Genomic DNA, 576716 nt, shown 5'->3' on the forward strand with positions numbered 1-576716 from the left:
TTGAGCCTTTATTCACTGGAGATAGAGGAGAGGCAATCTTATTGAAACCAGTAGGATTCTGAGGGGTCTTCATAAGAAGCAGGCTGAAAGATGTTTTCTCTTGTGGAGGAATCAAGACCTGGGCATAGGTCAGAAATAAGAGGTTGTTCATTTAAAATGTGAATGAAGAAGAATTTCTTCTCTCAAAGGGTCAAGAATCTAAGAATTATCTACCCTATACAGCTATGGAGACTGAATCATTGAATATGTTCAAGGTCAAGATAAACTTTGACTCCCCTGAAATTCAAATATCTATCTCAATGACTCTGTCTCCACAAGGTCAAGCTAGATTTTTGGACAATTTGAAAGTCAAAATTTATGTGCAACAGCCAAGAAAGTGGAATTGAGGCCAATATCAGATCAGCCATAATCTTACTGAGCAACAGACCAAGCTTCAGGGCTACTCCTGCTCCTATTCTGCATGCACAGATATTCCCCAAGTGCTACTGATCCATACTCTCACTTCTGTGCTTGATCAGTTCATCAGTAATAGGATAGCACATACCTCAGTTCTATAGCAGTAGTCCTGGCACTCCTGGTTTAAAAAGCAAATGGTAATCCAATGATCAATGATGGAAAATGCATGTGTTGAGAAGATGTCAATTTATGACCCTCTGACAGTGTCTGGAATTTCTTAATGGACACTTGATCTCAGTTTCATTCCTTCAAGAGAGGAATGAAGAGGGAAGCAGAGGTAAAGCAATGTTACAAAAAGAAATGCACCCTTTAACAGTTAGAAATACTTCAATTCCATTATTACTCATGTAGATTTTTTTCTGAAAATGACCTGCTTGAAAGAATAACTTCATAGGTTCAGCAAGACACTGAGAGAGCAAGGCCGTCCTTTACCTTTGGCACAAGAAGTCAGGAAGTCAAAAATCTAACAAAATTGAAGGCATGAAGTACTTCTATATTTTTCCCCAAAATTTAAAACTTTAATGTTCTATTTTTAATAAAGGTTCCATTCACTGGCAGAAAATTTATTTTGCTAAAATGTTTGGTCAAGTTTTCTTTGTTATTTCTTAATCTTTCTACAATCAAATGCACATTTTACAGGGTATTGATATAAAATGTACAAAAATATTAAAATTGGTTTAAACCATTAATTTGTGACATCTAGCATTCACTTAGGAAACTACAGACCATAAGAAACACAAAATTATTGCATCTACAGCAAATACACAATTAACAACAAATATACAAAAATAAAAACAAATTAAAGTTCCTGGGAATAATACACAAAGATTCTGCTTCTTTGACATTTAATAACACCTTTTTACATCCCAATTTTAAAGTTCTAATCAGCATTTTAAACAATTATAAAGGATTATTAAAAGACATCTCTGTTCATCATCTCTGCCACCTCCCTCAGATAGTCTGCCAACTTTTCCCAATGAATTGGATGTGTTCTTTGGCTTTCATTCTTAGGGAAGCTATACTGGAGTTTCTCTGTTCTGCTTCTTCCAGAGGAAATTTGTCCACATAAGGGGTCCCACATTGAAAGGTTGAGGGAGTGATGCCACCCATTGGTTGCAGGGTGTGGCTTAAGGCTGGGGAATTTAGGAAAGGTGGAGGAGTATAGCTGCTCTGCAAGCCCTGTGTTGTGGTGGTCATGAAACCTGGCAGGTTCTGTAATGCAGTTGTGCTGGATATTGGTGAAGTGAGCCATGGATCCATTGATAAGTTACTGTTCAGAGTGCCCATGGCTGAAGACTGTGATGTTCTATTGAAGGAAAGCATGGGTGAATCCTGCAATTTCATCGCACTAGTTTCCAACTTTTCTTGCCGCCTCCATTTGGCTCTTCTATTTTGAAACCACACCTGAAATAAAAGAGCATATTAGTTTGACATTTATGTAAAATTCATACTGATCATTCCATCAATTTTTTATTTGACATGGAACAGTTGACTGTTGAAGAGTGTGCTTCCCAGCTGATAATTCCACTTTTTTTCCAGGCTCAATCTTTTGTTTAATTGCTGTCTATGATCAATTAATTCAGTATAGGCTTTTGGGAGAAATGGAATTTGAATAAAAGTAATTCCCATGGTTACAGCAGAGTGACGTGTACAGCTAAGCATATTTTCAGCAAACAATTCTACGAGATGGAGTTGAAATCAGATACATAATAGCAAGAACTCAACACACTGACTCCCAGACTAGAATGTGTGACAGACCAATAATGAATTGTTTCTATTGTTCCTGATTTCTCATTTACTCATTGTTTCTTGCTCCCATTTCCTCCATGGCTAATGAACAAAATTCAAAAATGAAACAGTGAAGGTGATGCACAGCTGAATGGTGAATTAAATTATGTATTTCAAATAATATGTGGATAGAAAAGGTTTAAAGGGATATGGGCCAAACACAGGCAAATAGAACTAGCTTGGATGGGAATCTGTGTGGACCAGTTGGCCCGAGGGGTCTGTTTCCATGCTGTATGACTCTGACTCTATTTCAAAAATGGAATAAGCAAGAGTGGAGTCAAATTCAAGAATTTTGCAGAATGGTTGTACCATAACCCCTTTGTATATATCAAGACTTTTTAATTTTAAAAAGGAGCAACATTTGAGCAGAGAAATATTCCAAAGTCTCCCCTGGAACCACATACAAATAGTCCCTGCAATATAGTCCCAGGTGTACAATGTGTGTGTACATTAGGAACACATCCTTAAACTGCATTTAATTTTATTTTTAATTATATTTCAATCCTTTTTAAAAACCCTCTTCTCTTAGTTTGACAAAGAATAAAGCAAATTTTTCTGAAGCATGTGCTTGGTCTGAGTTCTTAACCATTTCAGCTTTTCCTTGTCCTTCCTGTAGCCATGCAGAAGTGACATACTAGATATGACTTGTGTTGATGCAGATGGAGAGAATTTCTATGCAATTGAACAACTGAGAAGGTTCCATCCTGGTAGTACTGCATGACTTTGCTTCAAATTATTTCAATTGGTGGGGAACTGCGACCGAACTTGTTCAAATAGACATCCAGGAAAGTTTTGAAGTTATCAGTGGTGCAGTTAGCATTCTCAAATGGTTTAAATAATCTCTGGGCAGATTTAGAAATTTTCCAGGAGGTTTCACCTGAACTTATTTTGTGAGCTAGCTTTGACGTTAGTGGTAAACTAAAAACGATGTGCAACTGCAGCCCACACCCCCTCACGTGGTCTCACACTGCTCCCTTGTTGACTCAGGCCAGGGGCCAGGAGCTGACATTTGACTGGTTTGAATTTCTGTTAAGTGAACAAGCATTGTAATAATGCATTTAAGTACACATGCGCTGCTGTGTTATATTTTATTTATTAAAATCTTTTTTTGCATAAATTTAACTTGGAACAGTACAAATCCATCAACCTCTGTTCAAAAATGGAACCAGGAGCTAACTGGTATTAGGAGGCAGCGGCAACAACAATTTGAAAGGGAAAATCTTGCCTGAGGAGCCTCATTTAGGTCTTGAGGTGAGAAACTGATACATAGGGACACTCAAGTTAAACAAAGCAGCCCAAACAATAGAGTCAGAGTAATACAGCATGGATACAGGCCCTTCAGCCCAACAAGTCCATGCCAACCATGGTGCCCACTCATCTAGTCCCAATTTCCTGCATTCTGCTCATATCCCACTAAGCCCCACCCCAGCTTGTACCTATCCAAGTGCTTCTTAAATGGTACTATTGTACCTGCCTCATCCACTTCCTCTGGCAGCTTGTTCCATCTGCAAATAGACAATGCAGCTGAAATTGAAATTCCATATGGACAAGTATTCATTGCTGCATTTGGAAAAAAAATGGATACCATAACCAATCCTTCGATTGTATAGAAATAGATAAAGACAACGTTTAAGGAGATTAGTAACTGTTTTATTTATTTCTGAAATATGGAAGTCACCAACAATGGTAGTACTTACTGTCCCTCCCCAATTACCACCAGATTGAGTGACAATTGGAAGGTGATTAAGTCAACCACATTCATTGCTCTGGTGTCATGTACAAGTTGGTCAAGGTAAGGAGGACAGAAAACCTTCCCTGAAGAATCTTAGCAAGCCAGGTGGATTTGTGTAAGTTTCATATTTCCCCATTGCTGATGTTCAATTTATGAAATTTAACAATTCATATTTAATTTCTCCATCTGCTGGGATCACATTTAAACATGCTTCCTGTCTGTCTGCTAGCCTAGTTCTTTAACTATTATGTTACCAGACCCGTTAATTCATTGGCTACAAATGAAGTATAAAGTATAAAGTAGTGGAAGTATAAACTGCTTACACTAATTTTTCTTGCATCTTTTAGATGCAAGAGTATTGATGAACTTGATACTTCATCAACCAAATTATTGCCACAGTAATAAATACAGAATGCTTAATTATCCTTAGTAACAATAGATTGACTATTGCTATTTTAGTCTGACATCTTCTCAGTATACAGTAAATCAGCAGGTACCCTGACTACACTGGCCTCAAATGTTCAGACAAAAAGGTATAATATAAACACTTAAGTCATAGAATATATGCAGAGAAACACTAATAGGTTTATTAAGGGATTATTAAGGGAGGGTCACTCCAGTGGGGCTGTCCCTCCGGCCCTCCAGCCACTGGTGGCACTGTGGGGTCCTCCGGCATTGCGTGGGTGCAGGTTTTCTGCGCAGGTGTAGTGACACTACCACCCATTTTTTTTGGGTGGCACGGTAGCGTAGTGGTTAGCGTGACGCTATTACAGCGCTAGCAATCGGGGTTCATTTCCCATCGCTGTAATGAGTTTGTACGTTCTCCTGTGTCTGCATGGGTTTCCTCCCACATTCCAAAGACATACGGGTAGTTTAATTTGGGTTTAAAATGGGCGGCGCGGACTCGTTGGGCCAGAAGGGCCTGTTACCATGCGGTAAATAAAATTTAAAAACACCATATTTAAATATAACCACTTTTAAAATCATAAATTAAGTACACAATGAATATAATTTACTATTGATATGGTTAATCCAGGGCATCACTTCAAGGCATTCCAGAACACAATTGCTGGGGGATATATGGATCAAATATGAGGAAGAACTGAAAGGAGAATGGACACAGAATAGTATGATAGTAGAGGCCAAGTTCTTTGGCTCATGAGGTAATTTTACCATATAGTTTAAAACCTATTCTTATTGTAAATGGCTGAGATAAGATAATTAAATGATTTTCCTTATCTTCATTCTGGTCTTCTATTGGCATGGTATAATTGTACATAACACCTTTGTGACTTCTTTTCATTTATTCAAGGATAGTTTTATGAGAGAACGCATGAGAGAGACAATCAGCCACAGACAGGAGCATTTCAAAGACCTCCTCAGTGAAGGTTGTGCCCTTGATGGGAATGTCCTTGACTTCATCCCACTATCCAGTCTAATCTCACTGTCACCTCAGAAGTTGAAAAGGCCATGTGTCAACTGAAAAACAACAAAGCCTCTGGAGTCGATGACATCACTGCTAAGTTTTAAAATGGTGGAGAGGAATTTCAAACAAATTCACAGCTCCTTCTCTGACATCTCAGAAGAGGAGGGTATGCTAAAAGACTCCAGAAACATTGTAATCACGACCAAGAGAGAAATCTCATTGTAGTAACTTAGAGGTTTCACCACAGGCTGACAAAGGGAAAGTCATTGCCAGGATCCACTGCAACTGCGTCCTCCCATTGGCTGAAGTAACTGCTTCCCAATTTACAATGTGGATTCCATCCACCTTGAGACTATTATTATGATCTACACCACAAAAAGTTCAGGGAGCAGCATCAGTCACCATAAAAAGACACTTTTGACCTTATAAATGACACTTTTACTTTGTTCACTGAGATGAACCATGCAGAATCATTCTCAGATTTGGCTTCCTCAGAAATTGGCCTCCATTCCACATCTGCTTCAGGGTGCCATGTAACGTGACTTTAACCAATCCCAGTGCAGACTGGAGTCAAGCAAGGCCACATTACTCAACCTTTTTCCCTCAGAATACTTCATTTCCAACAGGCTACCAGTGGGAATGACATGTGGGAGACTATTCCTTGCTGAGGTTCTAGAAACAAAGTCATTCCAACTTCAGCCTTCAAGCAGATGCAGATAATGTTTGCATTTGTGCACATTCAATATTTGAGCTTCAAGTCATCATCGAATTGTTCACTGGGCCTTACCCTGAAATTGAAAGATCCTTACTTATCTGCTCCACTGTATAACACAACCCTCTGGCAAATACATGTCTAAGACCCTGGGAAATAAAAACCCCTTTCCACCTCTCAAAGGTGCTAGATGCAGGTGATGAAATTCAGTGTGCCTTCAAAACCTTTGCCATCTGAGGAACAAAGAAGTCAAAGATCAAGACCTCAACCCCACACAAAGCTCATGATCTATCAAGCAGCAGTGTTGCATGCCCTTTTGTGTGCTTCAGAGACATATTACCGACAGCAGAACCTCAAAAGCACCAATGCTCTCTGCAAAATCCTCCAGATTTATTGGTGGAATGGACAAACCAATATCAATGCCCTCTCCCAGTCCAATATCTCCAGTATTAAAGCTTTAACTACCTTCAGCAAGCTCCAAATGGCAGCCACATCACTTGTATGCCTAACACTAGCAAAGGCACTCCAATGCAAGCTCTATCACAGAAAGATTTCCAGGAGGAAAGAACACAAGAAAATGGGAGCAGGAGTAGGCCACTCAACCCCTCAAGCCTGCCCTGCCATTCAATATGATCATAGCTGACTTATGCTGGCCTCAGCTCCTCTTCTATGCCAGTTCCCCATAACCCTTAATTCCTTGATCTTTCAGATATTTATATCTCCACTTTAAGTACACCTAATTATTTGGCCTCCACCACCCTTGGGGGCTGAGAATTCCAGAAATTCACGACTCTGAGAGAAGTTTCTATACATTGAATTCTCCCACTTTAAGTAATCGCCACCCCCTTCCCCACAAGACTCCCCCCCCCCCCAGCCATGCTTCTTCCCTTTCTTAGCCTTTTTATTCCCCTCCCTTACCTTTGACCCATTCCCCGGTGGATCTGCTCTCCCCTCCTCTCCCACACCTGCCTATCACTATCTCTTACCTGCATCTACCTATCACCACCCTGTGCCCACCCCACCTCCCCTCTTTTGTTCACCTATCACTGCTCTGCTTTTCCCTCCTATATACTGGGCTTCCCCTTTTCTTATCTTCGGTCCTGAAGAAGAGTCCAGACCCAAAATATTGACTGCCTGCTTTCCTCCATGGATGCTGCCTGGCCTGCTGAGTTCCTCCAGCATCGTGTTTTTCATCTACATTCCAGCATCTGTAGTCCTTTGTTTCTCTTTTTCTATACACCTTGGTGATAAGTGACCAGCCCCCTATTTTGTAGATGCATGTTCCCTTCTTTGTGTCTCTCCCACTAGTGGAAACATCAACATCTAGCTGGTCAAGCCCCCCTTAGGTTTTTATATGTTTGACTAGCAGGTTTCAAGGTGGTTCTGAAACCTCCTTAAGAAAATTTAACATTCTCAGCAACTCCAAAGAATCCTGGTCATGTGATCACTCAAATTAGAGAAGGAGCATCCAGGATGGCACCGAGTACCTAAAGCCTCTTTGTTGCCAGCATGTAGAAGCCCAGCAAAAACCACAGAAGGAACAACTTCCAAACTACTTGCCCACATTGTTAAGCACCTCCTGATCCACCTACAGCAGAGTCTGTGGATCACACATTGACCCCATCAACCTCCTCAGAACCCAAGAAGCAAATCACCCTCAACCCCAAGGGACTACCCAAAAAATACCTTACTGGCTTGACACCTTAATACCTAATGGGTACAAAAAGGTTTGCTGACCTTTAGGTGTGGAATTGAAACTTGGGCACAAATTAGTGAGGGAGATAATTAATTTGTGCATTTATTTTATAATGTGTGCTTCATTAGAATCACTGTTTGCCAAGAAAGTTTTATTATTCAGTTAATTAAGACCTCACAATGACAACTTTTTGTAATAGGGATTAGTGTTAAATTTCTCAAATTTTTCAAAGAGTGTAGAATTATCACCATGAAAATGGTCCAGAATTTTCTGGAATGGAACTTCTCGTGGCATTATCTGCTTGTAATGTTTGCTTTGCTCTTCAAATAAAAAACCTTGTCTGGAAATTTGCTGGAATTCCAGGTGATAACTGAAGATCTGGGACCTTAATAACAAGACTTTGCGTCCAGATAGAATGCTTGCTATGATGCATCACAGCTTGGTATGGCAACTGCTCTGCCCCAGACCACACGAAACTGCAGAGAGTTGTGGACACAGCTCAGCACATCATGGAAACCAGCCTCCCTTCCAGAGACTCTGTCTACACTTCTTGCTGCCTCAGAAAAGCAGCCAACATAATCAAACACCCCACCCAACCCAGACATTTACTCTTTTCCCTCCTTCCATCGGGCAGAAGGTACAAAAGCCTGAAAGCACATACCACCAGGCTCAAGGACAGCTTCTATCCCACTGTTATAACACTATTGAATGGTCCCCTTGTATGAAAAGATGGAATCTTGACCTCACAATCAACCTTGTCATGGCCTTGCACCTTATTGTCTGCCTGCACTGCACTCTGTAACTGTAACTTTATTCTGCATTGTTATTGTTTTCCCTTGTACTACCACAATATACTGTGGTGATGAAATGATCTGTATGGATGCCATGCAAATCAAGTTTTTCACTGCATCTCTATACATGTGACAATAATAAACAGATTTAGAATTTAGAAATCTAGAAATCATCTTTTTAAGGATGGACAAAGAAATAGAGAAATGGCAGATGAGAAAGTGGGGTAAATTAGTGCCAGATCAGATGCAAAGCAACTGAAGGAGCTAAAGAATGGATTATTAGGGGAAAAAAGGGCAAGCAAAAAAATTTGCATCAAGAACATTTGGTTCTTGAACTAACTGGCACAACCCTCATCACTGCAGTGGAACAACACTATGACCACTTTGATCACTTTGCACTAAAATGGATGTTGTTTTTGTTTTATTCTATTAGTGTTCTTGTAAAAATAATGGTAAATAACTTATGGTTAATTTATTTTTTCTTGTGAATACAGCTAATACGATAGTGTGTGCCTGTGATCCAGTGGAAAATTAGTCTTCATTTGCATCTGTGGATACATGTACTTGTGCATGTGACAAACTCAACTTTCACTTTAAAATTTGAATTTTCTGTAGCAAATTTTAAATCGTTTAACAACAGATGCAGCAGCTGCTTGAAGCTCAGAGAGGCTGAGCGCAAGCTGCCAAAAAAATGAAAACAAATCAAATTGCACTACAATGTGTCAAATACTAGAGGACATATCTTTACAGTGAGAGGGGGTAAGTTTAAATGGGATGTATTGGGTAATTTTTTCAAGATGCTTTTAGATAGGCACATGAATATGCAGGGAATGGAGGAAAATGGATCATGTGCAGGCAGAAAGGATTAGTTTAATTTGGCATCATGCTTGGAACAGATATTGTGGGTCAAAGGGCCTGTTCCTGTGCTATGATCTAATCCAAAACTCAGGAATCTTCTCTCTGCTGGGTTATTTTCACATTAATTATGTATCTTAATCTCATCTTTACTTCGTCAACGAACTTTGTCCTATTTAAACTCACTTTACATCCACAGACTGTAAATATTTAAATAAAAATGGTGCTAATTTCAACAAAATAATGAATGGTCACCAAACTTTAACTCTGTTCCTTGACATGTTATTTCTATTTTTTTTCCCTGAAAAAAGTGTCTTCTCCAATCGACACTCACCTCTCCATCTCCAACCACCACACACTCATATGGATGACTTTGGCACATTCTGATTAGTGAACCTGCATTGAATTTCAGCCAAAATTGGCATATTGCTAGAAAGACATTTACTATTTTTGAAACCATTCCATATAGCAGTTTATTTAAATTACAGAGAACATGTCCAGTATAATTAGCATTGCTCAATCTGCATTTACACAATCTGCCTTTAATCTGTTTGTAATGTCTGGTAAAGTTAATGAGCAAGATTTTGGATATCAAGGGAATCAAGAAATATGGGTTTAGTGCAGGAAAGTGATGCTAAAGTAAAAGATCAGCCATGATCTTAGAGAATGGCTGAGCAGGAGTGAGAGGCCAAATGACTCACTCCTGCTTTCATTTGTGTTCTTATGACGTGCCTTAAGCTTGTTCAATGTTTGTGCATTTCTTTGAAAATATAAACTAAGTACAGCAGATGGTGACAAAGACAAAATGCTTTTGTTGCCCTTTTACTCATTTTGATCCCAGCAAACAAAGCAAAAATTGAATAATGGAATTTGCATTTGTTTTGTACAACTCCAAATGGTTATGACAGAAACAAATAAAAAGTGAGATGTCGGAGCTACAAAGCTCAGATTTAACAATTGGAGGACTTTTTGTTTCATCATCATTTTAGTTTTATTGGCAGGTGAAAGTTCTCCCTTGCCTTCTAGTTCAAATTCTCTCCCCTTTGCTTTCTTGCCAAAGTTTACTTTGTAAAATATAGTTCTAGGCTAAGAGTTTATGTGGAAAAGACTTCATTTTAAATTGTTAAAATGCCTTTTCTCGAATTAAAGTCAGATATGACACACTTCAAGCTATTCGATGTGGGGGAGCAAAAATTGCCAATTGCTGCAATTATTTATTTCCTCTACAGGTGTTATTAGTTTGCCATGAAAGGGCATTGAAAAAAAAAGTACTGCAGGAAAATAAGGGACATATTAAATCGTGCGTTTTTAGGTGAAGAACGAGCCCTATTAAATAAAATAGAAACGTCCCCCCTCCAAGATTGTCAAGGCATTGTCCCCCAAATCCAAATTTCATTCCTGGATTTAAAGCAGTATAATTGTACTAATTTGTTCAATTTCGAATCCTCAAATGTCCAGGATCAAGTGGCTCTAATGATAGATAGTTTGAAAATACCTTATAAAATCAATCGTTGAATGAAAACTTAAAACGATTTTATTAAATTGTTTATGGACATGCCAATTAGTTTAATTCTGTGAAACGCTCTTTGCTAGGTACTGAATTTTCAGTGTGGAAATGTAAACCATTGATTACTTCTCGCGTTATTGGTTACAAGTAGGTTACTGACTGTAATTAGCAAAACATTCCACCCCTTATATAGGATTAAACCCCGTAATTATTTTCTACATTCTAGAATCATTGACTTTGAAGCTTAGCATATTCCATAATGACTAACAAATGTTTCAACCACACGCGATTTTAAATTTACCAATTTGTACACATTTTCCTTTACCAACTCAACATATTAAATAGGATTTTTGTTGAAGAAATTGCGTTTTAGGGGCTCTTAATGTGTGTTTCCCCCGCATTAGAGGGAATGTTATTAAGTGTTTCGTGGGAACACTTCTGGGCCGAACATAAAGCGAAAATATGAAACAAAAGCTATAGAATTGGATATAAACTGATCCAACGTGAACTTCCAATATTCTAGTCAATTTCACTGATATTCTTAAATTATAACGTCACTGTATAGGGTTCACTGATCGTTATGGGTGGGATACGTTTCATTATGATCACGAGTAATATTTAGGGTCAAACTTATACACATGGGAAACGGACTCTTCGGCCCACAGCCTTCGCGCCAGCCATCAAACGCCCACCTTTTACAAAAATAAAGGAGCATTCTTCTGCTTTGGTAAATCGTGTTTTCAATCAATGACGACCTGACGCAGCCCTCTGATTTCGGAATGTAATTAGTAAGTAAACCGCGTGCTCGATGGCAAAGATCGGTTCGTCCTTCATACCAGCGAAATTTCCTAGCAAGCCTAACGCATCCGTTGAATGCGTTGCTAATTTGTTTGGAGAGTTTACAATAAGAAGCTCGTTGACAACTTGAAAGTGTGGGCGATAGAATGAAAATGAATATTGAAAATTGAAAAGATCCAATTAAAAGAATCCTTACTATGAAAATAACAAATATATCAGTGCTTTAAAGTTCATTTTGAATTCTTACCTCACGATCTTCAAAAGGTTATAACACTAAATTTTGAAAAAGGGATCATGATATTGTCATTACAGGTACACGACGATTTAATATTGAACCCTTACTGGACAGAGGTCATGAGGTAAACTATTGATAAAATAAAAACCCTTGGTGAAGGGCCGAGGATCACAATGTGGAACGTGATCAGAACACAGAGCAAAAGAAAGTAGCAGAATCTCACCTGCACCCTAACCTCAGGTAGGTTGACCTTCATGGCCAGCTCCTCTCTGCTGTACACATCTGGGTAATGCGATTTCTCAAAGGCTCTCTCCAGCTCGTGGAGTTGGTACGTGGTGAATGTTGTTCTGTTTCTCCTGTGTTTTTTCTTGGGCTGGTCCTCATCCAATAAGTTATTCTCATGTTGCTTGGCTTTCACGATGTCTGGCCGGAGACCTTCTCCATTGCTATTCGTGCAGAAGTGCTCTGATCCGAACAGAGAGAAAAATCAATTATAGGGTTATTTATTTACTAATAACACATTTACAACCGTGACGTTGTAATAATGCATTTTATAAATACAGCAGAGATTGAAGATAAAGGAATCATTAACCGCCTCTTGTTTCACAGCATTAATTGCAGTTTTAAAAAGTAAACAAAAAAGTGAACTTTTGCTCCCAAATAAAATTTTCATTGCTTCGAAGTAATCATACCATTCGACGAGTTTTACCCAAATATGAATTTAATTGTTATACTGTATTTATATTAACATAACGTGTTGGGGCCAATGCCGTTGGTAAATTGAGCCTAATTTAATTTGAATAAAAGAGCTACGATGGGAGCAAAACACTTGTTACCGTCAAAACGTTCTGAGTTCTCTTGTTCATGCTTTAAGTTTGACGCTCTGTTGCAACAATCCCGACCAGCAGCTTTCACTTCTTCTTCTACGCTCCTGGAGTTTCTACTGGAAGGGAAAGGTAAATGCGGAACTGGGTCTTCTTTAGTAAATCCCAAAATCGCGTCTATACTGTGGACCCTGGAAGACGCGGCCCCCGCACTCCTTCCCAAGCTCCCAAATGGTGACAAACCTTCGTCCATCACGTTGCAGGCGGAGCAGAGGAAGCGCATGGATTATTGTCTGAGATAAATCGTAACTAACAGTCCTTCAGGAAATAAAAACTGGGCTTTTTATCTTCAAAATATCATTGATTCTTGCTTAATATTCCGCCACCTTTCTGCGAAGGCAATTATTGCCACTCTGTTAGTTGACTCCTTTAGCCGAGAATCTTCTAACTAGTTTATTTCTATGCGAAAATAATGGCTTAAGTACCCAAGTAACACAAGGGAAGTTAGTGAAGATCTAGGAACTGTGGTTACAGAAAGTCACTTTTGAGGATGAATCGTTGACTCTGTCACGGTTCTAGCGCGCACAGCCTTAAGAGTTTAAGTAATAACTGGCTGACATCCATTCACCAGTTCACTCCTCAAAGACCCAAGAGCTTCCTGCGAGCTGTGCACGGATTTCCAAACGGCAGAGACCGTTTTACTAAAGACTTCGAGCTCCTCGGTTGCCCGGCGTGGCGAATTCGAACTTCTTTCTTGCACTTCTGGGAAAGCCTCTGGCGAAACTGTTCCTTATAAATGTTGGACCAATCTTTGTGTATCCCCAGCTGTCGCTGGATGAAAGAATGAGGGGGTGGAGCGGCCGGGGATTAGAACAGAGTTTGTTCAAACAGAACAAGATCGGACAATTGCACATCCTCCATAAATACACAGATTATCGATGTATGGTTTATTTAAAACATAAATTATAGCTCAATCCTTTAATAAACTTAGTGGTTTTTCATTGTACAATGAAAGATGCTATGTTGTTGCATATTTACAAGGCAACTCTAAATACATGTGTTGTTGTGGCCTAGATTATTTAAGGAAGCCACAGTGAGACATCTAAAGAGTGTTAATGTGAAAGTGACTTTGTAATTATAATCAGCAGGTAACAATATGGAATTGTGAAGATTAAAAACAATAAGTCCTTCTTACACGTCCTTATTCGTCTTGTGCATTAAGGAGGTAAAATAGCTTCGGTGGGTTATGGATCCCTCTAAATTACAACAGAAATGCTAATGTATTCATGTTCAATAGTGCTATCATTAAAATTCAATGATGGGATGGTTCGCATAATTGTCAATTATCCAATAAGAGTTATGCGCGTCATAATTGTTTAGTTATTTCGTTTTTGTGTGCGTGCTTGTTCCTCCTTTTGTCTTTTCAGTCTTAACATCGAAAACTTCTGTCAGACGCAGTACAGTGGAGGGAATGGTGCCATCCAGTAATTACTCCAAATACGCATCAGCGCCTGTTGCTCGTTATAATGGCGAATTCTGTTAAGGGACCGTTGGGGAACGCATTGTAAAATGAAGAGGTGCCCTTGTGAAGCAATTACTGGGAACCGGGTCTCAAGGAGACGTTGCCAGTAATCTTCTTCAAGTGTGACATGTGTGCCAACGAGGGCTTGTTAGGTCATTTATTTGAGTCTATTGAAATGTCGAGATATTAATTAATGATTTAATGGGATTTATCGTTAATTAGTTTATCCATAAGAAGAAAACCTGGCGTCAAGATGCATTTTCCAATTAGTTTGCGCGTCCATATCCTTCCCTCGCTCTTCCTGCAAGTTCCTTTGCTGGAAAGGTTTCTCGTTTGGAGACAAATCAACGGATGGATCGATGGATTTCTTGATATGATTGTACTTCACACTAACGACGTATCCCTTCCCCACAAAATGGTGTCAGTTTATTTTCAGAATGCGAATAACAATTTATTAATTAATGTCTGTGAGAATATCACAGGACACATCCTCTGCCCTGAGTTTTAGATTTCTTGTGAAGTCGACGCTCCTGGCGAAGGAACTGAGGCTGAGCTTCAGTGGCCTATTTCACAATATGACTTTTTTTCTTTACTTAATTTGGGCGAATTTCGTGGAATATTTACCGGGACTGAAAAGAATTAATGAGTGCAACATCGTGTGTGATGTTTTATTTCACGTAAATGAAGTCAAGGAACCGATCTCCACTTGTTTGTTAATTGTTAACTATTTGCACCTCTCTGCATTTATGACAACACTTAAATTGTCTTAATATTTAAGTTACGGTATACACTGGTATCTGTCCCACTTTGTAAATAAAGCAAACAAAGGTTAAAGTGATCACTGCAATTAGAGCTAAACAGAGTGGCTGCGCCTTAAATCCAATGCCCACACGCTGCTAAGAGGCTTAAGGCATTTTCCAATTTAAGCCAGTTTAGAACGGCTGAGCGTTTCTAATGACGAGGCGGTGTTATCTTTTATTTACAATTATTCCAGAACTCGGGTTTCTCTGCACACAATTTACTGACAGTCAATGACATGTTGTCACGGTAACAGAGTGAAGTCAGGCATAAAAGGTCCAGAGATGGCTATTGTGAACAATTAAAAAGTAAGTCAATAGTGTTGGGTGAGTTGACGGTGCGCCCTCCCAGCACTCGGCTGAGTTGTATTGTCGAACCTCAATCGACATGTATATTTTGCTTGCTATCTACTTGTGCTGCTTAATGATCTTTGCGGTGTTTCGATACTCCCCATTTAGACCTGTTTGTAACTTGAGTTGAACTAGTGCAAAAACTTGGGGTAATCTTTTGCTTGGCTTAACCTATCTTTCCAATAAACACAATGGCCCCTTCCTGCATAATTTTCAATACGAAGAATAGAGCTTAATATTTAGCTTTACGGGATCACGGGCGCATTTCCTGATGGATTCAAGGTAAGGGAGCTGATAGAGGAAGGTTTGTTCCCAAAATCTCAACCAGATCTAATATGTGCCTGCCGATTAGTTGCTTTTGAGTATGAAGGGCAAATAAAAAGTTAATATCTTTCCATTTTTGTAGTCTATTGAAATGTTCGTATGTAACCCACTGAATAAATATTTCTAGAAGAATGGACTTTATTGTTTAGAGATTTTCTTACATGAACACACTACCAATTAAGGCTAATTGCGTGTCAACTTCTCTGTGTCTTTAGCTGAATGAATCGTTCGGATAAACCCGAATCAGTTCGTTCACAATCAGGGTGGTCATATGGATTTTATTGGATTTTCTTTTGTTTAGGATCCGGAGGCAGAAAAGAAAGGTGAAAAGGCAATTTTATTTACGCGCTCGATTTGTCTTAATTTGTGTTGAAAGCAGTGTTGAACTGATGGGATATTGAGATTCGGTTGCCTAACGAAAATGAAATCTATAATTCTCTGGGAGGAAAATGTTTGTATATATTTTCACTATCCCAGGCTAGTAATCTTTTTAATTTTAAATAAGAACATAGCGTGACGAGTTGATAATTCAATAACACTTCCAACTTGCATAATATTGGTTCCTGTACAATTCCCAATTTGTAATAACTTGTTGAATTCCCCCTTCAAGTGACAAGAACCGTTTGTTGCGGCGCGCTTTTCCCTTCGATCTGGGATCTGTATTCACATCCAGCCCCAACCAATAAAATGTAAAGCTCTTCCAGTGAGAGCATCGGGCATTTGGTTAAAAAGGAGCGACTTTATAAATCGCCCGGGTTAGAATACATTATTGGGGCGGAATGAAAAGAACTGTGGCGACTTGTTATTTTCTTTTGTTGAGTGTTGAAGACTGAAATGGGAATCAACGTTGTCATCCTTCAAGTTTCGAAAATATCATTCACTGCAAGTACATTACTGTAAAGTGTAACAAAATATCATTATTTGAGAAAAAAAACTACCAGTATAAAAGATTGACACTTCAAAAAGGACATTAGCAAGTTTCGTTTATTTCACATCAGTGGTTGATCTGCAATGGTGATGTTGAATCTTTAAGTGAACCATTGCAGCCCCTGAGGTAATGTGGTCTGAGGTAACACCATCTGAGGAGTAGTGAGGAAACAACCACCCATCCAAGTTGGTGATATTTGACTTGCAGAAAGTCTTGAAGGTGCCCATAGTGGTTTTCATTCAACCTTGTTGCTCTTGCTTTCCTTTCTGATTATTAGCTTAGAAGAAAATTGCTGTCAAAGTTGTCTTAGGTCCTGTGCACCTTGTAGATGGTTTATACTGCAGCAACAATGCATCAGTAGTTTAGAGGATGGATATTGATTTGGGTTCTGAATCCATTCTGGAGGACTGCAAACTTCTGGAGTGCTGCTGCAGTGCACCCATCCATGTGAGTGGTTGGCATTCTATCACACTCATGGCAAGCCTTGGAGATGGTGAATCAGCTTTTGGAAGGCTCTAGAGGTGAGTCAAATTCTCCAGCTTTAGATTTTATAGCCATTGCATTTATATGGTGTACCCATCATGTTTCACGATAGGTGAATCCATATAAATAAAACTTGATGATGAAAAATAAAATGAACCACAGTTGCTGGAAAACTTAAAAATAAAAACAGTAAATAAAGGGAATACTCAGCAGGTCAGACACCATCTGTAGAAATAGTAACAGCTAACACTTCAGACTGAAGAGTATTTGATTAATCTGAACTGTGTTTCTCTTTCTTCAGCACTTGCACTGCTTTCAGTTTTTATTACAGACTAGTAGCGAATACAATTCTTGAGATGCTAATGATGAGGGACTGAATGATCAGTAATGCCATCAATGATCAGAAGTGATAGCTGGCCCAGTTTAACATGATAGGTATGAAGTGCATCTGTTATCTGTCACCTGACCAATGTTACCTAGGTCTGTCTATTGAATGGCATAGGCTGCTTCATTATGGGAGGAAATGCGACTGCAACTATATATGGCTTGATATTTTAAAATAATTCAGTTTCATTTCTGTGAAGAATAGAGTAAAATTATTTGATAACCCTTGCATCTGAAAGTTGGATTACCTCATCTTGTAAAAGAATATTAATGTTATCCCTTATACAACTTTCTATTTAACCCATTGCATATAGATTGTCTAAGGTTATATGACAGATGTTTAGCAATTTGATTAACCTGCAATTTTAAACTTGCATCTAGTTTCAATTTCTTAAATAATATTTCACCCTGTTGAAAATTCATAGAAGGATTAAGCAGTTAAATACTGCATATATAACATGACAAACAGCAATGCCCAAATCTATACTTTGGCTGATGATTCTATGCTTTTCCAGCCACCACCTTTGATCAACCCAAACTGTTTACACCACTGACATCCCATGGTGTATGCAATGGTGTAAAATGGAGTCCAAGGTGAAATTCCAGCCCCATGTCCTCTCCTCTGTTTTTGTGAGATACAAGTTTAAAGTTGCAGCAGGTGAATCAAATTTGTTGTTTTTTTTCAATCATTTTTGTTTGTCCTTTTGATGTATTTTCTTGTTTGCTTTCTCTCACCATTTTAATGTTTTGTCTTTTCCTTTTATGTTGTAATCACTATCAGTTTCTTGTTAGTAGATAGCACAGCTAAAAAGTGGCCATTATCCTTAGATACAAAGTCCGATCTATTATATTATCTTGTATTAATAAACCAAGGCCAGAGAAAGAACATCCCCATGAATACCCCAGCCATATCTTCTTTTGACTAGACAAGACATCTCTATTAGTCACATGTACATTGAAACGCACAGTGAAATGCATCTTTTGTGTAGAGTGTTCTGGGGCAGCCTGCAAGTGTCGCCAAGCTTCTGGCGCCAACATAGCATGCCCACAACTTCTTAACCTGTATGTTTTGGGAATGTGGGAGGAAACCAGAGCACCCGGAGGAAACCCACGCAGTCACAGGGAGAAAGTACAAACTCCTTACAGACGGTGGTGGAATCGAACCTGGGTTGCTGACACTGTAATAGCATTATGCTAACCGCTACACTACCGTGCCTGCCCTTAGGAATAGTAAAGGGAAAAAAATAACTACTGGGTATTGTCTATAGGCCACTAAATAATAACATTACAGTGGCACAGGCAATAAACCAAGAAATAGATGTAGCAGAGGATGTAGAGAGATATGGATAGGATAGCATGAATTGCTGCAGTCTGTGCGGTGACGTGAATCTCTCAGGAGTGTTGAAAACCAACAATGATGATGGAACTCTGAGATATTTCCAAAATGGAAATTTACCCATTGTTGTTGGGATTCTATGAAAACCCATTCACCTGGATGGGTATTTCTGTTTAACATTCAACAATCTCACACTAGAAATGACGTACATTGTTTAGAAATTTTCAAAGATGCTTGTTGGTCATCAGTACTACGCATATTTATCTTCAGATTGAAACAGATGTGAGAGGGTTCAAACTTGTGAAAGTGACAAAGGCAGAGATGAACTGAGAGAGGGTTGGAAGTGGGTTACCTTGTAGAGATGGGAATATGTGAATTTTGTAACGGAGAGGACATGGGGCTGTAATTTCAGTTTGGGGTTACACGGGATGTCAAGGTTGTAAACAGTTCAAATTGATCAAAGGTGTTGGCTGAAAAAGGATAGAATCATCAGCCAAAGTATAGATTTGGGCATTGCTGTTTGTCATGTTATATGTGCAGCACTTAACTGCTGAATCATTCTATGAATTTTCAACAGGGTGAGATATTATTTTAGAAATTGAAAAAATTGGATAGCTTCCATTTGTTTTTATTCTGATTGTATAAATCAAAGATACCCTTTTGTGTTATGGCTAAGGAGATTGATGTAACATTACAACATGAGGCAGATGGAGTTTAACCGGGCCAAATGTGAAGTGTTGCACTTTGGGAGCTCAAATGTAAAGAGACAGTACACTGTTAATGGCAAGACGCTTAACAGTGTTGATGAGCAGAGGGATCTTGGGGTCCAAGTCCATAGCTCCCTGAAAGTGGCCACAGAGGTTGATAGGGTGATAAAAAAGGCGTGTGGCATGCTTGTCTTTACTAGTCGAGGCATTGATTTCAGGAGTCAGGAAGTTGTGCTGCAGCTTTATAAAACTCTCGTTAGGCTGCATGTGAAGTATTACATTCAGTCCCATCATAGGAAGGATGTCGAGGCTTTGGAGAGGGTGCAGAAGAAGTCTACCAGGATGCTGTCTGGATTAGAGGGCATGTGCTATAAGGAGAGGTTGGACAAACTTGGGTTGTTTCCTCTGGAGTGGCAGTGGCTGATGGGAGACCTGATCGAGGTTTATAAGATTATGAGAGGCATAGATAGTCAGCCAGTATCTTCCCAGGATTGAAATGTCTAATACCAGAGGGCATGCCTTTAAGGTGAGAGGAGGTAAGTTCAAAGCAGATATGCGGGGCAAGTTTTTTCTTACACAGAGTGGTGGGTGCCTGGAATGCGCTACCTGGAGTGGTGATGGAGCCAAATATGATAGGGGTGATAGGATAATGGCTGATCTTTCCCAGCTGTCCAAAAATCTGTCTGTGTTAACTTTAAATATATTTAATGATTCAGCCTCCACAGAACTCTGGAGAATTTCAATTGTTCAGAATCCTCTGAGAAAAGTCCCTCCTCATTTGAGCTTTATCCAGAAGGGCAATTTTAAGCCCTAGTGCTTTTTAGGTGGTTAGAGGGCAATATACTTGCTGGTCCAGATGAAACCCAGAGTTGTTTCACCCCTGATCTAGTCTGCATGATGCCCATCAGCTGTTTGCCCAGAAAGCAACTGCTGACCATTTGTCAGGAACAGAGATGTTCAGTGTCCAAAGGCCACACAGACTGAGAGAAAAGACCATCTTGCCACAAGTAGGCAAGCCATGAGGAGAAATTTTTGGGAGGCTCTTATGAAAGAAAAGGTAAGAGTCCATGCCATCATTATTCTAGACTTGACTGTTCTAAAACCCCACTGGACATCCTTCCACACTCACCCCTCTACAAATTTTAGATTCCCTAAAACTCTGCTGCTTATACCTCAACTTGCACAAAACTGCATTCTTAAGGTTCTATATTTGAATCTGGCAATGTTCACTTTTAAAGTTCTCAGCCTTGTTTCCAAATCATTTCATGGTCTCACTCCACCTGTCTATAACCACTTCAGCACTGCGACTCTCTAGGATTTCTGTTCTCTACTGCTGGTCTCAAGCACACAACATTTTCTTTGCTCTATCCTTGGTATCTACACCATCAATTGCATTGGTCCAAAGCTCTGAAATTCTATCCTTGGACCAACTTTAAGACACTCCTTAAAACCCATCTCTTTGACAAAGATCTTTATTAGTGTTTCAACATGTAGCTCAGTGTTAAATTTTGCCTGAGGACAGTTCTGTGAACCATCTTTTGGATAATTTGCTATGATGAAGGCCCTATGAAATTAAGCAAACTGAACCTTCAGTGATTGGAAAGTTGTTGTCTTGTGTATGTCTTAAATTGGTCTGGAGACCCAGGAGTAATTATTAACATCCAAACATACAATATTGAATTATAAAGCAATGTGACCACCATTATCTAGGTCTCTTTGTTTCGAACAGTGATAGAATACCATTGCAGACCAATGTGTTGTTAATTATTAACGATCAGGGTTTTTTTTAGCCTTCTACGGAAGTAGCTGACATGGCAAACTATTGAATCACAATTATTTAAAATCAATAAAATTGGGAGTAGTTTAGTAAGGCTTAAATTATTTTAAATTTTATCTTGTGTACAGTGAGCAGAGGAGCTATTTGCATAAAACAGTCCCTCATTGATCTTCATGGTTCAATGTTGCATGTGACTGGTGCCAACTTCTAGTTCACTCAAGGGTGAGAATTTGTTCAAGAACTGAGTAGCATGCTTGGGATTTAGGTTTCAATGGCAAAGAGCCAGATTTCAACACAAACCTCAAAGAAAGCTTCCCACAAAGATCTAACCATGCAAACTCCTACCCCCCTCCCACCCCCCCCCCCCCCACCACCCCTTACTGCCATGGGTTCCTGCCAGGCATCAGTCCAAAAGATCCCTGGTGTCCAGCACTGTGATGTCATTCAGCAGGTCAGGCAGCATCTATGGAGGGAAATAAACAGTTGATGTTTCAGGTTGAGACCCTTCATCAGGACTGAAATTGCTGTTTATCATCAGACTGCAGACCTGATGAAGGGTCTTGACCCGAAACATCAACTGTTTATTTCCCTCCTAGATGCTACCTGACCTGCTGAGTTCCTCCAGCATTTTGTGTGTGTTGCTCCAGATTTCAGCATCTGCAGAATCTCTTGTGTCATTGATTTGATTGAGCAGCCAACTACATTGAAAAGTTCTTGGAAGACAAACCAAGAAATAAAAATACAAATTTTTAACTAATCTTTTAAATATTTTATTGTGTAAAATAAATATTGTAACATACATACAGATAAGATTAAAATGCATGCTGAAGTATCATCAGCTTACTAAAAAGTGAACAATTATTAAAATCAATTATTTTGAAATATACTTGTTATTAAAATCTGCATACGTAAAATTAATTGTTTTAATGCAAGAGCATTTGCTAAGTACTATTTATGGCTTAAAATTCAGCAATCATGCAACAAAACATAACATTTTTCAGTGAACTGTGCAACAAAACTAGCTTGTAAATACCAAAAATATTTGCAATTCTGATACTGGAGATTGCAATGAAAATCCTTGCTAATAGCACACACTGTGTAGAGATGTGCTAAATGACAGAGAGCACTTTCTGGATTTGCACATTTAACTGTTCTGACTCCAGAAGTTTTCAGTCTGAGCATCACACCTACAAAATTCAGGCCTTTGAAGCAATCACCTAAAATGTAGAATTCTCCAGATTCAGAATTTTTATTCATCGACGACTGAACAATGTTCTGAACTATGGCACAGGATACGATGCATCTGCTCTAATCTGACAAAAATATATAATTTAGGCTTTAAATAGTCTCTTTGCTGTAGGCAATCAGAAAATAAATAGTTAAGTTTAAAGCGCAAAATACAGTAATCTACTTGGGTAGCTCCCACCATAAAGTTTATCTTATTACAGTTCAGGTTTTCACCCACCAACTTTGGCTCAAGATGAATGACCATAGACAGCAACTAATTGTACAAGTTTCTCCTCTGAGGATTTTACTCATTCACTGAAGTTGTATTGTCTGATAATCCACTTTCACAAGTTATTCATTATTTAATCTGTCAAGTGTGTTGCTTTTTTTTATCGCTTCTTATTTGATCCTATGGATCATTCTGTACATATTTTGGATAAGTTCAATGCTACAATATTTGGAACAAATAAGTGTTTCATATTCACCTACATTAACTAACTTGCTCTATAGAGTCAAACAGACTGAAAACAGGCGTTTTAGCAAACCAAGTCCATGCTGACTGTCAGGCACCCACTTACACTAATCCTCTTTTATCCTCTCTACCATTGTTAACTCCCTCAGATTCTGCCACTCAGTTACTGGCTTTTTGATAGATTTTGTTAGATCAATTATTAAGTTTACTTATTGAATTTAAGTTCCTCTGGGCATGATGGGACACAAACTCATATCTCTGGATCATTGACCCAAAATGCTAATCTAGTAACTTGACCATCACACCACCAGATCACAAAAACAAGAAATCAAAAATGATGTGTCAATAAGCATGATTTGTCCTAAACTGATGACTGTAATCTTATGCAAAGCTTTCAAATGCAACTTTTATAGCATGCTTTTCCCTATAGAGTAAAATAAAAGTTGCAATGAGGATATTTTTCTTCCTTATTGTGGGTATCAAGGTAAAGAACAACAACGCAAAGAACCACTCAAGCTAATGGGCTCCAAATCACTGATGCAAAAGCAAAATAATGCAAATTCTGGAAATCTGAAATAAAATGGATGGAGAATCAGCAACTGTAGAGAGAGAAGCAGAATCAGCATTTCAAAGACACTCTGAATTCTGACAAAGGATCAGAAGTTCTTTGACCTGAAATGTTAATTCTGTTTCTCTTTCCACGGATGCTGCTGAACCTGCTGAGTATTTCCAGTATCTTGTTTTTATTTCAGATTATTGTTATTTTCAGTTCTTTTTGGTTTTCAATATTAACTAAATAGTTGTTTGTATTAAGGAATGTCTGTAAAAGGAAGTTTAAAGAGAAATAGAGTTTAGCAATTGGAGGTGGACCAGTCATTTTCTTGAACAGAATGTATCAACCCAATATTGTATTAATGCTAATTCCTACCACATAAATTCATACATTGCATTTTTACAGAAGAAGATGTGTATATTTGTTTTATATCAATAATTCATGGGAAAAATCAAGTTACTCTTTATAAAACTGTTCATGTGACGAATGCATACTGGACTGCAGCATGCTGTGTGAATTGCATGATTACAAGGGTTTATCGCAGTTATCACCAGAACTGGAAGCTGAGAAAGCAACACTGGCTCACATTATAGAGCATTTTTGTTCAGCAGCCTGCTTTATTTCAGTAATTGTTGCCTGGGCCTTTTCTTTTATTTGGTCTACATCCATATTCTGGAGGTTTTGAATCTGTCCAATAAAAGACTCCTTGACTTCCTCCTCCTCCTGATCTTCATTTACCATCTTCTTCAGCTCTTCGGGCAGCTCAATGTCATCTCCGGCCATTAGTATTTGATTTTCATCCTGTTCACTCTGTACAAGCACAAGTCTGTCAATATACTTAAATCAAATTTGAAAGTATTAATATATAATTTCTATTTTTTAAAAAAGAGTGCATTGAACTTTTGATTTTTTGCTTATTTTTAATCAAATCATTATGACCCTGTGCATTCAGTTTTTTTTCCCCAAATGTTGACATTTTAGCACTAACATACAAAAGTGTAAAATATTGCAAAATTAAACTCAAGAAAGAAGCATGGGTGAAATTATCATCATTTTGAAGACGGCATTGCAAAATCAAATGTCCTTGCAAAGGGTTAGGAGAGCAGAAGGATGCCGTGGCTGTGTTATTCTTGGCTTTTTTCATTGAACCCATGGGAGCTGAAGTATAACAGCAGCATTTTTATTATTTAAAAGACCATCAGTGCAACTACTTTTATTCTTTGCAAGGTTAAAGATACACATACACTGTAAGAACAGTAGCTTTTTAAGCTGTCTTTGTGTTTACTTGTAACATTCTTTTTGGAATTGAAATTTACTACATGAAAATGTCTGCAAAAGTTGATTACAGGAGCAAAACTAAATTCCACAATAACTGACAGATATATCTGCCCAACGAAAAACCCTCAGCACTTTTTGTGGAGAAGAGAAAACTGAATATGCAGTAATAATATCCAGAAGTGATGGGCTGATGTATTTTACAAAATCCACAAATCAATTTAATCATATTTTCCATGGTGATTGCCTCTTTAATTGTGATGTTACAAGAATAGTGGAAATTCAATCAACTGTTCCAGATGCTTTAACAGAAAATGTTTCTCCAATTCTTAAGGTACAAATATAGCAAGATGTCATCCCTTTGGTGTAATTATTTGTAACAAGGAGTTATTTCTAATTCAAATTCCTATTTTTATTTAGTTATTTTGGAATATGAATTTGGAATCTGGTTTTCATCTAAAGCTCTTCAAGCATCATGGACGATTTCATCATTACCTAGGTGCTAATGAGTTCAGGAAGCTACTGACAGTAATCAGTTGACAGATTTCTTTCCTGTTTAATCTTTGCAACTAATTTTTCTCAGTCAGACTTCCATTTTTTTCTTAAAGTGGCTCAGACTTAAAAATGGTCTGTATTATAAAGAAACATGGTGAATAATAAATGGCAAAAAGTTTTTTTTGAAAAGAAAGCACCAACTAAAAAGTGAGAGGAAAACTGGAGACCCAGAGGGCAGAATTAATGTTCTCTTTAGTTAAAATTGTTTTCTGGGATGGGATGCTCTAAGGGGCTGTCACAGTAATTATGGTAATCTTTGTGATGGAATAATTTTACTTAATGTAACACAGGAGGCCATTTGACCTATAGGATCCATGCTAGCTTCTAGTAGAGCAATCCCACCAGTCCTTGCTAATCTCTCCTTATTGCAAGTTATTCTCCCTCACGTGCCCTTTAATTCTTCTGCCAATTCCTTACAAAAAGGTGTGATTTTACAGTAAACAGTTAATCCGTCAGAAGGTCTTTGTGATGTAGGGGAAAACCGAAGCACTCAGTGGAAACTCATGTGGTGGCACTCCACAGACAACACCTGAGGGCAGGATTGAACTTGGGTCCCTGAAGGCAGCAGCACTAACAGCTGCACCACTAACCACCACAGCTCTGCTGTGCTGCCCTCCAGCTTTCCTATTGCTGTATTGGTGTGTAAGGGCAGCTCAAGGAATCAACAGTTTCCCATAAGCAGCTGGTAGACTCATGGTTTCTTAGTTCTTGGAACTATTATCAATAATCAATTAATAGTTCTCTTCCTCGAATATATTCTTTGTTAGGTCTGGCCTAATATTCAGATTTAAGGATATAAAAATGTAAGAAATAGGAGTTGGAGTAGGACACTTGCCATTTGTCCCTTGGACCTGTTGCATCATCCAATAAAATAATTGTCAATCTTCTACCTCAGCCATTTTCCTGTCCTATCCTAAAAGCCTTAACTCCTCAAATATCCAAAAATATATAAATCTCTATTTTGAATGCACTCAGTGACTGGGCCTCCACATCTCCCTAGAGTACAGAATTCCAAAGAATCACTATCCTCTGACTGCAAAAAATTCTCCTTGTTTCAGTCCTAAACGTTGAACTCCTTATGTTGAGATTGTATCCCCTGGTTCTAGGCTTCTCAACCAGGGACAATTAGCTACCCTGTTGAGCCCTCTAAGAATTCTGTAGCTTTCAATGACATTGCTCCTCAATGTACTAAAGAACATAACCTAGCCTATTCAATATCTCCACATGTGTCAGATCTTCCTCATCAACCCAATGTACTCTAGTAAATTAGGCAGACACAATATCCCTTCTGTAAATCGGTATAAATCTGTCAGATCACATCAGTATTTTTGGTATTATATCCTTTAGAGGTTCGCCAGGATGTTGCCTGGATTGGAGAATATTACCTATAAGAAGTTGGACAAACTTATATGATTTTCTCTGGAGTGTCAGAGTCTGAGGGGTGAACTGATGGACGGGCTTTTGGGCAGGCATTTAGACAGGCACATGAAAAGACAGGGAATTGAGGGATATAGACCATGTGCAGGGAGATGGAATTAGTTTGTTAGGGCACCATGTTCAGCACAGACAATGTGGGCTGAATAGCCTGCTTCTGTGCTGTCTGTTCTATGTTCTTATTCCAGCATTTTCCCAACTACCGATGTTAGACTTGTTGCCTTTGGTCTTCACCGACAAGACTTAATCTTGACTGGTTGCACAGGACTGAATGAGCTGAATCTCCCCAACTCAATTCCCCAACACCTCCAGACCCACCTACACTCAAAGTTCCTGTGAAGCAGAATAAACTCCCATGGGTAAGTAGACCACAGTTAGCGTATTGTGAAGCCCTGCCTATGAATGCCTTAATGGATTCTGACAACTCTGTACTGTCAAAGGCTTTTTAATTTCTAATTATCTTTCATAGCCAATCTAAAAATATTCTAATAATTAAAGATAATTTTAAAAATGTTGTTTGAAAGAATACTAGAAGTGGAAGTAAAATCACAGCAGGGCAGCTTGCAGAGCTAGTGCCTCTCAGGTTCAGCAACCTGAGTTCGATCCCAAATCTCCAGTGCTATCTGTGTGACTTTGTGTTTCCTTGGGTTGCTTTGCTTTCCTTCCACATCCCAAAGACATGGAGTTGGTAGGTTAATTGGCCACTGTAAATTGCCCCTTGTGGTAGAATCTGGGGTGAGTTGATGGGAATGTGGGAAAAAATGAATTGAGAGCTCTGTAAGATATGTGTAAATGCATGCTTGATAGTTGACGTGGACCCAGCTTTTCTCTGCTGTATGAGTCTATTAAAGCACTAACAAGTAATTAAGAAAATTAAAGTAAATAACTGTGACAGTTACTGCACTTACCTTTGAATTGATAGAGTTGCCAGTTCTAGGCCAGCTGTTCCTGGTATAAAGTTGAGGGCCAGAAAGAAGTCCATCTTAAATCCTTTCCTGAGTCTCTGCTCTGGCATTGGACTCAATGGAATGTATAGTCATTTGGCTAGATATGACCTTCAGAATGTGTTGGACTTGGGTGTTTGACGGTGCATGCATTGAAGTCTAAGACATTCCGAGTGCCAGTTAGCCCCTGGTTCCCTATAGGTATTACCTTTGATTGCCATTTAAACTTCAAACCCATTAATTTTGCTTCATTTCTGACTTTGAAGCAATTCAGCATCTATTCCAAATTCTACTGCAAGACTTTTTTTTTAAACAGAGCAATTCATCATATTTTAGAATACATCTTTAGCCATTTATGGTTTTTTGGGGGCTCCATGGTCTTTCGCAAAAGAAGTTATCAGCTGTAGGTATTGTTGTTTTGGAGGGTTCAGAAAATGTAAATTGGTAATCTGGTGATTTGTTTTATTATTGTCTCATGTACCAAGGTACAGTGAAAAAATTTGTCTTGCATACAGTTCATACAGATTAATTCATTAAAATAGTGCATTGAGGTAGTACAAGGTAAAACAATAAAAGAATGCAGAATAAAGTGTTACAGTTACAGAGAAAGTGCAGTGCAGGTAACAATAAGGTGCAAGGTCATAGCAAGTTGGATTGTGAGGGCCAGAGTCCGTCTTAACATACTAGGGAACCATTCAATAGTCTTGTAACAGTGGGATAGAAGCTGTCCTTGAGCCTGGTGGTACATGCTTTCAGGCTTTGTATTTTCTGCCTGATGGGAGAGGGGAGAAGAGAGAATGTCAGGGATGGGTGGGGTCTTTGATTATGCTGGCTGCTTTACCAAGGCAGCGAGTAGAACTGAGGCACTTTCACAATTAAGGAGCTGTGCCATTTCCCAGCTCTGACAATTCCTAATCTTTCGTGTACTTGTTCCTTCTATAAATTCAGAAGATTTGTCTTCGTTGCTTTTCATGCAAACTGCATTGGTTGAAACCTAAAATGCAATTGACCCTAATAACTGCTTTAGTCTCTTCAGTATTTTTTATGTAAGATTGGAATGGCTTCAGTCAGGGACTCCTCAGCCTGAGGAAATACCATCTCAAGCCCTCTAAGAACATTGTATATTTCAGTAAAATAATTTCTTACCTTCTAAACTCTAGAGAATACAAGCTTGGTCTACTCTATCTCTTCTCATAAGGCCAACCTGCTATCTCCAGAACAAGTCGTGAATCTTTGTTGGACTCCCTCTATGGCAGGTACATCTTTTTATTGTGTAAGGGGATCATAACTTACCTGGTACTCCAGATGCATTCTCACCATAACTACAATACTCAAATTCTCTCATAATAAAGGCCAGCAGATTATTTCCCTTCGGAATCATTTACTGCACCTGTTTTCTGATGTGTACAAGAGGACACAGGTTCCTTTGAGCATCAACATTGCCCTACATATCACCATTTAAAAGATACTCTACTTTTCTGTTTTCTGCACCAAAAAGGATAATCCTACATTTTTCCCTCATTACATTCCATTTGCCATGATCTTGTCTACTTACTCAGCTTGTATAGATCCCTGTGAATCCCCTTTACTCTCTTCCCCCTACTCATAGTTCTGCCTAATTTAGAAACTTAAGCAAACTTAAAAATTTGGAACCCTCAGCCAAATCATTGACATAGATTGTTAATAGTTGTGGGCCAAGCATTGATATTTGTGGTGCTCCACTAGTCACAGCCTGGCAACCTGAGAAAGATCCATTTATTCCCACTTTCTTTGATCTCTGTCCAATCACCAATTCTCAATCTACGAGAGTATATTATCCCCAACTCCATTTGCACTAACCTCGCTGACAAACCTCTTATGCGGGATCTTATTGAAAGCCTTCTGAAAGTCAAACATACCACATTCACTGGGCAGGCATGGTAATGTAGCAGTTAGGGTAACGCTATTACAGCGCCAGTGATCTGGGTTCAATTCCGGCTGCTGTCTGTAAGAAGTTTGTATGTTCTCCCTGTGTCTGCGTGGGTTTCCTTCAGGTGCTCTGGTTTCCTCCCACATTCCAAAGACGTACGGGTTAGGAAGTTGTGGGCATGCTATGCTGGTGCCGGAAGTGTGACGACACTTGCAGGCTGCCCCCAGAACACTCCATAGAAAAGATGAATTTCACTGTGTGTTTCGATGTACATGTGACTAATAAAGATATCTTATTTTGCTGGTCACATCCTCAAAGAACTCCAACAGGTTTGTCAAATATTGTTTTCCTTTCATAAATCTATGTTGACTCTACTCAATCCTAATATTTTTTTCCTTTTAGTTTGTCCTAATCAACTGTTTATTTCTTCACACATGAGATATTTCTGACTAGTCAACTGTTTATTGTCAATCCAAGGTTGCCCCAGAACTGAGTAACTTGCTTGACCACTTCAGAGATCAGTGAAGAGTCAACAACACTGATGGGGTGGGAGTCACATACAAGCCAGACTGTACTTCCCTGAAAGACACTGGAGAACTGAATGGATTTTCATGGTCACCATTACAGATACCAACATTTTATTTCAGATTTGTTTTTGTTAACTGAATATAAATTGCCATGGTGAATGTAAACTCTCATATTTGATTCATGATACTAATCCAGTAACTTAATCACTATGCCACAGGACCCTGTAATCAACAGTAGGGACTTGAGCAGAAAACTGGCAGAAACCTCAGACAAGTACATAAATGGGATTTCCACTGATCACCTCCAAAGGAGAGGTCCAGGTAAACTCCTGCTGATGGTGATTCCACGTCAGATTTCCTGGTGCAAGGTCCCACATATTAAAATGGATCCTGTGACATCAACCTTGATACATGGCAACATGAACATTGCAGCTGATTGCTAAATGGTCGACATACTTAGGAAAAAAAAAATTTAAATAAGTGCAACACTGTTTTATCACTGCTTTTCAGCGTCGATATCAATAAAATAGGTCTGTTTCACCTTTGGAAGCCTGTACTTTTCTCTTAAGTGGACCCTGAGAGTTGCTCTTTCTGCTTTCTTCTGTGCAAAAATACTATCTCGTTCCATTCTGAAATCAAGAAGAAACATATCATTTCAATAGCAAATAAGATTCTCTTAAACAACACTTTGATCGCTAACCACATTGAGCTGACCTTGATGATCAGAGTTTTTGTTGGTTTTGGTTGTAGAGCTCTCCAGCAGGAGAACCATGTTTGGAAATATTGGTAAGTCAAATACTGATTTACTAATCTTTCCAAAGCAATTAGACTCCTAACTTTTGAGTCTGAGAATTCAGCTAGGGAATCAGAAATTCCTGATGAGAAATCATCAGTGCTAGTGACGATAAAATCTGGTTTTAGTGATGTGGTATTGCTAATCTGAGGGAGATCAATAATGGTATGAAACAGGTACATCAGAATGAAGGAAGCCAGACTGCTAGTCTTCAGGGAGCCTGGAGTAGACAACAGACAACACTGCTAACAGTGCCATGACTCCAAAGAACTGTCAGCAGCTCTGAAAGAAAACACACACAAACAGTATAAAGCCGAGGCATAAATTAAACCTAAAGTCAGATTTAAGAATAGAGGATTGTGGCTCCCAATTAAGAGGAGGCACTCTTAATTGGAAGCAAAAAACAAACTGCTGGATGGATTCAATGGGTTGAGCAGCATCTGTGGGTGAAAAGGAATTTTCGACATTTCTGGTCAGGACTCTACATCAGAACTGAAGGTGGTGAGATAAGATAGCCAGTATAAAAAGGCGAGGGGGTGAAGGTGGAGACAGAGGCTGGAGAGTGATAAGTGGGGACACAAAGGCAACAAGTGCTGGAATCAATAAGTAAGGAAGGTGATAAGTAAGGGAACCATTTAAGGGCAGATAGAACCAATTGGGGGAATGGATGCAGTGGGTGAAGTGTGTGGGTAGTAGGTGGACGGAACCAGGAAGGGCAGGGAGACAAAAATGGGTGATTTGAGGGTATGGGAAAGGGAACAGAAGTGGAAGGACCAGAGGTGAATTGGAAGGAGTGAATGAGGGAGACACTCTTCTGGGTTACCTCAGGCTGGAGAATTCAAAGTTCATACCATTGGGTTGTAGACTACCCCAGTCGAATATGAGGTGTTATTCTTCAAGTTTGCTTTGGTCCTCACCCTGACAGTGGAGAGGGCTGAGGGCGGACAGGTCTGTTTGTGAATGGGAAGGGGAGTTGGAATGCAATGCAACTGGGAGGCTGGGATGGCCATTGTGAACAGAGAACAGGTGATCTGCAAACCTGCTGTCTAGTCTGCACTTGGTATCCCCAGTGTAGAGGAGGCCACATCAAGAGCAACAAATGGAATGGATGAGATTCTTGGAGGTGCACCTGATTCTTTGCCTCACCTGAAAGGGCTGTTTAGGTGCCTGGATGATGGTCAGGGAGGAGGTGTGGGAACAAGCGTAGCCCCTCTTATGGTTGCAGGGGAAAGTACTAGGGGATAGGGAGGGGTAGGTGGGGAGGGATAAATGGACCAGGGAGTCATGGAGAGAGTGGTCCCTGTGGAAGGTGGAAAGGTGGTGGAGAGGAAGATGTGGATAGTGGTGGGATCCTGCTACAGCTGGCGGAATTGACGAAGGATGTCGTGCTGGATATGGAGGCTAGTAGGATGAAATGTGAGGACTAAAAGAACTCTATCTTTGTTCTTTTGACAATTCCTTTCCCCCCACAGATGCTGCTCGGCCCTCTGAGTTCCTCCAGCAGATTGTTTGTTGCTCCAGATTCCAGCATCTGCAACACATGAGGCTGCGAAATGAAATATAAGCCCATGGTATTACAGAAAAATTACCAGCATGGATAGAAGATTGGCTGACTGGCAGAAGGCAAAGAGTGGGAATAAAGGGGACCTTTTCTGGTTGGCTGCTGGTGACTAGTGGTTTTCCTCATGGGTTGGTGTTGGGTCCTCTACTTTTCACGTTATATGTTAATGATCTGGATGATGGAATTGATAGCTTTGTAGCCAAGTGTGCAGATGATACAAAGATAGGTGGAGGGGCAGGTAATGTTGAGGAAGCAGGGAGTCTGCAGAAGGACTTGGACAGGTTGGGAGAATGGGCTAAGAAGTGGCAGATGGATAGAGCATAGGGAAGTGTATGGTCATGCATTTTGGTAGAAGGAATAAAGGCATAGACTATTTTCTAAATGGGGAGAGAATTCAGAAATCGAAGATACTTGGGAGTCTTAGTGCAGGATTTCCTAAAGGTTAACTTGCAGGTTGAACTGGTAGTAAAGAAGGCAAATGCAATGTTAGCATTCATTTTGAGAGGACTAGAATATAAAAGCAAGGATATATTGCTGAGGTTTTAAAATGCATTAGTCAGACCACATTTGGAGTATTGTGAACAGTTTTGGGCCCCATATCTAAGGAAGGATGTGCTGGCATAGGAGATGGCCCAGAGGAAGTTTACAAGAAAGATCATGGGAATGAAAGGGTTGATGTTTGAGGAATGCTTGATGGTTCTGGGCCTGCACTCACTGGAGTTTAGAAGGATGAGGCGGGATCTCATTGAAACCTTCCGAATATTGAAAGGCCTGGATAGAGTGGATGTGGAGAGGATGTTTCCAGTAGTGGGAGAGTCTCAGAATAGAAGGCCATCCCTTTAGAACGGAGATGAGGAGGAATGTAAGATGGTAGTAAATCTGTGGAATTCATTACCACAGACAGCTATGGAAGCCAAGTCATTGGGTATACTTAAAGCGGAGGTTGATAGGTTCTTGATTAGTAAGGATGTCAAAGGTTACGGGGGGGGGCAGGAGAATGGAGTTGAGAGGGAAAAATAAATCAGCCATGATCGAATAACAGCGCAGACTCAATGGGCTGCATAGCCTAATTCTGCTCCTGTGTCTTATGGTCTCTGTATGTCTCTATCTCTGTTCTGTTTGGAGTGAGAGGGGTTTGCTGAGAGCAGAGGTCTGGGTAATGGAGGAACTGTGAGAAAGGGTTCCATCAACCATGGTAGAAGTGAAGCCATGTTACCTGACAAAGGAGGACAGTTCAGATGTCCTGGAACAGAAAGCCTCATCTTGAGAGCAGATGCAGTGGTGACTGAGAAACTGGGAGAAAGGGGAGAAATTCCTGGCAGGAGACAGGGTGGGAAGAGGTGTAGTCACTCTTAATTGGGAATTGTGTGGAAGGGGTGAAAAGCACCCTTACATGGGGATCAGAGGCAGAAGGATTGGTATCATTCTTTAGAAATCAGGGGACAAATTCGTTTTGAGAGATCATGGTGGTGAATACAGATCAACGGGTTTAGGAGGCAGGTTAGAAATCAGAGTAATTTGCTGTGAAGTTAGTTGAGATATGAACATTGTCCAAGAGAGTTGGAGAATTCCCCATGTTTTACAAATAATGCTGCTGGATCTTTTATATTCACCTGAGAGGGCAGACAGAGTATCAGCTTCATACCTCATTCAATAGTTGGCTCCAACCACCTTGTTCTGTTGAGTGAACTCAGAGTAACATATCCACGTGAACCTAGAAATTTTAACTTGGAGACTTCTACCTAAAATCATTGCATAGATGACATTGATCTTGCATGCACATAAGAGAAGACTGCAGTTGTAAGGATATGTGCAAAAAATATTCTGCTGCTGAAGAAAAAATATTAGAATGGATGCAGAATGTACAATTTTAGGATGCAAATGTTAGAGCTATTTAAATAATGGAGAGTGAGTGTGGTGCAGGAAAGAATGATTGTGGGCCCAATCACCTCAGAGAGAAGTTTAAGTCTCAATGCAATGAAATTGCAACAAGACAGATAGCGCTTAGTTTTCACTGCAGAGATCAGAGATTTATTTTGCCCATGTTGCTCTTTAAACACAGCTGGTCTAGTTGTTAAAAGACAAAATTGGCACATAGAAGCTTTGGTGGATTTGTTTGAGTAAAAGTATTTGGAAAGCATTCAGCTCTAGTTGTAAGTTCCATATTAATAGATTGTCTTTGATATGCACATTAAACACATTGAAACAAAAACTGCAACAAAAATAATTCCAGGCCTGTCAGGCCAGGAGGGCTTTATATTGTATTTACTTCCAAAATTATTATGTACAAAATTAGGCTCACAATGTCACATCCCCAGTTTGTCATATCCAAATTCTGATTCACAGCCAAATAATGAGGCCACATCATCAGCATACAGGACTAATTGTGCACAACATACTCATAATTTCCATTAAGTGCTTTTCCTTTTTCAGTTCTAAATAGATCTTAATGTTTCAAAGATGTTCAACTTCTATTTCAATTTTTTTCTTAATTGAGTTTAAGATATCACTTAATTACTTGACTGAAGCTTCTGCATCTTTTCAATCCTTTTGAGACTTATTAAACATTTTCACCCTATCAGTTTTGAAAACAAACTATTGATCTGTGAATTAATTTAATTCATTCCGAGGATGTGGGCATTGCTGGCAAAGCTAGCACTTATTTCTCAATCCTGCCCTTGAGCCAAGTGTTCTTTTTCAGAGGGTCAAAAGTCTGAGGTTATATATTGTCCAGATTTCCTTACCTAAGGGAAAGTTATTCAAAATATACTTCAATTATTTAGATGCAGACCCCTCAAAGACCAAAATGGACATCTTTATGTGGAGCCGCAGGAGATGGGCAAGGTCTTCAATGAATATTTCTCCTCTGCTTTTACTATGGAGAAAGACCTGAAGACCTGGGACTAGGGATAGTTCACATTACAGTAGAGAAGATGCTGGACATCTTAAAATGTATGAAGGCAGACCAATCTCCAGAGCCTGACCAGGTATTTCCAAGAACACCGTGGGAGGCTAGAGAAGAAATTGCGGGAGCCCTGGCTGAAATATTTGCTGAAGAATGGCAGAAGGAATTTAATTCAGACAAGTGCGAGGTGTGTCACTTTGGTAAATTAAACCAGGGCAGGACTTTCACAGTAAATGGTAGGTCCCTTGAGAGTGTTGTAGAACAGAGGGACCTTGGAGTTCAGGGACATGGTTCCCTGAAAGAGGGGTCACAGGTAGACAGGGTGGTGAAGATGGCTTTTGGCATGTTGGCCTTCATCATTCAGGGCACAGACCATAGAAGTTAGGAAGTTATGTTGCAGTTCTGCAAGACGCTGGTGAGGCCACACTTGGAGTATTGCATTCAGTTTTGGTCATCCTGCTATAGGAAAGATGTTACTAACTGGAAAGATTGCAGAAGAGACTTACAAGGATGTTGCCAGGACTCAAGGACTGAGTTATAGAGAGAAGTTGAACAGGCTATTACTTTTTTCCTTGAAGTGCAGGAGAATGATGGGTGATCATATAGAGGTGTATAAAATCATGAGGGGCATAGATAGGGTGAATGCACTCAGCCTTTTTCCCAAGGTTGGGGAATATAGAACTAGAGGGCATAGTTTAAGATGAGAGAGGAAAGATTTAATAGGAACTTGAGGGGCAACTTTTTTTTTACATAGATCATGGTACATATTTGGAGTGAGCTGCCAGAAGAAGTAGTTGAGGCAGGTACAGTAACAACTTTTAAAAGACAGTTGGTCAGGTACATAGATAGGAAAGGTTTAGAAGGGTATGGGCCATATGTGGGCAAATGGGATTAGCTCAGATGGTCATTTTGGTTGACATGGATCAGATGGGCCAAACAGCCTGTTTCCATGCTGTATGACTCTATGAAAAACCGAATGTAATATTTCTAAATTTGTCAGCAACACAAAATTGGGTGGGTTTGTGAGTTGGTAGACTTAGTATAACGTGAATAAGTAAGAACTAATCCACTTCGGTAGGACAAAACACAAAGGCAGAGAACTATTCAAATGGTGATTGATTGGGAAATGGTAACTTAAAAAGGAATCTGAGTGTCCTTGTACACCAGTCACTGAAAACAAGCATGCAGATACAACAAGCAGTTAGAAAGGCAGATCATATGTTGGTCTTCATTGCAAAAGTTTTTGAGCATAGAAGCAAAGATGGCTGATTACAATTACACTGAGCATTGATGACACCATACCTGGAGTATTGTGTGTGGTTTCGGTCTTTGTACTTAAGAAAGGATGGACGTCATAACAAAGGTTCACTGGTCTGACTCCTTGGATGCTGGGACACTAGCAGGAGAAGATGTTAAGCTGACTTGTGTTGTATTCACTAGTTTAGATGGATGAAAGGAGATTTTATTAAAATGTATGTAATTCTGAGAGGGCTTGACATGCTGAATGCAGGGAGGATATTTTGTCTTGTTGGCGGGTCGGGAGAGGGGTGGGATTTGTACCGGGGTCACAGTCTCAGGATATGGGGTTAGATATTCAAGATTGAGTTGAAGGGAAACTTCTTCACTCAGAGGATTGTGAACCTATGGTAATCACTATCACAAAAGATGGTGCATGCCAAGTCTCTGAATATGTACAGGAAGAAAGTAGAGAGATTTCAAGACACAAAAGGCATCAAGGGTTATGGAAGGGAGCAGTATATGATATCGTGAAATAGGAGCAGCTGTGAGGTTATTGAATGGTGGAGCAGGCTCAAAGGGTCAGTTGAACTACTGGAGTCATAGATACATCATGGAAACAGCCCTCTGGCCCATTGAGTCTATGCCAACCATCAACCAACCATTTACATTAATCCTACCTTAATCCCATTTTTTATTCTCCCCATATTCTCAACAATCCCTACCACTCACCTACACACTAGTGGCATTTTACGGTGGCTAATTAACCTATCAGCCTACGTGTCTTTGGGATGTGGGAGGAGACCGGGGGAAAGTCAAATCCATGCAAACAACACAGAGGTCAGGATTGAACCCAAGTCTCTGGAGCAGTGAAGCAGCCATTCTACTAGCTGTGCTGCTGTGCTGCTGTGCTGCTCAATGTTGTTCTTATTTTTTTGTGCTTCTATTGTCACCTTGTCGACTTGTATGTGAAAGGCTTTTTTGAACTTAGCTGAATTGAACTGACATAGGACTCTTTCAGCACAAATACCAAACACTGCAACTGGAAAGGATGGAGAGACCTGCACTGGTTTCCAAGTAACAGCCCAATATAGTAGCCACACAGTGATATGGCAGTCCATGACAAGCAAATTGTAAAAGAAGAATATATGAAATGCAATTCTTCCCTTCAAAGCAGTCCAAGGCAACCATTCAATTGATAGAAATAAGCATTTGCAATACATCATTAATGCTAAAAGCTTCAAAATTCAAGGCTATTTCTTGTTCCTCAAAGGAACAATTCAATATTTCATTAGGTTAAGGACTCAATATGAATCACCTTTCATCCAGCAACAAAGTACGACTTGACTGAATATAAATTAAATAGACCAATCTGTTATGGGTATGGTTCAAAATTGTCATATAATGACATGTGAATTTATATAGACACAATGTCTGAAGGACTGAAGCCAGAGAAATGAAACAACACAGCAAAATATATTAGTTCTGAAATAATCTTGCGGCTTTTAAATGACTCATCTATTTTTTGATACCTCCAAATCTTGCTGTTCTGTGAATTAACTCACAATTGTCAGGTTAGTCAGAGAATGGTAGTACAATTTGTAAAGAATATGTACTGATTGGTAGTGATACCATCTGACCATCAGAACAAAACAGTGAGGAGAGTTTATGAGCAATCATACTTTCAAAAAATGTTATAATCCCAAATTTATCATTTAGAAAAGTTGCATGCTCAGCTCAAGATGTTTGTTGTATCCAAAGGAATATATTGTACTGATGAAGGGTTGTGATAATGTGTGGCATACTTGCCTTCATTGGTCGGGGTGTTGAGTATAAAACCCAGGAAGTCATGTTGCAGCTGTATAAAATGTTGGTTAGGCCACATTTGGAGTATTGTGTTCTGATCAGCGCATTACAGGGAAGATGTGGAGGCTTTGGAGAGGTACAGAAGAAGTTCACCAGGATGATGCCTGGATTAGAGAATATTAGCTATAAAGAGAGATTGGATAAACTGTGGATTGTTTCTCTGAAGCAGCAGAGGCTGAGTGGTGACCTGATAGAAGTATGTAAAATTATAAGAGGCATAAGTAGGATACATAGAGTCTTTTCCCCTATTACAAGGGGTCATAGCTTTAAGGTGAAAGTGGGAAAGTTTAAAGGAGACTTATGAGGCAAGTTTTTTTACACAGAGTGGTAGGTGCCTGGAACTCACTGCCGGAGGAGGTGGTGGAAGTAGATATGATAGCAAATTTAAGCGGCATTTCGACAGGCACATGAACGGACAACGAATGAATAGATATAGACCATGTGCAGGCAGATATGCAGTTTTAATTGGCATCATGGTCAGCAGAGCCATTGTGGGCCGAAGGGCCCGTTCATGTGCTGTACTGTTCTATGTTATAGAACAGTTAGTAATAGACTGGATAGCATGACCACAGTAATTATCAAAGAGGAGTTTAACCAAACAATTCTTTACTCAAGGTTGGTCAAAAGGTATAATTCTCTGCATCCACTATTGTTGAAAAGGAATTGATTACTTGTTTGAAAAGAGAACTAAAGGATAAAAAATCAGGAGCATGGAATTAGACTTGATAGCTCATCTGGTGAATTACTGGAACTGATCCGATGGACTGGAAGACCCTGAGGACTGGAAGATGTCTTGTATTCTCCCTGGTCAACACTGCACAGAAAGTATTTGGATAAAGAGTTAACTTTACAGTTGCATTTGTTCAAAAGTTTAGAAGTTCTCTTCAGGTCTCCCAACTTAATTCCACCCAGAGACCAGGAGAAACCCCATGGAATTTCATTGCATTGAAATGCATTGCAAGGAAAAACTCTGAAACAATAAAAGATACTAGTAAGTTGGATGTTTTCACTCAATGAACTTCAGAGAATGACTGTTTTACCAGCACTACCCAATAATGAATGAATGCCTCATACCAGTGGTGTGTCTGGAATTTCACATTGCTGACGATTAATGACACTTGAGTTCCTTTCCTTACCTTTATGGGGTGAACCTGTTTAATTCTGATAATTAGAGTCAAAGAGTCATAGAGCAATACAGCATGGATGCAGGCCCTTTGGCCCAACGAGTCCATGCCAGCCACAGTGCCCACCCAGTTAGTCCCAATTTCCTCCATTCTGCCCATCTATCTCTAAGCTCCGCCCCTCCATGAACCTATCCAAGGACTTCTTAAATGATACTACTGCACCTGCCTCATCCACTTCCTCTGGAAGCTTGTTCCATACACTTACCACCCTCTGGGTGAAAAAGTTGCCCCTCAGGTCCATTTTAAATCTTTCCTCTCTCACTCTAAATCTATAACCCCTAGTTTAGGACTCCCCTACCCTGTGGAAAAGACCGTTACCATCCACCTTATCTATCCCCTTCATAATTTTAAACACTTCTATAAGCTCGCCCCTTATTCTCCTGTGTTCCAAGGAATAAAAACCTAGCTTGGCCAACCCCTCCCTATAACTCAGGCCCTCAAGTCCTGGCAACATCCTCGTAAATCTTCTCTGCATTCTTTCCAGTTTAACCATGTCTTTCCTATAACAGGGTGACCAAAACTATACACAGTACTCCATGTGTGGCCTCACCAACGACTTATACAACTGCAACGTAATGTCCCAGCTCCTATATTCAGTGCCCTGACTGATGAAGGCCAGCGTGCTAAATGCCTTTTTCATCACCCTGTCTACCTGTGATGCTGCTTTCAATGAACTATGCACTTGTACTTTTAGGTCCCTCTGTTCCATTACACTCCCTAGTGCTCTACCATTCATAGTGTAAGGCCAACACTGGTTTGACTTTCCAAAATGCATCATCTCACACTTATCTGTATTGAAATCCATTTGCTGCTACTTGGTCCACTTCCCTAACTGATCAGGATCCCCTTGTAATATATGATAGCCTTCTTCACTACCAACAACACCTCCAAATTTGTGTCATCTGCAAACTAAATCATTTATATAAATAACGAATAACAAGGGTTCCAACACTGACCCCTGTAGCACACCACTAGTCACCAGTCTCCATTTTGAGAAACAACCTTCAACCACCACCCTCTGCTTCCTACCTCTGAGCCAATTTTGAATTCACTTAACTAGCTCTCCTTGGATTCCATGGGACCTAACTAGCTCTCCTTGGATTCCATGGGACCAAACCTAACATGCGGGACCTTGTCGAAGGCCTTGCTAAAGTTCAAATAGCCAACATTCACTGCCCTACCCTCATCTACCTTTTTGATTACCTCTTCAAAAAAACTCTCAAAGGTTCGTCAAGCATGACTTTCCATGCACAAAGCCATGCTGACTCCTCCTATTTAGAATCTGTCTTTCCAAATGTTGGTAGATCCTGTCCCTGAGAATTCTCTCCAGTAATTTCCCCACTACTGATGTCAGGCTGACTGGCCTGTAGTTCCCTTGCTTGTCCTTGCTACCCTTCTTAAACAACAGAACAGCATGAGCCACCTTCCAGTCTTCGGTAGTCAGTGGCTACTAACTCCACTCTACTCCACTCATCTCTCCATTCCCATCACTCCCCTACACATGGCTCTTGCCCATTGTGTTAATGAGTTACTTAGTGCTTACTAGAGTGGCAGACCTTGGCCTTATTAAACGGTGGAGCAGGAACAAGAGGCCAAATTCCTACTCTTATGTCTTACTTTTCCAGCCATGAACAACAAGAGGCTGAAACCATATTGGTGGATGAGTTTAACTTCTCTGGGATCCTCTAAGCAAACGATTGGGGGAGCCGCTTGAAGAGAACGACCATCTTATTTATATGTTTAAATCATCTATAGAACCCCTAATACCAATTGTGTGGAGTGTGCTCTGTGCATGCTCTGTTTGGTATCAGCTGCTGGCCGGGTCCCAGAAAAGTCCAAAGGCAAAAACTCATCTGTTACCTTGGGGCATGGTGTTATGACTTCTACCAATGGAGTGCCTTCCCATTGATGCCCAATAACTTTAGTTTTACCAGCATTCTTTGATGCTACATTCGGTAAAATGATGCCTTGATGTCAAGCTGTTACTTTCACTTCCTCTATGGAATTCAGCTCTTTCGCCATGTTTGGACTAATAATGTGATGAGGCCTTGAGCCAACTGGTCCTGGTGAAATCCAAGAGAGTGTAGGTTATTGGTGAGCAAATGCTACTTGATAGCTTTGTCCGTGACAGTTAATATTACTTTGCTGGTGATTGAGAGTAAACTGATTGAACAGCAATTACTCTGATTGGATTTGTTCTGTTTTTTGTAAAAAGGATATGCCTGGGGAATTTTCTACATTGTCAGCAGAGTTGTAACTATACTGGAGCTGCCTGGGTAGAGTTGCAGCTAGTTTTGAAACACAAGTGGGTGATATGCTGGTGCTGTGGTTAGTGCTGTGCCACACAGCTCCGGTGATCCAGGTTCAATTCTGACCTCGGATGTTAAATTTGTGGAGTTTGAATGTTCTCTCCATTAATGTGTGGGTTCCCTTTGGGTGCTCCAGTTCCCTCCCACATCCCAGGGATGTGCTGTAGGTTATTAATCCACTGTACATTACCCTTTAGTGTAGGTTACTGGCAAACACAAATCAAAGTAGAGATGACAGGCATGTGCGAGGGACAGTGAGTTTCAGTGCTGCAGGGAAACTTACACCTCTGGAAGCCAGAATGAACCCAATGGACCAGATGGTCTTCTTCTGTGTCATTATAAATACAAAATAAAAAACCTAAAGCACTCTAGCTGAGATGATGTCCGATCCTATCAACTTAGGTGTTAATGTTAACATAGAAAACAGAATTGTACAGCACAGGAACAGGCCTTTTGGCCCACAATATTGTGTCGAATGAATTAAGCTAATGATACCAAATTAAACTAATCCCTTCTGCCTGCACGTAGTCCATATCCATCCATTCTCTGCATGTTCATGTGCCTATCTAAGAGCCTCTTAAATGCCTCCATCATATCTGTCTCCACCAACACACCTGGCAATGCATTCCAGGAACCTACCACTCTGTGTAAAAAAAAACTTTCCCTGCATATCTCCTTTGAACTTTCCCCCTCTCACCTTAAGTGCATGCTTTCCAGTATTAGACATTTTGACCCTGGGAAAAAGATATTGGCTGTCTACTCTGTTTATGCCTCTCATAGTTTTATAAGCTTCTATCAGGTCTCCCCTCAGCCTCCACCGCTCCAGAGAAAACAACACAAGTTTCTCCAATCTCTCCTTATAGCACCTGCCATCTAATCCAGACAGCATCCTGGTAAACCTCTTCTGCACTGTCTCCAAAGCCTCCCCATCCTTCCTATAATGGGGCGATCAGAACTGAATGCAATACTCCAGATGCAGCATAACCAAAGTTTTATAAAATTGCAACATAACTTCCTGACTCTTGAATTCAATGCCTCGACTAATGAAGACAAGTATGCCATATGCCACCTTTACCCTATCACCTTGTGCAGCCACTTTCAGGGAGCTATGGACGGACTCCAAGATCCCTCTGTACATCAATGCTGTTAAGGGTCCTGCCATTAACTGTGTACTGTCCCTTTACATTTGATCTCCCAAAGTGCAACACTTCACACTTGCCTGGATTAAGCTGTGTTCTCAGCCATTGCCGGCTGTGGAGGACAAGCCATTGGGTATATTTAAAGCGGAGGTTAATAGGTTCTTGATTAGTAAGGGCAACAAAGGTTATGGGGAGAAGGCAGGAGAATGGGGTTGAGAGAGAAAAATAAGTCAACCATGATATAATGGTGGAGCAGACTTGATGGGCCGAATTCTGCTCCTATGTCTTATGGTTTTATGGTCATTTCTTGGTATCACATGGGGTGATTCAAATTGACTGAGGACCGAGTTCTGTGATGATGGAGATCTCAGGAGAAAGCCAAGGTGCATTATCGAGGAGGTGTATCTTGCTGAACATGGTTACAACTGCTTCAGCCTTGTCTTTGGCACTCAGGTACTAGATCCCGAAGCAGCACGATGTGCCTTAATTTCTGCCAAGTGCCCTGGCACCAATATTAACTTTAACAAGGGCTTTTATTCCTTTAGATTTTAATGATTGTTGGAGACTTACAAAATATATTGTTTTAATGCATTCTGCCTTTCAATCCTGTCTCTTACATTTCCTGATTCAGTTTCCACCTTATTCCTTAATAATTCTTCAATCTCTTAGTTTGAGGAATTAGCCAGTTGCTTACCCAAGTCTCCCATATCCCCTGTAGAGGGTGCCATAGTTGACAGGAACTTTCAGTGTAAGGGCTCATAAGGTTTCTGAGGGAAAGTACAAGTACAGCAAACTGCCACTCATTAACCCCACAAAGTATGGCCCAAATATCACAACTAGAACAATGCACACTACTCCATATGTAGTTTCAGACAAGTTTAATACATCATTCTTGGATATAATTTTATTTGTCTTTTTAACACTTCTTCAGTACAGCAAACTTTGCTTACTTCCAGATGATCAAACAATATATGCTGAATTTCTGTGTGGATTATTTTGATTGCATACAACAACTTAATTTAATTGATGTTTTAACTCAATGAACTTTGGTTTTACCAGCATTATCTAATAATGAATGAATGCTTCATGCCAGTAGTCTGCCTGGAATTTCACTTTACTGACCATTGATGAAACATGTGTGCCTTTCCTTATATTATAGGGTGAACGTGCTTAATTCTGATTATTCCTTGGGACAGGAGAATGTTTGCCCTCCTCATCTCTCCATACCCATCACCCTCCTGCCCCTGGCTCTCACCCATTGTGTTAACAAGTCACTTAGTGTTCACCAGAGTGGCAGGCCTTGGCCTTATTAGATGGTAGAGTGGGAACAAGAGGCCAAATTCCTCCTCTTACTGTTATGCCATATGTCTTCCTTTTCCAGCCATGAGCAACAAGAGGCTGAAACCATATTTGGTGGAAGTGCTTAATATCTATTTCTATAGGATCCTCTAAGTAAATGGCCAGGGAACCTCTTGAAGAGGATAAACAGCTCATTTAACAACTTTTTCAAAAATTGCATAGAAACCCTCAAGGAATGTTGGAAGGTTGCTCATGCCATATCACTGAGGTTTGGAAATGTATTTCCAACGTGTCTGAGGGTGTGGAATATTATCACTTACTTGCATTCTAAGAAAGAAAAAAATAATTCATAGATTTGTTTATCACTGCTTTGGGTCAGAAAGATTGCCATTTTCCCTTTTATTTACCGTATTTTGCAGAGTCGTGATAATATAGTTTCTAAATCCCATTTCCATTTTCCTTAATGGATCCCTAATCCTTCCTGTAAACTGCTTAAAGTTATTTTGTTTCTGCTTAGCCTAGTCCATGTCAGTCTTTGATTCCCTAAAATATTAACTAGACTCTATATTTACACTGTAGTCCATCCCACTGGCTACTAATTTTAATGTTTACTCCAATTTGTAATGACACAATTAATCAATTTTCTGCTTTGGGAGTTGTAATCTCGCTAATATTATAACTTTTGACTTGAAATATCTCATCTTCATTGCATTTCTTAAATAAATCGCAGTTCACTTATTTTACCTCAAGACAGTCTGCTTCCTCAGTATACTCTTTTCCAATTATAATTTGGTTATTCTTCATCTATTGCTTATTAGTAAATTACTATACTGTCAACTTTAAAGCATCTTCTTATTCTTGTGGTCATTCAAAAATCTATCCACTGCCAAATTTACTGTTATAGAGTCATACAGCACAGAAACAGGCCCTCCAGCCCAACTCGTCCATGCTTAGAAGGTGCCCATCTAAGCTCATCCCATTTGCCCACATTTGGCCCATATTCCTCTAAACCTTTCCTATCCATGTATCTGTCCAAGTGTCTTTTAAATGTTATTGTACCTGCCTCAACCAGTTCCTCTGGCAGCTCATTCCATTTACACACCACTCTCTGCATGAAGAAATTGGCCCTCAGGTCCCTTCTAAATCTTTCCTCTCTCACTTTAAACCTATGCCCTCTGGTTTTTGATTCCCTTTTCCTTTTCTCCTCAGGCTTCATCGATAAAACTAAAGAATAATACAATGGCATAGCTAGTAAAACTGCTGCCTCACTGTTCCAGTGACCTGGGTTCAAGCCTGGTCTCCACTGCTGTCCGTGTGGTGTTTGCACGCCCTTTCTGTGACCATATGGATATCCTCTGGGTGCTTCTGTTTCCTCCCACATCCAAAAGACATGTGGGTTGGTGGTTCATGAGCCAGTGTAAATTGCCCCTAATGAGTAGATGAGTGGTGGAATCTTTGGGGGAGGGAAGTTATTGGCAATGTAGTCAGAAGAGGTTGCAGGGAAAAATACCAATTGGAGAATGAGATTGCTCCTTGAGGCAGCATAGACTTGATAAGCCAAAATGGCTTCCTTCAATGCCATAAGAGATATGACAAAACAACAGTGTAATAATGATCAGGTAATCTGTTTTAGTGATATCAATTGAGATACAGGCTTTGGTCAGGATACCAGCGATAACTTGCCTTCACAATGCACACATTACCTTACACATTTCTTTCCTAAAACATGAGCCAACAGGGTAAGAGTGACACATCAGTATGAATAAAGAGTAGGAATCAATGTGCCTTTTTCAAAATGGCAGGATGTTACTCATGAAGTGCAACAAGAATCGATTAGTTCTGGGTCCTCAGCCGTTCACAACTGGCGTGAAATCGGGATGATGTTTGGTGTATTTCCTCGCCTCATTTGTGTGCCCAAAATGCATTACCTCACATTTGTCTGGATTAAACTCCATCTGCCATTTTTCAGCCCATTTCACCAACATATTGATATCTCTCTGCAGCTTAAGACTACCTTCCACATCATCAACAACTCCACCAATCTTCATGTCATCTGCAAACTTGCTGATCGTGCCTTCCATATTCAAGTTATTCACATATATTACAAACAGCAAGGATCCCAGCACCGATCTTGTGGGACAACTCTAGTCACAGACATCCAATCACAAAAACAAACCTCTACCAACCCCCTCTGTCTCCTGTTGTCAAGCCAATTTTGGATCCAGTGGGACCTTGTCAGAGGCTTAACTAAATTTTATGTAAATCACATCTACTGTACTGCCCTCAATGATACACGTTGTTACTTCTTCAAAGTAATCAATCAGATTGGTCAGACAGGATCTGCCCTTGACAAAGACATGTTGGCTGCTTCTGATTAGTCCCTGCCTTTCCAAGTGATCATTAATCCTAACCCTCAGAATTTTTTACAGTCTCTTCTCTACCACTGATGTAAGGCTTAGAGGTCTAAGCTTTTCCCTGTTGCCTTTCTTGAAAAGGGAGACCATTTCTGTTGCCCTCCACTCATCTGGTACCTCACTTGTGTCCAGCAAGGATTTAAAAATCTCCACCAGAACCCCAGAAATCTCTTACCTTGCCTTCAGTAGTAGCCTGGTATAAATCCCATCTAACCCTGGGTATTTATCTACCTTTAAGCCCACTAAGGCATTGGGTACCTGTTAGTTTCCTTCTTACACTTTTTATGCTCAAGACAGGCCTCCCCGGCCATTAGTTCCCTATCACTGTCATGTGCTCCCTTTATTCTCTTTATTCCACCCTCAATATCCCTTGACATCCAGGGTTCCCTACATTTGTTACCACGGCTTTTACCCTTACAGGAACATGTTGGCCTTGAACTCTTGTTATTTCTCCTTTGAATGCTCTCCAACTGTGCAGCTGTAGACTTACCTGCAAGTAGATACTCCCAATCAGCATTTTCCAGGTCCTCCCTTAAGTTAACGAAGTTGGCCTTACCCAAATTTAAGATCTTTATTACTGGTGCATCTCTATCCTTCTCTATAACCACTTGAAAATATACAGGGTTATGGTCACTATCTCCAAACTGATCCCCCACTGACACTCCCTCCACTTGACCACCTACATTCCTCAAGGTCCAGTAATGCTCCTTTCCTCATTGATCTGTCTACATACTGCATCAAATAGCTCTCCTGCACACACCTCAAAAATTCTGCCTTCTCTGAGCCTTTAACGCTAAGGCAATCCCAGTTGATATTTGGGGAAATTAAATCCTATTTTTAGCAGCTGAGGAGTTCCGAACAGATAAGTTTTTTCTTCTAACAGTTCAGGGATAGTGGGGAGTAACTGCGCAGGCGCGTGACGTCAGTTGGTAGCGCGTGAACAGTTTAAAAAGAAGACTGCCGTAACCATCAGGCAGCTGAGTGAGTGGGAGCAGAGTGCTTTGGGCTTTGGCTCAAGGGCTTCGGTGTAAAGGGGCAAGGCAGGAGAGTAGCTGGTAGGTAAAGGTAAGGTTTACCTGTTATCTGTTATAAATTTTTAAGTAGGATAAAACTAGGTAGGGAAAGAATTAGTTCAGATGGAGGACATGGTGGTGTGCTGCAGCTGCTTGATGTGGGAGCTAATGGACCCTGCTGTGGTGCACGATGACCACGTCTGCGGTAAGTGCTTGAGGCTGGAGGAACTTCGACTCAGAATTGATGACCTGGAGTTGCAGCTTCAAACACGGCGAAGCATCAGGGAGAGAGAGATATGTAGATGCCGTGCATCGGGAGACGGTCACCTCCCCCTTAGAGCAGGTACTTCTGGGGTCCAGAAGACAGAGAAATGGGTGACCGTCAGGGGAGAGAAGAAGAAAGGGAACAGGCAGACAGTGCAGAGGACCCTGAAGGCTGTTCCCCTCAATAACAGGTTTGGAAGCTATTGAGGGGGATGACCTGCAGGGATCAAGCAGCAGTATCAGGTCTCTGGCACTGGGACCGGCCCTGCTGCTCAGAAGGGAAGGGAGGAGAAGAGGAAGGCAGTAGTGATAGGGAACTCAATAGTCAGAGAAACTGATAGGAGGTTCTGTGGCAGTGAGCATGAATCCTGGATGGTATGTTGCCTCCCAGGTGCCAGGGTCTGGGGTGTCTCTGATCGGGTCCACAGGATTCTTGAGTGGGAGGGAGAATAGCCATAAGTCATGGTTCATGTTGGTACCAATGACATAGGTAGGAAGAGGGATGAGGTCCTGAAAAGTGAGGTTAGGGAGCTAGGCAAAATGCTGAAGAACAGGACCTCAAGGGTAGTAATCTTGGGATTGCTCCCAGTGCCACGTGATAGTGAAGTTAGGAATAGGAAGAGATGGCAAATGAATGTGTGGCAGAGAAGTTGGTGCAGGAGGGAAGGTTTTAGATTTTTGGATCATTGGAATCTCTTCTGGGGAAGGTGGGACCTGTACAGAGAGGACGGGTTACACCTGAACCAGAGGGGGACCAATATCCTTTCAGGCAGGTTTGCTAGGGTGGTTCGGAAGGGTTTAAACTAGTTTGCGAGGGGGATGGGAACCAGAGGGGTAGGTCAGTGGAAGAAAGGAATGGAGAAAAGTCAGATCTAACAGGCAAAGAGGCTTTGAGGAAGGAGAAGCAGAGTACAGGGTGTAAAAGTAGAAAGGTGGATGGGCTAAAGTGCATTTACTTAAATGCAAGAAGTATCAGGAATAAGGGTGATGAACTGAGAGCTTGGATAAGTACATGGGACTATGATATTGTGGCCCTTGCAGAGACTTGGTTGTCACCAGGGCAGGAATGGATATTGAATATTCCTGGTTTTCAGTGTTTTAAAAGGGATAGGGAGGTGGGGAGAAGAGGAGGAGGGGTGGCAATACTGGTCAGGGATACTAGTATAGCTGCAGAAAGGGTGGATAATGTAGAAGGATCCTCTCTAGAGTCAGTATGGGTGGAAGTTAGGAACAAGAAAGAAGCAGTTACTCTACTGGGAGTTTTCTATAGGCCCCCCGGTAGCAGTAGGGATACTGAGGCAGATTTTGGAAAGGTGCAAAAATAACAGGGTTGTTACCATGGGAGACTTCAACTTCCCAAATATTGATTGGCACCTGCTTAGTGCCAAGGGGTTAGATGGGGTGGAGTTTGTTAAGTGTGTCCAGGATGGATTCCTGTCACTGTATGTTGACAGACTGACTAGAGGGAATGCCATATTAGATCTAGTTTTAGGTAATGAACCTGGTCAGGTGACAGATCTCTCAGTGGGTGAGCATTTGGGGGACAGTGACCACTGCTCCATAACCTTTAGTATTGTCATGGACAATGTCATAGGAGCAAAGAGGACGGGAAGATATTTAATTGGGGAAAGGCAAATTATGAGGCTATAGCTAGAACTCGAGAGTGTAAATTGGGATGACATTTTTGAAGGGAAATGTACTTTGGAGATGTGGTCGATGTTCAGGGATCTCTTGCAGGATGTTAGGGATAAATTTGTCCCGGTGAGGCAGAGAAAGAATGGCAGGGTGAAGGAACCATGGGTGACAAGAGAGGTGGAACAACTAGTTAGGAAGAAGAAAGCAGCATACATAAGGTGTAAGCAGCAAGGATCAGATAGGTCTTGTGAGGAATATAGAGTAGCAAGGAAGGAACTTAAGAAGGGGCTGAGGAGAGCAAGAAGGGGACATGAAAAGGCTTTGGCGAGTAGGGTTAAGGAGAATCCCAAGGCTTTTTTCTCATACGTGAAGAGCAGAAGGATGACGAGAGTAAAGGTAGGTCCGATTAAAGACAGAGGTGGGAAGATGTGCCTGTAAGCTGTGGAAGTGGGTGAGGTTCTCAATGAATACTTCTGTTCAGTATTCACCAAGGAGAGGGTCTTGATGACGCTGAGGACAGTGTCGGTAAGGTTAATGTTCTAGAGCATGTAGCTATCAAGAGAGAGAATGTGTTGGAGCTGTTAGAAAATATTAGGACAGATAAGTCCCCGGGGCCTGACGGAATATTTCCCAGGCTGCTTCACGAGGCAAGGGAGGAGATTGCTGAACCGTTGGTTAGGATCTTTGAGTCCTCGTTGTCCATGGGGGTGGTACCAGAGGATTGGAGGGTGGCAAATGTTGTCGCCTTATTCAAAAAAGGTAGTAGGGATAGTCCAGGGAATTAGAGACCAGTGAGCCTTACGTCTGTGGTGGGCAAGCTGTTAGAAAGGATTCTAAGAGATAGAATCTATGAGCATTTAGAGAATCATGGACTAATTAGGGACAGCCAGCATGGCTTTGTGAAGGGAATATCTTGCCTCACAAGCCTGATAGGTTTCTTTGAGGAGGTGACCAGGAAGATTGAGAGGGTAGTGCAGTAGATGTGGTCTATATGGATTTTAGTAAGGCATTTGACAAGGTTCCACATGGTAGGCTTCTTCAGAAGGTCAGAGGCCAAGGGATCCAGGGAGGCTTGGCTGTGTGGATTCAGAATTGGCTTGCCTGTAGAAAGCAGAGGGTTGTGGTGGAGGGAGTGCATTCAGATTGGACAGCTGTGACTAGTGGTGTCCCACAGGGATCGGTTCTGGGACCTCTACTTTTCTTGATATTTATTAATGACTTGGATGAGGGGGTGGAAGGGTGGGTTAGCAAGTTTGCAGATGACACAAAGATCGGTGGTGTTGTGGATAGTATGGAGGGCCGTCTAAGCTTACAGAGGGATATTGATAGGATGCAGAGCTGGGCTGACAAGTGGCAGATGGAGTTCAATCCGGAGAAGTGCGAGGTGGTACACTTTGGAAGGACAAACTCCAAGGTGGAGTATAAGGTTAATGGCAGGATTCTGGGGAGTGTGGAGGAGCAGAGGGATCTGGGGGTTCATATCCACAGTTCACTGAAAGTTGCCTCACAGGTGGATAGGGTAGTTAAGAAAGCTTATGGGATGTTAGCTTTCATAAGTCGTGGGATCGAGTTTAAGAGCCGCAAAGTAATGATGCAGCTCTATGAAACTCTGGTTAGACCACACTTAGAGTACTGTGTCCAGTTCTGGTCACCTCATTATAGGAAGGATGTGGAGGCATTGGAAAGGGTGCAGAGGAGATTTACCGGGATGCTGCCTGGATTAGAGAGTATGGATTATGAGGAGAGGCTTAAGGAGCTAGGGCTTTACTCATTGGAGAGAAGGAGGATGAGGGAGACATGATAGAGGTATACAAAATATTAAGAGGAATAGATAGAGTGGACAGCCAGCGCCTCTTTCCCAGGGCACCAATGCTCAATACAAGAGGGCATGGCTTTAAAGTAATGGGTGGGAAGTTCAAGGGAGATGTCAGAGGGAGGTTTTTCACCCGGAGAGTGGTTGGTGCATGGAATGTGCTGCCTGGGGTGGTGGTGGAGGCTGATACATTGGTCAAGTTCAAGAGATTGTTAGATAAGCATATGGAGGAATTTAAAATAGAGGGTTATGTGGGAGGAAGGGGTTAGATAGTCTTAGGCATGGTTTAAAGGTCGGCACAACATGGTGGGCCAAAGGGCCTGTATTGTGCTGTCTTGTTCTATGGTTCTAGGATTCTATTTATTGCATCTCTCTGATATCTCCCTACATACCTGTTCCTCTTTTTGCTGTTGACTGTTGGGAGGTCTGTAATACACCCCCACCCAGCAAAGTGACAACAACTTTTTATTTCTAATCTCTACCCATATGGTCTTTTTTGAGGAGCCCTTCAGGATATCCTTCCTCAACATTGAAGCAATGCAATCTCTGACATTCAGTCAGTGCATAAGCATAAGAGCTTAAGAAACAGGAGCAGGAACAGGCCATCTGACCTGTCGAGCCTGCTTCGCCATTCAATAAGATCATGGCTGATCTGGCCGTGGACTCAGCTCCACCTGCCTGCCTTTTCCCCATATACCCTAAATTCCTCTACTATGCAAAAATCTAACGATGTCTTAAATATATTTAATGAGGCAGCCTCAACTACTTCTCTGGGCAGAGAATTCCACAGAATTACTAGCCTCTGGGAAAAGTAGTTCCTCCCCGTGTCCATCCTAAATCTATTCCCCCTAATCTTGAGACTATGTCCCCTAGTTCTAGTATCATAAAGATCCAAAGTGGACTGAGGGTCATTCTGAGTATGCTCAAAGGTAGGCACAGATATTGGCATACTGAAGATCATTAATGGATGCGTTTGAGGGTCCAGATTTTACGCAGAGACAACAAAGGTTAAAGAACAATCCATCTCTTTTGTATTGGATGTCAATCCCAATGGGGAGATGATCCTTAATGAGGAGGAAAGATGACAGCTTGGAGGATGGAGTACAGGGTTGGGTAGCAACACAACCTTACTTAACCCCAATTTAGGTGATGAATGGCCTGTTTCTTGCCAATACAGAGAACGGTGGCAGTGATCTGATCATGAAGAAATTTTAGGACCTTTACCAATATTACAAAAGAGGAGGTGTTGGTGGTCTTGAGGCACATGAAGGTGGATAAATCCCTTGGGCCTAACCAAGTGTAGGACATTGTGGAAGGAGTGCAAGAAATTGCTGGGAGCCTGACAGAGATTTTTGTACTTTCCTTAGCCGTAGGTGAGGTACTGGAAGACTGTAGGGTGATTAATGTTGTGCCTTTATTTAAGAAGGGCTGCAAAGACAAGCCAGGGAACTACAGGCTGGTAAGCCTAACATCAGTGGTGGGTAAGTTACTGTAGGGGATTCTGAGAGACAGGACCTGTCAGCATTTTGGAAGGGCAAGGTCTGATTAGTGATAGTCAACATAGCTTTGTGCATGGGAACTCATTGAAAAGGTGACTAAGATGACTGATGAGGGCAGGGCAGTAGACGTCGTCTACATGTACTTTAGCAAGGCTTTTGACAAGGTCCTGCATGGTAGATTGGTCCAGAAGATGAGATCACATGGGATCCAGGGTAAGATAGGCAATTCGATAAAAAAAATTGCTTGGTGGAAGGAGTTAAAGGGTGGTAGTGGAGGGTTGCTTTTCAGATTGGAGACCTGTGACCAGTGATGTCTGCAGGGATTGGTGCTGGTCCCCTATTGTTTGTCATATATGTTAAAGATTTGGATGACAACGTAGGTAGTATGATTACAGTTGCAGATGACATCAAAATTGGTGATGTGGTGGACAGGGAAGAAGGTTGTCTAAGGTTACAATATGTTTTAGATCAACTGGGGAAATGGACAAAGGAATGGCTGTTGGAATGTAACTCAGACAAGTGCAATGTGATGCATTTTGGAAAGTTAAACCAGGGAGGACCTGCACAGTAAATGATAGGGCCCTGGGGTTTGTTGTAGAACAGAGCGACCTTGGGGTACAGGCACATAATTCCCTGAAAGTGGCCACACAGGTAGACAGGGTGGTGAAGAAAGTATATGGCACACTTGCCTTCATCAGATGGGGCACTGTGTACAAAAGTTGGGGCATCATGTTACCTCTGAATAGGACATTGACAAAACCACGCTTGGAATATTGTGTGCAGTTCTGATCGCCATACTTTAGGAAAGATGTGATTAAGCTGGAGAGGGAACAGAAATGATTCACAAGGATGTTGCCCAGACTGGAAGGCTTGCGTAATAAGAAGAGACTGGATAGGCTGGGATTGTTTACTCTGGAGAGAAGGAGTCTGAACTTATAGAGGTTTATAAAATCATGAGATAAGGTGGATGATCACAGTCATTTTCCCAAGGTAGGGGGGTCTAAAACTTAAGGGCATAAATTTAAGGTGAGAAGGAAAAGATTTAAAGGGGACCTGAGGGGGCAGGTTTTTCACCTAGAGGGTGATGAGTATATGGAACAAGCTGCCAGAACAAGTAGTAGTTACAAAGTTTCAAAGATATTTGGACATGTTCATGGATAGGAAAGGTTTAGAGGGATATGGACCAAATATAGGCAAATGGGACTAGCTCAGGAAGGCACGTTGGTCAGCATAGACGAGTTGGGCCAAAGGGCCTATTTCCATGCTGCATAACACCATGACACTATAATTCTTGGAAGGTAGCCAAATCTGGTCAGCACCTTCCACAGGGCTTCATGATTGATGAAGTCAAAGATCATTGTCAAGTCAGTGAAGGCTACGTGCAAGTCCTGCTTTTGGTCCCAACAGCTTTCCTGGTTTTGGTGCGCAATGTTGTCTAACAGTTTGGTTTCAAATCACATTGAGATCCCAGCAGGAGTTCCTTGCCCAGAGTAACTCGTCAGTTTAAGAGGAGACAGGTGGGGCTTTTTACCTGCTGTTATTTTCCACATTCCAACTTGCCTGTTTCTTAAAGCCTGCCATATATCAGCATTGTTTATCCTCTGAAATATTTCCATTACACCAAATTCGAGGAAAGAGTCATGGAGTTTCAGTCACAATTCCATATCTCTGTCTTTGTAGATGCATGCCATTTGGCCAAGTGGTCTTGCAGTTCTTGGCTGCATGATGCTGCATCTTGCTTCCCTGAGGACAGGGAGGTCAACTAATCATTCTTTTCCAGAGGATTGTAGGATGGGTTTGATTGTGGCATCTGTCACAGTTAACACATGGTTCAGGAGAATCTCAAATTGCTCCCTCCGTCTGGCATTGATGACTTCATATTCCTAAAGGAACGTCAACTCACTTTTGGTTTGGAATTGAGTGGGGTCATAGACATTGGTCTATAAATGGACTTTGTGGCCTGGAAGAAGCTCCTTATGAAGAGATTTTTTTTCACACCAAGTACATTCATATGATTCAATAACCTAAAGCTTAAAATAGGGCTTAATGACAACAGAGTTCGACAATAAGAGCTGCATTCTTGGATTATTACAAATTAATTTATGCTCATTATTGATCTTTTTAACTAATATTATGTATTGTCCATATATGACTCAAGATCTTTTGTTTTGGTGAATGTATATCTGTGTGATGTACTGCTGAAGTGTCTTTGAATTCACTTTTCCAATCTAGATATTGAATTCATGAACATAATGCTCACAGTGAGGAAAGATTACAGCCCCAATTCCTCTCGATGAGAAGTGCCATCAGAAATCAACTACTATATTCTTAAAAAATAATAAAAGGCTGATTTTTTTCATGCATCATTTCTAGAAAGATTAATTTATCAAATAGCTTTAACAGAATGGATTGCAGATCAAAGCAAAAGGAACAGATGATACAAATATACTTAGTTTGACCAGACTAGACGGGAATCAAGCCACATTGAGCTACACTGCTACAACAATTTTAAAAGAAATCATTTTCAATGTTTAAAATTTAATAGATAAAAGAAAATGTTGCCTGCCATTTGGGGATTCAAATCGTATTGAACCAGACATGTGAGCACATATTGAAACTTTAGAGAACTGACCTTACAAATAGGACATTGAACAAAAGCCTATCCTCTTGATATCTATCCTCCTGAGTAGATATAAAACATTTGAAGGAATGGTTTAGAAGAGAAGGATAGCTTTTCCCAACATTTTGACTGGTATTTTTCTCCTGATACAACAGCACAACCACAAATTATGGGGTGTCAGCCTGATGCTTCTGGAAGTTTGCTGGGCATAGCTTGGCTATTGCAAATCCTACATTACAACAATGACTACACCACAAAAGCATTTAATTTGCTCAAAACACTCAGCAGATCAGGCAGCATCTGTGGAAGGAGAAACAGAGTTCAAGTTTCAGATTGAAGGGCTGTTTTTCTTTCCACAGATATTATCTGACCTGCTGAACATCTCTAGCATTTTCTGTTTTTATTTCAGATTTCCAACATCAGCAGTGTTATGGATTTTCATATAAATTCTATCTTTCTTTTAAGGGATATCCTTCGAGCAAGCTAAAGGCACAGACATAATAAAGAAAGAGGTGTCACAGTAACCAGAAAACAATGAAATAAATTACTTTATTAGAAACCAGAGGGTTGGATTCCTGAAATCCAGATAATCTAGACGTTTTCACTTGCTACTTTATTGTACATCTGAGTAAAACACCTTCATTTATTGAATTACTAACTTACACCCACCAGAATTGGGGGCCATGTTACTGAAATGAGTGCCTTGTTACTGAAGGAAGGTGATAAATGGAGACAACGAAGGGCTGCAGATTCTGGAGTCTGATAAGTCAAAGTCAGTCAATTTTATTGTGATAAGTGGAACCAGATAAGGGAGGCACCAGAGACTGCAGATGCTGGAATCTGAAGCAAAAAATAAACTGCTGGAGGAACTCAGTGGGTCAAGCAGCATCTGTGGAGGCAAAGGGATGGTGCTGCATTCTTTAGTCCTGATGCAGTGTCTCCACCCGAAATGTCAACTATCCCTGTGCCTGCACAGCTGCTACTTGACCTGCTGAGTTCCTACAGCAGTTTGTTTTTTTTTTGCTCCAGATAACGAAGGCCTTTTGTTGTCTCCACTTATCATCTCCCAGTCTTTGACTCTACCTCCACCCTCCCCTCCCCCTATCTGGCTCCATCTGCCCATCATCTCCCTCCTCACCTGGTTCCATCTGTTGCCTGCCAGCTCCTGCCTCACCCCTCCCCTTCACCTCTTTATACTGGCTATCATCCCTCCACACTTAATGCAGGATCTCAACCCGAAACATTGACTATCCCTCAGTCTCCACATATACTGCCTAACTTGCTGAGTTCCTCCAGGACTTTATCTTTTGTCCCAGATTCCAGCATGTGCAGTCTCTTGTGTCAAGCCAAGTCAAGTCAGTTTATTGTCATGTGCACAAGTACAGTGAGGTACAGGTCTTCTGTGACCCTTAGTTTTTGACCCTTCTACCAATGTGAAAAGTTTCTTGCTCTTTACTCAGTCTGTATGTTTCATGATTTTTAATACCTCTATCATACTTCCTTGCAACCTTCTCTGTTCTAAGGAGAAAAACACCAGCCTTTCCAATTAGTCATTAGTTTTGTTGATATAAAATATGTTCACTAATTATTGTGAACAATGACTATATAAATGAAGAAATTTGTTACAGTTAATAGGAAAGCAATACTTCTGAGGCAATTATGCTACATTGAAAAATCACAATCTAGTTAAGGAATTTATAGTATGAATTTGAAATATTTAACACATTTTGGATTATGGCAGTTTAAGTAAAAAGACATATAACAGAACATGCTGGAAAATCTCTGCAAGTGAGGCTGCTGATGTGAAAGAAGAAATAGAGTTAACATTTCAGGCTGGAGACCGTTTGTCTTATTTTAGATTTCTAGCACTTGCATTTTTTTATTTTAACTAAACAGATATCTTAGGCCACTGATAAAAGGTCTTTGACCTGAAACATTGATTCTGTTTCTCTTCACAGATGTGGCCTGACCTGTTGAGTATTTCCAGCATTTTCTGTTTTTGTTTTAGACTTCTAGCATTTGCAGTTTGTTTTGTTTTCATATATCTCAGGCCAACCATTTGATTGAATCTTCAAAAAATAATCAACGCTCTTTCTCCCGAAAGAGAAGGTTAGAAGTTTAAATAAAATTTAAGGTTAATGAAACGGAGTTGACCAACAAGAGTACTTCTATACATTCCTAACATGTATTGTTTCCAGTTAATTGATGGGATGGGGATTCTTTTAATGTAAAATCATTAGGGCAATTTTGTGACAACTTTATCTTGATTAGGTTGGCACAACATCGTGGGCTGAAGGGCCTGTTCCTGTGCTGTACTGTTCTATGTTCTATAGTTAGTCTTCTGAATAATTTGCTACTTTGTGTAAGGCTTATTGCATGGATTAATACCTCAATGTGAGAGTCTGTAGGGGTTGCTATAATGGGTCATCTATCTACTTACATAAGATGGAGTGACTAATGAGCCAGAAACATTTCTATTTGACAATTCTACTATTTAAAGAAAATGAAAAAAATCCTTGGCTGTGAGTATCCTTCACAAATTCTAGTCATTAAAGATGCAGAAGATAACTAATTTAAATCGTCTATGGCTTTCCATTCTATATGGACATAACACATCTAGAAATAGAAATACAACTAAATATTATACTAGATTAGTTTAAAAATGATGATTATGTGAAGTAATAAAGGAATAATAGACTATAGCATTCAATGGATGTAATATATTCAATGTAAGGAGTAGGCTGTTTAGGTGTGAGATAGGGAGAAATTTCTTCATGTAGATGGAGGTGAATCTTTCCATTTCTCCATGTAGATGGAGGTGAATCTTTCCATTTCTCTACCTTCAAGATTTGTGGAGGCTCATTCAAATCATAAATCGATAGATTTCTGGATATTAAAGGAATCAAAAGATATGGGGATAGTGCACGGAAATGGTTTTAATCCTGAAGAACATCTATGACCTTGATTAATGACAGAGAAGGCTTGAAGGCCAAGTGGCCCACTTCTGCTGGTATTTCATATGTATTTATGTTCTTGTATATAGATTTTCATGATAAGGAACAGTTTAAAAGAGTCATGAGAAAATACAATGTGTGTAGAATTGAGGCAGGTAATGGAATGGTCTAAACAAATGGGACAAAGGCAACAAACAGAGGGAATCCTTCCTTTAAGTGGGAGCATTTGTGAATTGTTGTTTTTCTGAGATCACTGGTGTTCATATATTCAGCTATTGGGGATGTGGTTTTTACAGGCTATACTAAGCTAAGTGATATAGCTGTTAGTGTGGAAATACAGGAAGACATAAACAGGATTACAGAATGGATGGATTAATTGCGAGCTAAATTTAATAGAGCAAAGTGTAAGGTGGTTCATTTTAGTAGAAGGAAAAATTGCGAGCTAAATTTAATAGAGCAAAGTGTAAGGTGGTTCATTTTAGTAGAAGGAAAAATTGTGAGCTAAATTTAATAAAGCAAAGTGTAAGGTGGTTCATTTTAGTAGAAGGAAAACAATGTCATTTATTGTTAGGAAGATAAGAAATTAAGTAGGGCATTTGGCCTGCTTGTTATGTAGATTTAATGTAATCTATGTAATTTAATGTACGTACCAAACTAAAAGTAATGTACCATTAATAAACATGTTCACACAGTAAGAGAACTATTAAATTTAAAAATTTAATAGCATTATACATAAGGGTGGAGTTTGATAACTTCATAAATAATTGTTCTTTTTATTTACTCTGTTTAAGTGGGATCTGAACCAAACATTATCTAAAAACAAAGGAGAGCAGCTCTTTTATGCTTAGTTATAGCAGGCATTTTACAGCAGTCAGCTAGTAATACAGACATGTTGTTTTCCTTTTCTCCCAACATTAAACTATTTTGGTGAACTTTCAAAACTGTAAAATAAAGAAAGCAGTGCCAACTCCTCTTCTCTTACTGAATATACTTGAGTATTAATATATGTCATGACTTCAAAAACCTTAAAAATGTGCTGCTTGACACATACAAACACAGTTCAAATGCAGAATATATTTGGGGATAGTGCAACTTGACTACAAACTCAAAGCCTTTTCTGTTAGATACAAGACTGTTTCTGAGATTTTACAGATTTGTTTTCTTGGTTGTTTAAGATTTTACCTGAGGTTAAGCAGTTGTCGCTTAAGATATAATTGTCACTATAATAACTGTTCAATTTAATCTATAAATGATGCATAGAAAGAGCTTATTAAATGTTTTTTTATATCAGATCCACATATTGATAGCAACAAGGCTCAATAAATAAATAATTGAGCATTTAGATTTCCATTAAAAATAGCAAACAGAAATATTAAAAATCATCTTCAGAAGTGCACTATTAACAATATTTTATGCTGCAAATTCTGTGTAATTATTTTGTGCAGATTGATGCTATTCTTGGAAATGGACATGTTTAAAATGAAAGTCATTCAAATCAGTCTTATAGTCTTTGTCAAACTTACTTTTCTTCCACCACCTGCTTTTGGTATTCTTCATATTCTTCTCTGGTCATGCCTGCTGCTGCTGCAGGATCTGAGGAACTTCCTTCTTCTTTACTTTCTTCATTTCCACCTCCAAGTCCTAAATTCTTCACCTGCCCACTCACCATTGATTTCAACAAGAAAGACATCTTTTATTAAGAAAGTAATTAATTAGATTTTAAGACACAAATAGAAGGTATATGTGAGGGAAATGAAGAGAGAACCAGTCAGTCTTCCTGGCTTTTACATTAAAGTGCCTTTGAGAAAATGCTTTGCGTTTAGTAATCTGGATTAAACCATTGAACTCTTGAATCTTCCAGAGGCAGATGGTTCAGATCACGCTGCACATTCATTATTCCTCACCATCTATTTCTGTTAACATTTAAGCTAATGTTTGCAAAAGGCTTATTTCTGTAGAATCTTGTTTACGTGTTGGTTAAAAAGAAATCAAATAAAAATAAATTGTCATAATTTGAAATTTTGATTAGATAAATGCAATTAAGTATCTCTTTTTAATCAGGTTGACCAGGGAGATGCTGTTGAAAAGCCATGCAGGTCAAAGAGATGTTTGTATAAAAATATATACAGTTTTTAGAATGTTACTAGCTGTATTCAGATGATCATCAAAGGTGGATATTTAAAGGAATGTGAGTGTCTTGGCACAATGTGACAGGGCACTTAGGCATTAGTGCTATTCTCTGTAGAGTTACTGACTCAAATTAATTAGTGACATTCATTTGGTACTGTAAAATCCCAAATGCATGGTGAATGGATTATCAATTTGGTATGATGAATGTGATGCGTTATTAAAAAAAGATCATGTAAACTAAAATAAATATGACTGATCACATGTGTCTTCAATTACTTCATGTATTTTTAAGTTTTTGTGTGCAAATTCAAAACATTACATTATGATTGAGAATAATTTTGATAAAAACATTTATGGTAACATTTCATAAAGCATGTTTCCAGTTAATCATGAAAATGAACAGCAATTTGTCAATGCAAACTGTTAAGGTATTTACTCTCCATTTTATTTCGGCAATGGTTTCATATATTTTTTTTATTTTCAGTACAGAACCAGTTCAATTTTCAAACCCATGGAATTCAAATCACTGATAAGTGCAGCAGATTACATTTTCATTATGGAAGAATTATATTCTCAATGTGGTATTATTTGATGAAATGCTATTGCATAGGATTTAACAGCACAAAGTTTTTATTCATAAGGATATCAAGAGTTCTGGGAGAAGTCAAATAGTTTCAACAGTGCTATTTAAAGCCATTTATATGTGTGAAAATATGGACACAAATTTAATTCCTAATTGTTAGTATTAAAATTTTGTCTGATAGTGCAATTAATTGCAAAAGAGGTTCATTATTCTTGATTGAAGTTTTATTCATATAAAGGCCAGTTATGTAACATATTTGGGGGAATGTGAAGTAGATTTGACTTTGCTTCAATACAGACTATTTAATGTAATTTAGGCTGAAAACCTTTCGTACTAAAAATAGACAAATAACATGAGATTATTTCTAGGAATCAACTTCACTCTACTCCACATTTGCACCAGCTGCAACCTTGGAGAATGATGTTTATAATGTCCTCGTGTCTTCCAATGGTTTGATGTTGTATGCCTTAAACTTTACTTTTAATCTTTTAATACTCACTGTCTTGTTGACTCTTTCCCAACAGAGACACAAGAGAGTATAAATGCTGGAATCTGGAGCAAAAAACAAATTGCTGGAGGAAATCAGCAGGTCAAGCAGCATCTGTGGGGGGAGAGGAATTGTCAATGTTCCAGGTCGAAACACTGCAATAGGACAGATGCAGGGTCTTGACCCAAAACATTGACAATTCCTCTCCCCCAGAGATGCTGCTCGACCTGCTGAGTTCCTCCAGCATTTCGTTTTTTGCATTAAACTTATCCCCATTCAAGTGCTAGAAGGTTGTATTCTGTTCATGAAATGAATCAAAGATAGACACATTTAAAACGCAACTACAATGCTCCACGGAAAAGCTGGACCTATTTCTTTCTGGAACAGAGGTCACTTCTCACAAAAGGATAGATACAGCAGAGAATATCAAGGTGAGAGAGATTTGCTGGACAGGTTTGCAGCGTCTTTGAGGGTTGGAAAGCCATTTCCCAGAGTCTCTAGACACAAAGATGTATGAAGAGAGAGTGGGAAATGGAATTGAGATTGATGGTCAGCAATGATTTTGTTAAATAGTGGAGCATGTTCAAAGGCTGAATGGCCTACTCCAGCTCATTTTCTATGCTTCTCCATTTCTACCCCACATCCACCCCTCCTGAATTAGATTGGCTTTTAATTTGGATTTTCATCTCCCCAGGAAGACCACATAGGCTTAAGTGAGCAGAGGGTGTACATATTCAATCGGACAGGTTGGATGGATCAGAGAGCCTTATCCGGTCCATCACTGTTAGAGTTATGTTTATAATTTGCATTTACATAATGAGTTATCCTTCTTGGCATCTCAAGAACTTTTACAACCAATCGATAACCTTCGAAGCACAATCACTGAAGATTTGAACAGAAACATTGGGTAGCCAGTTTCCACCAAGGACCATCCGTAAGCAGCAAATTAGGAACTACTGGATGAAACTTTTGGTCATATTGAATAGAAGAGAAATAGTCAAGAGAATTGTATGATCTTATTTGACTAGAACTATCAGGTTTTTTTATTATTGAAAGTCCATCAAACTACAATTTTAACTCATTCCAAATATGACCTTTGTTCAAATTTTTATTTCGGTTTTCCAGTTCCCACAACTTTGATATGGAATCATTTTCCATTCATGTAGATAAGCAAAAGCTAAAATGTGACGTCTTTAATAACGAGAATTTCTTCAGTAATGCACTTAACTATACCTTAAGTAATATTTTAAGGTCCATGCTAAAAATTGTTCTTCATGTATGACAACTGAGGGTACTACTGAGTTAGCATGATACCACTTCTTTACAGAATCTTTGTGGGGACAAGGAAATCAACAATATACATCCTCAGTCAGTGTTTTCTAACCATACAGACAACTAGCGGTTATGCATTGCCCTTAATTTCCAAACTTCAGTTCTGTTAAATCAATTACAGCAAATTTAGTAAGTGGAACACTGTTTGCATTTACTAGTATGATGGACATTTAGCACTGATAAACAAGGATGAATTCCTTCGCAGATGCTTTTAAAAGCAAGTAAAAGAGCAGTAATATTACTACTGGAAAAATTAATTACCAAATATTGATCGTGAAAAGAGCATGTAAATAAAATTAAGAATTATTCCTATTATCAACTTGTCAAATAACCAAGGAGGACAGATGCTTTTGTGCATCTAATCACTAATTAATGATTCAGGATTAGGATAGACAATCTAGGATGTCAGGATCAATATAACATTGGGAGTCAATGGCTGATTTAGGTATGCAAAGATTTTTTTGAGTTTAAAGCAGCAGGTTTCAAAGAAATGCAAATTAAGTTACTGCATTCCAAAATATATTAATGGGTAAACATCTACAAAAACCAACTGCCAACATAATTGAAATTCATTCTGATCAAATCAAAAAAAAGTAAGAAAAGGCAAAGCCTATGAGGCAAAATAAGAATGAGACTAATTCAGCAAGTACTACTGAGGCTGCTGCTTAAGGTTCAGGGTACAAAATTATGCAATATTTACAGCACAGAAATAAATCATATGGCCTAAAAGATCTATGCTGGTCTTATCGTTCCATGTAAATCTTCTTCAGGCCAGAGCGCAGAACACGTCAGGAAGCTCATTTAAGTAAGTTCTCTCTGCTCCTTTCAGGACTGCAGAAGCACATTGGGGAATGAAGTGAAAATGTGAAATGCTTTGTATGGGTGCCAACAGCAAATTACTGGAAACAGATAATTCCATTCAAAATCTGTAAAGCAATTATACTATTTTTTCCTTCTTCTGAAGCAGTCCCTTGGGATAAAGATGATTTGATTCCACTCCATTTCAGAGTTGACTGATGAGGCCAATACGGGAACTGTGGACTCTTCCACAGATGGAGCAGAAAGTATATGATAGAGCGGGCAGGTGGATAGTTTGTGAGATAGTTTGTTACATGAGATTTCTATATGTTCACAGTGCATGGACTTCAGGTTCTCAATCCCATACTGAATGCTCCTTCTTCACTTTGATGGGTCAGTGATTCCAAGGAGTTAGTTGGGATGTTGCAATTTTTCAAGGAAATTTTGACCACATCAATGAATCCATTCTTCTGTCAACTTGATAACCTCTTCCCATTAAGAGTGCAGAATAGAGTATCTGTTTCAGGAGTCTGGTATCAGGCAGGTGAATGATGTGTCATACTCAATGGCACTGACTGAGTATAACTTTAGGTCTCAATGCTGGGAGAGGATGCTGATGTTGGTTCACTTATCCTTCCCATAAATTTGGAGGATTTTGCGGGGGGCAAAGTTAGTGGTACCTTTCCAGTGGCTCAAGGCACTTGCTGAAGGTTTTCCGGATCTTAGATGCATATAGGTTGGGGATCACTGCTCCTCAATAGACTATGTTTTGGGCTAAAATTAAAGAAGTGATAATAAACAATTTATTCTCTAATTTATAAAGCCTTGAAGATTATTTTTGAGGAGGCATATTTTTTTAACACCACTTGAGAAAGCTTGGAGGAATTTAATGTGGAATTTGGTTTTGCTGGGTCTCCAAATAATTGAGCTTCAATTTCAAATGTTCCAGCCATTGTAGTCAGGAGCAAAGATTTTTTATTCTTGGTATCTTTTGCCATTCTCAAATCCTATGATTTCTGTCAGACTTTCACTCAAGTGTTGAAAAGAATGGCCATGAATAGAAGCTTCAAAATAGGATTAACTTAACTTCTAAATTTTAGGCCATGTTAAGCAGATGTTGGCTTGTAAACAGTAATTTTCTAGCATTTGGTGACCTGGTGGCTTTATCTGCACCTGGAGCAGAAGGAGCATATTATTGATACACAGGAAAGAATGTAGATGCTGGAAATCTGGTGCAACATACAAAATGCTGGAGGAACTCAGCAGGTCAGACAGCATCTATGGAGGGAAATGGACAGTCGACGTTGCAGGTCAAGACCCTTCATCAGACCTGGAAAGAAAGAGGGGAGATAGCCGGTATAAAAAGGATGGGGGGGGGGGGCGGGGGTGGATCAAGAGCTGGCAGGTGATAGGTGGATACAGGTGAGAGAGGGATGATAGGCAGGTGAGAGAGGGGGAGAGTGGGAATGATGTAGGAAGCTGGGTGTTGATAGATGGAAGTGACAATGGGCTGAAGAAGACAGAATCTGATAACAGAGGACAATGCCTCATGAAATAAAGGGAAGGAGGTAAGCAGGGGAACCGGAGGGAATAATGCGTGAGTGATGGGCAGATCGAGAGGGCGAGGGAGGGAAAGGGATGATGGGGCTTGTGGGCTGAGGAAAAACAAAGGGGGGGGGGGAAGAGACAGAGTGGAGTGGTTACCAGAAGTTAGAGAAATCGATGTTCATGCCTATTATTGATGGCAACATTGAAATAGCATTATCATTGGAGGTCACCTTGCCATTATTTATCTAGAATAATGAAAGGCCCTAGTCCTTTGTCCATTAGAAAGGTAGAAAGATGAACACATGCTTGAAGCATTACAAAAGCTACAGAGATCAGTCAGACTAGTTCAGGCATTTGTACTACTTTGTCATGGGTGACACGGTAGCGTAGCAGTTAGCGTAATGCTATTACAGCACCAGTAAAGGGGTTCATTTCCTGCCACTGTAGTTTGTATGTTTTTCCTGTGACTGCATGGGTTTCCTCTGGTTTTTTCCCACATTCCAAAGACATACAGCTTAGTAGATTAACATGGGTGTAATTGGGGGGCGCGGGCTCATTGGGTCTGTCACCGTGTTGTATAAATAAAGTTTTTAAAAAAAGTCTTTTTTCCCTCCAGTGTGAAGAAGGAGCTTAGTTCACTTTCCTCCCCACAACTACATAGTTCAGCAGGGCTCTGCAGCTCATCAGCTTTGGGGTACAGAAATTGAGGGGAATGAAACGTTACTGGACAGTTATCTGTGTCTTTAAAAATCTTACCCTCCAGGTCCATTGCTTCTTGGAACAGCTAAACGTTGGAGCATGGCACCTGAAAGATTCTTAAATGGGCCTTCCTGGCCAGAATCATCCCGACCCCTCCTCTTGTGGCATTCTCTGCAAACCTTTGGCCTCTCACCCTCTACTCCCCTATTCATGGCCATGGTACAGTTTCAGTGGGACTGTGACTAATACAAACATGTGCTGGGTAACAAACAGATAGCACAAATTTTCAGAACAGAATAATTTTCCCTTCACTGACGCTGTCTGAATATTTCCAACATTCTAGACTGGTCTTTGTTGTTCAAAGAACATGAAACAAAATGGATTAGAACGTGAAGTACTTTAATATATGACAAAACTTTCAGAACTCTACTTGCTATAATGTAGTGTCAACATCAGAATGATAAATAAAATCCCCAAGGATTTCACTTGGCAATGATGTTAAATCATTAATACTTGAGATTAAATATGCTCTTAAACTTAATCCTGAAATTCATTGATGGTTAAAAAAAATAAGCTTTGATTGATACTTAATGTTTGGCCTGGACATGATGGGCTGAAGGGCCTGTTTCTGTGCTCTATGACTCGGACTTTAAAATATTCAAAATCAAACATGTTTTAAGTTGCAGAGAAGGGGATGAGACAACAAATGGAATGTGTGTGATTGGATGGAAACAAAGAGACTGAATAACACAAGCAGTAGTTGAGTTCACAGCAGATGATTTATCTGCAGATGCAATAGAAAATTAATGAAAACAAGAGAAAAAAAACAAGAAACATAAAATGAGGAAGCAAAACATTGCAGATGCTGGAAATACAAAATAAACAAAATGTTGCAAATATTCATGTAGTGTCAGGAGAGAGGAAAACAGAGTTAATGTTTCAAGTTGATGATCAATCATCAGAACAAGTCAGTTCCAATACAAACCAAAGCTAGTTATCTGAAATTGTTAAATTTAACATTAAAATCTGGGGGTTGCAATGCACCGATTGAGTTGCTGTTATTTCTGCTTTTGTTGGGTTCATTGGAACAAGGTAAGATAGCCTAGTAGGAGTGGGGCAGAGAATTGATGTTATAGACAACTGGTAGTGGACCGAATGGAAATGTTCTGGAAAGCAGACACTGAATTAATGTTTGGTTTCCCAATAGAGGACCACATCCTCAACATTATTTGCTGTACACAGGCACAGTAGTGTAGCAGTTAGCGTAATACTATTACAGCGCCAGAGACCTGGGTCCAATTCCGGCTGCTGTCTGTAAGGAGTTTGTATGTTCTTCCTGTGTCTGTGTGGGTTTCCTCCCACATTCCAAAAGACATACAGGTTAGGAAGTTGTGGGCATGCAATATTGGCACCGGAAGCGTGGCAACACTTGTGGGCTGCCCCCAGAACACTCTACGCAAAAAATACGCATTTCACTGTTTTGATCTACATGTGACAAATAAAGAAATCTTAATCTTAAAAGGAGTACTTCGGTGAAATAGCAATTCTCCTGCAATTTAAGACTATTGCATTTAGTGCACAAAACATGGTCCCATCTACACTGGAAAAACCAAACACAGATTCTGTGACCACTTTGCAGAACACCTCAATTCAGTGTGTAATGATAATCCTGAATTTCCAATTGCTTGTGTAGCGGTTGCTACCGTGGAATAAAAGAAGACTCTACTCGGAGGATTGCCAAACAGAACTGGTTTATTTTCCCGCCTTGTGCGGGCCCTTTAAGGGAGAAAAACTCCCGCCCAAAAAACCGGCAATGACGTAAGTCCTACGTCATCAGGACTTTCCCGCGCGCGGGTTCTCCCCATCGCTCGGAAAGATGAGGCCCGCCGCCATCTTGGGCCTCGTCGCTCCGACGCCGCGCGACCCGACTGCCGAGCCGGTTCGCCCGACTAGACGGTGAGTCGCCACACTTGCTACTTTAATTCTCTGTCTCACTCTAACTCTTACCTTGTCCTCTTGCACTGTTCCAACAAGGCCCAACATAAACTCAGGGAAACACCATCTGACTCAGCACATTAGAACACTGAGGGTTTAAGTGGATGATTCAATAATCTCAAATGTGGCCTTTCCAGTTTGCATTAGAATCAGCCAATTCTGATGAAAGATCATCAATCTGGAACATTACTTTCATTTTCACTCACCACAAATGCTGTCTTAGCAACCAAGTATTTCTAGCATCTGCAGCATTTTGTTCCTCAGTTCCAGCATTGTTTCTTTCATCTTCTATTGACATTTGTCCTCAGATCATCTGCAACTAATAATCCTCCACCACAACTTGCATCTTTCAATATCAGTCTCTACTGACATAGTTTTCTCGACCCCTCCTGCTCTTCTGATACTTAAAATGCATTTGATTTCTTCCTTTTCTCAGTTCTGCACTAATATCTTGTTTTGCAGTGTCTCTTCACTATCTTGTAGAATTTATGTTTTGTGTTGTCTGAATCTATGTGCCTGTGATGCTGCTGCAAGTTTTTCATTGTACCTGTACCTCATCATACTTGGACGTATGACAAACTTGACTTCTAATGAAAGATCATTGACCTGAAATGTTTTCCCTCTCCGTACATGTTGCCCAATATGTTAAGCATTTCCAGCATTCTAGTTTGAGTGTAATGAAGGAGAATGTTAATGTTTAGAAACAACCAACAACTATAAAAATTAATGATGGTGGGAGCTCACCGAGTTGAGGGAAGTTAGTATTTAAAATTAAATCCTACGATTTCTCCAGTTGAGTACTAAATTGTTCCTCAAGTCTGTAGATGCAAGCTTTTGTTTTGAAAAGAAAGCAAACAGGATACTGCAGATAGACAAAGACAAGTGATGGATAGTCCACTGATTCACTTCAAGACATGTTAATTGAGGATAAGAGGTGCTTGGCACTGTAGATAGCAGCAGCTCTTTTCTTTACAGATCACAAGAGATGATCATGTTTTACATATGTACTGTTCTCCAATCTTCCTTGCACTACAAATTCACTGGAGAACCTTTAATTGGAAGACACCAACAAGATTTTATTTTAAATGACAGGATGACTCAGGTTACCGTGTAAAATGAGTTAATAATGAAAGCCTTCGATAAACTTCATTTCAAATAACTTTAATAATGTTCAACCATTTTGTCATTTACTATAACAAGATATTTTCATTAAAACATTTCATAGCTGGATGGTTAAAGTTTGTCAACACCCAAATACAAATTGTTTTCTTTGAAATGGTAGAAAACAATAAAAAACATGATTTTTTTTAAAAAGGAACCTTCACAGATGACCCTCAACTGTCTTATCGTATACAACTCCCTTCTGCATTATAAACAACCAACAATCCACACTACCCACTGGTGCACGGATGGCCCATAATGCTTCTTACATTGTACGTCAAGACACTTCAGAAGCAAGACTTTTCTGGTCCTCTGCAGTTGGGAGTGCATCCCCAATTCTTTTGAGCCTTCACCTTGACTGACCTCAACACTGATCTGGATATTCAAATACATATTTGACTTTCAGATCAGGTATTTCTTTCATACATCTGATTAAAACACACACACACTTTAGGCCTTACACTATATAGTATGTAGTAGAATGAGTCTCCAAGCAAGTTAGACAAATATGAAGTTTAAACAAAATTGTGGAATCTTTTGGATTAACGTTTTCAAAAAATTGGTTGTATACATCGTCACGCACTCCAAAATGTTGGAGACCCAAGTGGCTTTAGGAATGAAAGTGGTAATCAATTGTTTTATAATGAATGTACATGGATGCTATCTTCAAGTTTCAGACCAATGACTTTCATTGTGATATTTACCATTCTGAACGAACAAACAAAAAAAAACTGGCTGTTTAGGAGGCTGAGTTTTAAAGACAAATTATAAGTCAACAGACAGGCAATAAATTCATTTCTGAAGGAACAGATAGAAAGAGTTAAGAGCATTAATCTGGACTTCAAAACATTTGAGGATTATAGGGAAGAGAAAGTATGAATTTGAAAGGAAATAAAAGTTCAAAAACAAGATTAAGCACACCAATTAAAAAAGGCCAAGATACAGAGATGACTGAGACTACAGACAAGGACAATTTTGTTTTTTTCTTAAATATATATAAAATTCTAACACATCTTTTGGGCAGTTTTTTCTTGCATCCCATTCAGAAGGGAGAGAAAATGTGCCAGAAGTTCCTTCTAGGTACAAGAGCAATAATCAATTCCAGACTACTTGGGCTTTACAAAGAATTGAATATTTGACAAAAAGAGAAAACCAAGATTCTTAGAGAGCCACTAATATCAAAGATACAGGGGTACCATTTCAGATGGAAGTTAGATCTGACAAAACAGTCATTTGGGACTAAATTATAAAATGCAAGATTGAAGCCAATTTAATCTGAATTTGCAAACTTTAAATAGAATAGGCAAGAAAAGATTCATGAAAAAATGCATTAACAGTCAAAACAGAGTTACATGAAATAAAGCCAAGATGAACAAGGTTAGAGAAGGGTGTAATCTGAACTATGAAACTTTTAAAAAGGCACAAAGGAAGCAATGTATGGTTGTAAAATCAAACAATGGTTATGAGCACCCAAGAATTTTTATCTAGTTCTCATTAACGCATTTAGCAAACATCTCCAAAGAACATAAACTGGCATTCTTAGTTATTGCTTTACTTATCATGTAAACATCTGTCATTCTTCTGTAACATTGTAACTCCATAATGCAGAATTCAACAAAATTAACTGCCCACAGCTTCATCTTTAGCTGTAGAAAAATAATTTGTATGCACAAAATAACTTTTGTAATTCAAGGAAATAACATCCCACAATAACTTAGTTTGTTGAAAAATATTTTTTAAAAAAATTTCATTTACAGTTTTCCTTTGTTTCATCCTAGGACACTAACAAAGTGAAAACTAAGAACAATAACATCAAAAGAACTTCTTTGCGGCTGCTTCTTGCTGGCTCCTGCGAGAGAAAGGAATAATCATTAGTGCATGAAAAAAAATGATTATACAACTTAAAGAACTGACTGATGCAGGAAAAGGCAACATAGTATTCACTGTAGCTTTTTGGGAGGGGGTACTTAATTAAATACAGAGGAATTGTTGTATTTTTGACTTTATAAATTAGTTAATTTTGATTTAAGTTTTCGAACACCCAAAAGAATAGATGTCCAGCAGGAGCTCATTTTGAGGAACTAGAACTTCAACAGTTTTTGTTGCCCAAGTTCTTTCGATGCAAAAAACCAAACCATTAACTGATGTGTGAAGATTTTCCTCATTATTTGCATTAAAATGATTAATGATTTAAAGTTTAAAAAATGCAAATTTAAAAACAAAACACCAGGGAAAAAAAACTCAGATTAGATAACATCTGTGGAACAAGAAACAGGTAATGTTTCATGCCTGGGATCTTTTATAAGAATGGAGAAAGAGTTAATCTCAGTAGCAGAGAAGGTAGGGAAGGGTGATGGTGAAATAAAGGGAACATCTCTGATAGGGTGAGATAATGGGGCTTTTAAGAATAAGCTTCTTTGTCCAAGGATGCATTACTAATGGATTGGAAGTGCAAATGAATTGTTACTTCACCTGGAAATACTATTTGGTCTGAGCGATCCCTTTGAGAAACTGAAAGCGGAAAGTGTGCCTTGTGGTTTAAAGTTGTTGGAGGTGGCAGAAATGCCAAACAATGATTCACTGAATGCAGAAGCTGGTGGGATGGACAGGTTTGGGCCAGAGGAATTTTATTTTAGTTCTGTTCAGGGGAAGGGGCAAGATCAGTGGTGCAGGAAATAGATGTGGTCAAGGCTATGGAAGAGGCAAAACCAAGGTTAAAGGAGGAAGACATCTGAGAGGCAACTGTGTGGAATATCGCACCAGCAGAACCAATACAACGGAAATGAAGGCACTGAGAATGGAATGACTTTGAAGTCTTCCCGCACAGGTGCTTCCGAAATGTCTTCTTTCTTCCTTAACCACGGCTTCTCCCCTACCAAATAGTGGGCCCTTGAGCTCATTTGATGAAGGGTCCAAGACCTGAAACATTAACTGCTTTTCGTTCCACATATGCTATCCAACTTGCTGAATTTTTCCAGCATTTTCTGCAAATAATATTAGAAATTTCTCATGATAATTAGTGGAAACTAAATCAGTACACGCTAGTACCCATGTAAAAAAAGATATACTGGCACCTAATTTTAATATTTAACATTATTGGTAATAAAATGCATTTTCCACTAATATTCTATCACCTCTCTAATGATCTCATTTAAAATGTTTCATTTCCCCCAAATAACCTATTTTAGTATTCTTAATTCAAATCCTTAGTCAACGAGGTCACTGTCATGCACAAATCCTGCACCTGCGCAAATTTATGAATCAAATAGCTTAAAGGATAAAATGAAACTAAAAATCTTGACATTCAGCTAAAAAGAGTTCATCAATGGAAAAATGATAAAATCACAGAGGGCAGAAAAAGGGATATAAAGCATAACTTTATTCACAGCAGAAGGAAGATCAAAGAACAGGATAAACTGTAAAATTACTACAGATGAAATAGGATATTACATATAGCAAATTGATTTATCTTTTCACATACCAATTCCAGTCATAACAGAATATCCACAACATAGAAAAACAGTTTAGTGAATAAAAAGGATTAAATATCCCAAGACATCAAGACCACTTGGGATGCAGCATACAACTGTCAAGCAATAAGAAAATAGTGATGCTTGGCTCAAAGTTTTAGAGCTCCAATAAGAACATAGAACATTACAGCACAGGCCCTTCGGCCCATGATGTTGTGCCAATATTTTATCCTACTCTATTATCTACCTAACCCTTCCCTCCCACTTAGCCCTCCATTTTTCTATCATTCATGTGGCTACCTAAGAGTCTCTTAAATGTCCCTAATGTATCTGCCCCCACAACTTCTGCCGGCAGTGAGTTCCACACACCCACCACTCTGTGTAAAAACTTACATCTGACATCCCTCTCATACCTTCTTTCAATCACCTTAAAATTATGCCCCCTCATGTTAGCCATTTTTGCAAGAAATACAGAAGAGTTAACAGAAGTATGGAGAATAAACAAATGCAGATGGAGATGTAAATCTTGGCAGTTTATAGGTCAACTAGTCATAGTAGGGGAAAAGCTTGATGTTATCCCCAAAATTCTTTTGAAAGAAATTCAAATCTCTTTCCACATCCATTTTTTATTTTTATTGCAGATTATTGAAGTGTTTTGCTTATGTTTTACATTACGTTGATCAAGGCCATTTCCTAAGCATGCTGGATACAGTTTCACTAGCAGTTCTTCCAAAAATACAGATTAGAAATAAATCAAAACAATGGGCAATGCGATTAGACCTTGCAAAGGCAGGCTCAAGCAATTAAACATTTTCATTTCAGAGAAGGCATGGTACAAATCATTGAACCAAAAAGATAGAAAAGGCTTATGAAACCAAGTATTGTCAATGAGAAGGCAACTGGAATTTACAGCCTTTGAGTATGGTTAAAGATTTGATGTTCTTCTAAAAGTTTACTGCCTAAGTTCTCAGGGTAGGTATCAAATTTAGGGCAAGTTTGGAACATTTAACAAATTAAGAAGGGATGGATGGTTGTAGTACGAGGACACATGGCAGTCACATGACCGTAACAACACTGACCCCACTGGTCGGAGGACAGCATTGCTCTTTGGATTGCAAGTGACACCACTATCAATCAAGGTGTGGCTCCACCCCACCCATCAGGTGTGGGCACAGGGATTGGCTTTGGAGAGGCACTTTTGTCCCTGAACCTGTCTGACCATTGGCCATGGCAGGCACCTTTGTCCAAACCATTGGCCTGTCTAAATCACCTGGCTAGGCTCCACCCAACCTCCTAGCACTACAAATAATGTTGCAATCCCCTGGTCTCTCTCTCACAACTGCCCCAGAAGTAGTGAGACAATGATGCAGAGACCACTGGCAAGAGTGGGCATTACCACATGGTTTGGGAGCATCTTAGTCAGATTCCAGGGAGTGTCAGGGCCAATGCTTGGGTCAAGGTATTCAGGCATTGAAGTGTTTATCCCTTAATAAGCTGTACCTTGTGTTTGTGTGTGTTGCTCATCTTCATTGCGATCCCCCTCATGTCCATGGTCTCCTGCGTGTGTGTGTGTGTGCATCTGTTCCTATTCATTCTGTCCCTGCGTTTGCCTTTGTGATTAAACTACTTTTTAAGTTACAAACTGTGTCCAGAGTTCCTCTACCTTTAAGATTCCAAAAGAACCGTTTCACACAACAATGGTTCAGAGGGAATGTCAGAGAGGGAAGGAGACAAAGAGATGATGGGAAATGACCAGCGACTTCAGGAAAGAAAGTATTCTGCAAGAACAAACCAATGGCTGTAAAGAAAGTCCGCAGTATGATCTTCAATGGTTTTTGGATGATGCAAACTTGACCTTTTCATGTTTTGGACATTATGTTTATGACTGGATTTCCCCACAAACATTTAAATTCCCAACCAGCTCAGTCAAAGCACTGAGTTATGTGGTTTGCCAATGCTACTTGGCATGACCATGAAGTATTAGGTAATTAAATATTGGACATTTTTGGTGATTTTGACCAGTAGACCACATGTGCCATTAGGAAAAGTACAACAGATATCTATACAGGATTAATCCAGTATATTCAACTTTAATAATAGCAATAATACTAAGCTGATTTTGAACAACGATACTGATCTTGACAGCATTTAACCAAAACAAAATTAGTGCTAGTGAATGTTATATATTCCACATTAATTTCCTTATAATAAGTAAAATTTACCATTTACATTCTTATAAGCATTACAAGCCAAAAATAAAACCTACTTCATCAATATAAATTATACTTACCTATACATTATATAACCAATGAACAATACCGTTTGAAAGGCCACAAACATGAAGAAATGAGTTGTAGATAAACATGATGGAAATGGGGGTAATTCCGGGCATTTAGGCTTCTCAATATTTACCTGTTTAAAAAACAATCATGAATTAAGACCTATATTAGCAAATATCAGTAGAATCCTCAAGCAGCATGGCTTTGAAATGTTAATTGATCCAGTCAAGTGTACATGTCAATACAGAGCAGCTGGCTCCAGTTACCCAAATTCAATTCTGACATCTGTTGCCATCTGTGTGGAGTTCGCATGTTTTCCCTGTGATTGCGTGGGTTTCCTCCAGATGATCTGGTTACCTTCCACACTCAACAGGTGAGCTGATTGTTAGGTAAAATGGCTACTGTAAATATCACTAGTGTATGTGGCTGGTGAGAAAATCAGGGGGTTTTAACTGGCATGTACGAGATACTACGTTAAAGGGAAATAAGTGGGTGACTGGGATTTCTCCAAGAGCCAGCAAAGACTGTGGGTAAAATGTCCATATCCTATGTTGCAAGGAAAAATGGACCTAACAAAATTGAGAGATGCTAAGTTAGTCTCAGTCCCAGTATTCTGTGTCACAGAAAGCCTGAACAAAATGGCTGTTCAGGAAACTATTGAAAATCTTTCAAGTGAATTTATCCACGTAGATCAGTGTGCTCATTTGGACAAGATGGGTTAAAGGGCAACAGCCAGGATAACACCATCTACTTTTGTATGAAGGTTATGTATAGGATTTTCTACAGGAGATCAGACCAGATCACGTCTTGTTGTTGATGGCAGTTCCATACATCATTGCCACACAGGTCCCATCCATTGTTTAGTGCATCTTTAACTTCTGCATCTCTGCACCATTGTACAGAAGCAAGATGGATTTTGGATGTCGATACACTTGATTTCCTGCTCTACCACTCGACTCAGCATAGTCGAGGGGCAGAGATCAGTCGTACTGAGCTGAGAGTCCGATAAATTTAGCTTTAAGTTTAAATCCATTTCAAATACTTTTAAATGTCTGATTATCTGAGACAATCAGAAACCACTGAAAAGGTCTTGACAGCAAGAGCTGTCAAAAGGTGCCCTCAATTCCTATATGAGGCCTGGTTGCTGCTTCTACACTTTGCTTTGTGGTACAGCTATAGCAGCAAGACTCAATTTTGATTAAACCCTGGGGGTAATGAAAAGATTCAGTGCAGCTGCAGTGATCACAAAGTACAGGCTGAGTCAAGCACAATGCATCCATTAACCCTTTCACTCTTGGCAGATGGTGTTTAACTGTTTTCTTCCAACAATTTCTCTTTTCACTTTAGGATTTCCAGAACAGTATTCCGGATTTTGATAAAGTCACACAAAACTGCAGTGGTATATGAATGTAGGGTTACTTAGCCTTTCCTTTTTGATTTGGGGATTTAAAGTCCTATGCTTAAATGTCTACTTCTCTAGAACTTCAGAAACATGCTTGTCAAGAGTCCCAAACTATTTGACAAGGTTCCAAACTACACAGAGGGGATGTAAAGTGAAATGTTAAATTGCTCCATCTCACAAATCATTAATTTATTTACCTATTAAAGAAGGAAGTTGTTCATATGACACTTAACTACACAATATGCATTTTGTTTCTGTATTATAATTTGCAACAGGGGAAAAGATTTCAAAAGCAGTTTTGCAGCTTCAGCTAACCTTCATAAGCAGATCAAATAATGAACAGTAAAACTATGTCAGTAAGTGAGCAATGCTAATGCAGAGCAAAATTATAATTTCCTGTTACCTCCATCTCACCGATAACAGCACTATGAACTTTTATGTTATGCAAAATCATTACATCTAAGGACCTTTGGATGTCTGAAAAGCTAAAAGTATTGCACAATAAAAAGTTTAGTTTGTTCTAAATTATAAAACTTCAGACTTAAAGGACTTACATTTCTTTGTACCAATGCACCAAGATCTCTTTTCACTATATGAAGGTGTTCTTTGATGTCACTGAAGTGTTGAGCCATTTCATAGCCTCCAGTTGCACCACCTGGAAGCTGAGCTGCTTGACTCAGAGCATTAGTTACCGAATTCCTAAACAGATACACAAATGTCAGTGTGAATGGTTAAAGACAGGTGGCCACATTTAAAACTTTCAAAATAATACTACAAAGATAGACAATCTCTAATTTACATATCAGCTTTCATAAGAGCAAGACTTCCCAAAGCAATTCTGATGGGAGAAGGTATTTGAATTGCAATCACTGATGCAATATAAACTGCAACAACCAATTTGCACACAAAGTTCCAACAGCAGCAATAAAACAAAGCGACCCAATAATGTTTCTGGTTTACAACAGAAAATGTTTCTCTTTCCATGGACACTGCCTGAGCTACTGAGTATTTCCAGTAAATGCAGAATTTGGCTTTTATACATGTTTCAATGTATTGATTGAGGGTGAACATTGACTATGAAACTGCCCTGCTTCTCTTCAAGGGATATTTGGCACTCATCACTGGAACATCTAATCAAAAAGACAAGACCACAGAGGCTATAGTGTTTGAACATTGAATGCCTTCTTAAATGTTGTGCTCAATGGGACTTGAACCAGCAAATGACTCAGGCAACAATGGTGCCAAGGAGACAAGAGACTGCAGATGCCAAAATCGGGAACAAAATATGAGGTGCTGGAGGAACTCAGTAGGTCAGGCAACATCTGTAGAGGAAAATGGACAGTCAACATTTCTGGTCCAGACCCTTTATGCAAGCAGGCCAACTCCACTTATTTTTGCAATTTTGGAGACCTCTACTACTAAATCTACCATAGTTAACCTTTAACAAATGGCCATCTACCATAGTTGACCTTTAACAAATTGCCCACTGAAAAATTGCTATAGATTTCATCAATATAATTCTTATGCTGAACCTTTTTGGACTGTTTTCTCTGGAGCTTGAGGCTGAGGAGCAACTAGATAGAAGTATACAAAATTATGAGTGGCACAGACAGGGTATATAGTCAGAGTCTTTTTCCCCAGGTGGAAATGTCAAGTACTCAAACGCATAGTTTAATATTTTTAAAAAAATTATTTATTAGTCACATGTATATCAAAACAGTGAAGTGCATCTTTTTGTGTAGAATGTGCTGGGTGCAGCTTGCAAGCATCACCATGCTTCCGGCGCCAACATAGCATGCCCACAACTTCCTAAGCCGTATGTCTTTGGAATGCGGGAGGAAACTGGAGCACCCGGAGGAAATCCATGCAGTCACAGGGAGAATGTACAAACTCCTTACAGACAGTGACGGAATTGAAGCCGGGTCACTGGTGCTGTAAAACTGTTACACTAGAGGAGGGGAAAACTTTAAAGTGGCAAGTTTTTTTGCTTACAGTGTGGTAGGTGCTTGGAATACACTATCAGGGGAAGCAGATACGATAGCAAAGATCAAGAGGCATTTAGAGAGACACATGGGCAGGCAGGGAACTGAGGATACAGACCAGATACATGTGGCACAGACATTGTGGTCTGACAGGCCTGTTGCTGTGCTGTATCATACTGTTCTATGTTTTTCAAGGGACATAATTAAGCAGCAAGGGGGCCATTCCCAGCAAAGTCCTTGTGGCTGGGAAACATTCTCATCTAGTCTAGGTGAGATTCTAGTCAAATCTTCCAATCAAAAATTTAACAAGAACATAATTCTTCAAAACTACTTCTCCCAGGTTCACTTTTTCTTTAGTAGTTTAATGAAATGAATGTCTTAAGTTAGATGTAATAAAATTTACAATTTACAGTAAAGTTACTCAGTTTTTCTGGTTATTGATAGCCTTCGTCTTAAAAGTTGGATGGGTTAAGAAATTCATCTGTTCTAATTGAAACAAAATAATGAACCCTTAGTGCAAGATTATTCCTTTAATGAAGGATTAAAGTTCACAAGGTACACTTGAAATCACACTGATTTTTGTTAGGAAATTACCTTAGATGCGTTGTGAAAAAGGAAGAGCAGTCGCCAATTATTTTAAAATGGTCCTTAAATTCTTATCTATTTATGAACAGGGAGCTTAAAAATGTTTATTCTTTTATAGCAATCAACAGCTCAATCCTTTACAAAATTATTTTACATTTTGAGATGTGTGATTTTAACAAATACCAGACATTGTAGGGTTGTGCAATGGCTCTGTGCTTTTCTGAAGTAAATTAGAGCGAGTGCTAGAGGCAATTTTATTGGGCCTTTTAATCCCTGTCTGTTAGCATAATACACAATCATGAATTTGATCTTTGAACCATTCCTCAGTTAATCTGTCTGAAACCATAAATTTAATTCAAATTGGTTCCTCATAAATCTCTACACACTTTGTCAAACAGCAATGTTCAAGCAAATGAGGAGAAAGAAATCTCCTATGGCAGTGAATAACAATTGTCTTGGTACAGGCATATACTTCACAGTAAAGTTTTAAAAGAATTTTATTTTAAAAATAGTGCTTAAAAGAAAGTTAAGAGATTTGAACATAAAACCAAAAGCAGCATTCTTTCATAGAGAGCAGTATAACCTAGTATCATGTTTGGCACCAAGAAACCAGTCTTAAACCTTTGCTTAAATCTGTAAGCAGTTTAAAAAGTGAGCATGTCTTTCCCTTTGTATTCTATATTTGTTCATTAGAATCAACTTCTAAATAGCACAGCTGAGGGACCCATGTTACCTTGAGAAACAATTTCTTCATTATACTTTTCAAATTCAAAGTAATTAAGGGGTTAGAGATCGAATCCTTACAGATTTTCTATAGACTTTCTCATTGGAACCATAAATTGTTCTGATTTTGTTTGCAAATGCCAGTAGTTATGAATGGAACTTCTAGCAATTACCCATTAAAATGGAAGTCTGACACTTGTGAATTAGCAGTCAAAATGTGGAAGTCAACATATAAAATTTGGCAAATTTCGGCATTCACCGAAAACAGTTCTCGACTTTTCACTTAGCAGCACTGCGACACAACTAGAGTTAATGGTAGCTTAAAAATAACAAATACAGCAAAGCACATAAGATGGTCAAGAGGTATCCCATGCTACTCAAGACAAGTTTTAGGTTTTGCACCACTATCTTGATTACAAGGTCAATTGAAAAAGTACTAAAAATCCTGTAAACCCAAGGATTGGGAAAATTTCAGAATTCAGCAAATAAGAACTAGGATATCAATAAGGAAATCAAGGTAGAATACAATAGTCTAGCAAGAAACTAAATCAGATCTTAAAAGCTTTAATAAATATGCAAAAAGGAAATGATTAAAATTATTTCATATTCCTTACAGATGAAGATGGAACAAATTATATTGAGAGAAAAGCAAAATAGCAGAGAAATTAAAAATGGTATTCATGGGAGACGAAACCTCCCAGAAACTCGAGAACTACATATGTAGAGTGAGCAATTGTAAACATTTAGTAGTGGAGGAACTAATGGGACTTAAAAAGACAATAAATCCTCTGCATCTTGGGCTTTTGAAGGTGTTCGCTATGGAGATGGGGGATACACTGGTTGCCATTTTCAAAAATTCCAGATTCTACAAATGTTACAACAAACTGGAAGATAGCAAATGTGCCACTACTACTGACAGAAATGCAAGTGAGAGAGAAAAAAAGAACATAGACCAATTAATCTGTAAGCAATGTTAAGTAAAATGCTGGAATTTATTAAGGAAGTTGAAGAGGACTCATGAAAATATTAAGACTGGGCAGAGTTAATATGGTTTAGAAAAAGGAAAAATGTTTGACAAAATTTTTTTTAAAAAAGTTTTGAGGTTGTAGCTAGCAGAACAGATAAGGACAAACACAAAGACTTTCAGAAGGCAAGCAAGTTGTAGGGCAGCAATACTTTGACTTCTACAGCAAGAGGACTTAAGTAGAGATGTCTTGTTCCAATTACATAAGGTCCTGGGGAGACTGCATCTGGAATATTGTATGCAGGTCCCGTCTTCCTACTCAAGGATATACTTGTTACAGAGATAGTGCAGTGAAGGTTGAGCAAATTATTTCTGAGAGAGGGAAGATTAAGTAGACTGCACTGATGCACAAGTTTAGAAAAATAACAGGTGACCTCATTGAAGCATACACAATTCCTACAGGGCTCAACAGGGTAGTTGGAGTTGGGTTCCACCATCCAGGATATCTAGAACAAGGCAGTCAAATCGCGGCTGAAGTTTTAACTGGCCCTACTTTCTTGCACTAATCCCGTATCACTTGATTTTCTTAAATATCTAAAAGTCTATTGATCTCAATCAAGAATATACTGAGCGACCAAGCCTCCTACAGCCTTCTTGGATAGCGAAGTCCATAGATTCACTGAAGTCCACCCAAATTCTGACCATCATCACAAACACGACAAGTTAACTCCGAGCCCCACATTACAGGTGCTTATAGATTTCACAAATCACTACACAAATATTTGAGATATAGAATAAAATTAGCTCTCATGGAATTTGTATGAAATAAATAAATATTTCCCTCCCAACTTGCATTTCTTGTTGCATGCACAGATGATGCAGCTCCGTATTACGGAAAATTGCGATGTGGACCGTTTTCTATTGAACGCAACCCTCCCATTATGCAGGTTCACCTGTAAAATTGTATATAATTTTAGTTCCTAATTCCAGTTAAGATTCACAAACCACCTATTTTGTTTTCTCTTTTCCTCAGTACTGCTAAATAACTACATTGTAACTCACCAGCAGCCGATGGCCTGACAAGGATTTTTTTAAATTATGTCATCAGTTGTCAGATATGATGGAACATGCTACTTTGAGATGAATGTTAACAATGGAAAAAATTGTTTCCAAGTTACTCAAATAATACCCAACAGCTATTTTTCTATACACTATCTTGATTAAGCAGCTTAAAGTGGCCAAAGAGGAAAAAAGGCAAATATCTTAATTTCAATAGATTTAAAAAGTAGATAACATACATCTTTAGATTGTTTCAGGAGATGTCACTCTCCAGTTTATGACTCCAACTCTTTACTATTAGTAAAATTTTAATCAAATAATCTTTCAACCATGAACAGAAATGTTCTGACAGGATGTTAGTTACAGAAAGTATGATTTTACGTTATGTCCTTCTAAGAGGATATTGCAGATTAATAAATGGGCATTGACATGTACACAGCATCTTACAAAAAAAATCTATTAGGAATGATATGTAGAAATTAAATCGTTAGAGATTGAATGTACAAAGAAATAAAAGGATGTTTAAGAAATTAAGCTGCAAACCTATTGGACAATGGAGTTATAATTTAGGAGTATTACCGATAACAATTTTCCTAATCCTTCTGATAGAGATCTTTACTTAATAAAGAGATGTTGACTTCAAAATTACAACTTGTTCTATATATTTTTGCTCTTCTGGTTAAACTGATTTATAATTCTGAGACATTCAACAAGCAAATCCATTTGAAACGAAGAAGTTGCTCTCTTAAGATTTAGGCTGGGATTGTTGCTCATGTTATATTTTTATCAGACATTGCTTTAATCCAGTAAATTTTGTGATCAGACAAGCCATCTCTGTAATGCACTCTAAAGTACAACAAAAAGATGGAATGAGACAAGGCAGTAATTGCAAGGAAACCTAATCTGTTTTCTTCAAATGAAGTCAAGATTATTAAAATCAAAGTCTGATGAATGAAGTAATAAGGTTGCCGATTTGCTTAATCTATAATTTTGCAAGAGATGATCATCTCTGCTCAGCTGTTCTGGTAACTCAATAACATTTAATACACTGTTAAAAACATGGAATTCTGTGACATGATAAATAAACTATAAATTGGTTGCAAATACCATATAACTGTTCATAAATTTAAATAAAAGTAATGACAATATTTTAGGAATAAAACTTTGAATATCTAATTCTGAAAAGCAGCATTTTATAACTTAGAAAGAAAGAAATTTCCCAACAATGAATTATACAAATATGATCTTGAATGCTGTCTGCATGGAGTTCGTAAAGGTGACTATGGATTTGCACCACGTGCTTCAGTTTCTCTTTGAATCTCAAGAGGTTTTGTTAACTGGCTATTTTAAATCTACACCAAGAGGTAATAAGTGGCAAGAGAAATTGATGGGGAGTGAAAAATGGATGTGTGAGAGAGACTGTTTTGATGAGTACAGGGAAACAAGGGGAACGTGAATGACAGAATTGCTCTGCTGGGCGTTGGCATGGACGTGATGGGCCAAATGTCCTCTTCCTGTGCCATAGTAAGTGAAAGGAACGAATGAGAGTATAGAAATTGAAGTTTTATGCCAGAACATCGTTCCATTACAAAAATCTACTTGGCATACCCATGGTTACTAGATAGGTATGACTGGGAAACACTATTGAGATCCACTCCTCCATCTGAAACATTTGGCGTATTTATTATTTGGTTTAACAACAATATAATATCAATCTTAAACCTGCCTTTCACTAGTTTGAAGCAGAAATGCTACACAACCTCATAAAAATTAGAGAAGATTAAAAGATGGCACCAGCAAAAACGGTGACTATAAAGTCACGAAAATCCAATTAGTTGAAAAAAATATCTTCCAGGAAAGTAAACCTGCCACCCTTAAATAAACTGTTCAAACAGCAATGCGTTCCATGATCCTTAATTGCCCTCTGAAGTGGATCAAAAAGTTTACTGTCAATAAATCCAGGCTTTGCCCACAATATGCATGCCATGACAATTGGTTTCTTAATAAATCAGAATAATTGTGGTTCTAAAGATGGAAGGTTAGAACGTGTGAATGAGTAAAGAGGGAGATAAATTGATGAAAAAGATATCACATTTACCCTCAAGAAAAACAGTGAAGCCATCTGTATAGATATATCTTTTAGCATCAATTTATCTAGATAATCTTGTCCACACAAGGATTCTACTGTGTGAATAAAAAATAATTTAATAGAGCTAGTTCATAAAATACAGCAATATCTGATTACCTTGTGATCATGAGAAAGCTACAAAATAAAATTCAGTACCTTTTGTACCCTAGATTTTATCTAATCCACTTGGCCATCTAAAGTACCCAATTTTGGATAGAATCTAGGTCTAACTGTAATTTATGTTAATCCACCCATTGAGTTTTTTTGGATTAGAATAGATTCCTTGAATACACATCATGCAAATATTCACCTGAACCTCTCATTGCTGCTTGGAATGAGTCAACAGAAGTCATGGTGTGAACAAGAAAGAGCTCATGCTTTTCTATAATGGCAGAACCAAGTAAAACATGAACTTATGCATGCCTTTAATAAAATAAATTATCCCAAAGCACTTTACAAAAGCATTAAAAAAATTTAGGTCCAAAGCAGCTGGAAATACAGCGAGAAATAAATTAGTGCCGAGATCTTAGGACTGGAGAAGGATACAGATTTGAAGAAATCTGAAAATGTAAAGAATGTTTAAAATGACATTGAACAACTAGGAGCCAATGCAGGTCAATGACTATAGAGATAAGAGGTGAACAGGACCAAGTGAAAGTTAGAACATAGAAGAATTCAAGATGTGCTCAGGTCCATGATGGATGCAAAGTAAAAAGCCAGCATTAATGAGTGTTTCAGCAAATGAATAGAGACAAGGACGGATACAGGAATCATCAGAAAGATGCAAATAGGCCATCTTGAACCCTGACAATATACACGTTCCAAGCTCAAAGTAAAGTTGGCTAAAACCCAAAAACCAATTCTTTGGAAAATTTTACGTGCAGCGCTTTTCAATGAAGGGATCAGGATTTACAAACAGGTCCCAGGATGCTCTGTTGCAGCTGGTCAAATACAAAATCCCATAACTTTTAGGCTGGCAACTATAGTACCTCATCTCTTTAAATGAAATAATTCAGCGAACTGAAAATATTCAAGATTTCTCATACTAGTCATATTTACTGTCTCTAGAAAACACTGCTGCTTTATACATAACTAAAACAAGTGAACATATAATTGTTACGGACTCAGTGAAAGTCCCTTTAAGATAGAGAGTGTGTGTGTATGTGTGTGTGGGGCGTGCTTACGTCAATAGAAGATAAAGGACGTAATGACGTTGTTGAAGAAGTTAGGAGGGAGAGAGAGAGAGAGAGGGAGAGAGAGAGAGAGAGAGGGAGAGGGAGAGAGGGGAGAGAGGGAGAGAGGGGGAGAGAGAGAGGGAGAGAGGGGGAGAGGGGGAGAGGGGGGGGAGGGGGAGAGAGGGGGAGAGGGGGAGGGGGGGAGGGGGGGAGGGGGGGGAGGGGGGGAGGGGGGGGAGGGGGGGAGGGGGGGAGGGGGGGGAGAGGGGGGAGGGGGAGGGGGAGGGGGAGGGGGAGGGGGAGGGGGGAGGGGGAGGGGGAGGGGGGAGGGGGAGGGAGAGGGAGAGGGAGAGGGAGAGGGAGAGGGAGAGGGAGAGGGAGAGAGAGAGAGAGAGAGAGAGAGAGAGAGAGAGAGCAGCCTGCTTGTTTTCTCTATCGATGGATGAGAAACAATAACTGTGTTTGCTACTGAAATCCATGTATGGAAGTTGGAAGTAATCCAGTGGAGTTCACTTTGTTGCTGACCTGTAGAAGGAAACAGGTATTTGTGTGTGGACGATCACGATTCAGATGCTTTTCGGGGTGAGGAAGTCACTACTGAGTAAACACTGAAGTGTCGTTTGGGTTCCATCATGGAACATTTGGATTTCGTATTTACTCTCTCTATGTTTCTCTACGTCTACGTCTTATCTTCAGACAACGGTGGTTGTTGAAGAAGCCCTTGCTCATGTTTCACCTTATGGCTTGCGGAACTGAACTTTAAGAACCATTCCGGAACTGGGAGTTTTGGACTTTGTCACACACATACACACACAAAGAGTTTAGTTTTGGGGTTAACGTTCGAGGTTTAACATTTTTGAATTCTAACATACTAACATTTTTACTTTTATTTTACGTATTATCATAAGTAGTGATTAATAAAATAGTTTTTAACACTGAATCATGCTCAGTGTGTTTCTTTTGTTGCTGGTTCGTGACATAATGTTAAGCAGTTCTTTTTACATGAAATTTCATTTCATGAAGATTGAATCTCCCCCCTACCAAACAAGTGTCTCATTTTCTTTTTGATAATACCTCAGCTTTTACTGTTTCTTTCATTGAATCACAACACCTTAAGCTTGTTGGTTGTTATTTTAGGACTATTCAAAATTTGATGCACTGGTTTAGTGGTTGCCCTAATTTTTCTTTTTAAAAACTTTGCAAGAATAATTTCTTGCTGGATGGAAAAAACATTCAAAACAAGTCAAGCAGATTACCTTTTCGTAAGAACATCTTCATTTTTGGGGTGGAGTGGCTGGATGAAGAGAAGGGGTTTAACTCTACACCAGATGAAAAACATCATTTTCACCATACAACATTTTAAAAGTTACAGACACAAAAGAGACTGCAATGCTGGAAATCTGGAGCAACACACAAAATGCTGGAGGAACTCGCGGGTCAAACAGCATCTATAGAGGGAAATGGACAGTAGACGTTGCAAGTCAAGACCCTTCATCAGGACTGAAAAGAAATTGGGGTGATAGCCAGTATAAAAAGGTGGAGCAAGAGCTGGCATGTGATAGGTGGATCGAGGTGAGAAGGGTATGATAGGCAGGTGAGGGAGGGGGAGAGTAGGAATGATGCAAGAAGCTGGTAGGTGATAGGTGGAAGTGACAAAGGGCTGAAGAAGAGGTAATCTGATAGGAGAGGACAATGGACCATGGAATAAAGAAAAGGAAGTGAGGAGGGGAACCAAAGGGAGGAATATGTGGGTGATGGGCAGATTGGGAGGGTGGGGGAGGGGGAAAGAGAAGGGATGATGGGGCTGGTGGGATAAAACGAGAAAAAGGGGGACAGGATGGGGGTGGGGGGGGGGCGTAGAACAGGGGGGCTAGGTAGTGGTTACCAGAAGGTAGAGAAATCGATGTTAATGCTGTCAGGCAGAATATGAGCTGCTGTTCTTCTAATCTGTGTCTGGCCTCAACTTGGCAGTTGAGGCAGCTATGGACAGACATGTTAGTGTGGGAAAGGGAAGTGGAATTAAAATGGCTGGCCACCCGATCCTGGCCTGTCATGGTGGATGGAGTGAAGATGGTCGATGAAGAAATCCCCCAATCTACATTGGGTCTCACTGATGTAGTGGAAGCCATACTGGATACAATAAATAATAAATGTTACAACTTTCTTAAAATGCATCTTCCACTCAATATACTCTTACATTCAAAAAAAAAACTTACAGATCAGAATTATTAGTCACTCACTTCAATTCACCAACATATTTAAGCACCTCTTGCTGGTATCTCACAATACTGTCCAGTTCTGCTTGAGGTAGCTAAACAGAACGGAAGATAAGTTTGCTGTTAACTTAGGTCACAAATACTACAATCAACTTAAAAACTGTTTCTAGTATTCATCAATATACAAATCTTAACAAAAAGTTATACTTGTAGATAAAATGCCTTGACACTGGATTAATAAAATGTTTCTTGCAGAAATGCTAATACAGGTATTGTTAACTAGGAGTTGACAATGTATTCAGGTACAAAAATAATTATTAATTACATCAACACACAAAACTGAACATGCAACACTGTAGCATCACTGGAAATAGACTAATGTGCAAAGTTTACTTACATAGATGGTTCCATTGTAAATTCTTATTTAATTTTACAATGAAATTTTTAAAAAAGTACCTAGAATGGATCATTTCAAAAGTCAAGGCCCTACACTATGGTCTGATTATTCCCCACCCTCTGATCCTAATTCTCCAGGCATATCCACCCACCTCCATCCCAATGATAGGATGCTTGAAAAAAAAACTTTAATCTTCGCTGATTCAATGGATTAAGTTGCATTTCACTTTTGTCTACAAATTAAAGCTTGAGATGATCATCAAGTCCCTCCAACTGGGGATTGGGTTACATTACCAAAAGTATAAAACTCCCTAAAAATAACTGTATAAATTGGAAACCTGGATAAAGATGCAAAACATATCTTGCCTACAAAAGCAAATGCCTCATTGATGAGACCAAGGCTGTTCAAGTAGGAAGTTAGGGCAAGAACAAGGAATAGTTTTGCACGTAGAACTTGCTGGATTCAGCGCAAGGCTAACCTTAGAATCGAACAATATATAATTCTCAAAAATAGAATTAGATCAGGGTTTAAAATCCCTTAAATAGCACTTTTTCTTTTCTAATAATATTAAACATATACCAAAACATTTCCTGAAACATAATGCAGTTCTGTAAAGTCTGATGTCTAATTTTCCTGAACGTCAAAATAATTTCCAATCACAATTTTGAGTTCAAATAGAGTGATTTTAACTCAATAGAGCATCTAGACTATAAAGATCAGATGCACAGTGAAGGTTTTGGTACTTCTGTACCAGAATTATCCCTCAACTCAGATAAGTAAAATCCACCAAAGGAGTGCGAAGTTTATCATTTTCAGAACTAGACCGTTTCAAAGGCTGATTAGACTTGTCAAGTCATATCATTTGGAGGACACAAGATTAGAAAGCAAAAATACTACTATATCATCCATATCCTGGGAACAAATAAATTAAGAGTTGAAAATGATGATGAGTAAAACAATAACAAAACCAGAGTGCAACCATTAAGTTATTGTTGACACTTATACATCTCATGCTGAATAAAACGATAAGAAATTGAAGCACTATTTTTAGTCCAAGAATCTACCAGATGCTGTACTCACCTGTCCTGTCTGTGGTGCAACATTAGTTCCCTTCTTTGACAGCTCCTCGCTTACGAGAGAGACATATCTTCTCTGCTCATCCAAAATCATGTTGAGTTGCCTGTTCAACTGCTTGATTTCAAGGTGGATTCGGTTCTGGCCTTCAAAGATCTGTCTTAACTCCCGCTCGTTCACACTTTCAAACAAGTCATCTACTGAATTGCAAGTAAACCAGTTGGACTTTAGATCACTTCTGATATTTGAATATTTGCCAGCTACATGTGTTTTACATGCTCAGTATAAAACAGAATTTATTAAAAATTTGAGAAATACAAGTACAAAGATCAAATTTGGATGCAAGCTGCAAAATTCTACCTTAATTTTAAGTGACCAGAAAATCCACTTTCAGGCTAATAAATCTCAAGCTAATAATTTATTCGTTTGTTTTAACTTTATCTACACATGGTCTTCCTCCTTACTAGATCAAGGTTACTCATTAATTAATAGGGTGACATTGGCTAATTGACAATCTTGAGAACTGGATTCCGATTAACTTTCCCTTCAGTGGACTCTTTCAATGATAGTGAATTATTTTGATGAGAAATCCAGATAAGACAGAGGAAGCAACTTCCAAGTTCATTCCATGGATTGTGCAGTCTCAACTGATTTTACCTTGTATCATAAAGGATATTCTAATTCTAAAAAAATTCATTTTCAGGATCAGGGCATTGCTACAAGGTCAGCATTTATTGCCCATCCTTAACTGCCCTTGAGAATATGGTAGCAAGCTGCCTTCTTGAACCACTGCAGTCCTTTTGATAAAGATAGTCTACTAGTGCTTTTGGGCATGGACGTCAAAAGATTTAGACCCAGACAATGAAGAGTGAGTGATATATTTACAAGTCACAATGCACGTCTTGGACCAGAAACTGCTGGTAGTGGTACTCCTACAAACTTACTGCCCTTGTTCTTCTCAGTGGTAGAGGCAGCAGGTTTGGGAGGTGCTGTCAGAGTAGCCATACCAAATAACTGCAATGAAATTTTGTAAATATTACTCACTGCAGCCATTGCGCACTGGTGGTGGAGGGAATGAATGTTTAGAGTAGCTGACAGAGTGTCAGTCAAGTAGACTGTTTTGTCCTGGATGGTGCTGGGCTTCTTGAAAGTTGTTGATGCTGCAACTCATTCAAACAAATGGAGACAGCATTACATTTTTCTCAAGTGGCAAGTCATCACCACGGGATCCCCAGCCTCTGATCCTGCTCTATAAAGCCATGGTATTCATGCAACTAATCTACTCAAGTTTCCAAGATATTTATAGTAGGAGAGTTGGCAATAATAATGCCAATGAACAACAAGGGTAGGTGGTTATATTATCTCTTGGAGATGATCGCTGCCTAATGCTTTAGTGGTGAAAACGATACTTGGCACTTATCAGCTCAGGCTGCAGCAGGGCATGGACTATTTCATTTGCTGACGAGTTGTGAATGGAAATGAATGTTGTGCAATCAGTGAACATCCTCACTTCTGCCCTGATGATGGAAGGAAACTCATTGATGAAACAACTGAAGGTGGCTAGGCTTGGTACATTGCCCTAAGAATTCCTGCAGTGATGTTCTGGCTGGCACGGTTGATCTCTGAAACCATTATCTTCTTCTGTGTGGTATGACACCAGCCACTGCAATGTTTTCCCATTTTATTTCAGCTTTACTAAGACACCTTGATGCCCTGATCACTAGTGTGATGGAAACCAAGGCAAACAAATCAAATTTTGTTCAGTGCTCCTGATCATTATTAGTTTCAAAAGTTGGGCAAAGTGCATCTGTTTTGATGCGAGAAGAATCAGGCAAGGATCTGATATAGTCCCATGCTCAAAAAGCTCATCAATACCTACATACTACCTAAATTTTATTAAATATGATGTACTGTCAGTTTGTTGTGATTTGCCTGAGCTTGGATAATATAACAAATAAACAAAGGCAAATTAGAACAAAATCTAAATCCTAGATATGAATGCCGAATCCAATTAAACCTTCTAGTCTGAAGATAAATGGTACTGACTCTAGAAAATCCAAAAGTTAATACTGCAGTATTGTTTTCAGTCTGAAATCCAAGTTCACTCCACCCCTCCATTACAAAAATTCCTATAGAGCTTCTAGGGAGCCAGAACCCTATTTGCTTCGTACTTTTCATTTCTAGCTCATTGATCAGAGGTTTTTGTTTATGGTTATTAAAAAAATACTGAAGTATACCAACTTTCAATGTGCAACAAAATAACAATAAGTGCACGGGGCCACATTAAATGCTAAATTCACAATCAAGATCACAACCATCATGTTGCTGACTGCAGCTGGAACTGTTCATTTATCAAGATCCACATTTACAAAGCTCCATGTAGTACTTAAAGTAAAATGGATGAAAATGTAAATTTCATATGGCCACCACAATTTTATCAGTGAAAAAATATAACCACACATTTTTCCAACAAAGCCATATAATGTAATGAAAAGAAACCAAAATTGTTTAAATTTTTTCCCCCAACCTTGCTCTCCTTGTATATCAGGATGATCTTTTTGGAATTCCTCTTTCTTTTTATCAAGGGCTTGTTGGAAATTTTCATACTCCTCTTTGTATTTCTCCTTTTCTTCTTGAGGAATTGTTGAATCAGCAGGCTCCTATATCAAATATCAAAGTTTAAATTATGTTTAAACCAAACTATGAAAGTTACTACAAAATAGAGTAAGCAGGCCCAGTTAATTATTAGGAAAATATCTAGAAAGTAACCAGTAGAAAAGCTCCAATAGTTCCATGTGATGGAGTGCTGAGTTTGGAACAATGCACGAGTTCAAGAAGGGCCCTGGGTTCTTTCTATGATCTGTGATGAGCCAGATGGTCTTAACCATGTGAACGATGTTGGTACATTTACAGAAATTTAGTCACATAGGAATCAGGTATGTATGTTCATGCAAGGTGAAGGATGCCCTACTTTCCAGCTCTCTGTTCTGTCCACTTTCCTGAATTCTCTTCTAATTGTATTAGTTATCTTAAATCTGTGTCTCCTTCTACTGCCTTATTTCCTGATTCAGAGTTATACAACACAGAAAAGGGCCCTTCAGCCTACCAGCCAAGATACTTATTTACACTAATCCCATTTGCCTGCGATTGGCACATATCCTCTTAAACCGTTCCATGTACCTGCCCAAATGTCTCTTAAAATGTTCTAACTGTACCTGCCTCCATCACATCCTCTGACATGGCAATAGAATTCTTCCCATACACCTTAATCCTTCAAGTTTTACACAGCACGACTAAAAATCTTCCTTCAAATTTAATCTGCTCTTCACATTCCCAAATAAGCTAATTGTTCCTCCTAATTAAACTTCTCCACTGCTGGATGCATTCTTTTAAAATCTCCATCTTCACTAATCTGGTGCCAGGAATCTACACTGTAGCCTAGCTGTGGCCCAAAAAGTGTTTTCTACAGTTTCAGCAGGGCCCCCATGTCATTATATTCTTTGCCTTGACCAAAAAAATGCTTTGTCCATCCTTTAACCACCTTTCTGTCACCTTCAGAGATTTGTGAACATGCACTTCTAACGTCTCCAGTTTCCTCTGGGCTTCGGTAAGTCCCCAGACATTACATATCCCTCTGCCTTGTTCAACCGCCCCAAATCAAATACCTTATACTTTCCTGATTGAATTCCATCTGCCTTTTTTGGTCTACTTGACCAATAGTGACTACTTGCTGAAATTTACTATTTTCTTTGCAAACAACCATGTTATGGGCTGAGTTTTCTTGGCCTTGAACTGGAAAAGCTTATGTCAGATTTACATGAGGTAGGTATATTTGATGGATTACTAGCATCTGTGGAATAACCCCAGAATAATTTCCTTTCCCTGTAAAAGCCAGCAGGTGGTTTTTCCAAACTGATTTTTAACTAATTATCTCATGTTGGTACAAAATTGAAGTAAAACAGAAAACTGGAGTAGATCATTCACCCTTTTGAGTCTGCTCCATTATTCAATATGATCATGGCTGATCATCCAAACTTAAGCTCTCTCCCCTCATCTCTTGATTATTCCAGCTCCTTCTTGAATATTTTTTATTGATTTGACTTTAACCTCTTTGGTAGGGAGTTGCACAGGTTCACCACTCTCTGGTGGAAGAAAATTCCCCTCATCTCAGTCCTAAATAGCTTACCCTTGCCCACGATTGTAACCCCCCTGGTTCTGGATGCACCCTCTTCCCTCCTTCCTGCATCTAATCCAATCTTATTTGAATATTGTAAGTTTCTCCGAGTTCCTCTCCCAATCTTCTAAACTCTAGTGAATACAAGCCTAATTGACCCAGACTTTTTCACATGTCAATCCTGCTACCCAGAATTTGGTGAACTTTCACTGAACTCCCTCCATAGCAAGAACATCCTTCCCATGCTGTGGATAAGGAGATCGGAACTCAAGGCGTGGTCTCACCAAGGCTCAGTAATAACATCCGTGCTCCTATATTTGAATTTTTTCTCTACAAAAGCCAGCATATGATTTGACTTCTTAACTGGACTGCTGCATTTGCATGCTTACTTTCAGTGAGCAGTGCACAAGGACATCCAAGTCACATTACGCCTCCTCCTTTTCTAAAGTACTGCCTTTCAGATAATAAACTGCCTGCCTGTTATTGCCAAAGTATATGACCTTGCATTTAGTTGCATTATACTGCCTGCCATATATTTGCCCACTACCCTCCACCTATTTAAACCAATCTGATGCTTCTCTGCATCCTCAAGGCACATACTCCCACCAGCTTTGTGTCACCTGCAAACTTGGAGATATTACATTCAGTTCCCTCTTGCAAATCATTACTACAGATCACAAACATGAGGTCCCAGCACTAACCCCTATGGTTATGCACTAGTTGCTGCCTGCCATTCAAAAAAGCACCTGTTTATTCCTATCAGCCACCTGCTCTCCATCCACATCAGCAGCTTATGGCCAAATCCCATGTGTCTCTATTTTGCACAATACTCCCTTCTATGGGACCTTATTAAAAGCATTCTGAAAAATCGAAATATACCATATCCACTGAAATGGAAATACAACTGTAGAATTGATTAACTTTTTCTTCTTTGCCCATGGATCATTGCATCTTGTTTCATAGGTAAATATTAATTTCTACTAAATATTAATTTCTTTGTTTACATCTTACAGAGTACATTATAAACATCAGAAAAGTTATAGAAAAGTTGCATTCAAAGGGATTATTAAAATCTATATTATACACAAAATGCATAATCGCCATCATCTGGTTGCATCCTCAAAAACTCCAGCAGATCTGTCAAGTATGATTTTCCTCTTACTAGTCCATGTCAACTCTGTCTGATTCCATCACTTTGTCCCAAGTGCTATTACATTTTTTCTAAAACTGAAGCTAGTATTATCCCCAATACTGATGTCAAGCTAACTAGTCTATAATTTTCTCTACCCCTATTGTAAAAAAAAATATTGGGGTTACATTAGCTCTCTTCCAATCCACTGGAACTGTTCCAGAATCTAAAGAGCATTGGAAAATAAACGTCAATGCATCCACCATTTCTAGGTCAACTTGAGTACTCTGTGATACAGATTTCTCAGGCATTGGAAACTTATGGGTCCTTAATCCCTTCAGCTTCCTCAACACCACTTCCCTACTAGTTCTTTCTTCTCACTAGACCATGTGTTCCCCAACATTCCTGGGAGAGGTTGTGAAGACAGAACTGAAGTGGAAATACAATAACTTTAGAATTGATGAACTTTTTCTTCTTGCCCATGGATCATTGCATTTTGTTTCATAGGTGTTGCTACCATATATTAACTTCTTTACTGCAGAGTAAGTCATCAATATCAGAAAAGTTATAGTGGTATATAAGGGGATTATTAAAATCCATATTATACACCAAATACATAATATCCCAGTGATAGTCTGAAAGGAGCCATACCACAACCCATCAGAAAAGCTCAGTAAAGAATATGTACGGCGTAAATGGTTTGAGCAATGCCACCATAAATTTGAAAAAAAAATTGACTACTTTGCCAATTTTATTTGACATCCATTTGATGCACTCACTCCATTTTTCCCCACGTCATTTGCAGGAGCCAACAATCAAATGTTTTGTCCACTGGCACAGATTTAAGACTTTTAAGCCTTGAACGTTTTGAAGGTCATGTCATTTTATTGGTGTTGATTCTATCTTTTAATCAAATCTTTTGGAACAATGAGAACTAGAAGTTATGAAAATGTACAGCTGCTTAGTAAAGCTTATTAACAGTCCTTTATTTACATTTTCAACTCTGAAGCTGATCACTGCTTTAGAGAAACCATCAACCAAGATTGTCAGATATTACTTAAAGTGAAACTACCGGCATTCTTCATTAAGATTCAATAAAACCGACAGCAACTTGAGATCTCTTAGTTTGTGCCGTTTAATACACAAATCCTGGTTGTTGCCAGTGATTTATTGTTCCTCCAGTGTTTGCAGCATTTTCTAATACAGTCAAGGGAAAACGCTGTATTCCTCTCACAAACTAGTCCTGCTGTTGAGATACCCTAAATACTTGGTGCAAATTTTGAAAGTTTATAATAGCATAATCCTTGCACAGCAAACTATTTGGCCCTCAAAAATTTAATTAAATTTAAAAACTAAATTTATGACCACTGCAGTTCTTTCTTGACTATTTCAAAACAACAGAAATCAATGATAGGTTACTTATTTTGCACAAGGTTTGAGGGATATTTCAATCTTCATTACTCTTAAAATGTTAATTAAAACTTTGCTTTCTCATTCCTAGTTATCGGAATGTAATTGGATGTATCATGGAGGATGCTGCCAATCCACCAACTGCAGGAGGAGGATAATATGCAAGGAGCAGTAGTGTTGTGACTATGGTTATTCAGCAATAGTGATACAGCACATCAGATGACATGTTTCTTGTTCTTTTGCCACCAATCTAAAGGACATGTGCCAGCACACTGCTGATTTAAGATACTGGCTATCCAACCTAAACAATTTTTAGTAGTTTCTGCAAACCATACAAAGGAGATGATGATTGGCTATTCAAATGTTTGCTGACAACAATACCAGGACTCAAGGGATTTACTCTGCTCCTTAGGCAAGTTAATTTATTAAAAACTGTCTGTATTTTGTTGTGGACAATTCATGACATTTAACTTCTAGCAAACTAACTTTCACTGAAGTTCTACTTTAACTACAAATAAGCTTTTAAAAAACGGCATGGCATTATTGTAAATTACCTATTCAATAACTCACACCGAGAGAAAAAGGGATCCCATCTCCTATTATGCATCTTTAAATCTGCAGTTATTCAGCACCAAAAATTTACTCTGGCTTTTTAAAAGTCAACATTCTCTTAAACAATGTGTTTTGGTTTGTCTTCCAATTTCCTTCATTAACTAAAAAACCTCACCACTGGTTTGGCCAGGCTCAAAAAGTCTGAATGTCAGAAAAGACAAGACATCATGGTCATCTGTTAAGAAACAGAAAAATGCAGTATTTTTAAATCAACTTGTTCATTTGTTAAATCCATACTAAGCTATGTGCAACTTAAAAAAACAACTACCTTAAACACCACCAAACTTTACCTGCAAGGGCCCCAGTTGCTGCAGAGATTCCAAAATAACCCTCAAATGGAAGTGCCAAATTTTCTATTCTGGCACAAAGTTCATAATCATCATTATTTGGAGTAAAGCCATTATGTATCATTACCTACAACAGAAACAGTCAAATTTGAGAGTCTCACTATGTACCACCAAGAATCTACCCAAATAAAAACCACTTAAGAGCAACCTCTTTTGGCAGTTGACAGTACATTGCCAGGAGAATTTGTTGGCAAGGAATTGGAGAAAGTCTTCAGAATACAGTTCAACAGTTTAAAAAGTATATTTTAATTATATCAAAGACATTGCAGAACTTGTGTACCAATGACTAGAGCACGATTAACCAGGTACTTTAACTTCTCTGCGCACTCCCACCCACTAACCACACAAAAAAAACTACCCAGGGTATGAATATTAAAACCATTCTTTATTTAAAACCTAGGTCTCAAACTTTTGAAAGAAAACTCAATGGTGTTCAAAATGTTGGTGATTTCATAAATAAATGGGTTCTGCACCAATGGTTCACTAAGAAGCTGCCAATTCAATGCAATTTTTTGTTTTATTTCTGCTTTCATTTCTTTACAAATAAAGATGGTCAATTTAAACCCATGAGATGGCACTATAAAATTATTTAAATAAAGTCAACAATCTGGAAAATCTTAAGCGTTTTATACCGAACAGCTAAAGTATGACTTTAGGATATCACTGGACTAGTGTATCAAAAAAAAAAATCCAGGAGAGATGATGATGCTCCTTTTGAGATGTATTTATTCACACTGGCTACTGAAAATCACTCTGAGTGCACACAACTGGAAAACCTAGGGGTTAAATGAAGAGCTTGCAAGAGAGGAAAGGTAACAGGGAAGTAAGGGAATGAGACTGATGAAAATACTCTGTAGGTCTGAATGGCCTTTTTCTATATCTTAAGAAAAATGAGGGTTAATGGAGCAATTAGAACTGCTTAAGATCTCTATACATTAAAGAAGGATCAAGTTCTTTAAAAATGAGGAACTAAAGCAAATATTTGCATCTAGGGAAGGAAGGAAATATAGAGGTATATAATGTTTGGGCAATCAAATTAAGTCCCCAATTTTAAAATGAAAACAAAACAAAAGGAAAATAGCCTGGATAAATCTTAGTAATAGTGGAATGGATCACTAGATGACAAGGAAAGTGCTGAAACATGCTAAAACTCTCAAATGCAACAGCAAACAGGTTAAAAAAAGTGAAAATTATACAAGACCAGGTTTGAAAAGCAGATGAAAATGTTATTTCTCCTCCAATTATTCAACATGTAGAAAACTTTTAAATAAGACATATGAATTTACTTTTGTTTTTAAATCCATTTTTTAATAATTATGCCCAAGATTCAAGTTTGTTATTCCCAGTTTAACTGTTCAGACCAGATTTGTTTTATTAAATGAAGAAATCTCACAAGGCTGCAATTTATTTTGAATATGTCAAAGCACAGGAGACTTACAGTCAATGTTTTTCTGTAGTAGATTATTCTAGCTCTTACAGGGTAAGGCTTGTTTCTAAAATCCCTTAAACACGAACCCAACGCTTGTGTTGCGCCATCACTGCAAAAAATAAATGAATTTGGTATTAAAACATATAGCACAAGGTCATGAACATATAGCAATGAACATAAGATTGGATTTAGCTTCATATACTTTAATTCTGAATTTTTTTAAAAAAAAAATCAACATTCATGTCTGTTCTCTTGGTTTTTTTGCTATTTGTTGGCCAAGTACTGGAATTCTGAGTGCAGGATCTAAAACTGTGTGCAACTTTTGTGTGGGCTGAATGCATACCAGTTTAATTCATCAATAAAGAATAATTGAATCAAGAGAAATAAGCACATTTCACACAATTTATATTCGAGTCAGAATCATACAGCATGGAAACAGAGACCAACAACCAGCCATTTACACTAATCCTACGTTAATCCCTTTTTTATTCTCCTCACATTCTACCAGTCACTTACACAAGAGGGGCAATTTACAGTGACCAATTAACCTACCAACATACAGGTCTTCAGGATGCAGGAAAAAAACAGCACCCAGTGGAAAACTTATGCAGTCACAGGGACAATGTGCAAACCAAGATCAAGACTGAACCTTGGTCTCTGCTGCTGTGAGGCAACAGCTCTACTAGCCAGCCACTGTGAACTGAGTTGACAAATGAATTATATTTGAGTGTTTACTAATGTTCTAACTATTTTAAATTTACTTCCCATTTAAAAAAAAGTCAGTGATCTAGACTCAACTATTTACAATCTATATTGATTACTTGGATGAAAGGACTGAGGTTATGGTAGCTAATTTTCTGACAATAGGCTAGACTCTAGATGGGCTAAATCTAAAATGATTGGCCAACAAGTTGTGAGGGACAAAAAGAACCTGCAAAAGGGAATTAAATCAATTAAGTGAGTGGGCAAATGTGTAGATAAAACAAGTCATTATCTAAACAGCAAGATTACAAACTGTTGCAGTACACAGGTAGCCTAGTAAATGAGAAAAACATCTTTCAGGTACAACAAATAATTAGTAAGGCTAATGAAATGTAGGTCTTTATTGTAAGGGATGTGCAGTATAATAGTAGGTAAGCTTTGATGCAACTTCACAGGATACTGTGAAACTGAACCTGAAGTTTTGGTCTCAGCACTTAATAAAGGATGTGCTTGAATTGAAGATTGCTAGGATAAAGGGGATGACTACAAAGAAAGAGTGAGCAAGCTGGACTTATGCTCATTGGGGTATAGAAGACACGAGGCAATCATTGAAATGTGCAACATTGAGGGGTTTGACAAGGATATTTCCTGTTGTGTGGTCATCGAGAGGCAACTGGCATTGTTTCAGAAAAAGGGAGATGAGGGTCTTGACTCTTTTAGAATTCTCTACCCCAAAAAGCTGTAGAAGCAGAGGGATTCAATGTAATTCAAGGTGGGAGAAGGACAGGTCATTTAAAGTGCAAGCTAAAGGATATGGGGGGAGATGGGAAAGTGGCATTGAGGCCAAGAAGGGATCAGCATGGTAGTCTTAATTCAGGGTTGAGGTGCTGACTTTGCCTACTCTGCTTCCATCACTTAGTTGAGTTTAAAAAAAAAATCATATGATTAATTATATTTTGGATTTTTTTTTGGAATGCTTATGAAAGTAAGCTTACAGACACACAAATAGTTCTTGCAGCTAGTTCTGCCAAGATGTATGATTTTAAAACCTGTTAGAACAGGTTAGAGTATCATGTACATCACTGTCAAGTAACAGCAACCACGCTAGATCCTCACCCAACTAAAGGTACGTCATTGCACACTGAAAGGGGTTGGTGAGAACAGCGTCCCAGGCCTGAACTGGATCTGTAGACTGTATGTAATGCAGTATAAGAATAATACATAATCTGGTCATTTTCTTATTAATATTTGTAGGATATTACAACAAAAGGATTTCTTCACGATAAGGAATCATTAACACTCATTGAATCCAATGAAGCAGATAGAGTGTGGGTTTCATACTTCACTCAGAATGACAGCATTTGTGACAATGATCCAACCATGAGCTCAGCTTACTGTGAGAATTTAGATAAACACCTTTTAGGCATTTGTCAACTATGCCAAGTTATCTGTTGGAACGATCTACGCACTCAATAGATTGAACAACAGTGTTAACTAGATGACTTCTGACGGGTATGAATCGATTCCAAGTTCCTCCCTCTTTCCTTGCTAAATTTAAAAGGCCTAATAAATGTTAGAAGTCAAGGCAAAATAAAGAGGAAAACAAGATTATAAAATGACCAATACTTTTATCCAAAATGAAATCTTTTACTTAAGAGGAGATCTACCCACATTTGGAAAATGGAGCACTTGGCATTATAGCCACTGAGTTCAGCATCAATTACTACCAGATCAGATGTAACCCATCAGCACAACCATGCCATGTACCTCAGTCCAAAAATGGCTCACATTACTTATGAAAATTGTGAAAATTAAGCTTAAAAAGAAAACTTACTTCTGATGATCATAAAGTTGATTTCCATTATTTCCAACAACAAGTATTACTGGGTTATTTTTCTGCAAGTTACAAAACAAAAATTTTTTTAAACATTTCCAAAATAATTACTCTGCAACATTATGAGTGAATCTTGCTTTGAAAATTAACAATGCACAATAGCTTCTTTACCAAGTTCAATATACTAATTCAATTAATTAGCATTTTAAATAACTGATGTTCAAAAGAAATATTTACTTAACCCAAACAAATCTCCTTGGCATCAGTTAAAACATTCAAAGCTACGGGGCAGACAAGAGGGATTAAAACAGCTATATTTAAAAACCCAAAGGTTTGACCCACAAAGTAACTTTACACAACTATAAAATTCAGGAGCAACAACATTACTGGAGGAACTCAGAGACATAAGACCAAAGTGATTGGTGGACTGAAAAGGGGTGAAAGGATGATGGCGGGCTGTGTGCTGGGTAGGGAAGGGGTGAGTTGGTGGAGTTCGGAGATAAAGGCTGCAGGAGGCTGGTGGGGACAGACAAAGAGGCAGATGGAGCAAATTGTAAGGGGGGGGGGGGTGCAGGGGAGTGCCTCCACCTGCAGAATTCATTACGTTGCATTAAAATAATAGCATCTACTGGCATTGAAATTAATGGTACGCTTTAAAAAGGCATATTCTAATCAGTTGTACTGGGTAGGAATGTGATACAAACCTCAAAAGAGTTATTCTTCTTTTCTTTTAAGTCAAGTTCAGCTGCTAAACAAATGCCAAGACATGAGGTATCAAGATAATCGTCACCTCTTAAGAACAAGTGTGTGGAGGACAGTGTACCAAAGAAGACAATACGGGTATTCCCAAACAGGAAACCATGGATGAACCGGGAGATCCACTCCCTACTGAAGGAGAGGACTGCTGCACACAAATCTGGTGATCCTGATCTGTACAAGAAATTGACGTATGACCTTTGAAAAGCTATCAAGGATGCAAGAGACAATACCAACTCAAAATAGAGTCCCTGACCAGCTGCCGTTATGGCAGGGCTTACATGCCATAAAAGGCTACAAGACAAAGTCAGCTGCATAGCTAACAACAGCGCATCCCTTCCTGATGAACTTAACATATTCTATGCGTTTTGAACAAAAGGGAAGTGGTTTGTCACCACCCACCCCGACAGCCACCCAACGCAGCTGAACCTATGATCACAATGGAGGATGTAAGATCAGTCTTCCGGAGAGTGAACACGAGGAAGGCACCTGGCCCAGATGGTGTCCCGGGCTGCGTGCTCAGATCTTGTGCTGATCAGCTGGCAGAAGTATTTGCAGACATATTCAACCTCTCCCTGCTTCAATCTCAGGTTCCCTCCTGTTTTAAGGAGACCACTATCATCCCGGTACCAAAAAAAAAAGCAAAAGCAACATGCCTCGATGACTACTGACCAGTGGCTCTGACATCCACCATCATGAAGTGCTTTGAGAGGTTGGTCATGGCACGCATCAACTCCAGCCTACCAGATAACCTCAACCCACTGCGATTTGCCTACCGCTGTAACAGGTTTACAGTGGGTGCCATCTCCCTGGCCCTACACTCATCTCTGGAGCATCTGGACAGTAAAGACACCTACGTTAGACTATTGTTTATTGACTACAGCTCTGCCTTCAATACAATGATTCCAAGCAAGCTTGTCACCAAACTCCGAGACCTAGGACTCAACACCTCCCTCTGTAACTGGATCCTTGACTTTCTAACAGACAGACCGCAATCAGTGAGGGATAGGCAAGCAATACCTCCGGCACGATTATTCTCAACACTGGTGCCCCACAAGGCTGCGTCCTCAGCCCTCTACTCTACTCCCTATACACTCACGATTGTGTGGCCAGATTCTGCTCTAACTCCACCTACAAGTTTGCAGATGATACCACCGTTGTAGGTTCGTATCTCAAACAGCGATGAGTCGGAGTACAGAAAGGAGATAGAGAGCTTAGTGGAATGGTGTCATGACAACAACCTTTCCCTCAATGTCAACAAAACTAAAGAGCTCGTCATTGACTTCAGGAAAGGGGGCAGTGTACATGCATCTGTCTACATCAATGGTGCTCGAGGTCGAGAGGGTTGAGAGCTTCAAGTTCCTGGGAGTGAATATCAACAGTCATTTGACTGTCCTGGTCAAATCACGTAGATGCCATGGCCAAGAAAGCTCACCAGTGCCTCTACTTCCTCAGGAGGCTAAAGAAATTTGGTTTGTCCCTTTTGACTCTCACCAACTTTTACCGATGCACCATAGAAAGCATCCTATCTGGATGTATCACAGCTTGGTACGGCAACTACTCTGCCCAAAGACCTCAAGAAGCTGCAGAGAGTTGTGGACACAGCCCAGCGCATCACAGACACCAGTCTGCCCTCCATGGACTCTGTCTTTACCTCTCGTTGTCTTGGTGTAGCAGCCAGCATAATCAAAGACACCACCCACCCAGGACATTCTCTCTTCTCTCCTCTTTCATCGGGTAGAAGATACAGGAGCCTGAGGGCACGTACCACCAGACTTAGGGACAGCTTCCACCCCACTGTGATAAGACGATTGAATGGTTCCCTTATACAATGAGATGGACTATGACCTCACTATCTACCTTGTTGTGACCTTGCACCTTATTGCACTGCACTTTCTCTGTAGCTGTGACACTTTACTCTGTACTGTTATTGTTTTTACCTGTACTACATCAATGCACTCTGTACTGACTCATATAACTGCACTGTGTAATGAATTGACCTGTACAATCAGTTTGTAAGACAAGCTTTTCACTGTAGCCTCGGTACAAGTGACAATAATAAACCAATACCAAAAAGTGGCTTCACTTTGTAAGTTTAGCTCCATCAAATGAGAAAAAATCTAATTTATGCTTGGGCATAAGTAATGGAATTGTGCACTGAATGAATGTGGTACTAGATTCCCCCTTTAATCTATACTTTACCATTGCATAAGTATATCAAAGTCCTTCTCATTCAGAAGTGCTCTCAAACTTGGGTAATTTCAAATACCTTGATGCAACAATTCACTTCTGTACAGCATGTATTACCATGTATTTGAGAGATCTAAAAAATAGTGAAAATCGGAGAGGATTGCAGAAATCTTGTGAAAAGCTGGAGAATTGAAAACAGCCGGTGCCAATTACAGGTGAAAACAAACATCCAATATTGCATTCATTCTCGAGGAAATGTGAATGACATTTTTGGACATTGAGGGAACCAACAGATATAAAGATAGGGTGGGAAAAATACATCTGTGATATTGCACAGACTTGATCCAAATAATCAAGTCCAACTCTGGTTTTGTTTTATAAAGGTCCTGTTGAAATGGTACACTCCAAGCTGTCTAGATCAGAGGAAGAAAAAAAATGCACCAATTGCATTTCCAAGATTTTACTCTAACAGGTCAAATTAACTTTTAACTTCTTTGAACCTTAACTATTTATACATACCTTTCCATCATTATCGAAGGAGTCAAAAAATATGCCAAGTCCATTCCATGAGTCAGCTGCTCCAAAAACTGGACCATCTAAGCCTTGACCTGCTGTGTACCAGACTGCCTGATATGAAAGGAAGCAAATTAAGTTTGTAAATACCAGAACAATTTTTAAAAATACAAAATAATATTTTCACGTGTCATTACCAGTCCATCAGCTCCAACCCTTCCTCTTCCTGTCACACGAAAAGTAACTTCAATTTCCCAATTTTCAAAGCTAAGTTTGTTTTTTGTCCAAACAGATCCTTTTTGACTTTTCAATGATGGGGTTATCCTGACTTGGTCTGCACTAGGTATTGCATCTAAAATAAAACAAAGAAAAATACATAGAATGATGAAACCAATAAGCAACGTTTCCAGAAAGTTAAAACACTGAAAATTTACTGAAACAAAAACTATTTAAAGTTAACAGCATGATATTAAACAAATCTCTTGAAATTCAATTTTGATCAGGTGTTTTCCACCAGATGACTCTGGAAATCATAGAACCTTGATGATTAATAGTAGAACACATACAAGCAAACATTTCAAAATATACAGTATTTATATGAAGTCACCAGATCTAAGCATGCATCAACACTGTTAAGGTTCCTGCCATTAACTGTGATATTCTCCTTTTGCATTTGATCTTCCAAAGTTCAACGCCTCACACTTGCACAGATTAAACTGTCATTTCTCCGCCCATATCTGCAACTGATCTATATCCCACTGTATCCTTTGGCAATCTTCTACACCATCCACAATGACACCAATCTTAGTATCATCTGCAAATTTACTAACACACCAATCCACGTCATCATGAGGTCCCAATACAGATCCCTGAGTAACACCACTAGTCACAGACCTCCAACCGGAATAAGATCCATCAACCACTACTTCTGTCTTCTATGGGCAAGCCAATTCTGAAATCCAAATGGCCAAGTCACTGTAGATCGCATGCATCTTCATGTTCTGGATCAGCCCATTATGAGGGGCCTTGTTGAATGCCTTACTAAAATCTATTTCCAATTTCAAATACCTGCAGCTTTTAGATTTTCAAGAGTATTTCCTTTCCTATACTGGACATTAATCAGCTGGATTTTTACAATTCTTTATGGTCATTTTATGGTTGCCAGCTCATTTCAGAACTTTTAAATGCTCAAGCTGGAAATCTAAAAGTTGTACATATTGGAAATCTGAACGAAAAACACAAAATACTAGGTATACTTAGCAGGTTACGGCAGCATCTATGGAGAGAGGACAGAGTTAACATTTCAAGTGACGACCTTTCATCAGAACTGAAGGAGATGTTTTTACTTGTGTGGCCAGTACTGTAATCTGCATCTCCCCGTTGCCAGTCACTTCGACTTCCCCTCCCACACTCTCACAGATACGTCAGTCTTCAACCTCCTCCACTGCCAGGAGAATTCTAAGCACAAACTGCAGGAACAGCAGCTCATTTCTGTCACGAACCTTGCAGCCTAACAGCATGAATATTGAATTCTCCCACTTTAAGTAATCCCCACACATGCTTCTTTTCTTCCCTTTCCTAGCCTCTCTTTTTTTTTCTACCTCCCTTTATCCCCCTCTCCCCCAGTGGATCTGCTCTCCCCTCCTCCCCACACACTACCTATCCCTATCTCTTACCTGCAACTGGTGCTGGTAGAGGCAGAAACATTAGGGATACATTTAAGAAGACTCTTAGATTGGCACGTGGATGATAGAAAAATAGAGGGGTATGTGGGAGGGAATGGTTAGATTGATCTTACAGTAGATTAAAAGATTGGCACAACATCGTGGGCCAAAGGGCCTGTGCTGTGCTGTGCTGTAATGTTCTATATTCAACGACCATTTAGATAAAGCCAACTAATCTTGTTTTGCTGGAGACAACTGCCAGTATTTGAGTTTTCATACAATTACAACAGCTGCAGAAAACACAATTGCTCAGATCAGATATACCAACTAGCAAATGGTCTATTCCCAACTTCCATTTGTTTCAAGGTTTAATGATAAGTTACTTTCTCTGCTTTAACATGAACACATTATAATCGCTGTGGTATCAAATTTTCCATGTTGAAATTCTGATTCACCATTTCCTTACAATTGTACTCTGAAGTTTACACAAAGATATAAACTTAAGGTCATCACCATCAGGAGCATAAGTGCACAAACATGAAGAAAGTGAATTTAAATTATAATATCAATGCTAGTCAATTTCATCAACTTTGCCTCCTACTTCCACCCTGCCATCAAATTTACTTGGTCCATCTCCAACACCTCTCTCCCCTTTCGTGATCTGTCTCCATCTCTGGAGACGGATTATCCCCAACATCTTTTACAAACCCGACTCCCACATTTACTTTGACTACATCTCTTCCTACCCTGTCACTTGCAAGGATGCTATTCCCTTCTCAGTTTCTCTGCATCTGCTCCCATGATGAGGCTTTCCATTCCAGGAAATCTGAGATGTCCTTTTTTCCCCCCCAGTAAACAGGGTTTCCCTAACACCACTATCAATGCAGCCCTCATCCACATCATCTCCATCCCCACACATCTACCCTCACCCTATTTTCTTCCCCCCCCCCAACATAACAGGAATAGGATTCCCCTTGTCCTCAACTACCATCACACGTGCCTACACATCCAACACATCATTCTCCACAATTCCGCCATCTCCAATGGGATCCCATCACCAGGTACATCTTCCCTCTCTCATCCAGTGCCCCCCACCCCCAAACAGGAATTGCTCTCTCCGCGACTCCTTTGTCCACTCATCCCTCCCCACTGATCACCCTCCTGGCACTTACCCCTGCAACTGTGCAAAGTGTTACACCTGCCCCTACACCACCTCCCTCACCACCTTTCAGGGCCCTAGACAGTCCTTCTGGTGCTTCACCTACAAATCGGAGGATGTCATTTATTGCATCTGGTGCGGTCTCCTCTACATCAGTAACACCCCGACACAGATTGGGTGACCACTATGTTGAGCATCTTTGCTCTGACTGCCACAACAGATCACCTCGTGGCCAGCCACTTCAATTCCACTTCTCATACTAACATGTCTATCCACAGCCTCCACTACTGCCACTGAGGCTAGACGCAGGTCGGCAGAGCAACACCTCTTATTGTGTCTTGGCAGTCCCCAACCTGATGGCATCAACATCGATTTCTAACTGCCAGTAACCACATCCCCCCGTTTTCCTGTTTCTCCCTCCCCCCACCCCATTGTTTGCCATCATTCCTCAGGTCCCTCACCCCTTCTTTCCCCTCCCCCCAGCCTCATGATTTGCCCATCACCTCCCTTTTATTCCCCACCTCCTTCCTTTATTCCAGTGGTCTACTGTCCCTCTCCCATCAGATTCCTCCTCCTTCAGTCCTTTGCCTCTTCCACCATCACTTTCCCAGTTTCTCACATCATTCCCTTTCATCCTCCCTCCCCACCCACCTAGACTCACCTATCAGCTTGTGGTCCTCACCTCCTCCCTTTGTATCTGGCTTCTGCCCTCTTCCTTTCCAGTCCTGATGAAGGGTCTTGACCCATAATATCGACTGTTTATTTCCCTCCATAGATGCTGGCCTGACCTGCTGACTTCCACCAGCATTTTGTGTGTTGCTCCAGATTCCAGCATCTGCAGAATCTTGTGTGATATAGAAGTAGAGAGTACGAAAACAAGGAGGACATGATGAATATTATCAAAGCTTGGGTTCAGCCACAACTGCAGAATGGTGTCCAGTTCGGTGTTCCACACTCTAAGATGTGAAGGCTTTGGAGATGGTGCAGAAGAGATTTACAAAATGATTACAAGAATGAGGGACTCGGGCAGTCCATGCTGCCCATCTTAAACCCATGTTAACCTACCCTTACATCTTTAGAATGTAGGAGAAAACTGGAGCACTCGGAGGAAACCAATGCAGAGACAGGGAGAATGTACAAACTCCTTACAGACAGTGATGGGAATCAAACCCTGATCGCTGGCACTGTTAATAGCTTCGTGCTAACTGCTACGCTACCGTGGCACCCTGGGTTACGTGCATGTACTGGAGGAACTGGGTCTGTTTGCTTTAAATAGAAGGTTGTGAGATATTTAAGAATTATGTAATACCTATCCATGACATTGATACATATAGATATCCCTCTTTATTAGTCATACGTACATTGAAACACAGTGAAATACATCCTTTGCGTTACTGAGAATATGCTGGGGTCAGCCCACAAGTGTCGCCATGCTTCCGGCACCAACATAACATGCCCACAACTTCCTAACCGGTACATTTTGGAATGTGGAGGAAACTGGAGCACCCAGAGGAAACCCACACAGACATGGGGAGAACGTAGAAACTCCTTAACAGACAGTGGCCAGAACTGAAACTGGGTTGCTAGCACTGTAATAGCATTACACTAACCGAGACACTACCATGCCTACCAGTACATATGCATAAAACTGCACTGTTCCCAATATTTCACTTATGGGGGGGGGGGGGGTGGTGGGAGGAGGTGGGGGGTAGAAAAGAAGATCCAAAGTTAATTCACATTAAATTGATTAATATCACTTTGTAAGTTTAGGCTACCATCCAGATTGCTTATAGCATCACACTTCAGCAGACTTGAATACATACCTTTCTGTCCAATTGTGCAAGACGTGAATGGAGAAGGACTGCAGCAATTCAAGGTAGCTAATCAACATGCTCAAAAACACTTGCAAAAGGGCAAATAAAGTGGACCTTGCCAGCAATGCCTATATGCCAGCAACCCATGAATGAGTTGATACCTCAAAACATTGTTGAGGGACACTGACAGCCTGCCAATTTGAATACTGTTAACTGTGTATACATTCCCATTGCCCAGACTCCTAGCAAGAAGTAGCTAAGAACTTATTGTCTTCAATTCCATGAGTTTCAACATTTATGTCAGACTGTAATCAAATGCTTTCTGGAAGCACATAAGTAACGTCCATAGACATTTCTATTTTCACTGCTTTAGTCACCTTCAAAATATTCTTCAAACAAAACCTGCCCTCCATAAATCAGTCCTAATGCAGTGTTTCAAAGTCGAGTTTATTGTCATATGCACAAGTGCAATGAAAAACCTACTTGCAGCAGCTTCACATGCACATAGCATTACAGAACATTCACAAGAACAAATTATATAAGAAAGAACACAATTAGAACAAAAGGTCCATTGTAGTGCGAAGTGATCAAGTAGTCATAGTGTTGCTATACTGAGGTAGCCATTCAGGTTGTGCAGTTTGGTTCAAGAACTGAATGGTTGAAGGGAAGTAGCTGTTCTTGAACCTGGTGGTATGGACTTCAGGTTTCTGTACTACTTGCCCGACGGTAGCTGCAAGAAGGCAAGGCCTGGGTGGTGGGGACCTTTGATGATAGATGTTGCCTTCTTGAAATAGCGTCTCATGCAGATACTTCTGATGGTAGAGAGGGATGTGCCAGTAATGTATTGAGTTGAGTCCACTACTTTCTGCAGCTTCTTATACTCCTATGCACTGACATTGCTGTACTAGCCCATGATGCAACCAGTCAGCATACTTTCAACAGCACATCTGCAGAAGTTGTTAGAGTGTTTAGTGACATGCCAAACCTCCTTAACCTTCTAAGAAATAAAGACGCTGGCACGCTTCCCTATCATTGCATCTACATGCTGGGCCCAGGACAGGTCATCCACCTGCACCATCAGCAATTCCTCCCACCCCCACTCCTTCACCACCCCCCCCCCCCCCCCACACACACACAGATGCTGCTCAACCCATTGAGTTCCTCCAGATTGTCTTTTTGTCCAGATTCCAGCATATGCAGTCTCGAGTCCCCACTTCACAAATTATTGCAGGCTCTTCAGTGATCAACTTAAATTTTAAGGGCAGAGATTACAGTAAAGGAAAATGTCTTGCAAAAGTCTAATGATGAGTTCAACAGGATCTCTAGTATCCAACAGTTTTAATGGTATCAGACTAGACAGTTCCCTCGTAAATTAAATCAAAATAAACTGCAGATGCTGGAAATCCAAATAAAAACTGAAAATGTTGGAAAAAAACACTCAGATCAGGTAGCATCTGTGAGAAGAGAAACAGTTAATGTTTCAGGTCGAAGACCCTTCATCTAAACTGATATAGTGATACAATGCTAATGTTTGTTTGTTAATGTACAACTCCAGTCTGTTATGTTCTGTAGTTGACCCTTAATTATACAGGCAACTTCCATGTTACAGTTCAGGTAACAAAACCTTCACCTTTACAGAATTCACAAATCACTAACAAGAACTCTGGAGGTATGGAATAAAAATTCACTCTCAAAATTTGTGAGAAAAGCAAATATATAAACAATTTCTTTTCAATTCTCATTTTTGACACATGCAGATAACACAGTTTCACACAAAAGGGAATAAAAATATCACAATATGGACCGTTTCCTAGGAATGCGACCACCTCATAACATGGGGTCACCTGTATAGTTTAACTTTGAAAATGGTGATTAAGTTTGTGTACTACTTCCTGTTTCTCTCTCTCGATTATTGAGGCAGAGATTCACATAGTAATTGTGGACACTTTAGCAAAATGCTAGAGGAATTCCCCACCTGAAGTAGCACTGCCAAAATAAACAGCAAAAACACAATTAGAACAGGGTTTTATTTGATGGGGGTTACCCCAGAGTAAGAATTGGACCAAGGCACACATTTTACTGCTTAGTTGATGCAAAACATGATGAGGGCTTTCAGAATAAAGCACAGATTTATTCACCCTCAGTTGAATGGGAGAGTGGAAAGGATTAATAGGATCCTAAAAGGGATGATCAGGAAAATGGACGAACATAACACTACCACCTGGAGTGTTTGTATTGCCATTTTCTTGAGTGATACTTAGGAATATGGCCTCCAGTTCCACTGGGGTCACCCCCACACGTTAATGAGGAAGATGCTTAAGAGGTATTGAACCACTGCTAAGGCTAGACATGTCAGAACCTGAAGTAACAGCACTAGCAACGGAAGAGGTGGCGAGTGATCTGATGCATAAACATGCAGATGGCTAGTATGGTAGCTGCTGCAAAAAGGGAAAAGGAAGAACTGAAGTAAGCTTATTTCAACAGTGAGGTGGTCCAAGGAACAAGTAGGAAATAGTGAAGCTAGCCCTTCAGTCTACAAAATAATGTGAGTCAATAGTAAAACAGGGCGGTATCATGTTAATCAAATGAAAGAATTTGGGAAGATCCAGGAGCATAGATTCCATGTGATATTAGATGGGGGGGGGGGGGGGGGGGGGGGGGGGGCGCGGTGGGGGTGGAAATCAAGCAGAATCCCTCAGTCAGCTAATAACCCTGCCATCCTCACCCCGAAGATCAGTGCACATCGGTCCAACTAAGAAACAAAAACAAGAAAGGAAAATTGATGCAAACTGTACATAAGAGTCAAAATCAAGTTTGTCATTTGCACAAGTACATGTATGCACAGGTGCAATGAAAAATTTAGTTGCAGCAGCATCACAGCATAGGACCTTTCTCAAGAAAAAACAAATTTACAATTTTTGTAAGTGCAGAAATTACTTGTATTATAGATCTTGAACAATGGGAACTTGGAAGATTGCGTGGGGACTGGGAATCTTAAGAATATTGGGTTTTACAGTAGCATTGCCATGATTCTATAGTAGTAGTGGTCGAGGAATGAAGAGTAGACCATTGTCATTGCACACAGGGTGACTTTACCCGTATTGCTAGAAAAGTGTGCAGGATTATGAATATATCTTATACATGTTATGGACGTATCCAATGGGAGGGATGTAGGAACCGTACAATGGAGAGTCAGAAGTCCTATTAGAAGTGAATTGGGAAAATGACAGACTATTAGTAAACTGCAGTAAAAGGGACTGGGGATATGTATTGCAACATAATGAGTTGAAGAAATAGCAAGGGAGGGGTGTCCAAATGCTACCGGAAGTTCAGAATGGAATAATTTTACACTGAAAGCCAAACTGAAGGAATAGTGGATGTGTGAATGAATCAGAAATAAATAGGGGAGATGCTGTAGGCCCAGATGGTAAGGAGCATTTAGACAGAGGCATGAATAGCCAGGGAATAGAGGATATAGACCTCGTGCAGGCAGATGGGATTAATTAGATTGGCATCATGGTTAGCATGGACATGGTGGGCTGAAGGGCTTGATTCTGTGCTGAACTGATGTTCTGAGAATGACCACCTTGAGGACACCCTCCATGTATCATTTCTGTCAAGAACCAAGAATTTTACAGGTTTCTATACTACTTCCATACATCAGTGACCTAATCTCTCCTTGTATGTCAATCATGCCATCCCGGAATTATTCTAGTAAATCTATGTTCTTGCCCATGGAAAGAATATCCTTCTTTTCCTCAAACAAGGAGAACAATTTGCATACATAGCTTCTAACTGACTTTCACCAAGGCCCTGTACAGATCCTTACAAGGTCATTGCTCCTGTATTCAAATCATCTTGCAGCAAAAGCCAACATACTAATTGCTTTCAGCAAATATACAAAGACACAAAAGTCTCATTGGGAGGGGGAGGATGGTAGATGCCATCTATCACCATTCAGAAAAATAATCTGGTTTTAGAACCAAAGTGGATAACTTCACGTGTATCCATATTAAACTACATCTACTACATTTGCCCATTCACCCAACTTTTCTAGGTTTCACTGCATAAGTACCAGACAATGACAATTTGCCAATAAAGTCTAACCATTGCCAATTGATATTCAAAGGCATTACCATCAAGCCTGCTACCATCATCTCAGATCAAGCAGAAACCAACATTGACTAGCCACATAAAGGTTGTGGCCATGAAAGCAGATCAAAAGCTGGTATTGTGGCAAATGACTCATCTCCTGACTCCCTGAGGCCCATAATGAACGTACCTGGAAGGAATGCAGTCACAATAACACAAGACACTTTCCACTTGAATTACACCATCAACAATGATTAAGGTTCACTGCTCCAACTTGTCAAGGCACCTTTGGGACCACCTCCAAAATCCACAATCTCTACAAACTAAAAGGACAAGAATATGAAGAGCCCAGTAACAGCAAGATTTCCCAAAAGAATCCTTACAATGATCAAGGTATAAAAAAGCTTACTGAAAACATTAGGTCAGAATCCTAGAACTCATCAAACAGTAACAGTCAGTTTCAGCAGTAACTTTAGCAGTGTCAAAGATATTCATATCCTCAAAGTAAATCAACTTTTTGCCTTCTGAAACAGTGCAGTAAGCTACTCATTTGCATGGTGCAAGGCAGCTTAGACAATGACAACTCAGCTACCTGGCAATTAACTTTATACCGGTAATCACTGTACCTCTGTACAAGTGACAATAATAAACCAATACCAATCACTATATAAAATATGGTTATAATTAGCATCAATATACATTAATTCCACACTAGAGTCAGCACATACTCTGCATATGAAGTGTATTAATGCATGAACACACCCAGAATACCAAAACAAAAACCAAGAAGAATATTACGTCAAATCACACGATTTAAACCATAGCCTGCACTCAGTCACCATGCTAATCCCACAATGCCTCTTCCCTGCCACAACATCCATAGGCTGGGCTGTGCTGGAAGTTTTCTTGCACCACCATAACAGCCTTTGATATCTCACAGCTGTCAAAGGCATTTTCACACTTTTAAAACAAAATTAATGTGAACATACCATTTCAATCCAGGTTGGTGACCAATGTTGCCACTTCTACACCAACCTTGGGACAGTCAGTAGATCCAGTAATTAGTCTAGCTGCAGAGCAGAGTTCAGATATAATGACAAGAAACGTCCAGCACGCTTAAAAGTTTCAAACTGTAGTGAGCAGACATGAAATTAAAAACTCCCCAAACATCAATATACAGTGGTGCTATTACTTAGTAGAGCATATCAATATTCAAATCAAGGTAATATTTAGTTTTATTAAACAAGATAACAAGCGCTTGATGTGTTTGCACAGCTAAACTGTAAGCCATACACCATGGTACGTTTTAACCACTGACTGAGAAACAGAACAATACTAATGAGAATAAAAAGTAAAATAGACTCATTAAGTACTTTCATTTGGAAATGGCATACAACTCTATTAAATGTGAATTATGCTGATGTGTGGCACAATGACATTTGTGGCTGTTGATGTGGGTCAGTGCCTCTCTCTCTCTCGCTGACTTCAGCTATTTTGGTAAACAATATAGCAATTTTTATTACAAAGTCATCCACACAAATTTCACCAGCACCTGATTGACCCAAATGTTCAAAGTCATAGAGGATTCAAGAACATCAGAAATAGAAGTAGGCAGTATGGTCCTTCAAGCCTCCCCTGCCATTCATCAAGATATTCCACGTCAATGGCATTTCCTGGACAATCCCCATCTCTCTCAATTTTCTTAACATTCAGAAATTTATCTATCTGTTTTAAAAAAAACTGAAGGACCAAACCTCCACAGCTCTCCAGGGTAGAGAATTTCAAAGACTCTTCACCACCTGTTTGAAGGAATTTCTCACTTCTATCCTAAATGGCCCATCCCATATTCTGACACTGGAATCCCTGGTTCTGGACTCCCCAACCAGGGAAAACATCCATAGATTACAATTATACAGCATGGAAACAGGCCATTCGGCCCAACTCATCTATGCCAGTCAAAATGCCAATTTACGCTAATCCATTTTGCCTGCATTTAGTCCATATCCCTCTAAAACTTTCCTATCCATGTACCTGTCCAAATGTCTTTTAAATGATGTAACTGTACCCACCTCCACCACTTGGCAGTTTGTGCCATATAGCAACCACCTTCTGTGTGGAATAACTTGCCCTTCAGGTCCCCTTTAAATCTTTTCTCCTCTCATCTTAGAACTTTTCCCTTCTAGTCTTAGACTTCACTACCCTGGGAAAAGGCCTGTAACTATCTACCCTATCTATGCTCCTAACAGAGCCTGTTAGTCCCTGCAAGAGTTGAAGATTCAGTGAGATGATCTCCCATTCTTCCAGGCTCTGGAAAATACAGACCTACTCTACTCAATCTCATATAGCAAATTTGCCATGCCAGAAACCAGTCTTTGCTGCACTCCTTCAATAGCCAGATACAACACACCAAGGCCTCAGATCTTTATTCCAGTATGCAAATCCTCATAATAAAGACCTTGCACATTGCTTGCTGTACATGCTGGTTTTCAGTGACTTGTGTACAAGGACAATTTGACCCCTTTGAACAGAACTACCACCTAATCCCTTGCTATTTAAAGAAAATCTGTTTTTCTGTTTTGTGCACCGAAGTCCACATTATATTCCATCTAGAAGGTTCTCACCCACTCATCAGTGGAAAAGTCTACACTTTTTTCACACATTGACTTATCAGTCACCTCAGAACCAATAAAACTTTAGTGGCAGCAAGCCATCATTAATCCTGAAGAGCTGCCTGAAAAAGGATAGGAATCTGGTTATGTTATGGCAGCAAAGCAGCAACAGCCTCTGGGAAATTTCTGCCAATTGCTTTTAGATTTAACCAAAGCTGGACTGCAGTTATCAGCAATAAATCTACGTGTAAACTGTGGCACACCCTTATAACGGGAACCACAGATTTCAAATGTCTGTTAGATGTTGGGAACACCTTCCATAACGGGAACTGGTTTCATTCAGCAATTAGGGAAACCTCCCGCCGCAACTCCTGGTTAGCAGCCAGTGTGGGGAGCGTGCAACGGCTGGGATAGAGTGAAGCCGGCGAGTTATGTGGAGCAGACGTCGGACTGTTCAGGCCGAGACCTCTCTGTCGGCGGGCTTGGTCCATCCTCAAGGACCAGACCAGCTCCACTCCACATAGCAACCGCCTCCCTTCCTTCCCTCTTCTCCTCCTCCTCCTCCCTCCCTTCCCTCTTCTTCTCCTCCTCCTCCTCCCTCCCTTCCCTCTTCTTCTCCTCCTCCTCCTCCCTCCCTTCCCTCTTCTTCTCCTCCTCCTCCTCCCTCCCTTCCCTCTTCTTCTTCTCCTCCTCCCTCCCCTCTTCTTCTTCTCCTCCTCCCTCCCTCCCTTCCCTCTTCTTCTTCTCCTCCTCCTCCTCCCTTCCCTCCCTCCTTTCCCTTCCTCCCCCTTCTCCCTTCCCTCCCTCGTCCCCCCTCCTCCACAAAACCCCCGGCGGCCCCCACTCCCACTTACTGCCAGCGTGCGCCCAGAAGGGGATGGTGCCGTCGCTGTGCACCAGGTGGGGTCCCTTGAAGCTGTACTTGTACTCGAAGCGGCGGGCCGGCACATCGGAGGCCGCGCAGCCGACGACGAGGAGCTGAAGCTGCAGCAACAGCAGACAACCTCCCAACACCGCCATCTTTGCCGCTGCTGACGCGCCGCCCGGGGCCAGCCGGGAGAGCTGCTAGAGCCAACACGGCGCTTTCCCATTGGACGGCGGCACCATCAAAGGGCAGGCTGCGGCGGGGAGCGCGGCTCGTCCCTGCGGGAGCGGCTGCTCATGCTGCTGTATTCGGGCAAGGTGCCTTCATAATGGAAATTGCAATGGTGTCTCTGTCCAGGGCTAGCTTCATAACGGAAAATGCAATGCTAGAAATCGCCAGGCTGTAACTGCACCCATCCGCTGTGAACATAAATCACAGAAATAATCAGTAGGACAGTTCAAGTTTATTGTCATAAGCATACAGACACCAGGTATAAATGCTAATGAAGACAGCAGCACAGTACATTACAAACGTATATCAACGTAAACTTAAATTTACATACATTATACATAACTTACACATGCACAAAAATAAACACAACGACACTCTGGGTGCTCTGGTTTCCCCCCATATTCCAAGGACGTACGGGTTAGGAAGCTGTGGGCATGCTATGTTGACGCCAGAAGCGTGGCGACACTTGCGGGCTGCCCCCAAAACATGCTAGGCAAAAGATACATTTCACTGTGTGTTTCGATGCACACGTGACTAATAAAGCTATCTTGTGCAAGTTGACAGAGAAAGAAATATAGTCCAAGGAAGTGTTAGGGTTATTTTTAGGTCAGTTCAAGAATCTGATGGCAGTGGGGAAGAAGCTGTTGTTGAACCTTGAGAGGTGGGTCTCCAGTCTCCTGTATCTCCGGCCTAATGGCAGCAATGAGAGGAGGGCATGGCCTAGACGGTGGATGCCACCATCCTGAGACATCGCTTCTTGTTCTTGATGGTGGGGAGAGCCATACCTATGATAGAACTGGCTGAGTCCACTAGTTTCTGTAGCCTCGTGCATTTCTGTGCTTTGGAATTTCCTTACTAGGCTGTGATGCAACCAGTCAGAATGCTTTCCATTTTTGTAGAAGTTTGATAGACTCTTCAATGACATGCCAAATCTCCTTAAACATCTAAGAAAGTGGAGATATTGGTGCGCCGCCTTCTTGGTTGCATGTATGTGCTGGGCCCAGGATAGGTCTTCCAAGATGTTGACAACCAGGAATTTGAAGCTGCTCACCCTTTCCACTGCAGACCCTTAGGATGCAAGGTTCCAAGATGAAAAATGAGGTGCTGTTCCTCCAGTTTGCACTTGGACTTCTCCTGGCAGTGGAGGAGGCCAAGGACTGACATATCTGTGATGGAGTGGGAGGGGGTGTTGAAGTGACTGGCAACGGGGAGATGCAGATTGGCCTGCTGAACTCCTCCAGCATCGTAGTGTTGATGCCTAATGGCATGAACATTGAATTCTCCCACTTTAAGTAATTCCCACAACCACCCACGCCTCTTCTTCTCTTTCCAGCCTCTCTCTCTTTTTTCTAATGCCCCCTTTTTTCCTCTTTGCCTTTGACCCATCCCCCGGTGGATCTGGTCTTCCCTCCTCCCTGCACCTGCCTATCACCATCTCATACCTGCTTCTACCTATCACCACCTTGTGCCCGTCTCCCCTCCCCTCTTTTGTCCACCTATCACTGCCTTGCTTTTCCATCCTATATATTGGGCTTCCCTTTTTCGTATCTTCAGTCCTGAAGAAGGGTGCTCACCCAAAATGTTGACTGCCTGCTTTTCTCCACGGATGCTGCCTGGCCTGCTGAGTTCCTCCAGCATCACCGTTTTTTTCATCTCGATTCCAGCATCTGCAGTCCTTTGTTTCTCACCTTTCAGGTTGATGACCTTTCATCAAAACTGCAAAAAGTTAGAGATATTTGGGGAGAGCAGAGGAATGAAAACAAGGGAAAGCATGTTAGAGAGCACAAATGAGGGGATTGCAAGGTCAAAGGGATGCTGGAAGGACAAAAGATGGGTCTAAATAGATCAAATAGGAATAACAAAATCACTATGCACTGTGGAGAATGTAAACCATAGAACCATACAGCACAAAACAGGCCCTTCGGCCCACCATGTTGTGCCGTCCATCAAACCACCCTCACACTATCTAACCCTTTCCTCCCCCATATCCCTCTACCTCACATTCCTCCATATGCCTATCCAACAAACTCTTGAACCTGTTCAACGTATCTGCCTCCACCACCACCCCAGGCAGTGCATTCTATGCACCAACTGCTCTCTGGGTGAAAAACCTCCCCCTAACATCTCCCCTGAACCTCCCACCCATAACCTTAAAGCCATGCCCTCTTGTCTTGAGCATTGGTGCCCTGGGAAGGAGGCGCTGTCTACTCTATCTATTCCTCTCAATATTTTATATACCTCTATCATGTCTCCTCTCATCCTCCTCCTTTCCAGTGAATAAAGCCCTAGCACCTTAAGCCTCTTCTCATATTTCATATGCTCTAATCCAGGCAGCATCCTGGTAAATCTCCTCTGCACCCTCTCCAACGCCTCCACATCCTTCCTATAATGTGGCGACCAGAACTGAACACAGGACTCTAAGTGTGGTCTAACTAGCGTTTTGTAAAGCTGCATCATCACTTTGTGGCTCTTAAACTCAATCCCACGACTTTTGAAAGCTAACATCCCATAGGCCTTCTTAACTGCTCTTTCCACCTGTGAGGCAACTTTCAGTGAACTGTGTATATGAACCCCCAGATCCCTCTGCTCCTCCACACTGCCAAGTACCTTGCCATTTACCTTGTACTCTGCCCTGGAGTTTGTCCTTCCAAAGTGTACCACCTCACACTTCTCCGGATTGAACTCCATCTGCCACTTGTCAGCCCAGCTCTGCATCCTATCAATATCCCTCTGTAAGCTCTGACAGCCCTCCACACTATCCACAACACCACCGATCTTAGTGTCGTCTGCAAACTTACTAACCCAGCCTTCCACCCCCTCATTTAAGTCATCTATAAATATCACAAAAAGTAGAGGTCCCAGAACCGACCCCTGCAGGACACCACTAGTCACTGCCCTCCAATCCGAGGGCACTCCCTCCACCACAACCCTCTGGTTTCTACAGGCAAGCCAATTCCTAATCCACACAGCCAAGCTTCCCTGGATCCCTTGGCCTCTGACCTTCTGAAGAAGCCTACCATGAGGAACCTTGTCAAACGCCTTACTAAAATCCATATAGACCACATCCACTGCACTACCCTCATCAATCTTCCTCGTCACCTCCTCAAAGAACTCTAGCAGGCTTGTGAGGCAAGGTCTTCCCTTCACAAAGCCATGCTGGCTGTCCCTAATCAGTCCATGATTCTCTAGGTGTTCATACATCCTATCGCTTAGAATCCTTTCTAACAGCTTACCCACCACAGACGTGAGACTCACTGGTCTGTAATTCCCCGGACTATCCTACTACCTTTTTTGAACAAGGGGACATAAACAAACTGGAGTATCAAGAACCAAGGGTCATACTTTTAAAATAAGGAGTGCAGGATAGATAGAGATGAGAAGAAATTCCTTCAACCAGAGGGTAGTGAGTCTTTGGAATTCTCTGCCCATGAAGGTTGTCTTCACACCATGGATACCTTTCATCATGTCTGTGGGACAGTAAACTGCTAAATGGGATGGATTCAGCAAAACTGGGCATCCATGAGGCAGGAAGCTCAAAACTAGGTATCCATGAGCAGGAGAAAGGAATAGTTCCACAACCTCTATACTTATGGCCTATCATGTCCCTCACTCTACCATTACTATCAGGCCAGGGAATCATATCTGGTTCAACAAGGAGTGCAGAAGGGCATTCCAGGAGCAGCGCCAGGCATACTGTACCAAAAAATGATGAAGTACCAGACAAATGAAGCTGCAATACATGATCACTTGAATGCTAAACTGTAAAAACACCATACAATATTCAAAGCTAAGTAATATCACAACCAATAGATCAGACCAAAGCTTCAAAGTCCTAAAGTTGCAGTCAGTGATTTGGTGTACCTTTACAGCTTTTTCAACTTTCTGCACAACCACCAAGTAAATCAGATGTGAATATAACCTAATTACTAATGAGCTTCAAGAGAGATTTGATTAAATTCTGACATATGAAAAGTTCAATTCCGTGATCTGTGAAGTAAAAGGTTCCTTGCAACTTCCTGGTAGGAGGCTGGGAAACTGAATGTATGAACAATTCCTAGTTTGCAAATTGACAGGCATTGACTCATTGTCCCACAACAATCTTTTGAGGTTTCAAATAGTGCCATATGGGTACTGCAGGCAAGGCCAGTAATAATTGCCCATTTGTAGGTTGTGAGTGGTGATTGACAATTCTTCTTAAGTTATCCTCCATAATACAGGAAGACTTACTTCTCCTATTAAACTTACTTCTGCTATGGTTTTGTGGGTTGTGAGGTGACTGACTAGACCAGTGTGGGAACTGCAGAATCTTTCATAGATGGAACAGATTGCATTTCGTGGAGTGGGCAGGGTGGGTAGTTTATGAGGCGATGCACTACTTCTGCTGCTTACACTGAGCCTCTTTGCGCTCCCAATGTATGGCTTCAAGGTTCTCAACATCATCCTGAATATCCCTTCTCCATCTGAAGTGGTCATGTGCCAAAGATTCCCAGGAGTCAATGGGGGTGTTGTATTTCTTCAAGGGGTTTTGAGCACATTCTTGAATATTTTTTTCCATCCACCCGGTACTCTCTTCCCATGCAGAATATAGATTGGGAGCCTACTATTGGTTGTGTGAATGACATGGCCAAATGACTGAGTGGAAAAATAAATGAACATGGCTGGAATTGCAGACTCCAAGAACATCCCTATGCTTATGACACTGCTGAAACAAAAGGCTTAACCAATCTCAACTATGTTCAGCTAGAAGTGCTGAATAAATAATCTATCTCAGAAGCTAGTCTCCGGCCAAATTGATTCACTCCATGTGATATCAAGATCTGGCTGGATTATGCGGCCAGACAACATACAGGTGTGGTACTGAAGACCTATGCTTCAGAACTAGCAGTGTCTCAAACCAAGCTGTTCCGATACAACTAATAGATTGATATCCACTCAACAACATGGAAAATTGCCAAAGTAGGTCCTGTTCACAAAAAGGCAGGACAAATCCAATCCAGCTAATTATCATCCAATCAGTGTACACTTAATCATCAGAAAGTTGCTCATAAATAGCTTACACACTGATACCCAGTCTGAGATTCACCAAGACGACTTGGCTCCAGCTCTCGTCACAGCCTTGGTCCAAACACAGATGAAAGAATTCCAGATATGAGTGGAGAGTGACTGCCCCTGACATCAAGGCAGCATTTGGCTAAGTGTGACAGCAAGGTGTCCTGTCCTGGTCAAATCACATAGACGCCACGACAAAGAAAGCTCACCAGTGCCTCTACTTCCTCAGGAGGCTAAAGAAATTCAGTATGTCCCCTTTGACACTCACCAACTTTTATCGATGCACCATAGAAAGCATCCTATCTGGATGCATCCTGGCTTGGTATGGCAACTGCACTGCCTGGGACCGCAAGAAACTGAAGAGAGTTGTGGACACAGCCCAGTGTGTCATGGAAACCAGCCTCTCCTCTATGGACTCTGTCTATACCTCTCGCTGCCTTGATGAAGCAGCCAGCATAATCAAAGACCACACCCACCCAGGTCATACTCTCTTCTCTCCTCTCCCATCAGGCAGAAAATACAGGAGCCTGAGGACACATACCACCAGGCTCAAGGACAGCTTCTATCCCACTGTGATAAGACTTATTGAACGGTTCCCTTTTAGGATGAGATGGACTCTTGACCTCACAATCTACCTTGTTGTGACCTTGCACCTTATTGTCTACCTGCACTGCACTTCCTCTGTAGCTGTGACACTGTTACTATTTTTACCTGTACTACCTCAATCCACTCTGTACTAACTCAATGTAACTGCACTGTGTAATGAATTGATCTATACAATCGGTATGCAAGACAAGTTTTTCACTGTACCTCAGTACAAGTGACAATAATAAACCAATACCAAATAGTAAAACTGAAGTCAATGGGCATCAAAGGAAAAATACTTCAGTATCTGGATTCATACCTTTCATAACTCACATATAGGAAGATGGTAGCTGCTGTCAGAGGTCATCATCCCTGCTCCAAGACACCTCTGCACAAGGTTATCAGGCCTGTTCCCAGGCCTGACCATCTTCAACTATCTCACTGATGACCTTCCTTCCATTATAAGGGTAGGAGGAGGAATGTTCACTGATGATTCATAATGTTCAATTCCACTCATAACTTCCCACCAAAAGAAGCAGCCCATGTCTGCATGCAGCAAGACCAAGACAACATTCAAGCATGATCTGATGGGTGACAGGTAGTATCCACACCACAAAGACAACAGACAATGGCCACCTCCAACGAGAAAGTTCAACCAACCCCTGACACCCAATGGCATTTCCATGGCTAAGTCCCCAACCAATATCCTTGGTGACACCATTGACCATAAATAGCATGATGACAAGAGCAGATCAGAGGCTGTGTGATTCATCTCCTGACACCCCAAGGCCATTCCACCATCTTCACTTTTACACATTTTCACAATCCAGGCATTGTTGACAAGATCAGCATTTATTGCCCATCCATAATTGCTTTTGAGATGGTGGTGAGCTTCCCCTTGTACTGCTGCAAACCTTTTGGTGATGAGATGATAGGTGTGATCACTGGAACAGTGATCACATTGTTATGAAGTTATACAGCACAGGAGCAGGCCCTTTGGCCCATCTCATCCATGGCAACCAAGTCGCCTACCTGAGCTAGTTCCAGTTGTCTCCATTTGTCCCATTTCACTCCAAACCATTCCTATCCATGTACTTGTCCAAATGGCTTTTAAATGTTGTAATTGTACCTGGCTCTACCACTTCCTCTGGAAACTCATTCCACATACCCACCACCCTCAGAGAAAAAGTTGCCCGTCAGATCCCCTTTAAATCATTCCCCTCTCAGCTTAAACCCATGCCCTCTAGTTGTAGACTCCCCTATCCTGGGAAAAAGACTGTGACCATTCACCTTACCTATGCCCCTCGTGATTTGATATACCTCTTTAAGGTCACCCCTCAGTCATCTGCGCTCCATGGAAAAAAGTCCCAGCCTGTCCAGTCTCTCCTTTTAACTCAATCTCTCCAGTCTCTCCCTAAGCCTATCCAGTAGCATTTTATAAAAGATTGAAAGTAATTTAATTCTAATTCCACCTTGCTAAATCTAAATAAATCAAATTACAAAGGCATGAGGAATAAATAATGTAGTTAATTGGGAAACGACATTAAAAGCATGGGTAACATTGAAAGAATTAATAGTTAGTTTACAAGTAATATTGATCTCTTTGAGGCAAAATAACCCAACAGGAAATGTGGTTCAGCTTTGGACGTCAAGAGAAGTTAAAGATAGTTTTGGTGAAACAACATATAGAAATAGAAAGGCAGACTATTTTTAAATAGTGAGAGAAGCACCTGGCCATCCTTGCATGTGAAAGGTTGGAGATTAACACATAGGTAATTAGAAAGACAAATAGTATGTTGATATTTAATGCACAAGGATTTAAGTGCAAGAGCAGAAACATCTTTCTCCAGTTATGTAGAGCTGAGTGAGACTGCATCTGGAATGAACTGTAGGGGTCTGGTCTCCCTATCTATTGATAAGATAAGATATCTTCATTAGTTACATGTACATCAAAACACAGTGAAATACATCTTTTGCATAGAGTGTTCTGCAGGCAGCCCACAAGTGTCACCACTCTTCTGGCGCTGACATAGCATGCCCACAGCTCCTAACCTGTACGTCTTTGGATTGTGGGAGGAAACCGGAGCACCTGGAGGAAATCCACGCAGACATGGGGAGAATGTACAAACTCCTTATAGACAGCAGCAGGAATTGAACCCGGGTCGCTGGCGCTGTAATAGCATTACGCTAACCGTTACGCTACCGTGCGTGCCTAATAGACTTGTGATGGAAAGAGTGTAACAAAGGTTCACCAGCTTGATTCCTGGGATGATATGTTTGTTATTTGGGGAAACAGTAGCCAAACTCACTAGTTTCTCATTCTTCAAAACTATCTCATTGAACTGTGGAGCTTGACAGGAAAGATAGAGATTCGGTGCTTCTCCAGCTGGAGAGTGGAGAACCATATGTCACAATGAGGGATTGGCCATTCATGATTCCTTCACCCAAAGGGAGGTGAATCTTTGGAATTCTTATCCAAATGGGCTGTGAAGGCTCAGTTGCTGAGTTAAGACAGAAACTGATAGATTTTTAGATAGTGAGGAAATCAGGGTTATGGATTAATGCAAAAAAGTAGCAGTGAGGTAAAAGATCCGCCATCATCTTACTCAATGGTGGAGGCGGCGAGAGGGACCAAATTTCCTCCTCCTGCTTCTATTTCTTATGTCATATATTCTGATTTTAGTCCCTTCATTGGCAGGTTCAGGTCATTACTTCCTGTGCTTGAAAATATTTTCCCCATATTCTCTGTTTCTTTTTTGCCAATCATCTCAAATCTATTTAGAACATAGAACATAGAAAAACTACAGCACAATTCAGGCCCTTCGGCCCACAAAGCTGTGCCAAACATGTCCCTACCCTAGAAATTACTAGGCTTACCCATAGCACTCTATTTTACTCAGCTCCATGGACCTATCTAACAGTCTCTTGAAAGACCTTATCTTATCAGCCTCCACCACCATTTCCGGCAGCCCATTCCATGCACTCACCATTCTCTGAGTAAAAAACTTACCCCTGACATCTCCTCTATATCTACTCCCCGGCACCTTAAACCTATGTCCTCTTGTGGCCACCAATTCAGCCCTGGGGAAAAGCCTCTGACTATCTACCCTATCAATACCTCTCATCATCTTATACACCTCTATCAGGTGCCCCCTCATCCTCCGTCTCTCCAAGGAGAAAAGGCCAAGTTCCCTCAACCTGCTTTCATAAGGCATGCTCCGCATTCCAGGCAGCATCCTTGTAAATCTCCTCTGCACCCTCTCTATGGCTTCCACATCTTTCCTGTAGTGAGGCGACCAGAACTGAGAAAAATACTCCAAGTGGGGTCTGACCAGGGACCTATATAGCTGCAACAATACCTCTCAGCTCCTAAGTTCAATTCCCCAATTGATGAAGGACAATACACCATATGCCTTCTTAACCACAGAGGCAACCTGCACAGCCGCTTTGAGCATCCTATGGACTTGGACCCCAAGATCCCTCTGATCCTCCACACTGCCAAGAGTCCTACCATTAGTACTATATTCCACCAACATATTTGACCTACCAAAATGAACCACTTCACACTTATCTGGGTTGAAGTGCATCTGCCACTTCTCAGCCCAACCCTGCATCCTATCTATGTCCCTCTGTAACCTCTGACAGCCCTCCAAACTATCCACAACATCCCCAACCTTCATGTCATCCGCAAACTTACTAATCCACCCCTCCACTTCCTCATTCAGGTCGTTTATAAAAATCACAAAGAGTAAGGGTCCCAGTACAGATCCCTGAGGTACACCACTGATCACGGACCTCCACTCAGAATACGACCCTTCAACAACCACTCTTTGCCTTCTGTGGGCCAGCCAGTTCTGGATCCACACTGCAATGTCCCCTTGGATCCCATGTCTCCTCATCTTCCCCATAAGCCTTACATGGGGTACCTTGTCAAACGCCTTGCTGAAATCCATATACACTACATCTACTGCTCTCCCTTCATTGATGTGTTTAGTCACATCCTCCAAAAATTCAATCAGGCTCGTAAGACACAACCTGCCCTTGACAAAGCCATGCTGACTATTCCTAATCTTATTATACCTCTCCAAATGTTCATAAATCCTGCCTCTCAGGATCTTCTCCATCAGCTTACCAACCACTGAGGTAAGACTCACTGGTCTATAATTCCCTGGACTATATTTACTCCCCTTCTTGAATAAGGGAACAACATCCACAACCCTCCAATCTTCCGGAACCTCTCCCGTCTCCATGGACGACGCAAAGATCATCGTCAGAGTCTCCGCAATCTCCTCCCTTGCCTCCCACAGCAACCTGGGGTACATCTCATCCGGTCCCGGCGACTTATCTAACTTGATGCTTTCCAAAAGTTTCAGCACCACCTCTTTTCTAATATCTACATGCTCAAGCTTTTCAGGCTGCTGCAAGTCCCCACTACAATCCCCCAGATCTTTTTCCGTGGTGAATACTGACGTAAAGTATTCATTAAGTACCTCTGCTATTTCTTCCGGATCCATACACACCTTCCCACTGCTGCACTTGATAGGCCCTATCCTTTCGCGTCTCATCCTCTTACTCTTCACATACTTGAAGAACGCCTTGGGGTTTTCCTTAATCCTGCCCGCCAAGGCCTTCTCATGTCCCCTTCTGGCTCTCCTAATCTCTTAAGTTCTTTCCTTTTAGCCTTGTCATCTAAGTCTTGACATTTCCAATGAAAAAATGTTTCTCATCAGTTACTTCGCCTAGACCCTTCATGATTATGAACACTTCTGTCAACCTTCCCATCTCTAAGAATAATGCAGGTATGTGATGTGGGAGATGGAGATCAATAAGTTTCAGGGGCTGAGAGGGGTGAAGGCAGCAGATTTAAAGAGGAAGGATTAGATCTGAGGAGGGAGCTGTATTAACATTTGGAAGGGAAGTGGAGAATTTGGAAAGAAAATGGAAAAGTTGCACAAGAAGGGAGAGGCAAGGAAAACGTCAGGGAAAAATAAAGACAAGGGGAAAATGAAAGACAAGGATGCACCATTGAGGGTGGTAAGATTAGAACTGAGGGAACAGGATGTAGCTCTGTCTGGGGAGACATCTCATCTCCCCCCTAATGCTTTTGAAAGGTTAAGTCAACATAGAATAAAGGAATAAATATATTTTCATTTGCCAATTTTTTAAATATTACTGACAATGAATAGTTAGGTTATGAAATTAGTGCCTCCTTTACTAGCTTTAGGATGAGTAGATATATATTTTAAAGATCATGAGGAGTTATGGTAGTGTAATTTTTAAGTCTCAGCCGAAGGAATTAAAATAGAGATTTGAGAATACTGCTATATTGCTGACCACAGAACACAGCCAAGCAGGGCAAAAGGCAAGAAGGAAAAGAAAGCATTTTATTGGAGGTGGAGGTACCTTTTGTTCATCCCTGTAGCCAACAGAAATCCAGAATTTCCATACATGGTCCCTAAAAAAAAACTTCAGAGCATGAGAAGTTGATGCAATTGTGTATGACGAAACACCATGAATAGGTTCAATTAACTTCCAGGAATCAGTGTAGACAAAGGTTTAGTTCATTAACTTCATCTCAGAATAGAAAATGACATCACAGCAGATGAGGTGGTTTAACATTTTGGATGAGAATCTCAGTCACTTAATGATTATTAAATTTATATCGTCATATCCCTGCAACTTGATGTTTCAGATTTCCAGCATCTGCCAGTCTTCCTTTTAAATCATACGTAAATGGCCAATTTAGGTAGTACTTATTTATTATTGTTCCACAGGCAAAAATTGCTATTCAAAGTAGTTGTATTTCTGAAACAAGATGATATTAGTCAGGTGATAATCTTAACAATATATATCGTAAAGTGACATATGTTTTGATTATATTGGGTGCTAGTTATTCTATCACATTCTGGCACGTGTGAAAAAGAACATGCTGAATGGAACTAATCTGTGGCCTTTGCCAAGGTCCAGTTCAAAGTGGATTAGATTGTTTCAGTTGTCGTAATTTCTGTTTTTGACAGCATTAGTATCAACAAAATATAAAAGCTTGTAATTGATTTTCTAATGCTTTAGACATGGGAGACCTAGGCCCAGACAAAATCTTTAGTCCATTTATCTAATTAGACTAAAATAGCAAATTGTACTTCTAATCCTGTAAGAGGGCTAAATACATCACTGAACAAGAGCTTTAAACCCCTACTGTTGACTGCAGCTATGTTAAACTCTCTTGCTATTATGGAAGTAAGAAATTAGATTGCTGTAAAAAGACTCCTAATTAGCTGATTTCAAAACACTTAAAGGATTACATTGTAAATTATAAGATTAGTGAGACAATACTGCTCCAGTTTCATTCTTTATTTGCTTTTATATATTTCTGTGGACTATTCATGTATTAAATGATCTTTTATGTTAAATGATCAATTAACCATACTCATCATAATATTAATTATACTGCATGAGAATGGAGCAAAATTTAACTCAAATATGTACTACTGCTCCTGTGAAACACAGAGCTACAACTTTATGGGAACTCTCCTGCCTTTTTATTTTAAATTGAACAAACAAACAAGTTAGAATCAAAGAATAATAGAACTTTATGGCAGGGAAAGAGGGCTTTCATTCCATTACACCAATGCCAATTTCATCTAGAAAGATAAACATACACAAGTACAAAATAAGCAAGAAAAACTGAGAGAGGCTTAGAATTGTCCAAGTCATTTTCATTTACAGGGTAGCTATTAATCTTATAATTATTGAAATTTATTGTGCAGGAACAAGCTAATTGGTCAATTGTCTATGCCAGCCAAATATTGAATGTCATTAATTCCACTTTCTAGCTCCTGGTCCAAAGCTTTGTGGGTTACAGCACTTTGAGTGCTCATCCAAGTACTTTTTTAAGTGTAATGAAGGTTGCTGCCTCCACTAGCCTTTCAGATACTGAAATTCTGTCCTCTGACACCTTTTGGGCGAAAAATAAACTTCCAATCGCCTCTCATCCTTCTATCAATTACTTTAAATCTACACTCTCTAGATTTGACTTTTATGCTAAATATGTCTTTCCTGCCAAGCCTCCTCATAACATATCCTCACACATCTCAATTCAACATCTCCTCAGCCAGCTTTGTTCCAAAGGAAACAAACCCAATTCTTCTTCAAGACTCTAACTGTCCACTCCTGGCAACATCCTCATGAATCTCCTCCATACCTTATGTATTGCTTTCTCTAATATGGTGGCCAGACAGTTCACAAGGTGGCCAAACTGGAGTTTTACGTGGCTCCACAATGAGTGTTCCGCTCTTCTATTCAACATGTAATAGCCAATAAAGGTAAATATCCTGTTTGCCTTTATAACTACATTACTACGTTCTGCTGCCTTCAGGAACTTAGACATGTACTCCAAGATCACTTTGTTCCTCTACATGCTTTACTATTCTACTATTTATTGTGTATTCCCTTGCCATGTTGTTTCTTTCCTAAATATTATTATTTCAAGTTAGTTCCATTTGTTACTTCTGTGTTCACCAGGCCAGTCCATCGGTTCTTCCGGCAGCCTCTATCGTTACAATTTTTCTCACAATCAACAACATAGTTTTATCATCAACTCCAAACTTCTTAATTGTAGCCCCTAGGCTTAAGTGCAAGTCAATGAATGTACCACAAGAAGCAAGTACTCTAGCGCTGCCTCCTGGAAAAATCCCACTTCTTACTGCCAAACTGCCCATTGAGAATTACCCTTCGCTTTCTAAAAGCAATCCATTTTGGATGCAACGTGATGCATTTGTTTTGAATGGGCTTTTACTTTTCTGATCAGTCAATAATTTGGTTCTTAACTGGGTTCTACATACATGTGAAATTTTTTCAGTCATCTAACATCTAATAGTTTTATTAGTTTATCCTACATTTATTTCCTAACTTCTTCTATCTAACCTTGTAAATGCTTTCATTCAACAGTTTGAGCTACCAATCAACCTACACTCAATGAAGTGGTTGAATAGACTGGGATGAAGCAGTCTATGATGGTACCACCCACATTAGAACAGGATATTAATTTAGATGGCTCGACCCATGTAATTGCCCAGCTGGAAATCTGAATATCTTAGGTCCATCATTAAGGGAAAGGCAGTATTTTGGCTCTAAACTCATGACCAGTGTTAACTATCTAATATAATCAAACTTTTATATATGTAGATATACAAGTATATAAGTCAGCTTGGTTCCATCTAACTGATACAAACACAAATTAGGAAAAATCCCCCGACAAGTGCTGTAAAAGTAGAGTGAGAATGATGGAAGTGCATTGGATTTTTATCAGAGTGATTAGAATATGAAACTCTCTACCATAAAGATTAGTTAGCATGGATGGTTTGCATGTTTTGTATTATTTACTTGTTCACAAAATGTGAACATTATCTATTCTCCAAATTAGAATGGAATGCTTTTTTTTTGCTTGGCTAAATCAACTCCAGCAAATCTGAGGAAGCTCAACACCATCAAGCAGCCCATTGATTGGTATTACACCTACCACCCTAAATATTTATTCCTTCCATCACCAGCACGTTGTGGATGCCGTGTGTACCTTCTACAAAATGCACTGCAATTAGTCATCCAGGTTTCTTCAATTGCACCACCTGAACCTGCAACCATTATCACCAAGAACAACAAAGGCTTTGGGCAGATGGGAACATTACTACCTGCAGGATCCCCTCCAAGTCACACTCCACCCTGACTTGGAAATATAATGAATTCACTTCTGGAAATCATTTCTGGGTCCAAATCCTGGAATTTCATCCCCATTAACAATGTTGGAGGATCTTCACTAGAAGAACTGCAGCTCACCACCACCTTCTTGAAAGCAATCAAGGATGAGCATAAAATGCTGGCTTTGCCAATGATGCTACATCTGCGGCACGGTAGTGTAGCGGTTAGCGTAACGCTATTACAGCACCAGCGACGTGGGTTCAATTCCCTCCGCTGTCTGTAAGGAGTTTGTATGTTCTCCCCATGTGTCTGCGAGGGTTTCCTCCCACATTCCTAAAGACGTACAGGTTAGGAGTTGTGGGCATGCTACATTGGCGCCAGAAGAGTGGCCACACATGCGGGCTGCCCCCAGCACATTCGACACAAAAAGACGCATTTCACTGTGTGTTTTGATGTACCTGTGACTATTGGTATTGGTTTATTATTGTCACTTGTACTGAGGTACAGTGAAAAACTTGTCTTGCATACCGATCGTACAGGTCAATTCATTACAAAAATATTAACAAAAATATCTTTGCGTACTTGACATTTCCACCTAGGGAAAAAGACTCTGACTATATACCACGTCTATGCCACTCATAATTTTATATACTTCTATCAAGTCACCCCTCAGCCTGCAAAGCTCCAGAGAAAACAATCCAAGAAGGTTAGGAGCTGTGGGCATGCTATGTTGGTGCCAGAAGAGTGGCGACACTTGCGGGCTGCCCCCAGCACATTCTCAGTAATGTAAAAAAATGCATTTCACTGTGTTTCGATGTACATGTCACTAATAAATAAATATATCTTATCTTATATGAGCAAGTAAAAGAAAATCATCTGATGAAAACTCCAGTGAAGAGAAGGTAGGCAAAATCAATGTGCCATTGCTATTCTGCAGCTGATCATGGAAGCAGGGATAGCCTAATAGTTTGAAAATTTAATTTGTTGCTCACACTGTACCCAAATGTCTGTCCATACTTTGCAGATCCATCAAATTGTCCCAGTTAATTCATGCCCGCACATTCTTCACCAAGCATGTAAAAAAGCAAGTTGATACTTCATAGGCAACAGTTATCAAGATGAGAAGTTAGAGCAAGATAATATATTTTATGAGAGTTCACTATAAAAGGAATCTTCTTAACATTTGCATATATTTCCTTAAGACATAGAAGGAAGCCACTCAGCCCATCAAGTTTATGCCAGCCTGAGCAAGCCTGTCAGTCTCACTCCCCCAATTATTTCTTTGTAACCTATTCTCCCTCCCACATCCATTAACTACTACTTGATTCTGCTAATACCTACTTACACTAGGTATAATTTACAATGGCCAATCTACCTTTAGGATTGAGGAAAAAACCATAGCATCTGGGGAAAACTCACATGGTCACAGGGAGAATATGCAAACTCCACATAGACAGCCTCATGGTCAAGATTGAACCCAGGTCACTGGAGCTGAGACAGTAACACTAGCTGCTGTGCAAGTCTACAGCAGATAGTGAAGTAAAACTTTTCTTTTACCTACTATTCCTGTGGTTTATTCTGACTTATGACGCACCCTTTGCATCTGATCTCCAGAAGTCCATGTGAGGCTTCCTGTCTGTTCTGGGAAGCTTGGTCATCAGGAGCCGAGGCAACTTATTGGGTACTGGCTGGGTATTGAAAGTTATGGAATGGAAGCAATGGTTGAGATCTGGAGCAGCTTTGAATGCATTTCCCACTTGCAATAATATTATTATGAGCTTTAATACTTTACTTATACAGCACAGTAACAGGCCCTTCCGACTGAACGAACCTGCGCCGCCCAATTACACCCATATTAACCTACTAACCCGCATGTCTTTGGGATGTGGGAGGAAACCGGAGCACCTGGAGGAAACACACACAGTCACAGGGAGAAAGTACAAACTCCTTACAGACAGCAGTGGGAATTGAACACGGTTCGCTGACGCTGTAAGAGCGTTACGCTAATCAGCACACTACCGTACCATTTAATAGCAGAAATTCTCACACTGCTTTACTGCAATGATATCAAACAAAATTTGATACTAAGCTACATTAGGAGATAAAAATAAAAAAAACAGATGCGGGAAATCTGAAAACACTCAGCAGGTAAGACAGAAACAGAGTTAATGTCTCCGAATAATACCCTTTCTCAACCTTTTGACAGAACTGGGAAAGAGAGAAAACAAGTTAGTCTGTTTCCAAGTTTTGCTGAAGTTTCTTTGACCTGAAACATTAGCTCTGTTTCTCTTTCAACAGATGCTACCTGATCTGCCCCATGAATATTTTCTGTTTTGATTCCATTTGAGGAGATGTTAGAGCAGATGACTGAAAGCAGTGAATGCAATTAAATTCAGGGACAATCAAGAGATCAGAACTGAAAGAGCACAGATATATCAGCAAGCTGACAGGGTGGTGGAAAGTATGGAGAAAAGAGCAGTGAGGCCAAGAGTGAGAGGTTTTAAAACATGGAAAAAATGTAATTTCTAAAAGTGCTTAACTTGAGCAATGCAAGCCCGCAAGCAGGGGGTGATAAGTGAATGGGACATGGTGTGAGTTAGGATATGGATTGCGAGTTCTGGGTGACCTTTAAAACTTAAAGTGAGCAAAACAAGAAAGGTCAGCCTGCAGTACATTGGATCAGGTCCAGTGATAACAAAGGTGTGAATGATTGTTTTTGTAGCACATGAGGTGAAATGGGAACAGAGATGAGGGATGTTATAGAGCTGTATAAAGGCAAATTTCCAACTCCATATCATCACTTGAAATATTTCAGATGCATCACAATCGCATGCATGTATTGAATATGTGAAGTTTAAAAGTGAAATTGGAATCTTTCCCATTCTCCATTCACTGAGAACCCTTCCATCTAGTTTATTATAAAGCCTAATACCCGAGATGAGAAGATGATTTACTCATTTACAAATAATAATGAAACCTAATACTTCTCAAATGTGCTGTTATAAACGTACCACAGTGTCACATCTGCTAGATAAAAATAATTTCAATTTTCAGATGGTGCCACTTAATTAAAATAGTATAAAGTCATATAAATTGAAATTGACAGTATGTGACATATGATTTCTGTGGTGAAGTGCTCCATGCAGACTACTTTATGGCTGAAGAAATAGAGATAGAAAAGTGACTGACACAAGTATTGTCACTTTATGGTGCTACCCACTGGGAGACATTCGCTTCTGTTTGAAAGAGATGCCTTTGGGAATCATGTGATCAGAATCACCTTGAGTGTTGTGTCATCTTAGCTTGACCAGATCTGCAAGGACATATTAACCTCCTCTTGTGATTTCAAAAAAACATTCTAATTTAACAAGTAATTAAGGGTCACATGTAGGATAAAGAGCAGGATAATCTGGGATTATGTACAGGAAGCTTTGTTTCCACGGCAACCTAAACGACGGGGGTGTTAATGCCGAGGTCACTCAGTTAATGAACAGGGAACAGTTGTCAGTTCCAAAACATTGAGGCTTGGCAATTGGAAATGGATTGGATAAGTAGCGCTCTTTGAAATGTTGCTTACTTGTTCAGAATTGTAAATAGACACAGTGCCCTACACCTAACTCTCAGCTCTGCATCCCTCCTGTTGAAATAGGAAATCATTTTTCTACCTCTTATGTTAACTTAAAGAGACCAAAACTATTGGAATTATTTACCATTGAGGGCTATGGATGCTCAATTGTTGAGTACATTCAAAATTGAGAGTGACGGATATTTGGCCTCTACAGGAATCAAGAGATGGGGAGGGAAAGTAGAGTTGAGGTCAAAGATTGATTGTGATCTAGGTGAGTGATGGAGCAAACTCAAGTGTCCTATGGCCTTTTCCTGTTTCTACTTCTTATGTTCTTATACACAGCATTGTTTCTATATTCTCTTGGTTTTCACCTCCAGGAAGAACCTGCATTTAAAACCAGTTATGAAAACAAAAATGCTGGAAACATTCATCAGGTCAGGTAGTAATTATAGAAAGTGAAACAAAGTTAACATTTCAGGTCAATGGCCCTTTAAAACCAAGACCTGGCATCATCTAACCACTATTTCTCAGTTTACTTCATATTCTTTTCAGAGTTGGCTATGTCCTGATAAGTGGTACTTGGTTCTTCATATATGATATTCAAAGAGCTAAAGTGTGGTAATTCATAGTTCAGTCAACACAACCAAATACAACATAACATTATTATTTATTCAGTTGAATGAATAATTACCAGTGATTTATGGGTGGTGTACTAAGTTTGTTTATTCATAACCATGAATTTGCAGTAATTTTATTTAAACAGTTACTTAATAGAAGATTAAAAAGTATTTTATCTTGTTATAAATTTTTGGACATTACCTGTTACATCCTGAGACAGTGAAAGTGAAAACAGGATGCTGCCCTTTAAATTTGTGCATCCTGCAGAAAATTCAGCCAAGCTCAGTATGTAATAGGTTCAAATCCTGCTGGAGCTTTGTTCTATGGTGTTATGGACACTGGCCCAGAATCTGAAACTCAAGGCTAACAATCTAATTTAATTGTGCAATGCAGTTATCTTGGTGAGCATTATAGAAATTCCAGCCTTCGCTATTTAGTTCCTGCATAAAGAATAGTCAATGTACTGCATCAATAGTTCACCTCAGGAGATGCAAAGGAATTGAAAATAGAGGAATAATATCTGATACCGATAGCCCCTTGATGTCAGTGGAAATAATAATTTGGTAGCTTTGGCATCTAGTTAATAGCAGGAGGTAGATGGAGCACAAAATAAAGTCGACCATTATCTTATAAATGAAGGCCAATTCATTGTGCCTTGACATAGGTGGTTAGGACTCCTGCTGAAAATTGGGGTCTCATTAATATATTAAATTTGGTAACTAAATCTTGGTTAACTCCATGTTTAGAATTCCACTGGATGACTTACTGTCTGTGTTACTCTGCTTGGATCAACTGAATGTTCAGTGGTGTTCCTGGCTCCACTTCTGGCCCTCCTCCCAACTCCATCCCCCTGGTATCTTTGCAACCTGCACCCTTCCCCCAACACCTAGGCCAGATTTTGCCCTTTATCGTAAATAAGATCTTGCCAGGTTAACACCTTGGAGGAGTTTTTAGATTTCGCACACCCCACCAACTTCCAGTAAGTGAGCTACCTCCCAGCGCTCATTTTCAGTTGGCAGTTCACTGACTTATTAGCAATAAAGTTTGACTAGAAAAGTGATTCAGGCTTCTTTTGGGAAGTTTATGTGATTTCTCCACTGACCAACTATTTGATGAATGCTGGAAATGAAATGCAGCCTGTTCATTTTTGACTGTTTCCACTTAAGCCCATGAATTGTTACGTACAGAATGTGATTGCTCTTACTTTAGGTATGTATTTAAAATAATATAAAACATGAAGATTAAAATCAAGGCATTCAATAAAAGTAAGTATTTTTACGCTAATATACCATGGCCTAATTTGAAACCAAAAAGTATTTCAACTCTTTTTCCAGTGCAGACACATTTCTCACATTTTCCAAACCATAGAATCCTGCTTTATTTTCAGAGTAACATAAAGCTGAAGCATATTTATTTCTCAGAATCTAAAAAAAAATCTCAGCAGCTTTCAAATGGTTATGGGTCAACAATCTGTCAGCTCAGTTCAATTAACCTTGTCAGTCGACATTCTGATGAGCTGCTGCTGTGAACTAGAAATGCTGGAGTTTGGTTCAGTAAAAGGTTAAAAAAAATAAAAATCAAGGGACATTCCATTAGTTACAAATGTAATAACTTTAATACTGCATAATCTGACAGCTCTCCTGTAATGATAAGGGGATTTAATAAATTGTGGCAAGAACGTTTAAATGAGATTTTAATTTAATTAAAGCATCAGGTGAAGTTACCAATTGAGCCCTTTCACATTCATTAAAAAAATTCTCTTTCTTGGTTTATATAAAAAATTGAACAAATAATTTCCAACATTGATCAATATCTTCACCTTTGAACCAAGCTGTCATTTTGGCATTTTTTTGTTATTTTGTTCCTCTGTGCAACTTAAGGTGATACCTACTGCTAAGCGACTTTGGGTTTCACCCATCCTTTAATTCCTTTATTGTGTGCTAGTGATTCTGGACAGTGAATATTAGTAATACTTCAAGACATCGATCACAGCTAAACACAATCCTGCCCTCATCTGATATTTTATTTGAGATTTCTTGGTTTGTGATACAAAGCAGGCTTCCATACTCAAATTTTACATGCTATCCAGTTATTGAAGCACTTATTGGCATGCAGCACAACTTGGACACCTAAATCGCATTCTCTCTAGGTTCCAGTGTTCAGTGCTCTACCAATCAATGCATCAACTCACATAAATTCCATTCCCCCAGCACACAGTCCACTAAAATAACAGTTGATTTTATTTCACAATTTTGTAATAGCACCTTTAGGAAGTCATAGCTTTACTCATTGCATGTTTGTGGTGCTTGAATGTGGTAACTATGGGGTTATTTCCTCATAAATGTGAGTCTTTGTATCTTTTTCCCTGAATGGTCAGATAAGTGTCATCAATTATTTTGCAAGCAGTAAACTTATGAAACTTGCTTAATAATCTATCCCCACACCACTCCCTGCCCAAAATGTTGTGAAAGACTCGATTTCCTCAGGATGTGCACTTAGTTACTTTTGTTTCACCTGTAACATTCCATTGCTTTGTGGGAAAAAGAAATTCGCATGATGTATGCACGTAACTATTTTATAATGCTCTTAATATTGATCCTTAAAACTTACTGGAGCAGCTAACAGTCAAGCAGCATCTGTGTGGGTGGGTGTGGAGGGAGGGAGGAATTGTTGATATTTTGGGTCAAAACCCTGCACCTGGACCTGTCAGTGTCCTGCGTTTCAACCCAAAATAACAACAGTTATTTCCCCTCACTGATGCTGCTCGACCTGCTGAGTTCCTCCAGCAGATTGTTTGTTTGTCCAGATTCCTGCATTTGCAGTCTCTTGTATCTCCCTTAAAACATACTGATTTTCTCAGTGTTTTATAATGGATCTCTTAAAAGTAAAATAATATATTGAGAGTGCTACATAAAACAAATTCACTTACCTGCTTGTTTTTGTGATGTTATGGAGCATTGGTACACAATCACAACAATGTATGTATGGGAAAGAAATGCTAGCAATGGGAAATATTTTGACTTTTGGCAAACTGTGTGGTCACACAGCTGGAAAGAAGCCTATCATTCACATCACAAAGGATGACAAATTGTGTGCATGTATAGAAACAAAAGAATCCTTAGATTTTCCAACTCCTATAGTTGCCACAGTTGGTTGTAGTAATCATTTGGCCAAGCTCATGTTACCCAAAGCTAAAGCTCAAGTTTGAGCTGATCTTCATCTGGAATACAAGTTGCAAAAGAGAATGAAGAAGAATTTAAAAAGCCACTTCCCTTCACAGTTTGGTCTACCTCTAGAGCTTTCTTTTTGCATAATAGAAGTGCAACAATAGTTGCAAACAGATGTTTAAATGAAAACAGAAAATGCTGGAAAGAGAAGCTATTAAACTTTCAGGTCTGGAACCTTTCATCAGAGCTGTTTAAATGGTTTATATTTTTATGTGTCCAAAGTTTCAAAAATATTGTGGGCCTTGCAACTTGTAATTATCACTATTAATGTTTCAGTTGCTTTGGTGATAAGATAGTCCAGAATTTGATGGCCAGATCAGAAAGCTTCAAGTCCAAGTTCCTAAGTACATTGATAGGATGGTTTCATTTTTGGTATTGGGTTGGAGCACCACAGAGATAACACATCCCAGAAAATACATTTCAGCATATTTTTTCTGTCAATACATTTTACATTTGTAACATGCAATAAATGTGGGCTACCATCAAAAAACTAAGATAGATTCAAATTTTAGCATAATTAGTTGTGTTATGATTGGATTGAAGACAATATTGATACATTGGCAAATGTGAAGCAAATACTTTTCCTCAAGGACCTGTTTTCCCTTGCAGGGGCTTGTTCAGTGAATAGAGAACATTATGTGTAGCCAAAAGTCCCAGGGTGGCCTTTTTGGCCCCTTCTCCTTGGGAGAACATCCAAGATCAGTACTGTATAAAAGCCTCAGATCAGTCTTATTGCTTTAAAAAATCCACTCCAAGTGATTACATTTCTTGTTTATTGGCAGTAGCCAAGCTTTACAGTATTAGTTATCAGTTGTACTCACCTCCTGAGCTTGGTTCTGTTGATTTCAAGACAGAAGAAGTTGAATATTAAGCTTCACACGTGGGAAACTGTGAGCAAATTTCTTAGAACATAAGAACAGAAGTAAGAGAAGCAGGAGTAGACCATTCATCCCTCTGTGCCTGCTCCTTCTTTCACAATACTATATCTGATCCTTAATCTGGATAATATCTAAAAATCTGTTGATTTCCATTTTGAATTTAATCAGTCACTATGAAGGCTCAGTGACTGAGTCTTCACAGTCCTCTTGAGTAGAGAAGGATCATCTTCCCTCCGGGTGGAGAAATTTCCATCTCAGTACTGAATGGCCAACTCCTTATTTTGACGCTATGAGCCCTGGTTCTAGACGTACCATCAGGGAAAGCATCAATTCCTCAACTGCCCTGTCAAACCCCTTAGGACTTCTATACGGTTCAATTCAATTGCCTCTCATTCTTAGAAATTCTAGAGAGTGTGGGCCTAGCCTGCTTGATCTCTCTTCATAGGGCAATCACCCCATCCCAGGAATCGATCTGATGAACCTTCACTTCATTTCCTTTATCAAAAGTTTATCCTTTAGTTAGGGAAAACAATTCTGTTCACAACATTACCATCTCACCAGACCCTATATAATTGCAATAAAATGTTTTCACTTTTGTATTCATATCTTTATGCAATAAAGTCCAAGATAATATTTTCTATCCTTATTACTTAGTGCACCTGTATGCAGTGAACTATGTACAAGGATACACAGGTCCCTTTGGGCATTAACACTTTCCAATATCTCACCATTTACAGAATACTCTGCTTCTCTACTTTTTCTACCAGTGGATGAGATCGCATTTTTTCCATGTTCTATTCCATCAGCCATGGCTGTCTATATCCTGTTGATGCCTTTCTGATTCCTCCTCACAATTCACATTTGTTAAGCTGCTTTAATGTTGCTTTCACTCACATGAGTGCACTGACTTCCATTGCACAGGTGGAAACCATCAAAAAAACCAAGATCATCAACCTGAATTAATGACTCTTTTTCTCTCTCCTATAGATGTTGCCTAATCCCCTGAATATTCCTGGGAATAACTGTTCTGTTATTTCCAGCTTCCACAAGATTTTGCATTTGTGCCAGTTTGCAATTTTCTTAGACTGATCATTGGAAAGACTTACTAAAACGTCTTTATAGATGCCATGTCAGGCACCATAGATGCTGCCTGACCCAGAGTTCCTCTTTTTTTTAACTAAAAAAGCAAGTCTGAAATATTTTAAAAGCATAATTGGTTATTTAAATAAATGCTGGAAACACTCAGCAGATCAAACAGCATTTGGGATCAGGTCCAAGACCTTTCATCAGAACTGAAAAAATATTCTCTGGGCCATTGGCCTTAGTGTCTTTGAGTTTACTTTACCCTTATGACTGTTAAAGAAGATCCAATACTGAGAGTGGGTGACACCAGCCCAGAATTAAACAATGCAGAAGTAATTCCAAACCCTGCTTTCAGTTGTTGGCACAATCTCTGTTGTACCGGTTCCTCAGCTCTGCTGCTTGATCTAATAATAATCCATCAGATTTAATGATGAGCAAATTATGGTCATACCCTTTGCAACAAAACATATCCAAATCAAATGAACCTAGCAGTAACCCAAAATGTTTTCACAAACAGGCCTTGCTTCTGAAAGGGCCTCTTTTGTTAGCAAATCTCTCATTAACTCCACTCATGCTGCCTAACTGCTTAAGTAGCATGTTTTTTTAAAAAGGGACCCAATTAGGGCCTCATCAGCACCAATTAAGAGAGACAAAGACAGTGTAAAGATAACTCAATGAGAGAGAGCAGCACAACATCATTTAAGTAGTTAAGACACATTGAACGACTCATGCTGCTGACTGTGCCAGGGCCATTCACGTTTTTTTCCCTTTCGGATGCACTTAAGCCCTAATACTGATTTGCTGGGAAGCAGCTCCTCCTGGGAGTCTCAGAGATCCCATTCAGAAGCTACCTGCCCTGAGCTCCGAAAGCAGAAGGACCCAGACAATTGCATATTGTGAGTTGAATGCTTACTTAAAGCATTGCAAAAATTCATCAACAAAGCAGTGTTTTCAGTGACTAGACAGAATAAGTTAAAGGCCAGCTTTACATCATTAAATGCCTCATTTGTACGATCTCATAATGACATGGGAGGGCAACAATGTATTTCTCTTCCAATAAAATAAAACCCCAGCTTCAGCCAGTTAATTTGGTGCTTGTAATAAATGACCAAGCATTAATTAGAGCACAGGGAAACCCTAATTTCCTCTGCAGCTTTCCTCTTCATTTACTGCCCTTTTACACAAGCTTGGATGAGCTGCTCTAATGAAATTACCTCATTAATGTCTTTGTTCAAACACAGTAACTCTTTCAGTCTGCTTCATTTAGTGCTAATTTGATGCTGTCAAAAGCAGGAGGGTGCATTCATGTCTCCGATTAGAGAATTTTTTATATGTGTAGTGGATAGTTTTAAATAATGAGGACTGCAAGCAGTGAGATATAATTGGGAGCAAGCAGCACTTCAGCAAATATTTGAAATCTTTTTTGAACGCAGCCCCATGTACGCCGTCTATTAATTAACTGAAAATGTTTTCAAATGAGACAAGAAGTTTTTGTGTCAACAGACCTGCCTTCAACTGTTAAGAAGAAAATCCGAACATAAGTGCCCTTTCTGTGGATGAACTCATACCAAAGCTATAAGACATCTCTTTGGAAACAAAAAGCGTAGAATTTTATTGAATTCTGAAAGCATTCATGCCGTATAAATGTGAACAAATTGTAGCTCTAAAAGAATTTGTGGAGTGCTTTATGAACACTGATGGGATTCATTAATACAAGCTACATTTTTAGAGTTTTTTTTAAGGATAAATCCTGTTTTACAACATATATATATGCAATTGTTTTCTCTTAAAGAAAAAATAGGGAAGCAAGAAATATTAACTGAAAAAGCTTAGGTTTATTGAAGGGCACACATATGTTGAATATAATAGAGAATGCATTTTAAACTAAATAGAGGCTGCCCCATGCCAAGCTGTGGTGTAAAAGCTTGCAGATTATTGTTATGGTAGGACGATGGTACCCCCTTTCTTTGAGAACAAGGGTTGGCCATTTGGCTCATTGAGCATGCTTCATCACTTAGTTTGGCCTGATGGTTTTATCTTTTTACCGTGAAAAACAGCTTTTTTTTGTCAACCCCTTAGTGTCGCATCTTCTACAATTTTACTTATGAGAAACAGTAAAGAAAATGGAGGAAGGAAAGAACTTACATCAATGACCCGAGAGAGGGAACGAAATGTAAGGTTTCTGGGTTTACTGATGATACAAGAATAGGTGGAAAGGCATGTTGTGATGAGGACAAAGTGATTCTGCAAATGGGATATAGATAGACTGTGTGATTGAGTGAAAACCAGGCAAATGGAGTTTAATGCGGGGAAGTATGAGGTCATGCACTTTGTTAAGACGAATCAAAAGACAGATTATTATCCAAATGGAAAGAGGCAACAAATGAGTGAATTTCAGAGGTATCTAGGTTTTCAAGTACATGAGTCACAAAAAATCAGCAGGCAGGTCCAACAAGTAGTTAAGAAAGCAAACAGCATATTGGCATTTATTGTGAAAGGGTTGGAAAATCAGAATAGGGAGGTTTTATTACAGTTGTATAGGACGTTGCTGAGGACACACCTGGAATACTGTGCACAGTTTTGGTCCCCTTACCTAAAATGAATATAGTAGCATTAGAGGCAGTTCAAAGCAGATTTACTGGGCTAATTCCTGGGATGAGAGGATTGTCCTATCAAGTAAGGTTAGACAGTTTGCGTCTACATTCCTTAGCGTTAAGAAGAATGAGGGGTGACCTTATTCAAATATATAAGATCTTAAGGGAGCTTGACAAGGTGGATGTTGAGATGTTTTCGCTAGTGGGAGAGTCATAAACAAGGGGACAAAGCTACAAGATAAGGGGTTGGTCATTTAAAATTGAGATGCATAGAAATTTCTTCTCTCAGAGGGTAGTGAATCTCTGGAATTCTCTGCTCCCAAGGTTGGTGGCGGCCAGATCATTAGATATACTTAAGGAAGAGATAGATAATTATTTGAAAGATTGAGGAATTGAGGGTTATGGGGACCTGGCACAGAAGAGGACTTGAGGCCGGCATAGATCAGCCACAAGTATATTGAATGGCGGGGCAGGCTTGAGGAGCCTAGTGGTCTACTCCTGCTCCTGTTTTCTTGCATTCTTGCGAAGGGAAGATTGAGACCACTCTAACTCTATCCACCCAAGCTTTTATGTTTCCTCTACCAATGAACTGAATGAGAATGTAATTATCTCATTGTTAACTACCTTTAAGATTTCCATATTTCTGTTCTTGGTGAACAAAATATTAACATATCTTATAATATGCCTTCTTATCCTTCATATAGCATCATTTTTAGATCTAGTGTGGTACATGGGCTTCTAACTGTACTTTTTAAGATGGAGTGTTGGATCTCCCAGAGGCTCTCTGGGAGGCATTAGTACTGATTTTGAATGTCTAATTGCTTCTTATTAAGACATGAAATTAGATTAGACACCTTTTTTAAGGACAAAATTCATTTTTCATAAATAATTCTTATGTACACAATGTATTTTTCTATAACGATACTTGCATATTGGTAGGCATCAAAGATTAAATTATATAAAATAGTTTTAAAAGTATTTTATCTACAGATATGATGAAAGTGTGAGCTGAAAATGTCACAGCATCAGTATAATTACTTGAGACCTAGGGGAGAAATAGGACATTTTAAACCTTCAACAAATGAGATAAGACAAATTGAAAAAAAAATTATAGGAAGAACTGAAAAGGAAGCTAAACCATAGATTGGATGAATTCAGTCTCAGGTCAAGTACAGAAAGATAAACGAAGGAAGAAAGATAGGATTGAGAAAAACAATAAAACACAAAAAAAGCATTTATATAACCTGCTAAAATAATTTGCAACCTGCCAGAAGTAGAATGGACACTTTTAATTATTCTCTTTGAAGGGCTGAGATATTGATTGAAAACTATTAACAATAATCACATTATTAAAAGTACTTAATCTGTTAATTAATAGATTTAGCTTTTTCTGGCAACTATAATATCAAAGTCTAACAATATCATGAGAATGGTGAGGGGTATTAGCATGAGATGTCATTTTGCAAAGTGAATGATGAGATGTAGCAGATTGGCCAGCAATGTTTGGTAATGACTGGTTTGCACATTTGTAATGCTTGTGATTTTTTTTAACAAAACCTGGGGTTAAGCTTATCTAGGAGATATATAATTGTATTTGATGATACTACAATTTTCCACGTGACAGTGATCAAATAAACATTAGGTACTCAAGTCAATTATAGAGTGAGTTAGATGAAAAATACATCATTTGTGTGGTCCTCCAAAATGTACCTTTATACTTTAAAATAAGTCCCACCTTCTACAGCAGCAACGGAGGGCTTCCCCTTACTCCACACCAGTTGTAGCTTCAGAATCAATTTTACTATTGCAAAATTTACTATTTACTATTAACTTTTATACAGCAGAAATGTGCCAAGTAGAAACCTAATTAGGTCTGTTTCAGCTTCATGTATTTATTGTTAAGAGTCTTGGAATTGCCTGTCTTACCCTGATAGGGTTGGTACATTAGTAACACCTCATATCAAATAGTCATGGGCAGATTTATGGAAATATGAAATAATATTGACTTGTACTTACTGGCATCCTATCTGTATGTATCACGGCTTGGTATGGCAACTGCTCTGCCCAAGACCGCAAGAAGCTGCAGAGAGTTGTGGACACAGCCCAGCGCATCACAGACACTAGCCTCCCCTCCTTGGACTCTGTTTTTACCTCTCATTGTCTTGGTGTAGCAGCCAGCATAATCAAAGACCCCACTCACCCGGGACATTCTCTCTTCTCTCCTCTGCCATCGGGTAGAAGATACAGGAGCCTGAGGGCACGTACCACCAGACTTAAGGACAGCTTCTACCACACTGATAAGACCATTGAACGGTTCCCTTATACAATGAGATGGACTATGACCTCACGATTTACCTTGTTGTGACCTTGCACCTTATTGCACTGCACTTTCTCTGTAGCTGTGACACTTTACTCTGTACTGTTATTGTTTTTACCTGTACTACATCAATGCACTCTGTACTAACCCAATGCAACTGCACTGTGTAATGAATTGACCTGTACGATCAGTTTGCAAGACAAGCTTTTCGCTGTACCTCGGTACAAATGACAATAATAAACTAATACCAATACATATGAATCATTAAAAGGTATTACACATACGTAAAGTTTAATTTAATAGGAAATAAAAAGTAATAATTTTAGAAAAATTATATTTCAAAAAACCTCCAGGCCAGACAACTTACTACAGGCCATCCATGAATGTATGACTTATGGACACTCCTACATATGAACATAATGTTATTAAATTCAAAACTCCTACATACACATTAATTCCTATGAACAGCAGAACTAATTTCCTCTCTTTCTCCACTTCCAGTCATTGATTTTTCTTATCAGTCTAATGTGCTTTTGATGCCATTCATTAGAATACTGTGGAGGTATGGTTACCATATTGAGTGATTTTTGTGTATTTTCTGACTTACGAACAAAATCAACTTATGGACTTTTGTAAAAATGGAACCCATTCTTTACCCAGGCTTGGCCTGTGTTGGTATATTTAAGCATCTCAAAACATTAGCGAAGTGCCATCAGTGCTACATCTGCAGAATCCTCCCAATCTACTGGGAGTACAGGCAAACCCACATCAGCACTTCACCCAGGCCAACGTCCATAGCACACTCAACCAGCCACATTGTTGCACGTTTAACACCAGACTCCCAAAGAAACCATGCGATGTTGGACATTTGGGAAGACACTGTGGACTTTGAGTCCAGCTGATGGGAGAACAAAAAGTGAATGGAACATACAAGAACCCAATCACTCAACTCATCCACCCTGCCAAGCTCCCTGTTGTAGAACTGCAAGTCATCCTTGACCCAGAGGGGTTGGCCAAGATGAGGTGAGAATTATCCCAATATGCTGACAATTTTTATTTCATTCAATTCTAGCTACAGAATGATATTGATCAGCTGGTAAGTAGGGAAGGGCAATGGCAAATGGAATTTAATCATGATAAGTGTCATGTGATGCCCAATAAAGGTAGGATATATACTATGAACAGTAGGGCCCTCGGGAGTATTGGATAACAAAGGAACTTTGGCATACAAATCCAAGGATCCCTGACGGAGGCAGTACAGGTAGATAAGGTGATGAAGAAGGCATACGGGATGCTTGCCTTCATTAGTTGGGGCATTGAGTGGAAGAGCAGAGAGGTCTTTGTAAAAGTTTATAAAATATTCTTTAGCCCGCGGCTGAAATATTGCGTACAGGCCTGGTTGCCACACGATAGAATGGACCTAATTGCACTGAAGATGGTGCAGAGGACTTTCACCAGGATGTTACCTGGGGTGTAATGTTTCAATTATGAGGAGGCTGGGTTTGTTTTCCCTGGAGGAGGTTGAGGGGGTACCTGATTGAGGTATACAAAATTATGAGAGGCATAGGTAAGGTAGAGAGTAAGAAACTTTTGACCGTGGCAGAGATGTCAAAGACCAAAAGGCATAGGTTGAAGGTGAAGAATGAGGTTTAGAATGGATCTGAGGAAAGAATTTTTCACCAAAATATGATTACTATTTAGTATGCACTGCCTGCGAAGGTGGTAGAGGCAGGTACTCTTACAACATTTAAGCAAAATTTGGACGAGCACTTGAATTACCAAGGTGTAGTAAGTTATGGGCCAAGGGCTGGTCAATGGAATTAATATAGATGGGTACTTGATGGTCAGCATGGACATAGTGGGCCAAAGGGCCTGCTTCTGGATGACTCCATGATTCCATGTCTTTGTGAAGATCCTGTACAGACCAAATTGATGAAACAAATGTGGTATATTAAATTCGAAAGAGTACCAAAAAAAGTCTCAACTGAAAAGATTGTTTGGGGCCTTGGATAGAGGGAATGTTTGATCAATTAAATAAACTGCAGAAAATAGCATTCTTTTCGGCTAAACTTACGATTACTTATATTGAAATGTAAGTTGGAGTTTGTACATTCTCCCCGTGTCTGTGTGGGTTTCCTCCGGGTGCTCTGGTTTCCTCCCACATTCCAAAGACATACAGGTTAGGAAGTTGTGGGCATGCTATGTTGGCACCGGAAGCATGGTGACACTTGCGGGCTGTCCCCAGAACACTACGCAAAAGATGCATTTCACTGTGTGTTTTGATGTACATGTGACTAATAAAGATCTCTTATCTTCTTTGAAAAAAAATACAGCAATATCATTTGAGACTGTAAAGATATTCACAGATAGCATTCAGATGCTACCTAACCTGCTCTGTATTTCCAAACACTTTGCTTTACTTATTTCCGATTTTCAGCGCTTCACAAATTCAATTCTATAGCAGCTGACATCCAGTATCAAGACCATTCACTTAGGTCTATTTGTTGCTTTTCACTTGATTCATTTGTTGATGAAGAAAAGAGAGGAGCGATTCTGTCACAGCAATCCATTCATAGAATTATAGAAGATAGAATATTGGCGAGAGGCCAATCTACTAATTGTGCTTGTGCTGTTTCGTTGGAAGAATTATTCCATTGATCCTCTTCCCCTGCATTTCCCATAGACCAGCATTTTTTATTTTTCTAGCCATTTCCCTTTTTAAAGTTATTATCAGATCTGACACTTTTTCACCCCATATATGCGTAAACCTTTCTCTCACACTGTCACTGATCCTCTTATTAATTTCCTTATATCTCTTATTGGTGACCCCTCATCAATGAGAAGATATTTCTCTCTATTTCCTCTGTTCAAAATTTTAAAACTATCTATCAAATCTCTCTTTAATCTTTTTGCATTGGCAAGAACCATTATACATTTCTACATTACAAATACATTTCATTTGTATTGTCATTTTCTTTGAATCTTCAGCCTACTAAAGCCTTAATATACTTTCTAAATTGCTGTGACTTGAATGAGCTTCAGCTAAGGCCTAATTATTCTATGAATGTTTAACATAAGTTCTTGGTTTTCATGCACTTAGCCTCAGTTTCTGAAGCCAACAAATCCTTATGTTGTTGTTACATATTGATGGGTCCTGCTAACCTCAATAACTTAAGAAAGTATTTATGTACCCTCTCCAGGTCCCTCTGTTTCAGCACCCCTCTTGAAAATGTAGCATTTAATTACCTACCCTCATTTCATTTTTTATATTGCAAATAACTACATCACACTTCCCTTAAATTTCATCTGCCATGGGTCTATTATTACACTCCTTAAGACTTACTACATTTCTGGAGTTTTGTGTCATCAGCAAACTTTAATTTTATGTCCTTTATACCCAATTCCAAGCCACTAATCAAAAGGAGTTTTGGTCCCAAGGCAACACTTAGAAAATGTGACTGCATACTTCCCTCCATTCTGAAAAGCAATAAAGATAAGATAAGGCAAGATTTCTTTATTAGTCACATGTACATCGAAACACACAGTGAAATGCATCTATGCGTAGAATGTTCTGGGGGCAGCCCGCAAGTGTCGCCATGCTTCCGGCGCCAACATAGCATGCCCACAGCTCCTAACCAGTACGTCTTTGGAATGTGGGAGGAAACCAGAGCACCCAGAGGAAACCCACGCAGACACGGGGGGAATGTACAAATTCCTTACAGACAGCGGCCGGAACTGAACACAGGTCACTGGCGCTGTAATAATGTTATGCTAACCGCTACACTACCGTGCCTGCAATCATGCACAGTGCTGCTCTCTGTACTTTAGCTAATTCTGTATCAACAAAACCACTGCCTATTTCATCTCACAGGCTTTAATTCTGCTATCAAGTTTATTATGTGGTATCTTATCCAAAGCCTTTTGAAAGACCATATACACAACATCAGCACAACATCTACGTACTTAATTAAGTCATTGAAACATGACTTACCTTTAAACTGTCTGAGTTGGATTCCATTTATTTAGCCATGTATTTCTAAATGCCAATTAATTTTATTGTCTTCAAGAATTTCATTTTAAGGTCAATACTAAAAGTATGAGATTGAGATAAATAAAGTAATATTATGATGCTAAAACAACTTTCAAATTTAAACATTGAAAGCTGGTGATTTGAAATAGGAAAGTAGAGGTCCTGGGAATTTCCTGGGTTCATGACATAGCTCAATTTTTTTAGCAGATCTGCCCACTTCCCTGCAATTTCAAATACAAGTGATGTTGAAAAACCATAGAAAATCTGTAGTACATGATTCCAACTTTTATCAGATACGACGATGTCCTCCTGAAACTCCCACTTATTTGTCTTTGAGATCCCTGTTAACCTGATGTGAATTTTCAAAAAAAGATTTCTAAAGCATTGAATCATGCCACAAGAAATGTCACAATTTAAATTTGCTACAAGGTACATTATAGTCATTAGCTCCCCTTTGAAACATTACATCCATGATGTCTCAATTCTGAATTGGATTTCTTAATGTTTAGGAACAGATGGTTATTCTTTAATCAATTGAATATTAAGCTATGACTGAAGGATAAAATGCCTGACATTTTGTGAAGAGATTTCCTTTGATAAGCAAAAGCAATGATCATTGGCATACATTTCATTTGGCTGAACACAGATGGCAAGTTATTAATCTAGATAAGGATAAACCAAGCAAGAGACACCAGCACTAAATTGTTTAATGTAGACTTTTATTCAATTTTTGCAAGAAAGAAAATGTTCTAGGAATCTTAGAATTTTTGCAAGGAGCACTGAAAGGAGAAAATGTATTAGATGGAAGTTTATTTAACCTTACATTTGTGGGATTGTTCTCCACTCCCTTTCCATGTGGGAGCAATGCCTACGTTTATAAGGTCAGCAAACATCACCCTCTAATGCATGCAATTAAGACATAATTCTGATTTTTTCAGTGTTTCTTATGATTATGGCTTGGCCCCTTGCTTCGTTTATCTTCTATAATAAACTGTCAGCTTGTATTGAATGAACTGGACTGAGCACAGCAAGGATTGTCTACCGCAATCACTATCAGGTTGGAGTGCAGTCTCCATTGTTTTGGGAAATGGACTACTAAGCCTTGAAAATCTGGTGTATAATTCAACACCTGTAATCAAATGGGCAAAGATAAGCCTTATCCACTTGTGGATAGGGCACTGGGGTAATATTCCGAGACTGTGTGTTTTTCTTTCACATGTCCAAGGTGAATTTCCTGTAAATTCATACATAACCCATGAGTTACCTTGAACTAAGTAATTATGTATAAGCACGTTATTGGTTAAAGACTTTGTGTATTGATATAGAGCAGGGTTTGATAAAGAAAAATTGAGATGCTATTCTTAAAGTTAACCAAATAGAGCAAAAAATCTGTAGCAGAAGTACTAAAATGTTATATCTTCCTCACCATTTTTTCCAATCTTTCTGAAGCCGCTCTGAGCAACTAGTGTTGTAAGCGTACAGTCTAGGTTGTCACTTCAGTGTAGTAGTAAAGGAATGCTTCATTGTCAGGTTGGGAAATGGTTCCACTGAGATGTTAAATTAAAATCTCTTCTGTGGACTTAGATGGATGTGTAAATGACAGGATACTACTTGAGGAAAAGTGGAGACATAAAATGCTGGAAACACTAAGCAGGTCAGGCAGTACCTGTAGAAAGAAAATCAACATTAACATTTCAGCTTGAAGGTGAAGGGTCTTCGGGACAAAATGTTGATTCTGTTTCTCTGTTTCTTCCATAGACGCTGACTGTCCAGCTGAGCTTTTCCAGCATTTTATGTTTTTGTTACTGAAGAAACTGGCAGTGATCTCATTAGAGCACAGAAGATCTAATGGAATTGCTCAAAAATGAGGGTTTTTTTGGCATTGACAAAGAGAAATAGATTCCAGTAGTAGAAAGGTAAATGAGCAAGTGATACAGATTTAAGATAATCAGTAAAAAAGCAAAGGGAAGATGAGAGCTTTTTCTCTGAACAACAAGGAGAAGAAATCCAGAAATCCTGATGAATATGCCTTGGAATCACGCCAAGCAGGTAACTCATGACCTGTTACAGAACTCACTGAAATTTGTGCTGCATATCACAATAATCATTGCAGTTTCCAGCCAGCACCAAGTGAAAGTCTAACACATTGAAGTAAATTTAGTGTCCAACATGGAAGTTACTAACACCAGCCAAAGCTAACTGATGCTGATTCGTGTCTTCAGGGGAGATGTTTATTGCCTCCAAAAACTGTTGGAAGTCATTGGGAATGTTAGGGGAACACAAGACAAAGGAATGATGAGAGTGAGAACCCCTCATTATGGCAATGTATGGATATCTCAGTGGGAAAGGAGAAGAGGAGGAGAGAAATGCCCAGTGGTCAAGAAAGACCACAAGATCAATTATGAGATTGTACTGACAGGAGGTACCTCATGAGCCCAACAACAAGAACGTAGAGACCAGGATGCAGAAACAGAGACTGAAAAACCTTAATGACCTCACTCATGTGGTCAATCAGTGAGCATATACTTACGTCCCAAAGTCAGATACATTGCTGTTCTGTCAGGTGGACGTTCAACCTCGGCCCCCTCATTTGTGGAGAGAAGGCCGTTCTGGTTACTGGTTTCCTCCTTTTCTTCCTTTGATCTCTTCTGGGAGAGTGTTCTTCTATTATTCTTTTTTATTGGTTCTGGGCACCTCTGGCAAGGACACCGTGTATCTTGACCATCCCTAAAGCCCCGGAGAAGATGGTGAGCTGCCTTACTGGACTGTTGCAGTTCATTGGTGAAGGTACTCCTGCAAATCTGTTGGAAGGAAGTTCAGGGACTTAGACCAGTGACAATAAAGGATTGATGATATATTTCCAAGTCAGGATGGTGTGTGTTTGGAAGAAAACAAGCAGGTTCCCATGTACCTGAATCTCTTGTCCTTCTTGGTGGCAGGTGTCATGGGTTTGAAGTCCTCAGTCATCTTCCCCAAGTGAGCCACTTGTGCCTTCTACTCTTCCCAGCATGCCAGAAACTCCAACCTCTAATATCATAGGCTGAATATATAATTATATGAATTAGCAGCAGGAGGTCCCTCATACCTGCTCTGCTGTTCAATATGATGATGGCTAATCTGAATGTAACCTCAGCTCCACGTTTCTGTATACCTCAGTTACCATTCACCCCCTTGCTTATCAAGATTCTATCAACATAGAACATAGAACATTATAGCACAGTAAAGCCCTTCAACCCATGATGTTGTGCCGACATTTTATCCTGCTCTAAGATCTACTTAACCCTTTCCTTCCACATAGCCCTCCATTTTTCTATCATTCATGTGGCTATCTAAAAGTCTCTTAGATGTCCCTAATGTATCTGCCTCCACCACCCCTGCCGCCAGTGCGTTCCACGCACCCACTAGTCTCTGTGTAAAAAACTTACCCCTGACATCCCCCTTATATCTTCCTCCAATCACCTTAAAATTATGCCCCCTTGTGTTAGCCATTTTTGTCCTGCAAAAAAGTCTCTGACTGTCCACTCAATCTATGCCTCTTATCTTGTACACCTCATCATCCTTCTCTCCAAAGAGAAAAGCCCTATCTCACTCAACCTAGCCTCAAGACATGCTCTCCAATCCAGGCAGCATCCTGGTAAATCTCCTCTGCACCCTCTCTAAAGCTTCCACATCCTTCCTATAATGAGGTGACCAGAACTGAACACAATACTCCAAGTGTGATATAACCAGAGTTTTCTAGAGCTGCAACATTACCCTGCAGCTCTTGAACTCAATACCCCGACTAATGAAGGCCAACACAACATACACCCTCTTAACAACCCCATCAACCTGTGCGGCAACCTTGAGGAATCCATGGACATGGACCCCAAGATCCCTCTGTTCCTCCACACTGCTAAGAGTCCTGCCACCAACCTTGAATTCTACCTTCAGATTTGATCTTCCAAACTGTATCGCTTCACACTTTTCCAGGTTGAACTCCATCTGCCACTTCTCAGCCCAGCTCTGCATTCTATCAATGTCCCGTTATAATCTACAGCAACCTTCTACACTATCCACAACACCACCGACTTTTGTGTCATCTGCAGACTTACTAACCCACCCTTCCACATCCACATCCAAGTCATTTACAAAAATTACAAAGAGCAGGGGTCCCAGAACAGATCCCTGTGGAACCCCACCGGCCATCGACCTCCAGGCAGAATATGTTCCATCTACCACCATCCTCTGTCTTCTATGGGCAAGCCAATTCTGAATCCACACGAGCCAAGTTTCACCTGGATCCCATGCCTCCTGACTTCTGAATGAGCCTTTCACGAGGAACCTTATCAAGCACCTTAATAAAATCCAGGTAAACCACATCCACCGCTCTAACTTCCATCAGTGGTGCTTTGTCACATCCTCAAAGAATTCAATCAGCTCTTGTGAGGCACAACCTTGCCCCTCACAAGCACTAGCTGACTGTCCCTAATCAGCCTCTGCTTCTCTAAATGCCCATAATTCCTGTCTCTAAGAATATTCTCCAGTAATGTTGCCCACCACTGAAGTAAGACTTACTGGCCTGTAATTCCCAGGGTATATCCCTACTCCCTTTCTTAAACAAAGAACAACATTTAGCGACCCTCCAGTCACTCTGGCACTACACTGTGGCCAGTGAGGACACAAAGATCAATGCCAAGGGTGCAGCAAATCTCTTCCCTCATTTCCCATAATAACCTTGGATATATCCCGTCCGGCCCTGGACTTATGTATACTAATGTTTTACAAAAGTTTCAGCACATCCTCTTTCCTCACGTCGACATGCCCTAGCATATCAGCCTATTGTACACCATCCTCACAAGCATCAATGTCTCTCTCACTGGTGAATACTGAAGCAAAGTATTCATTAAGGACATTCCCTACCTCTTCTGACTCCAGGCACATGTTTTCTCCTTTATCCCTGATTGGTCCTACCCTCACTCTAGTCATCCCCCTATTCTTCACATTCATGTAGAATGCCTTAGGCTTTTCCTTAATCCTATTTGCCAAAGCCTTCTCATGCCCCCTTCGAACTCTCCTAAGTCCATTCTTAAGCTCCCTCCTGGTTATCTTTTAACTCTCCGATAGCCTGTCTGATCCATGCTTTCTAAACCTTAGGTAAGCTTCTTGTCTTCCTCTTGACAAGATATTCTACGTCTCTTGTCAACCACGGGTTCCTTCACTCTACCATCCTTAACCCTGCTTCAATGGGACAAACCTATCCAGAACACCATGCAAGTACTCCCTAAAATTCCACATTTCCGTTGTGCACTTCCCCAAGAATATCTGTTCCCAATTTACGCTCCCAAGTTCCTGCCTAATAGCATCATAATTTCCCCTTCCCCAATTAAATACTTTCCCATATTGTCTGCTCCTATCCCTCTCCAAGGCTATGGTAAAGATCAAGGAGTTATGGTCACTGTCTCCAAAATGCTCTCCCACCGAGAGATCTGAAACCTGATCAGGCTCATTGCCTCGGTCCAGGTCCAGTATGGCCTCTCCTCTAGTTGGCTTGTCCACATACTGTGTCAGGAATCTTTCCTGGACACAGCTAATAAACTCTGCCCCACCTATCCCCTTTACACTAAGGAGGTGTAATTTTCGCACCTCTGTTATTTTCGCACCTCTCCAAAATCCTCTTCCCAATCTGCTCCTCAGTGTCTTTGCTGCTGTTGAATAATCCCAATAGAGTGATTGCTCCCTTCCTGTTTCTGACTTCCACCCACACTCACTCAGTAGACGATCCCTCCAGGACGTCCTCCCTTTCTACAGCTGCGATGCTGTCCCTGATCAGCAAAACCACTCCCCCACCTCTTTTACCTCCGCCCCTGTCCCTTTTGAAACATTTAAACCCCAGAATATCCAGCAACCATTCCTGCTCTTGCAACAGCCAAGTTTCTGTAATGGCCACAACACCATAATTCCATCTACTTACCCATGCTCTAAGTTCGCCACCCTTGTTCCTGATACCTCTCACATTAAAGTAGACACACTTCAGCCCATCCAACTGACTGCAATTTTGCCCTTTCAACTGCCTATCTTTCCTCACAGTCTTTCTACACACTGCATCTACTTGTACACTAAATGAACCAAGCTCTGACCCATCACTCTGGTTCCTATTCCCTTCTGAAACTAGTTTAAACCCTCCCCAACAGCTCTAGCAAACCTGCCCACAAGAATATCGGTCCCCCTCCAGTTCAGGTGTAAACCGTCCCTTTTGTACAGGTCGTACCTTCCCCAGAAGAGATCCCAATGATCAACAAATGGGAAACCTTGCCCCCTGCACCAACTCCTCAGCCACGCATTCATCTGCCAAATCAACCTATTCTTACTCTCACTGGCATGTAGCACAGGCAGCAATCCAGAGATTACTACCCCTGAGGTCCTGCTTTTCAGTTTCCTACCTACCTCTCACTATTCCCTCTTCAGGACCTCATCCCTTTTCCTACTTATGTCATTGGTACCAATATGTACCACGACCTCTGGCTGAAACTATTCAAAGATTCTGTTTCCACTACCCTATGAGGAAGAGATTTCCAAAACCTCTCAATTCTCTGAGGGAATAAAATATATTGCCTTGTGTTTGTTTTAAATAGGTGACCCATTATTTTTAGGTAGTGATTCCCGGTTCTCGATTTTCCCACAAGATAAAAACATACTGAAATCTTATACTCCTTGAAAAAATATAACACATCACTGACCAAATAAATGTCTTGATCTCTGACTTACTGCCAAACAAACTTGCAAGGAATTGATGGTATCTTTAAACAGCAGATTCTATGGGGGAAGAGGGTGGGATCCGGAATGGGAAGGTGGGGGTCTACCTGCTAAGATCAAATCATCAGTTTTATAAAGTGCATACTTACAGCATCCATCTTCATTGAATACAGAACTATAATTATCAATTTGTCAAAAGGTGTTGGCATACTCTAATTGTATAATGGCAAATTAACTTTCAGATTTTTGGCTAATTTGATAAATAGGACCGGAAAAAAACATAGTGCTACAATATCTAGACTAATAAAAAAGAAAGAGAATCACAAATCCCAATGTTAATCAAGTAAGGAAAAGTCTTCAGAGCAACTATTTGTCTCTTAACAGGAAAAGACCACATGCCATAACCAGTAAAGAGATCCTGCTTCTCCATTTCCTCTGACAGCTACAGGAGATGGTGGGGACACAGGAAGGAACTCTAGCAAGAAATATTTGACCCATCATGTCAAATAGTGTGCATGCAATGATAAGATTAGGCAGAAAACAGCTGGGTCCAATTAATATTTCAACCATAATGAAATAATGAATGAAGAGAGAAACAATCTGAATTATTAAATTTACTTCTTTGAAACTTAGTGCAAAAAATATTACAATCAAATTTATTTTCAAGATGTATTGATTGCAAGTTTTTTTTGTAAATTTAAAGCTATTTACTTTAATAATTGTCTTGTTGCTAAATTGAATACTGTTATACCTTTACATAATTTGTCCACCAGCTATCATAAGCACAATGTTAAAGCAAAATATACTGAATTATTAAATTATCCATTGGTTCATTTAACTTCATTCTGGAATGATCCTTCTTCATTACATTTTGCATAGTCATTAGTGCATAAATTGATTGCTATGAGTCCAGTGTAGTATTTAGTCTAGTAAAACTTGTGAAATTTTGTGTATTCAATCCAAGAGTGTGGCAAGTTGCCACAGTGAATTCTCTTCTGATCCCCCTGAGATCACCTTAATGGCCCTATACCCACCAACTCAATGGAAGCAAACCTTGAAGCAAAATACAATGTACAGATGTTATTTTGTTGCTCATTTCGTAACACACCCCTTCTAAAATATTTTATTCTCTGGTCTCCAACTGTCTTTCTCCATCATTCCCATTCCCAATGGGCAGGCACGGTAGTGTAATGGGCAGGCATGGTTGTGTATGGGCAGGCACAGTAACGTAGCTGTTCACACAAAGCTATAACAGCGCCAGCGACCTGGGTTCAATTCCGGCCACTGTCTGTAAGGAGTTTGTACGTTCTCCCCATGACTGCATGGGTTTCCTCCGGGTGCTCCGGTTTCCTCCCACATTCCAAAGATGTACAGGTTAGGAAGTTGTGGGCATGCTATGTTGGCACTGGAAGCGTGGCGACACTTGCGGGCTGCCGCCAGAACATTCTATGCAAAAGATGCATTCACTGTACGTTTCGATGTACATGTGACTGATAAAGAAATCTAAAAACTTCCTTTAATTTTTACTGGGGCCCATTGAGGCAACTCACATAATTCAGAATCAGGTCTATCAGAATCACGTTTATTATCACTGACTTATATGTTGTGAACCTTGTTGTTTTGTGGCAGCAGTATAGTGCAAAGACATAAAATTGCTATAAACTACAAAAAAAATAAATTGTACATAAAGAGGAATAATGAAGTAGTGTTCATGGACCGTTCAAAAATCTGATGGCAGAGGGGAAGAAGCTGTTCCTAAATCATTGAGTGTGGGTCTTCAGGCTCCTGTACCTCTTCCCCGATGGTAGTAATGAGAAGAGGGCATGTCCTGGATAGTGTGGGTTCTTAGTAATGGATGCCGCCTTCTTCAGGCACTGCCTCTAGAAGATGTCCTCGATGGTGAGGAGGGTTGTGCCTGTGATGGAGCTGGCTGAGTCTACAACCCGTGCAATCTCTTGTGATCCTGTGCATTGGAGCCTCCATACCAGGCAGTGTTGCAACTAATCAGAATACTCTCCACTGTACATCTATAGAAATTTGCAAAAGTCTTTGGTGACATACCAAATCTCCTTAAACTCCTAATGAAGTTGAGCTGCTGGCGTGCCTTCTTCATGATTGCATCAATATGTTGGGCCCAAGATAGATCCTCTGAGGTGTTGATGCCCAGGAACCTGAAGTTGCTCACCCTTTCCACCACTGACCCCTCAATGAGGGATGGTGTGTGTTCTCCTGACTTCCCCTTCCTGAAGTCCACAATCAATTCCTTGGTCTTGCTGACATCGAGTGCGAGGTTGTTGTTGCGACACCACTCAACCAGCCAATCTGTCACAATCCTGTACGCCTCCTCATAGCCATCTGAGATTCTACCAAAAACAGTGGTGTCATGGGTGAATTTATAGATGGCGTTTGAGCTGTGCCTAGCCACACAATCACAAGTGTAGAGTAGAGCAGTGGGCTAAGCATGCATCCTTGAGGTGCGCCTGTGTTGATCGTCAGTGAGGAGGAGATATTACTATTGATCTGCACTGACTGTAGTCTCCTGATCCAGTTACAGGAAGTGTACAGGGGCCCAGGATTTGAAGCTTGTTGATTAATACTGAAGGGATGATAGTGTTTAACGCTGAGCTGTAATCGATAAACAGCAGCCTGACGTGTGTTTTGCTGTTGTCTTGGTGCTCCAAAGCAGAGTGGAGAGCCAGTGAGATTGCATCTGTTGTAGACCTGCTGTGGCAGTAGGCAAATTGCAGTTGGTCTAGGTCCTTGCTCAGGCAGGATTTAGTTCTAGCCATGACCAACCTCTCAAAGCACTTCATCACAGTAGATGTGAGTGCTACCGGGTGATAGTTGTTGAGGCAGCTCACCCTGCTCTTCTTGGGCACCGGTATGATTGCTGCCCTTTTGAAGCAGGTGGGAACCTCAGACTGCAGCAGTGAGAGGCTGAAGATGTCCTTGAACACTTCAGCCAGTAGGTGGGCACGGGTTTTCAGTGCCCTGCCAAGTACACTGTGGGGGCCTGATGCCTTGCAAGGGTTCACCCTCTTGAAGGATGTTCTGATGTCAACCTCCAAGACAGACATCACAGGGTTGCCGGATACTGTGGGGATTTGCACAGGTGTAGTGCTATTCTCTCTTTCAGAGCGTGCATAGAAGGCATTGAGCTCATCAGGGGGTGAAGCATTGCTGTCATTTATGCTGTTAGGTTTTGCCTTGTATGAAGTAATGGGATGCAAACACCGCCATAGCTGTCTTGCATCCGATTGTGTCTCTAACTTCACATGGAATTGCCTTTTCACTCTCACGATGGCCTTCCGTAGGTCGTATCTAGACTTGTAGGATTCTGGAGCGCTGGTCTTGAATGGCACAGATCTAGTCCTCAGAAGACTGCTTTACTTGCATTCCTTTTAAATTGAAATCCAAACTTTGGAGCTGCTTATCGGCCTCAGTAGTCAAGCTAATGGGGATGATTTTTTGCCAAGGTCCACATGGATCTGCCAGCAGATGGGTGTAGCGGTTAGCATAACGCTTTACAGTGCCAGTGACCCGGGTTCAATTCCCGCCACTGTCTGTAAGGAGTTTGTACGTTCTCCCCGTGTCTCTGTGGGTTTCTTCCGGGTCTCCAGTTTCCTCCCACATTCCAAAGACGTACGGGTTAGGAAGCTGTGGGCATGCTACGTTGGCACCGGAGGCATGGCAACACTTGCGGGCTGCCCGCAGAACACTCTGTGCAAAAGATACATTTCACTGTGTGTTTCGATGAACATGTGACTAATAAAGATAAAGATATCTGATCTAATGTCCCTGTAATTGAGATATTCCCAAGCAGAGGTTGCAATGCAGCCTTCCACACAGCAGATGTTGAACACCTTGAAATACATCTTGGAGTGGTAGTGCTAAATATGCAATGTAGCAGGGAATGAAGTTTCTACACGTGACAGGTTGGTTTTCAACAGAAATATGGAAGTGATTGCAGTACTTGCACGTCCATTTGATTCTGGAATTTAGCGAATTACCACAGTGAATTCTGCTCCCCTGAGATGAAAGACTCAATGGACAAAGTGTTCCATGAGAGTGATGTACTGAGCAGAAAACTGTGCTATATCCTTTGCTCAGGAACAGCCCAATTTTGGATAAATCTCCGGTTAATCCTTGTGGAACTCAATAGGAGATTGTCACTATTAGTTTGGCTGTTAAACTGATAAGCAGCTCCAAACTTTTGATTTCAACATAATAGGAATGCAAGGAGGGGAGATAATTCTGTTGGTTACCTTTAAGGGTCCCTGTAAGAATTCAAGGAGATTCAGGGAAGCAATAATTGCAAAAACACTAAAATCCTCATGGAGTCGAACAGGGTAGAGTGAACTTGCTCAGATTTCCCAACTCTTAAATTTGGAAGTCTGCCTGCTGAACAGGTTAAACTTGAAGTAAGTGCAGCCAGCAGAACGAGTGGAAGAAATCGGCTGCCGGGGAAATATACATAAAGCTTTTTTTCAGTTGATCAAATGTTTCAATTGTTTTCAAATACTGTATGTGTGTCTGTTTTTAGTCTTTTAAAATTTCTGTTATTTTATATTTTATCATTATTTCTGCCTTTGAAAAGGGTAATTTTGAATGTGTGTCTATGTCAAAAGACATTCACAACGTCCAAGTCAGTTTGTGTTTTGCCAGCTGGTGATTCTAGGGATGGGGCCTTACTGGCTGTCATAGCTGTTCTGTCAGTGCAGTGGTAACTTTATTGGGAGAGGGTCAGCATTGCTCTCGTTCATGCTGAAGAACTGGGTGCTGACCTTCCAACAGGAAACTGTGACCTGGACCATGTTGCAATTTACAGTGTGATCCAAGGTGCAGAGACTGGAGATCTCAGGGCAGAAGATGAACAAGTTGCATTAAAAATCTAATTTCAGTGTGATCTAACCACTGCATTGTTTTGTAAATTTGAGGTTGTAGGTGTATCACACTGGTATCCTTCAATCGAGTGGAAATGGTATAAAACACAGAGCCATCATTATGATCAAGAACCATGTGCTAGCCTTGGGAAGCAGACATCTTTCATAACAGGTTTACAAGCTATATACCGGGTTCCACTGCCCTAAATTTATCACATCTCTTTTTGCTTAACTTAGATGAAAACATGCATAAAATAATGCATAATGATGCATACAGTCAATAAAATTACAATGTTGACAAAAAAACAGTAAAACTAATATTCCACTATTCACAAATCCAGTCTCTTGGTTGTTTTCTCATTGGTGAAAATGATCCAAGTGAATTTGTGCTGGAACATGAAGAGCAAATGGTGAGTTGTGTCCTCCTCCACTACGTTGGGTTCAGTAGAAGGTCAGGGAGCATTCAGTTCTGGCACATCTTATCTACTTTAAAGTGGTGATCATGAACTCTGACCCTAGGTTCTGGTGCCAGATTCCTTTTGTTCACTGCTTAAAACCTTCTATAGCACTTCACAAAATCCAGATACGTTCTGCCCATGAGCAACTCTGCCTGCATCCATGCTATGTGGTGTATTCTGGTAGAAATGAGAAACATTCAACTTTTATCTTGTCACCTTCTGCAGTTTGAATTGTTCTTTCTACTGAACCACTTGAGGTAGGGTGGTGTGGAGCTGAGTTCACATGTTTAACTCCATTCCATCTGAGGAATTCAGCAAATTCAGCAATAGTCCATCATGTGTAGCCCTTCAAGACTATGTGTAGTGAAGATCATCCTCAACTTTGAAAGTTTCACTTGAGATTTAGAAGTAACAAAAGGGAACTGCTTCTATACACTTTAAGTGTGCATCTACTATGAATTGGTTATTTTCCCAAAACTGCAAAATACACATGGGCCCTCCTTTATGGTTTGTTTGGGCAGAACCATCGGGTGAAAGAAGCGGCTGGTAGATTCTTGCAATAACTTTGTTATTGTGTACATTCCTTCACAATATCCTCCAGCTGCATGTCTATTGCAGCCTACCAGGCAAAACTTCTGGGAACTTACTTGAGATGACTGATACCTGGATGTGTTTCACACATCTGCTTCAGAATAGCTGCTCATCCTTGTGATGGAATAATTCTTGATCCCCAAAGAGCCACACTAGTCTGACTAAGTAGCTTGCACCTTTTTCTGTAATATAGTTACAATATTTCATCTTAATGCTGCATATACCCATGAGGTGACGCGATCAGGCTTCATAATGGTAGCATTGGATTGTGACTAATACCTTCCATGTGTTTCCATAATCACACAGTCTCACCCAGTACCCCTCGAACTACGGGTCACTGTTTAAAATTATGGGTTCACCCATTTAAGAGAGAGATGAGTTTAAATTTTTTTCTCTCGGTGGGACATGACTCTTTAGAACTCTTCTTCAAAGGACAATGGAAGCAGAGTCTGAATATTTTTGAGGCAGCTGTAGATAGATTCCTTGTAAGCTAGAGGTGAAAGGTTACAGGGGAGAGGAAGGTTACTGAGTTGAGGTTACAATCAGGTCAGCTATGATCTAAATAAATGGTGCAAGCATGAGCGGCAGAGTGGCCTACTTTTATGATGTCTCACATGGAATTATATCAACTGTCAGCTGACTCAGATTGTATGTGTTCTGATTGTACTGTCCATCTATGAACTTCAGAAAGTAGTCATGTGCTAATCTTAATTTCAAATGAGACTGTCATAGATATCCCCTTAGATTTACTATAAATACTCTCCAGTGGCTTGTGGTGTGTGCAAATTGTACAGTCGCAGCACATATGGAACTTCGTAAATGATAGCGAAACTTCATTTGTTTAGTTGTAAGTAACATTGCTCTTCTTTGGAAAGAGACCGTGATGCAAAACCAATCAGCCGTTTGTCTCTATTCTCCAACTGGTGTGACAAAACTGCAGAAGTACTGCATGGTGATCATTCGCAGGTTAACAGATACAGCTTTGGTGCATCATAACAAACAAGAACCTATCAATAAAGCAGCAACTGCTGTGACTCTTACAATCAGCATTTTACTTTCTTTTTCATTCCCACATTGCCTTATGATTTAATGATTTGATTTAGAGATCCTTCCACAGTGCCTCAATATTTCACGTACTGCCTATTGTACTGAAGATTATTCGTCAGGCACATGTAGGATGCCAGAATAAAAAAAAAATCAGGATCTGCTCAGTAAGTTTCACAATTTTCATTAATATTCTATTTCTATATAAATTTAGGTTACATGATGCACAAAATAGGTAATACAACTGAATTTTCAACAGGCCAGATCATGCTTGATCTGGCCCATTGCCCACACTCAACTTGTGTTTTTCCTGCAGCCGCAGTAATTTTTTACAGCTCTGTGGATCTGACCTCTGAGTTCAGCACAGCATTCGGCTAAAAGTAACCAAAAGACCAAAGGGAAAATTCCACAGGCAGTGAAACAAATGATAGGCAATAGCTCCATCTTGTGGTTGAAGTGATTGAGGATACTTAAATGGATTTCTGAATTATCCTGAAGTCCCAGTTCTTATATTACACACTTTTGTGTCACTTTGTCCTTGTATATGATCATTTAATATTTAAATACATACTCAATGCTTTTAGCGCAACACCACAGTCAACATTCTTATACAAATGGATAACCACATTTCAGGTCAACTCAGTAGATCAGCTGTGGCTTTTTCTGCTGTATGTTCACACACCCAGTCTCCATCATAAGAGCCTGTATTCAAAGAATAAGTACAATGGATAGCCAGGATCTCTCTGGTGATAGGATTCCAGGTGTCTCTGATAGTTAAAGAACTGTACAATTTAATTAGAAATAAAGATATATGCTAATGGAAAGAAGCCCTATAGCCGACCTTCATTGAGTCAGGAGCTTATGAAGTCTGGCTGGGGCAGGTACCTTCCACATTACCGTGTTGGACAGGGCATTTTACAGGGATCAATATCAATGTTGGCATGTCAATAAACAGCAGGAGAGTTGTAAGAAGGAACAATTCTTGTGAAACCTGAAAGATAACAAACTTGACTGATTGGCCACGGAAAATTGAAAATGGCACATAAAATTTGAAAATGAGGGAATTAGGTGATGGATCCTTTGAAATTGATCCTGCTTAGAATATAAATTGTTCTTGACTTTGATTCTATTTTCTTGTACATATATTTACTGGGGTTCTTCTCATCTACTGGTTTCCTCACATAAATGACAGTCCACCTAGTGGTAGGAAGCAGAGGGTGGTAGTGGAGCATTGTTTTTCAAATTGGAGGCCCGTGACCAGTGGTGTGCTGGAGGGATCAGTGGTGTGCTGAGTCCTTTAATAGATATTAGATATTTATTTATTAGTCACATGCACATCGAAACACACAGTGAAATGCATCTTTTTGTGTTACTGAGAATGTGCTGGGGACAGCCCGCAAATGTTGCCACTCTTCTGGCGCCAACATAGCATGTCCATAGCTCCTAACCTTTGGAACGTGGGAGGAAACCGGAGCACCCGGAGGAAAGCCACACAGACACACGAGGAGAACATACAAACTCATTACAGACAGCAGTGGGAATTGAACCCGGGTCTCTGGCACTGTAATAGCATTATGCTAACCACTATATATTCGTCATACATATTAATGATTTGGATGAGAATGTAGGTGGCATGATTAGTAAATATGCAGGTGACACCAAAACTGGAGGTAGAGTGAACAAGTGAAGAGATTGTCTAAGATTACCACAAGATATAGATCAACTAGGAAAGTGGGCAAGGGAATGGTAAGATGGAATTCAACTTGGACAAGTAGGAATTGATGCATTTTGGGAAGTTAAACCAGGACAGGACATACTGTACACAGTGAATGGCAGGGCCTTGGGCAGTGTTGTTGAAAAGAGAGACACAGATCCTTGAAAGTGGCAACACAGGAAGACAGGGTGGTGAGGAAGGCATACAGCATGCTTGTCTTCATTGGCCAAGTATAGGTGCTGGGACATCATGTTTGTGTGCAGTTCAAGTCACCACATTATAGAAAGGATGTGATTAAGCCAGAGAGGGTGCATAGAACATAGAACACTACAACACAGTACAGGCCCTCCGGCCCACAATGTTGCGCCGACATTTTATCCTGCTCTAAGATCTATCCAGCCCTTCCCTCCCACATCACCCTCCATTTTTCTATCATTCATGTGTCTATCTAAGAGTCTCTTAAATGTCCCTAATGTATCTGCCCCCACAATCTCTGCAGGCAGTGCATTCCACGCACCCACCACTCTCTGTGTAAAAAAAAACTTACCCCTGACATCCCCTTTATACCTTCCTCCAATCACCTTAAAATAATATCCCCTCATGTTAGCCATTGTCGCCCTGGGAAAAAGTCTCTGACTGTCCACTCGATCTTTTTCTTATCATCTCATACACCTCTATCAAGTCACCTCTCATCCCCCTTCTCTCCAAAGAGAAAAGCCCTAGCTCGCTCAACCTATTCTCATAAGACATGCTCTTCAATCCAGGCAACATCCTGGTAAATCTCCTCTGCACCCTCTCTAAAGCTTTTACATCCTTTCTATAATGAGGCAACCAGAACTGAACGCAATACTCCAAGTGTGGTCTAACCAGAGTTCTATAGAGCTGCAACTTTACCTCGTGGCTCTTGAACTCAGTACCCTGACTAATGAAGGCCAATACTCCGTACACCTTCTTAACAACCCTATCGACCTGCGTGGCAACCTTGAGGGATCTATGGACGTGGACCCCAAGATCCCTCTGTTCCTCCGCACTGCTAAGAGTCCTGCCATTAACCTTGTATTCTGCCTTCGAATTCGATCTCCCAAAGTGTATCACTTCACACTTATCTGGGTTGAACTCCATCTGCCACTTCTCAGCCCAGGTCTGCATTCTATCAATATCCTGCTGTAATCTACAGCAGCCTTCTACACTATCCACAACACCACCAACCTTTGTATCATCAGCAAACTTACTAACCCACCCTTCCACATCCTCATCCAAGTCATTTATAAAAATCACAAAGAGCCAGGGTCCCAGAACAGATCCCTGTGGAACACCATTGGTCATCGACCTCCAGGCAGAATACGCTCCATCTACCACCACCCTCTGTCTTCTATGGGCGAGCCAATTCTGAATCCACACAGCCAAGTTTCCCTGGATCCCATGCCCCCTGACTTTCTGAATGAACCTTTCATAAGGAAGGAACCTTATTAAATGCCTTACTAAAATCCATGTACACCACATCCACTGCTCTACCTTCATTAATGTGCTTTGTCACATCCTCAAAGAATTCAATCAGGCTCATGAGGCACGATCTGCCCCTCACAAAGCCATGCTGACTGTCCCTAATCAGCCTATGCTTCTCTAAATGCCCATAAATCCTGTCTCTAAGAATCTTCTCCAGTAATTTGCCCACCACTGAAGTAAGACTCACTGGTCTGTGATTCCCATGGTTATCCCTACTTCCTTTCTTAAACAAAGGAACAACATTTGCCACCCTCCAATCATCTGGCACTACTCCTGTGGCCAGTGAGGACACAAAGATCGTTGCCAAAGGTGCAGCAACCTCTTCCCTAGTTTCCCGTAATAACCTTGGATATATTCCGTCCTGCCCCGGTGACTTATCTATCCAGAAAAGATTCACATGCATGTTGCCTGGGCTTGAGTTATAAGGAGAGATTGGATAAACTAGGTCTGTTTTCCCTGGTGCAAAGGAAGCTGGATTGTGACATGATAGAGCTATATAAATTTATGGGTGGCGTAGACAGGATAAATAGCCAGTGTCTGTTTCCCACGGTAGGGGTGTCTCAAACTGGAGGGCATAAGTTTAACGTGAGAGGGAGGAGATTTAAAGGGGATCTGAGGGGTAAATTTTTCACACATAGTAGTTAGTATCTGCAATAAGTTGCCAGAGGAAATGGTGGAGGGAGGAACAGTAATAACATTTAAGGGGTGTTTGGACAGGTACTTGAATGAGCAAGGCATAGAGGGATATGAAATTAATGCAGGCCAGGTGGGATTAGTACAGATAGGCATGATGTTGGCATAGATGTAATGGGCTAAAGGGCCTGTTTCTATGTTGCACAACTCTATGGTCGACTCTGTGATGCCAATGTAAAATATAGAAATATAAAAATTATTGAGAGACACTTCAGGAACAATTCTTCCTGCTTATGTTCAAGCAACTGTCACGGTGGGGTAAATAACAGTAGAACTGACTTTGCATGTGTGCTTAAGCTTGCTGATAATAATGCTTAGCCTTGATTACACTTATTCAGTGGCTCTCAGGCTGGATCTGGAGACCTGTATCACTTAGGCAATCAAGTCATTGGCCTAGAAACACTTCTGTGTAGTTCCAAAAAATAAGAACGGGCAGTTGAAAATTGGCTTAAAAATTGCTTGAGAAATTCTGTGTGCACTTCTAAGTGTCAGGGAAGTTCAAATTCTGACCTTTCAGTGAGATTCTCTTTTGTCTGAACATCAATTTTCTGGTGTTAAACTTCCCTAAATGATATCACAAGAGATTAACATGTAAAATTCATCTGCAATGTAATTTTGAATCTCACTTGTCTGGAAGGGGCTGAGTGTACCAGTGCACTTGCAAATAAAGATAAAATGCAAGAAACTGCAGAGAGCTGTGGACACAGCCCAGCGTGTCACGGAAGCCAGCCTCCCCTCCTTGGACTCCGACTTTACCTCTCACTGCCTTGGCGAAGCAGCCAGCATAATCAAAGACCCCACCCACCCGGGTCATTCTCTCCTCTCTCCTCTGCCATCAGATAGAAGATACAGGAGCCTGAGGGCACGTACCACCAGGCTTAAGGACAGCTTCTACCCCACTGTGATAAGACTATTGAACGGTTCCCTCATACAATGAGATGGACTCTGACTTCATCATCTACCTTGTTGTGACCTTGCACCTTATTGCACTGCACTTTCTCTGTAGCTGTGACACTTTACTCTGTACTGTTATTGTTTTTACCCTGGACTACCTCAATGCACTCTGTATTAACTCAATGAATTGACTTGTACAATCTGTTTGTAAGACAAGCTTTTCAGTGTCCCTCGGTACAAGTAACAATAATAAACCAATACCAATACCAGTAAAATTAAAAACTCTGAAATCACCCAACATTTGAAACAAGATAGGTGAGATTATGGCACAAATAGAAATGAATGGGTATGATTTGACAGCCATTTACTGACACATGATTACAAGATGGTCAAGGCCAAGAAGCAAACTTTTGGGGGTATTTGCCATTTTGAAAAGATAGGCAGAAAGGAAAAGGATATGGAGCAGCCCTGTTAAGAAAGGATGAGATCATGTTGGTCCCTTTGATGGTGAGACCATGCAATTAATAATGGGAAATAGAAAAATGGCAGAAGTTCTAAATAATTATTCTGGAACATTATTCATGGCAGAAGACTCTAAGCCACCCCAATAGATTGGTAAATTAGTTTATCATTGTCACAAGTACTGAGGTAAAGTGAAAACTTTGCTTTGCATGCCATCCATACAGATCATTTCATCACACTAGTACATTGAAGTAGTACAAGGGAAAAGCATAACAGAATGCAGAATATAGTGTTACAGTTACAGAGAAAGTGCAGTGCAGGCAGACAATAAGGTACAAGGCCAGAACAAGCTCGATTGTGAGGCCAAGAGTCCATCTTTTCATACTAGGGGACCGTTCAATAGTCTTATAACAGTGGGATAGAAGCTGTCCTTGAGCCTGGTGGTACGTTCTTTCAGGCTTTTGTATCTTCTGCCTGATGGGACGGGGGAGAAGAGAGAATGTCTGGGGTGGGTGGGGTCTTTAATTATGTTGGCTGCTTTACAAAAGCAGCGAGAAGTGTAGACAAAAGTCCATGGAGGGAAGGGGGTCTGTTTTCCGTGTTGTGCTGAGCTGTGTCCTTAACCCTCTGCAGTTTCTTGTGGTCCTGGGCAGAGCAGTTGCCATACCAAGCTGTGATGCATCCAGATAAGATGCTTTCTATAATGCATCTATAAAAATTGGTGAGGGTCAAAGGGGACATGCCAAATTTCTTTAGCCTCCTGAGGAAGTAGAGGTGCTGGTGAGCTTTCTTGGCTGTGGTGTCTACGTGGTTGGACCAGAACATGTTCACTCCCAAGGATTTGAACCTCTCAACCCTCGCCCCATTATAGGAAGAAAATGGAGATTGTGGAAGAGGTTTACTTGGATGCTGCCTAGATTAGAGGGTATGAGTTATTAGGACAGGTTGGTAAACTTGGGTTGTTCTCCTTAAAGCATCGGAGGCTGAAGGGAGACCTGATTATGTGAGGCATAGATAGGGTAGACAGTCAGAATCTGTTCCCCAGCATAGAAATGTCAAATGCTATTAAGGATGGGGGCAAGGGGGGGAGTTTAAAGGCGATGTGAGGGGCAAGTATTTTATGCAGAGTGGTGGGTGCCTGGAATGGGTTACCAGGGGTAGTAATGGAATAAGGTAGCTTAGTGGAGTTCAAGAGGCTTTTAGATAGACACATGAATATGAAAGGAATGGAGAGGAATAGGGATAATAAACAGGAGGGGGATATTTAGCATAAATTGGCATCAAGATCGGCACAACATCATGGGCTAACAGGCCTGTCTAGTGATGTGTTCTCTCAACCTCAGCACCAATGACGTAAACAGGAGGTTTTACACCGCCCCCCTTCCTAAAGTCAATCCCCAGCTGACATTGAGGGACAACAACCAATCAATAATAACTGATAAACAAGGAGCTATAGGGATGAAGGAACTTTAAAATCTTTATCACTAGAGAAAAATAGACAAACCTTTGGGACCATAGGCTGACGAGCCACCTAGACCTGATCATTTGCATTATAAAGTCTTAACGGAAGTGGTTGTAAAGATCGTGAATACATTGGTTCTAAGCTATCAAAATTCCCTGGGCTCTGGAGAGGTAGCAGAGAATGGGAAAATCAAAAATGTAGTATTACTATTCAAGAAAGGAGGGAGGCAGAAAACAGAAAACTATAGGCAGGTTAGCCTGATGTCATTCATCGTGAAGATGCTGGAATCCATTATTAAGGATGTAATGGTATTGGTATTGGTTTATTATTGTCACTTGTACCAAGGTACAGTGAAAAACCTGTCTTACATACCGATCGTACAGGTCAATTCATTACACAGTGCAGTTGCATTGGGTTAGTACAGAGTGCATTGATGTAGTACAGGTAAAAACAATAACAGTACAGAGTAAAGTGTCACAGCTACAGAGAAAGTGCAGTGGAATAAGGTGCAAGGTCACAACAAGGTAGATCGTGAGGTCAGAGTCCATCTTATTGTATTATTGTGGGGTAGAAGCTGTTCTTAAGTCTGGAGGTATGTGCCTTCAGGATCCTGTCATGTAGAACATCATCTTTTACAGCAGTCCCTGCACAGTACAATCTCAGAATGCAGGCTTTGCTGAATGAGAGCAATGTGTATAATACATCATTTTAAGTTTATCCTAAGTTTATCAATTAACGCTGGTGACTATAACAGTGATATCCTTGTAGGCTTAAAGCTTTTAGCTGGAACTTGCTATCTCACGTGAGGAGGTAAACAAGGTACTTTAGAGGAGATTCCTTTGTAATTGTTATCCTAATATTTTCAATTGACATCAAGTAATTTTGACTGGACTAGTAGTGTTCGGATGTATAAAAAGGGAAGCAGAGAAACCAGAGCATGGCTTTCATTCACAGTGGATCTTGCGGTCTAGCAGTCTCAGAGTGTAAGCTTTGGTGAATGAAAGGTTTTGACGAGGACAGTCTGTAGAAACTTCTTAACAAGGGCCTTTGGTTGGGAAATGTGATATTGGTCCCAGTCAGGGAGGTGGTTGGTGAGCATTTAAGATATCTTTATTAGTCACATGTACATCGAAACACACAGTGAAATGCATCTTTTGCGTAGAGTGTTCTGGGAGCAGCCTGCAAGTGTCGCCACGCTTCCAGCACCAACATGGCATGCCCACAACTTCCCAACCCATTAGTCTTTGGAATGTGGAAGGAAACCGGAGCACTCAGAGGAAACCCACGCAGACACAGGGAGAACATATAAACTCCTTACTGATAGTTCATAGTTCATATACAGCATGGGAACAGAGATTGGATGGTACCTTAAGGAGCACTTACTAAATGAAAAATATGGTGGAGAGTTCAGGCTTGTATGTTGTACAGCTTGCAGTATGTGGGAAATCTGAAATGCTGCTTGTGGTCTGGATGACCACAATTGCGGGAGGTGCATCCAGTATGAGCACTGGGTTTCAGAGCATGAGAGCTGGCTGGAGACACTATGGTGCATCCCTGAGGATGACAGTTATGTGGATAGCACATTTTTAGAGGTGATCACCTTGCAGTCCTTAACTCCACTAAGCAGCCTAGTGATATTACATCTGCAGATTTATAATCCTCTAGAATCTGTGGCATTTTGGTAGATTACAATCAACGCAGGTCTGTGACTAGTGGTGTGCTGCAGGGATTGATGCTGAGTCCATTGTTGTTTATTATCTGTATTAATGAATTAGATGATGATGTGGTAAACTAGATAAGCAAATTTGGGGATGATACCAAGACTGGGGGTGTAGTGGACAGCGAGGAAGGCTATCAAAGCTTGCAGTGTGATCTTATTGAATGGCAGAGTAGATCTGAGAGGCTGATGGGCTTACTCCTGCTCCTGTTTCTTATATATCTATGTGCTTATGTTCTATTTTAAATAAATCATTGCTGTTTTCCTTTCTATTAAAGTTATATCCTCCATCAATGTGTTTCTCTTTAATGCTTTAAGGAAAAGACCAACATTGCCAAGGGAAGACTCCTAAAAGGAATGGCAAGGAATTAGACCTAAGCTGAGAAAATCCAATGGTATTTGATGATTAAGTTATCCAGTTCTGTTGCTTAAGATCTATCATTTTTACTGTTTTAGTTGTTAGAGTTCATGTTTTTTTTTTCCTTTGAAACTTTATGAGTTAAAATAAAGTAGTTTTAAACAACCGTCCTCACAGGAAACATAAAGCTGAGCTGTGGAAATCTGTGACACAATGCAGTGATCCAGCCTTGTTAAGACTTCCAACACAATGAAATTATTAACCCTGAACCTTCATTTCCATGCTGCAAATTTAATGGCTCCATAAGATAATTTTGCTTTAAACAAAAGTTGAATTTTAAGAGATTTCAACAAAGTATTAATTTCATTAGACCCTTACATCGTATTCTTGAATAATTTTTAAAAATTGAACACTTAAGTATAACCCATCAGGAATGTCAGTGTGCCATGTCCATGAGTTGGGCTTTTGTAATCAGGGGACAACCTGTATCAATTTATCTCTTTTTTCATTTTCCTCTGAATATGTATGACCTATATGATCCAGAATGACTGATTTTCCTTAGATTACCTCACCTAGGTGGCTATAAGGTACGTGTCTTGTTAATGATGAAGGTTTGACTCTGGAGGGCAGGCATGGTAGTGTAGCAGTTAGTGTAACGCTTTACAGCGCCAGCGACCCTGGTTCAATTCTGGCCACTGTCTGTAAGGGGTTTGTACATTCTCCACGTGTCTGCGTGGGTTTCCTCTGGGTGCTCTAGTTTCCTCCCACAGTCCAAAGGTGTACAGGTTAGGAAGTTGTGGGCATGCTATGTTGGCACCGGAAACGTGGCGACACTTGAGGGCTGCCCCCAGAACACTCTACGCAAAATATGCATTCCACTATGTTTCGATATACGTGTGACTAATAAAGATATCTCATCTCATTAGAATAGATGATCAAAAATTTGTTCACTCGCTGCCTCAGTGCCTCCTAGTGGTCAGTAACAGGCACTTAGACAAATTTGCCCTTCTTCATGCATGGAGAGGAGACCAAAGTGGAGCCCCAAACAGTGGCAGAATGAGGGTGCAGGGTTTACATGACACTGATCCAGATGTGGGCAGCTCTGTTATCCACTGAGTCATGATGATTCGAGCTACACTTATTAAGTGAAGCTCTGGAGTGGAAGTTGAACAATGCTTAAATCCTGTTTTAACATTAAAGGCAAGACTACATGGAATTTTCACCTCTGAGGGGAATCGAGAACAAGGCGACATAGTTTCAGAATAAGGAATCACCCATTTAAGACAAAAGTGAGGTGGGATTTCTTTGGAATTCTCCTCCCTGGATCTATGGACCATTGTGGAATTAAGGATTATGGCGAACAGGCAGAGAAGTGCTGAGGCCATGACCAAATCTATCATGATATTGCTGAATGACAGAGCAGACTACATCACCTACTCCAGTTCTTATTTCTGATGTTCCTATGTTTTTATGAATCTGTTGACCAAACATGTGTTATTCAACACCTGTTATTTCAGGTTATGGATTCCTGAAAAATAGAAGACAGGGCTGAGGTGAAGGAGGAGGGTGGTGGGGAGGCAATTTCAGGGGAGATAAACAATGATTGGTATCAGTCCACAGATTCAGTGCTGATCTGGGAGAACCAGGAATGAACTTGTTGGTTCCACCACAAATACAAGAAATACAATCTTACCTGCCTGGAAGCAGTGTGTATCCCTGCAACATATTCTCTTTCACCTTCATCAACATTCATTCATCCTTTCATTCTTCTGCCACTTACCTACACTAAGGGGTAAATAAGAGCAGCCAATTAACCCACCAACAGTGTTTGGGATGTGGAAAAAAAAGAGAGCACCTGAAGGAAACTCATGCAGTCATGGATTGAATGTATAAAATCCACATAGACAGCACACAGCCCAGCACGTCACGGAAACCAGCCTCCCCTCCTTGGACTCCGTCTTTACCTCTCGCTGCCTTGGTGAAGCAGCCAGCATAATCAAAGACCCCACCCACCTGGGTCATTCTCTCTTCTCTCCTCTTCCATCAGGCAGAAGATACAGGAGCCTGAGGGCATGTACCACCAGGCTTAAGGACAGCTTCTACCCCACTGTGACAAGACTGTTGAACAGTTCCCTTATATGATGAGATGGACTATGACCTCATGATCTACCTTGTTGTGACCTTGTACCTTATTGCACTGCACTTTCTCTGTAGGTGTGACACTCTACTCTGTACTGTTATTGTTTTTACCTGTACTACCTCAATGAAATCTGTACTAACTCAATGTAACTGCACTGTGTAATGAACTGACCTGTACGATCAATATATCACCTGTATGCAAGACAAGTTTTTCACTGTACCTCGGTACAAGTGACAATAATAAACCAATACCAATACCAATACCCAAGGTCAGGATCAAAAGCAGGTCCCTGAAGCTGTGAAGCAGAGCACTAATGGCTGTGGCACTGTGCTGGACTATGATCATAACTTCCTCATTTGCTCAGTAATTTGAATCTTCTAATATTTTAATAATAAAAATTACAATATTTCAAGAACATTCATGTTGAACTTTTATGAGTTCTCTGTAATCCAAGATTGAACAAGACAGGAATAATTCAAAACATAGGAACAAAAGTTGTCCATTCACCCCATCAGGTCTGTTCTTTGTTTACTTTGTGTCTGATCTGCATCATAATCTTTTATCCACATTGGTTTTATATAATAATTATTTTAGCCTACAAAATATATATTAATCTTACTTTTTAAATTTTCAGATAACCTAATCTGTATCCCATTTTAGAAGGGGTTTCAGATTTCCATCATACACTGTGCTCCTCAATGACAACACCAATGACTGGCTAGCTCCTACTTGCTCTGTGAGTCCTACCAGAAAACACAACTTCTCTGTATCTACTCAGTCAAATTCTTTAATAATTTTAATCATCTTAATTAGATCACCATTTAATCTTCTGTACTCAAGGAATTACCATCCAAAAATTACTGGCTATGGCAGCACTAAATCAGTAGAAATCAACATTTGAAATGGAAGGATGGTGTAACTCATGTTTGCTGGTTCCCAAATGTGAGGTTGAGTTTTGTTTTTTGTGAATATGCGGCTTTAATATGTTTACAGGCATGATCCACATCAAAGTACAACAGTATAATTGAAGGTGTACTGGGGAAGAGCAAAACTACATTACTTTCATCTATGTGCTTCAGTCCTATTGCCCATCAGATCTCAACACAGCTGAGTCTATGTTCCAGCTATGGCAATTAGCCTGGACGCTGCAGCTTTTGGATATTTCTACATATGTGCATTTGGATCTGCAGTTACACCATTCAGAAATTAGAAGAACCCCTCAGAAATGGTACAATTGGCAAAAAAAAAATGTTTTTTCAGAACTTTTATTGCATTCCTCATAGAAATGTGGGAAGAGATCAGGAGAATACTTTGAAATCTCAAGTCTCAAAGTTCACTGCAATGGGAACCGTATTCAACATTCCTCAGCACTTGACTTGGCTGACAGGAGGAGGAAAGAGCCAAGGAGGAGGATTGTTGGAAGGACGTACTGTCCAACTATACTGTTTGAGCTGTCATATTGGATGGCGGGCGATATCAAGTTGACTGTTGTTTTACTGAAAGGGAAATGTATCTCTAAACTGCGCCAAATTCAGATGATTCAAACTTCATCTGAAGACTTAACTTAGATTTGTATGTGTGGCTTTGTGTTCATTCCTAAGATCTACTTAAGGTAGATCAAAATGTTTGCCCTTCCGTATATGATTTGAAGTTCCTTTTACTGACATCCTTGAAAAAAATCCCTCAACTGTACAGACAGCTGAAATGCCAATTTTGGAAAAAAAGAACTAATATCAGTAAATCAACTATAGGGGGCTTTATAGCAATAATGACCAGGAAATGGTTGACCTTAAAAAAATACAAAAAATACAAATAGTGATTCCAAATAATAATCTGCCTAGCATGTATTCCAATAGGTAAGTTAGCCAAAGGTCTGCTAACAGAGACAAATCTCCAGAGATATTTATCAACGGAATCTTTGATTTACTGAAATGACTGAGACAAGACATAGCTGGAACAAATCCATCTTATTTCTGTGTCTTAATTCTCAGACAAATCCCTCAACAACATGCATTTGTTCATCTATGAGGTCTTGCGGATTACACCATGCTCGAAGAACAATAATGTTTACTTATCTATTTGACCTTCTGTTAACAAAAGAAATCCAGATAAACTGAGAAAGCTGACTTTCCTAATTCATTTTCTCACTCAAGCATGGGAAAAGAGGGATCTTACTGTAGACGTTTACAGAGAGATTGGTACACTATAACAGCTTATGAAGCAGGCTACACTGTGCACAAATTTTGTGCTGATTCTGAATAAATCATGGGGAACTACTTCATGAAGTGCAAGCTCTCATAATCCCAATACAATAATTTGCATATTCACGCTTAAAGACAAGGCAATAGGTCCTTAATAAATTTGTATTCCATGGTCTGCATCCAATGTGCATAAATTATTTCCAGAACAGCAAGTCCAATTCTTTGAGTGAAGCTGCAGCTAGTAAGAGAAAAAAAGAGAATGAACTTGATGTGAACTTAATGAACTATTTAAACTGAGTCATTTCTATTAAGAAAGAGGAAATATGAATTTAAGATTAGATGAATTCAGCAGTACTGCTTGCTGTGGAAGAAGCGATCAGTTAATCAAGTCTTAAACTCATCTTTGCCTGTAAAGACAGTGTTCCAAAATCACATTTTCTTAACTGTAAATAAATAAGCAGAAAACGCTGGAAGCACTCGGCAACTCAGGCAGCATCTGTAGAGAGAGAAAATCAGAGTCAAGGACCCTTCTTCCAAACTGGAAAAGTAAGAAAACAAGCATATTTTATGGAGAAAACAGAAGGAACATATGTGATAAGATGCTAACCAAAATTATCAAGGTAACAATTTAACATTGGAATATTATAGACATATATGATAACAATTGACCACAAAGATCAATGGGACTTGAATGTTGAGAGTGAGAAATGCTTGGCAACTTAATGCTTTAGGTGCTTTGATATCAGCTATCACTGAAAAAAGTACAGAACGTTGTTCCCCTAAAAAAGCCACTAACTTGCACAGCCTGCTTCTAGAAAGACATATGAAAAAGAAAATTTGAAAACACATTCCAGATGTTTGTACTTCCTTATGCTATGAACTCGTTATGAAAAAAAATACTTTCTATAAACTTCTTCTTCCTTACTTATTTATTTGTAAATTGCAGTCAGATGTTCCAGCTGATAAGACATAGATCAGAATTTATTTGTCCTTTTCATGTGATCTGATGTATGTGTTAGATCAATACAAGTAAAATATAATCATGCTTGAGAGAAAGCACAGTTTGGTTTAGAAATTTGTGTTCTATTTGCTGTGATCAGGCAGAAAAATAGATTACAAAAATGGTGAAAGCAGAAGAGTTCTTAGAAATATAGAAGTCACTTTTATCAATTCTACTGGCTAATAATAAAAGTGGCAGATATGGCTTTGCTTTGGATGATGGTGTTGCAAAGAATGTTACTAGTAAGGGTGACTGAAATTTGGCAGTCATGATGTTCCTGCAGTCATTCTCTGTTCTTTGCCATTTATTATTCAATCCTACTTGAGGTAATATATTATACAGATTTTTAGAATGGGCTTGGGTCCATTCACTGTAAAGTAGTAGCTCTGGGAAGACAATAAAACTTAAAAACACTTTAATGGATATGACAAACTTCAGTCATTCAGCTATTCATCATATCTTCTGTTAACATGTATTTATAAATACCGTAGCAAGTCTTTCTGTTAATTAGCCAGTTGTTACTTCAATTAGTTTCTTGACATTTTATTTCAAGTTTGACACTATTTTCTATAATGTTGCATTTTTCTTATTATCAGTTTAATCTTTACCTGTGTGCCCATTATTTCGACGCCAATGGTTAGGTTTGTCCAACACATAACTAAAACAGCCTCTATTTACCTCTTCAGAGTCACCCGACACTGCTCCCATTTCTCCCATTCTGCTACCAGTCTCATTTCATTATTGTTAAGGCTTGACTTCTTCTGTGATCTCTCAGCTAATACCTTTGTAAGAAAAGACGTTACAATGCAGCCAATGTGTACCAGGTCCTTCCAATTTTATCAACCTGCACCTTCCCAAGGTGTCGTGGCTCTAAATGCATACCCCAACCACTGTATTAATTTCAAAATTCTCATTAGAGCCAAACCTGACCTCGTTAATCTCTTACTGTTGACTGATAACTTATTCCAATGTACTCCTACTGCAGTATATGCTGTATGTTTTTAATAAGGCTGGTGAAAGGACCATGTGAAATTGATTTGTTAGCCTTACTGTATATATTTACTACAAATGAACCATTGTCACCTGTCACAACACCAATGGCAGCTCATCTGTCCTAGAATAAATGAGGATTACCTGACGCAGGTGCTGCTGAGGAAGTAAACAGAGTCTGGGAGAAGTAATCGGGAGGGGGCACAATGGTGACAGCAAACTGCCTGGAGATTTAATGTGGTGTCAGGAGGAGCTATCCATCTGTATGTTCGGGTGGAGCATTCCAACCTCTGAGTAATAAAAGTTTAGACTAAGAGTATTAAAATGTGCAGTATAAAAGGGACCACCAAATATTTAGAGAAAGAAGCAATGGAATTAGTAGAGCATTTAACTCATGAAACATGGGAAAGTTGGTGAAAATGTCAATGGTCCAAATGCAGATAACAGATGTGAAAATTTCTGTCAGCCAGAGCTCTGGTTAGTCAAACATTCAATTAAGTCTAGACTATAAGAAAAATTGCAGATATTAGTAGTGTCAGTCTATATTTGCCAGATACAGGTAATCTGTGTGGTCTTTATTTATTTTTCATCCAACAGTGTGGGAATTGCTGGAAAAGCCAACATTTTTAGGGGTGGGGATGTGGGTGGGGAATGCAGTGTTGTTGAGCCACATGAGTACTCTGGTCGCCTGCCGTCAGAGCTTGCTCTTTCTAGTTGTGGGTCTCTGGGTACAGCCTTCTTTTGGGCAGCTAGCTCTCAGCTGATTGGAGAGACCCAAAGTAACACAGGGCCTCTCTGTGTCAAAGTGACAGCTGTGCCGACTGGTCTGTCTCATTAGTTGAAAGACTCTGCCCCATTGACTGTCAAAAGCACCGTCTTCAAAAATAAAATCACTCTGAAAAATGCAAAATCAATTATTTTTTAAAAATAATCAAAATATTAAAACATGAACTCAATTACAGCAATTAAACATATGGAGATCAATTGAGTTTATAGTTAATTTACTTATGCAGACCATTCTCTCTGCAAGTGGTTCAATGGGTTGGCTGGACTTGGCTGTGCCAAGTTATCCTGGCACAGGCTTAATAAGCAGATTTCCCAGTCAAAGTGCTGGACAACCTTAAGAAGTCTGTGCCCTGCACGAGACTCCATGAGGAGTCCAACATCAAGATGAGACTTGAACTAGGAGACATAGCCTCAAGATTCGGGGGAATAGATTTAGGATGGAGATGAGGAGAAACTTCTTTTCCCAGAGATTAGTGAATCTGTGGAATTCTCTGCCCAGGGAAGCAGTAGAGGCTACCTCATTAAATATATTTAAGTCACAGTTAGATAGGTTTTTCCATAGTAGGAGAACTAAGGGTTATGGGGAAAAGGCAGGTAGGTGGATTTGAGTCCACGATCAGATCAGCCATGATCTTATTGAATGGCAGAGCAGGCTCGACGGGACAGATGGCCTACTCCTGCTCCCATTTCTTATGTTCTTATGTAACAATTCATTGCTGGTCTTGAGAGAGCAGAAGACTGGACTACAGCATATGCTTGGGAGCCCTGAGCTTCCATTTAATTAACTTAGTATCACCCAACAGATCCATTTGGACCGCCTGGCTTTTAAACAAAGATCATCCATTGTTTTTCCCTAGTTGCTAAAGAAGTCCTCTTCCTGTCGTTCTAATATTGTTTTCCTCATTCACACCAGAGGACAGTTAAGCATTAAGCAGGTTGAAGTCACAGGTAGGCAAAATTGATTAAAGACATTTTTTTCTTCCATTGGCATTAATGCCCCTATTGTCAATTTCCACCCTGCTCTCACCTTTATATAGACTACTTCTAATTGTTCCTTTCCTTTTCTGGATCTCTGTCTCAATCTCAGGGGACAGAGTGGGCATCCACTACAAACCCACAGACTCCCAGAGCTACCTTAATCATACTTCTTCCCATCCTGCTTCCTGTAAGGACTCCATTCCTTTCTCTCAGTTCCTCTCAGACACATTTGATCCAGTGATAAGATATTTTGCACGTGCCTCTGAAATGTCTTCCTTCTTCCTGAACCACGGTTTCCCCTCTACCATAGCAGACAGAGCCCTTAACCTCATCTCATCTATCTCCTGCAGCTCTGCTCTCACCCCTTCTCCTTCTGGACAGAAGAATAGAGTTCTCTGGTCCTCACCTTACCAGCCTTCACATTCAAAGGACCATCCAGTTCAAACAATATTCCACCACCAAACACACATTCCCCTCCCCATCAGCATTTCAAAAGAATCTCCCTTCACAATCCCTTGTTCTGTTCTTCTGTTCTGCCTACCACTCCTTGTTGTATGGCACTTTCCCGCGCAATCACAAGAGGTGCAATTTCTGTCTTTTCACTTCTTCCCTTCTCATCATGCAAGGACACAAGTGGAGTAAGGCAGAGATTCACTTGCACTTCTTCCAGTCTCATGTACTGCATCTGGTGCTCACAATGCGGTCTCCCTGCACTGGAGAAACTGAACACAGGTTGGGTGATGGCTCTGCAGAGCACCTGCTCTCAGTTTGCAGAAGTGATCCTGAGCTTTTGTTTGTCTGCCATCCCACCATTCCACTCCCACTCTAACTTCTTCTATCTGTGGCTTCCTGCACTATTACAACAAGGCCTAATGCAAGCTTGACAAGCAACACATCACCTTCTGTCTGGGCATATTTTAGCCTGCTGCACTTAATATCGAATTCTTCAACTTTGTATAATTCACTATTGCTTTCTACTTGTTTGAGAACCAATTATATTTGCCTGCTATCATTTTCGCTCAGCTTTTCTCTTTTTTGAGCATTTCCCACAGCCTCTGCATTCACAGCACATTACACACACAAAGCAGCTTACACTGATCTTCATTGACACGTTAGGTCATTCTATTTCAACCTGTCAGAGAAATTCCCTTTGTTCCAACCATCCCCCTCCTCCACCTTCTCTGTTACTTAGAGTTTCTCTCTTTCCCAATTCTGATGCAAGGGTCCTAGATCTGAAACGTCAACTTTTTCTCTTTCCACAGATGCTGCCTGATCTGCTGAGTGTTTCCAGCATTTTCTCTTTTTATTTCAGATTTCCAGCAGTTGCAGGTTTTTAAAAAAATATACCTTTTTTTATGACAATGGGACAGATTGATGGCCCCTTTCACTTAAATCATATTTTCACATTGACATTGCAGTATTTGAATGCATGTTCCTTGTTTTCCTGGTCCAGGCTTCTGGATTACTCAACCTGTAACATAACCAACACACCACTGAACATCAGTGCAAGTTCACTTACAGTGCCTTGTGAGGGGAAGATTGGGATGGTGTGAAAATAATACAAGGTCACCGAATTTCCTCAGATCATAATCTTCTTTGCCTGTGACCTCATTCACTCCCTGAGAAAGAAGTCTGATATACAAAACAGTAAAGTAAATTCTTTTGGGAGGCTTTGCAATCTCTCTTGTGGAGGTCAGTGCATATTTGTCTAATTCAGTATCCTGTCCTTTCTAAAATATTCATTCCCATTGTAGGCAAAGCAGCACTTCCAGCCAGTGCATTCACAATGGTTGCCCGTGTTTGGCCCATATATTATGAATAAAGTGTATTTTTGGAAACTAAGGTGTGAAACAGCAGGGTAACCATCCACCACCTTGAACGTTCAGTCTTTACACTGCTTGGGCATTGTGACTGCAGTGTGTATCTTGCACAATATTACGCTGCAGTTGCTCACCTAGATTGCCGTGACAACCCTTCCCAGACCTGTGAGCTCTTCCACGTCCATTTGATTTGTTTTTTAATGTCTCTGATTGGTTAACAGTTAAAAAGACTTTTGACTGTGACAAACTGTCTAAAGATCTCCATGTTAAGATAAATCCATGAAGCAATGACTCCCTTTGGAGCATAAAGATTGGGAATTCTTGAAATAGGGAGCCTCTGCATTCTGGCTGTCAAAAGAAGTGTGGAGTAAAATAAATAAAATAGAATATTATTGGAATGGAATATTTTATCCAAAATTGTGAGTCAGATTTATTTACAAGGTAGGTACAAGGAATCAAAAGAATATCATAATACAATATTTCATTTAACTTATATGGTTAAAAATAAAAGTATTGAAAATTACAAATTTTGACCATCTGAAGCCCTCAGTAAAAGCACTGTTGCTGTTTGAGACACGATAGAAGAGTATGTTTATCCCTTTCCGATATTTGTACATACTAAATGCTTTGTAATTTGTGTAATACCTTGGTCCCATTTTTGTCTCTAGCACTGATCGTTCCAGTCTGAGTAGTGAACATAAAATAATGGATGTTCTAAACTGTCAATGGTATTGCACTGCCTTTTTTTAAACTGGAAAACAGATCATTGAATTAGCATTATTTTGTTGTAAATTTATGTTGTGGCCCCTCCATGATGTATCCTACTGGAAGCTCGGGTCTTTGAACTAAACGTTCCAGCTCTCAAATACAACTCTTATTTTCAACTTCATTTTTCACCCATGAGGAACAGACTCTCTTCCTCACTCAAGATTTTATTTTGTGTTTAAAACTTATTGCATCCTCTCCTAAAAGTATTTATCCTTGGTTATTGAAATGCTGGTAAAATGTTTCCTTCACATAATGCAACTAAAAATAAGATCTTTAGGATTTTAATTCTTTGATCCAAAACTGAACAAGAGAAATGCACAAAATGCCAGGATCTTTTAGCTTCTTTTTACAAGGTATTTAGAACATATTTTGTTTCCAATATCACTCATTTTTATATATAACTAAGGATTTCCCTATACAGTGGTTGCTAGGGCCTTGACCTTGCCTGTTCCCTTTCTGCTCCTGCTTTGTCTTTTTTCTGCTAGACTGAATGATTCCTTTGACTTTACCTTCCACACCACATTCAATATATCATCCTTGGCCACTTGTGTCTCCTTCAGTGTGAGAACATCGCCAAGTACATCTTTCCCTCTCTGCCACTGGGAACACTGTCTACCTGGACCACTCTTCAGTCAGCTCCAATACTCCATCCTCTTCCCATAATGGCATTCCCTATTGGCACAGGAGATGCAAACCCTCCCTAATGACCTCTTCCCACCATCTTGGGCCCCCTGCAGAGGATGCAACAGTTTAATTGTTCCTCTTTCTAATTCATCTGCTGCATTTACTGCTAGTAATGCAAACTTCAATACACTGGGAGGATCAGTTGTCAATTGAGTGATTGCTTTGAAGAACACCTGTCTTCAGACTTTAACTGTGACCCAAAGCTCCTGGTTGGTTATTATTTACATGCCTTGTCATACTCTCACACTAATCCCTCTGATCTCAGTCTCTTACATAGCAGATATAGAACACCAACGCATCTTTCAATTTAGAACAAAAGTTCTAATGAAAGCTTTAACTGCTATTCTCATGTACAATAATCATGGATCCATATTTGTTTCTTCATGCATCATTACCATTTTGTTTCACCTTGTCCCATTATCCCTTCCGTTATTTAATCTCTCCTGCCTTCCACCCACCACAGAGCTTCCCTGTTATTCCTCACTTTCCCCGCACTCCTATTCCCTTTCCCCTGACCCAGCACTGCTCAAAAGCTCAGAGGTTTTGCTGAAAAGATTCCCAGCCTACAATGTTAATTTTTGCTTGTCTCACGCTCCACACAGCACAGCCATGAACTGCAACAGTGCCTGACCTGCTGAGTATTTCCAACACTTTCTGTTCCTCTTTCTCATTACAAGCATTTGCAGTAGGTTTCTTTAGCTTCACTCAAAATAAATGCCTGGTGTTCTCATTTTAAGCAATTGCAGTAAATACATGGGTTAAATTTAAAATGAAAGATAATTATATGTAAAGACTTATAATGTGAAGAGTTATCATTTTCCATAATTGATAGGACAAGTGTTGGAATGTTTCTGTGCTTTCATAGGCAATTGTAAAGTCACAGAGTCTGACAGCATGAAACAAGTCCTTTGGCCCACTGAGCCCTTGCTAGCTATCAAGCACCCATTTACAGTAATCCTATTTTATTCTCCCTAAATCCCTATCAATTCCTCCCAAGATTCTACCATTCAATTACATACTCGGAACAATTTAGAGCGGTTAATTAACCTACCAACACTTGTGTCCAGATAAGAGGAAATCGTGCACCTGGGGAAACTCCTACCATCACAGGGAAAATGTGCAAACTCCTTACAGACAACATCAGACATTAGTATTGAACACAGGTCACTGGAACTGTGAGGCAGCAGTTATCTTGAACTCTGATAAATAGTTGTCTTTAAATTCTAACAGTACCCAATTTCTAATTTCTTTGCAATCTATGTAATTACTCCAAAATTAAAAAAACACATTGTTTTCTGTTTAAAGCTTAAATAAATTACCGCAGAATGCTGGATACATGAAATTTAAAAAAAAGAACAGATGATTGGGAATAATACCGCCTGCAATTTCCCCTTCAAGTCATACACCATCCAGAGTTGAAAATAAATCACTGTTCTTTCATCATTGTTGGGTCCATGTCCCTGAATTCTACCCAAACACACCTTCACAAGAAAAACTGCAGAGATTCAAGAAGACAGATCACCAGCAAACTCTAAGGCAATCTGGGATGAGTAATAAATGTTGTTCTTTCCATAAAGTGAAGAAAAAATGCTCCTAGAATTCTGAGTTCTGCTTCAGGTTATTATAGATGATTCTATACAAAGTAACTTGTTTTATGATTATCCTAAAATTGTGTTTTCCTTCGTTTTATAGTCAACCAGTGGGTATCAAGTTATCACTGTATAACTCTCCAGAAAGTAATGTCGAAGAACTTTACAGAGTCACTCTTACACAGTCTTAGTACCTACAGAAGAGTCAAGCTGAAATGGTAGAAGCAGCCAGTCCAGGAATTAAGCAGAGACTAAGCATTGGCAGTACAATACAATGCTGAACGATGCTGCTAAAGTACTGCACAGTCAGCGTTTCTATCATTTAGATGAGGTGCCCCATCTGTGAAATGTAAAACTGGTTGAAGGACTTTTCACTGAAGAATATTATAAATTTTAAAACAAACTATCTGCAGATATGAAAGCTGAGCTCTGTTTATGTGTTCAAATTGGCTTATACTGACCAAGTTTCCAGCAACCAATTTGCAGAAAAATAAACTAAATTTGAGTCACTTTAATCAAAAGACCTAAGTGTCAGGGTTATAAAACATCTTGATGTCTGATGTTGTCTGTAAGAAGGTTGCACAAAATTTTAAAGGATCCAAAAAGGACTCTATGTGCGTGTGCGTGTGCGTGTGCGTGTGTGCGTGTGTGTGTGTGTGTGTGTGTGTGCGTGTGTGCGTGTGTGTGTGTGTGTGTGTGTGTGTGTGTGTGTGTGCGCGCGCGCGTGCATGCACACGCATGCATATTTACTGGTATACTTCAAAGACTGATAACAGCACAAGAGACACTTTGGCTCTTTGAGTCTCTACTCATTGGATGCAAGAGCAATGCAAATGTTCACAACAGTGCCTCTACTTCCTCAGGAGGCTAAAGAAATTTGGCATGTCCCCGTTGACCCTTACCAATTTTTATCAATGCATCATAGAAATCATGCTATTTGGATGCATCATGGCTTGGTATGGCAACTGTTCTGCCCGTGACCACAAGAAACTGTAGAGAGTTGTGGATGCAGCTCAGCACATCACGGAAACCAGCCTCCCCTCCATGGACTCTGTCTATACTTCTCACTGCCTCAGTAAAGCAGCCAGCATAATCAAAGACCCCACCCATCCCAGATATTCTCTCTTCTCCCCTCTCCCATCAGGCAGAAGATACAAAAGCCTGAAAGCACGTACCACCAGGCTCAGGGACAGCTTCTATCCTGCTGTTAAAAGACTATTGAATGGTTCTCTAGTATGATAAGATGGACTCTTGACCTCACAATCCACCTCGTTATGACCTTGTACCTTATTGTCCGCCTGCACTGCACTTTCCCTGTAGCTGTTACACTTTATTCTGCATTCTGTTATTGTTTTCCCCTGTACTACCTCGATGCGCTGTATAATGAATTGATCTGTATGAACAGCATGCAAGACAAGCTTTTCACTGTACCTTGGTACAAGTGACAATAATAAACCAATTCCAATTCCATGTTTAGGGACACAGTTTTAAGGTTGCAGCAAAAAATACAAGGATAAAGTGAGGAAGAACATTTTTACATTGTGAATGGTGATGATCTGGAGCTCTTTGCCTCTGAGGCTTGTTGAAGTGGAGATGATCAATGATTTCAAAAGGCTTTTGAGGGAAATAAACTTGCAGGATTATGGGGATAAAGTGGGGAAATGGGATTGACTGGATTTTTCAATAGGGTGTTGGTATGGAGTCAATGGGTCATATGGGCACCGTCTATCCCATGATGGCTTAAGACAATTATTCAATCTGTCCTGCTGACTTCAAAGAATTCCACAAATGCATCCAGGTGTCTTTGTTCCTGCATCACCTTTAGAGTTAATAGCCTTCATACTATAATGCCTCTACTCATAATTCCACCAAAAGCATCACTTCCCATTTGCTGTATTAACAATGTCCCTTGCTGTCTAATACTGTTCTCCTGTCTGTTTAATATGCTCTCAAGTTTTATGTGATCTGTATATCTTGAAATCATTACCTGCACTCTCAAATCCAAGTCATTAATATTATTTGTGAAAAGCAGTGGTCACAGCAATAACATCACTAATCACCTTGTATTTTAATGGTCAAGTTGGTTTAGATGTCAGAGAATATTAGGCAGTGGTCAGGACAGCAGTCATTATCTCCTGTCATGGTGCAGATGATGTGGACAAAGACATTGTCTAATAGATAGAAATAGGTGTCTTGTCCTGAGATCTTGTACCTGCCTCTCTGACAAAACAAGGTATTGATTATGACAAGACCATATTTCCAACCATTTTAAGAAGTGTGTGCATCCACATGTCAATTTTGTTCTGTATTTTACTCTCAATATGTTTTGTGTTGGAATACATATTGATGTGGGTGTGTACTAGTGTGCATGATGGGGTGCTCCTGCATTTTGATGTCAGATAGAGTATTTAATATCTAATCATGTTATTATTATGCCTGAATGAATAATCAATTTGACATGGTAATAACCAACTCCTCTTTTATTTCTGGACCTCATTGAAAATTCTCATAACAGAAGCAGTTAATGTGTAACCTTCAGCTTGCTTCTGACATTGCCATCTAGTGTTCAGTTAACAATATGCAAGTAGCATACATATCAAATATATTGGACAACTTAGAAGATTGCCAACCAAGGGAGAGAGCATAAGAAATAGGAATATGAGGATATTTAGGTACTTATGTCTGTTACCCTAGTCACCAGGATCATAATTGATCCATTACCTAATTCTATAGGCATGTTTTAATCCCATCCCTTCACACCATTGATTAACAAGAATCTCTCTTAGATTCAAAGTAAACCATTGCTTGTTTATGTAGAGAGTTTTCAATTTCTAACAGTTGTTACATTGAAACAACAGTTTTGCACATAAAGTTGTTTTCTATCTTCTGAAAGAGATGGCTGTAATATTTAGAAGATGTCCTTTGGCCTCAGCATGCCAGACAGCATAAATAGTTTCTCTCCTATTTCACCTGCTCCCCTAAAACTTCAAAAGTATAACCCCACTTTGTAATTTAAGCCCTGTGGTCCAAACATCATTTTGGAAAGATTGCATGTGAGAAAACATCAGATTTTAAAATAGTATGGTTCCTTGTACCATAAAGCATAATTGCAAGGCAGAAAAAAGCACAAGTGTATAATGGAATAACCTAACACAGAAATCTCTTAATTTCAGATGGCCAATCTCATATAAAGGACAGTTTCACAGAATGCAGGTCCACATGACAGATGATAGGCTATTCAACTGGACTGATGCATGGATGAAAGTTTGAATACAAAGTATGTGGTGCTTTTGGGTGCTAGAGCGGGAAGCCGTTGTTAGTATACCAGAGAGGAATATTTTAGGAAATATACTATAAATGCTCTAACCTACTGGATGACACAATGGTCAGTAATGTTTACCAATGTATAATAGCCCAAGGGAATTATGGAGAAGATGAGGTCAATGCCAAAAGAGGGGGTGGACAGAGTTCTCTTCTAGAAAGTGTAAAGGCTTGAGGTGGAGAAACAATGATTAGCCCACTCAGGCCAAGCTGCAGTAGAAGATGTAGTGCAGCTCCATCTGTCCTTATCTGAAAATTCCTTCAAAGATTCACAATATTTCAGCAACGGAGTTAAAGAAGCTCAAGACAGGTCAGAAGCAAAGGTCATGGCATTGTTTGCTTAAAAATGATGATTGAGATGTGGAAACTGGAATTGAAGAAATTGCTTGGTGGACAGCAGGATTATTATTCTGGAAGAATTTAAATTTACAGAAGGACTTTATTCAACTTAACCTACCTTGTAATTTCTGGTCTGGTGAACAATCTAGTATAACCTATTTATAAAAGTGCCAGCAATTCCTAAATACAGAAATCATGTACAAAACTAAAAATGTTAGTTACGTTTTGCTAGAGAAGCAAGATACTGCAATTGCTTGTATTAGGGAAAATGTACACAATTCCTTCTCCCACAGTTCTGAACTGTTAAATGCAACAGAATATTTGCTCAGAATTTGTCAATCTGATCTGTTATATAATGGAACTATGTTAAAACTCTAGACGTTATCTCAATTATAACCCTTAATAAAAGTAGTTCTTTGATACTGATAACGAAATAAAATTCTACAACAGCAAAGCAAAATTTATTACATCCTCACTGGTTCAATCCCTTCAGTCTGGTCCCAATAGAAAAGAATTACGAAGCAGTTTTGAAAGTCATTTCACTTCCATGCTGTTGGTCTCTTTGGGAATTCCTGTGATGGACCTCTGTGTCTGTGGTCTTCACCTGATCCCCAGTCAGAAATCTCATGACTCTGTGGCTCCTCCACAGTTGCATGATTTCCACGGCCGAAAGCCTTCAATTGGAGCTCTGCAATGTCATTTCTAATGTCTGCCAACATCAGAAGCAAAAAATCAAAGGACCCTGGTGGACCCTGCAATCAATAATTTCTAAGTATTAGTTTTGAATATGCAACCTAATTGCTTCTAAGTATCAATGAGTGTACAGTTTTGCAAATACTTTTAGGATTGTTGGAACAATTTTGCTTAATTAGGATTATCCATAATTATACTAAATGGTGGAACAGGCTTGAGGAGTTGTAAGGCTGTTTATTTCCACTTGTAATATGTTCAAGTACTCTTCAGCTTCAATGCCTCTTATGGAGAGAAGGAACACCATCTTTTTAAGTCTAGTTAAGGGCCAGCAATAAATATTGGTTTTGATAGTAGCTGGCTCACTTCTTCTTGTCCCGCTGATGTTTTTTTGCACATTGAATAGCTATGTGGTCAATACTGACACTTACAATACAGGCCCGACTCATCTCCTTCCATCAATCCGCTGCCATCTTCTTGAGGTCTTATACAAAAGATATACCTGATCTCATCTGGAGGTGAGCCTGATTATTCACAAGGAGCAGATTCCAATAACCTTGGCAGAGTTGATACTTCTGCCCTTGAGAGCAGGAATCACATTGCCTTACAATGCTGATGATGATTTCAAGGTAAGCCCAAGTTGGTGAATTTACTGATCTTCCTTTGCCTGAACATTGTGCTGCAGTAGAGTTAATAAACATCCCAAGTATTTCTCTTCAAATACAAAGGAAGATTTGAAAGTGTGCTCTCTATTAACAGATGGTAACTTTATTATATGCTGGCTCTTAAAACTTCAAAATGAAACTTTGAATCCTTCTGGTGGCATTGATAGTCATGTAGGGTCATTAAATGTTTTAAGTGTATGTACTTTCATGCTTTTAGCAAATAACCATTCTTGAATGGGTTTAGACCAGCAATCAGGGATGCATGGGTGTATCCTAAGCAGAGCTTCCCCTTTGGAAGATAGGAACTTGCTCGCTAGTACACTTGTTGCATTTTAATAGTTAATTATATTAATAAAGCAATATAGGAGGTCCTTCTCCTTTAATTACATGTTCGTGTATTACTAAAGTATTGTGCATTTATAATATTTTTAAAACTGTAACTTTTTTGTTAAATTCTACAGATTAGTATAAATTGAAAATGTTTCACTTACAGGGGATCCCCTCGGTCCCGGTGCACCTCTTTCACCCTGCAATGGGACAGGACAATTATTATTACTGTCTTTGATTTTCCAGCTTCTATACAATTTGTGCTATTAAATACAAATGATAGGTTGCATCAGATAAGACTGGAGATTTTCTTTCAGTTATTTGTCCTGCCACTCCTTCATGCATGTAGATAAACAGTGCAGCAGATGGAAATGGGAGTGGGTGTAGATGCAGTTTGGCCAGGAATGGGGATATGGAAAAATTGGCTGCCAGTAGAGGGTTAGGGAGGGTTACATGATTAAGAACTGTGAAACAACAAGTCTCCAACCTGCTGCAAACTTAACTCTACGGAGGTGGATCCAGAACTTTCTTCTTTAGATGAGCTTCAAGTCTTCGGATTTTGGAATCCATTTTATCTATGAGCTGTAGACTTGGTTTTCTGTAGCTCTTAGGAAACCAGAGGCTAACAGAGGCACCAGCTGCAAGGCATAGCAGGCTAGGTCTTTCCCACCACCAGCATGGGCCAGGGTCAGTGGGAGTTCTTCCTCCAGCCCCTCAAACAAAAAGTTCTGCCACCATCACTTCCTCCCTGAAGTGGTATATTACTGTGTAACTTACGCTGTATATTACTGTGGCTCATCTCCCTCTAAATCTTTCCTATCCATGTAAATGTCTAAATGTCTTTTATATGTTGTAATTGTACCTGCCTCTACAGCTTCCTCTGGCAGCTCGTTCCACATAACCATCACCCTCTGTGTGAAAAAGTTGCCCCTCAAATCCCCTTTAAAGTTTTCCCCTCTAACCTTAAATCTCTGCCCTCTATAGTTTTATGCTAGTTTTATGTTGGTGCCGGAAGCGTGGCGACACTTGCAGGCTGCCCCCAGAACACTATGCAAAAGATGCATTTCACTGTGTGTTTCGATGTACATGTGACTAATAAAGATCTTATCTTATCTTATGCTTCCCTACCTTGGGGAAATGACTGTGACCATTCACCCTATCTATGCCCCACATGATTTAATATACCTCTATATGGTCACCCCACAGCCTCCTATGCTCCAGGGAAAAAAAGCCCCAGCCTATCTACTCTCTAACTCAAACCTTCAATCCTGGTAACATCCTCGTGAATCACATGTGAAAGCTTTGTAATGCTGTCATTGCACATGAAACATAAGCACACATGCTGGTTATTGTTGGTCTGTAACAAAGAGTATAGCCATGTTTGGAACTTCTTGGTGTTTCATAAAGATGACAAAAGTAGTATGACAAGAATGATTTACAGGCCACCCTCATATATACCACTCCTGTCTTTGGAGCGCAACCCTAACTCATGGCTGAAGTCTTCTATCAATCTGACAGCTATTGGGTGGGAAATTGAAGAAAAAAAGTACTCAAATAAAACAGAAAGTGCTGGAAATTCTGATCAGGTCAGGCAGATTCCATGCAGAAAGACACAGTGATAAAATTTGAAGCAGATAACCTTTGGTTAGAACTGTTTCTCTTTCTGCAGATGCTGCCTGGGCTGCTGAGGACTTCCAGCACTTGTTGTTTTATTTCAGATTTCCAGCATCTGCAGTTTTTTTTTTGTTTTTGGACCAAAGAGGTCCTGCCATGTCTAGACTTCCAAAGTTCCTGGTCTCAAACAGTTGACTCCACTCATTCTCTGCCTTTCGATAAATAGTGGGCTTAATGTCATTTGGCCAAATCGCAGCAATGGACATCAAAACAATTTTCTGATCCTCTACTCGCTTGATATATCCTCTCTTGATCACGTGTACTTTTTAGCAGCGGTCAAAGAATAGAACAAAGAAGGGGAACCTAATTTGTACTTCTCAGCTCTGAAACAGGATTTAATATGTAGTGTCTCCACAGATGCTTGTGGAAATGCAGAATGTGTCCAGAGTTCTGATTTTGTTTCAAATTTCTGGTAAAGAAGGTATATGGCATGCTTGCCTTTATTTGGTAAAGAAAGTGTATGTCTTGCTTGCCTTTATTAGTCAAGGCACTGAGTTCAAAAGTCAGTTATGTTGCAACTTTATAAAACTCTGGTTAGGCCACATCTGGAGTACTGCATTCAATTCTGGTTTCCCCATTGGAGGAAGGATGTTGAGGCTTTAGACAGGGTCCAGAACAGGTTTACCATGATGCTGCCTGGATTAGAGGGCATGTGCTATAAGGAGAGGTAGGACAAACTTGTGTCGTTTTCTCTAGAGCGGCAGAGGCTGAGGGGAGACCTGATAGAAGTTTATAAAATGTTTATGAGAGACCTAGAAAGAGAGTGATAGATAGAGGCATAGATAGATAGAGAGACAGTATCTTTTTCCTAGGGTCAAAATGTCTAATCCTAGAGGGCATGCATTTCAGGTGAGAGGAGGAAAGTTCAAAGGAGATGTGCGATAGAGAAGTTCAAAGGAGAAGTTAGATAGAGAGCGGTGGGTGCCTGGAATGCACTGCCAAAGGTGGTGGTGGAGGGAGATATGATAAAGGCATTTAAGGGGCTTTTAGTGAATATGCAGAGAATGGAGGGATATGGACCACGTGCAGGCAGAAAGGATTAGGTGTCATTAGCTTAATTAGTTTGGCACAACATCGCGGGCCGAAGGGTCTGTTCCTGTGCTGTACTGTTCTATGTTCTATGTTCCAGCAACAGTAGTGTTTTTCTTTTTGCTGATTAATAGCCTGCTCTGAGGAAAGGCTGCATTTCCAGGCTGTGATGTGTGTGCCAAGGATTTAGTCTGGGACTTTCTTACTCTGCCCTGTCTCTTTCAATATAATATTCATTCAACAAGCCATCAGGACAAACAGATTTTTAATATTTTTCTCCCCTGTATTTTCATGATTCCTTCCATTCCTCTGACTGCACGTTTGCACGAGTATAAAAGAGGGTGCATTTGGGTCATTTCCTGTTGTTTTTTTGAAAAGAAGAATCTTTTTTTATCCATATTCATTCTTGTCTCTGGACAGGAAAATTTCACATCTGTTCAATGCCACTTTAAAAGCATTTAATTGAATGAGGAATGTACCAGGATTGCTCTGAGGGATGAGAGGAGTCACAATGGGACGACAATCTGTGGACCTGACTCTCTTGCCACAATTCCAGCAGCATAATTAGATTCATTAGATTGAGTCTCTTTGGGAGTGACAGATAAAAGAAAGATCAATCATGACAATATTAGACAATGACATCATTGTGTCTTAGTATGTGCTGGAAGTGCTGTTAGAAGCTTCTCACTTATGAAAATAACATTAGTGTTTGGAATAAGTGAAAGCTGCATAAAAAGAATGTACTTTTACCATTGGGGCAGACCCTTAATGAAGCTCCTTTCCAGTGTCTGTGATATGTGGAATCAATTTAACATTTTGCTACCAATGCAGAACCTTGACTGCCAGCAATATCTGTTTAGGAATGTGTTCCCTGAAGTTCTCTGCCATAAGATGCTAAGTATCTCGGATATGTGAAGAGAGATTTGGATCAATTAGTCTTATATTCACTATAGTATGGAAGATTGAGAAGGGATCTCATAGAAACCTACAAATTTCCAATGGGACTGGATAGACTAGATGCAGGAAGGATATTCCCAATGCCGGGGTAATCCAGGTCCAGGGAACACAGTCTAAGGATAAGGGATAAACCATTTAAGACTGAGGAGAGGAGAAGTTTCTTCTCCTAGAGAGTGGTTAACCGATGGAAATCTCTACCACAGAAATCAGTTGAAGCCAATAATTCTCTGTATGCAAGAAAGAATTAGATGTTGTTCTTAAGGCTAGTGAGATTAAGGGATATGCGGAGAAAACTTGAACAGAGTACTGAATTTGGATGATCAGCCATAATCACATTGAATAGTGTAGTGGGCTTGAAGAACCAAATGGGCTGCACTTGCTCATTTTTTCTATGTTTCTATGCTTGTTCCTTTGAGGCATTAAAGTAAAGGGAAAGATACTGTAACTCTCACGTCCTCAGGATAGCCTAAAGCATTTTGCAACCTAGGAGTATTTTTAATGTGGAGCTGTGTTGTAATATACAAAACAGAGCGATCTTCAGGCTGTGACGAGATAAAACAGCATTTTCAAATGAATGTATTGAAATCTATGATGATGTTAATAAAAGGACATTTTAGTTCATTAAAGTAATGATGTGTTGATTGATGATAATCCATCCTACCATTAAAAAACAGGTGGGCTGCTTTTCCTACCTTGGCACCATCTCTTCCAGACGCTCCTGGTGGACCCTAATGTAAATGGAGCAAGCAATAGAATCTCATTGTCATCCTAAAACAAAAGACTATAAAAATAAAGTAATAACATCGGTGAATTATCATCAATGTAGTTCACTATTGTAGAATAGCGGCTGTCAGACCAGCAGCCAGGTTTCTGGACCATTGATCCAATGATGTACATAAGTTCAAATCCCGTATTGGGGATTTTAAATTCAAGTAATTAAATAAGATTAAATATTTAAAGCAAAGCTAGTCTCAGTTGTGGAAAGCACAAAACTATTGTATTTTTTGTTCTGAAAATGGCCTTCAGGGAAAGAAATGTGCTATCCTTAACTGATTTGACCAGATATGACTCTAGTCACACCAATGTGGTTGACTCTTAACTGCCTGGTCAGTTCAGGAGCAATAAGGGATGGGCAATAAATGCTAGTGCTGCCCGCAATGTCCACATCCCATAAACAAACAAATAAAGATTCCTTGATGTCTATATGTAAAAGGGGAAACTAATTGAAATGAATTGATACTTCATTTGCGAAATGCTGAGTAAGAACAATTTTATGTACATACATTTTTGATTAATTAAATAACCACAAAGGATATTCAACAGGACGGGCAATAATAAAAGGTAAGCAGACAAAATATTAATTAAATAAAAACAAGAAGTGCTGAAAATACTCAGGTCAACTGAAGCTTTGACTCTTTCTCTCTCCACTGATGCTGCCTGACCTGTTGGGTATTTCCATCACTTTATGTTTTTATTTTGGATATCCAGCATCTGCAGCTTTTTGTTTTCTGACTTTGGGAGATTATTAAAGTTCTGTTGGTCATCACTCGGAAGGTAATAAATGCACAAGGAAATTCTGATTTTGACAGCTCACAAGAAATTGTTCAGGTCAGGTAAAAAGTCTTGGAAGCTCTAGCACCAAGTACTTTAGGGCAAACAATCCAATCCATGTATTAGTATAAAGAACCAAGCTGAGCTTAACTATATTTACTGATGCATTAATAATAAAGCCAATTATATCACAATGAAAGCAAATGCAATAGTTATATTCTATCTTCGAAAAGTGTTGGAGGAAAGAAGAGAGGAGGAAAACTTCTTCAGGGTAGGCATCCCTGGAAGAGCCTTCACAGTGGAGCAGCAAAAAATTCTATTTCTTCCAGCACTTTTTGTGTATTGCTCCAGATACATCCAGCATCTGCAAAATTTCTTGTGTCTTTATATGCTATCTTATTGCATTTTGCTGAGTTTTACTGGAAGCTCTGCATTTAGCAGAGGCCATTGGTGAACCAATAGTTATTGCATTTATAGAATTCTTTTAACCCCTTGTCACAACTGGACTTTTCAATCAAGTGGTATGACCCCAGCCCACTGTAATGCTGGTAGTATCGTCATTTCTATTTCTGTTCAGACAAAAACTAGTAAATGAAAATAGGGCACACAATTTTGGCAATCTAATGGTAAATAACATATGCAGCCTTTCACAATATTTGAAACACATCACAGAAGTTTTGCTGATGAGGACATGTCAAGGATTCTCTCCAATTTCAGCATGTAAAATTAACTGGTGGGAGTTGATCAGCACAAGTTTATATTCTCAACTATTCCCTTTGATCAATGCAAGTGAGTTTTACTTCTGTCATGGTGAAAGTTTACCCAATGGTATTTGAAATGCTTTGATGTTTATTAAGTAATTAAGTTCAGCATTTCAGGAAAAGAATAGTTTTTTCTGAAAACAGATACTGACCACTGGACCTCTTCTTCCCTGTTTAATATGAGATATGTCAGGAGATGGGCCCATAGGTCCCATGAGTCCTCTGGGTCCTGGTGGTCCTGGGGGTCCTGCTTGTCCCTTTGGACCAGTGCTTCCTTTGGGACCAGGGAGACCTGTATAGTATCAGGTAAAACAAGATTGTATAAAAGTGGATTAACATTTCAAGAATGTGCCATTATTATGTTAGATGAGTAGAGATTCATTTAAGAGCAATAAGATGGCAAGTTTTATTTTTCCATGGGGTGCCTCATGCAGAGATGTGCATAGCTCTGTCTGCTTAATGATAGAAAGGATATTGGTGTCCTACAGCGGAAGGAGCGAAAGAAAAGGCAACAATGAGTATTGGGTAATTATCATTGCCAAGTTATCACTGATGGAAAATTAAATAATGGAGGTGAAGAAAAGCGGTGTTTTAATGATGCAGCTGAAACAACAATAGCACATGTAACAGTTCCCCATGGACCAGATGTGTTAAAATACATATTTTATTAAAAATATTAAAAATCTTCCAGGTTTCAATGATCCCAAAATATCTTATTAGCTACTGACCTAATGGTTCATAAACATTCACCTATTACCAATCATAATCTGATCAAGTTTGATGCAGTGTTCAAAAAGAAGAAGTGCAAAACAGCTGTTAGGATCCTAGGGATGAATAAGGCTGACTTCCAGGAGATGGCAAAAAAGACTGCCCAAATAAACTAGAAAATCAGTTAATGGGCAAAACAACAGTAGATCAGTGGGAGGTGTTTAGAAAACAATTTAATGTAATACAGCACGAGCTAAGAGGAAGAGATCTACTTGGCAAACAAAAATTTTGCAGATCTGAAGAGGATGAAGGGACAGCATTAAACTAAAAGGAGAAAGCACAACAAGGAAAAGTATAGCCCAGATCCTGGTGATTAGGAAAGATGTTTGGGGAAAGGGAGTGGTCAATGTAAACCGCTTAAAAAGATAATGGTCCTACTGTAAATGAAAATAAGGAAATGGTGAGCACATTAAATCAATAATTAATTTGCATTAGTACTTACAACAAAGGAAGGGAAGAGCAAACCAGATATCCTGAGGAAATTAATTTTGAGTAGTACAGTGATAGATAAAATGATGAAACTAAATGGTGACATACCCACAAAAGTATTTGATTTCCATCCAATGGCTTAAAGGAAATAGAATATAGTCTCTCATAATCTCTCAGGTCATTCATCTAATTCTAATACAAATTCATTAACCTGAAATATTAATTGTTTTTCCCTTTATATGCTGCCTGATCTGCTGCGTACCTCCAAAATTTATATTATTTTAATGTTAGGCCTAAACCTTTCCTATGTTTCCTGCTCCTCTGAGCTCCACAGGGAAAGCAAAGAAAAACATTTTTCATGATGACCTTTCCTGAGCTAGCTAGGGTTAACTTTATTTCAGAATCTCAACAACTGTGTGGTGTGTTCCTGAAGTGTATATGAAATATCTATACATACACTTCTGGAAGATCTCCACTGCTTAAAGTCATGAAGAACTTTCAGGTATGATTCTGGCAAAGGTAATCGATCTCTCTTCTTTCTCAACCTGGTTGCAACCTTTGACAGGTGAGTATATCTTCCTCCTCAACCATCTCTCCACTGTCATCACTGGAAAGAGGCAAGCGTGAATGACAGCATGTTTGCCTCTTTCTATTCTTAACCAGACAATTGCAATCAGAAAATAACTAGCAACAGCTTCTCTTCCACTACCCATATTATTACCTCTGGTCGATGCCAATCATCTAGACCATGCGGATACCAATGTTGCCCAGCTCCACCTCACCAACATCTCTCTTGATCCCTCACTGTCTCCAAATTCTCAGACAGCTTGTATGAAATCTGGTGTTTCATGAGCAGAAATTTCTACCAACTAAATATGTTGCCTTACAGTTTCAGCCACCTGGGTTCAATCCTGACCTCCAGTGCGAAATTTGCACATTCTCCCTGTGACCATGTGGATTTCCTCTGGGTGCTCTGGTTCCCTCTCACATCCAAAAAATGTTTGGGTTACTCGATTAATTGGCCACTGTAACTTGCTCCAGCTGCATAGGTGAGTGGTAGAACTTGGGGGGGGGGGGAGTTAATGGGAATGTGAGGAGAATAAACTGGGATTAGTGTGAGATTACTGTAAATGGGTGCTTGATGGTTGGCATGGGACCACAGGGCCTGTTCCTTTGCTTTGTGACTCTCTTGGTAAATCAGAGCATTGTCCTTAGTCTCCATTCCCTTGCCTCTTCCTGGCAACTGCCTGGTATTGAACCAACCTGTTTGCAATCACAGTAACATATTTTGCCCTAAGCTAAGCTTCAGACCACATGCCCATGCTTTCTCTGAGACCAGATATTTTCACCTCCATAACATCATACAATTCTGTTCTTGCCTCATCTCATCAGTTGCTGAAACCTTCATCACTGTCTTTCCAAACTCCAGAATCACCAATCTGTTTGGTGACCCATGTTGTCTCCCAGATAACCAACACCTCAGAATTATAATCCTCATGCTGCTTTTCCAAACCCTCCATGGCCTTGTCCCTCACAACCTCACTATTTCTTCTAGCCCTTTAACCCTCCAAGATATCTGTATTCCTCTAATTCTGGCCTTTCATCCATCCTCAAATTTAATTACTCCACCATTGGTGCTCATGCTTTTAGATGCTAAGGCCAAAGACTCTGGAACGTCTTCCCTAAAATTCGTTGGCTTTCGATCTCTTTTTCCTCCTTTGTTAAAAGCTCTATCTTTGGCCAAGTTTTTGACCATCACTCTAATATCTTGTTATGTGGCTAGGCATCTTATCTTTGATAATCCTGCTGTGAGATGCTTTTGGATATTCTGCTATGATAAAGGCAATAAGTAACCAGAAATTGTTCTGTTTCTTGCTGTTATATGAGTATGAAAGCAAGCTCATTGTGTCTATTTGTTTGATTCCTACTCCAGAAACCAATCCCACTGACTTATCATTTCTCTCCACAAATGCATTTAGTTGATGTTTAAATCCAATTCATACTATTTCACTAGCCTCTGCTGGTAATTTATTTCACACTGAAATTAGTCTTTGAACAAAATAATGATGGTTTGCTGTGTCATTCCTCCAAATTTTTAACTTGCTTTTCCAGTATTTGAACCAAAAGAGATGAAGAATCGCAGGTTGTATTGTGAAGAATGTTTTATTACCTGAAGGTCCTGAAGGCCCAGGAAGCCCAATGAATCCGGAATTGTAACTGTTGGAAGCAAATAACTTCTGACTATTTGATATTTGTTTACTAATATCATCAACATTGTTGGGCAGTGAAGTGATCTGAAATAAAGATAAAATTTGAGGTTAATCACTGAATTAATTTGCTGTTAATGCTGTTTCTGCACAGATTCTCTAATATAATGACTACCTTTGAACACAATACAATTTCTCTGCAAATATAGTATCTTCAATTGAAACCTACAATTTCTCCTCATATGATCTGAAGGTGGTGACTTTCACTAAAAGCTGACTGTAATGGGGCTGTTACCTCACTCAGTCAACTATTTTGACATTAAGACCAATCAAAGAAACATTAAAATTTGAGTCCTGAAGAAGGGTCCTGATCCGAAACGTTGACCGCCTGCTTTTCTCCACGGATGCTGCTTGGCCTGCTGAGTTCCTCCAACATCATCATGTTTTTCATCTAGATTCCAGCATCTGCAGTCCTTTGTTTCTCAAAACAACGTTAAAGTCTGCTGATCCTACCATTTACAAGACTGAAAGGACATAATGGTAGGTTACATCGGAAAGCATGGGGAACCCTGGGTGATCTTTCTCCTTCCTGGTACTTTAGCATGGGTATTCCACTGCATTAAGTTTAGAGAACCTAGTTACTCTCAGTTGTACTGCGTGTGCTCCTCCCCATCCCCCCACCTTCTTAGTCTGGCTTCTGCTCTCTTCCTTTCCAGTCCTGACAAAGGATCTTGACCCAAAACGTCGAGTGTTTATTTCCCTCCATAGATGTTGCCTGACATGCTGAGTTCCTCCAGTTCTTTTTGTGTATTAATCTCAGTCAATTCCTTTGGCAGGATATATCATTCATATGCCTGTCACCAGGCTCCCAAAATGGACACACCATTCTGAGCTCTATCACAGATAGAGATTACCAGATTGACAGAAAAAAGATTCAAGGGTGTGCTCTAAGCATCCTTGAAAAAATTGCAACATCCTTATTGACTCTGGAGAATCTCTGGACCATGTCTGCTCAAAGTGGAGAAAGAGCATTCTGGATATTATTGAGTCCATGCTTACAGAGAACACAGAAGCCCTTTGTAAGGGCAGAGAGAATGCAGCACCTCACAAATTACACAGCCACCCTGCACCTCCCCAGCAGTCCAATAGTCTGTGTTTCCCACATTGGTCACATCGACTATCTCAGAACTGGTAAAACCAGAGTGGAAGCAAATCATTCTTGATGCCGAGGGACAGCCTAAGCATTTTCTGTTTTCATTTCAGATTTCCGGCATCTAGTTTTTTAAAATTTTCATTTAAAGTTCTGCTGGTTCTCCCATTGTTACTAAGTACAAATAATGCTACCTAAGTAACCTTATATTTAACAATGTTTACCATTCACACTAAGTGTCTTGAGAAATGAACAATTTAATTCCAATTAATCCCCTTACCTTCTGCTTTAGCTGTAGTACTGTCTGTTTTATCTGTTGGAACTCTTCACAGGTTGTGGAACAGGTGTCAGTTTCCATCACAGTATCAGACTTTATGTATTGGCCAGCTGCAATTAAAGAGTCAAAGCAAAATGAAGAAAAGATTGTTTTTGTTTTGATTTTAGTGTTCAGTGGTCAGTCAATGGCTAATTAATTAGCTAGGCTGCAGTTTCCCTGATTCACTGGTTTTATTTGTTTTTAGTTTATTTTGGTGGAGCTGAAAAATAACATTAAAGTATTAGGAATAAAGATACAGAAATAGCTTTACTGGAGGCACAAGAGACTACAGATGATGGAATCTTGAGCAAAAAAACTGCTGGAAGAACTTAGCAGGTCAAACAGCATCTGTGGATGAAAAATGGTCAATGTTTCAGGTTGAGACCCTGCAACGCCTTCCTTACCTAGTCATTTGCCCTTCTTGTGCCTCCACTTATCACCCTCCAGCCTCTGTCTTTAACTTCAGCCTCCCCTTCCCCCTCCCTCCCTCCCCTTCCTGCCTCCCTTCCCACCACCTGGCTCCTTCTGCCTCTTTTTTCCCTTGTTTGTTTACACCTATCAATCCCTGCCACTGTCTCACCACTCCACCCCTCCCATCCCCTAACTGGCTTCATCTGCCCGTCATCCCTCACTCCGCTTAGGTTCACTGATCACCTACCAGCCCCTGCCTCACCCTTCCTTCTCTCTCCTTTACACTGGCTAATTTCCCTCTGCACTCTCAGTCCTATTGCAAGGTCTCGACCCAAAACATCCAGCATTTCTTTCCTTCCACAGATGCTGCTCAACCCACTGAGTTACTCCAGCAGTTTGTTTTTTTGGAATAGTTTTACTGTAATGCCGTTAATTTTTTATCACCTGCTTTACATTGCAGCATGGATCAGGGTGTGAGAATGAGCAGTCAGTATCGATTACATTACAGTGAGTAGAAGAGTAACATGGTATGGTTTATTAGAAACTACCTAGAGTCACATCGGAATCACAGCATAGAAACAGATCATTTGAGCCACTCTATGGCTGTGCTTATTATCTTCACAACCTTTCCTATTTCATCCAATGCAGTCAGTGTGACAATATTGGAAATGGCAGAATTCTGATGTAAAATAGGAAATGTCACACACAGTCAGCAAGTCAAGCAGCGCCTACACAGAGAGAAACAGTTAACTTTTAAAGAAAACGATAGAGATGCTAAAACATAGAGGCAGGGGAAGTGAGGTGGGGAGGAAAGGATAACAGGGAATGTCTGTGATAGAGAAGACTGCAGGAGAGATTAAAGGATCATGGAGAGATTCAGCACAGAAACAGGCTCTCCGGCCCACCGAGTCTGAACCTAGCCATCAACCATCCACTTACACTCATCCTACATTAATCCCATTCTCCATATATTCTATCAATTCCCTCACTTCCCTCCCCACTACCCATCAGATTCTATCACTCACCTACTCACTAGGGGGCAATTTGCAGCGGCCAATTAACCTACCAACCTTCACATCTTTGGGATGTGGGAGGAAACCGGAGCACCCAGAGGAAACCCATATGATCACAGAGAGAACATGCCAACTTCACACAGACAACACGCGAGGTCAGGATTGAACCCATGTCTCTGGCACTGTGAGGCAGTGGCTCTACTAGCTGCACCACTGTGCCACCCTAAGACATAGAGAACATAAAGGATAGAGGGTGCTCGGAGCAAATGTGTGGTAATAGGACAAGAAAAGAAAGAAAAAATGGGTCTAAACAAAGGATAGGGATGAGCAAAAGTTTCAATTGTGGCCCAGTCAGTCACACCACTGACTTAAGAGTTAAATGTGGTGGGTTCAAGTTCCACTGTAGAAGGTTGAGCACTAGCTCCAGGCTGACACTGTAATAGCAAAAGTTTCAATGGGTTCCAGAGAAACTGAAAATGACAAAGGCAGAATAATTACTCCTACCTAATGTTTGAAAAATGGGGTAGTGGTTAAGATCTGAAATTATTATTTTGGAGTTTGTAAGGTTCTTAATGAAAAGCTGAGGTGTTGTTTCTCAAAGTCATGTTCAGATTTATTGGAAGGATGTACCAGGCTGAAAAGGGAGTGTTCAAAATGGGTGCGGAGCACAGAATTACATTTTGTAAGTGGCAGGAAGAGTGGATCAGGGAACCTCAGAGGGAAGAGTCACTTTGGAATGCTGATGGTCATAAAGTCATAGAAGAAAACAGCATGGAAACAGGCCCTTCGGACCAACTTGACCATGCTGACCAAGGTACCCACCTAAGCTAGTCTCACTTGCCTGCGTTTGGCCCATATCCCTCTAAACCTTTCCTGTCCATGTACTTATCCATATGTCTTTTAAAGGTGACGGAGGGGAAGAAGTGTTTGGTAGTGCCATGGGTCTGCAGGTGACAGAAGTAATGGATAATGATCTATGTCAAGTGAGAAGTCTGATGGGATGTAAAGTACCTAAAGGGGAAACCTATGTGGTCCTGGAAATGTAGAGAGGGTAAAGGAGCAAAAGTGCAGGAAATGGGCCAAACAGCCACTGAGGTAGGGAACCCTCAACTGGATAATTCCTTTCTCCCTCATGCATCAATCCAACTTTCCCTTAAACTCACCCAGTATCTGTATGATTTTGCCTTGACTTTGAGTGATGCTGGATTCTAATTTCTAACAAGAAAAGAAGTTTCTCTACTACTGATTATAGTGAATAATAATCAATGTGAAAAAAGATAAAACTAATGTAGAGGGAAGTTGAAGACTAGAGATGCATGAAAAATTGTTTATCTTAGTACTGAAATAGAATAAACAATTGCTCCAATTACTGGTGGTTGAACAGTGGTCATTTATACATGGCAATCTGGATGAGAACTAAACTTACAAAATGTCATTCTATAATTATTAACTAAGTGAAGCACACAGAGATCATATTTCTATTCTATATCCAACAACAATAGAACCTTTGAGTGACTCTGGCATTTTCCATGATAAATTGTAAACAGGACAGTGTTCTGTATACTTGGTTAATTACAGTTTATAAAATTTAGGGCTTTTTGGGAAAAATTATTTAGACATATATACAGAGTGTACTTGTATCTCTTTTGGGTCTGTGCCAAGTTCAGAATTCCATGTGATTTGCAGTTGTAAAAAAAATGAGTCATCCTCAGTTAAAACTGTATTAACAAAATATCATTTTTAATACCACAGAAATGTTCCAGGCAGGAACAACGGATATCACAGACACAACCAGTTTATTGAGTTTTCATGATATCTGGGGTAGATTTACGTGTTTATAGTCTTCAACAATACTCAGATATAACCCAGGAAGAGAAATCTTGCAGGGAGGACTTATTAAGGTTTCCTTCCATTCATGTCATTGGAAGGAAGATTCAGCCACATCAGCTCTGTAAGGCCATACTGAACTCCCTTCTTGATTTTCCACCACGCTCTGCCCTGGTGACATTTAATGAGTAGGCAGCAAAAAGGAAAATCTATTTTATTCTTTTCTGCACGGCAAAAGAAAGAAAGACCGCCAGAATACGGACAACAGCAATTACTTTTATTGAATTCTGTTTTACATGTAGATGAAATACATATATTTTGTCTTGTTTCGGAAGTGTTGGATACTCTTGTAACCTATAACTGAATGCCCCTTCAGTTGATGGAGCAATACCAATAGATCACGGAATTTGTGGGCTTGTTACTTGTATCAGTAATCATGTGCTAAAGTCATCCATGCTGGAATTATTTTGGAATCATTGCTGTCAGAGAGGAGCCCATAATAAATTATGCAAAGCTGAATGAAGCACACAACTGTTGCTGAACTAAGCCTCTCTTTGCTTGTTCACTCACACTGTTGGAAGACATTTCTCATTTTGTCTGTTGATCTTAATGAATAAGTAACAATGGATATCTATGGAGTCTTATCTTTATGCTTTCATGATTATGTGTAGCTCTTTTTCAAATGAGCTGAAACTGGCCATAATGGCACAGAGATGTTTGGGTCTAAAGGTGGCAGTGAGAATGGAAGACACTGTGCTCTTCTTATCGGTAGTGTAGCGGTTAGCATAACACTATTACAGCGCCAGCGACCTGGGTTCATTTCCCATCGCTGTCTGTAAGGAACTTGTACGCTCTACCCGTGTCTGCGTGGGTTTCCTCCGGGTGCTCCAGTTTCCTCCCACATTCTGAAGACATACAGGTGAGGAGCTGTGGGCATGCTATGTTGGCGCTGGAAGAGTGGCGACACTTGTGGGCTGCCCCCAACACATTCTCAGTAACGCAAAAAAGCGCATTTCACTGTGTGTTTCGATGTACATATGACTAATAAATAAATATCTTATCTTATCTTAACTATAAATGCCCTTGTGGTGATTTGAAACATTCAATAGTTAACCATAAAGTAGGCAACTCATCGCTTTCCAATATTGTGGCTAGAAATTCTTTAGTGCCTGGTAAAACAGATTAAATGGATAATGTGTTTATTTTGAAGGCCTGATGCTGAAAATTTCTATTGTGCAGGATGCCCATGGCAGGGCACATGGAGGTTCACAAGGTGGAGGCAGTGAGGGAATGGGACGTGGGGAGAGGTTGGCAAATGACAAGGGTTTGGTTGTGGGATGATTGGGACCTCGAAAGTTAGGATTGGGTAATCAGGGTTGGGAAAGTGGGAGAACAGGTGCTTGTGGGCACGTGAGATAGGTTTTGGTCATGGTTCAATGCTGGAGAGTGTCAAGGTTGCACCTGTGTGGGAGGTAGGGTTAAGGAGCAAAGGGAGGACTGCCATGCAAGAGGTCAGTTTAAATTGCTGGTGCATACACAGCTAGAGCCTCTTAAGTGTATGATGAAGCAAGTCATACTTGCTTGAGTTGCCTGGATACCTCTGTGCTATAGTACTTCAGATGCAAGATGAATCTAGAAGCAAAATAACAGACTATGCCATCCTAGAGGTAAGCCCATGACTTTATTATAAAATCAGAAGATTTTTAGATAAAATTCATTTTCATAGTACATCAAGTATTATACCAATGCAATAGAATTTTAAGACCCATAATTTTGGAGGCAGGTGCCTATTGTATCATGGATTCTAACAGTCTGTACTTTGGAAAGAAAGGTATCTGAAGCTTGTAATCAGTCAGGGTAGTCAAGGTGATAGACCACTGCCTTACACAAGAGGCCAAGCATTCACACACACCAACACTTGTTCTTCAACTCTGTGGCAATTCAATTTTCTGTTATTCAATAGGAACTAAAAACCATAATCCTGTCCCACATCCAAATCAATGGCAGACACAGAGGAGTCAATATTCATGCCACCTTCTCATCATCAGTTTTATCTTTTGGTATAGTGATTTGTGTGTGCAGGTGTTTGTTTTAAAGGTAAATGTAGAAGCTCAACATTCAGGAGAATGGAGCTCTTTGGGAATGTTCAGCTGTCCGTTGGGTTATCACTTCCTCTATGAAAAAAGATAAAACTTGATGAGTACGTTATCACAAGTACCCAACTGTAGTTGAGCAGAATCAATATGCATAAAGTCAATGTAACATGTCAATTTAAATTGAAGAATACATAAATACATGGTACTTACCAGCTCCTCTCGAAACTCCACAATCTCTACCAGATTTTATCAAACAGTGCTTCGTGATATGAAATGGATTATTTATACAGTTAACTTCATCCTGATTGAAGTTTCCAGCTATTTATGAAATTTCCTTTAGGTTAAAGAGCACAGTGGCACTGATAAACTGCGACTTAGTATTTGGATTCCTTGTTGTAGTATGTTTACCTTCCTGCTGTGTAATGTAAAACATAATTGCAGAATCCAGCAAACAAGATAATTTTCACGGACATTTAACTGATTGGCAGTATCCTTCATCAAAAGAGCACTAAAGGCTACTGGAGTATTTTGATGTGATTTTTTTAAAAAAAAAATTTGAAATTGTGAAGTTTGAAAGCTGTTGGTTCAGTGGACATAACCTTCCCTTGCATCCTCCTGTGCTGTAAAGTTCAGATATATTTCACAATTTATGCTGAGTTACCTGGTCTCAGCCAAGAAGTTAGAGCAGTAGAAAACGTGCCCACAGCACTTCTATTATAGAGGTGGAATGATTGGTCCTCATTCCTGCCATACATTGAGGTGCAATATCCTTGTTTCTGAGAAACGCATATGTGGAAGTCAGACAAGAATACAATCAAACTCACTGATAGTGCTTTCTAATGTCAAACACACCGTTGACACTCACTGAGGAAATAGGTTCTGGGATAAGTCAGTGCCTTCAGCAGTGAAAGAGAAAACTGAAGGGAGGAAAATTAAAAAACACCATTTTAATCCGTAGTGAACATACACTTCAGTTGGTGTTTCAGTAGTAGAAGGGCAAAAGGACAACTCCAGCCTAATTATTATGCAGATAAGCTGAATGGTCACTTACCATTCTAACTTCCTGTGAGTTCCTTGATGTGGTTCTGAAAGAGAAATGTATATTGGTGTCACCCTAGTTTATAAAACCCAGGGGGACAATTTTCAAGTTTTCCTTAATTTTATTGTAACATGTTGGAAAGCAACATTTTCAGGATTTAAGGGGAGAGGTGACAGCCCTGGAAAACGAATGTCTGGTCTCCTGATTCAACATCCAACAACTCTCTAAGATGTTGCCGTGGCTGCGGACAGACAAAAACTCAGTTCTAAAAAGACCAATACCTCATAGGACATTGTAGCTACTATTAGTCTTGTCTTTCAATAGACAAGTAAAGCATGAATCTGTCATTTAGCAAAATTATTCACTGTAAAAACATAACACTAAGGGATCCTCATTACCAAACAGAGCATTACAAAAGGACCATGAACTAAATTAATTTTGTTATCTTCACAGTTGAAGCAATAAGGATGTGTGTATTTTGTGCCATGCCTATCTCTTTCAGGGTAGCCCATTTAATGAAGTGCTCTTGAGGTTGTGCCCATGGTGTACTCATTCGTGTAGCATAGGAAACGTGACTGTCCATTAGGCACAGCAAGTTCCCATAAACAGAATGATAATGACCAGATGCTGATCTTGCATTTGTTTATCATTGATCTGTCCTGCCACCTGCACTCACCCACTGTGCTTTTCCCATTGCTGCACATATCTCCTGCAGCTCCATGGGCTCAAAGAACCCGCAGGTTTGGATTTCTCTGAGGCTGGAACATCCTGATGGCCTCTGACATTTCATTGATGTCACAGGACTTTTTAACTGTTTTTAAATGTTTTTGATAATCAAAGACATATATAGATAGTTCAACAGATTTAAATAATGTAAAATATTTAAAAATAATAAACAATTTAAGCACAAGCAACCAGAAATTAATTAATGAAATAAAGATGAAGTAATAGAAAATAAAGTAACTGCTCACTTACACTTACCTTTTAAATCAAAGTGGCCAATCCCATTCAAATGAATAGGGTCAGCTGCTTACACCAGACCCCTGTGCAGAAAACTGTGAGGCCAGATGCAAAGTATAACTGACTCCTCAGCTCATAACATTTGTGTTTCACTGCTGGACACAGTGGTGAGTCCAGTGTCACAGCCAACTGACCACCACTCATTTCTGATATGTGCCTTTCAATGCATGGGTATCAATGGCAGAGGCAAGTTGACCTGTGTGCTTCCCCTGGCCGGGAATTCTCAACAGAAAACTTTGCTAAAGATCTCAGTCTCCAGCCCATTAGCATTTTTCACCGGTCTCTCAGTACCACATGAGAGTGTCAGCCAAGACGTTTGTGCTCAAATTGCCAGGGTGGTGCTTTAACCTATAAGCTTTTAGCTCAAAATGCCACCAACCAAATCTCAGCTGGCACCGTAATGTAAAATAAATCAAAGTAAGTCACTGGACCACGACAAGATCAGCACAGAGTGAAAATTTACCCCAAGAGTTCTTTGATGTTGCTTTTGGCAAGGCTTTATTGAGCAATAACATTCACATGGGCAAGAATATTATAGCAAGTTTGAAAATCAATTCAATTGCATTTCAATCCTATTTGAAAAAGAACTTACATTTTCCCCTTCTCACAAAAAGTTATTCCAGCTGCAATCAAACCTTAAAATGACAATTTGCAAATAATTTATGAGTTAGAAATGATTGTATAACCATCTGTGTCTCTTCTAAAGTTGTTTACCTTTCCTGAAGTAGAGTTATGCATAGTTTCTGGCAGCAGTAGGTTCCATTACAAGAACATATGGGGAAAAGCATTAGAATGATAATTAACCCTTCAGCTTATCCTAATTTAATTAATAAAGTGGAGTTGCCCGTCAACTTGATGGTTTTTATTTGAAGATTAGACAGTAATGAAAAAGAATCAGAGTATTTTCAATCCTTATACATGTCAGTTCACAGCTTACCACTTTCAATTCTGCTGCATGTCTTTCCATCCTCTTTGAGATAGAAACCTTCCTTGCATAGACATTGATAACTCCCTGGAGTGTTGAGGCAGATATGAGAACATATAGTTCCATTGCTTTTGGTACATTCATCAATATCTGCCAAATAGACATTTAAAATACAGCATGAGTGAATGGTCTAAAGATCATTGTTTTAAAATTATCATTTTAAGTGATATTTTCAAGCTTCCCTTACAGCTCAACAAGTCAATATAGCAACAGCTCAGCCATGAGAAACAGAATGTTCCCAGGTCTGATTCCTACTCTGCCATAAATAATGGTTCTCAGTGGAATGGCATAAGTGAAGCTAAAATTAATCTTAATATTTTTGCACCAAGGAGAGAAAGTTTGGCACCAATCTTGTTTTGGATTGCTGTCATATGGCCCTCACTGAATTATCCATCTTAACCCAGAACCACGTTTTCTGCATCATTCCTCAATAAGTAAGCATGGCACAATTCTGCCCATGCTATGAGTTAAGACATGGGCTGCTGAAACTTAGATGAGCTGAACTTTGTTCAGAGAGGAGAATAGGAGGGAGTATTGGAATATTATATCTGTTGATGATAAAGGAATGAGTCAGAATTTCAGCAGGAAGTAGACTGAAACAGATTTGAAGATGAACAATGTTACGGAGATGAACTCAATGGTCCTTCCTGTGAAGATGAAAAAGGATCAGAAGCTCAATTCAGTACTGAATGGGGTTTTAAGATAGTGGCCAGGGAAAAGGAAATAAGATGGCACTGGGAATTCTTGTATAGGGGATAAAGATTGTTGATTTGATCTTCCCATTACTTAATTTGACAAAAAACTGTGCTTTGTCTAGTAAATAGAAAATGCCGAGGATGCTCTGTAGGTCAGGCAGCATCTGTGAAGAGAGAGAGTTTCAAGTTGAATATCTTTCATCAGGACTGGAAAAATGATAAAACAGATCTGTTTTAAGTTGTACAAAAGGAGACAGGTTGGATAGAACAAAGGAAATTCCCTTGATGGGGGGAGATAGGGTGGCTTCTCTAGGACTGTATCTATCTAACAGTAGAATGACAATAGAGCAGTCCATATAAGGGCTGGAGAAGTAAACCTGGCTACACATATGGAAGCAAACCCTGGGATTTTGGATGATGCATTGGAAGGAAAACAACTAACCTAAAGAAGGGTGTTAGGAATAGAATCATGAGTAACTCCATAGGTAAGGAGTGGCTGCAGGGAAGGGAATGGGATGCTTTGGCTAGATTTTGAATACATAAATTTAAGATTAATTACCAAGCACATAAAATATGCTAAGTATTATTTAAAATGAATTTCAAAACACAAGAGCAAAAGAAATAAACTCAAATACTTCTTTCAAAACAGTGGAGACAATAATAAAGAAATTTAAAAGCATACATCCTTCCCCGACAGAATTACGCTTGTTTGCAAAATTTGTATTGGAATTTTATGGTATAGGTTCTATGTTAATTAGAAAGGATTTTGCATTGATGGGGCAGGAAGAAAGCATGCACATTTATATTGTTGAATGTTATTGGTGATTTGATTCTCATTTTGTCCATTAAAGTAGAAGATGGATTCTGTCTTCAATAATCTTCACTCAACAATCACTTTCAGCAGGTTTTAACTGTCTTACAGGATGGGCATAAGATTGTAATTTGCAATAAAGATCCTTTCATACATCTACTTTTAACTAAGTAACTGGAGCAAAAAAAAGTCATATGTTAGAAATCTGAAACAAAAACAAAAATGCTAGAAGCACTCAGCAGGTCAAGCAGCAAAGTGGGGAGGGCAGCATCAGAGTTGATGTTAAGGGCCCTTCAAGACAAGAAGTACGATTTAAGTTAAAGAGAGGAGGTGAATGGAGAGAACAGAGGGAATATCAGTGATAGGGTTCAGACCAAAGTTGACGAGGTAACAATTATTTTAAAATCTGGCAATAAGACAGAAGAGAAAAATTGAACAAATTGAAACTGAAAGGCAAAGCATCTGTGGAGAGAGAGAGAAAAAAGGATGGTCACATGAAATTGTTAAATTAAATGTTGTCCTGAGGGTTGCAACATGCCCAAACAATGGGTGAAGGGCTGTTCCTTTACCTTTTGTTGTACATCATTGGAGCAATGTAGGAGGCTGAAGACAGAGAGGTCAGAGTGGAAATGGACCAGAGAATTAAAGTGACACTTCTTCCTCAAACAGGGAGCGAACCTTTCTCCTTCGTTTGACTGAACTCTTTCTTACATTGAATAACTTCTTTAAATCCATTCCCTTTTTCCAAATCAGAGGTGTAGTTGTGGGAACCTGCAGGGGCCCCAGCTATGTCTGTCTCTTGGCTGGGTAGTGGAGCAGTTGTGTTTCAGTCTATTCAGGTCCACACCCTCAACCAATTATCCGTTACATCAATGACTATATTGGTGCAGCTTCTAACAGTTGTCCAGAACCCAATAACTTCATTATTTTTGTTGCCAATTTCCATCCTGTTTTCACTTTTGTATGATCTATATCTGACTCTTCCTTTCCCTTTCTTGATATCTCTATCTTCATTTCAGGGGATAGATTAACTATCAACATCAATTTAAAGCACATTGACTCCCACAATTATATCAACTACACTTCCTCCCATGCTTAAGAGCTCCATTCCTTTCTCCTAGTTTCTCTCTCTCAGTTATTTCTGCTCTGTTGATGAAACTTTTCTCAACAGTACCTTTACAATGTTTTCCATTTTCTATAATCATGATTTCCCCTCTATTGTTGACAGGGCTCTCAACGATATCTCTTCTGTTTTGCACACTCTGCACTCACCCCCTCTCCTCCCAGCCAGAGCAAAGGCAGGGTTTACCTTTGTGCTCACTTTCCACCCCACCTGTCTTCAGATTCAACGGATTATCCTCCATAATTTCTGCCACCTTCAATTAAACTTCAGCAGCAGACACATCCTCCCCTCCTGTCCCTTCAGCATTCCACAGAGACAGTTCCCTTCCTGGCTCCCTGGTCCTCTCTTCCACCTGCGCCAATCATTTCTCTACACCCTGGCAGATGCAGCCCCTGACCTTTTACCTCTTCCCTTCAATCACTGATGGACCCAAACTATCTTTCCAAAGGAAGCAACAATTCACTTACACTTCTGCCAATTAAGTGTATTGCATTTGATACTTATAATGTGGGTTCATTGGCAATGTGTTGTGCAAATGTAGATTGGACTGCTTAGTGCAACACGTGCATTCAGTCTGCAATGGTCATCCTGATTCACTTGTCAATTTAATTCTCCATCCCACTCCTGCTCTGATCTGCCTGTCTTTGGCCTCCTACATACCCAATATAACCTTAAGGAAAAACATCTCGTCTTCCATCTGGGAAGGTTGCAGTTTTAGGCAACTGCTTTGCTCTCTCCTTTTTTCCACAGATGTGGCTTTACCATCTGTTTCAATGTGTTTCGTTTCCTATTCTGTCTGTAACTGTCAGTTTTTAAAATATTTTTACCTTAACAACTTTGGTCTGGACCCTTCACAGACATTCCTTCTGTTTGCTGCACCCCACCCCTCCACCTCCACCTCTGTCCCACCATCCTCCCACCTCCCCACCAGCCCTCTGCAAATTAAAACAGACTTGATTTCTCATGTTTTCAGTTCTGATGAAGGTTCCTTGATCCAAAATGTCAAGTGTTTCTCTCCCCACTGATGCTGCTTGACCTGCTAAGGGCTTCCAACATTTTCTGTTTTGTTTACCCTAACTAGTCATCACCCAATTGATTTTAGATGAAGAAAGAACTATTCATATAGAAGCAATCAGATTGATATTGATTTTGAATGTCATTACACAGCTGCATAATTGTCAGTGTTAGAGAAGTTATGAAAGTGTAAGCAGATGCTTGAAGCTGTAATCTTTGTACATGTGTGGTTGTTATTGGCATGAGTTTGCTAGTTCTTGTGTTCATACAGACCAAGACAATAAGGTCTCTCTCTGTTCTTGTGCTTCATACGGTCAAAGTAGTATCCTGGGTAACATGTGCATAGCACTCTGCCAAAGTTGTCAGTACACTGTTGTTCACACGGAGCTCCTGAACATACATCATAATCTGGAATGGAAGCAAAAAGATGAAAGTAGTACTGACTGAACAAAAAGATCACATGGAGAATACAGATTGAAACTGGAAATGGGTCATATAAGAACATAAGAACACAAGAAAATTGGAGCATGAATAGACCACCTGGCACCTTTCACTCTCATCATGGCTGATCTGCCCAAGGCCTCAACTGCTCTTCTGTGCCAGTACCACGTAGCTCTTAATTCCTATATCTTTCAAAAATATGTCTACCTCTACTTTAAATATCTCCACAACTTTCTGGGGTAAAGAATTTCAGAGATCCACCACCCTCTGTGAGAAGAAATTCCTGTGCATCCCAGTTTTAAATAACTGCCTCTTTTTCTTGCAACTATGTTCCCGTATTCAAGAGTCTCCCACGAGTGGAAACATCTCAGCATACATCTTGTCTGTTTTTATTTCCTATGTGGATATTCCAGACTTGGATTTGAGACGCTTGTCATTAAAATAAATGTCCAAGATTGAAATTCGCATACTGAAGGAAACAAAGTAAATTCAACCTTGTAAACTGATAGAATTAAAGGTAGATCAAATTTTTAGGAAGAATATAGTCAGCCTCAGTCGGATTATGATCAAATTTTCACATTGACCCTAGGTTAAAACCTGCCAGCAGCAGATCAGTTGTCCATTTTACATCTCACCTTTTCTTAATTTCCATTAAGCCTTCACACTTCATTCCATTTTTACATTGTTTACAGTGGTCTCACCTCTGATCCTTGCAGGTTACTCCCAAAATATCCAAGGCTTCAAGTTTACAAGGCCAGGCAGAACAGCTTTGGCTCATAGAAAGCCTTCTCACTCTTCTTCTGGAGTTTGTGATGTGACACTGATGGGCAGCACTCATCTATTCCCCACCCCAGACACTCCACGTTCCACACCCTACAATTGACTTCCAGCTGCTAATCCAGGTTCAGCATTGTAGAGAAGACACAGGCAGTCCAGCTCCCAATCCTAGAACAGGACACACCACTCTCCAAAATTAACCCAAAGAGGCAGATCCCTTAAAATGAGTTTGACATCTCTTCAAGGACTGGCTTGAGTGCCTTAACTACTGCCCGGCCAAAGTTGGTCAAAATTTAAAATTGCTTCAAAGTACCAAAAGCAAAAAAACTACAGATGCTGGAAAGCTGAAATAAAAACAGAAAATGACGGAGATACACAATGGTTTTTGAGGCAAAGCAAACAGCTGTATTATCAGTATATAGATTTTAAAACTTCAAAAGGTGGCAAATAAATTCAGCTGTTAACACCTGTGACAGCCTAGATGGCAAGTAGATGTCACCGGATTACTGTTTTCAGATTTGGGCACTAAATTTTGTAAAAGTATATTGACCTTGGAAATGGTATAGTACCATGTCATCCAAACATTGGTTTGAGTATGAGGACATTTGAAACTGGATTGAAAACTTCCTTGTGTTTGGAAAGTTGAGAAATGATCTGATTAAGGCTTATAAAATGGTAAATAGGATTTGATGGGGTTGATACTATGGAAAACATTTTCTTTTGGTGGAGGGATCCAAAATAGAATGTTATCATCTTAAATCTAAAGCCAAACCATTCAGCAAAGATATCCAGAAGCACTTTTTCATGTAGGGCATTATGGAAATCCCAATCTCTGTCCTCCAAAATAGAAACTTCCAACACAGAGATAGACAGGTTTTCTTAGGTAAAGACATCATCTAAAGTAGATAAAATCAGAACAGTTGTAATCTGTTTGAATGGGAGAAGAGGATTGATGGGCAAATGGTTTACTTCTCTTCTAATGGACCCCACATCCTTACAATGACTTGATACCTACAGTATATCAAGTCATGGAAATAAATCAAAAATTCATATTAAACATCTAAATTAATATGATACCAGAAGATCCTTTTTGGTATGGAGCAACAATAAAAATTGCTGCAGTTATTTTTCTTTGCAATCTCCCTCCCCATGTCTCATGCCCTAATTCCTCAAAATGTTCTCTTCATTGCACTCACTGGGTGGTGGTCATCCATAATGAACAGAAAATTGGTTGATTCCTCTGGTGAACTTTAACTCTACTTTCAATATACCAATTGTAGCGGCTGCTACCGCAATGTGAAAACAAGACACTAGTCGAAGGGTTTCAGAACAAGAACTGGTTTATTTTCCCACCTTGCACGGGCCTTTTAAGAGAGACTGTTCCCGCCCACTTAAAACGGCAATGACGTATACGCTACGTCATCAAACCTTTTCCGCGCGTGGATTCTCCCTGTCGCTCAGGGAAGATGAAGGCCCAATGCCAACTTGGGCCTCGCTGCTCCGACGACGTGCAACCCGACCGCCAAGCCGGTTTACTTGCTCGGACGGTGAGTCGTACACAACACCCCCCCCCCCCCCACCCACCCCCAGAACTGGTGATATGGTCCCCAAGGTCCGCGGGCTGTGTTCTTGCCCTTACCAGCCATCAGCGAGAACAAAGGGCGCATGATATGGGCTGCTGCAGGGATGAACCGATGGTAAAAGTTGACCATCCCCAGGAATTCCTGTAGGCCTTTGACTGTGTTGGGTCGGGCAAAATAGTGGATAACGTCTACCTTGGCGGATAGGGGTGTTGCTCCGTCGCTGGTAATTTTGTGGCTGAGGAAATCGATAGAGTCAAGTCCTAATTGGCACTTGGCCGGGTTGATCATGAGGCCAAAATCATGGAGACGGGAATACAGTTGGTGGAAGTGGGAAAGGTGTTCTTGGCGGTCACGGCTGGTGATTAGTATGTCATCTAAGTAAATGAACAAGAAGTCCAGGTCTCGGCCTACTGCGTCCATCAGCCGCTGGAAAGTCTGCGTGGCGTTCTTAAGGCCGAATGGCATTCGAAGGAACTCGAAGAGGCCGGAAGGGGTGATAATCGCAGTTTTGGGGACGTCATCAGGGTGGACCGGGATTTGGTGGTATCCCCTAACGAGGTCCACCTTGGAGAAGATGCGGGCCCCATGTAGGTTTGCTGCGAAGTCCTGGATGTGAGGGATGGGGTATCGGTCTGGGGTGGTAGTGTCATTCAGCCTGTGGTAGTCGCTGCAGGGCCTCCACCCGCCAGTGGCTTTGGGGACCATGTGCAGGGGGGAGGCCCAGGGGCTGTCTGACCTGCGAACGATCCCCAGCTCCTCCATGCGACGGAACTCTTCCTTTGCCAGGCGGAGCTTGTCTGGAGGTAGTCGTCGTGCTCGGGCATGAAGGGGTGGCCCTGTGGTAATGATGTGATGCCGCACCCCGTGTTTGGGCATAGAATTTGTAAACTGAGGTGCCAAAACTGATGGGAATTTGGCTAGGAGCTTGGTGAACTCGTTGCCAGACAGGGAAATGGAGTCCAGGAGCGGGGCTGGTAGGCTGGCTTCTCCCAGGGGGTAAGTCTGGAAAGTTCTGGAGTGGACTAGCCGCTTCCCTCGCAGGTCGACTAACAGGTTGTGGGCTCGAAGGAAATCGGCTCCTAGGAGTGGTTCGACGACGGTGGCAAGGGTAAAGGTCCAGGTAAAACGGCTGCCGCCGAATTGTAACTGAAGTGTACGGGTACCAAAATTCCATATCGTTGTGCCGTTTGCGGCATTGAGTACAGGACCTTGTTGCCTGTTACGAGTGTCGCGGCCGGTCGGGGGCAAAATACTGACCTCTGCTCCAGTATCGATGAGGAAACGCTGCCTGGACTGCTTGTCCTGAATGAATAGGAGGCTTTGTCGGCGGCCAGCCATCGTAGCTGTCAGTGGCGGCTGGCCCTGGCGTTTCCCTGAAACTTGCAGGGTGGGCGGCATCGACTGGCCTCCGCGCCCCACCTCTGATGGTAGAAACACAGCTGGTCGCCAGTGTCGTTATCTGTGTTTCTGGAGTGTGGTCGCTCGGTTGCTGGGACTGGTTTAGGTAGGCATTGGGCTCGCGGCCTGGCGATTTGGCTGACGGACGAACCGCTCTCGCGTTTGGCCTTCCATGGGACATCTGCCCAGGCAGCTACCTCACGTGGGTTGCTAAAATCGGCGTCGGCCAACAGCAGGTGAATGTCATTGGGTAGTTGTTCGAGGAAGGCCTGTTTGAACATTAGGCAGGGCTTGTGTCCCTCAGCCAATGCCAGCATCTCATTCATTAGGGTGGATGGGGATCTGTCCCTCAGGCCGTCGAAATGAAGCAGGCAGGCGGCGCGCTCGCGATGGGAGAGGCCGAAGGTCCGAATCAGAAGGTCTTTGAAAGCAGGGTACTTATCCTCCTCTGGAGGAGACTGGATGAAGTCTCCCACCTGGGCAGCTGTCTCCTGGTCCAGAGAGCTGACCACATGGTAGTACTTTGTGGAGTCGGAGGTGATCTGCTGAAGGTGGAATTGTGCTTCGGCCTGGTCGAACCAGACGCTGGGACAAAGCGTCCAAAAGGTGGGCAGCTTGAGTGCCACTGCGTTGGCTGCTGTGTTGCCATCCATTGTGCGGGTCCAAAATCTGTTTGGACCGTCGGGGTCACTAATGTAGCGGCTGCTACCGCGATGTGAAAACAAGACACTAGTCGAAGGGTTTCAGAACAAGAACTGGTTTATTTTCCCGCCTTGCGCGGGCCTTTTAAGAGAGACCGTTCCCGCCCACTTAAAACGGCAATGACGTATACGCTACATCATCAAACCTTTCCCACGCGCAGGTTCTCCCTGTCGCTTGGGGAAGACGAAGGCCCAATGCCATCTTGGGCCTCGCCGCTCCGACGACGCACGACCCGACTGCCAAGCCGGTTCGCTTGCTTGCACGGTGAGTTGCTACACAATTATAGTTTCCAGTACTTTTAAGTAATGATGATGAAGATTATTTTTTAAAAAAAGTTAGGATTTCTGGATTGTATTTGTATCTCTAAAGATCTGTGAGTGCTTCAACTCAGTGTTAGAAATATGTCCATTCAGCCTTCACCCAGTTGTTGCAGTCAATGAGAGTAGTGCAGTTAATGTTGTCTACATGGATTTCAGTAAGGCCTTTAACAAGGTCTCACATGGGAGACTGATCCAGGGCAACGTGGCAAATTAAATCCACAATTGCTTGATGGTGGGAGGTAGAGAGAGTTGAGAGTTTTTGTAACAGCAAACCTGTGTCCAGTGGTGTATCACAGGGATCAGTGCTGAGGCCCTTGCTGTTTGTGAGATGCATTAACAATCTGGATCTGAATATAGGTGGTATAATTAGCAAGTTTGCAGATGACATTATAATTGGTGATGTTGAAAGTGAGCAGGTTAGTCTTTAGCTATTGATTACTACCCTAGGAAGTAATGATGAATAGTGGGAACTTGGTGTATATGTCCAATAATCCCTGCAGGCAGCAGCACAGGTAGATAAGGTAGTTAAAAAAGTATACTTGCCCTCATTATCCAGAGGATAGAATATAAGAGCAGGGAGGTTATGGTACCACTATATGAAACATCAGACACAAGAGATTCTGCAGATGCTTGAATCTGGAGCAACACACACAAAATGCTGGAGGAACTCAGCAGTTAAGCCACTGCTGGAGTGCTGTGTGGAGCTCTGGTCACTGCACTGTAACAAGGATGTGATTGCACTGGAGAGGGTGCAGAGGAGATTCACCAGGATGTTGCCTGGGATGGAGGATTTCAGTTACGAGGAGAGACTAGATGGACTGGGTTGCTTTGGCTTGGAACTGAGAAGGCTGAAGGGGACCCTGATTGAGATATACAAAACTATGAGGTGCATAAATGGGATGGATATTGAGAAACTTTTTCCCGTTAACAGACATACCTATGGCATGTTTTAAGGTAAGTGGTGGCAGACTTGGAGGGGATTTGAGGAAGAAGGTTTTCACACAGAAGGTGATTGAAATCTGGAATACCCTGCCTGAGGGGGTAGTGGAGGTGGATACCCTCACAATATTTAAGAAGTATTTTGATAAGCACTTGAAACAAAGTGAACACTTGAAGGCTACTGATTGAGTGCTGGAAAATGAGATTAATATGGATAAGTATTTGATGGTTGGGGTGGACACAATGAACTGAAGGGTCTGTTTTAATACTTTACGACTTTGTACCTCTTTCCTCCACCACCGATCCTGCTGCAACTGACCAAGTGGGAAGGTACCACAATGAAGCACAGCTTCAAAGGACTTGGATTGTTAACTTGTAGCTCTACCAAACCATTACAGTATTTAAGGTTACATCTGCAGCTGGAACAAAAATGGTCCTGATCTTGCTACTGGCAAGTCTGTGGTTTTGCAGAGAATGATTGGTTCACTGCAATGCAAGTTGCAATGTATTTTGGATTTCCATATCTGCACACTGCAACGCAGAAGTATGGAACCTGCTGGAGGTCAGATGCATGTACATCTGACCTCTCACTCTGTCTCTGGGCTCACTGTTATTGAGACGAGAGGTGTGTTGTGACTCATTGAACTGGGGAGGGCCAGATGCATTTCATACCTGTTCCCTCGGCTTTACTCCAGCCAAGCTAGTACAGCTTAACACAGCCCAATTTAAGTGGGGTCACTGAAATTAATGCAATAATGGTAAGTGAGGCAAAGTAGCTTTTTTTAAATTTTATTTGAGACAATGTTTTAAATATACTTCTAAGCTACCTTAGTAGTTTTTTCTAATTTATTAGTGGTGCTTATTTTTCATTAGTTACATTTTTTCACTTGTTACTATGTTAATATAGTTAGCAACTTGATGGTTAGTGTGGACATGGTGGGCCAGAGGGCATGTTTCTGTACTGTATGAACTGAGGACAGGGTTTTACATCTTGCTGCCTGCCCCATCTTGCAGTGTAACTTTAGGAGTCAGCAAGACTTTAGGAGCTGCACAGCTGCAAAAGGTCAGTGTGACCACAGGATTGTCATGGGGAGCGATTGCAAGGCACAGTGTGGGTTGGGCACATTCCCCAAGCACAGGAAGAATATTCGTGTAGGTTCACACAACAATGCCTGGTATAAGGAAGTATAAATACGCAGAAAGATTTGAATAATCTGTGCTCATTTAATGAGAAGAACACAGATAATGTTATGCATTACTTGGAATGTGTAAAATTAAGAAAGGATGGAGGAGAGTTAACAAGGTCAGGCTGCTATAAAACAGAAAATGCTAGAAATGCTCTCACATTATGCAGCCACTACATTTGCACCTTTAGTGGATCCTAATGTAACAAACATGAAGGATGACCAAACACTCGTCTCAAACACCAAACAAAAATGAAGGATAACCAAACACTCAAAGTGTATCAACTGACCACAGGTGATCAAGGCTTGCTGTATAAATATGGTTTACACTTGAATTCTGGGCTGGGTACAATTGCTACAGAGTTTTTGATGCTTCTTGTTTCCGTGAGCCTTCAAAGGACAATGTAACTGCAGCTGATTAGTTAGTCTGAAGCCAGCATGCTGACCCGAGGTAAATAAATGGTTCTGGTATGATGTTTGATCACATAATAAGTAAGCAAATACGCTCCCAGGAACAATTTTATGTTGGGAGGTTTCCCTCATTCTTCTGGTATTTCAAAGTGAATAACTGAAGTTGTAATTACTAAAATATGGATCCTGAAATGATAGCATTGGATGACCTTTTGTTCTTAAATAAAACTGCATAGATTAGCTGATAGGCATATCCATTGAAAGATTAACTGGCACAAATCCTATTTAAAATGGGAAGTGGGGTTCTGTAGAACACATTCGAACCTGACTTAAGATAGTAGCAGAAAACCACAATACTTCATTCATTCCCTGAATAAAGTTCACACACACGAGGTGAAGTCAGAGAATGGTCTGCATGCATAAATATACTTTCGTATCACAGCCTTCGTGATTCCAGCCCCACACAACACCATGGGTTCTTGTCAGTCTTAATGATGGTGGGCACAGAGCATGAGGGAGCTAGAGGAGTGGACAAGGATGTGTGACCTTCTCTGTGAATGGGCAGCAAAGTAGATTTCCCAGTTTGCTGTCATGCAAGCTTTGGATTCATCAGTGCTTGACAAATTTAGGTATGGTGGAGGCTGCCTCCCAGTGATAATCGCATTTCACTTTGGCTTTGGATGGTGCATTAAACCAAACCTTTAATTAACTATGTGCATTAAATATTCTTCAGGAGAGGGTCATTCCTGTCTCATCAAGAACTATGTGCTAATAGAAAGTCATCTTTTCTTCTGTTTGCTTGAAGCTTCTAGTTTTGTTTCACATTGCCTAGACTTCCCAATGTCCACACAATTTGTAGTAGTGCCGTGGCGATGAAGGAGGTGATCTTTCAATTGGTTTCAGAGTCAGTTCTGATGTTGAAATTTGATTTAAATTTCAAAAGAGATAATCTATCTTCTGTTGCAGCATTAAATGCAATGATTTAAACAATTTCAGAAGAGGAATTCCATACATATTCCACTACATGGGCTGATAAATGGCAAGTAACATTCTCACTGCAAAGGCACCAGGCCTTGAATTATCTTCAATTAAAGAGATTCTAACCATGTATCCTTGACTTTCAATGACATTACCATCACCAAGTCCCACACCATCAATATACTGGAAGTCACCATTGACCAGAAGCTCACTGGACCAGTTCTTCAAAACATCATGGTTGCAAGAACAGGTTAGAGGTGAGTGATTCACCTCCGGGCATCCCAAGATCTTTCCATCATCTGGTGAAATCCTTTTCACTTGCCTGGATGTGCACAGGGTCAACATCTTTCAAGAAGTTATACACTATCCAGGACAAAGCTCCTCATCCAGCATTCTAAATATTCTTTTCTTTCTTTTTCAATCTTTTTATTAGTTTTCAAATTAATACAGATTAATATATAACATCAATGTTTGTATACGTAATAAAAACAATAAGGTATATAAAAAAATCTGTAGATCCAATGATCTCTTAGTGAATGAATATAATATAAAAAAAGGAAAGAAAAAGATTTATTATAAAATATAAAAAAATCCCCAAAACAATAAAAAAATGTATAAACAATATATCAAACCAAGCTAAGCTAAAAAAAATTCAAAAAAAAAACAGAAAAAAAAACTGGACTAAAATTTCTCAGTAGAAACAGAGTAATATTATGTCATCAACTCCATTCCTCTAAGTTGAAAGGTTATTACAAGGTGATCTATATCATGTAAAAATATTGAATAAATGGACTCCAAATTTCCTTAAATTTAAGCGAAGGATCAACAGTACCACTCCTAATTTTTTCCAAGTTTAAACATGATATAGTTTGAAAGAACCATTGAAAAGTAGTAGGGGGTATTGGATCCTTCCATTTAAGCAAAATGGATTGTTCGGCCATTAAAGTAACAAAGGCAATCATACGGTTAGCGGAGGCAGATAGATGGCCAGACTCTATCCTTGGTAATCCAAAAATTGCAGTGATAGGATGAGGTTGTAAATCAATCTTCAATACATTTGAAATAATGTTAAAAATATCTTTCCAATATTTTTCCAAAAGAGGGCAGGACCAAAACATATGTGTCAAAGAAGCCACATTCGATTTACATCTGTCACATGTAGGACTTATATGTTGATAAAAACGAGCTAGCTTATCTTTTGACATATGGGTCCTGTGAACTACCTTAAACTGTATCAAAAAATGCCTGGCACACATTGAAGATGTATTAGCTAAATGAAGAATTTTCTTCCAAGTCTCTGTAGGTAAAGATGTCTGGAGTTCACTTTCCCATTCATTCTTAATTTTGTCCAGTGGTTCTGAACGAATTTTCATAATTAGATCACAGATTATTGCTATCAAACCCTTCTGACAAGGATTAAAACCGAAATTTTTTTTCCATAATTTCAGTTTTGTAAGGTGTCGGAAAAGAGGGTATAGTAGCTTTTAAAAAATTTCTAATCTGCAAATATCGAAAAAAGTGCGATCGAGGCAAATTGTATTTGTCAGACAATTGTTCAAAGGATGAAAAACAGTTATCAATGAATAAATCATGAAAACATACTATTCCCTTCCTTTTCCATATGGAAAATGCCAAATCAACTCTGGATGGATGAAAGAAAAAATTAGATTGAATGGGACTTGATAGATTAAATTTATTCAATCCAAAAAATTTACAAAATTGAAACCATATTCGTATTGTATGTTTAACAATTGGGTTAATCATATGTTTACTTAATTTGGTAAGTGCAAAAGGGAGTGGAGCTCCTAAAATAGAAACTAATGAAAATTCAAGTACTGTTTGGGACTCAAGGTGTACCCAATTGGGGCGTTGAATTGCATCTGAATCTTGTATCCAAAAAATTAAATATCTAATATTGATTGCCCAATAATATAATTTAAAGTTAGGCAAGGCTATACCACCATCCTTTTTTAGTTTTTGTAAATATTTGTTACTTAACCTTGGGTTTTTATTCTGCCAAATATATGAAAGAATTTTAGAATCAATAGTGTCAAAAAAAGATTTCGGAACAAAAGTTGGAATCATTTGAAATAAATGTAAAAATTTTGGTAAAATATTCATCTTAACTGCATTAATTCAGCCTACCAATGATAGAGATAGTGGGGACCATTTAGTAAATAATTGTTTAACATGGTCAATTAAAGGTAGTAGATTAGCTTTAAATAAGTCCTTATGTCCCTTGGTAATTTTAACACCTAAATACATAAAATAGTCAGTTACCAATCTAAAAGGTAATTGGCTATAAATTGGGGTTTGCATATTTAATGGCAAAAGTTCGCTCTTATTAAGATTTAATCTATAGCCAGAAAAAACACTAAACTGATCTAATACTGATACTACTGCGGGGATAGATTCCTCCGGATTAAAAATATAAAGTAACAGGTCATCTGCGTAAAGAGATATCTTATGAATCTTCTGTCCACGAGTAATACCACATATATTTGAAGAATCCCGAAGTGCAATAGCCAAAGGTTCTAAAGCAATATCAAATAATAAAGGGCTTAATGGACAGCCTTGTCTAGTACCTCGAAAAAGCCTAAACAAAGGAGGTCTTTGATTATTAGTAAGTATTGAAGCCATAGGTGCATATTAAATCATTTTAATCGCAGATATAAATTTAGGACTAAAATTAAATTTTTGAAGTGTACTGAATAGATATTCCCATTTGACTCTGTCAAATGCCTTTTCAGCATCTAGTGAAACAACATATTCTGGAATTTGGGATGAAGGGGTATATATAATATTCATTAATCTCCTAATATTAAAATGCAGATAACGATTCCGAATAAATCCTGTCTGGTCTTCAGAGATAATTTGTGGAAGAACCTTTTCCAATCTAAAGGCCAATATTTTGGAAAATATTTTGGAATCTACATTTAATAAAGAAATAGGTCTATAAGATGCACAATCAGTGGGATCTTTATCCTTTTTAAGAATTAAAGAAATAGTTGCTTCATAAAAAGGTTGTGGTAGTTTACCCACTGATAGGGCATCTTTAAAAATTTTGGCTAACCAGGGAAAAAGAATATCAGAAAAGGATTTAAAAAATTCAGCTGTATATCCATCAGGGCCGGGTGCTTTACCCGAATTCATTGAAAATATTACTTTCTTTATTTCTTCCTCCAAAATGGGAGCATCTAATGTAGAGCATTCATTACATGAGGGAGTCTTCAAATCTTTTAAAAATTCATGTATTAAAGTAGGATCCTCAGGGGATTCTGATTGGTATAAAGAAGAATAAAATTCTTGAAAGGATTCGTTAATTTGAACATGATCTATTGTATAGGTACCATCTGGTTTACGAATTTTATTAATCTGATGTTTAGATATAGTAGCTTTCAATTGTTTGGCCAATAATTTACCGGATTTGTCACCATGTATATAAAATTAACTCTTGTTTTTAAGTAGTAGATTTTCAATTGAAGATGTTAATAATAAACTATGTTGTAGTTGGAGTCTTGTTCTCTTTTTGAAAAGCTCTAGATTAGGAGTAACAGAATATGTTTTATCGATCTCTTTAATCTTGTCAGCCAATATACGTATTTCGTTATTAGTTCACTTTTTTCAATCCAGCGGAATATGAAATAATTTGACCACGGATGTATGCTTTAAACGTATCCCATATTATCCCACTGGATATTTCTTCAGTAAAATTAGTCAAAAAGAAAACTGAAATCTGTTCTTTAATAAATTGGACGAAATCTAAGTCTTGTAATAGCGAAGGGTTAAATCGCCATTGTCTGACATCGAAGGATAGATCTGGTAATTTAATTGACAATCTCAATGGTGCATGATCAGAAATGGCAATTGCATCGTATTTGCAGTCCATAGTAAGTAGAGCTAGTCTAGCATCAATAAAAAAAATAATCAATCCTCGAGTAATTATGGTAGACATGAGAAAAGAATGAAAATTCTTTATCAAATGGGTGTAGGAATCTCCAAACATCTAAAATTCCAGATTCAACTAAAAAGGAATTAATGAAGACAGCAGATTTGTTTGGAAGTGTAGGATTTGTTTGGAAGTGTAGGATTTGACACAGATCTGTCCATCGAAGGGTTTAGACAGCAGTTAAAATCTCCACCCATAATCACAGTGTATTCATTTAAATTAGGAAATAATGCAAAAAAATGTTTAAAAAATTCAGGCTTATCTACATTGGGTGCATAAACATTAACCATAACAACTTTTTTATTATAAAGTAGACGAGTAATTAATAAAAATCTACCATTTGGGTCTGATATTGTCTCATAATGGACAAACGAAATTGAGTAGTCTATAAAAATAGAAACTCCTTTCACCTTTGCTTGTGAATTTAAATGGAACTGTTGACCCCTCCAAAATCTAAAAAAAACGTTGATTATCTTTCATCCTGATGTGAGTCTCCTGAGCAAAAATGATCTGAGCATTTAATCTATGAAAAACTTTAAAGATCTTCTTGCGCTCAAGCAAATTGTTTAAGCCATTAACTTTCCATGAAATAAAATTAATAGTCTTATCCATTTTAACAGATTAAAGAACATATGGTATGTAAAGGGTTAATCTTGGTACATAAGGATCTTACCAACAGGAAGAAGTAAAAAAGTTCAAAGAGGAAGCTGATACGACAACAATTTAGAAAAAATTGTAGTTTAGCCCAGAAGAATAAAAACCTAAAAACAGCCCCACCCCCTCCCCCAACAGCCTGAAAACTGGCCAACAGACAGCCAGAAAGATACCCTCTAATTGAATTAACCCCAATTCTATTGGTGGCGGTAGTCCAAATTAACAAATATAAAAAACACCCATGTTTAGACTAAGAATGAACAAGATAACCCAAACAGAAATATTGAAATAACAACAAAGTTGTGGAACTAAAACAGAGCCAAAGGGCATTAACAGTCAACATCTAAAGAATACAGTTTAATAATTATTTCAGAAAGAAAGCAAACGATCAGGCATGGTTAAATTCTTAAATATAATAAAAACAAAACATTAAAAATATTAAAAGAAGAAAAAAGAGAGGTTTAAATGTAAAAATTAATTAGATAATAAAGCTAGTAAGTCGTAATTCAAAGGAAAAACACTGCATCTCTTCCGCATTTCTTAGCTTTTAAAATTAAAAGCTAGTTCAAAGGAAATTGCTCGGCTTCTTGAATAGATTTAAACCATTTACGAGATTTATCAGTGTAATTCGTAGCCTTGCTGGGAATAATGATGCAGGATGATAATTGCTTTGATAGAGATGAGCCATAATTGGTTTGTAGGTCAGTCTTTCTTTCATAACTTCTGGGGCGTAATCTTCAACTATTCAAAACTTCCATTGTTTAAACTGAATCATTCCACGACGATGAGCTGTATGAATCAAGAGTTCCTTGATGCTGACAAAATGAAATCTCAAAATTACTGGCTGAGGTTTTTGATCCGGAGCAGGTTTGAATCTTAATGCTCTATGAGCTCTGTCCAGAATGGGGTCAGCAGGGAACATATCGGAAACGAACACATCGACCAAAAGTTTAGAAAAGAATTCCATAGGGTTACCAAAATCGGTGTCTTCTGGAAAATTGATAATTCTTAAATTTTTCCTCCTGCTGCATCCTTCCAGGTCGATGATCCTCTGTTGTTGCTTTTCCAGGTTTTGCTTGGTCGTAATTAGAGCTTTTTCAAGTGAATGAAGTTTGGCATCTCTCTCTTTATCGGCTTGGCCGAGTTCAGCAATTAGTTGCAGTTGTTTGGCATTCTCCTGGATAAGAGTATTTTGTTTTTCTTCAAAGTCCTGTAAAATGGACCTCAGTTCGGCAAAGCTCCAGTCAAACTTTCTATCCAGATTAGAAATAGCTTCCAAAGTAGGTTGGTCTCCATTACCTTTACCATTAGCTGACACTTTAGATCTGGTATTCATTTTAGCAGTTAAAAATCAAAATTAAACTTGTGCCAGTATTGTAAAAGACTTATTAAATAGTGGTAAATAATAGATTGAAAAGTGCTTGGACCAAAGCCAAGTTATGACTTAGTCCATCAAGCACCACCAACAGACTCCTAAATATTCATTCCCTCCACCATCAGCTTCCAGTGGCTGCAGTGTGTACCATCTGCCATATGCACTGTAGTTACTCCCCATGCTTAATCATATAGTCATAGAGTCATACAGCATGGAAACAGGCCCTTCAGCCCAACTCATCCATGCTGACTGTATTGCCCAGCGAGCTGCGTGTTGGAAATGCTTCTCCAACAGCAGCTCCCAAACCCATGACTTTTACTACCAAGAAGGACGAAGACAGCAGGTGTACAGAAACTACACCATCTCTTTCTCTTTTGTCTGCCTCTCTCTATCATCCAGCTGAAACTATCTCCCAACTCCAACACCCCTCCCCTCCCCTACCTGGTGCAACCTGCCTGTCATCCTTTACTCCTCCTCAGTCCACTAATCACCTTCGGCTCCTGTCTCACCACTCCCCCTCTTCTTTTTATACTTCTCCACTCTCAGTCCTGATGCAGAGTCCCTTCAAAATGCTGAATAGCAGGTGAGAAGAAAATGTTTCTAATGGTGGAATCTTGTTGAAGCTAGTGCAAATTGCATGGATATCATTTGAGGCAAGGAGAGAATGTGTTTAATGGTGGAATCTTATTGAAACTCATCCATATTCTGTTGCATGGGGAAGCTGATGGGGTGGAGCTGAGGATGAGAGGAACTTTATCCTTGTTCTGTCCAGGTGGAGGGGCAATGAGAGAAGAGGAGTGTGAAATAATGAGATGCATTCAAGAGGCAGTGAAGAAGAAGGTGGCTTCAATTGCATGTCTATCTACTCACACTATAGGTTTAACTTTGGTGTGAAGATATTTTGCCTTAATGAAAATCTTCATGGGTTCAAATTTGTTCTCTGACGTTTATATTAATTGCATGATTTTATTTTTCATATTCACTTTTGTGATCTGGGCATCACCGGCAAGGCCAGCATTTATTTCCCATCCCTCAATGCCCTTGAGGAGGCAATGGTGAGCCATCTTCATGATCTGCTGCAGTCCTTCAGGTGAGGTATTTCCACAGTGCCATTGGACGAGGAGCTCCCAATGACAATGAAGAAATGGTGATATACTATCAAGTTGAGGACCAGCATGTCATCTACCATCTGGTACATTGCTTCCTTTTGGACTCAACACAGAATTCTATAACTTCAGAAATCTTGCTTTCTCTGTCTGTATAAGAACTGGCCATTGCTGTTGTAAGTTATCCACTTGTGAGATTGGCTCAGCTTTTCTCTCTCCTGACCTGCTGGCTGCATCCTTCACCCCTGTAGTTTGCACCTTTTCTTGTTCCTTATTATGTATTCTCAGTCTCTAACTGCCCATATTTCATTGATTTTGCTCATGGAATGTAGAACATAGAACAGTAAAGAACAGGAACAGGCCCTTTGGCCCACCATGTCTGTGCCGACCTTGATGCCAATCTAACTAATCCCATTTGTCTACACATGGTCTGTATCCCTCTATTCCCTGCCTGTTCATGTTTCTGTCTAAATGCCTCTTAAATGTGGCTATCACATCTGCTACTATCATATCTCATTTTCTCCTTAACTGTTCCCATTAACCCATCAACCTGATGACCTCTGTACTTATGCCCACAGAAACACTGGCCTCATCCTTTCATCGATATTTCCTTTGCCTATTCCTCACTCCCCTCTCTACTCTAAAACTTAAAACTAACTTGTTTTCTCTCTTTCTCAGTTCTGATGAAGGATCTTTAACCTGGAATGTTAACTCTGTTTCTCTTTCCATAGATGCTGCCTGACCTAATGACCGTTTCCAGCATTTTCTGTTTTAATTTCAAATTTACAGCATCTGCAGCTTTTTGATTCCCTTCTTCAGAAAGTTGTTAACATTCTTACCTTCTGGGATACATTGGCCAAGGACAAATTTATAACCTCGACAGCACTTCTTTCTGTAAATAGAAAATCAATATTTATAGCACAGAACAGAACCACATATGAATTCATTTAAAGCTATATGGTTTATTTTAATTGAAACTTGAAATATGTTCTTTGAAGTGTGTCAATTAGCACTTCTTATATTTGTTTTATAAAATCCTTGTGTTTAGTCTAATGAATTGCTATCCAATAGAAATGGTTAATTAACTGCTGAAAATTATAATTTGCATTTCCAACAGAAGATTATCTTGAAAAAAATCCGGTTAAGAATAAAGTTCCAGTTCCAGCATTCAGTGCAAAACAAATTAATATCTTCCCTAAAACTTGAAAGTATCTTTGCAATATTTATTATATAGATCACCCAGTAATTTTCACTGGGGAATTGTAGAAACGTATTGTGTCACTTATTTACTTTGATAACGTAAAAATAAACTTTAGCCATGGGAAAACTATATTTAACTTCCATGTACAGGCACAAAGTCCCAGAGCTTTGTATCCAAAATTCCTAGAAAAGCCATCTGGCATGTAACCATCCAGAAACAATATCAGCTTTTTTCTAAAACTTAACAGGATTCCGGGAATGTGAACAACTGAGCATCAAAGGTAAACAAAATAAAATTGCATTTATTAGCTTAGCTAAGTGAAGCCTTTGTAAATAAGGTGCCACTGCACATAGAAGTTACTAGATTTTTAAAGTTTTCTCCTGTCATTACTTCAGTCTCCTTTGCTCAGGCTTCAAGTAATTCTCTAAATAACAGTGATGTAAATCTTAAGAGAATCTAAGCCATTCTTGTAAATGTAGTTAACTGATACTGATCATGGGCTTATGACCAGAACTGTGTGAAAACTGATCGAGGTTTGAACAGGTTAGATAGTCAATTGTGTGGCTCAGAGAGTGTTGTGGGATGAAGGAATTTAGGGTCATGGGACATCAGCATCTCAACTTGGGGATGAGCGCGAACTCCATCTTAACGTGGGTGTCATGGCAAATCAGATAACTGGGGCTGCACACCTGGCTCCAAACAAAAATAGACAAGGGAGAAAGGTTCAAGTGAGGGAAAGGTTATAAATTTAAAAGGAAAGTTTGAGGTCATACAGCAAAAGTTGGGGTAGTGGTAAATAGAGTGAGACAGAAAAGGTCAGAATTCTTAATAGTAACAGTGCAATGATAATCAAAGTCAGTTCAAGGAAAAATGACTAAAAACTTAAATTAAAGTTGTTGCATCTGAATATATGAAGTATTTTTTAATAGAACAGTTGAATTAATGGTGCAAATAGAGAAAAAAAAGGTTTAACCTAATAGCAATTGCAGTTGTGTGGTTCATGGTGATTATGGGTTGGAATTAAATATTTTGGTGTATTTGCTGATTAGAAAGGACAGACAAAATGGATCAGGAATGGATTAGACTGAAAAAAAATGACAAGATTTGGCTAGGAAGATCAACAATTGGAATTGCATGAGTGGAGATTTGAAATAACAATGAACAAATAACATTGGTGAGAATGGTTTACAGACTACCCAACACCAGCAGCACTAGTGAGAAAGAACTGATGAAATAAGAAAACTTTGTAGTAAAGGTAATACAATAATCATGGGTGTGTTAATCTTTATATAGAATGGGAATATCAAATTGTCTCTCAAAAATAGTTTCAAAAAGCTGAGGATCAGCTAGATAAGAGGCTGTCCTAGAGCTTACCTTCTGTATTGAGATAGCCTTCACCAGCTTCTCTCAGCCAGCACAACTACCACTAGTGTGATTCTGTCTAACCTACTGCAGACATTACCTTTGTTCTTTCTACCCCAAAACCTCATCTGCGACTTAAAACATGTTTGATTTCTAATTTTTCTCAGTCCTCATAAAAGGACATCTACCTGAAACATTAACTCTGTTTCTTTCTCCACAGATATTGCCTGACTTGAGTATTTCCAGCAATTTATTTTTTATTTCTACCACCATGTTCAATGGGGAAGGATCAGAACTGACCTAGCAGGCCAGATAAATACATTTATGAGGTGCTGTAATCCATCAGTAGCAGGAGAGATGCAATCCATCATTATCTGTAATTTCACTGCCTAGTGTGTCCTCACTTTACAATTTCCATCTTGCCAGTTTCACTGAAGAAAGTAGAAGAACATGATTTAGATTTCTAGCATCCATGATGTTTTGCTTTTGTCCTCAGAAAATGAAACAGTCTTTACTTGCCTGCAGGAAAATCTAGTTAACCAATATGGCTTGGTCAAGCATTATTTGCATCAATCAGGTGCTAAACATTAACCATCTCCAACAATCTTTATCATCCAGTGGCTTTACCTATACCAGATTCCCACCATGGAATGGGGTGAGAGTGGGGGGCAGATGGTATGGTCACCATTGACTAGAAACTTAATTGAATCAGCCACATAAACACTGTGGCTGCAGAAATAGGCAACAGGTAGGATATTCTACAGTGAGTGGTTCACCCCCCAAACTCCGCAAAGCCTTTCCACTATCATTGAAAACTGTTTCTGGAGTACAATAGGGATATTTTCTGCTTGCCTGGACAACTCCAACAACACGCAGAAGCTCAGTATCCTCTAGGCAAAAGCAGCCCACATTCACCACCTTAAACATTTCCTCCACCCATCCATGGAGCACAATGGTTATAATTTATATCAATTACAAGATGCACCATAGAAACGTAATTTGGTTTTGTTTAACAGCATGTGGCAAACACTCCTTTTACCATCTAGAAGGACAAGGGAAGGAAGCATGAAGGAACACTTCTACCCAAAACAATGTGCTATTTTAAATTGGAAGTACGTTGCTGTTCCTCCATCAGCACTGGTAAAATCATGGGACTTCCTGACTAACAGTACTGTGAAGAAACTAAGAATGGGCTTTAAATGCTGGTCTTCCCAGAGACTCTCATGAATGAACAAATATCGCTGGGATCCACAGGAAGGGGTGTTATAGATTCCTGAAGGAAGTGTAGGGAAGGATGAGTGTGGAGTGGATAAGGGCGAGCAAAGACTGACGGCATCAGATTTCTGGCTGCACGTGGTGTGTGAGCATCACCGATGTGGCTGTCAACAAATGTTTTTTTGTCAGCCCTGTACCAACTGGATAATCTTCCTCTGACCTCACAAACCCACAAGGGAGCAGTCTATATGGGAACATATACCAGCATAATTTCCTTTCATTTTAAGCAGTCCTAGAACAGTGTCAGTACTGTTGTGGAAAGGACCTATTTAAAACATAGAAAACTGGGTCAGCTAAGAGTAGGGAAATCGATGGAAACAGAAGAAAAATGTGGAAAGAAACAGAAGGACATGCTGCTGTTTTCACATATAACAATTATTTACCTCTCCACAACTTGCACTGAAGTTTGGCTTCATAACGCTCCTGCTTCAAAACTGTTGATAAAATTTCTAGGAACTACGAGGAAACTGACAGCAAACTCTAATATTATAAGTATTAATGTACCAAATTTTATAAATCCCATTGTTTCAAGCTGACCTCACTTAACATATTATGTTACCATAAGTAACATTTCCACATTAAATGGCGGTATTAAAAGGAGCAAATGTTTCTGAAAATCACAAATAGATAACAATGAAAATAGGGAATGAATGGAAACTGAAAAAGAACAAGTTGTAAGCATTGCCGTGAAAGCATATGAAACAAATGTTATTTCAGCTAGATTTCAACATTGTCATGCAAACATACTACATTTGGAATTTTTTGCAGGAACTAAAATCAAAACCATTCAAAATGTTAAGATTCTTAAAACCTAAGTTCAGGGAATTGCCACAGTTGAAAGTATCCACCTGTCTGAAGCTGACATAAGGTATTAAAGTGGAAGTGATACACTTACTTATGACAGCTGAGCACTGATTACATTTGCACCACTGACCTTGTCTCTTGTGAAATATTAATCTTTCTGTCAGCATCCATTATGCAGAATCCCCTGAGCAGCCTACAAAATACCTTAGGTAATTAGCTTTAGGTTTTCAGAATCTGCTAAAGATATGTAAATTGAACACATAATTCTAACAAGCTTTTTTCTTCACTGTTGCTAATGAGAGCATGTACTTGTTTTGGTGACCTTTTGTAACTGAGGAATATTTGGCTGCTTCATCTAGGTGAACTAAATGAGCATCAGAACATTTGATGTTAATGTCATAGGCAAAAAAATTCCACAGACTCCCACACTGAGGTGGCACTCATGCAGGGTCAGGAGAAGGTCATATAATTAATCTCTGACCAATAGGCAATCACTTCACTAATGTTGAATCTAAGACTGTCCAGAACATGCAGATTCAGGCACTCTACCCAGAAACACGTCGGTTCACTCTCAATATAAATGTGTTCAGTTTAAGTCCATGTGGAAGGAGAAATCTTGAGCTTGGAAATCCTTGGGAGTCAGCACACTTCTCCCAGATGAATCCCTGAAACGGGCCTCATTGTGCTCCCAGCAATGCTGTCTGGAAACTAACATTGCAAGTCAGTACCGATCATATCTGCAATCTCACTTATTTCTGGGGCTCACACTATGGAATTATGGCAGAAATGCACCAGAAACCCAAATACTTTTGCAGCCACATTTCCTACACATGCCATAGAATTACTCGAACAAGAATAACTCCTACATAACTATCGCTGATGGGTGTCTCTAGGCAGGTCACTGATTGGTGGTGGAGGCAGAATATTGGTAAAGTCAATCAGTACTTCAGGTATAGGTACCAACTATTGCTGATGCCCAGGCTGCTGGTGGCGTTTTAATCTATTCTCATCCTAGCTCACATTGAGACTCTTCTCACTCATTTCTTGTTCATATCTTCCTGCTCTATCTATTGATGCTGCTGCCTCCTCCTCTCACCACTGTCCTGTCATCCCTCTCCTTCTCCTCCTTCATGCATACTCATCACTGCCCTTATCTGGTAATAGCCTGATTTTTTTTTAATACTGCATGGACACAGGCCCTTCAGCCCAATTTGTCCATACTGACCAAGGTGCCCATCTAAGCTAGTCCCATTTGCCCATGTTGGATCCATATCCCTCTGAACTTTTCCTGTCCATGTACCTGTCCAAGTATCTTTCAAGCAGTCTTTGCTAGTGTGTTGCCTGGGGACACCCAGCCCAGCAGAGGTATTTGTGTGAAGGCTAATTTTTGAATACATTGACACTCTGATTGCAACAATGTGCATGCCTTCTGGCTTTTGGTTGCCATTTCCCACCCCACTCTGTACTAGCAGAGCAGAAGGGTTGGCTGCATGTGCCTGTACTGAGGAGGCACCCACTATTTTGAGGTCATGGATACTTTGAGTTAACAGGTGTACTTAGAGGCTCCAAACAGGATCGAGGCTTCAAGATCAGATGACAACATCTGCTGCAATATCTGTTACAGAAGGATGTGATACTTATGGAGAAAGTGTATCCTTTGTGGGCAGTGGAGGAGTAAACTTACCCACAAAGCTCAGCGAAGATGTCCCCTGGGCAACCCCTGCACCATAATTTTTTTTACAATCTTTCCATCCAACACCCACCCCCCAACACTGTTTGACCTCAGACCGCCACAGAGAGATCACTTTAAAGTTCTATCTATTTCCAATGATGCTGCCTGTCTATCCAGTGGCAATGTCTGCGAAATGTGCAAGTCAGGCTTTCAAGTAAGAATGGCCTAATCCCACAATTTTTTTTGGCAGCTTAATAATGCTAACTTTAGCACACACTTTGTAAACCAACCAAAGGCGTTACTGCAATTTCTAGGTGTTATTGCCCATGTCAAGTGCAGGTAGTTATTATCCATGAGAAAAGTTTCTCAGTTCACCTCAATAAAAACGATATACCAGAGTGAATGGTTCAGTGAAATGGGCTTTAAGATTTTGACAAGTTTAAGTAAAGCTTTGATTTTTAAAAAAAATTCTCCATTGTGCATTACACTGCATGGTACAGTCCCAAGGTTAATAGAATTGATAACTGCTGTCTATATCCAGTATTTATCTGATCCAAATTCTTTCTTGACATGCACCAGTAGCTGAACCAGGTCAGGACACTGAAGAAACTGTCAGATTTGAAAGAACTGCTGATTTCTCTGTTTCTGAGGAGCTGCTAATGTTTTCCAAAACCAACCCCACCTTCGCCCTAACTCCTCATCCAAGTTCCATTTCACAGTGCCTATGATTCAATGGTTTTAAAGGTCAAACTACATTCTGTACAGCCTGAAAAAGAGAGAGGGAAAGAGCATATCTATTGTCCTTAAGTCCAATTTGGAATGTGTATAATCATAGGCCAAATATATGTGTTCCATGAATATTGTATTAATGAAATCTCCATGTTTAATTAAGTACTTTGTTTATTATCCATGCAGAGATTTCTTGCTAATTACATTAGTTCATATATAAAGGCATAAAGAAAGCTGGTTTGCCTCTTGGGAGTTATGGAATTAATAACAAAGGAATTAATTCTTTTGAATGTGCTATCTGGTGACACCGTCTTCAAACCAGATGTTGGATGGTGTTCCAAAGAATTTACCCACAGTTAATCACAGATGAGAAAAGTAATTAAAATCAGACCACATCTGTCAAATAATATGAGGAATTATATGCAAGATTATATAAGATATGCTTTCTAGCCAACACCTCTATCTGTAAACTATCAGACTCAGTGCCGACATTTCCTGGATCAGGATCTCAGGATTTATTTTGGGAGTTCCATTGCTGACTCCGCCAAAGTCTGTGGAATCATGTGCATGGGGAAGATGGATACAAGTGCCACTGTGGCAGCATCTTAGGCTGCTGTCTGCCTTATGTGGCTGGTAAAACCAGTCCCCATTGATAATAGGCAGAGCTGGTTTTATCCCACTCACATCCCCTTTCACCTCCCTGTCTAAGACAGAATGGAGTAGATATTTGAAAAGGAATAACTATTCCTTGTAGCTTTAGACCATATTCCTGGTGTGGGCTCAATTGCTTGAACCCCATTTTTCACCCATCCAGAGGCCTGGTCATTCAGTATACCAGCCTCTACAGAAACCCTGGATCCTGACTGAGCCAGACTCGAAGGAATGACCAGCCTTGGGATTCCCTCATCCCTACTCCTTGGCCCAAGAGGCTGTTTGCTTTTGGATGAGGTAGGTGGAGTTAGAAACTCCAGAAAGTGGCAGAAACTGAACATATGTAAAGTTACAGCTGGGGACCTTTGGAACTACTTGAGATAGTTCTGATCAGAGGCAATCAAACTGAAATATTAACTCTATTCTTCTCTCCTGCATGCTGAGTATTTCCAGTATTTTGTGTTTTATTCTGGAATCCTTTATGAGTTCATTTGATGAAAGTCCTCTGAAAGTTATAAATACTGTAAGGATGCTTCTTTTAAGTCAGGGGCTCAGATGGCTCGGTTAGATTGTCCTTTGTAAAACTGGACCATCTAAACGTGAAGCCACAATGGCAGTAGGAATGCTACAATTGGTCCTGAACCCAAGGAACAGAAGCAGCCCAATTGGCTTCTGAGCTGACACATGCTTTATATAGACAATAGATTATTTGCTCTTTGAATGCTGAATCTATGATTGCTAAAAGCTTCCAATTACTCATCACTTCCAATGACTACTGTTGGGAAGTTTGAATGTCATAAAAGGGGAAACATAACTCAGCTGTGATGTCCTATCAGGATAAGTTGCCCACCAACAGTCACTTGTAGCTTCCACTTGAAGAACACCCTTTTTACCTAGGTGCCCGAGGTCTCTGTACCCCAGACTGAGGTCAGCACCCACAACGAGGAACAGTCACTTGTTCACATCATGAATTAATACACTAGCCTAACCTGTTCTTCCACAGCCCAACATCACCTCTGTGCTTTTGAGTACTACATCTTAGGATGCAAAACCAAGGATCCTATTTCCAATCCACCACCATCAATGCAACCCTCACCCACATCTCCTCCATTTCCTGCATGTCTGCCCTCACCCCATCCCCCCAAACATAACAGGGATAAGGTTCCCTTGTCCTCACCTACCAACCTAAGAGCCTCCGCATCCAACATATCATTCTCCACAACGTCCACCATCTCCAACAGGATCCCACCACCAGGCACATCTTCGCCTCCCCTCTTCGGTTTCTGCAGGGACCGCTCTCTCTGCGACTCCCTTGTCCACTCTTCCTTCCCCACCGTTCCCCTTCCCTGCAATCGTCCCAAATGTTACACCTGCTCCTACACCTCCTCCCTCACCACCATTCCAGGCTCTAAACAGTCCTTCCAGGTGAGGCAGTCCTTCACATGTGAATCCATCGGTGTTATTTATTGCATCTGGTGCTTCCAGTGTGGTCTCCTCCACATCAGTGAGACCTGACACAGAGTGCGGGACCGCTTTGTTGAGCACCTTCGCTCTGTCTGCCGTAACATCCAGGATCTCCTGGCGGCCAGCTATTTTAATTCCACTTTCCATTCCCACACTGACATGTCTGTCCATGGCCTCCTCTACTGCCAAGTTGAGGCTAGATGCAGATTAGAAGAACAACACCTCATATTCCATCTTGGTAGTCTCCAACCTGACAGCATCAACATAGGTTTCTCTAACTTCCAGTAACCACTCCCCTCTGTTTCCCTCCCACCCCCTTTTATTTTCCCTTATCCCTCTGGCCCCATTACCCCTTCACTCTCCCCTCCCCTGCTCTCACAACCTGCCCATTACTCACACATTCCTCCCTCTGGTTTCCCACCTCCTTCCCTTTATTCCTTGGTCTACTGTCCTCTCCTATCAGATTCCACCTTCTTCACCCCTTTGCCTCTTCCACCTATCACCTCCCAGCTTCTCACATCATTCTCACTCCCCCCCCCCCACCCACCTACCTATCTTACCCCCTCACCTGGATTCACCTATCACCCACCAGCTCGTGCTCCTCTCCCTCCTTCCCCCTCGCCCCTCCACCCACCCTATTATTCTGGCTTCTGCCCTCTTTCTTACCAGTCCTGATGAAGGATCTCGGATCGAAACGTCAACTGTTCATTTCCCTCCATAGATGCTGCCTGACTCACTGAGTTCCTCCAGCACTTTGTGTGTTGATCCTATTTCCCTTTCCCTTTCTTAAGACTCAATTTACCTGAGCCACCAGGTTTAATCATCCATGTGGCTGCACACCAAGGTCCAAATGCTCCATTTGCAATCTTAATACCTAAGGACTATTCGATTTTGGCGCAACATTGTGGGCCAAAGGTCCTTTTCCTGTGCTGTACTGTTCTATGTTCTATTTCCATTTTTATTATTTCTATAAGGTGTTGCCTCATAGAGTTGTACAGCAGAGAAATAGACCTTTTGTCCCACTATATCCATGCCATATCTATGCTGCTCCTCACATGCCCTATTGTACAGTGTGTTGGTGAGGCCACACCTGGAGTAATGCATACAGTTTTGGTCCCTTACCTAAAAAAGGATATATTAGCACTGGGGCAGGCCAAAAGATATCCACTGGGCTAATTCCCAGGATGAGAGAATTGTTCGATTAAGAGAGGCTGAACGTGTTGGGTCTGTATTCTTCGGAATTTAAAAGAATGAGGGTCGATCTTATCGAAACATACATGATCCCAAGCGGGTTTTGACGTGGGGAGAAATTTTCACTAGAGGGAGAATCTAGAACAAGGAGACATGGTTTCAAGATAAGTGTCATTTACAACTGAGGTATGTAGAAATTTCTTCTCGTGGAGAGTGGTGAATCTCTGGAATTTTCTGCTCCAGAGAGTTGTGAGGTTAGCTCATTAGAAGTACTTAAAGTGAAGGTAGATGAATTTTTGAAAGGTTGGGGTTGAGGGGTATGGGATCTGGCATAAAGGAGGAGTTGAGGGCTGAGGTATATCAGCCATGATCATATTGAATGGTGGGGCAGGTGGTGTACTCCTGCTCCTATTTTCTTCTGTTCTCTGTGCCAGCTCGCACAGCTCTCCCACTGCTTTCACATCCCTACTCCTCTCCTGCCTGCCTGCCATGCTGGCTATTTAAGCCAGAGGCTTGCCAACAATCCTTGAGAACCCCAAGGATGACCCCACCCTAATAAAAAGAGCGTCCCAAGATATCATCAGGAGAAATGATGGAGAAGCTGTGGCTAAAAATCCCCGGTACTCATCACCCCAGTCTACCAGGTCCCTGAGGTCCATATGACACTGGGCCCTGGACCAGGGACACAACTGGATCTGGCTCTCAGACCACTTGGGATGAAATGAGCAGGCCCCAGAGACTTAGGGATCACGTCAGGCCTTTTTAGAACCACATACAGTTTAATAAAACATATACAGTACTAGTGGGTGCAGGTTTCTGCTGTATAATACTGGAGTACAGTGCAGTTGGTATTGGTACTGGTTTATTATTGTCACTTGTATCGAGCTACAGTGAAAAATTTGTCTTGCATACTGATCATACAGGTCAATTCATTACACAGTGCAGTTACGTTGAGTTAGTACAGAGTGCATTGAGGTAGTACAGGTAAAAACAATAACAGGACAGAGTAAAGTGTCACAGCTACAGGGAAAGTGCAGTGCAGGTAGGCAATAAGGTACAAGGTCTCCAGGTTGATCATGAGGTCAGAGTCCTGCTTGTGGGAAAGGAGGACCAGAACTGTAGCAGGTGGATCAGCAAGCAGTTCCTGGAACAGTGAGGGGATGTGGATGAAGCAATTGTGAGGCAGTGTGTAGAAGAGTGAAGGAGAAGTGAATGGAGTAATGAGAATGCAGTGGAGTGGGAGTAGAAAACTAGTGAGTAGAGCAGTGAGAGTGTGGTGAGTGGGACAGAGAGCAGGCAACCAATGCGGCAAAGAGGGAGCAAAGAAAGGGCATTGAGTGGAACAGTGAGGAGGGTCAGTGAATGGAGTGGCAGGGCGGTGAGAGGAGTGGGCAGCAGTGGAGTGGAGCAGAGGGGGCGGTGAGGGGAGTGGGCAGCAGTGGAGTGGGGCGGAGGGGGCGGTGAGAGGAGTGGGCAGCAGTGGAGTGGAGCAGAGGGGGCGGTGAGGGGAGTGGGCAGCAGTGGAGTGGAGCAGAGGGGGCGGTGAGGGGAGTGGGCAGCAGTGGAGTGGAGCAGAGGGGGCGGTGAAGGGAGTGGGCAGCAGTGGAGTGGAGCAGAGGGGGCGGTGAGGGGAGTGGGCAGCAGTGGAGTGGGGAGACAGTGAGGGCCATGGGGGCAGTGAGTGGATCAGTGAGCCAATAGTGCGCAGGCTGTTGAGAGGGGCAATGATATCTATGGCATTTTGTCCTTAAGTGTGAATAAAAATATTAATTTCCAGTGATGTTAAAATAGAATTGGTTTCTTGTAAGTGGGCATCAGAGGTGGTTTCCATTGTTAATCTGGCCCTCAATGTAAAAGACTGGTGCACCAAAAGCTTATGTTAAATTTTACTTCTCACTGATCTTCCCATCCTGTTGGCTTATCAAGGCCCTCCTGAAAAGCTTTATATTATTTTACTTAATTTGTTATTTTAGATAAAGTACTGAGACATCAATTTTGCTCATTTATTATCACTCCTATTTCTGGATCCTGCACATGTAAACCGCACTTTGCCCCAGTCCTGAAAGGCTGCCTACTGCTTTGAGATACTAAACAGATCTTGCCTGTGTATTCAGGTGGACTTCTAAGATCCTACTGAATAATCTCAGAAGGACGGGGAGTAAACCAGTTCTGTCATCTTTCCATGCTTTTTTAAAGAATATGGCAAGAAAGAATGCTATCCATATTTTTATACAGATTTAATTGCAAAGTGCAATAGCAGTCAGAGGCATACAGATCCTCTAATGTGGTATGTGATGTACATTTGTCAGTACTTTTTCTAATGTCTCAGTGAACTGCGTACCATAGCTAAATTAAATATGATGGAAGAAGAACAGTGGTTGTGACACATCAAAACGTGATCAGCTTCTTAGACCCAGTAACATTTTGCTGCTCCAAAAATATTATTCCCTTGCTAGCATAGCACAGTGGTGCAGCCAGCAGAGCTGCTGCCTCACAGCTCCAGTCACTTGGATCTCTGGTGCTGTCTGTGTGAAGTTTGCATGTTCTCCCTGTGACCATGTGGGTTTCCTCTGGGTGTTCCAGTTTCCTCCTGCATCCCAAAAACATATGGGTCGGTAGGTTAAAATGACCACTGTAAATTGCCCTTAGGATGCAGTGAAGAGTTGATGGGAACATGGGGAGGATAAAATGTGTTATAAAAGGATATACTGGCTTTGGAGGCGATGCAGAGGAGGTTCACTAGGTTGATTCCGGAGATGAGGGGGTTAGCCTATGAGGAGAGATTGAGTCACCAGGGATGATACTCAATGGAATTCAGAAGAATGAGAGGGGATCTTATAGAAACTTGTAAAATTATGAAAGGGATAGAAAAGATAGACACAGAAGGTTGTTTCCACTGGTAGGTGAGACTAGAACTAGGGGACATAGCCTCAAGATTTGGGGGAATAGATTTAGGATGGAGATGAGGAGTAACTGCTTTTCCCAGAGAGTAGTGAATCTGTGGAATTGTCTGTCCAGGGAAGCAGTAGAGGCTACCTCATTAAATATATTTAAGACACAGTTAGACAGATTTTTGCTTAGTAGGGGAATTAAGGGTTATGGGGAAAATGCAATTGACAAGTAAAATTTGACACAGGAAAACAAAGAGATATACAAAATGATCTTATTGAATGGTGGAGCAGGCTCGACAGGCCAGATGGCCTACTCCTGCTCCTATTTCTGATGTTCTTATGTTAGGGTAGGATTTGTGTATAAATGGACTTGATGGATTGAAGTGCCTGTTTCGATGTTGTATCTCTTTATGACTCTATGACTTGATGGAGGTAGATTCAAATTTAACATGATACATTTGTTTTAATAACTCCAGTCTATTCTACAACATGGTGTTTTTGTGTTGACTCATTCTATCTGCTGGTGGATCTGTTCAAATGCAACCCTTGAAGCCCAGTGACAATTCTCCTTTTGTAAGATATTAGATTTATTTCCCTTAAATTAATTTTGTGGGTCCAATGAGATTCTGATTCCAAGGTAGATCTTTAAGCTGTGTAAATTATTGGAAAAGAAAACAAAGGATTTTTTTCTGTTTAAGAGCCAAAGAACTAAGTGATGTTGAATGAGTGACTGCAGGTAAATTTTGAAATGACTTATTACATAAATCTGGAAAGCTCCTGTGTTTGAATGGCTCCCTAGTCCCAAGATTAACAGTTAATTTTAAAAGGCTGTCTTATCTTTGAAATATTTTTATCACTCTGTGGGGATTGTTTATGTAGTCATTCATTTTATGTTTGAGGTTTGCCTCCCACCACTTAATTAGTTTGTTCAATGTGAGTACCAGCAGGAGTCAGGATGTGATAGCATCTAGCTTATACAGGAAATAAGAGATGGTTGTGTATTGTACCCTAACAAATGTATCATTCCCTTATTTAATGAATGAGGGCCTCCCTTGTTCTAGCTATAAATTTGTTATGTAAAACTCTGTTGCCCTAGATTTAAGTTGCATCGTCCCTCTGTAGCTGGATCCTTGACTTTCTAACAAGCAGACTGCAATCAGTGAGGATAGGCAGCAATACCTCCAGCATGATTATTCTCAACACTGGTGCCCCACAAGGCTGCGTTCTCAGCCCTCTACTCTACTCCCTATACACTTATGGCTGTGTTGCCAGATTCTGCTCTAACTCCATCTACAAGTTTGCAGATGATACCACCGTTGTAGGCCATATCTCAAACAGCAATGAGTCGGAGTATGGGAAGGAGATAGAGAGCTTAGTGGAATGGTGTCATGACAACAACCTTACCCTCAATGTCAACAAAATAAAAGAGCTGGTCATTGACTTCAGGAAAGGGGGCGGTGTACATGCACCTGTCTACATCAATGGTGCTGAGGTAGAGAGGGTTGAGAGCTTCAAGCTCCTGGGAGTCAAGATCACCAACAGCCTGTCCTGGTCAAATCATGTAGAAGCCATGGCCAAGAAAGCTCACCAACACCTCTACTTCCTCAGGAGGCTAAAGAAATTTGGCTTGTCCCCTTTAACTCTCACCAACTTTTACAGATGCACCATAGAAAGCATCCTGTCTGGATGTATCATGGCTTGGTACGGCAACTGCTCTGCCCAGGACCGCAAGAAACTGCAGAGAGTTGTGGACACGTCTCAGCGTATTATGGACACCAGCCTCCCCTCCTTGGACTCTGTCTTTAGCTCTCGCTGTCTTGGTGAAGCAGCCAGCATAGTCAAAGACCCCACCCACCTGGGTCATTCTCTGTTTTCTCCTCTTCCATTAGGTAGAAGATACAGGAGCATGAAGGCACATACCACTAGACTTGACAGCTTCTACCCCGCTATGATAAGACTATTGAACAGTTCCCTTATACAATGAGGTGGACTATGACCTCACGACCTACCTTGTTGTGACCTTGCACCTTATTGCACTGACTTTCTCTGTAGCTGTGACACTTTATACTCTGTACTGTTATTGTTTTTACCTGTACTACATCAATGCACTCTGTACTGACTCAATGTAACTGCACTGTGTAATGAATTGACCTGTACGATTGGTTTGTAAGACAAGCTTTTCACTGTACCTTGGTACAAGTGACAATAATAAACTAATACCAAATACCAATACCCATTTAACCCCTTGTTCACCTGCCTACTCTGGCTTCACATTAATCAACATCCCAGGTTTAAACTTTAGATCCTAATTTTGACATTCCCACATGGCTTTGTGCCTTTCAATATCTGTAATCATCTCCAGTCCTGCAGCCATTGGAGGTATTTGTGCTCTTCCATTTCTAGACTCTTCAGTTTCCTTGCAATTAAACACTCCACCTTTCCTCCAGTGCCTTCAACTGCCAAAGCCCTGAAATCTGGAACTCCCTTATTTTCCTCTCTACCACTCTTTTCTCCTGTAAGAAATATGCCTCTTTGATGAAAATTTTAGCCTTCGGTCCAAGTATATCCCTTTTGATTTTCCTTGTCAAAATATACTTGTTAAAACTCACATGAAGTGCATTTGCTGTTAATCATTTAGTAAAATCTGTTGTTGGTTATGTGGCAATAAGCTTAGAAAACGCATTATTCAAATTTGTTGAGGTCTAAAGAATCTTTTTCTTCTTAGGCAGTCGCTTGTGATTGAAGATGACTTGCTCCTTCTCCATTTGGCAGTCTTCGGCTAGAAATTCCCCGAGTCAATGGGGAAGGTGCATTTTTTTGAGAAGGTCTTGAGACCGTCCTTGAATTGTGCCAGTAATTTCTTCTCATTATTAGATTGTCCATCTCTGGAATCTAAACTGACTTGGAATTGGGCCTCCAAATGTTTACATACATAAGCACAGTGTGCATACTGTTGCTCCACCACTGAGAGTCAAGTGGCCTTCGTCTGGATTGTGGTCAACTGACTGCCTAAGAAGAACAAGATTCTTTGGTCCTCAACAAATTTGAATAATGCATTTTCTAAGTTTATTGCCAAATAACCAAGAAAAAAATTTACCAAATAATGTAGGATCAACAGTTTCCCATCAGTTCTGAAGATTAGCTCCATTTCAGTAGGAAGCTTCTTGAAAGAGAGTTGCAGCATTCAGCAAGAAAGATTGATAAACTGTTGGGCAATTTTACAGCCTTGCTTGACTGATCTTCACTGAGAGTGGCTCAGTTGTGATGCTGTTGGTTAAGAGCTTGGCTTGCATCTCAACATGAAGCAAAGATAGAACTGAATTTCTGTGGATAGGTGAATTTGAGGCAAGAAAATGGTTGTTGCTGCTTTTCTCTGGGAATTTTCACATTGTAAAGATCAAGTCCATTGTACTTTGATATAGACTAAATCCACAGTGAGGGGGAGCTCCTCAACCTACGGGGAAGAGGGATTGAGGAGGACCATAGCGATGGCTTTCCCTGGCAGGCAGACCTAACTTTCAGATTTTGTTGATCATAACAATTAAGAGGCATTAACATCAAGTCTCTGAAAATAATAATCGAATCAGAGCTTGTCTTCCTGACTGCAATCTAATGACAAAAGTTTTGAGAAAGTTCACATGTGGATTGCGGAGGTAGAGATCTGTTGTTATTCATATGATCGGGTAGCCCATCACCTACAGTTAAGGGAGATAATTGAAAACTAGTCATTTGGGCAAGCAACCATTCCCTAGAGCAGGGGAGGCAAAATAAAGCTATGGAATACACAATAGCTCAGATCTTGTTCATATCTGCTGGATCCAGATGGAAACATCAGCATTTACCCATTTAAATGGAAGCACGTCTGCACATGCTTCACCAGATGTGAATGCTCCAAACTTACTGACAGATTTGGAAAATTAAACCTGTCAACTAGCTCCATTTCTGGAGGTTGTACCAGGTACAAACTTCTTGGCCCCATTAATTTCAATGGCAATTAGAGGGCTGGGGCTAAGAAAACATAGGGGAAGATGAGTTTCTTGTTCTCAATTATTTAATTTAGTTTTTTTTATCTACTTCTGACTGTTCTAGCTAATTTAAAAAAAACAAAAATTATTAACTTCATTTTACAGAGGCATTCAGAAACATTTGGAAACCTCACATCTTTGCAGCCAGCAATGTTGGGGTCAGAACATTGTTGGTTGTCAATGTTTCCAGGAGTGTTTTTTGGGGGCAGTCTTGTATATTGTGTCACTGGATGTTCTGCTGTTACTTAGGCGACATCCATGGAGTACAGGGCACTTCAAGCCAGTGAGATATGCCTTCGGCATCCAGACCAGGTAACTATGGGTTCAGGCACTGTGGATTGTGAATGCAATGGCCTCTGCTAGAAAGATCAGGCCCAATGATTAAGAGATACGAAGGAAGATCATCTTAGAGTATTTCATTATTTTTCTCAGTTCTCACCTTGAGAGTAAAGAGGTAACTTTCAGACTGTAAACTCTTGATAAAGTTCCTCACCTGCCGGATGCATATATTGGAAGTTTTGATACATGCTGTGCAGCATCTGGCAACTATTAGGTTCATAATGTGCAGCACTCAACCCTACTTCCAGTCTGCTTGCTCTGCAGGGGAGGATCTCTGTCAAAGCACTAAATTACCATAGAGTATTGCTGTTCAATTCCTTTAGCATCTTTGATATTCATATAAGTCCATCCAATGCCTTGCAATTTTTGGATGCCATGGTTTATATTTCTGCTTCTTATGTTCTGTCACAAGATATGTATTAGATAATCATCAAAAACTCTGAAAGATCCCTCCAGTGGAGCATAACTACCATGCACTGTCAAACTAATCCTATTCTACTGGATGAGTAACATTGTAATACCTTTATAACTGATTTTAATTACATTTAATCTTTACTCCAAAATATTAGACACATTAAAAACTTTAAAAATAATGGAACATTGAGTAAGGAATACTTAAATTTTCTTATCGTGATCTTGTTGAAATGTCAGAAAATGAAATTACCTTAAAAAGTGGCCTTGGGGATCAGTGTGATATACCTTTTACTTGATAGCAGGAAGGATTCATTATTAACCCCCCTCTCCAATGAAAGTTACTTTATCCCAATCACTTATTCAAAACGTCAAGCAAAGAACCACTTTGCATGCCTCTTTGAATTTACTTCTTTAATTGGTGATAAGGAACTATGTAACAATTACCTATAGTTGTCTCTTCCTGTTTGTGGGTGAGGAAATGGTTTAGTTTGGCTTGAACATGCAGCCCAGTTCAGGAAATTCTAATGTGGATGAGCTGAGGCTGAAATCCAGTCCCACCATTGTTACAAGAACTCCAATGTGTTATGCTGCTGTGTGGCACTGGTTTCTAAAGATGCGATACAATGTACACGTATTGCTTGATAATAATAATTTGAAATTAAACAAGTACGTACATGCTTAAGTTCTATTGCACTATAACAATGCAAGCTAACACATCAACGTGCCTTGTTGATGTGCAGCACTGATTTATAAGGATGTGATAGAGGGTACATGAGGCATTTGGTAGTAATAAAACTAATTTTATTAATCAAATTCAGAAATGAATTTTACTGTTGCTGCATTGAATGGCAAAATTCTGAAGTAATGCATTGGAAAAAATGGAGAAAGACCATGGAGGCTTGTGAAAGGGATTGAAATCATTTCTCCAAATAACAACTCCAAAAACACTGCATCTAATTCATTGGTCAAAAGTTAAAAATTCATTTTGAGATCCGTAAGAATAGTAGTGAGGAAACCTCAGTGCTTTAAATTATTCAACAGATCAAGTCTCCCCAAGGGCAATGACATAAGTTTACAGCAATGTACCTTGAATTGTACTGCTCAGGAAAATAAATGTAAATGTTATTACTGCTTCATCAATTTTAGCTTTTATTTCTTCAAAATAATTATAATGATTAGTTTAACTTGGCCCAATTTCTATAACATCTGTGCTGCTGGTGCATAATTTTTATGGTACCTATGCACTAAACATAATAAGTAGAAGCAGGAGTGAGCTATATAATGTGCCAAGGAGGGCAAAGATATTTGTTATAGCAGTGTCCATCCCAGAAAAACAGGACTGAGAATGACAGACAATAATATTTGAGTATGAGACTGGGAGGTGGGACTGTCATATGAGGAGTGAATAGATCAACTTGGCCTGTATTTACCATGGTTTTTTGTATTTACAATGAGGAGACCTCATTGAAACATATAAAATTATGACAGTGTTGAATAGGCTGGATACATATAGTGAGGATGGTCACAGGTTCAGGATATTGGATAAGTCATTTCGTGCTCGGATGAAGAGAAATTTCTTCACCCAGATCATGGTGAACATGTGAATTCTTTACTACAGAAGGCTGAATATAAGGCTAAGTTACTGAATATATTTAGGAAAGTGATAGATACATTTCTAGACACAAATCGCACTAAAAAGTTATGGGGAGAGAATGGGAATTTGGTATTGAGATAAAAGATCAGCCATGGTGATAGTGAATGACAGCACAGTTCAGAGAGCCAGATGGCCTACTCCTGCTCCTATTTTTCTATGTTCCATGTATAACATAGGAAAATGGCATGTTGTTCATTTTGGTAGGAAAAATATAAAAAAGAAGCAGATTATCTAAATGATGAGAGTTACAGAGCTGATGTACAAATGATCTGTGTGTTCAAGTGCATGATTCACAAAAGGCTAATATGGAGCTAACAGGATGCTATCATTGTTCACTACGGGAATTGGATACAAAAGTAGGAGGTTATTCTTCTGTTATAACGCATCTTGGTAAGACTACATCTGGACCATACAGTATTGTTCCCTTTATTTAAGGAAGGATGTCAATGCCTTGGAAGCAGTTCAGAAAAGGTTTCCTAGACATACACCTGGAATGGTCAGTCTGTTGCATGAGGATAGGTTGCACAATCTAGTCGTGTACCTGCTAGAATTTAGCAGAATGTGAGGCAAATTGATTGAAACACTGGATGTGTAGAGGATGTTTTCTCTTATGGGAGAATCTAGAACTTGGGGTCACTGATTAAAAATAAAGGGTCACCCATTTGAGATATAAATGAGGGAAATTAATTTTCTCTCAGAGAATCATAGGTCTTTGGAGCTCTGGTGGAGCAGGGTCTTTGAATAGTTTTAAGACAAAAGTAGTTGGTAAGCAAGAGGCTGAAAGGGTGCTGAAGGGAGGTGGAAATGCTGAGTTGAGTCTGATTAGACATGATCTTATTAAATGGTAGACCATCCTGCTTCTGCTCGTAATCCACATGTTCTTGTGCCCAACCAACCCAACGAGGTAATGAGTACTACTAATTATAGATTATTTTTATTTCCTCTGAAAGGACAAAACTCTCAGACTCTTTGGGCAACCTCAGGGTCATTTTCTTGACATTTTTTTAAAGAAAGCATTTGAACAGTTTCTTTCATTATAACTCAACACTAAGTATGACCTTGCAGAAAATAGTCTTGAAGCATCATCACTATGATCATGTAAAGAAACACTGCAGCCAATCATCTACACCTCTTTATTCTTTAGGCTTTTGAACAGAATATTTTATGTTCATCTGAGCAGACAGACAGAACCTCACTTTACATAAAAAAGAAGAGTTTCAACAGCTCATCCGTCTCAGGACTCTAATCCATTGTAGTGACTGTGCAGTCAGTTCCCTGATCTTGTAATGCACAGCTCAGAAATGTGTGGTGCATTTAAACAAAGGCTGATAGAGGGAGTGATAAAAGGAACATTCGAAAAAGTAATCCATGATTTAATAAGAATTTTTCCAACCAGTTACTAAGAAGTGTAGCAGAGTGGTTCAGCCAGCAGAGCTGCTGCCTCATAGCTCCAGGTAAATCCTGACCTCCAGTGTGGAGTTTGCATATTCTTCCTGTGACTGCATTGATTTCCTCTTGCTCGCTTGATTTTCTCCCACATCCCAAAAGACTTGTGGGTTGGAAGGTTAATTGACATTGTAAATTGCCCCTAGTGTGTAGGTAGGTAGTAGAGTCTGCAAGGACATGAGGAGAGAATAAAAATGGGATTAGTGTGGATGAATGCTTGATGGTGAGTGTAGACTTGATGGGATGAAGGGCCTGTTTCTATCCTGTATGAATCTCTGAATTTATCTATGATCTTTACAACCAATGAAACAGTATATAAAGTGATTTTTTCCCATGCCCTGACCCTGTGTAAGTTAGTAAATAATTTCATCATTTAACAATATGAAATGTTGTATACAGGAGGACAAAACAACATTTAAACAAGTCACACTGCAATTGGTTTATGTATCAATATACTGTTTTTGACCCATAAAAATTTTTTGACTCCTTTTTCTTTCATCAAATCTGTCAGATAAATCTTAATGTTAAAAGCATTTTGAAAGAGGGTAAATTAGAAAAGTCAAGTATAAGAGGCAACATATGTAGGTTAACAAAAAGGGAAAGGTCACTTTGGAGGGAGCAGAATTGCATTATGAGACACTTCTAGGAGAAACATATCTCTGACGTATGTAAGAAATCAAAACTAATCTTAAATACTATTAAGGAAATCTTTGCTTATTATTGTGCCTTTGGGTTTCAATTGTTTACAAGTGGCATAATTAGAGATAGCACATATTCCCTCAGAAATTTGTCACTACAGTAGAATCCTTCTACTATATTCTGATTTTTAAAAAATCTTTTATAGTTTTAAGTCCTTACCAACATAGGTTTGCTACACATCTTTACATCTTTCTTGAATAACATTTCATTTAGATTGTTTTTAAATATACCATTTCTTATAATAATTGCAGATGTGATCCAAATCATTTGAAAAGACCTACTTAATCTTAACCCTGCTGGATTTTCTAAGAACTGAAAACTGAAAAGAAGACAATAAATCTGCCAATTTACATTACTGTATTTTTCCAATATTCATAGAAAGTCATTAAAACTAGTCATTTTTTTTTGCCAGCAGTAAAAACTTTCAAATGTGATGCATTAAACTTACCACCAAAGTTACCACTAAGATCTTTAGTCCTTTTTCTGAACAATTTTTCAATTCCATTTAATCTGCCATTACAGTCCTAGACTGGATTATGTTAGAAGGGCTTTACGTGACGTTATACCAGTGAAGGAAGGAAAACAAGGTTCAGTGCAGATAGATCAATCAAATATAATAGTTGGCAGCATAATCATGTCTAATAATCCAAAAAACTCTCAGTTTCAAAGCAGCCAAAGAATGTACTAAATTAACTCAATTGTCCAATATAAATATGATTTATGATATATAATTTCTGAAGAATTCAAGTTTAAGACAGGTTATATATCACTCGCCTTAAAATCCTTAGAGAAAGGAAGAAAGGGCAGAAAACTTTTAAAAAATGCAACAATGGGATTTTTTTTTCACAGGTGAAATTTAATGGTTATAGGGGTTAGAGTATGGGCATGCTGGATAGTAGCCCTACAGAGTTCAGGATTCTGGAGGTCCTCCTAATCTCAATCTCATGACTTTATCCAAGCAAAATCCCTGGAGTCCTGGCTAACACCTGTGCACATCCACTACCCGGCTAGGGCAAGGAATTGAAGGGGACCATAACCAAAGAGTGCAGGCATAGCCCTCCTCTACCTCGTCTTCAAAATCCACAAGCGGACCTGTCCCACTAGTTGAATTGTTCAGACTTTTTCCTTAAATATTATTAATTTTTGGATCTGGTCATCACTGATAAGGCCAGCATTTGTTGTCCATTATTAAGTACCGTTGCAAAGATGGTGGTGAACCAAGATCTTGAGCAGCTGCAGTTCTTCTGGTGAAGGTACTTTTGCTTTTGCTTACCTTACGCTTTCTGCCACTCAGTCAATTTTAGATCCAATCTGCCCCTCTCATGTGAATCCCTTGGGTGTTACCTTTTTGACCTCCCTGCCTTGTGGCCCTTGTCAAAATCCTTGCTGAAGTCCATGTAAGCTATATCAAACACATGGGTCTTTTTGACCCTCCTTGTCAGCTCATCAAAAAAAATGTAATGAAGTTAGTCAGACATGACCTTTCATTAATAAATCCATTAGGATTGGACATGATTAAGCTATGCCTTTCTAATGGAGGTTTATACTAGCCTTTAGACTAGAAACCAACAAATTGCCCATTATCGAAGCAAGAATTATTTTATCTTCTCTTTTTTTTTAAACAATGATAGAAGTTGCCAGGAGCCAAATTTAGTCAGGTGTATATAATGTGGGTGTCCTTGGTTTAAAAAGAGCTTTGAGTAATTAAACCTATTGTTTGATTCTCCCCATTTACAGAGACAGAAATAAATATTCCTGGAATTACACTTTTGTTGTAGAGTATTCTCTCCAAGTACATTGCAAGTTCTCTGTGATTTCAAAATATTCATACCTGCAGACTGAAGCAGGTTCATGACAGCACATCCCATGAATATTAGAAATGAGTTTAATGAACTTTAACGTGTTATGGATTACAGCAGCTCCATCAACAATTCAAAAGTGCACCCTTTGTGTTCCACAAGTTAGAATCAGAAACAGATGTTTGACTGTCTCTCAAATGCCAAATGGATTTCCATGTGATTTAGCATTGAATTTGGTACTATACAAATGTTATGTATCTCTGTCAGTTCATAACTATTCCACTCAAATGAACATAACCACTGAGGCCACAATTCATCAACAGTTCAGTTAAGAGAATGGGTTACTGAAAGATTTCAGCAACTACACAAGGAGGCACAAAACTTGATCTTAAATCCAGAGTAGCCATAATCCCAAACCATAATAATCTGCTGGAATAATATTTTGATTACATTTTTTTAAAATAATAATTTATAATGTGCAGGGGTCTTACTCAATTTCAAAAAAATCCCAACTTTCATGCTCAAAATTCACTCCTCAATGCTCCAGTTTAAATCAAACATTGAAGGACCTGCATATCTTAAATTCTATGTCATTTAGCCATCAAAAGTGGATTCTGATCTCCAAAAAGACTTAGTTATATTTCTTTCCTTTCCAAAGTTATTTTCTAGTAGCCAAATTGATATTGAGACACAAAAAATTCTGCAGATGCTGGAATACACTGAAAGTGCAACACACAAAAAGTGCTGGAAGAACTCAACAGGTCAGGCAGCATCTTTGGAGGGAAATAAGTGATTGGCGTTTCGGACAGAGACCCTTCATCAGAACTGGAAAGGAAGAGGGCAGAAGCCAGAATAAGAAGGAGGGAGAGAGCAGCACACACAGGCAGGGGATAGGTGAGTTCAGGTGAAAGGCAAGTCCAGGTGAGAGGGGGAAGATAGGTGGGTGGGGGAGGGGGAGAAGATGTAATAAACTGAGAGGTGATAGGTTGAAGAGGCAAAGGGTTGAAGAAGAAGGAATCTGGTAGGAGAGGGCAGTGGACCATGGAATAAAGGAATGAGGAGGGGAGCAGAGGAGATGGGCAGGTCATCAAGGTGGGAGAAGGGAGCCACAGGAATAAAGGAAGACAGAGTGGAGAGGGGGAAGAAAAAGGGGAGGGGTTACCAGAAGTTAGAGAAATTGATGTTGAGGCCATCAGGTTGGAGACTCCCAAGGTGGAATATGAGGTGTTGTTCCTCCAACCTGCATCTGGCCTCTATCCATGCCCTCCTGTGCTGCCACAGGAGGGCATGTCTATCCGACATGTCAGTATGGGAGCAGGATGTGGAATTGAAGTAGGTGGCCACCGGGAGGTCCTAGCTGTTGTGGCGGATGGAGCGAAGGTGCTCGACGAAATGGTCACCCAATCTGTATTGGGTCTCACCGATGTACCGGAGGCCGCACTGGGAGCACCAGATGCAGTGAATGAAACGCTCGGACTCGCAGGTGAAGCAATGCCTCACCTGGAAGGATTGTCTGGGACCCTGAATGGAATGACACCCTTGGATTTACACAAAAATATTTAGAACACAGAAGAAGATTACTCATCTATCATGTAGTTGTCAACTCCTTGACAGAGAAATCCAAAGCTTACCACAATGCGCTATCATCTTCTTGAGTCCTAGATCTTCGTCTGTTTCATGTTCAACATGTTTAGCATTGCTCAAATCAGGTGAGAAGTCTAAAGTTATCCCAAAGAGAAAACTCAGTTTCACATAAATAGACAGACAACAGCTGATGACTGCTTAATGAATTCTGTTTTAATGTTAAATGCCTCACACTAAAGTATTCCCAGTGAATCTAGGGAAATTGAAACCCTGTACTACTATCACTCTATTATTTTTACACTTCTCTGTGTTTTGTCTACATATCTGCTCTTCTTTCTCCTTCTGATTATACAGAGACCTGCAGTACATTCTGTCTCTGTGATAGCGACAATATCATATTCTCATGTGCAAATCAAAGTCCTCATTTCACCTGCCAGACTTCTCTCCCAGGATGCTCCAGATCACTCCTCAATAAATTATTATTTTAGAAGTGCATTACTTATGAAGGCAACACAACCATTAAACAGCATACAGCTTATTTAAAGCAAGGTTCCACAGATGGAAAATGTTATCCATTTAATTTCTTCTTCTGCTTCTGATTAAAAATGTTATCAGTCAGGACACCTTAGAACACTTGCTCCTCATAAGAAAAATATGATAGCATCCCCCGTGTCTGCCTCTGGAGTTTCAGTTCAACTTCTCACCTGGAAGATGGCACGATTGATAACGGAGAAGTCTTAATTCTGAACTATATGCAAAATAGGTCATAAGCATCTCAATTTTACAATATTACATTGTTGAGGCACACATCAACAGCAAATGGATCCTTACATCCCCAAGCAGAAATTCTGCATTGCACTGAAATCTGACCCTAATTCACTTATTCTCCACTTCTTTCTAAGGTGATGAATATGAGAACATCCCACTACTCTTTTTATCATTATGAAATTTTACAGATCACATCAATCAATATATTCAGAATTCTATCCCGAGCTTCCTCTGAGAATTATTCATCATCCATTATATATGGCAGGGATAAAGGTAGATTGTTAAAAACCCTAAAACCATACACAATAAGGTAGTGCATTTGAGACAGAGTTAAAAGGTTCAGAAGAACCAATCCAGTTTCCATGGTGCAATTTAAATTACATGATAAATATGTGCTCTGTGGATGCTATCTTGGCAGGATGTTTACTACACACAAGCATATTTAGGAATGTAAGGATTGCTCATGTTGGATATGCTGCCAGAAATATTAGGAGGATTTATTGAGGTAAATCTTAACCCTGACGTAAGAAATGTCTGCTCAATATTGAAGATCACTGGTTCAGAGCCCTTTACTCTTCCTTTGGGAACTCAACTAATAAACATTGTGCAGTATTATATGATGCAATAAATTATATATAACTATCACATTTAATTCCAAGTCCAAATTGGGTTAGCTGATCTCAATCATAATAGTTATATAGGAGTGGCATCAGGATTAGTGGACTAAGAATAGGGAAACATTATCAACATGGGGCCCATTTATGTAGGAACGTGGAAACGGGAGTAGACCATACTTCCCCTTGAGTCTGCTGTACCATTCAATGAGATCATGGATAATCTATGACCTAACTCCTTATATTTTGCCTTTACCCCACAGCCCTGAATACCTTTGGTTATCAAAAACAGCTATTAATCTCGAGATTAAAATTAACCACTGTCACAGTATTACTCCTGAAATACCAGACCAGGAACCCTTGTTCAAGACCTTCCAACCAATAGAAAAGGTCTCTCTTCATCTACCCTATTAGTTCCCCTTAATGCTGTGAAAATTTCAATTAAAACAAAATAAACTTCCAACTTAAATTACAGAGAATACAAGCACAGTCTGCATGATCTCTCCTTGTGATTTAACCATTGAAGTCCAGATATTTTATAATTATTTTATTAAATCTCTGTTCTGGTGCCTCCTGAGCTATTCCAGAAATGCTCCTGGCACCATGAGTATGGTCCAACATGGGTTTTGAATAGATATAGCATTACTCCCAACCTCTTAGAGTCATAAGAGTCCATAAGGCCATGAGACATAGGAACAGAATTAGGCCATTTGGCCCTTCGAGTCTGCTCCACCATTCGATCATGGCTGATTTATTTTTCCCTGTCAACTCCATTCTTCCCTGCAACAATGCCCTTACTAATCAAGAACCTATCAACCTCCGCTTTAAATATACCCAACGACTTGGCCTCCACAGCCGTCTGTGGCAATGAATTCCACAGATAGTGTCATAGAGGTAGCCAACACAGAAACAGGCCCTTCAGCCCAACTTGTCCATGCTGCTCAGGGTGCCTTCCTGAGCCAGTCCCCTATGCCTACATTTGGCCCATATCCTTCTAAACCTTTCCCATCCATGAATCTGTCCAAATGTCTTTTACACATTGTAATTGTACCTGCCTCTACCACTTCCTCTAGCAGCTTGTTCCTTATACCCACCACCCACTGTGTGAAGACTTGCCCCTCAGGTCCCCTTTAAATCTTTCCCCTCTCACCTTAAACCTGCGCCCTATAGTTTTAGACTTCTCTAGCCTGGGAAAAAAACTGTGACTATCTACTCCATCTTTGTTTCTCATGGTTTTATAAATCTCTATAAGGTCACCTCTCAGCCTCTTTCACTCCAAGGAAAATAGTTCCAGCCTATCCAGTCTCTCCTTATAACTTAAGCCCTCCAGTCCTGACAACATCCTTGTGAACATTTTCTGCACCCTCCCTAACTTAATCACATCCTTCCTATAGTATGGTGCAGTCGAGGTGTGGTCTCACCAATATCTTATACAGCCGTAACATAGCATCCCCTCTTGCATTCAGTGCCCCAACAATGAAGGCAAGCATGTAGTATGCCTTCTTCACCATCTTGTCTACAGGTGTCACCACTTTCAGGGAAAAATGTACTTGTACCCCAAGGTTCTGCAACACTCCCCAGGGTCCTGTCGTTTACTGTGTATGTCCTGCCCTGGTTTAACTCCCCAAAATGCATCACTTCATACGTGTCTGAGTTAAATTTCATCTGCCATTCTTTTGCCCACTATCCCAATGGATCTAAGGTAAGATAAGATAAGATATCTTTATTAGTCACATGTAAATCAAAACACAGTGAAATACATCTGTGGTTTCTATGGTAACCTTAGACAACTTTCTTCACTGTCCACTACACCACCAATTTTGGAGTCATCTGCAAACTTATTAATCATGCCACTTACATTCTCATTCAAATCAATTATATTACAAACAACAGTGGACCCAGCACCAATCCTTGTGGCACACAACTGGTCTCAGTCCTCCAATCTGAATAATAACCCTCCACTATTACTCTCTGACTCCTTCCACCAAGCCAATTTTGTATCCAGTTGGCTAGCCCATGCTGGATCCCACGTGATCTAACCTTGTGGGACCTTGTGAAAGGCTCTGCTAAAGTCCATGTAGACAATGCCTTATTCCTTTCCCTCATCAATCTTCTTCGTCACCTCTTCAAAAAACTCAATCAAACTTGTGAGACATGATTTCTCATGCACAAAGCCGTGTAGAGTATTCCGTGTCAGTCCTTGCCTTTACAAATGCTGTTACATCCTGTTTCTCAGAATCCCCTCCAGTAACTTTCTCACCACTGATATTAGGCTCACTGGCCTGTAGTTCTCTTGCTTGTCCTTGACGCCCTTCTTAAATAAAGGTACAACATTAGCCAGCCTCCAGTCTTCTGGTACCTCACCTGTGCTAAGGTTGTTGCAAATATCTTTGCCAGGGTCCCTGCAATTTCTTCCCTAGCTTCCCACAATGTCCTGGGTATTTATCCACCTTAATATTCATTAAGACTGCCAGCATTTCCTCTGTTGTAATGTGGATATTTTCCAATACAACACTATTATGGTCCAGAGCCACTGAGTGAAATAAATTTCTATAGGTGATGGAGGTAATTCTTATAAGCTTCTAACATCATTTCATATTGGAACCAAACTTGGAGGATTCCGGCAATTGCAAGTACACCTCAATAGTACTTCATTGCCTTTAAAGCATCTTGGAACATCCTCTGATTTTGGAATGTGATGTTTTCTCTGCTCGCATGGCAGCTATCACCACATCTGTCATTTGTGCCTCTTGCTGCACTGCGTATTAGGAATGCTGCCTTACATTAGGACTGACTATCTGATGTCCAATGTTACCATGGTGATGGAGGTAGGTTGGGAATGGAATTTAAAATTGAACGTTTGCATAACCTCTTGCAATCAATATTAGGGGATCAACTCCACAAGTTAAGATGTTTTCTTGAATAAAACATATGACTTTTACAGGACCTAAACCATAATGGAAAATAGCCTCATCCTTGACAGTTTTCTAGTAAACATTAAAGTGCCATTATTTTCAAATTTAATCTTTCTCTGATAGAATCATGAAGTTGTAGAGTCATACAGCATAGACATAGGCTCTTCAGTCCACCAAGTCTATGCCAACCATCAAGCATCCATTTACACTAACCATACATTAACTTCATTTTATTCTTTCCACATTCTCTTCCACCTAAGTTTATGCACACATATTTTCCAGTAAGACCTTATGGAAAACAATATTTTATTCACTTCCCTACACAAAACATATTGTGACCATCTGTACCTCCCTATCCTGGTCTGTTTGAGTCACTGCTGTGCTGAGTAATCCACTGACCCCAAAAGCCTTTGAACTTTTATCGTATAACCCCCTTTGAAGCTCCAGTTTTAGTACAAAATTGTGAGTAAAATGTAACAAAAGTAAAATGATACATTTGTATTACAATCTACATGGCAAAGCATGAACCTTATACTTCGGTTTGAACTAATTGATTAAAAAGTGCGCAATATAAGTATTTACTTAAAAAATCCAATCTTTTTATACATTACTAATCTACTCTGGCACCATATACATTTTCCTATAGTGATAAAGCCAAGCTGTCCTGTACATTTTCATTAAAATATGTATTTTATTAAAATTTCTCTTTGTAAGAAAGTTGTTTTTCAAAGCTGCTGATTCAAACCCAACTCCAAGTTTCAAAGACAGCAATCCAACATTCTGGAATGATGAAGTTTACTCTTGCTAGCGTTTAATAGATGGTAAAATGTACATTTGAAATCTCATTGTGGCAAAGAACATTTCCTTATAATCAAAATTCAGGCATAATATATTATAGGCTGCATTTCTCCCAAAGTTGGTGCAAACCATGCACAAAAATCAGGCATCTTTCAAGCTCACGTTACATTCAATGCAACTGAAGTTTATGTAATCTTTGCACAAATTGAGAACATTGAGCTGGAAAACAGCCCGTTGCAGAAAACTGGCCACAGGTCATCCCTGTGGTGAAAGTAATAGCCATTAGAGAGGTCTTGACCATTGCACTCATTTTCAGGCCATTGAGGACACCTCAAAAACTAATCTGTAACTTTGGGTGCAAGGATGAAAGTAAGTATCTTTTGAAAGACTTTAAATATATTTTGTTTTAATTTATGAAGATGCTTGTAACTTAAAATATTGTTCACATATTGTAAAAAGTCCCTTCAGTTGTTTTAAATTCCATTGCTCACATCACTGGTATGATACTGTAATTAAAAATAAACACAGAAACTGCTGAAAATACTCAACAGATCAGGCCACATCTGTGGCTGTAGAAACAGAGTTAACGTTTCAGGTCCTAGACCGTTTGTCAGAAAATTCTTGTTTTCAGTAATAAACCCATCTTCATTTGTTCTAATCAGACTGCACCATTCCCTCCTTTAAAATCAAATATATAAAAAAATACATTTTTTATTCTGCTTTTAAACACATTAGTTCACAGCAGATATTGTGCTCAGCAATATGCAAAGTGGAAACTCTAACCTACAAAATGTAAGTACTAGTATTCTTGTTAAACGTCAGCTTGGCTTAGTCAGTGGCAATCTCTCCCTGGTTGTGTACATAATCTACACTGACATTTCAGCGCAGGACTGGATACAATACTGCTTTGTTGCAGGTGCTATGTCTCAGATGAGTTGTTAAATCAAGGCCTTGGTTGCCAATTGAAATAGATTTAAAAGATCCCACAGCACGACTGAAAGCAGACCAGAGGTTCATTCACAATCTGGGCCTACAATTTCCCATTAAGTAACAGCATCAATAATTTATTCAGCTATTTATGTTCAAATTGTGTTCTGCATTTGCCTTATGTAACAGAGTGACCAGATTTCAGAATATTTTCTTCAGTTAAAATCAATTATGAAATCCTGAGCATGCAAAAAGTCAACATGAGAAGCAAGTTGAATGTCAAAAAAAATCCAAGTGTGGGAAATTTGAAATAAATCAGCAATAACTGTTCATTGATTCTTTATAATCCAATATAACGGTTTCTCAGAAATTCAAAGTAAGCTTTAAAATTAATTGTGTTACAATTTTTATATTTATTTTATCCTTCTCACTTTAAACTATTTTAATCATCATATCAAGTACACAATTCCCTTAATAACCTTTTCATCTTGTATAATATGAATCAACTGTTGCAGTGGGATACTTTACATAACATACTCTTCTTCATTTCTATATTATGATAGCCAAATGGCTAAAAGTAAACAGTCATTGCAGAACAGAAGAACAGAGAGATTTCAGTTTCGAATAAACATTTGAAGGCTGTCACATGCAAGGATAAGTGATGGTCCATGAAGTTTTTGGAGAACATTACGAAATTAACAGCTGGGTACTGATAACAACTTGATCACAGGATAAGCCATCCAGAACAACACAAAGGAAAACCAAGGGCCAAATAAGATGTAAACAAAGACACAGGCCATTTGGCTGTAACAAGGTTAGCATCTCAATGACATCCACAATTTCAATAGCAGGAAGAAGAACCAACCTGGTATGAGGTCTGAAGTCCATGCCTGAGCTGTCAGGAGAAATCAGTCTTATGCTTTGGTATATTTGATTGGCTCACTGCCAAGAACTAAGATGCTTCACAAGTGGTCAAGTGGACAATGGAGATGGTAACATCCAATTGTCCAATGGTAGCAGGACAAAGACAGACAAAATGGGTCGGACCAGGTCTGAACCACAGTAGGTTGAGCAACATCTGTGGGAGGAAAGGAATTTTTGATGTATCTGGTTCTAATGCAGGATTTCAACCCAAAACGTTGACAATTCCTTTTCTCCCACAGATGCTGCTTGATCCGCTGAGTTCCTCCAGCAGATTGTTTGTTGCTCCAGATTCCAGCATCCACAGTCTCTTGTGTCTTCAGGAAAGAAATGGGTCTTGGAAACAGGATTTAGCTCCTGGAACTTGGTGTGAGAACCTAGGACCAAGACAGAAGGAGGAGCCCTAAGTCTGGGACTCAGAGAACAAGGGAACCAAAAGTCCAACTCTGATCACCTTGTGCCTTGATGGGTAGTATACTGTGCAAGTTGTGAATGCTTGTATTTCACCTTTGTAAATAAGTGTTTGAATAAAGCTTTTCTTAAACCAGTTGTCGGTAGTATGTCTAGTGTGTATTAGGCACAACAATATAAGAACTCTTTCTGCCTGCCATTCCTTTTTCTTTACCTCTCTGTGTATAGTCTGGCCTTTTGGACATGTCCTGTATACTGGGACCACATTAGTAACATATTACACAGCCGTAGTAACTTAACCTTATCCCACCAGTTTAAGATGTTCCCTGTGGACTGAGGGCAGATGCTGTCACTTGTCTTCACTCCATCAGAGAAGTTCACAGTTTCACCCATAGTTCACAGCTTCCAGAACTAACTTATTTCTCGCTTTCTTTGGTCTGATGAAGGGTCTCTCGCCTGAAATGTCAACTGGGTCTCTTGCCACAGATGCTGCCTGACCTGCTAAGTTTATCCTGCATTTTCCATTTTCTTTTTCTTCTCATGTTGGTTCAGTTTTTCTTATCCTACCTGTTAAGTCTAGACTGCTGGGCAGGTTCCACCATCTTATTACTATTAACAACTCACTACACAGACCCAGAAGCTTAGTGTGCTGGTAATTACAGCCAATAAGTCATTTTGACTCATTGTATAACAGACAGTCCCTGGTCCTCACCTTTCATCCCACCAGCTTCTACACTCAATGTTCATCCTCCACAATTTCCACCACCTTCAAAGAGGTTCGACTACTAGGCACATCTTCTTCCCTTTCAGCATTTTTCAGGGATCATTCACTTTGCATTTCCCTGAGCCATGTTTCCATTCCCTCCAACCACCCACCTTCTTACAGCACTTTCCCTTGACACTGTAGGCAATGCAACACTTGTCCGTTCACCTCTTCCCTTCCCACCATCCGGGTACGCAAACATTCTTTCCAGGTGAATCAACAATTCATTTGCACTTCTTTCCACATTGTGGTGTTCACAATGTGGTCTCCTCTAGATTGGAGACACCAAACGCTTTGTGGAACATCTGCATTCAGTCTACAGGATCGATCCCGAGCTTCCAGTTACCTGCCACTTTAATTCTTCATTCCACTCCCACTCTGAACTACCAGTCTGTGGACTCCTGTACTGTTACAATGAGGCCCAATGTAAGCATGGGAAACAGTACTTCATCTTTCATTTGGGCATGTTGCAGCCTTCTGGACTCAATATTGAATTCTACAACCTCTGGTAGCTTGATTTCTCTGTTTGTATCAGCCATCCAACTGTGGTATCAGTTCAGCTTGCTTTATTTTCCTGTTTTCTTTGTTTTTCTCTGGAAGTGAAGGACATGTCCAGCCTGACCTGCCGGGCACATCTTCCTGCTTTGCATTTCACAACTCCTACATTCTCTGTCTTTAATTGCTCCCATTCACTCATTGACCAGATAACCTTGTCCCCATGGTCACCCTAGTCTTCCCCCGAGACATCCTCCCTCCCTTACCCTCCCTGCAGCTTAACCTGCTTCTTTTGACTCCTTTCCAGTTCTAATGAAGAGTCTTCGACCTGAAACATTAACTCTGCTTCTCTTCACACAGATGCAGCCTGTCTTGATGAGTATTTGCAGCAATTTCTGTTTTAATTTTAGATTTCCTGCATCTGCAGTTTTTTTGATTTCTATTTCCTGATAATGGGATGTTCTTGCCTTCTATCTCACAGTTCCATAAATCAGCTTCGTTACCTCCCTTAGATTCCATTTGTTTCTAGTATTTACATCTTCTCCAGACATCTCTCACAATCCCCTTACAGCCGACACTACCAGCACTTGCATCATTCACTCTCTCCATGTGCTCATCCTCTCGTGCATTTTCCCTTTCATTATCTTCACCCTTCCCTGGTTTCTCTGCAATTGAAAGTATGAGTCATTTTTGACCTTTCCCAGTTCTCATGAAAAGTCATCAATGTGTGGCATATGTTGAAACTGGTTAGCAAAGCATATGGGATCCTTTTCTTCATAAATAGGCATTGAGTACACAACTTTGGAGGTTATGTTGAATGTTTGTAAGCCACAACTGGAGATTAAGCCACAACTGGAGTATTGTATTCAGTACTGGGAGGACATGAAGATTCTCAAGAGCACAGGGAAGATTTAATAGAAGGGTTCCAGGGACGAGGATTCAACTACAAGGTTAATCTTGAGAAATGGGGGTTATAAAAAGCAAAGCTAGTTGAAAGGAACTTTGGTAGAGTTATACACATCATTGTGGGTTGAGATAAAGTAACTCAAGAGAATCTGTTTCCACTGGTAAAGGTTTCAAGGACCACAAGGCATATACTAAAATGATGGGCAAAAAATTCTATGAAGCATATGAGAGAAAACTTTGATAGGGAGAGAGTGATTATGATCTGGAACTCACTACTTGTTGGAAAGAGTGTCAACCAGGGCTTTCAAAAGGAAAAGCACAAAACTGCAAATGCCCGAAATCACAAATAGAATCAGAAAGTACGGGAAATACTCTGCAGGCCAGGCAGTAGCTGCAGAGAGAGAAACACTGACCTTTTAAATAGGAATTGGATAGACACTTAAGAGGGCTCCATGGAACGAGAAGGAAAATGGGACAGACAGGATTGATCTACAAAGACTTGGTATGAACACAATGGGCTGTATAGCCACTGCCTATGTGGTAACAATTCGATGAATGATTTAAGATATCCATTTCAATTCACAGAGTCTTCTTTTGTTAACAACCCTACTTATATGCTATTTATACCCTTCTTATCTACTTATATGCAAGTAGATATAGGAATTTGACACCTATAGGTGTAGGAGTCTTAAACCCACTCACACAAGCAACTGAGGCTATTGAACCTTATAAAGAAGGAAGACCTGGATTTCAGCATGAGTCAGGCTGCCCGGTGGAACATCAGCTAACCTGCACAATCAAACATTGAAGTTAAATTATTAACGGTGTGCACGGCTCAGTTCTTTAACGGAAAATGCACTAATCAGTTGGTCCATTTGTAAATCTCTGCACTGGAGTCTGGTACTGGATTAATTTATTTTTTTCTCTGGTTATCGCCCTGACCCCTTCTGCCCCAGTGGTAGCCTCAAGCCCCTCTTTGTCAGCACTTTTTGAAGCAGCATAGAATTAGACCAATGTAGAAAAGAAATATAATTGACCAGAGACTTTAGAAGTGGTGTCATGAATGGAAAAAGAACCATCGAAAGCATGCAGAAATTGACCAGATGCTAAGCTGTAACCATCATAAATGTTGTCCAAATCAGTAGCTCCGTGATTTAATGATGTTGAAGCAGATGGAAAAAGGGGGGAATTTAAAGACATTCTACAGTGCACCAATTCCCTGAGCACAAGTACTCTTACTATTTTGCACCCCACTCATTGCAACTGATGTTACCTTGTTCTGTTCAGATGCAAGACATTGCAACAGATGGGAAAGGAATTACTGAGCAGCTGCTAAAGTGAGTAAGCTTCAGAAGAAGCTGGTGAATTTAAAGTGAAGCCCTAATGGCTACCTGACAATGGTAAGCTTGTACTGGTCCAAAGTGTGAGTTTGCCTGTGCACATGAATTGGGGACAGAATTCACATTTTTTTAACTTAAATGCTTGCATACAGGCTGCCAATGATTGACCATGTGTATACTTTTGCTGTAGCCTAGACTCTAACACTGTACAATGTCATTCTCTGAACTGCTGCTTGCTCGGTGCAGAATTAATGAAGTTGCAACTGCAGGAAGGTTGACCTTCTGCAAATGGCAGAGAGTGTTCATGTTTGCAGCATCTGAACAAAGGTTTGTTATTAATGTGAAAGTGAAAGTAGCTTCAGTTTGTAACGAGGCAGGAGAAGAAAGGTTGGAAAGAAAAACAGGGAAGCATCTCCTCCTGAATTGCTGCTTCCCATGGGCACAACTCTTGCCCTGCTTTGATGGCCAGTATTGCAGAATATTTGTATGTACATTTGTACATGAGTCACATGACTACATAATGTAATGATGCCATCTCATAAGTGACAAAAGCACACACATTTGTTGCTGTTAGTCCGAAATAAACTGGATTTCATGTTTTGAAGTTCCAATAATATAAGAAAATAAGCTGCTAGAAATACTCAGCAAGTCCAGCAGCATCTGTGGGGAGATAAACATTTAATTGCTAAGTGTATTTCCTTACAAACATCATCCTCCAAGTGTGTGATACTGTCATCCCTAGAGGGCCCTGGGTCAGCAGCAATTACATCAATCGACATATCGCATTTGGTTTACATTACTATTGCAACTCTTCAGCATACAAATCCACTGAAGAAACTGTGCAAGAGCAGCTGGAATGGATAGAAAAAGACCTTGAAAGAAGTTAAAAAGTCCTTCTTTATCTGTGACTGAATCAAATCTTCTGCAATGATCCTGATGGCTCAAAAGTTGCAGGGCAGATTTCCTATTCTCTTTGGTGGGGAGATCCTGTGCGCACACCTCAACTGACATGTTGCCATTATCATGGTGTGTCTGCTTCCATCTCTGAATCACTATTCAAAACCAAAGTTGCCCAGAATTGGTTCTGTACTTGAACTACTTTTCTCATTTAGTGAACCAACATTTTTCAGAGCCCCTCACAAAACTGGGACAGGTCTTCAGCACCATTTTTAATTATGTTTTCAACATGGAAGAATTTCTAGGCTGATATGTCTTCTCTGTTCCTTCCTTTCAACTTTCCCTCAACTGTAGCTGTTGTTACAAGATTTAGAATGCTTTTAGCGATATCCTGCTACTTACTCTTAGTCAGAAAAAGAACAAAAACAATTCAACACAATGAATATAAATTGCTTATTAGTTGTAGAAAAAGTGTGCTGGAAGATTCTGAATTACTTTAATTCAGTCTGAGAAAAATCGACAGAGGTGGTTAGCTTTCCCACTACATTTACAATAGAACATGTATTTTTAATAAACTCCTGAAATAGACAAAACAAAGTCTACCATGATATTTTCTCCTGATAATCAACCCAAAGATACTAATGTAGTTGTGTGTTGGATGAAGACCGGATCAGGCTTAACTGTCCTGCCTCCCAGGACTAAATAGTTTGTGCTGCAAAATTCTGAATTATTTTTATTTAGTCTGAGAAGAAACAACAAAGTTTAGAAGAGCTGTACTTGGTTAAGAGGCTGGAGAGCAGCCAATGACTAAAGAGCCTCAAGATGAGTCATTTTATTTAGAAATGGAGAAAATTGGAGGGGAAAAATTATGATTACAATTTGTGTTGGAATTTTAAAGTATAGCCACATAGTTCTCAAAAGATTGAAAAAAGACACCTGTGCCAGTAACAGTTCCAACCCATTAATTTCCTAAAGCCAGCTGTATCTCATCGTTGCTCAGGATCCATAAGGTGGGAGTTGTTGCTTCTCTCACAAGATGTGAGAGCTTCTGTATCGGGTAAGACAGGTTTCATGTGCTCTCTTTAAAATTCTTTCCAAAAATGTAATGATCTGAGAAATTCTGGACAAATAGCGACCAGCCTTCAAACAGGCAAGACCACACTTGAAAAAATAATTATAGTTTCTGGTGTCACGTTTCACACTGGTCATGAACAACTTTTATTCATTGTTGCATTGTATACCAATATGCTTTCTACCTTATAGTTGATCATCTCTTAAGGAAGTAAACAGGCATAAGTGAATCCCAGGTGACACATATAAATTCTTCAACATCAACTCCACTTTCCTACCCTCTTCACAAACACATTGCTTCTGTTAGTGTCCAAGAATATATGAAACTCAGTCTTGAATATACTCAAGGACTGAGTTCACTGTCCTCAGAGAAAGCTGATTCCATAGATTCTGGAATGTCAGAAAGGTTATAGAAGACCAGAGGCAACCCAAGCCAATACAGAATGGAACGTCAATTCTGGTGGTTGGTCATGAGGAATTGAGAATAACTTTAAATTAATTGGACTCATGGGTGGAACATCAAGACCTTTGATGAGTCAACACAGATCAGTAATAACTCTGAGTGGATGGGTTCGGAGCGCAAGTACTCTGTAGAAATGGTTAGTGTGGTTTAAATGAAGGAGTTAAGAACTTTTCACAATTGACACATTACTTCGTCAACAAACCCAGTCAAATTCCTGTTTGGATCTTCAGGTGCAGCTCTTGGCTCTTGACATCCATACCGATTACTCATAATTTTGCATAAAATATATTTTCATATTTTCATATGACTTTTAGGGCAGCACAGTGGTGCAGCTAGTAGAGCCACTGCCTCACAACGCTGGAGATCCGGGGGCTGTCTGCGTTGAGTTTGCACATTCTCCCTGTGGCTGCATGGGTTTTCTCTGGCTGGTCCAGTTTCCTCCCACATCCCAAAGACATATGAGTTAGTAGATTAATTCACCACTGCTAATCGCCCCTTATGTACAGATGAATGGTAGAATCTGTGGGTAGTTGATGAGAATGTAAGAAGAATAAAAAAATGGGATTTACTGTAGGATTAGTGTAAATGGGTAGATGATGGTCAGCGTGGATACAATGGGTCAAATGTCCTGTTCTCATGCTGCATCTCTCTCTCTCTTGAAAGAGGACATGAAGCCTATTGAGTCTCTGCTTTCCTGGCACCTCCTTAGTGCAAAAGGTTTAGATGGGGCGGGTGTGTACAGGAAGGATTCCTGACACAGTATGTGGACAGGCCGACTGGAGGATAGGCCACACTGGATCTGGTACTAGGCAATGAACCTGGTCAGGTGACAGACCTCTTGGTGGGTGAGCATTTCGGGGACAGTGACCATAACTCCCTGACCTTTAGCACAGCCATGGACAAGGATAGGAACAAACATTATAGGAAAGTATTTAATTGGGGGAAGGGCAAATTATGATGGTATTAGGCAGGACCTTGGGAGTGTAAATTGGGAACAAATCTTCTCTGGTAAATGCACCACAGAAATGTGGAAATTGTTTAGGGATCACTTACATGGGGTTCTAGATAGGTTTGTCCCACTGACACAAGGAAAGGACAGTAGAGTGAAGGAACCATGGTTAACAAGAGAAGTGGAAGGTTTAGTCAAGAGAAAAGAGGAATATTTAAGGTTTAGGGAGCAAAAATCAGACAGGGCTCTTGAGAGTAATAAGGGAGCCAGGAAGGAGCTTAAGAAGGGACTTAGGAGAGCTAGAAAGGGACATGAAAGGCCTTGGCAAATAATGTTAAGGAAAACCCTCAGGCAGTCTACATGTATCTGAGGAACAAGAGGATGACTACAGTGAGGGTAGGACTGCTCAGTCAGGGATAAGGGGGGAAAATGTGTTTGAAGGCAAAGGAGGTAGGGAAGGTCTTGAATGAATACTTTCCTTCGGTGTTCACCAGGAATAAGGACTTAGATGAATTTGAGATCAGCGTAGAACAGACAAATGTGTTGGAGCATGTTGAGGATAAGAAAGAAGCAGTATTGGAGCTAATAAAAAACATTAGGATAGATAAGTCCCCAGGGTCAGATAGGATATACCCCAGGTTACTATGGAAAGTGAGAGAGAGATTGCTGAGGTGTTAATGATGATCTTTGAGTCCTCCCTGGCCACAGGAGTGATACCGGAGGATTGGAGGATGGCAAACATTGTTCCATTGTTCAAGAAAGGTAAAAGGAATAATCCTGGGAATTATAGATCAGTAAGTCTTACATCAGTGGTGGGCAAGCTATTGGAGAGGATTCTTAGGGACAGGATTTATGAGCATTTGGAGAAGCATGGTCTTACTAGGGATAGTCAGCATGGCTTTGTGAAGGGCAGGTTGTACCTCACAAGCTTAATAGAATTTTTCAAGGAAGCGACAAGACAAATTGATGAAGGTAGAGTGATGGATGTGGTATATATGGATTTTAGCAAGGTGCTTGACAAGGTTCCCCATGGTAGGCTCATCCAGAAAGTCATGAGGTATTGGATTCATAGAAAATTGGCTGTGTGAATTTGGAATTGGCTTGCCCACAGAAGGCAGAGGGTGGTTGTAGAAGGGGACTATTCTGCCTGGAGGTCGGTGACCAGTGGTCTTCCGCAGGGGTCTGTTCTGGGACCCCTACTCTTCGTGATTTTTATAAATGACTTGGATGAAGAAGTGGAAGGGTGGGTTGGTAAGTTTGCAGATGACATGAAGGTCGGCGGTTCAGTAGTGCAGAAGGTTGTCATAGGTTGTAATGGAATATAGACAGGATGCAGAGCTGAGCAGAGAAGTGGCAGATGGAGTTCAGTCTGGAGAAGTGTGAAGTGATACTCTTTGAAAGATTGAACTTGAAAGCAGAGTACATGGTTAATGGCAGGATTCTTAGCAGTGTGAAGGAACAGAGAGATCTTGGTGTCCAAGTACATAGATCCCTCAAAGTTGCTGCACAAGTGGCTAGGGCGGTTGAGAAGGTGTATGGTGTGCTGGCCTTCATTAGCGGGGGGATTGAGTTCAAGAGCTGAGAGGTAATGTTGCATCTCTCTAAGACTCTGGTTAGACCACACTTGGAATATTGTGTTCAGTTCTGGTCACCACATTATAGGAAGGACGTGGAAGCTTTGAAGAGGGTACAGAGGAGATTTACAAGGATGCTACCTGGATTGGAGAAAATGTCTTATGAGGAGAGGTTCAGCGAGTTAGGGCTCTTTGGAGCAACGGAGGGTGAGAGGAACTTGATAGAGCTATATAAGATTATGAGAGGCATAGACAGACTGGACATCCAGCATCTTTTTTCCCAGGGTGGTAATGGCCAATACTAGAGGTCACCCATTTAAGGTGCGTGCAGGCAAGTTCAGGGGAAATGTCAGAGGTAGGTTTTTTACACAGAGGGTGGTGGGTGCCTGGAATGCATTGGCAGGGATGGTGGTAGGGGCTGATACCAAATGAACATGGATGAAAAATTAATAGAAGGTTATGGGAGGTGAAGTAAAGAGGGGGACAGATTGAATGTGGATCAGGCTAATATAGGTCGGCGCAACATCGTGGGCCGAAGGGCCCGTACTGTGCTGCACTGTTTTATCTTCTATGTTTTAAAATGGACTTTTTTTGTTCTAATTGTGTTCTTTCTTGTACAGATTGTGTATAATTCATGTTTTTCTTGTGAATGCTGCTTTTATGATGCTATGTGCCTATGATGCTGCTGCAGGTAAGTTTTTCATTGCACCTGTGCATACATGTACTTGTGCATATGACAATAAACTCAACTTTGACTTTGACTTCTCTCACATGCCCATCAACTTTCCACTGATTCTCCTGCCACTTACCAAGACCAGGGATACTTTACAGTGGCACACTAATCTGCCAACCAGCAAATACCATATCCCCATCTCTATTCAAGAATAAGCATTTTTCCTGAGATTTGCCTCATTTTTCAAAAATGTCTTCATCTCAACCCTTGACAGGATATGTGAAGGAACAGTTCAAAGATGGGGCTTCCAAATCAGTTACAAGCTTTTTGGAGAAATTTGGTCATTTGCTTCCTGCTGCTTGACAGTTTCTAGAATTAAATAAAAGTTTGCTTACTCCATTTTCTGTTGTTTCTTCATCAGCAACTGGAATTCACTTCCAAAAAGCAGAATACCACAGATGCTGAAAGTCTGAATTCACTGCTAGTCACTCATATTGATTTACTCATGTTTGATCAATGAAGTCAACCATTAAGCCTATGTTTCAGACTTACTGTGGGAGACATTTCTAGTTCTGATACTTTTGGAAGGTATGACCTGGTGATTGTTCAATAATTGTCAGTCTCATTCAATTCCATTTATGTCTGATTTTACACATGAATTCAGGAAAGATCTGCAGCAATCCAGAAAAACATTGAAAGTGCTGCTTATCAAGATTTCTCTGAACGTTCTGCTGAAATTTTTGCAAACGATCAGGAAAACCACAAACCCATCATGAAAATTCAATTCAAGAGTATATCACTTGCCAAACATATTTTGGAACCTTTTAGAACAAATTTTATTTTGTATCTGATTTCTTTTTAGCTGCAGGTGCCACTGTGAATGTTGCTGGCTAGGTGACTCCATTCTCTGAGTGCGAACTTTCTTTAAAAGTTTAAGTCTAAAAGTTACTGCCATTGATCATATTGGATTAATGCATAATGTTTTAATTAAATGTATTCAAATAAATTGGCCAAGCTTGTGTGTCAAAGTAGTGAATAGAGAAAAGTTATACAAATGTCTTGAATTTTTATCTCCCATCAAGTCCAATATACATATCTGGGCTTTACTGACAATTATAAAGGCCAAAATGTAATCTTACTTCTTAGAAAAACGTCCTAAAATATATTATGTTGAAATAATTTTGGAAGTCTACATTTCAGGATATTCATGTGGTTTTTAACACTTTTAATAAACGCTAGTACCACAGAGAATGCATGCAGCTGTTCTGTCTGTCTGTGGAGTTAGAGAGAGGTGTAAACAGTTTTCATATCTTTTTCTGGCAGCCACAATTCCAAAAGAATGGATTTAGATTCTCACAGCCTCAGAATTTATGGTCTCTGGTTCCTACATCTGCACAACATGTCATTCCGGAACACAATCTTGAGATTGTATCCCATCCTGAACCAAGGAAGATCTGAGCCCCATTGTATCCTTGCACCATTACACTTGTAGATATGTACTAACATTGGTTTTTAATCTGGGACTTCCCTGTAAAAGAACATCAATACTTTCTAGGGGCAGAGCGTGCTCCATACCTGGAATTTTATATCTGATTTCCATGCCACTGACTCTGTTCAAAGAAGAACAGTCCAACTTCTCCAGTGTATTTACATAACTAAAGTGCCTCATCCCTAGAATCACCTTCATAAATCTCTTCCACATTCTTGCTAAAACCTTTACATTTTACCTAAAGAATAATGTCAAGAACTGGACACTGTTTTATAAAGGCTCATCTTGACTCTTTTGCACTTCTACACTCCTGCTCCTGTTCCCTATGTTCTTATGTTCTTAACGCTATATATTTACTTTATTCAGTGTATTTGAATAATATTTTAGTTTAGGGTCATTTTGGAAATGATGTGACTGGAAAACGTATAAATCCTTCTTTAAGCTGCCCTGCTACTTTCATACTTTCTCCCAGATGTCTCTGCTCTTGCAACTTTCAGATTTGTACCCTCTTGTTTATATTGCCTCTCTTCTTTCTTCCCAACAAAATATAACTCCTCAATTTTATCTCTGTTTAATTTCATCTCCCAATATCTGCTCATTCCGCCAGCTTGTCTCTATCAAGAAGTCTCTTGAAGTTTATTATTATTGTTCACATAGTTCACTGTGCCACCATTTGTGCCATCTGCAAATTTGGAAACTGTTCCTTGTACACCCAAGTCCTAGTCAATTAAAGTATGTTAAGGAAAGCAGTAGTACCAGCACAAATCTCTGGGGGCACAACTGTGCACTTGCTTTCAGTCCGAGAAACAACATTTCACTACTACTCTCTGTCTCCTGTTGCATAGCCAATGTTCAGTACATGCTGCTACAGTCCTTTTAATTCCATGCTCTTCAATCTTGATGACAAACTTATTATGTGGCGCTTTGTCAAGTGCCTTTCGGAAGTCTGATCTTCCTTTGCTTTCCAACAAATGTGAACATTTCTTCTTTGTTTTACATAATTTTATCAAGCATACAATTTTTTCATTTATTTCTGGCTCTAAGTTTCAAGCTTGTCAAAAGGGAAAGCATTAATGTTGTAATTGACTAATAAGTAAACATTTGGTTATTCTCACAGGAGGTCAATTTTACAATTGCCAAATTCCAGTCGAGCATTTAAAGTGATTTGGAAGTGAAGGTACTTTTAGTGCAGGTGCTGTTCAACCACTTCTGTCAGTGAGTTCACTAGAATTTGATCTGCAGTTGAAAATTCCTTCAGAGCCAATATCATTCATTTTGAAAGTTTGAATGAACTCTGTGACAATTTTGTATTCACCAGAGCCTAAAATTAGAAAGCAGGTACGGGTTAGCTATGCAATATTACTCCATTGCTTTTCTATCTTACTTCACACGAAAACCACGATTTTATAATATTTCCATTTTTTAGACGTGTTCAAATACAGTAGTGTTTTATCTTCCTGAGTTTGAGCATGTTCCAAAACGCCTGCCACTTAATATGTTTTCTTTCTGTTCTGTCAGGAAGTTCCACTTCCTTGTCTTCATGTCTTCCCTTCCTCCAAAAGTAGTACATAATTTTGTCTATGTTTTGATTCTGTACAATATTCTGTGGAGGAAAACTAAAGCGAAAAGCTCAGCTGTATTGTATTGATTGCAAAGTAACCTTTTTCTCAATGATAGCTGAGAAACTACTGAATATGCTCCTAGCGATATGTTGGCATTATGCCTATTTTGTTGGTACAGAAATGGCACCTATCTGTCCAATATGGCAGATGGCATTTAATCACCCCTTTCCATGTTGGAAGTGCATCACCTACCATACTGATAAAACTTCCTCCATAGGTATCCAAAATCAGCCCAATTCCAATAGAGGCCTCACGCTTCTTTCAACCTCCCATCCCAAAATTAGCAACTGATGTCAATGTGTGGTGTAATCATTATTCTCAGTGATCGACAACAGTCATAATATATTGTAAACAATAATTTTTGCTCTTAGGATGCCACCCTTTTAGGGATTACACTATGTGACTTACTGCTTTCCGGGTGACAAGTTCCAGATGCTCTCTATGGAAAACCTTTGAATAAATTAGACACACTTTGTTTGAGTTCCTCTGCAATAGACGCCCTTAAAGATCAAGAATCCATTGAGAACACATCTCACAGCAACTAAACCAGTCATCCTTCAAGGAACCATTGGAGAGACTCCTAAAAGAACGACTTAGTTTACTTAGTTTATTGGTGCTGGGGACAGCTGGAGTGCTGTTTCCAGATGCACATTAAGTTCACAGTATGCTGCCAGCTGCCTGGCACTTGTAGCTCACTCCTAATAAACAAAGGAGGTCGATGGACTAAAAGCACATGGCTCTACTACCAGACTTGTCAGGTCCATGCAATGTATCCAGTTTCAAACACAATACAATTTCTAGGCCATAAACTTTATATGCTAAATATATTTTTAAGAGTCATTAATAAGAGATTGACAGTACAGCAGTAAGAATTAGGAATGAGTGAGTTTATTGGACTTATAAAGATCATTCTGCCCCAAGTGACAGGCTGCAAATATTTTAAAAAAATATCCACATCTTAATCCACAGAAGAGGCTTTCAGTCTTGATCTGCTAACATTTTTCTCCTCCACCTTCACCTTAAGCATTTGACAGAAGAACAGTTACAATGTGCTTCAGCAGGCATAAAAATATTTGCATGGCATTTTTTAATCTAGATATTAAACAATTCTAAATAAACATTAAACACTGGTAGAGAAATGTTGCCGAAATCATTAAGGATCTTGGGTGGTAATGCAAAGTGGACAACAACAAATTGGCAGCCTATTTTACATTTCCACAAACTTTCTTTTCCATTCTAATCCCAATTCCCCTTAAGCATTTGGTTCTGGACTTCTGAGACCTGAAAAGAAACTTCCATAAAAGAAAACATGTTTATAAAGTAGCTGGATGAATATCTACTTTGGAATCAGATTGTTCAGAGAGCTAGTTAAATACTATGCGATGATCTTCTACTGCTAAGCCAGGGGAAAGATGGAATCTCCTCTGTGAGAATGTGAAGTTGAATGGATATTCTGGAATTTTTCATTATCACCTTTGGGATCAGGGAGTACTTTTGCCAATTTTTTCTTTTGCAAGATTAGGTGAATGGGGAGAAGGCAATGGCAGACGAGCTTATACAAGTTCCTGGCCAAATAATCATCCTCATTGCATGTTTTCCGATGTTGTTGAAATGTTAAACAAAACAAAAATTGAAAACAGACTAGACAACTAGCACCACAAAATCAGATTTGTTTTATCTGGCAATTTTTAGTAATCTGTTCCACATGTAAATTGTACATTTTATAAGACAGCAGCACACTGAAGAGCATTTTGCTAGAATTTATTAATATATAGCTATAGGAAATACTAATATTTCAATCACTTCACACATTGAACCCATTTTCTTCACATACCTAAGTCAGCCGTGTCATATTAAAGTCTTTGTAATCATCTTATTTTTACATTGGCTGCAAAGTAGACTATAAATCAATTCATTTAATTTGAGTAAGTACGAAAAAAGCCATTAGACTCCTGTTTCTTTCACTAGACCTCTCACATTAATTTACACTGCCGTGGACTCATTCTTCTTCAAGACAATTAAATCATGAATAAACTTAGACTGATTTCTTCTTTTCCTTAGTCTCTTCTATCATTGCTTAACATGTTGCCTTCCACGGATGACATTTCCAACCATCAATGAAAGCCAAAAAACTGCAGATGCTGGAAATCTGACATAGAAACAGGAGATGCTGGGACAGGGTGGGCAACATCTATGAAGAGGCAACCAAACTAACATTTCAGGTTGACGATCTTTCATCAGAACCTCTCTCTCCACTGACGCTGCCTGATCTGCTGTATATAGAACATAGAACATTACAGCACAGTACAGGCCCATTGGCCCACAATGTTGTGCTGACATTTTATCCTGCTCCAATATCTATCTAACCCTTCCTTCCCAAATGTTATCCCCAGCATTTTTTGATTATACACTGAGTGTTAGATTTGGTCTGCTGACTTAGTGCTCAGTGGAATATTTGATCAAAATTAGATGAAAGGAAACCACGAATGCATGCATAACGTTCCTCTGTCCAATTGAACGTACTTGCATTATCCATCCAGAATATTTCACATTAAATGGGAATGCAAGCCTGATATTGTCCTCCATGTTGCCCCAATATTTGGTGCGTTCTGGACAAGCAACAGTCGAGGAGGTTTCCAGCTTCTGGTTGCTTCAGTTGCAATGCAATTGGAAGTGCCAGGGAAGTGGTAGAAGTGTTAGCCACCCCTGCTGATGGTCCATGCTCACCTGAAGCAATTTCCAAGCAGGCTTTTAAATGGATATCGACCCCTTCTGCCCAAGCCATGGGGGCACTGATTATGAAAACGAAGTAGCACTGTGCACGTTTTACCCATTTAGCAATCTAACCCATAGTCCTTAAAGGGGCCGGGGGGAGTGGGGACAAGGTGGTGGGGAAGGTTGTTTAAGCCTGGATGGAGGAGAAGGAATTCTGCCTGAAGAATAGAACAACCCCAAAGTCCCATCCTCCTTAGTGCACTTTCCACCAACTTTAAGCTTAGCATTTTCCAGTGGAGTTTTGTGCCCTTGTTACCTTGAATTGTATAGAAGAATGGTCAGCAAATAGGCAATGGGTGTATTGATCATTGCTTAGGTTTGGATATGCTCTTCTTTATCTACATGAGTTGGGAGGGCAAGGGTAGAGACTTCAAAGGTTAGTTTGCCTTACGTCCTTCAACAGAATTCCTGTTTTCTTTCCCTTTTTCCAGTAAGCCAATGTACTGAGATTTCCTGGGAACTTATTATGCTCCAAATGGCTTTACCATGTGTTATAATTACAATAAAATCATTCCATTATTCCCTTTTGCACACTAAGTGCTCATATCATGTAAAAAGATATTTGCAAGAATGATGAACATTTGCAACCATTGGCATAAGCTATTAATCCCTTTAAATGGTTGTCATTTCAAAATCATGTCCAACAGTTTTATCTGTGGTTTCATCAGGCTTCCAAGTTGTGAAACTGTGTTAACATCACATTGATGCACTTTTTAGTAATTCAGATGGAAGCTGCACCACAGGGAAAAAAAGATTCACCCTGCAAACAAAACAGCCGAAAATAACTAGAAAGGAATCTGTTGCTTGATTTCTGCCCTTTTCCCTTATAGTGCACCAAGTATTGGGGCAGTATGGAGGCCAAAATCAACTCTGAATTTCCACTTAATATGAAATATGCCTGATGGGTAATACTAATATGTTTCCTTGACAGAGGAATGTTATGCATGCATTCACGGTTTTCTTTTATCCAATTTTCTCCCGTGCTCATGGGTACTTGCCTGTAACCAGCATTCATCTTTCAGGGCAAGGTAACAACTCATTCTGGCATGCAATCTATATTTATTTTTGATAATGCTATGCCATTACTAGAAGCAATGACAAGAAGAAATCTATATGCACATATTTATAATGTGGCCACACAAATCACCTTGTTAGTAGGTGTACATCGAAGCTACCAGTCTTGGCCCAGGGAAATGATTCAGGTTCCATTCCAGAGGTGAGCATAAAATCTTGGCTGACACTTCAAAGCAGTGAATCATGCCCTGTCAGTGTTGCCATCTTTCAAATGACACATTAAACTCTCTTTCAACTGAGATGTTAAACCAAGGCCCCATCTGTTCCGCAAGATTCCATAGTATTATTTGAAGAAGAGTGGGAGATTACTCAGGTGGCCTGGCCACATTTATCACTTGAATAATGGCACCAAAGCAGATAATTTAGCTATTACATCATTGCCACTTGTGGAACTTGATGCATGTTATTTGCTACTGTACTTTCAATGTAAGAACAGTGATTACACATCAAAATACTTCATTGGCTGTAAAGTGCTTTGTGATGTCCTTAGCTCATGACAGATGCTGTATAAATTCCGGTTCTTTCATTCAGTAAAGTAACTCAAGTGTTTCTTTCTTCCCATTCTGTATCATATGCTAATCACTCCTACTCTTCAATAGTTTTCTCAGTTCTTAAATTCTTCAGGAGAATAACCTTTGGTATAACAGAAAAAATCTTCCAATCTGCCATAGAAAAAATTTCTCAATGATAATAGATAAAAATAACAATACTACCAGGTTTCTAAAACTAAAATACACAGGCTTAATTGGTATCTGCTTATATACACATTGAATCTTGTTGACACAATTTGAGCAAAATCTTTGCATTGTTAAAAAGGTGTTGGTGTATCTGTATAATATCCAGATTGTTCCAAACTGCTGGCAGGACTTATTGCAAACTGGATTCAGGCCAAGCATTGCATAGTTTGTACATTACTGCCAAGACACCATCTATTATGGACAAAGGCTGAGCAAACTTGTTTGAGTTCGGCTGGTGCTGCTTGGATTGAAGTATTTTATGGCTGTGGCTTCCAGAAAAGGGTTTCTTACATTTTTATAATCAATTCCAAATTGACTCCTGTAACCAGCTGGTTCTTTGCCAGAACTTCCTTGGGCTGAAGTTACAGCTGTTATCACTCTCAGCGTGAATACATAGTCCTGGATTGTTCATATGGATTCACTGTGAAATCAAAATTTCTTTTGAAATTTTTACCATTGCCTCAGCTACAGATTGGCACAATTCTTATTGTCCAAATGGTTGTTCTGCATGGTAGTGAGTACCTGCTAGCTTTCTGATTCATCTTCTCCTTAGGTAGTCCCTTCGGATCGAGGATAAATTGCTTCAGTTCCAGTTTCATGAGTTCTGAGGTGGCTGATGGGATCCACAGACTCTGACACAAATGGAAGAGCGGGTGCTTAAGGGGTAGATTGGGAGGTGACGTTCTCACTCTACTATTTTGTCTGGGCTTCCACGTGCTTGCAATGAGGGGAATCAGTGTCATTTTGGATGCTCCACCTCCATCTTGAATGGTCATGGGCCAGGGATTCCCAGGAGTCAGTTAGGGATTTGGGAGTTATGGCAGGCATTAATTCAAATGAGAACCAGTCTTCAGTTCTTAATGTAAATTCCAAGCAGTAATCAGTTTGAAATTAAAAGGACAGCTTTGTAAACAAACAGAACAGAGCACTGGCCCACAGCAGGAGGCTGGTTGCTCAAGAAAAATGGTTTGTAAACTGACATGACCATGAGGGATTCTTGTAAACATCAGCCAAACATAAGACAATAGGGGCATGTTAATTGGCCTACATCAGAGCAGGCAGCCCTGGCTAAGTTATTTTGCACCATTGTGACTGAGATCAAGGAAGCTTCCAGATCAGACTGATATTGTCACTTAGCACATCAAACATGGTCACAGGCATATTTGCTCTGTCTATCAATAATTGGGATATTTGTGTACTCAGAGAGCCAGCCCTCACAACACTAACCTTGGGTGTCTGGGTTCTCTATCCTCAGAAGCTCTTAGACCATCCATGTGAACAACTTTGACCTAGCAAACATGTTTGAACATTCAGAGGTATCTGTCAATTACAATGTGCTCCCACTGTAAATATGTAACTCAACAGACTTGTGAGACTCAAAATATTGAAGTGAACAATGTAATTGTAGCTATTGAAATTGTACTGAATCACCTGCTGTTACCTTTGTTCTTAAGAGTATAAAAACCTGATGTACTTTGAGTTTGAGGAGACTCTACCGAGAGGTCTCCAAAACAATGTCTGCTTGTTGCGATGAATAAAGATCTTTTATAGCAACTGGCTTCAGTTTCTCTCCAGAGACTCAATACAGCAGTCTCAATAGTTATACTTTCTCAAACAGTCTTGAATTGTTTCCTTTGTTCTCCTGATAATCTCCTGCCATGATGAAGTTTGTTGTACCTGGAGTTGGGCATGTGAATAATATGGTTTACTCTTCAGAATGGACTGAGAAGAATTAGAGCCTTGATGATGGATGTGTTGGCCAGAGAGAGGATATTGACATTGGTTCCTAATCCTGCCAGAAGTTATTGGTATCCCTCCAGTGCCTTGTGTTGCTTATTGTCAGTAGTTGGATAAGATAAGATATCTTTATTAGTCACATGTACATCGAACCACACGGTGAATGCATCTTTTGTGTAGAGAGTTCTGGGGGCAGCCCGCAAGTGTCACCACGCTTCCGGTGCCAACATAGCATGCCCACAACTTTCTAACCCAAGCGTCTTTTTGGAATGTGGGACGAAACCAGAGCACCCGAGAATACCCACGCAGACATGGGGAGAACGTACAAACTCCTTACAAAAGTGGCCGGAATTGAACCAGGGTCGCTGGTGCTGTAATAGCGTTATGCTAACTGCTGCACTACCGTGCCATATAGGTGGCAAGGGCTACCACTGCTTGAAGACCACAAGCTTTGTTCTCGGTTTGAGGTCTTGACCATCTCTTCCACAGATGGTCAAAGTTTGTGCCAGCACATGGATGGCAATGGAGATTTTCATCATTGATATCTGCCTTCGTTGAGAGGTTGCTCTGAAGAAATGGGAAGAGGTCCACATTTACCAAAATCTTGTTATAGGCCTTTATTTTCAGAGAGACTTGATATTTAGTGGAGGCAGGCTAGTAGGGAACCTTTGTCTTGCAGATGTTTACTGTAAGGACTATTCAGGCAGGCATGGTAGTGTAGTGATTAGCATACACACGATGGGGTTTCCAATCCAAAAACACATTTTGCTTGTCGTTACTTAGCTCCTGAATTAGCTTCTCATCTTTGTCTCTACCAGAACCACAGCTAAGCTCTGTCCTGCCAATTTCGACTGTCAATAAGAAGAAGGAGTTTTGAATGAAACTATATTGTTACCATATTGCTCCCAAAAGATAATAAATTTTCCCATAGGGACAAGGGATTCTCCAAAGGCTGATTTCAAAGTGCAGCAAATCAGTGGCAACATTCACAAAATTATCAAAATAATTTTGCTTAAATTATGAATTTTGTTTTACAGGTTAAAATAATTAACGTTTGACAACAGTGTCATCTAAAGTGGTTCTGGATCTATGTACTGTCAAGCAATAATTCTTCCATTTTGTTACTTGCCTCAAAGCCTATATGTATAATGAAATGCCAGTATTTATTTCAGGGTTATTCAATGTATTCCAGTACATTCCAGAATTTAATTCAGCAGAATATCAATGAAATAAGAATTTGATCTTCGGGAAAAAATATTTAATATGGCTAATTAAATTAAAAGACTGACTTAGCATTGTGAATAGATTTAAGTAATGAATAATGATGATATAGAACAAAATAAAAACAGAAAATGCTGAAAACACTCACTAGGTTGGTTATGTTGAAGGGTATTTGTTTTGAAACGTTAACTCGCTTTCTTTTTCTACAGATGCTGTCTGACCTTGAGTGTTTTCAGCATTTTCTCTTTTTATTTAAGATTTCCAACATCTACAGTCTGTGGATTTTCAGTACAAGAGTTGCTGATTTCAATCAATGAAAATTAGATGGTTTGGTAGTAGGCAGTTGATCATCATGTCATTTTACCACCCACTGTGAAAGTTGAAAATAACCCTCCCAGTCACAAGAATCACACAGCACTTATATCAGCCTATCCCCCCTCACCAAAGAATCACATAATCAGAAAAATCTACAGTACAGAAGGAAGCCATTGGGCTCATCATGTCTGTGCCAGCTTTTTGGTAAAGCTTTTCAATCGGTACAATGGCCCAGTCTTTCCTCAGAGTGCCATAAATATTTTCTTTTCAAGTATTTATTTGGTTTCCTTTAGATCTACTTCCCGTCAAGCAGTGCATTCTAAATCACATTTTGTAAAAAGAATGTTTCCTCATGACACCTTTATGTCTTTGATCAATCCCATTCATCCTTGTCCATTAGCTGCCAACCCTTCTGCTCTGGGAACCTTTTCCTTCTCCAGCAATACCTTCATAATTTTGAATAATTCCTCCAAAACCTCTGTTAAGTTCCTCTCATCCCAGATTTTTCAATTTTTCCACATAACTGATGTTCTTCATTCCTGGTGCTATTCCAAAGAATGTCTTTGCATCCCCTCCTAGAATTTGATATCTTTCATTACTGATGTACGTAGAATTGTAACCAAAATACTCCACATTGTCTCAGTGTTTTAACATGATTTCTTTGCACCATTAAGACTGAGGACTGCAATGTAATTTTTTACGGCTTATCGAGTGTCCTTCAATGATTGTGTGCATGTTCGGTGAGGTCTCTGTTTCTGCAAACTTTTTAACAACTCCTTCCAGGCACAAGTCAAGAGCTTGCCTGGATGAGTTCAGCTCTAACAACAGTCAAGCACCTTGACACTATCCAGGACAATGCAACTGATTTGACTGGCACTCCATCCAGCACTGTAAATATTAATTCCCTCCACTATAGTGCACAGGTGTCATCTAGCATGAACGGTTCACTTTCTTGGTCTCCTGAAGTTTATAACTAATCTCCTCATTGTTTACTATATTTCTAAGTTTCATGCCTTCAGCAACCTTTGAAATTAGGCATAGTAAACCTAAGCCAAGTTTTTAATACATATCAAAATGTGGGGAACACCACTGTATTCTTTGCTTGAGTATGAAAAGCATCTATTTACTTCCATTCTTAAAGTCATAAAGTCCTGGAGCTATACAGCATGGAAAACAATTGAACACATCCATGCTGACCAAGGTGCCTAACTGAACTAGTCCCATTTGTCTGTATTTGGCCAATATCCCTCTAAACCTTTCTTATCCATCTACCTGTCCAAATGTCATGCCTCCCTTGATTTTATAAACCTCTATAATGTTCACCAATTTCATATCATGTAGTAAGTGACCCTTCAGTTCCATGGGTTTTACTTTTGCTTATACAGCTACTAGGGGGCAGTGTGAGTGTACAAAAGAATAATTACTTGACTTATGCAGTGGCATCAATTAATGTTCCAAAGAAATGAGTTCTAATCCCATCACAGCAGCTGAGCCATTTCAATTTAGTTAATGAAAAACTTCTGGAATTACAAAAGCTAAAAACAGTAATGACAACCATAAACAACTGTATTGTCATAAAACCCAATCTGGTCCAATAATGTTCTCCAGGAAAGGAAATTTGCCATTCTAAATGAGTAACTGCAGTGTATTTTGTAGATGACATACACTGTAGCCATCTGGTTTATTTGTCACCCACTGACATGGTTGCCAGTTGTTGCTTCTGAAAAACCTTAGCTGCTCAGTTTGGGATAGACAATAAATATTGTCCCACTAAATGATACCCACATGTGAATGAGCAATGAAAAAAGTCTTTTAAAAGTATTTATATAGATCAGCTGCACTATTCTCATTAGCCTTCACCATTTCTTCATTGAAGAACTTTAACAAATCCATATTTGCTTTTATTTTTAATCTCATACTTTTCCATATGTCAAATAATCTTGTGCCAGATCTTACATCTGCAAGATTCCTCACTATTGACATTAGGCTGACCAGCTTGTTAAAGAATTTGTCTCTGCTTTATTTAAAAAAGTCTAAGATTTCTAGCTCACCACTTCTCTGTCATCCCTCTAATATCATTGAGAAGAATTGGAAGGCTGTGGAATAACAGTACCTCAGCAACTGCCACCATCATTTCCCTCAGTAACTTAAGATGCACCCTATTTGGACAGGGTGACTTTTCCACTTGAAGAGTTGCCAACCTCATCTTTATTTTTATCTTGCCCAAGTCTGCTGCTACCTCCTTTCCTTGCTGTTGCACATTCTCCCTGACAGCAATAAACAGCAATAAAGAAAGGAATGGTCTTTAGTATTAATTATGTTCTGGACACCACAGCTCAAGAAGAAATAATGGCCTTGAATGGGTTTCAGCATAAATTCATCAAACTGGTACTGGGGCTAAAAGAGTTAAATAAAGACAAGTGGCATAGACTTGGATGCTATATCCTCAAATATGAAGGATTAAGGAGTGATCTGACTGCAGTGTGAGAGATGATTAAAGGAGTCAATAGGATGAATAGACCGTTTCCTTTGATATCCAGACCAAATGACATAATGCTAAAATTGGATCTAGGCCATTGCTAGGCAACATATTTTCACAAAAAGAGCAAAATTATTCTGAACCTCTCTCACCCAGAAAGCTATTAAAACAAGGCCAATTAAAAGTTTCAAGACCTAGTTGGTCAAGTTTTATTGCCTAAGGTTGTTAGGCATTTTGGAACCAAGGTGCATAAATGCAACCAAGATACAAATCAGTGATGAGCTAATTGACAGATCTGAGGAGCCAAATATATAAGGGAGATCAACTGCAATTACTTCAATCACCTTAAAGTGATTGAGTTCTATGGAAAAAAACCCTTTTGTCAGGGGATAATTCACCAGCTGGATGAGTGAATGGTCTGCCACAGATTTGCCTAGTCCTGACTGAACCCAAGCAGCTGAAAGTCCGGTTTGCAGGTTGGCACAACATGGTGGGCCGAAGGGCCTGTATTGTGTTATATTGTTCTATGGTTCCATGGTTCTAGTATCTCACATTTTCTCATGATATTTAAGGCCATTTGGCCCATTGAATCCATGCTAGCTATCAGAGCAATCCCTCAGTTCCATTCCCCCAACTTACTTCCCTGCAACCTATTCTCTCATGCATGCCAATCAACTCCCCCGAGTCCCCTGCTTACCAACCATAGTTAATTAACAGTGGCCAATCCAACCAGCGGGTCTTTGGGACATGGGAGGAAAGGGGGAAATCCACACAGTTACAGGGAGAATGTGCAAACTGCACCCAGGTAGCACTGATGACCAGCCAGATTGCTGTAATTGTGAGGCAGCAGCATTACCCACTGTACCACTGTACCACGTTACAGGAAGTCCATAAACCCATGTTTTGCTGAACTTGCCTTTGACTAGCAGTGACCCCAAGTAACATCAGGGTGAACAGTGCAGAAGTTGAAATAATAGATATGCAATGGATCGAAATCCCAGGGAATATTTCAATCTAAACAGCAATAAAGAAAGGAATGATCTGATTGTCAGGCTAATCTTAGTACTAATTCCTGGTAGGATCCACCTTTTGTTGAACTTAAAAGAAATATTTCAGAGATTCAGAGATGGTTGGTTAAAGGAATATTTCTCAGGATAAACTCACAGCAAATGTTTTCTACAAATTGGCCACTGTGATGAAGGTGGAAACATCTGGAGCGGCACTAATCTAAATTTAGGAAAGTAGGAGCAAGAAAGGAACCAGGCAACACCATAACTTACTTTACTATTACAGTTACGAAGCCTTTGGTGGAGAGAATATTTTGGAGGTTCTTAGAAAAATTAAAAAGGCTTAAGACAAACAACTGAATAGGTTTGAATTAACAGGAGAATCAGAAAGGGCTCTGAAAATCATGATAGAGTTGTCACTTTCAATGTTTGGAAAATGCACTAAATTGAAAATCTGGTAGAAATAAGCCAGAACACTTAAGAGCAAGTCTCCAGAGCTTAAGGTTGATTTTAGATTACATTTGTCAGACCAAACGGAGCACTGTGCTGGATTCTGATAACTATGCCACAAGAAGTTTATCCAATCATGAAGAAAAAGGGAGAAAAGAAAACCAAGACCACCCCTAAGTATACAAGGAGGTAAGATGTGCATCTAACAGTGCAGAGGAAGTAAAAGTAGGTTGTTATCAAGAAGTATGTACATATGTTCATGAGTACTAATCCCAATAAAGTTAGAAAAATAAGACCATAAGACAAAATTTAAGTTGTTAAAGAGTACATTTAAAGATCATTGTAGATTGGACTATGAGGGAGAGATGGGAGAGGAGGTGACAGAATTTAAGCATGTTTACCTCCACAAGCAGCTGGATGATGTAAATGGGAAAGTCGCGAAATAATATTTCACTCCTCTGTGCATTAGCAATCTCACTGATGACAACTACCGTACCATCCTTGTGCAATAAAAAATGTAGAATTAACACTTGAATTGGCACTTTTTTATCTCTATAGCAGCAAAACTCTCATGCTAGTGTACAATGTGAATTGGACAGTTTTATGAATGGGGTTTTATTGCAAACATTATCGGGGAAACTGATTCATTAATGTTGCTTTATTACCTGGGACCTGGGAAAAGAGTCATACTGTGGTATTGGTTAAGTGTCCAACAGAATTTTAAGATGAGTATAGGAAGCATCTGGAGAGAAAGATTATAGGAACTCTAGGCATGTTCTGGGATCTGAAAACACGGGGGAGGCAGGGAGGATGATGGATGCTGGAATCTGGAAGCATGTAGCAGTGATCCCTCAGGACTGGTGAGCATTTGGACAGATCTGGGATCAGGCAAACTGGGATAAGGCTCTGTGAGAGAAAAAACAGAAATGTTGGAAAACTCAGCCAGTCAAGAGGTGTCTGTAGAAAGAGAAACCAGTTAACATTTTGGGTCAGGGACTGGGGCAAGAGTGGAGGGGTCTGTGAGCATCGAGAGAGGTCATGTGTTAGGAATGGTGCAGATTGGAATGGGTGTCTGGGACAAGGGATTAAGGGCTCGAGACTGTAAGTGGCATCATGGAGGAAGTGGACCCACATTACTGCTGAACCCTTTTGAACCATCAGGCCACATCCATGAAGCTGTCCAGCATCCATTTGACCTGTTTGCAGGTTTAATCCCAAAGCACCATTTCCATTATTTTCAGCTAGTTCCAGTCTTTATGTTATTACCTTAAACATTTAAACATAAGTTGCCTACATCTGAAAATTCAAAGCATATAAATTACAAGCTGCTAGTCTATTTTCCTGATGTGATATTCTGACATGTGCCGGGAGTGCAAAAGAAAATTTTAGTCCATTGGCTGATAGGCAACATTCTGTAACATAATCTAATATAAATCCCATAAACAAGCAAATTCCCTAAGCAAACAAAAAATATTCAGAAAGTGCTCAGAAGTTCTTTATGAATAGTTTCCAAGTTATATATATAAAAAAGCCTCAAAAATAGTAATAAATCCCAACCATCATCTTGAATTTTTTTTTCTTTTTGGAACTTCAGTAAAGGAAATGTGATCATCGGTGCTTCCAACCATTGGAAGAATTCATAGATTGTGATAAGTTCATAACTAAAATACTAGTATGAATAAAATGTTAGTATGAATATTCTTTACTTGTCTGAAATAAAATTTTAACAATAATGAAAAAGCAAAGAAGTTCCACATGGGCAATATATCGTTCCATTCCTTCAGTTACTCTGAATGTATTGTTTTCATTCTGGAAAATTCCAAAAATTATAAATGCTCAGTATACATAGATATATCACAGTTCTCTTCAAGCTGTGGTGATGTAAAACTATCCAGTCAAAGACCTGAGTGAAGGGACAGCATAAGACTGCAGCTGCTAGAAATCTGAAGTGAAAATTGCTGGGGATACTCAACAGATCAGGCAGCTTCATGTAGTGGAGGGATCAAAGGGAATGATGCAGGAAAACACCTCAAATGCCTGCCAAATCTCTTTATGATACATATTGCATTTACTTTCTTGCACAATTTACTCACAAATGCTTATCCACTTCAAATTAAAGAACAGAACCACAAAGCTAATAATCTCTGGATTACCACCTGAGAGACATAAGAAAATTAGCCTAGGATAACAAGGTCAAATGATTGATTACATGGCTCAAAGAGTAGTGAAGGAGAAATGGGCTCCAAATCATGGGAGAAGGATCTGTTCCATGGGCTTTACTTGAACTGGGCTGGGAACAGTGTCCTAGCAAATTGAATGATTAGGGCATAGCTAAGGCTTTAAACTAAATAGTGGGAAAGCAAGTTCTGGTGAGTGGAAATATAGGAAGTTAAAGAAAGAGGGCAAAGCATTTGTGCAAGGCAACAAGATAGTAAGCACAGAGTTGATGTTTCCTGAGGTTGGGGTGTCAAGAACCAGATGTCAACCATTCAGGAGAGAGCCAAGAAAAAATTTCTTCACCAAAGCGTGGTGAAATTTAGGAATTTTCTACCTAAATGGGGTGTAGAGGCTCAGTCGCTGTGTGTATATTCAACAGAGTGATTTGAAAGACTTTTAGATATTAAGGGTATCAGGAAATATGAGGCTGGTTCATGAAAGTGGCACTGAAGTAAAAGATCAACCATGATTTGGTTGAATGGTGAAGGAGACACAAAAGGATGAGTGAGCTACTCCTCTTTCTTACATTCATCCACTATATAAAGCTGCCTCTGATAATTGCATAATTTTTTGCCAGAACAACATACTGGGCTAAGCTTTTGACTTTACTGCTAAGCCACCACAGCTTGCCTGTACTTTATATTCATCCCTTTGAGATCACTGGGAAGAAAATTAAGCAGCTTCAGGCATGCAACTATATGGACCACATTGTGACTATAGCCAACTTACTGCCTCAAAATCCTGCCAAATCGTTTCCCTTTTTGACCTGTGTCTGTTATGGGAACATAAACAGTCTAAACAAAATACTCATTTACTTATCCACTGATACAAACTTTTGGAATAGTTTGCTAACATTTATGAAAATTCCTATATTAACAGAGCCAGTTTGCTTAATGTTAAACCCCATGCATCTCAACTTGCAAACTCAACAGGTTCCTTCTGTCAACTGTCCCATTGTAATTGATATCCATGTCCTGCAGCACTGAACTGCTGTCCAATTTCACACTCTGGATAGGCAGTAATCTCCCTTGGCATAGATACTGTCCACTCATACCTGTTGGCTCACCAGATGAAGCCTCTAAGTATTCTCTCTGTTCACTGATGCGTCATTTCCATGGTGACTGTGTCAGAAGGAGCGACAATGGTTTCTCCCAACTCATCAGATAAAATCTGTGCACCCAGGATTTCTTTAAGTATCATAAAAAGGGATCAGCTTAAAAGAATGGCATGTTTAAGCCATCAGAATCGTATAAACTAGAAAAACTTGTGAGAGGAGGGGAGAGTAAAGAGACTTATACACGAGGCTAAACAGACGTCTTCAATGAACTCCAAGCTGCTTCTGCCCATGAGTTGTGCACTAACAACCAGATGACTGGCAGGATTGTCTACTTTTTTTTAACAATTCTGTCTGTGGGGTTGGTAGGATGCCCATCAATCTGCCGCCAAAGAGGGAAATGTTTTAATATGTGGGATGTAATGTGCTTTTCGTGGTTGAATAGCTGGTAAGATGTATTAGATATGAAATGTTTGAATGAGCATTGAAATAGTGGTTTGTGCATCTATATGTGTGTCATAGTCATAGAGTCATAGAACTATACAGCATGGAAACAGGCCTTTTAGCCCAACATCCACTTGATTAGCAAAGGGGTGGGAAGGATTATAGAATTGACATTACAATCAGATAAGATGCATGATCTCATTAAATTGCAGAGCTGAGTAGCCTACTTCAGATTATAATTTGCCTCTTTGTTTGTATCACACCATGGTATCTCTACTTTGCAGCACAACAAAAATTCTGCCATTTATTTCATACTGACTTTCCATATTAGGTTTCCAAATGAACCTCTTAACATTCTGCCCATTTCACCATCTTGTCCTGTTATCCAGAAATGTAAGTGTCCTTAAACTGTACAATGCTGCTCACTACACCAGAATGTAGGTTGTCCTTACAATTTGAAGAGTAATGAATTCTATGCTGGAGGACACCACAGCAAACTATCTCCCAGTCTAAAAAATAATCCATCCGCAAACACCCTTTGCTTTCCATACCCACAGTGGAATATAGATTGAGACCAATGCCTCTGACACTTCATTTCTTTCAAACCACTTACCAGTTTTCAGTATTGGCTACCTTTTTGGCATGTCTTCTCAATCTATTACTGTTCTGTCCATTAGGGCAGGCACGGTAGTGTAACGGTTAGCGTAACGTTATTACAGCTCCAGCGACCCAGGTTCAATTCCTGCCGCTGTCTGTAAGGAGGTTGTACGTTCTCCCCGCGTCTGCGTGGGTTTCCCCCGGGCGCTCCGGTTTCCTTCCACATTCTGAAGATGTACAGGTTAGGAAGTTGTGGGCATGCTATGTTGGCACCAGAAGAGTGGCGACTCTTGTGGGCTGCCCCCAGAATACTCTAAGCAAAAGATGCATTTCACTGTGTGTTTTGATGTACATGTGATGAATAAAGATATCTTACTTTCAAATCCTCCTTTAATGTGTTGTGACTGATAAACTAGTCACACAGAAGCTGTAACTGGGAGATGTAGAAGTCTTTATTCACACAGCAGATCTTCTGGAGAGAGAGTCTAAGAGAATCTCACTCTCCTGACACAATGTTTTTATATTGTTTAAACATAAAGGTAACAATAAACAATTAACTACAGTTTCAGTAGCTATGATCACCTACTTAATTTTAACATTTTGAATATAGTCAGGTATATTTGCAGAATTACATATTTACAATGGTAGCACATCCCAATTAGCAGAAGCCCTTTGAATATTCAATACTGGTGTCTGTTCCAAAAGCTTGTAAGATAAGATATTTATTTATTAGTCACATGTATATCAAAATGCACAGTGAAATGTGTCTTTTTGCGTTACTGAGAAAGTGCTGGGTGCAGCCCACAAGTGTCGCCACTCTTCCGGCACCAACGTAGCATGCCCACAGCTCCTCACCAATAGGTCTTTGGAATGTGGGAGGAAACTGGAGCACCTGGAGGAGACCCACACAGACACATGGGGAGAACGTACAAACTCCTTACAGACAGCAATAGGAATTGAACCTGGGTCGCTGGCGCTGTAATAGTGTTACGCTAACCACTACACTACCGTGCCACCTAACTCCAGAATAATCCCTAACAAATGCAACCTTCATAGCGTTGGTTTCTGAAATGAAGATAAGTGCTAAAGGCACATTTCATTCTTTTGATTTGTCTTCTGCTTCTGCAGAAAGATTACCTTTTGAGTCCTTAATAAGCTCAAAGTGTTTTTCTCTTCATCACCAATAGCCTCTTACATCACCAATAGCCTGTTCTGGTCCAACCACATAGATGCCATGGCCAAGAAAGCTCACCAGTGCCTCTACTTTTTCTTCAGGAGGCTAAAGAAATTTGGCATGTTCCCGTTGACCCTCACCAATTTTTATTGATGCATCCTATTGAGATGTATCACGACTTGGTATGGCAACTGCTCTGTCTGTGACTGTAAGAAACTGCAGAGGGTTGTGGACACAGGTCAGCACATCACGGAAACCAGCCTCCCCTCCTTGGACTCTGTCTACACTTCTTGCTGCCTCGGTAAAGCAGCCAGCATAATCCAAGACCCCACCCACTCCGGACATTCTCTCTTCTCCCCTCTCCCATCAGGAAGAAGATAGAAAGGCCTGAAAGCACATACCACCGGGCTCAAGGACAGCTTCTATCCTGCTTTAAGACTATTGAATGGTTCCCTAGCATGATAAGATAGACTCTTGACCTCACAAACCACCTTGTTTTGACCTTGCATCTTATTATCTACCTGCACTGCACTTCTCTGTAACTGTAACACTTTATTCTTCATTCTGTATTGCTTTACTCTTGTACTACCTCAATGTACTGACATGATGAAATGATCTGCATTCTATTATTGTTTTACCTTGTACAACCTCAATGCACTGTGTAATGAATTGATCTGTATGAACAGTATGCAAGACAAGTTTTTCATTGTATCTCGGTACATGTGACAATAATAAACCAACTTACCAATTAATTTACTCTTATACTTTATATAGTTTACAAAGTATTGTTTTGTATAGTTTACTGTGGGCTGCTAATCTTTTCTCTTAAACTGTAAGTTTCACAGTTATTTGCCATATTTCCTGTGAAAGGTATCTTGCCATTTGGATGTTACAGACAACAAGATGCCCTGTAAAACTCCATAGAAAGCCAACAGGCAAGTACAAATCTGTGAAATGACAAGGCCACTACTGAAAGTCAAGTCTATTTGGCTTTATAGCAGACTTTCCCTACATAATACTGCATACGACACCTCTTTTCTGTCTCCAGAACATTTTTGTTGTTGACAACTTCCTTTCTTGTGGATTTTTTGGATGACCCTCAAATTGAGAAATCTTACTGTTGATAACGTTCAAAAATTCAGCATTAACTAACAAAATATACTCAAGCATTGACATAAATGCTCACTGAGCCAGAATGCATGTCTACTCTATTTCAGCGTCTTTCACCTGCCAGATTTCATTAAATAACTAACTGATCTCAATCCTGGAACTTTTGGGTCTGTAGGGAAAAAATGTCCTACCATGATATTATTTACACAGCTGCTCTGATCAGAGAGGTGTCACCCATGATAGCAATTAAAATTTTAGACATCTAACTGAATTATAGTTAGATACATTTAAATCACTGAAAACATTTTAACTAATATTAGAGAAGCATAAGAACAAAATGAAATATTGATGACAAGCATTTGTGCCACTGCCCTGACTGAGAATAAATAGCTCAGCATAGGTTGGTTTGTACATATCATTACCTCACCTCCCTGTGCATTCACCAAATGAGTTAGCAGTGTAGCTCCCACTGGGTTTTATCCCATTGTTCTTTGGTTTATATTAATTTATACTGGATGATTGTATCCTAATCAAATATGTAAATATTTAGATTCCCCCTTTATCCCAGTCATCAACTGGTCTTTCCTACTGTAAGTGTCTCTGTCATTTGACATGTTCCTTATGTTTTGAAGAGCTCTGTTGGCACAAGGTCACTAGAGCCCACCCATATAACAATCTCTGTTTCAGTTGTTCAATAGCAGCTAAGGCAGAAGTTGAAAACAAACTGCTGTGGTGTGTGTGAGTACCAACCGTAAGTGCCTGTAATTAGGATTTTTTTTAAACGTTACAGAGGCCTAAAAAAGAGGAATGCAAGTCAAATCTTCCACAGATTTTCTAAATAATTGCACTCAAAGGAACATATACATATTTTTAATAAACATTGCAGAAAATGAGTTGGAAAGAGCCAAACAACAAGGGAACTTCAAGTGGGCCTATGTAAGTATTTGAAATGTAACTCTTTTAATTGTAAATGGCAACCTGATCAACTCCTTTCCTGTTTCCATTAAGTCAAGTCAGAAAGTAAAAGAGTGTAACAAAAACCATGCCTTGGGTTTTCTATTTTAGTCATAAGAGGTGATTGGGTTTTTATTAATGAAGTACTGAATGTTTTCATAGCTGTACGTAAGCATCTTAAAAATGGAAACTATTTGAATACTTTTGCTCTCATTATTTTCTGGAGTCCAAAATGCAATAATGATGATTTGAGGAAAATTGCATTCTTAACATGGTTGGCACAACAGTTTACAATGTTTACACATGCATCCCAAGTACCAAGAGCTTTCTGTATATTTTATATCATTTTTGTTTTTGACTTTTACTCAGATCTGTATGACCACACAATATACATATTTTATGGACCTACATCTGCATCATAGTAACAGTGATACTTGCTTAAAATTGAGATATTTGTGCAAATGTGCCAAAACACAGTGCATTAAAGTTGAAAAATAACAGACAAATGAAGCAAAGCAAAATATGCAATTGTCACTAAACAATTTAAAAGATTTAAAGCAACTTCTCAATTTCTTTTTACAATATTTTTATTAATTCCACATAGAAAATACAGAGTACATGAATCAGAAAAAAGACAAAATACTACAAAATACATTGTGTTAAATCATACTTGAAATCACAATACCCCCTATTGATAAACAAAAATGATAGTTAATTAATAACAGTTAAATTGGAATAATTTTATTATAAGAAAAATCTAAACCCACTACCAAAACCTAAAGCAACTTCTGCAACTTTTTTGTTACCCTTTCCAATCTAGATGTTGAATAACTTATGTGTTAATGAAAAATTTACTTCACATGACATTACCACAGAGAATGCTAAGGAAATTGTTGGTGGTTTTCATTAAAGATCTCTTAAAAATCCAGCAAGGCTCACAGGTAATATTCCATATTTATGGAAAATAGGTAAAAAGGTCAGTTCAAGCAAATTATGAGGAGCAGATCAAGTAGGGATTTTTGTAACCTTTCTTCTGACCCATTCACCACTCTAATACAGTTTCCCTGCGGTAACCCGTGATCAATGCGTTTACTCTAAAGATTGCTGGAAAGCTGCCATAGTAAATCTGACCTTTCTGGCTTTGCTATACCAGTAGACTTTCTCATTATTCCATTTACTGTTGTCTCTACCTCATCAGCATATGTGCAATACAACTAACATGGACAAAGACATCCCTTGCAACTGCTAATCATCTCATTTGAATGTTTCTGTAGGAGGAGAATTAGTACAACATTTTACTTCCAATATGTTCTCCAAAACATTGCAGTAATTTTATTGGAAAGGTCATGGCCAAGCTCGTATTATGCCACCATTCACAATGTCATTAAATGCAATCAAAGTTAATCTTCAATACTAACAATGTTATCCCACCTCATCAAAATGACTTAATGTTCTTATTGCCCTATAATTCTCGCATAAATTGAGAATAAGAACTAACTTGTATTTTAGCACTATTCTTATATTGCATGGAGGTAGGTTGACTTATTATTCATATTAAACACATACACATTTATCTTTATTATTCCAGAGAATGAGGCTGTCCATGGCAACATTCAGCAAGACCTGATTCTCCACAGCCTTTTCATATACAAGGTGCAAGTCAGGAGTGCGATGGAATACTCTTCACTTCCTCAGAGGAGTGAGCATTACTGTGACGAAGGATTAGTGAAGCAGGTGCACGCAAACACCACCATCACCTCCAAGTCACATATCTTCCTTACTTGTAAATCCATTGTGTTTCTCATTTGTCACCAGGTGTAAATTCTGGAGCACACTACCCACCAACACTGAAGGAAAACATTAATTGTAGACTCACACAGCACGGAAACAGGCCCTTCTGCCCACTGAATTCATCAAGCACCCATCTTACATGCATCCTACACTAACCTCATTTTTATTCTCCCCACATTCCCATCAATTCCTTCCAGATTCTACCACTCACCTACCATTTGAGGTAGTGTGTATGAGTGCCTGCAATTACGATTCTTTTTTAAACATTATAGTGGCTGATTAACATACCAACCCACACACCTTGGGGAAGTAGGAGGAAATCAGAGAACACAAAGGAGACCCACATGGTGACAGAGAGAACATGTAAACTCCACATGGACAGCATTGGAGATCAGTTTTGAAGCTAGCTCACTGGAGCTGTGAGGCAGCTGCTCTACTAGCTGCACCACTGTGTCATCCACGGCATTGACTGCAGCAGTTCAGGAAGATGACCCAATACCACCTGCTCAAGGGCAATTAGGGATGGGTAATAAATCCTGATATTGCTAGTGCAGTCCACATCTAATCAATAAATAATAAAAAGATAAACTCCACATCCTTCTTGAAAATTCGTTTGAATAATTAACTAAAACTGGGTGATTTTATTACATTTGTTCTATGTTCTTCAATGCATCAATTCATTCTAGGTGATATTTCAATAGTATTTGAAGAGACACAGTTCTTTACCTAAGTAAACCTCTGCAGTGCCACCATGGCTGAGCTTGTTCCTGCCCAGATTCCATGATCTGATGGCCAGATTTAAATTTTTTCAGCAGAAGTCATGGCATAGCCATGAGGAGAGAAGGTATTATGTGATTCTTTTTTCCTGTCTCCCTAAACTCAACTGAAGTGTTTCTATTGCTGTCGTGCCTAGCTCAATTCAAACTTGTAATATGTATCAACTCCTTATTGTGCCTATCAGAGAATAACTAGTGCAGCATTTTGCTCTATTTAGTGAACAAGGAGCAAACACACATAAAAGAATGAAGAATCAAATAGAAATGCATTTTATAATAGATAGCAACTATAAAATGGAATGGCAACCACAGGTGCACATACACACACATACAGATTTTTTTGTACAGATTTGAGGTCATCTATCAAATAGGATGCTGTTTGCTGTGGGTAGCTTGACTGATCTAAATGGTGCTTTGAAAAGGTCAGACGTCACCTGTGATAGAGGCCATCACAAAGATTTCACACCTGTAACAACAATGGTGGTTGCTGCTCTAGTCTGTGAATTAAGTAACACTGGTAGTAAGGCAATAGGGTTTGTTTTTCACCACTTTGGTGTTTGTCTTTTTCTGGATTTGTTTGTCTAGTGTTAAAGTGACAATTTATTCCTTTTCTATTGCATATCACAGCATTCAGAAGTTGAAATTTGGGGTTGCACATTCAGACTGCATATCTGATAACAATCCTGAACCTTTCATCACTGGGAGTACTTGGTTGACGCTGCAGATTCCTCAGTGTGACAATTCATGAATATCTTGCCAAAGGAACCAGTTTTCATTGGAGTCTTACACTCTTGGCTGCAACACAGGTGCACTTGACCCAGCATTCACATACACTTTCCATTGAGAAGTAATGAGGAGTATTATTGTCATCCCCCATCCCTCACACCCATAACCTCCATACTTTGTTATCCTAGGAGTAATGAGACAAAGACCTTTCGATAATATTTTTCACAACCTCAGCACATCCCAAAGTTACTCAATTACTTTTGAGATCTTATTGCAATTGTGAAATGGGAAACACGGAAGCCAAATTGTGCACAGCTATGCCCCCAACAATTGACGGTGCAAGAATAAACAATCTATTTTATTCAGTCAACATGTTTAGGGGAAAACTCTCCTAATCTTCTTCAGAATAGCATCCTGGATATATTTCCCATTAAGGAGACACCAGGTGGGGATTTGGTTCAACGACGCATCCAGAATGGCAACTCCTCCGAGCAGTGCTCCCCCGCACTGCACTGGAGTGTCAACCTGGGGTTGTGTTCAAGTCTCTGAAGTGGGGCTTGAAGCCACAACCTTATGACTCAGAGGGTGGAATACTCCATTAAGCCACAACTGACACAATGCACTTGTCAAGGTTGACAAATTAGAGTTCTCCATTGCTGCCCAGCTGGCCTGATCTAATTCAACACAGGCCACAGGTTATCTCAGCTGTCATGTGAAAGTGGATGAGAGGCAGCACCAAACCCTGCAGATTGGTTATATTCTTTGCTTCAGTTTGTTATATAATGAAATCCAAAGACAAAAATTGCATATCATTCTCAAAATACCTTAAAGGTAAATTAAGATTCACCATTGAATTTAGGAGTTTATAAGTGCAGATATTTCATTGTAATAAATAATATTTCTTTCCTGTTCAATTTGTGCCAATATTCCAATCCTCTTTTCTTAGTAAATTGTGAAGGACAGAGTAACTCCATGACAACAAAACAGGAGAAATACAAAGCATATGTTAAAATTTAAATTTGTGATATCATGCACCACAATAAGCAGTGGGGTTAGGGTCACGTCTGCTGTTCTAGTGAAGAATGAATTTCTAATCATAGTGAGGCTCTCAGGGCAAAGTGCCAAATAGAAACAAGCAAAGAGTTAAAATGAGAGGTCAGGTAAAGCCTAGGTCATCCTGTGCAGCCCTGGGATGGTGATTAGAGATTAGTAGTGGGTCAAAGTGTGGAACAGAAAGACTTGTAGTCCTTTCACGCAGAGCATACCTTAATATTGAAAGGAATGTAGAAAAATGGTAAAGGAAGAAAGGGTTACGCCAATTGAAATAATTTCTAATAGTCATAGATTATCTTTGTACTTTGTATTAAAAAAAGGGACTTTCCAGCTTCATCTGAAATACATTATCTTGTTTCTTACTGTTGCAAAAATAACCACGCTGCAAATTACCAGTTAGCTGACCCCCATCTGATAAATATTTTTGTAGCTGTTGTGCATCTAAGATCCTTAAAAATCTGGTGTCCTACACAGATGCAAGCAAGCTGAGTTCAGCTCAGAGCTTCCTGTTTTCTGAGTTTGTTTCACAGCACTGCCAATGGCATAGATATCCTGTTGATATGTTAATTAAATGCACTTGAAGATACATTTTGAAATGTATATCCACATGCAAGTGTAAGCAGTTGTGGACCTCTTCCCTGTGCCCTTCAAAAATGTTTGCCAATTAAGGACCCTATCATTATCATGTATTATGAGAATCATTCACTAACTTTTGAAATATGAAATGCATCACAATATTCCATTGAATTCTTGCTTCCAGTATACAGTGCAATATGTGCTCTTGTTCAATAATCTTTGCCTTCTCTTAAACAATCTGTTCAACCAGTATCTCTGGCAACAACATCCACTTGGCCATTTGTGCTGTCCATTTCAGTTGTGGCTTAGTTACCGTCACACTTGCCTCTGATTTATTAGATTATGGCTTCAACTACTACACTAGAAGATTGCACACAATATCATTGCTAATAATTTGTGTAGTTCTGAGGCAACACCACGATTATGGAGGTGCAGACTTTTGGATGAAAAATTAAACCAAAAAGATGTTTGCCCACTCTTTTGAATAACAGCAGGGGACTGATGCTGGTCCTGGCCAATGATTATCCTTCAATCAACATTGTAAAGCACAACATCTGGTCATTATCACATTGCTATTAGTGAAACAACAAACAAAATAGAAAAATCTTTTATTTATATTGTACTTTTAATGTGGCATTTTCAATCAAGGTTTAATACCAAGCAACACAGAAAAATGTTGGGGCAGATCATAAAGACCTGGTCAAAGAGAAAGGCTTTAAAGGAGGAAGAAAGACCAGAAATACAAGAGGATTAAAGAGTGAATTCCTCAGCTTAGGATCTTGGCACAGTTATTAATGATGGATCAATAAAAATCAAGGGTGAACTAAAGACCAGATCTGGAGAACTATTAAGTACTCTGTGGTTTATAAGGCTTGAGGAGTTTACAAGGATGGGGGTGGGTGAAGCCATGGAGGAATTTGGAAACAGAGATGGGAATTTTAACATTGTGAAATCTAGATATCAAATTATGCATTGTCACTTTCACTGAAATAACAAAGAAAGGAACTTTAACCGATCATATTAAAACTTTAGATATTAATGTTATACAGAAACAAAAAAGTTAAAAAACTTGCTCTTTCTTTCATGATTTTAGGAGGTCACAGTAGTGTAGTGGTTAGTGTAACGATATTACAGCGCCAGCAACCTGGGTTCAATTCTGGCCGCTGTCTGTAAGGAGTTTGTACGTTCTCCCTGCGTCTGCCTGGGTTTCCTTCGTGTGCTCCGGTTTCCTCCCACATTCCAAAGACATACTGGTTAGGAGTTGTGGGCATGCTACATTGGTGCCAGGAGCATGGCAACACTTGCAGGCTGCCCCCAGAACACTCTACCCAAAAGATGTATTTCACTGTGTTTTGATGTACATGTGACAAATAAAGATATCTTATCTTATGTCAGCAAGAACGGTTCAGGTGCACCAGCACTGACCAAATTGGCTGAGTCCTAAAGTGCAGTTGCCAGGCTAGGATTATGGGAGGTGATGAGAGAATCAACACAAAAGATACTTGACCAAAAGATACCACACCAATTTATTGGGTCACAGATGCATCTTTCAATGCCAATATTTGTAAGGGAGACCATCGCACAATTTTTGTCTTAACACCCAGGATATTTATCATCATGTTGAGTTTTACTAACTACATGCTAAATGGGATTGATTTAGATCTGCCTGATCAAAAAAGGCCACCCAAGAGGAGCTGTGGGAAATCAGAAGCAGATTTGTATTTCCTTACAATCTGTAACTCATAGCCTGGAACATCTCTCTGTCTACTATTACAATCAAGCAAAGGAAAACATTCCTGGTACATTCAGGACTATAGAGCAGCACCAAACATTTCTAAAGGTAAGGTTCCAACATGGCAATACTGCAACATAGGACTACGCGCGTGTTAAATGTCAAAAGCAGCATGTCATAGGTATCCAGAAGAATTCCTGAAATTTTCTTTTTAGTTTGGTTTGATATATTATTTACAATTTTTTATTGACTTGGGGATTTTTTTTCTTTTCTTTTACATACACAATAAATCTTTTTTCTTTCTTTTATATTATATTCATCTCTAAGAGATCGTGAGATCTAAAGATTTTTTTTATATTTTATTATTCTTTATGATTATCGATGCCATGATTGTTCTCTTGATCTCTTTGTATTACATGTACAATCATTGATGTTACATATTAATCTGTATTAATTTGGAAACTAATAAAAAGATTGAAAAAGAAAGAAGAAAAGAAAGAAGAATTCCCACATCAGATCAAAACCTCACAGTTTTGCCATATCCAGTTGTTGCGGATAATTAGGAGGAGAAGCAGTTCCAAAAACATCCCCACCCTCAAAAATGACAGAGCCAGTGCGGGGATGCTAAAAGCAAGGCTGAAGCACTTGTAAACATCTTCACCCAGAAGTGCTGAGTGGATGATTCATTCCAGGTTCATCCTGACGTTCTGCTATTACAGAAGTCAGGCTTCAGCAATTAGATTCATCTTGTATGATATCTAGAATTGGTTAAGAGCAGTGGCCAGAGCAAAGGCAATGGGACTGGACAATATCCTGATTGTAGTGCTGAAGGTATGTGCTTCAGAATGAGCCACACTTCTTGCTAAGCTATTCTAGTTATAATATTGTCATCTACCTGATAATATAGAAAATTCCACAGATTTTTCTGTCCAGAAAAGGCAAGACAAACTCAATCTGGCCAATTATTGCTCAGTCCCTCCCAGTCATAAACGAAATGATAGAAAGTGTCATCAGTGTTGCTATCAATTGGCAAACTCTGTCTATGCTACTCGTTGCCTCAGTAAAGCAGCCAACATAAGCAAAGATCCCACCCACCCTGGACATTCCCTCTTCTCCCTCGGGCAGAAGATTCAAAAGCTGAAAGCATGTACCATCAGGTTCAGGAACTGCTTCAATCCCGCTGTTATAAGACTATTGAATGGCTTCATAATGTGATAAAATGGACTCTTGACCTCACAATCTACCCCGTTATGACCTTGCACCTTATTGTTTACCAGCACTGCACTTCCTCTGTAGCTGTAACACTTTATTCCGCATTCTGTTATTGTTTATCTTGTGCTACCTCAACACACTGTGTAATGAAATGATCTGTATGGACAGTATGAATGACAAGTTTTTCATCGTACCTCGGTACATGTGACAATAATAAAACCAATTTACCAATACTCAGTTTTCATTTTGTGAGGATCACTTCACTCCAGATCTTTTCACAGCCTTGCTACAAACGTGGACAAATGAGTTAAATTACAGAGGTGAGGTGAGAGTGACTGCCCTTCCCATTAAGGCCGCAAGGAGCCATGGAAAAAGTGACATCAATGGACATCCAGGCGAAATCTCTCAAGCTTGCATGAAGGAAGATGACTGATTATTGGAAATAAATCCTCCCAGGACATCACTGCAGGAGTTCCTCAGAGTGAGGTCCTCGGCCCAACCATTTTCAACTGCTCATTCAGTGATGTTGCTTCCATTATAAAGTCAGGAAAGGGGATGTTTGCCAATAATTGAACAATGTTCAGTTCCCTTTGGAATTCCTCAGCAACTGAAGCACTTCATGCCCGCACGTAGCAAGGCCTAGAAAATGTTCAGTGGTAATGAATCTTCATGCCATTATGGTTCCACCCAATGATTACCTCCATTTAATTTTGTCGTTCCACAGCATTACCATCCTGGAGTTCCCTACCCCTCAAACCTGTGATCACCGTTGGTCAGAAACAAAACTAGAGCAGCCCTTTAAAGACTGGTATCCTACAGCGAGTGACTCATCACCTGATTTCCCAAGGCCTTTCCACTATCTACAAGGCACAAATCAGGGGTGTGGTGGAATACTCTCCATTGCCTGGATGAGTTCAGTTCAATGAACTGTCAAGAAGTTTGACATCATCTATGGGAAAGCAGTCTGCTTGACTGTCACCCAATCCATCATGTTGTCTATATACCATCTACAAGATGCACTACAGTTACCAGTGTTGGTTGCTGTGGTAAACCCATGACCTCTGCCTCTAGAAAGACAAAGACGTGGATACATGGGAATACCATCTGTAGGTGCCTCTCCAACTAGTACATCTTGCTGACATGGACACATATCACTGTCCTTAATCGTTGCTTGGAATTCCCTGTCCAAGAATGTAGTGGGAATATATTAATCAGAAACAGAGCAGGTTCCAGAGGTGAGCTCACCATTACCTTCTCAAGGCCAATTAGGAAAAGACCAATAAAGCTAGACTTGGCAGCAATGGTCTTATTCTGGAAATGAAAACAACACAAGCAGTTTACGGCCAATACAGCCTTATTGTTTTAGTAGAGCAAACATAGCTAGGTTCCACAAACATCAAAAGAAATAATCTGTATACTAAGCATTAATTGAATATAGACCAAGACCCCTCTGTTTTTTTCAAAACAATGGTATAATATTGTTTAAGTTCACCTTAACAGACCAACGGGCCTCTGAAAGACATCTGATCTGAGTGACATTTATTTCAACAATAAATAATTCTTTCAGCCTGGATTATATACTCAAGGTTTTTAGCAGTTCATGCAACTCTTGTAAAAGTTGCACTTTATAGTTTTCATTATCAGTGACTGACTGTTGATCATAATTGATGGTCCAGTAAAGCCATCTATCACACACAGTATGAATTAGCTCTGCCTTTGTACCAAAGAAACATGCAATGCACTTCAGGAATGGAGCTACAGAACTCATAGCACATTTCACTTTAGCTCTGCCCCACCATGGCTGACATATAATCTATACGAAGAGAACTTTGAAGAATTTCCTTGTCATTGTTTCATCCTTGGAGCTACCACTTCAGTGCACTAACATCTTTCCACTGCAAGATTCCACCGCCACTCTTCCCACCATTCACCACTGCATTCAAAATCCCAACAACCCTCCTGGTCTCCAAAACAAAAAATGTCAGTCCTGATCTCCAGTTTCCCCAAGCTTTCCAATAATACCAGTTTGATCCCATTTCACCACCATCTGCTTACCTTCCAAAATGCCAGTCTAATCATTCCAGCCTGACAGTGTTAGTCAGTTCTCCTGACACTTCCAATAGTGCTGGTCTTGATCCCAATACCCCAGATCCTTCTCACAATTCGAATACCTTCCAGCAGTTCCAGTTTCAAGGTTCTACATGTTCAACTTAATTTCCTCACTTCTCTATGCAATTCATTGAGAATTCATTCTGCGGAGAGTGGCAAACATTACCCAGTCCGTCACAGGTTCATCGCATCATTCCATCTAGTCCATCTTCATGGTTTTTATTTCAGGATGCCTTCAGGAAGGCTAGCAGTATTGTCAAGGATGCCTGTCACCCTGGCCATTCCCTTTTCTCTCTTCTACCTTCTGGGAGAAGATGCAGGGGCTTGGAAGCCTGGATGACCAGACTCAAGAACAGCTTCTTCCCCCACTGCTATCAGACTTCTGAACCAATCACCTCTTTCACACCCCCGTCCTGGTGGTGCTGCCATGTTCTCAAGCCCTTAATTCTCCCACTTCCGTTATTGTCACTTCAGCTTTTCTTCTTGCACTACCTCAATTTGTACGACTATACTTTGCACCATTCCATTGTCTTTGCTCTCATTGCTGTATTTGTTATATTTATTATTGCCACAAACTTTGTCTACTCTGAGCTTCATGCGAGCAAGGCATTTCATTGTACCCTGGTGCATATAGCAATAAACTAATCTAATCTAATCTAATTAGTCATATACATAAACATAGGCAAATGGGATATTTTCCTTTATTAATTGAGGCATAAAGCAGGGAGATTATGCTGAGATGACATACTACATTAGTTAGCCACAGATTGAATCCAGTGTACAATTTCAGTGATCACATTACACAAGAGATGTGATTGCACTGGAGATGGTGTAGAGGGAATTTTCTGAGGATATTCCAGAACTGGAAAATTTTAGCAATAGGGGAAGTATGGATAGACTGGGGTTATTTTCTTTGGAACAAAGGTTGAGAGGAAACTTAATTAAAAGTATAAAATTATGATGAGTCTCATTAGAGCAAATAGGAAGTAACTCTGAACTCACAAAACCAGAGTGGAAGTAAGTTACGCTCAATCCTAAGAGAAAGAATGTCACTTTGAGAGCTGGCTGCACACATTGTAACCACTGTTAGAAGTTGCACTCTCTCAAAAGGAAGTGCTGGACTGAAACAAAGAACGTGAGTTAACGTGCAACGTTATACAAGGAAACTTGACAACGCTGCTTGCATTTGAAGTTCTGGCTCTTTATGTAAATTTTACAATAACATTTGGGTGACCCAGGACACTACTTCAACGCTGAAAAAATGACACTGCTGAATTTCTCAGCTCCTTAGTCTCCTGTAAATCAGGTAACAGTAACCTGGAAAGCGTGGATGAACTGGGAGATCCACTCCCTATTGAAGTCCAGGACTGAGGCGTTCAAATTGGTTGACCCTGCCCTATACAAGAAATTGAGGTACGACCTTCATAAAGCTATCAGGGATGGCAAGGGATGATACCAGTCCAAAATCGAGTCCCAGACCAGCCGTCAGTTATGGCAGGGCTTACATGCTATAATGGACTACAAAACGAAGATGGGCAGCATCGCTGACAACAGCTCATCCCTCCCCGATGAGCTTAACGTATTCTATGCACATTTTGAAGAGGAGGGAAATGGAATGTCATTACCCACCCCAACAGCCTCTAATGCCCCAGAACCCGCAGTCACTGTTGCAGACATCAGATCAGTCTTCCGGAGAGTGAACTCGTGGAAAGCATCTGGCCCAGATGGAGTCCCTGGCCGTGTCCTTAGATCCGATGCAGATCAGCTGACAGGGGTATTTGCAGACATTTTTAACCTCTCTACTTCAATCTGAGGTTCCCACCTGCTTTAAGAAGTCCATGATTATCCTGGTACCAAAGAAAAATAAGGTAATGTGCCTTAATGACTACCGACCAGTGGCTCTGACATCTACCATCATGAAGCGCTTCGAGAGGCTGGTCTTACAACGCATTAACTCCAGCCTCCCAGACAACCTCAACCCACTGCAATTCGCCTACTGTCAAAGCAGGTGGACGCCATCTCCCTGGCCCTACACTCATCTCTGGAGCATCTGGGTAATAAAGACCTCTATGTCAGAGCACTATTTATTGACTACAGTTCCGCCTTCAATTCCATAATTCCAAGAAAATTCATCTCCAAACTCCTAGACCTGGGACTCAACACCTCCCTTTGCAACAGGATCCTTGACTTCCTGACCAACAGACCGCAATCAGTAATGATAGGCAGCAACACCTCCGCCACGATTATCCTCAACACTGGTACCCCACAAGGCTGCATCTTCAGCCCCCTATTTTTCTCCTCATACATTCACAACTACGTGGCCAAACTCTGCTCTAACTCCATCTGCAAGCTTGCAGATGAAACCATCACAGTGAGCCAAATCTCAAATAGCGACAATTCAGAGTACAGGAGAGATAAAGAGCCCAGTGGCATTGTCTCATGACAACAACTTTTTCCTCAATGTCAGCAAAACAAAAGAGCTGGTCATTAACTTCAGGAAGGGGGTGGGCGCGATACACACGCTCCTGTTTACATCAATGGTACTGAGGTGGAGATGGTTGAGAGCTTCACATTCCTAAACATCACCAATAGCCTGTCCTGATCCAACCACATAGGTGCCATGGCCAAGAAAGCGCACCAATGCTTCTACTTCCTCAGGAGGCTAAAAAAATTTGGCATGTCCCCATTGAACCGCACCAATTTTAATAAATGCACCATCAAAAGCATTCCACCTGGATGCATCACGGCTTGGTATGGCAACTACTCTGTCCAAGACTGCAAGAAACTGCAGAGAATTGTGGATATGGCTCAGCACATCATGGAAACCAGGCCCCCCTCCATGGACTCTATCTACGCTTCTTGCTGCCTTGGTAAGGCAGCCAACATAATCAAAGATCCCACTCACTGCAGATATTCTCCCTTCTCCTCCCCCCCCCCCCCCATCAGTCAGAAGATACAAAAGCCTAGAAGCACATATCACCGGGCTCAAGGACAGCTTCTATCCTGCTGTTGTAAGACTATTGTACAGACCTCTTGTATGATAAGATGGACTCTTGACCTCATAATCTACCTTGCTATGACCTTACACCTTATTGTCTGCCTGCACTGCTTTTCTCTGTAACAGTAACACTTTATTCTGCATTCTGTATACTTTTCTCTTGTGCTACCTCAATGCACTGACGTGGTGAAATGATCTGCATGGATGGCAAAGACAAAGTTCTTCACCGTACCTTGGTACATGTGACAATAATAAACCAATTTAACAATTTGCCAATAAAGGCAATTAGTATTTTTGAGCAATATACATGAGGCCACCAGAACAGACACCAGAACTAAAATATAGAACATAGAACATAGAACAATTACAGCACAATTCAGGCCTTTTGGCCCACAAAGCTGTGCCGAACATGTCCCTACTCTAGAAATTACTAGGCTTACCCTTAGCCCTCTATTTTACTCAGCTCCATATACCGATCTAACAGTCTCTTGAAAGACCCTATCGCATCAGCCTCCACCACTGTTTCTGGCAGCCCATTCCATGCACTCACCACTCTCTGAGTAAAAAACTTACCCCTGACATCTCCTCTATATCTACTACCCAGCACCTTAAACCTATGTCGTCTTGTGGCCACCAATTCAGCCCTGGGGAAAAGCCTCTGACTGTCTACCCTATCAATACCTCTTATCATCTTATACATCTCTGTCAGGTCCCCCCTCATCCTCCGTCTCTCCAAGGAGAAAAGGCTGAGTTCCCTCAACCTGCTTTCATAAGGCATGCTCTGCATCCCAGGCATAGAAGAATATGTCATAGAAGAAGTTAATTTATTTTAGTGTTAGCTCACTGGACATTAATAATAAACCAATTTACCATTTGTATGTACAAGCCAACTATTATGTTAATGTTTGGTGAGTCTCTGCATCTCCAAAGCATCAGTCATCTTGTCCACACTGTTGTAAGCACTTCAAAACCAAAAAATCATTTCTGAAGGGCAATTGCAGCCAACTCTGCAAAACACCTACAATCCTTTACAACACACATCCTTTAAATGGTATAATCCTTTAAAGCTCTGTGACTTTTGCAGTAGCAAGTGAGACAGAAAAATGATTTACAGTGTAGGCAGTGTGATGAAATGCGGAAACATTGTCTGGGTCAATTAAGATTGTTTGAATTGTGGATGAGAGAGGAGCCTGGGGGGCCTCAACTGTTGGCAATCTAATATAGCAATCTGTGAACTGTCTACATGGCACCGATTCAATGGGCCAAATAGTCTTATTCAGTGTTGCAACATTTCTGTGAAATGGCATCATTAATGGGAAATTGTGGGTGGAAAGCCCAAAACAGCTCACACCATTATTTTCCCTGGATTTTTCTCAATTTCCTGAAAATATTGTTCTCGTAATCCTGGTGTGAGTGGATCCTGGAATTAATCTCTTAACTACAATACACTCAAACCATAGTGTCAACATTAAAAATTACTTAAGCAGGAAATTGACACTGAAGATTTGAATGGAATTTACCCACATTATAAAGAGTCTTTTACAAAAATGTAAACAAGTAATAGCTTTAATTGTACAATGCCACAAATTGTTCTTTGCCACTATTTGAAAATTCTAGTTAAACATTAAATGTAAATAATATCCTTATGTCCAAATAACTGTACAAATCAGAGACAAGTTTGTTAAAAAATCAGATTCTCCTATAAGCAGGAATCATGCTTCAGTTTCACTTGACCTGAAATATTGGAATGAATGAGATCATTCCAAAAGCATTTATTTCTGGTCATTGTCAGTCTGGCCTGACCAAACCTTCCTAATTCACTTCAAACCACATTTAGTTTGGAAATTTGGGATTATCCCTACTGAATAGTGCAAGCTGTATCCAGAGATCATATCAAGCCATTTCTACATCAGGAAATCTGGAGGAAGTAACAAATTGAATAATGAATTGGTTAATCCATTACAGGCAATCAATGGGAATAATTATAACTGGTATGCTCTGACCAAAGGTAAAACTCGGGAAGTTAATAACATTGATATGGTGATCAGAGCAGAATGACCCTGTCTGTGGATGATTCTTAGGAGAAAGATATGGAAGTTGAAACCACACTTTGGTATATGAGGAAAATTCTTCTCGTAAAGATAAATATTATGTATATAAGTGTAAGTGTACACTTGGCAAATGAGCATACTATGTGATAAAACATTCATGCTTTGCTGTTCAAGACACTGCTGTTATGTTGAGAGTTATTGCCTTCAGAAAATTATGGTCTGCTAATAGCTCCATCTCTGTTTATTTGTTTATTCAAGTAACAACATAAAAGAGCCCATGGGTACTTCAGTAAGTATTTAGGCTTATCGAGTGAACAAATAATCTCAGATGTGAATGTCAATATTCCGTATTCTGTTCGATTTGGCCTGCTGCCTGGATTCCTGCCTCTGTATTTTTGTGGCTTTGAAGAATTGATCAACTTTGAGGTCTAGATTCCACAGCTGTTCCAATGAGGTGGAGTGGGACACAATCAGCAACTATGCTCGGACCATGGATCCTGAGATCTCATCAGTGGGAAGCCCTGATGGTGTTGTGGCAGACTGCTGTTACAAAGGCCTTTTAAACTATTTTAATTGCCTCTGATAATCAGACACATTTAAAAACAGTTCAGATACCCTAAAATATTTTTAAATAGAATAAATTAATAAATTTGCTTAAAATATTTCACATTGCGTTTTTAGTTAAGGTAAAGACAAATAGATATAATGCTTACCTTTTAAATCAAGGTGATCGGACCTCCAGTTTGGCTTTGATTTCTCTACTTCAATGTGCCTACATACTGCAGTTAGCCATAGGTCTGTATGGAACAGCTTGCTATATAATAGTATGTTTGAGCCCATTTTGTTACACTGATATCAAGTAGCACAAATTTAGACCCAGATAATAGACTATATATTTGTTAATCCCAGCATTTCAGTTATCCCCAAGGAATCATACAGCCTAGGAAGGCCAGTTACATTCCACCCTTCTCACTATGTGGAAACATGAGTTCTGGTCATGGCTTTGTTAAAGGGTCAATGGGTGCCAAGGCTGACAGCTATTTTGTAGAGCTAATTTTATAATTAAGATTGAATTCTGGATGATAGCACTGAGAGAGGAGCCTGGGGGCCTCAACTGTTGGTAATCTAATGTAGTAATTGGAGAAAAACGGAACTCCCACCAACTCTGAATCTCTATCAGTCACTTGTCTTTCAGATAATCAGGATTCTAGTGTTGTTTAAAGAAGCCTGAAGTAGTTTTCAAACTTTATGTGGGAGATCCCTTGTTATCGCTTATTAATTGTCACATTGGACGATTGAAGTATTGGATGGACATTGATGGTTCTGGAATCATTTACTTCCTTATCTATTAACACTACCTGTAAATGTCTAGAACTTTCTCCAGAGGCAGAAAGATTACTTATCACCAGTGAAAGGAGATAGGAGGGGGCACTGCTGGATATTACACTTCATTACACCATAATTATTTCTGAAGAGCTGTCAGATAGAGAAAACTACAAGAATGTAAGAAAAAAGGAGCAGGAGTATGCCACCGAAACTCCCAAACCTTCTCTACATTCAGTATGATCATAGCTGATGTACCCAAGCCTCAACACAACAAAGCTAAAGCGGACATTGGACCTGAATCCTTTCAGATTGGAAACCCACACAAGACTAGCACACTGTAAAATCTATTTCTTCACTGTTCGTGAAGTACATTGTCAATAGAATGAACCTGGAAAAATCCAAACTACCTGGATCAAACTTTGTAAGAAATACAAATCGGGAATTTGCCCGAAATCATTTTATAAGTACAAAGAAGTCCTTACATGTTTAATAATTTTTGTAGTTTTAAGGCTGGGATAATAGTTCAACAACTCTCTAGCGAGTTGATTTGATTTGAATATCAAAGGTAGTAGATCATATAAGCTTCTCAGTTATGTTCAGTGATTTCACCAATATTCTTTAGTTGATGAAAGAAATGAACAAATAAGGAATAAAATATTTATAATGTATTTCTCATCTCCTTGAGATATTCCAAAGCATTTACAGTCAATAAGTTATAGGCCCCGGTGTCTAGAAATTGGTACTTTGTTGTGTTAATAGCACATAGTTTTGCATGGGTAGTTGTTTGTATGATTGGCCGCAGATTTAGATGACAGCACAGAATGTGTAAGTGGTGGGAGTGAGATACAAATTTTCTGTGAAATGTTAAGGGATGTGGACAGTTGAATGGAAGAGAGAAAGTAGGGCAAAACTCTTGTACCCTCTTGAGAAATTAAAATTACATAATAGCTCATTTTGCCATGGTTGAAAGAGAGCACTATCGATTTTTTGAAATGGGATGGTGGCGCATTTGCAGCTAACCAATGTCTGGGCCAGTTTTCTGTAAATCTATGTTGTAGCAGGAGGTGTCCTTCCAATAGACAGCAATTGCTTTGCATCTGAACCTTTGCTGACCCAAAGAGCATAAAGATGATTTCCCCACCCTCATTTTCAGGTGGGCAGTTTAGTCGCATTGCTCCGGATTGGCTACTAATCACTCTCAGTTACCTTACTTTATGAATTATCAATGAATGAAAATGTTCATAAATTAGTACCTTACAACAAACTGCATAACTGCATGACCGTGTTTCCAAAACCTTGTGTTTAATTCTCATGTAATCATTAAGAGTTTATGTTGTTTATTGTGAGAGAATATTGTACAATTACATGCACATTATTAGATTTTGCTTTGCATGTAATATATTTAGATTATGAAAGGATAACCTTATAAAATCTGCAGAAATTATTGGAACGGGATGGTTTTAAAAACCACCGTTATTTCATAATGCTTTGAAATTTGAAGCTTTCTTGGGTAACATGCCAATTTTATTCCCTTGTGATACATTATGGTTCTAATATTCAGTAACTGATTCCATACAGCATATGTGGAGCATTCAGTCCAGCTAAACATCTGTGTGATTACATGTCCTAGATTAGGGCTCAATTCAAGTGAGAATCAGGATTATATAATACAGAAAGAAGCATTTAGTCCATGATGCCTGTACTGGCTTTTAAAAAAGCCCTATCTCTGACTCTCTGCTCCACTTTTAAAAAAGCAATCCAATTTGTCCCATTCCCCTTCCTTTCCCCCTTTATTCTAAAAATGTTCCCCTTCAAGAAATTACCAAATTTCCTTTTGAAGTTACAATTGAATCTACTTGCATCAGTCTTTCTGGAACTGTGTTCTGGATTATAATGACTTTTGCAAAACAAAAATTCTTTAATTTTGGCTGTTTTTCATTTGCTTCTTTCTTTTGTTAGTTTAAATCTATCTCAATCTGTTTACCGATTCTTCTGGCATTGGAAACAACATTGGTTTGTTTACTCTGTCAAATTCCTTCGTAACTCTGAACACTTCTATTAAATTTCTTCTTAATCTTCTCTACTCTAAGGAAAATAAACCCAGCTTCTTCATTCTCTCTGTGACAGTCTTTTATCCCTGAAGCCAATTGAGTAAATCCCTTCTGCAATCACTAATCCTGCATAGTGCCCCATGTTCTTGAAGGATATTGGCTTTAATACTTCAGCTTGGGACCAACCAATAACCTTTTTACTTTTGTACTATAGGAACTCAATATTAACTCATACCCAACCCTCTCATAATTTGAATGCACATTAAAAATCATGACAAGTAACCTTCCTGCACAGTGAGAAAATTATTTTTACAGTGTTGTGTTACAAGCCATGTGCTTGTGCAGTCTTAGAGAGATTGGCCATTATATTGTAAAATTTAAATTAGGCTTCTGGAGAGCAGTTGGTAATCAAACTGTGGACCAGGTAACGTAACTTAAACATGATAAGTTAATTAAATGGGAGATCAGAGATTTCGTTACTACACATTAATCTCCACACACCCCAAGCCATGCTCTCAAGCCCCCTGTTAGAAACATCAATGCTTATGCCTCTGTTTATAAAGGCCTCTCATGTCATCTTGCCATCTTAACAAATCTATGTCCCTGTGCCCCCCGGTTCTTTCTGTTCCTGTATCTCTTTAAGAGTTGATCATTTGTATTGTTTACTGAGCAGCACAGTATCAGGCAGAGAAAATACTCTCAATCCATTGTGAGCAGATGTGCCTGAGGCTTGGCTCTGTGGTTTCATTCCACCTGCTGACCCCTGAGTTCCACACTATAAAAACAGTCACTGCAGCTTTTGCTGGCTACGTTTTGATCCTGTACAGACCGAAGTATAGTTTCATTGGTCCTTACAAAATCCTGCATTTATGTAATGAACCTCATTGTAAGGGGTATTTAGCAAGGTGGAGGCTGGGCAGAAATAGAAGGAATTTAGTAGGGTGTGACAGATGTAGCAATGATTTAGATGTTAGTGAAATGAAGGAGGAATCCATGTGTCAGGAGCACACAGAAGCCCTGCATAAGTGGCTGAAGGAGTAAACCATCTGACAAACTACCCTGTCCCATCAGATATCCCCTGCCCCATCTGTGAAAAGTCTGTGATTCCCACATTGGCCTCATCAGCCATCTCAGAACCCACAAAACTGGAGTGTAAGCAAGTCATCCTTGATCCTCAGAGGCTCTTTTATTGTACACCACACATTACTCCACAAGCCATGAGGGTATGTTTGTGGCTGATAATTGTGTTGCTTCTTATTTAAATGGAGTGCACCATTGCTTCTTCCATTTGATAATTAATACTGAAATCAAACTCGTTTGAGTGTTAGTGGAGAAGTAGATTTGGAATCATGTCCTCTGAGCCATATTTATCTTTGTATCTGATCAGCTTAACTTTTCAACAATTATGTTTTCCACTTTTTTCATGTTTAATAGGGGCATTATTTTAGGAATTGGTATTGCCAGCACAGAATTCCCAGTTTAGATTTTTCTGTCAAACAGAGCTTATCAGGAATCCCAGGATAAAGAATTATAGGCTTCACAGCATTTTTCAAATGGAAAATCCTGCAGGAGCCGCCAAGCATCTGCCTGAATTCCTGATGTGAGCCTGTCAGTATGCAAATCACTACATAACAGTTCATAAGCATTTTCTGAAGTGGAAAGGTATTGTAAAGGAATGTTTTCTCATATAACATTTCATCTCATATTCTTCCCTGTCACACAATAGCATTGGCTGATGGAAGCAATTATATTCAGAATTTCTTTTGCAAGCTCAATTTAGCCGTATTATCAAAATATTATTTTCCAATGGTGAATGCATTACGCCACATATAAGGGTGAATCGCAAAACTTTACAGGTTGAAGTTAATTTTTACAGAATGTTTTATTTTGTTACGGAAATAAGGTAAGAATTCTTCCCTGCCTCAAAAGTGCTTAGACTTAGGTAACCAATAATTGTCTGTAATATTGCTGTTTTTGGCCAATAAGATCAATGGTTAAACAGTTGAACAGTTGCAAAGCGCACATTGGTCTAAAATGTGTAGCTTGCTGCTGAAGGCACATTATGTGGACATTGTGCTGGCACCATTGGCCACTTTTGTTGTAATACCACTGTAAACCAGCAGTTTCCTTATCGTGCTGTGGAACACACAAGGGAAAATGTAGTATACAGGACAGAGTCTGGGTCAACAGAGTTGGGTGAAGGAAAACTGAGTTGATGTTGGAAGCACAATTGAAACATAAGCCTGTAGATAGTGGGTACTATGTTGAAGGCCTGATCAGGAGGAAAGGGGGATGGAGATCTTGACCTTCTGTAGGTGGGTACATTTCGTGGGGAGTTGGGTGTAGGGAGATTGAAAGTTGTCAGGTGTTGGGGAATGGAGAGGAAAGAGAAATATAAATCAGAGAATTGGTTAGGGGAAAGTTAGGAATCAGAGGGTAAGATCAGTGAGACTGGTGGGTGGGGAGTGTGGTGTGATTTCACCACCACGCATGTCAGAAGAAGAAAGAAGATAAATTGTGCGACCTGCCTCCTAGAACAATCCAAAGTTGTGCCATGGCCAGTGGCTGTTGTTTCCTGGAACAACGTGACCTAATTTGCATGGTTGCATGAAGAATCATACCATCTGGTATACAGCTGAGCTGAACATGTGACCCTCAGCAGGAAGTGCCTCAACTTTCAGAAGCAATGTAAAATGACCTAAAGTTGGTCTTTCTGCTCTAGGGAAGTCCATTTTTAATTGCAGAGCACTGAACCAAACTGTTATGAGAACATATTTCCAGGCTTGTGTTCCTTGATGTTCACTGCTTAAAGGTTTCCTAAGGCAAATGCACAAACTTCACATTCTCTCCAAAAGGATATCAATTCTATCTTTAGAGTCTTGCCATTAAAAGCAAAACTGCTGTTGTACATAGGTTAATGGCTTGAATTGTACTCATAGGGTATTACTGGAAGTTGGGATAATCAGGCAAGATGGTGCTTGATCAAAAGGTTTGTAAACTGCAGCCGAGTCCAAGAATAATTAGGTTTGAGATTCCATTTTTATGAAGATAGGATAGCTCCGTGTTGTTTGTCTCCAGTAACAATCTTCTGTTGTACTGAGAAACACAGTGACCTGTCTTCATAAACCTAGTTATTCTTGGATTCAGTAAAACAAAGCTAATGCAGTTCTCTTTGGATTAAATACAACTTCAATGTTAGTAACAAAATACTTGCTAGATTCTGTAGAAAGGAAGTAGAATATCTTGAAATTTCTCATGCATTGAAGATTTTCTTCCAGCTCTGGATATGTTCAAACACTTGAAGTAATATGCTCCAATGATACTTAAGTCCAAAAGGCTTCAGAATTCAGAATGAGCAGAATTAGGCCACATGTTATAGGACCTCTGATTATGCTTCAGCAAATGAACACAGACCAAACCAACAAAATGAGAATGTCCTGTTCCACAGCAACTTGTCTTAAAGAATACATTAAATATTTATTTAATGAAGAACAAATACTCTGTTGAAAATAATGCTATGCAGCTGCAGTTTACAAACCACCCACAGCGACTAAGGATTACAGAGGAGATTGCAGTGTGCTTGCATTGTAGGAATGCATCAGAGCAGATGGAACAGATGTCATTTCCAATCTGGCTGGAAGTGCAGGTTCAGCTATTGCATTCTTACACCTGGAATGAACTGTACCTTCAAGGTGAAACTGAAACAGAAGGGCACTGTATACAAATGCTCTGTTATTTGACCCATACTTCATGCTTGAGAATGTAGGCCAGACAAATGCCCAACTTTCAGATGCAGAAGGGAGGAAGCAATTAGGGAGGGAACATACCAGAATTGCAAACTATTTGATAAGAAACTTGCTTATCTTTTGTCCATTTATTATATCCCAACAGTGCTTGAAAATCAAACATACTTAATTTGTGGTAAAGCACTTTCAGACATCCTGAAAAGTCATTAGGGACCATGTGTAAATTGCTCCTTTCACAATTAACGTATTTCACTCCCTTTGAAAAACCTTCCCTCCCACTTCAGCAAGAGAGATAGATATAAAGTATGGAACACCATACTTTATATCCACCTCTCTTGCTGAAGTTATAAAAAGGGAGAAAACATAATCTGCTGTTTCTGTTTTAGCTTTCAGCTTCAAACCTATGCAATTTTAATAATTATGGGAGTGGAGTTTTCACCCAGGAGCTTCGAATTCATGTCTTAGCAGGGCAGGCTGTTATAAATGAATTCAAGAAGTATACATTGGAAAGTGAATATCAGCTGGTGTTCTGCATGGGAACATTCAGAAGGTTTCAGCAGCAATCTAATCTGGTTGAACTAATTGGCTCTTATTGATTTCAGAAACCATTAGCCCCATACAAATAAGGATGCTGGCCATAATTTATTGGAGCAGTTCTCATTAGACGTGTGCAACAAGCACTGTGCTGGGATCACTATCCAATTTTTAGGCCTACGATCTGTGGTACATTTACTGGCCTTGCCAATGGGGAAATTGTGCTTTATTACTTCCCTGCAACTGGAAAGCTGCTTGAAATTAATGGCAAAACTGCTTCCAAAAACAATATAATATGTATTTATTTTAAGTAAAAAGTAATTGCAGCAGTGATGTTGCTAAGTATACTTTAGTACTCCACAATGACGACTACAAGTGTTGGATAAGTGTTGGTTGGCAGGAACAAGTATGGGCTGTAGAGCCTTTTCTTGTGCTGTACAACTCTATGACCGGGATCATAAATTTTGCTGAATCAAGGATTACTGAAGATGTCTCCACTATGGCAAATTCTTACACATGTCTATCTGTGGCTGTACTTCTGTCTTAAAAAAACAGAGGGAATAAAAGCTGTATCATCTTCATGACCTTAAGGTCATTGCACCATCTATTAGATCATGGATGATCCTGTGTCTCAAGCTCGCTTTCTCACTGTTCTCCACATCCCCTGATTCCACTAATGTTCAAATCTCAATTAATCCCAGCCTTCAATGCTCTCCATATCTGAGCACACCCAACCTTTTAGTCTTCAGTATATTCACAGGGGAATTCCAAGCACAAACTGGAGGAACAGCACCTCATTTTCCGTCTTGGAATCTTGCAGCCTAATGGCATGAACATTGAATTCTCCCACTTTAAGTAATCCTCACTCCACTTCCCCACGACACCCCCACCCCACCATTCGTCTTCTCTTCTTCCCTTTCCTAGCCTATCTCTTTTTTCTACCTTTTTTTCCCTTTCTCTCCTTACTGTTGACCCATCCCCCGGAGGATCTGCTCTCCCCTCCTCTCCCACACCTGCCTATCACTATCTCTTACCTGCATCTACCTATCACCACCTTGTGCCCACCCCGCCTCCCCTCTTTTGTCTACCTATCACTGCTCTGCTTTTCCCTCCTATAGATTGGGCTTCCCCTTTTCCTATCTTTAGTCCTGAAGAAGGGTCCTGACCCGAAATGTTGACTGCCTGCTTTTCTCCACAGACGCTGCCTGGCCTGCTGAGTTCCTCCAGCATCATAGTGTTTTATTCAGTATATATTCAGCCTTTTTTCATATTTTCAGAATTATAGCCAAAAGCTGAGTAAAGTAGTAAGGAGGAGCCTAGTGGCAGAAGATGGTTAATGTGCCTCTGAGTACTGATCAGGCAGAAGTTATTAATTTTCTTTGACTATGTTTGGACACATGCCTAGAAATTCAATAGCATGCCCCTGCTCCTCCCCCACCTGATTCTTTTTGCCTATCATCCCTCACCCTTCCTCGGTCCACCTTTCACCTACCAGCCCTGTTTCACTGCTCCTCCTTACACTGACTATCTTCCCTCTTCACTTTCAGTCCTCATGTAGGGTTTCGATCCAAGACGTTGACAATTCTTATCCCTCACAACCTGCTGATTTCCTCCAGCAGTTTGTTTTTTGCAGCATAATTCTATTTTTTTCTTCTTCTGGATCAAAACAAGATACAACCACATCTAGGTTGATTCACTTACATCTGGCAATTTGACCTGACTCTTCTTGAGCATAAGTCACCCGTTGTGATGCCAGCAATAATCTCATTCCTTGGGTGGCACTTCTTTTAGAGCATTGCAGGCCTGGTCGGACAAGGTTGTTTAAGGGGTACCGACCATCGGGTACACACAGGACAACTAGATCTTACCAGTACAGTGCCAGCCTGGGATACCCACCAGGTAAGTAAGTTATAAACTTTGAGCATCCTCCCTCCACTGAAGCAACCCTCTCATTGTCCCCAATCTACAGCGTTCTCCCAAATCCCATGATAACCATTTGAAACCATTCTTGTGCCATGTATCAATACCATCACCAAGTTCCAGCCTCCATCTCCTGAATCATTTAACTAACTCCACAACATGAGGTGTAAGTTTTCTGCCCCCAATGCCCCCTGCCTCCCAACACCATATGCCAGTCTCCTGTTCACCCTGTCACCTTTCCCCCAATGTCAAATGCTGGTCTCCTTCTCTTGATTGTCCTTTAGTGCCATGTACTGGTCTCCTGTTTCCTTTCATCTACCCAGCACCATGGAAGTTGGTAGATTAGTTTAATATTGTCACATGTACAAAGTACAGTGAAAAACTTTGTTTTGCATGCCATCCATACAGATCATTTCATCACATCAGTACATCGAGGTAGTAAAAGGGAAAATAATAGCAGAATGCAGAATATAGTGTTACAGTTACAGAGAACGTGCAGTGCAGTCAGACAATGAGGTGGCACTCTCCAGTTCCTGATCACCCCTCTGCAATATTAGAACAATACAGCACAGGAACAGGCCCTTCAGCCCACAATGTTGTGCCAAACTAGTTAAATTAGTAATCGAATGCCCAACTAAACTAATCCTTTCTGCCTACACAATGTCTATATCCCTCCAATTTCTGCACATTCATGTGCCTATCTAAGAGTCTCTTGAAAGCTTCCATCGTATCTACCTCCACCACCACCCCAGGCAGCACATTCAGGCACCCAGCACTCTCTGTGTAAAAAACTTGCCCCGCACATCTCCTCTGAACTTACCCCCTCTCACCTTAAATGCATGCCCTCTGGTATTAGACATTTCAACCTTGGGAAAAAGATACCAGCTGTCTATTTTATCTATGCCTTTCACAATCTTACTCGATGGCGGACTCCTGTTACAACCAAGTGCTGGGCTCCTGTTTCTGTTCCACCCCCGTGCAACACTATTGAGTGACAGTCTCCTGGTCCCAGGCATTATCAATAGTCTTCTCCTTTACCCAATCCTACTCCACCCATACCAAGCGCTGGCCTCTTGTCTCCTTCTACCAACCAACACTCCACCAGTACCGCACCCACTCTCCACCCCACCAGCCACAGCAAAGGCTTAATAAAGGTGTGACATACTGAACCCAGCTTTGGATAGTATGTTCTAAACTTAAATATTTACAGCAGTTGTATTTGTGCCTGAGCTGTTGGACTGCAGAAGAAAGTGGAGTTTTTAGCGGACAGCCAACTTCTTGCAACTGTGCCATTCTGGAATTAGATTGCAATAGAATTTCTCAGCATAAGTTTTGAAGCTGCTTATGAGCAAAAGATAAGAAATAGGAGCAGGAACAGGTCATTCTGCCCCTTATTCCTCCTCCACAATTCAATAAGATTATGAATGTTATTTTGCCTTGTCGTCATTTTCCTTCACTAATCCCATGTCCTCTGATAAACCAAAGATCAATCAAACTGTATTCTGAATATTATGAAGCATTGAATCGCCACAACCCTGTTGACTGGAGAATTTCAAAGACACATCATGATCTGGGTGAAGAAATTTCTCCTGATCACTGTCTTGAGTTATCCATCTTTTATTAAATGGAACTGTGACATCTGGTTGTAGACACCTCAGCTAAGGGAAACATTTTCCCTGCATCTACCCTGTCAACCTTTAGAGAAATCTTTCAGTCAGATCACCTCCCATTCTTAAAACTCTAGACATCATAGCTCAGATGACCTAACTCCCCTTCTTAATTTCTGGGATGGGGATTGTCCAATTGGATCAATCTTTGTTGCACTCCCTCTATTGCAAGTATATCTTTCCTCAGGAATGGAGATCAGAACTCTACATTATATTCCAGATACAGTTTTATCAGGGCCCTATATAATTGCAGTAATGTGTCTTTATTTTTGGACACACGTCTTCATACAATTAACACCAACTTACACTTTGCCATCTGAATTACTTACTGTATCTGCATGTTTACCTTCAGTGATTCATGGAGAAGGACACAAACCCTGCTGAACACTAGCACTTGTCAACCTCCTACTGTAGCCAAACTAGCAGCAAGAGTGTGCTTAACTCAAACGAAACCGACATTAAAGGTTGGCGACACAAGAGACAGCAGCTGCTGGAATATGGAGCAAAAAATAAACCGCAGGAGGAACTCATCGTGACAGACAACATTGAAGGTTAATGGCTATACCATAAATGCAGCATTGTGGCCTTCAGACAAAAGTTTGCCAAGTTTCATATCTCACCATGCCACAAGGAAATAAGGGGCTTTTAAATAAACTCTTAAAACTGAAGGAGATTTATTCATGCACAGATACAAGCAAGATGGGGAATAATCAGACCACACAATGAGCTGCGCTTGTTGGAATTTAATTGTTTGTTTCCCTCTCTGAACTCCAGTGGTTTGGCTGTGCACAAAACTTACAAACCCACAGAGAAGTAGCAACCATGATTCCACCAAGTCTGGATTCATCCCCAAAGACCTTTGGAGATCATAGAATCATGCAGTCTGGGAACAGGCCATTTAGTCGAGCTAGTCCACACCAACCAGTAGGCACCCTGCTGTATCAACCCCATCTTCCAGCACATGGTCCATAGCCCTTTAAGACTAAGCGATTCAAACCAGCATCATGAGGTTTCCTTGTGTAACACCTCATTGAAATGGACATTGTCAGCTCCAGCACTATGTTCCTTATTGATGTGTTACATGTCCTTCAGTGGTCACAACGTAATACAGCAAGTGCTACCTTTGTAGGCAGCTCTCAAAGGGAAACATCACTAAAAAAATACACTCTTATAGCTAAAGGGGAATGATTGAATGGATGGGACAATGTTGGGAAGATTGGGAGAGTGCTCCTGGAGTCCTAGGGTCTGAGGTATCTAGGCATGCTGATGACAGTCCCTCTAGGTTGTATGTTTTTGTGCATGGACCTGGGGGGGGGGGGGGTGGGAGGAGGTGGTTAAGGAGATAAAGAGATGTTTTTTGGCAAGTGTTCCAAGCAGGAAGTTGTGAGTGAGGCCTCTATAAAGATATGAATGCAATCTAAGAATATTTGCACACTGGGGAAGCCTGTAATACACCTGTAGCCTGAAGGAAATGTAAGTAAAGTCTCCTCTTCTGGAGGATGGAGTTTGTATAACATTCCTAATGCAGCATTGAGCAAATTCCTAATGGAGCAAATTACAAGATGTGGTAGGAGTCAACGTTAACAACAGCCCAGAGTAATTCCCAGGCTAGGAAGCTGAAAGTGATCTTGACCCTGAGCTCCACACTCAAGGCACACATGCGAGGTTGTGTTTGAGCTCACAGAAGGCCACGTTTCTCAATGAGGACAAAGAATGCAACTTAATGATCGGCCCTTTACATGGCACAGTTTCAGAGAAATGGGGTTTCCAGAAACTGAGTAAATAAGATCTATCATTTTTCAGACCAATGAGAGTGAAAAATTTCCTCCAGATAAATTTTGTATGTTACATTTCTGTTGATGTCATTTTGTGGAGTTTTCTGCCTGACAAAAAATTCTAAGGAGAATGAAAACCTGAGAGAAAAAATGAGGAGCAACGCACAAAGCTCTGGAGGAATTCAGTGAGTCAGGCTGGTGGAGAGAGTAGCGTGTAGAATGTGGAGGGAGAATACTGAGTTCCTCCAGCGCTTTGTGCGTTGCTCCAGATTCCAGCATCTACAGTCTCTTGTGTCTCCAAAAAAAATGAGGAGATATGTTTCTTCATTGCATCTAAAACATGCTCAAAAAATCTCCTCTGAGTGCAAACAATTTTGAGCAGTACAGCAAGGAAACATTATGGATATTTTTCATGGGAAGTTAGATGGGCAAATGAGAGAGAATGGAATGGAAAGATATGCAGATAGAGTGAAATGCAATAGGGAGAGGAAGGTGGTATGGACCATTAACATGGACACAGACAAAAAGATCAAGTACTTGTGATCCAATAGACCTTGATGCAAGTCCCTTTTACTTACCACCACTTTGCACATTGGTTGACACTAGAATTGTTGAGAGACATGCTGCAAACTTTAACTTGCATCCTTGTTTTCAGAACCCTTCCGGGTCACTCCCTTCATGGTCTTCTCCAGTACTATAGCTTTTCAAGTGCTTGGCTTTCCCCCAGTCTCCTATATATACCATTCCTTTTGCCTCACCAGTCATGGCTGTGTCTTCAGTTTCAGAATTCCCTCATGAAATCTTTTTGCATTTCCACATCTCCCTCTCCCTTTAAAGGTCAGCTTAAAATGTAATGTAAGTTTTCCATTACCTCTCTTAATAGCCCCTTTTTAGGCTTCATTTCAATTTCTGTCCATGTAGAACTTTGAGTATTCGTTCCACATTGAAGGTGTATTCTTGCTAAATAATTTGAACCAAGACAAAAGAAAAGCTCTGTCATGCAAGCCAATTCATCACAAAACCTCCTGAACCAGATGTTCCTCATTGTACCCACTCCACTTGTTTGATGCTGAAATGATCCCAATGATCTCATCCATACAAATGTAGAGTTGCCATTCGTTAGCCCTAATACTCACTACAAGAGGGCATGGCTTTAAAGTAATGGGTGGGAAGTTCAAGGGAGATATCAGAGGAAGGTTTTTTACCCAGACAGTGGTTGGGGCGTGGAATGCGCTGCCTGGGGCGGTGGTGGACACAGGTACATTGGTCAAGTTCAAGAGGTTGCTAGTTAAGCATATGGAGGAATTTAGAATAAAGGGATATGTGGGAGGAAGGGGTTAGATGGTCTTAGGCGAGGTTTAAAAGTCGGCACAACATTGTGGGCCAAAGGGCCTGTATTGTGCTGTACTGTTCTATGATTCTATGATTAGGAAACTGGGAAGTCTAATAAATACCCCACATAAAATGGGCCACACAGGGACTGGTTACTGCAGTGATTCATTTGAAACCAGCAATATGACAATGAATGCAATTAGCTAAGCCAGGGAGATGGGAGCTTTACAGAGCTTGATGGCAGTTGAAATGAAATGATAATTACAGAAAGACGATTATAAACTACTATGTATTTCGCAATAAATAATAAAGAATTAACAACAGATTTCCTTTTCACCACTAATTGGGTGATGGTGATTCAGCCACATGTTGCCTGTTAGTTGTCCATTGATGGAAAGTTAAAAAAGTTGTGAATGGATGTCAAGTCTGAAAGATGTTAAATGTTTAAAGTTTTCTCTGTAGCTGTGACACTTTACTCTGTACTGTTATTGTTTTTACCTGTACTACATCAATGCACTCTGTACTAATTGAATGTAACTGCACTGTGTAATGAATTGACCTGTACGATCGGTTTGTAAGACAAGATTTTCACTGTACCTCGGTACAAGTGACAATAATAAACCAATACCAATACCAATACAAAGATACATCAGGTAAAATAAGGCTTAGAAATCAACTAATGCGTAAAAAAAGAGAAAAAAATTATGATTATTTGAGGAAAGCCTCTTATTGCTTGAGTTTAAGCATGTGATCAATTTCTGTTGGTAGAAACTTTCCACAACAGTTTTGTTAAGTGAAAGGAGCTCCTTTGTTTTTGAGGAGGGAAGAGTTTGTCTTTAGGGACCTTAGTAATTGTAACTTTGAGAAGGAGACATGGAGGTGCAGTCTCCAGAGCTCTGTGTGCTGCCAATGAGTGCTGGCACATTTCTTCTACCAGTCCACTGGAGATCAATGCATATGGACTGCTGAAATGACCAAGAATTGGACAACACCCATGTTAAACCACCAAGAAAAGCAAATGCTAAACCACTATACGATACATATATGAGGAGGATCTGCTCTTGATTGAACCACCAAGGATCAACAACACGGTTTCTCTGATATAATATTACAGTTTCAGTTTTGATTTCATAATTATGTTTTCCACCACAGATTGTGCAACTGCTTTTATTATATTGTTGAGAAAGCACACATAATTATGAATATAAACAGATGCATAGATTCATAGAATATTTACAACACAAGAGGAGGCCATTTAGCCCATCATGTCTATGCCAGTCAACAGAGAGTTACTCAGCTTGATCCTACCTTCTTGTACTAGGTTTGTAACCCTGCAGGTCACTGCTCTTCAAGTACACAGCCAAATAGTGTTCAAGTGTGATGATAACTTCTACCTCTACCACACTTTCAGGGAGCGAGTTCAATACCCATTCCTCCCTTTGAGTGAAAAATACTTTTCTCATCACCCCTTTAATCCTTCAGTCTTTAAATCTATGCCCCCTAGCTTTTGACATCTCAATTAAGACAAAAATCTTCCTTTTATTTACCTAAGCCCCTCAATATCATATGCACCTCAGTTAAGGCTCCTTAAGGCTGTTGAGGCTTTAAGATAAGATAAGATATCTTTATTAGTACTTGTACATCGAAACATACAGTGAAATGCATCTTTTGAGTAGAGTGTTCTGGGGGCAGCCTACGAGTGTTGCCACACTTCCGGCATCAACATAGCATTCCCACAACTTCCTAACCCATACATCTTTGGAATGTGGGAGGAAACTGGAGCACCCGGAGGAAACCCACGTACAAACTCCTTACAGATAACGGCCAGAATTGAACCCAGGTTGCTGGCACTGTAATCACATTACGCTAACTGCTACACTACCGTGCCTGCCATAAGGTGTTAGTCAGACTACATTTGGAATATTGTGAGTAATTTTGAGCCCCATATCTAAGGAAAGATGTGCTGGCCCTGGAGAAGGTCCAGAGGAGGTTCACAAGAATGATCCCAAGAATGAAAGGCTTAATCTTTGAGGAACATTTAATGGCTCTGGTCCTGTGCTCAATGGAGTTCAGAAAGATCAGTAGGGATCTCATTGAAATTTACTGAATACTGAAAGGCCTGGATAGAGTGGATATGGAGAGGATGTATCCAGTAGTAAGATAGTCTAGGTTCCAAGGGCACAAATTCAGAATAAAGGGACGTCCGTTTAAAACTGAAATGAGGAGGAACTTCTTCAGTCAGAGGGTGGTGAATCTGTGGAATTCATTGTCACAGAGAGCTGTGGAGGCAAAGTCATTGAGTATATTTAAGGCAGAGATTGATAGGTTCCTGATTGGTAAGGGGATTAAGGGTTACAGGGAGAAGGAAGGAGAATGGGGTTGAAAAAAATCAGCCATGATTAGATGGCAGAGCAGACTCAATGGGCTGAATGGCCTAATTCTGCTCCTGTACCTTATGGTCTTATGGTCTTTCTCTGTTCCAAAGAAAACAACCTAGCCTCGCCTCAGTTGCCTATCCTCATATGTCTAGCAACACAGAAAACAAACCTGTTTCATAGTTAATTGATGAATCTATAGTAAATATCTTCTGACCCTAACAGGCTGGCTGCAGGGAAATCTCCCCAAAGCCAAAGAAAACCTTGGTTAGAACTCACTTGAAGTTCTGTGAGTCACTCTAAACACCACATCTTTGAAAGGATAGGACAAATGCAGAGAGAGTGCATTGTAAGTTCACCTCAATTATATCTAGAATCCAAGGATTAAATTACAAAAGAGTTAACATAAACTGTTAAATTATTAAAGGATACCAACACCAGTGATGGAGAAAATGCTAGATAAACCAATGGTCATTGTCTAAAAATTGGAGCTGAGCACCTCAGGAGTGAAATTAGGAAATACTTCCATGCAGGGAATGGTAGATGTTTGGAATCTTCTTCTACATCAGTTGACCATGGTACCCACCCAACTAGTCCCAATTTCCTGCGTATGGCCCATATCCCTCTAAGCCCCGCCCCTCCATGTATCAATCCAAGTGCTTCTTAAAGGATACTGTTCTACCTGCCTCAACCACTCACTCTGGCAGCTCATTCCATATACTCACCACCCTCTGTGTGAAAAGTAGCCCCTCAGGTCTCTCTTAAATCTTTCCCCTCTCACCCTAAACCTGTGCCCCCTAGTTTTGGACTCCCCTACCCTGGGGAATACTGTTACCATCCACCTTATCTATACCTCTCATATTTTTAAACGCTTCTATAATGTCACTGCTCATTCTCCTATGTTCCAAGGAATAAACACCTAGCCTGGCAAACTTCTCCCTATAACTCAGGACCTCTAGTCCTGGCAACATCCTCATAAGTCTTTTCTACACTCTTTCCAGTTTAACCATGTCTTTCCTATAACAAGGTGACCAAAACTGTACACAGTACTCCAAGTGCGGCATCACCGACGACTTATACAACTGCAAAATAATGTCCCAACTCCCATACTCGGTGCCCTGACTGATGAAGGCCAGTGTGATAAACACCTTTTTCACCACCCTGTCTACTTGTGACGCCACTTTCAATGAACTATGTGCTTGTACTTCTAGGTCCCTCTGCTTTATTACACTCTCCAGTGCCCTACCAATCATAGTATAAGTCCTACGCTGGTTTGACTTTCCAAAAAGCATCACCTCACACTTATCTGTATTAAACTCCATTTGCCATTCCTCAGCCCACTTCTCTAACTTATCAAGATCCCCCTGTATTCTATGATAACATTTTTCACTATCAGCAGCACTTCCTAATTTTGTGTCATCCACAAGTTTACTGATCAAGCTTTGTGTGTTCGCATCTAAATCATTTATATAAATAACAAATAACAGGAGTCCCAACACCAGCCCCTGCAGCACACCACTCGTCACCGGCCTCCATTCCAAGAAACAACCTTCAACCACCACCCTCTGCTTCCTACCTCCAAGTCAATTTTGAATCCACCTAACTAGCTCTCCCTGGATTCCATGGGACCTAAATCTCTAGACCAGCCAGCCATGTGGGACCTTGTTGAATTCCTTGCTAAAGTCCAAATAGACAACATCCACTGCCCTATCCTCATCTACACTTACGGTTACCTCTTCAAGAAACTCTAAAAGATTAATCAAACATGACTTTCCACACACAAAGCCATGCTGACTCCTCCTAATCAGACTCTGTCTATTCAAATGCTGGTAGATCCAGTCCCTCAGAATTCCCCCTAGTAATTTCCCCACCACCGCCATGAGGCTGACTGGCCCATAGTTCCCTGGCTTGATCTTGTCACCCTTCTTAAACAACAAAACGACATTAGCCACCTTCCAGTCTTCAGGAACTTCACCAATGGCTACCAGTGAAGCAAATATCTTCACGAGGGTCTCCACAATTTCTTGTCTAGCCTCCCACAAAATCTGAGGATGCACTTGGTCAGGCCCTGGGGATTTATCCACCTTAATGCGCTGTAAGGCTGCTCCCTGGTAATATGAATATTCTCTGAAACATCTCCACTTGTTTCCTTTATCTCTTGAGCAACCATGATTTTCATCAGAGAGAAACAGACTTAATTTTTTAGGCTGATGACATTGCCAATTTTGCAATGCAGCTTGTGAGCCATTCACATAAACCAGTTGGTTGCTGCACGTCTTACATTCCAGCAGTGACTACACTTCAAAAGCAGAAAATACTGGAAACACTCAGCAGGTCAGACAGTATTTGTGGAATTGGAAACCATTTCAGATGAAAAGTCTTCAATCTGAAGACAATGGGTCAGGTAGAGAATGTGGCTGATAGAATGAGCTGGATACTTGCCTTCAATGGCCAAAGCTTTCAAGGGAAGGGAGATCATGAGTGGACCACATAATACACTATATCATTTTGGGAGAGAGTAAGGGTTGCAGTCTGTAGGGTGGGACCTTGATGGATTGGGGTGAAGCACCTAAAGCAACTCACCCACAAGCAGTACATCTGAATTTTAATTGGCACACCTCAATTAAACCTCTCCTTTGTTCCAAGAAAACAGCCTCACCTTAACTAGCCTCTCCTCATAACTATTATTCTCCACTCCTTGCAACATTTTCATAAATCCCCACTGCATCTTCTCTACTGCTATCACATCCTTCCTATTGTTTGGTGACCAGAAACTTAGAAAGTACTTCGATATAACCTAATTTGTGTGTAATGCCTTGGACATTGAAACCAAATATCCTGCTTTCAATGTCTAACCACCTTATTTACTTGTCCCATTCTCTTCAGGGATCTGTGGACATTCACTCCAAGATTCCTCTGCATCTCACTTCTTAGTACTCTACCATTTAATGTGCTTTTGTTTACTCCATTGGCCATCCCCAAATGTGTTAAACAGAATCATTGCAAATATCAGGTCCAGTTGGTTGCGAAGGAACATTTTAAACTTGTCTTCTTGCAGATCTCACACCTCTTATTTTTGATATTTTTGAGAACTGGGTTATTTTTGTGTTAATGATACCCCTCTAATAATGCAAAAGCTACAGTATAATTGGTCCACAAACAAGCTGCTTTTTACCCCTCTCTTGTATTGTGTCTTAGCAGAATAAATGGTTTGTGCATAAAACTATTTTGAAGACTTCAAGGTCAGAGATCATTCAAGTATGGTATAACACACAATTACTGCATCTAACAACCATAAAATATTTGCTAAAAAGTGCCCTCTTTAACTAGAAACATGTGGAAAAAATCAGATGTAAATAGTGCTAAAAAAGTACATTATAGCCCATTAGTTGTTGGTTTGACAGTGAAGTGACCTGTCACCTCACAAAACCCAAACTATCTATTATTTCCTTTCAGATTTTTTTAATAAAGATTTAGTCCAGTTCCTCTTCTCGTCATCTCCTTAAACTATTACTAACTTTGTTATTCGGATTGCCTAACTGGTGGCTTAAACACTTCCACATGCTTTCAGATGTAGGACTTATTTTAAATGTCAGGGCACTCAATTGCTGTGATTTGTAATATTTTTGCGGAGGCTGATTTGATCTCCTATAATTTCAACAGATGATTGGTGGAACCAGAAACAAATGGTAAAAAGGTCAGTTTCATTCTTCCATCAGCCTTTTTGATAACTTTTGGCTAAAATTACTGTGTGAGGGCAGACAAACACCTGCATATGTCCTTGAGTCACAAAAGTCCAGCTCTTTGTTTTGTTAGCAGAATCAGAAGTGGTCAATGAAGTACAGAGTGCTATTGGAAAAAAATCATAATTCATTAATGGCAAGAAATGAAATCTTGTGTTATTCAAGCTCTACTCTGTCAATTTTAAAAGAAATAATTTCTGAGCATCCCATTAATGCTTCTTGTGCTGTGACATCAATAATTTGACCAACCAGCTATTCTTCTTTATTAATAAGTAGGCAGGCTTCTAAAGGATTGAATGATTATTAATTTATTTTAATTTCTCTGGAAATTCTGTGTCATACATGGATTCATGATTTTTATCCTTCTGAGGCTAGGAACTCCTTTCAACCTGATGCTTTCCGAGGGATTCCTGCTCAAAAGCACAGACAACTGTGCCAGCAACCTCAGATATCATGAATATCCAAATCATTTTCAACTAATATACAGCACCAGCCATTACCTGGTAGTAAATAAACAAATACAAATAATACAGGAACACAGTGAGTCTTGGCGTTTCCTCATGAATGTTTGGCATCCCAGGAGGAGTAGTATGAAAATGAACTGTTACGAACCAGCAACAAAAGAAACACACCGAGTCATGATTCAGTGTTAAAAACTACTTTATTAATAACTACTTATGATAATAAGAAAAATAAAAGCAAAAATGTTAGAATGTTAGAAAAAATGTTAACCCTTGAACATTAACCCCAAAACTAAACTCGTAGTGTGTGTGTGTGGCAAAGTCCCAAACTCCAAGTCCAGGAATGGTTCTTAAAGTTCAGTTCAGCAAGCCATAAGGTGAAACATGAGCAAAGTCTTCTTCAACAACCACCGTTGTCTGAAGATAAGGCGTAGATGTAGAGAGAACATAGAGAGTAATTATGAAATCCAAATGTTCCACGATGGAACCCAAATGACACTCCAGTGTTTACTCGGTAGTGACTTCCTCACCCCGAAAAGCATCCGAATCGTGGCCGTCCACACAAATACCTGTTTCCCTCTACAGGTCAGCAACAAAGTGAACTCCACCGGATTACTCCCAATTTCCATACATGGATTGTCGTGACAGACACAGTTATTGTTTCTCAACCATCGATAGAGAAAACTAGCAGGCTGGTGTCTCTCTCTCTTTTCTCTCTCTCTCCTCTCTGACTGACTTCAACTGACTTCTTCAACAACGTCATTATGTCTTTTATCTTCTGTTGACGTAAGCACGCCACACACACACACACGCACGCACACACACACACACACACACACACATGCACACACACACGCACACACACACGCACACACACACACACACGCGCGCGCGCACACACACACACCATTATGCTCTATCTTAAAGGGACATTCACCTAGTCCATAACAGAACAAAGAGAATATGCTGCAAGTTTTCTGTTTATTAACATGGTTTTACCATTGTATTGTTGCACAAAACATAGTTATACTCACTGATATTCCATCTTACTGATTTGAGTGCATTCAGATAAATTACAGCTGATTTGAAGCCCAGGAAATGAGATTGTGACCATTATGTTGTCATTTCGTAAAACATTGAAATGTGAAGAACTCAAGCAAAGATAAACTATTGCTCTTCCAGAACCAATAGGTCATTGTACACTCTAATGATGTTAAAATGATGTGGACATTTCAAGCACAGGTAACCAAATCTTTATGCATTCATTCAGGGCTTTATATGAAGCTCTCGGCAATAGCCAAGTACAGAAAAGCATGGAACTCATTTTATATCTTGGTCTATTGCCTTGCAACGCTCCAAAGCAAGCAGATATGTTTGCACTTAGGGTGAATTCTGAGAACCTCTTTCCTTGTTGAAAAAATGCCTGGAACTAGAGGATATCATTTCAGGATAAATAGGTTTATGATAGGGTATTGGCCATTTAGGACTGTGTAGAAAGGAAGTATCTTGCATCAAAGCATTGCAAATCTTTGGTGTTATCTGCCTCAGAAAGTTACAGATGTTCTAAAAGGGGATCAGGGGATTTTGGTATCAAGAAGGAGACTGGGCTACCACTAAGGTGTATAGGTTACCACGGTAGTGTTACAGGCTACCATGGTAGCATAGCGGTTAGTGTAACGCTATCACAGCGCCAGCAACCAGGGTTCAATTCCGCCGTTGTCTGTAAGGAGTTTGTACGTTCTCCCCGTGACTGCGTGGGTTTCCTCCAGGTGTTCAGGTTTCGTCCCACATTCCAAAGATGTAGGGGTTAGGAAATTGTGGGCATTCTATGTTGGCGCTGGAAGCGTGGCGACACTTGCAGGCTGCCCCCAGCACATTCTTAGACTGTGATGGTTGTTATCGCAAAAAGATGCATTTCACTGTGTGTTTCGATGTACATGTGATGAATAAATAAATATTACTATTATTATAACCTTGCAGATTATGACTGACCCAGAGCAAGTTGGAAGGGCCTCTTCCAAGGGCCTCTTTCATTTGCTATGGGTCTACCAGATGAATCAGGGGAAAATGATGGATTTTATTCCCTAAAGAAAATTAGTGAACAAGCTAGATTTTTACAACAGCTTCAATTTCAATGTTATATTTATTGAACTAAATTCAAATTAACAAAATGCCATGGCAAGGTTTTCGTGCTCACATCAGATTAATATTCCAGTCCTCTGGTTTACTGATTCAGGAACAAGTATCTTATTTTACTGTTATTGTGGGTGATAAATTGTAGGGAAGGTTTTATTTTGGTATGTCACCAAAGACTCTTGCAAATTTCTACAGATGTACAGGGAAGAGCATTCTGACTGGTTGCATCACCTCCAATTCGCAGGATCGAAAGAGGCTGCAGAAGGTTGTAGACTCAGCCAGCTCCATCACAGACACAACCCTCCCTGCCATCGACAACATCTTCAAGAGGTGGTGCCTCAAGAAGACGGTATCCATGATTAAGGACCCTTACCACCCGGACATGCCCTCTTCACATTACTACCTTTGGGGAGGAGGTACAGCAGCCTGAAGACCCACACTCAACATTTCAGGAACAGCTTCTTCCCCTCCGCCATCAGATTTCTGAATGGTCCTACCTCGTAATTCCTCTTTTGCACTATTTATTTTTCTAACATATGGTAATTTTTATGTCTTTATGTCTTGAACTGTACTGCTACCGCAAAACAACAAATTTCATGACATATGTCAGTGATAATAAACCTGACTCTGGTTAAAATGGCAACAGTTGGAAAACCAGAGTCTAATAAATACTCTAATGAATTAGTGAGTGAGGACTTGTTGCTAATTTGCCAATTTGTATTGCAGTTGGTTTGAGAAGTCAGTCATGAGCTATGAAGCCAGTGTCTAATGCTGCAGCAGAGGTATGGTGGACCAGTAGTTTTGAAATCATGAGCTACAGTCATTTTGAACCAATTTCTAATGTTAATGGTACCACTATTAATCTGAATTTATAACATTGAGGGAAACTGAAAATGTACATCTGAAACAAATTACATAAACAGCATGTGTGTCATTTTTTAAGCTCATTATTTGTATCAAAGAGAGAATTTGAAAGGGTGTGGTTAAGATAGTGACTAAAAATAGTTGTAAGCTCCTTTGTTGCTTCTCCTGATGGAAGCATGATCAAACGATCGATTCCAATTTAAGCCTTTGAACATATATTATCATTTAATTTTTCCAATTTATCTTTCATACTACTAGTGGTATAAAGGAAACATGTTGACGAAGTAACATATAGAACCCGGTCTTCTCTTGCTTAGTATTTACTTCACAATGGAGGGATTGGCTCCAAGAACTGCCAGTGAGGACTTGGGACCAGGCCAATTCTTGGCGGTAGACCTCATGGGTATATTTTATGAGGTTCTGTAGTGTCAGGGGAACCACACACACACAGCCCACCAGAGCAAAAATTCAAGAACATGTGTGTGATTTCCCATTTATTAAAATCAAAATTAGTTATGAGCACTGAACTGTTTTTTATCAATGGGAATAAAGGGGCTAGATATCTTTTTGGATGCTGGGTCTCATCCTAATTAGTTTCAGGTTCCCACCAGGTAACAGTTTGGACAGACAAATACTTGGCTGGCCTATGCTTTATGTTAGCTTGCTGCACATTTTAAGATCATTGCCCTTCTTCCTATTTGGAAATCTTTCCAAGCACTTGTTGTTATCACCGAAAATTGTTTGAACTTGGGTAAATCTAGAGCATCGTACCAGGGAAAGGTTATGTCCTCTGTATTGGACAAAAAGGAATCATCTCATGTGGTTTATTCAATAACTTAGATCAGAGACACATAAAAATATGATGAAGAGTTGATTTCCATCTCTAGCACCAGACAACCTCTGCTGCCTCAGAAACCCTCTCCTTCCAGTAAGAAATATCATTCTCCTTTTCTTAGGCAGTCCCTTGGGATCAAGGGTGACTTCCGTCCACTCAAGTTCTGTGGTTCTAGGGTCACCGATGAAGCCAATGTGGGAACCGCAGATTCCGACATTAGATAGAAGTTGCCTAATGGGACAGGCAAGTGGTTATTTTATGAGGTGGTGCACTCTTTCTGTCCTTTGTGCAGGAAAATGCTACATATACTCTGGTAAGTGAGACTAGAACTAGGGTACATAGCCTCAAGATTCGGGGGAATAGATTTAAGATGGAGGTGAGGAGAAACTGCTTTTCCCAGAGAGTATTGAATCTGTGGAATTCTCTGCCCAGGGAAGCACAAGAGTCAACCTCATTAAATATATTTAAGACACAGTTTGATAGATTTTTGCATAGTAGGGGAATTAAGGTTTATGGGGAAAAGGCAGGTAGGTGGATCTGAGTCCACAGCCAGATCAGTCATGACCTTATTGAATGGTAGAACAAGCTCAATGGGCCAGATGGCCTACTCCTGCTCCTATTTCTGATGTTCTTATGTTCTTATATCATTATCATTTATTCGTCAACTGTGGCTCAGTTAGTAGCTTTGTCCTCTGAGTCAGATGTTTGTGGGTTCAAGTCCTACCAAAGGACATGAAACATTGAAAAGTAAACAAAAACTGCAAATTCTGGAAATTCAAAATAAAAACAAAAAGGGCTGGAAATCCTCATCAAGTCAAGCAGCATCTGTGGAGAGCGAAACAGTTAATATTTTTCAGGGTGATAAACTCCAGAAGTGAAAGTGGCTGATGCTATGTTTATGATATAAGATAAGATATCTTTATTAGTCATATGTACCTCGAAACACACAGTGAAATGCATCTTTTGCAATAGAGTGCTCTGGGGGCAGCCCGCAGGTGTTGCCACGCTTCCGGAGCCAACATAGCATGCCCACACTTCCTAACCCTTTGGAATGTGTGAGGAAACCAGAGCAGCCGGAGGAAACCCACGCAGACATGGGGAGAACATACAAACTCCTTACAGACAGTGGCCGGAATTGAACCTGGGTTGTTGACACTGTAATATGCCTGACCTGCTGAGTATTTCTACTATTTTCTATTATTATTAATGAGAAAGTGCTACGTGGTTGAAAAAGTTGAATTTCATGTAGCATGTTAAACTGTGATCCTGTCAGATGATGCTACATGGTACTATTTAGAGATGAGCAGGGAAGTTCTCCTGTTGTTTTGGTCGATATTTCTCCCTCACTGTCATCTAGAGAGGATGGCTTGACCACTTATTTCACTATAGCTTGTGGAAGGTCGCAGTTCACAAATTGACTGCCATATTTGCTATTTTACAAAAATGACCAGGTTACAAAACTAACTCATGTAAAATGCACTAAGATCATGAAAAATACCATATTTTCTTTGTTTACTTCAACAGTGTTTCACAAGTTCACTGCCTTTTGTGCAATAAAGCCCTGAGAAAATTCTTATTTTATTCCTGATGTTCTAATGTTTGAATTAAGTGCAGTTAAAAGTAGTAAACTTCTTGTTAGATTAAGTGAACTTTTGCATGAGCCCACATGCCTTCTGATGGGCATTGATACAATATTAGCATATTTTACAGTATTTAGAACACAGAACATAGTACAGTACAGCACAGAACAGGCCCTTTGGCCCACAATGTTGTGCCGACATAGCTAATCCCTCCTACCTACACAATGCCCAAATCCCTCTATTTTCCTCTCATTCATGTGCCCATCCAAACCCCTCTTAAAAGCCCTCAATGAATTTGCCTCCACCACCCTATCAGGCAACACATTCCAGGCATCCACCACTCTCTCAGTAAAAAATGTACCCCTCACGTCTGTTCATTCATTCTACTATCATTCATTTACTATCATTCTGGAAAACTTCATGAATATTTTAATAATTTATTCTTGCATTTGTTACTTGATGGGACAAGGATACAGTTATAAAACTAACTATAAACAGTTTTTACAATTATCTGATACAAAGGAGCTTTCCTACAAATAGAATGTGTGAAAGTCACCCTTTCAGATTTCAGCACCTTGAGAATTTTGGTATTTTGAGAATATGGACATCTTTCTATTGGGTGTAGAAGTCCACTTCCCTGCCATTTATCTTGTACTACCTCAATGCACTGTGTAATGAATTGGTCTGTATGAACGGTATGCAAGACAAGTTTTTCACTGTACCTCGGTACAAGTGACAATAATAATAAGCCAATTCCAATTAGAAATGAAATACATTTTGAATTCACTTATTCATTTTTCATGAGTTGAGTTGTGCAGGCAGCATGTTGTATGACTCTATGGTACTCTTATCTCTCATTTATTGCCCATTCCTAATTGCTCGTGAGAAGGTAGTGTTGATCTATCTTCTCAAACGTTACAGTACTCCCACATTGTTGTTAGGTCAGAGGTTCCAAGATTTAGGTCCAGTGGAAATGAAGAAACAGCTTTATCTTTCCAAGTCAGGATGTTGTACAATTAGGAAGGGAACATGCAGGTGGTGGTGGCCTAATGCGCTTGCTACTCTTGTCCTTCTTGGTAGAGGTTGCAAGTTTGGGAGGTGTTGTCGAATAGCCTGGGCAAACCATTTTTTAGATGGTGCATATTTCAGCTAATTTGCAATGGTGGTGAAAGGAATAAATGTTTAGGTTTGTGTTGGTGAAAAATAAACTGGGCTACTTTGTCCTAGATGACGTTGAACTTCTTGAGAGTTGTTGATCCTGCACCATCCAGGCAAATAGAGACTGTTCCATATCACATTACTGACTTGTGCTTTGTAGATGGTGGAAAGGAGTTAGAAAGTGAGTCAATCATCACAGGATATTCAGTTTTTGTGCATTTGTTCTTGTCTGTGTATGGATAGTTCAGTTGAGATTCTTGTCAATGGTAACCCCAGCCCCCACCCCCCAGAATGTTGAAAGCAGGGGACTCACCAATTGTAATGCCATTGACACTCAAAAGTTTATTGGACTCACTCTTGTCGAACATGAACATGACCTGGTATTGTTTTGGCACAAGTGTCACTTTACCTAAATGTTGTCTTGGTCTTGCTGCATGCAGGCATGGGCTACTTCATTGGGAAAGGAATTGCAAGTGGAATTGAACATAGAGCAACCATCACAAGGTTCACTTTCATTTGCAATTCCTCAACAACTCTTCACTTCTGAGCTTAAGATGGACAGAAGGTCATCAATAAAGCAGCTGAAGACAGATAGGAAACTGATGGATAGCATTCTTCTCCCCTTCAAGAAGCTTGTACAGGAAGTCCCCGGGTTACGAACGAGTTCCGTTTTTGAGACTGTTCGTAACCCGATTTTGTATCTAACTCGGAGCAGTGTCCACGCATGCGCACTTGGTCCAGGGATCACGGCCGCACATGGCCCCAGCCGCACATACGCACTTGGCCTGGGGTTCCCCAGCCACATATGTGCACTTGGCCCGGGGTTGGGCCATAGAAGGTTTACCGCCATTGTGGTAGGATCGGGGGCCAGGCCCGCTTACCAACTGACCACGAAGGTCGGTTCGTAAGTACGGGTGTTCGTACGTCAGGCGTTCGTAAGGCGGGGACTTCCTGTATTTGTCTAAATGTTGATTATCCAGTCTTTTTGGTTCACTCCAGTTCTATGAGAGTATGTCACATGTTCTTGAACTTTGCTGATCTACTCAAAGGCAAATGACTTAATATGGCTTTCCCAAAGGGAAGGCTTGAAGTAGAAATGTCTAAGTTCTTTTTTTAATAACTTGGCAAATCTGTACTAATCTGTGCTAGTCACGGGCGCATCTTATGCATCTTAATGAGTAATCATTCCCTTGTGGTGAAATAGGACTTATTGCTGCCCTCTGGTGGTTAGGTTTTTCTTACTTTTCATTTTGCATTTCAAAACAACCATTTGTGGAAACATCCTTCTCAAGTAGACACTTGGGAACAAGGATGATTTACTTCCTCCCTAGTTTTCTGGGTTCTAAGGGGGCTAATGAGGCCAATATAGGGACCATATATTCTTTCACTGATGGGCCAAATGATGGCTGACAGAGGCAGAGAGGTGGGTAGTTTGTGAGGTGGTTTGCTCCTTCTGCCATTGAGGCATGCTCTCCATGAATATCGCGCACACAGTCTCAATACCATCCTGAGTGCTCCTTCTCCACTTTGAGCAGTCATAAACAGGGATTCCCAGGAGCCAGAGGGGATGAGGCATTGAGCACATCCTTTAATCTTGTCATCTGTCCGCCTGGTAATCTCTCCTCATAAAAGATTGGAGTGGAGTGTCTGTTTCAGGAATCTGGTATAGAAAGGAGGAATTGAGAATAATGTGGCTTGCCCAAAGTAGACAACTGAGTGTAACTGATTACTTTAGTACCACTGATCTTGGTATATTTCACCTTTCATTTAACTTGGAGAATCTTGTGGAGAGATTGGACCATAGAACACAGACCAGTACAGCACAGTTACAAGGCCTTTGGCCCACCATCTCTGTGCTGACCATGATGCCAAATCAAACTAATCCAATCTGCCTGCACCTGGTTCATAACCCTCTATTCCTTACTCGTTCACATGCTTGTCAAAATACCTCTTAAACATTATGAACGTTTAAACTGTGATGTAAAAAGGTGGAACCCTGACATGCCCAGATTCTTCTGTGTTGTCAAGGCCATCTGTAGCTCAAACACCCAAGGGCCCAGCCTGTTGAGACCCACGAATGGAGGCAAACTTATCAAGGATAGAAAAACAGTTACCATCTGCTGGAGGGAACATGGCAAAGTTCTTGTCAACTGTGACTTTGTACTTGACGTGAACATCCTTGATTCCATTCCGCGACAAACTATCTGTCCAGTCATGCCACCACAAAAGGTCATGTGCCAAATGAGAAACAACATGTCCAGGAGCAGATAGCATCTGTACTGGAGTTTGAAAACGTGGCAGAGAGGAACTTCAGTCACAAATTCGCAACCTCACCTCTCGTGTGTAGGAAGAGAACATGTTGGGGTACTTCAGAGATGCTGTAATCATGAACATCTTCAAGAAAGGAGAAAAGTCTAACTGCGGTAACTACAGATGGCTCTTTCTACCATCTGCCACAAGGCGGGATCCTCCTCAACCTCCTTCTCCCACAGCCAAATTGCAGTATAGATTCTGTCCATCATGAAGCACAGTGGATAAGATCTTCACCATAGAGAACGCAAGGAGCACCGACAACCTCTGTACATGGCCTTTCTTGATCTCCTCAGAGTCCTTGATTCAATCAACTGTATGGGATGATTGTAAATTTCTGCAATAATATTTATTTTTTGTTGAGAGATGGCTCTCAGGATATGGGAAATGGCCCACGTTTTTCCGGGGTCTCGTTGTGGACCTTTAATGTCAGAGAATGGTGTTGCGCATCCTTCCCAGATTTAGCTGTCCACAGAAATTAATTTCCATCTTACATCTGCTACATCATAGCATGCAAACTGTGATCTTAACAAATAGGTTCAAAACACAGATCTAACCTCAGTGGAGGCTGGAATCATGCAAGGCTGCATCATTACCGGGGCACTTTTCCCTATCGTTCTTGCTGCAGTGCTGTACCTAAGTTACAATTTGCTTCCCACAGATGGGGAGTTAACCTACAGGAAAAATGGGAAACAGTTTCTACTTCACCCCCTCTTTGGGTCTTTCCAAACACATTTATTGAGTTGCAGTTCTTAGATATGCATCTGTACATCTTTGCAGACTACGCTCTAAGTCATTGTTGACTTGTTCACTGAAGCATTTGGAGAGCGGTTCTATCAAACGTAAGTCCTCTACCAACCTGATTCCACTACATAAACAGCAATCTGGCATGAAAAGATCCATAACAAGATACTGGAAAATGTGGACCGTTTCCCATATCTTAGAAACCATCTCTCAAAGAAGACAAATACTGTTGAAGAAATTCACTGTCGCCTTCAGCTGCAGTAACCGCAGAGGGTTTTCCCTCCTGTTTGTGGTTGCAGGTAAAAGAATGTTTCAGATTCAAGACCCTAAACCCACTAGAGAGCTCATGGAGTACCAGGCTGCAGTGATTCTGAAAATAAAAAAAACTGCAGATGCTGGAAATCCTTCGTCTTCCACCTGAAATATTGGCTCTATTTCTCTTCTCACAGATGCGGCCTGACCTGCTGAATATTTCCAGCATTTAATGTTTAATGTGATCCCTGTCCTCCAACTTGCTTTTAGAAGACCTACATCCAGATATCTCAAAGCACTGGAGGGATACTTATCAACGCTGTCTCAGCAAAATCCTCCAAATCCACTGCTAGTACAGGTGAACCAATGTTCCGAGGCCCAGGCCAAGATCCCCAGCACTGAGGCTGTAACTACACTCAATGACCTCTGATGGGCAGGCCACACCTTTCAAGTATCCCACACCAAACTCCGCAAGCAGGCATTCTATTCCAAGTTCTGCACACAAAGAAGTTACCAGGAGGAGCCAGGAAAAGATTAAAGGATGTTCTCAAAGGCTCCTTGAAAAAGTGTAATATCCCTGTTGTGATGCCTGGCTCATGACCACTAAGAGGGGTGAAAGAACACTTCTGATGGCACTGAGTCCATTTGTTAGGAGCACACAGACCAAGCATAAATATCAGAGGGAGTGCATCCCATTCCAAGCTACCTGCCCTGTCAAAGTGTGGCCTACTTATGGCAAAGTCTGTATGCCCCACATTGGTCTTATCAGTCATATCAGAGCCCACAGATGTAGAGTGAAAGCAAGTCATCCTGTATTGCAAGGGACTGCCCAAGAGGAGAGGCAGTGTACCATGTTATATTGTGTGAATTGTGATAATACCTAAGCTTTTGATTGGAAATGATCGATCTGAAATTGCAGTGTCATTTTAAAAACATTCCAAAGCTCAGTTCTTTTTTCTGTCTGAGAAATACTGGTTGGAACTTTCAGAGTGAAGGCTCTAGCTCTAAATCTAGCTGACCCATTGATAGGGAGTGTTTGGCAGATAAATCACTCTTTAATATATTGTCACTCTCAATTATAAACAACTTAAAAGAACTAAAGTAAAACTAATCTTAAAGCAACACAATGCTGTTTAGTGGCAAAGTAAGAGTACATTGTACTAACAATGTAAATGAGATTTTAATGTTATTTGCAGTAGAGGTCAACAAGCAGTTCTGTAAATCTGTGCATGAAGAATATGATCTTGGTATGGAGATATAAATTCGGTAAAATAATATCGGTCTTGTTCAATTCAACATAGATTCAAAATTTCATGAACATTGTTAAGTCTCAATGCTTAATAAATGGAAGCCCCTAACAGACAATGATTAAAACAATTAAAAGACCAGTTATTGTTGGTAATAGACATTTTAAATTGATTATAATGAAACTGAGCATGCAAATTATCAATTACAAACAGATTTCAGGAACTTTGGTGTAAAATGCAGCTCAAATGAATGATACAATGTTTTAAGTGTGTAAGCTTATTTGGAAGTGTGCCTTATTGTTTTAAGATCATTACTGTTACAGAATAGTGTTTTAAAGATTGTTGAAATGACTTCAACATACATTATCTCAGTATTAACACAGTGTATAGTTGAGAAGTAAAACCTAATAGCCAATAAAGTCAAAACCATTGCCAACTGCAAAGAATGCATCGGGGCAGCATTATGGTTGAAATAGATGGATAACCAGTGTTATAATATCTAGAGGACCTTATCACAGAAGCAAAAGACATTTGTAACAAAGTGTGAGACAATTAGTGTGAAAGTCCCAGATAAGGAATAATTCAGTCTGTTAGGGAATGAACAGGGATGGTAATGAATAAAATATTAAATGCATTATCAAGGACTGGAAATGAGAAAGAGTAAGAAGACTGTCAGTAACCATGTAAGATCAAAGAGAAGTAGCTCAATAGTCAGAGAGAAACAGAGAGAGGGAGAGAAAAAGAGAGAGAGAGAGAGATCACAAACGGTTAATAGAACATAGCAAGAGAAAATGGGATCACATTGTCGTTACTCAGAGGGCACCCACCAAAATTTTGAGGAATAGCCTGTGACATTCATCTTTCATCTTTCTATAGTTTATTTGTAAGGAATGTAAATTGCTCAATAGATATGTTGCTTAATAAATATGCGGTACTCATCTTGGTTTGTTGAAATCACAAGCAAGTGTCCAAGTTAGATTAAATTAAATCCTGAAAGTAGGTCAAGCATTTGGCTGAAGCTCATATAGGATTAAGGAACTTTAGAGGTATGGAGAAAAGTCATTTTTTTTCTTTTTCTTCTGAAGGTTAAGAAGTTGTTGGAAAAGCCATCAGTAAAAATGGATCATTCAAATGGTTTCAAAAAGCAATTAAATGCATTTCTGACCAGAAGGCTTTGAGAGATCCAAGAAGTGGAAAACTTTCAACTTTCAGCAAATGTGAAGCATGGGATCGAGGTCATTACTCATTACCTGATGTCTGTGGACCAAACTCAACATCTAGATACAGGTCTCATCAGGAAGACCAAGCCCACCTCACACACATCCATCAGCGCTATGGGTAAATCAAACCAAAAATGTGTTATAGAAGGGTGTGAGTATTATTGGTTTGGGGATCCCTACGTACCGATCAGTAATAAGCCAAAACTCCTGTTCCCTCCAGCTCTACAAAAATCTCTAAAAATATAAATCTTAGATCTGTTCTTAAGATACCTACAGTGGACCTTTAAGGATTTCTGCTTAGGTTGATTACCATCTGCATGTAGAGTGCATGTTCCCACCAATGGGACCTGAAACACAAATTTGGGGCAAATCTGTTTCTCTTTCCACAGATGGAGACACAAGAGACTGCAGAAGCTGGAATCTGGAGCAACAAATAATCTGCTGGAGGAACTCAGCGGGTCAAATCAAGACACAAGAGACTGCAGATGCCGGAATCTGGAGCAACAAACAATCTGTAAGCCATCCTCGGCCTTTTCTACTGCCAGGATGAAGCCCAATGCAAACTGGAGGAACAACACCTCATATTCTGCCTGGGTAGTCTACAACCTAATGCGTGAAGCATGAGTTTTCAACCAGCTGATTTCCTCCAGCAGATTGTTTGTTGCTCTCTTTCCACAGATGTTGCCTGACCTGCTGAGTGTTTCTAGCATTTTCTGTTTTTAATCCAGGTATTCCATTCTATCCTGTAAATTCTGCTGGTATGTTCACACCATGGGAACAGGATTGACTCAGCTGGGATGATCCCCATCTGAAATAGTTGTCAACACTCGCTTCCAAAGGGAATGTATAAAGTATATTTGATGAAGCAAAGACAAAGAGCAATATAATGTTTTTTTCAGATCTGATGGGATGCATTATCTGGTCGTGATCTTTTACCTTTATTTCAAATTGCCAACATTTCTATTGTGTGTTATTTCATTTCACTGCTGTAGAATGGATAACCAACTGGAAGAGCTGCAAAAGTTGCGACTGATTCTCAAAATTCATGAATGAGCTAGTACCTTCAAAGAGAGTGGAAAAAAAGAGAATAATGCGAATAACAATGATGGGTTTATGTGACAAGAGAGCAGCATGCCTAGCGGTTCAGATAGTAGTGGTGTTTATGTTTTTACTTCTTGTATGCTGTAAATACATAACACACATCACCCTGTAAACAACTAATACATGATTCATTCATACTGATCCGTTACTCGTGACATCCTGACTTTCCTTTTCCACTGAAGGCAATGAGTAATGCTTGGAGAAGATGACTAGTTCAATGCATACCATAAGTGATGTTTGATGGGCTGCAGAGGCTGACACATGGTTGACCACTACTTGTGAAATCTTCAGAGTTATTTTGTTAATACACCCATATGGGTATTTGACACCTGCTGCCAACATTTTCTTTTCCTTTTGCTATACGAATGAGTAACACAGCCCAGTGCCAATAAAGAGACTGAAGCACATATGGGTTTGATTTTTTTTCTTGTTGTTTATTTACTCAGTTCTCCATTCAACCTCTCAGAGTGGCTATCCATAACATCTTCCTTCAAAATTAATGACTGCAATTAAAGGTTCACACTTTACTTCCAATATTGTGGTCTCACAGCGACTGAAGAATTCTACCAGATGCAACAGGGAGAAAAGTTGACATCAAAAGAGAGGTTTGAAACCTCCAATTCCTGTTGAATTGTTTTTGAAAATCATTGGGTCGAATTTCCTGCTGGAGGGGTGTTGTGGGTTAGGGTGCAGGCAATACTGACGGAGACTTTAACAGCTTTAAGGTGTTAATAGTAATGACAGCTGGGCAACTGGAAGCATTTAAGTATATATTTTTCTCTCTGCTGCTCCTGACTTAGAAAAAAAATGTTGATAACTAAGTAAAATGGGGTAAATGACTCTTTAGTTATTATTACAGCTACAACTCATTCAACAATGATGTATATCTAAACAGCATCTTTACTGTGGCAGAATATCCCAAGAAGTATTATCAAGTAAAGCTTCACAGAAAGCCTCATAAAAAGATATCAGAAAAGCAAAATAATGTGAATGCTACAAATGAGAGATAAAAACAGGAAATGTCGGAAATACATAGCAGGTCTGAAATTATCTATAGGGAGAGAAAAAAAGTTCAAGATTTCAGGTCATTGGCCTTTCATCAGAACTGGATTAAACGTCAAAGGGCGACTATTAGGACCAGGAAGCTAGAAGAACATGTTGTAAAAGTTCTGTATCAAGATGGGAAGAGAGTGGACAATGTAAATTGGTAAATTGGTTTATTATTGTCACATGTACCAAGGCACAGTGAAAAACTTGTCTTGCATACTGTTCACACAGATCAATTTATTACACAGTGCATTAAGGTAGTACAAGGTAAAACTGAGACATACAGGTTAGGAAGTTGTGAGCATGCTATGTTGGCACCGGAAGCGTGGCGACACTTGTGGGCTGCCCCCAGAACACTCAACACAAAAGATGCATTTCACTGTGTACTTTGATGTACATGTGACTAATAAAGATATCTTAACAGAATGCAGAATAAAGTGTTACAGTTCCAGAGAAAGTGCAGTGCAGGTAGACAATAAGGTGAAAGGTCATAACAAGGCAGATTGTGAGGTCAAGAGTCCACTTTATTTATTGTACTAGGGAACTGTTCAATAGTGTTATAACAGCGGGATAGAAGCTGTCCTTGAGCTTGGTGGTCCGTGCTTTCAGGCTTTTGTATCCTCTGCCCGATGGGAGAGAGGAAAAGAGAGAATGTCCGGGGTGGGTGGGGTCTTTGATTACGCTGGCCGCTTTACCGAGGCAGCGAGAAGTGTAGACAAGAGTCCATGGAAGAAACATTGGAGTAAATAACCAAAAGCTTTTTCTTAGAGGAAACTTTTAAAGAGCATATTAAAAGAGGACTGAGGAAATTACTAAGCTTAAGATCTTGGCAGCTGAAGGGATAGTGTTAAAAAAGTAAATTCAAGGATGAACATATGGTCTGAATAGGTGGAAGAGTGTTATCATGAAGGGTTATAGGGCTGGAGGAGATTAGGAAGAAAGGGAGAAATGAAAATATGGATGGATTTAAAAACACATAAGAATTAAGAAGGCAATTATAAATGCCAAGATGAGCAATTCCGACATTGCCAAGGGAAACAGAGGGAAGGTTATTGAAGAAAGAGTCAAGCTTGCGATAATAGCAAGACAGAATAGCAGTTGAGTTGGGTTAATTATTTGGGACAGCAGGAAAATAGAAGAGTAATAAAGGGAGGTATGATGAGAGAAAAGTAGATGCCAGAAGTTGTAAAAAGAAAGGGAGAGACAAAAGAGTGAAAAGAGTGAAGTTATTAGGTTACATTAGCTTTGAGTGGAGACCCAGAGACTTTTTCCCAGGGCAGAAATGGCTAACACGAGGGGACATAATTTTGAGCTGATTGGAGGAAAGTACAGGGGGAATATCAGAGGTAAGTTTTTTACACAAGAGTGTGGTGGGTGCATGGAACATGCTTCCAGGGATGCTGATAGAGGCAGATACATTAGGGACATTTAACAGACTCTTAGATAGGCACGTGGATGATAGAAAAATGAAGGAGTATGTGAGAGGGAATGGTCAGTTTGATCTTAGAGTAGGTTAAAAGATCGGCACAACATGGTGGGCCGAAGGGCCTGTACTGCACTGTAATGTTCTATGTTCTAAAAATACAAGTAAAGACCCAGGAAGACCTCTGTTTCCACTGCATCTGCTCCCATGATGAGGCTTTCCACTGCAGGACATCCAAGATGTCCAAGTTCTTTACTAACCGTGGCTTTCCCCTGAATGTGGTTAAGAGAGCTCGCACCTGCATCTATGCCATTTCTTGCACCTCTGCTCTCACCCCCACCCCTCCCAGACCCAAAAGGGGTAGGGTCCCCCTTGTCCTCACATTTCATCCTACCAGCCTACGTATCCAACACATCATTCTCCCCCACTTCCGCCATCTCCAACGGGACCCTACCACCAAGCATATCTTTCCCTCCCCGCCCCTTTCTGCCTTTCGCAGGGACCGCTCTCTCCATGACTCCCTGGTTCACTCCTTCCTCCCCACCCATCCCGCACCCACCCTAGAGACTTTCCACTGCCCCTGCCATAGGTGCAACACCTGAACCTACACCACCTCCATCCAGGGACCCAAACAGTCCTTTCAGGTGAGACAGATATTTACCTGTACCTGCCTTAATATCATCTACTGCATTTGGTGCTCCCAGTGTGGCCTCCCTTACATTGGCGAGACCAAATGCAGACTAAGTGACCGTTTCGGAGAACACCTGCGCTCTGTCCATACCACAATCTGCATCTCCCCGTTGCCAGTCACTTCAACTGCCTCTCCCACTCCATCACAGATATGTCAGTCCTTGGCCTCCTCCACTGCCAGGAGAACTTCAAACGCAAACTGGAGGAACAGCAGCTCATTTTCAGTCTTGGAACCTTGCAGCCTAACGGCATGAACATTGAATTCTCCCACTTTAAGTAATCCCCTCAACCCCACCCCCCCCCCCACACACCCCCAACCATGCCTCTTCTTTTCTACCCTTTCCTAGGCTATCTCTCTTTATTCTACCCTTTTTTCCTCCTTACCTTTGACCCATTCCCCAGTGGATCTGCTCTCCCCTCCTCCCGTGCACCTGCCTATCACTATCTCTTACCCGCATCTACCTACCCCACCTCCCCTCTTTTGTCCACCTATCACTGCTCTGTTTTTTCATCCTATATATTGGGCTTCCTCTTTTCCTATCTTGAGTCCTGAAGAAGGGTCCTGACCCAAAATGTTGACCACCTGCTTTCCTCCATGGATGCTGCCTGGCCTGCTGAGTTCCTCCAGTATCATAGTGTTTTTCTGCCAGATATTCCAGCATCTGCAGTCCTTTGTTTCTCTAAGACCCAGGAATACAGAGGAGAAAAAGGCAATAAACCCAGAGTTAAAGGCAGAGGACCCATGATGAGATAAAGTTGATGTAACCAAGATGGAGTCAGCATGGCACATAGACAAGCGGTTGTCTGGGGTTTGGGACAGGTAGGGGGTGGGAAAGTGAAGTTCAGAATCAGTGTGAAAGAAGAATTTCAGAAGATGTAATCATGATGAAACTTCTGTGGTAAGGAAAATCCAATTAGCATAGGATCAGTTGTGGCACAGAATAAAGGCAGTGGTGGCAAAGAACGAGGTCACTGTAAAACCTGGAGGCAAAATGTACGTTGGTCTAGACATGTCTGGTTAGGGTCCTTTCTTTGACTGAAGGTAACGAACCAGCAGTGGCAGGTGAATTGCCATCATTTGATTGTTCCTGTAAAGTTAAAGAAAAGTCACAACAAATCAGACTGTACTGTTATTATTTTTACCTGTACTACATTAATGCACTCTGTACTAATTCAATGTAACTGCACTGTGTAATGAATTGACCTGTATGATCAGTATGAAAGACAAGTTTTTCACTGTACCTCAGTACAAGTGACAATAATAAAACAATACTAGTACCACAAAAAATGAGTCTGGCAGTGTATAACAATCCAAGACAGTGCTTAACCATATTCCAATGACATTTAGAAGCATTATCATGACTGACTGCCCCACGTCTACATTGCCTGGAAACTCAACCAAATGAATATCGTAGCCAAAAGAGCAGGTCAGACAGAGGCTTGGAATCTTGTGGTGGGCGACTCACTTTCTGACTCTCCAAAATCTGCTGGGCCTACATTATAGGTCAAGAGATCTAAGGTATTAAGTGACTCAAAGGATTTGGAGTTAGTACAGGAAAGTGGTACTGAGGTAAAAGATCAGCCATTGTGTTGCTCTATGGCAGAACGGATATAAGGCAGGCTGGATGGCCTATTCCTGACACTATGCATGTAGTTCCAGAGTAGAGCAATCCTCTTGATTGGCATCTAAATCTTCACATCCTCTAGTACTGGGTCACTGAAGCTACAGTACGTACCATCTAGAAAATACAGTCCAGTTACTTGCCAAGGTTCCTACATAGTTCCCCCAAGCCTGCAACCTCTACCATTAGTGGAATGAAGGTTATAGATGCACAGAATTTACAAGTAGGTTCCCTTCATGTTACATGTTAGCTTAATTTGGAATTTCACTGCTTTTCCTTCACTATCATTGGCTTCAAATCCTAGAACGCTTTACTCAACAGTTCTGTGGGAGTACCTTAACCAGAGGGACTAGAGGAGTTCAAGAAAGTAGAGCACCACCACCTTCTCAAGGACAATTAGAGGTGGGCAGTAAACGGTGGTGTTGAAATTCACACCATATTTGGTATTTTGGCATTTGGCAAGAAATTTGGCATGTCGCCTTTGACACTCAACAATTTTTATCAATGCACCATAGAAAGCATCCTATCTGGATGCATCAGGGTTTGGTATGGCAACTGCTCTGCCCGGGACCACAAGAAACTGCGGAGAGTTGTGGACACAGCCCAGCACATCAAGGAAACCAGCCTCCTCTCCATGGACTCTGTCTATACCTCTCACTGACTTGAAGAAGCAGCTAGCATAATCAAAGACCCCACCCAGGTCATACTCCCTTCTCCCCTCTCCCATCAGGCAGAAGATACAGGAGCCTAAGGACACATACCACTGGGCTCAAGGACAGCTTCTATCCCACTGTTATAAGACTATTGAACGGTTCCCTTTTACGCTGAGATGGACTCTTGACCTCACAATCTACCTTGTTATGACCTTGCACCTTATTGTCTACCTGCAATGCACTTCCCTGTAGCTGTGACACTTTACTCTGCATTCTGTTATTGTTTTTACCCTGTACTACCTCAATGCACTGTGTAATGAATTGATCTGTACAAATGGTATGCAAGACAAGTTTTTCACTGTACCAAGGTACAGTGACAATAATAAACCAATACCAATATCACGTAAATTATTTAAAAAGACTGGAGCAGAAGTGAAATATTCATCTCTGCATTGATTCAGGAATTTGGATGTCGAAACTTATAAAAGGTGCTTTAAGCACTGTAGAATAGAGCACAGTGGAGCAGCAGTTAATACTGCTGTTGTATAACTCCAGTGACAAGTTTCATTCGTGGCGTTGGGTACTGTCAGTGTGGAGCCTGCACATTTTCTCTGTGACCACACGGGTTTCCCCAGATGCTGCAATTTCCTCCCACATCCCAGAGACATGCAGTGAGGTTAATTGCCCACTGTAAATTATTCCTTGTGTAGGTGGGGGGGGGGGGGGGGGCAGGAGAATTGACGGAGTTAATGAGCATGTGAGAGTGGACAGGGTACAGGCGAATAAAAGGAGGAATGGGACTGATGGGATTGCTCTTAGACTTGATGAGCTGAAGAGCCTCCTATGTTGTAAGAAAAATATGAGAAATATATCTGTGTACTCTTGTATGAGAGTAATCCAGGACTTCAGGATTCAATTTTGAGCAGAGGTACTAGAGTTAAGAATAACAGTGAGGGCAAACAGCAGCAATGAGTAGTGGGTTTTGTACATAAAGCTCTGAATATGTAATTAGGCTAGAATGAGCCAGGGATTTTAACCAGTGGAAGAGAGAAAATTGAAGAGGATGGCTGAGGATGGAGTTGCCGAAAAGAGGAAGGTCTTTATCCCATGAACTACCTTGGATAATCAAATAAATGCTGCCAATAGCGGGCGTGGACAGTAGCTACAGCAATGACTAAACCCTGTTGTACTGTGTTCTGCCTTTAAAGAATAACAAAATATAATAAAGGGTCCGCCAGCTACTTGTTCTTTGAAAATGACAGTTAAACTCTAAAGACAACAATCAAAGCTATTCCAAAATATATTGTATAGCTTTTAACCTAAATAAGATAAGATATCTTTATTGGTCACATGTACATCGAAACACACAGTGAAATGCATCTTTTGCGTGGAGTGTTCTGCAGGCAGCCCACAAGTATCGCCACACTTCCGGCGCCAACATAGCATGCCCACAACTTCCTAACCAGTACGTCTTTTGGAATGTGGGAGGAAACCAGAGCACCCGGAGGAAATCCACGCAGACACGGGGAGAATGTACAAATTCCTTACAGACAGTGGCTGGAATTGAACCCGGGTCGCTGGCACTTTAATAGTATTATGCTAACCACAACACTACTGTGCTGGCTATTCACATATTAATCTGAGGCAATTGTTTCTCACTTCCCAAATCGTCCATCTTCAAAATCCACTGCTCTTTTCTATTGCCAGATTTAACTGGGAATCCTTAACTTCCCTTCATGTGCCTGCCTCTAATAAGAGGAAAGCCTGGGAGGAATGATAATCTAAAGGAACTCACAGCCCACCATGCCTGTAACATCTCTTTCTGAAATTGTAATTAATGTCTGCAAGAAACCTACGAGGCCTAGACTGGTCCCTGCTGCTTGAGCTTAACATCAAGGACCTTCGGGATTGACATATGGAGCCCAAAGAATGGGCAGACAGCAGAGGGAGTGAGGTCCTTACCTTCAATGACAACACCCCTCAGGCTCATTAGGGTAATCTACATGATGATATTCCCAGTTACTCTTTTTAAAGAGTAGTGGCTGTATTCAGGATTCCTCACCCAGCCTCTCCGACCTTTGTTGGTTATACAGAAAAATTGGCGTTCCATATCAATATCACATGCAATGGGCCACATTCCTCTCAAATGCAGGAAATCCATCACAATATCAGACTTTTGGCAACTCTTGAACCAACAATAAATCTTCAAAATGAGCCAAACTTAAAACTATAAAAGGGAATTATTTCTACAAATAAGAAACAACACATGGACAAGAAAGATTGATTTGAGAATATGCTACTCAATTGAAGAGAAGACATTGGGAATTACAAATTGGGATTGTAATCAGACAAAACATTTGTTTGTTCAAACCAGCTGACTACCCTGTCTGTTGAACCCCTGCAGACAGGCTGTTAAAAAGCTTTCCAAATAAGCACACTATGTAAAGGCCACGTCTGCACCAAGTCTGAATCTGTTCAGTTATCTTTTTGAAATGTTAATGTCAGGGTGACTGTTTGAATGAAAACCATTTACCAACCCTTTGGAATGATATCAAGCCCAAAACTCAACGATTAGCCCCATCTAGGCAATTTTTTGCAAAAGCAACTGAATATTGAACAAAATACAAATCTTTCCTTGAAGTGCAAATATTAAATGATGTAGTATTCACTAGGGAGAAAGACAATATAATTGCGGATTTGAGGGAGTGGGAAAGGGATATTCTAGAGCAGTGGTTCTCAACCTTTTTCATGCTGCAGCCCCCCAGAACATGTCCTTGTTAGATGGCGGACCCCCAAAGCCCACAAAATCAAACAATCAATAATTCATGCATACAACACTTAAATTACTGCACATAGACCCATTGAAATGTGACTATTTCAATCACCCATAATTACCAGTGGTGTCTTTCAGTGTTCAGTTCAATGTGAAGGTTGTGCCTGTTTTGCACTGCAGAGTTTGTCCAAATGTGGTGGTATGTGCGACAAACATACGCACATGTCATCCTCAATGTTCATTCTTGATCTGTATTTGGTTTTCATGGCAGTGACTGCAGAAAATGCTATTTCGCACAAGTAAGTGGTTGCAAATGGTAACAGAACATTGACGGCTTTGCCAGACAGCAGTGGATACTCCTGGGAACATGCTATCCAGAACGACAACCGTGACATTCGGTTGAACTGCAAGCACAAAGTCCTGTCAGATGACAGTTCAGCCAATTCTTCTTGTTCACATCCAGTTAAATCAGTAAACATGCACTCAAATGGATTTTGAATCCAATCAAACATGCTTGTGTCATCGTCGTCGAAATACTCATGGAAATAATGTGACAGCTGTTGAATATGGTTCAAAACGGTGCTTGCAATAGCCTCTGTCTTAGTCTCGTTCACTGTCAGAAAGTCAGCCAGCAACGGAAACATATCATAGACGCCTTGCTCGCATCTTCCTTTCCAGATATGGAGTTTTTTCTGGAAGGCATTGATTTTGTCATCCATTTTCAGAACATTTGAGCCAGGTCCTTGCAATGATAGATTTAAGATGTTCAAAATGTTGAAAATATCTGCAAGATAAGCTAATCTGGCAACCCACATTTCATCTGTCAAGAACTGTGCCAATGATCCATTATGCTCATTTAGAAAAATTAGCATTTCATCTCGCAATTCATATACACGCTGCACAACGTGGCCTCGTGACAGCCATCTGACTTCTGTATGTAGCAACAAATGCTTGGCTTCCAGTTCATGGCATATGTTTTCAAACAAATAATGATTGAGCGGCCTGGCTTTGATAAAGTTAATGATTTTAATGCATGTGGAAAACACATCCGCAAGATTTTCATCCATATCCTTTGCAGCCAAAGCCTCATGGTGAATCATGCAGTGGGTTGCTGCTACATGTGGAGCTACCTTTTTCACTCGTGCGACTAGACCCGACTTCTGTCCCGTCATTGTGGCAGCACCATCCGTGCATACTCCAATACACTGTGTCCACGCCAATGCCAATTGTACAAAAAAAGTGTCAAGCACACGGAAAAGTTCTTCACCAGTTGTACACCCTGGGAGCACCTTGCAAAACAAAAAGTCTTCTGAAGCCTCTCCTTCCCAGCAATATCGAACATAAACCAACAACTGCACAGCACTGGCAACATCAGTACTTTCATCGAGCTGAATCGCAAATCTGACTTGCTGAAGACGTGCTGTCAGCTGGCTCTGTATATCTTCCACCATATCGCCAATTCTTCTGCTTACTGTCTTATCAGACAGTGGAATGGCTTTCAGTTTTTGACTGGATTCTTTTCCCAGTATAACTTCACACATATCTACTGCTGCAGGCAGTATAAGCTCTTCTCCAATTGTGTGAGGCTTTCTGGAACGTGCTATTCGTAATACTACCAAATATGATGCGTGAAGAGCCTTCTCATTTACAGTGGCGCAGTCTGTCATTTTGCCTTTCTGCTTGAGGTACAGATCCTTTTGCCGCTGAAAATATTCCTTCGGCTTTCTGGCAATATCTGGATTCACTGTTGTTAAATGGCGCTTCAATTTTGCTGGTTTCATTGCATTGTTGGACAGTGTTTGCAAACACACAACACAGAGAGGTTGGTCCGCATTTGTCCCCACTGCGATGAAGCCATATGAAATGTATTCTGGATCATACTCGCGTTGTTTTCTCTTTCAGTCACCCTTATCCCCTTCGTCATCAGAATCTTCCGGTTTCTGGTCAGCTTTTCTCTTCAGAAATTTCTCCATACTCAGCAATACACACTGGACAGTTTAATTACTATTACTGATAAACAAAATTATCAAAACTAATCTAAAATTTACACGCTTACGCACTTTTCATTTAACAGTGACGTCACTGTGGCGTAAATGCACGGTAAGTAAGCAATATTATTAAGGCACACCAACAACGTCACTCAGTCTCATTAACACGACAGTGCGCAACAGAATAGTAGTGAGTAGTGAACACTACTGACTACTCTGATTACATAAATCGAATATTAAGCGGCAGCTTAGCAGAAGGGAACACTGTCTAAGTCTCTAAGATTGTCGCCTATGACAGATAGAATAGATATGTTCGATTTTCTGAATAGTGGAAAACTGGAGAAAGCAAGTAAGCTACGTCTTTGTAACAGGTTACTTTTCCATTTTTTTCTTGGCTAGCTCGCGGACCCCCTGGCAACCCGCCGTGGACCCCCAGGGGTCCGTGGACCACAGGTTGACAACCTCTGTTCTAGAGCATGTTAACATTAAAAAAGGGTATGTATTGGACATCATAGCAGCCATAAAGGTGGATAAGTTCCTCATGCCTGATGAGGTGTATCACAGGCTGATATAGGAGGCAAGGGAGGAGATTGCTGGGGCCCTGTATTTTTAAATCTTCACTGGCTGCAGGTGAAATGCCAGATGACTGGAGGACAGCAGAAGTGGTACCTTTATTCAAGAAGGGCAGCAGGAATAAGCCAGGCAATTAAAGGGCAGTGAATCTAACATGAGTGGTAGGGAAATAATTGGAAAACATTCTAATGGACAGGATTAATCTACACTTGTAAAAGCAGGGATTGATCAGGGATAGACAGCATGACCTTGTGGGAGATCCTGTCTGAATAATTTGATAGAGTTTTTTGAAAAGTAATAACGCATATTGATGATGATAGTCTTGTTGATATAGTCTACATGGACTTCAGTAAGGCCTTTGGCAAGGTCTCACAGGAAAGGCTGGTTTAACAGTTTAGAGCCCATGGGATTCAAGACGAGTTGGCAAATTTGGACCCAAAGTTGGCTGGTTAGTAGGAACAGAGAGGGTGATGGTGGAGGGTTGCTTTGGTGAGTGGAAGCCTGTGACCAGTGGTGTATCACAGGAATCGATGCTGGGACCTTTGTTCTTTGTTATATACATTAATGACTTAGACTGCGAAGATGGGAGCTATGATTAGTAAATTTGCAGATGACACAGAAATCGGTGGTGTTATTGATAGTGAGGAAACATAGAAAACCTACAGCACAATACAGGCCCTTCGGCACACAAAGTTGTGCCGAACATGTCCCTACCTTAGAAATTACTAGGCTTACCCATAACCCTCTACTTTTCTCAGATCCATGTACCTATCCAAAAGTCTCTTAAAAGACCCTATCGAATCCACCTCCACCACTGTTGCCGGCAGCCCATTCCACACACTCACTACTCTCTGAGTAAAAAACTTACCCCTGACCTCTCCTCTGTACCTACTCCCCAGCACCTTAAACCTGTGTCCTCTTGAGGAAACCATTTCAGCCCTGAGAAAAATCCTCTGACTATCCACATGATCAATGCCTCTTATCATCTTATACACCTCTATCAGGTCACCTCTCATCCTCCGTCGCTCCAAGGAGAAAAGGCAGAGTTCACTCAACTTGTTTTCATAAGGCATGCTCCCTAGTCCAGGCAACATCCTTGTAAATTTCTTCTGCACCCTTTCTATGGTTTCCACATCCTTCCTGTAGTGAGGTGAAGGTAGGCTTAGGTTACAGAACAATATTGATCAGCTGGTAAATTGGGTGAAGCAAGGGCAGATAGAAATTAGACTTGATAAATGCAAGGTAACGCATTTTGGGAGATCTAATAAGAGTAGGACATACACCATGAATGGCAGTGCCCTGAGAAATACTGACAAAAAGAAGGACCATGAGGTACATATCCATAGATCCTTAAATGTATCAGCAAAGGTAGATAAGGTGATAACAAAAACGTACAGGATGCTGGTCTTCATTAGCCGGGGTCATCGACAATCATTTACTGAGGTAAGCAACCAGAGTGTTAACTTTTCGAAGGAAGAGTATTTTACATGTCCTTTTGAAAGTGGAAACAGCCCTGTAGAAGGGCTAACAGGATGTTCAAATAACTTAGCTTTGATAAAAGTGATAGAGGAAAGGTATGTGATGTGTAGCCTTGAGTCACATGGGGGGGCGATAACAATTACATTTTACCTAAACTGCATAATGCCACAGGCAAAGTGCTGTCCAGCCATACTTGAACAATCCAGGATGGGGATGTTACGTGTGGCACATTTTGTAAGAATTTTTTTAAACCTATCACTCTGGGTGATTGTAAAGTCTACCCTTTTCTATATTGAAATAAGAGCAATCTGAAGGCAGATATCATATCACTGTTGTTGGTAAAATCTCAGATGGCAACAAGGCAGCATACAGGAGTGAGATAGGTCAGCTGGTCGAGTGGTGTCACAACATCAACCTCACACTCAACGTCAGCGAGACCAAGGAATTGATTGTGGACTTCAGGAGGGGGAGATCAGAGAACATGCACCAGTCCTCATTGAGGGGTCAGCGGTGTAAAGGGTGAACAGCTTTAAGTTCCTGGGAGTCAACATCTATGAGAAACTGTTCTGGGCCAAACACATTGATGCCATCATGAAGACGGCAAGCCAGTGGCTCTACTTCATTAGGAGTTTGAGGAGATTTGGTATGTCACCAAAGATTCTTTCAAATTTTGATAGATGCACACTGGAGAGCATTCTGACTGGTTGTTTCACAGCCTGGTATGGAGGCTCCAATGCACAAGATCGCAAGAAACTGCAGAAGGATTTAGACTCAGCCAGCTTCATCATGGGCACAACCCTCCCCACCATCGAGGACATCTTCAAAAGGCAGTGCCTCAAGAAGGTGGCGCCTCAAGAAGGCGGCATCCATCACTAAGGATCCTCACCATCCGGGTCATGCCCTCTTCTCGTTATGACCATTGGGGAGGAGGTACAGGAGCCTGAAGACCCACACTTAATGATTTAGGAACAGCTTCTTCCCCTCCACTATTTATTTATTTTGTAATTTATAGTGTTTTATGTCTTTGCACTATACTGTTGCCACAAAACAACAAATTACATGTCATATAAGACAGTGATAATAAACCTGATTCTGATTCACTGTGAGCATTGTACACTTGGAGATAATGTGACAGGGGAGAGTGTGAGTAAAGAAATGTTAAACTATAATAATGTATCAGCTGAAAACTATTTTATCAAAGAAAACAGCCAAATTGTTCCAAGCAGTAACAAAAACAGAAATTGCTAGAAACACTCAGCAGATTAGGCAGCATCTCTGGAAAGAGATTCTGTGACTGTTTCAGGTTCGGATCCCTACATCAGAACATCAGACCTAAAATATGAACTCCCCTCCCTACCTCATTCTCTTGATTCCATGGTGCACATCTCTCCAATCAGATTCCATCTTCTTCAGCCTTTTGTCACTTCCACCTATCACCTTCCAGCTTCTTACATGATTCCCACTCTCCTCCCTCCCTCACCTCCCTATCATTGCCCTCACCTGGATCCACCCATCACCTGCCAGCTCTTGCTCCACCCCTTCGCCCCACCTTTTATACTGGCTATCTCCCCTCTTTCTTTCCAGTCCTGATGAAGGGTCTCGACCCAAAACGTCGACTGTTCACTTCCCTCCACAGATGCTGCCTGCCGTGTTGAGTTCCTCCAGCTCCTTTGTGCGTTGCTGAAATATGAACTGGTTTTATATCTGTAGTCCCTTTTGTTTTTAATCCACTGCAAGCAGTGTTCAACTCAAAAACCAGGGCCCAGAGTGCACTGGTATTGGTTCCAAACAAATCATATCTGTATTAAAACGTATTTTATCAGGTAATTTCAGTTACTATGAAATAGACCAATGCAAAATGGCTGAATACTCAAATAATTAGATAATATGCCAGAACAAGTACATAGAACATAGAAAAATACAAAGCAGGAACAGGTCCTTCAGCCACAATGTCTGTCCAACGATGATGCCAGTCTAAAGAAATCCCATGTGCCTGCACATGGTCTGTATCCCTCCATTCCCTGCCTGTTTATGTGTCTGTCTAAATGCCTCTTAAACATCACTATTATATCTGCTTCTCCCCTGGCAGTGTGTGCCAGGCACCAATTACTCTCTGTATAAAAGACTTGCCTCAGAAGTCTTCTTTAAACTTTCCCCTCTCACCTTAAACCTATGCTCTCTAGTATTTGACCTCTTCATCCTGGGACAAAGACTCTGACAATCTACCCTACCTATGCCTCTCATCATTTTATAAACTTTTTTCAGATCCCCCCTCTTCCTTCTCTTCATTCAATGAAACTTTCTAATCCTATTCCAAATAAAGTTGGATCAGCCCGTCAAGGAAAATTGAAAGGCTAAAGCAGAGGTAGCTCGGAATAATGTTTGCATGATGTATGAGAACTGGTTAGCAGAACAATTGGAGGAAAAATATGCCGGATTACATTAACATGTTGATATTTCACCTGATTATGCACATATATAAGTTAATTGTAAAAACCTGCACACCCTGTAAATTGGAAATAAAAATGGAACATAGAGTCATAGAGCACAGAAACAGGCCCTTCAGCCCAACTGGTCCATACCAAGCAAGGTTCCCAATTAAGCTCGTCCCATTTGCCCATGTTTGGCACAAATCCCTCCGAACGTTTTCCTATCCATGTAGCTGTCCAAGTGCCTTTTAAATGTTGTTAATGTACCTGCCTCACCCACTTCCTCTGGCAGCTCATTCCATATACTGACCACCCTCTGGGTGAAAATGTTGCCCCTCAGGTTCCTGTTAAATCTCTCCCCTCTCACCTTAAACCTATGCTGTCAAGTTCTTGATTCTCCAACCCTGAGAAAAAGATAAGATAAGATGTCTTTATTAGTCACATGTACATGAAAACACACAGTGAAATGCATCTTTTACGTAGAATGTTCTGGGGGCAGCCCGCGAGTGTTGGCACACTTCCGGCACCAACATAGCATGCCCACAACTTCCTAACCTGTACGTCTTTGGAATGTTGGAGGAAACCGGAGCACCGGGAGAAAACCAACGCAGTCACGGGGAGAACGTACAAACTCCTTACAAACAGCAGCCGGAATTGAACCCGGGTCGCTGGCGCTGTAATAGCGTTATACTAACCACTACACTACCGTGCCTGCCCTTACACTACTGTGTGCATTCACCCTATCCATGTGCCTTATGATTTTGTACACCTCTATAATATCACCCCTCATTCTCTTATTCTCCAATGAATAAAGTCCCAACCTGCTCAATCTCTCTCCAAAACTCAGCCTGTCGAGTCCTAGCAACATCCTTGTATATAGTCTCTGCACTCTTTCCAGTTTAATGGCATCTTTCCTATGGCAGCATGACCAAAACTGAACATAATACACCAAATGTGGCCTTGTCAGGGCCTTGTACAACTGCAACATAACATCCCGACTTCTATACACTATGCCCTGATTGATGAAGGCCAGCATGTTAAAATCTTTCAACAGCCTGCTTACCTGTGATGCCACTTTCAGGGAAACACACTGGAAATACTCAGCAAGGCAGGCTCATCTTTGGAGAAAGATAAAGAGCTGACATTCCAGGTTGATGACCCTTTACCAGAACCAGATAAATTTAGTAAACAGGCATGTTTAAGTTATGGAGAAGGGTGAGGGGTAGAGATATCATAGGGCATGTCTGTTATAGGATGAAGATGAAAAGAAAGTGGACAGTATATATGGGCATTGGCTGACAGAGGGTGTTAAAATCTTGCTGATGTCAGCTAATCTTTTTAGTGGAGGTGTAGATAGAGGAAGAATGAAGATAGAAGGAAGAAAAACAAAGTAATAGTATCTGAAATGTGAGATACATTTTTTGTCCACTAGTTTTTGGTCCCTCCACAATAGGAACAGCTTTTTTCATATCCACTCTGAATATATCCTTCATGGTTTTAAATATTTCTTATCAGAGCTCACCGTAAACACCTCTGCTCCAAGCAAAACAACTTCAGCTTCTAACTGCTGAAGTCCCCCTCTCCTGAATCATCTTGGAAAATCTCTTTCATATCCTCTTCAAAGCCTTCACATCATTTCTAAAGTATGATTCCCAGAACCAGACACAGTACTCCGTCCATGGCCAAAGCAGTGTTTGGTAAAGGTTCATTGTGACTTTCTTGGACTTGCACTCTCTGCCTCTAGTTGTAAAGCCCAGCATCCTGAGTGTTTTTTCTAACAATTTTCTCAATTACTTTGCCACTTTCAACGAACTCTGTTGTTGTTCCCTTCTTAGAATTGCACCCTCTAGTTTAAACCATCTTTTCTCATTCTTTTCACCATTAAATTTCATCTGCCATCTATCCACCCATTCCACTGGGCTATTTATATTGGTAAATTGGTTTATTGTTGTCACATGTACAAGGTACAGTGAAAAACATTGTTTTGCATGCCATGCAGAGATATCATTTCATCACATCAGTACATCGAGGTAGTGCAAGGGAAAAGATATAACAGGATACAGAATATTGTGTTACAGTTACAGAGAAAGTGCAGTGCAGACAGACAGTAAGGTGTAAGGCCATGACGAGGTAGATTGTGAGGTCAAGAGTCCATCTTATTGTACAAGACGTCCGTCAGTAGTCTTATAATGGTGGGATAGAAGCTGTCCTTGAGCCTGGTGGTACATGCTTTCAGGCTTTTGTATCTTCTACTTGATGGAAGGGTAATGAAAGAGAATGTCTGGGGTGGGTGGGGTCTTTGATTATGTTGACGGCTTTAATGAGGCAGTGAGAAGTGTAGACAGAGTCCATGGAGAGGAAGCTGGTTTTCGTGACATGCTATGATCCTCCTCACAGCTCACTACACTTCCAAGTTTTGTGTCATCTGTAAATTTGGAAATTATGTCCCCTATGCCCAAATCCATATATTAAGAAACAAAGTAGTCATAATACTGACTCCTGGGGGACTCCACCATACATTTGCCCCAATCCAAAAATCAACCTATAGAAACATAGAAGAACTACAGCACAATTCAGGCCCTTCAGCCCACAAAGCTGTGCTGAACATATCCCTACCCTAGAAATTACTAGGCTTACCCATAGCCCTCTGTTTTATTCAGCTCCATGTACCTATCTAACAGTCTCTTGAAAGACCCTATCGTATCAGCCTCCACCACTGTTTCCGGCAGCCCATTCCACGCACTCACCACTCTCTGAGTAAAAAACTTACACCTAACATCTCCTCTATATCTACTCCCAAGCACCTTAAACCTATGTCCTCTTGTGGCCACCATTTCAGCCCTGGGGAAATGTCTCTACTATCTACCCTATCAATACCTCTCATCATCTTATACACCTCTATCAGGTCCCCCCTCATCCTCTGTCTCTCCAAGGAGAAAAGGCCAAGTTCCCTCAACCTGCTTTCATAAGGCATGCTCCGCATTCCAGGCAGCATCCTTGTAAATCTCCTCTGCACCCTCTCTATGGCTTCCACATCTTTCCTGTAGTGAGGCGACCAGAACTGAGCACAAAACTCCAAGTGGGGTCTGACCAGGGACCTATATAGCTGCAACAATACCTCTCAGCTCCTAAATTCAATTCCCCGATTGATGAAAGACAATACACCATAGATCTGCAGCAAGAATGTATTTAATTTAAGTCTGCCTTGAGGAACCAACAGGACTTCAAAATGAATCTTCAACATGAACCTTGGCTACATAACCCCACCCTGAGGAGTTCCAGTTGGATTCTGGAATTAGAATATAGGAGGAATGGTTTCAGTTCATCTATCTACATTGCCCAACTAAATCTTCTACATCCGGTCTTAGAGTACTTGATACCGGCACTGGACATCCACTTTTACTGTCCCACACCACACCAGCTCCTGCCCTTATAAGCATAAAATTCACATATAATAATAATTGTTAATTTGAGTGAGCAGAATATGAGTCCATTACTTATACATTCATCAGCGGACAATGTGGGCAATTGTTACCACTTTATCATGACTCAGCTTAAATCAGCCGCTGCAGCCTCAACCGGAGTTTGGACCTGGAACACTTCATGGGTTCTGCAGCCTACCACTACACTGAGGAGCAAGCTTACCAAACGAACTATCTGAGATCTGGCATTTTAAGCATTAAAGGGAAGCATTTTTCAAACTTGCAGGGGAGATAGATGACATAACTCATGATCCTATGGAGCTCCTGAAAAGAAGCACAGCAGTGGAGATTTTAACAAGAAAGGCTCATGCTCTGTCGAAATTCTCTCTATTCTCACTCACAGCCTAGATTCATAAATGAACAATGATCATACACTCATAGAGAGACACAGCGCCAAGACAGGCCCTTTAGTCCACCAAGCCAATGCTGACCATCAAACACCCATTTATATTACCCCTACCCAAATCCATGTTATTTTCCCCACATTCCCTTCAATTCTCCTCAAATTCTACCACTCACCTACACATCAAGGGCAATTTACTGTGGCCAATTATCCTACTAACCTGCACAACCTTTGGGATATGGGAGGAAACCAGAGCACACAGAGAAAACCACTCAGTCACTGGAAGAGCACACAGGGTCCCCACAGATAGCATTGGAGGTTAGGATCAATCGCGGGTCAGCGGAGCAGTGAGGTAGCGGCTCAACAAGCTGTGCCGTTGTGCTGTATACTCACTTGGTAAGATGCTAATATATGGGTGCCACCTACAGGACAGTGCCAGCCAGGAGAGTAAGAAGGTAACACTTCTTAAAATTGTTTAAAATCAGTGCAAAGTTCCAGCTCTAAATGTTCTCGCGAATGTGAAGGCTTAAATTCAACATCCATCCAGATCAGGTATGAAAGAAATTCTTTTCGGATCCCCAGTAACATTCAATTAAATTTGAACAAACCAATCATTAAAAGTTTGCATTTTAATGCCTGGTTCAGCAGCTCCTGGAGCACTGTCTGTTCTTCATGGATCCAGGACACAGTCCAGCTGATAGATGCCAGGACTTCACACAATCTACAGTTGATAATGTCACTCAGTACTGTTAAGCATCAATCCTGATTGGACTGGACTGGGATGATGATTTATGAAGCATTTGAGAGAATGGGCAGATGTCAACTGGCAGGAGGTATGTGCTTTTGAAATGGTATTCTTACAGTGAGATGATCCGTTTAGCAAGCTATCAGAGAAATGGCAGAAATGGATCCATCTAATATTTCTTCCTACATTACAGTAGTGACTGCATTTGAAAAAAGAACATATTTAATTGTTAAGGCCTTGAGACAATCTGAAGTTGTGAAACAAGTTATTTGAATGCTAGATCTTTTTTGTTTCTGTAAAATGTAAGACTGTGCAAGTTTAATTTCACATGTGGTTCAGTCAGTAGCTGTCACTTGTACTTGGGGACTGTGAGTAGCACTTCATCTGTTCAGTGGACCTTGTAACTGAAAATTATTCCCTCATGAACTATATCAAATAAAAATTGAAATCATTAACTCAAGACTGATTATTCCTCTTTCATATAAGAACTCTTGATCATTCACAATCCACCTTTTCCTTTATTGGTAAACTCCTACTGAGTGAGTGGGGGAGTTTACTAAAGCGATCATGCATAGGAGAAAATAAACCAGAAGGACATGCATTCCTATAGTACCTTTCAGTACCTGCAAAACACAAAGTGTTTCTGAAGTGTGACCAATTTGATTGTCACTTCTTCTGACAGAAATTCATCTCAGAACACACCAAGTTCAAAGAAATGACTTCTGAAAAGATCCAGACTGGATTGAATTTGTGCATTTACAAACTAGATCCCTTCTGATTCTGAATGGAGGTTAAGTCCAATGCATTTGTAACACCTCTTTAAACATGGAACATACTGTTCTGTTTATGTGTGTATTCAAGTTGTGATCCTATTGCACAGGAGAGTCATGTGATGTGGCTGCTTCTCAACAATATAACGTTGGAGACAGACATTGTTTGCATCAACAGTTTAAGACTAGTTTGAGACAAACGGAAAATGCTTGAATACTCAATAAGTCAAACAGAATCAGTGGGGAGAGAAACAGTGATGTTTCAGTTCAAGGACTGTTATGTATTTTAGGTACACAGGTTTCAGTGCATTCATTGAACATTTTCAATGACTTCAGTCAGATTTTACCTTTAGAGTGACGTGACTCAGCCATAATCATAGCACATTGCTAATTCAACTTCTTGAGATATAAAATGAGCATTTCCATACTGGTTGTGCAGAAAGTTTGAAAATGGAAGTAACAATGTTTTGTAATTTCTCAAAAACTTTAAAATATCCAAAACATTGAACACAATAATCTAGGATATAAATCAAAAGCTTAAAGAAAGCTTACGTTGGACATTAGCAGATGCAGGAATATTTTTTCCAATATATTTGTTACAGCTGTGATCCTAAAAGCCCAGGAATTCCCCTTTGAGATAAGAGAGTGCAAGACGGAGACATCTAAATAAAGCAACATTTTTAATTTTTATAGTATCTTTATTAACAATCATTCATCATTTCCCAATCCAGTAACTAGAAAGGTGGGAGTCAGCCAATTTCTGAGAGAAAACAAAATCACAGAGAAAATAATGAGAAGCAATGAAGAAGTCTTTTAAAAATTTAGTACTGTGCCAGCCCTCTTCTCACAAGAGACAGCCACAGAAGACTGCAACACAGTTAATGATATTCTAATCTTTACAGACGACAGAAGCGCTGGGAATTAATCAGCTTGTTAACTTGCCATCTACAACTGAGGAAAGACACTGACATCTACCATAAAGAAAATAAAACAAAACAACTTGGACCCAAGTGAAGATAATAAATCTGAGCTAACACTGCCTTGAAAAGTGCAGATCTTATCCAAGAAAAATTATTGTTTTTTATCAGAATGTCACAGAGTTAACAGTTTAAAATCATGATATGCTTGATATATATCTCAATTTTCTTAAATCAGGTGCTGAGGTCGCTAAAAGGGACTTCCAGACTTAGCTGCTGATGTGCATTTCCACACATGTGCAGACATCCACTTTCAGCAATCATGCTTTAAATCTTTTTTTATACTGCAGGCATGGTGCATCCACACCAGTAGAAATAGTAAATGAAATGACAGGACAATAGGGAACAAGTAGTCATCTTTTCTAACGGTTCTGGTTAAGTAACTGTTAGGAATACTCTAGAGGGTTTACCTACAGTATTTATTAATGGCGCTGCCGGAGAGTTTGGAGGGAAAATGCTGGCTGTCCTCATCTCCCACTGGAACATGGGCTGAAATCCAGAAAAGCAAGTTTAAATTATTGTTTTTAGCCTTCTTGGCCTTTTTGCAGGAATTTTTTTCTAAGTTACAATGGAAGATCCAGATGGAAGTTTCAGAAGATTGGAATTAATCTGCTTTCATCTTGCACCAAAGGCTAAAGTTGCAGAGCAAGACCTGTATTGAGCCGTGACCTGATATTTTGAAGGCAGGGTGAGACCCCTTTAGAATAGAAGACTCACAGCACTGGGGCTTGATATTGCATGCAGTGCAACTTGAAGTCAATGGCAAAAATAATGTCGAAAATGCTCACGGGTTCAGAGTCTTACGGTGATTTATTTTAAACTACTTCAATGGTAATGTGGCCACTGGAACTCAAAACAGTTCAAAGCAGAACCGCACATAAATAGCTTTTTCTTGTTCAAGCAGATTAGAATTCAAGCAGTGCAGATATACAGTGTAAATATATATGAATCATTTAAATATTTACAAATGCTATCTATGTAAATGTACTTTTCTGAAGTCTGACAACTGGCATTGTATTCTTTATCTTGACAGCTGGAAATATGGCAGAAACTGCCACCGCCACTGTAGGACTAACACCTGCAGCAGCATTACTAGACAGAGGTTGGCAGACATGAAGCATTCTTAGCAGGATTTATGGATATTGTGCAGGGGAAATGCTAAAAAAAGGTGCTCTGTCAAACATGGATTTCTAGAATACTGCCCCTCTCAGGTGAGAGGCAAATCAGGTTTCTATAATGTGTTTGGAATGCCAGTAGGAATTATAATGTACAGATATACAAAATAACTGGCTGAACCAATGGCTTATCAAAGTGCTGCTCTCAACATGCCCAAGGAAATTTTTAATTTTGTTTTAATTTGACTGGGCCTGAATTAGAACTCTTGCTCTCGTTGAGTCCATAAAAAAAAAAGCAGCTCTGGGCAGTCGATGGCTCACCTGAGGCTCCTCAAATGTTCTAGGGTAACATCCCCCTCCTAGGTTCAGACTATTGACCAGCTCAGTGCAAGAACGGTTGGATTTGTTGCCTTCCCAGTAATGACAAAAGCAGGCGGCCATTTGGTGTTCTGCAGATCATCTGCAGCATGCAGATAAAGCACAAACCTTGGAGGGGAAAAATCAAACTACTAGAGGAACTCGGCAGGTCAAGCAGCATCCATGGACGCAAAGAAATGGTCGATGTTTCGGGTTGAGACCCTGCATCAGGACCCTGGAGAGGCTCTGGCCTCATTGGTATTGGTCTATTATTTTCACTTGTACTGAGGTACAGTGAAAAACTTGTCTTGCATACCAATCGTACAGGTCAATTCATTACACAGTGCAGTTACATTCAGTTAGTACAGAGTGCATTGATGTAGTACAGGTAAAATCAATAACAGTACAGAGTAAAGTGTCACAGCTACAGGGAAAGTGCAGTGCAATAAGGTGCAAGGACACAACAAGGTAGATCGTGAAGTCATAGTCCATCTCATTGTATAAGGGAACCGTTCAATAGTCTTATCACAGTGGGGTAGAAGCTGTCCTTAAGTCTGGTTGTACGTGCCCTCAGGCTCCTATATCCTCTACCTGATGGAAGAGGAGAGAAGAGAGAATGTCCTGGGTGGGGTCTTTGATTATGCTGGCTGCTTCGCAAAGACAATGAGAGGTAAAGACAGAGTCCAAGGGTCAGGGGGGGGGGGGGGAGGCTGGTGTCCATGATGCACTGAGATGTGTCCACAGCTCTCTGCAGTTTCTTACGGTTCTGGGCAGAGCAGTTGCCGTACCAAGCCGTGATACATCTGGATAGGATGCTTTCTATGGTGCATCTGTAGAAGTTGGTGAGAGTCAAAGGGGACAAACCAAATTTCTTTAGCCTCCTGAGTAGGTAGAGGCACTGGTGGGCTTTCTTGGCTGTGGCATCTACATGATTTGACCAGGACAGGCTGTTGGTGATGTTCACTCCCAGGAACTTGAAGTTCTCAACCCTCTCGACCTCAGCACCATTGATGTAGACAGGTGCATGTACACTGCCCCCTTTCCTGAAGTCAATGACCAGCTTTTTTGTTTTGTTGACATTAAGGGAAAGGTTGTTGTCATGACACCATTCCACTAAGCTCTCTATCTCCTTCCTGTACTCTGACTCATTGCTGTTTGAAATACAGCCTACAACGGTGGTATCATCTGCAAACTTGTAGAACATAGAACAATTACAGAACAATTCAGGCCCTTCGGCCCACAAAGCTGTGCCGAACATGTCCCTACCCTAGAAATTACTAGGCTTAGCTGTAGCCCTCTATTTTACTCAGCTCCATATACCGATCTAACAATCTCTTGAAAGACCCTATCGTATCAGCCTCCACCACAGTTTCCGGCAGCCCATTCCATGCACTCACCACTCTCTGAGTAAAAAACTTACCCATGACATCTCCTCTATATCGACTCCCCAGCACCTTAAACCTATGTCGTCTTGTGGCCACCAATTCAGCCCTGGGGAAAAGCCTCTGACTATCTACACTATCAATACCTCTCATCATCTTATACACCTCCATCAGGTGCCCCCTCATCCTCCGTCTCTCCAAGGAGAAAAGGTCAAGTTCCCTCAACCTGCTTTCATAAGGCATGCTCTGCATCCCAGGCAGCATCCTTGTAAATCTCCTCTGCACCCTCTCTATGGCTTCCACATCTTTCCTGTAGTGAGGCGACCAGAACTGAGCACAGTACTCCAAACGGGGTCTGACCAGGGACCTATGTAGCTGCAACAATACCTCATGGCTCCTAAATTCAATTCCCCAATTGATGAAGGACAATACACCATATGCCTTCTTAACCACAGAGTCAACCTGCGCCACCGCTTCGAGCATCCTATGGACTCGGACTCCAATATCCCTCTGATCCTCACACTGCCAAGAGTCCTACCATTAAGACTATATTCCGCCAACATATTTGACCTACCAAAATGAACCACTTCACACTTATCTGGGTTGAACTGCATCTGCCACTTCTCAGCCCAACTCTGCATCCTATCTATGTCCCTCTGTAACCTCTGACAGCCCTCCAAACTATCCACAACACCCCCAACCTTCATGTCATCCACAAACTTACTAACCCACCCCTCCACTTCCTCATCCAGGTCATTTATAAAAATCACAAATAGTAGGGGTCCCAGTACAGATCCCTGAGGTACACCACTGGTCACCGACCTCCACTCAGAATACGACCCCTCAACAACCACTCTTTGCCTTCTGTGGGCCAGCCAGTTCTGGATCCACGTTGCAATGTCCCCTTGGATCCCATGTCTCCTCACCTTCTCCATAAGCCTCGCATGGGATACCTTATCAAATGCCTTGCCGAAAGATGGAGTTAGAGCAGAATCTGGCCACACAGTCATGAGTGTATAGAGAGTAGAGTAGAGGGCTGAGGACGCAGCCTTGTGGGGCACCAGTGTTGAGAATAATCGTGTCGGAGGTATTGCTGCCTACCCTCACTGATTGCAGTCTGTTGGGGTTAGAAAGTCAAGGATCCAGTTACAGAGGGAGGTGTTGGAGTTTGGTGACAAGGTTGCTTGGGGTTATTGTATTGAAGGCAGAGCTGTAGTCAATAAAGAATAGTCTAATGTAGGTGTCTTTACTGTCCAGATGCTCCAGAGCTGAGTGTAGGGACAGGGAGTTGGCATCCGCTGTAGACCTGTTCCGGCGATAGGCTGTCTGGGAGATCGTCTGGGAGGCTGGAGTTGATGCATGCCATGACCAACCTCTCATAACATCAAAGCCACAAGGATGGTATCCATGATTTACCCATGATTCATCTCTTCTCCATAAGTGTTTAGAATCAGCCAGTGGATAATGTATCGAAGGAGAAACTTCAAATAACTTTACTGTGGAATGGTGAAGAAAATGGGATCATTGAATGAAGAATCCCCACTCTGTTCTGGTGTTCCTTGTGTGGTAATATTCCACAAAACATTGCATTTAAATACAGTGAATTAATCATTTCCTCCTAGTTCTACACAGCTTAGAAAATTTGCCAGTTTGGTTTGTAAATACATGGCCCACCTAAAACTTGCACCCAATTTTTGGTTGGAATCTATTAAAAGCTGGCAACAAAGAATGGAAGCTCATGGAATAATTGGACAAACTTGGATGTTTTCTCTGGAGCATTGGAGACTGAGGAGCAAATTGATCAATGTCTATAAAATTATAAGAGGCATAAATAGTCAGAGTCTCTTTCCCAGGATAGACCTGTCAAATACTAGAGGGCACAGCTTTAAGGTGAGAGGGGGAAATTTAAGGGACACATGCATGGCAAGCTTTTTTTCCCCCACAGAGAGTGGTGGGTGCCTGGAACACGCTGCCAGGGGAGGTGGTGGAAGCAGATACAATAGCAATGTTTAAGAGGCATTTGGACAGGTACATGAACAAGCAGGGAATGGAGGGATATAGACCATGTGCAGGCAGATGTGCAGCTTAAATTGGCATCATATTCAGCACAGACATCGTGAGCCAAAGGGCCTGTTCTTGTGCTGTACTGTTCTATGTAAAAACTTGCAGCCAAATATGAAGATACAAGTTCAAACTTTGGTGAAATTGAGAGAATTTTGATTTGAACCTTTCTAACAGAATCAAGCTCCTTTCTGATTAAAATACTTTGACAATTTGTACTCCTCTCTACATTTTTTTTTGGATTGGATAGAAGAATGTATATGGTAATGTCCTAAATCTCTATTTCCTGCTAGTTTTGTTTGCCATGAACAGTAAAACAAAAATCATGGAATTGCCTCTTCTTTATATAAACATATTTGAGAGATTTCTGAAATGTTACTCAGAGATATGTGTTTATCCCATCTTTATTTTATGAGAGTAAACGTACCAAATCTAAAATGAAAGTGCAAGTGAATGAAAGATCAAAGACTTCTTTATTGCTATGGAACTACTCTTTCTGAAACATTATTGTAATCTAAGATAATATGGTAACAAATCTGTGCACAGAAAGATCTTAGTTATATGATAATGGCCAGATAATCCACTTTTAGTAACAGTGACTGATGGATAAATATTATTCAGGTCATTGGGGATAACTCTACTGCACTGAATCCAAAAGCTTATTCCAAGAAAGTTGAAATTTATAACTCCCCATCCTGCAAATTGTTAAGTATCACTGCTTCTTCTGGCTTTTCTGAATACATGAAAACGCCTTGATTAACTAACCCAATTGATGGTCTGAGCAGATGAAAATTGACATTGTAAAAGGACTGGTTTTGCTGTGGGATGCTCACAGAGCAATGCAAAGCAATGCAGTACCTCGTAATATCTACATGAATGATTCTTCCATTTTGTAGTGATTTATTTTTGCAAAGCCACTTAAAGCACAAATTACTCTGCCAAAAATTATATTCCATGCTGAATATTGAAGCAATAGATGCCGGGAAACTGAAAGACAATGTAACATGGATAAACTTCACCAAACAATAAAACATAATCAGCACTGTTATTTTAAATTATTCATTCTTGGGAAGTAGGGAACAGTGGCAAAGGTAACATTTATTGAACGGAAGAAACTTGGTGCCAATGAAACTCCTTGAAGAGTTACTTCAGTGCGTGATGCACACTATACACATTAAAATACCACTGGTGGAAGAACTTTAAGCTACTATGTTATTAAATCCACAAGGGTCCTGAATTAAAGGTAAAAATCAAATAAATGTGTAGAAATCTAGTTTCATTCATTTTTGGTGGGTTAAACCATTGCTGTTTTTGTGTCACTGGATTAGTGCCTAATCAGAACCTCACAAAAATATTAACAAAATCATCCAAGCTCCTGTTTTGAAATGTATTGTGAGGCTTTACGATGATAAATGTGCAAAGACAGGATCTGCACTGTTCTAGACGGGGCCAAGCTCAGCTGAATGTATACCTTTGACAGTGAGCTGCTTACTAATATGAGAAAGGCATCGGACCATGAAGACCCTCCTCTCATGGCTGCCAGCCAATGGGAAACATACTATGACTGCTACAGAGGAGAGAAAGGCTATAGGAATGAGGGAGAGAGCTCCTTTATATCATGTAAGATACCTGGACATTCTCCAAGATAAAGGCCCAGAAGGAAATCCCATGTGACAGGGAGACCCAAATAACAGAAGCCCATCAATAGGTTGCTCTAGCTACCTTCTCCAGGTATGAGAATAGAACATAGAACAACTACAGCACAATTCAGGCCCTTCGGCCCACAAAGCTGTGCCGAACATGTCCCTACTCTAGAAATTACTAGGCTTACCCATAGCCCTCTATTTTACTCAGCTCCATGTACCTATCTAACAGTTTCTTGAAAGACCCTATCGTATCAGCCTCCACCACAGTTTCCGGCAGCCCATTCCACACACTCACTGAGTAAAAAACTTACCTCTGATATCTCCTCTATATCTACTCACCAGAACCTTAAACCTATGTCCTCTTGTGGCCACCAATTCAGTCCTGGGGAAAAGCGTCTGACCATCTACCCTATCAATACCGCTCATCATCTTAATCACCTCTATCAGGTCCCCCCTCATCCTCTGTCTCTCCAAGGAGAAAAGGCTGAGTTCCCTCAACCTGCTTTCATAAGGCATGCTCCGCATTCCTGGCAGCATCCTTGTAAATCTCCTCTGCACCCTCTCTATGGCTTCCACATCTTTCCTGTAGTGAGGCAACCAGAACTGAGCACAATACTGCAAGTAAGGTCTGACCAGGGACCTATATAGCTGCAACAATACCTCACGGCTCCTAAATTCAATTCCCTGATTGAAGAAGGACAATACACCATATGCCTTCTTAACCACAGAGTCAACCTGCACAGCCGCTTTGAGCGTCCTATGGACTCGGACCCCTAGATCCCTCTGATCCTCCACACTGCCAAGAGTCCTACCATTAATATTATATTCCACCAACATATTTGACCTACCAAAATGAACCACTTCACATTTATCTGGATTGAACGTCATCTGCCACTTCTCAGCCCAACTCTGCATCCTATCTATGTCCCTCTGTGATTCATATACAGCTCTCACTATAGCAGTATTTGGCTGCTGTGGTAGGACTGCAATTTGAAGATCCAGGGAAGTTAGGGGTTGCCCTTTTCCTCCAGATCTAACCCTCCAGCAGTGCTGGCCACAAAAAATGTCAGGCAGTTCAGATTCCCTGAGGACCAACACATCATATGTGCTTCCTGGAAACACGGCATTGACTAGATTAGATCAGATTAGTTTATTGTCATATACACAAGGGTGCAATGAAATTCTTGTTCGCATGAAGCTCACAGACAAAGCAGTATCCTACCTTCACTCAGTCAAGCAATACTGATCTCATGCCCTCATGAAATATGTCAGGATGATTAAGACACCACTGAAAACAGTTGTGCTGCACCTTTTTAGCAAACGGATCAAGAATTCCTGTGTAATAGATCAATTCTGCAAAAGAGGATGTCAGGGATTTTTATGTGTCATAACCACAGAAGATTACAGAAAAAAACTCAGTAGGTAAGGCAGCATCTGTGGAAAGAGAAATAAGAGTTAACATTTCAGGTTGGCGACCTTTTGCCAGGGTCTTTCGTAGGATTTTTGACCCAAAACATTTATTCTGTTGCTGCCTGACCTGATGAGTGTTTCTGGAACTTTGTTTTTATTTCAGATTTCCAGCATTTGTAATTATTTTAATTACCATGTATCAAACTGGCTTCCTTGGTTTATTACTGGGTATTTTTTATATAAAAGAGGTTTCTGTACATATTTATCACACTATTTACATGGTTAAGTATTATAGTGCAATGGGTTGTGGTTGTAGAGGGTCACATTGTCTGCAAAACCAATGTTTTTAATAACTATTCTGATTCACATACAGCTCTCACTATAGCAGTATTTGGCTGCTGTGGTAGGACTGCAATTTGCAGATCCAGGGAATTAGGGGTTGCCCTTTTCCTCCAGATCTAACCCTCCAGCAGTGCTGGCCACAGCAAAAATGTCTGGCAGTGCAGATTCCCTGAGGACCAACACATCATATGTGCTTCCTGGAAACACGGCATTGACTAGATTAGATCAGATTAGTTTATTGTCATATACACAAGGGTGCAATGAAATTCTTGTTCGCATGAAGCTCACAGACAAAACAGTATACATGGTTCTAATAAATACAACAATAAGTGTAATGATAAGAACAAGACAGCAGAATGGTGCAAAGATTGCAATGCCATCTGAATTAGTGCAAAAAGAAATGTTACAGTGACAAAAAAGAAATGCTTAAAGTGAAGAAATTCTCCTTATGATCGCAACTGCCTGCACATTGGTATTGATGTTGGTTTATTATTGTCACTTCTACCGAGGTAGAGTGAAAAACTTGTCTTGCATATGGTTCATATAGATCAATTAATTACATAGTGCATTGAGGTAGTACAACAACAAAAACAATAACAGAATACAGAGTAAAGTGTCACAGCTACTGGGAAGTGCACTGCAGGTAGACAATAAGGTGCAAGGTCATAACAAGGTAGATTGTGAGGTCAAGAGTCCATCTCATTGTATAGTCTTATCACAGTGGGATAGAAGCTGTCCTTGAGCCTGGTGGTATGTGTCCTCAAGCTCCTGCATCTTCTGCCTAATGTGAGTGGAGAGAAGAGAGAATGACCCGGGTGGGTGGGGTCTTTGATTATGCTGGCTTCTTTACAAAGGCAGTTAGAGGTATAGACAGAGTCCATGGAGGGGAGGCTGGTTTCTGTAACATGCTGGGCTGTGTCCACAACTCTCTGCAGTTTCTTGTGGTCCCGGGCAGAGCAGTTGCCAAACCAAGCCGTGATGATTCCAGATAGGATGCTTTCTATGATGCATCGATAAAAGTTGTTGTGTCAAAGGGGACGTGCCAAATTTTTTTAGCTTCCTGAGGAAGTAGAGTGGCTGGTGAGCTTTTTTGGCCGTGGCATCTACATGGTTGGACCAGGACTGGCTATTGGTGGTGTTCACTCCTAGGAACTTGAAGCTCTCAACCCTCTCGACCTCAGCACCATTAATATACACCACTCCCTTTCCTGAAGTCAATGACCAGTTCTTTTGTTTTGCTGACATTGAGAGAAAGATTGTTGTCATGACACCATGTCACTAAGCTCTTTACCTCCTTCCTGTACTCCAACTCAATGCTATTTGAGATACGGCCTACTATGGTGATATCATCTGTAAACTTGTAGATGGAGGTAGAGCAGAATCTGGTCACGAAGTCATGAGGAGTAGAGTAGAAGATTGAGGACGCAGCCTTGTGGGGTACCTGTGTTGAGAACAATCGTGCTGGAGGTGTTGCTGCCTATCCTCACTGATTGCGGTCTGTTGGTCAGGAAGTCAAGGATCTAGTTGCAGAGGGAGGTGTTGAGTCCCAGGTCTCAGAGTTTGATGATGAGTTTGCTTGGAATTATAGTATTGAAGGCGAAGCTGTAGTCAATAAACAATAATCTAATGTAGGTGTCTTTACTATCCATATGCTCCAGCGATGAGTGTAGGGGCAGGGAGACTGCGTCCACTGTAGACCTGTTTCGGCGGTAGGCAAATTGCAGTGGGTTGAGGTTGTCTGGGAGGCTGGAGTTGATGCATGCCGTGACCAGCGTCTCGAAGAACTTCATGATGGTGGATGTCAGAGCCACTGGTCGGTAGTCATTAAGGCATGTTACCTTATTTTTCTTAGGTACCGGGATGATAGAGGTCTTCTTAAAACAGATGCGAATCTCAGATTGAAGCAGGGAGAGGTTAAATATGTCTGCAAATACCCCCACCAGCTGATCAGCACAAAATCTGAGCACATGGTCAGGGACACCATCTGGGCCAGATACTTTCCTCAGGTTCACTCTCCGGAAGACTGATCTTATGTTCTCAACAGTGACCACGCATTGTTGCCTTGGAGGCTGTCATGGTGGGTGGTGACAAACTACTCCCCTTCTGTTTAAAACATGCATAGCATGCTTTAACCGCATCAGGAATGGATGTGCTGTTGTTAACTATGCTGCTTGACTTCGTTTTGTAGCCCGTTATAGGATATAAACCCTGCCACAACTGACAGCTGGTCTGGGACTCTATTTTGAACCAGTATTGTCTCTTGGCATTCCTGATAGCTTTCTGGAGGCCGTATCTCGATTTCTTGTAAAGATCAGGGTCATCTGATTTGAATGCAGGAGTCCTCAACTTCAGTAAGGAGTGGATCTCCCGGTTCATCCACGGTTTGGGAACACCCGTATTGTCCTCTTTGTTACACAGTCCCCAACACACTTGCTGATAAAGTCTGTGATGGTGGTGACATACTCATCTAGGCTGGCAGCTGAGTATTTGAACATGGACCAGTCCACTGACTCAAAGCAGTTGTGTAGAAGCTCATCTATTTCCTCAGACCAGCACTGCACAACTCTCTGTACTGGATCCTCCCATTTCAGTTTGTATATAGGGAGAAGGAGCACAGCCTGGTGGTATGATTTACCAAAGTGAGGATGAGGGGTGGCTCAGAAGGCACCTTAGATGGTTGTATAGCAGTGGTCAAGGGTGTTAGGGGCACTGGCGGGACAGGAGATGTGCTGGTAGTACTTTGGTAACACACTCTTGAAGTTGGCCTGGTTGAAGTCACCTGCAATAATAAATGGGTCTCAGGGTATCTTGTTTCAAGGTTGTTGACCACAGAGTATAGCTCATTGAGTGCAAGCTTCATGTCTGTCTGGGGTGGGATGTAGACGGCCATCAGGATAGCTGAAGTGAACTCCCGTAGCAGGTAGTATGGTTGACACTTCACCATTAGATAGTCCAGGCTGGGTGAGCAGGAACTTGCTAGGACCGTCACATCCGAGCACCACGAGTTATTGATTAAGAAGCAGACCCCTCCACCTCGAATGTTGCCCAAGAACCCTGTATGGTCCATTCGATGGATTGAGAAGCCCTCAAGTTGAATGGCACAGTCAGGTGAAGCAGGTGTAAGCCATGTTTCGGTGAAACATAGCATACAGCAGTCCCTCAGTTCTCTTTAGTAGGTTAGTCTTGCCCTTAGTCCATCAACTTTACTCTCAATGGCCTGGATGTCAGCTAGTAGTATGCTGAGGAGGGGGGGGCTTGTATCCACACTGTTTAGCCTCACCTGCAGCCCAGCCCTCTTACCACGCTTCCAAGGTAAGCAACTGTGACTTGTTGGTCCTGGAAGTCCCAATAATCTTTGATTCTCACTGAATATATTCAGTGATTCAGTTATATGGTGACTGTTCAATAATGCAACATTCCAGTTACTGATCAGGTCTGAAGTAACTTGAAATACAAACAAGGCCATTGCATTATGAAAGAATGGTTTAAGAATGGTTTAAAAAGTCCATTTGTGCTCAGATATCTGTGCCCTTTGCTTTAAATCAATTGCTTCTCAATTTTTGGTTAATAAATCAGGACTGATTATTTTCAAATGTAAATTTAGCTGATCTCATCCCAATAAATTTTTTTAAATTACATCTTTAATTTCCAGAGACACACATAACTCAATAGCTCTGGAAACTGAAGAGGAATGCTTCAGAAAAACCTATGAAGTATATCAGAGGAGGACAACAAGAGGAGGTTTTAAATTTGGAGCAAAAGACTGCAGATGTTGGACTTCTGAAGCAAAAACAGAAAATGCTGGGAGCACTCAGCCGGTCAAGTAGTATCCACGAGGAGAGAAACAGAATCAAAGCATTTGGGATCAAGGACCCTCAATCAGAAGAGGAAAAGCGAAATAACAACTGTGTATAACGTTGCAGAGAAGGATTGAGTGGAGAGACGAGAGTGGATTGGGTGCAGACCAAGTTGTCAAGGTAACTATTACTTTAAATAATGCAAGTTAGAGATAGAAGAGAGAGAAAAAAAATCATTTGAAACAGGAGGGTATGACCACATCTGCACAGAGGAAAAGATAGGGTATTTATTTGAAATTGTTGAATTCAGTGTTAAGTTCCAAGGCCCCAGACAGAAGCTGAGATGCTGTTGCTTGAATTTATATCAAGCATCATTGGAGAAATGTAGGAAGCTGAAGACAGAGGACAGAGAAACAAAAGACTGGAATCTAGATGAAAAACACAATGATGCTGGAGGAACTCAGCAGGCCAGGTGGCATCCATGGAGAAAAGCAAGCAGTCGACGTTTTGGGTCAGGACCCTTCTTCAGGACTGCAGATAGAAATAAGGGGAAGCCCAGTATATAGGAGTGTATATTGACTGCCTGCTTTTCTCCCTGGATGCTGCCTGGCCTGCTGAGTTCCTTCAGCATCATCATGTTTTTCACAGAGTGGGAGCAGAGTGGGATGGAGAATTAAAGTGCTAGCTTCAGGATCAAGCTCAGCATTTATTCATGGACTGAATGGTGGTGTTCTGCAAAAGCGGTCATCCAATCAGCATTTGGTTTGTCCAATTTAGAGAACCTACAAGATATTTTGCTTCAATAATGCTACTTTGGAAATGGAAGCTGTTGTTGGTTTTGAAATCTCTGTTCTTTGCTTGGCTTCAGCTTTAAGACCACTGCAAAGAATGCCAGATTTTAAGTAGCGAGATATATTTATCTGCTTCAGTTTTTGAATGTAGCAGTACTTGTTTCCCATGATTGAGGAAACAGAGGATACGAGTACAGGGCTGGCAACAAACAACCAAAGCAGAGCTTCTCCATGTCCCATCCGCCAACGCACAGTAATGGTTGAAAGAAACATGAGGGAATATTTGGTCCACTTACAATTCATTAGTATTATCAACATGCAAAAACATCTTCAGAGTTTATAGAAATAGTAAAAAAAATTAAAATGGAGCTAAGGAATACCTAATCAAGGCTAGGATGATATATTCTAAATATAAACACAGATTATCAAGTACTCTACGGAATACTATGGCTCCCATTTTTATTACATCATGGGAATATTATTTATGGAATGTAAATGGTCAGGGTTGAGTAACAGATTTTAACTTAGATTCATATTGCAGACATTGTACTCAGTTTTGGAGTGAAGGAAATACTTGCCTTGGGTTATTTTATTTGCATCTATTCACTTCTCTTGGGAATTTTAGTAAATTGGAGACTCACATGACATTGCAAATTGTACAAGATCTGTTCGAAACAATTCAGTGGGCTGAATGTTCTTTTCGAATTGAGAGTTATTGTGACCACATAGAGTCCTGCACTTCAAATTGTAATCTGTTACACATGAAATACTTTATATCGTCGCTCGTGATGCCATGAGAAAGATATTTCTTTCTCCTTTAGCCTCTTCACATCTTCAGAAGCTGAAAAGCTCTTGTTAATTATGGCTAATCCTGTAAATCCTGCATATGGTCTCTCTGGTCTTATATAAGTCATCATGTTGGATGGAGCAAACACCTTGGACCTTAACTATAACCTGGCTACAGCACAGAAGACAGATGTTTTACAATTACCAAACAGTTCTGGGACTTCCACAACACCACAACTACCTGAGAAAATGGAATGAAAAATTAACCAGGCATATTCTCTTCACTAAAAAAAAGGTCAAAACCAATCACCTGCTCATTGATTCTCATTCCATGTCCTAAAAGGTCCATTAAGACATTTAATCCTAGACAATACAGTCTCAGTGCCCACAAAGACAAAAGAACTGAATTGCAGAACTGAGGTCAGAATGATGGCCATATTGATCAGACGTGGCATCAAGCAACCCTAGGAAAAATAAAGTAAATGGGAATCAGGGGGTAAACCGTCCACTGGTTGGAGGCATACCAGTGGTAGTGCAGAGGTTAACTACTTGATTAGTGGTCCATAAGCCTTTACAAACAATCCAAATGCCTGAGTTCAAATCCCATCAGGGCTCTGAGGAAATTAAATTCAGTTAATACCCTAGAATATGGAAGAAAACATCAACTGGGCTTAGCAATGATGACCACAACAACTTTGTCATAAAATACCCATCTGGTTCACTGATATACTTCAGGCAGGAAATTTGTCATCTTTACCAGTCTAATTGCCATAGACTCTATGACTCTATTGCAATTAGAGATGGGCGATAAATACTGATCTTGTCAATGAAACCCTGGCCCCACTCTTCACTTCAAGTTAATATTGCATTAGTTTCAGTGGATGCTGTTCCAATCCTGAGCATCTTCAGTTGCTTTAGATGCTTCATTAAGACAGAGGTAGGGATGTTCACCAATGATTGCACAGTTCCATTCCTCAGAGGATGAAGCAGTCTATGTTTGCAGATAAATAGGCCTGAACAAAATGCTAACTTGGACTAATAAAACCCAAGTAACCCAAGTATCATTTGTTACACTCAAGTTGCAAGCAATTATTCACTTCAAGGGAGAATCTAACCACCTCCCTTCAACTTTCAATGGCTTTGTCATCATTGAATACAACACCCAACCCCACCCTCCACACTGTCAACATTCCAGGGAATGGTATGGTCACCATTAGCTAAACATTTAACTGAATCAGTTTCATCTATATACTGTGGCTATATAGATTAGAATGACTTGCCACCTGATCACCAACACACATCTTTCTTGCTTCCCCACCAAAATCTTTCAACTACCTATAAGACACATCAGATGTGTGATTAGAAACTCTTCATTTCCCCGAATCAATACAACACCAGCAAGCAGCTCCACACATCCATGCAAAACATTCCACTTCTCTAAGCATCTCTCTAAGCATTGTGCTAATGATTGAAGAATTGAATGCATCTGTTTACCATCCTTAGAATGCAGTATGGCAACAAGCTAAGGCATTTATCACAGCATCTTCCAAACCCACAACGTCTGCCAAGAAGGACATGGGCAGCTGGCACATAGGAACCGCGTCACTTCCAAGTTAGAAAGTGTCTTCCAGCATCTTGTCTGATGCTCCAGATTCCAGCATCTACAGTCTCTTGTGTCCATCAAATGCCATGCCTTACTTAAGAAGGGAGGAGGGGGAGTTCAAAAATTATAGCACTGTCCATTTAGCACCAGGTGTGGGTATGGCCCTGGAATTTATCATCAGAAACAGAGTGAAGAGTACTTTGAAACATCCCAGCTGATCAATGCACAACAATGTGGATTGCAAAGGGTAGGTCATTTCCTACTAAGGGAGTTGAATTTCTCTTGAGAAGATCATTAAAAAAGCAGATAGGGAATGTTTATCAATATTTCCACATGGAGTACCAGAAGCCATTTGGCATTGTCCTACAAACACATGATTTTTAATTATAGTGAATGCACTCAGAATTGGATCAAACATGGTAACACGGTTTAACTAATGTTTTAGACATGTGACAAAGTAGTAATACTTGGTTCTCTGATTGCTAGAATGCAAAATATTGTTCCCCAGATATCAATACTGGAACCTTGGTTATTCATTAGAGTGGATAAAGGATGAGCGAGCTCTATAACATTATTTACAGATTATGTAATATTCAGAGGCAAAGTAAGCTGTGATGAAAGGAAGTTACACAGGCTGATAAAATAAATGGCAAAACAATGATGTATGAAATTCATTGTAGGGAAAAATGAGTTCATTCACAAGATTCTAAACTAAAGGATGAGGAATGGTTGAATCTCATTCAAAGATGAACATTTGCGGTGGAGCATAGGCTCATTTCAGAAAATGGAATATAACTCTCCATACTGAATTTAAACTAGGCTCATTTTAAATTTAATTGGGATACAGAAAAAATTTTGTGAGTCTTTTGATTGTTTTTTGTTACTTATTTCTGGAACAGAGGCCCAACCAGTCCCCATTCATCACCATCCTCCTCTGTCTGGTTATACTGTCAATTTTCTAATACAAAGGCACATTGCTGAATCAGGTCCTGAGAGTTTATCCTCATTATATCCTGCTATTTTTTTTCACTGCCAATTTTTTTGAATTGTATTAAATTACTCACAACAAAAAACATCACACCCTTTACATGTAAAGACACCCCAAGGTGCTTCATAGGAATGTTATCAACCAACATCTGATGCCGAGCTTCATGAGGAGATATTAAGACAGATGACCGAATGCTTGTACAAACAGTAGGATTTAAGGAACAACTTAAAAAGTGAAAAGAGGTAGAGGGGCAGATAGTTTCAAGAGAGGGTGTTCCAGAGTTTAGGGCTTTGGTAGCTGAAGGGATTTTTGATGAAGCAGTTTACAATCTCCAGACAACAGTTATTTCAATAACTATAGATCACAGCCACCATTTTAATTATTTTCTGACAGTAGATACTGATAATCTTACAGCTGCTGTCATTTCCATCTCCTTTAGATATATCTTTTGTCTCTTGTTCTATTGTTACGAGCCAGGTTGCTACTTGGTGAATGTCCCTTTAAGGCACCTGGACAGTAGTGTAGTAGTGAGTGTGTGGTGTTATCTAAGGACTGCAAGACTATAACTGGAGCGTACTGGCTATTGCACAGAGAGAGACAGAGACAGAGACAGAGACAGAGACAGAGATAGCTGGTCTCTGTATCTATGGATGAAGAATAGCTGTGTCTGTCACTATACAATACGTGTATGGATTTTTGGAGCAATCAGTGGAGTCCACTTTGTTGTTAACCTATACTGGAAAGCAGGTATTTCTGTGGGCAACCATGTATTGAATGCCCTCGGTGCAGCAGATACTTCGGAACAAAGCAATGGAGATCATTGATGATTGAGGTGTCATATGGGTTCCATCGTGGAACATCTGGATTTCATAAATTCTCTCTGTATTTTCTCTACAATCTACTGTGGTTTTACAAAAGCCTTTGCTCATCGTTCTACCTTAGGACTTGCTAAACTGAACTTTGAGAACTATTCCTAGACTTGGGGTTTGGGAATTTGCCACACACACACTTAAGAGTTTATTTTTGGGGTCAATGTTTCGTATCTAATGTTTTTCTTTCTCTTATTATCACAAGTAGTTATTAATAAATAGATTCTAACATTTATACTTGGCTCATTGTGTTTCTATTATTGCTGGTACGTAACACTATTACCACTAATTTCACTTTGAAGCATCATGATTTAGTTACTTAAACAATCCTGTTAATCATCCCACTACAGACATACTTTTTTGTTGTTTCCTCTCCTTCCCCTAAACTGTCTCTCCTTCTGCGCCTTTTAAATAGCGCGTAATATCTCCAGATTCTCCCAGTTCGGACAAATGTCCATAAACTTGAAACATTCTTCCTCCAAAGATGTTGCCTATTTCCAGCAATTTTTGCTTTTGTTTCAGGTAACGTACATTGGCTTTTCAATGGCTTCACCAGAGACAGGACTTAAAAGAGCTAAGTTGTGAGGACAGATTTTTCCAAATCGTTTTGAGTTTAGCAAAGATGCAAAACATTCTGCAGATACTAGAATCTGGAGCAATACACAGAAAGTGCTGGAGGAACTCAGAGAGGGAAATAAACAGTTGATGTTTCGGGCTGAGACCCTTCATCAGGACTGGAAAGGAAGAGGGCAGAAGCCAGAATAAGAAGGTGGGTGAAGGAGAGGAGCACACACAGGCAGGGGATAGGTGAGTTCAGGTGATAGCCTAGTCCAGGTGAGAGGAAGATGGTAGGTGGGTGGGTGGTGGAGGGGGAAGATGTAAGAAGCTGAGAGGTGTTAGGTAGAAGATGCAAAGGGCTGAAGGAGGAGGAATCTGGTAGGAGAGGGCAGTGGACCATGGAATAAAGGATAGAGGAGGGGAGGAGAGGAGATGGGCAGGTTATCAAGGCGGGGGAAGGGAGCCACAGGAATAAGGGAAGATGGGGTGGGGGGGGGAGGTTGGGGGGGGGGGTGATCCAGTAATTTCGAAATTAAAACAGGATTTAAAGTCGAGAAATTATTTCTTCTGGTGAAAGAACTCTCAGTCAGAGAGTTCTGACAGGATTTGAGTCGTTTTGTCTCAAAACGAGACAACACTGGGTCTGAACACACTAGTTGCTGGTTCTCTAGGGAACAACTAACTGACTGTAGACTTTGGCACCTGTCCACTGCAGTGCAGAAATATGGAATGCACTGGAGGCCTGAAGCTGGTATATCTGACCTCCCACCACGCTAGTGGAGTTGGTATGGGATCCAAGGATTGTTCCTGATTGCACTGAGCTGAGGGGCTACATACAAGATAAGATAAGATAAAGTATCTTTATTAGTCACATGTACATCAAAACACACAGTGAAATATATCTTTTTGCGTAGTGTTCTGGGGGCAGCCTGCAAGTGTTGCTATGCTTCCGGCGCCAACATAACATGCCCACAATTTCCTAATTTGGAATGTGGGAGGAAACTGGAGCACCCGGAGGAAACCCACACAGACACGGGGAGAACGTACAAACTCCTTACAGACAGCAGCCGGAATTGAACCCGGGTCGCTGGCACTGTAAAGCGTTACGCTAACCGCTACACTACCGTGCCCCTTAGACTCTTATCTCATTGGCAGAAAGTTCTGACCTTTGTTAGAACCATAGAACCATACAGCACAAAACAGGCCCTTCGGCCCACCATGTTGTGCCGTCCATCAAACCACCCTCACACTATCTAACCCTTTCCTCCCGCATATCCCTCTATCTCACATTCCTCCATGTGCCTATCCAACAGACTCTTGAACCTGTCCAATGTATCTGCCTCTACCACCACCCCAGGTAGTGCATTCCATGCACCAACCACTCTCTGGGTGAAAAACCTCCCCCTGACACCTCCCCTGAACCTCCCACCCATAACCTTAAAGCCATGCCCTCTCGTCTTGAGCATTGGTGCTCTGGGAAGGAGGCACTGGCTGTCTACTCTATCTATTCCTCTCAATATTTTATAAACCTCTATCATGTCTCCCCTCATCCTCCTCCTTTCCAGTGAATAAAGCCCTAGCACCTTAAGCCTCTCCTCATATTCCATACGCTCTAATCCAGGCAGCATCCTGGTAAATCTCCTCTGCACCCTCTCCAACGTTAAAAGGATAAGTTGTGTTGCTTTTCCCCCTTTCGTTTTAATTAATATTAACATAGGCCATCAAGGGCAGATTGGTCTTAGTTTACATTTCTGAGACTACTCCTCACAGACTACTCCATCTTGTGACTTAATGAGGCCTCTAGAATATGGGGAACCATGTAACTATGAAAGGTATGTGCATCTGGAGGCATCCTGCAGGAGGCAAATGTGAGATGTGAACTGTAGTCCAGCAAGATGCAGCCCACTGTTTCATGCAAAGGATAGTAGAGGTATGGGACACTTCTTCAAATGACTGAGGATATTGGCTTAATTGATATTTTAAAAACCCAGTTCAATAGATTCTTGGTCTGGAAAAGTTTTCAAGGATATTAAGTGAAGGTGGGTGAATTTTGTTGTGGTAGAAATCAATCATTATAAAATTGACTGAATGCTTTGCTCTTGTTTCTATATGCATACAATATGTTGTTGTGCAATCTGCCTTACAATGATTAACATGTTATGACGCACGTTCCTTTACTTTGCAGAATTGGAGTAACTTCATTCTATTCCTTGCACCGCCATGGAAGTCTGGCTCCATTTCAGCAGGCACAACAAATTTGGGACAAGGGCCTCTGAAACACAATTTCAGTGTTGTTCTTGACTCCCTGTTATAGGTGATCGCTCTAACATCTGTAGTCATGCTAGTTATTTTTACTGTGGGAGATTGACCACATTTGCAGAAATCTTCTGGATCTTGAATTCCATAAATTGGCCTACATCCCAAATATGTTCTCATGACATTTGCAAACAATTAACTGCAATAGCTTCTCTGAGCCCTTATTTTCCAGATTTTAATGAATTCCTCCATCTTATAAACACTAACATCAAAGCTGATGTTAATTTTGAGTGCTGCAAAATACATTTGGTTGCATCGCTGGCAATATTACCCTCAAGACAAGAGAGGAAAGTTCGTCAGATTCATAACTAAAGTATCTCCAATGCTTGCAATAATTTAATCACACAAGAGCAAAATCATTACACATCCTGTTTTAATGATCTTAATAAGATTAGTTACTAACAAGTATTTTCTCCATATTCACCCATAAAACACCTTTGCTGTTGTAAAGAAAACATTAACCTTTTAAATACTTCAGTTGCTTTAAAATAACACTGTACATATAATGTAGAGATAGATTGGACAGATTTCTTTGCAGGTGCACTGTATAAACTGCCTAACTATCTAATATTCGCTGAGCCCAAATGACATTGTACTTAGGCGTCAGCCCAGTTATATCTTCCCCATTAACCGAATTATCTCTCAGAAAGTAAGTTTAGAATCTTAGAGAATCATAGAGTCATAGAGACAGAGCGCAGAAATAGCCCCTTCAGCCCACCATGTCCACACTGTCACACCCATCTGTACTCATCCCATTGACACGCATTAGGTCCAGAGCCTTCTATGCCTTGGAGATTCAGGTGTTTGTCCAGATGCTTCTTAAATGTTATACTCTGTGCAAAGCAAAGGTTCTCTCAGCTTTTCTTGAGAAATATTGATAATTCTATTACTGGCTACTGTCATTTCTCCACATAACCATTGGGACGTTTAGTACTCTCCCATAACATTTCAGTAAATGCAGAAGTCCCGCACCTCCCGATCCTGTCATCGCAATTCGAATGCCTCTGACATTATGCTCCTGGTGGCAACTCCCTGAAGTTTCTCAGCTGGTAGGTAATAGGTGAAGACAAATAAGAGAAATGGGCAGATGGAGCCAGGTGGTGGAGGGGAGGAAGAATGCAGAGAGAGAGGTTGGAAGGTGATAAGTGGAGCCAGATAAGGGAGAGACGATGAGCAGATGGAACCAGTTGGGAAAGGGGACAGAACAGGTAGGCCAAGGGAGAAGAAACCTAGGCGGATGTTATGTGGGTGATAGGCAGAAAGAAATGGGAAAAGTGAACAAAGGGAGCGAGAACCTAGGTGGACCAGTAGGAGAGAGAAAGGGACACAGGGAGTGAGTTATCTGAAATTGGAAAGTTCACTGTTCATACCATTGAGTTACAGGCTAGCTAAGTGGAATACGAGGCGTAGTTCTTGTTTGCGTAAGGCCTCACTGTGGCAGTAGAGAAGGTCAAGGACAGAAAGGTCGATGTGGGAACTGTTAGGAAAGTTGAAATGATTTGCAACCAGAAGGTCAAGTTGGTCATTGTGGACAGAGCACAAGTGCTCTGCAAAACGGTCACAGAGTCTGTGCTAGGTCTCTAGAATGTAGAGGAGACCACATCAAGAGCACCAAATGTAATAGACGAGGTTGGAGGAGGAGTACAGGAATTCCTACATCGGCTGAAAGGGCTATTTAGGTCCCTGGGTGGTAGTGAGGGAGGAGATGCAGCGACAAGTGTCTCACCTCCTATTGTTGCAGGGTAAAGTGCTGGGGATGGGGAGGGATGGACAGGGAGGGATTATTGAACCATGGAGTCAAGGAGAGATTGGTCCCTGTGGAAAGAGAAGGTTGTGGAGAGGTAAGATGTCACTGGTGGTGGGATCCCGTTGCAGCTGGTGGAAATGGAAAAGAATGATGTGCTGGATACAAAGGCTAGAGAGAAGAAAAACTAACAACATTTAGTTTTTTTAAATATTTTATTGCCATTAAACTGTTGGTAATGCATAAAGAGTCATAGAGCAATACAGCATGGATACAGGCCCTTCAGCCCAATGAGTCCATGCCAACCATGGTACCCACCCTGCTAGTCCTAATTTCCTGCCCATATCCCTCTAAGCCCCACCCCTCCATGTACCTATCCAAGTGCTTCTTAAATGATACTATTGTACCTGTCTCAACCACTTCCTCTGGCAGCTCGTTCCATATACCCACCACCTTCTGCATGAAAAAGTTGCCGCTCAGGTGCCTTTTTAATCTTTCCCATCTCACCCTAAATCTATGCCCCCTAATTTTGGATTCCCTTCCCTGTGAAAAAGACAGTTACCATCAACCTTATCTATGAATCTCATAATTTTAAACATTTCTATCAGGTTGCCCCTCATTTTCCTATGTTCCAGGGAATAAATACCCATCCTGGCCAACCTCTCCCTATAACTCTGGCCTCACCAACAACTTATACAACTGGAACATAATGTCCCAACTCCAATGCTTAGTGCCCTGACCAATGAAGGCCAGCGTGCCAAAAGCTTTTTCCGCCACTCTGCCTATCTGTAATGCCGCTTTCAACGAACTATACACTTGTACTTCTGGGTCCCCCTGTTTCATTATGCTCCCTAGTGCCCTACCATTCATAGTATAAATCCTACACTGGTTTGACTTTCCAAAATGCATCACCTCACACTTGTCTGTATTGAAATCCATTTGTCACTCCTCGGCCCACTTCCCTAACTGATCAAGACCCCCTGTAATCTACGATAACCTTCTTCACTATCAACAACACCTCCTAATTTCATGTCATCCACAAACTTACTGATCAAGCCTTCATATCTAAATCATTTATATGAATAATGAATAACAAGGGTCCCAACGCCAACCCCTGCAGCACACCACTAGTCACCGGCCTCCATTCCAAGAAACAACCTTCAACCACCACCTCATTCCGTCTCGGCAGTCTCCAACCTGATGGCATCAATATTAATTTCTCTAACTTCCGGTAACCCCTCCCTTCTTTTCTCCCCTTTTTGGTTTCCCTCATTCCTGTGGCCCCCTCACCCCTTCTTTCCACTCCCCTACCCTCACAACCTGACCATCACCTCCCTCTGATTCCCTACCTCCTTCCTTTTATTCCATGGTCTACTGTTCCTCTCCTATTGGATTCCTTCTTCTCTAGCCCTTGGCCTCTTCCACCTATCACCTCTCAGCTTCTCACATCATTCCCTTTCATCCCCCCTTCCCCACCCATCTATCTTCCTGCTCTCACCTGGACTCACCTATCACCTGCCAGTTTGTGCTCCTCCCCCTCCCTCCATCTTTTTATTCTGGCTTCTGCCCGATTCCTATCCAGTCCCAATGAAGGGTCTTGACCTAAAATATTTACTTCCCTCCATAGATGCTGCCTGACCTGCCGAATTCCTCCAGCATTTTGATGTTGCTCCAGATTCCAGAATCTGCAAAATCTCTTGTGCCTTCAACCATCACCAGGCTAACTGGCCTGTAGTTCCTGGCTTGTCCTTGCTACCCTTCCTAAACAACATAACCACCTTCCAGTCTTCTGGAACTTCACTAACGCCGAATGATGAAGCAATTATCTCCGCAAGGGCCTTTTCAATTTCTTCTCTAGCCTCCCACAAAGTCTGAGAATGTACTTGGTCAGGCCCTGGGGATTTATCCACCTTAGTTCACTGTAAGGCAGTAAATACCTCCTCTTTGGTAATATGAATGTCCTCCAAAACATCCCCATTTATTTCCCTTATCACTTGAGCAACCATGATTTTCTCCTCAGTAAACACAGAGGAGAAATATTTGTTAATAATCCCACCCATCTCCTGTAGCTCAAGACATAGGCAGCCCTGCTGATCTCTAAGGGGACCTACTCTCTGCTTAGCCACCCTTTTACTCTTAATATGGCTATAGAAGTTCTTGGGATTTTCCTTAACCTTACCTGCCAGATCTATCTCATACCTTCTCTTTGCCCTCCTGATTTCTCTCTTAAAAGAGAGAAATCTTTTAATCTTTTAATAGTCATCAAGGGATTCACTCGTCCCTGACCTCCAAAACCCGATGTATGCTTCCTTCTTTTTCTTGACCAGAGCCTCAATATCTCTCATCGGTCAAGGTTCCCTAAACTTGCCAGGTTTATTATCAATTCCGGCCGCTGTCTGTAAGGAGTTTGTACATTCTCCCCGTCTGTGTAGGTTTCCTCCGGGTGCTCCAGTTTCCTCCCACATTCCAAGGACATACAGGTTAGGAAGTTGTGGGCATGCTACGTTGGTGCTGGAAGCACAGCAACACCTGCGGGCTGCCCCCAGAACACCCTACGCAAAAGCCGCATTTTATTGTGTATTTTGATGTCTATGTGACTAACAGATAGATAGATAGATAGATAGATAGATGACAAAACTAAGTGAAATTTATTCTATTAAATCAAAAATAGGAAATTTGCTGCAAAATTGCCTCCCTCCCTTGCAGCTGTTCCTCTCCATTGAAATGACTGGAATTGCTGATGCTGCATTACTTTTAACGTGGCACTGGTTTACCAGCCCCTTTCTCCCCCTTCCCTCTCACCTCTTTATACTGGCTTTCTTCCCTCTACACTCTCAGTCCTATTCAGGCTCTTGACCTGAAACGTCGACCATCCTTTTGCCTCCACTAATGTTGCCTGGCCCATTGAGTTCCTCTGCAGCCTCCCGTGTCTCCAAATGTGTTAATAGTGTATTTGGAAAACAATATGGAAAAAGGTAGGTTGTGTTAGAGTAAATATTGGACCCATAGGAAGGATAAATTAGCTTTGAAAGGAATACAGTTTTGCCCACTCAATAAATCTATAAACTCCCTCCTGTAACATCCTGCTCTGATCAGTGCTATTCAGTTTGACTTCCTGTGATCCATTTCCCTTGATTTCCTCATTCTAGAATCTACTACTCTTGGTTTTGAAAATATCAGTTGACTCATCATCCAGGTGTTTGGGGGAAGGGCCCAAAATTTTCACTGTCTCTTGTGTACAAAACTAAACACTTCACATCCAAATGGTCCTTCTCTCATCTGAAAGATTCCATTCCTTGGTTTTGGATTCCCCAAGCAGAGGGTATAATTTCTCCTTACTCTTTCAAATATTTTCATCACTTCAAACGTCTCAACCAGATTATCCCATCATCTTTAGTCCTCAAGGGAGTACAAGTCAAGCATATACAACCTGTTTTCATACTTCAGGATGCTAACCTATTTGTTAGTCTGGTAAATCTGTGCTGTACTCCTTCCAAAGCTAACATATCCTTCCTATGGGTCCAATACTTGACCTAACACAAAGAACAGGCCCTTTGGCCTACAATATTCTAAAAACACCTTCAAGCTTTTTCCCCTACATTGAATCCCAGCTCCCATAATGTAATTGTCAATGTTCAGTTCGCTTTTTAGTTGCTCTTTCTACTTGGCCATGAGTGTTTTGCACACATCTCTTCTTCTGGACAATTAGCTTTCACCACATCAAATGAAGTAAGGTTTGTCTTTCTTGGATTCATAGTGAACAAATTCATACTTCCTTGCATTCTAATTCCACTTCCTACAGCTTTGCCTACTCTATCAACTTACTGTTGTAACAGTCTGCTCTCATCTGTATTATGACTTACCTCACCAATAAACTATTTTATCCATTTCTTTGATAAATATGTGAAGAGCTGGGGCCTCAGCAGGGAGCCTGGAGATCACCATTTATTACTTCCTGCCAATTAGAATGTGTGCCCTTCATCTCTACACTCTACCTCCTCTCCCTCAACTCCTTCCTATAATTAGATTGCCTCTTTAATTATATAGCTTTTATTTGCCCCAGTAAATAATCTTTTACTGTGCCCTCTGCAATACACATTGGTAAAATTCATTAACACTTCCACATCCATATTAAAGATCTGAAAAATTCAGACTATTAAACGTGATATAATTTTTCTAATCCAACAACACCAATCTTGAATCTTTAGAAGACTATAACAGTATTCCAAGTTTCGTCTTCACCTTGTAACCTTATAAGAGTCATAGAGAACATTAAGTACTCATTATGCTATCCAATTTATCAGCACTTGGCCTCCTATGCCTTAGTGATTCAAGTGCTCATTCAAATACTTAAGTGTTATAAGGCTACCTGCCTCTACCACCACCTCAGGCAGTGCATTCCAGATTACCTCTACCCTCTGGGTGAAAATATTTTTCCTCAGATCGCCTCTAACCCTCTTATCCTCACCTTAAACCTATGCCCTTTGGTTAGAGACATCTGCTATGGGGAAAGGTTTCTCACTATTACCCTATCTATGCCTCTCAACAATTCTGTACACCTTTATCAGATCCCTCCTTAGCATCCAAAGAAATGAAATCCATCCTTTCCTCGTAACTGAAACATTCCATCCCAGATGACTTTCTGGTAAATCTCTCATGTACCCTGTCCAGTGCGCTCATGTCCTTCCTATAGTGTGGTGACCAGAGCAGCACACAATACTCCAGCTGTGATCTAATCAATGTTTCATAAAGCTGTACCATGACCACCATACCCTTATATTCTATGCACTGGCTAATAAAGCCAGCTTCTTGTATGCCTTCATTACCTTATCTACCTGTGCTGCCACCATTCAGAATCTATGGATTTGTACATCAAGGTTCCTCTGTTCCTCAATACTCCCTAGAGCCCTACCACTCATGGTATATGTCCTACCCCTATTAGACCTCCCAAAATGCATCACTTGCACATATCGGGATTAAATTCCATCTGTCATTGTTGTGCCTAATTTATCAGCTGATCAATATTGTTCTGTGACCTAAGACCTCTTCATTAGCACATCAACATCAATTTTTTTGTTATCTGCAAACCTGGTTGGAGTCAAGGCAAAATAATCACAAGGAAAATATTTAAAAATGAAAGCTGATTTGCATTTGCACTAAAAGTTCTGTTAAAAAGGTAATCTCTCCATAGCCTTATTTCTGGATGAGGCCAGAAAATCTAACATGGATAGAAACATGTACTAAAATGCCACTGTACTGGGACCTCTGTCAATTTGTTTTGAACCCAAGGAAGAGAGGTTTTCATCTGCATACAACTTGCGAGGAATTATATATGTAAATGGCACAAGTCCCAGACCTGCAGTAAACCAAGCATTGTAATCACACAAAACCTGGCAGATTGCTTGTCAGGACACAAGCTCTTAAAGTGGTAAATTTCAACAGGAATTCCTTCCAATAGTAGCGGGCCTGAATCTGTACCAATCACTTGGAGTGGCAGGACGTTTGTAGAAGGGGGCACTTTGCTTCTCCATCAGATGATTAGGCATGCTGCCATCAGGGGTGGGTATCCAACAGAAGAAATCTAAGTGGTTGTATTCCTTCTGCCGAAGACAAAGCAGAGATCCCTTCCTGGGCAGAGAGATATGGCCCATCAAAGTGGGTGCCCTGATTGATTTTAATGGCAAACTCCCCAATAACATTTCAGCTAAGTACTGTCTATTAACTCTTGATGCAAATAGGATTTCATCTTCCAAATGAGTCTGCTCTTCCAATTGTATATATATGTAGTCATCGTATATTCACACTCCACTGTTGTTATAGCAACATCAAGTCTGTGTGATGGTCCAGCAGCTTACATGTGTAAGTGCATCATATGTAATTGAATTCTGTTTTGCATTAGGCACACATAAAACTACCAGTTGTGTTTAGCAAATTATTCTGTACTTCACTTCAATATTATATAGCTCAAAGAAATACCACAGGCTACATCAATTGACTTCACAATCAGAGCCAGCACCTCAGATACCGACATTGTGTATACATTGAAGGATAGAATAGAGGTGCAATCTGCACATGTTGAATCACCGGTCATATTTGTTGCACCAGAGCAAGGGACAATAGTGATACAAATGGTCAAGCCACTTGACAGAAAGCAAGGTTGCAGATGAAGAGGTACCACACAAGCAACCTTCAGTAAAACTCTGAGCGTTGCAATGGAAGCTCAAGATGACTTCCACGCAAGCTCAGCTCATTGTCAAACAAAATCAAACTGCTGTCAGCACAGGTGATTACCAATTTTCAAAGGATGTTAAGGTATTCAAGCAATCCATTCTCTAACAGATTGCAAGGATTGCTCATGTGCAGTCCCAGGGAATGTCAGTGTCAAGAAAGCATGACTGATGTCATGTCTACTCTCTTTGGATGAAAACACACGTGATCAACCTGACTGCCACTTCACCAGTCCCTTGTTGTATCTGCCAGCCAGACTGCTGCCTCCACTGCCACGTAGGTGCAGTCTGAATCCAGCCCAGAACAATTCAAGGTTGTTTGCTATCATTTCCATTAAAAGTCAGTAGACTTCCATGTATTCCAATTTACTATGATCTCTAGCATAGCAGATAGGTCATGCACACAGAAGATAGCCACTGCCAACGAGAAATAAATCCTCAGCTTTGTTGATAGCAGGGTATAGAATGTAGCAAAGTGAATAAATTACTGGACAAACAGACACATTGATCTAGAAACACGAGTTTGATTTCCTCAACGGCAACTGTAAATTTAAATTCAATCAATTATATAAATCTGGATTTTTTGGAGAAGCTAGTCTCATAATGGTACCATGAAACTACTGGATTGTCATTAAAATCTCTTCTGGTTCAATTACATCCTTCAAGGAAGGTAACTTGCTAACCTTGCCACGTTTGGTCTGTACATAACTTCAACCCCATCAATGTGATGGGCTCTTAAAAGCCTCCTAAGTTCAGGGGCAATAAGAGTTGGATAATCAATTCCAGTGATGCCAGTGATACTATATCCTGTGAATGAGTAATGAAAGAAAAATCATACGCATGAATAAAATGAAATAAATAAATGCATAAAAGTGATTTGTTTGTGTACAGTATGATGTCCATAAATTTGGTCTGAATATTTCTGGGGTGTTGACATTTACTTTTACATTGTGATTGAAGGAAAGTAGTTAACATGGGACTTGCTTCTTCCTCCTCCACCAATATATTCCAGGTTCTCATCCACTAACTTGGTGGAAAAACTGTGCACTTGTGATAGCAAGATTGCACTGCTTGCAGCAGGCTGCCACAAACCTCACCTAATAATTCCTCTGGGATAGTTCAGGTAGTGTGCAGGCCAGGCAGTTCCTTCACTAGTCAAATGAACTGCCTCATCACAATCTTGTGGCAGTTATGGATAGAACAGAAGGAGTAGAAGCAGAAGTAGTCATCAGCCCCTTGAGCCTGCTCCACCATTTAAGATCATGGCTGATTATGTACCACAAGTTCACTTTCTCACCTGACCCCTATATTTTCCATTTTCTCTTGTACCCAGAATTCTCAGTCTTGGTCTTGAATGACTGTTGTGAATTAAAAGCAAATATAAAACTACCAGTCATTTCACCTGCCCTCAGTTATTGGATTAATCCATTATTAAAGAAGTTGAATCAAAGAACTTAATAGGGTTATGCAGTGAAAATGTTATCAAGGTCAAAGCCAAGTTTATTGTCAGGTGCACAAGTACATGTATGCACAGGTGCAACAAAAACTTACTTGCAGCAGCATCACAGGCACATAGCAACATTCACAAGAAATAAAACATAAATTATACACAATTTTCACAAGAAAGAACACAATTAGAACAAAGAAAAAGTCCATTGTAGTGCAAAGTGATCATAATGTTGCTATACTGAGGTAGTGATTAGGGTTGTACAGGTTGATTCAAGAAGCAAATGGTTGAAGAGAAGTAGCTGTCCTTGAACCAGATGGTGTGGGACTTCAGGCTTCTGTACTTTCTGCCCAAAGGTAACTGAGAGAATATGCCCGGATGGTGGGGATCTTTGATGATAGATTTTATGAATGGAATGTGATTTTCCTTTGTTTTTTTTTTAAGGTGTTACTGGCAAAGTTTGGCAAAGAAGTGATAATTTCATCATTAGAACACAGAACAGTACAGCATAGGAACAGGCCTTCAGCCCACGATGTCTGTGCTGACCAAGGTGCCAAATGAAACTAATCCTCTCTGCCTACACATAAAAAGCAGCAACATTGTTCACTAACAGGGTTTCAGATACATCACCATGGCAGATCAGCATGGCAGGTGAGGAAAGGTATCTGAAGGACACTAACCTTGCACATGTTCTGCTGAATTTGCTGAAATCAAGGAGATGCTTCCCGATATCTCTGCAAGTGGTGAGTAACAATGAGATTAATGGGAGGGATGAGGTGCCCAGTAGGTAAAAAGAGGGTCATCCATTATTAGTAAGTCAGACCTCTCCCCAGAAACAAGTGGGACCATCCACAATGACTTTCATAGAAAGGTAATAACTTAGAGTAATTTGAAAGACCATATCTTTGGGGTCAAGGCTAAGATTCTACTGGAGGGCTAGAGCTTTACAAATCTAGCAATTGGAGTTCCTGCTTTGGCCTTTTCCCTTTAGTTATATCCACTCCTCTGGTTATTACCCCACATGGTAGGCTGGTCTGGAAGGTTAGGTCCCATGAAATCTAGGGAGAGCTAGTTAAGTGGATTCAAAATTGGCTCAGAGGTAGGAAGCAGAGGATGGTGGTTGAAGGTTGTTTCTTAGAATGGAGGCCAGTGACTGGTGGTGTGGCTCAGTGGTTGATGTTGGGACCCTTGTTATTCATTATTTATATAAATGATTTGGATGTGAATGCACAAGGCTTGATCAGTAAATTTGTGGATGACATGAAATTAGGAGGTGTTGTGGATAGTGAAGAAGGTTATCGTATATTACAGGGGGACCTTGATCAGTTAGAGAAATGGGCTGAGGAGTGGCAAGCAGATTTCAATACAGATAAGTGAGAGCTGATGCATTTTGGTAAGTCAAACCAGTGTAGGACTATGAATGGTAGGACAGTAGGGAGTGTAATGAACAGAGGGACCTAGAAGTACAAGTGCATAGTTCATTGAAAGCAGTGTCACAGGTAGACAGGATGGTGAAAAAGACATTTAGCACACTGGTCTTTATCAGTTAGGGCAATGAGTATAGGAGTTGGGACATAACGCTGAAGTTGTATAAGTCGTTGGTGAGGCCACACTTGGAGTACTGCATACAGTTTTGGTCACTTTGTTATCGGAAAGACATAGTTAAACTGGAAAGAATGCAGAAAAGATTTACAAGGATGTTGCTAGGACTAGTGGGACTGAGTTATAGAGAGGTTGGCCAGACTAAGTCTTTATCCCTTAGAGTGTAGGAGAATGAGGGGTTACCATTTAGAGGTTTATAAAATCATGAGGGGCAACTTTTTCCACGCAGAGGGTAGTGAGTATATGGAACCAGCTGCCAGAGGAAGTGGTTGAGGCAGGTACAACAGTATCCTTTAAGAAGCACTTGGATAGGTACATGGAGGGGTGGGGCTTAGAGGGATATGGGCTGAATGCAGGAAATTGGAATGAGACGGTGTCAGGGATTCAGGAGTTATGGAATTATGTAAATATAGCAGATATTAATTCAAAAAAGAACCAGTCTTTAATTCTTAATGTAAATTGCAAGCAGTAATCAGTTTGAAGTTAAAAGGAGTAAACAAACAGCACTGTCTACAGAGCACAGGCTACTGGCCCACAGCAGGAGGCTGACTGCTCAAGGGATGTGGTTTGCAAAATGAAGTGACCATGAGATGTTCTTGTCTGCATCAGCCAAACCTAAAACAATTGGGGTTATGTTAATTGACCTACATCAAACCAAGCAAATATAGCTAAGTTATTTTGCACCATTGTGACTGAGTTCAAGGAAGCTTGCAGACCAGACTGATATTGTCACTTAGCACATCAAACATGGCCACAGGCATATTTGGTCAATCAATTGCTGGGATATTTGTGTACTCAGAGAGTCAGCCCTCACAGCATTAATTTTGGGTGTCTGGGTTCTCTGTCCTCAGAAGTTTTAGATCATCCGTGTGAATTACTTTGTCCCAGCAAAGGTGTTTGAACATACAGAGGTGTCTCCCATTGTAGATATGTAACTCAAAGGAAGCATTGTCAGACTCAAAATATTGAAGTAAACAATGTCATTGTAACTATTGAAATTGTATTGAATCACCTGCTATTACCTTTGATCTTAATGGTATAAAAATGTGATGTAATTCGAGTATGGGAGACTCTACCGAGGAGGGTCTCCAGGAGGATGCCTGCTTGTTGTGCTAAATAAAGGCTTCTGTATCACCAGCTTCAGTGTCTCTCCAGTGACTCAGATCACAGTCACAACAGATGGGTGGGCACCATGGTCAGCGTGGACTTGTTGGGCTGAAGGGCCTGCATCCATGCTATATTGGTCTATGATTCTATTAGATCTCTCTGTACACTAATCTCAAACTGACATGGCAGACATGCAATCTCCCCTGGATACCTAATGAACGTTATTGAATCATCTTTCTGGAAGCGCCTAACAGCCAATGCTAACTCATCTTCTGGTTGCCTTTTGCTCTCCACATACATGACCCTGGTGTCTGAGCAGTGCCAGCCAATGATTACTTAGCGGGCAACAGCACATAGGAGGAACGCAGCAGACAAAAATCTTCACTTCATGAGCCAACAACGGAGCATTGCAGTATGAGCTGTAACTTTGAAGTAGAACCACGTTTGCAGAAACTCCAAAATGACAGGCATTGAGAATGGCAATGTTGTTTCATTTAAGCTCCTACGGGAACCATATTTACAATCTGAAAGAGTAAATTGGTTAAAATATTGAGACTGCATACTCTAGTACAATAAAAAATAATCAGTTTAAAGTAATTTAATTCCCAGTGCAGTAATTCATTTGGTTAACAGTTGTTACTGCTAACACCAGCTAAAATGAACAATCATTTATTTCACAGGCTAGGAAAGCAGTTCAATATAAATAATCCTTTGTGTTACAGGCTGACTGGTGTGTGATTAAAGGAAGAATCAAAAACAAGAAGTCAGTCCTTTTTCTCTTGGTAATTTCGTTGCTTATTGCCTACAGAAAACAGTGAGGCTTTAGTAGATGGTGCACATCCATAAGACCATTGAAATCCTGGAGGGCTTTATGTTGAGCTTAACATTTCTTTACTAAAGACATCATTTCTGTTTCTCATAAGATCATTGCAAATGAGGGACATAACATCACATCACCCAAATGATATGTGGCTGTGGACAGACACACAAAACACAAGCCTGATAGAATAATTGATGTTTCTCAAAATAAAAACAATGCTAACAATTTTATACCAAGGCACCCACAGCATACATTAATTTGTGGTTTAGTGGATGTTTAGCACCTAGAAAACATTGTTTTAAATTCTTAATTTAAGAAAAATACCAGTGTTTCACACTTCTAGCTGCATTGTTGTGAAACTTGGAAAGGAAGAAATACATTCAGCACAAAGGCTTCTCTCAAATGTATTAATCAAAAGATAAACAGTTGAAATGAGTAATGCATTGGGCTCTCACCTCTGACTTGGGCTTAAATCCAGCCCAGACTGATGGATGAAAGTTCCTCTGTCTGCAATTATAAAGCTTCTATGTGAAATGAGCCTGGGAAGTCTAAATTCAGCTCTTTGGGGGAGTAGGGATGAGATGCAACTGCACCTAATTTAAGCCTTAAATTCACAATCCATATTAGATAGCCTAAAGGAGGGCTGGTACTTGAAATATAATCTACATTAGAGACATAGACTCATGCAACACAGTAACTGGCCCTTCAGCCCACTAAGCCTGTGGGGAGCATCGACCACCCATTTACACCAATCCTACACTAATCACAATTTCTTATTCTCCCCACATTTTCATCAACACCCCTTCCCCCCCTTCCCCCCCTTCCCCCCCTTCCCCCCCTTCCCCTCCTTCCCCTCCTTCCCCTCCTTCCCCCCTCCCCCCCCCTTCCCCCCCTCCCCCCCCTTCCCCCCCTCCCCCCTCCCCCCCCTTCCCCCCCTCCCCCCCCTTCCCCCCCTCCCCCTCCTTCCCCTTCCCCCCTTCCCCCCTTCCCCCCTCCCCCCAGATTATACCACTCACCTACACAATTTGGGGAAGTTTCACAGTAGCCAATTAACCAATCAACCTGCATCTTTTTGGGATGTGAGAGAAAACTGGAGAACCCAAGGGAAACTCATGGTGTTAAAGTGAGGATGTGTCATCTCCCAATAGACAGCAACTAAGGTCTGGATTGAACCCATGTCACTGGAGCTGTAAGGCAGTAGCTCTACTAGCTGTGCGACTGTTCTACAATATAATGAAGTAATAAAGTGTTTTGAGATTGGTGTTGAACCCGAAAAGTAACTTTGTGCTGCTTATAATTATATTGTTGTGAACCCAGCACTGCTGGATGTCCTAAGTAGAAAGAGTATATCAAACATCAGCATTGTCATTCCTCACTTTCAATATAATCAGCAAACTAAAGGAAACTTATATGGAATAGAATTTTCACAGGTTTTCCCTGGTCAAAATTTAATGTAGGATGATTTGTAATCCTGAAGGTGTGTTATACATGTCAACTGATCTCCCACCAAAGTTATGGAAAGATCTAGAGAAATCCTATAAAAAAAAGTACAGAACTAACTACTGAAATAATCAGAGTATTTCACAACTTCTCTGCATGTTATTGTGTAACACTCGTACAAATACCACTAATTCTTTAACTATTGTGCTATCATTGAGTGGAAAATTTGTGGTTATATTCCCTGAATTAAGCATAATTGCCAATCCCATGGTATTATTGTGATTGCTTTATTAAATTTAAAGCATTAGACATAAGGTGGAAATTTGAGTGGGCTGGTTAGGCAATTCTGTTATAACAAGTTCTAAAACCTAATTGTAAATCGCATAATTAAGAAAGAAGCTTTCAAATTCCATGACACCTTTTACTTCACATTGTTTTCTCAAAGCAACTGGCAGCTAATGTTACCTTTAAAGCATAATTTTCATTTCAATTGAAACATAAGTTGGCCAATTTCTACAGAGAAAGACCAATGAATCAGAAAATGCAATGTTGCTTGAAGTAATGCTGGCCAAGGTACTTGGACAACCCCAAAATTATCTTCAAAAAAATACTATGCATCTTTTTAAAGTACCTGAATAGTAAGTTCCATTGACTCCAATATTGCATGCAGGTGTAAACCTAAATTAGAGTGTTGTTCTGCAGCTTGAAAGAGAAAATATCCTATAAATTCTAGTGCACCTAAAAACTAAATGGACACTGTAGACTACTTCTCTCATGGGTCGTCCCCCCTGCAAATCAAGTGCCAGTCAAACTGGGATGAGTTGACAGAGCCTATTGTGCCCCCTGCTCACTTTCATCCATCCAATTTGGCCCTCCTGCCTCATTTTCAGCTGCCCTAAATGTACTCTCAGGGTGGAAGGGAGGATAGTGTTAGAGGTGTAGCTGTGGCTGGTAATGGCCCAGAGGAGAGTTGTGAAGCTAGGAGAAATAATTGTTCTTTCTGGTTGTACATGAATAAATAGATATCTTTGAAATCCCACTGGGAAGTCTTGAATGGAACACATAACATTCTGATATGTGGCAAGTAACATCTGTGTCATGGAAGTGTTGGGCCTGGGATAGCCAATTGTATGAATGAGTGCAGTTCCAACCATCCTTGAGGGAGCTTGACACCATCCAGGCTAAACGAGCCTGCTTGATTTCATCATATCCTCCAAGGTAAACATTCATTCCTTATACAATCACCATTTAGTGTCTGCAAATGCAGCACCTTCTAAGTACATGGCAGTCACTTTCCTTGGCGGTTCCAACAGCACCTCTCATATCTGAGACTATTTTTTCTTTAAGTGGATATCCCTGGGCATCACCAACTCTACTCAGGGGTATCCACTTAAGGAAAAATAGACAAAAACATTTGTTAGGATTCTTATTAACTTATGCATTGGGATCTAGTATTTGCTTCAGAGAACCCATCAATGATTCATTAAACATTGCTCAACCTTATACAGCATCAAGTATGTTTAAGGCATTTTTAGCACCTGGGACCTATGGCTGCAAAACTGGCACTTCTTGCACAATTTCTCCACTCAAAACAATGGACTTGTTTTTGTTCATTTTAATGGAGACTCAGCCTCAAAGTCATTAAAATTAAACGGTGGCAAGGATAGATAAATAGGTGATAGATGGGAAGTGGACAGATCAAGGATTTCTTGGAATGTAGATATTCCAGGGTTTACTCTGGAATGTAAAGATTAACGTCTGATTTTAATCACTCATTTTGATTTTATTTCACACATGGCATTCAAAGTTTACTGCCAATCAAGTGGCTGCTTTATTCCGAATGGTGTCAAACTACTTCAGAGTTGCACTCACTGCAAGTGGAGCGAACTCTGTCATACTCCTGACTTGTGCCTTGTAGACAGTGGAAAAACTTTGGGGTCGCAGAAAGTGAGCCACTTGCCTTAAGATACTCAGCCTCTAATCTTCTTTTGTGGCCACCGTATTTATGTGTCTGGTCCAAGTGAGTTTCTGGGCAATGGTGATTCATGGGATGCTGATGGTGGGGTAATGCCGTTAAATGTCAATAACTGGTATTAGACACTCTTGTCGGACAGGTTTATTGCCTGACATTTCTGTGGTGTGAACATTAATTGCCACATAATTAATGCTCCATCTTATGGAAGCCACAAGATCATGCCTTTTCTACTTTCAAAGAAATGTTGAATTCACTCATTTGAAAGTCACAGACAGCATCTTCTCGTGGTTTGCTCTTCACAACTGCCTTTAAAATCCAGTCCTCCTATGGCATGGCTTTAGAGTAAAGCAGGAAAAATATTTTAAATCACATTAGAATAGGAAGATCTTTTCAACTTTTCCAATGAATCTAACAGAGTTAAATAGGTACTCTACATTGTGCTTCTGCATTTAGAACATAGAACGTTACAGCACAGTACAGGCCCTTTGACCCACAATGTTGTGCTGACATTTTATCCTGCCCTAAGATCTATCTAACCCTTCCCTCCCGCAAACCCCCCATTTCTCTATTATTTATGTGTCTATCTAAGAGTCTCTTAAATGTCCCTAATGTATGTGCCCACACAACCTCTGCTGGCAGTGCGTTCCATGCACCCACCACTCTGTAAAAACTTACCCCTGACATCCCCCTTTAACCTTCCTCCAATCACCTTAAAATTATGTCCCCTCGTGTTAGCCACTGTCGCCCTGGGAAAATGTCTGACTGTCCACTCAATCTATGCCTCTTATCATCTTGTACATCTCTATCAAGTCACCTCTCATCCTCCTTCTCTCCAAAGAGAAAAGCCCTAGCTCACTTAACCTATCCTTTTTAACTTTGTTTAACTTGCATTAGTTTAACTTGCATACTTTTTAGGATGTAGACAATATTTTTTTTCTCTGAACAAAATTCATGGAATCATCTTGGAATGGTTTTATACATGAAGGCCTATCACCAGTGTCAGTAAGTAGACTGGTAGAAACTGGGCCTGATTAAATCCAACTGAAATCACAACTTAAACAAAGTTAGAAAATCCTGGAATACTTTGCAGATCAGGCAGCATATGTGGTGAGAGAAAAGATGAATGATCCTTCATTGAAATATATTAAGTGATCTACCTTATAATCTCTTCCATATGTCCTTAAAATTAACAACTACAAAGTATGGTGAATGGAACAAAATTATTTCAGATTATAATAATTTGGAAATGTGACTAAAAACATTATAACTTGTTCCCCTTTCCAAGCTTTTGATTATTCTTTTTTCCAGAACCCATGGAAAAATATGTGGAAAATTCTGTTTATTTGACAAAGTAATTTGCCTCCACCCAAACTACGAAAGAACTATACTGGTAAAATAGCTTCACTTCCTCTATTAACATTACTTGTGGTTCCTCTGAGAGAGTGCCAATTTAATGGTAATTAATGCTAAATTGTCAACAAATATGTTCCAGGGACTTGTATCCACCAGGAGCTGGATTGAGACTCCTCTAAGTTCTTTTCTCTTTGGACATTTTTAGCAAAACAAGACATGAAGGAAAAATCCCACTTGGACTCAAGATCAGCAAAAACCTTGGATGAATGTGGTAAAAGCCATTATCTTTAAAGTATTCCAACAGCAGAATGCACAGAACTCTTATGGACATCCTCCTCCATGATTTGTCTATATCAGTCTGATTGGATTTATCCAGTCACAATGACAAATGTCCAATAAAGCATATCAGTCAATCAATCCTTGCTTTTCTCCCCCACCCTATCCACATCAGAAAACACAATTATTTTGCTATTAAAGAGAAGTAAAATAAACCCATATATTCAGGGTGATAATCAAAATATCTTTTGAAACAATTACTATACATTTTAAGATTTAGTGTGGAATTGAATCCGGTTTCTGTCTGTAAGGAGTTTGTACATTCTCCCTGTGTCTGCAGTGGTTTCCTCCGGGTGCTCCGGTTTCCTCCCACATTTCAAAGATGTGGGCGTGCTACGTTGGCGCCGGAAGCGTGGTGACACTTGCGGGCTGCCCCCAGAACACTACGCAAAAGGTGCATTTCACTGTATGTTTCAATGTACATGTGATTAATAAAGATATCTTATCTTATATGTAATGTCAAAGTCTTCATATAATGGCTTGCACTATTTCAAATGAACAAATAAGCAGTACCTGCACCTGCTAATATTATCAGCAATCTTTTAAAAGTGCAAATGGACTATGGAAGAGCATGGCAAATGTAGACTAACTGTTCTTCATGATGGCATGTCTGAACTCCTCACCAATATTCATCATGCAGAATGGTTTGTGTTATTTTCAACTTAAAATTAAGCTGAATTGAGCCTCAAAATTGATTCTCAATAAATTAAAAGCTTGATTTATTTATTTTGACTTAATTGACCTTTACAAGAAATCTAAGTACAACCGTTGCAAAACCTTCAGGAATGCCAAGAGACAATACCAGTCCAACTAGAGTCCCAGATGAGCTGTCAATTGTGGCAAAGCGAAGTCGGGCAATATTGCTGGCAACTATACTTTCCTCCCTAATGAGCTCAATGCATTCTATGCTCATTTCCAACAGAAGGTCAGTGAAATGACCCCCTCCTGCCCTGATAACCTTTGATGCACCTGTACCCACAGTCACCATTGCAGACGTCAAATTAGCCTTCCTAATGGTGAACCCCTAGAAAGCATCTGGCCCATACAGATTCCCCGGCTGCGTGCTCAGATCCTGTGCGGACCAGATGGCGGAAGTATTTGCTGACATCTTTAACCTCTCCCTACTCCAATCTGAGGTTCCCATCTGCTTTAAGACCACCACTATTTTCCTGGTGCCAAAGGAAAATAAAGTAACATGCCTTAATGACTACTGCCCGGTGGCTCTGACATCCACCATCATGAAGTGCTTCAAGAGACTGGTCATGGCACGCATCAACTCCAGCCTCCCAGGCAAACTCAACCCACTGTAATTCACCTACCACCGAAACAGGTCCAAGGCAGATGCCATCTCTCTGGGCCTACATTAATCTCTGGAACATCTGGATAACAAAGACACCTGCATCAGACTATTTATTGACTATAGCTTCACCTTCAATACCATAATGCCAAATAATCCCATGTCCAAACTCCTAGCACACCCCTCTGCAACTGGATCCTTGACTTCCTAAACAGGTCTACAGCAGATGCCATCTCCCTGGCCCTACACTCAGCTATGGAGCATCTGGACAGTAAAGACACACACGTTAGACTTTCATTTATTGACTACAGCTCTGCCTTCAATACAATAATTCCAAGTAAGCTTGTCACCAAACTCCAAAACCTAGGACTCAACACCTCCCTCTGTAACTGGATCCTTGACTTTTTAAACAGACCGCAATCAGTGAGGATAGGCAGCAATACCTCCGGCACGATTATTCTCAACACTGGTGCCCCACAAGGCTGCGTCCTCAGCCCTCTACTCCCTATACACTCACGACTGTGTGGCCAGATTCTGCTCTAACTGCATCTACAAGTTTGCAGATGATACCACAGTTGTAGGCCGTATCTCAAACAGTGATGAGTCGGAGTACAGGAAGGAGATAGAGAGCTTAGTGGAATGGTGTCATGACAACAACCTTTCCCTCAATGTCAACAAAACAAAAGAACTGGTCATTGACTTCAGGAAAGGGGGTGGTGTACATGCACCTGTCTACATCAATGGTGCTGAGGTCGAGAGGGTTGAGAGCTTCAAGTTCCTGGGAGTGAACATCAACAGCCTGTCCTGGTCAAATCATGTAGATGCCACAGCCAAGAAAGCTCACCAATGCCTCTACTTTCTCAGGAGGCTAAAGACATTTGGTTTGTCCCCTTTGACTCTCACCAACTTTTACCGATGCACTATAGAAAGCACTATCTGGATGTATCACGGCTTGGTACGGCAACTGCTCTGCCCAGGACCGCAAGAAGCTGCAGAGAGTTCTGGACACAGCCAGCGCATCACAGACACCAGCCTCCCCTCCTTTGACTCTGTCTTTACCTCCCGTTGTCTTGGTGAAGCAGCCAGCATAATCAAAGACGCCACCCGCCCGGGACATTCTCTCTTCTCTCCTCTTCCATTGGGTAGAAGATACAGGTGCCTGAGGGCATTTACCACCAGAATTAAGGACAGCTTCTACCCCACTGTGATAAGACTATTGAACGGTTCCCCTATACAATGAGATGGACTATAACCTATGACCTCACAATCTGCCTTGTTGTGACCTTGCACCTTATTGCACTGCACTCTCTCTGTAGCTGTGACACTTTACTCGGTACTGTTATTGTTTTTACCTGCACTACGTCAATGCACTTTGTACTAACTCAATATAACTGCACTGTGTAATGAATTGACCTGTACGATCGGTTTGTAAGACAAGCTTTTCACTCTACCTCAGTGCAAGTGACAATAATAAACCAATACCAATTCTTGACCAACAGACTACAATCAGTAAGGAAAGGCAGCCTTTGCTGCACCTCCACGATTACCTTCAACACCGATGCCCTGTAAGGCTCCATCCTCAGCCCCTTACTATACTCCCTAAACAGGCAAGACAATGTGACCAAATTCTGCTCTAACTCCATTTATAAAGTTGCAGATGACACCACCATAGTGGTGGTCAGATCTCAAATAATGATGAGACAGAGCAGAGGAAGGAGATAGAGAGGCTAGTGGCATGCTGTCAAGACAACAACCTTTCCCTCAATGTCAGCAAAAAGGAGGAGCTGGTCATGGTCTTCAGGAAGTGGGGTAGAGTACACACCCCTGTCTGTATCAATGGTGCTGAGGTGGAGATGGTCGAGAGCTTCAAGTTCCTAGGTGTAAATATCAACAACAATTTGTCTGGGTCCAGCCAGGAGGATGGTATGGCCAAGAAAACACACTAATACCTCTACTTCCTTAGAAGGCACAGGAAATTCAGCACTCTCACCAACATAGAATGCATCTTATCCAAATGCATCACAGGTTGGTATGGCAACTGCTTTGTTCTGCCCAAGACCACCAGAAGTTGCAGAGAGTTGTGAACGTAGCCCAGTTAATCATGCAAACTAGTCTTCCCTCCCTGGACTCCATCTACACTTCCCGCTGCCTTGGGAAAACAGCCAGCATAATCAAGGACCCCTCCCACCCCAATCATTCTCTCTTCTTCCATCTCCCATCAGGCAGGGGAAACGAAAGCTTGAGAGCACATAGCACCAGGCTGAAAGGCAGCTTCTATCCCATTGTTATCAGACTGTTGAACGGACCTCTCATATGCTAATCTACAATTGTTCCACAAGGCCAAAAATCTTCAGCTCCCTTATCCAAATGACCAAAATTCATGTTGGTATGGAGATAGTACGGTTTCAAGTTATTCCAGAACGGACAGTATTCCCACTTACCTCAATTTTATACTTACTCAGTGTCACTACAAATGCATTTTCTGGAAGCAGCCACTTTATAGCATTCAAGAGAAAGAACAATGAGAGATGTTACCCCTCTTAAGCATGATCTACTGCAATTAAAACTAATCACACCTCCACAATTATTGGTCCGTCAAGATTAAGTGGCAATGTACTAATTGGAACCAAAGCTATGAACTCCTAATTTATGTGGTAAACCATATTCTGAGCAATCCTTTTATATTTATTTTCTAATGAAATATTTGAAAATATCCATTGAACTATACAACCTCCAGTTTACTGCAATGGAAGCAAAGTCATTACCACACGAGAAAATTTACCAACCTTCAGTAAATCTGCCCAGAATCATTCCTCCACCACTTATTAATATCAATATAAGTTTTATTCATATTTTTGATATATGTAATGCGCTGCCAGAGAAGGTGGTGGAATTAGATACAATTACTATGTTTAAGAGGCACTTAGACAGGCACTTAAATAGGCAAGGCATAGAAGGATAATGCAAGCAAATGGAATTAGTGTAGATGGGGAAAATGGTTGGCATGGACATGATGGGCCAAAGGTCCTATTTCTATGCTGTATGACTCTATGACTCTATTTTTTGAATGACATAATGAACTGGGCAGTGCATTCCCACTTACCTCAATACTTCTAACACAGAGAAGTTCTCACTTTTACAAATTAAAGGTATTTAGGTAAAAGGGAGCAACATTTGGGTGCCTACCTATCATTAATCCATGTTGGGAAATCACTGGCAGAGTGTATACAATTTTCCGGCCACTACAATTAAATTATCCTACATTGGAGTTTTTAATGAATGAGGTTCACACAGCAGGAAGTCACTTGACACAAGTGGTCTAGAAACTAATCATGGTACCTATAGAGATAATGATTGGTTTTTCAATATGTTTATGTAGGTATTTATATACTTGTTCAATATTTTATTGGACAAACCAAATGTACAGGAAACATAATGAGCCATCTGGACTCTTCCTTACATAAAAATGGTCTTTGCGACTGCTTCTGGAATGTATGGGCCGCACAGTAGTTAGTTAGTGCAATGCTATTACAGCAGCAGTGATCAGGGTTCAATTCCTGCTGCTGTCTGTAAGGAGTTTGTACGTTCTCCCCATGGGTTTCCTCCAGGTGCTTCAGTTTCCTCCCACATTCCAAAACCATACAGGTTAACAGGTTAACATGGGTGTAATTGGGCGGAGAGGGCTTGTTGGGCCGGAAGGGCCTGTTACCTTGCTGTATAAATAAAAAAGAGTGTGCTCCACGGATATTAAGGATTGATGCAAATGTTTTCTGGTGTGCCTCCTTCATGTCAATGTAATATATCAGAACTAAACTGATCAGTGAATCCAGTAATAAATATATCAAATCCAAACTTTTATGATCACTGTCTTTATTTTTCCAAATGTTATTGATGATTAAACAGTGTTTAAAAATTTAGACCATAAGACATAGGAGCAGAATTAGGTAATTCGGCCCATCAAGTCTGCTCCACCATTCGATCATGGCTGATTTACTGTTCCCTCTCAACCCCGTTCTCCTGCTTTTTCCCTGTAACCTTTGACACACTTACTAGGGAAGAACCAATCAACCTCCACTTTAAATATACCCAATGACTTGGCCTCCACAGCCATCTGTGGCAATGTATTCCACAGATTCATCACAATCTGGCTCAAGAAATTCCTCCTCATCTCTGTTCTAAAGGGATGTCCTTCTATGCTGAGGCTGTGCCCTCTGGTCCTAGACTCTCCCACTACTGGAAGCATCCTCTCCACACCTACTCTATCTAGGTCTTTCAATATTCAATAGATTTCAATGAGATCCCCCTTCATCCATCCAAACCCCAGCGACTACAAGCGCAGAGCCATCAAACGCTCCTCATGTTTTAACCCTTTCATTCCCAGGATCATTTTTGTAAACCTCCTCTGGACCCTCTCCAACGCCAGCACATCCTTCCTTTGATATGGGGCCCAAAGCTGCTCACAATACTCCAACTGTGGTCCAACCAATGCCTTATAAAGCCTCAGCATCACATCCTTGCTCTTATATTCTAGTCTTCTTGAAATGAATTATAAGATTGCGTTTGCCTTCCTTACTACAGACTCAACCTGCAAGTTAACCCTTAGGAAATTCTGCACTAGGACTCCCACGTCCCTTTGCACCTCCGATTTCTGAATTCACCCACCGTTTATAAAATAGTCGACACCTTTATTCCTTCTACCACTTCCCTACGCTGTATTCCATCTGCCACTTACTTGCCCATTCTCCCAACTTGTCCAAGTCCTCCTACAGACTCCCTGCTTCCTCAACACTACCTGCCCCTCCACCTATCATTGTATCATCTGCAAACTCGGCCACAAAGCTCTCATTTCCATCATCCAGATGATTAACATATAACATGAAAAGTAGCGGACCCAACACTGACCCCTGCAGAACACCACTGGTCACCGGCAACCAACCGGAAAAGGCCCCCTTTGTTCCTACTCTTTGCCTTCAGCCAGTCAGCCAATCTTCTATCCATGCTAGTACCTTTCCTGTAATACCATGGGCTCCTATCTTGTTTAGCAGCCACATTTGCAGCACCTTGTCAAAGGCCTTTGAAAATCCAAGTACACAACATCCACTGACTCTCCTTTGTCTATCCTGCCTGTGACTTCCTCAAAGAATTCCAACAGATTTGTCAGGCAAGATCTCCCCTTAAGGAAATAATGCTGACTTCAGCCTATTTTATCATGTGCTTCCAAGTACCCCGAAACCTCATCCTTCGTAATGGACTCTAGCATTTTACCAACCGTTGAAATCAGGCTAACTGGCCTATAATTTCCTGTCTTTTGCCTCCCTCCCTTCTTAACGAGTGGAGTGACATTTGCAATTTTCCAGTCGTGCAGAAACATTCCCGAATCTAGTGATTCTTGAAGGATCACTACTAATGCCTCCACAATTTCTTCAGCTACCTCTTTCAGAACCCTGGGGTGTAGTCCATCCGTTCCACCTTCAGACCTTTTAGCTTCCCAAGCACCTTCTCCTTAGTAATAGCGACTACACTCACTTCCATCCCCTGACTCTCTCGAATTTCTGGCACATTGCTTGTCTTCCACAGTGAAACTGACGCAAAATGCTGTTCAGTTCATCTGCCATCTCTTTGTTCCCAATTAATGCCTCCCCAGTCTAATTTTTGATTGGTCCTATGTCCACTCTTGCAAAATCCCTATTCAGTTTGTCTGCTATTTCTTTGTTCCCCATTACTTACTACTTATCAAGCATCATTTTCCAGCAGTCCAATGTCCACTTTTGCTTCTCTTTTACTCTTTACATACCTGAAAAAACGTTTGGTATCCTCTTTTATATTATTGGCTAGCTTACCTTCATATTTCATCTTTTCTCACCTTATTGCTTTTTAAGTTGCCTTCTGTTGGTTTTTAAAAGCTTCCCAATCCTCCAGCTTCCCAATAATTTCTGCAATATTGTATGCCCCCTCTTTTGCTTTTATGCTCTCTTTGATTTTCCTTGTCAGCCACAGCTGCCTCATCCTCCCTTCAGAATACTTTTTCTCCTTTGGGATGAAATGATCCAACATCTTCTGAATTACTCCCGGAAACTCCTGCCATTGCTGCTCTACCATCATCCCCACTAGGGTCCCCTTCCAATCAACTTTAGCCAGCTTCTCTCTCATGCTTCTGTCATTCCCTTTACTCAATTGTAATACCAATACATCCAATTTCAGCTTATCCCTCTCAAACTGCAGGGTGAATTATGATCACTGCCTCCTAGGGGTTCCTTTACCTTAAGCTCCCTCATCAAATCTGGTTCATTGCACAACACCAAATCCAGAATTGCCTTTTCCCTAGTGGGCTCAACCACAAGCTGCTCTAAAAAGCCATCGCATAGGCATTCTACAAATTTCTTCTCATGGAATCCAGTACCAACCTAATTTTCTCAATCCACCTGTACATTGAAATCACCCATGACGACTGTAAGATTGCCCTTTTTACATGCCTTTTCTATCTCCTGTTGTAAATTGTACCCCACATCCTGGCTGCTCTTCGGAGGCCTGTATATAACTCCCATCAGAGCCTGATTAGGGATAGTCAATATGAAATTGTACGTGGTAGGTCACGTCTGAACAACCTTATAGAGTTCCTCGAGGAGGTTACCAAGAAGGTCTATGAGGAAAAGGCAGTGGACGTTGTCTACGTGGACTTTAGCAAGGCCTTTGACAAAGTCCCGCATAGGAGGCTGCTCCAGAAGGTTAAGTCGCTTGATATTCAGGATTAAGTAGCCAATTGGATTCAACATTGGCTTAGCAGGAGAGGCTGGAGAGTGGTAGTAGATGGTTGTCTCCCTGATTGGAGGCCTGTGACTAGTGGTGTGCTGCAGGGATTGGTGCTGGACCTGTTGTTCTTTATCATCTATATCAATGATTTAGATGATAATGTGATAAACTGGATCAGCAAATTTGCGGGTGACACCAAGATTGGGGGTGTAGTGGACAGTGAGGAAGGCTATCAAAGCTTGCAGCATGATCTTGACCAGCTGGGAAAAAGGCTGACAAATGGCAGATGGAATTTAATGCAGACAAGTGCGTGGTGTTGCACTTTTTGGAGGACAAACCGAGGTAAGACTTACACAGTGAATGGTAGGGGTCTGAGGTGTGCAGTAGAACAAAGGGACCTGGGAATACAGATCCATAGTTCCTTGAAAGTGGTGTCACAGGTAAATAGGGTCATAAAGAGAGCTTTTGGCACTTTGGCCTTCATAAATCAGGGTACTGAGTACAAGAGTTGGGATGTTATGTTGAAGTTGTATAAGACATTGGTGAGACCGAATTTGGAGTATTGTGAGCAGTTCAGGGCACCCACCTACAGGAAAGATATCAATGAGTTTGAAAGAGTGCAGAGAAAATTTACAAGGATTTTGCTGGGACTTGAGGACCTGAGTTATAGGGAAAGGTGGAATAGGTTAGGACTTTATTCTTTGGAATGCAGAAGAATGAGGGGAGACCTTACAGAGGTATACAAAACCATGAGGGGTATAGATAGGGTGAATGCATACAGGCTTTTTCTGCCAAGGTTGGGTGAGACTAGAACTAGAGGACATAGGCGAAGGGTAAAAGGTGAAATACCTAAGGGGAATCTGAGAGAAAACTTCACTCAGAGGGTGGTGCGAATGTGGAACGAGCTCCCAGCGAAAGTGGTAGATGCAGGTTCAATTGTAACATTTAAGAGAAGTTTGGATAGTTACATGGATGGGAGGGGTATGGAGAGATATGGTCTGAGTGCAGGTAGATGGGACAAGGCAGAAGATCAGGTCGGCATGGACTAGATGGGCCTAAAGGCCTGTTTCTGTGCTGTAGTGCTCTATGACTCATTTTACCCTTGCAGTTTCTTAACTCTACCCTCAAGGATCCTACATCTTCTGATCCTATGTGACTTCTTGCTAAGGATTTGATTTCAATTTTTTACCAATGGAGCCACCCCACCCCCTCTGCCCACCTGCCTGACTTTTCGATAGGATGTGTATCCTTGGATGTTTAGCTCCCAGCTGTGATCTCCTTTCAACCACGACTGTGATGCCCACAATGTCATATCTGCCAATTTCTAACTGTGCTGTAACTCATCTACCTTATTTCGTATACTGCGTGCATTCAAATATAACACCTTCAGTCCTGTATTCACCACCCTTCTTCTCAAATTTGTCTCCATGTTGCCTGAATTTAAATTCTTATCCCTTTAAAAACTTTCTGTCTTATTCTTTATTCTGAAGACTTCAGTAACCTCTCCTGCTTCTCCCACACCAATCTTTGAGCCACACATTTAACTCTAATCTTATTGACCCCACGCCAATTTGCACATGGTCAGATAGAAATCCAGAGATTATTACCTTTTTGGTTTTGCTTTTTAACTTAATCCCTAGCTGCTCAAATTCCCTCAGCAGAACCTCCTTCCTTGTTCTACCTACGTCATTGGTACCCACATGGACCATGGCAACTGGATCTTTCCCCTCCCATTCCAAATTCCTCTGCAGGTCAGATGAGGTGTCCCGATCTCAGGCACCAGGCAAGCAACATAGCCTTCAGAACTCTCGATCCTTGGGGCAGAGAACTGTGCCTATTCTCCTGACTATACTATCCCCAATTACAACTACATTTCTTTTCTCTTGAATGGCTCCCTGAACCACGGTGCCACGGTTCGGTTGCTCATCCTTCCTGCAGGCCCCACTGTCATCCACACAGGAAGCAAGAATCTCAGACCTGTTGGACAAGCTCAAAGGCTGAGGCTCCTCCAGCACTACTTCTTGGATCCCCCTACCTGCCTCACTCACAGTCTTTGAGATTTAATTGAGATAGAAGCCTGCATGGTGTAATGGCTGAAGGCCATGTTACCCTCACTTCTGAATTAGTGCTTTGGTAGACGTCTCTGTATTAAATCTGAAGGAGTCTTTTCCCATACACGCAGGTCAGCAATTTCTTCTCAGCATGGGTCAACAATACAAATCCATTCAGCAAAGAAGAATAATATCTGATTCCAAAAGTAAAATTATACTTAATTACTTACTAAGCTAAATGTCACAGTTGGCAATAATAGTGAATGGGCACTTATAGTTGACACAACATTCCTCTGTCCATTACAATAAAGGAAATATTAACTAGCTTTAAAGTAAGTTGCTGCTTTCATTGAAATAATGGCAGAGGAATTTTGGGCTGGAATTTGCTGCCAAAAATAAGTGAGGCTAATGCCACCCTCCAATCTTTATGCATAAAGGATACAGCAACTTCAGGCAAGGGGCAAATGCATGGCCCTTACTTTTTACACTTACTGAGCTTGCACTGTTTTTGCATGGCAAGTTATTCAATGACCTTACTGTGCAAGGACAAATCTGACTAAAATACTGCCTGACTGTAGCAAAAATTATTGTGTAAACTCAGTATTACCTTATTGATTTACCTGGTATTACCAGCATCAGTAAATTCAAATCTACCATATTTATAACTAAAATTGTCCTTAGATCATCAATAGTTATGATTGTAATAGTGTTAACTCCAGTGATCAGCGATCAATGTTGCAAGCTGAAAACAATTTCTTCACCTATCAACCAAACAACTTACTATTTATTGTGTTAAATGTGAATCTGACCTTGGCTCACATCAGATTAGTTTCAGAATCAGAATCAGGTTTATTATCACTGACATACATCGTGAACTTTGTTGTTTTGCAGCAGCAGTGCAATGCAAGACATAAAAATTACTATAAGTTACGAAAAAATAAATAAAATAGTGCAAAAGAGGAATAATGAGGTAGAGTTCGTGGGTTCATGGACTGTTCAGAATCTGATGACGGAGAGGAAGAAACTGCTCCTGAAACATTGAGTATTGGTCTTCAGGTTCCTGTACCTCCTCTCTTGATGGTAGTAATGTGAAGCAGGCATGTCCCAGATAGTTTACCTTGAAGATATGACATAACCCAAGGATATAATTTATTCTATCAGAGACTAGCATAAACTATTCTATCTCATGAAAATAATTAAGTAGGTTCCCTCAGTAATTAAAGAATAACTATAAACTCTCTCTACAAATTTAACATTAATTGCTGACACTAATCTTTCCCTCCACAGCCATTTCATGTCTTGAGAGGCTGGTCCATTTGAGTGCTCAGTTTATTAACAAGTGGCAGGTAATTGGTGTTCAGAGCAAGCTGCTGATAGTGGGCTACCTCAAGACCAGCTGGCCTCTGGGCATGGAAGAAAGATATCTCTATAGTAAGCGAGAGAGATCCATTCTTAAGGACAGTGATCATCACCGAAGTCCTAGGCAACCGTATAGAAATTTACCAGTATGGGTGTTGTTACATGTGTAGGGCATGTCACTTAATCAAATTATATTTTTTGATGCACATTATTCATCTGTAAAACAATGGACCAACAAATTTCCAGTCCAATAGCAAGGAATTTAAGATCTTTTGCAGGTCATATAATACAAACAAACAATAGCAGCACGTGAGATAATGTACATGCAAGAGCACCAAAATATCCTCAGACAACAAGCTAAATCTTTTTGGAAGAGGCTAACTGTTGGCAAGTTGCTTCCAATGGACCAGGAGGGAAAATAAGGGAATAATTCCACTTGCACAGTTCGTGTATGTAACCACCCTTCAGTTCAAGGCCATTGTTCACCGATATTAAAAGCAAAAGTGCCTGATTCCATTTTAATCAGAATTTTGCGCATGGTACACCTGGTCTGAAAATGAAGATTCTTTTTAAGAATCACTAGTTTTCTTATAATAATAGCTGTAATGAGGATTGACAACTGTAACAGAGGACTGACGACTGGCAAAATGGATTGTAGTTTTTAAATTTATAAGGTAAGAATTTTTTATTAGTCACTTGTACATTGAAACACACAGTGAAATGCATCTTTTTGCATAGTGTTCTGGGGGTAGCCCGAAAGTGTCGCCATGCTTCCAGCACCAACATAGCATGCCCACAACTTCCTAACCTGTATGTCTTTGGAATGTGGGAGGAAACCGGAGCACCCGGAAGAAACCCATGCAGCTACGGGGAGGATGTACAAACTCCTTACAGACAGTGGCCAGATTTGAACCCGGGACACTGGTGCTGTAAAGCGTTACGCTAACTGCTACACTACTGTGCCTGCCCCTCCTCCCATGTACTGCATTTTTCTGTTCTTACTGGGAGAAGTTGCTGAAGTTGGTGAAAAAAATGACTGGAACTTTCAATAAATGAGGTGCATGCTATCATTGCTGGACTTAAGTGAAGACTATTAAGTGAATTATCAGGGAGACAATAATGGTTTGCTAGTCTTTATAGACAAAAGGTTCTTGACTACTCATTTGGAAAGAGGATAAGTTTTAGACCTCATCGAAAAATTTATAATAAACTAAAACTGACCTTCTTGTGCTATTTCCCCATCCCTTTTAATGCCTGTTGATTATGCAATATTTCAATCATGCTAAGTCTCTCCACTGCCACAAATATTTATAACATTGGAACTGAATGGAAGCATGCCTTGGTAGATAAATCTTCCTTTGCTTCTTAACATGTCAGTGACCCCTATTTATTTTATTCTAGTAATTCTTATATCAGTGATATCAATCTATTGTGCTTACTGTTTAAAAATACCAAAATTCCTGGAGTGTCTTTGTTCAGTCAAGTGAGCTACACAAGCTGTTCTTAGATCCACAAAATTACAAATGATCTATACAAGCTGTACTTAAATCCATAAACACTAAAAATAACAGAGGCTCCAGGGCTACTGCTATTTGAATTATTAACATAGCATAATGCTGCTATATTAAATATATGACCAAAGTAACACAATTTGACTTTGTAAGACTTCTCCATCAATTTGTCAGCTGATGTAGCAAGTTTTTATTTTATGAAATTCCATGTTCCATGGGCTACCCTTCTGCCCAATACCTTTCTTGCTCTCCACTTCTCCCACCTGACCCATCTTCCTCACTCTTTAAAATTTTGGCAAAGCCTGTGCTGAGGAAGTAAATTACAAAGGACACCAGTTCAAAATTCCAAGTTAGGAACGAGGTCAGAAATCATTCAGGATTTAATTATCCAAGCCAAAATCAAGTTCCTGGGGAAGTCCATTGAAGCAAATGGTAGAATTAGGGTGAAGAAAACTCTAAGGGGGATAGTTTTAGAAGGCCAGAAAGTGAGCTTGATCAATCAGAAGAGAATGAGCTGGTTTGGTCTAATGTGCTTTTTGTCTTACTCCAATTTCTATGCATTGTTATAATCAGGACTTTCTATTTCATTTCCCTTACTGAGGACATTACTGAGTTTCATCCTACATCCATGCTGCTTATTCTCTCCCTTTTGCTTAGAGAGCTTTCTCCATTACCAGACAGCCAACCATAATTAATTTCAAGTTTACATAATCTATAATTTTGGAAGTTTCAGATGGAGTCTTCTTTTAAAATTCCTTCATGCATTTTTAAAATTATTTTGTACTGAAATAATAAACTAAAAGTTCCTCTTTCCAAATGATTTTTTTACCCTTATTTTCTTTCCTTTTAACTTATACTCCTTTGTTTTACTTTTGTTATTACTTCCAAACTTTTATCTTGTGGGATTCATATAAAACACACTAAATTTTTATGTCTGGATTCATTAAGGTACAAAACAATTGCATAGAAACAACAAAAGGCAATCTGGAAAAATACAAGTTTTTTTTTGCAGCCTTCAGGGAGTGCAATTCTAAAAGATAGAATTATTAGTCACCCCTCATTCTACAGCCCAGCCTACACAATACAATGGCTCCTCTGGTGCTTCATGTTGCCTAGAGATTAAACTAGGTGGATAAGCATCCAGCTGGTCTTATACAAATTTCTAGTTATTGTACAAAGCTGCTTATAAATGCACCAAATCTGGCATTTGAGTGCATCTTCAATGTCATATTTTCAAGTGAAAATGAGCACAAAATTAAGGATACTGCCTATGATAAATCCATTTTAATTATATGAATTACTGATTTATATGAAATTTAAGCAGAATATGAGGATAAAAGGAGAATTCTGAGAATTAGGAGGAACCCTGTTCCAGTATAGCACAACTGAACTTCTGGGCCTCATTGTTTTGCCTGCACCTTGTAAAGCAATTGTTATGAAGTCATGAAAAGAATGTTCTGTTAAATGTAATGAAGCTTTGATTGCGAACAAAGTGCCCAATTAATCAGAAAAGCATCATAGTTAACCTGATGAAAGTCTTCATCTTGAAAGGGGATTCATTCTTGAACTCCATACAGTCAATTCTGATTGACATCTCTCATGTCAAAAGCAGAGACGTGCTTCCTGGCCACTTCATAGAAACAGCCAGATGAAAGACTTCTGCCACAATAAAGCACTTGTCAAGTCAGCACTCCCTACCAGTTTTTCCACTGGAGCTGCTCTGGGCATACAAGTCACACAAAAGTAACCACAATGAACTGGTTCATCTCTTCACAACAGCCCTTTTCAACAAAATGATATGATCTGTGACATCTTAAAAATATATATATATGTATATAAGTTCCTTATTATACAATTATGATGCATTCAGTGGTTCTCACCCATCATTGGCCACAAAGTCATTACAATAATTTGCCAGAACATGATAAATGATGTACTGGAATAGCTATTTACTGACTCTTAAGAAATAACCGTGTGAATTTTGATTCCAGTAAGTGGAACTGTATTGGTTGTGAGAAGTGGAATCCCGATTCCACTCTGCATTGAGCCACTTAAGTCAAGTGAAGCATTGTTAAATGCAGAGCCATGCCCCTGGTGAATACACTGATGTGCTGGAATGATCAATTTTACTCCATCAGTCGTAGTTTTTCCATTTCTCCAACATCCACTCTTAATGTTTGCCACAGTAAGACTACTTAATTTGTGCCCTGATAAGAAACTACTTTGAATTTTGACATTGCTCTCTCTGCATTTAGTATCCCTCCCGCCCAACTCTCTGGATTTCATCAGGCTGCATAATGACTGTAGGTGAAATGTCTGCATGCTAATCCATATTTTATGAACAATGTAGCTATCTTCTTTGAGACGATCAAATATATTACTTTAAAATATATTTTAAAATGAAAAGGAAATTGTTTTAAAACATTGAGATATTTTCACTACTTATTGCCCAGATGGCTTTATGAACAGATTTCATGTATCATGTATTTTAAAATAAAAGGACATCCCAATGATTTTTTTTCCCTTTTGAGGATGAATATTAGAGGCCAAGAAAACAAAAATGAAGATAGGCATTGTTCCATTCTGTTCTTAATTCCTCAGGGTAGAAACAATCCATGCCCACATGCAGAAATATCAAGACAGCATCAAGCTTGTGCCAATAATTGGAAAATAATATACATACTGCCTAAGTCTTAGACAATCATTGTTTCCAGCATGAAAGGCAAATTATCTCACATTGGCATTCAACAGAATTCAATGTGTAACTGAAATGATAAAGAATCTAATTATCTAATGAAAATAAAAATTGAATATTGCAGGCCGACTAATGGTAAATAATGAGCAATTTACTTGCTTTCTCTTTTTGTCGATGAACAGAGGAAGATTCTTTTTAAAAGTCACACCAGTTTAGAGGTAGCCAGCAGACTTAGAAAATACTGTATGCTCAGTCAAGATTTAAATCAGAAAACTGCAAGAGAAAGCTTTGGCAGAGCTCCGAAGGAAAATGCCAGAGGTTAGTTTGGAGTTAACGATGTTTAAGCTAAATAAAACCACCTGACAACTTGGAGGCTACAACCAGTAGGCGAAGAAAAGTAGAACAGTGATAGTAATGATGAAGTTACCGTATATACTTTGTGGGGTAAGAAGGTTGGGAGCTCAGACTTTGTACAGGCTCCAAGGTCATGCAAAGCTGGAAGTGAATATTCTTCAATAAATGTCACTGTGTGCCTTGATCTTAATTCTTCACCAGACACAATACATTCCCTCAACTGATGTTTCTTTTCAATACCCTGAATAGTCTTGAAATTTTCAAATAAATAATCTAAAAGGCAATGTTTCCACAGGGTGACAAAATTAAAATTGTGGAGGATACAAAAGTGGATTCTGTGGAAAGAATGTGTCATTAGGCTGATGTATTTGTTTATTCTTATGGTCTTAAATTATGTTGGAGAGAATGTATTACCTTGTTTCAAAATTTGCCACATTGACTAAAAGACCGTCAATTGTGCACATTCATTGTGATTCTACAATTTTCTTTTCCTTCCAGTCAACTGTATAATGGGCACTCTTCAGAACTTCTTCAATCAACCCTGTGAGCTTATTTTTATTCTGCTACATTGAGTAGTCGAATTGTACACTTGTTACTTGTGCCACTGTTCTGAATTAAAAGGTTATTGGTGACAGTTACAAATTATTTGTAGGACAAAATGGAGTAGTGATGAATGAAATCTGATTGGAGATAATAACAGATGAAATGAATGCTCATCAGTGCTAATTTTTTTTGCTTTTTTTGTTAAAATCTGTTTAATAAAAGATATTGTTGGAGATGGATGGATGAATAGTAAGAGGAATAAAACTTTGTGGCTCACACTACATAACTGTGAATGAGTGAATACCTATCACACAATGGCTAAATGTGTGTGTGTGTGTGTGTGTGTGTGTGTGTGTGTGTGTGTGTGTGTGTGTGTGTGTGTGTGTGTGTGTGTGTGTGTGTGTCTGCACAGATGAAAGTGTATCTGCATGAATAACTATGAACTACACTAAATGGATAATCCAGTGACAGCTGATTGTATTTGAATAAGCTCCTATTAGTTTTACCTGTGTTAGCACTCTCCTCAGTCCAGAAAAGCTTATTTTCTCTCACAGAATCATTCAGTTCTGGAATCATATAGCACAGAAATGAACCCTTCAGACCATCGAGTCAACACTGGCCAACAAGCACTCATTTACACTAATTTTATGATAATCCCATTTTATTCTCCCCATTTTCCCATCATCTACCCCAGATTCCACCATTCACCTGCAATGATCAATTAATCTACCAAGTAGAATGTCAATGGGATGTGGAAGGAAACTAGAGCTCCCAGAGGAAACCCACAAGGTCACAGTAAAATCATGCAAAGAGCACCAGAGGCCAGGATTGAATCCATGCCACTAGATCTGTGAGGCAGCAGCTCTACCAGCTGCATCACAGTGCCACTCCCAATCACAGAAAAGTTACAGCAAGGAAGGTGGCCATTTGTTATTTTGAGTCCAAATTAGCAGTCTGCTTGCACCTCATCAGCACCTCATTTTCCATCTTGGAACCTTGCAGCCTAATGACATAAACATTGAATTCTCCCACTTTAAGTAATCCCCACAAACCCCCCACACCTACCCCCAACTATGCTTCTCCTTTTCTTCCCTTTCCTAGCTTCTCTCTCTTTTTCTACCCCCTTTTCCTCCTTACCTTTGATCCATCTCCCCTCCATACCGCACCTACCTATCACTATCTCTTACCTGCATCTACCTATCACCACCTTGTGCCCACCCCGCCTCCCCTCTTTTGTCCACCTCTCACTGTTTTGCTTTTTCCTTCTATATTTTGGGCTTCCCCTTTCCCTATCTTCAGTCCTGAAGAAGGGTCCTGACTCGAAACGTTGACCACCTGCTTTTCTTCATGGATGCCGCCTGGCCTGCTGAGTTCCTCCAGCATCATTGTGTCTTTCATCTAGATTCCAGCATTTGCAGTCCTTTGTTTCTCTGGTGTTTGTTTGAACTTAACAGTGCAGATGGTGTAGAAGTGTGAGATGTCTGGTACATATTGGATGTCTGGCAGTGCATCCTAGCCCCTAACTACTTGAAGTGTAAATCTTTTCTCTTCATGCATGTTTTTGTTCTGTTGGCAATGATCTTCATTTTATGCATCCCTGGTTCTTAATCCTTCCAACAATGGGAGCGGTTTCTCTCTGTTTTCTGTCCATGTATTTCATAATTTTATATACCTCTTCTCAGAGCCTCCTCTGTCCTAAGAACACCCCAAGCTTCCCCAGTCTACCCATGTAACTAAAGTTCCTCATCCATGGAATTATGTTAGAAAATCTCGTCTGGATCCTCTTTGAAGCCTTAACATCTTTCTGAAGATGTGGCATCTGGAACTGGACACAATTGTCCAAATGTGATTGAAGTGCCGGAGCATGGTGACTCGTTGCAAGCTGCTCTCTGCAGATTTACTCATTACTTCCACTATAATCATTCTACTCTTTTAAACTTAAATTCTGGGTACCCTGTACAACCTCAATGCACAGTGTATTGAATTGATCTGTACGAACAGTATGCAAGACAAGTTTTTCACTGTACCTCGGAACAAGTGACAATAATAAACCAATACCAGTCAGTGTTCTATAAAGTACTGATTTAGTTTCACTTACTAGCAATTGATACTATCAATAATAATTGATGTTATTTTTCCAGCAACTCAATCAATGTCAATTGTATCTTCAGAAGTTGTTATAATCTATACCTCCTGCTATAACTTTAAACTCTTCAAACTATGATTGGCACCTTTTTTTGCCGATTAATGGCAGTCAGCTGAAGGTGTTTGGGAGAAACAATCTACTAAAGGAACTCAGCGGGTCGAGCAGTACCTGTGGGAGAAAAGGAATTGTCAATGTTTCGAGTTGAAACCCTGCATTAGGACTCCAAAGAAAATTCGGAAGGAAGTTCGGAGTGTTTGGGAGAAAGTTCACCTGCTCATTAGCTACTGTTCAGCAAAAATGTGGAAATCAACGAAAGCCTTCTAACCCTTGAAATCAAGGAAATCAATGTGCTACAGTGTATTCACTAACAAAGCTGTTTGTAGAGACCAGTCAAGGGGATTGTGTCAGTAAATTTAAATAGCTGTTTATGCTTGAGCTGTCAGTGCAGGTAGTGTAGGAGGAGCCGGATGTCTAGTACTCACTGTAAATGTCTCTCTTCAGTGCAAATGATGCAATAACTGTGACAGTAGATATCTCAAAGATCAGTGTTAGCCGCACAACTCACTTCCCCTGGACCCAGACCATGACCTAAGGATGACTGCTTAGTAAAAGAGCATTCTATGCCAAATGCTCTAAAAGATGTTCTTTTACAACTTGTTACTTTTGATGTTGTCCTTTTCATCATATCTATGCAAGCTTTTCCTGTGTAGCTGTACCAGAATAAATGACAACCACTTAATTGTTAACTGCTCCCACCATATAACAACTTAGAAATTAGAATAACGTGGGCTGAAATCTAATGCCCTTTGCATCGAAAGTCACATTCATCAGCTTCCATAGTGTTCAATTCCACATTTTCAGACATTTTATTTTGTGGTATTTCTGTCCAAAGCGAAATTCAGTCACAGGAAGCCACAGAATCATTAAGAAGGCTGTTACACTTTCAGAGAAGGGATCAGTTTTAAAGATTAAAAGGATTCCTTTTGACAGGATGGCCAATGAGTCACTGGCTTGAGGAGGTTCCCGCAGTTGCCTCATTCAGTGAAAAGAGGTTGGCAGTTTAGTGCAAAAGTTGATCATGAGGAAAATCTTAGGAAGGAATCCTCCAAATAAAGGTCATCTACAACCAATGTTACAGGAGGGAGCCAGTCGTGTGTCTGCTGTCAATTCAATCCACCACTCATGGGAGTGTGAGAAAACAAGTTCTGCGGACCAAGAAAGAACATTAAGGATGGAAGGATAGCAGCTCCCACTTGCAACCTCTACCATCAAGAAGGGTGGGTCGGAACACCCCCACCTGCTGTTCCCTTCCATGTTGCACATAATCCTCACTCAGCAAGTTATCAGGATTCATTCGACATCACCAGATCTAAATCCCAGAGCTCCCAGCCAAATGCACCATGAGTGCACCTTCGGCAGAAGCAGTTTAAGAAATGGCTCACCACCACCTTCTCAAGATCAATTAAGATTGGGCAGTAAATGCTGGTCTTTGTCATCTCCATCCTTATCATGTAAACCGATAAAATGATAAAAAAATAAATTTGCCAAATTAAACGTATGCCATCTACAGCAGCCACCTATCAAAAATTACATTTTCTTCATATTAGATGTAATAACATTTTCAGGTTTTAATCTAGATATTCTCCCAGGTTCATGGTTGGATGCAGCAAATCTCTTGGGCTCAAGTGCATCTTCACTTCCTGTGCTGAAGTCAGGTCTGAAGCAAAAGTGCCAACTCAGGTCTGGAGCTTCCACTCACTCCCATATGCAGTCCAGTTGCCTGTTTTTACATGGAACCCATTATCTGATAGAACTGGAGCAAGAACCATGCATGTAATAGTACATCACGTGTAATCTCCACTAATCTCTCTGCCTGAAGCACATATGTTCCTTCAATTTCTCTGAAGCCAGATCTAGATAATGTCAGCTGAAGTGTCATTTGATTGAGATCTTGCTCAGCCATTTTCCATGACAATTTCCACTATAAGTAAAACTCTGGAAATTCTGTACTATGAAAATCATTCAACGCAATAAATACTGCTTCTGTTTGTGACTCATTCCAAAATAAAGAAGACATTGCTGGGTGTTTTTATTACCATAAGATACAAACTCATGCAAACGTATCTAGCTGCTCCTATATGTGCTGATACTATCAAAGTTCACTTCAAAGAAAAACAGAGATCAAATAATTTAATCAGCACTAAGGTGTTAATGCTTTGCAGAATAACCAAAACCCAATGGAGGGTTGCTGCTTGGGATCTATGCCAAACAACTGTTCAACCCACATGGAAATCATCTTGCCTCTATCCTATAGATGGTCACCTTGGCATATGCTCTGTGGAAACTATGCCCTTTCAGAAAAGCACCTGCCAAAAACAATAGAATAATACCTCTGGCTTTTAAATCATGAAAATAAAATCACAAAATTCCAAGTATTGAAACTACACAAAGACATTATATAAGTACAGATTCCTTCTTCCTTCAAGATACCTTAAAACTTCAAGTTGTTGTTGCAGCAATATGAAATTTAATTGTAAACCAACAAAAGGATTGATGCACATGCAATACAGGAATAAAGAAAGTACAGTTCTCACAATGCATGTACAAAATAATATAACAGCTCTGCCATACTTCAAGGTTGACAATCACTTTCAAATAAACAATTTTCATGATAACTGGTAATATTTTCTTTGGTTACTGATTTGTAAACCAACTAGTGTCTCCCCATAAGTCTTTGAACTAATCAAGGAAAGATGGAAAATGTCAGATAGTTTTCTCCCCTCAGTCCTATGTTTTGAGGATCGCCTCCTTAAGGTATCAAAATTACCAAATACAGTAAAGCTCTGATAATCTGACATCTAATTATTTGGAAATCCTGATGGTCTGACATCTGATTCACCCATTAGTCTGGAATTTGAGCTGGTGGTCGAGACTGCAAGTAGGATGTGTGGCCAGGGACCTTAGTCCAGATGACAGCCTGGGTGTGGGTCCGGACTGTGGGCTGGTATGTGACTGAAACCAGGGCTGGGATCCAGAGCAGCAGGGTGAGGAACGTGGGTAGGTTTGCAGCTAGACCCAGTGTCTGGAGTGCTTGTATATTCCCTGCTCCTTTTAAATTCAGCAAATTCACAGGAAACTGTATTATATTACAGTGTAACATGTAAAAAAAAGTGAAATAAATTAAGTGTTTGGGTATTAATAGGATAAGCATCCAATAGCCCAGAAAATATCTGCTAGTCCAGCGCCATCAAAGTCCCAAAGGTGCTGAATTATACCTCCCCCTAATATTAAAGCTTGCATCGCCTTTAAGTTTTATTCAGTCAGATGTGCTGCTGGGCATAATGATTCATCTTGACCATTCCATTATGATTGGGCAAAATAACCTGATTTGCTATGGCTCTGCTGCATTCACATTTACAACTCTCGATACAAGTGGTCACATTCTTCTGTTACAGGTTGCACCTTGTAGAGCAACCTGAAGTCTCGTTGAAGGAGGGAATGACTGTGTAAGATACATTTCTGACCATTCCTTAGTTCTTTATAAGCTGCCAGAATTACCAACAAATAAAATTCCACTCCTTAATATGGAAATCTTCTCCAGCCAAGGCCCCACTGGACACAATGAGAGAAACCATTCTTAAAATGGGATAAAATGTTCTGAATCAAGTCTAATAAGCCTTATTGTCTCAAAGTAAATAAAGCTAAGCAAGATAAACAAGCTGATGCTTGGCCTGCTTTAATTCCACTGCCAATAATTTTGTAAACCTGGCAATGAACAGCTACAGGAAAAACACTGCAGTCTCTGGAAATCTGAAATAAAGAGAAATACTCAGTAGGTCAGTTACCTCTCAAGGAGAGAGAGAAGCAGTTAATGTCTTAAGTTACCCATGAAATTTTAAACTTGTAAGTGTTGATCATTCATCAGAGTGGAAGTAAGTAGAGATGGAAGTTAAACAGTGAATATTAAGTTGAAAGTAGTGCATTATTTTACTTAGAAGGAGAATTTAATGTTCTGGAAGGTGGGAAGGGAGGAGATAGAATGGAGAGGTATTGCCCCAGATCATGCTGTGGGAATAGAGGGTGGTGGTTAGGGTGAGTAAGGGCTGCCAAATGCTTACGGGGAAAAGGAGAAGAAAATATTTGGTAATGGCACCTGACTCGAAGTGGCAGAATTGGTGGAGCATAGGCTAATGAATGGAGGATGTGGCATGGAAGGCAAAGACAAGGGAAATTCTATTGTAGTTCTAGAAGGGAGAGGAAGACATCATGTGTGGTAAATGAAATAGATATAGTCAGTGACCCTGTGAGGCACAATGGAGGGGAGTACTGCATTGATGAGGAAAAAAGTTTAGGGTATGGACGTAGCTTTGACAAAATAGACGGAGAAACTGGGAGACTGATACAAACTTCATTCAGGAAGCAGGATTGGAAAAAATTCAAAGTGGTTATGGAGATCAGTGAGATATTTAATTTTTTTTAAAATTTTATTTACAGCGCGGTAACAGGCCCTTCCGGCCCAACGAGTCCGAGCCGCCCATTTTAAACCCAAATTAACCTACCCGTACATCTTTGGAATGTGGGACGAAACCGGAGCACCTGGAGGAAACCCACGCAGACACGGGAGAAATTACAAACTCCTTACAGACAGCGACAGGAATCGAACCCCGATCGCTGGCACTGTAATAGCGTCGCGCTAACCGCTACACTACCGGGCCATTCTATCTGGATAAAGAAAAGAGGAAATCCATCAGGACCCAGAGTTTTTCCAGAATGTAAAGATTGCATAACCTCGGCGATTTCCTCATATGTAATAGATTGATCCGACTGTTTTGTGTTTTCAGTAGAAAGTATAGGAACGTTTAATTGGTCAAAGAAATCAGTATTATCTTTAGGAAAATTAGAACTGTAAATTTTAAAATAGAATTCTCTAAAAGTATCATTTATTTCTAAAAGATCAGTTGTCCTCTCACCATTGGCTTTCAAAATTTCTTTAATTTGCCATCTAGCTCTGGAGATTTTTAATTGGTTAGCCAGTAATTTACCTGCTTTACCTCCATGAATATAAAATCGACTTTTATCTTTTAAAAGTTGACTTGCAATTGGATATGTTAAAAGAAGATCATATTTAGTTTTAATTTCAACTCGCCTTTTATATAAAGCTGGATCTGGATCCAAAGCGTGTTTTTGATCTAATAGTTTCAGTTGATTAACTAGATCGGCTCTTTCTCTGTTAGCTTTTTTCCTAATGCTTGCTATATAAGAAATAATTTGACCTCTAATAAAGGCTTTAAAAGCGTCCCAAATGATAAGACCAGAAATCTCGTCCGACAAATTCTCTTTAAAAAAAAGAATAATTTGTTTCTCCATAAATTTTAAAAGGTTCTTATCAGATAGCAAGGTTAGGTTAAAATGCCAAAATCTGTTTGTCTGAGGGAGCCTTTTCCTCTTTGCTTATACCTCATTGATATGCTGTTTTTTCAGATTCTTTTAAATTGGGTAATTACCACAATCTTTTAATGAAGCCTCTATTTCACTCATTCTTAAGAAAAATAAGAACCCAGCGGAATGTGCTTCATAGAGACCAATTTCGTTACTTAATGTGGATGTTAAAATTTTATCTAAAGTTCTAGCTCATAGATTGGAAAATATTTTACCTTCAATTATAACCAAAGATCAGACTGGTTTTCTTAAAAATCAATATTCTCATTTTAATATTCGTCATTTATTGAATATTATCTATTCTCCCTGCAAGGAAATATCGGAATGTGTGATATCTCTAGATGTTGAGAAGGCCTTTGATCGGATTGAATGGAATTACTTATTTAAAACTTTAGAGAAATTTAACTTTGGGCTCGATTTTATCCAATGGAATAAATTACTTTATTTATCCCCTTCTGCTCCAGTCCTTACTAATTTTCAAAATTCTAAATCTTTTAAACTTCAACGTGGAACCAGACAGGGATGTCCTTTGAGCCCTTTGCTCTTTGATTGGCCTTAGAGCCTTTGGCTATTTCTCTCTGAGAATCTAGAAAAATCATTGGTATCTCCAGAAGAGGTATTAACCATAAAGTTTCATTATATGCTGATGATTTATTACTTTTTATATATAATGTTGAAGCCTCGTTACCTGCTATGCTTTCTTTACTTTCTTGCTTTACTCATTTTTCAGGATACAAACTGAACTTACACAAGAGTGAACTTTTTCCTCTGATTAACCTGGTACCATTTGCTATTAACATTCCTTTTAAAATTGTAAGAAATCGTTTTGCCTATCTAGGGGTGTCAATTACTAAAAATTATAAACATTTATTTAAAGAAATTTTTTTCCCTTTAATGCATTATGTGAAAAGGGTTTTATCAAGTTGGTCACCCCTTTCTATAGCATTGATTGGCTGAATTAATGCTATTAAAATGAATATTTTACCTAAATTCATATATCTATTTCAGGCTTTACCTGTTTTTATTCCTAAGTCTTTCTTTGACTCTCTTGATTCAATTATATCTTCTTAAATATGGAATAATAAACAACCTAGACTGAATAAAGTTCACCTTCAGAAGGTTAAAAAGAATGGAGGTCTAGCCTTTCCTAACTTTAGGTTTTATTACTGGGCAGTCAATATATGAAATCTTACATTTTGGTTACATTACATTAATCAAGAGGCTTATCCAGTATGGGTTTCTTCGGAAGCTAACTCTGTTAAAAAATGTTCTATTATTTCTCTGCTTGGTTCTTCACTTCCTATATCATTAAATAAACTAACAGATAATTTAGTAGTTAAACAGGTTTTGATGATTTGGTTACAATTTAGAAAATATTTTGGTTTATTGAGTTTTTCTTTGTCCAGTCCCATTTTCTCTGATTATTTTTTTAAACCTTCTATGACTGATGTAGTTTTTAAAGAGTGGGACAAATTAGGTATTACTTGTTTTCAGGATCTGTTTGTTGGAGGAAACCTTTCTTCGTTTGAACAATATTACAATATATACAATAATTCCAAGCAAACTTGTCACCAAACTCAGAGACCTAGGAATCAACACGTCTCTCTGTAAGTGGATCCTTGACTTTCTAACAAACAGACCGTAATCAGTGAGGATCGGCAGCAATACCTCCGGCACGATTATTCTAAACACTGGTGCCCCACAAGGCTGCGTCCTCAGCCCTCTATCTACTTCCTATAGACTCATGGCTGTGTGGCCAGATTCTGCTCTAACTCCATCTACAAGTTTGTAGATGATACCACCGTTGTAGGCCATATCTCAAACAGCGATGAGTCGGAGTACAGGCAGGAGATAGAGAGCTTAGTGGAATGGTGTCATGACAACAACCTTTCCCTCAATGTTAACAAAACAAAAGAGCTGGTCATTGACTTCAGGAAAGGGAGCGGTGTACATGCACCTGTCTACATCAATAGTGCTGAGGTCGAGAGGGTTGAGAGCTTCAAGTTCCTGGGAGTGAACATCACCAACAGTCTGTCCTGGTCAAATCACGTAGCTGCCACAGCCAAGAAAGCTCACCAGTGCCTCTACTTCCTCAGGAGGCTAAAGAAATTTGATTTGTCCTCTTTGATTCTCACCAACTTTTACAGATGCACCATAGAAAGCATCCTATCTGGATGTATCATGGCTTTGTATGGCAACTGCTCTGCCCAGGACTGCAAGAAGCTGCAGAGAGTTCTGGACACAGCCCAGCGCATCACGGACACCAGCCTCCCCTCCTTGGACTCTGTCTTTACCTCTCGCTGTCTTGGTGTAGCAGCCAGCATAATCAAAGACCCCGCCCACCCAGTCCTCTTCCATCGGGTAGAAGATACAGGAGCCTGAAGGCATTTACCACCAGACTTAAGGACAGCTTCTACCCCACTGTGATAAGACTATTGAACGGTTCCCTTATACAATGAGATGGACTATGACCTCACGATCTACCTTGTTGTGACCTTGCACCTTATTGCACTGCACTTTCTCTGTAGCTGTGACACTTTACTCTGCACTGTTATTGTTTTTACCTGTACTACATCAATGGACTCTGTACTAACTCAATGTAACCGCACTGTGTAATGAATTGACCTGTACGATCAGTTTGTAAGACAAGTTTTTCACTGTACCTCGGTACAAGTGACAATAATAAACCAATACCAATACCAATGCCAATACAATTGTCTACCAAGTATAATTTACCAAAATCTCATTTTTTCCGATATTTACAAATTAAGAGATTTTCTTCAATCTCAATTACATTCTTTTCCTATGAGTCCTGATAAAAATTTATTAGATGTAATCTTTAATTTGAAACCTTTTCACGATGGCTCAATATCTAATATTTATGACAGGTTACTAGGAATGAGTAAGGTGCCACTCGATAAAATTAAAAACGCTTGGGAACAAGATTTGCGGATGTCAATTTCTGAGGAAACTTGGAATGAAACTTTTAAATTGGTTAATACTTTGTCATTATGTGCTCGTCATTCTGTCCTTCAATTTAAAGTGGTCCATGGAGCTCACTTGTCTAAAGATAAACTATCCCGTTTTTATTCCACTATATCTCCTTACTGTGACAAATGCAATAATGGAATGGCTTCTTTAATTCACATGTCCTGGACGTGTCAGAGTCTTAAAAAATATTGGACAGAGGTCTTCCAAACTTTTTCTATACTTGTCAAAATAAATTTTAAACTTAATCCTTTGACAGTATTATTTGGGATCGTTGGAGAAAAAGATATAACTTTGAAGGCTTCTGATTTACACATTCTGGCTTTTATTTCTCTTATAGCCAGGAAGCTGTATTGCTTAAATGGTAGGAAGTTACTCCGCCTACTTATGCTCAATGGTTACGGGATGTTACGTCATACCTGAATCTGGAGAAGATTCGTTGTTCAGTTTTTGAATCTAACTTAGACTTTCAAACCCCGTGGGGACCTTCTTTGAATTATTTTCAAAACCTTTGATTTGGTGACTAAAATACAGACATTGGCTGACATTGTTACCTTTCAAGGGTTTTTCCTTGTCTTTTTTTATCAAACAGCTTCGGTTTTTGGTAGTGGGAGTAGATCTTTTTTTATAATAAAATATTCCAATTTTTCCTTTATTAACTATTACATGTGATTATTAATTTCGAGTATTGTGATCCTAAGTATGATTTAACATGACTTATTCAGTAGTATTTTTACTCTCTTTTTTTATGCATGCACTCTATTTTTTTTCATGGTTTTAATAAAAATATTGTAAAGAAAAGAGGAAATGAAGAAAATTGGAAGCAAAGTTGACAAAAAATTTCCAATTTAGGATGAGGATAGCAAGCCAAGATGAAGAAAGGGACAAGAGTAGAACTGAGATAAAAAATGTTCCACATATCCCACAGAGAGACAAGCATAGCTAGGATCCACAAAAAAAGAACTTCTTTTTCTGAGGAAGTTAGTTGAAATAAGATAGAGGTTAATCGATGTGAGAACAAGTTTAGCAAGAAAGAAGCGGATGTTAATTCAAATAAAACAGAATATTTTGGAAATACCCAGCAAGTCAGGAAGCATCTCTGAAATAAACATAGTTAATATTTCAGGACAATGACTATTAAGGGACCATCAACTTGCAATATTTACTCTGTTTCTCTCTCCACAGATGCTGCCTAATTGAATTCCAGCATTCCCAGTCTTTATTTCATATTCCCATCATCTGCAATACTTTGCTTTAGTGTTTTGTTTCATGTTAGTTGGGAACAGGTTAAGCTTCCATTGAAGCCTTCACACTGTTCTGATTGGTGAATGGATATAGCGAGGATTGGACGTCTGTGGTGAAAAGGAGACATTTAGGGCCAGGAAACTGAGGGAGTAATGAAGGGTAATTTGCCAGAGAGAGCAAGAGACTGCATCATGGTAACCACAACACAAAAGTGGTAACATCTACCATGCTACCTTCAGAAATCTATTGATGTTACTCTGAATGTGGATACTGGGAAATACTGGAGGGAGTCCCAAAGTGAATTCTCTCTGAGTTTTTAACCATGGGAACAAGCCTTTTTCTTTAGATTAACCAACATGATAAGTTTTGCTTATAATGATCTATAATGCATTGCTAAAATATATAGAGGAAGAATTTGCATTAATGTTGCACACTTCATGATCTAGGATGCCCCAAGGTACTATAGTCCGTAAAATAATTTTGAAAAGTCATAATGTAGGAATTGCAATAACTTTCTGCTCAAGGGCATTGTGGAATACCTTCACCAGAAGAACTGCAGTGGTTGAAGAACGTAGCTCACTACCTTTGGTAGGGCAATTAGGGATGGGGAATATATACCTTAACGAAATCCCGATTAAAAACTAGTTTACTGGAAGCGAGATTCCATAAACAGCACTGCAATAATAACAAACGGTCTGGTTTTGCAATGGTGAATGAGAGCTTGTGTAACTGCAAGGTCCTGATTACCGACACTTTCTCAAAATAGTAATTTACCAAGTCATCCAGAATTGGTACCTCCAACAGAGTAGAACTTCATCAGTGCTGTAGTGGCATGTCACCCTACATGTTCTTCCCTCTTCTCAGGTGAAGGGTTTGATCCCATAACCTTCTGACTTGGAGGCAACTTCACTGCTTGATCACTGACATCAAAACATACAAATCAAAAATATTGATTTTGATTTGATCAATTTTGATGTACAGAGGAATCTTGGAGTCCAAGTCCATAGCTCCCTGAAAGTGACAGAACAAGTTGGTAGGGTGGTAAAGAAGGCGTATGGCATTCTTGCCTTTATGAGTTGAAGCATTGAGTTCAAGAATCAGGAAGTTATGTTGCAGCTTTATAAAATTCTAGTTAGGCCACACCTGGAGTAAATAAAGAAATAAAGAAATATAATAAAAGAGTATTACATTTCATTTCTGGCTGTCCTATTATAGGAAGGATGTGGAGTCTTTGGAGAGGGTCAAGAAGAAGTTTACCAGGATGCTGCCTGGATTTGAAGGCAAGTGCTTTAAGCAGAGGCCGCACAAACTAGGATTGTTTTCTCTGGAGCAGCAGAGGCTAAAGGGAGACCTGACAGAAGTTTACAAAATCATGAGAGGCATAGATAGAGTAGACAGCCGGTACTTTTTCCCAGGGTTGAAGTGTCTAATACTAGAGGGCATGCATTTAGGGCGGGAGGGGGAAGGAGATGTACGAGGCAAGTTTTTTACACAGAGTGAGTGCCTGGAATGAGCTGCCAAGAATGGTGGTGGAAGCAGATATGATAGAAGTGCTTAACAGGCTCTTAGACAGGCACATGAATACGCAGAGAATGGAGGGATATGGACCGTGTGCAGGCAGAAGGGATTGGTGTACTTAGGCATCATTTGCTTAATTAGTTCAGTACAACATTGGGGGCCAAAGGGCCTATTCCTGTGCTGTACTGTTTTATATTCTCTGTTAAGAAGACCACAGGTTTGACTTTGTATTTTGTCTAAATTTTTAGACCTGGAACTGAGGTTTGGAAGAACTTGCGCAATTGACTTCCATATCCCTGGGAAAGCAAAATGAAAAACAAAGCAGGATTCCTTGCTTTTAATTGCTGTTCAATGAATAATACAGAAAAGTCAAGTGCAGCTCAACCCTGTGAAAAGATAGGATAAGGCTTGGTTGTGATTCCCTCCAAGCTTGCTAATTTGAACTCACCTGGGCAAAGGCACTGAAAGACTGCCAGAGAATTATATCAGGGCCAGCATCTTCTGAGACAGGAAAATTGGGTAAAAGATACACACAGGAATTGAAAGAGGTATCATGGACTTACCATTGAAAAATAAAATACTGTAGCTAGCTTCAAGATTTTATTGAGAAAAATACATACCATTTTTGACCAGTGATTTTCTAATCTGGGCTAAAATGTCAACAGTTGGCATGATAAAGAACTGATTTTATTTGCCTATTTATTGATGGCACAGAAAGAGGGTATTCACCCTATCAAGATTGAACCTGTTTTATACAGAGCAGTCTAGTCAGTCCTATTTTCCACTCTTTCCCTGCAGCCCTGCAGATCATTTTCCCTCAAGTATGCATCTAATTTGATTTTGAAGCCTGAACTGCCTCATTTCTGAAACCATTACAACCAGTGAGTTCCAAATCATAACTATTCTCTGGGTAAAAATACTTGTCCTCACTTCCCGCTACATCTTTTGCCCACCACTATAAATGTGTCCTGTGGTCCTTGAACTAGCAGTTAACAGGAATAACATTTCTCTCTTTACTTAAACCCATCATGATCTTGTATACAGCTGTCAAACCTCCAGATTCCAGCATCTGCAGAATCTCTTGTGTATCAAACCTCCTTTCAGCCTTCCTTGCAGCAAGGTGGTATGGACTTCTGGTGTGATTATTGAAGGAGGACAGAGAATTAAGCTTACATTGCAGTGCCTAGATGGCACAGCAAGCTATTTATCTTTTCACCTTTGAAATGAGGATACGAATTGAGTCCAGAATTCTGTTAACGTTAGCTGCCGTCGGATTGAAATAAATTTGAGTCATCTCAACCCAGTTCCCCAAGGGCTTGGACTCAAACCAGAATGATGTCAACGTCTTGGCAACTTGAGGATACAGAAGGAGGGCAGACATGGGAGAAGGAAATGCACTGTAAGGAATGCTGTATGGAGACTGAAATTAAAGTACATATTAAGCCCTGAGAAAATAGGAGTTTTACTCCACGCAAACCTTCTGCTGTGACTGATTTGATACTGCCTGTCTGAAATGGGACATTTCCAACATGGAGGTCTTTCTGCGATTGAATAGTGAAGATTGGAGTTAACCAAGGCAAGGCTGAGGATTTTAGCAGCAGTCACATATTCACAGTAAAGAAGGAGGCCATTCAACCCATCAAATCTAGCTCTCAGAGCAATCACATTAATCCCATTCCCCAAATGACCTATTGTCTCACACATATCCATTAACTCCACCCTTATTCCCCTGCCATCAACCTGCACCAGGAGTAATTTACAGTAGCCAATCAAACTTCGAATCAAAAAGAACATGCAAATTCCAACAGGTCAGGAGCATAGATGGGTCTCAGGAGCTGTGAGGCAGCAACACCCCCCACCCCAACTAGGTCAAGGTGCAGAGTGGACTCTTTGTGGGGAATGGGGTTTAAGGAACAGAAGGTGGATTTCATAGCATGGGGAGCTTAGAGAAGGCATGAGTGTGACAAGAGTGTAGTTAGAAAACAATGCAAGGTTCAGGCTACTGTAGGGGAAAGCAATGGGAAAGTTTGTTCAAGTTGGATGGGAAAGGGAGGGAGGGGTCAGAGACTGTTGAAGAAAATCTTAGTCAATGACAAAAAAGCCCTCAAGCTCAATGCACTTGAGATGGGAAATGAGTGAGAAGTGATGGGGAGGTGAGTTTAAGAAAATAGTTATCAGGAGAGAAAAGTTGCCCGGGGATTATACATGCCTTCCAAGATAATGATGGAATATTGGGCTGCTTTGCCAGATAAGCAGGTTAAGGGTGGTATGATTATTATTTTCAAGATAGTTAGGGGAAATAACAGGATATTTCTACTACTTGGGAACGTCGAGGGCAAAGACAAAAAATTTGAGCCAAGCCAAATAAGAGTGAAATGGAAATAGAAAATGCTAGAAATACTCATCAGATCAGGCAAGATCTGTGGAGGGTGAAAAACAGAGTTAATGTTGCAGGTCTTCATTTGGACAATTTTGATGAAAGCTGGAAGGCACGGTAGTGTAGCGGTTAGTGTATCGCTTTACAGTGCCAGTGACCCAGGTTCGATTCCGGCCACTGACTGTCAGGAGTTTGTACGTTCTCCCCATGTCTGCGTGGGTTTCCTCTGGATGCTCTGGCTTCCTCCCACATTCCAAAAAATGTACAGGTTAGGAAGTTGTGGGCATGCTATGTTGGTGCCAGAAACACCCCCAGAACACTACGCAAAAGATGCACTTCACTGTGTGTTTCGATGTACATGTGACTAATAAAGATATCTTATCTTATCTGAAAATTGTTGAATTAAATGTTAAATCCCACATGCCTATTCAAAAGATGAGATGCTGTTCCCAGAGTTTACATTGATCTTCATTGGAACAGTATATGAGGCTAAAAACAGAGGTCACAGTGGGAGTGGGATGGAGGATTAAAGTTCAGTGGGAAAGAAGTTAGAAAATGCTAAATATGTTACAAGTTTAGAACGTACCTCTCACCTTAAATCTATGCCTGACTTCCCCACCCTGGGAAAAAGACTATCTATCCTATCTCTGCATAATTTTCTATATTTCTGTCTGGATGCCCTCTATCTCCAACCCTCCAGCAAAAACAATCCAGGTTTATCCAATCTCTCCTTATACTGTCACAAACCAGCAACAAAAGAAACACACTGAGCATGATTCAGTGTTAAAAACAATTTTATTAATCACTACTTATGATAATACGTAAAATAAAAGTTAAAAAAAATGTTAGTATGTTAGAATTCAAGAATGTTAAACCTCGAACGTTAACCCCAAAACTAAACTCTTCGTGTGTGTGTGTGACAAAGTCCAAAACTCCCAGTTCCGGAATGGTTCTTAAAGTTCAGTTCCGCAAGCCATAAGGTGAAACATGAGCAAGGGCTTCTTCAACAACCACCGTTGTCTGAAGATAAGATGTAGATGTAGAAAAACATAGAGAGAGTACATACGAAATCCAAATGTTCCACGATGGAACCCAAAAGACACTCCAGTGTTTACTCGGTAGTGACTTCCTCACCCCGAAAAGCATCCGAACCGTGGTCGTCCACACACAAATACCTGTTTCCTTCTACAGGTCAGCAACAAAGTGAACTCCACCGGATTACTTCCAACTTCCATACATGGATTTCAGTGGCAAACACAGTTACTGTTTCTCATCCATCGATAGAGAAAACAAGCAAGCTGGTGACTCTCTCCCTTCTCTCTCTCTCTCTTCTTCTTCTCCTTCTGACTTCAACAACATCATTACGTCCTTTATCTTCTATTGACGTAAGCACGCCCCACACACACATACACACACACTCTCTATCTTAAAGGGACTTTCACTGAGTCCGTAACAATACCTAATACCCTAATACCAATCCAGGCAACATCCTCGTGAACCTCTTCTTCACCCTTTCCAAAGCCTCCATATCCTTCCTATAGTGTGGCAATCAGAAACAAAGTTTTATACAGCTGCAACATGACTTGACAACTTTTATACTCAACACCCCAACTAACGAAGACAACCATACCATATGCCTTCTTTACCACTCTATCCACTTGTGCTGTCACTTTCAGGGAGCAATGGACTTGCACTGCAAGGGCCCTCTGTATATCAATACTCCTAAATGCATCAGCTGAAGTTTGTCTGAATTAAACTCCATCTACCAGTTCTTCACCCAAATTTCCAACTGACTTACATCCTGCTGCATCCTTTGACAACCTTCCTCACTATCCACAACCCCACCGATTCTCATGTCACCTGCAAACATATGAATTAGACCACCTACTTTTTTGTCTAAGTCATTTATATATATCACAAACAACAGAGGCCCCAGCACTGATCCTTGCAGAACACCACTGGTCACAGACCTCCAGTCAGAAAAACACACCTCCACTAGTACCCTTTGTCTCCTATGACCAAACTAATTTTGTATCAAATTTAGCAACTCACCATAAATCCCATGTGCCTTAATTTTTGGACCAGCCTACCATAAGGAACCTTGTCAAATGCTTTACTAAAGTCCATGTAGACAACATCTACTGCCCTACTCAATCACTTTTGTCACTTCTTCAAAAAAAAACAGACAAATTTTTGAGACAGGACCTCTTCCCACAAATAGCCATGCTGACTATACCTAATAAGTCCACACTTTTCCAGATGTGAGTAGATAAAATAAGGTATATAAGATATCTTTATTGGTCTCATGTACATCGAAACACACAGTGAAATGCATCTTTTGTGTAGGGTGTTCTGGGGGGCAGCCTGCAAGTGTCACCACGCTTCTGGCGCCAATATAGCATGCCCACAACTTCCTAACCCGTATGTCTTTGGAATGTGGGAGGAAACCAGAACACCCAGAGGAAACCCACGCAGACACGGGGAGAACGTACAAACTCCTTACAGACAGCGGCCAGAATCGAACCCGGGTCGTTGGTGCTATAATAGCGTTACACTAACCGCTACTCTACAGTGCCTGAGTAGGTCTTGTTCCTGAAAATCTTCTCCAATAATTTTCCTACCATTGAAGTAAGGTTCACTTCCTTATATTTTCCTGAATTCTTCTTCTTCCCCTTCTTAAACAAAGCAACAAAATTGGCTATTATCCAGTCTTTGTGGCTAATAAGGATACAAAGATCTTTGTCAAGACCTGAGCAATCTCCTTCCTATTCTGCATTCTGTTTTTCTTTTTACTACCTGGATGTACTTATGTATGGCATGATCTGCCTGGATGGCACGAAACAAATGGTTTTTTTACTGTATTTTAGTAGATGTGACAATAATAAACCAAAACCAATACCAATACCTTGCCTGCCTCAGTTCCTGTGTGGATATTGGATTAGTTGGTCCAGCCAGATCTGGCAATGAATGATTAAACTGATTACTCACCTGGGCTTCTTGGAATTACGGGAGTGGAGATGAATGCATCATCAGGGTGATCAGTACCAGAGACAAACAGTAATGGTTTCAATGGAATTTAGAAGATTACAAGATAGTGGCGAGGGTGAAGTTGAAATAATTGATAGCTGAATCTCCAATACCATTCACTGTTCCAAGATCCCTGCCTAACTTATAAGATCAAATCCCACTAAAACGATTGGTACAGAAAGGCAAATGTTGACCCGTGCAGTGAGAAATAAGCATTCATTTGATGGTGATTGAGATTTTTTTGACAAAGTATTTGGGCATTGAGTGAAGACAAGCTCAGCTGAGAAGTCATCACCAGCCCAACGCCCAACTCCATTTTCTTGCTGAGTACAACATGAAAAGTAGCCACTTTGGGGAAAGATTTGAGAATTTCTGCTAGTGTATAATGGTACATTAGAAAGAGTGAGTACTTTTAGTAGAAAAGTAGGCATTTTTGGAAAATAAAACATTTCATTTGAAAGCTATCCTAGTGGTCCTGACTATTTTCCCTCAACTAACACCAGTACATCATCAGGTTATTTATCTCAATACTATTTGTGGGATTCCGCTGCAAGCAAGTTGCCTGCCACATTTTTTGTGCTTAATAACAGTGACTATGCCTCAAAAGTTAATTCATTGGCTGTAAAGCACTTTGGCACATCCTGAGGTCACAACATATACATAGTTAATTATGTGTGGTGGATTTATTTAGCATTTACTTACTTTTTGATCTGCCTTTTACATCAACAACGGCTGTCAGTTCACAAACTAACTGCCAATGCATTCTGCATCACTGCCGCATAACAAACCTCATAGAAAGACTATTGTCAGGGGAAATCATTTGCAGTTGGTTACTGAGAAAATTTTACAATCACCACCAAATACACTATGAGTTAATTATTCCTAAAGGTTGCTTAGATTTTCTTGATAAAGTTTCCTAAGGAATTTATTTTTTGATGATTGAAATCAGATTATTGAAAAACATTCATGAAAATGAATTACATGTTCAGTCCCTCTGGCATGAACGTAAGTTGTTCAGAATTAATGTACTGTTGCAGTGGGGAGGGCTGACCACAGATGTAGCTTTAACAATGTACACAGCACACCAAAATAAAATAGTCAATAGCAAAGGGCCTATGTACTGTTCCTCTTGCCCTGTGATATGTTTACTCTTCTCATAGAAAGGCCTCTAAGTAACTTCCACAAGTTTCTGGAAATTTGTTCTGGAACTTTAACATCTGCTTCTTCCTTGGAGTGGGTAGCTTTAACTTATAGTGAATCTGTGGAAAATTTGGGCTAATTAAATGTCCTAACTGCAAACAACAATGAAATACATTTTTCAGAAAATGGAATGAACTCTGCAGGAAAGCACATTTAAAATAAACTAATCTTGCAGGAAGGTTCATTCTATTCCACATGTTGATATACGTGGAACTAGCCTCCTCCATTGTTCAAGCAAGGCATGGCATAATGAAATGGGTTGAAGGACGTTCCCACCCCTTTCCTGCCCCCATCTGGCCAACTAGTTTTTCATTGTGGTCTTTTGTTACATAATTTGCCAGAAATGATTACAGATGTTGAATCCCCCCTCATTACAAAGGTATTTGCATGCCCAGGTTCACAATTAACTCCTAGAAGGTGAAACTCCATGCTGGGAACAGGATTTCATAAACTGAGCTGCTATAACATTTGAGAGGTACCGCAGGGATGGTTTTCACAGCAGGCTAAATCTACTGGGACAAGAAGAAACCAAAAAAGTACAGTTACAATAAATATATATAATTTTATTGGCCAGGCAAGCAGGAAGGCTCTCTAGGCTGCACAAGAAACCTTGGGTTTCTCCTCCCTCATGCTTCTCTCTCTCCCCCCTCCAGGATTCTCACTCTGGAATACTAATACTTCACATCATTCACACCAGAGACTCCAGCAGTAATTTTCTACTCCCTGACTTAATATCTGGTCAGCCACTTCTCAACAAGATCCTGGTCCTTTTGACCAAGAAAGTCAACATGTTAATGGAACTCAACTGTTAATACCTGCTGCTTGCTTCAAACCAGACACAAGCACAACATTTTCATTTTCCACACTGGGAGTTATAATCAGATCTCATTTACACACAAAACTTTGGGCATTCCTTCTCCCTGAAAAGAAGTGTTTTTTATTTTTTCAGCAAACAAACCAAAGTCCTGTCAGAACAGGTTCCCAGGTAACAGAATCTAAGCAGCAAGTCTATCTTTCGATAGTTTTCAATGTGGTGAGATGGGAATTACCATCCATCCCAATCCAAGATTCTGAACTTCAGACCCTGCCACAAAGGCTTTAGTCTAATTCATTAAACTGTCTGCTGGATATGGCATATATGAAACATGTTGATCCTCAGCACAATGAGAAGGGTACCCTTAAATTCCCAATGCACTCCAGCCAAAGGAATTCCTTGCCAGGAGCAGGACTTCATGAGATGGGTACTCACGGCTTCATTGCACACAATTGATCCTCCCTTCCCCATCTGCCTATCACCCTCCTCACCTGGATCCACCTATCACCTGCCAGCTCTTGCTCCACCCCTTCCCTCCACCGTTTTATACAGGTTACCTCCCCTCTTTCAGTCCAGATGAAGGGTCTCGACCTCAAACATTGACTCTCCGTTTCCCTACAGAGATGCTGCCTGACCCACTGAGTTCCTCCAGCATTTTGTGTGTTACATGGAGCCCTATGCTTGACTTGAAATTCCTTCCATCTTTTCTCATTTAAATCTTTCATCCTTGCTTACTATTCTCTTCTTCCTCATGTGCTTGTCCAGACTCCTCTTAACCAAGAACATAAGAAATAGGAGCAGGAGTGGGACATCTGGCCCATCGAGCCTGCTCCGTCATTCAATAAGATCATGGCTGATCTGGCCATGGACTCAGATCCACCTACCTGCCTTTTCTCCATAACCCTTAGTTCCCTTACTATGCAAAAATCTAACTGCATCTTAAATATATTTAATGAGGAAGCCTTTACTGCTTCCCTGGGCATAGAATTCCACAGATTCACTACTCTCTGGGAAAAGCAGTTTCTCCTCATCTCTGTCTTAAATCTATTCCCCTGAATCTTGAGGTTATGTCCTCTAGTTCTAGTCTCACCTACCAGTGGAAACAACCTTCCTGCCTCTATCTTATCTATCCCTTTCATAATTTTATATATTTCTGTAAGATCCCCTCTCATTCTTCTGAATTCCAGTGAGTATAGTCCCAGGTGACTCAATCTCTCCTCATAGTCTAACCCCCTCATATCTGGAATCAACCTGGTGAACCTCCTCTGCACTGCCTCCAAAGCCAGTACATCTTTCCTCAAGTAAGGAGACCAGAACTGCACACAGTACTCCAGGTGTGGCCTCACCAGTACCCTGCACAGTTGCAGCATAACTTCCCTGCTCTTAAATTCAATCCCTCTGGCAATGAAGGCCAACATTCCATTTGCCTTCTTTATAACCTGTTGTACCTGCAAACCAACCTTTTACAATTCATGCACATTAGAGTTAGGTAAGCATTCATGCACAAATGCATTTAAACTACTCATTTCAACGACTTTCTGTGATAGTGAGTTCCATATTCTAATCACTCTTTGGGTAAAGCTGCTGCCTCTGAATTCTCTGTTGGGTTTCTTGCTAGTTATTTTATATTGATGCCTTCTAGTTATACTGTTCCACGCGTGGAAACACTCTCACTGCATCCAATGCATCAAACCCTTCCATAATTTTAAAGATGTTTATTAGATCACCTATCAGCCTTCTCTTTTGAGGAGACAAGAAACCAATTTTGTTTATCCTTTCCTAATATGTACAAATCACCTCTTCACCTTCCCCAGTGCCTCCATATCCTTTCTATAGTATGATGACCAGAACTCTGTGAATCACTTTCCATAAATTGAGAGCCATCTCTTAGCAAAGGCAGACATAAGTGATGAAATTAATCACCACCTCCAATTTGCCCAAACAGCCTTTGGTCATCTGAGGAAAAGAGTTTTCAAAGGCCAAGATCCCAAACCTGGCACTAGCGTCAAGGTCTACAGGGCAGCAGTGAACCCCACCCCCAACCTTCTCCTTGTGCTGTTTACTTCTATTCTGCCAAATAAATCCCTGTTGATAAATTCCTCTTGAACTTCTATTTGAGAATACATATAAAATTGTCATTGTAAAGCAGGATGGGAATCTTGGCTAGTTGACTAAGAGTTAAAGAATACTGTGTCTGACATGCAAACCTATATATGCTAGCATTTATATTAACTTTGATGTGGATTTTTGGTTTAATAATTACCTGAGGAGATGCAGTAGATATGACACAATAGGTACATGCTTTTTCATTGAAGTGACCTTTCTAGGCAATCAAAGATAAGCCAGGTCAAAGTTTCATGGTCATTATTAAAAAATAAAATGCTAGAAACACTCAGGAGTTCAGATAGCATCTATGATAAGAGAAACAGAGTTAACATTTCAGGTCTGAGACAATTTATCAGGACTGGGAAAGAGAAAAAACAAATTTGTTTTCAGTAGCAGAGAAGGTTGGGGAGGGATGGGTAGAGCAAAGGAAATATCTCTGATAGGGTGAGACCAAATGGGTCAATGTGGTAGTTAGAAGCAAGTTATGCTTCTTTATTTATGTTATATGTTACTAATAATAGGAGCATGGGGCATGTCCAGCAGAACATACTATATTGATGAAGAGAGAAACACTGAGCCAAAGTTACAGACTATTAGCAGAAATGGCTTGTTCTGTTACAAACAGAAAAAAAGCGCAAGTTACCTAAAGTTGGAAATTCGATATGGAGTCCAGAAGGCAACAACATGACAAGATGGAAGATAAAGTGTTTCTCAAGCTTGCTTCATGCCTCATTGTAACAGTGTAGGAGACCACAGACAGATAGATCAGAATGGGAGTGAATGGAGAACTGAAGTGGCAGGCAAATGAAAGCTCAGGATTATTAGTAAGGACTAAATGTTGGTGCTCTGCAAAGCAATAATCCAATCTGATTTCTGTTTTTATTTCAGATTTCCAGCATCTGCATTGTTTGCCATTATCTTCTTTTTACTTCTTTTTATCTACAATTACTCATACCCCCTCACCTTCACCAAATTAATGACAATACAATAAAATAATATCATTTATGAGTATAATATGATATGAGTAAATGTTCATGAGATTGGAGGTCTACAGGTGTGATGAATTCGTATGAAGAAGATAGTGGCAAACAATGACCAAACTATCACGAGCCTCTGATCTGCAATGAGCTAAAAGTTACACATGGTCTTAAGAAGCAATGGCATTTTTGACCACTGGAATCAATGAAATCAAGTGGATGCCATTCAAGATCTTATGTGGACATTCATTGAAAGGCCTTTTTCCGAGGATTGCAGGGTAATGCTAAGCATGTGGAAGACAGATTCATAGTCTTAAGGACTACATGGGAAGACAGGAAAGAGGGGAACAGAGTGAAGAAGATGTTACCTGTGAGAGGGGTTCTGGAGCCAAAGGCAGGACTTTATCAACTCTCATCAGACGTTAACGTTTGAATATTGGATATCATAAACTTTCATTCTTTTACAGAAGCCATTGGTTGCTGCTCATTTAGTCTAGGTCAAGACAATTATGGCTACTTGTGTGATTGATCCTTTATCTTTTATATCAATCTATATGGATTCCAATTTGCCTTGATTAAAGATGCACCTCTTTTTTTCCTACTTGTGTTATCCCCAATAAGTGCTTCTTTTCCATCTCCCTATTTTTCCTCAGTATCCTTTCTAAATATGTTATACTCTGCAGTGTTTAATCTCCAGCTTTGCTTTTTCTATAGCCATGCTTCAATAATCCCTGGTATGTCTGCTTTATCCCAAAGCATGATTGTCTCCAGCTCCCCTGTTTTATTAAGGACACTTGCATTTCTGTACAGACAGTTTAACTTATTTTTATGGCATTTCCTCTCACCTAATAGTTATTATTTTTAATAATATTATGATTAATAATAAACATGTTGTTAGAAGACAGTTCTATAATTCTATTTGCACCCCTGCTATCAACATCATTTGTTACTCTCTACTTGGCAAATTGAAATAATTCTTTTACATTCCCAGTTACCTTCATCTGATTTGCACACTTAGCTATCAGTCGCTGGATCAAATGGCCCACCGCACATCCCTGCTTTCACCTTTTACCCTCCCCTTCAAAAAATCTGAAAACAGTCCTTCCAGCATAAATGTAGTACAAGAATAGATAATCCACTGTTCAAAACTCCACCAGTCGAAAGTCCATAGGTATGTGGCACCATGAAACTCAGAAATTAAAGAACAGCAAACCCAAAACATTCTAACCTTCATTATCTATTTTAGATGGGGAAAAATGAGACATTCAGTTACTGTTATATGAAATCTTATTTAAATACAGTTTTATGACTGTGCAAGAACATGTTGACTGTCTAAACATCATCTGGAAAATTAGGTATTGTTTCATGTTTTCAGTAAATTATCTATATTTTCCATCCTTTGTTCATCAATGTTTCCTCAATGAATTCCGAGGCCGGCGTGATGCTGAGCTCTTTTTCCGCCACCTCTGCCTTCTTCCCCTTCTGATGACCTGTTCTCCTGCCTCCAGCCCTCTTCTTCCACCTGGACTCCCCCATCAGGCCGTTTACCTTCCCTGGACCTATCCATAGCCAACTGTCGATGCAACATCAGCCGTCTTGACCTTTCTGTTCCCCTCACCCACTCCAACCTCAGCCCTTCTGAACATTCTGCTCTCTATTCCCTCCCCACCAACCCTCACATAGTCATCAAACCGGCCAACAGAGGTAGTCCTGTGGTAGTCTGGCACACTGACCTTTACCTTGCAGAGGCCAATGCCAACTCTCAGACACTTCCTCCTACTTCCCCCAGAACCATGACCCCACCAAGGAACACCAGGACATTATCTCCTGCACCATCACTGACCTCATCACCTTGGGAGATCTCCCCCCCACAGCTACCAACATGATCGTCACGCAACCTTGGACAGCCCGCTTCTATCTCCTCCCCAAAATCCACAAGGACTGTCCTAGGAGACAATAGGTCTTGCCCCACTGAGCTCATATCCTCGTACCTGGACACTATCCAGTCCCCCCAGTCCAATCCCTTTCCACCTACATCCATGACACATCCCACGCTCTCCAGCTCTTCCATAGCTTTAAGTTCTCCAGCACGCACAACCTCATCTTTACTATGGATGTCTAGTCCCTATGTACCTCCATTCCTCACTATGACGGCCTTACTGCCCTCTGCTTCTTTCTTGACCAGAGACAGAACCAGTCCCCTTCAACTAACACTCTCCTCCGCCTAGCTGAATTTGTCCTCACTCTGAACAACTTCACTTTCAATTCCTCTCACTTTCTACAGACCAAGGGCGTAGCCATGGGCACTCGCATGGGCCCCAGCTATGCCTGCCTCTTCATTGGCTACTTTGAACAGTCTCTCTTCCAAGCCTACTTCAGCCCCATTCCTCAACTCTTTCTCCGCTATATCGACGACTGCATTGGTGCCAACTCTTGCACTCATGCGGAACTCAACAGTTTCATAAATTTCGCCACTAATTTTCACGCTGCTCCCCAATTCACTTGGACTATCTCTGACACCTCTCTCTCCTTCCTCGACCTTTCCATCTCCATCTCAGGAGATTTCTTATCCACTGACATCTTCTACAAACCCACTGACGCCCACGGCTACCTTGATTACAGCTCCTCCCACCCTGTCTCTTGCAAGGACGCTATCCCTTTCTCTCAATTTCTCTGCCTCCATTGCATCTGCTCCCATGATGAGGCTTTCCATTCCAGGATATCTGAGATGTCCAACTTCTTTACTAACCGTGGCTTTCCCCCTACTGTGGTCGAGAGAGCTCTCACCCGCATCTCTGCCATTTCCCGCACCTCTGCTCTCACCTCCACCCCTCCCAGACCCAACAAAGATAGGGTCCCCCTTGTCCTCACATTTCATCCTACCAGCCTACTTATCCGACATATCATTCTCTGCCACTTCCGCCTTTTCTAACAAGACCCCACCACCTAACATGTCTTCCCCTCCTCACCCCTTTCTGCTTTTCTCAGGGACCGCTCTCTCTGCGAGTCCTTAGTTCACTCCTCCCTCCCCACCCATACCACTCCCACCCCGGGGACTTTCTACTGCCTCTGCCATAGGTGCAACACCTGTTCCTACACCACCTCCATCCAGGGACCCAAACAGTCCTTTCAGGAGAGACAGAGATTTACCTGCACATCCCTTAATATCATCTACTGCATTCAGTGCTCTCTTTGTCCTCCTCTACGTTGGCGAGACCAACCGCAGACTAGATGACCATTTCACAGAACATCTGTGCTCCGTCCATAATCATGATCTGCATCTATTTGAATGGCACTAGAGTTGTGTGGTCAACTTTTGTTTTTCCATCACTGTGGATTCTAAACGGAATTGGGATTAAACATCTCATAGTTAATGTGGCATCAATTCAGTTTCAGAATTGTCTCAAACTGAGCAAATTAAATCAGATTCGTTCATAATTCCCAATGAATACATTTACAATTTGGCTGGATATAAAAAGCTTGAGGAATCCTTTTTCTGAATCTAACTATATCTAAGAATTTACTTACCAATTTTCTACTCATAAACTTGCAGATGTAGTTTACTGGAAACCAACAGCTTTCTTTTATCCTGACAAATGGTTCTTTGTGAGTGAGGACAGAAAAATGTGCAATTAGAGTCTTTTGCATCGAGGACTTCACAGCTGATGTCAGCCCTATATTTATACAATGTCTAAATCCAAGTACTTCTCCAACAGAGATTTCTGGATGGTGATCAAAACCAGGAATTCTGACTGTATTGCCTATTCCCTATCCTGGGGGCTGGGGGGCACTACGAATGAGTGCTATCCAGTCTAAGATGAATGGTTTTGAGTATTTTGTGGTCTGGTAGTTACAGACTGAATGCAACACTGAGTTGCTGCAGGTGGTGTTCTGTGTGTATGGTCTTGAAAACATTCTGAATGGTTGGAATGCAATGCATGACAACTCCTATTAATTGACATAGCTTATCTTTGCTACCATTCTTGCTTTTACTGGTGTGAAGAATTACATTGGGGAAGAGTGAAAATACAGACAGATCATAGTTAAGGAAGTTATTATAACATTGTAATTTATCACCAGGGAGATTTGGCTTCAGTGTGATGTTAATACAATCTTTCTGTAAATATCAGCAATGTTTGGGAAGCCACATGGAATTGCTCCAACCTCATCATTTATGGATTAACAGATTCCTTAAATTGTTTAAGTAAAAATGTAAAAATGCTGATAAACCAAAAAGCAATCCAATCCAGTTAGAAGTGATTAAAGCTGTGTTTACCCCTCCCCCTTCAGCACTGCCCCTTCCCAAATTTGCTAATAATTCCCAGTCGCAATGCATCAGATGGAGGCATTTTTTTCAGAGTAGTTTCAGCAAACAGAGTCCTCTCTTACTTAGCTTCTTAGTAAGAAAAAGCAGCGCTCTACAGATATTCGTACTTCCAAGTGTCAGTGTGATTTCTAGGAAGTCAAAGAGTTGACGCATTTGAAAGGCCAGCAGCATGGCTGAATTAGCTTCAATTGAAGTGCATTGTTAGTCACGGAAGACTTGCTGCCAGCATGTAATTATCAATTTCCACAAAGTCAGCAAAATTGCCCAGTTTATTTGGTTCTGTTAAGTCAAATTGAGTTTATTGTCATATGTATATGACAGCAACCATATTGTCATATGTTTATTGTCAACAGTATTAGGGACGTTAGAAATAAGAGCAGGAGTGGGCCAACTGGTCTTTTGAGCCTGTCCCACCATTCATCAAGCCTAAGATCCACAAAATATAAATCCCAAATCCATTAATTCAGCAAGGGACAGCACACCGAGCTTTTCACAATTCTTAAAACACTGCCCAGAAATTAGTTCATGTATATTTGTAAAGCAATTATTTGGAAGTAGAACAGAACAGTACTTTTCAAGGACACTGAGAAATATTTGTCCGTACTACTTAATAGACATAAGATGTGAACACTGGCAATTGCACGATGACTTTCTCTCCATTTACAAGAGCTACCTTTGCAAAGCAGATGCTTTCTGTTATTACCTTGGTCCAAAACCAGTTATCTTGGCAAAGGAAGTTCTCAGTTTTCACCCAAATTAAAGTAAGGGTTCCAATTGGATTCACATGTGATGAAAGTAAATGCACCCAATCCAGCCAACACTGCAAAATTCCACAGTTTGTATTGCTACAAAACGACTGGCATCACAGAGATGTAAAATACATGGTATAACCCTGCATTTTCAACAAGCCAAATTTTGGTGTGTCATCAGTTCCAGATACATTCCATACACAGGACGCTGCTTCCCCTCACTGGGTGGAATCCACAGCAAACAGTACAATTGAGTCAGAAAGGTCCTACATCACCCCAGGTACCGGCGGCAGAGTACAGGTACAATACAGCACAATTACATATACAATGATGACAATTCATTTACAAATTTTAAAAATACATATTCTTTGTAATTAACAGCCTCCGGTGAAAATGCAGGAATCTGTTGGCATTTTAACACTGTTGACTTCTGTAAAAATGCTTTTTTTTGCCTAGGTTGTTAATTAGGGGGAATCTCTTGTTCTTTCCCCGAACAATACATTTTAATCTGAATCGTCGTCAGAGGCCATAGCACAGAAGCAAAATAGTGCAAATAATACATAGATAAGAATCAGAGAAATCACTTTAATCGCAAGGTAATGAGGAAGTATTTGAGAATGGGAACGTTGGAAGGTCCTTACCTGAAACAGGTCGCCACTTCTCCGGTGGACTTCAGGCATGGATACTCAGTTGTAATTATTTTGTTTTCCGGGCATATCTCTCTGCTTGAACATCAAAAAGGAGATTTTCAGATGTCAATCAAAAAATGAGTTACTAAACCAAAGAATTTGGAAGTGTATTTTATAACCTTCCGACTTTAATTAATCGCGCATTTAGGAGAACAGAAAATGGTACACAAGTGCGCGCTTCCCCTGACCCCTAACTTTTTAACATTGTTATCGTTATTATTAGAAGTGGTGTTGGTGGTGGCGTGGGATGAGAAATGAAATATTAATGGCAAGCCTGTACCTTTCATCTTGCTCTGATATGGCAAAGTAAGAGTAAGAAAATCCTGGCGACATCAGCCACAATATCAAGGCAGCCCTCAGTAAATTCTCAATACTTGTGTAAAACATCTTCTCCGCAGTCACTGGCCAGACACAATCCAAAGATTCCCGACAGAATTACCGGGACACAATCACTCTACAAACGTTCTTCCCAAAGGCTTTGGAGACTTCTCATCAGAGAGTAATCGGCCGAGAGGTGCAGCTGCCTTGTCTCATTTCGCCTTTACTGTAATTGACTTTGCGGCAGGGTTAAGGACACTGGCGCTGAGATGGCATTTGTCAGCACTGAGAGGTTTTTGGCTCAGCTGACGGCGGCTGTTAGTTTAGATAAACTTTTTTTTAAAGAAAACAATATATTACATGGGCACGGACGCGCAAGTGAGAGGCGAGGGGAGGAACTTGGATGGGAGAGCGTGTGTAACGAATGATGGATGACTGTGTTGGTTTGTGAATGTCAGTCTTTGTACGCGTGACTTCGTGTATGCAGGTGTGGATGCAGTGGCCGTATGTACTTCTGCATATAAAGTGATTTTATTTGTTTTCGATCTCCGTCAAATTTCCTTCTTTCCCCTTTCCTTAACTCTGCATATCACGTTCTCGACAGTAAGATGTGGCTACCCTTGGCTAACATCACTTATCCAATCTGTTATTGGTAAACGGGAAGGAGCATTGTTTTCATAGCCTTGTTTAATTTTAGACGCAACCCCCTCCCTTTCTGCAACAATATAAATGAAACCACGTTTTTTCTTAAAACCCCAGTGTTTTGTTTTGTTTTGAACTCCGTTTTGTTGCCCTGCTCATTTTATTAGCATGACAGCTCCCTGCTGACCGGCTGCCTGTTTAGCAATCTGAATGAATCCTGTTTCGAATGGCAGTGGTTAATTTATTGTATTTGTGGAACCGAACCAGAGGCTGCCTCCAATCCGCATTCCAAGCCGGAGCCTCTCTGTTGACAAACATTGAACACTTAACTCATTCCAAACTCAAAATGGAACACGTTCAAATAACAACGTTTACAGCGACTCCGCAATTATGAATTTGGTGAACAAGGGTTCGCTTGAGGTGATGTAACTTTAATATTATTGCAAGTCGCTTATTGTTGTTCATAACCCTGCAATCTTTCAGCCTTTCTCTTGTCCCAAAGTACGCAGCGAACTGGAGTGGATAGTTTTGAATCGGGGGAGGTTTTTGCACAACAGAGTTCCGAGCTGATAGCAAAATATTTGTAGGGAGCATGAGAATATTACACGGGGTCGGGCGCCCAAGTGAGATGCGAGGGAAGAACTTGGATAGAAGAGCGTGTGTAATAAATGATGTTAGTTTGTGAGTGACAGCCTTTGTACTTGTTAATATGTGAGTTCGGGTATACCGGTAGCAAACAGTTGGAGGACACATAATAGTATTAAAAATAGGAGCAGGAAGGAAGCTATTTGGCCCCTCGAGGCTGTTCCGCCATTCAACAAGATGTTTTTATTTCAAAAATAGACTTTATTCATAATGAAAACATATATACAAAGGAAGAAACATGGCTGATCTACAACCTCAACACCTTTTTCCCATACCCCTCGATTCCCTGCATATCCAGAAATCCATGACTGAGCCTCCACAGCCCTCCTGGATATTGAATTCCACCCATGTTTCCTCATTTCAATCCTAGGTGGCCCATCCCTTTGTGACTGTAGTCCCTCCTTCTAAACTTCTTTGCCAGGGAAAATATTATCCTTTTCACTCTTTTGGAGCCTCTATAAGTATTCTACATATTATAATGAGGCCACCTCTCATTCTTCTGAACTCTGGAGAATAGAAGCCTAGCTTAATGACTCAGTGAGTCATGGACTTGCACCCCAAGGTCTCTCTGCTCTTCAACACTGTTGAGGGTCTTGTTACATTTGGTCCCCTCAGCCAAATCATTGATATCGAGTATGAATAATTGGGACATAAGCTCTCATGCCTGTGGTACCTCTCAAATCCCAGCCTGCCAACCCACGGAAGACCTGTTTTTTAGATAAGATAAGATAAGATAAGATAAGATAAGATCTTTATTAGTCACATGTACATCGAAACACACAGTGAAATACATCTTTTGCGTAGTGATTTTTGGGGGGCAGCCCGCAAGTGTCGCCACGCTTCCGGCGCCAACATAGCATGCCCATAACTTCCTAACCTGTACATCCTATCTGTTAACCACCTCTCAATCCATGCTGATATATTACCCCTAATTCCATGTGTTCTAATGTTATCCACCAACCTCCTGTGTGGACCTTATCAAAAGACATGTGAAAATCCAAATACACCACATCTACTAGATCTTTCTCATCCACTTATCTAGATATATCCTCAAAGACCTCCAATGGATTTGTCATACACAATTTCCTTTTCATAATTGACTATGCTCAATCATTTTATTTTTGAGCTGCCTTACTATCACATCCTTAATGGTTCCTGTATTTTCCAAACTACCAGTGTTAGGCTTACAGGTCAGTAGTTCTCTGTTTGCACAGTAGTGTAGCGGTTAGCGTAACGCTATTACAGCGCCAGCAACCCAGGTTCAATTCCGGCCACTGTCGGTAAGGAGTTTGTACGTTCTCCCCGTGTCTACGTGGATTTCCTCCAGGTGCTCCGGTTTCCTCCCACATTCCAAAGACATACGGGTTAGGAAGTTGTGGGCATGATATGTTGGCGCCAGAAGCATGGCGACATTTGCGGGCTGCCCCCAGAACACTCTATGTAAAAGATGCATTCACTGTGTGTTTGATATACATGTGACTAATAAAGATATCTTATCTCATCCTTTTTTAAATAGTAAGGTGACATTCATTATCCTCCAATCTCAAGGAATCATTCCACAATCCACAGAATTTTGGAGGATGATGACCAAGGCATCCACCATCTCCATAGCCACCTCTTTCAAAATTTTTGGAAGTAAATCATCAGTTCTGTGAGATTTGTCTACCTCCTATTTCTAGTATGATACTGTTATATGTGTGTCAAAATTACCATGATCTTTTTCTTCCCCATTCTCTTAGTAAAAGCTATAATTTCCATGTAATAAACCCATAGCACAGATAATCTTTGAGCTACGTATCATCAACACAAGAATTACTTTTTGGATTTGAGCCGTAAAGTGATCATAATTACAATGTCAAAATATTTTATCAGTAATAACAGTTTTTGACATGATCAGTGATAGTTGCATGTCTACGACTTAATTTTGAGACCAAAGGCCAGTAGGCTTCATATGGAGATGGGTCAGAATATCACAGCTGATGTTAACAAATGAGAGTCAAATGAGTTACCTAATGATAGAAAGGAACACAACATACAAAGCAGATAGGTGGCTTGGGATATTGTAATATAAGTGGGTGGTATTCTACCTGATATGATAAGACCATTGTGCGAGATAAGTTAAATTAATATAACTGGATTTTTGGAATAAATAGAGCAGAAAACCTGACTGAGTTCAAATTCTAGCCTCAATCCACTGCAAGCAAGTTTGGATTATTTGGGGTTAATTTGTAGAATATTGCAATTTAATCCAATCTGGGCATTTAAGGTATGGGTGATTTGTTCCTCAGCCTAAGTGATAATAAACCATTCCATAAATATAAATTCGTATGCTTGTACTAGCTGCCTGCTTTAATTAGGTCCATCTTTAATTCAATGAAGGTCTTTGAATGTTGATTCTGAACTATGTGTCAGAGCTCATAACTCAAGATGCATGATGCATGTTCCAAATCCACCATCACTATTGTGGCAGTGAAATGAAAATGCTACGTTATTGGAAAATCCATTTCCATCTCCAATGGCCTGCTATCCTTTCCCAATCTTGTCCATATCCAACTCCAATCCTACGCCAACCTGACTGAGCCTTCACTGTCCTCTGAATCATCCTAATTTTTTTCTCAGCATTAAATCCTTATAACAGGTGAACAAGGAATGAGCAATAAACAACAGTCTTGTTAGTGCCGCCATATCACAAGAAATAATCAAAAAGACCTGATTATCAAGGCCAGGAATAGAGGGAAGTCATAGTCACGTCAAGCAATCAAGAAGGTTGCAGATGACTATATGGATTGAAATAATGTGACTGGCCTGGATAATACAGTGTTGCCTCCATAAATAATTCAAGCCAGTCATTGGAAGAGGCTTATGGTATTCCACTGTTAATTTATGGCAAGCTATTCAGGCCATCGGTCTCAACGTTAAATTATAGATTTCCATCTGTGGGGAAGAATTTACATGATCATGTCTATGACATTTCTTACTGATAAAGCATTTTGGTACTGAAATTATGACCAATTTACTACTCAAACAAATAAGCAATACTTAGGTTGATGACAACTGCCCAAGCAGCTACTATGCTATGGAAATTATACCTTATGCTTAGAGAATGGGGAAGAAAAATAGCATGGAAATAGTGGAAAAATTATGACAAATTCATACTAAAAATAGGAGACCAAATATCTACGGAAATGGGTCAGAAAAACAAGTTGATATTAGTCAGTAAAATGATCACTGAAAACAATATGAAATACCAAATATGCACATAGTTTAGGATATTATGACAGAGAAAGAAAATGCTTATGAACACAATATTCTCTGAGCTAACAGCTGTCCTGTTCTATACCACTGTTTGTGAACCCTCAACTTCCATCTGGCCACAAGGATGCCCTGAGAATTCAAGGCCATCTTAATCATTATGCAACTGATAAGGAAGCATAAATGAAATAACTTCAGGTCAAGTTGATCTGAATTAAGTCCAAAATATCAAGGGAACTGGGGAGTATTTTAGTTCTAACATCTGATTTTTTTAAACCATGCATAGGCTTTCATTTCTCAAATAGAAAAATCTGACCCCTTGTGGCTGTGCTTTGAATAAAACAAGCAAATTGATGAATAAAATATTTCCAACTGGGAGTATTCAAGGAATATAATTCCAATCAGATTCAAGTATTAGCTTTCAATTTGACTTAGAGAAAACCCTTATATAAGAAAATTTCTAATTAAGTAGTTCTCACACTTTACTGGTTCTTGTTCAGATTCTGATCAGTGTGTTAATTTCCATCTCTTGCATCTGGGGCCAGACTGATGACCGCATCTCCATTCTTTGGCAGATGAAATGATCCTCTCCTTTCTCTCTGAACGATGAACTGGGTTTGGAAACTCTCTGTCCATTTCCTGAGGAATATGTATTGGCTGCTCAACATTTATCACAATATATATTGCATTTTGGAATTTTACTCAGAGGGTCGAGAAGAACAGTTGATGTAGCAAATAATCAATTAGAACTGAGCTGCTGGGGTGGTCCTTCTGAAGATGAGTAGAGTGAGGTATACTCTGCATTTGGTGTAAAGTATGATGAACATCTGGCATGTACTGTGCTCTGATAATGCTTGTGGCATTTTACAGATTTCATTCATCAACACGAAAGTTACACACTTCATTGAGCATAAACATCAAAAAGTAAATTACTTATGAAGTGCCTCGGTACAAGCATGCTTAGATATGGGTATCTGCTGCACATTTAAGAAAGCTTGGGCAGTTTACTTTCAATTCAGTTTCATACAATTACTCCATATTATATTAAGTTGATTCGACTTATGTCGTATACTTAAGCTGGTCCAGTGGCTTCCTAGATTCATAAAGAAACAGGTCCTTCAGCCCAACTCATCCATACACCAAGATGCCTATCTACTAATCCAATTTGCCTGCTTTTGGCCCATATCCGTCTGAACCTGTGCTATCCATGTACTCATCAAAATGCTGTTTAAACATTGTGATTGTACCTGCCTCCACCACCCCTCTAGCAGCTTGCTCCATATACCCACCACCCTCTGTGTAAAAAGCTTGCTCCTCAGATTCCCTTTAACTCTTTCCCTTCTCTCTTTAAACCTATGTCATCTAGTTTTAGACTCCCCTACCCTGGGAAAAAGATTGACTATTTACCCTATCTATGCTCTTTATAATTTTTTAACCCTCAGCCTCCTTTGTACTCAATTCATCACCCTGTCTACCTGTGTTGCCACTTTCAGTGAACTATCTACTTGTACCCCGAGTTCTCTCTGTTGAACAACATTCCGCACGGCACTGCCATTCACTGTGTATATGTCCTGGCCTGGTTTAACCAAATAAAGCTATATAGAAGTATATAATAGAAGTATATATGACAGTTTTCATGAACATTTTGCAGTACTTTACAGAATTATGGAGAGAGAAAGAATGGGTAAAGGGGAGCACAAGGAGAGAGGGAAAGGAGAGTATGAAAAGCGGCACAAAAGACATAGGTAAAGAGATGTTTAAAGGAAGATAGTTCCTAGTGCTGTGAATCTCGTGATCCCAGGCCTGACCAGTTCTGGAAGACTCCAGGTTCCCTCTCTATTGTGGGATTGCAGCTCATCCAGGATACCCTCACATTCCCCATCTTTGCCAGAGCCTACTACCGTTTCCTGTGGTCTAAAACATCAGAGTCACAAGTATATTATTTCCAAACTCCAAGATCCAGCAATTCTCAACCCAAGGAATCCCCATCCCAGTGTAGAAATATTATTTCAATCATTTGCTTAATATTGTACATTACCAAAACAGATGAGAGTGACTTGCACAAAGCATATGTCCATTCCACCCTTGAACAGATTCTGAGTATGTAGTTTCAAGCTGTTCATTTTTTTCTTCCTACTTTCTCTCAATGTATTTTCAACTAATTCGAATTGAATTAGAATTGGTTTATTATTGTCACATGTACTGAGGTACAGTGAAGAACTTGTCTTGCATACCGTTCATACAGATCAATTCATTGCACAGTGTATTGAGGTAGTACAAGGTAAAACAGTACCGGAATGCAGAATAAAGTGTAACAGCTACAGAGAAAGTGCAGTGCAGGTAGACAATAAGGTGCAAGGTCATAACAAGGTAGATTGTGAGGTCAAGAGTCCACCTTATCATACTACGGAACTGTTCAATAGTCTTATAACAGCGGGATAGAAGCTGTCCTTGAGCCTGGTGGTATGTGCCCTCAGGCTCCTGTATCTTCTGCCTGATGGGAGAGGGGAGAAGAGAGAATGTCCCGGGTGGATGGGGTCTTCAATTATGTTGGCTGCTTTACTAAGGCAGCGAGATATAGAGAGTCCATGGAGGGGAGGCTGATTTCTGTGACGTGCTGACCTGTGTCCACAACTCTTTGCAGTTTCTTGCAGTCGTGGGCAGAGCAGTTGCCATACCAAGCTATGATGCATCCAGGTAGGATGCTTTCTAAGGTGCATCGATAAAAATTGGTGATGGTTGATTGGGGGATGCCAAATTTCTTTAGCTTCCTGAGGCACTGGTGAGTTTTCTTGGCCATGGCATCTGCATGGTTGGACCAGAACAGGTTATTGGTGATGTTCACTCCCAGGAACTTGAAGCTCTCAACTCTCTCAATTTCAGCACCATTGATGTAGACAGGAACATGTGCACCGCCCCCTTCCTGAAGTCAATGACCAGCTGTTTTGTTTTGCTGACATTGAGGGAAAGGTTTTTGTCATGGCACTAGGTTTTGTATCTCCTTCCTATACTAATTGTTATTTGAGATATGGCCTACCACGGTGGTATCATCTGCAAACTTGTGGATGGAGTTAGAGCAGAATCTGGCCATGCAGTCGTGAACGTATAGAGAGTAGAGTAGGGAGCTGAGGACGCAGCCTTGTGGGGCACCAGTGTTGAGAATAGTCGTGGTAGACGTGTTGCTTTCTGTCCCAACTGATTACAGTCTGTTGGTCAGGAAGTCAAGGATCCAGTTGCAGAGGGAGGTGTTGAGTCCCAGGTCTCAGAGTTTGGTGATGAGTTTGCTTGGAATTATAGCATTGAAGGCAGGGCTGTAGTCAATAAACAATAGTCTAATGTAGGTGTCTTTACTGTCCAACTGCTCCAGAGATGACTGTAGGGCCAGGGAGATGGCACTGCCGTAGACCTGTTTCGGCGGTAGGCAAATTGCAATGGGTTGAGGTTGTCTGGGAGGCTGGAGTTAATGCGTACCATGAACAGTGTCTCGAAGCACTTCATGATGGTGGATGTCAGAACCACCGGGTAGTAGTCGTTAAGGCATGTTACCTTGTTTTTCTTAGGTATCGGGATGACAGTGGTCTTCTCAAAGCAGCTGGGAACCTCAGACTGAAGCAGGGCGAGGTTGAAAATGACTGCAAATACCCCCACCAGCTAGTCTGCACAGGATCTAAGCACACAGCCAGGGACACCATCTGGGCCAGATGCTTTCCACAGGTTCACTCTCTGGAAGATTAATCTTGCATCCTCAATGATGACAATGGGTTCAGGTGCATTGGAGGCCATCGGAGTGGGTGGTGACATACCAATCCCCTTCTGTTCAAAACATGCATAGAATGTGTTAAGCATGCACTAATGCTTTGCCTCTTCCAATCAATGCTATTGTGGCCTTATATTTTTATTTTGAAACCTTGGTTAAAAACTACATTTTCATCATTAATTTTGAAAAATCAATAGATAGCATTAAGATAATGTCAAGAATAAGATTTAAAAACTTGTGCTCTGCAAATGGGAGGCAAATCCACAATTTTGATTGGTTGGAAAATTATCAATGAGAAAATGTGATGATGTATTAATTTAATCTTCAGTGAGAATATAAAAAAGACTACTTGCAATTCATGTTTGACATGAAGGTAGTAATAATTACAAATAAAAAAGGAAAAGGCAAAAAGTACTGGGAATGATCCACATTCCCCCCTCTTTTATCTTCCAACAATCACCCAGGTTATTGTATCAATGGGCTAAAATTTGCTAGGAAAAGTCAGCTCTTTTACAATGAACTGCCATCATTTTCACCCTCTTCCCCCCCCCCCCCCCCCCCCCGAGCTCTGCTCCTAACAATTAGTGATGGGGGACTGGGACTCTGTTGGTGATTTCCCTCTGGCACTCTGATTTTGGACTTCTCATTGTGTCGGTGGGGAAGCATGAACTTTACTTCCCCATTATCTGGAGTGGAGAGTTCAGTGCTGGAACAATGAGTCTATTCACTCAAATGTTGCAGAAGTGCTTTTGGGTGTTTTAACTAACTTCCATCTTTTTAATGTTTAATCCTTTGAATTCTTCAAATTAATTTATTTCAAAAAAATATTATTCATGTTGAAGTCATTGACAGATTTGACAGTGAGCATAGCTTTGCTTTTTCTTGTGCACAGGCCTTATTGTTTTGGGTCTTTGACACTTACCAGCAAAAGATAAGTCAGTGTGCAGGGTTGTGGTGAGTGCAGGTGGTATCCCTCTGGCAGCAGATTGCTGTCTTACCATTGTTTGCTGTTCATTTCCATCTTCAATTTTATTGGTGAGCTCCACTCCCTGTACTGGAAAGGGATCGTTGGAAGCAATTTTGCACTCCGGTTTTAAAGAAACAGCCATTGCTCTTGTACACTCAAGACATTTTTTGTTGAAACAGATTATCAGCACAGAGATTGATCCTTTACCTTTAAACTTTTTTTCTTATTTATACATCTCCAGCTCCAGCCCCTCCATGGCCTATTATGACACACCTGACTGAACAAAAATGTGATGTGTAAATTGCATTATTGTGCTCTCTGTCACTCTAGCTATCAATTTTCTGAGACTTTGGTTGGAAATTTGCTTGGTGCTGTTCGTGCTCTTCTGCTTAACTTGATTAGATTTGCGGTATAAATGTCTTCTATTTACATTGAGAGTGATTTTGCCGCACTTTTTGTGAACATAGAATATAGAATACTTCAGCACAGTACAGGCCCTTTGACCCACAATGTTGTGCCGACATTTTATCCTGCTCTAAGATCTATCTAACCCTTCCCTCCCACATGGTCCCTTATTTTTCTATCATTCACGTGTCTATCTAAGAGTCTCTTAAATGTCCCTAATGTATCTGCCCCCACAACCTCTGCCAGCAGTGCGTTCCACGCACCCACCACTCTCTGTGTAAAAAACTTACCCCGACATCCCCTTTATACCTTCCTCCAATCACCTTAAAATTATGTCCCCTCATGTTAGCCATTGTCGCACTGGGAAAAAGTCTCTGTCTACTCGATCTTGTACACCTCTGTCAAGTCACCTCTTATCCTCCTTCTCTCCAAAGAGAAAAGCCCTAGCTTGCTCAATCTATCCTCATAAGGCATGCTCTCCAATCCAGGCAACATCCTGGTAAATCTCCTCTGCACCCTCTCTAAAGCTTCCACATCCTTCCAATAATGAGGCAACCAGAACTGAACACAACACTCCAAGTGTGGTCTGACCAGAGTTCTGTAGAGCTGCAACATCACCTCGTGGCTCTTGAACTCAATACCCCGACTAATGAAGGCCGACACTCCATACACCTTCGTAACCATCAGAAGTTCCTTCTGAAGTTGTGGTACTAAAACTCCAAGGAAATGCTTGATTTTGTTTTCTCCTGTTGCATTGTTCAGTACCTACAACCCGATCCTGAAACCTTCTGACATCATCACCAACACAGTTAGCATTCTTGTTCCCAAATTACATCCATCCACTTTAGCCAGGTTATTAATTTCCCTTTCTTTTGCATCATGACAGACCCTCTCACTGGTTGTCCTAATCTCCAGCTTCGCCATAGGATGTTCACATGTTTAATGATGCTTTGCTCATTTGTGATGGTTCACTTGGTAAGTGTAATACTATTTACTCACCCTAAATAGGAAACCTGTCATATTTATCTGCTATTATACAGTCTTACCTTTGTTTTCCCAGGCAAATCAAAACATATTGATCATGCCTCTTTCTCATCTTGAGTAATTTTTGAGTTATAAATATATGTCTCCTAATATCCTTTAAAGCTGAAATTTTAATTTTATTTCTCTTGAGTTCTTTTAGTTTAATTCTTCTCATTTTCCCTCCCTTAGTTTCATTACGTTATCTCAAGTTATCTATTAATTTTTTTCCACTTACCTATTTTCCCTTTTAGGTTTTGCTTCCTTTTGATGCCGTTTTGTTAAATTTTATTTCTTATTGTATTTATTTTATATTTATTAAGAGTATATTCCTATATTAGCTTTTGCACAAGTGCAACTGTAGGGTGTCAACTCCCCTGGCCTTGTATTATCATATTTTTTAGCTATTTATCATTTTGCTAACCTTTACAGTCTTATAAAGTTACACAGAAACATAGAAAAACTACAGCACAATTCAGGCCTTTCAGCCCACAAAGCTGTGCCGAACATGTCCCTACTCTAGAAATTACTAGGCTTACCCATAGCCCTCTATTTTATTCAGCTCCATGTACCTATCTAACAGTCTCTTGAAAGACCCTATCATATCCGCCTCTACCACCGTTTCCGGCAGCCCATTCCACGTAGTCACCACTCTCTGAGAAAAAACTTACCCCTGACATCTCCTCTATATCTGCTCCCCAGCACCTTAAACCTATGTCCTCTTGTGGCAACCATTTCAGCCCTGGGGAAAAGCCTCTGACTATCTACCCAATCAATACCTCTCATCATCTTATACACCTCTATCAGGTCCCTCCTCATCCTCCGTCTCTCCAAGGAGAAAAGGCCGAGTTCCCTCAGCCTGCTTTCATAAGGCTTGCTCCGCATTCCAGGCAGCATCCTTGTAGATCTCCTCTGTACCCTCTCTATGGCTTTCACATTTTTCCTGTAGTGAGGCGACCAGAACTGAGCACAATACTCCAAGTGGGGTCTGACCAGGGACCTATATAGCTGCAACAATACCTCTCGGTTCCTGAATTCAATTCCCTGATTGATGAAGGACAATACACCATATGCCTTCTTAACCACAGAGTCAACCTGTGCAGCTGCTTTGAGCGTCCTATGGACTCAGACCCCAAGATCCCTCTGATCCTCAACACTGCCAAGAGTCCTACTTTTAATACTATATTCTGCCAACATATTTGACCTACCAAAATGAACCACTTCACATTTATCTGGGTTGAACTGCATCTGCTATTTCTCAGCCCAACTTTGCATCCTATCTATGTCTCTCTGTAACTCCTGACAGCCCACCAAACTATCCACAACACCCCCAACCTTAGTGTCATCCGCAAACTTACTAAACCACCCCTCCACTTCCTCATCCAGGTCGTTCATAAAAATCGCAAATAGTAAGGGTCCCAGTACAGACCCCTGAGGTACACCACTGGTCACCGACCTCCACTCAGAATATGACCCTTCAACGACCACTCTTTTCCTTCTGTGGGCCAGCCAGTTCTGGATCCACACTGCAATGTCCCCTTGCATCCCATGTCTCCTCACCTTTTCCATAAGCCTCGCATGGGGTACCTTATCAAATGCCTTGCTGAAATCCATATGCACTACATCTACTACTCTCCCTTCATCGATGTGCTTAGTCACATCCTCAAAAAATTCAGTCAGGCTCGTAAGACAGGATCTGCCCTTGACAAAGCCATGCTGACTATTCCTAATCATATTATACCTCTCCAAATGTTCATAAATCCTGCCTCTCAGGATCTTCTCCATCAGTTTACCAACCACTGAGGTAAGACTCACTGGTCTATAATTCCCTGGGCTATCCCTACTCCCCTTCTTGAATAAGGGAACAACATCCGTAACCCTCCAATCTTCCAGATCCTCTCTCGTCTCCATCGATGACGCAAAGATCATCGTCAGAGACTCTGCAATCTCCTCTCTCGCATCCCACAGCAACCTGGGGTACATCTCATCCGGTCCCAGCGACTTATCTAACTTGATGCTTTCCAAAAGTTTCAGCACCACCTCTTTTCTAATATCTACATTACTAGATGCCTGATCACCATTGCTTACAAGAACAGAATCTCCAAAACTAGACAGAAAATATGGGAACACTTAGCAGATCAGGCAGCATCTGTGAAAAAGGAATCAGAGTTAATGTTTCAGGTCCATAACTCCTCATCAGAACTTCTGAAATAAAATCAGAAAATGTTGGAAACACTCAACAGGTCAGGCAGCATCTATGGAAATAGATACAGAGTTAATATTTCAGATCAGGGCCCTTCATCTTTGTCCTGCAATGTTAACTCTGTTTCTCTTTCTGTATTTGCTGCCAGACCTGCAGAGTGTTAACAGCATTTTGAGACTTAATTTCAGATTTCCAACATCTGCAGCATTTTGACTTTCAATGCCTGAACCTCCATTTTGTTTCTAAAGCTTTACAACATAGGGTTGTTTCCATATTTCAGATTTGCCCCTTTAAATTTGGTCTGGTATTAATAGCTCTCAATGAAAGTCACCATTCAGTTTTAAATCTTTGAGCCAATTTCAGAACCTGTTCATCTGGTCTCTGGATATTACTTCATGCTGTTTTTCACTATTGTTTTCTTTCTATATTATAATGATAACTTCACATCAAAAGTACATAGGCTTCGAAGTGGCCTGAGTAGAAGAAGACGCTTTATAAAGGCAAATCCTGCTTTCTTTTACTACCCATAATTTTTTACTTAGCACTGAAATCGCTTCAAACTGATCACACTATCAAAACCATGAACAAAAATCATCCAGGGACTTGTTTTTTTATATAAAAATACACAAATGCTTTCATTCCTTGTCAACATATTTGCAATAATACCCTTTCACACCACAAAGCTCCTGATTATCTACTGCAAAAATTTTTACACAGATGCTTTTTTTAATTTAAAGGATGTAAAATTGCTTATTTCCTTCCATTGAGTTACCTAAACCCTAACCCTGCCTGTGCCCATTCTGGGCAGTTAGTTGGCTGACAGAAGGTCTACAGGACTCAGTCACCAATACACTACCATAGAACCATACAGCACAAAACAGGCCCTTCGGCCCACCATGTTGTGCCGTCCATCAAACCACCCTCACACTATCTAACCCTTTCCTCCCGCATATCCCTCCATCACACATGGCTATCCAACAGACTCTTGAACCTGTCCAATGTGTCTGCCTCCACCACCACCCCAGGCAGTGCATTCCATGCACCAACCACTCTCTGGGTGAAAAACCTCCCGCTGACATCTGCCCTGAACCTCCCACCCATAACCTTAAAGCCATGCCCTCTTGTCTTGAGCATTGGTGCCTTGGGAAGGAGGCGCTGACTGTCTACTCTATCTATTCCTCTCAATATTTTATATACCTCTATCATGTCTCCTCTCATCCTCCTCCTTTCCAGTGAATACAGCCCTAGCACCTTAAGCCTCTCCTCATATTCTATACGCCCTAATCCAGGCAGCATCCTGGTAAATCTCCTCTGCACCCTCTCCAACGCCTCCACATCCTTCCTATAATGCAGCGACCAGAACTGAACACAGTACTCTAAGTGTGGTCTAACTAGAGTTTTGTAAAGCTGCATCATCACTTTGTGGCTCTTAAACTCAATCCCACGACTTATGAAAGCTAACATCCCATAGGCCTTCTTAACTGCTCTATCCACTTGTGAGGCAACTTTCAATGAACTGTGAATATGAACCCCCAGATCCCTCTGCTCCTCTACACTGCCAAGTACCTTGCCATTTACCTCTGCTGTTCTATTTCTATTGTGGCTTGATTCAAAATATTTTACTAAATAAAAAGGAACTGAAAAAAATACTGTTTTACTTGTCGTAGTAAGTCATGGATGAATTACTGTGACAAGCAGTGTGGATCTCACTTTCTGATGTGGGTTGCTGGTATTATGGAATCACTATATTGAAAGACAAGAGGTGCAGGACTTTAGACGACAAACGATCTGCTGGAGGAAAACTTCAGGCTCCTCCTCAGATCACAGAACAGGAAATAGAAAGTTGGCCATTGTAGGAGAGGCTTTTGTCAGTCACCAGCTCACAAGAAAAGTAAACTAACATATTGTTTTACAAAGCCATAATAGTTACTTTTGAAATGCTGTCACTTTCAATGTAGCTACATGTAATTGTTACTGATAAGATGACACATGGTCAAATTCTACAGGTAGATCAAGATCACTAACTCTGAATAGAAGCCTTTATCATTAGTTTAAACGCAGATAGCAAAGGGTTTGAAGTCAGCTACAGTAGTTTGACTCATGGAAGAACAGTACAGAAAGGGGCCAATCAACCTCTATTGTCTGTTTCAGCTCCTTCAAAAAATAATCCAGTTGGTTTTACTCACCTGCTCTTTCTTCTTATTCCTGGAATTTTCTTTCTTTTCCATGTATTTATCCAATTCCTTTTTCGAATTTGTTCCTGCGTTGTGCTACTGCCATCCTTCCACTTGTTCTAATCCTTGATCCTCCTCCTTTATCGACGCCCTTAACATGATTAGGACGGATCACTGTCCTTAAACAAAAAAGGAAATTATACCCAGAGAGACACCAATAGGTTTTACCTTTGTAGGATTAGTGCCAATGGTAACGGTTGGTTTGGACTCGGTGGGCTGGAGGACCTGTTTTATGCTGTATCTCTCTATGACTCTATGACATTCCAGTTAGCAGAACAAAAATCAGCATTGTATCCTGATAATTGTGTTGCATATAAAGACATGCTTTAAAATGGTGCCATGGAGGAGCAGCTGTCAATTATATGTAAGGACCCCGAGCAGCATTGTTTGTCAGGAAGTGAGGGGAAGTGGGAAGTTTGGGCTGAGGACTGAGGTGTGGGGGCAGGGGGAGCGGGTAATGATGTGGAGGATCTGGTGTTAGTCAGTGATAATATCATGAAGGGAGTGTTGCTCGGTAAGACGATTGAGAGGAGAGGAGAACTGAGGATATTCACAGGGATGAGAATGGTAATACAAGGAACCTACCTCGAGACAGATTAATGCTGGGGCTTTCTTAACAGCAGCCCTGGCAAGATTGGGCTCTTTACATAAATTCAAATCATGTCTGAACCTTCAGTGATTAAGATCTATTTCAATGTTTGTGCCATTCATGGGTCTTCCACACATGGTGCAATTCTGCGGAGTTAATGTCAAAACAAGCATTATACACCCCTCACATCCTGGTATGGAGGCTTCACTGCACAGGACTGCAAGAGGTTGCAGAGTGTTGTAGACTTAGCCAGCTCCATTACAGGCACAACTCTTTCCACCGTCGAGGCAGTGCCTCAAGAAGGAGGATCCTCACCATCTGGACACGCCTTCTTCTCATTACTACCATCAGGGAGGAGGTACAGGAGCCTGAAGAACCACACTCGACATCTTCTTCCCCTCCATCATTAGATTTCTGAACAGTCTATGAACCCATGAACACTACCTCGTTATTCCAATTTTTGCACTATTTGTTTATTTTGTAATTTATAGTAATTTTTATGTCTGCGCTGTACTGCTGCCACAAAACGACAAATTTCATGTCAAATAAGTCAATGATAATAAACCTGATTCTGATTCCCATTCTGATTCTCCAGATGTTCAGCAGCCTCCAAGGGTATTTATATCATAATCTGGACATGATCAACTGGTACTCAAAGTACCTGTGTGCGTTTAGCAAACAGGGTTGTGATTGCACAGTGCAGAACAATGTGTCCAAGCCTTTGTGTTTTCATCTTATGAGTTACTATATAAATTAGAGGGATTTGCTTAGGGTAATTCATTGAGTACATCTGTGTGGGGGGCAGATTGAAAAAGTCATCTTTAGATTCCTTGTGTTTACTTTTGCTCATTAACACAAGGTGAGCCACTTCCTAGTTCTTGAGAATGATCACAGTTCACAGTATGTCATGAATATCTTGAGATGTGTTGATGGAATTGATGCCAAATTTTTAGTATAAAGTATATCATCCATATTGGCCAGCTATTGAAATAGGGGCAAAATGGGAATTTGCTTAATAGAAAGGTGTTCTTTTTGATATTAAACCATTTGGCTTTAGTGAAAAAAAATTTCTAAAAGTTCAGAGAGATCAATAAACCTAGAAAAAAGTTTAAAAGGTTAAAGAATAGCTTTGAATGATTTGAAATTGTAAACACTAAGACTTCCAAACTTGAAAAAAACAGCTGTTCATTTGCATCAGCTATAGATTTCTGGTGTTATTCAGTGATAATATCATGAAGGGAGTGTTGCTCAGTAAGATGATTGAGAGGAGAGGAGAACTTAGTGAATGGCAAGTTTAATTTCACTGGGTGAGCTGACGCCTGGAGTGAGTAATCTACTGTGCTGGTGGAAGAAGACTCAATGAACTGCAAATATGGACATTCCAGAGAGAGGCAAGGCAGCCAATTATCCTGAGGATAACTCAAAGGATAAAGTTGTATGAGATGAAGAAATTAGTTTGTTAAAGCAACAAGCTTATCAGCACCATGCTAAACTGGACTTTCATGTCATTTGATAGACTTGTTATTCAAAGCCGTTAACATATCATCCAGACAAAGAATCAAGCCTAAATTTGCCTTGCCAACTTTATGTCAGTCTTGGACGTTAAGTGCATATTAATTTTTGCTGTGTGGAGTCCAACTGAGGCTGTAAGATATTTAAACCGTCTTTGGACACATGGGGTTTCTAATTCAATTAATTAATTATATTCACTCAACTATTCCCATGCCCTTTAATTAGTGTTTCATTGTGACAGCCACATTATCTGAAGTGTATTAATAAATAGTATTAGTTCATAATTTAATTTCCTGATTTCTTCTGATGACTTTGACAATAAGGGTTACCTCATTCATTCCACATGATACTGCAACTACTACAGACCATTTAATTTTATGGATTTGTTAATGCAATTTGAATGAATCATTGTAAGACAGTCAATCAAGCCAAATTCTATGTAACTTATAAACTTTAAATATAAGTGGTAAGTCTCCAGGCAGTTCTTTGATGGGGAGTTAGGCGAAAGAGTTACAAGCTCATCTGGTGCTCTATGGATAATATTATTTATAAACTTTATTCACTATGGCATTCTTTCAGAACTGTTATGCAACTGGCAAGGTTAGATCCTTATGTCCCAATATGAACGTCAATAAAAAGAAGGAATTGCAGCCACATAGTTGAGGTTTCTTCAGTGAAACTCTACTTCCTTTGGCAGTTAATAAACTGTGGTTGTCGAACACTCAGTTATATCACAGTAACAAGAAGACAGCATAAAACAACATACAAAAGATCGTGTGGAGTTTAAGGCAGGCTGCCAATTTATTTTTGCCTGTTTTGCTCTCCTACCCAAGAGGAATTTCATTCCTGTTCTGATTTATCTAGCTGTTAACATAGAAGATAAAACAGTACAGCACAGGAACAGGCCCTTCAACCTATGATGTTGTGCCAAACTAATTTGACTAGTAATTAAATGCCTAACAAAACTAATCCCTTTTGTCTACACAATGTCCATATCCCTCCATTCTCTGCGCATTTATGTGCCTATCTAAGAACCTTTTAAACACCTCAATAGTACTTGCCTCCACTACCACCCTGGCAGTGCATTCCAGGCACCCACCATTCTCTGTGTAAAAAAACTTGAAAAAATACCCTTTAACTTTAAAAAACTTAAACATTGTAACTTTTATTCTCACATTTATTTCTCATTTACTTTGATTTTAGCCCCAAAATGCTCATCAGCCAGCACAACTGGCCAGTTTCTTGGCCAAGTGAAGTATAACAGCATAGGATTAATAGCCAGAGGCCTAAGACTCCTGATCCAGAGACATGAGTTCAAATCTCACAATGGCATTAGCAGAATTTAAATTCAAATGATTAAATATCTCTGGAATAAAGGGCAGATATTGCTCATGGTGACTAAGATTCTTTCAGATTGTCATGAAAACCCAACATTTATTTATGTTCTTCATGGAAAAAAATCTGTCATCCTTACACGGTCTGAATTATAGGTGATTCTAGACCCACTGATGTGTCTGACTGTTAACCGCCCTCTGAAATGTATAATAAACACTTACCCTGCCAGCAATATTCACTTCCCGGGAACAAATAACTTTTTGAAAAATCAGTACTTCTATCATCAGTGAACTGATTTTTTACTCCATTTCAGCCTGTTATCCTGGAATCTTTCGGGATATTTTGGTGCTTGGATACAGTAATGTAAAAGACTTTTTCACTTGGTATGAAAAATGTGTCATGGTCTGCTGAGATATATAAAAAAAACTGGAGCCTGGCTAAATTATAGCAAGCGATATTACAAGAACAGTGTACAAATGTAGGATCAATTTACAAATTTTCCACAAACCTCTCACCGCCTTAGTTGTTAACACATTCATTGTCTTCTTCATAATTTTTTTAAAAAATGATGCCCTTTGACTGTTATTCCTTGAGATTACCTTGTGTTTTATTCAGCACACTATTCCAATTGGCTGTTTTCTTTCTGTTTTTATTCCACTTCCCTCCCTTTTTCTTGAATATTTCATGTTTTTCATTTCTGAATGAAGTGGAAAATAAATCTGAAAAGCTGTCAAGGGCTATTGACTGTCCTGTTTATTCTGTTTTTGTTTGTTATTAACTAGTTTTAGTGTTTAGATGGTGATATAGCATAAATTCCCTTTTTTCAGTGGTTTGGGATACACCATTTTGCCATGGACCAAATAGCAATATCCTGATATGATGGTGAACAATGAAAGAAGCTGAGTAAAAGAAATTATTTCTTTAAATAAATATTAGTTGCCATATTTCAAAAATAATCCAGACCCATTGTGAGGCTCCTGTAACTGATTGGTTGAATACATATCAGTTATTGCTCAGTGGTATTATTTTTTGGCCTTTAAGTCAGAAGGATCTGAGTACAGAGGCATTTCATGAAATGGGCAGACATGTCGTACTGACACTTCAGTGTATACACTTTTCCTGCATAAATAGTTAACCTGAGGCCCTATCTATCCTCTCAGTGAGATGCAAAAGAAGAAATTGGGATGTCTGGAATGGAACTGGGGAATTTTCACCCATTCAATATTCATCCCTCAGCAAATATCACTAACTGGTCAATTATCTCACTGCAATTCAACTTATTGTACACAGGTTATCCACTGATTCCATTAAAGCAGTGACCACACTTTAAATAACTTCAATGATTGTGATGGATTAGACATGTCCCAAGGTAATGAAAGGCATTAGTTAATTCCAAGACCAGCCCTTCCTTTTTAACTATTTCAGAAGCAATTAAGAATGGACTATAATCAAGCATCAATTTCATTCCTTAACAGAGATTCACAAAGCATTTTTGTTTTCCATCAATCTGATAGTTTTGTTCTAATCCATATATTATCTGATTTAGTTAATTCAATTTCACAGTTGGTTGGCTGTAGGGACACAACTGATTCAGCATCAGGAAGGCGTATTGCTGGTAAAATAACATGCATCTCCTTGCGTAGTGAGTAAATTTATTTCTTTTCATCTCAGTATGTTTTATCTGTATGTTTATTCCCAGGATTATAAATTACATTCTACTGCTGAGAGATTACAGAAAACAAGGTAACTGTGGAAATTGTCAGGCTGTAGTATTAATTAATTATAACAAGTCCAGTAACAATTCAATGCATCTTTAATTTGAGCTTGTAACTTTTAGGTCTTTATTCTCAACAGGTCCAATGGTGTAGTGGCTAAGTTTCAACTTACTTATTAAAAATAGTACTGGAGTTCATATTGCCACGAAATGAACCTTGCATAGGAAATTGTTAGCATGCTATGTTGGCGCCAGAAGCATGGCGATACTTGCGGGCTGCCCCCAGAACACTCTACGCAAAAGATGCATTTTACTGTGTGCTTCGATATACACGTGACTAATAAGGATATCTTATCTTACTTTAAGTTCCACCAAAACAATTTTCTTCTCGCTTCTCTAGCAGACACTGACGCACATTGGGTATTAGTTTCAGTAGCACGAGAAACTTTCCAGTCTCTTATTTAAATAGCTACACAAGCTTGAGTACCAGTATCAAGTAAATACCATGCATTTTCTTGGCTTAAAGGTTCTCTGAGACATCATGAATGAAACTAAATAAAGTAATGTAGCAGCCTGGACCCGCAGGACTCTAATCGCCATCGGCGGCCATGGGCGCATGCACGGGAGTGCAACGCGGACTAACCATGACGCGGACTAACCGTGGGGCGGGCCTTCCGGCAGGGACCGCACATCACATCCGCCGGAGACGCTCTCGGTTACTTCAGCGAGCACGCGCGCTTTGTTTGAGTCAGTAAAGTGTGCTCCAGTCCAGCCTCCGTGTTTCTGCGTTTTCTTTCCTGCCACATGCTGCGTTCGGCTACATTTGGTGACCCCGACGCTCCCAGACGGCATCTGGAACCCGCGACATGAATCCCAACGACTCGCACAACATAGTCTCGCTCAAGCTCCTGACTTTCTGGGCTGCTCAGCCCCATGTTTGGTTCGAGCAGGCTGAGGCCCAGTGCAGCATCAGAGGCATTACAGCCCACACCACGCGCGCTCGACCAGGACATGGCAGCATGGATCATCGACTTCCTGCACCATACACCTACGGAGGACAGGTACATTAAAATCAAGGCACTCCTCCTCCGCACTTTCGGACTTTCCCGCTGCGAATGAGCCGCGCGGCTCCTGCACATGGACTGTCTGGGTGACCGCAAGCCATCCGAGCTGATGGACGACATGCTGGCTCATGGATGGCCCTAAACCCTGCCTCCTTTTCGAGCAGCTGTTCCTCGAGCAACTGCCAGAGGACATTCACCTCCTCCTCGCAGGCAAAGATTTCAGCGACCTGCGCAGCCTCACGGCCAGGGCGGACATTTTGTGGCTGAGTAAGCAGCGGGGAGCAGCTTCCATCTGCCTATTCACGACCGCGCAGCCTAAGGCCAAGACCCCACAACTGAAACCGCCAAGACCCACGGGGGACAAAGACGAGGGTTTGGACCAATGGTATTTTTACCATCAGAGGTCAAACACGCGCTGCTGCCGTCTACCGTGTGCCTTCCCGGGAAACGCCGGGGCTGGCCGTCGCTAGTGGTTTCGATGGCTGGCCATCGCGACAGCCTCCTGTTCCTCTGGGACCGACAATCCGGGCAACATTTCCTGGTGGACACCGGGGCCGAGATCAGCATCCTTTCCCCCTCAAACATGGACACCCGTAATGCGGCCCCAGTCCCTGACCTTACCGCCGCGAATGGCACCACCGTCCAGACGTACGGCTCGTGTACCATCCCGCTGCGTTTCAGCCCCAGCTGTTTTACCTGAACCTTCACGGTAGCAGCGGTGTCGCAGCCATTACTAGGGGCGGATTTCCTACGGGCCAACCGCCTTCTGGTCGACCTGAAAGGCCGGCGTTTGGTCCACGCCGAGACTTTCCAAACCTTCCAGCTCGGGGAAGCCCAGTTCCCAGCCCTTCGCCTGGACTCCGTCACACTCTCAGGTGACGAGTTCGCCAGGGTGCTGGCAGATTTCCCCTCCATCATCACCCCACAGTTCTCCACTACCGGCCCCAAGCATGGCATACAGCACCACATTCCCACACAAGGTCCACAATTGCACACCCGAGCCCGTAGGCTGCCACCCAACAAGCTTCGCCTCGCCAAGGAGGAGTTCCGGAAAATGGAGGAGATGGGGATCATGCGCCGCTCGGACAGTCCTTGGGTATCGCCGCTGCACATAGTGCCCAAGTCCGCAGGAAGTTGGAGGCCCTGCGGGGACTACAGGAGACTTAACGATGCCACAACTGCCAACAGATATCAGGTGCCCCACATCCAGGACTTCACGGCCAACCTCCACGGGGCGACCATCTTTTCAAAAATCGACCTGGTCCGAGGTTATCATCAGATCCCAGTGCATCCCAACGATGTGCCCAAGACAGCCCTCATCACCCCTTTCGGGCTGTTTGAATTCCTAAGGATGCCCTTCGGCCTCAAGAACGCCACTCAGACTTTCCAGAAGCTAATGGACTTGGGTGAGGCCTGGATTTCGTTTTCACCTGCCTAGACGACATCCTGGTGGCCAGCAAGTCACGCAAGGAGCATGTGGCACATTTGCGCCAGCTTTGCCAGTGCCTGAGCGACCACGGACTGGCAATCAACCCGGTGAAGTGCCAGTTCAGGCTGCTGGAAATCGACTTCTTGGGCCACCGGGTCAACCAGCATAGAGCCACCCCTCTGCCGGACAAAGTTCAGGCCAACCGCCAGTTTCCCAAACCCAGCACGGTCAAGGGCCTGCAAGAGTTCGTGGGGATGGTGAATTTCTACCACCGGTTTGTGCCGTCGGCGGCGCGCATCATGAAACCCCTGTTCGGTCTGATGGCTGGCAAGGCCAAGAGGTGGAATGGGACACGGAGTCCACGGAAGCCTTCGAGCAGACCAAAGAGGCGTTGGCGAAGGCGGCCCTCCTAGTACACCCAAGAGTCGATGTACCCACGGCACTCACAGTCGATGCTTCCGAGACGGCAGTCGGTGGAGTCCTGGAGCAGCTCGTCAAGGGCCAGTGGCGACCGCTCGCCTTCTTCAGCCGAGACCTGCAACCGCCAGAGGTGAAGTACAGTGCTTTCGACAGAGAGTTGCTAGCGCTCTACCTAGCCATCCGGCACTTCCAGTATTTCCTCAAAGGACGGGATTTCACCGCGTATACGGACCACAAGACCCTCACCTTTGCCCTTGAAAAGGTATCGGACCCATGGTCGGCTCGGCAGCAGAGGCACCTCTCTTTTATCTCGGGGTTTACCACCGACATCCGCCACATCGTGGGGAAGAACAACTTGGTCATCGACACGCTGTCTCGTCCCCACATCCACTCAGTGACCACCTCAGCTCCAGGGGTCGACTACACAGCGCTGGCACAGGCACAACAAGCAGACACCGAGATCCCGGCCTATCGCATCGCCGTTTCGGGACCCCAGCCGGAGGACGTCCCCGTCGGCCCTACAGTGGTTCGGCTCCTGTGCGACACGTCAACTGGCAGACCTTGGCCCGTGGTACCAACAGCATGGAGGTGGCAGATATTCAACACGCTACACGGCCTGGCCCACCCGTCCATCTGGGCATCCATCAAGTTGGTCTCAGGCAAATTCATCTGGCACGGTCTGCACAAGCAGGTCGGACACTGGGCCAGGACCTGCGTACACTGCCAGACCGCCAAAATCCAGCGGCACATGAAGGCTCCCCTCTAACAGTTCTAGCTGATGCTCGGCAGGTTTCAGCACATCCACGTGGACATCGTCGGCCCCCTGCCCATCTCCCGGGGCACCAGGTATATCTTCACCATGGTCGACAGGTTCACCAGATGGCCGGAGGCCGTGCCACTAGTGGACAAATCCACGGAGTCCTGCGCCAGGACGCTCATCACAAACTGGATCGCCAGTTTCAGACTTCCAGTGGACATCACCTCCAACAGAGGGGCACAGTTCATGTCAGGGTTGTGGACAGCACTGGCACAGCTCCTGGGCACCCATTTACACCACACCATGGCGTACCCACCCACAGGCCAATGGTTTGGTCGAGCGTTTCCACAGGCACCTCAAGTCAGCCCTGATGGCGTGCCTCAAAGGGCCCAACTGGGCAGATGAACTTCCCTGGGTTCTACTGGGCATCTGCATGGCCCCCAAAGAGGACCTGGGCACATCCTTGGCAGAATTGGTTTACAGCACCCCCCTGACGGTCCCGGGCGAGTTCGTGCCAGAGGCCCAAGGTCCAGCAGGGACGCCGGCGGAAGTGCTGACGAAGCTGCAGGACAAGGTTGGGAGCCTGGCACCAGTTCCAGCCTCAGGACATGGCACTACACTGACTTTTGTTCCTCGGGATCTCGGGGACTGTGAGTACGTTTTCATTCGCAGGGGCATGCACAAGTCCCCTCTGCAGAGGCCGTACGAAGGACCCTTCAAGGTGATCCAGCACAACAGATCTATGTGTGTCGTGGAGGTGGGGGGCCGCCAAGAGACCTTCACAGTGGACTGCCTCAAACCAGCGCATTTGGACATCAGACAGCCCATGAAGGTGCCCTCACCGCACTGGCAGGGCAGGCCACTCAAGATGGACGCACAGACTGGGGATCCCATGCCCCCGATGGGCGATTCTGGTAGGGGGGGTTGGTGGTGTAGCAGCCCGGACCTGCAGGACTCGAACTGCCATCGGCGGCCGTGGGTGCATGCGTGGGAGCGCGACACGGACTAACCGCAACGTGGACTAACCGCGGGGCGGGCCTTCTGGCGGGGACCACACGTCACGTCCGCCAGAGAGGCTCTCGGTTACTTTAGCGAGCGAGTACACTTTGTTTGAGTCAGTAATGTGTGCTCCAGTCCAGCTTCTGTGTTTCTGTGTTTTCTTTCCTGCCACACGCTGCGTTCGGCTACAGTAAGTTCTTTGTTTCAGATGTGATATATGCATACACCTTACATAAAATTCAGAGAATGGTAATCAACAGGAAGGACTGGAATACTTTTTTTGCTTTTGCCAGACAACCTCCAGCAACAGAATAACTAGTCACAAACAATCTTCTGGAGGAACTCAGTGGGCCAAGCAGCATCTGTTGTGGGGAAAGGAAATGTCGACATTTTGGGTTGAAACCCTGCTGAGATCAGCTAAATCAAAGCAGATGGCAGAATGGGCCTAAGGTTCCCCAAATCTGCATGGTGTACATAAGGCAAAGCACTTAACCAGTGATTTACTTCAGATTCATCACTGAGTATCAAAATTTGGATTAAGTTAATGCCACTCTTTGTCAAAATGCTGTTTACTTCTGAGAATATTTTCCCCAGATAATCAAATGATTTCTTGCACAACTCAAAATAGCAGGAATTTTCTTGTGAGATTCTTCCACATTTACTTGAGCAGAAGATCAGACAATTGTTTAAATGTAGAAGAGGAGCTGCTGTCAATCAGGACTCAATTGGAAAATAAAACTGCAGTTGATGGAAATCTGAAACAAAAAGGAAAAGCCTGGAAACACTCAGTATCTGTGGAAAGAAAAACAGAGCATCAGAACTTAAACGTAATCACAAAGACAATTAGTTTTAATGTGAAAAATGAGTTTGAGTGTTCTTCTAAGTTTGGCAGGTAGGAAAATGATAAACTTGTTTTTCAATGTCTCATCAAAAACCTTCAGAATTGTTTCAGATAATTTTAATTAGTTTTGGAAGCAATATGTTTCACTGTCCAAGTGTTTTCTTTGGAGGGAAAAGGCTGATTATCTTTTCAATACATATCTCTTTTAAAAGCAAAATCCAAGGGTTCAGGTTTTTTGAGACTATCAGAACATTTCCATGCACCTGAAGCACTAATGCATGGAGGTACTCAAACATGTGCAATGATAAATTGGTAAAATGGTTTCTTATTGTCACATGTACCGTTTAATTAGCTTTTTAAAAAAGACTTTACAAAGTATTATAATAAATACTCCAGTAAACCCAGCAAGTTTCATAGGAGTGTGGGAATCAGGGCCCCAGTGAGTCTTGAGGGAGTGTGGGAACCAGAACCCTGGTGAGACTCACGGGAGAGCAGGAACCAGGGCCCCAAAGTGTCTTGGGGAAGTGTGGGAACCAGGGCCCCAGTAAGTCTTGGGGGACTGCAGGTACTGATGAGTTTCAGGGAAGCTTGGGTAAGGTCACCTGGTGAGCTGGATGCTAAATCATTGGGATTTCCAAATGGTCAGATAACAAATTATTGGAGATTTTACAGCTTATTCCTATACCTCCATCCTTACCCTATTGGTCACCATGGGGAACCAATAATGTTGAAAACTATAAGTCTGTGCATTGACTTTCAACAAGCTTGCAGTCCTAACTTAGCCTGGCTGATAAGAAACATCAATCTTACTATATTATAGCCGATAATTAAATGCCATATGAAGTACCCTGGTAAATTGTACAGTCATATCAACCCCGGTTCCCACTCACTGACAGCCATCCCTGCCAGATACCCCTAGCCCCGTCCCCTTCCACCACCCCAACTCAAACCCCTGCCTCTGAGCAGCTTAGGCTGGGCAATGAACATCAGCACTTTTCAGTGAGGAACACATTTAAGGAATGAATTTTTAATAAGGCTAGGTTTAACTTACTCAAGCCATGCTCATCTTTATCCTCCAGCCCATGAAGTTTCATATGTTCTTTGTTCAACTTTGAAATGGCTTTCATTATTATAACAGGATTGCTAAGTCAAATCCCCTTTGAGAATTTGATAGTGGAGATATGTCTGTTGACTTTGATTTGCTTTATCAGTTGCTAGGAGCCTCCCTGCTTTGTTACCACGTTCAAAATATTCCAATTTCAATCTGAGAGAGAGACAATTCACTTTTTGATTCAGTAAGGAATGAAGTTAATTGTTTTTCTGACCAGGATATTTGGGATCTGATGTCTTGCTTATGTATTGCTTCTGGGGTTTTAATGCTAGTCTCAAGTATTTGATCTCTTGCTAAGTAGATTTCTTTCCCTAAGGAGTGTCAGGGATTATTGTTTCTCCATGTGATACATTATTTGTATTTCCTTCTTTAATTTTAGAAATGGGGGAAATGGACATTTTGCATTTTCTTTCAGAGTTTTCCTGTGAGAGTTGTCTTGCGGAGTAGTTTTATGTTTTCATGGGCTGTAGGCACTGCTAGCAAACCCAAAATTTATTGCCCGTCCCCAGTTACCTTTGAACAGAATGGCTTCCAAGTGCAGTCACAAATTCTGTACATTGATGTGTACCTCAGAAAGGCCCTGTGGATTTTCTTCCCTGAGAAGCATGAGTGAACTGAATTTTACAAGAATCTTGTGGTTTCACAGTCAACATCGATGATACTAGTTTTCATTTTTATTCCAGATTTTTTAAATTTATCAAATGCCATGGTAGTGTTTACACTCCTGTCTGCAGATCATTAAATCATAGCTCTAGTCATTTAATCACCATAAACAGAGCAAATCAAATCTGATTAATCACCTCAATTACCAGCAACGTACTTTAAGGTGTCAGAGTCAATACTAACAAGTGGCACTTCCTCAATAATTTCTCAACAATCCTCATTTGATGTTGTTCCAGGGCCACTCACCTTCTGAGCTCACTACAGTTTTGGTCCAAACATGGACAGAAGCATCGTTTGGCACAGAAGATACATTTGATTGAGAGTGGCACCAAGAAGCCTAATAAACTGAGGTTAATGGGAGTCATGGGGAAAATTGTCCACTGGTTAAGGCCATATAGAACCATAGAAAAATACAGCACAATACAGGCCCTTTGGCCCACCATGTTGTGCCGAGCTTTAAACCACGCCTATCTAACCCCTTCCTCCCACATATCCCCCTATTTCAAATTCCTCCATATGCTTATCTAACAATCTCTTGAACTTGACCAACGTATCTGCCTCCACCACCACCCCAGGCAGCACATTCCATGCACCAACCACTCTCTGGGTGAAAAACCTTCCTCTGATATCTCCCTCGAACTTCCCACCCATTACTTTAAAGCCATGCCTTCTTGTGTTGAGCATTGGTGCTCTGGGAAAGAGGCGCTGGCTGTCTACTCTATCTATTCCTCTTCATATTTTGTATACCTCTATCAAGTCTCCTCTCATCCTCCTTCTCTCCAAAGAGTAAAGCCCTAGCTCCCTTAGCCACTCCTCATAATCCATACTCTCCAATCCAGGCAGCATCCTGGTAAATCTCCTCTGCACCCTTTCCAACGCTTCCACATCCATCCTACAGTGAGGCGACCAGAACTGGACACAGTACTCTAAGTGTGGTCTAACCAGAGTTTTGTAGAGCTGCATCATTACCTCACGGCTCTTAAACTCGATCCCGTGACTTATGAAAGCTAACATCCCATAAGCTTTCTTAACTACCCTATTCACCTGTGAGGCAACTTTCAGTGATCTGTGGATATGAACCCCCAGATCCCTCTGCTCCTCCACACTACCCAGTATCCTGCCATTAACCTTGTAATCCGCCTTGGAGTTTGTCCTTCCAAAGTGTACCACCTCACACTTCTCCGGATTGAACTCCATCTGGACTTCTCAGCCCAGCTCTGCATCCTATCAATATCCCTCTGTAAGCTTCGACAGCCCTCCACACTATCCACAACACCACCGACCTTCGTGTCATCTGCAAACTTGCTAACCCACCCTTCCACCCCCTCATCTAAGTCATTAATAAATATCACGAAAAGTAGAGGTCCCAGAACCGATCCTTGTGGGACACCGCTAGTCTCAGCCCTCCAATCTGAATGCACTCCCTCCACCACTACCCTCTGCTTTCTACAGGCATGTCAATTCTGAATCCACATGGCCAAGCTTCCCTGGATCCTATGCCCTCTGACCTTCTGAAGAAGCCTACCATGTGGAACCTTGTCAAATGCCTTACTAAGATCCATGTAGACCACATCTACTGCCCTACCCTCATCAATCTTCCTGGTCACCTCCTCAAAAAACCCTATCAGGCTTGTGAGACATGATCTTCCCTTCACAAAGCCATGCTGGCTGTCCCTAATCAGTCCATGATTCTCTGAATGCTCATAGATCCTAACTCTTAGAATCCTTTCCAACAGCTTGCCCACCACAGATGTAAGGCTCACTGGTCTCTAATTCCCTCGACTATCCCTACTACCTTTTTTGAATAAGGGGACAACATTTGCCACCCTCCAATCCTCCGGTATCATTCCCGTGGACAATGAGGACTCAAGGATCCTAGCCAATGGCTCAGCAATCTCCTCCCTCACCTCGCGGAGCAGCCTGGGGAATAACCGTCAGGCCCCAGGGACTTATCTGTCCTAATACTTTCTAACAACTCCAACACATCCTCTCTCTTGATATCTACATGCTCCAAAACATTAACCTTACCAACACTGTCTTCAGCATCATCAAGACCCCTCTCCTTGGTGAATACTGAAGAGAAGTATTCATTGAGAACCTCATCCACTTCCACAGCTTCCAGGCACATCTTCCCACCTTTGTCTCTAATCGGTCCTACCTTTACTCTCATCATCCTTCTGCTATTCACGTACGTGAAAAAAACCTTGGGATTCTCCTTAACCCTACTCGCCAAAACCTTTTCATGTCCCTTTCTTGCTCTTCTCAGCCCCTTCTTAAGTTCCCTCCTTGCTACCCTATATTCCTCATGAGCCCTATCTGATCCTTGCTGTTGACACCTTATATACGCTGCCTTCTTCCTCCTAACTAGTTGTTCCACCTCTCTTGTTCCTTTACCCTGCCATTCTTTCTCTGCCTTACCAGGACAAATTTATCCCTAACATCCTGCAAGAGAGCCCTGAACAACGACCACATCTGCATCGTACATTTCCCTTCAAAAATGTCATCCCAATTTACACTCTCAAGTTCTAGCCTTATAGCCTCATAATTTGCCCTTCCCCAATTAAATATTTTCCTGTCCTCTCTGCTCCTATCCTTGTCCATGACAATGCTAAAGGTTAGGGAGCGGTGGTCACTGTCCCCCAAATGCTCACCCACCGAGAGATCTGTCACCTGACCCGGTTCATTACCTTCTACTAGATCTAATATGGCATTCCTTCTAGTCGTCCTGTCAACATACTGTAACAGGAATCCATCCTGGACACACTTAACAAACTCTGCCCTATCTAAACCTTTGGCACTAGGCAGATGCCAATCAATATTTGGAAAGTTGAAGTCTCCCATGATAACAACCCTGTTATCCTTGCACCTTTCCAAAATCTGCCTCCCGATCTGCTCCTCAGTATCCCTGCTGCTACCGGGGGGCCTATAGAATACTTCCAGTAGAGTAACTGCTCCCTTCTTGTTCCTAACTTCCACCCATACTGACTCTAGAGAGGATCCTTCTACATTATCCACACTTTCTGCAGCTGTAATGGTATCCCTGAGCAGTAACGCCACCCCTCCCCCTCTCCTCCCCCCCCCCCCCCCTTATCCTTTTTAAAACATTGAAAACCAGGAATATTCAATATCCATTCCTGCCCTGGTGACAGCCAAGTCTCTGCAAGAGCCACAATATCATAATCCCATGTAGTTAACCAAGCTCGCAGTTCATCACCCTTATTCCTGATACTTCTTGCATTTAAGTAAATGCACTTTAGCCCATTCCCCTTTCTACTTTTATACCCTGTACTTTGCTTCTCCTTCCTCAAAGCCTCTCTATGTGATAGATCTGACTTTTCCCCATCCACTTCATCCTCTGACCTACCCCTCTGGTTCCCATCCCCCTCGCAAACTAGTTTAAACCTTCCCGAACCACTCTAGCAAACCTGCCTGCAAGGATATTGGCCCCCTCGAGTTCAGGTGTACAGGTCCCACCTTCCCCAGAAGACATCCCAATGATCCAAAAATCTAAAACCTTCCCTCCTGCACCAACTCCTCAGCCACGCATTCATCTGCCATCTCCTCCTATTCCTACCTTCACTATCATGTGGCACTGGCAGCAATCTTGAGATTGCCACCCTTGAGGTCCTGTTCTTCAGCCTTCTGCCTAGCTCCCTAAACTCACTTTTCAGGACCTCATCCTTCTTCCTACCTATGTTGCATATGTTGCATATATTGCATAGGATGGTTGTAGTTATTGGAGACAGCTTCATCAACATCCCAGGGTCACCAATGACTAGAAATTTGATTGGATAAGCTATATAATTCCATGACCACAAGAGCAGGTCAGAGGCAGGGGTACCATCCTGACTCCTTTAAGCCTTACCACCATCCAAGTGGCATAAGTCTGGAGTGTGATAGAGTCCCCTCTGTTTTCCTGGATGAGTGCAACTCTAGGAACACTCAGCACGATCCAGGAGAAAGCAATCACTTAAGGTGGCACTTCATAAATGATTTAGCAAACTACAAAAGTCCACATGGAATTTCCTACTGTTATCCAAATCTTTCATTTTATTTTGTTATTTCTAACAATTTTTCAGCACACTGTGAGCAGTGTACTTAGTCCCACTAGTGGGTTGCTTCCAGCATTACTAGAAAATCAAAGGTTGCTCTGCTTTTAAGCACAGAAATATGAAATGCAACCCAACAGATTACTTTAAGACCACAATATTGATTTACCATTATTTTTTAAAGTTAATTAGTGGTTAATAGCTCATGGAATTCACTACTATGGGTGAAGATTTTCCACTGATTTATTACTTTTTTTCTGCCATTAAAACAGAAAAATTGCATGTTTGATCAAAGTAAATGTAAAAGTTGAAGTTTCAGAGGGCAAGGTAAAGAGAGTTACACAAGAAACCTATACAAAAGAGTCAAGGAACTAAGATGGCCTATGAATTATAGAAACTGGCTCACAATCTCCACCATCTCAGAAGTGTGTTCCTGTCCAAATTCACCTTACCTGCCCTCAGGTGCACGCACAATACTCTGTGGGAACTGCTAGACTTTGGGCATCATTGATTGTCCACACCATGGTATAAGGTAATTGTACTTCACACAGGATTGGTTTTACTTGGCAACTTTGATCACTGGACTTCTTCCCAAATTCTTCAATGGTGGAGCATGGGAAAGCATATTGTATTCCTGGTAGGAGAAATTGCCATAGGGAGCGTTTGCGTGATCCGAGAAGATCGAAGAGCATCAAAACATACTCTCCTTTGGTGCTAGATAGCAGATACAAGAATTGGTGAAGCTAATCCATGTCCTCTGTTTCATGTTGAGCAGGTCAACTTCTGAACTTCCTTGCTGGCTTACTGATTGCACATCACTGTGCCTGAAGATACACTGCAATATAGAGTGTATCAACATATTGATGTCAAGTGGCTGAAGATACAAACTGCCTCTAATTTCACTAACACAAATTAAGCACTTGCTTAAAAACTTAAACCTACTGCCTCCGATTTAGACTTTGGAGCTGAACGTGAAAACCTGATATTGCCAAAATGGTTTGATCCTTGGCTTGTGTGTGAAACAAGTAACATTTTGCAATAGTTAGTGACACAGGCAGAGACTGAAGAAGATCAGAGGTGGCTTGAGTACAAAACCAAATACTATTATGGTATTACTTGAAAAGTGAAAACCAGAAATGCTGGAAAACTAAAAGAAAAGCAGACAATACTAAAACTCCCAGCAAGCCTGGCAGCATCTGTGAAGAAAGAAACTGAGTTAATGTTATATATTGATAAGCTTTCATCAGAACTGACCAGTCCTGATATAAACCTGGTCCATGACTGCTCAAAATGGAGGAAAAGCATTTGGGATGGGATAGAGAATCTCAAGTTTCTGCATTGGGATCACAGAGAAGCCTATTGTAAATGGTGGAGGAGTAACCTTCTCCTAAATTAACCATCTGCTTGCTGCCTCAATAGTTATACCATTAGCAGACTCTGCAGGTTTCACCTTTGCTTCATCAGCCACCTCAGAACCCAGAGAACTAGTTTGGAAGCCACTCATCCTTGATCCCTGAGAAGAAAACAACAATGACTTTCTGTGTCTCACAAACCAGCTCACCAATATTCCTCTTTGCAACAAGGTTTATTGGTTTCTTACGAGTTAGTTATGATATTATGGCGCATATGATATTATGATATTAAGGCCCATCACGGAAACCAGCCTCCCCTCCATGGACTCTGTCTATACCTCTTGCTGCCTTGGTGAAGCAGCCAGCATAATCAAAGACCCCACCCACCCGGGTCATTCTCTCTTCTCTCCTCTTCCTTCAGGTAGAAGTTACAGGAGCCTGAGGGCACATACCACTGGGACAGCTTCTAACCCACAGTGATAAGACTATTGAACAGTTCCCTTATACGATGAGATGGACTCTTGACCTCACAATCTACCTTGTTTGACCTTATTGTCTACCTGCAATGCACTTCCCAAAGCTGTGACACTTTACTCTGTATTCTGTTATTGTTTTTACCCTGTACTACCTCAATGCACTCTGTACTACCTCAATGCACTGTGTAATGAATTGACCTGTACAAATGGTATGCAAGACAAGTTTTTCACTCTACCTCAGTACAAGTGACAATAATAAACCAATACCAATATTATGGATAAGGATAAAACTGGTCCTTGGGTGAAGTGTAACAGTATCAGGCGGGAGCTGGAGAAAGAAGATTGGGAGTGACTGTTTGGGAGTAAATTCACATCTGACATGTAGGAGTCTTTTAAAGGCTAATTGATTGGAGTTTAGGACCAGCACATTCCTGTGAGGTTGAAAGATAGGATGGCAAGATTCAGAAACCCAAGATAACAAGAGATATTGTCAGATTAGTCAAAAAGAAAAAAAGAAGCGTATATAAGGTAGAGGCAACAGAATTCAGACGAGGCCCTTGAGGAATATAAAGGAAGTAGGAAAGAATGAAACAAGAAATTAGGAAGGCTAAAAGGGGCCATGAAATATCTTTCACAAGTAGGATTAAGGAGAATCCCGAGACATTTTATATGTAGATTAGCAGAGGGTAGCTAAGGGAGGGTAGGTCCACTCAAGGAGCATCGTGGGCCGAAGGGCCTGTACTGTACTGTGATAAACTGATAACAGATAATCAACCCTTTTAGTTTGTATCAGAATGGGCCATCTCTGACAATAGGTCATCAACCTGTAAAATTAACTGTTTTTCTCTTCCCTCATGGTATCTGATGTGTTGGAATTCTCCTTTATTTCAGATTTCCAGATCTGCAATGTTCAATACCTCACAGCTTCAGCATTCTTTTTCCTTCTTCTGATCTCATTCAACTTCTTTGAAAAAGTGACTCATAAGTAAGAAGGGATATGGGGCATCTGTATTTTCAGAATGTTCAATGAAGTCCCAAACAGGTTGGTCAACAAGCACACAGAGTGGGGCATTATACTGAAATTATATTAGACAGAATGCAAGGATTGGGAATAAAAGGAACTTCCTCAGAATAAAAAAATGTGAAGTTATCCAAACAGAAAAGTAGAGTATTTTTAAACTTGATGTGTAAAGAGACCTAGGTGTCCTTGTACATAAGTCATTGAAAGCCAACATGCAGGCACAACAAATGATTAGGAATACAAATGGTATGTTGGCATTTTTAATGATAAAATTTGAGTACTAAAGATGTCTTCCAGCAATTAAATGGGGCTTTGATGAGAAAGCGCCTATAATATTGTGTACAGCTTTGGTCTTTTTACCTCAAATTGTATATACTTGCCAAAGAGAAAGCACAGTAAAGATTCACTAGACTGGTTCCAGAGATGGCAGGTTTGCTGCATGAAGACAGATTGAGCATATTAGGCCTATATTCCCTAGAGTTTAAAAGAACAAGAGGAGATTTCACTGAAACCTACAGATTCTGGTAGGACCCAAAGTTGAAGGTCATTTAGATCTGTTAATTTTCTTCACTCAGAGTGTGGGGAACCTTTGGAATTCTCCACACCTGAACATTGCTGAGATTCAGTCAGCCTGTTCATTCAAACAGAGCTTGATTTCTAGATATTAAGGGAATCAAGGGATTATACTGTATGAGTGGGCAGGAAAATAGTGATGAGATAAAAGATCAGTCACTAACTTGCTGAATGGAGGAGTAGGTTCAAAGGCCAAATTGACTCTTCCTGCTCTTATTTCTTATGTTCATTCTATTCACATCTCCTCCTGATAGATCATCTGCAGTTAATAAGCTTTGACCACCACCATCTCTCAGCCAGGCGCTTTACCATTTGCATCCCAACCTTTCTTAGTCCTCGCTCAATCATGGACATTCCCTTTGTTCTCTCTACCCTTCCCCTCTGCAACTTAAATCATGCTCGTTTTCTTACTTGGCCTAATTAAATGAATAGTAATTTAACCTTTAACTCTGTTTCACTCTCCACATGAGCTACCTGACCTGATGAGTATTTACAACATTTTCTGGTTTTTATTTTTGATATTACTTACCTGATTCCAAATCAGGGAAATGAACACTAGCCTCTTAGAAAGATGCCAAAGTAATTCAACGCTTTCTCAATTAGCAGTTAGTGTTTCCCAACTTACAATGTATGAACCATTCAAATGCTCCATTCCATTTAGGATCAAACACAAAAACTCAGAGCCAAATGGTATCCTGTTCTTATTCCAATATCATCATTCAACATTTCTACATTTCTGTGTTATTAATCCTCCACATTCCAAATACCTTTTCATAGTGAAACTTCACTAATAATGTTTTGCTTTAAAAAGTCACAATTCACATCTAATATTGCACCTCGTTGATGCCCTTTCAACACCAACTTCTAAAACTGACTGCAAGGATGTACAGATTCCCAAATTACTGCTGGGGCAATCTCATGCCACTTCCATGGCATTGCACACAGACGTATTCACAAAATATAAAATATGACAAATGGCTATTGATAAAAAGTCACAGAAATGCAAACTAAATCTGTTGATTGTACAATCTGTAATTTTAATCGAGTAACAATTATTTTGGTGTTCAACAGTCAACAAAGCGAGTTAGGGAAAGCATCACAGAAAATAAGCAAGATGTGCAGGGCATTTGTGCTTTATATTTGCTTTCACTGGCAAATCTTTTATGCTTTTATTATGGTTAGTTGCCATTTAATACACAGTTCAGGACATCTGTTTTGTCAATTAATATTCTGGCTGTCTGTATATTCAGGGCCATCCCTCAACACTGTAACTAGAAAAGTATATTTTGGGTGTCTGGTGTTTTGTGCTCAGAACCCCTCAGATTAGCCACTGGTATTCGAATATTCAAAGGGGTTCTGTCAATTGGGATGTCCTCCTATTGTAAGTATGTAATTCTGCAAAGGTTACCTGTCAACACTCAAAATGTTAAAGTAGGTAATTATAGCCATTGAAACTGTAGTTAAACATTTATTGCTGACTTAGTGTTTAAAATGTATAAAATATCACAGTACTGTTGAGCATTAGGAGAGGAGCAATAGATTCTCCAGAAGGCCTGCATGCGTTGAATAAAGAACTTTTGCATCTGCCAGATTCAGTCTCCGTGTGGCTTAATCATGACAACACATAGATCATTACTTCCAATGAAAACAATGAGTCTTCCTGTGATTGTTTGATTTATTTTGTCATTTTTAAACAAAGCAATGCACATTGACTAAAATTAAAAAGCAAATTAACTTCCAAAGCTGAAATTCAGAAATAGAAACAGAAAATACTCAGCAGATCAGCCAGCAAGTCTGGGGAAAGGAACTCAATCAATGTTTCAGGTCAATGCCCATCTCGTAGAAAGAGGAAAACATGTTTCAAGTCGGGTAGAAGGGGGAGGATGGGGAGGAAAATAGGAATGTCTATGATCGGATGGCTGAGAGAGGATAGTGAAGAATTTGTTAACAACTTCCACCATGCTCTCGCTTTCATGTGGTCATCTCTGGCTCCTCCTTTCTATTTATTCAATGACTCTTTCTTGATTTCAGGGGATAAGTTCGTGACCAATATTCATTACAAGTCCACAAACTCCCACAGCTATTTGGACTACACTTCCTCCCACCCTGCTTCATGTAAGAACTCTGTTTCTTTCCCTCAATTTATCTGGGACCATTGTATTCATTCTGATGAAAACACTCACCACACCAATGCTTCTGGGTGTCTTCCTTTAGATCCCGATGCAGGGTTTCGACCAAAATGTTGACAGTTCCTTCTCCCCCAACAGATGCTGCTCAACCTGCTGAGTTCTTCGAGCAGATTGTTTGTTGCTCTCTGCAGTTTCCTATGTCTCCAGTTCTGACGAAAGGTCATCAACCTATAACATTAGCTTTCTCTCTCCACAGATGCTGCCTGCCATGCAGAGGATTTCCAGCATTCTCTGTTTTATTTCTGCACTGTATTATATCACATAGTTCCAGCTTTGTTTTATTTCTTTCACTCCTCCACATATATCTCCTACAGACAGGCCAGCTGTGAGTTATAACCTTCACCACCCTCTCTCAGCCAGACTACAATCATCTGTCACTCAGTTTCTCTTGGTCTGCACCCTTCCATAGAGACATTCCTTCTTTTCTCTGCCCCTCTTCCTTCCCTGGAATTTAAAACATCTTTGCTTTTCAACTTTTCTCAATTGTGATGAAAGGTTATTAACCTTAACAATAACTCATTTTTTTCTCTGCAGATGCTGCCTTGACATGCTGAGCACTTCAGCATTTTCCTGTTTTTATTTTGTGTATCTGCGTTGAGAATGAATTGAAACTGAATTCCATCAATTTGCATGCATATGCATTCTCTTCTCATTATGGGACTTTTATGCTAAAAATATCTTACCCATGACAGTAATGTAGTTTGGATCTTTTCTTTTTGATGTTATATACAGTTGTAGCGGTTGCTACCACGAAATAAAACAAGACGCTAGTCGAAGGATTGTCAAACAAGAACTGGTTTATTTTCCCGCCTTGCGCGGGCCTTTTAAGGGAGACTGTTCCCGCCCAATGCAACCGGCAATGACGTAAGTACTACGTCATCAAGTCTTTCCTGCGCGCGGGTTCTCCCCGTCGCTCGGGAAAGACGAGGCCTGCCGCCATCTTGGGCCTCGTCGCTCTGACGCTGCGCGACCCGACTGCCGAGCTGGTTCGCCTGACCAGACGGTGAGTCGCTACACAATCCCCCCCAGAACCGGCGATACAGTCCCCAAGGTCCGCGGGCTGTGCCAGCCGCCGCTTAGGGGGTCAGCCTCTGCGTCGCGGCGTTGAAACCTCGACCAGTTGTTGCAGATCTAAATGGGCCGGTTTGAGGTGGTCCGTCGTGAAAATCTGTTCCCTGCCCCCAACGTCCAAAATAAAGGTGGATCCATTATTCCGTATGACTCGGAATGGTCCCTCATATGGTCATTGCAACGGCGCCCGAGGTGTGCCTCTGCGAACGAAAACAAACTTACAGTCTCGTAGTTTTTTGGGCTGGCAGGATGGGGCTTGACCGTGCCGTGAGGTGGGAATCGGGGCCAAGTTGCCAAGCTTCTCGCGCAGTCTTTGTAGGACCGCTGAGGGTTGTTCCCCTTGGTCTTGAAGGGCAGGTATGAAATCCCCTGGGACAACTAGGGGCGCCCCGTACACAAGCTCAGCTGACAAAGCGCTGAGGTCTTCTTTGGGGGCAGTGCGTATGCCGAGCAGGACCCAAGGCAGCTCGTCAACCCAGTTAGGACCCTTCAGGTGGGCCATCAAGACTGATTTCAGATGGCGGTGAAAACATTCCACCAACCCGTTTGATTGAGGATGGTAGGCTGTGGTGGTGTGCAGCTGTGTCCCTAGCAGGTTCGCTAATGCAGCCCAGAGACTGGAAGTGAATTGGGTGCCTCTGTCCGAAGTGATGTGGGCCGGAACACCAAAACGTGAGACCCAAGTTGTGAGCAGCGCCCGGGCGCAGGAATCAGTCGTGATGTCAGTCAGGGGGGTTGCCTCTGGCCACCTCGTGAACCAGTCCACGATGGTAAGGAGGTACCGGGCTCCTCTTGAAACCGGCAGAGGGCCCACGAGGTCGACGTATATGTGGTCGAACCTCCTACGGGTAGGCTCGAACTGCTGTGACGGGACCTTGGTGTGTCATTGGATTTTCGATGTCTGGCAGTGTGGACAAGTCCTGGCCCACTCACTGACCTGTTTGCGCAGGCCATGCCAGACAAACTTGCTGGTGACAAGTCGGACAGTTGATCTGATGGACGGGTGCGCCAACCCATGTACCGAGTCGAAAACGCGTCTCCGCCAGGCTGCAGGGACTATAGGGCAGGGCTGACCTGTCGCGATATCGCAAAGTAGGGTCTGCTGACCTGGACCAACCAAGAAATCTCGGAGCTGCAGGCCCGAGACTGCGGTTCTGTAGCTGGGCAGCTCGTCGTCAGCTTGCTGTGCGTCAGCTAGGGCCGTGTAGTTGACACCCAAGGACAGGTTGTGGATGGTCGGTCTGGTGATTTGGCCGATGGATGAACCGCTCTCGCGTTTGGCCTTCCACAGGACATCTGCCTGGGCGGCTACCTCACGGGGGTTGCTGAAGTCGGCGTCAGCTAACAACAGGTGGATGTCATCGGGGAGCTGTTTGAGGAAGGCCTGTTCGAACATCAGGCATGGCTTGTGTCCCTCGGCCAATGCCAGCATCTCATTCATTAGGGCGGATGGGGATCTGTCCCCCAGGCCGTCCAGATGAAGCAGGCGGGTGGCGCGCTCACGACGGGAGAGGCCGAAGGTCCGAATCAAAAGGTCTTTGAAAGCCGGGTACTTATCTTCCTCCGGAGGCGACTGGATGAAGTCTCCGACCTGGGCGGCTGTCTCTTTGTCCAGAGAGCTAACCACATGGTAGTACTTTGTGGAGTCGGAGGTGATGTGCCGAAGGTGGAATTGCGCTTCGGCTTGGTGAAACCAGACACTGGGCCGAAGTGTCCAAAAGGCGGGCAGCTTGAGGGCCACTGCGTTGGCTGCTGCATTGTCATCCATTGTGCAGGTCCAAAATCCATTAGGACCATCGGGGTCACCAATGTAGCGGTTGCTACCGTGAAATAAAACAAGACGCTAGTCGAAAGATTGTCAAACAAGAACTGGTTTATTTTCCCACCTTGCGTGGGCCTTTTAAGGGAGACTGTTCCCGCCCAATGCAACCGGCAATGACGTAAGTACTACGTCATCAAGTCTTTCCCGCGTGCGGGTTCTCCCCGTCGCTCGGGAAAAACATGGCCCGCCGCCATCTTGGGCCTCGTCGCTCTGACGCCACGCGACCCGACTGCCGAGCCGGTTCGCCTGACTGGACGGCGAGTCGCTACACAGTGATAATACATAAAGAACAGAAAATGCTTGGCGCTCAGGAGCTGTATTTTGAAAAAAAAACTTTAGCTATGCAAATATTATTGATTGGCAAGTAATTGAATGAAGGATGACCACCGTTAAATTCTGACATTAACAAACATAAAATTTAGAGAAATGGCCACCAAAGTTTCTATCTATTGCTATGTATTTCAAATCCAAAGCTGGGTAAAGAATGTTGTGAGATGGGGAGATAATGGTTTGATTTCCAATTATTTTTCTTTGGCTAAAAAAAATCATTGGCAGCTGATCAACTGATTTAAAACCAAGACTGTCTGGCTGAAATTCAGACTGATTTACCATACCACCAACTAATTAACCTCAACATATTTAACAGTAATCCTGTCTTTGGGTTAAGCTGCTGAACACACAAGGCACATCAATTTCATTTTCACAGCTTTTTATTGTTTGAACCCTGAGCTTACATTTCTCATTTCATTATGTGATCAGACTAATGTCCAATAATTGCTGTTCCTTTTATTTTTGTTGATATTGAACAACGTATGCTTACTCCTAACATACAAATGCACAAGTTCACTGTTGAAAGGAATTTGGCTGACATGTCTTTCAGGCACATGGAAGGCAGCATCAGATATCTTGTAGCTACACAGCAGCAGAATCGTACCACTTTACGAAGCAGAACAAAATTTGAAACTCCTGTGAATAATACAGGTAAGATATTGAATAAGCAATACATGGTGACATGTTCACAAGTATACTATTTTAGATATCTGATAACATTTGTGAGCTTGAACTTGTGTGTGTGATATTGTTTCACCAAACTCATGTTTCCCAAAGGTACTGAATTGTGCTATATGATACCATGCTTTGTCAGACTTCTTTTACTTCACCCCAATGCCTATCCTTTATGATGTTAATTAATGATTTTTAAAATTTAGTTTCTTAACTTTTCCAGTATATTTTTGATGGAGTTTTACTGTTAGACTTGAAATTGGGTATCTCAGTTTTTGGGAAAATTGACCTTGGGATGGGAGGTAGTGGGAGGTGGGTAGGAGCAGAACCATTATGGGTGATCTCTAAGCCTGGTGATCAGAGGGGTGTTGGTGGATGCAGTTCAAATAACTTGAGGTCAGGAGGTGGGGAAGTAATGGAGGTTGGGTTAAGAACATCAGAGCCCGGAAACTAAAAGAGTGGGTTACTGGGAGTAGGTTGAAAGTTGGAATCTCAAGATGGGGGAATGGGTGGTTGAAAGTGACTGTAATTAGGAGGGTGCTTTTATCTGGGATGAGGAGGAGCACTCATGTTTTTTATAGCTCCATATTCTGATATGTATCTTAGCTTTTTGGTTGTAGCCATTCTGTAAGGTTGTTTTTTTCCCCAGTAGAGCCTGTGCTATGCACTGAACACCCACAGAAATCTCAACCATGTTTGCCACCCACAGAAATATCAACCATACTGCAAAGAATCTACTGCCTGATTCGTGTATGGTTTGTCCTTTTCAACTTGTTCCTGTTGAGAGTCTGCAAGTGCTTTGGGTGGGCGTGTGGAATTTGTGCAATGCCTGAAGAAATGGGATTAATTATTATTGGAACTAGGCCAAGTTCTTCCATCATCATTGTTAAAATATATGATTATAGACCCCAGAATTTATTGTGTATATTCTAATGATCTAACAAATCGTGACAATATGGGCTCCTTTACATTGATGCTAGACTGAAATTATAATGGGTTTAGATGCAGGAGATGGTTTTACTGCAAAATAGCTTAATATTATGTACACAGGAATAACATCTCTGTAGATGTTCCAGGAGTCACTTCAATACAGTAGTTAGATTACTGAGGCCAGACAATGGTCTAAGCTATAAACGTGAAGTCTGCAACATTTGTGCCCACATCTGTAACTCTAAATTATATTATGGCCAAGTATTCATTGCCTTTTACTGTATGTGGTATAATTCACATTGCATAATTGGGGAGAAAGGGATAGGGAGCTGTGATTTACTGGCATTTTGTAAATGGGCAGTAAGAAACACCACATGTCGGATATAAGGTGATTACAACTAAAGATCGTAATAATGGTGATATGTTATGACAAATTAATTGAGTGATCATTGCAGGGATACTTAAGAATGCTCACTGTAATGCTTTTGCCTTTATCTGCCAGATGCTCAGATTTTTAGAGTCTGGATTCATACCTCTTTGTATAGAAGTGCCATAGTCTGTTCAAGTGTAACTCCTGTGCCAATTTTTTATTTTCTGCTTGGCAATATTACAACATGCAATCAGAACCTCATCAGCCAACACAATAAGAAATGGAGTGAAGAATAACTTAAAAGTGTATGTGGAGGAGTGAGCATTTGTCTCTGCAGAATTAGTTAATTAAAATATAACTATCACACAATTACAGCATGCTAATGAGAAAACAAGAGCACAGGATGAAATTATTATTCATTTCAAATTATTAAAAATGTAACATGAATAATACTGCAAATATTAATGCACAGATATTAAGTAGCTACATTACAGGATTTCAATTTAAATTCTTCAGTGATGCAAGATATTTTGGGAGCAAACAATCCTACCAGAGAGGTAAACACCATTGTTGATCAATTCATTATTTTAGCAGAATAGTACCGATCAGTGCTCCTGCCATAAGCAACAATCCAGGTGTGATTGCAGTCAGAAAGCCCTATTGCAAACACATAGAACACACAAAGTTATGCAATACAATCTACTAACATTTCTTTTGGTTAGAATCAGGACACAATGTTTTGATAACTTGCTCTTTTGATGGTTTAGAATCTTCACTGTTCTCCCTTGCTTATTAACACCTCCCTAGCCCCAGCATTAAACTCATTTCAAAGATACAGACCAATTCCTTCGCCTATCCAACCACACCAAGTTTGGCCAAAAATGGAAAGCACCACATAGTGGAACAATAAATAAAACTACAGAGTTTTCACAAATGGTCCTTATTTATATTCTTGTGTATTTCTTTAAATTGTATTTGGTTATTTCAAGAGCCCATGCATCCTACATTCTACCAAACATTTTAAGTAACTCATTTTATGTTATTCTTTTATCTGTAAAAGTTCTTCTTTTATCCTCTTGGCTTTTATCTCAGCTTCTGGTGAAGATGAGGAGGTTAACACACTCTTTTCTTCAAGGCTAGATAATGGAAGTTTGGACAATTCTTGGTCTTGTTTTCTACAGGACAAAATGAGTAGCCATTTTAATTTGAAATAGAGACAGAAAATAGGCAGAGAATATCTGCCACTCTTCATATACTCAGCGTGACTTTCCCATTCACTGCAGTTTAGAAATGCTTTGTTATCTGATTCCCTCACTGGTCTGTCAACTAATTTTCTGCAGTCTGCCAACTTATAGATCTGGAGTTTTTAATTTTTTTTATGGAACTGCCACATAACTGAGATGGTGCAAAGCATGACAAGTGCCCACAAAACGCAAAGATGATTTTCAGACAGCTCCGCTATTTTAGAAAACAGTCCATATGTAAATCCCAACAATGACCTTTAGAATCAGGCCAGACCACAATATCAAAGCTGTGAACATACCTTTGTAGTTACTATTATACTCCTTTCAGTTCATGAAAACATGTGACCAAGTTTTTAGTCATTTGCCCAAATATCCCTTCATTGCTTGGTGTAAAATGTCTTATTACATTCTTATTGGATGTTTGTAATCACTTTAAAAGCATAATATTAATGCTAGTTGTTGATTACAAACAATCAGCAATCACAGTTGTCATAGGATAAGTGAAGTTCCTCTACGACATGAATGTGGTGAATTCAACATAAAAATGGGTTTATTGCAGAAATTGCAAGTGGTTCTGCCATATAATACAATCTTCATCTAATTTTTTTAACAGACCTGATAGCCACAAGTTCAGGAATGTAAGTGTTAGAATCAATCAGAAGGTGGCAGCCTTCTCTAACCTTAAATGTAAGAAATAGGAATAGGATTAAGTCATATGGCCATTGGGTCTGATTCATTATTCAGCAAGATTATAATTGAACTTTATCAACAAATCCACAATACCCCCCTAATTCTATCTCCCATGATACATTTAGTTTGTGAATCAATCAGTTGTAGCCTTGAATAAGTGTACTGTATGATTCAGAATCCACAGCCCTCTGTATATCATTTACAGATCCATCCCATCTCTCTGAATATCAACATTTGTATCTCTGTTCTTCCTGTCAGCTTACATAATTTTCCACATTATGAGCAGCTTCTTATACATCCCTTTGCAGCCTCTTTGTGTCCTCCTCAGCTTATTTTCCCATTTAACTTGTATCATTGGTAAACTCAGATACTTTTCTCTTATTTAAGTATTCTTATCTAAGTCATTGATATTTATTGTAAATAGCTGAGATTTAAATATTGGTCCTTGCTATATTACATGTGTGACAAACCAGCAACCTGAAGCTTCCCCTTTGATTTCTACTCTTGGATTTCTCTCCAAAGACTAACAAAACTTGCACCATGCTAAGATATTACCCCCAATCACAGGAACCCTAAACTTGTGTGACATCCTCTTGTGTGAGACCTTGTTCCTGTGTGTTCTGCAAATAAAAATACACCACAAGCATCAGTTCCTCCTTTTCGGCTGCTCCCTTAAAAGAAAGAACTAAAGTATCGAATATAATTTCCTCTTCATGAAACTATGTTGACTGAACCTAATCGTATTTTAATTTTTTGAAGACTGAAACGTCTATTGTCTTTCTAGCCATCTAAGATCCTAGGATGCACAGCCTAAGGTCCAGGAGATATAAACTAATGTGGCACAGTGCAGATAGGCTTCTTCTTGTTTACCAGAAGCTCTCCTAAAATCAGCCATGGGAAAAAATTATTGGCAATGACTCTTGTGTTCGTAGGGAATGCACAGAGTCATACAGTAAAGAAACAGACCCTTCAGCCCACCATGCCCAAGGTGACCATCAAGTACCCATCTATATTAATCCCATTCACCAGCACTTGGTCCATCATCATGTTCCCAATGTTAAATCCTTCACACTTTGAGATTATAAGGGCCAGTAACAAAAGTGGATGCATTTTCTCTCCTTACAACCAGCTGTTTACTGAAACAAAGCATTTTGAAATGCATGGGTGCTGCCCTTTTGGGATACCTTGACACGACCAATATTGCACTCCTGTTTAAACCAAGGTCTGGCATTTTCCTGGCTGTTGCATCATTCCATTTGAGTACTTACCCACTTCATGCCTTGATGATGGACCCATGCCTGGCTGTGTTGGCTGAGGCATTTTGCCACACAGTCCGACATCAGAGACACCTCCTCTTCGCTCGGTCTCTCCGGGGCAACTCGCTGAACCAAAATAACTACAAGCACCAGGAAAACGAAGACCCGCCCCAACTGTTTTTGCCCCTTGTCAAATATTTCAGGTGTTATGGCGTCGATGACCCGGACCACATCCTTAGGGCTTGAGATGTTGAGATCACGGACCGCATCTGCAACCAGATGCTGCAGGTCTATCATGCGTGGTGCAAGTCCCGAGGACGTCTCATTCTCCATAGAAACCTGCTGACCCCCAATACTGGCCTCGATCAGCTTTCTGGCCAGTGGGCCGCACTCCAGCTCGGCTCTGGCCGCTGATATCCGCTGGAGATCCTTCAACGTTTTCTCGGCCAGATCCATGGGCGTGCGATCCCTCCCGGGCCAGACCAGGACGACACTGACAGCCGCCTGTGGTAGGGCGGTACTTTTAACACCCTCACTGTGATGAAAGGAGGAGGAAAACAAAAACCGCGCGGGGGAAGTCGCCAACTCTCTGAGAAAGCGAGAGAAAAAAATCCCCAACCTAAGGGGAATTACGGAGGAAAATACACAACTCCCTCAGAACCACATGCAACGGAGCGGCTTCCGTCCTGGTCATAAATGCAAGCGGTGAGCACTCCGGCCGGGGTTGGAGTCATAACAGGGGAGGATGCCCGGGAAAATGACCTGAAAAACTTAATCAACAAACAAACTGCTGGAGGAACTCAGCGGACCGGGCAGCATCTGTGGGGAGGAAATGGACAGTCTCGGGTCGTCGACTGTCATATCCTCCCCGCAGATGCTGCCCGACCCGCTGAGTTCCTCCAGCAGTTTGTTGCTCCAGGTTCCAGCATCTGCAATCTCTGGTGTCTCCTGAAAATTTCTACTGAAATATTTGTGATCTTACCTCAACATCCCCAACAATCAATTGGCCTTTATATCCATTTGTACAGACGTTGATCGACTCTATTGAATCCGTAAAGAGATGCAAATAAGATATCTTTATTAGTCTGTGGATGTGGGTGTTGCGCTATTGGTGGGATTGGCGCTGCAGTTTTCGGTTCACTGTCGGTGGGCGCCGTGGGTCTCATTGCACGGAATTACAATTCTCTGCGCAGATTAGCAGGATCGGTTGCATTTTTTTCTATTTAATTACACTGATCTATTACATAATGCTGGGGGATTTCCAGTGGTAATTTCTTCTCTCAGCAGACAGAGGATCTCTGGAAGTCTCTGTCCCCCAGGGTGGGGGAGACCAGATCATTAGATTATATTTAAGGTTGTTGACCCTATTACCTCGTAGGGTATCAGCTGACATGTCGAACACAAGACTCTAAATCAAGGTTTAGTACAACTTAATCTTTATTAACACTCAAGTTACTTAAACATGCATGCATACCACTGTCTTCTAACAACTTCACATTTAATTTACCATACTAACTTACCACTTTTATTAAATCACGACTCATGGCTTGGACCCATATGAGATAAACTGGCCACATTCACTCCAGCAGGTAGTCTTCTATAAGTTCCGAACTCAGGGCATTCCTTCTTGCAATGGCTGTTCCTGGGTTGTCACTACCAATGTCTCAGACAGACCTTTTATACGATTTTTTTCCAATCTTCTTAAGGACTTCTTTGTTCTTACGTCCAGGAGTTCACGATTCTGAAGTCAGTCATCCAAGCTGTCTTTCATTCAAGGACTGAACAAGACATATCTGTTTCCGTTCCTCTTCTCCATCCTTATCTTAGACCTAGGCCCCATCAGTGTTGATCACCCATCACAGTTAACATCCAGGTTGGAGTAAACAAGAGCACATATTTTCTTATCAGTCAGAAAGTTCTTTAATTGTAAGGGGTGCCCATGCTTCACAATTCATCAAAGTGTTTTGTCCATTGAATTCCAGTTGCCAAAACACCCTCATTTACTTATTCTGCTCTCTGGAGGGTTCATAGTGGGATAATTTACAATGGCATTGTTCACAGGGCTACGTCAGCACAACTCTACTTTCTCACATTAAAACTAACCAAGCATTGATCTTCCTTCATTGTGCTGTTTGTTCTATAGTTCCCTGCATCATTTCCCAGTCAGTGTCTTCCTAAAGCCTGACATCTTGTCTCTGGCTACAAGGTGAACATAGATAAATATTTGAAAGATTGAAGAATTGAGGGATATGTAGAATTGGCACAGGAGAGGAGCTGAAGCTAGCATCGATCAGCCATGATCATATTGAGTGACTGCACAGGTCTGGTGGCCGATTCCTGCTCCTATTTTCTTGTGTCCTTGTGTACAATGTAACCCACTGCAACAAACAATCTGCTGGAGGAACTCAGTGAGTCCAGCAGCATCGTTTGGGGGGCGGGGGGATAGTAATTGTCAGTGTTTTGGGTTGAAATCCTGACTGACTGTTGCTCCAGGTTCCATCAGCTGTGGTCTCTTGTGTCTCCGTGGGTACATAGCAAATGGTACAACTTCCCTGAGGCCATTCCACGGAGTAATTGGAGGGCTGTGCACAAGGAAAACTAGCATCTGTACCTCATTTTACACTACAGCAGGATAGCCCCATGAATATCATAGCCAATGAAAGGCTTTTGACATGTAGTATTGTGACTCGATAACACAAGAGACTGCAGATGCTGGAATCTGGAGCAAAAAACAAACTGCTGGAGGAACTCATTGGGTCAAGCAGCATCTGTAGAGGTAGATGGATGGTCAGTGTGTCAGATCCACACCCTAGGTCAGGACCAAGTCTGTAGAGGGAAGGTAGCCAGCATAAAGAGGTGAGAGGGAGGGTTGAGGCAGGGGCTGGTAGGTGATAGGTGGAACCATGTGAGCAGGGGGTGATGGGCAGGTGGACCCAGGTAGGGGAGGGGGAGGGGTGGTGTTGGGAGACAGTAGCCGGTGGGTGATAGGTAAAGACAGACAAGGAGAGAGAGAAATAGGAGCAGATAGAGTTAGGTGTGTGAGGGGAGGTAGAGACAGAAATTAGAATGTGATAAGTAGAGACACAAGAGGTTGCAGATGCTGGAATGTGATAAGTAAGGAAGGTGATAAGTGGAGCTAGATTAGGGAGGGATAATGAGCAGATAGAACTATTTGGGGGAAGGCATAGGAAAACCAGTAGGTAAAGTGTTTGGGTAATAGGAAGATGGAACCAGGCCGTGGAGGGGAATGAAACTGGGTGACTGGGAGAAGAGGAGGGGAGCCGGGGGGTGGACTGCTGGAGTGAGAGAACTTGGGGGCACAGAAGGAGAGAGAAAGGAGCACGGCGGGGGGGGAGGTTACCTGAAAATGGAAAATTCAATGTTCATACCATTGGGTTGTAAACTACCCAGGCGGAATATGAGGTGTTGTTCCTCTAGTTTATGTTTGGCTTCATGCTGCCAGTGGAGAAGGCCAAAGACAGACAGGTTGGTGTGGGAATGGCGAGAGGAGTTGAAACAGGAGCTCAAGATGTTCATTGCGGACAGAGCTTGGTCTCGCTGATGTACAGGAAGTAGCATCAAGAGCAACAAATGCAGTAGATGTGGTTGGAGGAGGTGCATGTGAATCCTTGTGAAGGGCTGTTTAGGTCCCTGGATGGTAGTGAGGAAGGAGAAGTAGGGACAAGTGTTGCACCTTCTACGGTTGCAGAGAAATGTGCCAGGAAACAGCGAGGGTGGCTGGGTAGGGATGAGTGAACCAGGGAGTCACGGAGAGAATGGTCCCTGCAGGAAAAAGAAAGCAGTGGGAATGGGAAGATGTGACTAGTGGTAGGACCACATTGCAGCTGGCAGAAATGAAGTGCTGGATGCAGAGGCTTCTCACTGTGAAACATGAGGACCAAGGGAACTCTATCTCTGTTCTGTCTGGGTGGGGGGGGGGGGGGGGGGGAGGTGGAGGGGCAGTGAGACCAGAAGTCCAGGAAATGCAGAAAATGCGAGTGAGGGTTGTAGTATTGTGACTTTTTTGGTTGTAGTCTGGCTTTTGAGTTAGGAGGTTGTGGGTTCAAATTCCTTTCCACATTGTCAAGACTAAGGCTTCAAAGCAGATTGGGGGGATGCTGCGCAGGTGGTCGTGTGAAATTTTCTAACTGCTGTTTCAGGTGAATGTAAGAGGTCCCATAGCAGTTCCTCAGTCAAGATGATCCAGCCAATTGCCCCTGTCATTTCTCTCACTGCTTTTCCCAAAGCTGTATTTCATTTGTGCAGTTTCATAGGATGAACTGAGCATCTGTGGAGCCTCAGCAAAGACATCCATCTGAAAACAATATATATATAAACAACTTTAAACAAGCTACAACTGTTGCTAAGGGGATGATAACACAGGGACCATACCTGTGCAGTACGGTCAGTTAACAAGATGGAAGTTATCTCTTTGTGGAATAAAATACTGAGTCTGAAGGCTAATGTGTACATTCAAAACTGAAAAAAAACCTCACAACTCAAGTTGAGGTAATTCAAGATGTTGTTCTGTAATGGTTAAGTTACTGGACCTGCAGCCCAGAATTCTAAACCATTAATCCAGAGACACAACATTGAATCCTACCATGGCAGCTGGTGAATTTAAATTCAAAGCATAATTTAATTGGATCTGGTACTTAAAACAAAAGGTAGTATCAGCAAATAGAAAGCAAAAAGAACTGCAGATGCAGAAAATCAGAATTAAAATAAACAAAATATTGTAAATACTCAACTGGTGAGTCAACATCTGTGGGGAAATAATAGCATTATATTTCAGGCCCATGACCTTCCATCAAAATTGGTTAAAGTCAGAAAACAAACATGTTTGAGGTTACAGATAAGTGGAAAGGTTAGAGAGAGGGCGTAGAGACCAAGGCAGAATGAATAACTCAACCTGGTAGTGCTGGCTGAGATAGGGCGGTGAAGGCTTGTTATTGGCAGACAATATGTCTGGAGGAGATTTAAACAGAAGAAGATCAATAAGAAAAAAAGGAGATAAACTAAAATCCTGGAATGTGAGATACAGAGCACTGCAATTGCTAGAAATATGAAATAAAATGCTGAAAATATGGCGTCTACATGGTTGGACCAGGACAGGCTACTGGTGATGTTCACTCCCAGGAACTTGAAGCTCTCAACTCTGTCGACCTCAGCACCATTGATGTAAGCAGGACCATGTGCACCATCCCCCTTCCTGCAGTCAATGACCATCTCTTTTGTTTTGCTGACATTGAGGGAAAAGTTGTTGTCATAACAACATGTCACTAGGCTCTCTATCTCCTTCCTGTGCTCCAACTCACCATTATTTGAGATACGGTCCACCGCGGTGGTATCATCTGCAAACTTGTAAATGGGGTTAGAGCAGAATCTGGCCACGCAGTCATGAGTGTATAGGGAGGGGGCTGACGATGCAGCCTTCTGGGGCGCCACCTCCTTTACTTATCAGATTCCAGCACTGATGGCACTTTGTATCCCTGCTTATCTTCCTCCAGCAGCCATCTCCAACATTCACCCTCCCCTCCTCCCACCTCGCTCCATCCGCCACTCATCATTTGTTTTCTTTTTGTCTGGCTCTATCTATCATCCATCTGCCATTGGCTCCCAGTTCCAGCCACTCCCCTCCTCTACCTGATGCTACCTGCCTGTCACGTTACACCCCTCCTCAGTGCACGAATCACCTTGGGCTCCTGCCTCACTACTCCCCCTCTCCTCTTTATACTGGCCATCCTCCCTCTCCACTCTCAGTCCTGATGCAGGGTTTTAGCCTGAAACATTGACAGTTCCTTTCCCCCCACAGGTGATGCTCGACCCACTGAGTTCCTCCAGCAGATTGCTTGTTGCTCCAGATTCCAGCATCTGCAGCCTCTTGTGCCTCCAATTTGCCAACCTCACAGCGTCTGGCCTATATATGTGCCTGACTCTTAGTTGCCTCCTGTGCTCAAGAGCTTTTAAGAAGGGGCATTAAATGCTGGCCGGACCAACAATGATCACATCCATTAAACAAATAAATTCGAAAACAAGATCACAATGAAAATTGTGCGACTTGGCTGCTGCTGAGATCAGCTGAGTTGACCATAATTGAAGAGCTTCTTGAATGTTGGAGAGTTTCACTAGAAATGTTGTCACATGGAAGAGTTTTTTTCTCCTTTGCCTATACAGCCTTGAACTTGTTGCTCTTCGTCATTGACAGTGTGATCACTGGAATGTGTAACATCCACCCTCCTTCCACCATTCACTACAAGCGGAAATAAAAATGTCATTTCCCTATGAGCAAATCCCATTATCCTGGAGACGGAGGAAGCACAGCATGGGCTGGAGCCAGGCAGCTTTTATTACCAGCAACAGACAATCTGCTGGAGGAACTCAGTAGGTTGAGCAGCATTGGCCTATACAGATGCTGCTCGACCCACTGAGTTCCTTTAGCAGTTTATTTGTTGCTCCAGATTTCAGCATCTGCTGTCTCTTGTGTCTCTAGCTTTTATTACCAATGGTATATACAGCATACGAGTTAGATAAGTCATAGAGTCATCGCATCATAGAGTAATACAGCACGGAAGCAGGCCCTTCAGCCCAATTCATTCATGCCGACCAAGATGCCCACATAAGCTAGTTCCATTTGCCTGCATTTGGCCCACATCCCTCTACACCTTTCTTATCCATGTACCTGTCCAAGTGTCTTTTAAATGGTGTTATTGTACTTGCCTCGACCACTTCTACTGGCAGCTCACACCCATATACACTCCATGCTCTGCGTGAAGAAGTTGCTCCTCCAGTCCCTTTTAAATCTTTCCCCCCTCACCTTAAACCTGTGCCCTCTAGTTCTTACCCTGGGAAAAAGACTGTGTGTTCACCTTATCTGTGCCCCTCATGATTTTATACATCTCTATAAAGTCACCCCTCAGCATCTTAAGCTCCAAGGAATAAAGTCCTAGCTGGCCTAATCTCTCCTTATAACTCAGGCCCTTGAGTCCTGGCATCATTCTTGTAAATCTTATTTGTGTTCTTTCCAGCTTAATAACATCTTTCCTATAACAGGGTAACCAAAACTGTGCACAATACTCCAGGTGCAACTTCATCAAAGCCTTGTAGAACTGCAACATAACATCCCAACTCCTATACTCAATGCCCTGACTGATGAAGGCCTTCTTGACCGCCCTGTCTACCTGCATCATATAGTCATGCAGCATGGAAGCAGGCCCTTCAGCCCAACTGATCCATGCTGACCAAGGTGCCCATCTAAGTTTATTCTATTTGCTTACATTTGTTCCATATCCCTCTACACCCTTCCTATCCAAGTAGCTGTCAAACTGCCCTTTAAATGTTGTTAATGTACCTGCTTCAACCACTTCCTCTGGCAGCTCATTTCAAATATGGATCACCCTCTGGGTGAAACAGTTGGCCCTCAGGTTCCTATTAAATCTCTCCCATCTCACCTTGAACCTATGACCTCTAGTCCTGGGGAAAAGACTATATGTATTCACCCTATCTATGCCCCTCATCATTTTATGCACCTCTGTAAGATCACCCCTCATTCTTCCATGCTCCCATGAACAAAGTCCTAGCCTGCCCAAACTCTCCCTATAAGCTCACTCCCTCTCAGTCCCTCGTGACTCCACTTTCAGGGAACCATGTACTTGTACTCTTAGGTCCCTCTGTTCTACAATGCTCCCCAGGACCCTACCGTTCACTGTGAAAGTCATAACCTGGTTTGACTTACCAAAATGCAACACCTCGCACTTACCTGGATTGAATGCTGTTTGCCATTCCTCAGCCCCCTTACCAAGCTGACCAAGATCCCCTTGTAATTTTGATAACCTTCTTCACTGTCTATAATATTTTGGTGTCATCTGCAAACTTACTGAGCATGCCTTGTATATTCTTAATCTAATCATTAATATAAATAACAACAATGGGCCCAACACCAATCCCTGTGGCACACCTTGAGTCACAGGCCTCCAGCCTGATAAAAAACTTTCCATCATCACCCTTTGCTTCAAACCATCAAGCCAATATGTATCCACTTAGCTAGCTCACTTTGGATCCCATGCAACTTAACCTTCCAGACTATCCTTCCATAAGGCACCTTGTCAAAGGCCTTGCTAAAGTCCATATAGACAACATCCACCACGTTGCCCTCATCAGTCCTTTTGGCTACCTCTTCAAAAAACTCTAACAAATTCCCATGCACAGAGACTGTCCCTAATCAGCCCTTGTCTATCCAAGTACTGGTAGATCCTGTCTCTAAGAATCCCCTCCAATAACTTATCCACTACTGATGTCAGACTCACCAGCCTGTAGTTAACTGGCTTGATTTTGCTGTCCTTCTTAAATAATGGTACAATATCAGCACAACATAGGAACAGAGAGATGTTACAGTGCATGTCCACATATCCCTGAAAGTAGATAACAGGTAGATAAAATAGCTAAGAAGACATGGATCATACTTCCTTTAAGTGTACGATGTACAAAATATAAAAGCAGGGAGGTCATGACAGAACTGTAGGGAACACCTGTTAGGCTGGTTTTAGCATACAATGCATAACTGGTCACCATTACAGGAAGAATGTGCCAACACTTGAGAAGATGCAGAGGGGATTTACAAGGATGTTGCCAGAGCTGCGGAAGTTCAGGTATGAGAAATATGTGGTTCGGTCAGGGTTGCCCTTGGAACAGAGAAGGCTGAGGAAATATTTAATTCATGTTATTAAAATTCTAAGGAACTTTAGTAGAGGTGTAATAAGGAGGATTATAGGGACAGGAGCTGAGGAAAATGTTTCTTTATCAGAAATGTGTTGGGGATTTGGGACATGGCCTGCAAGGTTGGTGGAGGCAGAATCCATCATCACATCAACAAAATAGTATTATGATGTGCTTTTAATATGTTATAGTGTAATATCTGATATAATAATGGGCTGTAACCTACAAGGCTGAGAGCTAAGCAGTGGGATTAGTCTCAATAGTTTTTTTTCCAGCCAGTGTAGACATAATGGGACATAAACTCTCCTTTTGTCTTTTACAATTTCATGATTCTATGGCTATTTATTGGTACTTGTGACTTGTTAGAGTCTCCTCAAGCTTACAAATGGGGTCAGGAAGTTCACTGTGTTTTGCTAAATTCGCAGATTTCATGGATCAAGTGGACAATTTCCTTCAAAATTTGTCAGTGCCGCATTTTCAGAAGAACATGCTCTTCACAGTGCAGCCACTAGATGGTAGTATACCAATACATGACCACTGCACTGCAATATGGCAATAGGCCCAGAAATGGCCAAACTCTGCCCTTGATACCAGATCTCAGCTGACAAGAGTGGAGAATTGGACTTTGAGTTTAACACCTTCATTTCAGGGCTACCTGGCACAAAAACTAAACATTAATTAATGTCAAGGTTGTGCTAATGACAGTGGGTTTGTGCTGTACCAAAAGCACCACCTGGGTAGTAAAGGTAGCCAGCCCCTTCTCAAAATGGATAGGCGGGCATGAGGCAACAAGATCTTGATCCTTGGGCCTCTATTGTTTGAGGACGTTGAGCTGTATATGTTGACTGGGTGTCCCCAGCCAACTTGCTACTGAAAAGCCTAGTCTAGCACCAGAGGCAGCAGTCTGGTACTTCTTGGGAGAGGGGTTATGGGAAAGAGTGAGGAAATAGAGAAAGGTTGAAGGTAATCAGAAGGGGCTGAGGGTTAGCTATGTAGCACCTTCCAGCCCTCAGTTAAGAAATGTAAGGAAACAGAACAAAGAAAGAGGAATTCAGCCCTACAAACCTGCTGCACTATTCAGCATGATTATAGCTGATCCTCTATCCTAATACCCAATTCCCATTCTCTCCCCATTATCCTTGATGTTGTTAGTGTCTAGAACTCTTCTTAAAAGTATTTAGCAAATTGGCCTACACTGCATTCTGAATTCCATAGGTTCACCACCACTCTTTATCTCAGTCTTAAATGTCCTATATCCTGAGACTGTGGCACTTTGTTCTAGATGACCCCAACCAGGAGAAACTTCTCCCTATATCCACTCTGTCAAGGGTTGTCAGAATTCAGTATTCCTTTAGAATTCCTTCCATTCTTCTACACTGTAGTAGAAGAGTAAATACAGGTCGAAGCGATCCAATTTCTCCTCATGACAGTCCTGCCATCCCAGGAATCCTCAGTGTGCTCAATCTATGGCAGGAATATTCATTCTTAAGACTGGAGGTCAAAACTACATGCAATACATCAGGTGTGGTCTCATCAAGGCTCTTTATAATTGCAGTAAGACATCCTTGCTCCTATATTAAGATCCTCCTTCAATAAAGGCAACATACGATTTGCTGGCTTAACTGCTGCTGCATTTGCATGTTTGCTTTCACTAACTGGTGTACAAGGACACCCAGATCTCTTCGTACATCAGCACTGAATCAGGCAGAATGTGGACTATGTTTTCCACGACTTATCAAATTTTATGCAGTGGGGACAAATGGGCATTAGGCCCTTTATATACATACACTTGTTTTAAGGCACGAACCTTAAATGTCTCCTTCTCTGTCTTCAAGATATGATAGGTAACTCATATAGTGGATAATGAGCAGCAGCAGCATGTTGGATGTTTTGGTACATGTTTTGTGTCTGAACGTCAGGCATTGTGACATGAAATTTCCATATTCGAGTTTAATTTGTGCTAGGAGCAGGAAGGGTAGGCATTGTGCCTTTTGTCAACTAGCCTCAGTCTTGACTATTGAATAGAATAGGCTGTCTGAGAAATTACCATCCCTCCAACATTTAGACAATTGTCAGCAAAGAGTTGGAATGAGTGGGCAATCTGGTTTTCATGTGACAGTTAACATTGGCATTCATTATCTGCTGTATGCAATCCCTACAGGCTGCACTGACAGCTTTACAAACTTACTCCCAGCCCATATATGCTACAACAAAGGAGAAGTGAATTAGGAGGGAAGTGGGAAAACAATTGCATCCAAATTCTCCTTCTGGTGCTGATTTGGAAATATATCTCAGATCCTTCAAAGTTGCTAAATGATTACCCTGGATTTATTTTCCAGTCACTATTTTGGGAGACTGCCAGCATTTCAAGGTGCAACAACCTCTACAGAACAATAACTGCAAAGCACTATAAAATAACAATCAGATCGCAGCATGAATGAATGCTGCGAACAAATAACAGCAGGCATCGTAGAACTACCAAGTGAGCCCTTCTAAGCTTTAAATTCTAGCTGATGCTAGAATATGGTACAGAAGTGGAGCGTGCTGATATGCTGGGGCATTTTGAGATTAAGGAAGAGGTAGTGTTGGGTCTCTTGAAGAACATTAAGGTGGATAAGTCCCCAGGGCCTGATGGGATATCGCTCAGGTTATTGAGAGAGGCAAGAGATAAGATTGCTGCGGCCTTGACCAAGATCTTTGTGTCCTCTCTAGTTACAGGCAAGGTCCTGGAGGACTGGCAAATAGCTAATGATGTTCTGTTGTTTAAGAGGGGAAATAGGGATAATCCTGGTAACTATAGACCGGTGAATCTCACATCAGTGGTAGGGAAGCAATTGGAGAGACATGGCTTAATTAGGGACAGTCAGCATGGCTTTGCATGGGGCAAGTCATGTCTTACTAACTCGATTGAGTTTTTTGAGGAGGTGACCAAGGTGATTGATGAGGGTAGAGCTGTGGATGTTGTTCCCGTGGATTTTAATAAGACATTTGACAAGGTCCCACATGTTAGGCTCATCCAGAAGACTGAGATGCATGGAATCCACTGTGATTTGGGCGTTTGGATTTGGAATTGGCTTGCCCATAGAAGACAGAGGATAGTGGCCGATGGGACTTATTCTGGTTAGAGGTCCATGACTAGTGATGTTCGGCAGGGATCTGTTGTATTGCATTCAATTCTGATCCCCCCATTATAGGAAGTATGTAGAGGCTTTAGAGAAAGTGCAGAAGAGGTTTACCAGGATGCTGCCTGAATTAGAGGGCATGTGCTATGAGGAGAAGTTGGATGAAGTTGGGTTGTTTTCTCTGGAGAGGCGGGGGTTGAGGGGAGACCTGATGGAAATTTATAAGGTTATGAGGGCCATAGATAGAGTAGACAGCCATTATCTTTTTCCCAGGGTCATAATGTCTAATACCGGAGGGCATGCATTTAAGGTGAGAGGAGGTAAATTCAAAGCAGATGTGCAGGGCAAGGTTTTTTTTCTACACAGAGAGTTGTAGGTGCCTGGAATGCACTGCCAGAGGTGGTAGTGAAAGTAAGTAGCACAGTGGCATTTAAGATGCTCTTAAATAGGCACATGAGTATGCAGAGAATGGAAGGATATGAACTTGTGTAGGCAGAAAGGACTAGTTTAATAGGATTTTAATTATTAGTTTAATTAGTTCGGCATAACATCATGGGCCAAAGGGTCTGTTCATGCGCTGTACTGTTCTATGTTCTATTAATCGTGGTATTGTATATTCCTCATTTTTGTACAATGAGCCCAATCAGCCCACTGAGTTTCTGCCAGCTCTCAGCACACTTCCAGCAGTTTCATTTCCAAATTTCTATCCCAACAGGACAAAACCAGAACAAGGGGAAATCCACATGGTCACAGGGAGAATATGCAAACTGCACACAGACAGCTTCTGAGTTTGCTGAACAGAAAGAGGCCATTCAACCCATCAAGCCCATGGCAGTTTCCTTACAAGAACAATAGAGCCAATACCTGTTTCCTGCTCCTACACCACAGCCTTGCAATATTTTCTCCCTCAGTTATCAGTACAATTTCCTCTTGCAAGCAATGATTGAATCTCCTTCCACCAATCTGCACTGAAATAGAAACCGTGACTAGTTGCCGTGCGAAAAAAGTTTTTTTCCTCATGTCCTTTATGATTCTTTTACCAATCACCTTAAACCCCTGTCCTCTTGTTCTTGGATCTTCTGCCAGTGAGAACACATTTTTATTAGTCACTTTGTCTTGACCCTAAATGATTCTGAAGTCCTCCATAAAACTTTCAGATTGCCTCAGATCATCCACGCTCCCTCTCCTGCTTCTACCTGGCCTGCCTATTGGACTTGCTTGCTTTAACCTCCATATTTACTTCATCTTTTTCATCCGATGCACAACTACTTTAGGTCTTTTCCCACTGCCAGACTAGCTTAAACCCTCCCAACTAGCACTAGAAAACCTTCCTGCAAGGATATTGGTGCCTTTCCAATTCAGATGCAACCTATCACTCTTGTACAAGTCATCTCTGCCCCAGATGAACTTCCAATGGTCCAAGCAGCTGAAGCCCTCCCACTTGCACCAGCTATTCAGCAATGCATTCATTTACCTTATCTTCCTATTCCTACCCTCACGAGCATGTGGCACAGGGAGTAATCCTGAAATTACATCCCTAGAGTTCCTGCTCTTTAATCTTCTGCCTAAATCCCTGTATTCACTTTGCAGAACCTTGTCTCTCTTCCTGCCTATGTAGTTGGTACCAATAGAAACCACAACCTCTGGTTGCTCACTGTCCCCTTTCAGAATGACCTGTGCCCACTCAGAGACATCTTGACCCTGGAACCAGGGAGACAGCACATCATCCTGAAGTCTCGATCATGGCCACAGAAACATCTATCTATGCCCCTGAGAAAGAGTCCTTATGCTCACCTGGACTTTGACCTACCCTGCTATACAACAAAACTGCCATGATTTTACTGACCAGGCTGCTGCTGTTTCTTTCCCCTGAGAGGTCATCCTCTCCAATAGTACCAAAAACAGTATACATTTTAGAGAGGGGAACTCCTGCACTAACTGCCTGCCCCTCCTGGTGGTCACCCATCTATTTGGCTGAACCTGCAGTGTGGCCACCTCCCTGAATGTATCTATACATGTACTTTCTGATTTCTGCATACTCCTCAATGAGTTATAACTGCCTCTTCAACCGGATCCATTTCCAGACCATGTTTTTATTCACACAAATAAATGAAAAAATTACTTGAGAATTCAGCTCAGAAAATCATTTTGATGAAAATAATCCAAAAGATTAGCAACTTCAAAAAACAAATAAGAAGGATTCAAGACAGCATCAGAGGATTTAGGGAAATTTGAGAGGAGCTGCAGTTGGACACACTTTCTGCAAATGTAGTTGTCAGGGATACTTGACTTCTCCCCAATCTCCCATATTTCACAGGAGGAGCACACCACTCCACTGACTGCCATCTATACCTCTGAAATTAGTTATAAATCAAAGAGAGAGGAAAGACCTTACCTTGACTTACTATACCTTGTTACCACCACTTGTCAGAGTCTTTGCACTTAAACACAGCACTTTGATCTCAAAACAACCACTCTCAAATGGCTGATCCAAGATGACCTTTCCTCCCTTTTATATGTTGGACCTTACTCGCTAGGCCTTGCTCAGCCTTTTTAAACTTCGCTCCTCAATCCACTCACAAGGCCTGTCAGTAGGAAATTATTCCCAACATGACATCTGACTTAGGTCATAACTGCGCAAAGGATTGTGAATCATACAGCTTACGACTGCAGTACCTTACTCAGAATGGGTTGATAAAATCAATCCACAGCGGTACCAGAACAAGCTGGTAGGGACTTAATCTAGGGCATTACTTTCTTAGTATCTGAACCCTAATGCAAAGTTCTGGCAAAACATCATCAACAAGAAATGTTATTGCTGTTTTTCTATCCGTGGATGCTGTCTGAACGCTGAGTATTTCTAGCAGTTTCTGTTTCAGATTTCTAGCATCTGCAGTATTTTGCTTTTGTTATTTCCAGACCTTGTTTTTATTTGCACAATTAAATGAAAAAAATTACTTGAGAATTCAGTTCAGAAAATAATTTTGATGAAAATAATCCAACTCCAGCTTCAAAAAACAAATAAGAAGCATTCAAGATAGCATCAGAGGATTTAGGGAAATTTGCAAATCAGAAGCAAATCTTGGACTGGTCCATCAATCCTCAGGCTTTAAGCAAACAGAAACAGTCTATTGCTGCAGTTTCCCTCACATCAATGTGTAGCCAGGAGCTTACCTGCAATTAGTGCAGATATTGGGAAAAGTTTCTTATGTCACAAAGAAGTTTCAAAATCATTGCAGAAATTGGTAAGTGCCACTGGAACTGGGAATGGCAATGCCCATACTTCCAATCCACAGGAAATGTCCTGGGGGTAAAGTGTTTAATTAGGATGAAAGTTCTAATGAAACAAAATACAAGGACAGGAGAAAAGCAGTAGAAGACAGCCACAATTTGAAGGTATTGAGGCCCAGATGTCAATCATTCAAAGTGTATTGCCAACAAATAGATGAAATGATCCCATTCAAATGCAGGTCACTTGCCTTCCTCAGGAAGATTACATCCATAGAATACTTAGACTTTTTTCAACAGCTCTTTCATTCCACAGGGGCTATAAAATACAGCTGCATTGGGACACAATGACATTTTATCGTATTTCACTGTTCATCTGCAAAAAAATACCAAGGAAAGCACGTAGTCTTATTTGAAGGCTGGTAGAAGTAGCTGACTGGTATACCTTAAGCAATGAATTACTTTTGGATCACATGTTATTGTATAGCCCAATTGCCATCTGAAAAAAAGAAAGACAAAGTGATGTAAATGCATCTTAAAATCTTTAAATGAAACACAGATACACAAACAAAGAACATCTTGAAATGCATTGATTTTTTCCCAAAAAACGCTTTGCTCTAGAGATGGCCAGGTCAGCATCTATGCTGAAATATTTATATCTGTGCTCAGATGCTTAACCTGCATTTGGCACAAGATACAATCTTGGTGACTAAGCTGAGGTCAGCACTAGCAATGGCTGTCTGAAGGCCTTCCTAAACAAAAGATTGCCAGTTAAGATGCCCATTAAAGCTCCTTAAAGGGACTGCACTGCATTTTGGGAAAGCTAGACATTCAACTGATGCCATCTCCTTACAGGAACCAGTTATTTGAGAGTAAACAGAATGCAGATGTCAATTTCTGGTACTTTTTAAAAGGAAACTCAGTACTTATATGGGAACTTACTATTTAATGCTGAAGAGGAGCTCTGAAGCACACAAGGAGACTTTATGGAACGCTGCCAAGATTTCACCATTGCACAAGCAATATTTATTTTGAAATTCTCTGAAGAAAGCAATTGCTAGACCACCCACATGGGAAGCTGGTCCAGAAGATTAAGTCACTTGGCGTTCAGGATGAACTAGTCAATTGGATTCAACATTGGCTTAGCAGGAGAAGCCAGAGAGTGGTAGTAGATGGTTGTCTCTCTGACTGGAGGCCTGTGTCTAGTGGTGTGCCACAGGTATCGGTACTGGGTCCGTTGTAGTTTATCTATACTTATGATTTAGACGATAATGTGGTAAACTGGATCAGCAAATTTGTGGATGACACCAAGATTGGGGGAGTAGTGGACAGCGAGGAAGGCTATCAAAGCTTGCAGCATGATCGGGACCAACTAGAAAAATGGGCTGAAAAATGGCAGATGAAATTTAATGCAGACAAGTGTGAGGTATTGCATTTTGGGAGGACAAACCAGGGTAAGACTTACACAGTGAATGGTAGGGCTCTGAGGTGTGCAGTCGAACAAAGGGACCTGGGAGTACAGATCCATAGTTCCTTGAAAGTGGCATCACAGGTAAGTAGGGCCAGAAAGAGAGCTTTTGGCACTTTGGCCTTTATAAATCAGGGCATTGAGTTTAGGAGTTGGGATGTTCTGTTGAAGTTGTATAAGACGTTGATGGGGCCGAATTTAGAGTATTGTGTGCAGTTCTGGTCACCTACCTTCAGGAAAGATATCAATAAATTTGAAAGAGTCCAGAGAAAATTTACACAGATGTTGCCGGGACTTGAGGACCTGAGTTATGGGGAAAGGTTAAATAGGTTAGGACTTTATTCCCTGGAGCTCAGGAGAATGAGGAGAGATCTCATAGAGGTATACAAAATTATGAGAGGTATAGCTTGGTTGAATGCATGCAGGTTTTTTCCCCTAAGGCTGGGGGAGACTAGAACTAGAGGACATAGTTTTATGGTGAAACATGAAATATTTAAGGGAAATTTGAGGGGAAACTGCTTCACTCAGAGGGTGGTGCGAATGTGGAACGAGCTGCCAGCAGAAGTGGTAGATGTGGGTTCAGTTGTAACATTTAAGAGAGATTTGGATAGGTAAATGGATGGGAGAGGTTTGGAGGGATATGGTCTGGGCGCAGGTAGATGGGACTAGGCAGAAGATCAGGTGGCATGGACTAGATGGGCTGAAGGGCTTGTATCTGTGCTGTAGAGTTCTATGACTCTATTCTGCATCATTTTATTAGAAACCTTGTAGGAGTCACAGAGACAGGGAGAGTGTCCTTATAGGGGTCCCTCTTGGTCTGGATGAGTAATAGGAGGAAGAGGAGAGTGGTAGTAGACAGGAGGGTATGGTGGCATCCTTGCCACTTTGAGTATAGGAACCTATACAACACTGAGGAGTCTCATTTGGTGCTTGATGTCCATGATGGTCCAAAAAGAACAACTGAGCCAATTTCCACCTTCTAGCACGGGATCCAGAGCCCTTTAGATCAATGTTCTTCAAGTACATATCCACAAGTGATGAGGGTTTCTGCCTCTATCACTCTTTCCGACAGTGGGTTATGTTCCACTACTATCCTCTTTTCCTCCCTTCTCTTCTTATCCTTCTTTAAATTATTTTAAATCCAAGTCTCTTGTTTTTTTGACCCTTTAGAGAAGGGGATTGCGTCCTTCCTATTTACCCAGGACCCTGATAATTTTGTGTGCCTCAGTTATGTATCTCGTCAGTCTCCTCTGTTCCAAGGAAAACCATGCTAGTCTGTCCAATTTTTCCGTGTGGCATAAATGTTCTAGTCCTGGCAATATTCTTGTAAATCTTCTCTGCATTTTCTCCTGTGCAATCATACCTATCCTGTAATATACTCAAGCTGTGGTCTGACTATGCACTTCCAGCATAATCTCTCTGTTTTTATATTCAAACCTTGCTAATTAAGGAAAGCATTCATTTTAATCACCTTAATTTCTCCTGCTACCTCTTAAGGATGTGTGGACATACAAATAACCTCCACCAGTGCTGCACTGAAAACTAGTGGGCCCTCTTTTGTAGTCCTGTGGTCCTTCTGTAATCCACCTTGGTGAAGCAGCCAGCATAATCAAAGACCCCGCCCACCTGGGACATTCTCTCTTCTCTCCTCTTCCATCGGGCAGAAGATACAGGAGCCTGAGGGCACATACCACCAGGCTTAAGGACAGCTACTATCCCACTGTTATAAGACTATTGAACAGTTCCCTTATACAATGAGATGGACTCTTGACCTTACAATCTACCTTGTTATGACCTTGCACCTTATTGTTTACCTGCACTGCACTTCCTCTGTAGCTGTGACCCTTTACTCTGTATTCTGTTATTGTTTTTACTCTGTACTACCTCAATGCACTGTGTAATGAATTGATCTGCACAAACAGTATGCAAGACAAGTTTTTCACTGTACCTCGGTACAAGTGACAATAATATACCAATACCAATACAATGTTCAAAACGTTGGGAGGGGAATGTAACCATTGGCCAATGTACTCACACCCATATCGTGCTAGTGACCACAGACACACTCTTCCCCAGCCACACGATCCATTTCAGATTTTTGAATAAAATACTTAGTTGGACATGGGGGATGATTTTGATCTAACCCATTTAGTAATAAATCGGTGCGAAAAGATTGATTTCCTGCTTTAAACAATACCTTTATTTTATTTTGACTGACTTCAGTGGAATAAGTCAGAATACGTAATGCACCTTTTGCAAAATCCATTCCTTGAACCTGTCTGGCACGTAATTCACGCAGTAGTGTTAGAATGTCACAGAAATTGTAGCATTATCAATTGCCAAATTGTATGGTTTTGTTGTTAAAATTTAAATAGAATGTGTCACTTTGTTGCTATTAAATATATTCAGAATATTAGAAATGACAACTTCTTGATTAAAAAAAGACATTGAATATTTTTGGAAAGAAAGAGAACGATGTTCTCTCTGTACTTTACTGAAGGATGCATGATACATAATGGCAGTCATTTACTTTATACACATAAATTAGATAATTCATTTAATAACACCTTAATAATTTGTTATATCGATCACTGATAACAAGGCAGCTTTTATTGTAGATGGTAGCATTAAAACTTCCAGAACCATTTCAACACTGGTGCACCTCAAGGCTGCGTCCTCAGCCCTCTACTCCCTATACACTCATGACTGTGTGGCCAGATTCTGCTCTAACGCCATCTACAAGTTTGTAGATGATACCACCGTTGTAGGCTGTATCTCAAACAGTGATGAATCAGAGTACAGGAAGGAGATAGAGAGCTTAGTGGAATGGTGTCATGACAACAACCTTTCCCTCAATGTCAACAAAAGAGCTGGTCATTGACTTCAGGAAAGGGGGCAGTGTACATGCACCTGTCTACATGAATGGTGCTTAGGTCGAGAGGGTTGAGAGCTTCAAGTTCTTGGGAGTGAACATCACCAACAGCCTGTCCTGGTCAAATCACATAGAAGCCACGGCCAAGTAAACTCACCAGCACCTCTACTTCCTCAGGAGGCTAAAGAAATTTGGTTTGTCCCCTTTGACTCTCACCAACTTTTACCGATGCACCATAGAAAGCATCCTATCTGGATGTATCATAGCTTGGTACGGCAACTGCTCTGCTCAGGACCGCAAGAAGCTGCAGAGAGTTGTGGACACAGCCCAGTGCATTATGGACACCAGTCTCCCCTCCTTGGACTCTGTCTTTACCTCCCATTGTCTTGGTGTAGCAGCCAGCATAATCAAAGACCCCACCCACCCGGGACATTCTCTCTTCTCTACTCTTCAATCGGGTAGAAGATACAGGAGCCTGAGGGCACATACCACCAGACATAAGGACAGCTTCTACCCCACAGTGATAAGACTATTGAACAGTTCCCTTATACAATGAGGTGGACTATGACCTATGACCTCATGACCTCACGATCTACCTTGTTGTGACCTTGCACCTTATTGCACTGCACTTCCTCTGTAGCTGTGACACCTTACTCTGTACTGTTATTGTTTTTTTTACCTGTACTACACCAATGCTGTCTGTACTAACTTGATGTAACTGCACTATGTAATGAATTGACCTGTAAGATCGGTTTGTAAGACAAGTTTTTCACTGTACTTCGGTACAAGTGACAATAATAAACCAATACCAATACCAATCTGTGGTGAAGAAGATTCCTTGGTGCTATTAGGTTTGGAGATCCAGGATTTTGACACGATGATGACAAGGAATGACAATATACACTATAATTCTTTTATCCTTCTGGAGTTAAAATCCTGTGTGGGATGTGGAAGAGGAATTGGAAATGAGAGTTCCCTGCTCTGGCGAGCCTTATTTTTCAAGAAAGCAACTGTTTCCTAAGATATTGCTGAAGAACGATTGCTAAGTTCCAGCAACGTGTCTTGTAGATAATAGAAGTATGACCATGGTGCATTGATGATGAAAGGAATGATGTTTAGCTGGTGGATGAAATGCTTGCTTTACCTTGAATTGCCTCAGGCTGTTTCGATGCTCATACAGTCATAGAGCAATAGAAATAGTTCCCCTTGGTACACCATGTCCATGCTAACTTTCAAGTACCCAACCATATTAATCTCATTTACCACCATTACACCCATAGCTTTCTATGCCTTGATTATTCATCTGTTCATCCAGATACTTCTTAGAGTACCTGCCTCCACCACCTTCTCACACACTGTGTTCCAGATTGCAATCACTCTCTTGGTGAAAACAATTTTCCTCTTATCCCCTCTAGCCTTCTTATTCCTCATCTTAAACCTATGACCTCAGGTTTTAGACATTTCTATACGGGGAGAAGCATCTATCCTCTGTCTATGCCTCTTATAATTGTCCATATCTCCATCAGGTCCTCCCTCAGCCTCCTCTGTTCTAAGGAAAAGAAACCCAGTTTACCCAGTCTCTCCACTTAACTGAAACTTTGCATCCCATCCAACATCCTGGTGAACCTCCTCTGCATCTTCTCTAGTGCAATCACATCCTTCCTACAGTCTGTTAACCAGAACTGCACATAATACTCCAGTTGTGGCCTGTCAAAGTTTTATAAAGTTGTACCATGACCTCCATACTCTTATATTCTTTGAAGACAAAAGAAACTGCAGATGCTGGAATCTAAAATAAAAACAGAATGCTGTTAGAACTCAGCATCTTTGCAGGTGAAAGGTGTAAGCTGATGTTTCAGGTTGAGAATCTGCATCAGGACGAAAAGGGGACAGGAAAGATTGCCAGTATATAGCAGTAATATAGCAGTACATACGGGCATCAGGGCGGGGAGTGGGATAGAGGCTGACAGGTGATAGGTAGAACCATATGGGGAAGAGCGGTGGGGGGGGGGGGGGGTGGTTGGTGGGACAGTGGTTGGTAGGGTCTAGGTGGAGCCAAGTGGGGAGATGATGATGGGCAGATGGAATCATGTGGGGGATGGAAATGGGAGGGATGAACAAAGAAAACTAGGTGGATAGATGAATGTGTGTGTGAGCAGAGCACCAGGGTGTGGGTTACCTAAAATTGGAAAATTCACTGTTCATACCATTGGGATGTGAGCTACCCAAGTGGAATATGAGATGTTGTTTCAATTTGCATTTGGCCTCTCTGTAGCAATAGATAAGGCTGAGGACAGACAAGTCAGAGTGGGAAGGACAGTTAAAATGACATGCAACCGGAAGCTCAAGTTGGCTGTTGTGGAATGTAGGTGCTCTTTGAAACAGTCACCTAGTTTATGCTTGGTTTCACCAGTGCGGAGGAGGCTATTATCATGAGCATGGAATGCAGTAGACCAGGTTGGAAGAGGTGTGGGTGTATCTCTCCCTCTCCCTGGAAGGGCTATTTAGGCCCCTGGATAGTGGTGAGGCAGAAGGTGAAGGGACAAGTGTCACATCTCATACAGTTACAGGGGAAAGTGCCGGGAAGAGGGAGGGGCGGGTGGGGAGGGACAAAACAGATCAGGCAGTCACAAAGGGAGTGGTTCCTGTGGAAAGCAGAAAGACGGGATTGTGTTGCAGCTGGCAGAAATGGCAGAAACCAGTGGGGTGAAAAGACAAGACCAAGGATACTGCCGCTGCTCTGTTTGGGGAGCGGGAGAGGGGTGAGAGCACACGTGATGACTCCATCAACTATGGCAGGTGGAAGCCACGTTTCAGGAAGGACGTTTCAGAAGCCTGAGAGTAGAAGGCCTCATCTTGAGCACAGATGCAGCAGGACAATGAGATGGAGAAATTGAGATAAAGAGATGGCACCCATACAGGAGGCAGGGTGTGGGGAGGTATAGTTGAGGTAGCTGTGGGAGTCAGTGGGTTTATAGATATCAGTGGTGTCTGTCTCCTGAGATGGAAACAGAAAGATCCCTAGAAACAGGAGAAGTGTAAGAGATGATCCAGGTGAATATGAGGGCAGGGTGGAAGTTGGTGGTGAAGGTGATAAAATTGATGAATTCTGCACGAGTGCAGGAAGCAGCACCGATGCAGTCATCAATATAGCGGAGAAAGAGCTGTGGGTGTGTACTGGAATGGGCTTGGAACAATGACTGCTCCATGTAGCCAATAAAAAGACAGGCAAAGCTAGGGCCCATGCAAGTGTCCATAGCTACGCCTTTGATATACAGAAAATGGGAGGAATCGAAATAAAAGTTTTTGAGGGTAAGGGCATGTTCTGCCAAGCAGATGAGAGTTTTAGTGGAGGGGAACTGGCTGGGTCTTTGTTCAGGAGAGAGTTGGAGTGTCCTAAGACCTTCCTGATGTGGGATGGAAGTGTATAGAGACTGGACATCCATGGTAAAGATGAGCCAGTTGGGACCAGGGAATTGGAAGTTATCAAAACAGTGGAGGGCATGAGAGGTATCCCAAATGTAAGTGGGAAGGGACTAGACAAGGGGAGACAGGATGGAGTCCAGATATGAAGAAACCAGTTTAATGGGGCAAGAGCAGGCAGAAACAATGGGCCTACTTCATGGATCCTGTGCTAGGATGGTGTATGTGGACAGTGTAGGGCACAATGAGGTTGGAGGCTATGGAGGGGAGATCTCCTGATGTGATGAGTTCTGTAATGGTCCGGGAGATGGTGGCCTGGTGTTCATTAGTGCAATTATGGTCCAGAGGGAGGTATGCAGAGGTCTCAGAAAGCTAACATCTGTCCTTGCAGACTACAATGGCACCCGACTTGTCTGTGGGTTTGATGACGAGGTTGGGATTGGTCTGAAGTGAGTGGAGTGTTGGGATTGGTCTAAAGTAGGTGGAATGTTGGGATTGGTGTGAAGTAAATGGAGTAAATCAGGTCATAATGTATTTATCTGCTATTGCAGCTTCACATGTTCAGACAAGTGGAGAATATTCCATCATCGCTTCTGCCCTTTTGATGTAGGAGAGTCTTTCTGAAGATAAGAGCTGAGCCACATCACAGAATTTCAAGCCTCTAAGCTGCTTTAGTAGTCAAAGCATTTATGTGCCTGGTCTGGCTAAGATTCTGTTGAACCTAACATATTGACAATGGTGAGAAGGCCAAAGGGAAGTAATTCACCTGTTTCTTGTTGGCGATGCCATTAACTCAGAATTCTTCTGTGTGAATGTTCTTTCTCACTTCTCAGGACATGGCTGGGTGCTGTTCAGGTTTTTCAAGCCCAGACCAGAGACAATGTGATCATCTAAGAAAATATCAATAGAGTTAAACGTTGTGAAATGACTAGCAAATAAACCATGGTGATGGAAGGAAGCTGATTGATGAAACATCGAAAGGTACTGCTCAATGAACCCCTGCAGCAATATACTGAGATGATTCACTGCCTACAAACAAACTCCTCTTCCTTCTTGATAGAGAAAAAAAAATTTTAAGAGGGTCCCTATAGTTATGGGCTCAGTTGCTGTGGTTTGCTGAGGAGAGTGGATATGAAATATGGTGAGTCAGAAATCAGAGCCCAGTCTGGGGATCAGGAAGGAGACAGAGCTAGAGGTTGGAGACCGAATTTCAGCCTGAAGAGTGCTGCCTGAAAATAGGAACTTAAGATGTGGCTGCTTGTACATTGAGGCCCAGGGAGGGAGGGTGCCCAGAGTTGGGAAGCCTGTGGGGGATGCTCCAGAAATCAGGGCTTGTGATGGGGTTTCCAGAGATTGTGACTTGTGCGAGCGTAGGCGAGGGTCTGGGCTTACAAAATAGTGAGCTAGTGTGAAGGTCAGCACAGAAGGGTCGTGGAGTGATTGAGAAGAGCAAGAAGCCAAAAGGGAGACACACGAAATTCTGCAGATTAGTATTGGTATTGGTTTATTATTGTCACTCGTACCGAGGTACAGTGAAAAACTTGTCTTGCATACCGATCGTACAGGTCAATTCATTACACAGTGCAGTTACATTGAGTTAGTACAGAGTGCATTGAGGTAGTACAGGTAAAAACAATAACAGTACAGAGTAAAGTGTCACAGCTACAGAGAAAGTGCAGTGCAATAAGGTGCAAGGTCACAACAAGGTAGATCGTGAGGTCAGAGTCCATCTCATAGAAAGAGGGAAGCATTCAATAGTCTTATCACTGTGGGGTAGAAGCTGTCCTTAAGTCTGGTAGTACATGCCCTCAGGGTCCTGTATCTTCAACTTGATGGAAGAGGAGAGAAGAGAGAATGACCTGGGTGGGTGGGGTCTTTGATTATGCTGGCTGCTTCGCCAAGGCATCAAGAGGTAAAGAAAGAGCCAAGGAGGGGAGGCTGGTTTCTGTGACGTGCTGGGCTGTGTCCAAAACTCTCTGCAGTTTCTTGTGGTCCTGGGCAGAGCAGTTGCTGTACCAAGCCGTGATGCATCCAGATAGAATGCTGGAATCTAGAGCAATACATAATATGTGCTGGAGGAACTCAGCAGGCCAGGAGATGGGCAGGTCATCAAGACGGGGGAAGGGAGCCATAGGAATGGGGGGGGGGCGCGGTTGAAGAAAAAGAAGAGGTGGGGTTACCAGAAGTAAGAGAAATCGATGTTCAGGCCATCAAGTTGGAAACTCCCAAGGCAGAATATGAGGTGTTGTTCCTCCAACCTGCACCTGGCCTCAACGTGGCAGTAGAGGACACCATGGATAGACATGTCAGTATGGGAATGGAATGTGGAATTGAAGTGGGTGGCCACCAGGAGGTCCTGGCTGTTGCGGTGGATGGACGGAAGGTGCTCGACGAAGCGGTCACCCAATCTGTGTCGGGTCTCTTCGACGTACAGGAGGCCGCACCGGATGCAATAAATGACACCCTCAGACTCACAGGTGAAGCGCTGCCTCACCTGGAAGGATTATTTGGGACCCTGAATGGTGGTGAGGGAGAAGGTGCAGGGACAGGTAACATTTATTGGGGTCCAACCTGGGCTGGGGCCTTAAAGCAGCTCTGCTGAAGTGGTAGCAGAGGTATACAAATATAATGACTGCCACAACTTGGAGAAATATGACATTGATTCAAAGAAGTGCAGTATGATGAATGACATTGTCCTGTGCGTGATCGATGCAGAAAGCACAACATCATTGCAAGCTGGTTTCATGACCTGAAAAAGGTAATAATTGCAGCTCACTGGTTTTCGGATGTACAGCATGGGATAAAGCAGCTACATCTGAATTGCTAGGTCTGATTTCCTTTCACATTGTTTTCAGGATTTTTGTGTTCACTATATCAATATTATGGGGAAATTAAACATTTCCTGAATAATAACATTCTATTTTTTCCACCAGACAGTCAATCACTCTGAATGACATGGCAATAATTTCCAAATGAACATCCTCTTCTAAGACCCTCCTTAAAACTCCCAGTCCAGATGAAGGGTCTCGACCCAAAACGTCGACTGCCCATTTCCCTCCATAGATGCTGCCTGGCCTGCTGAGATCCTCCAGCATCTTGGGTGTTGCTCTAGATTCCAACATCTACAGTCTCTTGTGCCTCCTTAAAACTCACCTCTCTGATTTGTACATCTTCAGTGTCTTCCTCTGGAGCTAGGTTTTCCTCCTTATTCCTCTGTGAAGAATGTGATATTTTTCTTTGTCATGGGCAAATATATTACTTGTGCTAAGTTTATAAGAACTAAATTGAGAATGATAATGATTAGAGATCGTAATAATGAACATTATAATGTACTTTAGAAAAAGTTATTCAGTAACATCAAATAGTATCAGGAAGGGCATTTATAGAATTTATAGAAAGTATATTTATTGATTATTTGAACATTTGAGACAAATGTTTGCTTTCTTTGTAAATATCTGTCAACAGGTGAGAATTAAGCTAGTAAAAGTGAATACATGAATTTTCACTGTAGTATGGAATGAAACTTTTGTTTGCCTGGACTGATATTTTCTGTGGCGATTTGTCAAATTTTGTCTGTTAAAACTTCCGTGACGTATTTTGGGCTGTTTCACTATTTTAAAGGAGCTCTTTAAATGCACCTTGTTAGAAATATAAAATAAATCTGAACAATATCTATCATTGCTGGAGTTGACAGGACTGCTGGAATTAATAAATATATTTGGGGATACAAATTTGGCCACTCAGGCAATGTATTAATTACCTGAGTTCTTCAAACCCTCTAATTCTTCCTCACCCAAAGGTGTTGACTCTTCCTGGAGTGCACTACAAGTACATGGACAACCTCCAATGACTTGTGCAATGAATCATTCTTGACTTGTGAGGCTAGTAGAATGAGAATAACAGGGAAGCCCATCTTTATCAGCATCTAGAGGCACAAACAATGAACAACAATGAGAAACTCGGCTGAACTTTTTATGCCTGGTCAAGGCTACTGAGGCCAATTGCAATGTTCCAACATCATATCAGTTAATTGAGTACCCTGCCTCCCCTCTTTTGTCAACCATTCACTGCTCTGTTTTCCCCCTATATATTGGGCTTCCTCTTTTCCTATCTTCAATCCTGAAGAAGGGCCTGACCCTAAACATTGACTGTCTGCTCTTCTCCACAGATGCTGCCTGACCTGCTGAGTTCTTCCAGCATCTTGTTTTTTTTTCATCTAGATTCCAGCACCTACAATCCTTTGTTTCTCTAATTCTAAAATCTGTTTAGTTCAATTATGTTTCCTCCCCAGCAATAGGAAAAAACTTACTATTGAGCTAAGTAACTCATATTATTGAAAATATGTTTACAGAAAATGGAAGAAATGCAATGGCTCCATAAAGACAATTAAAAAGACTAGAGTGAAGGAGGAAACCAGAATGCCCATGACTTCAACCCATTCATGATCTCCCTCATTGCTCGTCAAATTTGCCCAGTGAGTGGGTGAGCAGTTCTCTATTCCTTCTGTGTATTATCAGTGGAAGTGTGCAGAACATCAATTTTCTGGATGTTATGTGAATGAATAGCCATGCAAGCATTAAAACTGTGAAGGTCATTCAGTACAGCTTTAGTAAAAGAAATTGCTGTACTATATTGTGTAGCCTATCAAGTGCTGCAAATACTCATTCTTACTTGCCCAGTAAATTTGACTTTAATGTTTCAAATATATATAAAAAAACAATGTTGTAAACTAAGTCAGACACTGACATTCTCACAACAGACTAAGATTTGATGTACTGGGCTTTAAAACAGAAACAGTGACTATCTGGGAGTGACACAAACCTGGAATCTGATTTTGGGTTAGAAATTGCTATCATGAGGTACAATAACTGAAACACACATGAAAATTATTGTAAAAATTAATTGAGCAAATTGTGAGGAAAGGTTCAAACACGATTGGGTACAAGCCAAAAATTAATCATGGACTCAGAATCAGAAAATTACTGTACAGAAGAAGGCCGTTCAGCCCATCATGCTTATGTCAACCTTGTAAGGTAGCTATTCAATTATCTAAATCAAGGTTGTACACCCAATGACAGGAGGCAATCCAAACAATTAGGACCTCACAAGGGAGTTCTGGTGTATTTTTATTGAAGGAATGTTCCCGCTGTATCTCGACAACCAGCCTGGCATGCAACCACTTTTGCTTATTATAAAAATCCACCTCTCCCCTGAGATCAGTTCTACCCTTCCTTATAGTCTTTCAATCCAGTCAATAGCAAATTGTTTCAATATCACAGTCATCAAGAGCCAATGGGCTGAATATTTGCACTTGAAAAATGTCAGTGAATTGTTAATGTGACAGAGCCCTTGAAATATGTGGGTTTCACTAGCTGGCTGTCCAGTTCCCAATGAGGCAGTACCTGATCATAGCAATGACTGAGGTGCTGAGGAGGTAAGTGGAAATAGATAAGACACAAGCTTATTAGACCCAACAGCCTTTTCTGTGTTTATTTTTTTTAATGTCTTTCATGACTGATTGAAACCACTTATAGCTTTTATTTGATGTGTAAAATCAGATTATGGTGTCAGAAATGAAATGATGCAACCCTAGAGATCCATTTCTGCCAGGTACAATGGGTGTCAGTGTTTTCCATTGCTTCAGAAGTTGTGCTTTGCAAGATTTAATAAACATTTGCTAGAATGTATTACATTTACATTTAAATTACATTAAATACCCAGAGAGAATTATAATAAGTGAAGAGGAAAATCACAAATGACAGTTTGTCAAAAGAAAATTAAACAGGGTCAACATTAACACAATGTTAACATCTCAGCATAGCTGTGGAAACACAATGCACCAATGGAAATAGCAGTAAGAAGATATGCTATAAGGCTCTCCCAGTATAACAATGAGGGAATAATCTTAATTTATTTACCACTAATGTTGTAAAAACAACTTTGATGGAAGGAAACAAGATAAGATTTAGATCTCCATGAAACAAAAACTCAATAAGTGCAAGGTTCCTATGGTTCAGTGAATGGATGTCAGGGTAGAGAGCAAATATTATACAAAGAAGCCTTTACCACAAGCAGAACTAGGACCAATATCCTTCTGGGTGTTTTCCTCAGATTTCTGTTTGAGAAGATTTTAAACTAGGTTTGTGTGAGATAGGAATCTTCATTTTCAGAATGAGGCGAGTAAAGTTGAAGGAAAAAAGTGGTTAACAAGTTTGAAAAACAGAGGAATGAAGGTTGGAAAAAAATAGATACATTTAGCAATAATTAATGATTAAAACTAACATTGTGTCAGAGGATGGAGTTAGAACTTAGTCTCAGTTTAGACTAAACATGTTGCCAATAAGAAAAGATGGACAACTCCCAAATGTGGACTTCCATGAATATTAAGTAGCATTTACAAGGATGTGGCTAGGGCAGCAGAATTTTAATGATAGAGGAGTTGGATAGGCTGGGAGTTCTTTCATTAAAACAAAGGGAATATAATTAGATACTTAAAAATATGATAGGGAAATGTAGGGTGAACAGGAAAGATCATTCTCCCCTAATACAGAGGTAAATGATTGGGGGATATAGATTTAAGTAAACTGGTAGAGGATTAGAGGAAAACTGAGGAAATATTTTTGTCAGCCAAAAGAATAGCAGGGATTTGGAGCTCATTGACTAAAAGCGGGTGGATACTCTCATCGCATTTAGGATGAGGTGTGATGGACCAGGCTGTGTCCACTACTCTCTGCAGCATCCAGCATTCCTGTGCATTGGAATTGCCATACCAGGCCATAATGCAAACAGTCAGGATTTATCATGTACGTAAGGATTTTATAAGAGCTTAACTTGACAAGTTTTAATGCAAAATCAGTGTTTAAGTAAGTCATGGGTCAAAGTTGGTTGGACTGACAACTGGGCATAAAATCAAAATTCTGCAAATATTGGGGATTTGGAGCAGTGAATGTTTAGAGAGGTCTTATTGGGTTCTCTTGCTGCTTGCTTTAGATGATACAGAAGAGATTTCTACAAGATATGATCCTGACGCCCATCCCTGTTTACTTGTATTGCTTGCAATAGTTGAAGGAAATAGTGGCCAGGCAGTTTTTGGAGCAACAATAGTTTTGGAAATGAGTTTGCAATTATTTCACTTATCAAAATTTCACTGGACATAGCACAGAAATCCTGGTAAAACACTCAATAACTGTTTATACCAATTTCCTAGGGGCTTCCAGAGCTCCTGAATAAAAACAAAAGATGTGGGGAACATTCAACAGCACTTGTTGAAAGAGAAACAGAGTTAACATTTCAGGTTGAAAACTGTTCATAAGAACTGCACTACTCTGATGAGAGAGAAATAAAGCACTGCAGATGCTGGAATCTAGATAAAAAATGCGATGATGCTGGAGGAACTCAGCAGGCCAGCAGCATCCATGGAGAAAAGCAGGCAGTCAACATTTCGGGTCAGGACCCGAATGCAGGCAGTGCTCCTCCACCTCCCCCCAACCTTCTTATTCTGGCTTCTGCCCTCTTCCTTTCCAGTCCTCATGAAGGGCCTCAGCCCGAAATGTCAACTGTTTATTTCCCTCCATAGATTCTGTCTGACCTGCTGAGTTCCTCCAGCACTTTCTGTGTATTGCTCTAGATTCCAGCATCTGCAGAATTTCTTGTGTCTCCAGCATCTGCAGTTGTATTTGTTTTGCAGCTATTATTTATGGTTTTACGATTAGTTTTGATGAAGATACAACTTGAAATCCTCTCATCTGGTATTCTGTGGTCTGGCAACTCGTATAGTCCAGCATATTTTGAATCTGTAGTACAGATCTGTTCTAATTAACTAATTCTAACTAAGATCCAAAATTAACTAAGATCTGTACTAACGTGCAGCTAACTAACCTACCAGTGCAACTTCTGTGGTCTCAGCCAACAGTTTTTCTGACTTACAGAAACTTCAGGGGTACAGACAGTTCTTGGAACTTTTACATAACCCAGGGTGTGTCTATACCTAAAAAGAATAGTTCTCCTGCTCAGACAAAGATAATCAGGGGGCAATTCCTGTGGTCCTGCATTTTTGGTGATCCGGCACTGGTCAGGTCCTAAGGGTGCTGGACTGGAGAGTTTCAAAGTTTATTTTATTTCTTGCCTGCTGGAAATCACCTTTTGGAGCCAATACCACAATGTAATCTGTAGGCATTGCAGACAGGGTTAATCAACTCTGCTATCTTTTGAATTTACAGTACTAAGACAGATCAGTCAGTTGTTGCATCTGTCTTCCAAGACACACATTCCCTTGCTCTTTCCTGCTGTCCTGTGAGATATTTTGGTCAGGTGTATATTCAATTCTCCATTGGATCTACTTCTACTGTTCTATACAACAGTGTGTTTCAGATCACAATAGCTCACTGATTCAAAATGTTCCCTCTTGCTGTCCTTTTAGTAGTTTCCTCAAATTTTGTACTATCAATGGACTAATGAAATGCTTTAATATTCCTTTTGATGTTTTTTTCTTCTCACATACTTTCTCTCAGCTTCCTTAACCCTTAATTTGCTTTTCCATCGTTATTCTTTTCCTATCAGTCCCATTATTGGAATTCACATTGAGTATAAAAGTTGGCAAGTTATCGCAGATTGCCCCTGTATAAAGCTTTGGTTAGGCTGCATTTGGAGTATTGTGTGCTGTTCAGGTCATCCCATTACAGGAAGGAAGTGGCTTTGGGGAATGTGGAGATGAGGTTCACCAGGATGCTGCCTTGATTAGAGAGTCTTTTCTGGAGGGTCAGAGGCTTAAGGGCAACCTGATAGAAGTTTGTGAAATTCTGAGAGGCACAGATAGGGTACACAGTCAGAGTCTTTTTCCCAGATGGAAATGTTTAATACTGGAAGGCATAGGTTTAAGGTGAGAGGGGAAAAGAGTAAAGGAGATTTGTGAGGTAAGATTTTTACACAGAGAATTGTAGGTGTCTGGAACGTGCTGCCAAGGTAGGTGATGAAAGCAGATATGAGAGCAACATTTAAGAGGCATTTAGACAAGCAGATGAACAGGCAGGGAAAAGAGGGATACAGACCATGTGCAGGCAGATGGGATTAGTTTAGATTGGCATCATGGTTGGCACAGACATGGTGGGCTGAAGGATCTATTCTTGTGCTGTACTATGTTCTATGGTGTATCTCATTTTTGAAAATGCCCTGCAGTTGCTTCACTTGTGGCATTTTGCCTTCCCTCTCATCTCAGCCAGCTCACTTCTCATCTCTTGATAACATGCATAACAGAAGCATCCAGTGTGATCTGAAGCTTCTGTCATGCACCCTGTCATTAGGTGCCCAATACAATCAACATTTGAAACATATGGTTCACTTTCATGAAGAAGTGGATCAATGATTACCCTGGTTGCAGTTCAGTTGCAAATCAACTTGCTGTACACTAGTTACAGAATATTTTATGTAATGTCTGAATTTAATAGTTCTCCATTTATTTGTGTTAACTTGCAATCTGTTAATGTTAATGTACTGTAAATATTCATTAACTAAGTGATCAAAATATCCCCTTCCCTTCTCATTGACTTTGCACTACTTTCAAGTAATTCCTTCATTTATGCTGAAGTCTAATTTTCCTTTTGTTTCTGAAAATCAAGCGAATGTGTGAGGCACCTGCTGGGTACTTCTAACATTTTCTGTCTTTTGTTTCATCTTTTGCTTCTGTTTAACTGAACAAATGTAATGTGCTTTGGGATTCCATTCTGAATTTCTGTCCATTTCTCTGTGTAATCGTGTACCAGGAACATTGAATTAATTTTGCTGTACGTGTCACTGTAGTTAAATTTTGCCTCATTGGAATGAAAGTAGTTTAAGGGGGTTATATATTTTGGTGTATATTAACTCCTTGTATTGGATAAGGGTGGTATAAATCTTTGTTACATTGACAAACTGACAAATATGTTGTGTATTTTAATTTTTTTTAAATTTATTCACTTCTCCGGATCTGAGAATCACTGGCAAGGCCAACTTGCCCTTGAACTGAGTGGCTTGATATTCCCTTGCAGATGGCATTTAAGAGTCACTCACATCCTTCTTGGTCTAACAGTCATCCTGAATTTAATTGCTCCCAATTGATGCCAAGCACTTAAATCCTGAAACATCCTCTCTCAACCTCTCCGTCTCTCTACCTCTGTTTTGGATTTTTAGATGCTCCTTAAAACCTTCTTCTTTGATGAAGCTTTTGGTCATCTGCCCTACTGACTTCCTATGTGCATCAGCATTAATGTTTATTTGATAATACTCCAAGTGAAGAGCCCTGGGATGTTTCGCTATATTAAGGGCACTACTGAAATGCTCAGATTTCCTGCAACTGCAGTTATTTTGACTTTCACCACCTAAAAGGAAGTTGCCGTTGTTCTTTTTGTTTTAAATGATCACCTTCCTGCTCTCATAATTCACAGCAAAATAATGCAGATGCTGGATACCTAAATTATAAACAGAAAATGCTGTAAATATGTAAGCAGAAGATCAGATGAAAGATTATCAATCTTAAACATCACTCTGTTTCACTATAAATACTGCCTGAGTATTTCTAGTATTTTCTACTTTTGTTTAGATTTGTAGTCTGCTTCATTAATAATTGAGCATAACAGAATATTTCATATGCTGCTGAAAGGATTTCAGGGGCAAGAATAGCACATGAATTTCTTTTCCTTGACTACATGGAACAGTCCTTGTTCGAAACCCACTCTGGCACCCTCCCCAATTTTTTCTCCATTACATTGACGACTGTATTGGTGATGCTTCCTGCACTTGTGCAGAACTCGTCAATTTTATCACCTTTGCTACTAACTTCTACCCTGCCCTCAAATTCACCTGGAACATTTCTGACACTTCCCTCCCTTTTCTGGATCATTCTGTCTCCATCACAAGAAAGAAATTATCCATGGTATTTACTATAAACCCATCGACACCCACAGCTACCTTGACTACACCTCTTCCCAACCTCCCTCTTGTCAGGATGCCATAACCTGCTCCCAGTTTCTCTAACTCTGCCACATTTGGTCCTGTGAGGCCTTCCATTCCTGGACATCTGAAATGCCCTCCTTTTTCAGGAAACGTGGCTTTCTTTCCTCCCCCACCCCATCCCCCGAACAGAACACAGATAGAATTCCATTAGTCCACAACTTTCACCCTAAGAGTCACTGCATCCAGCACATCGTCATTCCTCATTTCCGCCAACTGCAATGGGATCCCACCTCTAGTCACATATTCCCTTCCATATCCCTTTCCACCTTCCATAGGGACCAACCTCTCCTTGATTCCTGGACCACTCATCCTGCCCCATCCTCCTCTCCCTGACCCCTGACACTTTCCCCTGCAACCATAGGAGGTGTAACTCTTGTTCCTGCACTGCCTCCCTCTCCAAAAATTCATCTACTTCCTCTTTAAATACCTCCAATGATCTAACCCCCACAAATCTCCGGAGTAGCCAATTCCAGAGATTTACCACCCTCTGCAAGAAGAAGTTCCTACACACCCCTGTTTTAAATGATCACCCCATAATCTTGTAACTATGTCTCTTCGTTCCAGATTCTCCCACTAGTGAAAACATCACATCATAGAACATAGAACACTACAGCACAGTACAGGCCCTTCGGCCCACAATATTGTGCTAACATTTTATCCTGCTCTAAGATCTATCTAACCCTTCCTTCCCACATAGCCCTCCATTTCTCTGTCATTCATGTGACTATCTGAGAGTCTCTTAAATGTCCCTAATGTATCTGCCCCACAACCTCTGCCAGCAGTGCGTTCCATGCACCCACCACTCTCTGCATAAAAACCTTACCCCTGACATCCCCCCTTATATCTTCTTCCAATCACCTTAAAATTATGCCCCCTTGTGTTAGTCATTGTCGCCCTGGGAAAAAGTCTCTGACTGTCCACTTGATCTATGCCTCTTATCATCTTGTACACCTCTATCAAGTCACCTCTCATTCTCCTTCTCTCCAAAGAGAAAAGGTCAGATACCCTGCCATGCCCCTCAGGATCTTAAATGTTTCCATAAGATCACCCTTCATTCTTCTAAACTCCAAAGATTATAAACCAAATCTTTTCAACCACTCATGGTAACACCACCCTCACATCCCAGTAATTACCCCAGTGAATCTCTTTTCAACTGCTTCCAAAGCCAGTATATGCTTGCTTAATAAGGGGACTAAAACTATGCACAATACTCGATGTGTGGCCTCACCAGTTTCCTGTACAATTGCAACAATACTTCACTACTTCTAAACTCCAGCCCTCTTGCAATAAAGGCCAATATGCCATTTGTCTTTCCAACCATTTGCTGCTACCTTTTGTGATTCATGCACAAGAATATTTAGATCCTTCCATACTTCACTCACCTGCAATCTCTCTCCATTTCGATAAAAGTCTGCCTTTTGATTCCTCCTACCAAAGTGCATGACATACACTTTCCCACATTAACATCCATTTATCAAGTTTTTATCCACTCACTTAACCTATTTACATCCTCCTACAATGTCCAAATATCCTCATTGCAGCATGCCCTCACATTTTTATTCATCAACACAGGCGCAGCTTGAGGCTGCGTGCTTATCCCCCTGCTCTACTCTCTATACACACATGACTGTGATGCCAAGCACAGCTACAATGCCATATGCAAATTTGCCGACAAAACCACTGTTGTTGGATGGATCACAGGTTGTGATGTGTCTGCTTACAGGAGCGAGACAGGACACCTGGTTGAGTGGTGTCACAACAACAATCTCTTGCTCAGCGTTAGTAAAACTAAAGAGCTTATTGTTGACTTAAGGAAGGGGAAGGAGGGCGAACATGGGCCAGTCTACATTGGGGGATTGGCAGTGGAGAGAGTCAGCAGTTTTAAATTCCTGGGCGTTAACATATTGGATGACCTGTCCTGGGCCCAGCATATAGATGCAATCCCAAAGAACCATAGAACCATAGAACAATACAGCACAATATAGGCCCTTCGGCCCACCATGTTGTGCCGACCTTCAAACCACTCCTAAGACTATCTAACTCCTTCCTCCCATATATCGCTCTATCTTAAATTCCTCCATATGCTTATCTAACAATCTCTTGAACTTGACCAACATATCAGCCTCCACCACCACCCCAGGGAGTGCATTCCATGCACCAACCACTCTCTGGGTGAAAAACCTCCCTCTGACATCTCCCTTGAACTTCCCACCCATTACCTTAAAGCCATGCCCTCTTGTATTGAGCATTGGTGCCCTGGGAAAGAGGTGCTGGCTGTCCACTCTATCTATTCCTCTTAATATTTTATATACCTCTATCATGTCTCCCCTCATCCTCCTTCTCTCCAATGAATAAAGCCCTAGCTCCTTTAGTCTCTCCTCATTATCCATACTCTCTAATCCAGGCAGCATCCTGGTAAATCTCCTCTGCACCCTCTCCATCGCCTCCACATCCTTCCTATAATGAGGCAACCAGAACTGGACGCAGTACTCTAAGTGTGGTCTAACCAGAGTTTTGTAAAGCTGCATCATTACTTCACGGCTCTCAAACTCGATCCCACGACTTATGAAAGCTAACATCCCATAAGCTTTCTTAACTACCCTATCCACCTGTGTGGCGACTTTCAGTGATCTGTGGATATGAACCCCCAGCTCCCTCTGCTCCTCCACACTGCCCAGATCCTGTCATTTACCTTGTATTCCGCCTTGCAGTTTGTCCTTCCAAAGTGTACCAGCTCACACTTCTCCGGATTGAACTCCATCTGCCACTTGTCAGCCCAGCTCTGCATCCTATCAATATCCCTCTGTAAGCTTCGACAGCCCTCCACACTATCCACAGCACCACTGATCTTTCTGTCATCTGCAAACTTGCCAACCCACCCTTCCACCACCTCATCCAAGTCATTAATAAATATCACAAAAAGTAGAGGTCCCAGAACCGATCCCTGTGGGACACCACTAGTGACAGCCCTCCAATCTGAATGCACTCCCTCCACCACGACCCTCTGCTCTCTACAGGCAAGCCAATTCTGAATCCACACGGCCAAGCCTCCCTGGATCCCTTGGCTTCTGACCTTCTGAAGAAGCCTACCATGTGGAACCTTGTCAAACGCCTTACTAAAATCCATGTAGACCACATCTACTGCACTACCCTCATCAATCTTCCTGGTCACCTCCTCAAAGAACCCTATCAGGCTAGTGAGGCAAGATCTTCCCTTCACAAATCCGTGCTGGCTGTCCCTAATCACTCCATGATTCTATGAATGCTCATAGATCCTATCTCTAAGAATCCTTTCCAAGGATTCACACCAGAGTCTTTACTTTCTAAGAGTGTTAAGGAGGTTCGGCAAGCCACCGAACACTGTAACGAACTTCTATAGATGTACTGTTAAAAGTATCCTGACTGGTTGCATCATGGTTGAATGCGCAGGAACAAAAGAAACTGCAGAGAGTAGTGAACTCAGCTTTGTGGGCCGAAGGGCCTGAATTGTGCTGTAATTGTTCTATGTTCTAATACATCATGGGCACATCCCTTCCCACCATCAGTAGTATTCACATGAAGACAACATCCATCATCAAAGATCCCTGTCATCCAGGCCACGCCATCTTCTCGCAGCTAGCATCAAGCAGGAAGTACAGAAGCCTGAAGTCCCACACCACCAGGTTCAAGAACAGCTACATCCCTTCAACCAACCAACACAACCCTAATCAGTACCTCAGTATAGCAACACTATAACCACTTTGTACGACAATGGGCTTTGTTTATTTTTTTCTAATTGTGTTCTTTCTTGTAAAATATTGTATATAATTTATATTTTTCTTTTGAATGGTGCTTATCGGATGCTATGTGCCTGTGATGCTGCAGCAAATAAGTTTTTCATTGCAGCTGTGCATACATGTACAGTACTTGTGCAAATGACAATAAACTTGATTTTGACTTTGACTTTTGACTTTGACTTAGTTTTCATACCATTGGCAAACTTGGATATCTTACACTCTGCCCCCTCCTCCAGATGGCTGATATAAATAGTAAACAACTGGGGTCCAAGAACTGATCCTTGGGACACTCGACTAGTTACATGTTTCCAGTCTGAGATAGACACATATATTCCAACTTTCTGTCTACTATGCGATAACCTATCATCAATCCATTCTAATACACTTCCCTATATAAAATGATATCTTATCTTGTGTACCAACTTTTTTTGTGGCACCTTGTCAAATGGTATTGGTATTGGTATTGTCACTTGTACTGAGGTACAGTGAAAAACTTGTCTTGCATACCATTCGTACAGATCAATTCATTACACAGTGCAGATATATTGAGTTAGTACAGAGTGCATTGAGGTAGTACAGGTAAAAAAAAACAATAACTGAGTACAGAGTAAAGTGTCACAGCTACAGAGAAGTTCATTGGAAAATACACCATATCTCCATGTTCCCCTTTATTGACTTTGCTTAAAGCTGCTGAAACTGAAAGTGGCCTGTTCAAGGCAGGCTGGTTTCTTGTGATGGGGAATAATTGAGTCTGTTATTGAGAATGGATTTAACAAAAAAAACTTGAACTATCCAATATATAATTCAAAATAGGTGGTACTGTTGGATGGGCTTTATACAGTATATTCCTTGAGAAGGCAATAGACATGACATATGGGAACCAAACAGGGCTCACATGTATGTGGGTTTTGAGAAACCTATGAAAAGTTACTACATGAGATCACAAGATCACAAGACAAAGGAGCAGAAGTAGGCCATTTGGCCCATTGAGTCTGCTCCATGAGCTCAACTGAACTATTCCTATCTAGCCCCAATTTCCAGCCTTTTCCCCATATCCCTTGATACCTTGACTAATTAGATACCTATCAATCTCCTCCTTAAATGCCCCCAATGATTGGGCCTCCACAGCTGTATGCGGCAAAGAATTCCATAAATTCACTACCCTCTGGCTAAAGAAATTTCTCCTCATTTCTGTTCTAAACAGGTACCCTCTAATTCTAAGACTCTGCCCTCTAGTCCTGGACTCACCCACCAAGGAAAACAGCTTAGCCACATCTACTCTGTCCAGTCCTTTCAATATTCTAAATATTTCTATGAGGTCCCCTCTCATTCTCCTGTACTCCAGTGAGTACAGTCCAAGAGCCGACAAACGCTCATCGTAGGTAAGCCCTTTCATTCCTGGAGTCATCCTCGTAAATCTTTTCTGCACCCTCTCCAACATCAGTACATCCTTCCTAAGATAAGGGGCCCAAAAAAGAGAACATGATAGAAGGTCAAGATGACTTTTGAAGAAGAGTATGGCAAAATATGCTGAAATAAGTCATGAGGGAGAAATCAGAATTAAGGGCAGTTGGTGATGGTTGGAAGTGGATAGTGGTTCCATAGAGTTCAGCTCACGGCCGACAGTGAATACTAATATTTTTTCTTTAGATTTAGCCATGTGGTGTTGAAACTTGCAGATGACTCCAAACCCGTAGGTTGGACAATTCTTTAGCAGACCAAAGAAAGCTGCAAGGGGTATTGATAAGATGAGGATGTGGACTAAACAGGAGTAGATGGAATTCTGTGTGATCTCAAACAGCGATGAGTCGGAGTACAGGAAGGAGATAGAGAGCTTAGTGGAATGGTGTCATGACAACGACCTTTCCCTCAATGCCAACAAAACAAAAGAGCTGGTCATTGACTTCAGGAAAGGGGGCAGTGTACATGCACCTGTCTACAATGGTGCTGAGGTTAAGAGGGTTGAGAGCTTCAAGTTCCTGGGAGTGAACATCACCAACAGCCTGTCCTGGTCAAATCACGTAGATGCCACGGCCAAGAAAGCTCACCAGTGCCTCTACTTCCTCAGGAGGCTAAAGAAATTCGGTTTGTCCCCTTTGACATTCACCAACTTTTATCAATGCACCATAGAAAGCATCCTACCTGCATGCACCACGGCTTGGTACGGCAACTGCTCTGCTCAGGACCGCAAGAAACTGCAGAGAGTTGTGGACACAGCCCAGCGCATTACAGACACCAGTCTCCCCTCCTTGGACTCTGTCTTTACTCTGTGTAGCAGCCAGCATAATCAAAGACCCCCCCCCCACCCAGGACATTCTCTCTTCTCTCCTCTTCCATTGGGTAGAAGATACAGGAGCCTGAGGGCACGTACCACCAGACTTAAGGACAGCTTCTACCCCACTGTGATAAAGCTATTGAATGGTTTCCTTATACGATGAGATGGACTATGACCTCACGATCTACCTTGTTGTGACCTTGCACCTTATTGCACTGCACTTTCTCTGTATCTGTGACATTTTACTCTGTACTGTTATTGTTTTTACCTGTACTACATCAATGCACTCTGTTCTAACCCAATGTAACTGCACTGTGTAATGAATTGACCTGTAAGATTGGTATGTAAGACAAGTTTTTCACTGTACCTCGGTACAAGTGACAATAATAAACCAATACCAAAGACATGGAGTTTCATGGAAAGGTACAGGACAGAAACAGGCCCTTCAGTCCACCAAGTCCACACTGACCATTAATCACCCATTTGTACTAATCCTGCATTAATCCCAGTTTTTATTCTCTCCGCATTCCCATCAACCCATCCAGATTTTACCACTCACCTACACACTTGTGGCAATTTATGGTGGCCAATTAACCTGCAAGTCTTTGGGATGTGGGAGGAAACCAAAATATCTGGGCAAAACAAAGCAGTCCCAGGGAGAATATGAAAACTCTACATGGATAGCAGCTAAGGTCAGGATTGAACCTGGTTTGCTGGTGTTGTAAGGCAGCAGCTCAACTGTGGTTTTACTAGCTGCACCACTGTGCCAAAGACATACTGTGACCCATTCATTTGGTTCAGGTTAAAGATCTCCTTGGTGTATCGCCTTGGGTCATGATTCACAGTCAGTAGAAACCTTCTGGTATTAATGGGTAGCATCCAATTGGAGGAGAATAAATAATTCATATTAGCATCTAGTTAGAGCCTTAAGAATCTTATTACTGTTTGGCACTGTATAGCAAGTAAGTTAACCTGTCATCTCTGGGATCTTAATAAAATCTAACTTTGACCAATTCAATGAAATGAAAGAAAATATTGTGGACCTTTGGCAAATTAGGCAGTGTCTGCGGTGATAGTAAGTGAATAATAACAAGGCACAATTGTGACAATGGGGAGGACAGGAAGAAGGGTTATGGGTTGTTATTTTCCAATTGTTAAACTTGGGAAAAAACAATAGCATTTATATTTCCATCTAAAATCCAGATACAGCAGATGCTTTAAACCTGAAATAAATTCACAAAGTGCTGGAAATACTTAGCACATATTCAGCATCTGTGGGGAGGGAAACTCCACACAGAGAGCAGCAGAGGTCAGAATTGAACTGGAGTTGCTGGATCTGTGAGACAGCTGCACTACCTGCAACATCACTGTGTAGGCCAAAAGAACAGATGGATGACAGATGCGTTACATTTATATAATAATTTGTTGTTGTACACACCTGCTTTTTATACTTCAATTCAATGCACTGATATATGAAAAGATTTCTCACAATAATATGATTAAGTAACTTATCACATGATGATCTTTGAACTGTCTTTAATATTGTAAATGCGTATTTTCAGCAATTGCTTTGTTCTTTATTACATATTAGATTTCAATTTTTTCATCAATTTCAGATTTCTTAGTTCAGCCTTATTTTATAACATTTAAGTGCATTTTTAATAAAGGGTTGCAAGTTAGTTTCATGCTCATGGTTTCAGATCATTGACAAAGTTACTGTTCAATGGACTATTGATTTAACAGCTAAAACTGTTAGATTGAAAAGTAGAATTGTAATTTGAAATGAATCAATATTACATTTTGCATCTTTGCGTAATTTGTGTGTTCAGTGATCTAATGACGTGAGTGCAACAACAGGCGGTAGAGATTTCTGTCAAGATTATAGAAATGCCTATATCATTTATACTTAGATTATTTGAAGAATTTGTGCTGGTATTGAGATCAGATTGAATTGAGCTGAATACGTCAAAGTTTAGTCATTCACCTAATGTTTCTGATGATGTTACAGTGATTGTCCACTTCGTTAATGTATTATTTAACAAACTTGTATTTAGGTAAAGCCTTTAATATAGAAAAATACTTTGACTTTACAAAAGCAAAGTCATACAAAAATGAACGTCGAGACAAACAGGGAGCTAATTAACTATGATTTGGAAGTAGAGAGGGTGTTGATGGGGTTGGATGAAGTTGATCAGAGGCAGCTGAGTGATTAGTCTCAATTTTAGTGACAAGAAGTCCATGAATTTTCCCTACCTCAACAACAACAAATGACCTATACATAGAAAGCATTTTCAATGTAAAAAATCCTCTCATGACATTTCTGCTACTGGGAAACTTTCCTGGGACAATTTGAGCTTGGAAGTGAAAAAAGCCATGAATTTAGGCCTGTTAGTTCATGCAGATACTCTGGATTTGTTATGGGGATGAAATATCCATTTGATAACAACACAAAGGTAGGAGACACAAGAGAGACTGCAGGTGCTGGAAATCTGGAGCAACACAAAATGCTGGAGGAGCTCAGCAGGTAAGGCAGCATCTTAGGAGGGAAGTGAACAGTTGATGCTTCGGGTCAAGACCCCTCACCAGGATGATAGGAGGTTTGCAAACAGTGAGAAAGACTGTAACTTTCAAGAAGATAAGGGTAAGTTGTCTTCTTGAAAGTTACAGCCTCCTTCCTTGCTGGGGATTTTTGGGTGAGGGGCAGTTTGCCCTCTTCCAGAAGCCAATACCCTTCAAGTCACCAGAGATATAAATAAAAAAAATATTCTGGAAATATTCAGCAGTTCAGGCAGGATCTGTGAAGCGAGAAACAAAAGTAACATTCCAGGTCTCTGACCTTATGAAAAATTGGAAATCATGTATGTTTTAAATTGCAGAGAAGGGAGGGGGACAAAAGGAGCAACTTTGATAGGGTGGAGACGAAGAGAGAATGAACGAGACAAAAAGTAGTGGTGCCGGCTAAAGAAAGGGGGTCGAGGACTTGTTAAAAGCCGATGAAATATCATCAACTTTTACCGTGAACCCAGTGAGTTTATAAGGAATGTAGGAGGTAGGATCCAGTGAGTTTATAAGGAGCGTAGGAATGAGCCTCAGTGCGTTCATATGGAGCATGGGAATAGGTCCCGGTGAGTTTAAATGGATTGTGGGGAACATCAGCCAGTGAGCCAGGTGCTGAACCATCAGGATTTCTGAACAATTGGATAGCAGATTATCAAAGTTTTACTATAACATCTTTTCTTCTTTCTCCTCTAACTGTTACGATTTCAAGTGTTTCTAGGTTGAGCTGACAGTGAAGAAAAACTGCACAAAATAAAAATAATTCCCCAGTAAAGTCCCCAGCAAGAAAGTACAAAGTTAAAAATTTGGAGGAATTTAGAGAAAATTTTCATCTACACCATTAGGTGCAGTAAAAGAAAACACACAGCAGAGGTTTGCGGTCCTCAGATAAAATAAATAATCCATGTGATTTGATTGCACTGGAGAGGCTGCAGAAGAGATTTATAGCAATGTTGCTGAGCCTGGAAAATATTAGCAATGAGTAAAGATTGGATAAACTGGGATTGCTTTCCTTGGAGGCTGAGGGAAGACTTAATCCAGTTGTTTTAGATTATGAGGGGCGTACTCAGAGTAAATTGAAAGGGCCTATTTCTATAAGTAGAGGGGTCAAAAACCAAGGGGCCTAGGCTTAAAGTAAAGAGTAGCAGGGTTAAAAAGGACATGATAATATTGAATATTTTCATGTAGAATGTGGTGGGGGTTTGGAACTCACTATTTGAAAGAGTGGCAAAGGCAGAAACTGCCACTATATTGAAAAGTGCCTGGAAAGTCACCTGCGGAGTTATCGACCGGTTGCTGGAAAATGGGATTAGGCTGGATGGTTGTTTTTTAACTGGCATAGTTACAGTAGGCCAAGAAACCTTCTATGTTATTAATATTCAATAATTCTTTAAAGGTATGATGATATTGAGTGGTGTAATTGTAATAAGGCTAGTAATTTGCCTCTTCCTGTTGACATTACTCTGTTGCAGCTGAAATGGGATGCACAGACCTTTGGAATTCTTGGAATGACTGACAATTAAGTCAGCCCACCTACTGAGCAAAATTAATGGTTGCCATCCTGCTGGGATTTTTTTTCCTTCTCCATGAATTTATAAGGACTTTTCCTTGAGACACATTAATTTGGAAGATAGCTGATGAATTGTTTGTCACAGGTAAAGGATTCTACTTTACAATATTAACTTCACAAATGAATAAAGTTATATCATTGAAAGTAAAGCAGCAATGTTTGAATAAAAAAAACAGAACATGCATTTTTGTTCAATCAACAGCTTATAGATAGGTCACTTTTCTCTTGAGCATAGTGGCACTGTGACCATGGTATCTATTAGTTAGGAGAGCTTTCACACAAATTTATTCCAGGAGGTCACATTCAGATTGAGATTAGTTCTAACCATCATCTCATAGATGTAAAATATATATCTACATCACTGAGGATAGATAGCAAATCAGAAAAATATATTTTATTGTGAATATGACAAAATGATTTCATGATTTACACATTACTACCTGCACCATCCAAAGTAATTTCAAGTCTGCAGTTATTTTGATTCTCCAATCAATTCATTCAAAACACCAATAAACAAATTTGTTATAAAGCTGCAAGCTCAGATTGAAGAAATTACTGGCACTACATAACCAGAAGTCCTAAATGGTTTATCTTCCTAGAAAAGTTGTGAATGACATATGAAGGGCAAATGAATGAAATCAAGATACTTTTCAGCCCCCATCTCATTGAATGACAGAATAGGCTTAAAGAGGAGCATGACGTATTTCTGTTCAGTTTTGAAACAATTGTCAGTTGTTTCAAAACTGCATCCATGTATGCAGATTGTGGAATGAGAAAGCAAATTATACATTTCTTGGTTTACTTTAAAAGCAGTTGAAAAGTAGAGGTGAGATTGAGATGATGATTTACACAGAGAATGCATAATCTTAACAGCAACAAACCAAGAATATTGGTGTTGGTATTGGTTAATTATGTCACATATACCGAGATACAGTGGAAAAACTTAGTTTTGCATGACATCCATACAGATCATTTCAAAACATAAGTACTTTGAGGTAGCAAATAACAGAATGCAGCATATAGTGGTACGGTTACATTTACAAAGAAAGTGCAGTGCAGGTAGACAATAAGGTGCAAGGTCCATGACGCGATAAATTGTGAGGACAAGTGTTCATCTTTATCATACAAGAGATCCATTCAAGAGTGTTATAACAGCGGGATTGAAGTTGTCCTTGAGCCTTTTTTCAAACTTCTGTATCTTCTACCAGATGAAAAGGGGAAGAAGAGAGAACGTCTGGGGTGGGAGGGGTCTTTGATTATGCTGGCTGCTTTTCTGAGGAAGCAAGAAGTGTAGACAGAGTCCATGGAGGAGCGGCTGGTTTTCATGATGCACTGAGCTGCATCCACAACTCTCTGCAGTTTCTTGCGGTCCCGGATGGAGCAGTTGCCACACCAAGCCATGATGCATCTGGACAGGATGCTTCCTATGGTGCATCTATATAAATTGGTGAGGGTCAATGGGGACATGGTGAATTTACTTAGCCTTCTGAGGAAGTAGGTGTGCTATAGCTCTCTTGGCTATAGCATCTACGTGGTTGGACCAGGACAAGCTATTGGTGATATTTACACCTAGGAACATGAAGCTCTCAACCATCTCCACCTCAGTACAATTGATGCATACAGGGACACATGCTCCATCCTGCTTCCTGAAGTCAATGACCAGCTTTTTTGTTTTGCTGACATTGAAGGAAAAGTTGTTGTCCTGGCACCATGCCACAAGGTCCTCTATCTCCTTCCTGTACTCCACCTCACGTTATTTGAGATTCAGCCCACTACAGTGGTGTCACCTGTGAACTTATAGATGGAGCAGAATCTGGTTACACAGTCATGAATGTGTAGTGGGTAAAGTAGAAGGCTGAGAACACAGCCTTGAGAGGTACTGGTGTTGAGGATGATCATGGCAGTGGATATTGGGTGATTCTAATGATCACAAATTACACTGGAACAAAGTGGTACAAGTGGGGAATAACTTGTAGAATATATCCACCTCTTGCTCCTATGTATTTCAATCTAAAAAATCAAAGAAGTATTAATTAACATAATTCTGGGAAATAACTGATGCAGAAGTAGGAGAAAAATTAATATGTAATATATTTAATATTGTAGTCATAGATTTGATGGTGGAACAGAAAAGATTAACGTAAAAATAAATTTAGGGCACTGGTTAAAATTTAGGACACAGATAAAAAAAAGTCTTCAGATTTCAATGTGTAGGGATCTGACTTAGTAAACCAGAAACATTTATGAATGTTTTAGTAGACCAGCAAACGGAAATCTTCAAAACAACATAGACAACTAATTCAACATAAATATACAGTATACCTATAAGGCAAGAATGAAGTTCATCAAAGTGCAATGAAATATTATAATTATTCACCAGATTTTACACAGATTTCATTGGGGGCAAGTTCATATATCTTGTCAGAGGTGCCTAATGATACAGACACTTTTATTCCTATGACTTGTTGAGCCACAATCCTTAGGCTCTGCTGCAGTGCTCCCATGCATGTACTGCCAGGACTATTCAATCTCTATGTCATGCTGTTATGTTTTTATCCTGCTTACCTATTCTTTTGAAAATCTTTTTTGTTTTCCTCTATGTTGACTCTTTTTGAGTGCTGGACAATGAAGTAGTGGTAAGTAACTCCACTCATGCAAGAGTTCACTTGATTGGCAGGCCATTGTGGAATGAGATTTTATTCAATACGACTAAAGATGGGGTCAAGGGTCCGTTGAACAATGCTCTGGGTTAAAAACTCTTCTTGCACCTAATGCAAACCATGAAATCACTTTGTGTACAGATTTGTTTATAAATCAGGTTGTGCTCATATGTAAATATATTGAGTGTTCGATGACTTTGGATGAGATCAGTGATAGACTGTTTGCAATGTGATCTCACAGGTCCTGTTTTCTCTGGTACTGTGCGTTGCTTTTCTTTTCCAGATTTGAGTAAATGGTGTGATGTTCCATTTTAATGATACAGTAAAACTGATAATCCAATATTCCATTGTTCAGAATCAGGATCAGGCTTATTATCACTGACATATGTCATGAAATCTGTTGTTTTACGGCAGCAGTACAGTGCAAGACATAAAGACATAAAAATTACTATCAGTTGCAAAAATAAATAAATAGTGCAAAGGAGGAATAATGATGTGGTGTTCATGGGTTCATGGACCGTTCAGAAATCTGATGGCGGAAGGGAAGAAGCTGTTCCTGAAACATTGAGTGTGGGTCTTCAGGTTCCTGTACCTCCTCCCCGATGGTAGTAACATGAAGGAAGTATGTCCCGGGTGCTGAGGGTCCTTAATGATGGATACCGCCTTCTTGAGGCACTGCCTCTTGAAGATGTCCTTGATAGTGGGGAGGGTTATGCCCATGGTGGAGCTGGCTGAATCTACAACCCTCTGCAGCCTCTTTCAATCCTCCACATTGGAGCCTCCATACCAGGCGGTGATGCAACCCGTCAGAATGCTCTCCACCGTACATCTGTAGAAATTTGCAAGAGTCTTTGCTGACATACCAAATCCCCAATAGAAACCCCGATGGTTCAGTATCCGGTCTCTCATTAGTGGACTAAGTCCTCAGTCCATGGACTTATTAGTGGGAAGTAGAGTGGTGCAGCTAGTAGAGTGTTGGTGCCTTGCAATGCCAGAGACTTGGGCTCAATCCTGATCCCAGCTGCTGTTTGTGGGGAGTGGGCAGATTCTCCCAGTGACTGCATAGGTTTTCTCCAGGTGTTCTGGATTCCTTCTACAATCTTGGTGGACAGATTAATTGGCCACTATAAATTGCCCCTAATGTGTAGGTGAGTGTTAGAATCTGAGGGGAATTGCTGAGAATGTGGGGAGAATAAAAAACGGGATCAATGCAGGATTATTGTAAATGGGTGGTCAATGATGGCACAGGCTCAATGGGCTGAAGGCCTGTTTCTGTGCTGTATCTCTATGACTGCTTTCCACAGATAATGCATATTACTGAGTGTGTGGCTGGAGTCAGGGTCTGGGGTGGGTGTGTGCTGGAGTTGCGATTGGGAGTGCAGGCTGGGTTCTGAAGTGTGGGCCAGGGTCCAGCATGTGGCTCAGGGTCAGGGGTCTGGAATTTGGATCCAAGAGTTTGACAAACATCGAAGCTGAAGCTTACAACCTGAAACTCACCAGATTCTGCTTCCTGCATTCCTTTAAACAAACTAGAGCTGTGTTCTATTATTGTTTTTACCCTGTACTACTTCAATGCACTGTGTAATGAATTGATCTGTATGAATGGTATGCAAGAGAAGTTTTTCACTGTACCTTGGTACAAGTGACAATAATAAACCAATACCAATATCTTAAAATTCACTGGGATCACTGCAAAGTAGTCAATAATGTCTGTTACTCTGGCACCATCAAAGTCTTGGGGGTGCTGGATGATCAGAGTTTTACTGTAGTCGGTAATAACTGAGCTTTGTCATGGAGACAAGGATGCCACCAGATTTCCCACCTTCCTCTTGGTTAGCATCAGAATGGGAACAGTGAAGGGGATACAATAGGAAAGCTTGCTGCAGTCACAAGAGAGGGCTTTTAATATTAGTTAAAGGGTCTTTCAACTTGAAGTTACTGTTATAGAAAGCTGGTTAAAACATGATTCACCATGTCCTGTTTCAGTGTTGTTCAGTGACCTGTTTCTAATATGGTTAGTGGTGTTGCTGAGCTTATGTGGGTTCATTAATCATGCAATGGCCTCTCATGATGCACCTCAGTGGCTCAGCAGATTGTAAATCTTTGTTATATTATTGATCATTAAATGGCTCAAAGTATAGTAACGTCTCTCTTATGGATACATTTTGCCAACATATCTCTGAACTTAAGTGATTCATTCAAAAGTTTGTTCCCTAGCTTTTCGTGCATTGATCAGATGGTTGTGTTGATTTGAAACTTTTATTTGGATTTCTATCTTCACTTGTCCATTCATTTTTAAAATGCTTCCCTTTTGCAATTGCAGACTTTAGTAGCTGATTTGCATAACACAGCGGAGATAAAGCTGGAGTAGCAGTGTGCAAAATCGATATAGCAGCAGAAAATATCTTTAATCATCAATCTTCTTCAAATGATCAACAAAATAATTTAAAGAATCATCAATAGTGCAATCAAATAGCACTTACATTCTAATCTCTTGCTCATTAATATAACATTTGGGTACACCCAGGCCCCTTCATTTCCAGCTATCATCATCACTTTGGTCCAAACATATTTACAAATTGAATTCCAAAGGTAAGTTGACTGACTTTAAAACCAAGGCAATATCCAACCAGTGTGGAACCAGAGGCCCTCATGAAACTGTAGTTAATAGGAATCAGAGGAAAACAGACACATGGCAGATGTCATAATTGAAATAAGAAAAGATGACTGTCACTGTTGGAAGTGATTATCAATCTTTGAATATGACTCCAGCAATGTATCAATGCAATGCACTGGGCCCAAATGTCTTCAGCTTTTTTCATCAATTAACCTTTCTTTCCAAAGTGGTACCACTTGCTGATCATTAGTTCCATTCAAGGTTCCTCAAGTAATGGAAAAACCTGTGTCCATTTGTACCTAAACCCAATCAAAAGTAATTCACATTGAAAAGTGACAATACATTAACCTGTGTAAGTGCTAGACAATCTCCATCTCCAAAAGGAGAAATTCCAACCACCTCCTCTGAGAATTATCAACATGGGCTTTGACATCATAAACACCTGGGAATCACTTCTGAGAATAACATCAATTGGACCAGCCACACAAATGTAGCTACAGAAGCAGGTTATAGGCTGGGAATCTGATGCTAATTGGCTCACCCTATGACAAATGCCTCCTACTGCCTGCACAAGTTACCAAGTGTGATGCAAAACTTCATACATGCTTGGATGAATCTAGCTGCAAGAAACTCAACATCATCTGGGACAAAAAAAGTCCTATTGTTCAACACCTCATCTATAGACTTAAGCACACCCTCCCTTTACCATATGGGCATGTTGCAGCCTTCTGGAATTAATACTGAATGCTATAACTTCAGGTAACTTGATCTCTGCTTGTATCAGTAGTACATCTATGACATTGGCTTAACTTGTTTGTTTTTTCCCCTTTTTTCTTTCTTTTCTTCTGGGAGTGGAGGATGCGCCCAGCCTGACCTGCACGGCACATCTTCCTGCTCTGCATTTCACAATTCCTACAGTATTTTGCCTATGTTTGTCTGTCTATGTTTTCATTCTATAACTGCACCCATTCACTCATTGACCAGATAACCTTGTTTACAGCTTATCTCCATGGTCATCCTGTTTTAACCCTATCAGAGACATCCCCCTTCCCCACCTTCCCTGCAGTCTAACAAGCTTATTTTGACTCCTTCCCAGTTGTGATGAAGAGTCTTTGACCTGAAACAATATCTCTGTTTCTCTTTCCCAGAGACGTGGCCTGACCTGCTAGCATTTTCTGTTTTTGTTTGAAAATATAAACTTGTTTTCTCCAGATGTACGAACTTTTGGCGGCGATCCAACTGATTCCTAGTTATACTGAGGTCCCTCCCTCAAGAAATACCCGTAATCAACATTGTATAGAAATGTCCCAACAAAAGAATTGCTCACTCTCCCCATTGGTCAGGAAACTAGGGAAATATCACCACACCTTTTACTAAATTGGCAATTTTAATATGTTTCTTTCATCTGGCCAAAACGCTTCAAGTTCTCATCTAGAGAAAGGCAGATCCAACAGTGCAGCCCTCAGTAATGCACTGAAAGTTTCAGTCTGAAATAAGTACTTAGGTCCTAGGAGCAATGCCAGAATCCCTGGCCCAGAGTCAAAAATTGTAACTGAGTTAAGGTTTGTAAGAAAATATGAGGTGAATTACAGCAGGCAATAAGCAGGAGAAATGAAGAAAGATGTGTTAGCAGGATTTGCCACCTCATCCATACAAGTTCTCCACAATAGTATAGTCAGCTCTGATATAAACTCTGGCAGAGATGATCTATCCATCAAATCCCAGGAGAAGAGTGGAGATACAGTGTGGGACAAAGGTGGAAAGCTGACTGAATCTGTCTTGGAGGCCAATGACCTCCAATCTCAGATCTCAGATGGCAATGAGGAGGTGTACAGGAGCGAGATAAATTGGCTGGTTGAATGGTGTCACAACAAGAGCCTCACACTCAACATCAGCAAGACCAAGGAACTGATTGTGGACTTCAGGAAGGGGAAGTCAGAAGAACATACACCAGTCCTCATTGAGGGGTCAGTGGTGGAAAGGCTGAGCACCTTCAAGTTCCTGGGTGTCAACATCTCAAAGAATCTATCTTGGGCCCAACACATAGATGCAATCACAAAGAAGGCACACCAGTGGCTCTGCTTCATCAGGGGTTTGAGGAGATTTGGTCTGTCACCAAAGACTCTTACAAATTCCTAGAGATGTACAGGGGAGGGCATTCTGATTGGTTGCACCACTACCTGGTATGGAGCCTCCAATGCACAGGATCGCAAAGGGCTACAGAGGGTTGCAGACCCAGCCAGCTCCATCACGGCACAACTGTCCCCACCATCAAGGACACCTTCAAGAGGTAGTGCCTCAAGAAGGCACATCCATCATAAAGGAACTTCACCATCTGGGACAGGCCCTCTTTGTGTTACTACCATCAGGGAGGAGGTACAGGAGCCTGAAATCCCAAACTCAATGATTCAGGAACAGCTTCTTCCCCTCCACCATCAGATTTCCGAACAGTCCATGAACAATACCTCATTATCTGTTTTGTTTTGCACTATTTATTTATTTATGTAAATAAATTATTTTGTTGATCATTTGAAGAAGATTGATGATGAAAGACATTTTCTGCTGCCATATCGATTTTGCACACTGCTACTCCAGCTTTGTCTCCGCTGCGTTATGCAAATCAGCTACTAAAGTCTGCAATTGCAAAAGGGAAGCATTTTAAAAATGAATGGACAAGTGAAGATAGAAATCCAAATAAAAGTTTCAAAGCACCACAACCATCTGATCAATGCACGAAAAACTAGGGAACAAATTTTTGAATGAATCACTTAAGTTCAGAGATGTGTCAGCAAAATGTATCCATAAGAAAAATGTTACTGTACTTTGAGCCATTTAATGATCAATAATATAACAAAGATTTCCTATCTACTTAGCCACTGAGGTGCATCATGAGAGGCCATTGCATGATTAATGAACCCACATAAGCTCAGCAACACCACCAACCAGATTAGAAACAGGTCACTGAACAACACTGAAACAGGACATGGTGAATCATGTTTTAACCAGCTTTCTGTAACAATGACTTAAAGTTGAAAGACCCTTTAACTAATATTAAAAGTCCTCTCTTGTGAGTGCAGCAAGCTTTCCTATTGTATCCCCTTCACTGTTCCCATTCCGATGCTAACCAAGAGGAAAGTGGGAAATCTGGTGGCATCCTTGTCTCCATGACAAAGCTCAGTTATTACCGACTACAGTAAAACTCTGATTATCCAGCGCCCTCAAGACCTTGATGGTGCCAGAGTAACAGACATTATTGACTTCTTTGCAGTGATCCCAGTGAATTTTAAGATATTGGTATTGGTTTATTATTATCACTTGTACCAAGGTACAGTGAAAAACTTCTCTTGCATACCATTCATACAGATCAATTCATTACACAGTGCATTGAAGTAGTACAGGGTAAAAACAATAATAGAACACAGCTCTAGTGTGGTTAAAGGAATGCAGGAAGCAGAATCCGGTGAGTTTCAGGTTGTAAGCTTCAGCTTCGATGTTTGTCAAACTCTTGGATCCAAATTCCAGACCCCTGACCCTGAGCCACATGCTGGACCCTGGCCCACACTTCAGAACCCAGCCTGCACTCCCAATCGCAACTCCAGCACACACCCACCCCAGACCCTGACTCCAGCCACACACTCAGTAATACGCATTATCTGTGGAAAGCGGTCATAGAGATACAGCACAGAAACAGGCCTTCAGCCCATTGAGCCTGTGCCATCATTGACCACCCATTTACAATAATCCTGCATTGATCCCGTTTTTTATTCTCCCCACATTCTCAGCAATTCCCCTCAGATTCTAACACTCACCTACACATTAGGGGCAATTTATAGTGGCCAATTAATCTGTCAACCAAGATTGTAGAAGGAATCCAGAACACCTGGAGAAAACCTATGCAATCACTGGGAGAATCTGCCCACTCCCCACAAACAGCAGCTGGGATCAGGATTGAGCCCAAGTCTCTGGCATTGCAAGGCACCTACTAGCTACTGCAAGGCACCAACACTCTACTAGCTGCACCACTCTACTTCCCACTAATAAGTCCATGGACTGAGGACTTAGTCCACTAATGAGAGACCGGATACTGAACCATTGGGGTTTCTACTGGGGATTTGGTATGTCAGCAAAGACTCTTGCAAATTTCTACAGATGTACGGTGGAGAGCATTCTGACGGGTTGCATCACCGCCTGGTATGGAGGCTCCAATGTGGAGGATTGAAAGAGGCTGCAGAGGGTTGTAGACTCAGCCAGCTCCACCATGGGCACCACCCACCCCACCATCAAGGACATCTTCAAGAGGCAGTGCCTCAAGAAGGTGGTATCTGTGCTATTATGTGTTGTTAGGTAGTTATAATAAAGAACTACAGTTCCCAGTAGGCAATACAAGGGGTTCACATGGGGGAACAGAAAGTGGCTGTGAAAGAGCGGGAAAGCCAGCCTGTCTGTTGCAGCCTGTTGTTGTTGTTGTTTTAATAAATGTTCAGATGTAAAACCCACGCGAAGTTTGTGTCTTGATGAAGAACAAACATAACATGGTGTCAGAAGTTGGTGTGAGGTCTGAACGAGGAAAGTAAATGAATACTGTGTGCAGTTGAGAAAGAGACTCAGTGAGCATGAAAGAAAAGCTGTAAAAAGATGGAGAAGTTCAGCAGTCATTGGATTTGCCAAGACAGATTCAGGTGAGAGGCTGAGAGTTCCTGGATAAACTAGGTCCTCCCAAGCCTATGCAGTTTACTGGCAATCTGACCGATAATTGGAAATGCTTCAAGCAGCGATTCAACATATATTTAAATGCTAGTGGAGCGGGAAGGAAAGATGAAAAATTGAAAGAACCATAGAACCATACAGCACAAAACAGGCCCTTCGGCCCACCGTGTCGTGCCGTCCATCAGACCACCCTCACACTACCTAACCCCTTCCTCCCGCATATCCCTCTATCTCACGTTCCTCCATATGCCTATCCAACAAGCTCTTGAACCTGTTCAATGTATCTGCCTCCACCACCACCCCAGGCAGTGCATTCCATGCACCAACCACCCTTTGGGTGAAAAACCTCCCTCTGACATCTCCCCTGAAAGCGTCGATTTTTCTGCACATGATTGGCGAAGATGCTTTGGATATCTATAACAGCTTTCAAATTGAAGAGACAGCTTTTGAGTTGGGCACTTTGATGGAAAAATTTGAGGAGTATTTTATCCCAAGTAAAATCATCACATTTGAGAGATATAAATTTTTTTCCTGTGACCAGAAACGAGGTGTTAGCTTTGACCAGTACTTAGCTGAGCTTCACACACTGAGTAAGTCTTGTGAATTTGGAGATTTGAGAAGGTCACTAGTTAAAGACAGAATAGTTTATGGAATTCCAGATAACGGACTCAGAGAAAGACTGTTGTGTGAAAAATATTTGACCCTGGAAAAGGCGGTGAATATGTGCAGGTCAGCAGAAACCACACGAGCACAAGCTAAGGAGCTGTACAGAGCAGACACAACAGTACATGCTGTGAAAACAGAAAAGCAGCTCTCAAGGCATTTCTGAAAGCAACAGCAAAGCAAAGAGGAAGGCTCAAACAGCAAATGCAGCAGATGTGGAGGTAGACACATTCCAAAGAAGTGTCCTGCTTATGGGAAGTCCTGCAATAGCTGTAGGAAGAAGAATCACTTTGCAAGGTGCTGCAAAGCTGGGGCTAACAAGAGAAAGGTGCACACAGTTGATGAGAAAATGGAGGAGTTCTTTGTGGATTCTGTACAGACTGTGGCCTCTGGTAAAACAGAATGGATTGTTCCAGTAACTGTGAATGAGACAGTAATTCCATTCAAGCTTGACACCAGAGCTCAGGTGACTCTGTTATCCATGGATGATTATAAGACTCTCACAATAAAGAGTAAGATTTACCCTGTGAAGTTAAAAGTGACAGGCTACACTGGAAAGAAAGTTCCAGTAAAAGGTGGCTGTATGGTAGCCTTTAAGCACAAGGGGCAGCACTTAAAATCACAGCTACTGATTGTAGAAAAGAGAGTACAGCCAATATTAGGTCTAAGTGCATGTGAAAAGCTCAACCTAGTGAAAAGAGTTTTCATAGTAGCTTCACATTCCAAAGATGACCACACAACACTCACGGAAGAGTATGCAGATGTCTTTGAGGGGCTCGGATGCTTACCTGGTGTACACAAAATTCACATAGATGAGACAGTGGCTCCTGTTCCAGAGGCAGGAAAGTTACATTTCAATTTAGAGATAAACTTAAACAAGAACTAGCACGCATGGAACCGATGAATGTCATACAGAAAATTGAAGAACCAACAGATTGGGTGAGTTCACTGGTGATTGTGCAAAAGAAAAATGGAGCATTCTGGATATGTCTGTACCCAAGAGATCTCAATAAAGCCATCAAGAGAGAGCATTTTAAATTGCCAACACGGGAGATCATGCCCCGGTTTTCAGGTGCCAAATGGTTTATCAAGCTTGACGCATCATCTGGGTTTTGGCAGATGAAGCTTGATGAGGCAAGTTCGAGACTATGTACTTTTAACACACCACAGGGAAGATATCGCTATCTTCGGCTGCCATATGGGATCCTGTCCACACCAGAAGTCTACCAGAAAACCATCTACATGATTCTTGAAGGCATACCTGGTGTCAAGACCATGATGGATGATGTCATCGTCTGGGGGTCCACCAAGGAGGAACACGATACTTGATTGAGACAAGTACTTGACGTGACACGGTATGTCAATTCGAAATTAAATAAAGAGAAATGTGAGCTTGGTGTTAAGACACTGATTTTCATAGGAGATGTCATACCTGAAGAGGGAGTGAAGCCTGACCCAAGAAAGACGTCAGCCATTGAAAACATGGAGAGGCCCCAAAACAAAGAGGAGGTGAGACGTTTCTTAGTGACGGTGACTTACCTGGCTAAGTTCATCCCTTGACTGTCAACAGTGTCAGCACCACTTAGGTCACTCCTTGAGCAACAAAATGAATAGATTTGGTCTCATGAGCAAGAAGAGTGTTTCCAGACATTGAAAAGGGTCCTAACTGAAGATCCCGTGCTGAAGTTTTATGATCCAGAAAGGTGTATCAGGATATCAGCTGATGTGTCCCAGCACTGCCTTGGATCAGTACTACTGCAGCAGCACGATGGCACATGGCAACCTGTGGCCTATGCATCCAGGGCTTTAACAAGTGCGGAAGCCAACTATGCACAAATAGAGAAAGAGCTTCTTGCCAGTACATATGCATGTGAAAGGTTCCATCAGTACATCTATGGGCAAGCTATTGAAGTGGAGAAGACCATAAACCATTGGTCTCAATTATGTCCAAACCACTGAATGACTGTCCCATGAGGATACAGCACATGTTGATAAGGCTGCAGAAATATGAAGATGATCTACACACCGGGAAAATATATGTTTGCTGCTGATGTGCTGTCCCGAGCAGTTGACAAGACAGAAAAATGTGACCAACAGGTTAATGCAGATATACAGGCCTATGTTGATATGATTGTCACCTTTCTTCCAGTATCTCCAGATAGAACAGATCAGATTAGGAAAGCAGCAGAGGCAGATGAAACAATGAAAGTATCAAGGATACAGTACAGAAAGGATGGCCAGCAGCAAAGGATGACTGTCGAATGTGTATTCGGGATTAGTGGGCATGCAGAGCTGAACTGTCAGTAGTGAAAGATATGGTCTTCAAAGGGAACAGGTTTGTGATTCCAGTGTCAATACGCAAGGAGATGCCCCAGAAGATACACGAAGGGCATCTTGGGGAGGAAAAATGTAAACGTAGAGCATGTGGAGTGATGTACTGGCCAAGAATGAACCAAGATATCAGCTGGACCACTGCTTCATGTGAAATATGCTTTACATACTGACCAAAGCAGCAAGCAGAACCACTTACACCACACCCTGTACTAGCCAGGCCGTATTTCAGAGTTGGAGTGGATTTATTTGACTATAATGGGAAGAGCCATATTGTTGTAACAGACTACTTTTCCAATTACCCAGAGGTTGCGACACTGCAATCAATGTCCAGCAAAGCAGTTATCATGTTCCTGAAAGCTGTGTTTGCGAGGCATGGAGTTCCATGTGAAGTAGTATTAGACAATGGTCCACAATTTTTGAACTGTGAATTTGAATCCTTTGCCAATGTTTGGGGGTTTTGACATATAACCTCAAGCCCACATCACCCAAAATCTAATGGCCTAGCAGAGAATTCAGTTAAGGTGTTGAAGGGCCTCATGAAGAAAGCGCAAGATGGACGAGAGGATTTCCACAGAAGTCTAATGATTTACAGAAGTGTGCCACTGCAGAACGGCCTTTCACCAGCCCAAATGCTGATGGGTCGATGTATACGTACTAACCTTCCAATACATGAAAACCTGTTGACACCTGAAGGAGCACACAAGGTCAAACAGGCTAATGAAGAAGGGAAAGAAAAACAGAAACAGAATCACAAGACAGCGAAAAGCCTACCAGTCCTGAAGCCTGGGGATCAAGTGCGAATCTGAGATCATGATTCTGGCACATAGTCCATGCAAGGAGTTGTGAAAGAGGAAGTAAATCCACATTCATACCAGATCCAGATGGAGCGAGGGACACCTCTGAGGAGGAACCGCGTGGATCTACGACCACAAGCTCCAACCCATGGCTGTGACCCGTCCCCTGTCGGTACGCATGTGGACCAGAGTTCCCAGGAAAACACCAACTGTAATGCAGCAAATGAAAGCAACACACCTGCAAAAATAAGTACCAGACTAAAAAGGACCATAAAACCACCTCAGAGACTGATTGAAAGCTGCTAAGTGGACAAGGGTTCTTGGCAGGTTTATAAGGACAAAGTATTGTGTTTGTTTTGTTTTAAAGGGGGAAGATGTGTTATTGTGTGCTGTTATGTAGTTATAATAAAGAACTACAATAGGCAATGCAAGGGGTCACATGGGGGAACAGGAAGTGGCTGAGAAAGAGCAGGAAAGCAAGCCTGTCTGTTGCAGTCTGTTGTTGTTGTTTTAATAAATGTTCAGATGTAAAACCCACGCGAAGTTTGTCTCTTGATGAAGAACAAACATAACAGTATCCATCATTAAGGACCCTCAGCACCCGGGACATGCTCTCTTCACGTTACTACCATCAGAGAGGAGGTACAGGAGCCTGAAGATCCAAACCCAACAATTCAGGAACAGCTTCTTCTCCTCCACCATCAGATTTCTGGACAGTCTATGAACACTACCTCATTATTCTTTCTTTGCACTATTTATTTATTTCTGTAATTAAAATTTTTTTATTGGTATTGGTGTATTATTGTCACTTGTACCAAGGTACAGTGGAAAACTTGTCTCGCATACCATTCGTACAGATCAATTCATTACACAGTGCATTGAGGTAGTGCAGGGTAAAAACAATAACAAAATACCGAATAAAGTGTCACAGATACCTAGTGACATAGAATTTAAATTTAAAAGAGCAGAATGATTATAGTAGAAGTAATAAGTAGATCTGCAGAGAACAGCTTGCAACGAGTCACCACGCTCCGGTGCCATCTTGCATCATCTTGCATTTATGTCTTTGCACTGTACTACTGCTACAAAACAACACATTTCAAGTCATATGTCAGTGATAATAAACCTGATTCTGATTTTCCTTCCTCCAAGGCACAATATTGCTTTTGCGAAATTTTGCAGTTCATGTTAAGGTTTTGAAACTTCAAGTTAAACTCTTTGAGGATCTTTTTCTGTATTTTAATGAGATTTCCTCCCCTTCTAATGGTGCCTTCATCCCGGTACTTGCACTTCTTCCCTGTCACAGTGGAGGTTTCATTTGTCATTGGCCTACTGCTCAGCCTTGGAGTAATATAGGCTCATTTTACAGACTAAATGTGAAGATCTTAAAATTGTATTCACAAAAGTTGCAATCACAGAAATTGGAACTGATATAAATTTTAGGAAAAACGTGTTTGTTTTCATAGAGTTATAGAGTTATAAAGCACAGAAATGAGCACTTCAGTCTGTTCAGCTTTATTGGACTTCAAAAGGAAGGAAGTCTTCATGTAATTGTACAGGATTTTGGTCTGATCTATATGCGCTTTTGAACTCTGTGCCCATGGAAGGATATAAATGCCTTGGAATTGGAGCAGAATATATTCATTCAATTGTTTCCTGAGATGAGGAATTTTTCCTATGAGGAATGATTCAGACGGGGCTATACTCATCAGAGTTTAGTAGAATGAGGGGCAATCTTATCGAGGCAGTCTGTATATGAAGGTAGGTGTTAAAAGGCCATTTCCTCTGCTGGGAGAATCTAGATGTTGGCAGCTGGTTCCATAGGAAATGGAGTGACCTATTTAGGAATGAGATCAGGATTAAATGTTTAACTCAGAAGAATATTTGGCATTCTCTACCCCAGAGTCCTGTAGTTCAATCATTGCATTTAGTTAAGACCAGTGGAATCATAGGATAGAGTCACAGAGAATCATATAGCACAGGGATGGGTCCTTTGGCCCACCATATCCATGCCAACCTTTTTGCCCCTCTACACTAATCCCATTTGCCCACATTAGGAACATAATCTTCTATGCCTTGCCTATTTAAGTGTCACTTAACCGGAGTAATTGTATCTGATTCCACTTCCTCCTCTAGTAGCACATTCCAGATATCAACCACTCTCTGTAAATAATTTACCTCTTGGAGCCACTTTAAAATTCCTTCCCTTCACCCTAAACCTATGCCCTCTTGTTTTCGATACCCCTACCATGGGAGAAAGATGTTGATGAACAGAGAGGCCTCGGGGTCCAAGTCCAATGTTTCCTAAAAGTGGCAACACAGATCGATAGGGTGGTGAAGAAGGCATATGGCATGCTCACCTTCATAGATCAGGCATAGAAATATAAGAGTTGGGATGTTATGTTGCAACTTTACAAAATACTGGTTAGGCTGCACTTGGAGTATTGTATGCAGTTCTCGTCACCACACTATAGGAAGGATGTGATTGCATTGGAGAGAGCGCAGAGGAGATTCACCAGGATTTATACCTCTCATAATCTTAAATACTTCTGTCAGGTCACCCCTCAGCCCCCTTTGCTCGAGGGTAAACAAGTCCAGCCTATCCAATCTCTCCCCATAACTAAAGTCCTTCAAAACTGGCAACATCCTCATTAATCTCCTTTGCAGTCTTTCCAGAGCAATCAAATCCTTCCTAGTGTGGTGACCAGAACTGCACACAATCCTCCAAGTGTGGCCTAACCAGTACTTTGTAAAGTTGCAACATGATGTCCCAACTCTTATATTCCTTCTTCACCATTCTATTCACCCATAATTACCACTTTCAGGGAACTATGAACTTTGAACGCTAGATCTCTCCAATCATCAACATTCCTTAGTGCCCTACCATTTACAGCATATGTCCTACCTATATTTAACTTCTTAGCTTTCATCACCTTGCACTTATTAGGATAGAATTCCATCTGCCATTGCTCCACCCAATCTTTCATCTGATCTCTATCCTGCTGTAGCCATAGACAACCTTCCTCACTGCCCATAATGCCACCAATTTTTATGTTACATTACAATTATGTCTTGATCCTCCTTAGACCACAGAAATTAAAGTTAAAAAGTGCTCTAGCTGTGTTGTCAATGTCCCACTGTGGTCCTTGTAAGTACAGCTGGTTCAGCTGGTTTCCATCTATTGCAAATTGACGGTTACAATGCTGTAAATGGAGTGGGAGCCTGTTAATGACCACTTAAGCAAAGCCTATACCAAGCAAATGACTTCTTGCCCATTTACTGGCACTGCTCAAAAATGCATCCAGCAAACCCTTGAGTATCAGTGGTGCAACATCCAACTAGCATCACCAACCCGCTCCCCTCCCACCCCTACCACCGCACAGTTTTATATTCCTATCAGAATCAGAATTAGGTTCATAATCACTAACTTATATGATGTGAAATTTGTTGTTTTGTGGCAGCAGTACAGTGCAATTAGATATAAAAATTACTATAAACTACAAAACAAATAAATAGTGCAAAAAAAGGAATAACAAGGTAGTCTTCATGGGTTCATGGACGTCCAGAAGGGAAGAAGCTGTTTCTAAAACAATGAGTGTGGGTCTTCAGGCTCCTGTACCTTCTCCCTGATGGTAGAAACAAGAAGAGGGCATGTCCCGGATGGTGAGGGTCATTAGTGATGGATGCCACCTTCTTGAGGCACTGCCTCATGAAGATGACATCAGTGGTGAGGGGAATTGTGCCCATGATGGGAGCTGGCTGAGTCTACAACCCTCTGCAGCCTCTTGCGATCCTGAGCTTTGGAACTTCTATACCAGGGTGTCATGCAACCAATCAGAATGCTCTCTGCTGTACATCCATAGAAATCTGCAAGTCTTTGGTAACATACCAAATTTCCTCAAACTCTTAACAAAGTAGAGCAGCTGGTGGGCCTTCTTCATGATTGCATCAATGTGTTGGGCCCAGGATAGATCCTCCGAGATGTTCACGTCCAGGGACTTGAAGCTGCTCACCCTTTTCACCGCTGACCCCTCAATGAGGACTGATGTGTGTTCTCCCGACTTCCCCTTCCTGAAGTCCACAATCAATTCCTTGGTCTCGCTGACGTTGAGTGTGAGTTTGTTGTTGCAACACCACTCAACCAGCCGATCTATCTCACTCCTGTACGCCTCCTTATCGCCATCTGAGATTTTACCAACAACAGTGGTGTTATCTGCAAACTTATAGATGGCATTTGAGCTGTGCTTAGCCACACAGTCATGAGTGTAGAGAGAGTAGAGCAGTGGGCTAAGCACGCATCCTTGAGGTGCGCTGATGTTGATTTTCAGTGAGGAGGAGATATTAGTTGTTAGTTTGATGTTGACAAGTAAGAAAGAGATAGTCAGCTACTGAAAATCATCAGAAGAGTACACAAAGAACAAAAAGAAAAACTACAGCTATGAAGTACATTTCACACCATGATCAGAGTGCTACAAAGCACTTTATACACAAAAGAGTGCCTGAACTTTGGACACCATCATTCCATTGCAAATGCAGGAGCCAATTTGCACACAGCAAGCGCCCTCAAATGCCAATTTGATAGTGACCAGATAACAAGTTTCTGTGATTTTGTGTGGTCTAAATATTGGCCAAGACCCTGTGGATAACTTGGCTGCTCTTCCAATTTCGTGGTATCCATTCTATTTCACAGCAAGTCAGTAGATATTACTCTTTTGTTTATAAAGTCTTTCATCACTGCTGGAAAATCTGTGTTATAATTAATTCTGAACAATAATTGGCTCCATGCAAGGAATATGCTTCCTGTAACAGCAAGGGTTTTGCTTTGTAAAAATGAATGCCGACAAGCAGGTTCCTGATTGTTACAGTAAAGGCATTCTTTAATAAATTCCTTTCTTTTCTCTGTGGGCAATTTTCCTCTAAGTAACAGCCAGCTCCTGAATGGATAATATTTCTGAACTTTGAGGCAAGAGAACAAATACGATAAAAGATATTGAATCTCCTGCATTGAGTTAGACAGCACAGTACAGAGGAAAAAGTTTTCTCAAAGTGGAACATGTCAATTGCCTAAAGCACAAACTTATAACAGAAACATTGGAAGCAATCAAAAAATAAGGCGGAAGAAACTAAAGACATGAAAAAAATACAGTAGTATAAACAAATCACTACAACAGTATCTGGGTCTGATGCACCATTTAAAAAGATATTACAATCTTTTTAGATGTCACAAAACTTTAAGAAAGCTACTTAAAAGATATTTAGCAATGCTTACTGAAATCTTACAAGGGATATATTATTCTTTATTCCCAGGATACTGCCGATGTTGGCAGGACCACATGTATTACTCAGTGCTGCTTGCTGTATATCAGCTATGCCTTAGTTGGTGACATTTATACCCCTGCGTTAGAAAATTTTGAGTTCAGATCCCATAGAAAGGGCACATAAACCTAGCAGTCATTGCAGTGCAGTGGAAAAGGATAGCTGCATTTTTGGATATGCTGTCTTCTGGATGTAACATTAAGCCAAAGACTGGTCCAGTGGATGTAAAAACAAACACTATTAGGAAAAAGAGTGGTGAGTTATCCTTGGTATTCAAACCAATATTAATGCTAAAGATGGTCCAATAAACAGATTTATGTTGATAGCTGGTAGGTTGAATTAACAAAGTGTTTTATTACATACTGGGAGACATAAATCCCTTTGCTGCTGTGTGTCCACCACAGAGATAAGCTAGCAGCTAGAGAGATAAGCTTTCTGGAAACGTCTCCCAAAATATTGTTTCAATAGATACAGATAGCAGTTATTATGCAATTATGAAGAGGTGCACACTCAATATTACATAAACCACATGGGTTACAAAATTAACTGGCCATTATAACATTGCTCTTGTAGGATATATGCTTCATTTCTTACCCTTCAACAATAATATTTGCCCTTCTGCTGTGACAGGTTAATGCAAATATGTAAATGCAACTTGTTTTTCTTCTCATCACCTGTTATTGTGCTGATGGTATTTCCATAAAAGGACCTTAAGGATCTTGAAAGGAGCCATGATAAAGCAATAATAAAAGGCATGCATTTCTATAGTTCCTTTAAGCTAGCAAAATATTACACATTCGTCAATGGAGCAATTTTCAAGCAAAATCCAAGTCAAGATGGTATTTTGTTTGGGAGGCAATCGTATAATAATAATATTCATATGACACTGTTTACCTTATTATTCTCAGTAGTAGAGGAATCAGGGGTTAGATTGGTGGTTGAACCAACTCTGGTGAGATGCTGTAATGCTTCCTATAGATCATATATTATGAAGCTACACAGTGATAACGGGTAGATATTAGAATCAATTGCAAAGAAAACTGATTAAGCAAACTAGGTCTGTGAGGTATTAAGCTTCTTGAAAGAAATGCCTTTTTGTGGAAAATTGATTGCAGAAACACATGATTTCAGTCAACTCAGTGTTTAATTATGATGCATTCTGTTTCATTCTTTTGTAGACTTAATAATTAATACCAAGAATTCAAATGCAAGAGCACATTGAAAGCATTAGCTTGTTGCTGTATCCTGTATGAACATAGAAATAAAAATGTAGTAACCTAAGTGCTCTCCTTCATATCTCTCTCTGTTTAACAATAAATAATGGATAACCTGAACTTCAAGTCTATTTACTTGCCTTTTCTCCATATTCCTTGATACCATTACCTAACATGAACCCATTAACACACATCCATTTTTTTTAAAAACAATCTCCTTTTCAAAGATTGGACTAAAGAAACCCAGATTAACTGCCTGTGCATTGATTGAAAGCGATGCCTCCCTTTCAGCTTGGATGCATCCTTTTGCATCTCCTTATGATTTCCCATCCGGGGTCTCTGATTCTGCATTCTGTTATTGCTTTTCCCTTGCACAACCTTAATGTACCGATGTGATGAAATGATCTGTATGAATGGCATGCAAAACAATGTTTTTCACTGTACCTTGGTACACGTGATAACAATAAACCAATTTACAATTAAGTCCTGCTCCTCAATCCCTCGTACTATCTACATAGATGCAGAAATTGTGAGCCCTTGCATTTTTAGAAAAATACTAATAGAAGTAAAGAAGTAAACTTTTCTCAGTAAAAGGGTTGGTCCTGCAGAAAAGCACAGGGATTTGTGAGTATATGTCTTAAAGATAATAAAATGTTCAGAAGGCATTTCTATTTCTTTCTTACAAGATGCAAATAATATAAATAATCCAAAGGGCAACAAAGAGTGTCTAAAACTTTAATATTGAATCTAATGTACTCTGTGTACCCAAGGGTTCCATTATAAATGAAAGATTTTGAAACTTTAGAGACAGTACAGGAGAAATTTGTTAGGATTCTGCCTGGCTATAAGAAATACAAATACAATTAAGGGTTTGCATTTCCGTTAACTATTATTGTTAGAACATATATATTGCAGTAGAGTGTGACAGATGTGTTAGATATTCTGCAAAGATGAGGCCAGGAACTTAGCAGCAGCAAGGATTTGATGGTTGAAAAATTAAAGTGCAAAATATCGGGAAATAGAAAATTAAATTTGAGATTTAGAACAAAGGGAAATGAGAAACCTCTTTACACAGGGAGTTGTAAGGGCTGAAGATTTCACTTATATCAAAATTGCATTGAATTTGCAGAAAAGAAACAAGCCATTAGTGTCTTAGGTCTTTGCTGAATGCAAACATGGAAATGAAAGAAGGAAATGTATAAACCAAGTGGATGATTTACTTTAATCTGTTTGAAATCATAGCACAGCCAAAGTTATTCTCCAACATCTCTGCATAGAAGGTTAAGGATGAAGTCTTGATGAAATGATCTAAAAAACACATGATCTGCATTTACCAAAATTAGAGAAAAGAACCCTGGAAATCAAACCCCAGGAAAGCAAAGTCTAATGTTCTAAGTTGAATAGGACCAGAAGAGGCATTCCATTTGAAAAGTGCTTTCCATCCTGGTAATGCTCATTGCTAAAAGTAGTGCAAAATGCAAGCATTAGGACATCTGGACTGAGGCATTAAAGGAAGAATTTCAAACATCATCCTAACAACTTTTTCATTAATCATAAAATGTCAATATTCATTTGGAAAGAAATAAAGCTTGCACAGCAGATTATCCTGCTTCAAACTGTTCACAATATAAGAAAGGTAAGTGTCAGCAATCGTGTACCATGTTCAATTTGTAGCAGGCATTAAGCATATTAATGTAGCTAATGATTCTGTAAGTCATTCATATTTCCTATAAATGTACAGAGTATAAATGTAAAGCAGTTCCTTTGAGCAATTAAAGAATTTTATTCATATAATGCTGAGTACTACGTTGGACTTGATTTTCCTTGGCCAAATTCACAACACGATTCCACTCCATAGAACCATAGAACAATACAGCACGAAACAGACCCTTTGGCCCACCATGTCGTGCCGACCTTCAAACCACTCCTAAGACTATCTAACCCCTTCCTCCCACATATCCCTTTATCTTAAATTCCTCCATATGCTTATCTAACAATCTCTTGAACTTGACCAACATATCAGCCTCCACCACCACCCCAGGCAGCGCATTCCATGCACCAACCACTCTCTGGGTGAAAAACCTCCCTCTGACATCTCCCTTAAACTTCCCACCCATTACCTTAAAGCCATGCCCTCTTGTACTGAGCATTGGTGCCCTGGGAAAGAGGCGCTGGCTGTCCACCCTATCTATTCCTCTTAACATTTTGATTACCTCTATCATGTCTCCTCTCATCCTCCTTCTCTCCAATGAGTAAAGCCCGAGCTCCCTTAGTCTCTCCTCACTCCCTGCCATTTCCACTGCCAACCACACTCTCTCCCAATCCTGCTACCATGGTCTCTACCATAACATAACTAATTAGTAAATTACTAAAACAAGGCAACTAATTTCCACTCTGGCAAGTACATGGTTGACAAAACAGAACTATCAGACATTAATCATCATAATTTTTTTTCTAAATAATAGACTCCCCTTTACCATTAATAATATTCCAAGTTATAGAATCTTCCAATGTGACAGGGGGTTGGGCTGGGCATGTAAGGGAGGAAATGCACTGCAATATTAATCAAAGAGTCCATCACTGCAGAAAGGAGGGAGTTTTTCCAATGAGACCATGTTGGTGGAATTTAGAAACAGAAAGGTGACAGACACTTTGCTGGGAGTGTACAACAGGCCTTCAAATAATTAGTGGGAGATAGAGGAGCAGATATGTAGGCAAATCATAGAGAAGTGTAAAAATAATAGGATAAAATCTGTGGGTGATTTCAACTTATTGACTGGGATTGCCTTAATGTGAAAGTCATTGAGGGGGTGGAATTGTTAAGAGAGTTGTTTGAGCCAGTATATAGATAGTCCTTTTAGAGAAGGAGTAGTATTGGATGTAGTCTTTCGGAATGTAGCTGAGCAAGGGAGAAGTGGGGAAGTATTTTGGAGAAAATGAACGTAACTATTATTTTTAAGATTATTAGGGAGAAGGACAAGGATGGATCCTGAATTGGGGTATGGCCGATTTCAGTAGGATAGGACAGAGCCTGGCGAAAGTGGACTGGAGCATTTACTTGCAGGTATGTCCATATCTGACCAGTGGGAATTATTTAAAAATTAAACAGTGAGATCAGAGCCAGCATATTTCCATGAGGCTCACAGCTAAGGCCAACAAGTCCTAGAGTCATAAAGAAATACAGAGAGAAACAGGCCCTTTGGCCCACCAAGTCCAAGTCCAGACAACCATGGATGTTAAGGGATATTGAGAATTGGATAATAAGAGTAAAGGTGGTTTATGGCAGATATAGAGAACTGATAACAGGAGATGTCCTACAGGAGGGCAGAAATTGTAGGGGGATACTTAAGAAAGTAATTAAGGTGGTGAAGAGGGGGCATGAAATAGCACTCGCAGGTAAGATTAAGGAAAATTCCAAAGCATTTTATGAGTACATTACGGGCAAAAGGGCATCCAGGGAAAGCGTAACACCCATTGGGGACCAAAGCGGCAATCATGGAGCTATAGGATGTAGGTGAGGTCATAAATGAATGCTGCTCATTTGTAGTCACATTAGAGGAAAAAACATTGTAGCTGGAGAATTCAGGTAGGGAAAAAAGGGAATTCTAGAACAATTTGCCATTGGAAAGGAGGAGGTAGTAGACGTCTTAGCAGGATTAAAGGTGGATGAATTCCTGAGGCCCAATGAGATGTATCCCAGGCTACTAGGGAGGCAAGGAAGGGTATTCCTGGGGTTCTGTCAGAAATAGGAAAAACTTCTCTGGCCACAGAAGAGCTGGGAGATGACCGGAGGAAGCAAATGTGGTATTTATATTCAAAAAGGGTAGCAGGAATAAATCAGGTAGTTGAAGGCTGATGAGTTTAACTTCAGTGATAGGGAAATTATTGGAAATAGCTCTGAGGGACATGATTAACCTTCACAGGGTGGAGCAAGGATTAATCAAGGATAGTCGGCTCTGTTACGGGGCGATCCTGTCTGATTGATTTGATTGAATTTTTTGAAGAAATAACTAAGTGTGTACATGAGGATAGTATCATTGTATTCGTCTATATGCATTTAAGTCAGGCCTTTGACTAGGTCCCACATGGGGAGACAGGTCCAAAAGGTAAAAGATCCCATGAGATGCAGGGCAATTTGGCAAACTGGATCCAAAATTGGCTAGTTGACTGGAGGCAAAGGGCGATGGATGAACACTGTCATCGCAATTGGAAGCCTGTGACCAGTGGTGTATCACAGGGATTGATGCTGTTTGTTATATACATTGGTAGCAATTTGTACATGACTACAGAAGGTATAATTAGTGAAGTTCACAAATGATCTGAAAATCAGTGTTGGTATTGATAGTGAGGACAGTGGTCCATGGCTACAGAACAAAATGGATGAGTTGAAAAGATGTTCAGAGCAATGCCGGATAGAAATTAATCCCGAAGAACATCAGATAATGATTTTGGTAGGATTAATAAAGCTAGGATATACAAATGAAAATTAAGATCCGAGGAAGGACTGAGGAAGTGGGTGACACAGATAGATAATGTGGTGAAGAAAGCACACAGCAACTTGCCTTCACTAGATGTAGCATAGAGTATAGTAGCAAGGAAGCTATGGTACAACTTTATAAAACATTAGTTAGGCCACTACTGGAGTACTGAGTGCAGTTCTACCTGATACCTTGCTTGGAGTGGAGTGTTCCAGCTATGAGGATAGATTGGATAGAAGGGGTTTGTTTTCCTTGGAGCAGCAAAGGCTGCTGGGGTTTCCAAAATTAGGAGGGGCATTATCCCCTAACCAGAGATGCCTTTGGCTGGAGGGCTTTATTTAAGGGGAAGGAAATTTAGAGGGGATTTGAGAAAGTTTTTTTCATCCAGAGGGGTCTTGAAATGTAGAATACACTGCCTGAGGAAGTGGTGAAGACAGGTACATGGACAACATTAAAGAATTATTTAGATGAGCACTTGAAGTACCACGGCATAGATGGCCACAAGCTGAGCCCTGGTAGCTGGGATTAGTATAGATGGCCAACTTGGATACCATGGGCCAAACGGTTTGTTTTCATGCTTTATGATTGTATGATTAATTAGTATCAGGGCTTTGATCAAACTGGTTCAATCTGGAATTGAACTAATGAAACCTGCTCACCCTGAAAATCATTTGAAATAAAAGAAAATTACACTTACTCATTACACCAAATGTTATTCCGAATAATAAGAATTCACTGAATTTTATGTGTCAACCTGCCCTGTGCTTACAGGTTTGCTAATTAGATTCAGCATAATATGATAATTTTAATGAAGCAATGGATTGGTTTAGAAACTGACAAAGGACAACACTTATTGAGAAATGTTACATCACTTAGGTGTACTTTTTACAATGATTCTAATAACTCTTACAATGAAATAAAAGAATACAGCCTAGGACGATACAGATGAAAGGTTGTAACATCAATCAATTGCTGAATCCTATATTTCAAAGCAATCTAATCTTTCAATCAAACAATCCCAACAGAAGTGTGGAAACACAACCATGATCAAAAATTCCCAGTAATCCAAGTTTTGTACATTGCTGGGGTTCTATTGCCTTAGAGAGCATCAGCCCAGTAGAATCATAGAATCATAGAACAGTACAGCACAATACAGGTCCTTCGGCCCACAATGTTGTGCCGACCTTTAAACCTCACCTAAGACTACCTAAGCACTTCCTACCACATATCCCTCTATTTTAAATTCCTCCATATGCTTATCTAGCAATCTCTTGAATTTGACCAATGTACCTGCCTCCACCACCGCCCCAGGCAGCACATTCCACGCCCCAACCACTCTCTGGGTAAAAAACCTTCCTCTGATATCTCCCTTGAACTTCCCACCCATTACTTTAAAGCCATGCCCTCTTGTATTGAGCATTGGTGCCCTGGGAAAGAGGCGCTGGCTGTCTATTCTATCTATTCCTCTTAATATTTTGCACACCTCTATCATGTCTCCTCTCATCCTCCTTCTCTCCAAAGCCCTAGCTCCCTTAGTCTCTCCTCATAATGCATACTCTCCAATCCAGGCAGCATCCTGGTAAATTTCCTCTGCACCCTTTCCAATGCTTCTACATCATTCCTGTAAAGAGGCGACCAGAACTAGACACAGTACTCTAAGTGTGGTCTAACCAGAGTTTTGTAGAGCTTCATCATTACCTTGCGGCTCTTAAACTCGATCCCACGATTTATGAATGCTAATATCCTATAAGCTTTCTTAACTACCCTATCCACCTTTGAGGCAACTTTCAGGGATCCGTGTATATGAACCCCCAGATCCCTCTGCTCCTCCACACTACCCAGAATCCTGCCATTAACTTTGTACTCCGCCTTGGAGTTTGTCCTTCCAAAGTGTACCACCTCACACTTCTTCGGACTAAACTCCATCTGCCACTTCTCAGCCCAGCTCTGCATCCTATCAATGTCCTTCTGCAATGTTCGACAATCCTTTACACTATGTACAACACCACCAACCTTTGTGTCATCTGCAAACTTGCCAACCCACCCTTCTACCCCCTCATCCAAGTCATAAATAAAAATCACGAAAGGCAGAGGTCCCAGAACCGATACTTGTGGGACACCGCTAGTCACAGCCCTCCAATCTGAATGCACTCCCTCCACCACTACCCTCTGCTTTCTACAGGCAAGCCAATTTTGAATCCACATTGCCAAGCTTCCCTGGATCCCATGCCCTCTGACCTTCTGAAGAAGTCTACCATGTGGAACCTTGTCAAATGCCTTACTAAAATCCATGTAAACCACATCTACTGCCCTAGCCTCATCAATCTGCCTGCTCATCTCTTCAAAGAACACTATCAGGCTTGTGAGACATGATCTACCCTTCACAAAGCCATGCTGGCTGTTCCTGATCAGACCATGATTCTCTAAATGCTCATAGATCCCATCTCTAAGAATCCTTTCCAACAGCTTGCCCACCACAGACGTAAGGCTCATTGGTCTGTAATTCCCTGGACTATCCCTACTACCTTTTTTGAATAAGGGGACAACATTTGCCACCCTCCATTCTTCCAGTACCATTCCCGTGGACAACGAGGACTCAAATATCCTAGTCAACAGTTCAGCAATCTCTTCCCTCACCTCTCGGAGCAGCCTGGGGAATATTCCATCAGGCCCCAGGGACTTATCTGTCCTAATACTTTCTAACAGCTCCAACACATCCTCTCTCTTGATATCCACATGCTCTAGAACATTAACCTTACCGACACTGTCCTCAGCGTCATCGAGGCCCCTTTCCTTGGTGAATACTGAAGAGAAGTTTTCATTGAGGACCTCACCCACTTCCACAGCTTCCAGGCACATCTTCCCACCTTCGTCTCTAATCGGTTCTACCTTTACTTTCATAATCCTTTTGCTCTTCACATAAGTGAAAAATGCCTTGTTGTTTTCCGTAACCCTACTCACCAAGGCCTTTTCATGTCCCCCTCTTGCTCTCCTCAGTCCATTCTTAAGTTCCTTCCTTGCTACCCTATATTCCTCATGAGCCCTATCTGATCCTTGCTGCCTACACCTTATGTATGCTGCGTTCTTCCTCCTAAGTAGATGTTCCACCTCTCTTGTCACCCATGGTTCCTTCACCCTGCCATTCTTACTCTGCCTCATCAGGACAAATTTATCCCTAACATCCTGCAAGAGATTCCTGAACAACGACCACATCTCCATAGTACATTTCCCTTCAAGAATGTGATCCCAATTTACACTCACAAGTTCTAGCCTTATAGCCTCATAATTTGCCCTTCCCCAATTAAATATCTTCCTGTCCTCTTTGCTCCTATCCTTGTCCATGACAAAGTTCGGGAGCAGTAATCACTGTCTCCCAAATGCTCACCCACTGAGAGATCTATCACCTGATCCAGTTCATTACCTAATCCTAGATCTAATAGTAAGTCACTCTTCTAATGTGGAACATGTAAAACATGAGATTCACTGGCTACCTACACATACTAAATGTCTACATAGTGCTAAATTCAATTAAAATCCCAATCTATTTAAGCAAAAGATTGTGCCTTGATATACAGTAAACTCTTGTTTACCCAGTATTTATGCATCCGGAATTCTCATACAACTGGCAACAATTTCTAAGACTATTAACAGTGAATTTTATTTCATGAGTTATGAAAAATAAGTATGAAAAGAATTTTTTTGTTTATTTACATTTACACATCAGGGCACTGCAGTTGTGAGTTGATTAGCAGCAACACCCTGTGTAAAGTATTGGCACATCAAATGATGGTGAGTACAGTCTTTTATTTGATTCATTTTTGCTCTATTTTACATCAATACTGTTTGGCTTTAAATTCTGAATTGCAGTGTAAAACACTGTTCTTTAAAAGGCTAAGGAGATGACATGTAGTTCAGCAATTTATATAACGCTTTATGCATAGAATACTGGTGTGTGATGTACAATAATGTTTTATTTTAAGCAATTCTCATGCAAAAGGCATTGTCATGCAATTGGCACCCTCCATTCCCCATGGAAGCTGGACAGCTGAGAGTATACTGTATTACTTTGTGCAAGTTTGCAACATTCAATCACTTGCCAATGCAGATATTGGAGCAGCATTGTAGCATTTCTTTGCCATTCCAGACAGGGAGCTTGTAAGAGCTTCTCCTAATTAAAGTGTATGACTGATGTGGTGTCACCAAGGTGCTATTGCCCAGAATAAAAACAGAAAATGCTGTAAATACTCAGCATGTCTGTAGGAAGAGAAGCAGAGCTAATGTTTCAGGTCAAAGACCCTTTGTCAGAACAGCTCTTTGTCAGAACACCATTGAAACTTACAGGGTTCAATGGAGAATTTCTTATACTATCTAAAAAAAATCAAATTAAAGGTTTGTAGGGGTATTAATGATAACATCCAATTGTCTGGAAAATCTACCAGTTTGGCAGCAGGAAGTCCTGATCTTGCCAGATTATTTGAGTGTTACTGTATATCCCTTAATCCCAAAAATCTCGCCACTTTATTTCTATCCTCCCTTTATCATTTCCATTCATCTCTCCTTTATCAATAGATGCCTCACCTAATACTTCATCTCACCCTCCAGATTATTGCTTGGAGGCATTATTTCTACAACACAGAATACTTTTCCCTTTAATTTCTATCAGCACCAGATCCATGGTACTCCTACTGAAGTCCATTGTTCAGTTGCAAACACATTGATCTTTTTCCTTAGGTTGCGTGACAGGCATAAGTCTACAATATTAATACCACTGTGTTGTTATTAGTTTTGAAGATAATTTGATTTGAGAGCTACATATATTATTGAACACAACAAGGAGAGGTCATGTGCATTTACATACAGAACTCTAACAGTCACTAAAATGACTGCAAATCCTGAAAAAAATGTTTGCTTAGAGTGTCTAGAGACCTGAAGAGAATGAACTCTATCTTTCAACCCGCACTGAATAGTTTTTTTCCCATATATTGTTTGGAGGCAGCAGATCAAAAAGCCATCTAAGGTTAACATGAAAAGAAAATCCAAGTTTGTGGCTCAGCCAGTGCTTAAAAGAGAGAAGGCATATCCAAGGGTTCTACCAAAACTAAATTTCTAATTTCTAGTCTATCAAAGCAGAATGTTAAAGAACAATAAATGAAGAGCTGCAAAAATGGATATTTTCAACTGAGAACATTCTTTTGCAAGATGGTGTCTCATTCACGTGGGAATGGAATGGTATGTTAGAACATAGAACTGTACAGCACAGTACAGGCACTTTGGCCCACAATGTTGTGCCAACATTTTATCCTGCTCTAAGATCTATCTAACCCTTCCCTCCCACATAGCCCCCCCATTTCTCTATTATTCACGTGTCTATCTAAGAGTCTCTTAAATGTCCCTAATGAACCTACCCACACAACCTCTGCCGGCAGTGCATTCCATGCACCCACCACTCTCTGTGTAAAAAACTTACCCCTGACATCCCCCTTATATCTTCCTCCAAACACCTTGAAATTATGTCCCCTCATGTTAGCCATTGTCGCCCTTGGAAGAAGTCTCTGACTGTCCATTTGATCTATGCCTCTTAACATCTCGTACACCTCTATGAAGTCACCTCTCATCCTCCTTCTCTCCAAAGAGAAAAGCCCTAGCTCACTCTACCTATCCTCATAAGACATGCTCCCCAATCCAGGCAACATCCTAGTAAATCTCCTCTGCACCCTCTCTAAAGATTCCACATCCTTCCTATAATGAGGCGACCAGAACTGAACACAATACTCCACGTGTGGTCTGACCAGAGTCCTGCAGTGCTGCAACATCACCTCGCGGCCCTTGAACTCAATACCCCCACTAATGAAGGCCAACACACCATACACCTTCTTAACAACCCTATCAACCTGCACGGCAACCTTGAGGGATCTATGGCCAAGGACCCCAAGATCCCTCTGTTCCTCCACACTGCTAAGAGTCCTGCCATTAACCTTGTATTCTGCCTTCAAATTTGATCTCCCGAAGTGTATCACTTCACACTTATCCGGGTTGAACTGCATCTGCCACTTCTCAGCCCAAGTCTGCATTCTATCAATATCCTATTGTAATCTGCAGCAACCTTCTACACTATCCACAACACCACCAACCTTTGTATCATCAGCAAACTTACTAACCCACCCTTCCACATGTTTTTACGAACTTCCACATGAAACTACAGAACAAATTTCCATAATGTTGGCCCAGCATATTGTGCATCCCTCAGTCTTACAATCTGTTCTCACTTTTGTACATTCCAGATGTAACCTGCTGGGACTGCATCATTGGCCTAGGATCCAGGTTCTGGTTAGATTCTGAAAATGCTTGGCCTGGAAATTAAACCATGTAACTCTGTTCATTCAGTTTTATGTGACTGAAAATATATTTGGATGGAGTGAAGCATGAAAACAGTAACATGATTTCAGCATCATACATGTACCATGTAACATAATTAAGTTCTCTTTCAAATTGTTGTCACTCTTAGGACAATTGCACTTTCATTGTGTGGTGCCAACTCCAAGAATGTAAGGCCTCCCTCATTATTTAATTTACCATGCTAGATTATTTGCACAACACCCATTGAGCACACACTCCTCTATGTTGCCAATCAAGCTGGTGAATTAGCAGTGAAGTTGCAAGAAAGACAAAGAGAAGTTTGCAGTCTATGTGCATAAATGCACACAGTGCAGTGAGATAGGTTGATGAGCTCCAGGTGCCAATAGCTGTGTAGGCAAGAGTGGATTCCCAGTTTTCATTGATAAAAACATTCAGAAAAGATGGAGACTGTAGACGATAGAGTGGCAGCAGTGATTAAGAAAAATATTAAAAACCAAAATATTTCTGTGGTTGGAAATCTGAAATAATGAAAATGCTGAAAATACTTCCTCTGACTGACTAGAGGAAATGCCATATTAGATCTAGTTTTAGGTAATGAACCGGGTCAGGTGACAGATCTATCGGTGGGTTTGCATTTGGGGGACAGTGACCACCGCTCCATAACCTTTAGAATTGTCATGGACAGGGATAGGAGCAAAGAGGACGGGAAGATAATTAATTGGGGAAAGGTGAATTATGAGGCTATAAGGCGAGAACTTGAGAGTGTGAATTGGGATGACATTTTTGAAGGGAAATGTACTATAGAGATGTGGTTGATGTTCAGGGATCTCTTGCAGGATGTTAGGGACAAATTTGTCCTGGTGAGGCAGAGTAAGAATGGCAGGGTGAAGGAACCATGGATGACAAGTGAGATTGAAAAACTAGTTAGGAAGAAGGCAGCATACATAAGGTGTAAGCAGCAAGGATCAGACAGGATTCATGAGGAATATAGAGTAGCAAGGAGGGAACTTAAGAAGGGGCTGAGGAGAGCAAGAAGGGGACATGAAAAGGCTTTGGCGAGTAGGGTTAAGGAGAATCCCAAGGCTTTTTACTCGTACGTGAAGAGCAGAAGGATGGCTAGACTAAAGGTAGGTCTGATTAAAGATAAAGCTGGGAAGCTGTGCCTGGAAGCTGTGGAAGTGGGTGAGGTTCTCAATGAATACTTCTCTTCAGTATTCACCAAGGAGAGGAGTCTTGATGATGTTGGTAAGGGTAATGTTCTAGAGTATGTAGATATCAAGAGAGAAGATGTGTTGGAGCTGTTAGAAAATATTAGGACAGATAAGTCCCCGGGACCTGACGGAATATTCCCCAGGCTGCTTCGTGAGGCTAGGGAGGAAATTGCTGAAGTGTTGGCTAGGATCTTTGAGTCCTCATTGTCCACGGGGATGGTACCGGAGGATTGGAGGGTGGCGAATGTTGTCCTCTTGTTCAAAAAAGGTAGTAGGGATAGTCCAGGGAATTACAGACCAGTGAGCCTTACGTCTGTGGTGGGTAATCTGTTAGAAAGGATTCTAAGGGATAGGATCTATGAGCATTTAGAGAATCATTGACTGATTAGGGACAGTCAGCATGGATTTGTGAAGGAAAGATCTTGCCTCACTAGCCTGATAGGGTTCTTTGAGGAGGTAACCAGGAAGATTGATGAGGGTAGTGCAGTAGGTGTGGTCTACATGGATTTTAGTAAGGCATTTGACAAGGTTCTGCATGGTAGGCTTCTTCAGAAGGTCGGAGGCCAAGGGATCCAGAGAGGCTTGGCTGTGTAGATTCAGAACTGGCTTGCCTGTAGAAAGCAGAGGGTTGTGGTGGAGGGAGTGCATTCAGATTGGAGGGCTGTGACTAGCAGTCCCACAAGGATCGGTTCTGGGACCTCTACTTTTTGTGATATTTATTAATGACTTAGATGAGGGGGTGGAAGGGTGGGTTAGCAAGTTTGCAGATGACACATAGATCGGTGGTGTTGTGGATAGTGTGGAGACCTGTCGAAGTTTACAGAGGGATATTGATAGGATGCAGAGCTGGGCTGACAAGTGGCAGATGGAGTTCAATCTGGAGAAGTGTGAGGTGGTACACTTTGGAAGGACAAACTTCAAGACAAAGTATAAGGTAAATGGCAGGATCCTGGGAAGTGTGGAGGAGCAGAGGGATCTGGGGGTTCATATCCACAGATCACTGAAAGTCGCCACACAGGTGGATAGGGTAGTTAAGAAAGCTTATGGGGTGTTAGCTTTCGTAAATCGTGGGATCAAGTTTAAGAGCCATGAAGTAATGATGCAGCTTTACAAAACTCTGGTTAGACCACACTTAGAGTACTGTGTCTAGTTCTGGTTGCATCATTATAGGAAGGATGTGGAGGCGATGGAGAGGGTGCAGAGGAGATTTACCAGGATGCTGCCTGGATTAGAGAGTATGGATAATGAGGAGAGATTAAAGGAGCTAGGGCTTTATTCATCGGAGAGAAGGAGGATGAGAGGAGACATGATAGAGGTATACAAAATATTAAGAGGAATAGATGGAGTGGACAGCCAGCACCTCTTTCCCAGGGCACCAATGCTCAATACAAGAGGGCATGGCTTTAAGGTAATGGGTGGGAAGTTCAAGGGAGACATCAGAGGGAGGTTTTTCACCCAGAGAGTGGTTGGTGCATGGAATGTGCTGCCTGGGGTGCTGGTGGAGGCTGATACGTTGGTCAAGTTCAAGAGATTGTTAGATAAGTGTTACGGACTCAGTGAAAGTCCCTTTAAGATAGAGAGTGTGTGTGTATGTGTGTGTGGGGCGTGCTTACGTCAATAGAAGATAAAGGACGTAATGACGTTGTTGAAGAAGTCAGAAGAAGAAGAAGAAAGAGAGAGAGAGAAGGGAGAGAGACACCAGCCGGCTTGTTTTCTCTATCGATGGATGAGAAACAATAACTGTGTTTGCCACTGAAATCCATGTATGGAAGTTGGAAGTAATCCGGTGGAGTTCACTTTGTTGCTGACCTGTAGAAGGAAACAGGTATTTGTGTGTGGACGACCACGGTTCGGATGCTTTTCGGGGTGAGGAAGTCACTACCGAGTAAACACTGAAGTGTCGTTTGGGTTCCATCGTGGAACATTTGGATTTCGTATGTACTCTCTCTATGTTTTTCTACATCTACATCTTATCTTCAGACAACGGTGGTTGTTGAAGAAGCCCTTGCTCATGTTTCACCTTATGGCTTGCGGAACTGAACTTTAAGAACCATTCCGGAACTGGGAGTTTTGGACTTTGTCACACACACACACGAAGAGTTTAGTTTTGGGGTTAACGTTCGAGGTTTAACATTCTTGAATTCTAACATACTAACATTTTTTTTTTAACTTTTATTTTACGTATTATCATAAGTAGTGATTAATAAAATAGTTTTTAACACTAAATCATGCTCAGTGTGTTTCTTTTGTTGCTGGTTTGTGACATAAGCATATGGAGGAATTTAAGATAGAGGGTTATGTGGGAGGAAGGGGTTAGATAGTCTTAGGAGTGGTTTGAAGGTTGGCACAACATGGTGGGCCGAAGGGCCTGTATTGTGCTGTATTGTTCTATGGTTCTATAGTTCTATGGTTCCACTTAGTAGGTTAGCCACAATCTAGTAAGCATTTCGGGATAATGATCTTTCATGAGGACACAATCATGAAATGTAATGCTGAAGGGAAAGTACATCCTTGAGTTTTCATGGAAAGAGTCCATTTAGTTAGCCCGTCAGTTTAACTTAGGTGGTGGGGAAGCTTTTATAAACAATAATAATGGGAAAAAAAATTAGGGACCAGGAGGACTTAATCAGGTAGAACCAACATTAATCTGTTGGGCACAAGTCATATCCTTGATGAGGTAACAGAGAAGATCAACGAAACCAATAAATTTTGTCCACATGGATTTTCAGAATGCATTTGATCAAGTCCCTTATATCAGTCTGAGTTGCAAAATTGAGATCCATGGAATTAACAAGTTAATGGCAGCATTGATAAACATTTATCTTAAGGACAGAAAGTAAGGCAAACAATTCTTTTTAGTTAGAAGTAGGACATGATCATACAACAGAGGTATTGTATAGGCTACCAAATAGAGAGAGGGGGAGAAAGAGGGAAATATACTAGAAATTCCAGGAATGTGCAAGATATGTAAAATGATTATATTGGGGGCCTCTGGTTACCCAATATTAATTGGGATAACATTAGAATAAAGGGCAAGGAAGGAGAAGAACTTCTATAGTCTATTGAGGAAAACTTGTCTGAAAAATAACTTTTCAGCTCAGTGAGAAAGAAGGCACTGCTGGATCTAGTTCTGAGGAATGAGGTTGGTCAAATGGACCACATGTAGCTGAGAGGACATTTGGGGAAAGGCATCACAAGGTTTAGTTTGATAATGGCAAAGAACAAGGAACTCCCTAAAGTAGAAATTAATTGCAGGAGGGCTAACTTCAATGCAATGAGAGGATCCTGGCCAGAATAAAGAGGAACCAAATATTGATAGGCATAACTCTTTTACAGAACAGTGGATGACCTTTAAAGAGGTATTTAAATCACAGGCAAGGGAGAAAGATAAGGGTCAAAGGCAGAGCTCTATGGATGACAAAGCAGATAGAGAATATGATTAAGTAAAAAAGACAACATATGATACATGTCGGGTGAACAATTCAAGTGAGAACTACAAGTGGGAAATTCAGAGGAGATATGAAAAGGAAACTAAGAAAAGCAAAGAGAGAATATGAGAATAGAATGACTGTTAACATAAAAAGGAACCCAAAAGTCTTCCAGGGGTATGTGAATAATTAGAGGATGGGCAAGACTAATTAGGAGCCAAGAGGGTAATCCATGTGTAGATATGGAGGAGAGGCTGCAATGTTTAATAGGCCGAATCACCATGACCTGCCATGCCCTGTGAACACCTCTCACAGCCCCATTAACTTTTTGCAGCTTTGTGGCTCGTAACGTCCCATTGATCTCCCTGCTGCAGCCGTTCTGTGAGGTGGGGCAGTATCTTCTGCCACCAGAGAGACTTTCCACTGCTTCCAAGTATCTCTGATGACATTTGAATAATTCATAATGCAAAAACTTACTTAAAAAACATTCAACTTTTGCAGATTAGTTAGAATCATTAACATTGATTAAAATTAAATTCAAAAGATAGCACTTACTTTCACTTACATTTTAAGGAAGGTCAGAAAGTCTATTCAAATGAATCAGCCAGATTAGACATACCCACTGTGACTGGTGTAAAGCTGAGAGCCAAGATCCCCCATAGTTCATTACCTAATGGAACTGTCCCCACACTCACCACTGACTTGCACCCACACTTCCAGTGTATTCTGTATTTCTGCACTCCACTGGCACTGCTGCCAACTGGAATCGTCAACCAACCATCAACATGATCTGGCCTAATAATTATCGTTCCTTGGTCCTTATTAAGGAAGAGGACATTGCCAATGCCTCAGTGGAAACAGATGTAACAGAAATAACAGATGAGGTAAAAATTGACAAGGAGGAAATATTAAGAAATAAGTCACCCAGCACAGATGGGATACATCATGGTTTGCCAAGGAAGTGGGTTTGAAGGCTGAAGAAGGGATTCCCTTTCAATCCTACATAGCTACAGTGGCAGTGCTGGTGGACTGGAGAATGACAAATGTGACATATTTGTTCAAAAAAGGGGTACAAAGACATGCTGAACAGCCTCTCAGTTTAACTTAAGTGGTGGGGAAGCTTTTATAAACAATAATAATGGGGAAAAAATTAGGGACCAGGAGAACTTCATCAGGTAGAACCAACATTAATCTGTTGGATACAAGTTATATTCTTGATGAGGTAACAAAGAAAATCAATGAAAGCAGTAAATTTTGTCCACATGGATTTTCAGAATGCATTTGATCAAGTCCCTTATATAAGTCTGAGTAGCAAAACTGAGATCCATGGAATTAACAAATTAATGGCAGCATTGATAAACATTTATCTTAAGGACTGAATGAAAGGCAAACAATTATTTTTACATTCTGGAGAATGGTCGGCAGTGGTGGGCAGGTCACAAGTCCCCCACCCCCTCCTGGTTCCATCCCCCAACTTCACACACAGGTTTCACCCTGCTTCCCCCCAATCCCACCCAATCTGATAAATTGGTTTATTATTGTCACTTGTACCGAGGTACAGTGAAAAACTTGTTTTGCATGCCATCCATACAGATCATTTCATTACAGCAGTATATTGAGGTGGTACAGATCCGTGAGGTGATGTTGCAACTCTATGGAACTCTGGTCAGACCGCACTTGGAGTATTGTGTTCAGTTCTGGTCGCCTCATGATAGGAAAGATGTGGAAGCTTTAGAGAGGGTGCAGAGGAGATTTACCAGGATGTTGCCTGGATTGGAGAGCATGTCTTATGAGGATAGGTTGAGTGAGCTAGGGCTTTTCTCTTTGGAGAGAAAGAGGTTGAGAGGTGACTTGATAGAGGTGTACAAGATAAGAGGCATAGATCAAGTGGACAGTCAGAGACTTTTCCCAGGGCAAGAATGGCTATCATGAGGGGACATAATTTTAAGGTGATTGGAGGAAGATATAAGGGGGATGTCACGGGTAAGTTCACCACAGAGAGTGGTGGGTGCATGGATCGCACTGCCTGCAAAGGTTGTGGGGGCAGATACATTAGGGACATTTAAGAGACTCTTAGATAGACATATGAATGATAGAAAAATAGGGGGCTGTGTGGGAGGGAAGGGTTAGATAGATCTTAGAGCAGGATAAAATGTCGGCACAACATTGAGGGCTGAAGGACCTGTACTGTGCTGTAGTGTTCTATGTTCTACAAGGTGAAACAATAACAGAATGAAGAATAAAGTGTAACAGCTACAGAGAAAGTGCAGTGCAGGTAGACAATAAGGTGCAAAGCCATAACAAGGTAGATTGTGAGGTCAAGAGACCATATTATCATGCTAGGGGACCATTCAATAGTCTTATAACAGTGGGATAGAAGCTGTCCTTGAGCATGGTTGTACATGCTTTCAGGCTTTTGTAACTTCTGCCTGATGAGAAGGGGGAGAAGAGAGAATGTCCAGGGTGGGTGGGGTCTTTGATTTTGTTGGCTGCTTTACTGAGGCATCGAGAAGTGTATAGACAGAGGCTATGGAGGGGAGGCCGGTTTCCGTGAAGTAGTTCCAACTGCTGTTCACCTCTCCCCTAATGGTTCCCATTCTTAACTCCTTTACTGATCAGTATCCAGCACTGATAGTGCTTTTTGTTCCTGTTTATCTCCCTCCAGCAGCTGTCCCCCATCTTCACACTCCCCTCCCCACACATTGCTCCAGCAATTTTTTTTCCCTTTAACCTGTCTCTGTGTGCCTCCATCTATCATTCACCTGCCACTGTCTCTCAACTCCACACCCGCTCACCTCCCCTACCTGTCACTACCTGCCTGTCATTTTACACCCTTCCTCAGTCTACCAATTGCCTCAGAATTATTTCTCGCCACTCCCCTTCTCCTCTTTATACCGGCCATCTCACCTCTCCACTCTCAGTCCTGATGCAGGGTCTCGATCCAAAATGTCGACAGTTTCTTTCCTCCCCCAGATGCTGCTCAACCCGCTGAGTTCCTCCAGCAGATTGTTTGTTCCTCCAGATCCCAGCATCTGCAGTCTCTTGTGTCTCCACAAAGGTCAGTTTTCAGTGCACACACTCTTATCTTTTTCGATTTCTCTTAACAAGTTGGATATGGTGTTTTAGATACAATTCCCTGATTTGCAGAGAATACCCACCTTGGTGATATGGTAAACAGAAAGGAGCATGGTAATAGATTGCAATAATTCATAGATTCTCAATCAGAATGAGCAGATGAAATTTGGTACAGGGAACTGTTCAATCCTTCAAAGGAGTGAAACAAAATCAGTACCTGTGATAACCAGTGGGTGTTTTGTGAGGTAGCAAAATGGGAAAAATAAATTAGTAAGAAGGTCCGGTCATTCTTATACATTCATTATCCCCTGTGGTACTCTGATTCTAAATGACCCTAGTCTCCTTAGGTGGGAATCACTTTAAATTCATCTACTATTTAACTGAATAAATTTATGAAACTAACTGTGGTAAGTTTTACACAAGGGGTTGACTACCAGATGGGACTTGGACTAATCATATTGTAGCTCAAATAGCTCAAACCTAGT

At 40.7% G+C, this 576716-nt stretch overlaps 4 protein-coding genes across 5 annotated transcripts; all 4 read right to left on the minus strand.

Moving 5' to 3' along the window:
* Positions 1-1050: 1050 nt before the first annotated feature.
* Positions 1051-13560, minus strand: rx3 (retinal homeobox gene 3). Its single transcript, XM_052045123.1, has 3 exons — positions 12833-13560; positions 12220-12461; positions 1051-1860 (listed from the first exon to the last, which is right to left on the minus strand). The coding sequence occupies exons 1-3, from the start codon at positions 13101-13103 to the stop codon at positions 1408-1410; spliced, it is 966 nt and encodes a 321-aa protein (XP_051901083.1). The 5' UTR covers positions 13104-13560; the 3' UTR covers positions 1051-1407.
* A 10703-nt stretch (positions 13561-24263) lies between these two features.
* cplx4a (complexin 4a) lies at positions 24264-60519 on the minus strand. Its single transcript, XM_052009360.1, has 3 exons — positions 60353-60519; positions 30867-30954; positions 24264-24491 (listed from the first exon to the last, which is right to left on the minus strand). The coding sequence occupies exons 1-3, from the start codon at positions 60517-60519 to the stop codon at positions 24264-24266; spliced, it is 483 nt and encodes a 160-aa protein (XP_051865320.1).
* Positions 60520-69546: 9027 nt separating this feature from the next.
* On the minus strand, positions 69547-116507 carry lman1 (lectin, mannose-binding, 1). Its single transcript, XM_052010223.1, has 14 exons — positions 116305-116507; positions 104310-104464; positions 104119-104226; positions 100654-100715; positions 98127-98226; positions 96632-96755; positions 96460-96516; positions 94529-94533; positions 91544-91673; positions 89023-89216; positions 87570-87640; positions 77268-77412; positions 75323-75444; positions 69547-71411 (listed from the first exon to the last, which is right to left on the minus strand). Exons 1-14 carry the CDS (start codon positions 116468-116470, stop codon positions 71375-71377), a joined length of 1476 nt encoding a protein of 491 aa, XP_051866183.1. The 5' UTR covers positions 116471-116507; the 3' UTR covers positions 69547-71374.
* A 72291-nt stretch (positions 116508-188798) lies between these two features.
* On the minus strand, positions 188799-448040 carry ccbe1 (collagen and calcium binding EGF domains 1). Of its 2 annotated transcripts, none has more exons than XM_052045498.1 (11): positions 447745-448040; positions 447417-447497; positions 229534-229586; positions 213151-213285; positions 209187-209324; positions 200808-200914; positions 199341-199464; positions 196126-196265; positions 194354-194389; positions 190166-190201; positions 188799-189071 (listed from the first exon to the last, which is right to left on the minus strand). In XM_052045498.1, exons 1-11 carry the CDS (start codon positions 447849-447851, stop codon positions 188859-188861), a joined length of 1170 nt encoding a protein of 389 aa, XP_051901458.1. In that variant the 5' UTR covers positions 447852-448040; the 3' UTR covers positions 188799-188858. The 2 variants fall into 2 exon arrangements, with proteins under 2 accessions (XP_051901458.1, XP_051901449.1); XM_052045489.1 differs by having other exon boundaries at positions 447417-447500.
* Between the last annotated feature and the right edge of the window lie 128676 nt (positions 448041-576716).

This window comes from Pristis pectinata, chromosome 2 (genome assembly GCF_009764475.1).
Source record: "Pristis pectinata isolate sPriPec2 chromosome 2, sPriPec2.1.pri, whole genome shotgun sequence".
NCBI classification, from domain to species: Eukaryota; Metazoa; Chordata; class Chondrichthyes; order Rhinopristiformes; family Pristidae; genus Pristis; species Pristis pectinata.

Coding starts and splice junctions, on each gene's coding strand:
- lman1 (XM_052010223.1), bottom strand. CDS start 116,470: ATGGCGGTGTTGGGAGGTTGTCTGCTGTTGCTGCAGCTTCAGCTCCTC. Junction 89,217..91,543: donor TGATATACAAGGAGAGCAAG/GTTGGGGGAAAA, acceptor CTTGCAATTCAG/TAGATGACTTGTTTGAAAGT. Junction 77,413..87,569: donor AAATATGTTGGTGAATTGAA/GTGAGTGACTAA, acceptor GTATCTGTTTAG/GAATTCGGTAACTAATGCTC.
- ccbe1 (XM_052045489.1), bottom strand. CDS start 447,851: ATGTTTTACACAAGTATTGAGAATTTACTGAGGGCTGCCTTGATATTG. Junction 447,501..447,744: donor ATATCAGAGCAAGATGAAAG/GTACAGGCTTGC, acceptor TTGATGTTCAAG/CAGAGAGATATGCCCGGAAA. Junction 200,915..209,186: donor ATGCAGCAGAATTGAAAGTG/GTAAGCTGTGAA, acceptor CTTTAATTGCAG/CTGGCCAATACATAAAGTCT.
- cplx4a (XM_052009360.1), bottom strand. CDS start 60,519: ATGTCTTTCTTGTTGAAATCAATGGTGAGTGGGCAGGTGAAGAATTTA. Junction 30,955..60,352: donor AAGCAGGTGGTGGAAGAAAA/GTAAGTTTGACA, acceptor TCTTGATTTCAG/AATGGAACGAGATAGTATTT. Junction 24,492..30,866: donor AAAAGTACAGGCTTCCAAAG/GTGAAACAGACC, acceptor GTGCTTGTACAG/AGTGAACAGGATGAAAATCA.
- rx3 (XM_052045123.1), bottom strand. CDS start 13,103: ATGCGCTTCCTCTGCTCCGCCTGCAACGTGATGGACGAAGGTTTGTCA. Junction 12,462..12,832: donor GAACTCAGAACGTTTTGACG/GTAACAAGTGTT, acceptor TGTTCGGATCAG/AGCACTTCTGCACGAATAGC. Junction 1,861..12,219: donor TACCTGAGGTTAGGGTGCAG/GTGAGATTCTGC, acceptor CTTTTATTTCAG/GTGTGGTTTCAAAATAGAAG.